This window comes from Mesoplodon densirostris, chromosome 4 (assembly GCF_025265405.1).
Source record: "Mesoplodon densirostris isolate mMesDen1 chromosome 4, mMesDen1 primary haplotype, whole genome shotgun sequence".
Classification (NCBI taxonomy): domain Eukaryota; kingdom Metazoa; phylum Chordata; class Mammalia; order Artiodactyla; family Ziphiidae; genus Mesoplodon; species Mesoplodon densirostris.
In genome coordinates this window covers 169403212-169979927 of record NC_082664.1, presented here as the reverse complement: position 1 = coordinate 169979927, position 576716 = coordinate 169403212, and the positions used below count along the sequence as shown (strand labels likewise).

Genomic DNA, 576716 nt, shown 5'->3' with positions numbered 1-576716 from the left:
AGAACTCTTCGTGCCCTTTGAACTACTGATCAGTATCTGCCTTTCCATTATATTTAGAGCCACACGTCTTATAGCTAGAAAACTCATGTCCTGAATACAATTGTAGCAAACGATTGGAACTTAAGCTTCCCTACAAAGAAAGGAAACGTGAACTTGCTTCAGGAAGAGAGCCACTCTCCTTCTAGAGAACTTAGTAAAAAGGAATCAGAATTTGATTTGTAACATAACCCTGCCTTAATGATGGCATTGCCTCTTTTCTTATCTTGTGTTCCACGTTCCTGTGAATTTAGTGTGCTGGGAACTCTTCATGGATATTGTACTTCATCATCCTTGCCCCTGTTTGAACTTAGGCATGAAGCCTGGATATATATATATAGTCACCTTCTCATTTGCTAGCTGTAATTTTTGAAAGTCTATCTCGGTAAGATTGAAGTGGAAACTGACAATTTTACCATCCACATGCCAGTGTCTGATTACTGTGGACCAGCCAGACAGTTGGTTCACTATAAGGGATGTTAAAACACCTCCCGGGTGATGAAACATCACTGAAGATGTGATGAGATGAATGGCTTTTGTAAGGGATACTTGGATAAACTACTTCAAAAGGAACAGGGAGGGCCATTTTCTAGGATAGTTAAATCATCCTGTATGATACTGTAATGATGGATACATGACATTATGCATTTGTGAAAACCCATTGAACTGTGTACCACAAAAAGTAAACCCTAATGTAACCTATGGGCCTTAGTTAATAATCATGTATCAATCAGTATTGGTCCATCAGTCATAACAGATGTACCACATCAAGGCAAGATGTTAATAATAGGAGGAACTGTGGGAGGAGGGAGACAGAGAGGGGATATATGGAAACTCTGTACCTTTGATCAATTTTCTGGTAAACCGAAAATCTAAAAAATCTAAAATCTACTAACAACAACAAAAAAAAGGAAATGGGAGGGGCTTGCTTCAGTTATGGAGGCGTTCCTAAAGTACCTTCTCAAGGAGGGTGGGACCATAATTTCAGGGCTTCTATTTTGCAGGGTGAGGTGTTGTCTGTGGTCAGAGCTAATTGTTTAGGGTAGTGAGGAAGAGAGGATGTTCTGTATCTTGTCTGAAGGAAAGATGAATACATACTAAAGAGCATTGGTTCAAAGGGGCACCGAATGCTGTGATCAGGTGATTGGTCTCTGTGCTTCCCAAGCCCTGAGGCTGATGGGAAGTGAGTTCTGGCCCATCATCCCTGCTCTTGGCTCGGCTTCCTGAAGGGCGCCTCTTGCTGGAGCCTGATGGGATCCCATCATTTCGGGCTCAGATGGCAGCTGCTCCATGATAAGGAAGGACTCACAGAGGCTGGGGGCAGACTCCTCAACCTCCTGGCTCGTTCTCAAGTGACACATTGGGAACCCAACTTAGATTCCAGCCTGGATCTATATTTTGCATGGCTTTTAAGAATTTGAAGGTCCTACAAAGGGTTTCCATGGATTTTTTTCAGTGAAAGGGGGACATAAAAGCTAGCATTGTGGCATGTCTTAATCTGAGATGATCTCTGTTTAATACTTATTCCGCAGTCATAATAAGAAGTTTCATTACTCAATTTTGGAACAAATGAAAGAAATAGCTAGTTCTTTGTTTATTCATGTTTTAACAGATTTCCTGAAGAGCTCAAAGCACTTCATGAATATAAAATTATTCAGTAAATGACATTCAAGTCATCCTATAAAATAGGCATATCTTTGATTTAAAAAAATATTACCTGCCTCCATACCTGCAAAATAAAAAGTAAATCAATGAAGATAACAATGTTAAATAATGTTGAATGCAAAGAGGGCTATTTATTTTCACAACATTATAGAAAATAGAATAGCCTGAATAGAAATTCCATGATTGTTTCCATTTCAAAAGTTCCATTTTGCATGTGTCTTTTTGGTTCATAGTATTAGCTCGTATTTCCTGATAGACTTACTAATACTGCTGATAGTTTTCTTCTTCTACTTGGCTACTGAAAAAGAGACACCAAAAAAGAGAGAAAGAAGGAGGGAGGGAAAGAGAGAGAGAGAGCATGCAAGAGAATGAGACAGGAAAATTTAAATATAAGATAAAGTCAAATTTGGAAAAGCATATTTAAGCTGAGAGATTATAGAGTAGAAAAATGTTCTAATGGAAGGCAAGTATCATACAGTTTAACATTTTAATTTTAAATATTTTGCCCAAATGACAAAGTTAAAGGCAGTGCAAGATTGACACTCTCCATTCTGTTATCACCTGGTTTCCAGGAAACCAGGAAAGGGCTCTCTTCCCCCTTCCGGTCTCCCTTGAAGGCACTTCCTTCAGGCTTTTGTCCCCATCACTGCTCTGAAGGAACTCTTGTCCGTGTCCCCAGGGATTCCCCTGCTGCCAGAGCCTATCATTGTTTTGTGGTCATCTTGCCTGCCTATTAGCAGAGCTTGGCATAGATAATCACTTTCTCCTTTTTTATTTTATTTTTTTAATTTTAAACATTTCTTTTTTTTGGATGTGGGCGATTTTTTTTAAAGTCTTTATTGAATTTGTTTACAATATTGCTTCTGTTTTATGTTTTGTTTTTTTGGCCACGAGGCATGTGGGATCTTAGCTCCCTGACCAGGGATTGAACCCACACCTCCTGCATTGGAAGGTGAAGTCTTAGCCACTGGACCACCAGGGAAGTCCCAGTTAATCACTCTCTCCTTTCTGCACTCAATTCACTTGGCTTTTACGTTGCCCCCGCCTACTGATGACCTCTTCTCCTTAGCTGGTCCATCCCTGTTAGCTCTCTCCAGGCTGGCGCTCGCTCCTTAAGGCCCAGTCCTTTACCTCCTCCCCACTTGTCTCTCTCCTCTTCTGATCATCTTCCCGCTGCAGTCCTCCTTGTGGAGGAAACCCGTATTAACATGTTTTGAACTCAAAATGTCAGAAACTGAACTTTTAATTCCCTCTATTCCTTAAACTTGCTCTCTCTTCAGTAAATGACGACTCTCTTTTTCTAGTTACTGGAACCAAAATCTCGGTCCTCTATACTGAATTAAAAAACCCAGCGTGCTTGTAGAAAGCCAGACCATTTTGTTGCATAATGCTTTGCTCACTACTAATTCTCCAGCTTTGTCATGAAGATTTCAGCTCTCTTTCTTGTTTATTCCTGGATTGAATGGTTCTTTCCTGTAGAACCAGAGCACAGGCCAGGGATGTGGATGGAATTTGGATGGTTGCTAGGTTACTTGGTACATTCTACCCCTGTTTACTGTTTACAGGGAAGACTCACAGAAGTGGGAGATTTTCAATAGGCAAATAAACTCTTTTGAGGCTTACTTATGAAAATCAAATAGTAAGTGAAAAGCACAAATTAAAAAAATCTTTGACATTCTTCCTCTTTCCTTCTAGAAAATATTTCTAAGAATACAAAATAGAATTGAAATTGAAAACAAATAAAATAAATGCTTTCAGAATCTTACCCTTGAAGCACAGAGTGTTAGCTATAGCCCGAGCCGGAACGAAAATATCACACTGAACACAGGCCCTGAGGTATGGCAGATTTCATTCAGATAGAAATGCACATAAAAGGAAGGGGCTGCTATTTTAATCGTATGATTTTTAGGTACTGTCATTTACCACTCAAATGAAAGAGAATTATATTCCATTTGGAGTATTTAGAAAAGTGTTTTTTACTTCATAAAATAATGAAAGCAGTGTGCTTGGATACAGAGTGCATTATTGTAAGATATTTCCCTAGTCAGTCAAAATCACTGGAGCCCCCTTCATACAATTAATGCTCCCTGAAGTTCAGAGTCATTCTCAGTGGCTCCTCATCGGATTCATTGTTTTCTGGGCCAGGGCCCTCATTATTAGACCTTGGTGACAGCATTGTAGTGAGCCTCTGGTATAGTTTTTCTTAAGTTAGGTAACTTCTTGGTTATCAGTCAAATATATCTTTTCTTGATATACTACTTCATCATAGAGAAATAAAAAAGGAAAAATAGTTTTGGCAGCAAAGCAGCTGACAAAAAATATATTAAAAATGTAATATATGGAAACAATAACTGTGTTAAACGGTACAAGTAAAAGATACTTCATAAGATCCAGTTATTTCAGATGGTTATATTGTTTATGGTCATTGATAAAGCTAGTAGATGTAACCAAAATGATAGGCAAGAAAAATATATTTTCACATGTATTATATATCACATATATAGAAGAAGAGAAATGCCAAGTGTGCCACCGTAAGTAAACATCTCAAAATGTGTATAAGGATCAATAAAGGAGGTACAAACCTAAATTAATGATCTATACATTTACATTGAGTGGCATATCCTTATTATTTCTAGGGAAAAGGCTTTTTGAAATAGAAAACTATTATTTACATATTGTCTACATGGACACCCCCCAACTTAAAAGCAGTTGAAAGTGAACAGATATTTCCTTTTTGGGTGTGCACGTCATCCTCTACTTTTTTAGTAATATTTAATAGCTGTGAAAAAGAATATAATTTTGAGAAGACCCTGTCTGTGATTACAGTGTGTGTGTGTGTGTATGTGAAGGTGGTATTTTGTGATGGTTAAGAGCAAAGAGATATAGTTCTCTAAGAAGTATAACCAATTCCACCACTAGACTGGTAGCAGCAGTGAGGTGGGAAGAGTTGAAATTTAAAAATCGGTTTTGATGGAAGGGCCAGCAAGGTTTGCCAATGGTTTGGCTGTGAGGTCTGAGATAAAGGATGGCTTCAAGGTTTTTGATCTGAGGAACGGCATGAATAAAATTGCTAGTTATTAAGATAAAGAAGACTGGAAGGTGGAGCAAGTTTAGGGGGAAATCAAGAGTTTGCTCTGGGGGCCTTTTAAGTTGGAGTTGCCTAGGAGATGTCCAGGTGGGTGGGGGGATGAAGAGACAGGTGGGGGTTTCCCTGGTGGCGCAGTGGTTGAGAGTCCGCCTGCCGATGCAGGGGACAGGGGTTCGTGCCCCGGTCCAGGAAGATCCCACATGCTGCGGAGCGGCTGGGTCCGTGAGCCATGGCCGCTGAGCCTGCGCGTCCGGAGCCTGTGCTCCGCAGCGGGAGAGGACACAACAGTGAGAGGCCCACGTACCGAAAAAAAAAAAAGAAAAAAAAAAAAAAAGAGACAGGTGGGTTCTGGTCTAGTTAGAAACACAAAAAGAAGCGGAAGTGAGGTGAGTTTACGGAACAAATGCAGCCGGGCATGTCTTTGTGCTGTTTTCCCCTGGTCCCTGGAGTGTCTGTGGATTGTGCAGTTGCTGGTGACACGTTCCGTGGAGGTGGGATCCTGCCAGGAGAGACATAGCTCCGGTTTTGTGGCTTTCCTGCCACTTTAGACACAGGTTTACATCACCATTTGGGAACATCAGACATTAACACATCCGGGAAACATGACGGATTTTGAGTTCTCCTGTTTCCTGTGCAAACGTAATGGCGCTCAGGTGCCTTCAGCTCAACAGTGTTGCAGAAAACCTGTCTTTCTGTGATGGGAGACCCAGAAGCTACAAAAGAAAGAACAGATGCATTAAACTCTCTATGTATAAAAGCTTTTATAGGTCAAAAATACCAAACACAAAATGTATAAATACAAATACTCCAACCAAAAAAACTTTAATATTGCAAAATGACTACAAATATTTGCAAAACAGCTGACAGAAACGATTAGTGTTAATACCGCACAAATAGTGTTTACAACCTGATAAGAAAAAGACAGTAAAAATAGTCAAAGGTCATGAATAAATAATCCACAGAAGAGAAAATCCAAATGATCAATGAACACATGGCTAACATGGTATCGATTTATATCAAGGTGATAGAAATTCAGGCAAGTTTGTTTTTCTCCAAATACTTATCCATAAGGTTCAAGTTTTGCATGAATGTGTAATATTTAAATAGTCAGAGAAAAAGACAGCTATTTTTATTGTGAGCAAGAAAAAATATTTTGAGGAGATAAAAATATGAAAGGGTGCACGGGAGACAAAGAAAATCACAACAAAGTATGTGGACAGATCTTACAGCAGGTAAGTCCGGGAAGTTCTCCTGGTAGTGGTGAAGAATTATCAGCAGTTGGCAAAGCCCAGGCTGATGTCTTCTATCGCTTTTATAATTTTCTATTTCTGTAATAATTTATCCCCTCTTCTGTTCACCTGCTTCTACAAGTTTCCAAACATTTCTCCAACATAGTTGAAAGATACCTTGGAAATCTTCATTTATTATCTTCTATTGATCTGCCCTTAAAATATGCTCCTAAGATTAACCCAGCAGTTCCCAGTGTGTGTGCTTCTCACCAGACCATGGGCAGGAAGAAGAGGGGTATGTGGCGGCCTTGGTGTCTCAGCAAGAGATTTCTGAATATACACATAGAATTTTCTCAGTCAATGAATTCTAGAAGTAGAATTGCTACCATGGCACTGAGAGTGGGTTGTGGGGTAGGGTGGGGAGTGATAGGAGAAATCAGTGGGATTTTCTTTTAAGCTAATATTACAGTTTCCCAAATCTGCTGTTATTTATCTGTATAAAATAACAGCAAATTAACTCAATCAGTAAATTAAGTTTAATCAATTCCGTTTAATTCAATAAGTATTTATTAAGTACCTGTCCTGTCATTAGGAGTGTGTTAAGTAGAAACAGGGCTTTATAAGAGGTATGGGACATAGCACTGATACTCATGAAATGTGAACTTGTTGGGAAGTAAGATTTGTTCACATGTGACAATTGAAGACAGCGTGTAATAGTCCATAACAAATTACATACCAAGAAGATTTTTCTTAGTCAAACCACACTGATTGATTTCAGTGGATAATTGATCACTTTTTATCTTTAGTTTGTTGGCGCTGATAGAGCTTTGGTGAATCTGTCCTTGCAACTTATATCCATGCATAGTTCAATGAGTTTAAAAGTCTGTTTTTAAATTGGTGGTAGTATCTAAATACTTTTAGCATTCTTTGTAAAAGAATTAGAACACAGACAGTCATTATAAAATGACAGATTTTTTTTAACCTTTGGAAGACTTTATTTTATTTTATTTTATTTTTTTAGTTTCTGCTTTATAACAAATTTAATCAGTTATACATATACATATGTTCCCATATCCCCTCCCTTTTGCGTCTCCCTCCCACCCTCCCTATCCCACCCCTCCAGGCGGTCACAAAGCACCGAGCTGATCAGGAAGACTTTATTTAAATGCACCAGCACCACCAGACTCAAACATCAAGAGAGAAAGATTATTCTAAATAGAAGATGGAATTAAATTGCACTGTGAGAGAGCCCAGTTCCTGGGGACTTGAGAAGTTGAGTACAAAAGCTAAATAATGTTTAGAATCTGACCCTGGTCAGCAACTGGGAAGTTACAGTAACAGAACTTTCTACAAATATACTGGGTGGTAGACAATAACTCTTTCATAGGTGAGTATGCACAACTCTAAAATTAATATGCTCAAAATGGCTAAAGCTAAAATTGTAAACTAGAACAAATCTGTTGTTTCTAAGCAACTGAATGAATCAGCAGCTAATAACATCATAAAGTCATACTATGGCAAGTATATAGTAATTGAATATTTACCAGATTAGTATGGGATACGAAAATCCTTTGGTAGTCGTGTGTGTATAAACTTTAGATTGCAAATTTAACAAGTGTAGCATCTCTTTCCTTCTCCCAGAAAGTCAGTATTATTTAGGTTCATTGCTATTTTTCAAAGGCTAGTGTAGAATGGCAAACATATATTTGGATCTAATTCATAATAGGGTAGCTGATTTCTGGCATAGAAATTCAACCTGTTATTAAAAAAACATTTGAAGGATAACTTTGTTCTTAACCACTTATTCTTCGTAAATCGCTTATCTCAGGATTGACTGCTTTCATGAAATCTTTCTCCACCTTCTCAGTCCACAGTATACTCTCCTCCCCCCACCCCTTTCTTTATTCTATTGGCGCTTTGGGATAGAGTTTTGAAAGTATACTTTGCCCTCTTGATAAGGTTTAGATTGTTATGAATCGATTTGTGTTTTCACCTATTAAGGGCACAACATTGAAAAAGAGATGTAAGGGAACGATTCCTCAATTTTCAGGAAGTGAAGATCTTAAAGTTGATAAGAATGACACAATAGTCAGTGGGTTAGTGAACTTCTATTTCCTGAAGGAAATGATACTGTATTTGTGAGAATAGCTAACTTCATGCATCCAAGTTGATGGGGACAGCACAAAAATCACAGAACTCTGAGAAAGGCTAAGAATGCAGGAACAAAAAATGACCACCTGATGGAAATTGCTACTTATATGCATTTGAAATCTGTCTCCATGGGGATGTAGTAGGAGCTCAGAGAACCCTTAGTAAAATTGCCTTCAATAAGTTTGAAGCTCTCCAACACTCTTCAGATGATTTCTTTCCCCTTCTTAGTGGAAATAGGATTAGCAAATGGTGGCTCTTGCCTATCACTTATACCAAGATGCAACGTTCCTAGAAAACAGTTACATATGTATTGCAAATAGTGAAACATGTAATACTCAGAAAAGTCTGGCAGAAAAATCCTTCTGTCCAGGATTGTTTATGTTGCTGTTGGTGAATACAGGGGTTCTGCCATTGAAATAATGTAATTATGATTGAATATTACTCTTACCCAATATTTCTGTCCCAGGGAAGTAATAAAAGAGGCTTCTATTTTGGTAATTACCTGGTTGTTCCCCCTCCTTTTGGCTAAGGGATGTAAATAACCCCCAATGGGTTTGCTCCCCAAGATAAGTGAGCCGTGCCAGCTCAAAAGTTCTAGCACTACGACTTTTAGCATGAAGACACCTTTGGCTGTGGCCTGTGTGTTGTATAGGATGGATCGGGCAAAGAATAAAGGGAAGGGTGGAGGATCACTTTGGCTTTGTGTATCTTGTAGCTGAAATGTTCATCTTAAAACCATACCTAGCTCAGATAAGGGAGTCACCCCTGATTTTGGCAAGGAACTAAAATGTTGGTCTTCTTGGGTAACAAGTAAGTTCCTCCCCATCCCCCTTGTTTAATATCACAAGTTTAAAAGCTACATGCTGATAAAAACAATGCATGTGAGCACTCTTTGGCATGCCTCTCTGCTCAGCTCCAAATCCTAGGAAGCTTGTTCTAGAGGCTCTGATTCCCATTCAGTCACCTGCAGAAATGCCAAGAAACCCCGGGGGAGGAAATCATAAATCTTTCTAGGATTTGTCTTAAAATCTTAACTGCCATCACCAATCAATTTAACACTTTTATTAAATATTGCTTTGCATCACTCTGTTCTTCTACTGCTTCAGTTGTACTAATCGTACTAGTTTGGTGGTTTCCCAAAATTGTTTTCAAGACTGTGATTACAAAATATTATAACAATTATTCTAATAGAAACATATAACAAGTGAGTGTTTCCCATTCAAAATTCATCCTTATTTTGGTTATGGCACCTACAAAAGTTTAAGAGAGTGGAAAAGATATGATAGAGGCAGGTAGGACTTTACAGTGGTTGCCGTATTAAAAGGTTTGTTCCTTAACAATTTGATTTTGTTTTATGTGAAAGTATGTGTGTTTCTGGTCCTTGTTCAATTATAAAAGTGAAAGATGGTCCCTCAGGGAAATTTGGAAAATCTGAAGATTAGAAAGGGAACTATAAAATCGAGTGTGGATGCACTGCCTCGAAAGAATCACACTGACCCCTGCGTGACTTCATGGAGTGGGTGTCGATGCCATCCACACTACCCCCCTCCCCTGACTGGCCGGCCTCAGCAGCCCATCCCCAGCTCTGCTTCTTCCACTTCTGTGCTAACTGCAGTCACGTGTGGTTAAGGTGTGGGAGGACTAAATACTTGTGTCCTATTTAATCAAATCATCAGAAGTGACACATTCAAGAGTATCCATTCACCGTTGATGGAGTGCTTCTGCAAAGTGCTACCAGAGTCAAAAGACAGAACATTTCATAGATGAAGCAACATTTGGGCCAGATCTTGAGAGATCAAAGGTATAAAATTTCCCCTGGTCTATCAGAAGCTCAAATCTCAATTTTAACATAGGAATAAAGATAATGAGATCCTCCCCCAAAGTCAGAGCCAGAATCATTCATGTATCTGTAAAGGGCCAAACATAACCTTGTAATGATAGAAATAAAAATTTACAGTCATATAATTTAAAAAAATAAGTAATAAACAAAAGCTCTGGGTCTTTCAAAGACTTCAGTGTGGTGACATTTCTTCAGTGGCAAAATAGTCTAAGATTTCTATAACAGATTCTGCCAAATGGTTCCCTGAATCAATCTACCTAGCTCACAAATGAAAATGAGTATATAAGAACTGCGAACACCTCCAACACAGGCACAGCTTTATAGGTAAAACCATGAGACTTCTGAATTCTGTAATGAGTTATGTGGCTGGTCAGCTGTCAGGAACAAAATATACTGCTCCTGTCACTTGCCACCTAGACCTGAATGGAATGGATGTTTCCATCACACATCTGACGCTTCTAGTGTATATAGACCTGGACTCAGTTATGGAGCTGACATATCCAGTTTGTCTGAAATTGTTTGAGAACATTAAGAATAATAAAGACTGGGCTACGAACTTACCTTCACCCACTGGAATTCTCTTGCATTCTTGGTATTCTTCTAGAAGCTAGCAGTGAGACTTGGCAAGATGTTGGAAGATTATCTAGTGGTACCGACCACCCCTAGATTGAAGGAATTACCCTTTCCTCCAAATTCCTATAGCTATTACTCATTAGTAATTAGTAACTAAATTACTCATTTAGTTAACACAATCATGTGTACATTTCAATTTTTTTTTTCAGTTGTTTTAACTCTTAGTTAGGTTCTACTACTTAAGATGTTTTATGTTTATACTTCATGGAACTGACAAAATTGCTGTTAGCTTGACAACCAAGATCTCAGTCTTACACTTGCTAAAATGCCCCTTTCTTGTGACCTTGCAGTTTGAACATCTTTTTTTTTTTTTTTTTTTTTTTTTTTGAGGTACACAGGCTTCTCAGTGTTGTGGCCTTTCTCGTTGCGGAGCACAGGCTCCAGATGCGCAGGCTCAACGGCCATGGCTCACGGGCACAGCCGCTCATGCAGCATGTGGGATCTTCCCGGACCGGGGCATGAACCCGTGTCCCCTGCATGGGCAGGCGGACTCTCAACCACTACGCCACCAGGGAAGCCCAGTTTAAACATCTTTGATGTTATTTCCTTTTTTTCTACTGGGAGAGTTCTATCTCAGAGGTTTTCTAAAACTCTGTTAATAGAAGTCTGAGCCCCAAATATTATTTGACCTTCTGGCCCATGTAGGTGTTTCAAGTGAGGGAACCCCCAATAGTATGACAGCAGTGAGCATCTAGGGCGCTGTCACTGAAAAGGAAGTTGAAGGGCGGGAATGCACACTTGTCCTCGTTATTGTACCTAAGACAAGCTCTGCCCACTGACTAGGGGCTGGAGACTCTGACCCCGTAGAGAGGAACTGTCTTCGGGCTAATTGGGGGTGAGGGTGAGTGAGCAGAATGCACAACGTTTCCGAGCACCTCCATTTGCCGTTCTGCAGTAGCATGATTCCAGGACCGAGCTGTGGCTGGGAAGGCTCAGGAGATGGCAGTGAGGGTAAGCCGCACACAGCAGACTGGGCTGAGTGGAGCCGGTTCTCAGGATTCCAGGCCAGCAGGAGTTTGCAAAGCATCTGTTCCACTTCCAGCTTGACAAGTCAAGAGCTTAGAAGTCTTCACTCCCGTCCTCACAACAAGAAGTAAGCTGGACAAATCTGAAAATAAATGACTTTTCTTGAATCCATCAAACAACTGAGATTGTAGGGCAAATTAACACCCCCAAATCTGAAGAAATGTGAGAATATAGAGAATCACAGCTGAGATTAGTTTAACTGGAACAGAAGCTGCTAGAGCCATAAACTAGTAAGAACGTTTCAATGCTAATTGTGACAAATTGCTGAAGCCTAAGTGTTGGCAAGGCTATCCTTTTTTATCCCTTCACTCTGAGATTTTGTGTGTCCTTAAAACTGAAGTGAGGCTCTTGTAGGCAGCTTATAGTTGGGTCTTCTTTTTTCATCCATCAGCCACTCTGTGCCTTTTCATTGGTGAATTCAATCCATTTACAGTTAGAATGACTACTGATATGTAAAGACTTACTAATGCCATCTTACTGTTTGCCTCCTGGTAATTTTGTATTTCCGTTGTTTCTTTTTCCCTGTTTTTACCTACCTTGCAAATTGGTGATTTTCCACGTGGTATGCTCCGCTTCCCCTTTCTGTATCTTTTGTGAATCTGCTCTAGGTTTTTGTTTGTGGTTATCATGGGGCTTACATGAAACATCTCATAGGTGAAACATCCATTTTAAGCTGACAGCAACTTAACTTCTATCCCACACAAAAACTCCATGCTTTTTCTCCCTCCTTTTTATATTTGTGATGTCACAATTTACCTCTTTTCATATTGTGTTTTCATTAACAAATCATAGTAGCTAGAGTTATTTTAAGTACTCTTTTCCTTTAACCTTTATACTACAGTTAAGTGGTTAACACAGAATCCCATTATGGGATTAGCGTTTTCTAAATCTCCTTATATTTACCTTTACCAGTGTGTTATATACTTTTGCGTGTTTTCATGTCACTGATTAGCATCTTTTCATTTTAACTTAAAGAACTTTTTTCAGCATTTCTTGCAGGAAGGTCTAGTGATGATGAACTCCGACAACTTTATTTTTTAATTTTTATTTTTATCTAGGAAAATCTTTATTTCTCCTTCATATGAGAAGGATAACTTTGCCAGATAGAGCATTCTTGGGTACCAATTTTTTTCTTTCCACACTTTGAATATGTCATTTCCTCCTCTCCTGACCTGAAGAGTTTCTGCTGAGAAATCCACTGATAGCTTAATAGGGATTCCATGGTAAATGACCACCTTTTTTCCTCTGGCTGCTTTTAGGATTCTCTCTTTGTCTTTGATTTTTGACAGTTTCATTATAATGTGTCTTGGAGAAGGTCTTTTTACATTGAGATAATAAGATGATCTGTTAACTTCCTGAACTTGGATGTCCAAGTCTCTCCCCAGGTTTAGGAAGTTCTCAGCTATTATTTCTTCAAATAAACTTTCTGCCCCCACACCCCCATTTTTCTCTTCTTCTTCTGGAATCCCGATTATTTTAATATTTGTAAGTTGGCTGAAATCCTATAGGTCATGTAGGCTTTCTCAGCTTTCTTCCGTTCTTTTTTCTTTGTGTTCCCCTGACTGGGTTATTTCAAAGTCCTGTCCTCTAGATTACTTATTCTGTCTTCCATTTGATTTACTCTGCTGTAGATGCTCTCTACTGCATTTTTATTTCATTCATTGAATTTTTCAGCTCCAGCATTGCTGTTTGGTTCTTTTCTATGACTTCTACTTCTTCATTAAATTTCTCATTTGGTTCATGAATTTTTTTCCTGATTTTATTAAATTATCTTTCTGAGTTTTCTTGTAGCTCATTGAATTTCTTCAAAACAGCTATTTTGAATTTTCTATCGGCTAGATAACAAAATTCTGTGCCTTTGCACTCATTTATTAGAGGATTATTGTTATCTTTTGGTGTTGATTTGTTTCCTTGAGTCTTCCTTTTCCCTGTAGTTTTACATTGCTGCTTTCACACTGGAATAGCAGACACCTTCTCAGATTTTCACTAGTTACCTACCACTGGGGTATACTGTTTGTTGGTTCTGTTATATCTGGGGTTTTCGCTGACCTTGTATGTATAATACACCTGCTCTACATTTCTTGGAAGAATTCTTAAGCTTTTATGTCTTCTTTGGTTCTTACAGCTCAGCAGCCTGGCTGCCGGAAACCTCTCTTTTGTTTTCCAGAAGGTGGCTCTATAGCTCAAGTTTGTGGTTTTTCCCTTGTCCATAAATATTTCTGATAGCACTTCATTTACCTGACTGACATTCACTGCTGTACTCCCAAGTGTTCATAAGGAGCTGGCTGCAGAGTGGGGGGAGGTCTGTGTTTAGCACTTGGGGCTTTGTGGGTAGCTGTGGACCTGGTGGGGAGATCCTTGGATGAGCTTCCCCCAAAGGCTCATGGGTAAACTTCCTGCTGACTTCCTGATCACAGTCAGCATGAACCACTTCCCTTTTATGTTCTTATCTGGCTCTTTCCTGATCTCCTCCTTCCCCCTAATCATGGAGGTCCCCCCTCAGTACTCTGGGTGCTATTGGAGAGAACTGGGGTAGCTGCTCACACATCACTCTCCTTTTTCCCCAGGAGAGGGGTCACCTCCCGATGTTCAGCCCTCCTCTGAGTCATGTTGGGGGAGCCATGGCAGGGACCAAGTTCCTCTTCCCCTCTCCACTACATAAAAACTCATATATATATGAGTTTTATATAAATAAATAAATAAATAAATAAATAAATTTATATTTGCTCCAGTGACATGCTGGAATCTCCCCTAAGCGAGGCTGGACTTCTACAAATTCTCTCTCATCCATAAATATCTGCTCAAATCAGCTCTCTTCAGGTTTCCCCTGACCATGGCTGCGAGGGTTTGGGGCTGGTTCTCTGGCTCCACTGGTTCTGCATCCTATACCAAACTGTGTCTGCCTATTACTGAATGCTCAGGTGGGTGAGACTTGTCCTGGGTTTTCTAGCCTATGGTGCTGGATCCCACAACTCCCACAGAGGCATGTTTGTTTGTGGATGCCTAATTAGTTGCTACAAAAAGGAGACAAAAAAAGAGGATGTCTTGGGAATTATCTGGTGATCCAGTGGTTAAGACTCTGAGTTTCCACTGTAGGGGACACAGGTTTGATCCGTGGTCTGGGAACTAATGTCCTGCATGCCACGCAGTGTGGCCAAAAAAAAAAAAAAAGACGTCTTATGCCACCATGATGTTGACATCACTTCTCTGGAGTGATTTAGTTCTTTAGAAACAATTCTGCAATTAAATTGTGTTTATTGAAAGGTGGTATTTACATATGTGCCTTAAAATAGACTTTCAGAACTTTGAAAAGTTTCCCTCATCTCTCTAATTTTGGGGAAGTCATTGGCTCTTTGAAAACTGTATTAAAGCCCAGTAAAATGCATAAATAAATAGGCAGCCATATAAAATGTTTTATGCAATTCTAAGGGGCTCATACATCTCCTGAATTCCATTTGTGGATCCTCCGAGGATCCATGAACTCCACATTAAGAAAGCCTGCACTATATTTTGTGCTTTTTAAGTAAAAATGTACACATATATTCCGTCATTGGACCTGAAATGGGGAAGAACATACAGATGATCTGTACTCTCAGAAGGTTTCATCAGTAAAATATTTTTGTGCAAGAGTCCCCAATAAATACATATTTATTTAAAATTCATTTCCCACCCCTATCAGTTTGTGTAATAAATATTAGGAAAGCATAATTTCTATCTTACTTTAAGATAAAAACAAATATCAAGAGAAGTTCTAATATTTTCTTTACCGAGATTAGTAGATTGTCATCTGCTCCCCCTAAAGTGCATGGATTCCATTTTGGTGGCCACAGTGTTATGTCAAAATGGGAGCCCAGGGCTTCCCTGGTGGCGCAGTGGTTGGGAATCCACCTGCCATTGCGGGGGACATGGATTCGAGCCCTGGTCCGGGAAGATCCCACATGCCATGAAGCAACTAAGCCTGTGTGCCACAACTACAGAGCCTGCGCTCTAGAGCCGGTGAGCCATAACTACTGAGCCCGTGTGCCACAACTACTGAGGCTCATGTGCCTGGAGCCTGTGCTCCGCAATGAGAGGGGCCACCGCAGTGAGAAGCCCGCGTGCCACAATGAAGAGTAGCTCCCGCTCACCTCAACTTGAGAAAGCCTGTGCACAGCAACAAAGACCCAACACAGCCAAAAATAAATAAATAAATAAATAAATAAAATAAAATTTAAAAAAATAAATAAATAAAAATAAAATGAGAGCCCAGTAGATGTAGGTACATTAATAAAACAGAGCTGTAGTGATGTGAGGACATCCAACAAGGTACCTGTAGTGTCCACCAGGAGAAACTGAGTGAAAATATCATAGGTAATGTTTCATTTAATTTCCAAAAAAGTGGACTATTAACTGAAACGGAGCAGGACCCTATGGTCCTTGTCCTCCCTGCCTCCATGTCCTCAGTCTGCCTTTTGTCTGTGGAAAAACTTTAGCCAAACAATAAGTTTAATCAGAGAAGTGAGGAAATGCAGAAACAAAAGCAGTCAAACAGGACAGAACAATAATAGTTTAGTCACTAAGCAAAGTCAAGGACCTTTAGTTCCTTCTCAAGGGCTACAGATCATATTCTGAGCCATATCCTGTGACCTGTCTTATAGATACTGAAAGCTCCACCAGGTGGAAGAAGTTAACTACATGATGACCAGGCTGTAGCCATGACATAAGCTGCCACAATTCCAAGAACTGGCCTCAAGGAAATGCGAACAAACCGACACTGGAACTATAGACTAACTGTACTTAAAACAATGAGGAAGATGCTGATCAGACCACCGGTGACCAATTTCAAGATGACTGTCACATGTACCACAGTGTTCACTGCAGCTCTATTTACAATCGCCAGGACATGGAAGCAACCTAAGTGTCCATTAACAGATGAATGGATAAAGCAGATGTGGCACATATATACAATGGAATATTACTCAGCCATAAGAAGAAACAAAATTGAGTTATTTGTAGTGAGGTGGATGGACCTAGAGTCTGTCATACAGAGTGAATAAGTCAGAAAGAGAAAAACAAATACCGTATGCTAACACATATATATGGAATCAAAAAAAAAAAAAATGGTACTGATGAACCTAAGGGCAGGACAGGAATAAAGACACAGACATACAGAATGGACTTGAGGACACGGGGAGGGGCAAAGGTAAGCTGAGACAAAGTGAGAGAGTAGCACTGACATATACACTACCACATGTAAACTAGATAACTAGTGGGAAGCAGAGGCATAGCACAGGGAGATCAGCTCAGTGCTTTGTGACCACCTAGAGGGGTGCGATAGGGAGGGTGGGAGGAAGACACAAGAGGGAGGGGATATGGGGATATATGTATACATATAGCTGATTCACTTTGTTAGATAGCAGAAACTAACACAACACTGTAAAGCAGTTATAATCCAATAAAGGTGTTAAAATTAAAAAAATTAAAAAAATTTTAGGTGCATGCTTATAATTATAAAAGATCACATATCAGGTATATTAATAATGGTAGCTGAGAGTGATCTGATGAACATAATTTCTGAACCAATAGCAAAAAGGAAACAGAAAATTGTATTAATTGATGTTGAAGACAATTCTTCTAAGCTCAGCCCCAAGGCTTGGATGTTCTTTTAAGAAGATTGCTTATTGCTTTAAATTCTCATATCATCACCCAGTTAATTCTCCTAAGACACATCATTAGTCAGTTATTTTCTGGATGCATGACACCTTCAATTTCCTTTTTGCCCCCAGTTATATATTTTGAAATGTTATGATTATTAGCTTATAAATTTTCACTTTTCAATATGCATGTTTAGTTTTATTGAACCATAATTCTGAATTGCTTCTGTTCCGTGGTGGAATCCTTTTTATAGCTACAGCTGGAATGTCTGTCATCAGAACTGCCTGATAAGATTGTCCATGTGGTTTGATTAAACCACATAAAATTTGTTTCTAGAGCTTCCCTTTTCCCTGGATCACAGTGTTTGATATTCTACCTGCAGTAATCAATTAATTTTTTTGGCATGAAACCTGTATTGGTCACTTTTAATATGTTTTGAAGATGTAACATATCAAATCAGAACCACTGCATGTTAGCTTACTTTACAGTTTTACATACAGTTAAAAACCAGTAAGGAACTGTGCCACAAAGCACCAACTTAGAGCCTTGGTGACTCTTGCTCAGCTCACTGGTCGCTGATGGTGAAATCTCTGTGCCAGCTCTTGGTCAGCAAAGCTGGTCAGATCTAGAGAGGTAATTGGCACAGATTGAGCAAATCAGTCTAGAGCATTGTCTTTATTCCTGAAGTTATATTTGGTGAAACATATTGTTCTCACTATTCAGATAAATTGTGGACCAAGAGGCTAAATGACTTATTTTAAATTTAGGAAGCCCAGGTGGTTACACAGGCACTTGCTCTTTAAAAGCATGTGAATGTGATCTTTAAAATATTTATTTCACTTGTTATGTCTACGCATTTTCGAGTCTGTTTCCAACACTGGACTGCAAGCTTCTCAGAGGATGCAGCAACATTCCTGGTTCTCTCTCTCTCTTTTTTTTTTTTTTTTGCGGTACGCGGGCCTCTCACTGCTGTGGCCTCTCCTGTTGCGGAGCACAGGCTCCGGACGCGCAGGCTCAGCGGCCATGGCTCACGGGCCCAGCCGCTCCGCGGCATGTGGGATCTTCCCAGACCGGGGCACGAACCCGTGTCCCCTGCATCGGCAGGCGGACTCTCAACCACTGTACCACCAGGGAAGCCCCTCCTGGTTCTCTTGATAACCCTGCCTGGCTCGTGGCAGGTGCCCAAAATATGATTACCGAATAGAGGATAGAGGTTTGAATTAATGCTGGTAGTAGGCTCTGGGGGACATCTCATGATGCTTCCATATATTAATGTATCAGTTTCCTACTACTGCTGTAACAAGTTATCACAAACTTAGTGGCTTCAAACAAGTCAAATTCATTATCTTACAGTTCTGGAGGTCAGAAGTCTGAATTGGGTCTCAGAAGTCTGAATTGGGTCTCAGTGGGCTAAAATCAAGGTGTTAGCAGGGTCATACTCCTTCTGGAATCTATTTCCTTGCCTTTTCCAATTTCTAGAAGCCTCCTGCATCCGTGCATGGCTTATGGTCCCTTCCCTCAACTTCAAAACAAGCAGTGTAGCATCTTCAAATTTCTTTCGGACACTTCTCCCCTCTTCTGTTTGTAAAGACCCTTGTGACTACATTGAACCCACCAGGATAATTTCTCCATCTCAAGGTCAGCAGATTGGCAAACTTAATTCCCCTTGCCATGTAACCTAACATACTTACAGGTTCCAGGGATTAGGACACAGGCATCTTTGGGGTGGAGGGGGAGTGGGCTTTATTCTGCTGACCACATTGTCCAAACAGCATATTTTTAATATAAATTTATTTATTTACTTATTTATTTTTGGCTGCGCTGGGTCTTCGTTGCTGTGCACAGGCTTTCTCTACTTGTGGCGAGCAGGGGCTCCTCTTTGTTGCAGTGTGTGGGCTTCTCATTGCAGTGGCTACTCTGTGTGGGCTTCTCATTGCAGTGGCTACTCTTGTTGTGGAGCACAGGCTCTAGGCACGCAGGCTTCAGTAGTTGTGGCACATGGGCTCAGTAGTTGTGGCACACAGGCTTAGTAGCTCCGCAGCATGTGGAATCTTCCCGGACCAGGGCTCGAACCCATGTCCCCTGCATTGGCAGGCGGATTCTTAACCACTGCGCCATCAGGGAAATCCCTAGTTTTGCTCTTTATATTTAAGTCTTTTCTGGGGGGGGGGGAGTGACCACCAAGTTTATTGAAAACAAGCGACTCTTGGAGTTAGCTTTGCACCTTTATGACAAAGACCACACTAAGCTCACTGGCCTCTACGCTGCGCCCTCTGGAGCAGAAGACTTGCTCTAGGAACACAATTCTAAAGGGCGGGTCCAAGAGAAGAGATGAGCTGAAAGGTGAAGACTTTTCTTTCTCCTGATGCAGAAGCAAGAGAGTCAACCTGTGTGAAATCCGATCCAGAGGCTGCGATATCCTACGCGTCTAAAACCATGTTCCAGTCTCTCCTCTCCAATCCATGAAAAAATTAGAGAACAGGGGTATTTTCTAAGAGATGCAATTTCTCCGGATGGAGCCAAGTGTTTTTTTAAAATAAATCTATCTATCTATCTACCTATTTATTTATTTATTTATTTATGGCTGTGCTGGGTCTTCGTTGCTGCGCACGGGCTTTCTCTAGTTGCGGCGAGCGGGGGCTACTCTTCATTGCGGTGTGCGGGCCTCTCATTGCAGTGGCTTCTCTTGTTGTGGAGCACGGGCTCTAGGCGCACGGGCTTCAGTAGTTGCGGCACATGGGCTCAGTAGTTGTGGCGCACGGGCTTAGTTGCTCTATGGCATGTGGGATCTTCTCGGACCAGGGCTCAAACCCATGTCCCCTGCATTGGCAGGCGGATTCTTAACCACTATGCCACCAGGGAAGCCCGCCAAGTATTTTTAAATGGGCCGGGAGACAAACATGGACTCAGAGAGCTTGGCTATTGAAAGGGCTTCTTTCCCAAATGGGATCTTTGCTGTCTGGCAAGGCTTGAGCTCCAGCTGAAACTTTTTCCACAGCGGGAGAACTTATAGGGTTTCTCGCCTGTGTGAACCCTCTGATGCCTATTAAAGTTGGATCTCTGAATAAAACTCTTCTCACAGATGGGGCACTTATAGGACTTCTCTCCCGTGTGGATTTTTTCATGGTAGCGCAGTCCCGAGAAGTCGCTAGTGCCCTTCCCACAGTTATCACACTTGCAGGGTTTCTCTACTGTGTGAATTCGCAGATGCTTCACGAAGTTTGAACTCCGCAGAAAGGCTTTATTGAAGGTGGGGCACTGAAAGTACGTCTCTCCAGTGTGAGTTCTTTGATAAAAATCCAGCTGGGAATTCAGGGGCAGTGGCAGGTGGATTCTTAACCACTGTGCCACTGGGGAAGTCCCTAAACAGCATTTTTAAAAAAGAGATTTCAACCTGGAATGGATAGCTGATTTTTTTCCCATTTGACTATAAACTATGTAGAAGTGCCCAAAAGATATATAATTATTTTGAGAATGAGAGCCTAATTGTATAAGTGAACCCTATCCAGCTTTCTTTCAGGAAAATCATTTCCATCTGCTTTATAACTGTATGAATCATACGGACGGCTGGAAGGACTCAGGAATCTGATATGTGAGAAAACCCCATTTGAAGCAAGTGTGAGCTTTGAAAATAAACCGCCATTGTGTTTGGATAATAGCCCATTAACAAAGATTAATTTTACTTAAATCTCAGCACATTTTTATTTCCTAGAATGAACTTCAAACAATTAGAGTCTGTTGGGTAGATTTTTAAAACAAAATCTGAATATATTGTTCTGAGTAATAGTAAAAACAAAATTTTTAAAACTAACACCCATTTTTAAAATTTAAAAAAATCCATTAGAAACCCATTTAAACAAATAAGAAACAAATTGATGAACGTAAGTGTTTACCAACACAACTCAGAACACTCAGTTTTAGCTTATAAACTAATGAATACTAAATTGAGACCATTTATAGCAGAAAGAACTTTGGTTTTCTTCTGTGAGAAATGGAAAGGGTGCTGATTAGGAATATGAAGTATTATGCCTTAATGAAGCTATTGAATTGCTCTAAATTTGTCCTGAATTTTGTTAGCTCCAGGGCTGAGGTGGTAATTTCATTGTCTATCTTGTGTCCAAGAATCAGCTACCACCTGCCTCAGAGTAAGTTTACCTATACTGGCACTTTTACTACCACTCTATTAGTTACTTATTTAATTAATGGATTCGGTCTTCATGAAAGCCTGTTATTATATTAAAATTATGTTTTGAGTCCAGAAAGTAATATACTACATTTTAAAAATTTAGAGACCATTTGTTGCACTTTTTCAGAATATTATCTTTCTACATTCACATAAACAAAATTAAACAAAACTGCAAGTTAAGAGGTCAAATCCCAATGTAAATCCATTCTATCCTATTCTGAGTGAAAAAAAAAGAAAAAATCAGCCTGTGACCTCTGGCTAAATCTGGGTTCTACAAATGTTCTCATAAAATAATTCTTAATCCTTACTTACATTTCTCCTGCCCAACTATGGAAACGTAAAAGATCAGCAAAGGTTGTAGAGGAACTGGAAGTCTCATACTTTGCATATCAAGTGCAGATTTCTTTATGCAGTAAAGGTTTATTTTTAAAAATAAGCACACTTGAGTATTTGACCCAGTTACTATTACCTCTCCAAAACACCAACCAGCTTTTATAGCTTTCAACTTCCAGACTGTACCTGCTACCATGCCTGATGAAAAGAGATCTCTCCAGCATACTTACTTTGGGGGGAAAATGAGCTGAAGAGATTTCCATATCGACTTTCGTTTTGAAATATGTTCCAAAAAGAATGTAGCAAGTTTCTTGGGTTATTCTGATTTGAGTACTCTTAAAAGCAATTTTAGTAAAAGGTACTTAGGAATCCAGACTTATTTATGACTGAACGAATGGTGATAATGAGAAAAATTATTTTGATTCTAGTAAACATTTATTGAGATCCTCTAATAAGGGACTCCAGGGAAGCGGTATACATAATGATTAAAAATAAGGGCTTTGATCTCAAGCGGATGTGGATTGTGGCCTTGAAAGGTATTTGTACATTTTCTTGGGAGGAAAATTGAAATGGGAAAACATGTTCTCTGTCTGATTCCAGGGGCCAACGTCCAAGTCCTCAGGAAAGTGGTTGGCTGGGACCCCCTTTCCTCTTGCCTTGAGTTTGTGGAGGAACTTCCATTAGTGAGAAGCTCCTTGCCCCACACCTTATTCCTCTTCAGGTGAGTGATTTACTTGACCTTGAGAGATGAACTAGGCCATGGTCGAGTCAGACCTTTCCGCTCTCCTTTTGTCTGGGGATCTGCTCCCCAAGTTGAATGAGCCTGTGGCTGAGAGGCAGGACCTGTCCCTGAGTGGGTGAGTCTGTCTGATCCGGCCCAGCTTTTGTAAATGTCAAGCTGACATTTTCATTTCCATATATCCGGCTCCCGGCCACTCTCTCAATGGGATCTGAGCTCCTAGGAGAAGGGACTACACTAGAGGCTCTGGGAGACCCCAGATCCCAGCTTTGCTGCACACAGCACAGGATGATGGGAGAGGGGCATCTATCCTTCCCATTTCACAAATGTCCTCCCCAAATGTGTACAACACCCCTCTTTTCAGTCTCTTTTAGCCAAAAGTTCTCATACAGATTGACACCTGGAAGCCCTGCTTTTCTGTTCATTAGACTGTCTCAGAAAACAGGAATTGCCATTTTATCGCAACCTTTCTAGATGCTAGGTGGGGAGCGTCTCACAACTCCATGAAATGCAGTGACATGTCAAAGCCACTCTGAGTTCTCCAAAGTCCTCACTGCACCAGGTCCAGCCAGTTCTGCCAGGTTTCTCGAAGCTGCAGAGGCCTGAGGGTGACATCTGATGGAGCCGGCACCAGTGGCGACATCAAGGCACTGACCTCAGTCGCTGCAACAGCAGGGACATTAACAGTGGGCAAAGAGAGGGAAGACATATAAAAGGACTGTTGTTAAACACATATGAGACACTCCAGCTACCTCCAGAAATACTTGGAGAAATATTAGGAGGAGAGTTTGCATGTTATGCAATTTAAGAGCTAGAGTCAGCGCAACTTAGAGTATTAATGTGACTGCAATTTAATTCATGGGTTAGTGAGGAGAGAAGAAAGATGGGTTGCAGTAAAAATTGTCATGCTGATGTTTTGGTGTCCTAATTCTGCTTGTGAATTCAACTTTGGAATGTTATTACGAGTTTTTGTGCCTAGATTTGAACATAGCTTTGATTTTCTTCCTATTTTTATAATTTACTTTAAATTGTAGCATTAGCGCATCAGGGACCTTGCCTCTTGCCTGTAACTGAGTCTTTTAGAAGGAATTGTCTGGATCCTGGACTTGAGAATGGTTCTCACCCAGTGCCTGGGACTCAGACTGCCATGCTTTTTGTACAGGATGCCTGGCTTCCCAGTTAACACAGCATAAGTGTCATCATATCCACCATCAGATCTCTCGTCAGACACCTGCTCCCCAAACAACCACCATGAGAAGGAGGGGAGGGGAGGGGCATTATAAGCTAAGATCCAAGAGACTTACAATTTGGAGGAGGGAGGTGGGCATATAGACCAGCATGCCCAGTAAAGTGCTGTAGGTGTGTATGGGGTACAAAGGAGTGCTCGGGCAGGGTGAAGATGTGTCTCAGAAAAAAGAATGAGTCTGTGATCCAGGCATAATTGATAACAGTACCTCTGTTCACCTTCAAAACTGTATGTATTTGGATGATAAATTGTATGGTCACCGCAGTCTAAGAAAGAGCGATCTATTCTTCCTGAAACTTGAAAAAAATACCAACAGCATCTTAGGGGTGAAGCTTGCATCATTAGTGTAAGAGTGGTTATTTGTGAGTTTGTTACCTGTGGTCTGAGCCTGTAACTTGTGTACTGTTTACCTTCAGTGCCAACCATTGATGTGTGTGTGTGTGTGTGTGTGTGTGTGTGTGTGTGTGTGTGAGAGCGAGAGAGAAAATTGAATGAATATGCAAATTGAATGAGTACCGTCATTCAAATTGAATGAGTGCTATTAACTAAATTATTAAAATAACAAAAAAATTAAATAAAATAATTTTTAAAACTTTCTGAAATAGCAATTGGTTTGTCAGGAGGTTTCAGGTAAACTAATTAAAGAGAAAATAAAGTGATTTAACAAATAACCTGAACAGATAATTGGTCTTAGAAAAATCTGTACTCCCGTCTTCATCCACCGCAGGGTAATGACAAGAATGATTCATTAGATGAAAATCTCCAAGAAGGTTCTGGGAAAAAGATGTGCTATAAATATAGAGTCACGGTACTCTGTCTCCCATGCAGAGGGAACTGGAGAAGGAAGGTACAAGACTTTCTTGCAAATTGTGGATGAAGCGGGAAGATAAGGCTTAGTGGGAGAAGGAAGCAACTGTGTTTCTAGCTTTATACGACTTGACAACTAATTAAAAAATCCACACAGTTTAGTTTTAAGCTAGTTGGTGCAGACTTTTCCTATGAAAGCCTTCAGGAAGTCCTCACAGGTGAAAGACATTGATAACACAGATGCCATCATTTTTCCTGAAGCACAGAATCAGCTACTATGAGACTTCAACTTTCTTTCAGAGGACCAGCCTTAGGTGTAATGTGCTTGTTGACCGTTAATTTTGTGTGGCTTTTAGCAGCCCCTGAAGACCACCTTAAACTGTTCTTCAGCATCTTTTCTTGTACTCGGAATTCCTTCATCAGAGAAGATTTTCACTCTGTACAGGAACAGGTGGTGGACTGAAAATACAAATAGCTAGCAGAAGAGCTAACATTCTAATTCAAACCATTTCAGATGATTGCAGTATCAACACATCCAACCTTTAAAGTGAATAGGTTTTGATTAGTTTAAAGCAGAATACAAAGGTACTGAAAAATCTATGGAAGGGATGGTTGAGGAAAGGAACTGTAGGTTTTTTATTTTATAGTTTTGCTTAGAACTAGCTCTGTTTGTTGCTTTTCCAAAGTACTGCCTCCAACTATTCAGGAAAAATAATGTGGAAAATGAAGACAATCATTCATATAATTATGTTTTACTGAACAAAAATACAGTTGGCCCTCCATGTCTGGGGTTCTGCATTTGCAGATTCAACCGACCTTGGATCAAAAATATTCGAAAAAAAAATCCAGGAAGTTCCAAAAACCAAAACTTGAATTTCCTGCATGCAGGCAACTATTTACAGAGCATTTACACTGTATTTACAGCTACAGGCAGACCTCATTTTTTTTTTTTTTAATTTTTTTTTATTTTACAAATTTAATCAGTTATACATATACATATGTTCCCATATCCCCTCCCTTTTGCGTCTCCCTCCCACCCTCCCTATCCCACCCCTCCAGGCGGTCACAAAGAACCAAGCTGATCTCCCTGTGCTATGCGGCTGCTTCCCACTAGCTATCTACCTTACGTTTGGTAGTGTATATATGTCCATGCCGCTCTTTCACTTTGTCACAGCTTACCCTTCCCCCTCCCCATATCCTCAAGTCCATGCTCTAGTAGGTCTGTGTCTTTATTCCTGTCTTACCCCTATGTTCTTGATGACATTTTTTTCTTAAATTCCATATATATGTGTCAGCATACAGTATTTGTTTTTCTCTTTCTGACTTACTTCACTCTGTATGACAGACTCTAGGTCCATCCACCTCATTACAAATAGCTCAATTTCATTTCTTTTTATGGCTGAGTAATATTCCATTGTATATATGTGCCACATCTTCTTTATCCATTCATCCGATGATGGACACTTAGGTTGTTTCCATCTCCGGGCTATTGTAAATAGGGCTGCTATGAACATTTTGGTACATGCCTCTTTTTGAATTATGGTTTTCTCAGGGTATATGCCCAGTAGTGGGATTGCTGGGTCATATGGTAGTTCTATTTGTAGTTTTTTAAGGAACCTCCATACCGTTCTCCATAGTGGCTGTACCAATTCACATTCCCACCAGCAGTGCAAGAGTGTTCCCTTTTTTCCACACCCTCTCCAGCATTTATTGTTTCTAGATTTTTTGATGATGGCCATTCTGACTGGTGTGAGATGATATCTCATTGTAGTTTTGATTTGCATTTCTCTAATGAGTAAAGATGTTGAGCATCCTTTCATGTGTTTGTTGGCTGTCTGTATATCTTCTGTGGAGAAATGTCTATTTAGGTCTTCTGCCCATTTTTGGATTGGGTTGTTTGTTTTTTTGATATTGAGCTGCATGAGCTGCTTATAAATTTTGGAGATTAATCCTTTGTCAGTTGCTTCATTTGCAAATATTTTCTCCCATTCTGAGGGTTGTCTTTTCGTCTTGTTTATGGTTTCCTTTGCTGTGCAAAAGCTTTGAAGTTTCATTAGGTCCCATGTGTTTATTTTTGTCTTTATTTCCATTTCTCTAGGAGGTGGGTCAAAAAGGATCTTGCTGTGATTTATGTCATAGAGTGTTCTGCCTATGTTTTCCTCTAGGAGTTTGATAGTGTCTGGCCTTACATTTAGGTCTTTAATCCATTTTGAGCTAATTTTTGTGTATGGTGTTAGGGAGTGATCTAATCTCATACTTTTACATGTCCCTGTCCAGTTTTCCCAGCACCACTTATTGAAGAGACTGTCCTTTCTCCACTGTACATTCCTGCCTCCTTTATCAAAGATAAGGTGACCATATGTCCGTGGGTTTATCTCTGGGCTTTCTATCCTGTTCCATTGATCTATCTTTCTGTTTTTGTGCCAGTACCATACTGTCTTGATTACTGTAGCTTTGTAGTATAGTCTGAAGTCAGGGAGCCTGATTCCTCCAGCTCCGTTTTTCGTTCTCAAGATTGCTTTGGCTATTCGGGGTCTTTTGTGTTTCCATACAAATTGTGCAATTTTTTGTTCTAGTTCTGTGAAAAATGCCATTGGTAGTTTGATAGGGATTGCATTGAATCTGTAGATTGCTTTGGGTAGTAGAGTCATTTTCACAATGTTGATTCTTCCAATCCAAGAACATGGTACATCTCTCCATCTATTTGTATCATCTTTAATTTCTTTCATCAGTGTCTTATAATTTTCTGCATACAGGTCTTTTGTCTCCTTAGGTAGGTTTATTCCTAGATATTTTATTCTTTTTGTTGCAATGGTAAATGGGAGTGTTTCCTTGATTTCACTTTCAGATTTTTCATCATTAGTATATAGGAATGCCAGAGATTTCTGTGCATTAATTTTGTATCCTGCAACTTTACCAAATTCATTGATTAGCTCTAGTAGTTTTCTGGTAGCATCTTTAGGATTCTCTATGTACAGTATCATGTCATCTGCAAACAGTGACAGCTTTACTTCTTCTTTTCCCATTTGGATTCCTTTTATTTCCTTTTCTTCTCTGATTGCTGTGGCTAAAACTTCCAAAACTATGTTGAATAAGAGTGGTGAGAGTGGGCAACCTTGTCTTGTTCCTGATCTTAGTGGAAATGGTTTCAGTTTTTCACCATTGAGGACGATGCTGGCTGTGGGTTTGTCATATATGGCCTTTATTATGTTGAGGAAAGTTCCCTCTATGCCTACTTTCTGCAGGGTTTTTATCATAAATGGGTGTTGAATTTTGTCAAAAGCTTTCTCTGCATCTATTGAGATGATCATATGGTTTTTCTCCTTCAGTGTGTTAATATGGTGTATCACATTGATTGATTTGCGTATATTGAAGAATCCTTGCATTCCTGGAATAAACCCCACTTGATCATGGTGTATGATCCTTTTAATGTGCTGTTGGATTCTGTTTGCTAGTATTTTGTTGAGGATTTTTGCATCTATGTTCATCAGTGATATTGGCCTGTAGTTTTCTTTCTTTGTGACATCCTTGTCTGGTTTTGGTATCAAGGTGATGGTGGCCTCGTAGAATGAGTTTGGGAGTGTTCCTCCCTCTGCTATATTTTGGAAGAGTTTGAGAAGGATAGGTGTTAGCTCTTCTCTAAATGCTTGATAGAATTCGCCTGTGAAGCCATCTGGTCCTGGGCTTTTGTTTGTTGGAAGATTTTTAATCACAGTTTCAATTTCAGTGCTTGTGATTGGTCTGTTCATATTTTCTATTTCTTCCTGATTCAGTCTTGGCAGGTTGTGCATTTCTAAGAATTTGTCCATTTCTTCCAGGTTGTCCATTTTATTGGCATAGAGTTGCTTATAGTAATCTCTCATGATCTTTTGTATTTCTGCAGTGTCAGTTGTTACCTCTCCTTTTTCATTTCTAATTCTATTGATTTGAGTCTTCTCCCTTTTTTTCTTGATGAGTCTGGCTAATGGTTTATCAATTTTGTTTATCTTCTCAAAGAACCAGCTTTTAGTTTTATTGATCTTTGCTATCGTTTCCTTCATTTCTTTTTCATTTATTTCTGATCTGATTTTTATGATTTCTTTCCTTCTGCTAACTTTGGGATGTTTTTGTTTTTCTCTCTCTAATTGCTTTAGGTGCAAGGTTAGGTTGTTTATTCGAGATATTTCCTGTTTCTTAAGGTGGGATTGTATTGCCATAAACTTCCCTCTTAGAACTGCTTTTGCTGCATCCCATAGGTTTTGGGTCGTCGTGTCTCCATTGTCATTTGTTTCTAGGTATTTTTTAATTTCCTCTTTGATTTCTTCAGTGATCACTTCGTTATTAAGTAGTGTATTGTTTAGCCTCCAAGTGTTTGTATGTTTTACAGCTCTTTTCCTGTAATTGATATCTAGTCTCATAGCATTGTGGTCGGAAAAGATACTTGATACAATTTCAATTTTCTTAAATTTACCAAGGCTTGATTTGTGACCCAAGATATGATCTATCCTGGAGAATGTTCCATGAGCACTTGAGAAAAATGTGTATTCTGTTGCTTTTGGATGGAATGTCCTATAAATATCAATTAAGTCCATCTTGTTTAATGTATCATTTAAAGCTTGTGTTTCCTTATTTATTTTCATTTTGGATGACCTGTCCATTGGTGAAAGTGGGGTGTTAAAGTCCCCTACTATGATTGTGTTACTGTCGATTTCTCCTTTTATGGCTGTTAATATTTCCCTTATGTATTGAGGTGCTCCTATGTTTGGTGCATAAATATTTACAATTGTTATATCTTCTTCTTGGATTGATCCCTTGATCATTATGTAGTGTCCTTCTTTGTCTCTTCTAGTAGTCTTTATTTTAAAGTCTATTTTGTCTGATATGAGAATTGCTACTCCAGCTTTCTTTTGGTTTCCATTTGCATGGAATATCTTTTTCCATCCCCTTACTTTCAGTCTGTATGTGTCTCTAGGTCTGAAGTGGGTCTCTTGTAGACAGCATATATATGGGTCTTGTTTTTGTATCCATTCAGCCAGTCTGTGTCTTTTGGTGGGAGCATTTAGTCCATTTACATTTAAGGTAATTATTGATATGTATGTTCCTATTCCCATTTTCTTAATTGTTTTGGGTTCGTTATTGTAGTTCTTTTCCTTCTGTTGTGTTTCTTGCCTAGAGAAGTTCCTTTAGCATTTGTTGTAAAGCTGGTTTGGTGGTGCTGAACTCTCTCAGCTTTTGCTTGTCTGTAAACATTTTAATTTCTCCATCAAATCTGAATGAGATCCTTGCTGGGTAGAGTAATCTTGGTTGCAGGTTTTTCTCCTTCATCACTTTAAGTATGTCCTGCCACTCCCTTCTGGCTTGTAGAGTTTCTGCTGAGAGATCAGCTGTTATCCTGATGGGGATTCCCTTGTGTGTTATTTGTTGTTTTTGCCTTGCTGCTTTTAATATGATTTCTTTGTGTTTAATTTTTGACAGTTTGATTAATATGTGTCTTGGTGTATTTCTCCTTGGATTTATTCTGTATGGGACTCTCTGTGCCTCCTGGACTTGATTAACTATTTCCTTTCCCATATTAGGGAAGTTTTCAACTATAATCTCTTCAAATATTTTCTCAGTCCCTTTCTTTTTCTCTTCTTCTTCTGGAACCCCTATAATTCGAATGTTGGTGCGTTTAATGTTGTCCCAGAGGTCTCTGAGACTATCCTCTGTTCTTTTCATTCTTTTTTCTTTATTTTGCTGTGCAGCAGTTATTTCCACTATTTTATCTTCCACCTCACTTATCCGTTCTTCTGCCTCAGTTATTCTGCTATTGATCCCATCTAGAGTATTTTTTATTTCATTTATTGTGTTTTTAATCGATGCTTGATTCGTCTTTAGTTCTTCTAGGTCCTTGTTAACTGTTTCTTGCATTTTGTCTATTCTATTTCCAAGATTTTGGATCATCTTTACCATCATTATTCTGAATTCTTTTTCAGATAGACTGCCTATTACCTCTTCATTTGTTAGGTCTGGTGGGTTTTTATCTTGCTCCTTCTCCTGCTGTGTGTTTTTCTGTCTTCTCATTTTGCTTATGTTACTGTGTTTGGGGTCTCCTTTTTGCAGGCTGCAGGTTCGTAGTTCCCGTTGTTTTTGGTGTCTGTCCCCTGTGGCTAAGGTTGGTTTAGTGGGTTGTGTAGGCTTCTTGGTGGAGGGGACTAGTGCCTGTGTTCTGGTGGATGAGGCTGGATCTTGTCTTTCTGGTGGGCAGGTCCACGTCTGGTGGTGTGTTTTGGGGTGTTTGCAGACTTTTTATGAATTGAGGCAGCCTCTCTGCTAATGGGTGGCGTTGTGTTCCTGTCTTGCTAGTTGTTTGGCATAGGGTGTCCAGCACTGTAGCTTGCTGGTCGTTGAGTGAAGCTGGGTGCTGGTGTTGAGATGGAGATCTCTGGAAGATTTTCGCCGTTTGATATTATGTGGAGCTGGGAGGTCTCTTGTGGACCAGTGTCCTGAAGTTCGCTCTCCCACCTCAGAGGCACAGCACTGACTCCTGGCTCCTCAATTTGGGATGATTTGTTGTCTATTCATGTATTCCACAGATGCAGGGTACATGAAGTTGATTGTGGAGCTTTAATCCGCTGCTTCTGAGGCTGCTGGGAGAGGTTTCCCTTTCTCTTCTTTGTTCTCACAGCTCCTGGGTCTCAGCTTTGGATTTGGCCCCGCCTCTGCGTGTAGGTTGCCGGAGGGCGTCTGTTCTTCGCTCAGACAGGACAGGGTTAAAGGAGCAGCCTCTTCGGGGACTCTGGCTCACTCAGGCCGGGCGGGAGGGAGGGGCACGGAGTGCGGGGCGAGCCTGCAGCGGCAGAGGTCGGCGTGACGTTGCACCAGCCCGAGGCGCGCCGTGCGTTCTCCCAGGGAAGCCGCCCCTGGATCCCGGGACCCCTGCAGTGGCAGGCTGCACAGGCTCCCGGAAGGGCGGTGTGGACAGTAACCTGCGCTCGCACACAGGCTTCTTGGCGGCGGCAGCAGCAGCCCCAGCGTCCCACGCCCGTCTCTGGGCTCCGCGCTTTCAGCCGCGACTCGCGCCCGTCTCTGGAGCTCCTTTACGTGGCGCTCTTAATCCCCTCTCCTCGCGCACCAGGAAACCAAGAGGGAAGAAAAAGTCTCCTGCCTCTTCGGCAGCTCCAGAGTTTTCCCGGACTCCCTCCCGGCTAGCTGTGGCACATTAGCCCCCTTCAGGCTGAGTTCTCGCCACCAGCCCCAGTCCTCTCCCTGCGCTCTGACCGAAGCCCGAGCCTCAGCTCCAGCGCCGCCCGCCCCGGCGGGGGAGCAGACAAGCCTCTCGGGCTGGTGAGTGCCGCTCGGCACCGCTCCTCTGTGCGGGAATCTCTCTGCTTTGCCCTACCCAGGTATGTGGGGAGTTTCTTGCCTTTTGGGAGGTCTGGGGTCTTCTGCCAGCGTTCAGTAGGTGTTCTGTAGGAGTTGTTCCACGTGTAGCTGTATTTCTGGTGTATCTGTGGGGAGGAAGGTGATCTCCGCGTCTTACTCTTCCGCCATCTTACCCGGAAGTCTCCACCTTATCCAGACCTCATTTTATTGCACTTCCCAGATATTGCACATTTTGCAAATTGAAGGCAACCCTGCGTCGAGCAAGTCTATCGGTGCCATTTTTCCAATAGCATTTGCTCACTTCATGTCTCTATGTTACATTTTGGTAATTTTCACAATATTTCAAACTTTTTCATTATTACTATATTTTTCATGGTGATCTGTGTTCAGTGATCTTGGATGTTACTGTGAGGATTTTGTGAAGGCTCAGAGAACGGTTAGCATTTTTTTTTTTTTTTTTGCGGTACTCGGGCCTCTCACTGTTGTGGCTTCTCCCGTTGCGGAGCACAGGCTCCGGACGCGCAGGCTCAGCGGCCATGGCTCACGGGCCCAGCCGCTCAGCGGCATCTGGGATCTTCTCGGACCGGGGCATGAACCCGCGTCCCCTGCATCGGCAGCATCGGCAGGTGGACTCTCAACCACTGCGCCACCAGGGAAGCCCAGCATTTTTTAAATAGAGTATTTTTTAATCAAAGCATGTACATAGTTTTTTAGCCATAATGCCATTGCACCCTTAATAGACCACAGTATAGTGTAAACATAACTTTTCTATGCACTGGGAAACCAAAACATTCGTGCAGCTTGCTTTATTGTAATATTTGCTTTATTGTGGTGGTCTGGAACAGAACACGCCATATCTCTGAGGTGTAATTTATATAGTATTTACATTATATTTACTACTAGTTACATAACTTCCACATTGTTTTAGTTAAATAAGTAATCTAGAGATGATTTAAAGTATAAGGGAGGATAGACATACGTTATATGCAAACACTATGCCATCTTATATAAGGGACTTGAGCAGTTTCAGATCTGCCGGGTTTTGGAACCAATCCCCTGTGGATATCAAGGAGACTGTGTGACTAAAGTATTAATGGGATGTTAAAATATTGCATCTTGAACTTTAATGGGGCTGAGGGGTATGTGTGCCTTGCATGAGCGGTTTATACAATGCTTCTTTATTTGCTCTAAGGTGCCTAGATTCTACTCCTCTTATACTACAACCAACTCACAAGAAAGATATTTATTCTTTCTTTTTTTAAGTGCATAATTCTTTTTGAAAAAAAGGAATATATGATCACAAATTCAATATGAGAGTGCAGCAGCACAGATTTGGAAAAAATGGGAAATTAAAAAAAAATTAAAATCCAATTTTTTGGAGATAATTTCTAGCTTTATTAAGATGCTTACCTTATTTTTTAGAGATAAAATATGACTAATAAAATACAAATGTATCTTTCTCTAAGGAAGCAATTAAAAATTTATTTCTGCGGTTAATTCCTTACCCCAAATTATTGTTACACACTTGGCTATAGAGGCTTTGCATTTTGATTGAGGATTTAGTTTTCCTTAGAGAATAGCTAACACACTTCACTGCGCCAGTAACCTTCTCATGACATTCTCCCACACAAAATATTGTAGATGAGAAAGTTTCAACTGAATGAAGCCTATGTGTAACTCATTTGGAATCGAAAATGAGAAGATTAATGTGTTCCTTATACATGAAACAGGGGAAAGGTAAAACCAGAAACTTTTGTGATCAGCATAAGGTCCCTTTTATTACTTTCAATTCCTGCTGCTATATATAGAACAGGAATAATTTTCTCATGTATGGTTTTTAGAACAATGCACTGTAAACAGAAAGAGAGCATTTTTTTTTTTTCCCCTCAGCTTGCACTGGTATGCTTGGATAAAGAGGGTGGGGATGACCTAGTTTTTGTATAGGAAAGTGTTTGAAAGTCAACACAGGGAGTATACTCGATACAGAGACATTCTACTCTTATTTGGTAGCACAGATGGAAGTGCCCACAGCTGGGGAAGAGACTAACTTGCTGCTCACAAAACTCATGGAAAATAAGAACCTGCACTAGCCAATATGGTTGCTGCTACCCACGTGTGTCTATTTAATTTTAAATTACTTATAATTAAATAACATTAAAAATTCAACTCTTCAGTTGTACTAGCCGGATTTCAAAGGCTCCATGGCCACATGTGGTAAATGTCCACAGTTTTGTACAGTGTGGAAACAATATTTACACTGTTACAGAAACTACTGGGCAAAACTGAGCTAGAGTCCATTACTCAGTCTCCTTTCCAGTTCTGGAGCTCTTGTCAAGGAAATGTGAGAATAATGTCTACCTGGCCTTAAAACCTCCCAGTCATGGGCTTCCCTGGTGGCACAGTGGTTGAGAGTCTGCCTGCCGATGTACGGGACGTGGGTTTGTGCCCCGGTCTGGGAAGATCCCACATGCCGCTGAGCGGCTGCGCCCGTGAGCCATGGCCGCTGAGCCTGTGTGTCCGGAGCCTGTGCTCCACAACGGGAGAGGCCGCAGCAGTGAGAGGCCCGCATACCGCAAAAAAAAAAACCCCAAAAACTTCCCAGTCACAATTATCCACTCTTTTCCCCCTTCAATGGCAAATTTGGAAGTCTTATGTTGCAAATGGGAGAGACACAAATTATTAAGAGCCTTAGTGAGTGACGAAGGCCAATAAGACATCGCAAGTGAACTTGACTCAGCTTTCAGCAAACATCGGATGAAGGGAGCGGTCTTTCCACCTATTATCTCAGATTGCCCCCAGGTAGGTGTCATTAAGTGGATAGAGAGAAACATGGGCTGGGACACAAAGAAAAAAAAATCAGGAATATTACATCTAAAAAGAAATTTAGGCATGTTTCTATACAACAGTAGATTAAAAAGTCTAGAAAATTTTTAAAAAATATATTGTCAAGAAAGGAGAAGTCTGGAATAAAAATTGAGTTTAAAAACACCCCAGGGCTTCCCTGGTGGCGCAGTGGTTGAGAGTCCGCCTGCCGATGCAGGTTACACGGGTTTGTGCCCCGGTCCGGGAAGATCCCACATGCCGCGGAGCGGCTGGGCCCGTGAGCCATGGCCTCTGAGCCTGTGTGTCCGGAGCCTGTGCTCCGCAACGGGAGAGGCCACAACAGTGAGAGGCCCGCGTACCGCAAAAAACAAACAAACAAACAAACAAAAAAACGCCCCATAAATTCTAAACTTGCACTAGCAGAAAGCTCTGTGTTCTCTGTTTGGGCACGCTCTCAAATCCCAAGTTCAGCTTGGCCATGGTAGATAAAGGACCAGGAGGGTTCAGAGGGAATGCATGAGTGAGTTCCTTTCAGAACATAAGAATGAGAGTTTAATCAAGAAATTTCCAGCACTGCTATGGCAGGACCAGCACACACCTCCTGGCTGGCAGGAGCCCTTCTTTGCTATGGACCTTCTTGGCTATCTGCGTATCTCCCATTCTTTCCTTTTGCAAATGGGAGAGTTTGTTCCTGGCATCCTAGCCTGAATGCAGTACTGAATTTTGAACATGGTGGGGAGCAGGGGGCAGTGGAGGCAGCTAACAGTCCGTTGAAGTCCTAGGTCACCAGACAACATAGAGTCACTTCCAGAGCTGATTAAAAGGATTAACTACTACTTGGAGCTTTTGGACTTTAAACTGGATTGAGTAACTGGATGGGATTTTGAATTGTTTCCCTTCAAAATCCTGGCTCCATGGAGTCTAAGGCCCTCATTTTATCAATGGGGAAGTCAGGACACTTAGAGGACAAATGTGATGAGTCTAAAATCACGTGCTAGCATCGGAAATAGAGCCCAGATTCCTGGGCGTCTAGTCCAGTACCCTTGTCACAATGCTATGTATCCACTCATTCTAACCTTACCACCAAAGAAGTCCTGTGTATATATGTGCTATTGGCACTAAAGAAACTAACTTACACATTGATGCAATATTTCCTAAAAGCATTCATTTAAAGTCATAAAATATTTCCACATTGAGATAAAATAATTATGCATTGATATCTTAAGTGTATGTAGACTTTGGTGTTATCACAAATTATAATTATTGAACATTTTAAAACTACATAGAAATGATTTAAGGAACTTTTAATATCTGCATTCTGTACTCTCATGATAAATTCCTCAAATAGTACTTTTCCAAGAAATACTTTCTATCACTTAACTAAATCATCTAAATATTTGTGTTCTATATTTTTTTCTCTTCTTTGTCAACTTTGTACACAATTAAAATCTACAATTGGAGATACTGTTGGTAAGTTCCTCATACTCTACTGCTCTTCTGTTCTGAGATCAGAAGATAAGAAATTACTATCAGTTCACATTTTAGATGAAGATTCTTAGAGTTGGAAGTCATTTAGAAACTGTTTAGCCCACTCCACTCTCTTCACAGATAAAGAAATCGGACAGTAGCCAATTGTGCCTGCTGTGTAACAAGGGATCAATAAATATTTGCTGAAAAGAATGAGTAAAGCTACTTTTCACTCCAAACCATGTAACCTGTTAATAAAAATGTTGCAGGAAACTGACTCCCAAATTGACATTCTTCCCACTATATCAAGAACATCCACTTCATATACTTGATCCACTAACAGTTTATATTAAACATATTTTTACTTGGAAAAGTTAGTCCATTACTGCTGCTGGCCATATCACTTCGAATAACCTCTCTCACGTTTTCTTCTGGCCCCTAAGAAGTGTACTTTCAGTTTTGAGTATTATATTCTTTCATTGGAGTCTTCTCTGTTTTGTTGTATTTAGGGGCAAGTATAATTGGGACTTCACAAAGTAAAAAGATCAGAATTGGATTTGTTACTCTATTAGCCAAGTTTTGCATATTTCACCTTATTGTCTATTCTTGTCAATATTTTCATCTCTACATTACCCACCATGGATGAAATCTTTGAATCCAGCCTAGAAGAGTCAAGCCCCATGGACCCCAAGAACTTACCCTTGAGAAATGGGTTCTTATTTGTTTTCTGGTAGATGGATTCTTCTTGGTATGTAACTCCTAGTTTATATTAGTATTTGTTGTCATGGGGGGCCTCACAGAGTTCCGAATCCCAACCTCTCTACTACTAAAGATCCCTTTTATTATTTCTCTTCTCCTTTAGGTTCCTTATTTTTAAAGATTTTGATCTAAAAGCAATCCATTTGCTTTAGTAATCTTTAAATTGCTTTTCCATCTTTTACTATCAAAGACATCTATATTGCTATTCAGAACTTGTCAACAGCACAAGATATCAAGTGTCACTGCACCAAGGTGATAAAATTCCTGCCAATAGGAAGAAAAGGAAACCAGCCAAGTAATAAAACCTAAAGTTTCCACAAACCCTCACAGTGTTATCTTGAGTGAATGCAGGTTTTCCTTTAGGCTATTTCAAAAGTTGAAAATGGCTCACAGACTACTTCTTGGAAAAAAAAAAAAAAACCCACAAAACTTCAGAATCAGGAAACCTTATGCTGAGATTTCCAAATTTAATCTAATCCTCTTGTTTCACATGTAAGCAAACTGAAACCCAGTTTGCTTCCAGTAAAGGAGGGTCAGCGCACAGTTTTATTTTGATTCTGAATTCATGTCCTTTCCATTATTGTAACTTTCCTATCTTCAAGAAGGTATTGAATAAGGCACCACCATACTCATATATTTGCCATTAAATCCCTGAAACTCAGCATCAATGTATGGAAGTTCTGCAAACCCTAGAACACTAGATAGCAGAGCAGCTGTGGGTTAAGAGAATACCATCAGGACAGAGCTTTTGGTTAGGCAATCTCAAAGCACCAGATGACTTTGACAGTCTCAGGAAATAGCCTTAAAAAGTACAACTAAGTCTAACTATGTAGGCTAGATTGATTTGAAAATTTCCTGAATCTGACCCACCTCCACACAGTACAGGGTAATTCTGAAACTAGGGGTATCACCATTTCCCCTAGTATAGCTTTGCTTTGCACTTTTATCCATTTGTTTTAATAAATACTTTCAAAGATGTCTGTTACCACCCTGAGTATCTTATCAATGTGAACTCGTTTAATCTTCCTGACAGACCCATGAGGCAGGTACACTTATTATTACTTTCCAGATGGGGAAACTGTGTCCTAGAGGAGGCAAGAGTGTTGCTGGAAATCACACAGCTAGTTAGTAGTTGCAGTTAGTTAATGAACCAAGGCAGTTTGGCCAGAGTTCATACTCTTTACCAAGGCGCCGTAGTGCTGGCTTCTTGCTGACTATAAATACCCTGTGGTTAAGGGGGTGAGAAAAAAGGAAGACCTCAGAACTGGCTTTATCTTTGAGTTCAAGCCTTGGGGATTTTATTTTTTTATTTTTATTTTTTTTCCGCTACGCAGGCCTCTTACTGTTGTGGCCTCTCCCGTTGCGGAGCACAGGCTCCAGACGCGCAGGCTCAGTGGCCGTGGCTCATGGGCCCAGCCGCTCCGCGGCATGTGGGATCTTCCCGGACTGGGGCACGAACCTGTGTCCCCTGCATTGGCAGGCAGACTCTCAACCACTGTGCCACAGGGAAGCCCCAGCCTTGGGGATTTTAAAAGTCATGACCTGGGCAGTTGCATGTGTGCTTTCTGCTACTTATTTCTTGCAGTCAATACAACGAAATTGTTGTCAGAGGGCAATTTTGGGATCCTCTACAGGGATCTAAAACCATTGGGGGCTTATCAATATGGTACATATTTGATGATTACTGTGTTATTTTATTGTTTTAAGGGATTTTGATGGGTTTAGGGGGGCTGCTCATATATTAGCCATCGACAAGGAGCACCTCTCCCCCTCCCCTGACACCAGCAAGATGTAATTGCTATTTATTCATCTTAATTCTTGATTATCAATCTCTACTCATGGGGAAAAAATTGTGAAGTGTTGATTATTTTTCTGCTTCAACATTACACATTGTAAAGAACACAAGGCAATATTTTTCCTCCTTCAACAATAAATAGCAGAAAAGTAACATCAGCATCCAAATCACTCAGAGTCTGCAATCATCAAACTACGAAAACACAGAATTCATCTTCTGTGAACTAGCAGGACTGCTGTGCTGTTGGTGAAATAATCCTTGATTAAAAAGAGGAGGGTTCACACAGGAATAACCTGCTGAGGATGGAAATGTTGACCTCACTTTGGATTTTATTATTCGCAGGGAATTTCTTATTTGCTTTTGCTTTCCCCAGGCAGCCTGCATGTTAAGAGAAACAAAATATATTATTGATGCTTTGGTCAATACTAAAGAAATGTATTCCTCTAAGAGTGTTTCTTTAAGTTAGAGTTTGTAACATTCATCTTAGCGATCCCCAGGGGCTATAGATACATTTGCTTGGAGACTACTCCAGCTGCCTGATCTTTAATAAAACAACTGGTGGACAATTATTTCATTTACCACCCCCCCCCACCACTGCTCAGTGACTTTGAATCCTGTGGCTTACAGGCTCAAACGCACCAAATTGGAGGAGATTGTGGCTGCGCATAATGTGGTCACAGGAAGTATATTGTTTGTTCTGCAAAGCGCATTGGGGATGACAGCTTCCTTTCATTAGAATGTCTGTTTGGCCATAGAACTAGTCAGGGTAAAGGGGAAGCTCATTACCTTGGGCCTATGTTTCAAGGAGGAAGAAAAAGAAATAATAGAAAAACTATGTGGAAATGTTTTCTTCTTTCTCTACTCTATGTCCTTTAGGATCTATTTGTTTGTAAATACCAATCACCTTCCAAAATATTATATGTGATTTCTTGCAGCGGTCAGTTAATTTATTTAAGTACCAAAATGCAACGCATTTTAAATTAAATAGCTGTTGAGGGACCTAAAAGGAAAATAGTCTCCATTTTTATCTGTTTAGGATCACCATAATGCCATCCCAAGTTCAGTCAATTTAGAGGATAAATTATATTTCTATAAATTCCAAAAGGGCCCCAAAGAACCCAATTGGTCATTATCATCTTTCAGCGTCTACCAAGCAACATATATATATTTCCAGTGGGAAATACAGAATGATCAAAGAGTATGAAATGAGTGACTATTAACTGCCTGAGGTTTTTCACTTTGGCAATGTGAAGTTTTTTGCATAATAAATGAATAATAATTATTATAATCAAGTTTCATTTCTTTGAGTAATAGGTTACCAAGTTAATTAGTAAAAATTTACTCCAGCCTACAATCTGTAGAAAATTGTGTACAAATTAGGCAAGTCTCTGAACATTTTCATCCATTTTATCATATACACAATTGCTTAAAATTGCTTTAATCTTAAGTTCTTTATTATCTTGGGAAATATTTAACTCCAGAAGCAGTTTCCCAGGACAGAAAATGCAAGTCCTTCTCATTAAAAAGCAAAATAATTGTATTTTTCTTTGATAGTATAATTTTGTTTTGATGAATGGACACTTCAGTCATTATCTGGGCCAAGGTTAGTGTAAGAAAAGATAACACAGGAAATTATGCTTTCTGGAACTTTGCTCATACCAAGGCTCACAGGCTGTTCCCCTGTTCTCTCTCTAAAATGTCTCTTTGGATTTTAATGGAAAATAGGAAATGAAGAGAAGAAAGGAAAGTTTGCCAGTTTCCATATGACAATAGTAGGATATGAACTTATTTTTAATTCTCATGGTTTAAACAGGGGAATGAATTTATAATCCACTTTGCTGAACAGTGGGCTGAAAACTTTTAGTTTTTTTATGTGGTTGCAGATATCACTATATGGTCAAGAAACAGTGAGATGGTAATTAGGAGAATGGTTTCAAACTCTCTATGTATCAAAATCACCAGCAGAGTGGTTTAGGTTGAGATATTTTTGGCTCATTTTAAGAGACCCATCCCAAAGTAACTCCAGCAATAAAGAATACTCTGGGGATTGATGGTGTCCAAGGTGTGATGGGCCTTTAGCACCTGGAATGGTCAGATCTCTGCATTTCTCTGGTCCTCTCTGCACATCTATTTACTCTCTGTCTTCATATGCTTTCTCTACATCTCAGATCCCATGACACCCTCATGCCCAACTTGCAGACTTTCTTTGGACTTTCCCAATCTTTTCTGTGAGCAACTATGGGGTTCATGGAGAAAAAGCCTGCAGAAGGGTACTCCCCTCTGCAGCCCCTCCCCGGGGGCCTCACCCTCTTGCCAGTGCCAGCGTCCACCAAGTTCATCCATCACCCAGCTGAACTTGCTTACTGGCATCCCTTCATCCTACAGATGCAGAAAAGCCAGCCAAAGTTTCATCTGAGTAAAGGAGAGAGAGAAAAAGGAAGGGAGGGAGGGAGAGAGACAGAGAGAGAGAGAGAGAGAGAGAGAGAGAGAGAAACACTCTTAATTTCTTTTTCTTAGTCCCAGTTCTAACATTCCAGGAGAATGACCTGATTGGCTATTTTAAGTCAACTGATCACCTCAAGACAAATGAACTTGGTGGAGGGAGAGATGACTACAGGTTATGAAAAGGTTTATCCCATAATAACTATGTGTGTGAGTGGAAGGGGATGTATGTGGGCACAGTTCATGCAACAGCAGTCAGGAGCTGGGCCAGTGCAACAATAGGGACTAGGAGCTTTAAAAATATGTCCAAACACTTCTGGTTTCCACTCAGATGGAGAGAGATGGAAAGAACCTCGCTCCCAGATGCTGATGAAAAAACAGCCAGACAAGCAGTAACTTCAAGCTTTTCTTGAGCTTTGCTTTTCCTACCCATTGGCATGATGGCAAAGCAACCAGGGTCTTCTGGAGTTTGGAGTCATTATGTTGAAGGATGTATGGCCTTATTTTGTTGCCCCAGGCATATTCAGTCTAAAGACACAGGAAGTTTTTGGACACCTGTGAGCCTGTGACTCTGCCTCGGTAATGGTTGCATATACTGCCCTATGTACCTATGTTCCCGGCTGCCATTCCTTCACCAAAGCTAATTGGATAAGATTGGACAGACTTTCTTGGGAATATGGCATAGGGACAGTGAGAAAACAATAGTGAACTATGGGATTGTAAAGGATTGGGGAGGACTTCCCTGGTGGTGCAGAGGTTGAGAATATGCCTGCCAATGCAGGGGACATGGGTTTGAGCCCTGGTCTGGGAAGATCCCACATGCCATGGAGCAACTAAGCCTGTGAACCACAACTACTGAGACTGTGCTCTAGAGCCCGCGAGACACAGCTACTGAAGCCCGCACACCTAGAGCCTGTGCTGTGCAACAAGAGAAGCTACCACAATGAGAAGCCCTCATACTGCAGAGAAGAATAGCCCCCGCTCACCACAACTAGAGAAAGCCCATGCACAGCAATGAAGACCCAACACAGCCAATAAATAAATAAATAAATAAACAAACAAATAAATAAATAGTCTCATTTAAAAAAAAAAAGAAAAGAATTGGGGGACATGAAATCTGAAATTATTGGGAAATAAAGCTACGAGTTGGAAGAGGAAAAAGATCTGCCCAAAGGAGAATGGAAAAGATGCACAGGGAAAGCTGGAGAGCCATGTTTCAGGGCAGGAAGAGAGGAGGTCCCTGATGGTTCAGCTGTATTTTTTTTCCCATTCTTTGAGGTTACCCACATCTTTACAATAAATGCTTATTTAACTTGAGTTTGTTAATATGAGTTTTGATTCTTTGCAAATGATGATCCCCAAGGCTGTCTCCCCCCTCCCCCCACTACCCCCAACTTGATTTTTCCTAATTATCTTCCTTTTGGGAGGGTGAGTCTTCTTGAATTGCCCTGGCTGGAGATAATTGGAGATTAAGGTAAGACTGGAACCTGAGGGAAAACTTCGCTTTTCTGAATGGTTTAACCACTTGACCCAAGCCACAGTCCTGAAAAATCCATTAACATGTCACCTACCTTATTAGTTTAGGTTGCCATTAAATTCATAAGAAAAATGGCTGTTCTCCTAATGGGAGAATCTGTCAACAATGGATACTAAGCCAGCAAGAAAGAATAAGCAAAGCACATTATTTCTGATGTTTCTATTATACCATAACACCAGGAAAGGTGCAGCTATTGCATTCTTTGTAAATTGCTGTTTTCAAAGACTAGTGCCAGTAACTGGGACTCATCAAAATTAGAACAGACTGATCCAGCTTGTGACTGAAAAATTCTCTTCAGTTTCTTTTGGCAAGTATGTATGTGTTTAATTTCAATTAGAAGCTGGAACTCACAAAACTGTATGTTATGTAGGTTTGCCAACTAATTCCCATCTGTGAGTGTAGGAAGGTAAGCATCACTGTACTTAGGTGCTTCTTTGAAGAAGAAAAAGATACAGTTACATATGATGTTATTCCTTCTGTATGTTTGGAACGTTCCCCATATTTTCTTAGTCAGCTCAAGCTGTTATAACATAATACCACAGACAGGGGGACTTAAACACCAGAAATTAATTTTCTCACAGTTCTGAAGGCTGGAAGTCTGAGGTCAGGGGGTGGGTGGTCATGGCTGGGTTATGGTGAGAACTCTTCCAGGCTTGTAGATGGCCACCCTCTTGCTGTGTCCTCACATGCTAGAGGGAGAGGGAGAGACAGAGAGATGAGTGGAGTGGGGTGCAAAACAAGCTCTCTGGTGTCTTTTCTTATAAGGACACTAATCTCATCATGAGGGTCCCACCCTCATGGCCTCATCTAAACCTAATTATCCCCCAAAACTCCCTTCTCTAAATACCATCACATTCACCCAGTATGACAATCTCTAGGTCCACTGAGTGTAATAAGTCAGACAGAGAAAGATAAATATCATATGAGATTGCTTATATGTAGAATCTTTAAAAATGGTACAAATGAACTTATTTACAAAACAGAAATAGAGTCACAGATGTAGAAAAACTTACGGTTACCAACAGGGAAAGGGAGGGCAGAGATAAATTGGGAGATTGGATTAACATATACACACTATTATATATAAAATAGATAACTAATAATGACTTACTGTATAGCACAGGGAACTGTATTCAATAATCTGCAATGACTTATATGGGAAAAGAATCTAAAAAAGAGTGGATATATGTATATGTATGCGTATAACTGATTCACTTTGCAGTACAGCAGAAACTAACACAACATTGTAAATCAACTATACTCCAATAAAAATTAATTTAAAAAAATACCATCCCATTGAGGGCTAGGGCTTTAACATATGAATTTTAGGGGGACACAATTCAGTCCATAGCAGGACCTAAGAGAAAAATAATTATGTCTGGAAATACCAAATCATGTTAGAAGAATCCAGGAACCTAGATTTATTTGCTATAAGTAGCCTGTTAGCATAGTTTTCCTTTAGATTGCAGATGTCGCTTCCATTCTCTTTTCTCTCTTCTCTTTCCAATCCTACCCTCCCCAAAGCTTGCCAATATTTCAATTGGCTTGTGATTATTTCTGGTTTTGCTTGGCTTGCCTAGTGAGTTGGTGATTATGGCCTTTCATACTTTCACTCTGCCGGAGATCTATGTTTACATTCTTTCTTTTGAGGAATAGTAGTGTTTTTTTAAAAAAAACGTATTGAATAAATCAGTGTTAAGGTCCTAATGAAATTGCATTCATAATAAGAACTTCAAGGCTTTCATAAAAGTCTTCAACTGTGGTTCAAAAGTGCTCTGCAGAAGCTGAAAAACGTTTCCAGAATTTCATTTAATTGTGTTTGTGGAAGTTTGATCCTGCAGTATCACTACCATTTTCTTATTGACTCAGTCACCTACAAAATTGCCTGTTTTTTCTTCCTTTCTTTATTTTCCTGGAGAATTACAGCTTCCATTTTATGATCATTGGGAATTCTGTACCAGCCCCTTTCCAGGAAGTTTACAGTTTCTAAATTTGAATAATTTGGTAGTCATGAAAGTCATTAGGACAATCAGCTTCTCGAATCATTTCAGAAGTTTAAAACTTTGGCCTACAATAAAAGGGTTCAAGTTTCGAGACTGGTAGGACCTGCCAGCTTTACGATCATACATTGATCATATAGCCAACAGATATTTATAAAGCTCCATCTGTGTGCTGGAAATGTTCTGGGTTCTGGGGCTGCTAGAAATGCATTCTAGTTGGGGAGACAGACAATATACAAATCCCTACGTATTCATGTCTGTCTGGTAAAAGAGTGTCCCAAGTGTAAGGAAAAGCAAGTACAGAGACCTTGAGGTTGGACCATGTTCAACATATTTGAAAAATTGTAAGGAGGCCAGAGTAGCCAAGTCAGAGAGATTAAGGGAAGCCGTGGGAAACAGGAAGGCCAAGGGAATCAGGGATCTTGTAGGTCAAGGTAGGATTTGGGCTCTAGCCACACCAGTCTTCTTGTTACTCAAGCCTTGTTCCCACCCCTGGGTCCTTACCCTTGATCTTCCCCAGAAAATGATTCGCCTGGACTTTCAGATGAGTCACTCCCTGATTTCTTCCAGGTGTTTGCTCAAATGCCGCCTCTTTCCTGCTTCATTGTTCTTATTATTGAGCATTCATTAATTGCATTCATTAATTGCTTATGGTCTGTCTTCTCCATCAGATGGAAGCTCCACCTGGGCAAGAATCTTCACTGATTTGTTTCGTTCACAGCTTTTTCCTCAGTGTCTTGAAAATAGTAATTGCTCCCTGCCCCAAACCTATGTTTATTGAATAAATGTATCATTATATTAAAAAAAGAACCCAGAAAGTCAACCTAATGCATAAATAGTCACAAGACAGGGAATTAAGGTAAAATATTTAGAAGAAACACCTCCTGGACAGAAAATATGGAGCCTTCTTCAGAACTCCTTATTTAGTGCCTCTCCAGAAGAACTTCCTTTATTTCCTCAGAAATCTCTCCTCTTTAGGTCAATTTTATCGTTTATACCTGGTAGTAGTAATTAAAAATCTTTCATTGCTTTTCTCATTGAAATCCTTTTTATTTTGAAGTCAACTACTATTTACTCCATAGCCTTCTCTCTTCTAGGCTAGCCTATGAATTTCCTTTGTTTTCTCCTATCATTTTTCTTGGTCAGACGAGACATCCTTTAGGCCACATTTTCTCTTGAGGAATCACTGCGCAAGCTGGACACAACATTAGATTTTTAAAATTGAAGATGTTTCCTTCATGTTTAGTTCATTGAAGGTGCTTAATGCCTTCAATTCATTCTCGACTGAATAAGTGTTGACTTTATAAGTATCTATCTTAAGGTAAAACACTATATGGTTATGTACTGTGATTTACATTTTAATAAAATTTGACTTCCTTTTCCAATGACTTCAGTGCTGGCTCATGGTTAGCTCATGGTAAATTAGGCCACACAAAGCTTTCCTCATTGCTTTTGCACCCTGTAACCAGTAAGTCTTCTTCCTTCCTGAATTTAAAGCTTGCCAATTTCAGGAAGAAAATAAACTTACTCTGACATCATCACTCTAGTTAGTAAATTATGCAATGCACTAAAAGTAATAAAACCTATGTTGTAAGTTTAGTAGACTCAATTTACATTATAGCTTTCACTTATTCCTTCTATTAATACAAAGGGCTCTAAGGAGAAGCAAATCTTTCTTGAATGAATAAACAGATAAAAGAAATATTGAACAATATTTGAAGTAACTCCATGGAGAGAAATTATAAGTGGGGTGTGGCACCACATACCAATAAAAAGGCTTTTCTCCAGATTCCACATCCTTTTGGAAAAAAGGGTGATCATCCTCTTAGATTTCTCACTTCAGAAAAGTAGAAAGGAGGGGAAGAGGAAGGGAAAATGGATAATAGCTACCATTTTTTTGTGCCTGTTCTTTTAACAAATCTCTGAATTCTCCTAATGCCTTCATTAGCTAAGTATAACTACTCTCATTTTACAGGTGAGAAGACAGAGGCTCCAGAAGCTATCAGCCCCAAGTAGGCAGTACCCTGTATGAAGCTTATGTCCTCTGATTGTGCCTTACTGCTCCCATAAATTGAGACAATGCAGAGCTGTTAAAAAAGCAGAAGCGCTTCACTTTACGACTTGGACAGCAATTTAAACTATAGACAAATACTAGGTGGACACTATAAAGACTTAAAGGATGCATTGGACATGGTTAAGGAAGGAAGGACATGAGTCAAAATAGAAGTAGAGTTTTTTGTTTCTACACACAGACGTTTCTCAGCTTCCCACAGAGATGGAAACCATCTATAGTACATGAAATCCAAGCAATACGTCATCATGGTACATAAATAATATGGATTTAGTTTAGAACTTTTGGATATTATAATTGAGTATAGGTTTCTTCTGGCATAACAGGAAGTGTCAATAACCCAAAAAAGGGCTTCCCTGGTGGTGTAGTGGTTGAGAGCCCGCCTGCCGGTGCAGGGGATACGGGTTCGTGCCCCGGTCCGGGAAGATCCCACATGCCACGGAGAGGCTGGGCCCGTGAGCCATGGCCATGGAGCCTGCGCGTCCGGAGCCTGTGCTCCGCAATGGGAGAGGCCACAACAGTGAGAGGCCCGTGTACCACAAAAACAGACAAAAAACACAAACAAACAAAAACACCCAAATAAGATGTTGAAGGCAGATTATAAATAATTAACTCAGAAAAAGCCTCCCAAACAATTGCACCCACCAGAGTCTTTTCCCTAAGTCCAGTGTGTACAGAACATGCACCAGTCTGACTGGGGAGAGTAACTCTAAGTCTAAATTCCTATATTTTCATCTATATTTGTTAATCGTGCCCTCCTTGAGTTGGGGTAAAAGTGGAAAAATTTTAAATGACTTCCTGCTGAGTAGCCAGAAGTGTGGGGAAGTGAAAATGAACAAAAAAAGAATTCATTGGATAAATAGACGATGACCATGATGTCAGTGGAATTTGGGAAAGAAGCTCTGATGTGACTAATTTATTCATTTACCAAAAGCAGCGTGTTCTGATTTAAGAAAAATAGTACAAGACAAAAATCCTTTCAGTGTATGATTACTGTCCTCCAAGAACTTAAAAGGAAAAATATTAAATATTAAAAATATTAAATATTAAACAGCAGTTAAACCAGCCTGTAAATAAGTGCTAAAGAGAGGAAGGGATGGAAGTGCAAGAGGGTGGATCAGACGTAGGTGAGCTCATGCGGAGATGGACTCTCTCCAGACTTGCCTCTGAGGAGAGACGCTTGAGCGGCTTCTTACTGATTTGCAAAGATCAGAGCTGCTTATTAGAGACCAGGGTTCCATCTAGCCTGTGGGTATGTTTTCTCTGACTCATTCAATTTTTCAACATTTTTAATTAGTTGTAAATATTTAAAAATTGGGGAAGTTTACAGCTAATCCCAGAGTTCTGGCTTCTCTTGAAACATTTTAGGACCTGGTCACTTTGGGTCTGCATTTCTTCATGGCCTGCCGGAGCTGTGGCATTTGAGTTTGTCACCTTGACGGGGAAACAAGGGAGAAGCAGGCAGAAATGATGGGCAGAAAGACAATTAGCCAGGGGCCTTCAGACTAATCTGAATAAGACAGAGGATTTCCAGGGAGAAAACTTTGAAAAGACAAGTTGGAACCAAAGTGAGGGCATTTTCAAGGTCAGCATAAGCAATTTGGATTTTATCTGATAGTTTCTTCACACCTCGCTTCCATGGAATATGTTTATTTTGTGACTTGTACTGAGGTGTTCTGAGGTTAAAAATCAAGTAAGGTCAGATTTTTTCAGTTTGCTGAAAATGTAATGAATGAGTATTCTTCCCCAAGTCTTGGGGGCAATTTTTCTATCCAAAATATTTTCTTTAAACGTTTGACACCCACTGCTACAGCTCATCTGCTAGCAAATGTTTGTCAGTGTCAACAGATGAAAAAATAGCAAAAGATTATTTACCCCAAAATGTAGAATTAGCTAATTGGGTTTACTGTAATAACTTTTTTCTTAAGAACTTGTCCTCACAGTTTATATTTTTGTATTACACAGTCAGAGTCTGCTACAAATATTACTCTAGCCTGAATGATTCATATTTCAAGATTTTCTGCAAAGAGCACAGTTTTTCACCAAAGGAAAGGGAGGGAGTTAAGATTTTTGAGCCCCTACCAAGTGCCAGGTGCTGGGATAACTGTTTTCCATGTAATATCTCATTTTATCCTCTCAATAAAAAGCTGAAGATTAGGGAACAAAGGCTCAGAGAGGACATGCATTCTGCCCAAGGGTGTGGAGCTAAGAAAGTGGGGCTTCGGAATTTAACCCCAGGTCTAGCTGGGGCCCAAGTCCTTATTTTTTCCATTTATGACATCTGTGAAGTAACAGGACTTCCAGTTACTCTTCCACTTAATAAGTTTGAGAATCATGACTGTAAGCAATGACGTTAGCTGTTGACTGTTTGGTTCTTTATTTTTATGTGTTGACAAGCCAGTGTCCTGTATTTTGAGTGGGTTTGGTATTGCCGTACAGGACTGATGATGGAGAAGAGCAAGTGCAGCAAGTTTCCCGATGCCCTGGGGATAAATGGTACCCAGAAGCAGCACACTCCGTTCCAGCCCTCTCCTCCCATCCAGGGTTGATATTTGCCAAGAAATGAATACATACATAAGCAAAACGTGGGAACACTTTTATGCATGCCATGCACAGCAGATGGAAAGTTAGTAAGTCAGTACAAAATTGGAATAGAAACATTCTCTGGCATCTAATGGCCCGTCATAAGTTGGTGCCTTGAGGATACACATTTTTTTTTTTTTTTTTTTTTTTTTTTTGCAGTACGCGGTCCTCTCACTGTAGTGGCCTCTCCCGTTGTGGAGCACAGGCTCCGGACGTGCAGGCTCAGCGGCCATGGCTCAAGGGCCCAGCCGCTCCGCGGCATGTGGGATCTTCCCGGACCGGGGCACGAACCCGCATCCCCTGCATCGGCAGGCGGACTCCCAACCACTGCGCCACCAGGGAAGCCCTACACATACTTCTTGATACCACCTTTGCCTCGCCTCTGAGTGGACAGACTAACCAGAAGGTAACTGCAATGTGTTAGAAGAATAAAATAACAGTCTGCCTTAGGACTCTAGTAGCAACTAAACAAAGAAATAAAAGGATGGGAGCAGGGTGAGCTGAATAACGGCCCCCAAATGTGTCCGTGTTCTAATCCCTGGACCCTGTGAACATTACCTTACACGGCAAAAGGGACCGTATGGATGTGATTAAGGGAAGGAGAGAGGATCCTGGATTATCCAGGATGACAGTTCTTATAAGAGGGAGATGTGAGGAGTCAGAGCAGAAGGCGATGTGAGGTTGAAGGTAGGGATTGAGGTGGTGTCTTCTGAAGACGGGGGCGAGGGGGGCCATAAGCAAAGGAACACAGGTGGTCATGAGAAGCTGAAAAAACGCAAGGAACTGGATTTTCCCCTCAGAGCCTCCAGAAGGAACCAGCCCTGCTGACACCTTAACTTACGGCCAGTGAAACCGATTCCAGATTTCTGAAATGTCAGAATTGTCAGGAAATAAATTTTTGTTGTTTTAGACCACTAAGTTAGTGGTAATTTTTAATAGCGGCAACAGGAAACTCGCATGGGGCGTGAAATCTCTCAATGAAGAAAAATGAGATTTGAAAACGGTTGTCTTCGAGTGGGGAGGAAATGGCCAAAGATGATATCAATGTGTCAATGCAGAGGAACATGACCTACAAGGCAGCATCCGTGTTCCAGGGTAGGTGTGCAATCAGAGAGAGGTAAGTGGAGGGTGCAAAGGTACTGGCATTGCTCTTTGTCTTAAGCCGGGTGGCAGGTACATGAGTATCGGTGTTACGTTTTTTATTATAAATGTATATCTAAGATTTACATACATATAATATACATTTATATAGACAATTTAAAAAATCAAGTTTGAGTGATTGAGAAACTGATGTTATCAGTACTAGAAACATTGAACTTCAGGGGGAAAACTGGGAGACATCTAAACAGCTTAAGGCACATGTTATTCATCAAATACACAGTACTTAACTAAACTCATTTAAAGTGGAGACTTGATGGTCATTCCTAGGAGTTCTGGGTGGATGACAGTTTGAGGTAACTGTTTTAAGAACTTAATACGTGCCAAACACTGGGCTATGTGCTTGACCAGCATTTTTGCATGAAATCCTGACAAGCTGGAGAAGTATATTGACAGAGACCTCAACAGAGTCACCAGAAACCAGGAGCAGCCTACTTGTGTTCAAAGCTTTGCTCTACCACATACTAGCGCTGGGACCTCAGCCAAACTACTTAACCTCTCTGGGTCTCTGTTTCCTCATCTGAAAAATCAGAAGAGTACTAATAGTAGTACCTACTTCATAGAGTTGTTATAAGTAATAAATGAACTACCTCATACAACGCCCTTTGAAGAGTACCCAGTACCTTGTAAAAATCAATTACTATAATGACTATTATGAACAGAAAACCTGAGACTTAGACAATGAACATAACCAAGAGGATCCAGCTAGTAAACGGTAGAACTGGAATTCCAACTCAGGCAAACTGTGTAAGCACTCATGGGTAGAGCTAATTCAATTTAACAAACAGTAAATTCAGTGTGAATGAATCAGCCCAGCAAGATTTTTTTTTAACCTCTTTGAACTAAAATTGTTCTCCTGGTCTGTTGACGTTAAAAATATTTTTTCTCCCCTAATTAATTGTGCTTGATCAGTCAGACATAATCTTATTCTCTTGATTTTTTCAGAAGAACAAAATAATGATAATCCACAATTTGCTTAAAAGATACAGGTAGAGTTCCCCCTTACTGCTAAATTATTTTCGTTGTATTCCTCAACTGTTGAGAGAAAAATCTGAAAGATCCTTAAATACTTCTGTAAGGAGAGGGAAAAAATGAGTTCGTGCTATATTGGCCTCTCCATTAGGGGCCAATAATAGTTAAAATTAATAGCGTGACCAATTTGACATTTTTATTAAAAATAATATGAACTCCTGGGTTCCATCTGCTTTTTCCATACAGCGAGGAATTAGCCATGGCAAGAATTAGTCTGTGCAGAAAGATTTTTTCAATCTTGATAATTTTCTAATAATTAAGACTGACATTAAAGACTTCGTTAATTTGTGTAGTTTTAAAATTTCAAATCACTGGGAATTTTAATCAAATCACATTTGTCTGAGTAAAACTAGCTTTTCTAGTTGAGAAATAGCAGTGACTTCTGTGACTCTCCTGTCCAACTCACGGAGCTCCTTATTAGCTCTTTTTATATTGGTAAAAATGTTCAAGTTTTGAAGTAGATTCATATTGAAGGAATCCAGATACCACTTTAAACTGACCTCAAATAGCACAAATTCAATTATTTTTTCTTCAGTGAATCAAAAGCTTTCATCCTTCTCTCCCAACAGCTCCCAACATACACACAAACACACATATCAAACCAAGTGGTTAACCGGCCGTTGCAGAGACTTGAAAAGTAATGTAAAGCCTGTTGGTTGAAATGAAAAATCATAGCTCTAAGGGTACTTATTCCAACTGTGTCTTCAATCAAATGTAATCCAACCTTTTTCTTGTTATAGTAGTATTCAAGGCAATATAGCATCAGTTCCTTTTCATTCTTCAAAGTTCTCCAGATATTTTACCAAGTTTAGTTCATGATTGGCAGCTTTAAGAACATCCAAGGATTCACTACTCGAATAAGTCAAGGCCTCATCTTCTTACCTCTAGGACCACAATGTGAAACTGGTTCGGGAGGCTCTCCTCATAGCCTTGTGCACCTAATTTCCACCAGATCTGATGCTGTTATGACTTCAGAAACCAGCTGCCATGAAGAGGAGAAGACCAAAATAATAGCTCTTGATTTGTAGCTTGGAGGATTTTTAGATTCCTTTATATGTGAGAAACATTTAGGGGAGTCTTGTACTACCAAGAAGAGAATCGTTAGACATCAGTGAAAGCTAAAATAGTCCAGCAGGAGGGTGGAAGGCAGAGGGGGGGCAGGGGGAGGGCAGATGTGTTTTTACTTGAGAGTTTCATTTTGGTTCTTGTGTTTAGAACTTACCGAGGATGTTTATCTGCTCCTGCTCAGCCGTTGTCTGTCATGGGGGAAGGTGTTGTACGTACTCTCCATTAAGAGAAGCTTCAGTAAAGAGGTTTTTATTGCTAAGGGAATGCTTCTTCAATGATAAGCACTGAATTTTCAGCTGCTGATTAGTGAAAGTAGCAGTAAGTGAAAGACTTTAATGTTTTTATTTACTACTTGTAGTAATGGAACCAGCACGGTGGAAATGATCTCCAATAACTTCCCTCTTTTCCTTGAGCCCTCCCTGGGAAAAACGCTTCAAAGAACTTTGTCAACAAGTATAAAACACACTCATATTTCAGATGAAGGGAGACACATTACTAGTAAGACTTATCTTGAGCTAACTAGAACAGTTGCTAATAAAGTTAGTATTGTAATATGACAGTCTAAAGAGATCCTGTATTAAATCTTATTTCCATTTCTTCTCCCTAATCCATATATCTCTTCCTTTCACCTTCTTATATCTTTTATACCCTGTGTTGTGGCGCAATTCTCCATAGCGATTACGTATCTGTGATAATATTTACGTATCTGTGATAACATTTACGTATCTGTGATAATGATTATGTATCTGTGATAGTATTTGTTCCAGACTACTTTTTGAAGGATGCTTGTATAGCAGACACCTTGGACACTAGAAAGAGCATCTCCATCTGGGTCAGAGGGCAGATTTGTATCACGACTAGTATAATAAAATAATATCTCCCTCTGGGGCAAATGTTAAGCAGGTTTGCTTGTAGACCCTCTTTATAAGATTGGGCATTTTCTAATCTTGGGGATCCTCAGCTGGGACAGACCCACTGGATGCCTGGCATACCCCTGCATCTGTCTCACTGCCCCTGCAAAACTTGGGGGACAAGGGGGCCAACATGAACATGAACCTCTTGCTGTCCATGTACTGTGAACGATAATGACTTTTATCTCTGACCTAGGAGTCTCATGAAACTGTGTTAGCTTGAAAACAATAAAATTTAGGACCCTTTTCTATTTTATTCTCTTTGTTCTCATTATATGTTATTCCTCCTCTCCTGATTTCAGAACGGAAATGTCCAGTACTTTTCTCAGGATCCCTCTGACCCAAGGTGTGTTGACAAATGCTTGCCTGTGTTAATTAACTCAATGGGGGAATTCTTTTACAAAGTAGACATATATAAAATCATCACATTTATACTTTTAATATCTTACAATTTTATTTATCAAGTATACTCAGGTCACATGGGGTGTGCGTTTATCCATTTTAAATAAATGAATTTCCATTCTGGCTATGCTAAGGTAGGCACGCACTGGCTGGTTTTACCCCACAGGACTTTATATGTCCAAGGCATAGAATTTTGTAGTTTGCCTGAGTCTTCAAATATTGCCAACATAAGCTGCACTCTCCAAGGTTTGGTCTACCAAGGTCCCCATTTAAGGAACTGGAACGTTTTCAGAAATCTAGAGCTGATGTGTCTGATCAGCCTGAGACCAGACTGAACTCCTCAGGATCAGGTCAGCTTAATGGAGGGTGCCCATGGGTTATTTATCTTCAAAGAGAAAAATATGCTAGATGAAATCCTTTATTTTCTAATTTCCTCTTTTTCTGGGAGGGAGATGAAGGCTAGCTGGTCACTCTCCTTCGTCTATGACTCATATTTATGGGCCTTTAATCATCACTGTGATTTTCCCCTGGGTTGATTCCAAAGCCTCCTCTTTCTTCTCTGGCTGAGAGCTCATAATTGGGTATTTGCTCTTCCCCACGCCTGGGATTCTCTTCTTTAGATTCTTCCCATGCTTCGCTCATTCTCATCCTTCAGGGTTTAGCTTAAACCACATTCTGCAGAGGCTGCCTCTCTAACAGACCCCCCCAGCCACAGGAGACCCCGCAGGCTCCACCACCCAGCTGCCAAGAGAGGGCACCATGCTCTAACTGCTCCTGCCCTGTCCTTCAGAACTAGGCTTGGGTGGCAGAGCCTAGGTCCCACGTCTTCACCCTGGCAGCAAAGAAATCTGGAAGGATCCATTAGTTTCTACTTTAGGAACAGAATGCATAATGTAGGCTACTCTCAATCAGAGAAAGGGTGTCCCAAAATATTGAGGAACTACATGCATGATAATTGACCTCTCTATGATGGGTATGAGTCCTATAAAAAAAAAGTGGGGGGTAATTTCAAACAGAGAAACTAGCACAAATAAAATTTCAAATGATGTACTGCCCAGGGGATTGTGTATAGAACTCACGGACTGAATTCATGTAGATAAAGTCTTGAAGCTACATCTGGATCAGTGAAGAAAATGTTGAGTGGTGGTATTAATAGGATGCATGACCTCAAACTTTATTTCTGAGATTTTTGGAGACCTTGCTGATAGAAGCTGGAAAAAGAGTCATGAAAAACTTACAAGAAGTTTTCTCCATGCATGAGAGTTGAGACTTCAATCTACCTGTGGGGCAGACTGACTCTTCCTTTGGTCTGGAGAGAAAATCAGCTCCACCAGGTTAACGAGGGTGAGTTTAATCCTGTAGGTGATAGGGAATCTCTGAAAGGATTTGAACAGGAAAATGGCATTATTCACAACATGCTCCCTAAGATTAAACCAGGGAGATGAAAGCTGGAGAAGAGTGAGAAAGAGACTCAAGGCCTAAAGCAGCACAATACTCAAGATTGATGATTTCCTCTGAAATATCTGTGTCTGTGAGAAAAATATCAAACTACAAAATATCAAAAATAACAAAATATCAAACAACTTCAGACAATCATGTACCGGTTATTCCATCAGTGGACAATGTTAATGCTAATGGAATAATTTCATTGTGTAAAAATGAAAGGCACTTGATTAATTTAGTGTAAGGAGACCTCACCATGGTGAGAATCAAATGTACGTTGAGTCTGACTCAAGTTCTAGGTCTAATATGTTAGGAAATACAGCACATGAGGACTAGGGAAAGTTAAATGCTAGCTTTTCCTTCTGGTCTCATCTTTCCCTGTTTAGGGCTTCAGGTCATGTTCTGTGAGGACTGTGCTTTTTTCCAGACAGTGTCAACATCTGAGATTTGCCCTCTAGTTTGCCCTGGCTCGTTCCCACTGTCTGCCCTTTCCATGGAGGAATGAAGAAGGCAGTATGAGATCCGCAGACAGAGTGGTTTGCTGCCTGTATCTCCAATCCTGGCTCGACCTTCAGCAATTTATTGAATCCCTCTGTTTCCTCAGTATCATCCTCAATAAAATACCAATAGAGCCTCCTTATTAATCCATGCCTGTGTCAGGCCCTGTTCTAAGCACATATAAAGCTCCCAGGTCAGGGCCAAACCCAGAGGCAGTCAACACTGTTACCATTATTTTGTTATGGGGCCAAGATCAGAAGGAAACTTCCATCCCAATCCCCTCTTTGTTTTCCCATCTCAACATTCATCCATGAAAACATTACCTCATATTATGGCTGTCAACTGGTGTATCGTATCAGCTGCCAGGACAGGGATGTTATTAACGTCTATTTTGGTTTTTACTTCCTCTTTTGAAACTGTTTTATAAATGACATATTGTACATCCCTTCAAAGGTCACCCCAAAGGAAGTGAGACTAACTTGACAGAGGAGGACAACAGCAATTAACCACTATTCTCTCAGGGCTGGCTCAACCATTGTGTCTCCCTGAGCCCAGAAAGCAAGGATTCTGGATGGGAAAGTAAAATCCTAGGCTGCTGCCCATGGCGAGGATGTTAAAATGTCTGGGGGATCAGCTTAGTGTGGAATACTCTATGGTGAATTTTTAAAAATCTGGAGGATGTATAGATACAGGAATGGTTTAATTCTCAGCAATGAGTGCAGCAGGAGGTACATTCCCAAATGTATAAATGCAACTGCAGCTCATAATTTACTCCATTAAACGCTAAAGGATGCTGAGTGTCACTGCCTTCAAGAACAACAAAGCCTCTTGGAAATGGCTGTTGAACAGTTGGCTAAGTTCACCCACAAGCGAAGTGGGTGCCTTTTTCAAATTTATGCCTCAGAAATATTTCAATTTTATATGTGTATTGACTTTTGAGATCACATATAACTGATCTATATGGCAGATGCCAACAAGATAATATATTGATGGTCTTTGTATAAGAAGAGGACAAAGAGCTAAATGTAACAGAAGAAAAGTAACCAAACAAACTTGGACAAAGAAAAAGAGTATGTGGATAGAAATAAGGTTAAGGACCTTGTACATTTTCCCATCTGGTACAGGTTGGTTCTTCTTTTTCTCTTTACTAAATATTGAATGCATTCAAATACATATTTCTAAAACATGTGAAGTGTCTAAATATTAAGCATAAAACACACACATATACAGCCATATTTATATTTGACTCAGAGATATTTCGGGTTTGGTTCCAGATCACCACAATAAAGCAAATATCACAATAAAGCGGGTTGCATGAACTTTTTGTTTTCCCAGGGTATGTAAAATTTATGCTTACACGATACTGTAGTCTATTAAATGTGCAATAGCACTATGTCTAAAAAAACAACATACACACCTTAATTAAAAATACTTTATTGTTAAAAAAATTCCAAAACAATTAACAATGGTAACATCAAAGATCACTGATCACAGATCAACATAACAAATACAGTAATAATAAAAAAGTTTGAAATATCGTGAAAATTACCAAAATATGACGCAGAGACTTGCAGTGAGCAAATGCTGCTGAAAACATGGTACTGATAGACTTGGTCGATGCAGGGTTGCCACAAAACTTCAGTTTGTAAAAAATGCAATATCTGAGGAGTGCAATGAAACAAGGCATGCCTGTGTTTTTCACCCAGTGTAAGAGATAGAACAAGAGGAAGCACCTAGAAGCCCCATGTGCTCCTCCATGCTCCTTCCATTCCGTCCCCCAACCCCTAAAGGTAACACTGTCCTGAACTTTAATAGTTTTCTGGTACATCCATCAATCCATGGACATTTTGGTTTTTCCAAAAGAAATAGAAACACCTGTTGTTAATTAACTATCATTTCTGAGCTTCACTATCAAAAAGCAGAACTGATGGATTTTGTGAGCATCTTCTAGCCTCATGAAAAATTTATTATTAATCTGCATCTAAAATGAAACCTGACCAGAGAAGCTGACATGAAACTCAGAATTAAAAGTAAAAGAATATTAACATTAAAGGAGAAAAGGTAAAGAAGTTTTGAGGAAAAAACTCTATAGACACATATACATGTAAATATTTGCCAAATGTAGAATTTATAATGAAAATGTGACAAGCTGAACATTTTTTTCTTGTTACACAGTACTGGAACTCTGTGGAAACTTGAAAATAAAAGAGCCTAACTATGAAGTCATTATGAAGGTTTTTGCATAAGTGTTCTTAAGTTACTAAGGCAGCTAAATGAAGCACAAATAATGAACTAAAAGATGGGCAATTAATGTTCTAAAAGATGTACAATCTGAGGAACAAGAAAGCATTTCTTTTAATAAGAAAGCATGCTTCTTAGAAATGAAATTGGAAAAGCAGTTCCCTGAAAATAATTTAAAGTATTTTCCCAGAATTGAAACCACCCTGGCTCTGGTTTGCAAAAATCTCTAAGTAAACAGAGCTGCTTTTCTTAACATGAAATGTGATTCTCGACAAGAGAACTTGGTGATTATTATGGAAATGAAATGCTGTACATTTTTCTAAATGTGGGTATATATTTATATCATATTCATTTCCCTTTGATAATGTTGCTGTTTCTTGACAACATGAAATTTTAAGCATTCGAATGTCATAATTTGAATGCAGTTGGAAGTTTCATTATGCAGCTGGCAAATGCTAGGCATCTATGCTGGTAATAAAGGAGGGGGCCAGGCAATCATTTCATGAACCTCTTGTTGATTATGTGTTTGTATAAGCAGCTGATCAGAAGGCACAGACCTGTAGTGGGAATAGCTCATACAAGGTAGTGACTCAGGAATCATCGACTTATTTCACCGTTTACATCAATTGATATTAATTGTTTAACCTATTGGATATTAATACTCTTGTTCAACATTTGATCTGTCAGAGTCAAATAGATATAATTCCAATCACTTGTTTAGCATTTGCCCATTAAGTTAAAGTCAAAAGGGGGCTTCCATGGTGGTGCAGTGGTTAAGAATCCGCCTGCCAATGCAGAGGTAATGGGTTTGATCCATGGCCCGGGAAAATCCCACATGCCACGGAGCAACTAAGCCCGTGTGCCACAACTACTGAGTCTGAGCTCTAGAGCCTGCAAGCCACAACTACTGAGCCTGCGCGCCTAGAGCCTGTGCTTCGCAACAAGAGAAGCCACTGCAATGAGAAGCCCGTGCATCGTAACAAAGACCCAACACAGCGAAAAAGAATTAAAAAAAAAAAGTCAAAAGGGTTTTATTATTTTCTAGATTTAGTTAGAATATGTTGACGTGTCTCAGGCAGCAGTCCCCAACCTTTTTGGCATCAGGGACCGGTTTTGTGGCAGACAATTTTTCCACGTATGGGGGGGCGGGGATGGTTCAGGCGGTAATGTGAGTGATGGGTAGTGATGGGGAGTGGCAGATGAAGCTTCGCTCACTAGCCTGTCACTCACCTCCTGCCATGTGGCCCGGTTCCTAACAGGCTGCAGACCACTACGGGTCCATGGCCCAGGGGTTGGGGACCCCTGGTCTAAGGTAGACAAAATTGAAAGCAAATGTGGGAATAAATTCTTAGCTCAGATGATACCACCAGTAGAGCTTTGCCTATTTCTCTCCAGCAGAACTACCCGTGAAGCCGGGGACCTCGTCCAGGACTCTCCCAGCAACCACTGCTGTTCATGCCATCAGTTTCTCTTCACTCTGGTCCATCTTCATTTTTATTTGTAGAGTCAAAAACCCACAAGGGAGTCAGAGCGCATCATTTTCTTGCTGAAAATTCTCCTCTGAGTCCCTGTTACCTACAGAAGAATGCCAAAATTCTTCCCAGGCTGGAACAAACACCACCTCAGCCTCATCTCCACCGGCCGATGTAGCACTGACCCTCCCATCTAGATGGATTGTCTCACCTTCCGCAATGGTGTCAGACACCTTATGTCTTCACGCACTGCAATATGACCTCTAAATTGTGGTGCACAAATATAGTTCCACCTGGAACCTCAGAATTTGACCTTTGAAGATTCTTTTTTTTTTTTTTTTTTGATGTGGACCACTTTTAAAGTCTTTATTGAATTTGTTTACAATATTGCTTCTGTTTTCTGTTTTGGTTTTTTGGCCGCAAGTCATGTGGGATCTTAGCTCCCTGACCAGGGATTGAACCTGCACTCCCTGCATTGGAAGGTGAAGTCTTAACCACTGGACTGCCAGGGAACTCCCTCGACCTTCTTTGGAATAAGTATCCTTGGAGATAAGGATCTTAAGATCTTTCTGGATTAGGGTGGGCTCCAGATCCACAGATGAGTGTCCTGTAAGAGACAAAACACAGAGACAAACAGAAGGAGAAGCCCGTGTGAAGATGGAGGGAGAGACTAGAGTAATGCACCTATAAGCCACGAACGCCAAGGATTGCCAAATGCCATCAGAAGCCAGGAGAGAGACAGTGAGTGGATTCTCCCTGAGAGCCTCCAGAAGGAACCAACCTTACCAATACCTTGATTTTAGATTTCTGGTCTCCAGAACTGTAAAAGAATACAATTCCATTGTTTTAAGACACTGAGTTAGTGATAGTGCCTTATGTAAGGCAGACCTAGGAAGCTAGGACATCCTCCCTCTGCTCGTGAGGGCCTCTCTTTCTTCCATGAAGCAAATGCCTTCCTCAAGACCCAGCTCAAATGTCTTAATTCATGGCAGAGGAGTAAGAGGAGGTTGGTATATTTTCTTGATAAAAACAGTATTTATACCCACATCCTCCCATATGCCAGGTTGGGGATGGTGTTTCTCAGCCACCTGCTAAGTCCCAACTCTTGTGCCAGGGGAATATAGTTTTTCTAGAGGTGGGGACAGTTTTCAGTAGTCATTTTCAGTTCCAATAGAATGTTCAACTAGTATTTATTGAGCACCTACTATATGCCTGGGACTATCGGATATATCTTCTAGTCTACTTCGGCCATCCCTGAGGTTAGCTAGAAGGGAGTGGGAAAAGAAAGGGATACAAACTCATACAAATTTTGTGCTACTTATGTGCCAGAAATGCTGTGAGATGCTTTTATAAGAACAATGTTAAAAGTACTTTTGCACTTGAACTCTGTCAGTTGGAGTTCTTTAGCTGTAAGCATCAGAAACTTAAGTTCTTTACCTTAAACATAACAAAACATAAAGAAAGAAAGAGAAAAAAATATACTGGAAAAATAAAATGAAAAGCTGAAAAACTACTGGATTTAGAAAAGGATAGGAATGAGGGAAATTCCAGGGATTTAGGTAGCATTTATTTATTCATTCTTTCACATAACACAGTTTTTATTATTTATGTGCTAGGCGAACCCCTTTCCCAATAAACAAGACAGAACAAGTACCCTCCCTCTCCCATATGAGAGAGAAAAAGAAGTAAACCGATAAACATACACAGAAATTTCACGTAGTGAAAACAGCAATGAAAGAAATAAAGCCAAGAAAAGGGATAGAGAGTGACAAGGCAGGGAAATATGGCGCTAAAATGGAGCTATTTTAAAAGGAGTTGCCAGGAAGGTTGTCTCTGAGAAGGTGACTTTTGAGCAAAGACTAGAATAAGATGCGAGAGAAGACCACAGAAGTGTCTTGGGGGAGAACGTTCTGGTAGAGAGATAGACAATAGCAAAAGCACTCAAGCAGGACTCAACTTGAAAAGCCTCCGAAGGCCAGAGTTGCTGGACAGAAGTGGAAATAGACAATAGGACCAGTTATTTACAAATTTTGTTGCCATGTTTATGTTTAGATGTGTTTATATAGTAATAACAAAAGCTAACACTCGTATAGCATTTACTACGCACCAGGCAGTGTTCTAGGTTCTTTATTCGTCTTAACTCATGAAGACTCATGACAATCCCAGGAACAAGCTACTTTTACTATCCTTGTGTTTCTGATAAGTAAACTGAAGAATCGAGAAGTTGCATAAATTGTCCACCACCACGTGGCAAGGGACTCAAATGGAGACTCCAAAGCAGATAGTTTGGCAACAGGACCTGTGTTTCAACCACTTTGCTGTTCTCCTTATGTGATAATAGCTGGGCTTCAAAATGTTAGTTATGTCATTTTTAAGTTACTAGCAGAATGCATGTAGAACGGGCTGGAGCGAAAGGGGATAAATTCATTTTTATTTGAACTTGAAATTGCCAACTGTGCTTCTGTCTGGATTTCTTTTAATCTCCCATTGTTCCATGCACCTAAATCTGGGGATTGCATTTTGGATCAGCAGGGCACACGGATGAAAGCCAGAGTAAGGTCTGGCATACATTTCAGCCACACCAACAAGAAGCCAAAATACTCTTTGGGGGTAATTAGTACCCTCACCTCTTTGTGTGTTCTCAATAAGTCCAGTTATCCCAGAGCTCAGACTACTTCCAGGAGATAATTAGGGGCTGCTGAAAGCTGCATTAACTCTGCCAGGCCACAGGGGCATTGTAAATGACTACTTCTCAGAGAGACTTATCAGCTTTCAGCAACTTGCAGCACCTCAACCTAATTCCCAGAAGGATCGAACATGGACTGATTGTATTATTACATTCTCATTTGGAGGCTTTGAACCTCTTTTTTTAAATAGAGACTGATGTCATTTTCAAGTCTGAAAGGCAACTTTGGGGACAGGAAGAGTTAATGCCACACATCTGGAGAAGCCTGATTAAAAGATGAGGGCATAGTTTAAGGCCTGGGAAAGAGCATTCTTCCAGACTTTTCTGATTCATGATGGTTTGTATTAATTTTATAGCCAATTTTCCTCTCTATCTTTCCCAAATGGTCCAATACTCTTAATTAGGGCTGCAGAGCTATTGCTTATAAAATCCCAGTTAAGTACCACATATTTTTCATGTATTATTTCTAATCCTATGATAAATGTGATATAATAATCCTAGGAGCAAACACATAGTGAAGGTTAAGAATGTACCAGGCGTTATTCTGAGCACTTGCATATTTTAAGCCACTGACTACGCCAACAACCAAACCTGTATGTTTTCTGTCTCCTCAGGAATGTCTGGACTACTCTTATCTAACACCAATTAGAATATTCTTTTTCTCTTTCTAAGACTATTTGGATTTTGAGAAATAAAAAATCTAGAGAATCTCAAAGAATAATTAATGAATGCTCACAAAACCACTGCCCAGAATGACAAGTATTAACATTTCACATATATTTAAAGATTTCTAAAATTCTTAATATTTAAACAGAGCAGGACCCTATGGTCCATGCCCCCCATGTCCTCAGCCTGCCTTTTGTCTGTGGAAAAACGCTAGCCAAAGAATAAGTTTAATCAGAGAAGTGAGAAAATGCAGAAACAAATGAAAACAAATGAGTCCAAATAATAACTGTTTAGTCATTAAGTAAAATCAAGGACCTTTGGTTCCTCCTCAAGGGCTATAGATAACATTCTGAGTCATATCCTGTGAGCTGTCTTATAGATGCTTATAGAAAACCCCACCAGGTGGGAGAAGTTAACTACATGATGACCAGATTGTAGCCATGACATGCGCTGCCACAATTCCAAGAACTGGCCTCAAGGAAATGGGAACAAACTGACCCTGGAACTGAAGACTAACTGTACCTAAAACAATCAAGATGACCCTGGCCAGACCACCATATGACCAATGTCAAGATGGCAGTCAGAGGTGACTGTGCTGTTTCTGCATGTAACCCTTTCCCTCCGTCTATAAAAGCTCTTGCCCCCTGGTTGAAAGCGGGGAGGAGTTGGGCTTTGGACAGACGTCCTCCTCCCACCAAACCCCACCACTGTTGCCAGCCTCCGAAATAAAGCAAACTTTCCTTTCCACCAACCTTGCCTCTTTATTGGCGTTTGAGTAGTGAGCAGCCGGACCCCTACTTTCGGTAACAATATATCTAGCAAACTTTACTATAAAGCCAGATAAGCTCCAACTCCTCTTTGTTCCCACCCACACCCAGATGGCTTTCCTTCTTATCTCCCAGGTCAATGCCACACAATGTGGAAAAACTGCATCATGTGTTTATATCAATCTATGTATGTGTGTTGTATTTACCTGTTTTAAATTCACATAACTGGTTTCATACTTGACATATCATTCTTCACCTTTCTTCACTTAACATGGTTTTTGAGATCTATCCATATTAATTCATAAAGATCTAGCTCAATCTCTTTACCACGTTTACAGGCCTCCATCACATCAACACACCACATTTTACTTACTCGTCTTGTAGATGGTTATTGAGTTTGTTTCTTATAGCTCGTTATTATTAATAAAGTGACTATGGGGCTTCCCTGGTGGCGCAGGGGTTGTGAGTCCGCCTGGTGATGCAGGGGATGCGGGCTCGTGTCCCAGTCCGGGAAGATCCCACGTGCCGTGGAGCGGCTAGGCCCGTGAGCCATGGCCGCTGAGCCTGCCCGTCCGGAGTCTGTGCTCTGCAATGGGAGAGGCCACAACAGTGAGAGGCCCGCATACTGAAAAAAAAAAAAAAAAAAGTGACTATGTACATTTTTGTAGTATCTGTATTAATTTGTATGGCTACCAAACAAAATACCATAGCTAGTTGGCTTAAATAACAAATTTATTTTCTCACAGTTCTAGAGGCTAAAAGTCTAAAATAAAAGTGTTGGCAGGCTTGGTTTCTCCTGAAGTCTCTCACCTTGGCTTGGGGATGGCTGCTTTCTCTGTGTCCCCAGGTGGCCTCTTCTTTGTGCACGTGCATCCCTGGTGTCTCTCCTTTTTCTTATAAGGGCACAAATCATACTGGATTAGGGCCCACCCATATGACATCATGTAACTTTAATTATCTCTTTAAAGACCCTATGTCTAAATATAGTCTCATTGTGAAGTGTACTGGGGTTAGGGCTTCAACATATGGATTTTGGGGAGGACACAATTTAGTGCCAATTAGAAGCAGTCTAGACTAGGTGTTCCGAGCAAGGGCACTGGAGTCAGCCTGCCTGGGTGGGATACCGACTGTCCATGTGCTAGTCACGTGACTTTATCATGCTACTCAACCTTGCAGGAACTCACCTACAGTAAAACCCATCTGCCTCTTGGGTGATTGTTAGAAGAGCTACGTGTAAAGCACCACACTGTGCCTCACTCAACATCAGCTACTGTGAGGTCTACTCATGTATGTTAAGTAGAGTTTATCTAGAAATGGTCATGGAATTTCCAAGGCACAGGGAGCAACTGTTCAATTTTTCTAGATTCTGCCAAACTGATCTCCGTGGTGGTTTCACCACTGAACGCTTCCACTAGCCAAGTACAAGAGTTCTTTTATCCTCATATCCTGGCCAAGAAGAGATTTTTCCATCCTATAACAATATTTCTATCCATCTGATGTTTGAGGAAAAGTATGTCATTGTTTAGTACATTCTTTGATATACATCTGCTTCAGGAGGTCTGTAGACCATAAGGGAAAAAATATACAGGTGGTTCTCTACACTTCTCATAGTTAGTTCCTTAGTATATGTCCAAAACAAAGACATTCCCATTACAAATGAAAACTCTCTTTGGCTAGAGTCGGATGCAAGCAGGGAGTTAGTCAGGTGTCTCTGGTTCTCCTTCTCTGATCTCTGGTTCTCTTTCCATGCTTTTAGGGATTTTTACTTCTCCTTCAGGAAATAAAGAGCATCTTTCAACTGGACAGTCTCCAAAGTTCAGGAAAGTGAAGTAACACTTTCCTGGTGGCAATCTTCCTTTGGCTGAAGCATTGACTCTCAAATTTGATTTTGTCCAAAAATAATCTGCAGAATTTGTTAGTAAGGCTGGTCTCTGGCTTAGTCAGAGATTCTTATTCAACCCTAGTGTGGGGACAGGAGTCTACCTTTTTAGCAAGTACCTCTTGTGATTCATTTCAGGAAATATGTGGCCGTCACTTTAAGGAGCACAGCTTTAAACATAAAATATTCTCTTGGTATGTTCCTAAGTATTATGCTGTTACGTTCACGCTTGTTGTATTTTAACCTAAAGAAACATCCAGCCTACAAACAAACGTTGTCATAGGCTTTGGAAATATGTCTTCTTGAGTCTTATGTTCTCTGTTTAATGTGACTAGGAAATTTCTAATGTTCTTTCCAGTTCTGATGTTCTGTGGTCCAGTTCTGTTACACGTCTGTCCTATTTATTGCTGGGTCTTCAGTACCCCATGCAGGGACACACTATTCATAGACCACGGATCATTTAGCAGCAACAGTAACGAATTTCTCTCAGAAACTTGAAACACAGATAAATAAGGCTACCCACTGAAAGTTAAATATTTAATTGAACTTTATAATTGAACATGACAGATAAGATCATTACATTTGTAAATGTCCCCTCAGAAGGTAGAAAACCTCCCAGACTAAAAAAAAAAAAAAAAACTGGAAGCACGAGATCTAAATCTAATTGATGTTGAATTTAATATGATATAAAGCTGTAGCTATCAGTGAAATAACATATCTGGGGAAGATAATGTAGGGACTAAGAAGACATTAGAAAATATCAAATATCAAAGAAAAAAGAGTCTAAAAAATCCAGCAAGCATCCAGCCCTTGTCCAGAGGGGAAAGTGCCCCAAAATTTAAATGGTAGTTTATCCCCATAAGAAAGCTGGTGAATTAATAAAAAATGATGATGGATGTCACTTTAATGTTAATTTTACTTTAAAAAAATACGATTTTTAGGGCCTCCCTGGTGGCGCAAGTGGTTGAGAGTCCGCCTGCCGGTGCAGGGGATACGGGTTCGTGCCCCGGTCTGGGAGGATTCCATGTGCCGCGGAGCGGCTGGGCCCGTGAGCCATGGCCGCTGAGCCTGCGCGTCCGGAGCCTGCGCGTCCGGAGCCTGTGCTCCGCAACGGGGGAGGCCACAGCAGTGAGAGGCCCGCATACTGCAAAAAAAAAAAAAAAAAAAAAAATACGATTTTTAGCCAATTGATGTGACAAAAAAGAGATTATATCTGGTGCTTGAGGATTTAGTTACCATCATACACGGCTTGCAGAACTATAAACTGATGCAATCTTTTTGAGAAGCAATTGGCCCATTTTATCAAAGGCCTCAACAATGTACATTCCCATGGATTTAATAATTTCAAATTTAAGAATGCATTTAGAGGAATAACTCAGTTATGCCAAGAGTTTTTTATAAGGGTGTTTATTGCAGTGTTTCTGTCACTGTAAATATACAACCAAAGAGAATCAATTATATACATTTTAGTATAGCCCCCTAAATAAAATCTTATTTATCCTTAAATAATTATGAGAACTATGAATAGTATTTTCACATGGTAAGCTAGAAATAATGTACTTTCAAGTAAAACAATCACTTTATAGTGTAGCAACATAGTATAACACATATTTTTAAGTTTTAAAAATATATATCCATACACATAGAAAAAGTGTTAATGCAATACACACATATATTAAAAACTTCCATAGTGGTTAGGTCTGCATAGTGGGATTATTGGTATGGATTTTCAAAAACCTTTTCAGTTATCTCTATTTCCTAATTTTCTGCAATGAATATATTCATTGTGTGTGTGTGTCTGCGTTTTATGATAAAGTAAAAGTATTACTATTTTTTTTTTTTGCTGCGGTACGTGGGCCTCTCACTGTTGTGGCCTCTCCCGTTGCGGAGCACAGGCTCCGGACGCGCAGGCCCAGCGGCCATGGCTCATGGGCCCAGCTGCTCCATGGCATGTGGGATCTTCCTGGACTGGGGCATGAACCCGTGTCCCCTGCATCGGCAGGTGGACTCCCAACCACTGCGCCACCAGGGAAGCCCCAAAGTATTACTAATTTTTAACATTAGAATTTTGGTTTCAGGAATTGGTCTGTTTTGAGTTTAGTTAAGGACAGTCATTCCTTCAGCAAACATTATTTGAGTATGTACCGAGTGCCTTGGAAAAATTCAGTGAAAAAACAGACCGAGAACCCTACCCTTGTGCTTTACCTTCCAGCATAGACTCCAGCCAGCTCCTCTGAGCAAGAACCACAGTACACATTGACCTGGCCTGGTGCTCAGGGAGCTGAGTTTGCCACTCAAACGTCTCCAAACCGGAGGCCCCTCCAAGAACCGGAGCCGCCGAGAGGGCCCTGGAGCCCAGCCCTATTCAGGGCTCCCCAGCTAGTCACTGTGATGGTGGAAAAGGCCACTCTATCTTCCAAACTTTTCACAAAGGACCTATACTTTTATAAGAAAAACACACAAGAATAATGTTATTAAGTAAAAGAGAATGTGTATTTTTAACATTCCACATACTCTAAAGCCTGGAGAGCCTCAATGAGTTAAAACTCTACTAATAACAATTTTATTTATGATAGGATCGGGACTGCTTTTGTGCTCCAAGCCAGAAAAAAAAAAAAAAAACCATTAATCCCTTACATAGCATTTCATTTACTGATGAAATTCTCCAGGGCTGCAAATCTGGTTGGTCTTTTTGCCCAGAGTGCTGAACAGCAGGCTGGTGAGTCAGCTTATGTTTCCCACTGGCTCACTGGGAAGGAAAATTTTCTTATTTAGCAAAAAGGTATTCCTCCCCCTATGCCCACTTCCACCCCTTGGCAAACCCTTAAGAGGCTCAGGAAGTTTGCCCCACAGCTTTCTTTAAGTTTTTTCCCCTCATTGCTTCACACACCTAAGATTAGTTAATGGAATATTTTAATGAGCAGTTGAAACAAAGGTGAATTCAGGGAAAAATGCATCTGTTTACGCCTCTACCCTAAGGTGCCCTCATTAAGGACAATTTCTATTTCTTAATTATTCCAGGCAGTGTCCTCTGCCCTTACTGTCCTATCATTTTCTAGTTATAAGTCTCAAACTTGGTCTTGTCTTCAGCTCTCTCACTTGTATTTGACGTATTTCAGCAGGTTGTCAAAATCACCAGACCTCAGGAATAATTAAGCCACCAAAATTAAATAGGATTTAAAAAATTCTGGGGCTTCCCTGGTGGCGCAGTGGTTGAGAGTCCGCCTGCCGATGCTGTCGATGCAGGGGACACGGGTTCGTGCCCCGGTCCGGGAGGATCCCACATGCTGCGGAGCAGCTGGGCCCGTGAGCCATGGCCGCTGAGCCTTCGTGTTCGGAGCCTGTGCTCCGCAACGGGAGAGGCCACAACAGTGAGAGGCCCCAACAGTGAGAGGCCCGTGTACCGCAAAAAAAAAAAAAAAAAAGTTGCTGCAAAGAAACAGGAATATTTTACATAACATTATGGATTTATTGGGTTAGATAAAAATAGTATTAAAATTAATTCATCTGTTTCTAAAAAAAATATTATGTGCAAGAAAGCATGATGCAAAATTGTACATGCTGTATAATCACAATCTTTTAAAATTTCATAGGAAAAATACTAGAAAAATATACTTAAATGTCATTAATAATTTCCTTTGGATAATAAAATTATGGGTAATTATTTTTCTATTTCTTGTTACTTTTTTTTTTTTTTTTTTTTTTTCGGTATGCGGGCCTCTCACTGTTGTGGCCTCCCCCGTTGCGGAGCACAGGCTCCGGACGCGCAGGCTCCGGACGCGCAGGCTCAGCGGCCACGGCTCACGGGCCCAGCCGCTCCGCGGCATATGGGATCCTCCCAGACCGGGGCACGAACCCGTATCCCCTGCATCGGCAGGCGGACTCTCAACCACTTGCGCCACCAGGGAGGCCCCTCTTGTTACTTTTAAAAAAGTATGATAGGGGCTTCCCTGGCGGTTCAGTTGTTAAGACTTCTCCTTCCAATGCAGGGGGTGTGGATTTGCTCCCTGGTTGGGGAATTAAGGTCCCACGTACCTCGTGGACAAAAATCAAAACGTATAACTGAAGCAATTTTGTAACAAATTCAATAATGACTTTAAAAATGGTCCACATCAAAAAAAAAAAAAAAGTATGATAGACGATTTTTCATTCCAGAAAAGTAAAATGTTTCTCAGTGGCCACTTTTATTTGTGACAATATAAAATTCTACATGGAATGATGAAAACTTTGTGTTTCTAACAGTGAAGTTAATATCTGGTATCAGCCATCCTGAAAGAGAAATGGTTCAAAGTTGACTGAGTACATGAGAGGTACCTGGCCTTTCCTTTTGATGTGTCTCTGGAATATCTCAGAAGGAAATTCATTTCCATGAAGGCACCTTTGTATGCTTCATCAATATTTCACTGCCCCATTTCTCCCAAGATAAAATTCCTCAGGGTAAAAATGTCCAAAGCTTTGAACGGCAGTAGACTGTCAGAAAAGGTTTCATTTAAAAATCAGACTTGTGGATCTCAGGCTACAGGAGCTTAGATATATGATGAATTTTTAAACTATGTGGAGAACCCAAGACAGCAGGCTGTGTGTGTCTGCCCAAGTGTCATTACATGGATAATCAATACCAAATGCTTAAGAAGTTCAGCTCCCCTAATTTTGCTGTTGCTATGCAGACATTCATATGTGTTATCCTGTGAAAGGAATGCTACATGATGCCTTATCATAAGGCCATTCAGTTGAGCTGAGTTGGTCATATGGTGAGAACTGGTTAGATAAAAATCCCGAAGAAGTTGGGATTTTTAAAGACAACAGAAGCAATATCATTTACATGCATCCTGCATAGAAAACTAGTCCAGGGACCTCCAAGTACAAGATGATCTGCTGCAGTGTCCGTGTGGGTGAGATCTTCTAGAACTGGATGAACGTGTGAAGAAAGCCATGGAAGTTGAAAACCCTGAAAAAGTCGATCTATACATTGCTGCAAGAATGGTGTGAAAACAATGATTGTATTGGTTATACCACATTTAAAAAATATTTCCTTCCTTAATCAATAAAGGGTGGAATCATGATGTGCTCTTACTGGTTTTAGCCCCGCTGATGACAGTGATGCTGGAGCTCCACGCGGAACTGTGGTGTTTGTAACATCGGTGAGCAGATGCAGGTGATGCGGTTGTGACACCTGACACACCCCCTAGCTCACCACTTCTTATTTCACATACCAGACAGTACAGGCATTTTAAAAGCATGAAGTAAAACCGAAGGCAAAGGGACCCCGCAATACACCACAGGTTTCCTTCATTTGAAGAAATACTGTTTAAAGTAATACTTTCATTGGAAAAAGGATATAGAGCTACCCATTTGTGTCAATTACACCAGGCTCCCTCTTGTAGCAGTTGCAGAGATTCAAAGCCAGGACAATGTTTTCTCCTTCACTTGGTACCTCTGGTATTTCCTTAAGAAGAAAGCACGGAACCCAGGTTGGATTCTCAAGTGTTGTGTTTCTGTGAAGTGACTTCTGGGTTATCTTATCAAAGTTGGGTCCAGTTTTTCTACCGAGTGACCATACAACCATCCATAATTTGAGTGTACATTGGATGTGTGACCAGCAGATTATGGCTGGTGAATATTTCCTGTGCGAAGCTTGTATTCAACTTTCTTTCTACTCTTAACAGAGCTTCTCACTAGAGATACTGTGTGTGGTGCAGGGAACAGAGTAAGGGCTAAGGAGCTTCCAGGACCTTATTTCATCTCAGAACTATATACCAAAGCACACACCTTCTAGGATACAAATAGAAAAATCTAAGAGGAAAGCAAAAGAGAAAAACCACACTGAGAAACTGAGGGTTATGGGATAATCTTCCTAGCACACGACAGAGGAAAATTTTTACTATTTATTTATGCCCTGCCTTATTCCAGAAAAAAGTTACATAGTAGAGCTTCTTTCTACCTTTCTGCTCTTCCACATCGTCCCAGTTCTGAGTTAAACAACACCATTGTCCTCCATCTCTCAGGTCCTGTTACAGCCACAATTAAAGAGTCTGTCTCCGTCTGAAGCAGTCACTTTTGGTTCTACCTCACATGCCTACTGCAGGCAGCCAGCTCACGATGCACACAGCAGCACGCATTTGAAAGTGGGACCACATTTGAAAGAAAGGGTATGTCAGCTCATTTTATTACACTCATCTATTGGCAAAACCTCTCAGAGATGATTTCTTCTAGTGTAGATGATAGATCTTTGGCACTTTTTTAAATCTCTACAAAAATGGGGATCTCTCAGAGTTTCCTCTGAGTATCTTCTTGGTAGGAAAGGAGGATTAATCACTCAAATCACTGGATTTCTGTGTGGCAGAGAACATTGCAAGAACCCTGGCATAACTTAGCAGCAAATATCAGTGTCAAATCCCAGCATACCTGCATAAAACTTACTGATTATTTGTATATTTGGCAATTCATCATTGTATTTTATTCTTTCTCATGGTTCAGACAAGGAACACTAAGTTGACAAAAAAGAAGTGAGAAACCATGTAAATGAAGTTTTTAGGTGGGACCACAGCAGCTTTTAGTCTGGGGTTGATTTGGTTCCAGTGCTATTCAAGACGTTTCTGAATATTCTTCCTTATGTCCCATGAGTATGCGTACTATTTCCGTCTCTATGTAAGTCCGGAGAAATCTTGCCTGTAGTCTTTTTGGTGGTTCTTTCTCTAGACTTGGGTCACTTCCTAATGTGTATGTTTTTGCTAAATATCCAAAGGGGAACCTCTGCCGATTTTAAGTCTTCTTGTTATACAGTTTTCTCCCTGGCACTCTGCCTTCTTTACCTCTTCAGACTCCAAGCTCAGTCTCTTCAAGTCAGGAGCAAAATGTTCTCCCCGACACTACAGTCTGGACATCCACTCCATGCAGTGAGATGCAGCAACCGTAAGCTCATCCCATTCATTTCCTGTATCTCAGGGACACTGTTCTTCACGTCTGATATCCAGTGTCTTAAAGCTATTGTTTCACATGTTTTGTCTAGATTTATTTTTTGTTTGTTTGTTTTATTTCAGGTGAAAGGGTATATCTGGAAGCAGAAATCCTAGAGACATCTTAAAAGAGTATTTTACTCAGAATAACACCCTGAAAATATAATTTTGGTAGTAGTAATACAGTTCAACCCTATATAGTCTACAGTAAAAAAATTATAACATAGCGGACTAAGATTCTTGTGGTGGCAGGGTTTGTAATACAGGGTATGAATGAGATCGATCTGATTTCAAATCCCACCTTTGTTATTTGCTGGCTCTTTGCTCCAGGGCAAGGTCTTTACCATTTCTCAACTTCAATATCTTTGTCGATAAAATGGTGATTATCAGAATACCTCTTTCATAGCATTCCTATGAAAATTAAATGAAATACATAGCTTGGTGACTGCTACATAAGTTGTAGATACTGTTTTTATGTAAAATAATATGATTTGAGAACTTTGTTTTTTAAAAAAATACATTTTTACCCCAATAGGAACTTGGAGGATTTATGTGGTTAACAACTAAATTAACAACACCTAATAAATGTCTTGGCGTCTTCTTCATGTTAGCCTTTTGAAGGACACAAAAGAAGTGAGACATGGAGTCATCCAGAAATGAGTTACTGTGGGCTATGACTTCTGAAAAAGACCTCAGTCTCTGTCACCTAACTTCAAGGAGAAGGTTGGAGGGACATTTTTCAAATTTATGAAAATGATTAACTCTTTGTGTTCTGTTGATGCTTTCAAATTCCTATATTCTGGGATGTTGGAGTTCTAGACTGATAGGGTAGCTAATTACCTTTTCACGAAACTATGCAAATATGATTAAGTCCCACAATGTAGTAAGCCAACATTACTTAAAAGAGAAGATTCACAGAAAGTGATATCATGGATTATTCAGAAGACACAGGATAGGAGAGGTTATACATAAGTTTTAAATGTTTGATACAAGAAAAGAAGTCATGAGTTAAAGGAAAGTAACAGGTATGAAGTTGTAGGTGTTCTTTGAATTCTTTCTCTTTTTCTAAAGCAATAAAATTCTACATGTCAGGGTGTATTTTGTGTTAGCAAGTATCCCTATTAGAACTCACTCTCTGAGAAATATCCCATATTTGGAGTCAAGCAAAGAGGATTATTTTCCTCCTAAGATGAATAAACCTATTTTCTTGAAACATCTTGTTTGTACTCTGATAGTTATAGTCCACAGAACCGATTTCCTAGTTCAGACAGTCCAGTGGAATTTTTCTGGTGCCATGTCATTTGGGAAATCTCATTTGAAGGAGACATTTCTCACATCAGTCCCTGCAGCCTTGTTTTGGGCTGCTTTCCTGCTGGTGTCTGTGGAAATCTCAGTGATGAGTCTTTTCACCACACAGCATGATGGGAAGAAACATTTCAGGAAGTCACAGAACCAGTTACATATTAGTAAGGACCCAGTCTTGGGAGAATGGTTACATTCAATTATCATTTTCTTCCTTTAGTCTAATATTTATATGGCGTTGTTCATTGAAGTACGATAAGAATTAAGTTCATGATACTTATGTGGTAATTTTGCTATTAATATTTATTTACTGTCCAGTATAATCAATTCAGGTGTGATTGGACTAAAATATTGTTCAAATGATGTACTCAATCACCTAATATTTACTTTACAAGATGCTTGCTTAAGTAATATTTCTAGAAAGAAGTCTTCATAAATTTACATCACTGTGTCCCTCTTTGAAACAATAATGTAGAGAGTTATTCTTACTTTTTCAGTTTTGTATATTTGAGAACTGCTAATAAATTAGTTGCCTTGAAGATGTTTTTTGGATTGGTTGATTTTCTTATCCTATAAATTTGTCCCCTTCCCATCGAGCTGGAAATGAACTGGGGTGCTTCTTTCAGATTTCTTTTAAACTGTGGGACCATTCTTTTTCACAGAAGGGGAAGGAAATGTATAAGAATAAGCCAATTTGCTAAAAGAGTAATTATTATTCTCTCCTCTTGCTGTGAGTTTTCTAGTTACTATTTTTATTCTGTGCATAAGTCTGGACAATATACCTTGTTATGATCTAAGTTCTAATAGATGTATTCACGGCACAAAAGTGTGAGGCTATAAAGACATTGAGATCATAATTACTGAGATGTAGATTACAAGATACCCACAATAAGACAGAGTTAAGTATTCAATAGAGAGCTTATATTGCCTTATTTTGGATCTTAGTCATAAGATATTCTAAAGGAAAATGTCAAATAGTCCTGAGTATTATGATCTCTTAGGGCATAATGCTGCATCAAAGTAACCGATCATCCTTGGACAATTATGTTACAATGCTCAGTTGCCCCACTCTGATCTGGAGTATTTCAAAATGGTACCACTTTACATTTGTGCCTCTCTCATTTGGTGTTGGCGCATGAAGAATATTAATGAAACACATTTTAACTGTCTTCCACACCCACTCAAGTGGGTGAGACTGAATAAGGATACAAATGTCTTACCAGTTTATCATCACATTTCTTTGGCATTCAAAATAACTCTATTTTCCTCTCCAGGGGAAAAAAAAGCATAAAAGATACTAGTCACAAAACGAAGATACAAGGATTTGTAAACGAGTATCACAGGCACATCCATCTTAGATGAATGTCCATGGTTCTATTTTAGCTTCTCATCCTTAATTATTCAGATACAATTAACAGTGGTTGCTATTAAAGGAACTTGTAGCTTCTGCTTCTGATTTCTGAAACTCAGAGGGGTTTTATTTTAAGTCCTGACTTGCTCTTGTTTAAATTTGAGTCATTTTGAGCATCCACAGTAATCTACTGCTAGAGAGAATATATTTGGTGCATCCCATTATTGTACTTTAATTCAACAAGTTTTTGTTTTTTTTAATTTTTATTTAAAATTTATTTATTTTATTTATTTTTATTTTTGGCTGCATTGGGTCTTTGTTGCTATGCGCAGTCTTTCTCTAGTTGTGGCATGCAGGCTTCTCGTTGCAGTGGCTTCTCTTGTTGTGGAGCACAGGCTCTATGCACACAGGCTTCAGTAGTTGCAGCACGCGGGCTCAGTAGTTGTGGCTCGTGGGCTCTAGAGCACAGGCTCAGTAATTGTGGCACACAGGCTTAGTTGCTCTGCAGCATGTGGGATCTTCCCAGACCAGGGCTTGAACCCGTGACCCCTGCATTGGCAGGCGGATTCTTAACCACTGTGCTACCAGGGAAGCCCCAACAAGCTTTTAGAGCAATCAGTTGTACTCAATAAATATAGCTGCATCTTTGCAACAAAGAAGAAAAGAAAGAAAGAAAGAAGAAAGAAAGGAGGAAGGAAGGAAAGAAGAAAGCCTATCTGTGTGAGGCCAGTACATTTTCTTTTTTTTTTTTTGCAGTACGCGGGCCTCTCATTGTTGTGGCCTCTCCCGTTGCAGAGCAACAGGCTGCGGATGCGCAGACTCAGCGGCCATGGCTCACGGGCCCAGCCGCTCCGTGGCATGTGGGATCTTCCCGGACCAGGGCACGAACCCGTGTCCCCTGCATCGGCAGGCAAACTCTCAACCACTGTGCCACCAGGGAAGTTCCTACATTTTCTTTTAATATTTATTTATTTATTCATTTTGGCTGTGTCGGGTCTTAGTTGCGACAGGCGGGAACTTCACTGCGGCATGCAAGCTCCTTCATTGCAGGACGGGCTTCTCTCTAGTTGTGGCACGCAGGCTCCAGAGCACGTGGGCTCTGTAGTTTGCGGCATGTGGGCTCTCCAGTTGAGGCGCGCAGGCTTAGTTGTCTGTGGCATATGGGATCTTACTTTCCCAACCAGGGATCAAACCCACGTCCCCTGCATTGGAAGGCAGATTCTTTACCACGGGACCACCAGGGAAGTCCCCGAGTCCAGTACATTTTAAACAAAATATCTCTGATACCTTGTTTTCAGAATTCTTTTCCCTGTAAGTCTTAGTCTCAGTAATGTGACTTTAATTAGCAGCAGCAACTTGAATGCTCCAGATGGTAACTTGACAATGAGCTTCCATAGGCATTTTGGTCCTTTTGTGTACTGGGCTTCTTCTATTATTTAGTGAAATCACAGGAATGCAGAGAGATATGTGGAGGCTTGCTTCTCATTGGTGGCTTTCAAATGAGCTGTATGACCTCTAATTCTTGGTCTTGAGGACTTCACACCAGGCATATTGGAAACACATATATTGAAGGGGAGAGGGAGAGGGAAGAAAGTAGATCATCTGTGGAAATTTTCAACCCAGAATTGTTGCTATTTAGTGTGGCTTCCAGAAATGTACGTTTGCCTTGAAAGTTTTTTTCCAGGATTGAGTGAGCTTTGCCAGGGGCAGGTGAGAAGATGGGAGGATGGATAGGAAACAGGAAAAATGCTTCCAACCCGACCTTTTGCCCCAAATCTGGACGTGACATACAAATGGGACACATTTCACTAGATAATGCCCAAATGCCACGATAGGGCTGATGTTTTCCATGGGGAGCTTATAGCCCTAGGGAGGAATAAAGGCTGCTAGGAATCAAATCAGGGGCTTATTTTTTAACAACTATTCTGATTTTGAGCCAGTTTTAGCACTTTGATGTGTCTTGAGTAGCAAAAATTGGACCTTAATGTTAGTATGTTACCATCATTAAAGAAGCATGTTTAACTGGGAACTGCATTTTGTTTATATTTCCATGAAACTTCCCACAGAAAAATAATGGATTTCTAAAAATGTGAGTACACTTAATATCCTTTGTCGATACACATTATAGTAAAAGCTAAGAACAATGTATAACAAAATGTGTCTGTTATTGTGTTTATTATTAAGAATATAAATATGTTCATCCATGAAATCCAAATCCACAAAGTGTTTTCAGATACAGAGCTATGAATAAGTTACAAAAATACCATAAAACCCAATAAAAAAATACTGTAACACGATTTTTAAATCTCTATAAAACTACAGAGAGCGCCGTCTGAAAAAGATGACATTTCCCCAGAAATTCAGTCTGAGGCTTTCCATGCAGACAGTGGAATTTACTAGTTTACATAGTGAGTTGAGGATGGATTGACTTGGCCTACACACTGGCTTACTCAGCGACCTTGGATGGGGCATTTGCACGCTCTTGCTTTCATTTCTCTGACTGCATGTAAATTCCAGTCTGAAGTGTTTCACTAAGGCTTATGTGAGAGATTCTTTCTCTTATCAGTCACCTAGAGGCATATGTCTGGTATTTTGGTGTCATGTGAGCTTTATGCAGTATCCTTATAGCCATAACTGGGCCTGTGGGTGACTGGCCAGGTGCCTTTGAAGCCAGGGGAAAGCAGCTCTGTCATAAAGGTCCACGTAGGGAGCGAGAGACTGTGCCCCACGCATCTCAGCCCCTCATTTCCGGTTTTCCTCCTTAGGATCGTTCAAATTGCTTTTTTCATTTCACTTACCAAGTCCAGAAAAGTTAGATGGGAACTAAAAGTTCTTTCTTCCCAACCTCCTGCTATAAATCTCATGTCTGTGAACACCTGGAAAAGAATAACTATTCTAAAAGTCAGGGCTGCTTGAAATTGACTGAAATAATTATATGTCTTTTGGGGGAAAATGATAGTGGAGAAAAGGTGTCAGATTTGGATTAAATGTAATTGATAGACTTACTTGGCTATTAACTGTAGGGTAACTCAGTACATTTTCTTTATGTAAAGATGATGGCACATTCACAGCTATTAAATGTTGTCATTACAGGGAAAAGTAAAGTTGTTCAGAAGAAATTCTTTCTGTGGCCTTCATATGTTGGACCAAATAAAAAGATTCATGCTATGTAAACTCTATGAGGCTTATATTAAAAACTTAGTAAATATCAGTTGACCGACTGAGTAGATGAATGAATGCATAAAACTGTATCTACTCAGACTATATGCGGGTTAACACTGCTATTCTCCAGATGATTTGGTCGTTGTCAGATGATGTACGGAATAATTTAGGGCTAAACTCCCTTTGATTACTTAATAATTATCCAAAGTTACTTGGAATATGACCATATGTCTATAATTCTCTTGGCCACCATAGACAACCTTGAATTGAAGAAGTCTTGATGGTTTCCTTGGTGGCCCAAAGACTGCATCGAGTGTCATTGTCAGTTACACAGAGTTTATAGCTGGAGGCACTGTGCTTACGGCCTACCCCAGTGCTTATTGTCTAGACCTGGTCTTGCCATACCTGCATTGAATGCATTTTTGCTCTGCGCGGGTGAGAGTAGAAAAGTAAGCTTCTTTGTTTAATGAAGCAGGTAACCAAGGAATTTGGGAGAAACACACATTCCATTACACACCCAGTCAATATAGATCAAGAAAAACAGAACCTGTTATTTTCTTCTTTATTACAGCTTCCTTTACTATCATTTTATGGGAATAATTACCATTTTGGCCAACAACTTTGATTACTTCTATGAATCTGTTTTTCATTTTCCTTAAAGGAAGACATTATTGTTAGAAGCAGCCAAATCCCTGAATACCTCTCAAGGGTTTATTCTTTTTTTCAATTATTTTTAAGGCAGAATTCAAACACTTCAATTTTTAAAATGTTTTGAGAATTCATGCATCAAGGAGTTTTATTTTTTGAAGCAAACATAGATGGCACCAAAATAGCTTACCATTATTTCTGGTAATATCCCTGAAATAGCAGTAACGGTATGCCTCAATTTTAAAATAAGAAGTAAGGAATATATATCTAAAAGGTATAACATTTTTTTAAAGTCTTTATTGAATTTGTTACAATATTGCTTCTGCTTTATGTTTTGGTTTTTTGGCTGTGATGCATGTGGGCTCTTAGCTTCCTGACAAGGGATCAAACCTGCACACCCTGCATTGGAAGGTGAAGTCTTAACCACTGGACCACCAGGGGAATCCCAAAGATATAACATTTTAAAATGTTATAATTTGGTATAATGGTATAAATGGTATCATTTATTTTTTAAAAATTAAAAAGCTCTTGAACTCAGTATATCTTACTCTTAACAGGTCGTTTCACCTTCTGTAAGTCCTTTCTTTAATTTCTTTCAGCTTTTCAGATTCTAACCATGTTCTCTGTAGGGAAAATTGAATTGTGGTGATGGTTGCACAACTCTCTAAATTTACTAAAAGTCTTTGAATGGTATACTTAAAATAGATGAATTTTATGATATGTAAATTGTACCTCAATAAAGTTGAGAAGGTAACCAACGTCCAAGAGTTCTTTGTGCACTGGTGTTCTTTGAACATTGGAATTGATGATCAGATTGATAATAATGCTATTTTGGATTTGAAACGAGTAGTCTGATGTGAAGGTTTCTAAAGCACGATTTCTGCCATCACTGTGATTAAAACAAACGTTCAACTCTCCCCTCCTCCCCTGCCCACATTCCGGTGTTCTGTAATCATTCATTAACAAAACTTTTAGGAAAGGGATCAATGCGGGTGAAAGTTGAACGCTGAAATGTATTCTGTTTCACTCCATGGACATTTGGCTTCTTACTGTCAACTCAGCACCTTGTGAGCATTTCATGCCCTGGTGAGATGACCTTGAACTTCTTCACTTAGTCCTCTTAGCTCTGCAAGTCTTCTCTTTGCTAATGAGGATCCTTGCCCTTGGGTAGATAAAAAGAGAATCAGATTTGGTATCTTAGCCGTCTTTCAGAGAAAGTTAAAAAGAGTGGGTAAGACTGGACAGGCTTTTCTTGTTATGTTTCTTGTTTGTTTGTGGATTCCACATGGAATAAAACCTAAAACATTTCCTACAGTCTCTAAAGAAAAAAAAAAAACTGTGTTGTACAGTATGTCAAAAATTTCCATTTATTTGTGGTTGTTTTAAAAAAAAGAAGAAGACAACTCAACTTGTTCTGAGGGAAAAAATAATCTGAAGAGCAACCTGTCAAGGTGAACATTCCAACAGCACACTCTCACCTCGATACATTGTTTCAAAGAAAACTCAGCAGCGAAATGTTTTCCGATTAAAGACTACATGTTCCTCTATACTCATGTCCTGGTAAACTAAAGACTTTGTAAGCAAAATTTTTTACACAAGGCTCTTTGGTTACATACCTAGTCCAGACCTCTCCAATGACCATGGTTTTGACCTCTTGCTAGTGTCCTCTGCACACTGGTAACCTTCCCATCTTCTTTAACAGCTTTATTGAGGTATTATTTCCATATCATAAAATTCATTCTTGTGACATGTATAGTTTAATGGTGTTTAGTAAATTTATGGACCTCACCACCACCACCACAATCTGAGTTAGAACATTTTCAGCACCCCCAAAAGAAACCACGTCCCAGTTAGCAGTCACTCCCCATTTGGACCCCTATCCCCCAGCCTCACTGCCTGAGAAATCACTAATCTATTTTCTGTCTCTATACAGTTACCTACCTATTCTGGACATTTCACATACATGGGCTTATGCAATATGTGGTCTTTTTGACTAGTTTCTTTCACTTAACATCAAGTTTCCAGGTTCATCCACATTGCAGCCTGTATCAGTACTTCATTCTTCATTATTGATGAATAGGATTCCATTGTGAAGATAGATATACAATGTTATAACCATCCATTCACCAGATGATGGAAATTTAGGTTGTTTCCTCCATTTTGGCTATTATGAATAATGTTGCTATGAACATTTGCATACAAGTTTTTATGTGGACATATGTTTTTATTTCTCTTGGGTAAACAGATAGAAGTGGAATTGCCAGGTCATATGGTAAGTGTATGTATAGCATTTTAAGAAACTGCTAAACTGTGTTCCAAAATCGACCACACCATTTACAGTCCCACCTGCAATGTATGAAGGTTCCAGTTCTCCACATCCTTGCCAACTGTCATGTGGTGTGAAGTGATATCATACACACACACACACACACACACACACACACAGTGCCTCCAAAATATTTCAAAAACATTTTTAACATCAAGAGAAAAGTACATGCTCCATAGCCCTTCACAGCTAAACTAGTCCAGTTTCTCCCACATTCATGTTCAGTCCTTCAAAAGTGTAATCAAAATAAGGAGATCTATTTAAATAATTGTATTTTTCCACTATAAGGGAGGCTGATTCAGGAATAAAACTTATATAAGCTGTCACCTAAGTAAAGCCATCTTTAAAATATATTGAGATGCATTTCAACTGCTGAAACTTGGTGTAACAAAAGCCATAAACAATCGCAGGATAATAAACTCCAGGATTTAGGTACAATATTTCTTCTTTCTTGCTGAAAAGTCAAATAAAAAGTTCAAAGATATTAATAAACTTTGTCCTTACTTTCTATAGGCAAAGCTTATTCCTGATAAATAAATGAAGGAGAGAAGCAATTGTGCTGTTTTCTCACTGGTTTGAGTGTTTCCCACTACTCATATTTCCCTGAAGCTACCTCCTAAGTGTATTGCTTTTTCATTTCGGGAAACTTAGGTTATAGCTATTACCACCTGATAGACAATCAATTGGTCCAGGTATCCAGGACTATGGGGAACTCTAAGAAGTGGGAATTATGATTCTGGCTTTCTTAATACAAGTTCTACGTAATCTTTAAATATGTGAATTTCCATATATTTCCTTCATCAAGTATCCCTCAACTCCAACATCATTTTACTATAGTTGGCTTGTGCCAGGCTTGACATTAAATAGTATTTTCAATCCACTTGAAATACAAGGATTTTGGAGGCAGCAGCTATATTGGGCATCCCTTCAGATCTTTTGTACATAAATAAATATATACTTGTGTGTATGTAAAATTTATATAAATATGTGTGAATATATACACTTAATTAGTGGGTTGACATTATACATTACACTGAATAACTGTTGTTTTTCATTTAATCCTTTTTTTTTTTTTTTTTTTTTTTGCGGTACATGGGCCTCCCACTGTTGTGGCCTCTCCCATTGCGGAGCACAGGGTCCGGACGCGCAGGCTCAGCGGCCATGGCTCACGGGCGCAGCCGCTCTGCGGCATGTGGGATCTTCCCAGACCAGGGCAGGAACCCGTGTCCCCTGCATCGGCAGGCGGACTCTCAACCACTGCGCCACCAGGGAAGCCCCATTTATCTCCATTTTAGATAATATTTAATATCAATATATCCTTTTAAAAATAGCTGTACAATGCCCATTATTTGAATGTTGTACATTTAAAAAATTAGTCCCCTATTTTGGACATTTAGAACACAAACACCCACATACATACATACCACAACACACTTATACAATAAAATTATAGAAGAGCAGAGTCAAAAGGTAAGTGGATTTTTAATTTTAATGCATAATGCCCCGTCACCCTCCCCAGAGGATACGTTCCCACATTCTGTGTATAGGAATGCATCTTTCTCATACTTTTATTAATATGAACTTCGTCAAACTTGTTCTGTGTTACTTTGGTGGCATTCTATATCTTTATGTTGTATAGGACTTATTTTGCCAATGTAGCAAGACCACTAGTGTTGACCAGAAATGAAAAGAAAAAAAAATCATTAATATTTTATTCCCAAGTCAGCCACTCTTTTGCCTATGAGGGAGGTACAGGATCTCCTATTTTGCAGCTAAGTGAGTATAGACTCAGGGAGAGTAAGTTACTCACCCAAAGCCCCAGAGCTCTCAAGAGTCAGTCAAGAACGGAGGTCACCTTGCCCATGACCCTGCAGGCTTCCACATCATAATCCAGCATCTCTTCAGTAGGAAGGAGTACTTCTTCTGCTTCATGCCAGCCTGCGGAGCTGGGGGCAGTCACCACATGGGCTATTTTCCATCTCCCTCAGAGGTGAGGATTCTCTGCACCAGCCTCGCTATCTGGACCGAGGCAGACAAGGCATTTGTTTTAATCCCCTTGGATGCCAAGACTGTCTTTTCATTGGTGTCATGACTGGAAATATTGGTGGCACACTCAGTCTCACCCCATCAGCTTAACTTCCCTCAAGGGAGTGACTGACTCTGTAAGATTAAACATGGACACAGGAAAAAAAGAGCTTCTTTAAAGGACCACAGCGAAAACAAGAACATAACATGCTCCTTCTAAGAATGCTCAGCTTAGTGACAGTCAAGCCTGCGCTTGCCTTGAAGAGCATCTTAGTTAGTCACCCCCAAGTTTATTAGGTCAAAGGTGGCCTCGCCTTGAATATGGGGTTTTCCTCCCTGTACCATATTCTCTGAAGAACAGTGAACTCACACAATGAATGGATCCTGTTCCTTTGGGGAGCAACGCTGAGCTCAGCTCCACGAGTTCAGATCCACTTGAATCTTGGTTGTGTGACCTGAGGCAAGTCACTCCAGCTCTCTGAGCCTCAGTTTCCTACTTTACCAAATGGACATGACAACACCTCCTTCTCAGAGCACCGTGTGTCTTCAGTGAGATAACACATGCAGGGCCCTTGGCCAAGACAATTTCAAACACACAATAAAAACTTCACAGTTCTCTGCTCTCTCCTCTTCCTGCCCCTTGTGGAGGGAGCCCCAGATTCAGGGGGAGAAAGATGAAAGCCGCTGACTTGGCTCCTGGGAATGGACAGAGATTTCTGGACTCTGGTTTTAGGAACGAGAGTAAGGGTGGTCTATTTGGTGAAAGTGGATGTGGAGTGCGTGTGTGTAGGCAACAGATGTCAGATAAAAAGTGAGAAGATAGGTTTTAAAACGATCTTTGAGAAGAGACAGAGAAAATTTCTGTATTTTTCGTTTGCTTTAGGGAATAGAGGATTTCACGTTCCAGAAAACATAAACCCAATATAGATCCCCTGTGAGAGAAAGCATAGCTGATATCCAAGGTCTTAAAGATGATAAAGAAACATGATTTCCAGTCTCTGGAAAAAGAGTATGTCCTTAAACTCAGGCCAGATGAGGGTCAGACAACAATGGGGGCATGTGCATATCAATTTGATACATTTCTCTGAGTTCTTCTGCAGGAAATAAGGCACCCACCCAGGTGGAGGATGGTAACTTCAGGCTGAGCACAAGTGTGGACCCCAGACTGATTAGAACCAGAAAGAAGGCTGATGATTGAGATTCCTAGAGCACCACCCACAAATCAGAGGAGGGTCACACACCCTGCAGCTCTCCCCCTAAATTTTGCCTATAAAAACTTCTCCCCTAAAAACTTCTCCCCTGAAACCCATCGGGGAGTTTGGGTCTTTTGAACACGAGCTGCCCATTCTCCTTGCACGGCTCTTGTGATAAACCTTTCTCTGCTCCAAACTCTGACGTTTTGGTTTATTTGGCCTCACTGTGCATCGGGCACACAAACTTGGGTTCAACAACATAAGTAATAGGCCCAGAATGCTGTCAGCAAGAATGGAGCCCGATAACACATTAGAGGCCCATCCAGGGCCAGAGCTGAGGAAGGTGGTTCAAAGAGCTGTGTGTGTACGTGTGTGTGTGTGTGTGTGGAGTGGGGTGGGAGGTGAAACAGAGTATAAAAAACTGGAGAAGGAGAATATAAAAGAAAAAAGAAAAAGTGCTATTTGGGCTTTAGGAGATTAAGATCTAATAGAGGAAACCAAATCTATATTGCCGTATCTACTATGTCTGTCTATCTATCTATCTAAAAGTATTTCTCCAAAAGCTGGGAGAACAGAGTAAAGTGGTAAGCATTATGAAATAAGCCAGAGAAGTTTCTGGAAGGATTTGACTCTTGAAATGTGTGTCCTAAGGGAAATAGGGAATGTGAAAGTGAATGGAAGAGGGATGTATAGAAAAGGGTTTTAGGAGGGGGTGAGCCCAACTCATCTGGTGCAGGAGGGAGGGAGAGGTGTTGTAGGGAGAAGTGTGAGGATGTGAGGGCGATACAGCTTTGCTCAGAAATGTATCCCACGGATCAGGAAGGCCTGGTTTATGGGCAAATAGAGAGGAAGGTGCCCGAAGCCGCACACGCTCCAATGGTGACTCTGGTTCTGACCAAAGCTTGTGGCTCTCTCTGATTCATCAGGAAGGGTGTTCCTGCTTTCTTAAGACAACAGTGTTCAACCTTCCAACAACATTTACCTACCTGGGCACTGCAGGGCATCTTGGAGAGCCTGCAGATAAGGACTAGGTGGATGTGGAGTCCTCTGAAGCCCTGGCAAATTTTCTTCTTCAGTTCATCCTCCAGGGCTCTGCCCTATCGACCAATATGAGTACACTGGTTGGGGGGAATTTGCCTTGCGTGGATTAAGAATTCTTTAGAACCATCACATCTTCACAGCCTCCTTTCTCAGAGGAATTTTCCTTGGGAGAATTTATGTCTGATGAGCTCTGCTGTCAGCAGTACCACCAGTAGTGCCCAAGGCACTTTGTTTCTCTATCCATGAAGTGATGACGTACGGCTTGATGTTCAACAGGAGACTCTCAGTTCTAACGTTCTTTGCTTTGAGACAATATGCACAGGGGCTGGCAAAACGGCTCTTGGGAATGTCAGAATCGAGTGAAGCCTCACTGCTGGAAACAGGGGTGAAGACTCCACCACAAGATGCTCATCAAAGGCCAGGGACACGTGTCCAGTGCTGGGGATGGGGGGGGTTGGGGGGGCTGTGTTGCCCTGGAAACCCTCAATTCTTTAGAAAAGACACTCATTTTCTGAGATTGTTAAAGACAATGGACTAAACAAGAATTTTGAGAAACGTTCAGTAATAGAGATGGGCAATTTCATTAATCCATTGAGCTGTAAGTTCTATGTGTCCCCAGAACCTAGGCCAAAAGAATCTCTGCTGGTTGTTGGTGCCATCAATATATATTCAGTTTCTTATCCATGAGGATGTATATTCGTACGCTATGCTGAAACCATCGCACGTTTGTCCCTTTTTTGTTGTTAAATCTAACTAACATAATATACCTACATTCTCATTAAAAACCTGTGAGCTATGTGTTTTGTGGTGGTAAAATGGCCTTGAGGTCTCTCTTAAAAGTATGGCAGCAGATTTCTCAAAAGTTCTATGCTCATGTATTTGAAAATAAGATACAGAATATAAATAAGAGAGTATGGGTGCATTTATGTGTGTGTGATGAATCTTACAAAATTATTCACATGCAGGGTGGTCTTATCTAAATGTTCATTATCTAAGTTCTTGCCAGTTTGAAGTTATGTAGAGAAACAAAGGTCATCAGAATATTATTAACTAATGAGCTTAAACAATTATAAAATTAGGGACTTCCCTGGTGGTGCAGTGGATAAGACTTCACGCTGCCAATGCAGGGGACCCGGGTTCCATCTCTGGTCAGGGAACTGGATCCCACATGCATGCCGCAACTAAGAGTTCGCATGCCACAACTAAGGAGACTGTGTGCAGCAACTAAGGAGCCTACATTCCACAACTAAGGTGCATGCGAGCTGCAATTAAGAAGCCCTGTAGCCACAGCTAAGGAGCCCGCCTACCTCAACTAAGACCCCACATAACCAAATAAATAAATATTTTTAAAAAAATTATAAAATTAGCACTCACTCAAATTTTCCTCCATGCCTAACTCTTAAACATCTAATTATCCAATGCAAAATGAAATTGAAAATCTTGTTTACAAATATGGGAGTAATGAATTTGATGAAAAGAAACGTTGGTGAACTCTTCCAACTATAGGGCACATCATTGACAGATGAGGATCTGGCACAATTTACCAATTAAACTGAGGGAGAGACTGAGGAGGAGAAAAAAATGCACAAAGATGAACACAGAATAGTTATTTCAAAAGGGAATAATTTGATTATAGAAGGATTATGGAAAACTAATGAAGCCTTCAAATATTTTTGCAAACATGACCCTCTGTATAGTTATGCCACAGTTATTAGACATGAAGTGAAAGATCTTCCAAGTAACCATATAAATTTGTCCAAGAAAGAAAGAAAAAACAAAATTAGCACTACTCTTATTTTCAAGAATCTATGCTCTCTAAGAACACAGTTCTCACAATATAGTTTTATTTGCAACATAAAATTAATAATAACAACATATAAGATGAAGTAAATTTATTTTATAATTCTTGTCCTACTTTTAAAGATAAAGACTCAACTCAAACTGGAATTGAAGTACAGTTGATGTACAGTATTATATGTTACAGGTGTACAATATAGTGATTCACAATTTTTAAAGGCTATACTCCATTTATAGTTACTATAAAATATTGGCTATATGCCCTGTGTTGTACAATATATCCTTGTATCCGACCATTTTATACAAACTGAATTTTTTAAATGTATTTATTATAAAATTTTGTCCCCATCTAGGTACCAACTATTGTCATATAGTTAAGACCTCCTCTAATATAAAACCTCCTTTTTTTTTTTTTTTTTTGTTTTGCGGTACGTGGGCCTCCCACTGTTGTGGCCTCTCCCATTGCGGAGCACAGGGTCCAGACGCGCAGGCTCAGCGGCCATGGCTCACGGGCGCAGCCGCTCTGCGGCATGTGGGATCTTCCCAGACCAGGGCACGAACCCGTGTCCCCTGCATCAGCAGGCGGACTCTCAACCACTGCGCCACCAGGGAAGCCCTAAAACCTCCTTTTCTTGTAGGAAAGTCATAAGAAACAAACAGCAACAAAACAGAAAGAGAACGACCACCCAGAGAACCTACTATTAACATATTGGCCTAAAAACTTTCAAATATTTTCTTCCATCAAGAATGTACATATAGGCATTCTTCCATGTCAGTGCTTTTCAGGTTTCTATTTCACGTAAGCTATTTTGTTTCCCTCCACCTTTTCCCAGAAGATTATTTTCTTAGTTCTTCATATTTAGGAATAACTCTATTTGTGCTAATTTTCTGATCTTCTCCAGGGAAAGCAACAGATCCTGGTGCTATAAAGTTTACTCATCCAAACATTGATTATGTCCCCTGTTATGAAATACAAGCAGAAGAACCTGCTTTCCACTTCCCAGGGCAATGTTTCTCAAAATTTTTTCATTATTGCCCTTATCTAGACATTTTCCCTAATTGCCCACCGATGGCTTTTAGTACTATAGACACACTATACATCTGTTTATATACTATGGCCCGTGGGCGGGGTGGGTGGTGTATTAGTTTTCTGTTGCTGCTGTAACAAATGACCACAAATTTAGCAGCGTAAACACACAAATGTGTTATCATACATCTGAAGGCATAGAAGTGTGACTCACTGTGTTAAAATGATGAGGCTGCAGGGGCTGCATTCCTTTACGGGAACCAAGGGGAGAATCTGTTTCCAACTTTTAAAGGCCACCCACATGCCTCTGCTGGGGTCCCCTTCCTCCACCTTCAAAGCTAATGTTGAATCTGTGACTTCTCTTCATTGTCTTATCTGCCTCTTCCACTTTTAAGGGCCCATGTGATTACAGGGGACCCATCGAGATAATCCAAAATAACCTTCCCATTTTGAAGTCAGCAAATTAGCAAACTTAGTTCCATCTACTACTTTAATTCCCATTTGCCACAGAGCATAACATGTGCACAGTTTCCAGGGATTAGGGCATGGACTTCTTTGATGGGATGGGGCCAGGATTGGGGGAGGGTGTTGTTATTCTGCCTGCCACAGAAAGCCACCAGCCATTGTAATGCCTAGCATTTTCTGGCCCCTTGAGAACCAATCTTCACCCCACTGGGGACAATATCACCCCTGCTGTGAACACATGCTTTGGATATCAGCTCTCCCATCACCTCCTTCTCTCTCCATCTTTGGGCTTTCCAGCTGGGGGTCGATATCCTTCCAGACAAGAAATTCTTAGTATATTATAACAACTTTTCTAGATACATATGTACATCTCAATGCACATTTTCCAAAATGAAATTAACAACACCTACATTTTTTTCAATCTAGAAAAACCCACCCTTGACTTAATACATCATTGCCCACAAGAAGAGCCTTTTAATTATCCAGTCAGCCTACAAGGCACATAGTGGTGTCAAATAAAGCTTTCTCTATGTCATCATTAGAAATAATAGAAATCAAAATTTAGATTGGGGGAAAAAAGTGAAACATACTTAAAAGGTTTTTTCTAGATTGTTCAGTGTTTGTGTCTCTTAAATGTACTTTTGCTATAAATAAACTATCTCTGGGATTTCTTCTGAAATATGGAATATAGAAACTGCAGTTAAAAACATGCAGCCTCTAGGGAAATGATCCAGCATGTTGTTTCCTTTCTTTACTGCAGGTATTGAGCAGCAAGAAGGCTGGTATTTTAGGCCTGGAGGCTTTCCCCCACTGAAGTCTTTTTCTTTAAAAAAAAAAAAAAAAGCCTTGAGCCAAATCATCAGATTTCTGTTCTCTCTGTTACATCAATTAATGGTACCTGAAAATCCAATTCAATTTAATTTTCTTGAAGTGGAAACCTAGGGGAAAACTCCTCTTTTTCAAAGGAAACCCACCTGAAAAACAGTCCTAGCTATCAAAAATGATTGCGCTCTGGGCTTCAGGATGGCAGAACCAAAATCACAGTAATGGTGTCTGGAAAATGAGGCAATTCCAAAGCACATTTATATCTACTTAGATAATTGCTTGGGAAGGAAGGCACTGATTCTATGCATTAAAAATAAAATCACTTATGATAGTTGGAGAGTTCTCTTCATAGAGATAAAGCGTCTCCATTTTCATCTCAGCCATTGTGAAGTTAAAGTATCTGGTGATTCCACGCTACCCCTCCCTGCCCGCCTTTAAGATGATATTATGGAAAAGCCATGAGTCCATTAAGTAAGAACCCAGTTCTTAATTAAATTGTGCAATAGGTCAAGTAGGTTTTCAATAAGCTTGGCTGGCCAACCTCCTTAAGCCCGACCTCATACCTATTTAATGAGGAGCCTTAGCTTGACTGTACTGATGCTGTGGGTGCCAGGAAATTCCTTTTTCTAGTATACCCACAGACCACCCCAAAATTAAACCAGCTTTTCCTCATCTTCTGAAGGGTAATCTCTGCTTTCTGAACTAATAAGTAGCCAAAATGACCCATTAAACCCTTTTACTGGCTCAAATAGAAATAGTCCCCAAATCCAAAATATCAGACCACTTCTCACCACCTCCATCAGCAGCCCCTACTCCTTATCAAAGCTGCTGCTTCTCCAGACTTTTTCCGAAGACTCCCAGCTCCAATCCCAGCTCTCCCAACTCCTGCCCTTCACAGTTCTCCATGATCCAGAGGGATCTTTTTGAAGTGTAATTATGTCACTCTTGTCAATTTCTCATCTCACTAGGGGTAAAATCCAAAATTCTCACCTCCCCTACCATGTGCCCCCTGACCTGCCAACCAACCTTCTCTCTGACCTCATCTCCAGCCACTCCTGGCTGCCTCCTTGTGTTCCAACCACACAGGTGCCCTCACTTTCTCTCAATCACAGCATGTACAGCCCTGCCTCTGGGCCTTTGCACTGGCTGTTTCCTCTGCTTGGGATGTTCTTCCCCCAGATTTATTTATTTCTTTTTTTTTTATTAATTTTTATTGGAATATGGTTGCTTTACCCCCAGATTTCTGAATGGCTCATTCCTCCACTTCACTCAGACCTCTGCCTACTGCTACTGTTTTGGAGAAGCTTTCTCTGCTCACCTCATTTACAATAGTACGTCTCTATCCCTCTCTCCCTTGGTCCAGTTTTATTTTTCTTCCAGATTCTTGTCACCCTCTAATATGTAAGGATTTGTTCATAAGTCTTCATGCCTCCTCTCTCTATATATATAATATGAATTCCACGAGATTCGGGTTTTGCTTTGTTCACTGCTATATGTCATGTAACAGGATGTGTGCCTAATACATGTAGCTCAGTATATAATCTTTATTGGACAAACGTTTAATGAGCAACTCCTATGTGGACAGTACAAGGATGGCTCAGCTATGAGGGAGCCACTGTACAAATAGTGATACTGCAAAGGAGTGAATGAATGGCATGTGGAGACGATGGGAGAATTCTGACTGAACCAGAAATCAGATAACCTGTGTTCCAGCCCAGTTATGCAGCTTATTAGTTTTGGAACTTTATGTTCCAAACTCTTGAATGTTCCTGTAAAAATGGAATTGATAATGTTTGCCACATCAAATCACTGCAAATATTAAGTGAAATAATGTAGATGAAAGTACTTAGTGAGACGTAGCATCATCTGGACTTGGACCCATGGTTTCTGACTTTAAATCTAATGCTATTTCAACCCCTGCAGGTGCTTGGGAGAATCAGACAGCTAAGTCTGTTGAGAAATGGTTGAGTTCAAAGTACACTTGTACTCAAAATGGTGATCTCTGCTGTTGAGACTGGAAGCAGTTGGGTTCTCATCCTCTTAAAGCAGTTGCTGTTTTTCCTTTGCATTAATAGAAGAACAGATGTAAACCACTAATAGCATTTTATGCCCTAGTGAATGGCCCTCTGCAATCACGACTGTCATGACATTTTTTTTTTTTTTAGTAGATCCTTACTGGTTATGGATGAGGTATATTCCAGTGCATTTGTCATCCCAACCATTTCATGCTCTGCAACATGAAGCCTACTTCCCGAATCCTTTGGTATCTGCTCCTTCTGCTACCTTTTGCAGCACATAACCTAAGGTTTTCAAAGTTCATGTCTTTGACGTGAATTTTACAATTAGCATCTGAGGTACTAGTTGTTGCATAGTCTCTTTTTTAGTAGGAACTTCTTTTGGAAGATACAAATCCCAGTAAGTGTTGTTTCAAAACGTCTAGTTGTCTGATCGTGATTGAAAATGGAGGGTCCTGCGTTAGGTGGATATTTTCTTTTTTTAGTGGAAGTAATTTGACAGTCGTCTTAGAGAGCCCTTTATGTAAACTGAATTGTGTCATCTGAGAAAAGATGATGTACACATTTATTTTCTATCTTCATTTACACAGCTGAGCAATACCCTGTGTGTAAAGGCATGTACTGTGGGTTGAGATAACGATTCGTGCTAAGAATATATTTCTTACTTCACTGTTTCCTGACATTGTCAATCAGATAAGACTTACAGAATTTGCACTTTATATATATATATATATATATATATATATATATATATATTTATATTCATACATATAACTTATCTTGATGAAAATTTAATTTTCAATTTTATTACATTCATATGGAAGTTATACAATTAGGGTTTTAAAGTTACTTTACTTCTTGAAATGTTCTCTGGCTTTTATGTTACATTATAGTAACAAATAATAGCTAGATTTGCATTTTAAAATGTACCAATTAAACTATTATGCTACAAATGGATTTTTCTGAGTAGATCGATATAAAATACATGGTGTCTAATTTTTATATGGGCTGTGAGAACTATCTAAACGTGTTAATATGAACAAATGGATATTTCTTTTTTAAAAAAACAAATAAAATGTAATAGGAAAAATCAAGAATATCAATTACATTTAATGGTATCATAAAAGCAGAAGCTTTGTTTTGAGCTGTAAAAGCTACCAAAAAAGAAAAAATGACTGTCTTTCTCAAAGAACAAACAGCTATTATTTATAATTTATTACTTTAATTAATCCTTTTAATTATAAATGCATAAAATAATGAATTGTTCCTTTCAACAACGATGGGAAGAGAGGTCATTTAAAATTATTTTTTAAATTTTTGAAGTACATAAATACTTTGAATAAAGAAAATAATACATGGCTCTAAAGTAATAAATTGCTCTCATTTTACATTTATGTCTTTGTGGTTATAAGAGGCCAAGGATTCCTACATTTTTTTCTCTTGCTCTTTTCTTTCAGAAGAGTCCAGTCATTAAAAAATTTGTCATACTTTCATCAAACATGAATATTAAACTCTCACAGATTGGTAATAAATATATATGCTTTGAGCAGTATTCTAATCTCAGTTATCTGGGTCTGGCTTCCCATAGAGTTTTGACTGAAAGAAACACCAAAGAAAACTTTAGATATTTTATTTAATCAGGTGCTGGTCTCTGCGGTGCCTCTTCAGGTCAATATACATGTAATATATCCTCATTTCTTTGAAATGTTTTCTGAATAGCTCTGAGGAGCCTTTCCCTTCGGGAAATATAAAGCACATTCACGATGATAAAGGGAAAAAAATCTAGTGAAATGCTAAAGGTTTTGAATTTGTTCTGAGACTGTATCAACTCAAATTTTATGACTTTTTTGATGTCCTATATTGCCTCTAAGTTTATTTTAAAACTATACTTTTATCTTGCTAATACCTTCTAAGCAGTTCTTAAAGAGGAATTAGGGTAATTTACAATCATGCAATTAAAGGAGCTCTCAAACATTGTATGCTCTCTCATCCATTTCAAAATTTTCACTTAGATGTCACAGTAGAAAATTCTAGAATTCAGACTAGTTTGGCTGAAGTTACCATTTTATTGGTTACAAATTACCTTGAAACTCTAAAGAATAATATAATGGAAAGATTCCAGGGTCAATTTACTGCCACAATTCCACGTAACATTTTGGAGTCTGGGGGATCTTGACATTGGTTTCTGCTATTATTAACCTGAATCTTCTGATCTCATTGCTCCAGCTGTGTTCTGGTTTGTGTTATTCTGGCTTTAGAGGTGCTGTTAAGTGGAAGTTAAAATATATTATTTAGAATTTTCAATTAGGATATTCCTCCCATATAATGATGTGAAATCAATAAATAGGCAAATGAACAATTTATAAAGAAATGACTAAAAGGAAGTGTAACAAAATAGTCACCATTCTTCACTAGGGGAAGGTAACGATTTTTCCCTATCTTCTACTATTTTGTGTTACCTAAATTTTTTATAAAAAGAAACAATAAATTTTATAATAGTAAAAAAAGTACTGATTTAAAAAATCATACTGTGTTTATGTAAGGGAATGCCTTTACTCTTTAGAAATACATACTGAGTTATTTATGCATAATGTCTGCTAACTCCTCTCAGAATTGTGTCAAAAAAAAAAAGAATAAGAATTTAAACCTGGTGAACTGTTGTAGGTTAAAGTAGATGAGGATATGACAGCTAAATTCACTGTATGGTTCCTTATCAAATCTTTGATTTAAAAATATTATAAAGGCTATCACTGAGAAAATTTGGGAAATTTGAATATGGACTGAATGTAGAAAATAGACTAGTATCAATGTTAAATTTCTTGAGTAGGATTACCGAATTATGGTTATGTATGAAAATACCTTTGTTCTTAGATAATAAAGACTGAAGCATTTAAAGGTGAACTGTCAAGATATTAACGGACTCTTAAATAGGTCATGAAAATAAAAAAGAGAGAGAGAGAAGCAAATGCAATGTGCCAAATGTTAGTAATTGATGAATCTGGGTAAATGGCACATGAATAATCATCGTCTTATTCTTATAAACCTCTTAAAGGTTTAGAATTTCTCAAAATAGAAAACTGGGGGGAAAACGCCAATATGTGCTTTTTTTTTTTTTTTTTTTTTTTTTTGCGGTACGCAGGCCTCTCACTGTTGTGGCCCCTCCCGTTGCGGAGCGCAGGCTCCGGATGCGCAGGCTCAGCGGCCATGGCTCACAGGCCCAGCCGCTCCGCGGCATGTGGGATCTTCCTGGACAGGGGCACGAACCCGTGTACCCTGAATCGGCAGGTGGACTCTCAACCACTGCGCCATCAGGGAAGCCCCCAATATGTACTTTTAATTTAAAATATTTTTGCTACCAAGAAGGAAAGAAATAGCTTGTTTTGCTTAAATTTTTAAGACTGGCTTTCCATATTAATCAAGGTAGATTAATCCATTAATCTATATTAATCCAGGTGGAGGTAGTTCATTACTTTTACTTATTAGCTTTATTACTTTCAATTTCATCCCATGACAGAATAGTCAAATAGAGCCATATTAGTTCAAGTCACTGAATTTGAATATTTATGAAGGGTAGCTTTTTGAGCACTTTCAATTAAACAAAATAGTTCGGGGAGTATGAGATCTGATTTTTGCTAATGGACAAGTAATTTAGGGTGCTTTAGATTCAAATTACGTGCCCACTACAATGTAGTTTAAATGGGTATCTTCTGAAGTAGTGTTTTACTTTTTAACTGCCTAGAGGAAAACTGAGAAATAAGGAAAGAAAATGGGGGAAATATTGTTTGAAAAGACCCCACTTAAAGTAATCTGCTTGTTTTTTCTTTCAGCTCAAATTTTGCATTCTGATGCAATATCCCAGAAGTACTTGAGCTATATATTATAGCTCAAAGAACAGGCACAGCAATTCCAAAGCTCAGTAGAACCATCTTCCTGGTCATAAACTAGACTGGTTGGGATTTTTCACATTATAAATCACCCACCACACAAAATAAGTAGTCCATAAATTGGTAAGTAGGTTTTAAAAAAGTGCTTATGGGAAACTGAAAACTTTTGCAATGCTCAGAACCAGTAAGATGAGAAGGACTTGGAGCCTACAATCTCCAGGTTACCGCAGGGTGGGGATGAGGACTCCAGTGAAAGGAAAATAGCTTTTGTCTCCCTGTGTTTCCACAAAGTGCATTCTTTGGATTCTCAAGTCACTCAACAACTTCCCTTACCTTGGCAGGAAAATCTGGGAGGTTCACCCAAAATTCTTCTGTTTCTTTATTACACCCTTGTGGTGGCTGATGTAGCCCCCTCTTGGTTTCCATGGAAGCATCCATCCTAATGGCCAGACTGGGGGCTTTGAATGGCTTGGACCCAGTGGTTACCATCACTCACAGGCTTGCGGTGTGGTCACCAGTATTCGTCCCTGGTGTCATTACTCCTTTCTTAGCCTATAGCTAACATGGCCTCCCTCTACTAGGTTCTTTTTTTTTCCTTTCAATGTTGTTGTAGTTCTTATTGTTCTACCATCTCTTCAGGTATGGCTTTTATTTATTTTACACACTGTCTTGAAAAAATCCATGCTAGATCTCATGGTCAGGGTCATAGGACACCTGAGATGCAGAATTGACACTTTCTTCCTGCTCATAATAAACTTGCACCCTAGGAGAGGCTCAAATGTTTAGCCCCTTCCATCCCCAGAATGAGTCACTTTCCCACCCCAGATTTTCAAAAGTTTTATTCTTGGGACTCAATAATTATTTCCCTTATTCTTTTGTTTCTCTAAAGAGGCTTACTGGGAACTCTATGAACAAAGAACTCCAGGAAGTCTAATAGTTGCATTTATGAAGGGGATAACCTTTTCAGAACTCTCATGAGCCATCTAGTAGAACTGCTACAATAATTGTTCTTTTAAAAGGACAGAACTCTCAGGTATATATAAAGAAATGGACTTAACAAGGTGAATGTTCTTAAGACATAAGAAAATGTCCTTTTGTTGGGGATGCTGTCGGCAATGAACTAGAAGTTAAACTTGGTTGCTTAGTTTCTTTTCCTGTAGCTTTAGGAAAATATGTAAATTTGTACACCTTCATGATTTTTTTTCCTTTCCCTCGTTAATTTTGGGGTGGATGTCATGCTGATGGTGAAGATTCTGTCACATAGAAGCTCAGTTTTCCCTAAGAGGAATGAATTGGCTATTGGAATAAAAATTATCTTGAATAATTAGAAATTTAAGAACATTGATAACCATTAAATTATAATAGAACTAAACATGAAACTTCAGTGGTAATGTGGCCAGCCTGTTTAATCTCTATATAACAAATAAAATCATGACTATGGAGAATCAAGTTTTGTAGCCATTTTTACTCCTTTTAGAGGACAAGAAATCCCCCTTCCCCCAGTGGTGTCTCAGTCTGATCTCAGAAAAACACTATAAATATACTTTATTCATAAACATGAACAAAGTAAAAGAAGGCTGAATGTACTCATCCTTATGTTCATGTCTTTTGCCTGTTTTCTGTTTCTTATTGATTTATAAGCATTCGTATATTCTAGATCTGTGTTGTTTACTCTAGTAGTTATGTGGCTGTTGAGCACTTGAAATGTGACTTGTCTAAACTGAGGTGTTTTGTAAGTGTTAATCTAAAAATTGAATTTGAAGCCAGTATTAAAAGAAGTAAGCTATCTTATTACCAATTTTTATACTAATTACTTGTTGAAATGATTACATTTTAAATATATTAGAGTAAATAAAACATATCATTAAGTAATTTTTGTCTGTTTCTTTGGATGTTTTTGAACGTGACTATTAGAAAATTTAAAATTGCATATGTGGTTCACATTATATTTCTATTGGATACCACTGTTCTAGCCTTATACCAATCTTTGGTAAGTAGCATATCTTTGTGTACGTGTATGTGTGGTTTGTCTTTCTCTTCATGGTATATGTGTCGATGAGGAGAAGACATGGTTCTGGTTGCAGAGTAGAGACTGTAGGGGGCCAAGGAGAGAAGTGAATGAATTCCAGAAAATTTGTGGGAAGACTGCTGATGGGTGAGATGTGGTGAACAGTGACATGGAATTTTCAAGGATGACTTGGGGTTTTAGCTAAACAATGGTGCCATTTACTGTGATGGGAAGACTAAAAGGGGAATACATTAAGTGGGGGAAACAAAGTGATTTTTGAGCTGTGAAGTTTGATGCAGCCAAGTGGAGTTATAAATTGGGTAAGTAAATCTGGAATGCTCATAGTCTAAATTCCCCATGAGCAAGAGAATGAGGCTGTCTCTGTTAGCTCTTTCGGTGTGTATAACAACCACAGAAATCTCCGTGGCGGGCTTCCCTGGTGGTGCAGTGGTTGAGAGTCCGCCTGCCGATACAGGGGACACGGGTTCGTGCCCCGGTCCGGGAAGATCCCACATGCCGCAGAGCGGCTGGGCCCGTGAGCTGTGGCCACTGAGCCTGGGCGTCCGGAGCCTGTGCTCCACAACGGGAGAGGCCACAGCAGTGAGAGGCCCACGTACTGCAAAAAAAAAAAAAAAAAAAAAATCTCCGTGGCATATAACCAAGAGCATTTATTTCTCATGCATTTGTGGCACAGGTGGGGTTCAGCTGATCTGGGTTGGGCTGGGTTTCTCAGTGCAGGCTGGGCTCTGGTCTGGTCCAAAGGAGTTTACTGTGGGGTTCAGGCTTAAGATGCAGCAGCTACAAAAGAACCTCTTCATATCACTATCATGATGCTCACGGCAGAACGACATTCTCATGTGGACTCACCCATTACCTTGTCAGCCTCAGCTGGAATTGGCATATAATCATATTTGCTCTTACTCCATTGTTCAAATAAAGTCAATGGCCAAACACAATGTCAATGGGATTGGGCACTAAACTCTGCCCACTTTAGCCATTAATACTGAAAAAGCATGTGGCAAAGTTTGTAGATACATAAGACATCAGGGTAGGGGAGGGTGTGAGTAAAGAATTTTTTTTTAATAATTTTTTTTTTTTGGCCATACTGTGGGGCTTGTGGGACCCTGGTTCCCCACCCGGGGATCGAACCCGGGCCCCCTGCAGTGGAAGCACGGAGTCCTAACCACTGGACCACCAGGGGAATTCCTGTGAGTAAAGAATTTTGATCAATGATTCAATTTACCACAAAGATTATCATTTTCAGATCAAAATAAGGGCTCCAAAATGCTTTGTTTGAAAAAGATTCTCCAGAGTTAGTAGATATTCCTGATAACTTTTGTAGTCTGACAGTGAAGTAGGGTGAGTCTAGATGTGAAGAAGAGTGATATTGAGAATATAATAATAATCAATAGATACAGGTGGACAGATGAGCTGGCAGAATGTCTGATGCTTCCGGGTCTGTACTCTGCTGACCTCTGTGTGATTAGCCTGACTGAAGGGATAAGCAGAATGAGTCTTTGAGAAGCTTCTTCGCAAACTGGAAAAAAACATGGGAGGACTTGGTTTTGACCTTTTGAAAGTTCCTTAACTTTCTTGATCCCTATATCTCTTGTTTGTGAAGTGGAAATGAAAAATCTGATTTTTAGGGGTATTGTGTGTATTAAAATGAAATAATATGTAAAACACCTAAATATTTGCTAGTGTTGTCTTTTGTTCTTATCTCCGTGTCCTACAGATAACTTTTTTTGTCAGTAACACTTCATTGTATTTATTTGTTTACATCTTTCTCCTCAGCCTTCCCAAACTACAACCTTTTGGAGGATAAGATCACATTTGTAATTGTAATATCTAGTACAATACGTGGCACATAGTAGGCCCTCAGCAAAATTTTCTTCGACAAATTGAATGACTTCTTCATTTTTATGTTACAGGGACAAGGGAAACAAAGGTGTGTCATAATGTGTGGCTTCTCTTGAATGACTCTATTATGAATTATTTTACCATGTAGTAAAATGCCTAATAAAGTATCTGGCACTTATTATGAGCTTAGTAAATCTTATCTTTCTTTCTTTTCTATCTGCAGATTTTTAGAAGGAACAAGAATGCATGAGCCCTGTGCCATGGAACATCACAACACCATAACTTCTTTAATTAACACATATTTTAACCAACCTGAAAGTTCCCTTTTGTGAAGCTAATTCTACTAAAGCTGATTCTACTAAAGCTAATTGTACTAAACAAACCTGGTAAGTGCTTTAGTATTATAATGGCCAAAGAAGTTTTATTGCTCTGGTGAATTCTCAGAAAGGTAGCTGAAATATGACTATATCAGATAGTTACATAAGAGTTGTTCCGCCAAGTTTTTCTACAGTGAAATTATCCTGGAAAATAATTTTTCACTGTTTATCAAAATCATCATCCTAAGTAAACTCATCTAGGTAGTGCTCATTATATGACACAGATTTAATGTCCTTTAGGATGCTATATGCCTATCTTACTGATAAAGATAAATTCTTGTAATAAAAATAAGTATGAACATCACAAAAATTAAGGATTTTTTTTTTTTTTTTTTTTTTTTGCGGTATGCTGGCCTCTCACTGTTGTGGCCTCTCCTGTTGTGGAGCACAGGCTCTGGACGTGCAGGCTCAGTGGCCATGGCTCATGGGCCCAGCCACTCCACGGCATGTGGGATCTTCCCGGACCGGGGCACGAACCCGTGTCCCCTGCATCGGCAGGCAGACTCTCAACCACTGTGCCATCAGGGAAGCCCCCCAAATTAAGGAATTTTGTGATGCAAAGTACACCGTCAAGAACATGAACAGACAAGGAGAAAATATATGCAAGTCATGTATCTGATAAGGAACTTGCATTTTGAACATATAAAAAGTTATACAACTCAATAATTAAAAGGACAAATAACCCAGGTAAAGAAAGCAAAGGATCTGAACAGACATTGCTCCAAGATGAAAAAATGGTTAACAGACACATGGAAAGATATTCAATATCATTAGTCATTAAGAAAATGCAAATCAAAACCACGATAAGCTACCACTACACACAGACTAGTATGGCTATAATCAAAAAGACAGAAAATAGCAAGTGTTGGTGAGGATGTGGAGAAATTGAAACTCTCATACATGGCGGGTGATAAAAGGGTGAAGGATCTTTAGAAATCCAGTTTGGCCATTCTTCAAAATGTAAAGCATAGAGTTACCATTACGACCCAACAATCCCACTTTTAGGTATATATACCCAAGAGAAATGAAAACATATGTCCACACAAAAACCTGTAAATACATATAGCAGTATTATTCATAATAACCAAAATAAATAATTAGATAAAAATAATTCAAAATAATAATATTAAAATAATATTCAAAATAGTAATAATAATCCATAACAATTCAAAATAACCAAAATTGGAAACAACCCAGATGTCCATAAACTGATGAATGGATAAACAAAATATGGTACATACATATAATAGAGTATTATTCAACAATGAAAAGAAATAAAGTGCTGATACATGCTATGATACAGATGAACTTTGAAGACAATCTGTTAAGTGAAAGAAGCCAGTCAAAAAAAAATACATGTATGAATCTGTTTGTATGAAATGTCCAAAATAGACAAATCAATAGAGACAGGAGATTAGTGGTTGCCTAGGGGAAGGGGATAAGAATGAGGAGTGCTTGCTAATAGATATAGGGTTTCTTTTGTGTGTGATGAAAATATTCTTTGGTGTGATGGATGTGCAACTGTAAATATACTGAAAAACACTGAATTATACACTTTAAATGTGTCAGTTGTATAATGTGTAAATTGCATCTCGGTAACATTGAAACACCAAGTATTAGAATAAATGCATGCAAGGTTGGGTCGAGAAAACCTATCTATGGAATTAGCTGCAGAAACGGTCAGGCTAGTCTTAAATTTTTATTCCATTAATAACAGAGCAATATTGCTTCCGTAGTGCATTGAGTGTCTATCCGGTTGTGCTCTAAGTTTTGGTAGACAGTGGTTAATAAAAGAAAGAAGGCATATGTGTTTATCAAACTTGCATTCTTGCAGTAGCAACACAATAAAAAGCTGAAAATAAGAAATAATTTCAGAGAGTTATAAATAACATGAAGAAAAGGAAAGAGGAACATTGAACATAGTAAGACTGGGAGTGGGCAAAGGAGGGATGGGGCTGGCCTCGCTGACATTTGGGCTGAGACACAGATGCTCAGAAGTCCTGGGAAGAACTGGGGAATTGGGCTCCATGTAGAGGAAAGGGTCCCGTAAAGGCTCTGTGGTGAGGAAGACTCTGGCTGTGTGTCTGGAGCAGTGAGTGAGGGGCAGAAATAGGATAGGAGTTGGGGTTGCATAAGACATTACTGGAAGTTTGGATTTTATTTTCAGGGCAATGGGAAAACATCAGAGGATTTGAGGGAGAGGAGTGATATGAGAAACCTGTTACTTTTTTTGACCTCTCTGCACCTAAAAGCAGCATCTGCTTCTAGATATGATTTAAATGATGATTTTCTGAACTTTGATACTGAGTCTGAAACTCTAATGGGATGAAACTTTTGAGAGAGATGGTGAGTTTGCATGTGGGAAAAATGTAATTGTGACCAGAGGACAAAGTATGATTGAAAAACATGGCAATGATATTTGGTGGCTCCGTCTCTTAAGAGGAGCTATTCCCCTTATGTGGTGGAAGTGACGTTGTTTGAGTTCTGGGTACTAGACCTTAAGTGGCCTTAATCCAGTTGGAACACTGCCTTTATCTTGGATTATCTGGGTTGGCCCTTAATCTGATGACTGTGTCCTTATAAGAAACAGAAGAGGAGAGGACACAGATAAAAAGGAGAAGATGGTGTGAAAATAGAGGCAGAGATTGGAGTGATGCTGCCACAAGCCAAGGAATGTTTGGAGCACCAGAAGCTGGAAGAGGCAAGGAAGGATTCTCCCCTCCACCCCAGACTCTTCACCCAGATCATTGCTCTACCAACACCTTGATTTTGGACTTCTGGATTCCAGAACTGTAAGAGAAAAAATTTCTGTTATTTTAAGTCACAAAGTTTATGGTAATTTGTTATGGAAGCCTTATAAAATTAATATAGGCAGATATTTAAGAATATTGCAGGGTCATATGGTGAGTGATCATGTACCTGTAAAAAAAAAAAAAAAAAAACTCCTAAACTGTTTTCCAGAGTGACTGTACAATTTTAGATTTCCCAACAGTGATGTAAAAGAGTTGCAGTTTCTCCACATCATTGTCAACACTTGGTATAGTCAGTCTTTTTTATTTTAAGCATTCTGTTGGTAAAGATGATGTTAGGAACTGAATGACTGAGTCCTTCCCAAATTCATGTTAAAATCTAATCTCCATTGTGATGGTATTTGGAGGTGGGGCCTTTGGGAGGTAATTAGATCATGATGGTGGAGCCCTCATAATGGGATTATTGCCCTTATAAAAGAGACCAGAGAGTTTAATAGCTCTCCTTCTGCACTGTAATGAGCAGATGGAGATGTTCACAGCAAATGGCATTGATTACTCAGTGAAACTATGACAGAATGTCTGTGTCCTGTAGGCTCAGTAACATGGTGACATTTTATTTTGTCTATTGCATGGTAGAAAGAAAACTTCTCAGGTGTGTGAAATCCAGGAAAAATGGTTGCTGTCACATACTCCACATACTCAAGTTTGCTGCCACTGCTGTCTTTTGAAGTACAAAGTATTTGTGTTTGGTCCCAAAGATTGAGGGCAAATTTGATGCTACAATTTTACTTGAGAGTCGATTTACACCATCCACAGTCTAGATTAGAAAAAAATCCATCTTAACAGACAGAAAAGACATCATCATAAATAATAATCAGGTAACAATCAAGCCTTTAAAAAGAGAGTATTTAATTGCCAAAAGCTAATACCACCCTAAATCATAGCGACAAATGCCCAAGGAACTCTCCAAAACCAAAACAGTAACTATAGTACTTCTTGGCTTTCAGGACCAACCCAATTTTCCTCTTTGGTGTTATACTCATTCACAGGGCGGGTATATTTGGCTGCTTAAATACTATGCCATTTGCCAATATCTATAAATAGCTGTTTATTATTGAGTCTTCAGACAATAACCTGCAATTCTACATCATTTCCCCTTTTCATTTACCAATATACCATGTAGTGGGAAAATAACTTTTTAAAATTTCACAAAGATGTCAGGAATCGTTACAACATGGAATTATGATTCTGTTATTTTACTTTTGCAGCATGTAATACATTAAATATTAATGTATGATGATGATTCCCTGAGAAAATTTAATTAAATTAGGTTGGCACATCTCCTAGACTGTTAATTACTATAATATCAACTAGAGTTGAGTATGAATATTGCATATGCCAAAACAGACAAATGAATTTTTGGGATACTGAGAATAGCCATGTAATTTTGAGGCCCTGATGGGATTTGGCTATGAAAACAATGTGAGATTGAATCCCCCTGATTTTTTTATCTTGGGTTTGCGCTTTCTGTTTCTACATTTAAAAATCATAGACCCATTGAAAAACATTTAAATTCTACTGGCAGTTTTACTTCACTTATGTTTTTCTTTTTACTTTTTTGGTATTTTTATGTGATGTTTGTTTCAGGAATATCTTTTTAAAACAAATTTATACACTATATATTTTAGAGTAGTTTTAGGTTTGCAGAAAAATTGAGTAGAAATTAGAGAATTGAGTAGAAATTAGAGAATACCCCTCCCTCCTGCTAGATTGTCTTCCAAAGAGGCTGTACCATTTTGTATTCCCACCAGCAATGAACATGAGTTCCTGTTGCTTAATGTTCTTACAAGTATTTGACATTGTCAGTGTTTTGGATTTTGACCATTCTAATAGGTTTGTGGTGGTCTCTCAATGTTGTTTTAATTCACAGTGCCCTTATGAATATGATGTTGAGGATCTTTTCTTATACTTATTTCCATCTGTATATCTTCTTTGGTAAGGTTCTATTGTGGACTTGCGAGAGTTCTTTGTATATTTTGGATACAAGCCCTTATTGGATATATGTATTTCAAATATTTTCTCCAACTCTATGGCTTGTCTTCCCATTCTCTTAACAGTGTCTTTTCCAGGGTAGAAGTGTTTAATTCTAATGAAGTCCTACTTAACCAATTGTTTTGTTTGGTGCTGTATCTAAAAAGTCATCACTAAACCCAAGATCACCTAGATTCTCCCATATGTTTTCTTCCAGTTTTATAGTTTTGTATTTTACATTTATGTCTATGATTCATTTTGAGTTAATTTTTGTGAAAGGTATAAAGTCTGTGTCTAGTTTTTGTTTTGTTTTCTTTTTTTCTTTTTTTTTTTTTGCATGTGGATGCCCAGTTGTTCCAGCACCATTTGTTGAAAAGACTATTCTTTCTCCATTGAATTGCCTTTGTTCCATTGTGAAAGCTCAGTTGACTATATTTGTGTCAGTCTATTTCTGGGCTCTCTATCTGTTGCGTCGATCTAGTTGTCTATTCTTTTGTCAATTCTGCACTGTCTTGATTACTCTTGCTTTATAGTAAGTCTTGAAATTGGGTAGTGTCAGTCCTCTGATTTTGTTCTTCTTAAGTATTGTGTTGGCTATTCTGTCTTTGGCCTTCCATATAAACTGTAGAATCAGTTTGTTGCTTTCCACAAAGTAACTTGCTGGAATTTTGACTGGGTACTCTCTTTTTTATTTTCTAGTCCCTGTGATTCAAATTTCTTCTTCTTTTCACTCCTATTATCTTGATAAGACCCTCCCTTTTTTCTCTTCCTTTTTTTTACTCCATTGAAACAGGAAATTAGCATACACACCATTTTCTAAGATATTTACAACTCATTTTCAAAAGGGTTGAGCTTTTCCTAGTTCTACAAGTGAGTTTTGAAGGCTCGTTCTTACCTTGTTCAAGGAGAACATGAACTCTTTCCAGGCTTATTTTTTATTCCCTATCAATGATTCACTTATTCCAAACAGCTAAGAAATGTGTAAATTTGACAGGAGTCAAAAGTAGCTATTTATCAGGACTTCCCTGGTGGGCACTGGTTAAGAATCTGCCTGCCAATGCAGGGGACACGGGTTTGAGCCCTGGTCTGGGAAGATCTCACATGCTGTGGAGCAACTAAGCCCATGTGCCACAACTACTGAGCCTGTGCTGTAGAGCCCACGAGCCACAACTACTAAAGCCCATGTGACACAACTACTGAGACCCACGTGCCTAGAGCCCGTGCTCTGCAACAAGGGAAGCCACCACAATGAGAAGCCCGCGCACCACAATGAAAAGTAATCCCCGCTCACCGCAACTAGAGAAAAGTCTGCGTGCAGCAACGAAGACCCAACACAGCCAAAAATAAATACAAAAAATTTTAAAAAGTAATAAAAAATAGTAGCTGCTTATCAGTGTGAGAAAATATTGACACATTTTCTTTACCATGTTAGCTCATCAAGCCATTTCTGTTGACAACTCTCACACACAGAGATTTCTTTTTGCCTATATTGTGCCTACATCCCTATACCAAACATGATCATGGGTTTCCATAAACATAGCTAAATGCCAAGCTCTGGTGTCCCGCCGGGCATAGCTGACACTGCAGGACACTTTTTCCAAAGAGTATCCTACCTGCCTGCATGACCAGCTGCAGGTAGAGCTGTAGTCAGTAAAATACTCACCAGGAAAGTATTTTAAATTGGAAACACAGAGCTTATATTGAGCTTGATGTCAGGAACACAGTCACAACAGAACATGGAGCAGCATTCACAAATCTTATCTGCTGCATGTGCAATGGCAAAATCAAACATGACCTTTAAAAATAAAACTCAAGGGGCTTCCCTGGTGGCGCAGTGGTTGAGAGTCCGCCTGCCGATGCAGGGGTGGCGCAGTGGTTGAGAGTTCGCCTGCCGATGCAGGGGACACAGGTTCGTGCCCCGGTCCGGGAAGATCCCACATGCCGCGGAGCAGCTGGGGCCATGAGCCATGGCCGCTGAGCCTGCGTGTCCGGACCCTGTGCTCCACAACGGGAGAGGCCACAGCAGTGAGAGGCCCGTGTACCGCAAAATAAAATAAAATAAAATAAAACTCAAGTCAGTATCTGTATAGATTCTGTGCATGCGTGTGTGTATGTGTGCACACGTATGTACATTCACGGGCATGCAGGCACATGTGGGTAGTCTTTTTCAGCTCCCAGCTCCCAAGGACAGAGACCTTATTTTTCCTATTCACTATATATGAATAAATGAATGAATGAATGAACATCTCATATATGAGTGGACAATTTCACAAAAGAAGAATTCTATCCCTTTTCCATTTTAATACTAGTCATCAGGTACTTGTTGGGAAAATATTGGTCTTCTCTCTCATTCTGTGAGTCTCTTGAGGGCAAGGGCTGTGTGGTCCCAATCTCTATGCCTACAGCTCCTGGTACTGTGCCAGGAACACAGCACTCATTTAATCCTTTTAAGAGTAATAAATAATTATGTAAATCAACTATACTCCAATAAAAATAATAAATAATTAACTGGAGGGTGGCCTCAATGAGAAATTCATTTATATGTGACCACTTAAAACTTTTTAGAAGCTTAAAATTGAAAGAAAGGAGAACAGGAATAAAAATATGTTCCTAAAGAGTCACGCTCATGCTTCTGAGCGCTCAGGCGCCTGTCTTGCTTCCCCTACCCTCAGTGTAGATAAAATGTGGGGAAAGCTTTTCACTAAATTGTATCAATTTTATGATACTGAAATAAGATAAGCAGAGGCAGAAAGACATTTGGGGTAAAGAAGAGGCCGACGAAGGAATAAAGGAGAGGATATGAGATAGACAAGCAAGGGGAATCAACAAGAAGTTGCCTTTATTAACTTAGGAATATTGAAATCGTGCCACGGTAAAGTCATTTTAATGTGTTTTCTTTAAAACAGATGTGATCCTGGAAGAGGACCAAAGAATAGGAAGCCCTCCAGAGGAGTCAGGAGTCATTGCCCTGTTAACCTAAGCAACCCTACATCAGGTTAGAGATGGTTGCCAGGGTCAGTGGCCCTGAGGAGAAGAGCGGCCATAGTTGATAACACCACCTGGTTGAAAATAATAAAAAAAAAATTTCAAGGTGATTATTTAATGCAGAGTCCCCTGCAAATATTTCCCATGTCTTGTTGAATTTCACAGTTGAGCTTTGAAAACTTTTTAATGTTAGCAAAATCATTATTAAACAAATTCTCTTCTTCCCAGTAGCCACAGCGTTAGGAATAATCCTAAATTTCCACTAAATGGAATCTTGGCATAGCAAAGGAAATCTCTTCCTGAGTTAAACCATCAGCCAAGGACAAAACAACCAAAAATAAGTTCTGTGAACATTTGGAGAAACACATCTTAAAGTATAAAGCACAACATTGTCCATAACCTGTTATGTAATATAACTACCGCTTCAGTTTTTACAGTGGAGGAGACCCTTTTAAGGATGCATTGTGTTAAGGGCACTTCCTTTGTACCCTTGTTGCCAAATCTAATTAGAAAGAAGTATTTCCTTGGGTTATGAAACCGAAGGTGTTGTGTGTGTGCTTGTAACGAGTTAGTACTCTCTTTGGGATTATCTCCATCCTGTCTGTTACCATCTTTAATCTTTTCTTTCTATTATTGTCCAAATTATAACTTTTCTCTTATTATTCCTCTACCTATTATACTATTAGTAGTATCATTATGTTCAGAGAGCAGATTCTCTAGCCATATTTATTTCAACTTTAAAATCTAGTTCTTAAGTTGTTGTGGAGAATGTTGGTATATATTTTCCGTTACTTTAAAATCTCTGTACTACTGAATATTATTTGCCACCATCACTCAGTGACTCCATTCACCTATCTTGATTGATATGAACAAAACAAATACATCATGCTATTTGCCTTCCAAATTAATAAACCAATTCAATAAAATAAAAATAACTATGCTATTAAATGGTACAAATTAATGCTTTTCTACTTATAGAAGTACTTTATCTTAAATAAAATCAGATAGTTTAATATCTACATTTAATACATTGGTTTTCAATTTTGAATAGAGCCTATGAAATCAGTGTAACATGTATTTAATTGCTTCCACTATTTTCACTTTGTCTGTTTATCAATTTCTATCTTTCTGTAGTCTATACACTAAGAATTTTGGAATTTCGATGTAAAAGAAATCATAACCATAAAATTTGGGGATTTGAGTATGAGAGAAGATTGGAGATTTCAATATTTAATCCACTTGAATCTCTGCAGAGATTGATGCTCACCTATGTTTCTTCAATCCTCCTTTATCTATTTCCTACATATTTTTCTACTTAAAATTTGTTATTTGATTAGAATTTCAACTAATATGTATTAATATCTTTTCGTGAGAAATCTACAATTTACTTTAGTGTAGCAACTTGTTTAATTTATTAAATTATTTGTTTTCAACCTACTTTGTTAATATATTCTATTATGTATTATGTTTTATATCATTATTTATGCTTCAAAAGGGTTTGCCTGAATCCTTCCACAGCCTGTGGCAATGTCCCGAACCAGATAGGCAGCATTTCACAAACCTTTCCAGCTAGAAACTTACCTGTGAACAACTGAAATACTTGAGATCAATTTTTGCAACAGTAGATATTTCATTTCAAAGTCCAGGCAGCTCAACACTCCACAGATAAAGTAATGAAACCCTTCAGCTGTAGAAACCCAAGGTAAATCTTTTCACCCTTCCAAAGGTTCACTCTTGCTCCATTTGATAAGAAGTTTTTGCAAGTAGAAAACAACTTTTACTCTTTATATGCAAAGTTTCTTGAAAGAAAAGGTGATTTGTGTTAACTCAAAGGTATTTCTCTATATTTGGGTGACCTTATTTGGTTTATACGTGGTCCTTAGAAAGTGTGGTCTGATTTTGTGAATTCAAGATAGGAAATCCATGCCGAATGATCCAGGCAGACTTAGAATCAGTTCCTGAGTGAAAATGTGGCAATTTTCAGAATACAAAAATGTAGAATTTCAAAGGCACTGTCTGAGTATCTTCAGAATACACCAAAGTGTTATCACTGATGGGTTAAATAATAATAATTTCTTAACTCTGCTATCCTAAGTGTGATTCTCAGACCACCAGCATCAGCCTGTTTTGGGAGCTTGTCAGAAATTCAGACCTTCAAGGCCCACACCAGACCCACTGAATCAGAATTTAATTTTGAGAAGCACTGGCTTAATCAACTTCCCAATTCAGAAGGTGAAAATTCAGGCTGATCAAATGGTGGGTTTTGTGTAGGGTTAAAAACAGGCAGTTAAAACAATTTAATGAAAGCCACAATTTGTTGGTGACGTCAAGCCAGTTTACATAGTTAAATCATTTGTAGGAGAAAATAGGAAAGTTTAACTTTACATAAGGAGCATTCTCAGGAGCAGGTGCAATTTAAGACACATGTTGGTCCGCCCACTGCCAGGCCATCCAGATGAAAAAGGAAAGAATCTCACAAGTCATATGGAGACACTCAATTCTAGACATCTGGTTCACCTTCCAGAAATTTGGTGATTTGACTTTAATAAATTTTCAGCAAGAGTTTTGTCCTCCTATTATGCAGCCTAAACTCGGTGCCTTGCTCCCTTACAGGATTCTCCAGATGACATAGCATTTACCTATCAACTACTGTATTTCTGTAGGGAGAAAATGGAGCTCTTTTCCTGTGTCATTGTAGATTTCTTGAAGCTTCCAGCAATTGGCCAGTGAGCAGACGGTGCTCCCACATGATCCGGGTGTTAAACTGTTGAATAATGGATCTTGAGGTGGTGCTCTCTGATACAGCACTTCAACTGAAGCATATTTAGCATTTTTCACCAGTGCATTATTTCCAGAAAAAGTACCTAGAGACACCTGCACCTAGAAGAGAGACATTGATTTTACTTTAAAATTTTCTTACTGGAGGGAGAGTGAATTCTGATCCTAGTTCCATAATTGGAAGCATCTAGTGCATCTGCTCCTAAGCAGATAAAGGGCAATAGTTTCTGAATTGAATTAAGTCAACCATTATTTTATCACTAAATTACTGGAGTCGTCTGTTTATCCTTCTAGCTCCAGCTGGAACATTTTAGGATTAGAGGTGACCCTGATAAAGTAAATAATTATCCTCATTTTACTGATCTAATTTATTTATTGTCCTGATAAAATCCTGGCTTATTTCCCCTGTTTTTTAGATGCAGTTATTGGAACTTTCATGAAACCAGGTGAATCCTGATCCAAATTATGTATGAGCTAGTATCTGTTTTGCCAAAGACAAAGACACATTAGCCTATTTTGACTGAGACCACATTTCTTCAACTTGGATTTGCTTTAATTTTGAAAAAAAGAAGAACTTAGAAAAGGCAAGATTTACAGTCCAACTCATTTCACGTGCAAGCAAAGTTGTGAAAAATTAGATAAATATTATGACTGTAACTATAATACTTTAGCAATAAATGTAAATTGTAAGATTCATTAATAGTTTTCCAGAAAAAAAACTCTTGAAAATATTACTTTCTTTTCTTGCAACTTTGAGTGTGGTGATGTTACATATATATTTATATTTTCAGAATCTGTGTGGTTTCAGATCTTCTCCCTATTGTTTCTCTAAAATGTGTAGATTTCTTTACCTCTTGGAGTGAATGAATAAGGAGAATGTCGTATATTAGCTTTCTGCACAGTGGCTCAAAATCTACTGTCAGGCATGGAGCTAGGCTCTCGGGGAGAAAGTCCCTACCCTTTTAGAATATAGATTCTGCTTAATTTCTCATTAAAGCACACACTGATCTCATCTCTAAAACGTAAGAGTTTAAGAATCAAAAGAGTAGATTGGGGTTATTGTTTATATCCTGCTCAGCAGAGATGTGTTTCTGGAAGATGGATATGTTTGACTACACAGTCACCTGTTATAAAGGTTAGGAAAATCCTACCATCTACTAATTGTCCTCTTACATTAGAACTTGTTAATTTTTGAGTTGACTTAAATCATTTTCTTTTCTCTTCACGGTTAGACTCTGTAACACTAGCTCACATTGCACCGTGAAGAGTTATAACCCCAATATTAACCTTAAACTTTCCTCCCTAAAGACTGAAGAGCTTTCCTCCTTGCTCTAATATCCCAGGATCTGATGAACTAGCTGATGTTCTCCCCTATCTTCACCTTTTGCAATTTTTAACATCAAAAATAGTCTCACTTAGTCTTTACCTTTCCAATTCTAAACTTTTTCATTTGTCTTCCCTGACATTGCTCACCACAACTCTGATCATTTTACTTGTCATCTCTGGATCTTTTCCAGGTCAATTATATCCTACCCATTACAAATAGATCTATTAAATCTATGTTCGTGAGCAGATAAAAAAGGGAGAGCTTGGTGTGTAACAAGCCCCATGGTTAAGTTAGATCACTGACTATTATGTAGCATAAACTTTTAAAGTTTGGCATTTGTTGAGTATTCTGACACGTCTTAAACTCTTTTAGTTTAATGATGTTTTTATATTATTTTATACTATTTCTATAATTAGGTAACTCAGACTTTACCACCTGGAAATACATTGGAAACTGTTGACAGTGAAAATAACATTTGCTAAAAGCTGAACAGCTGTTTCTGATCATTCTGTTAATTTTGATGTGTTTTTTTCTGAGTTTTCAAATACATTTTTTAAACATAATTTTAACCAAAATATTTTAATAGTTCATACCACAGTGTTGTTCATGTCTTGTATAAAATGTGAATCTTGGGGTTGCTTTTCCATAAAAAACACATTTCTGATGCTTTTAGTAGTGAGATTTGTATTATCTTATAAAGTTGATGTTTTCAATGAAATGGACCTTTTGAAACTGCAGGATTATATGCATTCTATAGTTTGATAATTTTGAACATCTAATTCCAGGACTAGGTATGACTCTTCCAAGACTATGATTAAGTCAGGAGATGTTTTCTGGCTTGTTCCTGAATAACCTTCCTATTATTGCCTTATGCCATTTTTTAAAATCATGTGGGTTCAATATAATAATTTTGGTGTGGTGAAAACATTTAGTCACTTATTCTGGGTCACATTTGATGGAACATCATTGATAAGTTAAAATCCATTTTTTTAGGATGGATTTGTATTATATTATTATTATTCAATGCTCAGTTGGACCGTATTAGTCATTTTTTCTTGTTATTGTTCATTAATGAAGCATGAATTCATCTGTGGCTTTCCTTCCTGGAAGAATTTATTGGCATATGTAAACCCGGGGATTTCCTCATATATGGTGTCCACCACTTTATGTAAAATATGTTTAAAATAGGACTAATCTTAGATCTGATTCTCTAAGGAATTCCATTGTTTACATTTTTTTATACAAGTGTGACCCTTTATGCCGTACACATTTTATTTTATTCTTTTTACTTCCTTTCCTGCTGGGTTGTGGATTTGGCAGAGTATGTCTTATTTTGTGTTTTCCATAGTTCCTAACTAAGCCCGTAATAAATATTCATCAAATTAAATGTCAGTTTTCTATAACAGTTGAACTGTTGGCTCCTATTTCTAATTCTATGGTAATTTCCTTAAAACCTAATAGGCTTGCTGTAAAACTTTCTCCAAGACAACTTGAAAGTTTAAACAAACCATATTCTCTGTGTCTGTTTTCCCACATAAATACGTATCAACTCCAAGAAGTCTATTTGATTTAATCAGGCATGATTTATGCTTAGGGGAACCACATTACCTTTTCCCAAATAGATTATGTTAAGAAAAATGTTCAGCGATCTTCCCTTTATTTTATATAGATGCAATTCATTCCAACCAATCTTCATCGGTACTGGACACTGGAAGGCCCATCAGGGGATGCCTGTCTTTAGAGCATTTATAGTTGAAAGATATTCAAAATGTATGTGCTGCTGATTCTTAAGTGCACCTGGGACACATAATCTCCATTGAAATGTCATTCAATTGACAAAAGTCAGTTGAACACAATAGTCAAAAAGTTGAAAGAACCCAGTGTCCATCACCAGATGAATGGGTAAACAAATGTGATAGATACATGCAATGAAATATTACTTAGCCATGAAAAGGAATGAAGTCTTGGCACATGCTACAATATGTATGAATCAGAAGAACATTATGTTAAGTGAAATAAGCCATAAAGAAAGGGGGAAATATTGCATAATTCCATTTATATTAAATATCTAGAATAGGCAAATTCATAAATATAGAAAGTAGATTAGAGGTTATCAGAGGCTTGTGTGTACGGGGGCACGGATGGGGAGGTTTTGCTTGCTGGTTACAGAGTTTCAGTTCAGGGTGATGAAAATGTTTTGAAAATAGATAATGATGATGTTTGTACAACACTGTGAATGTAATTAATGGCACTGAATTGTGCATTTATAAAGAGTCAAAATGGCAAATTATGTTACATATATCTTACTACAGTTTAACAAAATCAATAATTTAATATAGTAAAAACCATGACTGTACATTTTAAATGGGTGAGTTATATGGCATATGAGTTATATCTCAATACAGCTGTTTTTCTTTTAAAAAAAGTTAAAGATTGGAGGGTGGAAGCATATAACCCTCTGGTGCCCTTGTTATCCTTTCCTTAAAATATGGAACTAATAAATAATTACAAAATCACAAATGTGTACCCTCACTATGAAATGCCTGGAGTCTGAGCTGATTCTGGGAAATGTGTGGAAATCAATACACAGATGGCATTCTGTAATGCCCAATCATCATTTATGCATTAAAAACTTTCAAAATAAGGCTTCTATTGGAAAGGTTTGTTAAATACATTCTTTTTCTCTCTCAATTTTGGCAGAGCTGGTCATATTTCCAGAATGCCTTTAGGTGCGTGAGATAGATGATTTCTTTTTTTTTTTCCCCTTTCATCTAGGAACTTTGAAAACTGCAAGAATTGCTTTGTAGTCTGAAGGGCCCCTGAGTCTGTGAGCTATATGGCGTTGCCAAGATTGCCAGCCTGCCAAAATCCCGGCTGCCAAAAGACTAGCCAGGGCTTCCTCATATAATGAAAGGACAAAAAAGGCCATGTGCTTGGCAGACTTGCCCAATTCCCTCAGCTTCATAGAAAAAAATAAATCTTGGAAGAAGTCCAAGAAAGAGCTACCATCTGGTCACACTCTTGGCTTTCTCAATATGGCTCCCAACACCTACCACCAGTGGCAGGAGGGCTTCCTGTGTTGGATGAAGGCAGGCTGCAGAGAATATGCAAAAGTCTGATGGGAGCCTAATGAGGTAGGACTTGACAGACCGGTCTTGACCTGCAGTCTCATCATTGCTTCTGGCATATTCACAGAAGGGTCAACTTTTCAGCAATAAAAATTGGTGTAATTTAATAGCTGGCCCTGTAGTTGCTGACTATCTGTTAATTTCTTGAAGAATCTGTAACCTATCCAAGTACAAACCCACACAACAGCTACAACACTGCATCCCAGATGACTCGAAGGCAACACCTTTGGGAAAAGCTGCAGAACTGTTTTTATAGTCCTGACACTTTGCAGTTATTCTGGCCCACTTTCTGTACACTTAGATCTTCAGTTCTAGAAACTAAAGCTAGTTTTTCTTTCGTGCAGAGTAGTTCATGCTACAAAAGTTCACTCCTTATAAGAAACCCTTCCTTTACAGTAAATGATGGCGTGGAACTTGTGTATGTATTCTGTCATTACACTGGCCTTGGTAAATGATGGCCTTGGTGATCTGCTTGGTTTAAATATTCATCATGTTTATCATTGGATTTTTGCCTTTAACATCTGAAGTTGGCAGTAATGAATAAGGTTAAAGTATTAAGCTATATTCATATTTCTGATTTTTTATGAAGATTAGAAGTCACTGATGGTGTATGCAAATTTTGAACCAGAAAGATCAGTATCACTTTTTGGGTCTCCATGAGAGAACTATTTTCACTATTGTCTTTTAGATTGACTAGCAAAGCCAGTACATTAATATTTTTCTTCTCCAATTAAAGACTCTCTAAGTTCTCCAGGCTGGCAAATCATCTATATGTTTATGTCCTCCAGCCAAACAGAGCTTCAAGATCACATGGTATGCACGCTGTTTCTCCTAGCTGGGCTGTGCTGCTGACTTCAAACCAAGTATCCAACCTTCCCCACCCACCCCCCACCACCCCCATTCCCTGCTATTCTTTACATCTCTTCAAATTCTGGGCGTCCTCTAAGACACTTCCCTCTGCCTTCTCCATCTAATCCGGCATCAGGTCCTGATGGTCTTGTCCCTGTTTCTTCCTTCCCATTGAAGGGGTTCAGAATATGCCACACCAAAACATTAACGCTTTGGTATATTGATTATTTTGAGCCAAAGGCAATTGAGAAACGGCAGATGCAGGAAGGGCTCTCTGCCCTCCTCCTTTCTCCCTAAAAACAGGTCATAAGATTTCCCGTGAGAAATGGGCCCTTCGGTACCAGGAAGAGAAGAACTTTCTTATCACTAGAGACTGGGAGTCATCCCCAAACAAACCAACCTAAACAACCCTGATCTTCCATTAGTTTCCCTCATATATTTCCTGGTCACTATCCCACAATCCACTGCCCAGCTCAAGCCTCTTTGTCTTGTCACTTTACAAATGTATTCTTTCTTTGTCTAAAATGTGTATAAGCTCTTGGTCCTACCTGCTTTTTCAGATCTTCATTTTCCTTATGAAGACTCAGTATGCATATAAAAATACAGCTGACCCTTGAACAACACAGGGGTTAGGGGTGCTACCCTCCATACAGTTCCAAGTCCTCTGATAACTTACAGTACACCTGAATTCCCTGGTGGTCCAGTGGTTTGGACTCCTTGCTCCCATTTCAGGGGGCACGGGTTCAATCCCTGGGCAGGGAACTAAGATCCCACAAGCCTCAGATTGTGCGGCTCAGCCAAAAAAAAAAAAAAAAAAAAAAACGAACTAAAAAAACCAAAAAACCCAAAAAACTTACAGTCCACCTTCCATATCAGCAATTCCACATCTGCAGATCCAACCACCTGCAGGACCTGTAGTCATATCTACTATTTAAAAAAATCCTCAAGGAGCTTCAAGATGGCAGACGAGTAAGAGGTACAGATCACCTTCCTCCCGAAAAATACATCAGAAATACATCTACACGTGAAACAGCTCCTACAGAACACCTACTGAACGCTGGCAGAAGACCTCAGACTTCCCAAAAGGCAAGAAAGTCCCCACGTACCTGGCTACGGCAAAAGAAAAAAGAATAAACAGAGACAAAAGAATAGGGACGGGACCTGCACCAGTGGGAGGGAGCTGTGAAGGAGGAAAGGTTTCCACACACTAGGAAGACCCTTCACAGGCAGAGACGGCGGGTGGCGGAGGGGGGAAGCTTTGGAGCCACGGAGGAGAGCACAGCAACAGGGGTGTGGAGGACAAAGCGGAAAGATTCCCGCACAGAGGATCGGTGCCGACCGGCACTCACCAGCCTGAGAGGCTTGTCTGCTCAGCCGCTGGGGCGGGCGGGGCTGGGAGCTGAGGGTCGGGCTTCGGTTGGAGCGCAGGGAGAGGACTGGGGTTGGCGGTGTGAACACAGCCTGAAGGGGGCTAGTGCACCATGGCTAGCCAGGAGGGAGTCCGGGGAAAAGTCTGGAGCTACCGAAGAGACAGGAGACTTTTTCTTCCCTCTTTGTTTCCTGGTGCGCGAGGAGAGCGGATTAAGAGCGCTGCTTAAAGGAGCTCCAGAGACAGGCGCGAGCCGCGGCTAAAAGCGCAGACCCCAGAGACGGGCGTGGGACGCTGGGGCTGCTGCTGCCGCCGCCAAGAGGCCTGTGTGCGAGCCCAGGTCACTGTCCACACCTCCCCTCCCGTGAGCCTGTGCCGCCCGCCACTGCCAGGGTCCCGGGATCCAGGGACAACTGCCCCAGGAGAACGCACGGCGTGCCCCAGGCTGGTGCAACGTCACGCCGGCCTATGGTGCCACAGGCTCGCCCCACACTCTGTAACTCTCCCTCCCCCCGGCCTGAGTGAGCCACAGCCCCCGAATCAGCGGCTCCTTTAACCGCATCCTCTCTGAGCGAAGAACAGATGCCCTACGGCGACCTACACGCAGAGGCAGGGCCAGATCCAAAGTTGAGCCCCGGGAGCTGTGCAAACAAAGAAGAGAAAGGGAAATCTCTCCCAGCAGCCTCAGGAGCAGCGGATTAAAGCTCCACAATCAACTTGATGTGCCCTGCATCTGTGGAATACCTGAATAGACAACGAATCAACCCAAATTGAGGAGGTGGACTTTGGGAGCAACGATATATATACATTTCCCCCTTTTTCTCTTTTTGTGAGTGTGTATGTGTATACTTCTGTGTGTGATTTTGTCTGTATAGCTTTGCTTTTACCATTTGTCCTAGGGTTCTGTCTGTCCGTTTTTCTAAATTACTTAAAAATTTTTTTCTTAATTATTTTTTATTTTAATAACTTTTATTTTATTTTATTTTATTTTACCTTTTTCTTTCTTTCTTTCCTTTTTTTCTCCCTTTTATTCTGAGCCGTGTGGAGGACAGGCTCTTGGAGTTCCAGCCAAGCATCAGGGTTGTGCCACTGAGGTGGGAGAGCCAAGATGAGGACACTGGTCCACAAGAGACCTCCCAGCTATACGTAATATCAAACGATGAAAATCTCCCAGAGACCTCCATCTCAAAGCCAAGACCCAGCTTCACTCAATGACCAGCAAGCTACAGTGCTGGAAACCCTATGCCAAACAACTAGCAAGACAGGAACACAACCCCATCCATTCACAGAGAGGCTGCCTAAAATCGTAATAAGGCCACAGACACCCAAAACACACCACCAGATGTGGACTTCCCCACCAGAAAGACAAGATCCAGCCTCATCCACCAGAACACAGGCAATAGTCCTCTCCACCAGGAAGCCTACACAACCCACTGAACCAACCTTAGCCACTGGAGACAGACACCAAAAACAATGGAAACTACGAACCTGCAGCCTGCAAAAAGGAGACCCCAAACACAGTAAGTTAAGCAAAATGAGAAGAGAGAGAAACACACAGCAGATGAAGGAGCAAGGCAAAAACCCACCAGACCTAACAAATGAAGAGGAAATAGGCAGTCTACCTGAAAAAGAATTCAGAGTAATGATAGTAAAGATGATCCAAAATCGTGGAAATAGAATAGAGAAAATACAAGAAATGTTTAACAAGGACCTAGAAGAACTAAAGAGCAAACAAACAGTGATGAACAACACAATAAATGAAATTAAAATTTCTCTAGAAGGGATCAATAACAGGATAACTGAGGCAGAAAAACGGATAAGTGACCTGGAAGATAAAATAGTGGAAATAACTACTGCAGAGCAGAATAAAGAAAAAAGACTGAAAAGAATTGAGGACAGTCTCAGAGACCTCTGGGACAACATTCAACGCATCAACATTCGAATTATAGGGGTCCCAGAAGAAGAAGAGAAAAAGAAAGGGACTGAGAAAATATTTGAAGAGATTATAGTTGAAAACTTCCCTAATATGCGAAAGGAAATAGTTATTCAAGTCCAGGAAGCACAGAGAGTCCCATACAGGATAAATCCAAGGAGAAACATGCTAAGACACATATTAATCAAACTATCAAAAATAAATACAAAGAAAAAATATTAAAAGCAGCAAGGGAAAAACAACAAATAACACATAAGGGAATGCCCGTAAGGTTAACAGCTGATGTTTCAGCAGAAACTCTGCAAGCCAGAAGGGAGTGGCAAGACATATTTAAAGTGATGAAGGAGAAAAACCTACAACCAAGATTACTCTACCCAGCAAGGATCTCATTCAGATTTGATGGAGAAATTAAAACCCTTACAGACAAGCAAAAGCTAAGAGAATTCAACAGCACCAGAACTTCTCTAGGCAGGAAACACAAGAGAAGGAAAAGACCTATAATAATAAACCCCAAACAATTAAGAAAATGGTAATAGGAATATACATATTGATAATTACCTTAAATGTAAATGGATTAAATGCTCCTACCAAAAGACATAGATTGGCTGAATGGAAACAAAAACAAGACCCGTATATATGCTGTCTACAAGTAGACCCAATTCAGACCTAGAGACACATACAGACTGAAAGTGAGGGGATGGAAAAAGAGGTTCCATGCAAATGGAAATCAAAAGAAAGCTGGAGTAGCAATTCTCATATCAGGCAAAATAGACTATTAAACAAAGACTATTACAAGAGACAAAGAAGGACACTACTTAGTGATCAAGGGATCAATCCAAGAAGAATATATAAAAATTGTAAATATTTATGCACCCAACATAGGAGCACCTCAATACATAAGGTAAATACTAACAGCCATAAAAGGGGAAATAGACAGTAGCACAATCATAGTAGGGGACTTTAACACCCCACTTTCACCAATGGACAGATCATCCAACATGAAAATAAATAAGGAAACACAAGCTTTAAATGATACATTAAATAAAATGGACTTAATTGATATTTATAGGACATTCCATCCAAAAACAACAGAATACACTTTCTTCTCAAGTGCTCATGGAACATTCCCCAGGATAGATCATATCTTGGGTCACAAATCAAGCCTTGGTAAATTTAAGAAAATTGAAATTGTATCAAGTATCTTTTCTGACTACAACGCTATGAGACTAGATATCAATTACAGGAAAAAATCTATAAAAAATACAAACACATGGAGGCTAAATAACACACTACTTAATAACCAAGAGATCACTGAAGAAATCAAAGAGAAAATCAAAAAATACCTAGAAACAAATGACAATGAAAACATGACGACCCAGAACCTATGGGATGCAGCAAAAGCAGTTTTAAGAGGGAAGTTTATAGCAATACAATCTTACCTTAAGAAACAAGAAACATCTCAAATAAACAACCTAACCTTACACCTAAAGCAATTAGAGAAAGAAGAACAAAAAAACCCAAAGTTAGCAGAAGAAAAGAAATCATAAAGATCAGATCAGAAATAAATGAAAAAGAAATTAAAGAAACGATAGCAAAGATCAATAACACTAAAAGCTGGTTCTTTGAGAAGATAAACAAAATTGATAAACCATTAACCAGACTTATCAAGAAAAAAAGGGAGAAGACTCAAATCAATAGAATTTGAAGTGAAAAAGGAGAAGTAACAACTGACACTGCAGAAATACAAAGGATCATGAGAGATTACTACGAGCAACTCTATGCCAATAAAATGGACAATCTGGAAGAAATGGACAAATTCTTAGAAATGCACAACCTTCTGAGACTGAACCAGGAAGAAATAGAAAATATGAACAGACCAATCACAAGCACTGAAGTTGAAACTGTGATTAAAAGCCTTTCAACAAATAAAAGCCCAGGACCAGATGGTTTCACAGGTGAACTCTATCAAACATTTAGAGAAGAGCTAACACCCATCCTTCTCAAATTCCTCCAAAATATAGCAGAGGGGAGAACACTTCAAAACTCATTCTACAAGGCCACCATCACTCTGATACCAAAACCAGACAAAGATGTCACAAAGAAAGAAAACTACAAGCCAATATCAGTGATGAACATAGATGCAAAAATCCTCAACAAAATACTAGCAAACAGAATCCAACAGCACATTAAAAGGATCATACACCATGATCAAGTGGGGTTTATCCCAGGAATGCAAGGATTCTTCAGTATATGCAAATCAGTCAACGTGATACACCATATTAACAAACTGAAGGAGAAAAACCATATGATCATCTCAATTGATGCAGAAAAAGCTTCCGACAAAATTCAACACTTATTTATGATAAAAATCCTCCAGAAAGTAGGCATAGAGGGAACTTCCCTCAACATAATAAAGGCTATATATGACAAACCCACAGGCAACATTGTCCTCAGTGGTGAAAAACTGAAACCATTTCCACAAAGATCAGGAACAAGACAAGGTTGCCTACTCTCACCACTATTATTCAACAAAGTTTTGGAAGTTTTAGCCACAGCAATCAGAGAAGAAAAAGAAATAAAAGGAATCCAAATCGGAAAAGAAGAAGTAAAGCTGTCACTGTTTGCAGATGACATAATACTATACATAGAGAATCCCAAAGATGCCACCAGAAAACTACTAGAGCTAATTAATGAATTTGGTAAAGTTGCAGGACACAAAATTAATGCACAGAAATCTCTTGCATTCCTATACACTAATGATGAAAAATCTGAAAGTGAAATTAAGAAAACCCTCCCATTTACCACTACAACAAAAAGAATAAAATATCTAGGAATAGGGCTTCCCTGGTGGTGCAGTGGTTGAGAGTCCGCCTGCCGATGCAGGGGACACGGGTTCATGCCCCGGTCTGGGAAGATCCCACATGCCGCGGAGTGGCTAGGCCCGTGAGCCATGTCCGCTGAGCCTGCGTGTCTGGAGCCTGTGCTCCGCAATGGAAGAGGCCACAACAGTGAGAGGCCCGCGTACAGCAAAAAAAAAAAAAAAAAAAAAATCTAGGAATAAACCTACCTAAGGAGACAAAAGACCTGTATGCAAAAAATTATGACACTGATGAAAGAAATTAAAGATAATACAAATAGATGGAGAGATATACCATGTTCTTGGATTGGAAGAATCAACATTGTGATTCTTCATTGTGTGCTCTACTACCCAAAGCAATCTACTAATTCAGTGCAATCCCTATCAAACTACCACTGTCATTTTTCACAGAACTAGAACAAAAAATTTCACAATTTGTATGGAAACACAAAAGATCCCAAATAGCCAAAGCAATCTTGAGAAAGAAAAATGGAGCTGGAGGAATCAGGCTCCCAGACTTCTGACTATACTACACAGTTACAGTAATCAAGACAGTATGGTACTGGCACAAAAACAAATATAAAACAAATATAGATGAATGGAACAGGAGAGAAAGCCCAGAGATAAACCCATGCACATATGATCACCTTATCTTCGATAAAGGATGCAAGAATATACAGTGGAGAAAAGACAGCCTCTTCAATAAGTGGTGCTGGGAAAACTGGACAGCTCCATATAAAAGAATGAAATTAGAACATTCCCTAACACCATACACAAAAATAAACTCAAAATGGATTAAAGACCTAAATGTAAGTCCAGACACCATCAAACTCTTAGAGGAAAACATAGACAGAACACTCTATGACATAAATCACAGCAAGATCCTTTTTAAACTACCTCCTAGAGAAATGGAAATAAAAACAAAAATAAACAAATGGGACCTAATGAAACTTCAAAGCTTTTGCACAGCAAAGGAAACCATAAACAAGACCAAAAGACAACCCTCAGAATGGGAGAAAATATTTGCAAATGAAGCAACAGACAAAGGATTAATCTCCAAAATATATAAACAGCTCATGCAGCTCAATATCTAAAAAATAAACAACCCAATCAAAAAATGGGCAGAAGACCTAAATAGACATTTCTCCAAAGAAGATATACAGATTGCCAACAGACACATGAAAGAATGCGCAACATCATTAATCATTAGAGAAATGCAAATCAAAACTACAATGAGATATTGTCTCACACCAGTTAGAATGGCCATCATCAAAAAGTCTACAAACAATAAATGCTGGAGAGGGTGTGGAGAAAAAGGAACCCTCTTGCACTGTTGGTGGGAATGTAAATTGGTATGGAGGTTCCTTAAACAACTAAAAATAGAACTACCATATGACCCAGCAATCTCACTACTGGACATATACCCTGAGAAAACCATAATTCAAAAAGAGTCATGTACTAAAATGTTCATTGCAGCTCTATTTACAATAGCCAGATCATAGAAGCAACCTAAGTGTCCATCAACAAATTAATGGATAAAGAAGATGTGGCACATATATACAATGGAATATTACTCAGCCATAAAAAGGAACGAAGCTGGGTTATTTGTAGTGAGGTGGATAGACTTGGAGACTGTCATACAGAGTGAAGTAAGTCAGAAAGAGAAAAACAAATACCATATGCTAACACATATATATGGAATCTAAAAAAAAAAAAAAAAAAAGGGTCATGAAGAACCTAGGGGCAAGATGGGAATAAAGACGCAGACCTACTAGAGAATGGACTTGAGGATATGGGGAGGGGGAAGGGTAAGCTGGGACAAAGTGAGAGAGTGGCATGGACATATATACACTCCCAAGTGTAAAATAGATAGCTAGTGGGAAGCAGCCTCATAGCACAGGGAGATCAGTTCAGTGCTTTGTGATCACCTAGAGGGGGGGGATAGGGAGGGTGGGAGGGAGGGAGACGCACGAGGGAAGAGATATGGGGATATATGTATATGTATAACTGATTCACTTTGTTATAAAGCAGAAACTAACACACCATTGTAAAGCAATTATACTCCAATAAAGATGTTAAAAAAAAGAAAAAGAAAAAATCCTCATATAGTTGGAGCTGTGCAGTTCAGACCTGCTTTGTTTAAGGGTGGGCTGTATTAAAGAACACCTGTAGGCTTTCTCCTGTTCATCTATCTTATGCCAGTTTAATTCTTAGGCCCAGCCACAGAACCTAAGTGGGCAGAAGGAAGCTTTTCCTCCCCTATTCACTTACCGTTGTCCTTCTTATGCCCTGTGGACGGTTACAAAAATGGACGCCTTCCCTTCTCATTTTTTACCTCTACATATCATCATGTTAAACGTTAAATGTTCCCAAAGGGTTTGCTTTTGGAATTACTACGTCTGGTTAAAAAAGAATTTTAAAAAGAGAATGAGAGAGAGAATAGGATATTACATATCCTGTGGAATAAAATGAAAAGGTACAGATGTCTCCCTAAAGTCCATTATGCATGACTCACCATGGCCAAGGTGACTCCCTCTCCATGGAGCTAAGTTGCTTCATCCCTCTGGTTGCTTTGTCATCCCGAGCTACAATTCTCCCTCCCCTAAATCCATGTAAACCTCACTGAGATTATAGCTTTTTAAAAAAGCATTTGATTATTCCTTACTTTATCTTCGTATTGTTTGTATTTATATTCATCCATCCTGCATGCCTGACTAGACAGTGAACTCCCTGAGGTGCTTCTAGAGCTTGGCATCCTCAGTGGCTACAGTGCTGCCCTGCATTTATTCACATGTATCTAAATTTATATTGGATCTGGATGAACTGGCTGTTACATTAGGCCTGAGTCTGGGGTTAGTGAACGAGGCATCCTCCACCGTCCTGGAAGTTATAGTTTATTAAAGAAGAAGAAATCGGTCATTAAAGCTGCAGGATATAGATTAAAAGAAATTTACAGTGCTCTGTGTGTGCATATTACCAGGTGACCAAACGTAGGCAGGATAGTTTGGGAATGTTTTGTGAGAAAGTGATACTTAAGCTGAGACCTCAAGGGTGAGCGGTAAGGGCTCAATAACTGATAATACCTCTTTAAAAACTAAACTACAGAACCAACTTTAAAGAGCAGATAAAAGGTCACAGGGGGATTTAGAGATTCAGCCAATTCAGTTATGGCAACTTCAACTTACATGAAGGACAATTAGTAAAAGAAATGGCATTTTATTTGATTCCCAACTTATCTAAAATCTTCTAACCTTTCACCACTGCAGCTGCAGCCATGAGTATGCTCAGGCTTCAGAAGAGGCTTGCCTCCAGGTCCTCCTCTGTGGCAAAAAGAAGGTCTGGTTGGACCCCAATGAGACTAAGGAAATCACCAATGCCAACTCCCGTCAGCACGTCCGGAAACTGATCAAAGATGGCCTCATCATCCAGAAACCTGTGATGGTCCATTCCCAGGCTTGATGCCAGAAAAACACCTTGGCCCACAGAAAAGGCAGGCCTATGGACATAGGTAAGCAAAAGGGTACTGCCAGTGCTCGAATGCCCTAAAAGGTAACCTGGATGAGGAGGATGAGAATTCTGTGCCCGCTGCTCAGAAGATACCGTGAATCTAAGAAGATTGACCACCACAGGTATCACAGCCTATACCTGAAAGTGAAGGGTAACGTGTTCAAAAACAAGCGGATTCTCATGGAACATATCCACAAGCTGAAGGCAGACAAGGCTTGCGAGAAGCTTCGGGCGGACCAGGCTGAGGCCCGCAGGCCTAAGACCAAGGAAGCCTGCAAGGACCATGAAGACCGGCTCCAGGCCAAGAAGGAAGAAATCATCAAGACTCTGTCCAAGGAGGAAGAGACCAAGAAATAAAGTTCTCCCTCTCTTCTCTGTACATAGTGACCTCGGCAATTAGATAGACCACTCATTCAATAAAAAAACAAGCCTTTATCTGCCTTAAAAAAAATTCTTCTCAAGAAGAACAAAAGACAAATGGTTGGAGACCCTAGGGCTAACCTCACAGTCGGGCAGTTGGAACCAGGCTGGCCTGTGATGAAGATAACTAACCAGCTGATGGTTAAAAGATAGAACAGGTGATTCTTGGAGTCATCTGCTTTAAAACCAGTGCTTTTCACAATTTCCTTTGCTTTAGTAGCATTATCTTCATGCCAAAGTGTTTGTGAATATTACATGAATTAATCAACATAAAAGCTCTTTGGGAAATCAAGGTCTCCAGGGATAGAAGCTACTTTTACTTATCACCTTCCTTTGTGTGCTACAACAGAGGAGGCTTTCCTTTTACAGAGAATATTAAAGAACAATGATTAAGCATGTTCTTGGACATCATAAACGTATACAAATAAATGCCTACTAAAATTGTATGAAGGCTCATAAAGGTGTAAATAGGAGGAAGAAAAGGCATTTGCAGAATCTTTCCCTATACCTGTGAGATGCCCATCAGCATTGGTGGCAATGCTGTTCTCTTGATGCTTATCAAAAGTGCATGGAAGATTGCAGGGTGAGCTTATGGGCAGACACTAATAGATGAAATTATGTGATCTCCTCAATCACCAGTTTGCCTCTTACAAAATTTCTGCAGTTAAAAATTTTGACTCAAGAAGGACACAAACTGAGTGACTGCTAGCAGGTCACTGAGCACCCTATCTGTATATTTATATACAGATAGATCTGGAAAGTAAGCTTTCCTAGGACTCAGTGAAAAGCACATCAGAGAATGTTGTCATTGCCTCATATCTTCTGAGCTGGTTATAAGACAGTGTTTATAAGGAACTTAAGAAAGGGAGAACCTTGTTTTCAAATGAGATGGTATATGGAACTCTCATATAAAGATGCATAAAATTAAAGGTGATCTGATTGAAAGTGGCAATTAAAGCCAACAGCTCTGCTTGGCCAGTATCTGTGATGATGTCCCGACTCTTAGAATCCCCTCCCAGCAAACCAGAACCTTCCTGGGATGGCTAAATCCAGGTCAGTCTATATCTTCCTGGAAGCCAGGGGATGTTGTAAAGCCTTGGGTTGCATGTCCATGGTCTATGAGGGATAAACTGAGAAAGTGCAGAAGGAAGTATTGTCTCAGGGGGCAAAATTGGAATAGTGGCTCCACCACAACTGTGCATCCAAAGGGGTCAAAGCAGATAGATAACAGGATTGCTTTTCATGGGAAGTGAACAGTGCCAAGTGGGGCAAGTATACCCCCACTCAAACCAAAAAGCAAGGTTTTTAAATCTGGAGCAAAATTGAATTATAATTTACTGAGGTAAATTTACAAGGGTATTTGTATGTCCATGTTTTCTTGTTAGACATCTGCAATACCTTCATTTTGTATTTCAGTTTTTTATGTCATAATATTCCCAGACATAGGATATGTGTTCAGAATTTAATATAAGGACATAAAAATGTATCAGAATTTAAAATTAGATTTTGCAGCAACATTTATCCAATGACTATGAAAAACTCAACATGGAAAAATAAAAGATAAAATTTTCATGTGTTAGGGATTTATTTTTAATGAGAAGCATTTTCTGTCTACTCAAATGAAGTAGTATAAATCAGCTGACCATAAATTATGAATGCCGATATTTGAAACATGCAAGTGTAAACTTAGGCCACTTGAGTAGGTGCTATCCTTTCATTATGCAAAATAAAACATAATCACAGCAGGGTATTGCAATGTGGGGAAAAAATCACTAACAATCATTTTTGTCTCTGCCATTCTAATCAGTTTGGAAATAGGGAACCAAGTTGACAATATTTTATTCATTAAATTTTTCTGTCTATGGATGCCTCAGATGCTCATGACTCCCTCCCCGGAAATTAAAATTTTAGGGCAAAAAAGGAGAGTGTAGTCCTTTTCACTTACTGTTTTGATATTTGTCATAAGCCTGGGTTCAGCTCTAGGTTTGATGTAACCGTGTATATTATACTTTATCACCTGAACCTATTTGTTGTTTAACCCTGTGTTATGTAGCTATTCCATCCCATAGTCCAAAAGTGTGCTGTAGCTTGGAGATAGTGGAGGGGCACTTTATGGCTATGGGGATATGGCATCTCCCCAACTGCCCCCATCAAAAGGATGATGTGGTCAAGGCACTATTACAGGCATTTTTATATTTCAAAACCCAAGCCTCCCAGGAATCTATCATACAGACCCATCCTGGTAACATTTGACACATTCAGACATGGCTTAACTGCTCTCTGGAGGGCCTTCTGAATTTCAGGATCAGCTGCCCCTCTAGCCTTGTCTCCAGAGTAAACCTAGACGGTATAGATCTGAACCTAACCCTTGGAGACTGACCTGGTACCCAGATCAGCCCAGCCACAGTCTAAAGCAGAGCTGCCCAGCCGAGCCCAACCTGGAGCCACAGATCCACAGCCAATATGCAGATTTCAGAGCGTGAGAATAACAGCATGTTGCTATAAGCCACTCTGTTTTTGGAGGGGTTGTTTTCCAGCCTTATTGTGGCAATAACTGGTCAATGGAGAGCTTCAAAGCAGGTCTGAAGGAGAGAGCATCCAATTAAAAAGTACTTGGGTTCAAACATGTAGAAAATAGGTTGCAGTTAATCATTGAATAGGACTTCTGTCATCCTGACGGTGGTATTTAAAGCTAAAAAGGAATTCATCACAGGCATCTAACAGGACTTTGTTGCTCATAAAATATAGGCTCCAGATTTTCATAGAAAAGCCATAGATGAAGTAACTAATGAAATCCATACTTAGGATAAGATGCAAATCTAGCTCATTATGCTAGTCAGAGTTTGCATATTTTGTCTCTTTTAGAGGGAGAGGTTAATCCCAAGCCCTGGCAGGATTATTAACATCCTATGTTCTGCCTGGGTTATTATTCTTCCTGTTCAGTTGGTAGAAAACGTATGGCTTTCACTGCTACACAAAGATTTTACCGGTGAAATGAGAAATCGCAGACTATGCGTTATGGACTAAAAGGAAAAGAAAAGACCAGAATCCTAGGTTGGTGCCCCATTTCTGCTGTTTCTAGGTTTGTGGCCTTGAACGAGGCACTCTATCCCTCTGCTTATTGTGCTTTTATGTCTAGGAGAGAAGTGATACCTTCGCCTACATCACAGTGCTGGTGTGAGAACCCATGTAATGATGTTATGAAGTTGCTGAGAGCCAGACATATGTCACTATGTGAAACTGATGTTAGGAGAAATGTATCATAACACAAGGGAACTGGCTTTGAAGTTATACAAACTTGGGTTCAGACTCCAACTCTGCCATTTCTTGGATGTGTGATCTTGAGAAGTTTATTTACCACCCTGAGCTTCAGGTTTTCCTGGAAAAGCAGGATTACAGCACCTGCTGTAGAGTCCTAAATGAGGTAAGGAATGTGAAACATTTAGCATAACGCTTAGCATAGAGTAGGGGCTTCCAAATATGGCAGATGGATTAACGACCAGGCATTGTTTTCTCGGCACTTGTTGACGCAGTGGCAGCAGATACAGGCACTGAGCCTCTGCAGTCACACCGTCCTTAGAACCAGGGAGAAAGTCGGGAAGTTGGCCCATTATTTTAGCTTTTGGTTGCAGAGTTACTCAGGATCCGTTCTCCTTTCCCTCTCTTCTGCTACTGATGGTGGATGCTGCTTTTCCAGACTAGAGTTTGTATCTTCTCTCATGTCTCCTCCAATGGCTCATTCTATGGTGGTAACATTTGGATGAGACTGAGTCCAGGAAGATCAGCCTTGCCTCTCCCCTGACAACTGTCCTGGATCTAACCCTTCATAATTCATTACCCTACAATTTGGTATCTTAATCTGCCAAGATGTAGTGATGGTTGATTTTTGTTAAGGAAAACAAATCATCACTAACTCTGTACCATGTTTTCAGGTTGTAAGATAAAGAAAAAAAATCATGCTATTGATTGGTATATGAAAATAGGGAAAGCTCATACTCCACAAATACTGGAGGTCAGGGGATGCAGGTTTCCCTGTTCTCTATCAATAAATATACATTTCCAGGAGGACTAGAGAATTTTAAAATTCACTTATAAATTCTAGCCACTTATTAAGCTAATGTGTTCATTTTCTAAAGGAGCTGGCAACCTGTTAAGTGTGAGGTAACCTTTAATTAGAACATTTAAAAATACTTAGTTTTATCTCCGTTAAACACCATTCCACTCTCATTGCAGAAAATTTAGAAAAAGGAAGGAAAATTGGAAGAAGAATCGAAAGACACACATAGTCCTCCCACCCACACATGACAACTCTTTACATTTTGCTGTATTTTCTTCCAGTCAGCTTTGCTGTGGACAGTTTTAACTAAATCATTTCCAAGTGAAATAGTTTTATACTCTTCTGATCAAAGGCTGGCTTTCAGTAAAGATAAGCCAGTGTCAAAAAGCTAGGCCTCTTTCAGAGTCACTGTGGTTATTCAGCATCTTTGACTTTGGGCTTTTCCAAGCCCCCAAAATCTGGGCTGGCTTCCCAAGGCATTTAGAAAGGTTGTTTAAAGCATGATGCCAACAAACATTTGCTGTCTTAAAAATTTGTGTCCAAATCTCAGCTATTTAGCTGAAAAATTAGCAGACAAATTTCAGCAAATTGAATTGTGTAGCGTGATTCTCAGTTCTGCTAAAAGGAGAATAATAAATTTCAATTGACAATAGCAGAGGTACCTTATTTGGATTTGTTTTTCTGAGTATCTTCCACTTGGGATTTACAAAATCTACACAAGCTCCGAAAAAGCTGCAATTTCCTGTCTATTAAGCCCCAAATGGAAAAATAACAAATACGATGAAAAACAGCAACCTATTTGACAGACTAATATATATTAATCCCATCGTCATGGTTGAGAGATGGAAAATTATTATTGAATAAGACTCTTTCATCAAACCAAATATTTCCTAATGTTCCAAAGTACATATCTGGCATCACTTCTGCTTTACACATCTGCTTCTGTCTTTGAACTCTGATATTAATCTGAAGGTTACATGCAGCTGCACAGTTCCAAGATAATTAGTTTTTTCCATTATATATTACAATTAATAGGGTAGACTTCAAAAACATTCAGAACTTGGATTTGCATAAACTCTGGGCAGCTAGAAGATTTTTCCAAAATTCAAATCAATCTTGTGGAAAAACTTGTGCAGTTTCCCAGCAACTTCCTGGAATCTTTTACATTTCACCTCTCTGTGAATACTTTTAGCCATTTTCTCTGCATTTTTATACTTAATTGCTGTCAGGACTTTACAATCCTTCTTAGGATATTTCAGAGACAACCAACCTGAAGGAAGTGACACCTGCCCTGACAGGTATGGCAGCAAAGTGTTGGGTTGGCTTTTTATATTAAACATGGAGGATGTTATGTTGATGGCGTTTTCTCCAGAGCTTCAGGAATTTAGAAATCTCCATATAAAAGTGGCTTTATGGTTACCTCCCAACAAGAGATGAACCCTCACACCCCCAAGGATGTTGATGTAATAGTTCATGTCGTGTATTATAATTTCTTTCCATAGCCGGCAACCATCCATAGAGAGGGTTCCAGGGCCTCTTAAAGAGCAAAGACTCTAGATGTTCTTGTTTTATGTTTGGTGCTTTGTGTCCATTGAAAGACCCGGGTGGAGGTGAGGTGAAATCCTGACATCCTGAGTGGACAAGAGCTGGTCTGAGGATGAATAAGGTGTCCTAGGATGGAAGAATATTTTAAACAAATTGCAGTGTTCACTTCCAATAAGTGCAAGCCAGCTTGTACTTGTCCTGCACTACCAACCACGTGGCCATCGTTTACAAAAATCACTTTCATGAAGTAGAAAGGAAATTTCTACTTGTCAACAGCATTCTTACATGATCTATACTTAGTGAGAAAATATATCATATCTTAGTTCTTAACTTTCCCAGAGGACTGTCCTTCTCCTTAAAAACAAGTGGGTGAAATGGCAAAATGTCTGATTCTTGCGTACGAGGCCAGTTTGCAGACACGCTGTTGGTTGTATGCTCCTTTTCTCTCGGACCTCGTCTTGTTCCAATTACGAATGTATTCTGCTCAGCCTCTAAGTGTCATGGCTGTTAAGTTTATTCTGTTTTTACATTTTCTCCCCTTGGAAATTCACATGATTTAAATATTTTCTGACTTTTGCACAAAAACAAATTTCAGAGTCTGGCTGAAACCCTGCTGGTAATTTTAACCCAGTAGGAGAGTATGTTGTTGTTTTTTTGTTCAAGAATGTGGTCCATTCAGTGGAGCTGGAGGGACGCCTGAGGAGGAAGCGCACACACATCCTTTGAGCACTCTTGCTTTCTTCACTTGTTCTCTTCTCTGGCTTCTGGAAACTCCACACTGGCCTGGTTTCCTTCCTGTCCTGCACAGTCTTCCTCTCCTATATCGTGAACTGCCTCACCTGGAGTTTCTCGGTCGTTAGCATTGAGCCTTCTCCTCTTCTTGCTTCACACTCTCTTTGGGGGTAATACTGTTCATTTTCATAGCTCCCAGATTTATCCACCAAGCTCAGAGCTCTGTTTAGGGGCCCACAGTCATATCCAAGTGTCTCTTTGAAATTTTTTTTAAATTGAAGTATAGTCGATTTACAGTATTGGGTTAGTTTCAGGTGTACAGCAAAGTGATTCAGTTATACATTACATATACGTATATACCCATATTCTTTAAAACATTTTTTTCCATTATTGTTTATTACAAGACAGTGAATATAGTTCCCTGTGCTATACAGTAAATCCTTGTTGTTCTTCTATTTTATATATAGTAGTGTGTACATGTCAATCCCAATCTCCCAATCTAGCCCTCCCCTCCTTCCCCTTTGGTAACCATCAGTTTGTTTTCTATGTCTGTGCACCTGTTTCTGTTTTGTAAATAAGTTCATTTTTTAGATTCCACATATAATTGATATCATATAATATTTGTCTGTTCCTGTCTGCCTTCACTTATTATAATAATCTCTAGGTCCATCCACATTGCTGCATCTATTTGAAATATTAACTTGTCTCTCTCAATTTCAGATGCTGAATTGAACTTTCATCTTCAAACCCGCTCCCCCTTCATCCTTCCCCATCTGTGATAGATTCAAAATGTCTCCAATTTATTTGACACCACTCCCATCGAGAGGTGGCAGCTATGGAACCTCCTCTTCAATCTGGGGAAGCTTGATCAGAGTGATGTTGCAAGGTTTCTGGGTCCGGACTTTAAGAGACTGGCAGTTCCCATAGTCTATCTCTTGGTGTACTTGCAGTCTATCTGGAACAGAATTTGTTACCAGGCAGGATGCAGCCATAACCAAATACCAAAACGTAGTATCAGTGTTGGAACCAGGTAGCAGGTAGAAGCTGGAAGTGCCTCAGGAGACAGTTGGGAGGACTTGAAGGACAGTGAGGAAAATGCTGGAGAAACGATGACCTATATTATGTCGTAGGGAAAAGAAAAGAAAAACTGTCACCTGCAGAATGTGGAAAATAGAACATGTATCTAATGAACTTGTGGATCCAGATAAGGAGATTTCTAGATAGAATGTCCAAAGATCCAGCTAGTTTCTTTTATCTACATATGATAACATATGCAAAGAGAGAAAGGAGCTTTAAAAAGTGCTGTTAAATTTCAACCTGAGTTTAGAGGAACCATAAAGAAACCAGGACTTTTGTGTTCAAAAGTAAACTGTCCTCATCCCCATTCTCACCCAGGAAAACATTCTCAAAGTAAGTGGCTTTTGAGCAAAGACCAAATCTAGGGCTCTACCAGGGAAACATGGCACCCTTTAGACAGAAACTGGCTCCCTCAGAGACCAAGGTTAAGTCTTTAACCCCTATTTATCCTTATCGTCATTTCTGATCACACATTCCCATTAAATTTCCTCATATTGTAAAGATTTCTTAGCCCAGGGGTCCCCAACCTGGGCCCCATTAGGAACTGGGCTGCACAGCAGAAGGTGAGCAGCGGGCGAGCGAAGCTTCATCTGTATTTACAGCCACTCCCCATCACTTGCATTACCGCCTGAGCTCCACCTCCTGTCAGCATTATGGTGACTTGTATAATTATTTCATTATATATTACAATGCAATAATAATAGAAATAAAGTGCACAATAAATGTAATGCACTTGAATCATCCCGAAATCATCCCCCCGCCCCCCCACCCCAGTCGGTGGAAAAATTGTCTTCCACAGTACCGGTCCCTGGTGCCAAAAATGTTGGGGGCTGCTGTCTTAGCCAATCTCCTAGGCTTACTACTTTCGGATCTATCATGTGACTCCACTAGATTAATATTCCTAAAGTGCCACCTTGATTATTAATGCAAAACATTTCTGAGTGTCTATTATGTATGGTCTTTAAACTTGACACCAAAGGGACAGTAGAGCAGGACAAATGTTCTGTATTTAAGGCACTCCCCGTGTAGTGAGTGAAAGAAACATGTCAACAGTAATTAAATAATATATACTATAAATAGAGGTAATAGTAAGTACTATGACATGTTTGAATCTATGCCAAGGGGTTTAAACACCTTTTGTTTAAACATTTCAATAAGCCTATGAAGTAAATATTATTGCCAGACTAAAATAAACATTGTTTTCATAATAAATATATTATACCAACTAAGAAACTAAATCTCAAAGAGTTTTGATAACATAGGGAGTATGTGATGAAAACTAGACTGTGAACCTACTTTAATGATAAAGTAGGCACCTGCAACCATGGTGCTTTCCATCTTCTCACTGATAATGCGCTGCTCTGTCTTCAAGGAAGAGTCCTGGATTATAACGTAGAAGTCTAAGGATGAGCAGCAGGATTCCAAGCTCCTCCTTCAAATCACACACTCCCGGGATATTGTTTCCATCACTGAGTATGGAATGATGGAGCACTTCCCAGACATTACTTAGCTCAAGTGTTCCAGGCACCATTTTCCTCCCTCGGAGCCCCTGCGTCTGTGTCCACACATTAGTGAGGAAAGGAAACCTTTCAGGCTAATGCACTGGGATTTGAGCATCTATCTTTGGAAACCTGGAATCCAAGCCATTCATCCATTTAAAGTAATTATGGAGTTGCTGAGAGAGTAGATCATAAAAGTTCCTAACACAGGGAGAAAAAAAATGTAACTATGTGAGGTGATGGCTGTTAACTTATTGTGGTGATTTTTTGCAATATCTACATATATCAAATCATTGTGATGTATGGGTTAAACTAACACAATGTTTTAGCCAATTATATTGCAATAAAACTGGAAACAAAATGTACAGGAGAATACCACCAGTGTGGAAAATCACGACACATAGAATGTTAAGGCAGAGGAACCCCAAAGATTACGAAGGTTACACTTTATTATCAAAGAAAATGTGGCAAAGAGAAGTTGAGGTGACCCGCCCAAGGCAACACAACTAATAATTGATGGAACTAAGGTTTGAACTCATTGTATCTGGCAAATCTGTACTAGTCAGAAATTAAACTACAATTGACAAAAAGAAAAAAAAAATTGGAGTTCATGATGAAATTTAAAAGAAAGGGGACTTGACTTTTATTTCTGTTATGAGGTACACTCAAAATATGAAAATGTCAAGATCCTACAATTCACTCACATAGGAAAGAACCTTTAGCACTGACAGTCAGAAGGGAAGGAAGGAGAATTTTATTATCACCAGATTAGCAGAGTTTAAAAAACTGTAATACTAAGTGAGGATCAGATTGTGAGGAACTGGGAATTCTTGCACAGCACTGGAGAGAATGCAACATTATAAACCACTGTCAAGAACAAATTAGAAATACTGAGTGAAACTGTAGGTGTTTGTGGCCCTGGGACCCAACTGTTTCACTTTTGGTATAGACCACAGAGAAGCCCTCATGCAGGACACAGTAGATCTTTATAATAGAGAAAAATTAGAAATAGTTACTAGATTATCAAAGACAGGACTGTGGATGAATACATTGTTATCGATCATATAAAGAAATACTGTAGAGCGGGTAAATGAATGAATTAAATTTACACATCTCACTTTAGATAAATCTTAAAAACTTAATATTTAACCAGAAAAAGCATGTTGAAATGTGACAGTTATATGAAAAAATACTATATTTTTCAATCATTATTTGCATATATATATGAAAATTGTAAAAATAATTACTGTAATGATAAATGCAAATCCAGGATAATAGTTACCTCTAAGAAGGGAAGACAGAGAATGGGATTATAGTGGGATGTAGAGAGGGTTTTCAAGTACCTCATAATATTTTATTGCTTAAAATAATCTGAGATAAATGTGCTAAAATTATCAAGAATTTATAAAATAAGGTGTCATGTATAAAAGCTTTCATTAAATTAGCCTCTATATATACTTACCTATATATCTGAAGTATTTTAAATTTTTTTTAAAAGTTACAAAAGATATTAACTGTGATCTTATTTTGTTGCTATGAGTTGCAAAGGTCTAGGAGACTGAGTTACAACTGGTAAATACAAGTGGGAAATAATATGAAAATTAGCTAGTTTATCTGACTTTCTTTTTAAATAAGTGACAAACCTTAGTGCAAACAACCTAGTTCTTATACCTGAGTTTTGCTCTGATCAAAGTCTGATAATCATTTATAAATTCTTTAGGGGAAAAAATTCTGAATTAAACAACTTAAAGCTCTTAAACTAATCTGGATTACTGGGGGACAAGATGGATAATTATTCTTTATTAATCCTGACAGTATCCTGTCCCATCCAATCCTACTTAAGATGCAGAAATTACAACAGATTCTTTTGATGAGTATCTTTTTGTACAGAAGGTAAGGGTACCTTGACACTTTTTTAAAAAGTACCTAAGCAGGAAAATGAAAAATTTTAAGAGTTGTGTGCCTTTCCACACAACTCCCACCTCCCAAATGAAATCCAAGAGATTTAGATAGTTTTCTCCTCTTCTAGATGAGAAAAGCTGGTCACCATTTCCTATAAAATAATGGCAATTTAAAAAATTACATGAAGAACAAATACGAGTTCTCCCCAAAGTTTCTACTTTACCTTCCTAGTTAATATTTTTGATCTTTTAATTATCCCTGAGACTTGAGCCAACACGCACCAAATATATTATGCTCTCATGTTAGCTATAAACTTTAGTCATCATTTTTTCAAACAATATTCAACAATAAACTTGGTGTGTATGAGTTCTTTTCTTACAAAAATCTCTCTATAACAAACATCATGTTTCCTTCAGTTCATGCAATAGCCTTCTCACTATCTCTTGTTTGGTATCTGATACCCAAATAAATTACTCTTACATCTTTCTAGAATTAAATATTATTTTTATTATTGTCTTTGTCTGAAGGTCTAATTAAAGCACACCTACCTAAGGCCCAATCACACAGGATTGTAAACTTTGTTCTTCCGGATTGGCTACAAAGAAAACCACAACCAACAGTCCCTGAGTATCTACAATGTTGTGGATATTGTGTTATCACATTATAAATCTCTTCTAACAAAAACTCTCTAAAGGAGTTATTATTCCAATTGTCAGATGAACAAACTGGGGCTTGGAAAGGTTAAACTTCCCTTTCCAGCCCTGATGGATATCCGAGTTACGTGGAGAGCTTTTAAAAGACACCAGTTCCTGAGATGGAGATTTACAAGCAGGAGTCTTTTTTAGGCAGTGCACCTGGGAACAGTCCTCACAAAGGGGTGGAGGGGAAGCAGGATGGGACAGGGGGAGAGTATGAACTGTGATGATGCCCCTGCAGAAGGGGCCACCACCGACCCCAACCCCACCGTCCTCAAGCTGAAAGACTCTTCCAAGTTATCCGCAGAGGAGGCGAGGGGCGGGGCCTTTATGCTGACACACGGGCGACCTTTAGAAGCACGCTGCTCTAGGGAAGGCAGTCTCCTGCTGATGTGGGCAATTCCTGGAGAGGACTCAGCTGTGAGCTGCCAGCTGCTACACTCACAGTAGATGGGGAAGGGAGTGCCTGGGTGCTGAAGGCACGACCTGGGTGGCAGCCCACACTGTAGTATTCCTTTTTAATTCCATGGATGATTGCAAAATAGCTGAACCTCTACATCATGACTTGCATATTTGGCATTGCTGTCAATCAGGGACCCAGAGAACCACGCCTGCTTTTGTATTCAGAGGTAAGAGAACCAAAGTAAAATACTGACCCCATGGTAGAATGACCTTACTTTTCCACAGTATGTTACAGGTTACAAAAAAGTCTTTCTTTTTCATTATTTCATTTGAGACGCAAAACGACCCTCTGAGTGGGGTCCAGTTTTACAGGCCTGCACATCAAGACTCAGGTCTGTGAGTGCCCAAATCACACATGCAGAAGTCCTTGGATTAACTCCAAGGCCAATTCTCAGTTCATTTAGACCCAGATGCCTGTGTTTCAGCCTCGTGTCCATAATGCCAGGGTGTTGGTAAAACCTCAACTTCCCTTCACCTCTCATTTCTGGCAACCTTTAAAGCTTTCCTACAAATTACAAGCCCAGCATATCCAATGAGTTTAAATGTTGAAGAAAACACACAAAATGTGCAACACTGCATAAATATCTGCTTTGTAAGTCACCCTTCATAAGGGAGCCTATTAAATTATTCATTTTAGCAGAAGATAAACCTATTAGTCTTGACACTCACTGCATCTTACTTACCCACATGTTGTACTGAAAACAGATGAAATGTCATAGATATGAATGAATATATCTAAGGAAACTTTTTATGCTTACTATCTCAAGATACAGTGTAATAGACCACTTTAAAGCAACACAGTATGTTAGTGGAGAGAAAAATTAGCAAAAACACAAAAAAATTCTGGCTGCTTTTATTTTCTTTTACCCATCCACATTTTCCCTAAAGTCTGAAGAATCTGCATTGAGTTAGCACTGTGTATGTTCAGGAAATGGTGTGGTTGTCATTGGGAGAACCACAGACAAACACAGCGTTTAAGAGATTTTGTAGATAGATGCAGTCCATCTTAGGCCTTCATTCTGTAAAGACGGAAAAGAACTGTATCTGAATTCTCTATAGCACTGTGGCTATTTCTTTACCTTAGTAGCAGGAATAGTAGCCCAACAATAATTTCACAGGGGGAAATACTGAAACACAGCTCTGTTTTCTGAATTAGGTTGCAGAGTATAGCTATTCTACAGCAGGATTTTGAGTAAAGAAAGTTGTTTTAATTCCAGCAATTCTGTGTTCTACAATGAGAAGTTCTCACTTTGGAAATTTGGGGGATTCAGAAATAAAATGTGTAGACTCTTACTGGAAGAGGCTGCTTGCTTCTGTGGGAAAGGCCATGATGGGTGAGACTGGTGTGGGAGTCGGGGGCCACTTTCTACATGAGGACACTGGTTCTTAGAGAGGAAATATAGTCTGGAGAGCTTCCAGTTGCCAACACCTGCAGCCCAGGTTTCACCTGGAGGCCAAAATGAGGGGTTCCAGCCTTTACTGGGGATGCTGGGAGGAAGAGGGTATCGTCAGCCAAAAGGCAGGAAAGGAGGGGTGGAGCCGAGGGCTCATGGAAGCGTCCTGTTGGCCTCTTCAGAGGATGTCAGAAACTATAGACCAGGGATCCCCACTGTAAGAACCCAGCGAACTTTGAGTCCCAGTTGGCTGTCTGCTTCCCTACAAAAATTAGAAAGAAAATCTTAAAACCAGAGCCCAGAGGAAAGAAGGGAGTATGTGTGGGGACTGGGTTCTACTCCTCAGCAGGCTACAGAGTGGGGATAGACCATACGAGGGGGAAAGAAAAGCACGATGTGTGGAAGAAAGTGTGTTCTCTGCTGGAGGACTGGAGGAACTGAGGCCAAGAGCTTGGTGACGCCTCAGAGCAGAAATGAAGGTGGAGTATCAGCCTGGGTCTGAGAAGGGCTCCTGGCACTGAGCTGCAGAAAACCCCATGTGTGGATCAATAACTCCCCAACCTCCATCTCTACCTGTCTGCCTCTGCCCTTTCCCCCTCACCTGCAGGTTCATGTCCCACATGCCTGCTAGACCTCCTCCCATTTATGACTCACCAGGATCTCCATCCATCTCCTCCCGACTTAAATAGTCCTGATAATGGCATCACAATTGTCCCTTCTCTTCCCACATTCAGCATCCTTACTGGTCTCTCTTCATTTCTTTTCACTTGGGTTATGAAAGAAACAGCCTTTAGTATTAGTACGTTTCGGCTACACTCTTTTATGTAATTTCCTTCCGCGAAAAACAAGAGTGACTATCTATTGTCAACATAACAATTTGCACGTGCTTGAATGGCGATCTCAAACCCTTACCAGCCAGGTGTTTATCTCCATAAAGACGCTTTGTCTCCGGGTCTTTATTCCAGCTGGACTAGACCATACTCCTTCCTTAAAGGACAGCCTGTCTAATCCCCCTCAGTGCCTTTTCTTGTATTATTTCCTCTTTTCCAGAAAGTCATTCCATCTCTGCCTGTCCAAATGTAACCTCTCTCCAAGGCATCTCAACTATTTCATTAGCTAGGGAATCTCTTCGGAACCACTCCCAGCTGTAAACCTCCATAGAACCTAAAACATGAAACTGACAGTTTACTAAATCATAGCAGAACACCTACTTTCCGGTGACAACAATATGTGGATCCACTGTTGAAGGCCATTGCTGTCCTTCCAAGGCTCTGGTGCTGAGGAAGCTGGATGGGAAATCGTAATGCTCTTTGTGCAGACAGGTGTGTGTATACTGATGGCTCTTTCTCCCAGGCTAGAGTGAAGCCTAATTAAATATTGCTCCCTTGCAAAGAAAGAATTTCTCTTGTGACCAGATGTCTTTTTCTCCTGGCTGTGTCTCTCTGCTATAAAAAGAAGCACGAGTCTAGTCCAAAGGACCGCAAGGGGCAAACATTACACCACGATGGTCACTTCATCCTTCTCCATTTCACATCACCTTTTTCTTTCTTCTCCCAGTTTCTTCAAAAAACACCTAGATGTACAAACAAATGGAAACAGATGGAAAAAGGTCCTGGTGTGGGGAGGTGGTGTGGGACTTGCCCATTAACGGTATATGGGCCCCAGCTCAGCTCTTTAAAACAAACCAATAAACAAAACTAAGTTATGATATTAAGAAAGTCCATTATTTCCCTTTGCCGTTTAAACTGGCTATATTACCTTAATAAAAAGCACATAAGGGACTTCCCTGGTGGTGTAGTGGTTAAGAATCCGCCTGCCAGTGCAGGGGACATGGGTTTGAGCCCACATCCGGGAAGATCCCACATACCACGGAGCAACTAAGCCTGTGCACCACAACTACTGAGCCTGCTCTCTAGAGCCCTCGAGCCACAACTACTGAGCTCGTGTGCCACAACTACTGAAGCCTGCGCGCCTAGAGCCCATGCTCTGCAACAAGAGAAGCCACCACAATGAGAAGCCTGCGCACCGCAACGAAGAGGAGCCCCTGCTTGCCGCAACTAGAGAAAGCCCGCGCGCAGCAACAAAGACCCAACGCAGCCAAAAATAAATAAATAAATTTATTTGAAAAAAAGCATGTAAAAAATTTTCTGGAATACATGTTAATTGGTCATGCTATTTTTAATATTTTGTTGGATTTATTCACTTGTATGTTCTATCAAAATTTTGCAACTATATTCCTAGATGATGTTAATCTATGACTTTTTTGTCCTTGTGCATTCCTTATATCAGTGTTATTCTAGCCAGATATGAGTTGGTTAATTTCTCTTTGTATTAATTTTCTGAAATCGATTGTATAAGAGTAGCCACCTCTCACACAATGGGACATATCAGGTCATAAGTCAATTCCTATTATTATTATCATTATTAGTGTTTTTGCCCTGCAGACATACCTCCAAGATTGTTCATGCCTCTTTTTCCAGTCTGGATTGGGTGCACCCTTAGCTTTCTGCACAGTTTTTTTTTTTTTAACCTTGTCATGGGAATTCTTTTCCTTCTTTTCTGTATCTCCCTCTCTCTTTCCCCATGCTCCTCTGGCTCTCTCTCTCTCTCTCTCTCTCTCTCTCTTTTACTTCCTCATTTTGTTGCAACATGTCTTCCAAAAACCTGAAAAGGGATCCATAGGGAATCCACTGCTTGGAGAACTGGCATGTCTGAAAATGTCTAGTCCAACACTCACACTTGTTATTTGACTGGAAATAGAATTCTAGGTTGTAAATCATTCCTGATTCATTTTGAAGGTAATTTTCCGTTCTCTTCTATCTTTGGGGGTGGCTGTTGAGAAATCTGACTCCATTCTAAGCCCTTTGGTATGTGACCCATCCTCTGACCCTCTCTCCCCCTCCTTGTATCCCTGCAAATCTCTGAAACATCAACATGCTAATTTTAACACATCTGTCAATTTGTTAGACAAAATGTGGTATCTCATTATTCATTGAAATCTTGGGGAAAGTTCCACGGAAAGGTCAGGAGTCACCTTCTGGATTCTTTTCTACATACTGAGGCAAGAAAGCCTGCAAACACTAAGGGTCTTACCAAGTGGAGAAATCCTCCAGACTCAGGACACCAGTTAAATTAGACCCATTTGTCAAACAGATCGAATTCTGTTCACATTTACTCCATTTATCAAACGAGACAACTCTTCTCACTTCGATTTTGTTCCCCGCTTTCACGTATTTTATGCCATAGAGGAAAGTGGATGGTTTGGGGCTGACATCAGGAAAAGAAAGTGTTTAGCAGGGATTTCTACTGCAACACACCAAAATATAAAATTTAAGCCAAATAATGGGATGGAAAATTAGAAACTATTGCTGGTAAAATTGATATAACTGTAAAGGAACATACATTGATATAACATGAAAGGAACAGGAACATATATCCTAAGGGAATAAAACATGTTCTTAAAGTAAATTTAAATATTACGTTGAGGTGAAATTCATCATAGTGTGATTCGTTTTAGCAATTCACCTTAAATAGGATAAAGGGGTCAGAACATGAAAAGAAATGGGTCCAGTATAGATTTTAAGCAGAAATCATTACAAATCACAATGCCCAAACCACAGAATCATCTACCCAGAAATACCTATGCTTGCGCCCCACCCATATGCATCCCCCTCCTCCCGGGGCTGTGTGCTCAAGGAGGCTTCAGGCTTCCTTGCTCTCCAGGTTCTGGCTGGTTATGTCTAAGAAGAAGCACTGGGGCTTCCCTGGTGGCGCAGTGGTTGAGAGTCCGCCTGCCGATGCAGGGGACACGGGTTCGTGCCCCGGTCCAGGAAGATCCCACATGCCGTGGAGCAGCTACGCCCATGAGCCACAACTACTGAGCCTGCGCGTCCGGAGCCTGTGCTCCGCAACGGGAGAGGCCACAGCAGTGACAGGCCCGTGTACCGCAAAACCCACCCCCCCAAAAAAAAAACCAAGAAGAAGCACTGGCGAGAGAGCAGATCGGGGATGAGAGAGGAGTTGCCTTCCTTATTCCTCACTGTGACAGTCCCCTTGCTGCTTCCTGCCTGGATGTGGTGGCAGTTCTTCTACATTCAACTGCCACTCACCCTGAGTTCCAGTAACATCGCTCCCTTCCCCCTTTCCCTGGCTCCTTCTGGCCGTGGGTGTTAATGGCTTCCTACCCTTGTTAGATCTCCATGTAGCCCCATCCTTTTCACTTATCTAGTTCCCTTGTTAAACTCTACTCACCTAAAGCCTTTTGAATGCCTAACTCTTCCACCTGGGGCTCTAACAACACAGCCTGCTCTCTGGCCTCCTCTGCCACTGTGTTCTGAGCAGCACCCTCTACTCCAGGCATAAAGAACCTGTACAGGTACCCCAAAGCCTCCGAGCTTTAAGTACACCATTTCTTCTCATTTCTCTTCATAGCCATCTTAAATTTGTCATTTCAAACCTCCTTCCAAGTTCACGTTTCGTGGAGACCTTTGCCTGACTCCTGAATGAGACTGAAAGCTTCTTCAGAGAAGGTATCCCGTCTCAGTCTTTGACCTCCAGCCTTTAGAGTCTGTTGGCTCAGATAAACGATGGAGAGAGAATGGAGGCGCTGGAGCCAACTGAAAGATGATCGCGTTAGGTTGAAGGTAGGGGGAAAAAAGATCTTGGTGAAGACAAATCAAGAAAAGAAAGAGGACAAGAACCATAAGAGCTTAACAGGAATAATTTTGTGGATTTGGGTACCGCCACTGTCAGAAGTTAGGATGTGCAGAGAAGAAAATGGCTTAGGAGTCAGCGGGAGTTAAAAGCATCTTCCACGGATGCAGGGAGAGGGAAAGACTGAAGCCTGGGAGAGACAGTGAGCTTGGATACAAATATGGGCATTTTTTTCTTTTAGGGGTTGAAGCCAATAGCCTGGCTGAGATTTCAGAGGCAAGTAGTCTGGTGTGAGTTGTGTGAGAACAAGGGATGTGGGAAAAACACCAAAGAGGCAAGACCAGTGAAAGAGAGAGAGACAAGCAGAGAGAAAGTACCATCTCTTAGGGCCACTGAGAGAAGGATGGAAGGACCCCAGGAGGAGGAGGTTATGGGCAAAAGTATCACATATCAAGGAAGGGGAAAGAAAAGGTCAGCAGGATTAGTATTATGAATCCACTAGGTATCTTGGAGGTAGAAGGAAGACTTGAGGGGGGGGGACCGGGGGGGAGTGAGGAAGGAAGTGGGGAGGGGGAGGATATGGCAGTGAAAGGACACATCAGAAGGAATTCTGAGGAGGTGATAATTCACCTCAAAGGGAAGTAACTTTTTGAAGCGGGTGAAAAGATGGATGAGGAAAGTCTGCCTAGATTTCTTTGAATTACTTCCCAAAGCAGACAGGGATTGTCATTTTCAATCTCTACACCTTTAAATCTGTGATTGCCTTACAGTAGTTGTCCCTGCTGTCCTTTGGTGAACACATCCAGCTATTCACTGGTAGCATATGCATTCCAGAGCACATATTTGTGAGACATTTAATTATTTTCACGAATAGCTCCAGCATATTTAAACTTTGCTTTGTCACGTCGTCCTAGCCATTCTGCAGAGAATGCTCTCAAGGCTGCCGTGTATCCATCTTTTTTTTGGTTTGTTTGTTTATTCGTTTTTTTTTTTACATCTTTATTGGAGTATATTTGCTTTACAATGGTGTGTTAGTTTCTGCTTTATAACAAAGTGAATCAGCTCTACATATACATATGTCCCCATATCTCTTCCCTCTTGCGTCTCCCTCCCTCCCACCCTCCCTATCCCGCCCCTCTAGGTGGTCACAAAGCACCGAGCTGATCTCCCTGTGCTATGCGGCTGCTTCCCACTAGCTATTTATTTTACATTTGGTAGTGTAGACACCTGCCTACTCCCTTCAGACACTCATGTGTCCCTTTCCAATTTTTAGTTACCTTTTTAAGGAAGGGGTTTTAGCAAAATGCCTATGGCAAGTCTCAGCATTTTTTGGTCCATTTAAGTTTAAGGTTTGGGAATTACGTTTTTCCTCTTGGAAAACAGAAAAATACTCGCCAAAGAAAGCATTACTGACTGGAAGAGAAACAGTCATATTTCCTCCTTTCAAAAAAAAAAAAAAAAGAGAAGGGGAATGCTTACGTCTTCCTAAGAAAGCTGAAAGCCCAGTTAAGATCACTAGAATTTTCATTACAATAGTTGTAAGCTCCCAAAATTACAGGACTGAGGGATCGTCTCTTAATTCCCTGTGGGAAAAGCTGGAAAGGTGAACAGAGATACGGATGTGGTGCTTCCCAAGAAAACAGAAAGTTTAGAGCAAGTTGATGAGACACAGGATAAAATAAACCCTGCGGCAGACATGTGTGAAATACACAGCCCCAAAGGAGGCAGATGCTGCTCAGGTGTTACTTCCGTTAGACAAAGGAAAGAAAATGGATTCGAAAATAAAAAAGAAGCTGGGAGATAATAGTAATGGCTGAAACTGAAGCATTTGGCACCTTGCAAAAGGTGTGTAGAAAGAATAAACCCAGCCTGGGAATATAAGAAAAGATCTTGAAGGTGTGTGGGTATATGAATGTTTTTCTTTTTTCTCATCTTTGCTTTTAAAGATCTCTTCTTAGTTGAGAGTGCAGAATCATTTGTATTCTTGCTATGGCAATAACAACCTATACTGCACCTCCGCTTCTGTGATCCAAAGGACACAAACCCTAGAAATTCTGTTATCATAGTCCCTGATTTGGTGATAGAGATGAAATGAAGAGCACAACTTGTATTATTAATAGAGTGAGTAGATTCCTAAATCTGGTAAACATCACATTACGTTTTTGAGCCCAGACATGCAAGTTTTAAAGTACAATACATTGATATTTGGATGTAGGTCTATAAATGATTATGGCTACTTTCTATTCTTTCAAAACTTAACAAGGGTTGGGAAAGCTTGAAGACTCTTCTTGAAAAACAGGAAGCTGGATTCTTGCTCCCTAGCAAGGCTGGCAGTAATGGAGAAACAAGAGTGACCTGGAGTTTTGTGAAAAAGTATCTTCCAACCTATCTTTATTTGATTTCTTCTTTAGTTTTTGAAAGCATTTCCACCTGGCATTCTGTACTCTAATTTTCTGGCTCTGAATATATTTGAATTTGGTATACCTTCCCTCCTAAACAGCAAAGAGCTCAACTCACAAAACAGGAAAGATTTTTTTTTGGAGGGATCTTATGCTGCATTTCTTTTCAGAGCCTGGAGTTCTCAGACATCATCTCCTCTTGAACAGTAAAAGTCATGCTCCTTGCTTCTAGGAAGTTTATAACTGTTGAAGGAGGGTTTATTAAGATGATCATATAAGATCCCTCATTAAGTAAATTTCCCCAGGACTTTCAGAAATGATGATGGAAATTAATACTGGGACAGATTTGTCCAGTGTAAAATATACACATTAAGGTGTAATGCCACTTTCTTTCTACATAATACTTATCCACAAGCACTTTGGCCGAAGCTTCTAAGTAAACCCTTCCCACTAAGGCAGCATCCTCGATAAAGCGTGGACTGGCTTTTGGTGGTGGGCGTGAGTGGAGGTGACCTGCAGAGTCAATGGGTCCAGCTTCTGCCTTGAATTACGTGTCTCTGAGAGGCTACGTGGGAGGAGGTCAGAGGCTCCCTGGACTGCAGATCATGCCCCTTCAAGAAAAGTTTATTTCAACTCCACCTGGGTCTTCTTGAGCCCTATCAACTGCGGTAGAGATTATTGTTTTTGTGGCTAGTGCCTCTGGGGGAGACATCCTACCATCCGTCTCAATCCCCACATGGTTGGGGAATTATTGATATCAGCCTGAGCCATAGAGATTTGCAAGTGACTCATGCCTGGCTAACTGGAATACCCCATCCTCCCAGCCACAGTGATTAGTTCAGCGATGGGCAAGGGTCCCAGTCAGAACCAGTGTGATTCAGTCTTTGGACAATGGCAAGGTCTGTTGAGAGAAGGAGGTGTTATCTTTTTCTATGTGCCTTTAAGGTGTGGAAATGCAAGCCTAAAGTTGTTGGCAGCCACTTGATCACCATGAGGGGGTACTCACTGAGCATGGCATAAGCAGATGGGAATCCAGGAGCATAATAAGTGCTCATGGAAGAATTGGAACAATTTTCAGAATGAAGCACTAATGCTAGTATGCTGGCACAGATTTACTAATCTGGCTCTGAGGTTTCATTCTCTCTGCCTCTGTTGCCACTACTGAGAGCTTACTTTCCCTTTCCATGCCTTATGGCTTCTGCTTACTCATGGCTTTTAATTCCTGCTTTCTCAAGCCAAGGTATGTCTTGGCTTCTGTGCTACTCTACTGTCTGGGCCTGTTATGTGTTTCTCATATTCAATATAATCAAGTAAGGTGGTCTGATTAGGTTATTTACTAACTAGTACAAAGTGCTGTTACATAAAATTTGGGGAGGAAATACTACCCTCTTAGGTTCTGTCCCTGGGCCTGAAAATTAAACTAACATAAGGCAAATTAACAGGAGAAAAGCATGTAAGTTTTATTTAATATTCTTACATGCACACAGGCATCTTGATAAGGAAAATGAAGATGCAAAGAAACGGTTTAGCCCTAAAGCTTACACATCATTTTAAAAAAGAACAATAAATTGTGGAGATGGGACAAGACAAAGGGACTTATTTGGGGGCAGCGAACTGTGGGATAGTGACCAGGAAATATATGGAGTAAATGAATGGAAGATGAGGGTTGTTTTCATTGGTTTGTTTGTACAGATCCATTTGGGTGTTCAACTCACGATCTCCAGTGATTAAGAATGTTTTTTCCTGGTGTCAGGAGGCCAGATTTTTCATGGGAAATCTTATGACCTGCTTTTAGATAGAAAGGAGGAGGGCAGAGAGCCTTTCCTGCATCTACAGTTTCTCAAGTGCCTTCCGCTCAAAATAATCCACACGCAGAGGGGGCAATATTTGAGGATGGCATGCTTTGAACCCCTTCAATACTTTTTAAATAATATATAGGTAGAATATATACTTTAAAAGTATTTATTGAGCACCTGCTATGTGCCAGGCATTGTCCTGTGCACGTTAACCCATATTCACTCATTTTATTCTCACAAAACCCCAGCAGGTAAGAACTATTATTATCTTCATTGTATGGATGAAGAAACTGTAAAATTTAAAGAATTTGCCTGAGGTCACACAACTAGTAAGGGGAAGAGCAGTATTCAAATGATTCACTTTTCCTGTATTGACCTTTCACATCACTTCATAGGTGTTGGTTTCCTTCCTGCCTGATCTCCAAACAAGGCTTCCTTCTCTGTCAGGGGCCAAACTCCAGGCAGATGGCCCGGCCCAGGGTATTGTGGCGGCCAGTAGGTAGGAAAGGGCTTCTGTCCTCTCGGGGCGCTTCCTCAGTGAGAAAAATGTCACTTAAGTGATTGTTTTTTCAATGGGTTACTTGGTTAAACCATGACTTCCTCTTACAGGATTGGGGGCACGCTGCAAGCTGCTTCTGTTTCCTTTCCCCTCCCCACCTCGGCCAGCCCACTCATAGCCTTCTTTCCATTTTTATCACATCTACTTTCCTCTTAGCACTTATCACAGTGTTCACTTATATTCATTTACCTGTGTGTTTATCCCTATAACATTTATCTCCTCCATTTCCATAAGGACGGAAAGTGTAATCTGTTCCATCCCTGCTGAATCATCAGCAGGCCTGGCTGTAGTGAGCCATCCATAAATATTTTTCACATAAATAAATGAGCAAAGAAATGAATGGATGAACTTCTTATCTGGATTTCTCCTTTAGGGAAAGGGGAAATCCTCAAGGATGAAAACAGTGATTTAGGAAGATAAAGAAAATGACCTTTTAGAGTGTGGCATGAGGATGGATACTCTATAGATAAGGTGACCCTATGCCCCTGTTTGCTTGTGACAGTCCTGGTTTGTCCCTTGACCTGGCATCCTGTCTGGTTTAGCATTTGTTTGGGGTAATGTGATCACACCTAAAAGATGATAATTCGTGACTGGTCTCCCTTTCCCTGACTCCTTCTAGGTAACTTATACCTCCCTTTCAAGGAAAACATGTCCAGGGCTTGCTGATAACATCTTGTGTACTCAGACGCAGCCCCCGACCCCCTGATTCTCAACGTCAGGTCGTCATGGGAGAAGTGCTCCGTGGTACCGCCCATGATGACCACGTGGTGCACCAGCCAAATGTGCCACAGACCCCGCCATGTGCTTCAACAGGTACAAAGTAGCAGCTGCAATTAAGGGATCAGAGGGAAATAAGGGAAAATTATAGGTTAGGTGGGTGTGAAATATCTATAAGAAATAGTGCCTGTTTTCATCCTTAAAAGTATAAATTGTATGGACATCTTATCTAGAAACCTCATTCTTTCTTTTTCTTTTTTCTTTTTTTTTTTTGCGGTACGTGGGCCTCTCACTGCTGTGGCCTCTCCCGTTGCGGAGCACAGGCTCCGGACGCGCGGGCTCAGCGGCCATGGCTCACGGGCCCAGCCGCTCCGTGGCATGTGTGATCTTCCTGGACCAGGACACGAACCCGTGTCTCCTGCATCGGCAGGTGGACTCTCAACCACTGCGCCACCAGGGAAGCCCTCTTTCTTTTCTATTTTTAATCTTTTTCCCCTTATATTTTTTTGTGAATATTTGTGGTTCTGAAAGTTTTGTTTGTAAATTAACCATCCAGATTCCAGGACCTCCCTATAGTTGCTGAGATTCAATAGGCCTGGAGTGGAGCCCAGGAATCTGCATTTTCAACGGGCTTGCTCCAGGATTCTGACTCTAGTGGTCTACAGAACAGCCTTGGGGAAAAGCCTGCGTGTCCACAGAAGGCAGTACCTTTCCGGTGGTGAGGTGTGATGGTAGCAAGCATCCTGGGCCTGAGTGAGGATCCAGGCCCCTGGGGGAGAGGAAAGGTGTGACTTTAGGAAGGGGGGAACCAGAACCAGCTGTTCAAACTCCTGCTGTTTCCTGCCTTGGTTTGTAGGTTTTTTGAACAGGACACTGATACCATGTGTCTGATGTGTGGCATATTTGTAGCTTTACTTATTACCAAGTGTCTCTAAAAAATGACTATATATATGTCCAATAGCAAGCACACACAGTGACATTTCTTCCTGAAGTTCAGGTCATGATGATTTGAGGGCCTGATCTAGTCAGCTGCTACCTGTGTTCCTGACCATCGGTGGACAATGGTGCTTTGTTCAAGCTGGCGTGGATTTCGCTAAACATTTAAGAGTAGAAGTGTGTTGGGTGTTTGATTTGTGTGTGTGGTATCTACATGCAGGCACACATGCAGTGGCTGTTGAAGAGAATGATACTGACAAATATTCTTTGCTTGACTAAATTTAAATCGAGCTCCATCACCTTTTCCTAGGGCCATGTGTGTGCGTCTTTGTAAAATCTCGTTTTAGCGAGAACCATGCTAATTCAATTTAGTAAGATTTTTCCAACCTTCTTTTCTTATCACCCATCAATATCTAATTGATTTCTTCATCATCCACCATCCCTCCAGGCCTGTCTTCAGCAAAGATACTGTCAGCTGGGTTTAGCCAGAATACTCCTTACCTCTGATGTTTCCTGTGAGTAATTCTCCACCTATTGACCCCCACTCCGCTCCTTGGATGTAAATCCCCACTTACCCCTGCTGTATTTGGAGTTGAGCCTGGTTCTATACCAAGGTCTCTTTTCCCCTTTTGCAATCGTCCCGAAAAAGATCTGCTTTCACTGCTTTAACTTCTGTCCAGTTCTGGTTTTTCTTTAACGATACTGATATCTACATAGAGATAATATGGCCAAGATGGATATGTTTAATCTCAACAGGTTGGAAATAAAATACTTGATTGTATTTAAATATGTAAATACGTATCATAGATTTTCTTCTAGAAGGTACTTTTCTCTGAGATCTGAGAGCATCCTGTTTTTTTAAAAAAGTCAGTCCATCTGCTGAATTTGCCACACACAAAAGGAAATGTTCCCAGTTGGGTTGATTTTTCACTAGTTTCAAGCCATTGTATGTACTGAATTGGTTTTCAACAATAACAGCTACAAAAATCTACTTTGTTCTTTTCCAAAAAGCCTCGTTTAGAATCTTCCTTGAATACGGTGCTGCCCAGATGGTGCAAAAGTAAATCAAGACACATGGTCCCTGGAGCTGGGTGTCACTCAGTCTCTCCATGTGCTCGTGTGTGTCCTGTCAGCGTGGCCGGCCACGCGGAAACAAGACAGGCATACATCGCCAGTGTTTGAGAACTCTGCAACATATTTCTGTATGAACAGAAAAACAAGCAAACCAACCAGTAGTATTTGTTAAATGTCATCATTTAAAAAGAACAACAAAGGCAGATTTCACTGAAACTCAAAGTTCTGGCAGTAGCAGTAAGATGCCCTCTACTAGAAAGAAGAACATGGAAGTTAGGGTCCTGTCTCCTCCATTGACTGGATGTGTGAAAATGTCAGTCTCTGAGGGGAAGAGATGAAGAATACAATGATGTATTCTGCTTAATTGTCTAATATTTCAGACTTTTGTCAATAATTGAGAATGAAAATAGCTCCTGTCTCTTTTTTGTCCCAGATGGACAAGTTAAACCCCATGAAGGACAATTTTGGGGTCCCTGAGTCCCTTCCCAATGGAAGAAGGTGAGGGGAGAAGTAATTTGCACACTGAAGATGCCTAAGAGCTCCTGGGTATCAACATGGGCTCTGAATTCTTGGGTTCGTATTTCTGGCTCTACCAGTTTCTACCTGGGTGACTTTAGGCAAGAAACACAGAAACTTTGACCCACTTAACCTCAGTATCTATGAAAAGGGAGTGAACCATAATGTTTACTTCTTCGGATTGTTGTTAGGATCTAGAAGTAGCGTCTAAACACCGGTGAATGCCTGGTATACACAGCACTCAGCACGTGCTAAATGTAATTATTATGATTCCCCTCAGTAAACACAAGATGAGAATCAACAGCATTACATGAGTTTCCTTAACTAGGAACTCTTTTCCTTTGGCATATTCTAGAACTGTCTCTTCATTTCAGAGGCTTTTAGAATTATGATCGAAATGCACACTGGTGATCCCTTTTAAATCTTTTCTTTTCAATCCTTTGTTAAGAAAGTGGATTCAATGAACTTTTCTCTACCACAGATTTTCTAAGAAAATGTGTTGAAGCATGGTTTTCCCAGAGAAAGTTATTTTGGGAAAGGAAAAAAAAGAAGTGGGATGGAGCTAGGTGGGGCAGAAGTTTCCATGGTCAAAGTTTTGGAAACTCTAGGTTAAATTTTTTCCTGAAGAATCTTTCAAAGATCTTAATTATTTAATAAATATTATTTAGTGCTTATTATGTGCCAGACACTTTTGTAAGTGCTTTATGAACATTAACATATTAATCATATGAGGTAGGAGACCTCTTCATTTCACCTATAAGAAAACAGAGAAGTGAAGTACATAACCCAAGGTCTCACAGCTAAGGAAGAAAGAGCTGATACTGGTCCCTAGACTCTCCTTTGAACCCCTTGCACAAGCTAATAGGCAGTTTCAAGCTCCACGAAGGAGCCTGGCCCTTGGACTCTGTAATTCCCTGTACTTATTTGACTGCAGAACCCACTTTTTTGTAACAGATGGGAACAGAGCTATGGGACTAGTTTTCTCCATAATTCACGAATTCATTGATTTCAGTGGGGAAGGAAATTTACATTTATTGAACAGCTGCTCTATGCCAGGTATAGTGCTGGGGTTTTTCTCCCAACAGTGCTAGGTAGTCAGTACACAAACAAAGCTTTAACCTGAGAGTGATGGACTGTCTTTGGATTTGATTAATAAAAGCAATATACTATGCTGTAGCTGGGTAGCTCATCCTAGCTACTGGATTTTCCTATCTACCAGACACAACTATTTATGCTATCGGCCAGGATGAAATAAAGTAGGTGTTGGGATCATAAACAACAATCTCAAATTAGATCACAAATCATTTCCAAAACAGCCAAGCCCACCGTTACGCTGAAGGTGTTTGCATTAACATACAGCCCGGGTTCCAACCTTCTCCAGATGGCATCCATTGGCCTACTCAGACCCACTCAATCACCTCAGGGCTCTTCCCTCTAAAACCCTCCCACCACTTGACAAAGCAATGCTGATTGTTCTAGAAGCACCCTCTGTCTTTGTAAAAAGAACTTTTTAATTCGTTAGTTGGGAATTTTACTCTGAAGCCTAAAATCACACTTTGGAAATAAACATACTCTACTCACTACATTTTTCAGAAAGTTAAAGAAAAAGGCACATACAGTTTAAATCTAATCAAATATTCTTTTATAGCCACCTTGGCTATATGCTGTAAAATATGATGGCATCTCTGAACTACAGGGCTTGCTAGATTTAAGATAACCTAGGCTTTCTCTTTCTGACTTATTTCACTCTGTATGACAGACTCTAGGTCCATCCACCTCATTACAAATAGCTCAATTTCGTTTCTTTTTATGGCTGAGTAATATTCCATTGTATATATGGGCCACATCTTCTTTATCCATTCATCCGATGATGGACACTTAGGTTGTTTCCATCTCCAGGCTATTGTAAATAGAGCTGCAATGAACATTTTGGTACATGACTCTTTTTGAATTATGGTTTTCTCAGGGTATATGCCCAAATACCATGCTAAGACATATATATGGAATTTAAGAAAAAAAAATGTCGTGAAGAACCTAGGGGTAAGACAGGAATAAAGACACAGACCTACTAGAGAATGGACTTGAGGATACGGGGAGGGGGAAGGGTAAGCTGTGACAAAGCGAGAGAGTGACATGGACATATATACACTACCAAATGTAAAATAGATAGCTAGTGGGAAGCAGCCGCATAGCACAGGGAGATCAGCTCGGTGCTTTGTGACCACCTAGAGGGGTGGGATAGGGAGGGTGGGATGGAGGGAGATGCAAGAGGGAAGAGATATGGGAACATATGTATATGTATAACTGACCCACTTTGTTATAAAGCAGAAACTAACACACCATTGTAAAGCAATTATACTCCAATAAAGATGTAAAAAAAAAAAAAAAAAAAAGATAACCTAGGCTGAACATAGAGGCAGAAAAATAGAATAATGATCAGCGCCTCTAGCCTTTGTTATTCCTCCAAACCTTGAGGACAAAAAGCCAACATCCTTCTCTAAGCAAATAGATTAATTTTATAACTAATTTGTGTTTTGTGTCTTTGGTTTCATTCAAATGTGGTTGTTAATGACAGTGCCCAAATATATTTGCAACTATTCTTAAATACGTGAGCTAAATACATGTTTTTCTGTGCACTCTTTATTTATCTCTTTAAAACTAAAAATAATTCAGAGAGATTTTTGCTTGTTTTTAATTTTTATGTAAGAGGAAGTACGGTGCGCTTTAAGTGTGATTGGATTGAACTGCAATTTTTCTCCAACAGTAGCTGGTGTTATCATATCAGCTTTTAAGGTATTCCTAAGAAAATGGTAAAAACAAAACAAAACAAAACAAATAAATCAACAACAGCAACAAGAAACCCCAAAGATTATAAAAAGAGAGAGAAAACTAAAGTGTTCTAGAATATTCACTTTCTTGGAAAATTTTTCCCTTTAAGAAATACTTTGGAATGGAATGCTTCTACGTCAAGACTAAGTAGAGGCACATTTCCCATAAAACCCTGTAACTCCAGGAAAATGTTTTTATAAGAAAAACAGTAGTTATACAGAACTGTGAGACTTTGATATTTGATACTAAATTTGGTATTTATACTTATTTAGTTAAAAGAGTCCCATTCCTCCCTTCCTTTGGAAACTCAGGGCCACAAACCACGTTATCTTTTTCTGTCTGTACCTTAACAGGAGAGAGGTGAACATCTGACCAAGCTAATCATGTATGTATGTTTTATGAATTTATCTGTCTTTCTTCTTCCTGCTGTTTGCCTCTTTGCTTTCCCCTCATTCACCACATGGTCTGCTCTACGCTCATTACCTCATGTCACAGATGTGGCAATGCAGAAAACTGTAGTTGAGAAGTAAGATGCTTCCCACTCCAACTTTTTTCTTGCAGAAGCCTAAGCACTTAGGGACGTTTAGATGATTTCACACTGAGATAAAAAGGACAGCATTCCTGATTGTCGATAGCCAAAGAATCTTGGCCAGCAACACTAGGAAAACTTTCCACCAACCTAGAACGAGATGCCCTTGGCTGCGTGGTGGGTAAGGGTGGGAGATACAGAGCTCGCCAGAGTCAGGAAGACCAGGGTCAGTGGCTGCACGTCAGATCCAGGACAAAGCCGACCATCCCCAAGCACATATCTGGGTACTGTTAGCAGCCTGGCAAAGTCATCTAGACCTAAGTATGTCAGGGAAAAAGGCCTTCACATGGGACACTGGCAGTGCCCAGGGCTATGAGGATCATGGTCCACAGAACTGCTCCCTCTTCCGGCCCCAGCCTCCCTTGGAGTAGCTCTCCCCTGTGGCCTCTGCTCAGGGGCCCCACAAATGTCCTTCCTGTCCCAGCCAGGGATGACGCCTCAACAGCAGACAGCAGTCCACCCAGTGAAAGCCAAGCAATACATCCATTCATTCTTCCATTTTAATTAATTCAACAAAATATTTATTGAACACTTCCTGTTGCTGGGACCACTTGTAGGCACTGGGCAGAGAGAGAAATGAATCTCTTCCTTCACGGCTCTTCAATTCTCTTGGGGAGACTAACAGTGAGACACAGAATAACATAAAGACACATCAGGTAGCTGTAGGACCATGAAGGAAAGGAGGGGCTAGGGATCAGAGAGAGAAGGGAGAAGGTTCTAAATATCCTGGAGAAATGGGTTAGGGAGGGGCTGGGAGGAAAGGCCATCTGAACAGAGACCTGCCTGCAGGGAGAGACTGTTGAGGAGGAAAGCAGGAGGGGAAGGAGCGCTCATTCCTGAAGATGGGACAGGGACTCTGCTGGAAGACTCTGAGCCTGAGCCTGGTGGGGATGTGGGGACATGGGGAAGGGGAGGGGGAGGGAGGGGAAGGGAGGGAGGGGGAGGGAGGGAGGGGAGGGGAAGGGGAGGGAGGGGAGGGGGAGGAGGGGGAGGGGAAGGATAAGGGAGGGAGGGGAGGGGAGGGGAGGGAGGGGGAGGGGAAGGGGAGGGGAGGGGAGGGGAAGGAGAAGGGAGGGGGAGGGGGAGGGGGGAGGGGGAGGGTAAGGAGAAGGGAGGGGAGGGGAGGGGAGGGGCCAGGGGAAGGAGAAGGGAGGGGAGGGAGGGGAGGGGGAGGGGAAGGAGAAGGGAGGGGAGGGAGGGGAGGGGAGGGGAGGGGGAGGGGAAGGAGAAGGGAGGGGGAGGGAGGGGAAGGAGAAGGGAGGGGGAGGGAGGGGAGGGGAGGGGTGGGGAGGGGGAGGGGAAGGAGAAGGGAGGGGGAGGGAGGGGAGGGGAGGGGAGGGGGAGGGGAAGGAGAAGGGAGGGGGAGGGAGGGGAAGGAGAAGGGAGGGGGAGGGAGGGGAGGGGAGGGGTGGGGAGGGGGAGGGGAAGGAGAAGGGAGGGGGAGGGAGGGGAGGGGAGGGGAGGGGGAGGGAGGGGAGGGGAGGGGTGGGGAGGGGGAGGGGGAGGGGAAGGAGAAGGGAGGGGGAGGGAGGGGTGGGGAGGGGGAGGGAGGGGAGGGGAGGGGTGGGGAGGGGGAGGGGAGGAGAGGGGCAGGGCAGCAGCAGATTGTGAAGAGAAGCCATTGGAGGGTGGGGAGCAAAGAGTGCAGACTGTGACTCTCCAGGACAAGCATGTCACAGGCAATGTTTAGGATACACTTAAGTGACCAAGTCAGCCGCGTAAAGCCAGGTCCCAGCCGGGTCGGGTTGAGTGCGCCAAGCCGGGTGCACTGTGCGAAGTCATGCAGCCTGCAGGACTTGGACCCAGGGTGTCTGTGTTCCTGACCACTAAGTCACCTGCTCTACTGTGCTACCTGCTTCTATACTGATGCCACAGGCACTCAAATAAAATGGGACTTTGGTGATATTTCCCCATATAAATGGCTTTAGTAGTTTCCTGATTGTCAGGCATAAAAAAGAGTTTAATCACCTTCTTATCCAGTTATTTTGGCCCTACTTTGTATGTAGCTCCAATCCAGCCCCACTAAACTACCTGCTACTCTCTGCCCATTGTTGACGCTTTCATGATTCGACTTCACTTTATATTCCGTTGTTCTCTGCTTGGGATGCTTTTTTCTTCTCTTTAACTCCCAGGACACAGGCAATGCCATCTTCTCTGTGAGGTTATCCCTCCTCACCTCTTTTTCAAATGCTGCTCTTATAGTTCTTGGTACACTCTCCTCCATTTACAGCCCTTAAGACAGTTGTATTTCACATCAGTGTGATATGCTTGCTTTCTCCTCGAGACAGTGAGGTTCTTTGGAATAGGAGCTATGGCAAGGGTTTTAATCTGTTCTTCCCAAGTGTCTCCTCCGACCATCCCAGGAGCTAGCAGAGTGCCAGGCGTGTAGTAGATGCACCATCAACTGCATTATTGAATACGTTAGGACGTAAATGAACCGATTTTATCACAAGGCGAGCTCAAAAACAGGATGAAGCTCTTAAAGAGTCCTTTTGAAAAATAGGGGTTACAGAGTAAAAGGAGAAAAGATTGTTTGTAAATTAACCCTGGTCTTCTCTGAAATAAATTTTCCAGAAATGTTTAACTCCTTCACCCTCTTATATCACAATTAATCAACTCAGCTACCAGAGGTGTAAGAAAGGATCTGGCAGGGCTAGGGATGGCTTCTCAAGTCACCTTTATAATTGAGTAGTTAGAATTAAGAAATTATAAGAAAATGACTTTTATATAAATGAGGAAACCAGTGCTTACTTCTTCATTTTGTTGTCATTTTTAGAATCCTTCTTTGGAAAAAACTCATGAACTCAAAGTTTGGCCTGGATTCGATAGTACAATACATAACTGAAGCTTTTCATATGAGAATAGGAACTTGTAGGACAGGCTATCAGATCTTCCTCTGTGTGTCTGTGGGGTGTGTGTGTGTGTGTGAGAGAGAGAGAGAGAGAGAGATCACTTCCCAAATAATATAATTAAATATAATATAATGTAATAAAACAATCAAAATATGGTATAGTCTATTAATTTTTGACTCTACCATAATCAAATAAAATAGGACATAGTCAATCAAAATATGATTAGTCAATTAACTTAATAAAAATAAAATATGGTATAGTCAATTAACTTTTTGAGCCTCTGCTTTCTCATGATGCCTACTTATTAGCATTAAAAAACAATGTATATGAATTATTAGCACAGTGCCTTACACATAGTAGGTACCCAGTAAATGGTAATTCCTAGTTTTACTGTTACTAAAAGAAAGGACATTATCTTATTTTCCTCAATTAATGCAGTTTCATGAGGGTTTTCACATGTCATTAAATATGCTTTTCAATCATCATTTTCCTGGGCTACATTGTCCACTTTATTTGGGGCTCACAATTTTTTGAATAATTTTCCTTGTTCAAAATGTAATTTTTTTCCCCAGCTGTTTGCTAACATAAATAACCCTGCAGAGAGCATCTGTGAATATAAAACTTTGTCTCAGTTTCTGCTTATTTCTTCAGGGTGGATTCCTAGAAGAGGGAAAAGCTGGATTTAAGTATGTAGACGTTGTAAAGAAATTGCTCTTATATCATGTTAAGTTGCTTTCCAGAAAGTTCAAGCCTGATATTTTCCCAGTTAGGGTGTAAAATTGTACAACCACTTCACTGCTCTCTTGACAATATGAAGTGTCTGTTTTTAAACTACTTCCTAATCGTATAGTCAAAATGGTGTCGTATTGTCATTTTAATATGCATATTTGATTGCTGGTGATTTTGAACATTTTGATGTCTGTGCAACACTTTGTTCCCAGGGCTCCATAGACGCCACTCCACTGCTTTTTCTTTTGCTGCACTGTTTCTTCCCAGTTTTCTTTGCTCTTTTTCCTCTTCAACTTCTTCGTGTTGGAATGTCCCAAGAGTCATCCATTAGGTCACATTTTTTCTTTATCTACATTCACTTCTTGGATGATCTCATTGGTCCCATGGCCTTAAATTCCGTATTTATGTTAAACACTCTCAAATTTATATCTTCAGTCCAGACGTGTCTCTTGAACTTCAGACCCATAAATCCATTTTCTGTTCAACATCTTCACTTCGATGTCTAATAAAAATAAAACAAAAAGACACTTCAAACACAAGATGTTCTACACTGAACTTCTAATATTTCTTTACTAACTTGTTCATTTTTCAGTCTTGCTCATCTTCTTGGAAGGCAATTCCATTCCTGCAGACTCAGGTTCCAAACCTGGACTTCTTGGGGAAGGCTTTTTCTTTCACATCCCATACTGGACCCATTAGCAAGCCCTATTGCCTCTCCCTTCAAATATAGCCACATTCTGACCAATTCTCAACATCTTCATTGCTTCACTGTAACATAGTTTTTTTTCTGTTTTTAATGCTCTCATGACCCAGTTTTGAGTCCCTGGCTAATGGCTGGTCTGTTCCCTTCTCAAGCAGCTGATTAATCCATACCCCAACCACTTTCCTTATTGGGCTATTACACTTGGGATCACTATCCACCTGCCCTAATCACCCCAGGGCCAGGCCACCCAACAACTAGCAACAGCTCCTATGCTCTGAAGCCCCCCAGATTCTTCAAATTAGCTAATCCTCAGCGACCCCCATGGAAACCTAGCTAACCCCACCCTGTGTGTCATACTTAGGATGTCCCCTACAGCTCCAGCTTGCTGTTGCCTTGTCCGCAGGTGCAAAGCCTGTGTTACCCTGCCTGGCAGCCTTCTCTCCTTCAGAGCTATAAGCAACCGAGTCCAGCCATTCATCACAGCATCCCTGCGTTACATCCACCATCACAAAATAACTCATATAGAACATCCATAAGAATCCAAGCCACATTACCTCTCCCCTGGAAGAGTGCATCTGCCTCCTGACTGCTCTTCTTGTTTCTACCCCGTCCCCGTCCCACCCAGAAGCCAGAGTAATCCTTCCCAGTTGATAGTCAGATCTCATCACCAGACAGCTCAGGACTCTCCATTGGTTTCCATCTCACCTGGGATCACACCTGGCCTTGTTTTCTCTCTGACCTCCCTCAATGACTCTACCTCTAATCTCTCTGCACCAGTCACTCTGACATCTTTGTTGTTCTTGAACCTGCCAGGGATGTTTCCTCTGTGTGGCCTTTGTACTTGCACTTCCCTTGGAAACTCTCAGGTCGTTACTCCATGTTACCTTCCCTGATGGCCTGCTTAAAATTAGAAGTCCTCTTCTCCAAGATTCCTGAGTTCCCTTCTCTGTTGTATTTCTCTACAGAGCATCTATTTTGTAACTTATTTTAATGGATATTATTTATTTATTTGTTTGTTTGTTTGTTTGTTTTTAACATCTTTATTGGAGTATAATTGCTTTACAATGGTGTGTTGTTATTTAGATAACTTTTACTGTCTTTCTCACCCCATTAGAATATAAATACACAAGGGCAAGGGATTTCTGTTGTTTTGGTCAATGTTTTGCTTGAAAGGCAGCCCAGAGTGGTGACCAGTAGCTCGGCCCCTGGGTGTGCACCTGGTCTCTGCTTCTCACTTGCTGGGCAGCTGTGGACCAGTTGCTCAACCACTGATTTCTTCCACTCCCTCTTCTGTGACATGGGGTCTTAGTCTGTTCAGGTTGCTGTGACAAAATACCATAGACTGGGTGGCTTTATAAACAACAGAGATTTATTTCTTATAGTCTGGAGGCTGGAAAGTTCAAGGTGAAGGCTCTAGCAGATTGGATGTCTGGTGAAAACCCCTTCCTGGTTCAGAGACATCTTCTCACTGTGACCTCATGTGGTGGGAGGGGTGAGGGCTTTCTGGAGTCTCTTTCATAAGGGCACTAATCCCACTCATGAGGGCTCCACCCTCCAACCTAATCCCTTCCAAAAGCCCCCACCTCTTAGTACCATCCCACTGAGGATTAGGTTTCAACCTGCAAATTTTTGGGGGGATGAAAACATTCAGTCTATGACACATGGAGGTAGAAAGAGCAGCTGCTAAGAGGAGTAATAAGGGAATTCAATAATTAAATATCTGTCAAGTGTTTAGATCAGTGCCTGGCATAAGAAAAACAGTATATAAGTATTTGTGAAATAAATAAATCATTGAATTTCCAGCACATAAAACAGTACTTGGCTTTGGTAGATGATCAGCAAACATTCATTGAATGAATCCTCAAAATAAAATACACAGCAAATGAAAATCCAGTTCTTGAGTAGGGGGATCTGCTGATGCATGTGTTTTGTTTGCTGGACCCAGGTGAGCCTACTGTCACATTACAGAGACCTCTGCTTTGAGTTGCTTCCTGAGCAGTGGTGGTCTTTGTGTGGACAAACTGGATTAAAATAACACTCAGAAAGCTTACTTGATTTTTCTGTGAAATCATAAACAAATGAATAAAGTCAAAAAAGAGCAGGGATCTCTTTAAATTATATAACCAAAATGTTAGTAACATATAGTGTTATTGTTGTGTTTAATTTTTTATTTAATTAAATTATTTTAAAAAATTTTAAGTTAATTTAAAAATTTTTCATCACTAAGGTTTAAAGCTCCCTCTTTTTCACTCTGATAACTCTGTCAGAATGGGGAGAGGCTAAGATCAGTGTAGATGGTAGAGAGAAAAATGAGACTTGCAGAGAGAATGAAATAAGAGTCTAGGGGAAGCAGCTTTCCTCCCGTGCAGTTTCCAGTTTGAGCTGCTTATTTTCCAATCTCCTCTTGCAGTTAATTGCCCCTCTCTGCTTCTTTGCCTTAAATTTATCTTAAGGACTAAGAAAACATTTTTTGTGCCCAAATCAACACATCTTTCATAGGCAATGTGATAGCATAATTTTATTGGGCGTTATGAATATAACATAAAGCTAAATATTTTAGCTTATTTATTTGTCATAATAATCCTAGGAAGGAGGTACTATCTGAAGTGTCATTTTATAGATGAAGAAATCTGGGCTTTGAGAGATCAGCTGGGTGATGTTACAGAGTTTGTCCCCTTGATTGCTATGTGCATATGTATCAGATGGCCTGATAGCTCATATTATTGGCAGAGAGAGAAAAATGAGCTCAGGAAACAGACATATGTAAACTTGAGAGCAGATGCCCATCCGTGAGCCCTTGATCATAGGGGGATCCTGGTCTGACATTTATCAGAGGGCAAAAAGCAATCACTAGTGGAGCTTCCTTCCTGTTTTAGCAGGAACTGATGTTTTCAATGTCTCTGTGCCTTGACTGCCAGGTCAGTTATCAGTTGTCGTTTTCTGTCAAGGAAATCAAAATGACTGCGGCAATCTGTCTGAAGTCAATGAACTCCCACCCTGGTGCCTCAATAAAGCTTCATATCAGGGCATAAAGTAAAACAATAGAAAACCCACATGGCCCCCCTCCTCCCCACACACTTCCCATCTGCCATCCTTGCCACTGGGGAGTATCCTGTGATATTGATGCCCTCATTTTCACTTTTGTCTCTAACCACGTGCTCCTTTCTTGTTTGCTTTACTACCATTTAGCCCACTGAGATCTGGTCTTCTTCAAGCAACATACATTTCCTCAGTAAGATGACATCTAAGTAAATTCAAAATGACACCGTTTTACAAAAGGGATGCTTCATTTTTTGCAAGTCACATATCTCTTTTTGGCCATGTGTTTTGTGCTTATTCAGGATCTCACTTCAAGGCATCCTGATGCAGAGTTAAAACATTCTAGAACAAAATAAGATGCAAGGTTCTATGGCATTTAGAATACTTTATGTGTCCCATCCTCCAGGCTTACAGCCAAACTGCAGCAGGAGAAATTTGCTTCACACTCTATCGAGGCTCATGCCACAGTGAATCCTTTTGGGAGGAAATCTAAATTGCAATTGTACAAAGAAGTCTGGGGAGAAAAATAGCCCACTGTTACCCTGCAACTCCAAAATGTCTGTAAAGTTCACCGAAAAAAATGTCAGGAGAATATCTGGGAGAAGTTCAAAACCCTGAGTAAAGTTTATTGCAGCCAATGAGAGGAATGCACATTTGAAAGGGGTCAATTAACATTTATCAGGAGGTGTTGGCATTTGTGAAGTGCATTTACTCTGGGAGGCCAAGTGCATTTCACTGTGTCTTTAAAATGATAACAACTCACAGAAAATAATAGGCCCTTCACTAGGTGGAGGCTGGGCTTCTTACATGGCCTCGAGTTGCGAACGCGATGGGACTCTCATTGATTTTCTCTCTTTGACACATTTTTGAAATTTCCAAAAACTATAAACGCCCTACATTTAGACTTGTATGTAGATGGAGGCCTAAGGAGTGTTACAAAACTGTTGTTGGGGCTTCCCTGGTGGCGCAGTGGTTGAGAGTCCGCCTGCCGATGCAGGGGACACGGGTTCGTGCCCCGGTCCGGGAAGATCCCACATGCCGCGGAGCGGCTGGGTCCGTGCGCCATGGCCGCTGAGCCTGCGCGTCCGGAGCCTGTGCTCCACAACGGGAGAGGCCACAGCAGTGAGAGGCCCGTGTACCGCAAAAAAAAAAAAAAAAAAAAAAAAAAGAAACAAACAAAAAACAAACAAAAACAAAAAAAACCTGTTGTTGGTTTCTGTGCTTCTACATTTGCGAGTACCAGTCACAAGGCCAGTTGGCTTCGTGAACCTGACCTCCAGTAGACCTTGAGACTCATTCTATGCTCACTGTAATATATTAGCATGTTAAATGACTCACTCACCTGTGCCACAACAGTTGATGGTTGCTATGACAACAACCGGAAGAGCTCATTCTTTCTGCAAGTCTCATTTTCTCTCCATCATCTAAGTGGGTCTTATCCTCTCCCCACTCTGAGAGATTTACGACTCCTGAAATGGAGTGTTGCCTTGGTTCCCAGTCCCAGTTACACCCCTGTTCTTGGATAAGTCATGAATATTCATTCCTCCCTCTCTTTACTCAATTCCTTCCCTTTCACTTTGACCCTCTTATACATATGGTGTCTCAGCCCTAGTCAGGTTGAGAAGTCGGTTTGAGAACTAAGTTCCAGCTTCTCCACTCTTTGGCCATTGAATAAAGCTTGTGCTGTTCCAGTCTCAGCATCAGTTTTGTTATCCGCTGTGCGAATCCAAGCAGAAAAAGAACCTCCTCGGCGGAGAAAAGGGGTCAAAGGGTCTCACCTCAGCTAGGACCTTGGCACGGGTCCAGACAACAAATTCGTTAACATTGGATTTTATTAGTAGAGGACTGGCTAAATGGAGGCCACGATCTGAGAACTAAGGAGGAACAGTAGTCATGGAACAGTAGCCAGACATGAGTGGTTGTCTCCTGAATGGTGTCCAGCTATGTCTCCACTGCAGTTCATCCATTGCTTCGCCTACTGGCTCATCTTTCTAAAGCGGGGTGGTTTCCATAGCCCCTCTACTGCAAAATTTTCAAGTACATCTACTGCTTTGAAGTCATACCCTGAAGGCCTGTGCGTGTCATCAAGGGCTTTACCCTCCAGCCTTCCTCTCCTTGCTCCTCTACCCTGGCTGGTCCGTTTGCTCATAGCACCCCAGCCTTGGGCTGCCTGTGTTGTACCCTGCTGAAGGCCTACTCACCTGCCAAGATCATGTTCAAATATCCTTTGCTCCATGAAGGCTGTCCTGATCCTTTCCATACAGAACTGACTCACTCCTCCTCTGTAACTTCACTGTACTGTGTAAATATTTCTATCCTCGGGCCTATCATCCTTGACCTGCCATATTTGTTTAAACGTTTGTCTCCCCTACTATACTATAGGCTAATTGAAAACAAGCACTTTATCTTTTTTGTTTGTGTAGCCCTGGAGTCAAGTACACTGCATAGCGCAGGATAGACATTCAATGAATGTTAGTTAAAATAAACTGAGGGGGAAAAAAAATCCTAACTCCATGTCAGAAGGCTCTGATTCTGAAAATAGTGGTTTGGAATGGAGGACCTGTGAGGAGAAGACCTGAATTTATAGAAGATAGATCTACAGCTAATTTCAAAGTTTTATGATTGTCATTAGCTTTTTTTTCTTAACATTCCCACTGCATTATTAAAGAAATGGTACACATTAAAAGCACTGGCCCTAATGTTTTTGTACTGTTAGGGAAAGTTGCATGATTTGCATTAATAACTTTTCCCTTTGGGCATCATAAAACAATTTACACCATTTAAAATCGCAGTTCTGAATTTACTCCGTGATATCAAAGTTTAATCAGCACAGTCCAAAAGATCCATACAGAGGTAAGATTTTAAAAATCACTCTTGAATTGCACAGAGCAATTGCCCAACCAGCGCCACTGGCTGGGATTCCCTGCACCTTCTGGCACTTGCTTCCTGGTTCCGGGGTTCAGGCCTGTGGGCACTCGGAGCTGTTAAAAGGATAGCCTGAGAGTGGTGGATCAAGAAACAGGGAAAGAATATTTGGACTTCAAAGCATCTCACTTCAGACATTCTACTTAAATTAGCTGAGAAAGATGTACAATCCTTTCCAGTTTGGGAAAAGGGGATGGAATAAGAGAGAACCTTCAGCAACTCATTTGGAACCAAGGTTTGCGAAGGTTCGGGAACCAAGACTAGTGACAGAGGCAGGAGCTGAACTGCAGCCCCTTGACATATTCCGGTATGAGGATATACACTGGCAGCTCAGATCCCACCTGTCTGGTCCAGAAAGACACAACATTTGGGCTCTGTGGGTTGTGAGTGGAGACCAAGTCTCCACCTAGTTGCTGTGACATTCCAGGTCCTCCGTTTTCTATAGTTCACTCTAGTTGGTATCGGTCCCACACTTGGGCACATTTAGAAACAAAAGGATTTTCTACCCTGTCATTAGCCTGCGGCTCTGGACACTGCAGGTAGATTTTCTTCCACAATAGGTAAAATGTTTCAAAAGCTAATGGTGGAGAGGAAACAAAAATACATTGAAAGACGTGGGTAAACATGTTTAAGAAATTAAAACAAAATGATCATTTATTGTTTTTAATATGTCGTGAAATATGACAGCAGTATTATGCAAATTGCTCCCTTCTCCCCTTTCTAAAAATCCCAAACGTGTTAACTCCAACTGAAAGTGAAAGAAAACATGATTTAATTCTGAAAATCGCAATTGACAGAGAGAACACACATAGCATTTGGTCACCACCAGCTTCCAGACCTTAAAAGGTGAATTGTGTCACCATGGCAGTCGATACACTGGCTTTCTTACAAAATTATTACTAGGAAAAGAAACAAAACAAAACAAGATTCTCCACATACTGTAATAGAAGAAATGCAGAAAAACTTGGTTTAAGAAGCTGTGTGAGGAGAACTTTCATGAATTATTGCAATCATAATGATCCCCAGTAAAAGATAGATGGCAGATTAATAGACTGTAAGGAAATACATTCAAACTTAGATAATTAATCTTACAGTGAAAATAATCAAGAAGCTTGCAGAAGTATGTAGCATCTGAATTACTGAACTTAAACAGAGGATTCCAGTAAAGGTCTTCTGCTATCAGACACCATCAGTGCAAATTCAGATACAATCGTTTTTACATTTGCAGGTTCAGGTATGTCAAGCATGAGGTCCTCATGAAGTATGCGAACATTATTTTACCATGAAAAAATGTGGTCTCCGATGTCTCATTGACATGGCAAAGGAAATAGGAATGAAGCCCGGAGGACTGAACTAAATTCAAAATGCTCAGTTTTCCAAGTATTAAATGAAGTTTTGGAAAACCTCAGCAAAATTAACCTTCACCTGGCAGACATGTCCTTGATTTGAAGTCCAGAGCTGTGGAAAACAGAAACAACTCGCAATGTGATGGGCTCACCCACCGTCTTTCCTTTTGTTTGGGGCTGACTGGGTGTAGAGGGTTGGATTTTTCCCCCCGTGTTCTCTTTCAGCAGCTCCACAGAGAGCTTTGTGATTCTGACAAAGGCTACAATTATATCCACTTCGAAATGCATTTACAAATATTCTCTGCGCTGGTCCAACTGGCATGAAACACAGACAGCCCTCCGGGTGCCCAGCTTCTCCTCCTTTCACCCTCCAACGTTTCAAATGACTACAGGCAGAATTACCAGAAACAGTAGTAAATTCCTGGCACTGGAAGTTCCCATGATCCCAGCTGGCATGCAAAAAAAAAAAAAAAAAAAAAAAAAGGCTGTTTCTTTTTCCCCTTGAAAATAATGTACTTCCCAGGCACTGTCCAAATGCCTCAAAGGAGGCAAATGAGAGATTTGTTTTGACCAACCAATGAAAAGACTTCCCCCTTCTCAGCTAGGGCCCTGAGATTTAGTTCTAATAAACACAAAGTGTTTGTGTCTAAAGAAACTTAATTCATGTCCCTAAAATGATTTTAACATTTTTCAGCAAGGGAAGCTCTGATTTCACTTGATGGTATTTTCAGAGTAGCCTGGTGGAAGACACTTCATATGAGTTTTTATTTCTCTGTTAAAACTATAACACTCGAGTATATTTTTGTTAAAACTAGCTTTAAAATGGTTGCTTAGGCATGACCACAAAGTCTAGACAATAGGATGGAGTCTGGGTCCCAAGATGGTTAAACTTCACAGAGGTCCAGCTCTGGGTCTACAGAATACAGTACCCTTTCTTATCTTTTCCTCAGGAAAATTATTTATATTTTTTATTGTATTTTATTTCCTGTGTGTGATTGGCTGTCTCATGGTTTCTGGTATAAGGGGTTCAAAGAACATTGTCATGCCTTGTAAGTCAGAGGGGGATAAGCAAAAAGTCTCTTTTTGGTTATTACCTGCACATAAGTAACCCAATTCCCTAGAGCAAAAGCCTTAATGATTTTAGGATTGGTGCCCTAGAAGAGGTACAGGTGGATGATGGTTGAGTTTTAGCTTAAATGAGGACCCTTTACCTTCTGGATGTCACATGTTTCTTAGCATAACTTACAGGATCTGTGCCCCAGTGTCTCAGTGTCTGGCCGACTTAAATTTGAGGTGGTCTTCATTGAATATTTATTTGCACATTGCTCTGAAGAAGTTGAAAATTCTGCTTGATAGCATATTTTGATCTTTACTTTTCCCATGAATCATTCCCATCCACCCACTCCTATACCTCTTCCCACATAACAAACGTCTAAAATTAGTTTCATGCTATGAATCTATTTGATAGGCACAAAAGGTTTACAGCTGCATGATTAGTAAGTGATATTTTGGTCATGACTCTCTCTATATATATTTGTAATGCTAGGGAAGAGACAGAATTTTTTAAAAAAATCAATACTCCAGTGGTAATGAGAGAAGTCACTGAGGTTTTTCAACTGGAATCAAAATGAATATATCACTATCTGCCAAGGCAAAATTTTTTACTTTAGTCCATTAGGAGAGGCTTTTTTTATTAAAGTAATTCTCAAATGTTAATATATCTTAGAAATTAGAAAAAGATGAGCACCAGCATATGATTTGCATTAATTTTTTCCAGCTTTTTATTCTGGATTTAAAGTAACATAGACTCTTTCAGTGTGGACAGTGATCTGGAAATTAACAAGAATTAACACTGAAAAGCCAGTGATGATGGGTTCCATAACTTTGTTATGGAGAATTGATTCAAGAATTTAGGCGATTTTACTTGAACAATTATCCTATTACTGCTTTGCAATAATTATTGTGAGAGCAGTGGGAACTGGATGCTTTAAAAGGTATGTAGACAGTAATTAGGCAGATACGTTGCAATTTAAGTTGAAATTGGAAGATCAACTTAATCAAAGCCTTAAGTGTTACCGTAGTGTCTGGTATGACAGTGATAGAGAAGGAATTCATATACACACTTGAGGATCTCCTCGGCTGGAGTTTTCTGATTTCTTTGATGGTCTTGGGAGAGGTCACTCTGGATATGCTTGTCAATATTTTATAGCCTTGGACTTCCTAATCAAGGCTTTTAGTCGTGTGTGCATATTAGCAACTTGTAGCAAATAATTAAGGATGTTTCCAAAGTCTTGGTTGGCCTTTTAGCAAAGGAGTAGAGGGAGACATGTATTCCAGTTGGGGGTTTGTTGTTATTTCTAAGATACCCTTAAGGGGTTGTCTTTTATAACTTCACCAAGTTTTCCAATTGGTGCAGCACAGACACAAGTACGAACACAGGGTTATTTATAGGAAATTACAGGAAAGCTGAAATAAGGCACATTAAATCAGCAGGGACTTTGGCTTGACATATTTAGACATTTGGACATTTCCAACTTTTGATTACTTGGGACAGTCAGATTTTTTTCCCAAAGAGGGGTCATAAAAAATCAATATCAGAGACAGAAAACTCAAGAAAAAAAAAGAAATAGAAAGCTCATGCAGATATACTTAAAATTAGATGTACCAAACATCAACTTCTATGCACATTTTGAAAGCAGGATGATGGAGCAAGATCTGTAGACATGTGAAATAACCAGAAGAAAACTCCTCCAAGTCTCTGAGATACTGAAGTTGTATGACACCAAGTCCCCAACTGAAGCAAAAATCATTGCAGCAGCTATTTCAGGGCAAAGTAAAAACACCAAACAGCCTTATCTCTCGCTATGAGAAAGTAAATTCCTAAGTTCCAGAGATAACCAATCTTCTGATTTCTCAATACATTTGTAAAACTGAGAGATGGAGAAATAGATAAAGATGATGTTGGGTTGTGGTTGAACTAGTGACTTTTATAGTCCCTTCTAATTCAAAGAGTTTCTGATGCCAAGTGTTATTTTTAATAAAAAACCTATCTATAATGAAGATTAAGTGACAAGAGAAAGAGAAACTTTTCTATTTTCCTCCTGATGTATTTTATTCATTAGATAATTCAGTAGTTTTCCCAATCTCACCCCAGAGGACATTTGACAATGTCTGGAGACATCTTTCGTTTTCACAGCTGGGGTGTGTGTGTGTATGTGAGCTACTGGCATGTAGTCAACAGAAGCCCGTAAGCTGCCAAACGCCCTACAATGCAAGGGACCACTCCCACCAGCCCATCCGCCATCGAGAATGAGGGAGTCCCAAATGTCAACTGTGCTGAGGTTGAGAAAACCTGAGACAGTCTAATGAATGACAAACAACCACACACACCTAAAGTGCAAATGTTTCTTTGATCTACTGGTGCTTCTGGAAGACCTTGAAACGATGATGCTGATAATTCACAAAGCCACAATAGAAATATTAGAGTAAGATAGTGAACTGTTATAACACCTGATCAGGAAGAATTTAAGTGACCTAGAAAGCCCTCCTGGGTCTGGGACAATTTTGGATGAGTAACTGTCCCTCTTATAAATGAAATGAACACATCCTTTGAAACAGAGCAAACAGCAGAGATGGGCAGTGATGTATCATATTTCAGAAACGTTCCTCAGGCCAATACTTGAGAGTTCCCTATCTAAGTAGAATAGAAATTGGAACTGGAAATTGGATAGAGTAGTATGATCCTATCAATGTGCAGAGTTGTGTTTGAGGAGTTCACCATATTACAATTATCAGTGGACATGCCCGATCTCTTATTGTTTGTATTTATCACTGTATATCACAAGATCTAGCACAGGAACTTGGTTCCAGTAGGCGCTCAACAAATATTTAAGTGAATTGGCTGGTTGAATGAATGAACAAATAAAGAAATGAATGAAAATGCTCTGTAAAATGTAAAGTGCTCTACAAACACAAGGAAATAGGAGTATATAATACATCATGCCACAGACCTCATAATATTTGCTCAAGAAAGCTTCTTAGTTTCAAATGAATTATGATAATTTAGTAAGAAGACCTGCTATGAAGATGATTAGTTTTAGGGTACATCTGGGAAGAAATGAAACAAAGGCAGTACAATTTTATATGGCACAAGATAGTATTGCTAACTTAGGTGGCCACAGGTAGGAGTGAAAGAAAGGGACATGCAATACCAAATAAAGACTCTGAAATAGCCAGAACTTGAAATTATTGGCTGTTATAAAACGGTACCATTCTTAAGACAGCCACATGATGGAGGAATATTGGTCCAATGTTCTCTATTAAAGACAGAACAGAGAGTCAGTATAGCAAATAAAATTTGCTTTTAGGTAGAGTGTGCCATCTAAGCTGCTTGGTTGGCCTTAGATGCTGATGAAGCGGCGTAGGCAAAGGGAACTGGAACAAAAACAACCAGTCAGGAGTTTTAAGTTCAAGACCCGGTTCTGACACTGGGAAAATTACTATATATCTCTGGGCCTCAATTTTTCTGATCTGTAAATGAAGAGGTCAGATTAGATGATCTCCAGTGATTCTGGCATATAGATGCTGATGCTAAAAGCTGGAGGCTGGGAAAGTGAAAACAAGAGCAATCTTTGGGAATTAATAAAACACATCATAATAAAATATCTAAAAAATGCTGGAAGAAATACAAAGCAAAATAACATTTCATAGGAGGAAGAAGCCTTAACCATATCATCTATTTTTCAGTTAGTCTTACTTAAATATTAATTTCTTATCATAGAAGTGTCTTCAACCAAGGCATGTGTTTCAGCAAAACTTTTTTTTTTGCCCTGGGCTATAGACACTAAGGGCATTACCAAATTTATACTCCCTCAGAATGAGGAAATAACATAAGAATTTTTTGCCAAAACTAATAAATCATACTAACCTGAGAATATTTATTATCTACATATTAGCAGCATTTTATTTTATTCCTTTCATACAGTGTGCATTTGCAAATTTTTACATTTAAAATAAAGTTCCACATATTTTTATATTTTAATGTGACAGCCCCTTACATTTGTGTTACAGGGATAAAACACATATTTGAAATTATTTGTTTGAGGTACTTTCTTCTAAAGAGAAGCCTGCTGGTCAGCTCCCGAGCTTCCCTTTGTTGTGAAGAGGAAACTGGGAAATCAGAAGAAACTAGAGAGGCTCAGTCGCTCTGTCCAATAAAGAGCTGAGCCAAAGGAAGGGTGCACACAGGGACTTTGTTTTGGGAGAGGGGGGATAGTTGAGGCTGATGTCATGCAGAGGAAGTATTAAGAGAAAATATTAATATGGGAAAAAAAGAATTTAAGCAGTTCTGTGTGGTTTGAGCAGATTCTCCTTTGGCATTTTCTCTAGAACTGTATTGATGTGACTGTCTTTGAATGCTTTTAGGATTGATGGACATTTTTCCCTTGGAATACAAATCTGTGCTGGTACTGGACCAACAGATGTGCTTTATGTGGGTTCTGTTGACATAGAGTTTTAAAAGTCTATACATTTAGTCAATCTACATAATAATAATCTTGCAAGGAAGACAGCACAAAAATATTTTTATTTTCCAAACTTGCAAATTGAGACTCATGGCGGTTAAAGTGATTTTCCCAAGATGATATAGTGGAGACTCAAAGCTGCGTCAGCTAGGATTCTTTTCATTACTCTACGCTGCCTCTCTGCGAGCAAAAGTGCTTAGATAGGCCCAGGAACTATCAAACCTATTTCTTCTCCTCCTCCTTGTCTTCAAGGGAGGGTGTTAAAAGGAAAGACCTCTACAGCAGTGTTAGTAGAATTTTCTGCAATGACAGGGGTGTTCTGTGTTGTCCAATATGGTAGCCACAAACCACACGTAACTACTGGGTGCTTGAAATAGGGCTAGTGTGACTGAAGAACTGAATTTTTATTTTTATTGAATTTTAATTAATTTAAAGCGCTACAGTTGGCTAATGGGTATAATATTGGACAGCACATTCTAGAAGCTCCCTGTGAGAGGGATGAGCAACTGCCCTAGGTATCTCAAACTAAAATAATAATGGGGGATAAATTGTACTTTATTATTTATCTTTAGTTTTCTAGTTGTTAGTATATCTTGAAGTCCAAACCTGTCATAAACAAACCAACACTGTGGTCAAGTGTTGGCTTAAGATATTTTTCTTGACTTTTAGTACGTTTACCTATTCACTAAATGTTTTTACAAATAATTAAGATGAAATAATGAACTTCCTCTGTAGCACCATTTATCTATTTCTCCAGAACATTGTATGTGTTCCTTTGCTATTCATAATTTGTAAAAGTATTTTTATTCTCTCTCTACTATGTTCATAATATATTAAGTAATGTACAGATGCACCCTTTCTAATACATAATATATGTAAAGTCCAAAGCATCAGAGTCCATTTTGACTTTCCAGAAACTGTATGTCTGCTCTTCCTTTGCAGTACATGGGCACAAAGAACAAACCAGAGATATAGGGTAGAATGAAAGTTTCATGAAAAAAAGGGATTCAGCCGACCTTTCTCCTTACCCCTAAAAGATTCATAAACAACAGAAACGTCTTACCACCTTTAACTTTGGGTTTGGTTGGGAAGTTTTTCCACACTTCAGCAGTCTTTTTACTTCTGAAAAGTTTTCCCTATTACTGGGTGCTCTAGTTCATTGAACAATTCAGAGTTTTATGTTATTTTACAGAATTGTCGATGTTTTTGAATCGAAAATGGAAGATGAGCTTCGAAAGGAATAAAGATAACATTACTACTTCAAAGAATCGCAAAAGGAGTTGGATATATATATATATATATATATATATATATATGCATGACTTATATAACTGTCAATCATCCCCTATTGGAAGCCACACCTAACACAAAAGCCAGTGAAAGAAGCATCATCTTATCCTAGAAGGAATCGTCTATGTGTTCCTTATGTCTTTGTAGAGTACCCTTTGCACCAGTTACGTTGGCAAGTCATTTGGTTATTGCTAACTGACCAAACCTACTCCACAAGAAATAAGTTGGGTTATTTCCTATAAACTGAACGTAGCTACAGCAGAGAGATTGTCATCACATCCTTCAATCACCTTGCTTGTCAATTTTTTTTGCAATTATTATCTAAGCAGGTTAGGAAAAAATGATCACCCTCATCAGGTACTTAAAAATGTAAAGCAAAATATACTTGATGGAAAATGGCATGAGTTTACATCAGACAATTGTGATGATAAAATATGATACTGAATGTAGACATGTGTATAGATGCTAAGTTGGTAGTAAAGTGCTGCTTACGAGACATCTCTGCTTCTTGATACCTGAATCTGCAAATGTTGGACACGGTACCCTACAGAAACCAATAGCTTCTTGGCACAAGACGTAAGTTTCATGGGTCAAGATGTTGATGAAATTGTACACACAGTACCTGAATTTAAACTTTAGGAGCTCAGTATATATATATTAACCACTTTCCTCCTCCAGGGATGAATTTCCTGTCTTCATTCATGGGGAGGTTTCAAAATCTGGACTGTGATTATGGGGCAAATGACAGATCCATCTAAGGAGCTTTTTGCATCTGCTTTATTTCACCAGGGAGGGAAGGGGTTGATATGAATGGGAGAGCAGATCAAATAGGCAGGCAAATGATCGGCACTGCAACTAATTGAACCACTTCCACTAAGTGACATAAAAATATTCTAATATTAAGGATTATTTTACAACTCTATGGAAGTATGCAGTAATGCATCTCGCATTTGTTTTGTCTTGATGACAAAATGCACTCTGAGTCACAAGAGCCTGCCTTGTGTTAGTTATAAACAAAAATATATTTATATATATATTTATGTAACTACTATGTGCTTTAAAGAAAATTACTGTATGATTCAGCAGGGTTCTTTCCTTCTTTTTATCGCCAGGGATGTGCTGCCTTGATTGGCTTCTTAGATTGGAATCGAGAATGAAATGGGCCTTTTGGACTGAAACGGCAAAAAGTAAAAAGCGAAAACAAAAACCCGTGTTTAGAATCCCTTAACATTTTTGCTTCAAAAACGATTAAGGAACTCTTCGTATTGTTTCCTTTTGTTTCCTTCAGCCAAGAGCAACTGTGGCTTCATAGGACTTCACAGTGGGCGGTGGAGGCAATACTTCTTAAAACAAATCAGATGTTTAACTCTGAGGCAGGGGAACCAGAGGCCTCCTTTGCCTCTCCCTCCTTTCTCACCCTTAGCTAAAAGGCTGCGATTCTGTCACTGCTCACAGAGTGGGCAACCAGAACAAAGAAGACGGAGGCGGAGTCGGAACCTCCCGGACAGACAAAAGATTCATCCTGTAAAGTGATGAACTTGTTGGAACAGGTGGGTCTAGACCAGAAAAACAAAACCCTTTAGCCACATGTCTGGTGAAAAGACAGAAAAACCTCTTATTTTGTGTTTATTTTTGCTCCTGCATCAGCTCCTTTTCTCAGCAAACTGAAATATTCATCATTGCTCTTTTGAGTGAATGGGGTCAGGCTGTGGAACACAGTTATTAGAGAAGAATATTTGAACCAAGGTGTAGATCCCTCGTGAACTAAAGCTTTATTATTTTTTGTCTTGATCCCTTTGCAACCCTGCACCTTAAGCCAACAGCATTGTAATCTTGTCATATTTCTGATAAGTCCACAGGAGATGTGCTGAGTGAACTATAGAGGTCATTCCACTAGGGAATTCTATGTTCAGTGGTAATTGGTGTCCTCTATAAGTTTTAGGGTTGTTTTTTTTAACCCTTCCTGGGCTGGGCTTGTCCAGAAATCTCATCTCCTTCTGACTACAGCAGCTTAGGGCTCGTGTGTGTGTGTGTGTGTGTGTGTGTGTGTGTGTGTGTGTGTGTGTGTGTGTGTGTGTGTGTGTGTGTGTGTGTGTGTGTGTGTGTGTGTGTGTGTGTGTCTTAAAGGTATAGGCAAATTTTTAGTCTTAACACCTGTAAGCCAGCACTGGTGCTGTTCTGTCCTAGAAATTTTAGCACTGCTCTGATACAATAAAACCTTCTTTCTCTCCAACTGGTTCAACCTCAGCATAGGCAGGATGGCCAGAACCTCTCCGAAACTTCATCGCAGGCCATCTGCTTGGGCGTCTCTGAAACAGGAAATGCAAAATAGTGAACACCAGGGTGATGGTCATATCATAAGAAAAATATATTTGCCAAATATTTTAGATGAACTTCTGATTTAAATTTAGTAACATATTAAATGATCTCATTACTGCCACAGTTGGCATTATACATGCTCAAAGCACTCTCCATTATGGCAGTACCAGAGCCTCCCAGGTGACACTCCCTTGGCCATACCTCCCCCCATAGAACTGAGAGCTTCTCAAAGGCATGGTTTATGCCTTATGCATATTTATGTCTAAAAGACTCCATAAGTGTCCAAATATAACTAAGCAAGAGCGAACGGTCATAAAAAACAAGTCTTCTTAATGTGTAGCCACTGACACTTTCTTTTCTCTAGAAGTTAATAATGATATCACTTCATTTCACTTATTAATTCACTCAAAAACTTAAGGCCATAAAATTCTACACAGTTCTTATAAGTGTGCTTCAAATTTGGTGCTAGACTTCCTAGCCAAAACAACTGTCCCCAAAACAAAACAGAACAAAAACTAAAAGATCAATCACATTAATATTAAGCTAAGACTTCCCATAGATGACTTTTATGTTTGAAAATTAACAGATGTCGTGCCCTGAAAACTGAATCCAGCAACAGAGGGCGCAGACAATCTCAAACCTATGTAAATAATTGCACATATAGACACTGGTCCTAAAATACAGGTTATTTGTATTGACACTTCTCCCCAGCACTAGGTCCATCAAACAAACCTTCTGTGATTTACGAATAGAAGTGCTAAAATGAATTATTAAGTTCCAGCAGCAGAAGACACTAAAAGGCATTTCGCGGCCACAGTGACACTAGAAACTATTACTCCATTTATCAGAGTTCTTGCAATTTTGGAGTAAATAAAACAATAAATATTAAAGGAAGTTTATTTCCATCGAAAGCATTTCAATGTGAAAAATGTTAAATATCAGTGTAGATATACAGGCATTTAGCAGCTTTCTAGATTTGCCAATTACATTCCACTGTCATGATTAATGGCTGTAAAAGAGTTTTCACATTAGGTAGGAATGACTATTAGCTCTACCTTCTGGAAAAACACCAATCACGGTCATTGCATCCTACTAAAAATATTATGTACTGTCTATATAACATTATGTGGTCAGAATGCTTTATATTTATTAGCTGATTAAGTCCCAGGATGTAAGTGAAACTGAATTACCTTTACTTTCCAAGAGAAGAAGGTAAACCTGAGAGGGCTAAAGAGCAAAGTAGTGTGTCTTTGTTGGAACTAAAAATCATCATCAATGGAAATATACTAATCGTTTCTAGGGAGATGGACCCTGTAATTTATGGTCACTCCTGTTTGTGGGAAAATGCCCATAGGCTCACTCTTTATAACCCCCACTCTGGTGTCAGTTACTTCACAACTGGGCTTCTTAGGGCACGGTTGCCCTTGTCTTTCTCTGAGTGAAGCAGCACCACTAAGTCTGTTCTGAAGCCCCACCTTCCAAGGCCCACCTGGCCTGTGGGTCCAGCAGGCAAGTACAGCCCTGTGAAGCAGCACATAAAGACACTGTGCTACAGGTGGCCATTAAAAAGGAGTGCGGATTATCATCAAGAAGACAACAGACAGCAGGTGCTAGTGAGGATGTGCTGGAATGGGAGGCAATCCTCAGACACTGTAGGTGGGAGTGTAGATTAGTCCAACCACTAGGGAAAACAATAGGGAAGTCCCTCAAAAAGTTTAAAATAGATGATCCAGCAATTCCACTTCTGGTATAAACCCAAAGGAAATGAAAACAGGAGTTTGAAGAGATAAGTGCACTCCCATGTTTATTGCAGCATTATTCACAATAGCCAGGATATGGAAACAACCTGAATGTCCATCAGTGGGTGAATGGATAAAGAAGAGGTGGGATACACAGTGGGATATTATTCTGCCATGAGAAAGGAGGACATCCTGTCATTTGTGACAACATGGATGGACTTTGAGCACATTATGCTAAGCGAGACAAGTCAGAGAAAGACAAGTACTGTATGATATCACTTATGTGTGGAATCTAAAAAAGTCAAACCGAAAAGAGTAACAAAAAGTAAAACAGTGGTTACCAGGTGATGGGGGTGGGGGGATAAGATTGATGGTATTTAAGAGTATACGCTTGTAATGGGTATTAAATAATATTGTACTATAAGTATGTAATGCAATAAATGTCATTACAACAGCAACCATATTACAATATATAAATGTATCAAAGTAACATGCTGTATGCCTTAAATTTACACAACTTCAAATTTATCCAATAAAAAGGAGCACCATTAATGAGAATGTTGATGCTTGTGAAAGTTATATTTTATTAAGCTCTTAACCGTATTTCATGCAGTTAGTAGGTAATTTACATACACTATCTCATTTAATGTGTACAACTCAATCATTTACCTTTCGCACAAAACTAAAAAGCTAGCAAATGGCAGATCCAAGATTTAAAATGAGATCTGTCTACTTCCAAAGTTAATTCTCCCCACTGTAGAAATTAGTTCTTAAAATTCAGTAGTTCATGTATAACCTATCTGAAATTTGTGAACATGGCTCTATTTTTATTTCCATCTTAAACTATAACATTACCAACAACTTCAGGATTCTGTTAATAAGTCAGAATTACTAAGTTAATAATTCTCTTAGGTGAAAAGATTGAAGGATTATTGATAATGTTTATCATGTTCTTTGTGAACTCATCACAGAGGTTCTCAAAATTGAAAGTACAAAAATATTGGACAATGAAGCTTCCTCTGTTAACACAGCACAGACTTATTTTCTGAATTAACTGCATATCCTTAAAGAAAATTTCTTTTGATTTACCACTACTCATTGTAGAAAAAAAAATACCCCAACAAGATTTAAAATCACTAGAGATCCTACCACCCACACATAACTTGGTTCAACTATCAGTGTACATCACTTATATGCATTTCTAGAAACATTAAATCATTGCAAATACTGTTTTATGGACTCCTTTATTTCCAATTAAGAGCATGAAAAAATTTATGAACTATCCCTCTACAAAATTATTTTAAGTGTCTGTAGAGCAAACTACTTATAACTCAATATGATTTATACAGTCAATTTGATTTTGAGATTTTTTTCCAGATTTTTTGATAAAATAAATAATGCTACAGTGAATACTTTTGCTGCTAACCTGATGGGAATAAAATTATTGGGCCAAAGGGAATGCACAAATTATTTACTAAAAACACCTGAAATGTCTAACATGGTGCTAGATGCCATGTTGAAGGAAATATGACCAAAGAAAGGTATGAAACATGGTTTCCACATGGGAGATAAAAACCATTTCAGGGGAAAGGGATACATTGAGGTAAGACTTAATAAAGGGCTCAGACAAGCATTCTAAAGATGAACAAGATAGAAAAGGTATAATCCAACTACAATATTCAAGACTCCCATTTTATTTGTGCAAAACTGAAAATTTTATATTTACTCCTAGAGTTTTTGACCAGATGAAAATAGAGGGTATTTCCCATAATAATATGCTAAAATTTACAATGAAATCTAATAAATGTCATGCAACTGGGGTTTTAAACATTTGGTCCGATTTTACATTCTTTTGCAATTCCTTGATATCTCAATTCTAGCCCTAAAAATACCAAACAGAGTAATAAATTTACCAAAATTCTGCTTCCTTTCTAGAATGCTTTCACATATCAGAAATCAATTATATGATCTTAAATAAATCACTTGATTTCTCTGGGCCTTTGTTTCCTTATCTGTAAAATGATATCTGAGGATTTGTCCTCTAAAACTGTAGCATCCTTATGCTTGCTTCCCTGAGATAACTGACTTGAACACTGGAGAGAAAAATTATTTAAAAATCCTCTGGGTCGTGGTTCTCCTGATCATTGTCCCTCCTGCCTTCTTCCACTAACTTTTAGGATCCCTAAATTTAAAGGAAATCTATGTAAATTAGTCCTAACTGAAGTTGTTTTCCTAGGTCAATCTGTAATTGTTCAGAGATTTCCTTATATAAATGAAAAAAGGGGGCAGTTCTGTGACTTCCACAGAATGACTGAATGTTTAGTTCTCACAGAATGATCTTTAAGGTTGGTGCTATAATATGAGACATCTATCCCATGGACAAAGAATGGGCATCATGTCTGGCTCTGCCATGAAGTATGACGGACAGGTCACAACTTAGCATTTAATACTTTTTTCTTGAGGCTTAGACATGTCCAAATCTGTGTTCTTTTTAGAATGGCTAATTCAAATTGTTACAGAAACTGATGGGGGCCACAAGGTCACATGCTAACAGAGCAGGATATATGCTGAAAATTGAAAAATTCAAACCAGACTGTAATGTTAATTCATTACAGAGATTCAGGGTGTCATGCCTTAAAACATGACTGGGTGTAATGCGTGGGTGATCTCTAATTTCATTTCTGAGAATTATTTATGCGATTAATCAAATTCAGAAGTAAATGTTCACACTGATATGTTGGCACTGGGGTGGGCCATGAAAGCAGGTAGTCTCCCTAATTACTCCTTCAGAACTATTAATTGAACAGTCATCCAGATCTGTCTCGATGGTCTGTGGCAAGATAATTAGCTGAAATATCCACAAACAAACCTGCAGGGTACCCTGCGTTAGTAGTGTAAACAAAACTGCAACTGGAGACCTGTCTTCAAACGGAGAACAAAGCGGATAGTGCTTTTTATGGGTTAGAAGAACCCTTGAAAGGCAGTTACTAGGCGTGAGTGTGAAAGACAAGGGGTTAATTTTGAAATTCAAGGCTCATCTAGAAGACACCTGTGGTGCTTGATGGCGTTTGACAAGCAGTTGTTCTGAGATTTCTAGTATTTCTTCAGTAAACAGTAGGAAGTGGAAAGAGGCTGGGATCCTGAGGCACGGACAGCATCTCGGTCCTGTCACTTCCCAGCACAAGACTCAGGCACAGTCCCATGTTTTGTTACTTAGTTTCCCCATTTGGAAAATGAAATGAACTGGATGATTGTTTTCTCAAGATTTTCTTTTCTTTTTTAATTAAAAAAAATTAAGCCATAGACCCTTTGTTCCAATGAAATTTTACCTGGAAGCCCAAACAGGATCACTCAGAGTATAGGTCTCTCTTCATTGTGATGGAGGAAACCCTGCTCACACACTCCCTGAGCCCCCCGGGGGGGGGGCGCCTATGGATCCTATACCTTCTAGAGCATGTTTTTGGAAACTATAGAATGAAATCTGCATTTCTCACACTTGCATACAAATCACAAGGGATCTTGTTAAAATGCAGATTCTGATTCAGCAGGTCTGGGGAGAGGCCCGGGACTCTGTGTTTCTAACAAGGTCCCAGGTGATGCTGATGCTACAGGTCAGTTGGAACTGCAAGGGTAATGCTTCTCTACAGTCTCTGCAATCAGGAGCATTCTTTAAAAGTGGGGAGAAGAAAAAATATTGAACTTTCCTTGAGTCCCCAGTGGATCTTCGTGGAAATTGATGTGTTCATACAACTGGGTCAACCTTTCCATATTTAGCTTTGATCACTTTTGACTGTCCAGAGGAAGGGAATCTTTTCTCTTTTTCATACTTCTAAGTACAAATTATTCTCTAATCTCCTTATTTTGTGTTGAATATGATTTCAACACAGGTTACTTTCAGTTATAAATCTGGGTTGCCAGATTTAGCCAGATTTAGCAAATAAATCTACAGGACAACAGTTAAATTTGAATGGTAGATAAACAATGAGTAATTTTTTAAAACTATACTTCCTGGGACATATTTATGCTAAAAATTACTCATTGTTTACTTGAAATTAAAATTTATCTAAGTGTCGTGTATTTGATTTGGCAAACCTATCCAAAGGAAAACACAATATAATGGCTCTGGGCCCTGGCCAGTCAAACTTGCAATCTAATTAAAATAAATGACTCCTATCTGTGGCTGTGTCTCTTTGCTTCATGAATTATAGGTCACTTTTTTCTTAAAAAGAGTAACTCAAATGGATTTGTCTACCTTTTGGTGTGGCCAAGAATTCTAAGCAATAATTCTTGTGTGAAGCAAAGTCTGGGTGTTTTTCTTTTTTTTAAATTTTTATTGGAGTATAGTTGATTTACAATGTTGTGTTAGTTTCAGGCATACAGCCAAGTGAGTCAGTTATACATATACATATATCCACTCTTTTTTGGATTCTTTTCCCATATCGGTCATTACAGAGTATTGAGTAGAGTTCCCTGTGCTATACAGTAGGTCCTTATAAGTTACCTATTTTATATATACTAGTGTTTATATGTCAATCCCAATCTTCCAATTTATCCCTGCCCCCTACCTTACACCCTGGTAACCATAAGTTTGTTTTCTGCATTTTTAACTCTATTTCTGAGTGTTTTTTTACACATTCTCTACTCATCCTATTTTGGTTGCTTTTCCTCATGTAGAAGTTGTTTTACTGTCCTGCAGTTGCCTCTTTTCCAACCTAAAATTACGACTTGCCAATGGTCTGTTGCCTTCATTCTAGAACTCTGCTGTGGATAATCCTGAAGAATTAGTTAATACAACCATAGTTAATACATGCCCAAGATGAAAATTGTCCCAAAGCATGTGAAGAACAGCTATTTACTGGGAGTAACAAAATCATCATATTACTCACATAATTTTCCAAAAGCAAAAGTATTCTTAAAGGGGGAGGGACAGATCGGGAGTTTGGGATTGACGGGTACACACTGCTATATTGAAAATAGATAACCAACAAGGACCTACTGTATAGCACAGGGAACTCTGCTCAGTATTCTGTAATAACCTAAATAGGAAAAGAATTTGAAAAAGAATAGTTACATGTATAGGTATAACTGAATTACTCTGTTGTACAACTGAAACTAATACAACATTGTTAATCAACTATACTTCAATATAAAATAAAAATTAAAAAATAAAATGAAATTATGTGATTCTCTATTGGCTCCTAAATTAAGTACAAATTCTTTAATATGGGAAGAAAGATCTTTCAATCACACAGTTCAAACACTTAATGTCCATTTTTTTTTAATAGCCCACTGGATTTCAGACATGACTAAAAATAACATTATTTGGGGAGATTAAAAAAAGAGTATTGAAGTCAAAGCCCACCTTGGCCAACTGATTTAGAATCTCTCGCTGGGGCCCAGGCAGGTGGATTTTTTAAAAAAGTTCTTCGGGTCAGTCAGATGCACAGTAAGGGTTGAGAGCCACTTTCCATGTCTACATCCCATGTCTTCCTACTCCGAGCCTTCGCCTGTGGTTTTCCCCTAAACTGGAATGCCACTTACTTCATCATTTTTACTTATACAGACACTATCCGTTTCACATTATTTCCGAGGAAGATTTCTGGATTCCTACCTACAGATTAGAAGTTACTTTTCATTCTCCTGTGTTGTCTCAGACATTTCCTGATATTTTAGCTACATCTCTTGTCACATTTTAGCACACACTGTGGTTGTTTATGTGGTTACATACATGTACTCTATGTATCTGTCCTTGGAGTCAAAGTCATATCTGTTGAACTCTGAAGTAGCCGTGGCAGTGGTGTACTGAAGATATTTAACATCTGGAGTAGATCCTTTTTGTAACATCTGCCTCCTCTGCGAGACAACGTTATTTTCAGTCATAATCAGAAAGGGAAATGAATAATAATAATGGCCAGAAAAGAAGCAGATGCTGAAAACCTTCCTGTTTTGCACTTCATAGATATAATCACACCAGCAAAAAACATTATAAATAAAAAACAAAACAAATATTACTGTACAAAAAGGGAAGATGCAATGACAATGTGTTTTTGAAAAAAGGGGGAAAAGACAGATGAGGGAATATTGACGAATGAGTGAGGACCAGGTTCTGAGAACGATGTGCACTTTGCAATAATAGAATTGAAGTAACCCAAGTTCTTTTTCTTTGTCTTTACAACCATAGTGCCATAGTTCTTGCTTTTGAATCTACTGTTTTAACACAGATGCGTATAGTACTATGTGGGTTGGAGACCCGTTGATCCTGAACACGTACAAGGAACTCCAGATTCTTATGGAGTCATGATTCAAAAGAATTCATTTATTCTCTAAATGAATGCATGTAGCTGAGTCGGCTGTGAGGAGCCAAGCGTGTAGCTGGGAGTTCTCTGAACTAAGTTTCATGTAGAAGACAATATTCATCAAGGGAAAAGGAAGAAACCTGTGCTCAGTTGAAGTTTACGTATATGCTATGTTAGTAAAGCTCAATAGTGACTGAGTCAACTCTTCAGACCTTAGATTAGCAAAAGTTTTTAACACAATTTAGAATTTCAGGTACACAGTGATAATAAAAAGCTCACCTTTTTTAGTCAGTTCTATTGTAATTATAACATTCTCTATAGACAATGCGCCCCCTCATGACCTGCACCTGGGGCAGATTGCTCTCAAAGCCCTGCCCTTGGTTCCGCATTGATCTACCATGTCTAGCAAAGTGTGATGCACAAGGAGATTCACGAGTGTTCGTACAGACTTGCATAGATCTTCTACAGTTTATGCCCCGTGAGAGACTCAGCACACAGAGACATTTTTCCTCTTTTGATTTCAACCCATTATTGGGTATTTTGTTGCCCCAAATAAGAATGACTCATTAATAGTGACAGTGCATTCATGTGGATATAACTGCATTCAGTCTGCCAATAAAATTTCTATTTAAGCACCTCTATTTAAAACACAACACTAAACTTAAGGCATTTACAGTATATTAAGGGAAAATAAGGTATTTGCCTACAAAAGCTTGAATACACTTGAAGCTAAAAATGCAGACAAGGGATTTGATTACTCAGTATAAGGTCAAGTATGTGCTGAAAGTATTTAAAAGTAAATTTTATGAGTTTGGAGGAAAGAGGTCCTCTTTTGGATTTGAGTCATCAGAGACGGTTTCATGAGAAGATTGAACATGAAGACAGAGGACAGAATGAAACTCCCAGGGCGGACTGCAGGCTGCTTGCCGCTGGGTTTTTGCACTTTGTTTTTCCCCTCTACTGTATCCCCTGCAGCAACTTTAATAACTTCAACATTCTCTTCTTCAGGATTCCTCCTCAGTCATTTTGAAAATATCCACTTTTATCTCTTCTATATTGCTCATTCTATCTTATCTCAAAACAGCCACCTCCAAGGCCTGGCCATCTCACAGCACTGCACTACCTCTAACTCCTTTAAATTAAGTTCTCTCACCCTTACCTTAAATCCTCATCTCCTACCTTTTCCTATTCCAGACCCTAAGCTGTCACAACTACTGCAGAAAAAAGTTACATATTCGCGTTAACCCAGCCCCAAAGAATTGAGGCAGGAGGTAGATGGGCCCGAGGCTGAGCAAATGGAGTTCATCCCCTTTGGACAGAAACTCAATAATAGCAGGAAAATTGGAGAGGCTGAGCCCTGCCCAGATAAAAGACAAGAGACCACATATTTCTCATTCTTGAAGTCAAGGAGACCTTCCCGACTAGAAAGCTCCTTGGAGGTCAAAAGGGGAATAATGTCAATTTATCCATAGGCCTCTTTGCTGGAATCCATCTTGGCTAAGAGATGCACGTGCACACATGGGAGAATCCTGAGATGTACCAAATATGGACTCAGAACCAGGCAAATCAAAGTGATTGGCCAAAGGAAACCTGGAAGAAATGCCCCATATAAGTGATTCAATCTACCACGAGAGCACGTCTCTCTCTCTGAGTACCCCCCATGTGTCTATCCACAGGTACTCTTCCTCCTAAAAAACACTTTACTTGTTTCACTATTTTCCTTCCTTGTGGGAATTCTCTTCTGCAAAGCCAAAGGGCCAGCGCCTTGTCACTGACCACTAGTCTAGTGGCTAGGATTCGGTATCTCACCGCCGCGACCCGACCTCAATCACTGGCCAGGAACTGAAACCCTGCTTCAAGCAGCTGCGGTCCGAGGCCACCTGAGATCAGAATCCCACTCTTCCAACTGGGAACTCAGGGATTCATTCACTCTTCTCTCATTAAATCCTCGTGATACACCCAGACTCCATCCAATCCCAATCCGTGCTGTCCTCTCTCAATCTCATATTTCATCACCCATTTTTACTGAGAACATGAAGCCATTAAGGTGCTAACCCTTTCCCCTCTCTCTTCACTAAAGCCTTCATATCTACTCATCCTTTCTTCTTACCTGAAATAAAAAGATAGTCTTCCTCCTTGCATAGTTAATTGCATTTCCTACTCAATCCTGTCTCTACTTCATCCTTCCCTCCTTCCCAAGCACCTTAAAAAAAAAATCCGTTCATTTTTTTCTTTACCTTATGCCTATACTCAACATCAGAAAACCCCAAAACCAAAAAACCACCTTTACTTGATGTTTTTTTCTAGCCTCATTACTAAATCTCTCTTGAATGTCTGACTGAATCCACTGCCTTCACATTACACCACTAATTTTACCCCCTTAAATCTGATGTCTGCTCCTTACCTTGAAACTGCGTCCTCACGGGTGACAACTAATCTCCTTATCAAGTTAGTACCTTTTTTCTCTTCTAATTCTTTGGTGTCTCTAGAGCCCTTTGTACTGCTGCTTACTCTTGATTTTTGATACTTTCCCTTTTGCTGGTGCTCTATGACGGTGTATTTTCTTGCATCTTGGGTTTTTTTCTTTTGTTATGCCTTTCTTTTTTTTCTTTTACCTTTTACACTTGTCTCCTTCCCTGGTTTATGACTGCTAAATGTTAACATGTCCTAAGACAGCCACGAGCTCTCTCTCTTCCCCGTAGCATTCTTTATTCTCTTGGGGTTCAATTCTCACTATTGTAACTTGCATATTTTCTCACTCGACTGCTTTATCTTAATCCATTCCTTTTCTTCAGTTGCTTTTGAAGAGGCCCAATTGTGATCTGACCATCAGCTCAAACCAAACATGCTTAAAATCCACCCCCATCACTTTCATTCCTAAACTAACTTTGTCCTCTGATGTTTCTAATTCTGTGGCTAGAAAATTTAATTTCCCGGTGTCTCAGATTTTGTACTTTGGAATTATCTTTACTTCCTTCTCTTCATCCCACACATTTGATTCAAAGAATCAGGATACTCTCCCCACATTTACCACAAATTAGCTATAGGAGTTTTGGAAGTGCTTAACTTCTTGGACTCTCCGTTACTTTCTCTGTAAAACAGGGATAGAACAAATGCCTACATTTACGGACCTCACTGAGAATCAAAGATAATTAATTGAAAGCGCTTTCAGACACAAAGCTTTAAGCAAATGAAAATGGCTAAATTCTATCTTCTGCCTCCACATGGCTCTTGAAGTAGCCCCATTCCATTCCTTCCATTAATACCCTAATTCAGCTCGCAGCTCTCATCTCACACATGAACTACCGAGACAGCCTTCTAGCTCTCCTCTGCAGGTCTTTTCTCTCTTCTCCAGCTGTCTCCAGCCCCCTTCCCCAACACCGTTTTCAACTTCTACTCCTTTATTACATCACTGATGCTCACTGCCCATAGAAGGAAGCCCAGATTTTGTAGTTAGTTCTTCAAAGCTTGTCACATGTAACCTCCATCCACATTAAAGCTACTCCCAGTACTTGTCTGTAGATACCCATATATAGTTGAATAAATCAATCCATCTTGCCCCTTCTTGATCTAATGCTTTTGTAAAATCATAACATACCCCTCTTCCATGTGAATGGCATCTCCCCTTCCTCTTTGCTTAGGCACAGCCTGGCACTCTTTTGAGACTCTGCTCAAATACCGCCTCTTTAATGAAATTCCCCTGATTAATCTCCCTCTCTTTCCTAAGAATTTTGTAGTACTTGCCTGAACTATTCAGCATGGAACATACCGTTGATGTTCCCTGTATTATTATTAAATTCCTATGTGGCTATTTGGTCTTTAAAGTTTTTATGTTCTATGATTCCACCTATATAATAAGCTGGCATACATGATTATATACAGGGTGACCATATGACATTGTCCAAATTAGGACATTCTGAGAGCGAATGGGAGAACTAGTAACAACTTATATCAGACAACAGACATAAACTGGGTTATATTTTTCCCCTAGTTCCAATTCTGCAATATTAAGAACATCTACCAGATTGCATTTCACAAATAGGAGTTTCAGTTTTGATTGATTTTCCATGATATGAGCTGAGAAGATTCCAGGCTTCTTTGGTATTCGCTTATAATATTATGTTGATAATGCATTTGGCAGTATCTTTTGATTTTTTGAACTACACTGCCATGAGTGGTTGTCGTCTACTAAAATAGAGTAATAATTTGCTATTAGACAGGCAATTTACGCTGTGGAAAAGTAATTTGCAGTTGAGTGTGAAAACAGGCCAGGTCACTGGTGCCCAGTGACTTGGTTAAAAGACAAGATAATGCTGCCCTGCTCATAAATGTTCTAATAAAAGTCGAATGTGAGTTAGTGTTGATCTGTACAACAATAGGACTGGCTGTGGTCCCGAAGAGGCTGTTCTCATAAAGTAACTTGTATCTGGAGCATCACTGTGCTTCTCAGTGAGGTGAAAGAAAAGTGGCAAGTTAAACTCTAATCAGCCGTGACCTTAGGAATGGTAAATGATGAGTTATTTCCTGCCCTAAAGGGATTGCATGCTTTAGTCTACATTTAATCACAAGATTAGGAAACAACCCAATTAAATGGTTTATGCCATCGAATCCAAGGCTGGACACTATTCATGTGACGATTTAGTGTAATGCTTATCAATCAAGCCAGGACAAAAATAGATCTGTAATATTCGACTGGTATTTCAGGACATGTTTAATTTGTATATGTTTAAATAAAATTAAAAGGTTTAGAAAAAATTTAAAAGGCAGATAGCAAACTTTTTACCTATTTAAGGTACTATAGAAAAATAGATATGCATAATGGTATATCTTTTTTAAATTTGAGAAACTCGATCTATTTATTTTGGAATTTTGGATACACACTATCTCTTTTCAAGTCAATTGAGAAAGTGAAATCAAAAATAATGATGATCCTACCCATAAAAAATTGAATCACTGTGTTGTACCACTGAAATTAATATAATGCTGTATATCAACTATACTTCAATAAAAAAATCAAAAGGGGAACAATATAGCATTAGTATGGCAGAAAAATAAATGTTAAGGAATATCTGCTGTACAAGATCAATTGAAGGGATATTACAGATGCATTCATAACTGTTTTCATACAATGTTATAACTGACTAATATCAGTGTTTAATCATTCCTTACCTAGAGCCTCCAATGATGTTCATTACTATCCTTTACAAAGATTCATGTAATTTCCACAAAAGCTTAGCTGAAAGTGCAAGACATTCATCTTGTGATAAAGAAGTAATGATAACCATTGGAATGATACTATGTGAGCCAGGTTACAGTCCTGGAAGTAACTCCAACGTTCACAGCATTTTTAAAATGAAAGAAAGAAATAAAAAAATCAAGATGTCTGAGATAGATGAACTAGAACCTATAAAAATGACTCTTTTTATTGCACAATCAATGGTATTATATCCAGGGGTTGAGAAAATGGTTTGTGAATTATTTAGATCACTCTAGATCACTTTTTCTCTTCCTTTTTATCATTTGGGTAACTCACCAACATTCACATAAGAAAGGAGGGTAGGTATGGGAAATAAATAAACCTCTCCAATAAATACAAGGGAGGAGTAGGAAAAAGATGAATACCTCCAATAAATATTGGTATTTATATAATTTTTGGCTAAGACTAATGACCATCTTTTAAAAAATAGTGCTTTTAACACTATGCTGATGAAGGCAGTTGGGAGTCAGCAAATTTGGTTTTAATTCCTGGTTGGATTACACGAGAGGTTAAGGAATTGACCAAAAGTCCCAAAGTTAATAAATTAAAAGCTAGAATTTATGCAAGGTCTGTCCTCTTTGCACTGCACTCTTTCTACTGCATTTAACTGGTTCCTGCTTCTGTTACCGTCAAACACTAAGGCCTCAGGCAAATCACTTCCCATCTCATGGGAAGTTATCCACGTTCTCATGTAGAAAATGAGAAACTGGACAAACACTGGTTCTCTACTTACTATGAACCTACAACCTTCTGTTAGTCTTATATCTGATAAATATGTGCCAGTAATTTTTGAAAGGGCAATATTTTAAAATCAACATTAGTTTTATGCATTTAAAACATATGGCGAATGACTCAACTAAAATATACCAGTAAGATTTACATTAAAAATATCTTAATACATCATCTTAAAACATCAGTGCTGCAAATTCAAGACTTATTTATATTTCCAAGTATACAAATGTTTATTCAGGGAAATGAAGTCTAATTTCTTTTTAGGTGAGACATGTAATGCAAAAGTTGTGAACCACTGCATTTGATTTTTTCCTTAAATTTCCTGCTGTCTTCAACTTTCTATCATTTCATGATTCTGTTTATTGAAGTTCTACTTGGATTATTTTAGATGAGACTATTTAGTCAGCAAATATTTATAAGTATTGTGCTTGTCCTGGGGATAAAAACAGTGAATGAGACAGATGTGCTGTCCCCTGGAGCTACTATATGGTTATTAAAGTTCACTCAGAAGTAAAATAAAATAATACAATGAGGGAAGTCTTTCTGATTTCGTTTTAAAGACAGTCCCTTGAAAGAACTGATCAGTCAGTTCCACCTATTAACCAGAGTTGATAGAAAATAATTTCAAATCTCATAACCTCTGGTTACTTATTTGTCCCACTGAAATATCATAAATTATTTCATTAAAAAATAGATATATACTCAGTTTTTCCAATTACACTAAATATATTCTGCTAAATAGATTTTACAGTTGGTAAATAAAAATTTAAGTCCAAAAACATAATTGTTAAGTTTTTTAAAATATATTTTACTCTTCCTCTTCTATATTCCTGTTATTTTTATAGACAATATATGTCTTGTATAACTTTATGTTATTATAGTTTTTTTCTCCAATAATTTCATTTCTTTTACATTTGGATTTGTCACTAGCAATATATTTATCACCTTGGTTTTCTTTTGACTTGAATTTTTTCAACATCGTCAGTGGTTTTTAGTCCATCTGTTTCCTTTTTTATATACTTCTCTTTCTAAACAAATTCTAATGCAATTATGTTGTTTGTCAAAACATACCCAGCCCCATGATTTTCCCTGATATTTCATTGTCTTAATGAATTTATTATGTGGCTTTACATCCACTAGATGGCAACTATTTTCTCTATTAATAATCCTTCTTTTAATGTTTTCAATGGCTTAATAAATTGAAGTTTATTTCTTGTTCACATAATAGTCCAAGACAAGTGTTCCTATAGGCAGGCAACTTCCTTCCATGCATGGATCAGGCTTTTTTCAACTTGGCTTCTCCAGTCTCTTGGACTGTGTATCCAGTTGGTGGAAGAGGACGTAAGGTGTGTAAAAGACACATCCAATTCTGAAAGCCTTGACTTAAAAGTGGCACACATCACTTACTGTTGGTGATCAGTAGTCATATGGCCACATTCAGATGTAAGAGAACCTGGGAAATGTAATCTTAAGTTGCATAATTACTCACCAGTCACAAATCTCTACTATGGAACTGGGAACACAAATTATGCTGAACAGTTAGCCATCTGTATTATTCAAATTTACCTCTTTTTAATGGCTTATATGAGGCCCAGAGATTTACAAATATAAAACACTTAATACAGTATATGTCAGATCAAAAGCAATAATAAATGATATATTACTACTTGTAACATTATTATTTTAACACTCAGTGAATGGGAAATTAGAATGTGCATATATAAATGATGCACATTATCATGAATATACATATGTATAATTATTATATAAATTAAAACATGCATGTATAAATTAGCAGCTGCATTTGCTTTTTAAATTAAAGTATACTTGACATATAATATTAGATGTAAAATTAGCAATTGCATTTAAAAATGTAAATGGAGTAACATATAGAAAAAATATTGTTAACATTTTCTAAACAATTCCAAAATGTTTGTTGTCAGGTGAAGGAAGCTGAAACATGAGATACATATTCTATCAATAGCCACCTTCAAATGTACAAAGGACAGTCATATGGGGAAAGTGTACAGAAGTTTCTGAGTGGTGCCAACTCAGTTCACAAGTTCTTGTTTGAATTCTCTTTTGTCATTTTGTTTATTTGAAGCTCTTCTCTAATAGATTTCTCAGGAAAAGCTCATGAAAACAACATTGCCAGACTCTTGTATGTTAATAATAGTTTACTGTGCCCTTTATACTTGAAAATTAGTTTTGCTGGATATAAAACCTTGGCTTACATTTCCTTTCCTTTAATATCATTACCCCATTTTCCTATGGCTTAAAAAATTGCTGTCAAAAAGTTGCTGATTATCTAATTCATATTCCCTTAAAAGTCAGGTGTTCCATTTGTCTAAGTGCACAAAGGATTTTCTTTCTTTCCTTAAAAAAATCATCCTGTGATTTCAGAAGAATAAATTTTAATGTTAACCAATTGGTTTTGGTTTTGGTCAATAATCTCAGGTACACATTGTCTTCTTTCAATATTTAGATTTTTTTTTAAGTTGCAGGAACTTTGTAAAAAAATCATAGTTTATATAATTTTTACATTTTGTGTTTACTTATTTATTGCTTTGGTTTTCTTCTTTAGGGATTCCTATTATCCACATGTTGGGTCTTTGTAAATCTTCAATGTTTGTCATTATCTCTCAAATCTTTTTTATCCCCTTCTTTAGTTCTTTTCAATTTTAAACTTTTCTTTCTTTTAACCTTTTATTTCTCCTAGGTCATGAAGAATTGTTTATTTGCTCTTCTCTTATTCTAGTTTTTTCCTCATTTCCAAAATGATTTTTTCTTTTATTTCTGATTTTTTCTTTTATTTCTAATTCTTAAGGATGTTCACCACATTTTTTAGTTTATATAATGCCAATTTGAGTTGTTCTTTAATGTTATGCATCATTTTCTTAATGCTTTTAAGCTAGTTTTGAAATAGTACTTTAGAGTTTTCAGTACATTTTTAAAGGCATGTCTTTCTGATATGCTTTCACTGACTGTAGGGATATATTGGGTTGGCCAAAAAATTCACTGGGGTTTTTCCGAACATCTTATGGAAAAACCTGGACAAACTTTTTGGCCAACCCCATAATTCTGCTCTTTATTCTCTTTAAATTGTAGTATCTTTGCAGGGATTTCACCTCCATATTTTTCTTCTGCTTATTTTTATTCACATTTGGTTTCTCTGAACTTTCAGAAAGAGGACTGGCTGAAGTAACATCAGTAGTTTCAGAGTTCCCTCTTCTGTTGTTCTTCAATTGTATTAAAAACATATGATGGCTTGCTCTCTGATATTTCCTGACTCTGTTTCCCTGCATAACTTTAAAAGAACCTCCCCTGACCCCTGCTTTTAAAATCTCTGCTGTCTCTATCCTGCTCAATTCTGAATCCACTCCCAGGGTTTTGTCCAAGCGTGGGCACTGTCATGGAAGATGGCCCTGGCAGGTCAATTTTGAGAATTCTTCAAACCAAACCACTCTAGCTCCTTCAGAAATTTATACATAGGGCCCATGCACTCACCTGCAACTGGGGTTGGCACTTGCCCTTCCCATTTCTTGCTGCTGTTCTCACATTAGCCTGCTGTATTTTCTAGTCAATGCCTATTGGCTATTTTGTGGTTCTCCTGTTTTCATGCCTGTTGGACACCTTGTTGCTACCCTTTGCTTTCTTGCACACAGATATGGACAATATTCAGGTCTTGTGGATATCGGTGGCTTGTTATTATCTGCTGTATTTGAGGGTTCATATTTATATTTTGGACATAAGTTGTCAGCTGGTTTTGTTGTAAATGCTGCCCACAAGTTTTTGATTTTGATATCCAGTTATTCTGTCTGTTTTTATCTGGATATTTTGGAAGCAAAACATTTATGCTGCTACCACCACTAGCAACTTCCTAGAAACTTCCATTAGTACTATCTTTTGATATTTAAAGGACTTTTTTTTCATTTACTCTTTGATCACATCATTTATTACTATAAAGTCTTTCACAAAATTGATTTGAATGAAAATATCACTGAGAATACTTTAGTCTTATACCTACTTTTCATTGACAAATAAAAAAAACAGGCAATTGTTCTACTATGTGCTGAGGTAAATGAACGACTGAATATGTATATATATTTATATATATTAGGCTCATAAAGGCAGGAAGGCAAGGCAGATATTTATCTGTCTCTTTACTACTTGGAGGTCAATAAGAGATAATGATATATTTTCTTAAGTGGAGATTCATGGAGGGAAGATAACTAAGTAGCTGTGCTCTCGTCTTACCTCCTCCTGATCAAGATTGGGGATCTACACTCTGTTCTACGTCAGGGAAACAGATTTGCACCTGCCTGGAATGTGACTCAGCTGCATCATTTACTGCACATGGGAGTTTCAATGTGAATGAAATCTGTGTTTTCTATAGTTAAGAGAAGGGTGAGAAGAAAAAAGTACTTTGCCCATTAGCAGTGATTATAATATGAAGATATTAATGATCACAGATTGAAATAAAATAGGAATAGGAAAAATGCCAACTTAAATTTCAGAAAAAATGTTTGAATGAGAATATTAAAAAATTCCCTAAGGCTTCTTTGCAGTGTAAGGGAAGGAAACAGAGTAGCAGAAGTGATTTTAAGTGGCTGGAGCTTACATGTTATACCAAAAGCTCTCAGAATAGTCTAAATCTTAAGAGAAAGGGAGAAAAAGATGGAGATAGAAAGAAAACCACAAATGAGTTTATTTCTAAGTGCAAAGTGCCAAGTATGCTTTGCTTCTCCTACCTAAAGAAATCATACATACTTACTTGTCAACCTCACCTCTTAGTAAAACTTAAGAAATTCATTTGCTGAGAGAACCACAGGAGAAAGCAAAATAGCACTTTGTATCTCTGGTTCTATGTTACTTTATTCTATTTCAAGTAACCCTTACTGGGAAAGATTTATTTAAGGCACTTTGTACCGGTTGTTACTTTCCTGATAAATTCCTTTGTTTTTATGCAGACCTTTAACTAAAGACAAACTGGAGCCCTGCTTGTCCTGCAGCAATATGAACATGAAATCTACCAACTTCCTTAAAAGGTGAAGAGTTGGTGGGTCCCTCTCCACCTCAGAGTATCACGTCACAACTAACTATATTCTCTGGATAGGAGAACTATAGTCTTCCTTGTAGTCTTGTTGTGTGGGCATGAGTTTTACTTTTTCACTCTGGGCTATGAAAAAATAAGATGTCTTCAAAAACTGGGAGATTGTGTGAGCAAACACACAATCATGCTTTCTAGTTTACTTTGTCATTTTTGTATTTTTCTGAAACATATACGACTTTGTGGGTGGAGGGGGCACCAGAATATTCAAGACTTACAGGGATAGAACAAACCTTAAATTCATTCGAGTGCATACACATATATAATGCTTAAATACATTCTATGAAGTCCTGAATAAGGGGCCTTCTTGAATGCTTAAGGACCTCTGGTGATGAAAAGCTTATCACCCCAGAGCCTCTGAGTACCATCTCTGGGTACCTCTGATTATTAGAAAGTCTATATTTAGCCTTTATTCGTATCTTCATAGCTTCTCCCCAGAGATCCTCATGACCATCCTTGAGATCCATCCAGAAGAAGTCAGACACCTCGTTCATGGGAGAGCCTATCAACAGTGGTGGGAGCTACCATGCTCCTCCTTCTAGACTTTTCTCAGCTAGAACTTCTCCTTTCATTCATATTCCAGGCACGAGTCAGAAGTCTGTAATAATCATTCTCCTCTAAACACATTTAAGGTTGGGTACGTTCCTCCACTGTAGGGGTACACATCACTTTTGGTGAGATGCCTTCCTACTCTTCATGAAACGTGATACATTTTAAAATTGACAGTCATATATTATAAATTACAAATTTTGAGATTGCTTCTCACTAAAATTCAATGTTTTTTATCCTCACACTACATCAAATTTTCTCCACATTAAACTTGTACATATTCAAGATGCAAGCCCAATTACCAGCTACTGAATCACAGATATTTCAAGGTCAACGGCAAGGAAAACTTGAAAAACTAAGATATGTGACATAAATTCAGATAGAAAACAAAAAGACCCTGATATACAATTAAAAGAAGATTATCCCTTACTACAATCCTAGAACTTTACATTGCACTGAGATTTAGAATAATTATCATAAATTTATTTTCTTTTTATAGAAAAAAAAGTTTTCTCCTTTTAACAGAACAAATATCATTTCTCCTTTTAAAGTTTTTGCCAAGGATAACACTGGTCCCAGAGTCAGTGTTCACAAAAAAGTTTTTTTGAACAGATGAATGGCTTTCTCATTAAAATATAAATATTGTAATTAGCTGCAAGAAGAAACAGAACTAATAATTCTGACTCTATATTCCCTTACTATATGATGTAAGAAAAGTTGTTTTAATTTTGAATTGAAAATTATTTTGTTTATATTAAGAAAGTTTTCATGAAAGTTTCACCTCAAGAAAATAGAGCAAAATAATCTTAATCCACTTGCAAATTAAAAGTACCTTTGCCTAATTATTTCTAATGGAATTACAAAGAGCATGATTACGTCTATCATTTAAAATACATTTCTTTATATTTCTGTTCTCTAGATTCTGAATTTTGAATCTTCTAAACTCAAATTTTAAAATTTCAATTTTCTTACAATCACAAATAATTCTAGTATTTATTTATAAACCAAAGCATGTCATGATAATCAAATTATTTAGTTTAGTTGTTTTGTATTTCTGTCAGAAAAAAATTATTATGTGGAATTGGTGGAAAAATAATCTATAATTGAATAAATTTATTATTATTGCGATGCAATAATTATTGCTAAATTAAAGTTTCTATTATCTGTCTCCACAAATAGACAGACTTGAGTATTTATTTTAACAAAAAAGTTACCAAAATCACAAGGAAGAAATTACTCAACAGTTGGTACTATAAGTAGAGCAATCTTCTTTTAAAGAGACTACAGAAAGAAAAGATTGGAATACCTAAAACTTATATCATATACTTAAAATGACATAATTCAGGTTTACAGACGCCCAAGTGGACTGTAGCTCTGCGGGTTTTTATTTATTTATTCATTTAATTCTTCCATCTCTTAAGGGCTTCCCTGTGGAGATTTTATATACATGTATAAAATATACATATTATACATAAAACACACATATATAAATATGCATGATATAAATATAATAGGAATATATATAAAATTTATTTCATGGTTTTATGCACTATGAAAAATAATAAGTTAAGGAATGGTAATTAAGAAGCAATTAGAGCAGAGAGCTCAGTGAAATATTAAATAGTTTATTCACTATTTTTAATAATTCTCCCTGATGAAGGGAAGAAAATATTTTAGTTTTAGGAGTTTAACTTAAAACGTGGTATGCAGAAGAGTAAATTAAAGACGATACCTATAAAAGAAATGTTATTTTGGTAACTGTGTAAATAAGGGAATCACCATAAACTTGAACTGATGTCTCAAAAACATTCAATCATGCACATGAATAAGATTCTAGCATCTTAGAACAGATACACAAAGAGTGTCTTTAAAAATATGCAAACCATTTTCACCTTTTTTCCCCTATATATTGCTAGATTTCTGGAAATCTGCCGTCTAATAAAACAGCTTCTTTAACGAGGGTGTCAAACCATTTCAGCTAGGTTTTGCCTAATCTTTCCTTCTTCATAGCAGTTCACCAGAAGTGAAGGCCAGCTTTTGCCTCCTCTAAGAAATAGAAATAAATATTTTGTTTCAATGAATCATTTTTTCCTTGAGTTTTCTTTAAGACTGAAATAAGACTAAGGAATGCCTTAAGGGAAAACTCAGTTATGAAAAAAACCTGTGACTTCCAGATAAAAGGATCCTTTGGTCTCTGAAACGAATTCTCTGTCTATGGTGCAGGCCGCCAACAGGCCATGTCTTCCTGCCTCCCAAGTGCTGCTCATTAGGCAGCTGCAAAGCCAGACGCCAGACTTTGAGCAAACACTTTTCCTCCCCAGCACCAGCCTCTGAGTCCTTGCCTGGCTCCTTTCCTCTGGCTTCTTTCCTGGCACCACTACTGACTGCCAGGAAAAGTTGAGGGCCACAGCTGCCCATCTTCCTTTAATCATATTCTCCATGGGTCCTTGTTATTCCCAAATATTTCTTGGGGTGAGAAATCCCTTGAGTGACAAACTGCTCAGAAGTCTGTGGTTATGCCTCCGCTGTGGCAGCGCAGCCTACAGGCCAGGAAGAGTCCTGAGTTCAAGTACTGGGTCTGAAACCAGCTTTGACGTGCCCCAGGAGAATTGTTTCACCATCCTGGGTTTCTGTCTCTACATTGGACTTGCCTCCAACAAAGGTGGAGAAAGAACACTTCCCACTTAGGTCCCAGGAACAGAGCGCTCTGCTGGTTTGGATTTATCTGTATTTTATAGTACCTAGGGCTGTGCAATGGAGTGCTAGGGATGCTCAAAGTTGCAGAAGAAAGAAGACTCATCTTTTGAAATGTTATCTTTGGTTGAAGGATGGGGGGGCAGAATCATTTTTTTAAAAATTTACATTAGGGCTTCCCTGGTGGCGCAGTGGTTGAGAGTCTGCCTGCAGATGCAGGGGACATGGGTTCATGCCCCGGTCCGGGAAGATCCCACATGCTGCGGAGTGGCTGGGCCCGTGAGCCATGGCCACTGAGCCTGATCGTCCGGAGCCTATGCTCCACAACTGGAGAAGCCACAACAGTGAGAGGCCCATGTACCGCAAAAAAAAAAAGAAAAAAAAAAAAAAAAAATTTACATTAAACAAATGTGTCTATATTATAGAGTATAATGCAAAATTCCCACAAGTTTTTAAGACAAAACATAAACCCACAAGGAGATGTAGGTAAGGTAGATACTGGAGGGAATTCATACACTTTATTTTGAAAAGGTTACAAAATCCCTGGGTTGCATGCATGCTGATGTTTCTTTTTGTTTCGACATCCTATGAGTTTGAGGATAAAAAATACTGGGAACTTCCACTAAAGGCAGATATTTTGGTCCCCTGGAAATAATAAGAATTTTAAGGCATGATATGAACAGTGACTGGTATTTAGACATTTATGTCCAGGTTTTACTGTGAAAACCATCGTGTGACTTCAAGTTCAAATTAGTATGCACAATTTAAGAATGGTGAGACTGTTTTGTCCTTCAGGAAAATTAACTGTTTTGGAGAGAAGTCTTATTTACTTATGCATGTGTGTGTATTATAAATATCTACCCAGAACTGATTATTACCAAATTTGAAGTTCAGGAACAAAGGTCATCATAAACTCTTATATCCTTCATTATCTGACTAATAATATCTTGCTGCTCAAAAAAGGTTAACATTTTCTCTAAGCATTTTATGAGGACTGCCTCTTTTATAACTAAACATTCAACTTGAGATCCATACCTAGCTTAAAATATATTTATCTTCTCTCTTTCCTCACTAGTATGGAAGCTGCATGGCAGCAAGGATGGTTTCTTGTCCTTTTTGTTTATCTCTGTGTCTTGGGTACCTGGCACATAATAGGGGCTCAACAAATTCAAATAGATGAATGAATGAATGGTCAACATATCAGATAGCTTTGTCAGCCACCTCTCTCCTCAAGCATCTAACTTCTCCCTTGTGCTGAAAATCACCTGGTTTTCTACTTTTAAAACATATGGAGAGAATCAGATTTTCTGTTTAACCCCCCTCTTCTCTGCAAGGTTTTCTCTATAAACCAGCATTGTCTAGTAGAAATAGAGTGTGAGCCATCAACATAATTTTAGAAGTGTCTAGTAGCCACATTAAAAAGTGAAAGTAAGTGAAATTAATTTTCGTAATATACTTTATTTAAGCCATTATACCCAAGATATTTTCATTTCAACATGTAATTAATATAAAATTATTAATACATTCTCTTTTTGTACTCAAACTTCCAAAACTGGTGTGTATTTTATATGCATCTTATTCCAGACTAGCCACAGTCCAAGTGCTCAACAGCAACACAGGGCTAGTGGCTGCCACACTGACAGCACAGCTCTGTCCCTGTCTTTTCTCTAATCCTTAGAGTAAAAATTATAATCCACTCAGAGACAAACTCCATTACCATTGCCTTGTCTTAGTGCTCTCCTGAAACATGAAGGGCCTTGTTCCTATAATTCTCTACCATCTTTAAATGAGTCCTTTGTACTGATTTCTTTCTCTCTGAGGACGTTCTCAATAGTGCCTTACAGCATCAGCAGCAGGATAGGGTATTCTTAGTTTTTGCTTTTCTGTTATCAAAAAAACTAATATTTTACTCATAGAATCTATTTTGTCAAGGTATTGATCATCTTTATCATCACAGTTTTACCGTTTCTCTTCATTTTTATTAATATAGAACAGTCACATCTGCACATGAATGTCTAAGTATCAGCCATTGTTTAGAATGCTAAAGAAAATTAAGCATAGTGTTCATCATGAATTCTTTTATTAAGATTGTTAATTGAAATTATTTTGTTTATGGTCCACATAGAATCCTTTCATGGGATTGTTTTTTTCATATGGTTACCACTTTATACTATTACTTTCTTGGGCTTTGATTAGATTACATTTTCTGTATCTTATTTTAAAATCTTAAATAGTGTTATGTGATAGTATTCAACAGTGCAAACATTTATGTCTGTAGCCCATATTCATGCCATAAAAATTTATTAAAAATCACAGAATCTATGCTTAGGAATGTTCAGCAAACATTAAATTTGATGTAGAACCAAAGGCATATTTAATTCTTCCAAAGAGATAGTAGTTTCATCAAAATTTATTAAAAATTGAGAAAAACATGCTTATTTGAATATTTGTTCTCTATTTTATTTCAAGACAGTGAAACTGATTTAAAAAAAAGATTTTTAAGCATGTTATTCATTCACGTATAACGAGATGGGTTTTGGTCAAAATCAAGTGTCTTTTGGAAAATTACTGAGAGAAGTCAGACAGGTAAACACAAAATGAAATCCATATAGTAAAAAGTCAAAAGAAAGAAAATGCTCAGTTTAAGACCTGAAGAGGATGATGGAGGAATACAGAAGATAAGTTTTTGAAAAATAGACCATTCTGCCTGACTGTCTCAGGAGAATGGAACTCTTGGCCCAGATCCTCTGTATGAAGACATGAGGTGTAAACAGTCAACTCAATTATTGTTTAATTATACAATATATGGAGTGACGGGTTTGCTTTATCATCAAGGCCTCCTGATTTTCATATACATTTATCTTGATTTTAATTGTTTTATTGCCTTGAGTCACATTCACTTGGCATTCCATATAACAATGAATTTCTAGAATTTAATCCCCATTTTATCCTATTCTCTTTCTATAAACAAGAAGTTTAAAAGCTTAAGCCCAGGTAATGTATGAGGAAGAGTGTTTGTGTCCAAAACACATATAATAACTGGTGTATATTTTCTGCGAGAACAAAACAGATAATAGGTACTGTCATTATTATCTTCACTAAAAAAAGACAACAGCAATGACAGCTACATAAATTGGTATACATCTTTGGGCAATGATTTTGGCAATATTTGTTAAGTGCTTTTAAACTATTTATTTCTTTCATTTGATTCTACTTAGGGGAATCTGTTCTAAGGACATAATGTATGCCCTTAGCTACATATCCTGCTACACTGCAACATACAGTGCATGAAGCAAGCCCCTTTTACACACAGAGAGGCAGCATGGCCTAGAGGTTAAGTGTATGATCTCTGGAGAGCCTGGGCTGGATATCCTTACGCCACCACTGACTAAATGCATGATACTGAGCAAGCTGCTTAAATTCTGTGCCTCATCTTCCTCATCTATGACATGGAGATAATTTTAGTACCTCATAGGGTCTTCGTGAGGATTAAATGAGGTAATAAGTGTAAATCACTTCTCCCAGTGAATTTAATAAATGTTCGCTGTTACCATTACTATGTTCATAATGGGGCCAATTATAATAGCAAAAAATGGTAAGAATGCCAATGCTCCACAATACAAGACTGGCTGCATGAACTGTGGTCTATCCACTGGAGGGCCAAGTCATTAAAATTCATCACAGTATGCAGTGTGTCTAGCACAGCACAGAGACTAATTCTTACAAGTGTTTAATGCAGTCTGGATTTTGTGGTGAAATACACAAAGATACACACAGGGTCACATTTTAATATCATGGAAATTGGGATGTGTCTTAACGTCAAGGGCATGTCACAGTTTAATGGGGAGTGTGTGATGCATCTCACATTTGATTCAGCCTGTGGTAGGCAGAATAATGGCCTCCCAAAGATGTCCATGTCCTAATTGCAAAAACCTGTCAACCACCATAGAGGTGAAAGACTTTGTAGATGTGATTAAATTAAGGTCCATGACATGGGGAGATCCTGGATCACAATGGGCCTTACAAGAAGGAGGCAGGGGTCAGAGTTAGTAGAAGGAGATGTGATGATAGAAGCAGAGGTTGGAATGATGAGAAGAAGGGGCCAGGAGCCAAGAAATGCATGCAGCCTCTAACAATTGAAAATGGCAAGGAAATTATTCTTCCTGAAGCCTCCAGAAGGAACCAGTTCTGCCAACACCTTGACTTTAGCCCAATGACACTAAGTTTGGATTTTTGACCTCTAGAACTGTAAGATAGTAAGTGTGTATTAGTTTAGGTTATCAGGTTTGTAGTAATTTGTTACAGAAGCAAGAGAAAACTAACACATAGTCAAATTGGGTGAAATAAGGTTCTTTTTTACTTCAAGGCAATGTTAGCAACGTTAGGCCCTCAGTACTTTCTGAACACCACTTGATAGCATAAGAGACAATCAGTGTAAAGCTACTGAATGAATGTTGAATGGAATAGCATACAGCCATCAGAATGATGTTTACAAAGAGTATATAATAAAAGAAAAAAATGTTATTTGAAAAATAAAGATGATCAGGAAACTTGCAAAAGCCTCTTAGATAGTCTCATCCACCAGAGGGCAGAGAGCAGAAGCAAGAAGAACTACAATCCTGCAGCCTTTCAAACAAAAACCACATTCACAGAAAGATAGACAAGATGAAAAGGCAGAGGGCTATGTACCACATGAAGGAACAAGATAAAACCCCAGAAAAACAACTAAATGAAGTGGAGATAGGCAATCGTCCAGAAAAAGAATTCAGAATAATGATAGTGAAGATGATCCAGGACCTAGGAAAAAGAATGGAGGCAAAGATCGAGTTGATGCAACAAATGTTTAAAAAAGACCTAGAAGAATTAAAGAACAAACACCTAGAAGAATTAAAGAACAAACAGAGATGAACAATACAATAACTGAAATGAAAAATACACTAGAAGGAATCAATAGCAGAATAACTGAGGCAGAAGAATGGATAAGTGACCTGGAAGACAGATGGTGGAATTCACTGCCATGGAACAGAATAAAGAAAAAGACTGAAAAGAAATGAAGACAGCCTAAGAGACCTCTGGGACAACATTAAATGCAACAACATTTGCATTATAGGGGTCCCAGAGGGAGAAGAGAGAGAGAAAGGACCCGAGAAAATATTTGAAGAGATTATAGTTGAAAACTTCCCTAACATGGGAAAGGAAATAGCCACCCAAGTCCAAGAAGCACAGAGGGTCCCAGGCAGGATAAAACCATGGCAAAACACACTGAGACACATAGTAATCAAATTGACAAAAATTAAAAACAGAGAAAAATTATTGAAAGCAACAAGGGAAAAATGACAAATAACATACAAGGGAACTGCCATAAGGTTAACAGCTGATTTCTCAGTAGAAACTCTACAAGCCAGAAGGGAGTGGCATGATATATTTAAAGTGATGAAAGGGAAGAACCTACAACCAAGATTACTCTAGCTGGCAAGGATCTCATTCAGATTCAATGGAGAAATCAAAAGCTTTACAGATAAGCAAAAGGTAAGAGAATTCAGCACCACCAAACCAGCTTTACAACAAATGCTAAAGGAACTTCTCTAAGTGGGAAAAACAAGAGAAGAAAAGGACCTACAAAAACAAACCCATAACAATTAAGAAAATGGTAATAGGAACATACATATCAATAATTACCTTAAACGTGAATGGATTAAATGCTCCAACCAAAAGACACAGGCTTGCTGAATAGATACAAAAACAAGACCCATATATATGCTGTCTACAAGAGACCCACTTCAGACCTAGGGACACATGCAGACTGAAAGTGAGGGGATGGAAAAAGATATTCCATGCAAATGGAAATCAAAAGAAAGCTGGAGTAGCAGTACTCATATCAGAAAAATAGACTTTAAAAAAAGAATGTTACAAGAGACAAGGGACAATACATAATGATCAGGGGATCAATCCAAGAAGAAGATATAACAATTATAAATATATATGCACCCAACATAGGAGCACCTCAATACATAAGGCAACTGCTAACACCTATAAAAGAGGAAATCTACAGTAACACAATAATAGTAGGGGACTTTAACACCTCACTTACACCAATGGACAGATCATCCAAAATGAAAATAAATAAGGAAACACAAGCTTTAAATGACACAATAGACCAGATAGATTTAATTGATATTTATAGGACATTCCATCCAGAAACAGCACATTACACTTTCTTCTCAAGTGCACATGGAACATTCTCTAGGATAGATCACATCTTGGGTCATAAATCAAGCCTCAGTAAATTTAAGAAAATCGAAATCACATCAAGCACCTTTTGTGACCACAAATGCTATGAGATTAGAAACGAAATACAGGGAAAAAAACGTAAAAAACACAAACACATGGAGGCTAAACACTACGTTACTAATAACCAAGAGATCACTGAAGAAATCAAAGAGGAAATCAAAAAATACCTAGAGACAAATGACAATGAAAACACAATGACCCAAAACCTATGGGATGCAGCAAAAGCAGTTCTAAGAGGGAATTTTATAGCTATACAAGGCTACCTCAAGAAACAAGAAAAATCTCAAGTAAACAATCTAATCTTACACCTAAAGGAACTAGAGAAAGAAGAACAAACAAAACCCAAAGTTAGCAGAAGGAAAGAAATCATAAAGATCAGAGCAGAAATAAATGAAATAAAAACAAAGAAAACAATAGCAAAGATCAATAAAACTAAAAGCTTGTTCTTTGAGAAGATAAACAAAATTGATAAACCATTGGCCAGACTCATCAAGAAAAAGAGGGAGAGGACTCAAATCAATAAAAATAGAAATGAAAAAGGAGAATTCACAACAGACACTGCAGAAATACAAAGTATCTTAAGAGACTACTACAAGCAACTCTATGCCAATAAAATGGACAACCTGGAAGAAATGGACAAATTCTTAGAAAGGTATAACCTTCCAAGACTGAACCAGGAAGAAACAGAAAATATGAACAGACCAATCACAGGTAATGAAATTGAAACTGTGATTAAAAATCTTCCAACAAACAAAAGTCCAGGACCAGATGGCTTCACAGGTGAATTCTATCAAACATTTAGAGAAGAGCTACACCCATCCTTCTCAAACTCTTCCAAAAATTGCAGAGGAAGGAACGCTCCCAAACTCATTCTATGAGGCCACCATCACCCTAATACCAAAACCAGACAAAGATACTACAAAAAAAGAAAACTACAGACCAATATCATTGATGAATATAGATGCAAAAATCCTCAACAAAATATAAGCAAACAGAATCCAACAATACATTAAAAGGATGATACACTATGATCAAGTGGGATTTATCCCAGGGATGCAAGGATTCTTCAATATATGCAAATCAATCAATGTGATAAACCATATTAACAAATTGAAGAAGAAAAACCATATGATCATCTCAATAGATGCAGGAAAAGCTTTTGACAAAATTCAACACCCATTTATGATAAAAACTCTCCAGAAAGTGGGCATAGAGGGAACCTACCTCAACATAATAAAGGCCGTATACGACAAACCCACAGCAAACATCATTCTCAATGGTGAAAAATTGAAAGCATTTCCTCTAAGATCAGGAACAAGACAAGGATGTCCACTCTCACCACTATTATTCAACATAGTTTTGGAAGCCCTAGCCATGGCAATCAGAGAAGAAAAAGAAATAAAAGGAATACAAATTGGAAAAGAAGAAGTAAAAGTGTCACTGTTTGCAGATGACATGATACTATACATAGAGAATCCTAAAGATGCCACCAGAAAACTACTAGAGCTAATCAATGAATTTGGGAAAGTTGCAGGATACAAAATTAATGCACAGAAATCTCTTGCATTCCTATACACTAATGATGAAAAATCTGAAAGAGAAATTAAGGAAACACTTCCATTTACCATTGCAACAAAAAGAATAAAATACCTAGGAATAAACCTACCTAGGGAGACAAAAGACCTGTATGCAGAAAACTATAAGACACTGATGAAAGAAATTAAAGATGATACCAACAGATGGAAAGATATATATATATACCATGTTCTTGGATTGGAAGAATCAAAAGTGTGAAAATGACTCTACTACCCAAAGAAATCTACAGATTCAATGCAATCCCTATCAAATTACCAATGGCATTTTTTACAGAACTAGAACAAAAAAATCTTAAAATTTGTATGGAGACAAAAAAGACCCTGAATAGTCAAAGCAGTCTTGAGGGGAAAAAACGGAGCTGGAGGAATCAGACTCCCTGACTTCAGACTATACTACAAAGCTACAGCAATCAAGACAATATGGTACTTGCACAAAAACAGAAATATAGGTCAATGGAACAGGATAGAAAGCCCAGAGATAAACCCACGCACCTATGGTCAACTAATCTATGACAAAGGAGGCAAGGATATACAATGGAGAAAAGACAGTCTCTTCAATAAGTGGTGCTGGCACTTTGTGACTGCCTGGAGGGGTGGGATAGGGAGGGTGGGAGGGAGGGAGATGCAAGAGGGAAGGGATATGGGAATAGATGTATATGTATAACTGATTCACTTTGTTATAAAGCAGAAACTAATAAAAAAAAATAAATGGTGCTGGCAAAACTGGACAGCTACATGTAAAAGAATGAAATTAGAACACTCCCTAACACCATACACAAAAATAAACTCAAAATGGATTACAGACCTAAATGTAAGACTGGACACTATAAAACTCTTAGAGGAAAACATAGGAAGAACACTCTTTGACATAAATCACAGCAATATCTTTTTTGATCCACCTCGTAGAGAAATAGAAATAAAAACAAAAATAAACAAATGGGACCTATAAAAAAAGAAAAATAAAGAATATAAATTTGCATTTCAGTGAAATCACTATTATACTAAATGGGCAAACATCAAATTATGCATATAAGAATTCCAGAAGAAAATAAATTAAAATAGTTATTGTGATTATTTCTGCTTATTGGGACTATAAATGATTTTATTTTTTGCTTTTACATTTCCACAGTTTTTAAAATAATAAACAAGTACTGCTTTCCTCATGGGAAAAAGCACATCAAATTCATTTAAAAAGTAGATAGCAGGGCTTCCCTGGTGGCGCAGTGGTTGAGAGTCCGCCTTCCGATTCGTGCCCCGGTCCGGGAGGATCCCACGTGCCGCGGAGCTGCTGGGCCCGTGAGCCATGGCCGCTGAGCCTGCGTGTCCGGAGCCTGTGCTCCACAACGGGAGAGACCACAACAGTGAGTGGCCTGCATCCCGAAAAGAAAAAAAAAAAAAAAAAAGTAGATAGCAGCATAATATAGAACATGAAAAGCAACTTGGTTAGATGATATTGGTAAACTCAATCTCTTTATTCACCAATAACTCTAATTTTTTTTTTTTTTTTCGGTATGCGGGCCTCTCACTGTTGTGGCCTCTCCCGTTGCGTAGCACAGGCTCCGGACGTGCAGGCTCAGCAGCCATGGCTCACGGGCCCAGCAGCTCCGCGTCTCGTGGGATCCTCCCAGACCGGGGCAGGAACCCGAGTCCCCTATATCGGCAGGCAGACTCTCAACCACTGCGCCACCAGGGAAGCCCCAATAACTCTACTTTAATTAGTAATTCAAACCTTTGAATTCATAGGTCTGGCATGTCAGTCACTGTGCAGTCATCATGGATCTGCGTTTCGATTTTGAAAACATGGATCAGCTTTAATAATAGTAAAATTATGATTATTATCTTCAAAAATTATCTGCCAACCAGCCACTGTGAGGTGCTTGAGGACAGCAGGGTGTCAAAGAGTTAGTGATTTAGGCAGAATTATTGGCAATTGACAGAGAATCTGGGAATCTGCAGAATGATTCTGCTTCACTTGAGTGTTGAAAGACGAGAGTTCTTCCCAGAAGTGTGGCTCTTCGACCTTGGAGAAGCCATTCCACCACTGTGAACCTGTTTCTTCCTTCGTGTTATGAGGGTGTAGAATTAAATTATCTCTAAGATCAATGCCCCCCGCTCCCGGCAATACTTTCACTATTCTACAGTCTTACTTTGTAGTCATACAAGGATTGCTGTGAATCGGTGTGAACTAGGTCCTTTGCACTGTGCAATTTGCACTAATACCATCACCATCAGATATTTCACAGTATCTTCTTTTTCACAATGTCAGAAAATAAACTTCATAGTGTATAAACAGGCTTAAACCTGTGAGGGTTACAGCAGCAGCCTGATGTCTGGTTAGTCACTGAAGGTTTACAGTTTGTCACTTGTCAGATCTTGGAGCAATGCATTCATGACCTCGGGAAAGTTTTCTGCTTTCTTGCATGAAAATTAAGCACATTAACAAAACTTAATAAGAGCTTTCCAACTAAATGCAATGCCTGATAATTTCTCAATTATTATGACTTTAAATGAGAATGACATTTTTGGAAGATTTCATGTGTGAAAATTTAGTGGAAGTTTGAAATGTCCTAGGATATTTATTATCTTTTTCTTTCCAGAAAATATTGATAGAATACCTCTTATTTGAAAGGCTTAAGTTATTTAATCCAAATCTTGAGGAATTTGTAAGTCTTTAGGGTGGAATAAATCACGTACGTATTTAACTCTAATGCAAAACAGAAAGGTAAATGCCAGAGAAAGATATAGATGTATTACTATGGATAGAATTTCAGAGGAAAAAGAGATTATGTCCAGCTGTCCTGGCAGAGAGATGGTCCAGGGAAGCTTACAGGGTACATGGTATTGAAGGCTACTTGGATCCAGAATTCAAGAACTAAGGTGGAAGGGGAGGACTTTTTTGGTGGAAGGAACAGAATGAGAAATGTCCTGGTGACATGGAGAATTTGGGGTGTGTATGGAGAACAGAATAGAGTGAATTTGATGGTACTGAACTCCAGGTTAAGAAGCTATGGGATAAAAATTGAAATGATAGACAAGATACAAACAGCCAAGGCCTTGAAGGAGAACTAAGGAGACTGCACTTTACTCCACAGACAGTTGAGAGCCATAGAGGACTTCTAAGCAATTACTTAATTGATTTGCATTCACTTCCCCTGTTATAGAGGTTAAAGGTAACTTTGTAGTTTAAAGGCCGTTATAATTTCTTACTCAACACGTGAACAAAGCTGCCCACTGTACATCACCCAGTGAACTGGAAAAGACCTAAAGTTTACAAGTTTGAAGCTCCGAGGGAGATTTCCTTCATTACTCTAGTATTTATGTTATGTCGAAGAGCAGTGGCTCCATTAAGATGTTGGGGTGAAAGCTATGCACACACGAGGCCCAGGAAGCCCAGTTGTCTGGAGGATAGAAGGTGACTTGGTCACACTGACCTTATCCTGTGGCCCCCAGGCTTCCCAGTCTCCGGCCTTCTGGACATCAGGGCTTGGCTCTGGCCCTTTGTACACAGCCGCTGGTCCTCCTACCTGACTGCTCTTGGGCACTGGCACTAACTCTACTTTCTGTACATGAAAACACAACACTGATTCGGCACAGTGCTCTCTTTGTGTTTGAATGAGTGTGTGTGTATGCATGTGCATTTACATGTACATGAATAAATATACACACATCACACAAAATGGTGATGGCACATACCATAATCTTATTGTTATAGCTGCTATTTTGTAGGGAAATATGTATTTTTCCTAAATAGTTTGTGAGCATTTTAAGAGCAGGCTCACCATATTGTATTATGAATCTGGCCAATACTCAATTACTGTTATATTGATTAGTTGATTTATGTCAAATCCTTTAGCCTCCAGCATATGCTTCATTTCCTTCTAGGATTGAAGAGCAGCTGGTTAACATACTTGGTACAATAAGACAAAAAATATGGTTTCTATTTTCTTTTCGATCTGTAAAAGGCGAGATGGCTTATTTCTTTAAAAGCTCCTGAGGTAAGGTAACTGAGCTCATCACGTGAAAGCCATCTAACAATAGGTATGTGCACACGCATGCGTGCATGTGTGAAATCAGCCAGCTCACAACTGCAAAGTGGAGAAATCATGTGCTAAATATTAAATGCAGGTGGTGTCAGCAGATGGCTGAAGTTCATCAGCTAGCATGGTTTTCATGTACTCTACTTGACACTTACCTCAATAAAGAAGATGCTGGCTGCTGACGTTGGATGGTGATACATATAGACTGTCACAAGAATGGCTGCGGCTATAATGAGGACCAGGATGAGAATTCCAACGATGAGGCCAGCATGAAGGGTTCCCCCTTTCTTCTCGGCTGCACTGTCATCTGTAGAGGCTGGAAGAACAGCACAGCTGTCAGGACATTCACGTGTGCACTCGTAGGTCTGCATTTTCATTGGAGGGAATATTTATATTCTTAATAAAGTACCAGTGAATTTTTTTTTTCACTTTCTGTACAGCTATCCTTTTCTTTTCCATAACACCAGTTTTAGAAGTTAGATGCTCTTTATTTGGGCAAATGAAAAATCCATACTATTAATGATTAAAAACACATTTATAACTGTGTTTTAATTTATAGTTCATCTTTATTCTGTTAAATAAGGCAAAATGAATAGCCTTTATTCTAAAAGTTTTGTGGAAAATCTATAACTATATAATAAATTTAACTTTGATTTTTCTCATTAAACTACTGGCACTCTTACCTATGGAAAAATTGATTACTTTTTGAAATCTCCTCTCTCATTTTCTTTTGGAAAATTTAAATTGAAGAGTATCAGACATATTTTGGTGGGCTACACAAGCATTTTCAGAAAGTCTGTGCATGAGTTCAAAGGATAATTTTCAAAATCTCTTTTAAACTGTAATGCTCTATAAAAGTGTAACAGATGGATGCTAAATGACCCTCAAATAGTTTATCACTATCTAAAGGGAACACACAGCACATGAAAATATTCCACTATGCCACATGTCAGTATCATTTTCTCTAACTTTTACTGAGATGCTCTCCACTGTAATATCCATTTTCAGAGAGTTAGGAAAAAGGAGAAATTAAATTTCTAAAGTAATAATTAGCCAAGGCAAAGTCAATCAGCCAAATAAAAATAATCTCTAAAGTCTTCTCTTGTTCTAAAATTCTGCAATATTTGATGTCTACTCAGGCATTTAGAGGAGACCTTCTTAAATTATGTGCAGCAGGTAACTGTATCTTAGTACATAATATGATTGGTATTTTTGAATCATTAGAAAATTCTTTAAGGCTCATAGAAGTTCTAGAACAGTGATTCCTAATCCTTTCATTACCAATTTACATCTTTGTTATTTCCAACCTTTGCATCTATGTTTTAAACATTTTTTTGGTCTATTTAACCTCATTTAATAAGCACTGATTTAATTCTTTTATTATAATTTTCATTAATAGAAAAAAACAAACATGACTGCCTATCAGAATGTGTGGTAAATACAAAATAACAGAATTTCAAATAGAGCAAAGAAATATGACCTCCCAATTCTTCTTATACATCCTTTAAAGTTTTGTTGCTATTTGTTTATTCTTTGCTTGAGACCCATAGTTGGTATTCAGTAATCCTTCTCCAAACCTAATAAAGCTCAAATTCCTAAAGATTTCCCTTACATAACAGAAATTCATTAGTTAAAGAATGTAAAATTTAAAGAGTAATTCATTATGTAAAAGTTCATTTACAGAGAAGATTCTGGGAACATGGCAGAGTAGGAACTATCAGGAATCTGTCTTCCCACATAGAAAACAATCACACTGGCAGAATCTGTCTGACAACTGTTTTGGAACTCTGGACTCTATGGAAGGCTTGCAACTGCTAGGGAGAAGGCTCAGACTGCAAGCTGTGGTTAATTTCAGTCCATTTCAGCACTTAGTCCAGAAGTAGCTATGCGTCCTCTGCCCATTAGCCATGTGGCAGTCAGCTACACACCTGTTTCTGAAGCAGCCTGCAGGAACCGCAGTAGGCAAAATGTACCCTGTCCTGCAAACATTGGGAGTGTGTTCTGATTACTGATTGATTGATGCTTCTCATCACTGAGGGGCAGACAAAGATGCAGCCATTGGTTTTGCACCTTCTGCCATTGTTGTAAGCCTTTCTCCCTGGATCTAAAGTAACATCCAAGTGATTTAAAGAACTAGTACCCTTTTCATCCCACCTCCCTTTATTCTTCTCTTTTCCCACCTTTGGGAGCCAGATATGAAAGGCTAGGGCATTCAAAATCAAATGCACATGTGGGGAAAATTAGAACATGGCTGTGTGTGGCCAGGGAAAAGCTCAGAAAAGACTCGAAAAGACCTCAAGATTACACCTCAGCACAGAGACAGCCTACAAAACCAATAAACTAGTAAATAAATTAAACAAATATGATAAGAAAAAGCAGCAAACTCTGGGGAAGGGGGAGAATGTGATTTCCAGAGTCACAACTTAATGAGATTCAAACGTCCAGTTTTGAGAAAAATTTCACAAGGCATACAAAGAAACAGGAAAGTATGGCTCTTTCAAAGGAAAAAAATAAATCAACAAAAACTGTCCCTGTAAAACACCTGATGGACGATCTATTAGACAAGCACTTTAAAGCAACTGTCTTAAAAGATGCTTGAAGAACTAAAGAAAGAGGTAGAGAAAGTCAAGAAAACAATGTATGAGCAAAATGGAAATATCCATAAAGAGATAGAAAGCCTAAAAAGAAACCAAAGAGAAATTCTGAAGCTGAAAAATATAATGACTGAAATTAAAAATTCAGTAGAGCATTCAAAGGCAGACTTGAGCAGGCAGAAAAGAGAATCAATTAACTTAAAAATAAGACAATGGAAATGCTCAAGTCTGAGGAACAGAAAGAAGAGAGATTGAAGAAAAGTGAACAGGTCCTAAAAGACCTGTGGGACACCATCAAGTGGATCGGTATTTGCATCATGTAATTCCAAGAAGAAGAAGATAGAGAAAGGGACAGAGAATATTTGATGAAATAATGGCTGAAAACTTCCCAGTTTGATGGGATCCAAACCTCCCAAATTTGACATAAACATCCAAGAAGCTCAAGGAACTTCAGGTAAGATGAAATGAAGGAGACCAACATGGAGATAAATTATAATCAAACTTTCGAAAGACAAAGGCAAAGAGAGAATCTTGAAAGCAGCAAGAGAGAAGCAACTCATCACATACAAGGGGTCCTCAATAAGAATATGAGCAGATTTCTCAACAGAAACTTTGGAAGACAGAAGGCAGTGGGCTGATATATTCAAAGTGCTGAAAAGTACCTGTCAACCAGTAATCCAAAATCTGGCAAAAGTTTCCTTCAAAAATGAGGGGGAAATTAAGATATTCTCAGAGAAAAGCTGAGGGAGTCGGTTACCACCAGGCTTTTTCTGTAAGAAATGCTTAAGGGAGTCCTGCAGGGTGAAAAAACATGTAATCATCTCAATTGATACAGAAAAAGAATTTGACAAGATGCAACAGCCTTTCGTGATGAAAACACTCAACTTCTAGGAAAAGAAGGAGAACACCTTGACAAAATAAAAACCGTACATGAAAAACTTACAGCTATCATATTCAACTGTGAAAGCTAAAAGCTTTTCGTCTGAAATCAGGAACAAGACAAGGATGCCTGAAGTTGCTACTTCTATTCAACACAGTATTGGAAATTCTAGCCAGAGCAATTAGGCAAGAAAAATAAATAAAAGGCATCCAAATTAGAAAGAAGTAAATTGATCTCTGTTTGCAGATGAAATGATTATTTATATATATCCATGTACGTGTATATATATGTGTGTGTGTGTGTGTGTGTATATATATATATATATATATATATATATATATATACACACACCTAAATATTCCCAAGACAAACTGTTGGAGCTGATAAATGAATTCATCAACAATGTATGTAGCAGGGTACTAAGTCAATGCACAAAAAGCAGTTGCATTTCTATATTGTAACAATGAACAATAAAAAAAGAAATTATAAAAACAATTCCATTTATAATAGCATCAAAAAGAATAAAATACTTAGGAATTAACTAAGGAGGTGAAAGACTTGTTCATAAAACATTGCTGAAAGAAATTAAACAAGACATGAATAAATGAAAACACATCTCATGTTCATAGATTAGAAGACTTACTGTTGTTAAGATGTCAATACTACCCAAATTTATCTACAGATTCAATATAATCTCTATAAAAATCCCAATGATTTTTTTTTTTTTTTTTTTTTTTTTTTTTTGTGGTACGTGGGCCTCTCACTGTTGTGGCCTCTCCCGTTGCGGAGCACAGGCTCCAGACATGCAGGCTCAGCGGCCACGGCCCACGGGCCCAGCCGCTCCATGGCATGTGGGATCTTCCCGGACCGGGGCACAAACCCATGTCCCCTGCATCGGCAGGTGGACTCTCAACCACTGCGCCACCAGGGAAGCCCCCAATGATGTTTTTGTAGAAAGAGAAAAACCCTTCTCAAAATTCATATGGAATCTCAAGGGACCCTGAATAGCCAAGACAATCTTGAAAGAGAAGAACAAAGCTGAAGAACTCACATTTCCTGATTTTAATACTTACTACAAAGTTACAGTAATCAGAAGAGTATGTAGGCATAAAGACAGATATATAGACCAACGGAATAGAAAAGACAGCCCAGAAATAAACTGTAGCATAAATGGAAAATGATTTTTGACAATGATGTGAAGACCATTCAATAAGGAAAGGACAGTCTCTTCAACAAACAGTGCTGGGAAAACAGGATGTCCGCATGCAAAAGAACGAAGTTGGATTCTTACCTAACACCATAAACAAAATTTAACTCAAAATGAATCAAAGACATAAATGCGAGACATAAAACTATAAAACTCTTAACGAAGATATAGGGCAAAAGCTCCAGAACATTGGATTTGGCAGTGAGTTCTTGGCTATGACCTCAAAGGCATGGGCAACAAAAGAAAAAATAGACATCTTAGACTTCATGAAAATCAGAATATTTTGTGCATCAGAAAAATATCACCAGACTAAAAAGGTAGCCCACAGAATATCCAGAATATATAGAGAACTCCTAAAATTCAACAACGAAAAGCAAACAACCTGATTCAAAAATGGGCAAAGGACCTGAATAGACACTTATCCAAAGAAGATACACAAATAGCCATTAAACACATGAAAAGATATTCAACATCAGTGACCATTAGGGACATGTAAATCAAAACCACAATAAGATACCTCCTTACAGTTATTAGGAGGGCTACTATCAACAAAATAGAAAATAACTAATGTTGGTGAGGTTGTGGAGAAATTGGAACCCTTGTGTGCTCTTGGTGGGAATGGAAAATAATGTGGTCACTATGGAAAACAGTAGGGTGCTCCTCAAAAAATCAAAAACAGAATTACCATATGATCCAACAACTCCACTTTGTGGTATATACTCAAAAGAATTGAAAGCAGAATCTTGAAGAGACATTTGTACATCTTCTTAGCAGCATTACTTACAATAGCTAAAACATGGAAGCAACCCAATGTCCACCAACAGATGAATGGATAAGCAAAGTGTCACATAAACATACAATTGAATGTTATTTAGCCTTAAAAAGAAAGGAAATTCTTACATATGTTACGACATGGATGAACTTTGTGCTAAGTGAAATAAGCCAGTCACAAAAGGACAAATACCGTATGTTTCCACTTAGAGTAGTCAAAATTATAGAGACAGAAAGTAGAATGGTGGCTTCCAGGGACTGGGGGGAGGGAGGAGAGAATGAGGAGTTTTGGTTTAATGGGTATACAGTTTCAGTTTTACAAGTTGAAAAGAGCTATGGAGATGGACGGTGGTGATGGTTGCACAACATTATGAATGCATTTAATATCATTGAATTGTAAACTTAAAAATGATTAAGGTGGTAAATTTTATGTTATGTGTATTTTATCACAATAAAAATATAAACAATTCATTTACAATTTGCCAGGCATATTTGTATTGTTTTACAAGTAACAAATTAATGACCATAAGAGATAGGCATTATTATTATTCCCATTTCATAGATGAGAAAACTAAGGCATAGCGAAATTAGGAAATGGGCCAAGGTTGTAAAGCTATTAAGATGAACTGGGACTCAAACACGAGCAGTCTGCCCTCAGAGTCTGCACTCTGAATCTGTGATTAATAATTTCTCAATTAACACTGAACTGTATGTACTGCTATTTCCTCTTATTTCTTGTGAGTTCTTCTGGTAAAGAAGTCTGAAAAGAACCTGGTAATTTCAGGTCAAGATAAATTAACTTAAATATGATTAAGGAATTAACATTGTGCCTGCAAAGGGACAGAGGCTGTGTGTCTTGTCACTTCTCTGGGACAAGGAGGGTGTCAATATCTGATATCATATGTACTTAAACCCATGTTTGGTGGAGGGAAGGAGGGAGAGGGAAAAAAGGGAAATAAAAGAAACGGAAAAAGAAAGGCTGTTGAAAATGGGTTACAGATATTGGAATAACTACTTCTCCAATAAAGATCAAATGAGGTTATAATAAATTACTTAATCCGTCTAGTCTTCAGTTAGCTTATCTCTACCACATGGTCAATAACAATAACTACTCCATAGGGTTGCTGTGAAAATCAAACATTTAATACATATTAAGTACATAGGAGAGTACCTGGCATGTAATAAGTACTTAATTAATGTAGCTATTATGTTATTGTATTTTATATGAGGCAAATTGAGGCAAATTATACTGTCAGATTCATGACACCATATAAACTATGTTTCTGCCCTGAACATTTGTTACTTTTAAGAGTTTGGCTTCATTCTTAAGTATGCTTGTATTACTGCACTTTGTGCTCTTGGCTATTTTCTCATTTTTAAAAGAGTGTGACAGATTACTTTCACGCGAAAATAGGATTAATTTAAAATGTTGCTTTGGGGAAAATGTGGCAAAAATATCTACTTGAGTCACGAAAGGAAGCCTTGAATGTTTCTTCAAATCTCATATATAATTCCATCCCTCTAGCCCTCCTTCCCTCCATCTATACATCCATCCATCCATTCATCCAAAAAGGCATCTGGTTCTATTTCTGGGATTAGCAGTCTTTTACAAGCAACATGCCAAAGTTCAGTCTCATTTTTTGTGTGTGTGTGAGGATGGGAAAGGAAAGGAAAAGACACTTATGACTTGACCTTGGGCTGTCCCTTCCCAAGTGGGCCAGAGACCCAGAACCTGTTGAGGAGGCAGCAGGCAAGGGACAGTCCTTCTCAGGAAGGAAGAGGAGAGCCAGGGACATGTTTCATTCAATAAGAGTTCTCGTCAGTAAAACTATCTTTGACTTGCAGGACATAGGTTGCCAGTCTTTAGAGTAAAAAAATCGTAATTGCATTTATACGCTGAAATCTACTCATTCCTTTTATTTAGGCATACATGCATACTTTCATAATTATTATTTATTTATATTTCTAATAATGGCTACTTATGAAATCTCCCTTTACAAATTCTCCTTTACAGTACTGGTATAGATGTTAAGACACCCTTTCATATCTAATGAAACCTGTACAGAATGTAGTTTGTTACTAGCCAATTAGCATTTTATAACATTTTTGGATGATGATGATTTTAATAAAATAAACAATCTTCATGGATTTTCAAAATATTACTAACCAGTCAACAACGTAAATATGTAGGAATCTATGAATGTGCACATGCCTTTATGTGTCTTAATTAGAGCAAAACATTTAAGGAGAAATGTAGCAAATTCAATTCCAAGATATTACAGGGTTATCCTGGAGTCCCAAGCCAGTGCTATTTTTTTTTTTTTTTTTTTTTTTTTTTTTTGCTGTACGCAGGCCTCTCACTGCTGTGGCCTCTCCCGTTGCGGAGCACAGGCTCCGGACACACAGGCTCCGCGGCCATGGCTCGCGGGCCCAGCCACTCCGCGGCATGTGGGATCTTCCGGGATCGGGGCACGAACCCGTGTCCCCTGCATCGGCAGGCGGACTCTCAACCACTGCGCCACCATGGAAGCCCGCCAGTGCTATTTTTAAACGCTTCAGAATAACCATCTAAATGAAGTGGCAAAAATTATACACATATTTCTGGAGAACATATTTTTCTGTTCTCATATTATTTAGCCAAGTTTTCTGCATCTCTATTCTAGCTGGTCTCTCTATTAACAGGTATTATGATGGCATATTAAGGGACATTGAGTCTGGAGGTGAAGTGAACACCCCATTGATGTGCTTTGATTTTAAATTCCTTCACTATTTGGTTTCCAGTTTAATACCACTATTCAATTAAATGGTCTAAGTTTTGCACACTCACGGAGACCTGCAAACAGATTGCAGAGAATTCTTTTTGTTAAAAATGATGAGCACCTCAAACGCAACATTGAAATTTAAAATGTTTAAGCAAGTGCTATTAATTTCCATATTTGAAGTTTAGTTCATTCGCCTCAAGGGCAGACTGCTCAAATAAATTGATTTTGTTCCTTCAGAAAAGACAATAAACAAAGATGTCAACTTTGGCGACATTCATTCCTGGGGCTCGACTGATTGCTCCTAGAAACTGGCAGATAGAAGTGGGTCAAAGAAGACTCTGAACCTGTTTCAGGTACAAACTTCTGAAGCTCGTCAGAGTCCATAGGAGTTGGGGGAATATTCAGAGAGGTCTGGAGGAATCTAGTCTGAAAACCAAACTCTAATTCTATTCTTAGAAATATCTTATACTCTTTCATTTATGTCCAAAAGTGAACAAAAGCCAAAGAATTATCCTCACACACGCACAGTATTGCATAGAGGACAATTCAAATCTTTAGCTTTTTTTTACGTTGTGTATTCAAATAAGATGAATTAATGATAAAACACAATAAGACATCCTCAAATAGAGCCTCAAGGCCAAAAAAGGAAGCATATAAATATATTTGAAAAGCCTACCAAATCAAGACCTTTTTTCTACTATGTTGTAGACGTACTTTAAAACATAAATGAAGCACAGAAAATCAATAGTATCAAAGATAATATACTCTCATCTGAGCCACTAAGTGACCTATCAGTTCTTATGAGTTCCTAACTTTTTAGTACATTATAAGACGCAGATCAATATTTAGACACAGAGAGGACTGTTGAGAATTATCAAAGCTATCAAAGCATTCGCTATCTTTGAGTGAGTCTTACCTACCATGATAGCAAAGATAACGGATTTTTAAAAGGTATTAAGCACATATTGAAAATATTCAGGACCTCATGTAAATGTGTTTAATTTTCTTCATTCCAAGAAAAGCTTATGAATTATTGATAAGAGACAAAATAAAAGACTAAAGTAGAAGAAAGAAGATAGGAAAGAAGGAAAGAAATTTTGACCTTTTGTTTCTTCAAAGTGTAGCATTTAATTTTAAACCTCTATGTCTCCTTGCTTTTTCTATGACTGATTTTTTTTTCAGTATTTACATGCACGTAGCATTGATATTCTGTATCTAGAAGTACAATCCTTTAATATGTTAGAGATTTTAATACATTGCTAAAATGGTCTGTACCCACTTTTAAATCTTGCTGATAATTAAAGTCCAGCAATAAAGTAAAACTAAAATAGAAATACTCCTTGTCTGAAATTTTATTCACTCTAAAGTGTTATTTCTAAATCTAACTCTTTTCTTGGCTTTAAAAAGAAACACTACAGCCCATAAATTCCACAATGTATTAATGTCTTTTGGGGGACCAAGAGGCTTTGGACAAAGTCTTACACAAATTTGTTCAAAATTCATAAATCTTATACAGATGATGTCAAATGTTCTTTTTTAACACTTCAGAATGAAGTTAAACTATGAAATGCTTAAAATGTTATTGTTCCACTTTTGGATTAAAAACACATGACTTTCCCCGTGGAATATTATTGAACCCATTTATGAGCTAACGAATGTAACAGAAGAAAATCAAGTAAAAATAAAAAATTTAACTAAATTGACTTTTCCTTTGGAAGTTTCCCTTGCAACTGATCTCATTTTGTAGCTCATATAATAAGTCTCATATCTCTTTTAACTTTCTATAGACATGATATAGACATGATCATGACCTTGACTTCATTCAGAGTTTCCCCTGGTGTTTTATGTATTTTCTTATTTTTCATAATTCTCTTAGTTCTTTCATTTTATAATCATGGTGTTCCTATTTTTTGGATGCTTACCAATCTGTCAATATTATTTGGGTATTAGAGGTTCTTGAAACTATTATGCAACCCATACCTAAACCACAATACGAATCACTGTGTCAATACATTCATAATTCACATTATGACATCTCCATAGGAGGAATTTGGGTAAGTACTGTGAAAAGATATTAAAATGGGTGCACAAAACACAGCTAAGTGCGTTATGTGTGGTGAGAACAATATCTGGCAGGGCAGCTGACCCAGCTTCTCTTCTGCAGCCTGTGCTACTACAGGGCAGCTGTGAAATTTCATTCAGGGAAACATATAAAACATTCTGGCTTAAAAGAGCTTAGGTTATGACAATCCTTTTTAAACAATAATCTGTTACCTTTTATCTTAGAAAAATAAAGCTAAATAAAATTTCTGTGAAATCATATTAAAAGAAATGCTTGATTCCATCAAAATGAGGAATTTGGGATAGCAGTCACCACCCAGCCTGCTTCCAGCCTTGTTATGTGATTGGTGCTTTTGTGCATGTGTATGTGTGAGCATCTAAAAGAGGGGATTTACCATATTTATAGCTACTGTAATACCAAAAATAAATCCTTGTAATAATCCATTATAGTTTTTCATTTCTTATTTATATGTGCTTTTTTGTAATAATCAACCTGTCTCTAATATTTTCAGCAACCAAGATCTTTATAAGATCTAACTTGTAAAGTTTCCTTAACATCAGCTTTCTATATCAAGTTGTCTTGTTTCTTCATTTAAAAATTATTTTTTAAAGATAAAATGTATCTCTACTTCTACAAAATAATCCACAGAAATCTTAGTACTTAAATTACCCATAAATATTAAACATATATTAAACACATATATTAAAAATATATTCACAGTTACTAAGGAATACCAAAAAATGAGGTTGACAACGTACTTTCAAGATCTGGGGGTACAGAATAGAGTGACTCTTCATGTCATTTAATCTTGTCCGTTAGAATGAAGTCAGTTATATTAAAAGAGGTCACTTCTATACAAACATATGAATATCACAATGAATGTTTGCTTCCCTATCAAATCCATCACTTTTTCTGAACATAGAGAAAGAACCTTTTCACTTGCTCCCATCAGTGTGGAAAGACAGATGTGTGTCCAAACCACTTAGCTAATATGAACCCTTACTATTGCCACTCCTTTTAATCATGGCTGTGCTACTAAGTCAACATGAGGCCTCCTTGAAATTATTTATGGAAACGGGAATCCGTTCTCTCACTGAAGCTTAGTGCATGCTGGATGAAAGCAAGGATATCTCAGTGAATAGTTTTTCCAGTGGAAAGATCAAGTTCAATCTCCATGCACCTGCACTGTATACCCCTCTGTAGGAAAACAGGCCACCAAGGTCCTTATGAGTTTAACTGTCTCTTCCCAGAGCCCAGCAGCAGCTGTGACATGGCCATGCTACAAAGAGCCTGCAGCCACTATCTGAAAAACAAAAGCCAAGCTGCTGTGATTCAGTAGGTTGTCTAAATAAAATCAACCTTTCCGTGATTATCTATAGGCAACTTCTTCTGAAAACTGCTGAATATGAAACCAATCTCAAGGTCTTTGGCACCTGAGTTTATGCTTAAAATTAACGAGAACCTTTGTGCTTCGTAAGAAAGCATGGATTAATTTAGTTGCTGGAGATAACAATTTGGCCCTTGTGGGGACCTCAGGATTGAAACAGTCCTTGATGCTCTTAACAACCACACAATCCTTTTGTTATTTGTTGTGGTTTGATGTATGGAATCTCCCAGGCAGGACTAGATGAATGTGCTGTGTATCTGAAAAAGACAGAATCGGAAACTGGGAAAAAAACTTGGGTTACCAGAACTAATAAAATGTGCATGTATATCAAGAGTAGAAAGAAAAAACTGAAACCCCTGAGGACCAGTTTTGCAGGGTATTTATAGTTTATTGCTTAGCATCAGTACTGTCACAACATGGCTCAGATAATGCCTCTAATGGGGACAAAGTCAGCTAGCCTGCTTGGGAGGAAGGATGCTGTAAAATTGTGTTTACCACAACTGTCTGCCCCTTAGGTCCTGGAATATCAAGTTTCCTGGCATCCGAAGTTCCACACTTTGAATGTGGGATAGAATATGGTTACTCCAGCAGGTGAGCACTCGTCTCAGCCTAATCTTTTCCACCAAATCAGTTTTGTAAAATGGTCCCACACTGTGGGTATGCAGCACTCCTATGACTCTTATAGTTGCAGGGGTTTGGGTCTCAAAGTGTCGGGGGATGGGATCAGAGGACCCATAAGGCTCATTCTCACTATGAACTGGCAATTGGCGCTGCCTGTGTTTGCTGAGATCTTGGACTGCTTTAAGAGAGGGAGAATGGCAGGCAAATGGCTACATAATGTCCTTGTTTTCATTCAACATGCACTTAAGCTTCAGTGAGAGAAAGGATCCCATTGCTATGAATAATTTCAAGAACGTCTCATACTGATCTGGTAGTAGAGCAATGATTAAGAGGAGTGCAGGTTCTAAGGCTCCACATTAGCTACGTGGTTTGGACACGCATCTGTCTTTCTGCTTTGACAGGTACAGGGTGAAGAGGACTCTTCCTCCGGGTTCAGTGCCACATCTGGAGCAGCCCTCCCAGGTTGTAGGACAGAATGGCAATGGGGAGCAGCATGTGCTCTGACAGCAGAGTGTTTGGTGGTAGAGCCCAGCTACATCCCTTACAGACATGTGACCCCAGACAGATTACTTAAATCCCGTGCTTCTGATATTTCATGCGTAAGATACTTCATGCGTAAAATGGGATTATAGTACTACTGTCTTCATAGGGTACTCTAAGGATTAATGAGAGAAACATGCAAAGCCCTTAGAAGAGTGCCTGGTGTATAGTAACAGCCCAATAATTGCTAGATAATTTTATCATTATTAGCAACTGCATGGGAAGATTCTAAGAATAACTTAAAGCAAAACATGAATCAAGTAATCAGAAGCATTAAATTTTATGCTTACTAATTAGAGAAGCTTGTTTGCTAAATATAAGACTTTTTGCTCTCTTTCATTAAGAATTTTAAGAAGCTTGGAAAATTTTCTTCATGAGAATTAAAAAAAACTATCTAGTTTATGAGAAGGGTATCAAAATTTCTCTATTGTCTTTCTTTTTTTCACTAAGGTAAAATTTGCATCCTTGAAATGCACAGATCTTAAGTGTACAAATCGATAAATTTTGATAACTTTTATATACCAAAGTAATCATCAGCCAAACCAAGATATAGAACATCTCCATGCCTTCAGAAAATTCCCTTTCCCCACAACCACTGTGCTTCTTACTGTAGATTCATTTCATCTGTATCGAATTTCACATAAATTAAATCAGACTATATGTACTCTTTCATACCTGACTTCTTTTGTCTAAACTAATGATTTAAAGTTGTATCTACATCATTTAATGTATCAGCACTTTGTTCTTTTTTTCTGCTGAATAGTAATCCATTGTATGAAATGTTCAATTTGTTTACTGACAAACATCTGGACTGTTTTTAATTATTAGCAATTATGAATACAGTTGCTATGAATATTCTTCTACAATATTTTTGTGGATATGTTTTCTCTTAGATAAACACATAGAAGTAGAATTTCTCGCTCAAAGGAACATATATATTTAACTTGATAAGAAACTGCCAAACAGTTATCCAGTGGTTGTACTATACCACACTCTGATCAGCAGTGTAGGAAAGTTCCAAGGCACCATATACTCATCAGTATTGGTGTTAATGTATTTTTAGTTTTAACATTATCATGACTGTGAAATGGTATCATATTGAAGTTTTGGTTGTCTTTTTCTATTATTAATTTACAGGAATTCTTGATACAAGTCCTTTGTAATATATGTATATTACAAATATTTTCTCCTGTATATGACTGCTTTTTCATTTTCTTAACAGAGCTTTTGAGGAATAAAAGTTTTCAATTTTGATGAAGTCTAATTTATCAAATTTTTGATCAGTCTCCTTAGGGGCTATTAAATTTACTGAACTTTTCAAAGAACCACCTTTTGATTTTGTTCATATCATTTATTGTTTGTCTATTTTCTATTTCATTTTTTCTGTTCTTATTTCCTTCTTTCTACTTATTTTTGGCTTAATTTGCTCATCTTCTTAAACTGGAAGCTTGGATCATTAATTTTAAGTGTTCTTTCTTTCAAATAGTAAATTTTCTCCTTAGTATTTTTAGTAGAATCCTACAAATTTTGGTATATTGTATCTACAACATTATCATTCAATTGAAATATTGTGTAATTTTCCTTAGGATTTTTTTTTTTTTTTTGCGGTACGCGGGCCTCTCACTGTTGTGGCCTCTCCCATTGCGGAGCACAGGCTCTGGACACACAGGCTCAGTGGCCATGGCTCATGGGCCCAGCTGCTCTGCAGCATGTGGGATCTTCCCGGGCTGGGGCACGAACCCGTGTCCCCTGCATCGGCAGGCGGAATCTCAACCACTGCGCCGCCAGGGAAGCCCAGGATTTCTTATTTGCTCTCCATAGTATTTAGAAGTGGTTTTACTTTTCACAACTTTGGGGATTTGTTTGATATCTGTTGCTTCTGATCCTCATTTGATTCTTTTCTAGTCAGAGAACATAGTCTATAAGACTTCAATCTTTTGAAATTTAAGACATTTTTATGGTTCAACATATGGTCTATCTTGGCAATTATTTCATGTATACTTGGAAGAAAATCTATATACTATAGTTCAGAACAGTGTTCTATATATAGCAACTAGACCAAGATGGTTGATAATATAGGTTAAATCCACATTCTTCCTATTTTTTTCTATTTCTTTGTCTAACTAAAAAAAATTATGGGACCTCCCTGGTAGTCCAGTAGTTGAGACTTTGCCTTCTTATGCAGGGGGTGCGGGTTTGATCCCTGGTCAGGGAGCTGGGATCCCACATGCCTCGTGGCCAAAGGACCAAAACATAAAACAGAAGCAGTACTGTAATAAATTCAATAAGGAGTTTAAAAATGGTCCAGATCACACATTCTTAGAAAGGTATAACCTTCCAAGACTGAACCAGGAAGAAACAGAAAATATGAACAGACCAGTCACAGGTAATGAAATTGAAACTGTGATTAAAAATCTTCCAACAAGCAAAAGTCCAGAACCAGATGGCTTCACAGGTGAATTCTACCAAACATTTAGAGAAGAGCTAACACCCATCCTTCTCAAACTCTTCCAAAAAATTGCAGAGGAAGGAATACTCCCAAACTCATTCTATGAGGCCACCATCACCCTAATACCAAAACCAGACAAAGATACCACAAAAAAGAATATTACAGACCAATATCACTGATGAATATAAATGCAAAAATCCTCAACAAAATACTAGCAAACAGAATACAACAACACATTAAAAGGATCATACACCATGATCAAGTGGCATTTATCCCAGGGATGCAAGGATTCTTCAATATATGCAAGTCAATCAATGTGATACACCATATTAACAAATTGAAGAAGAAAAACCATATGATCATCTCAATAGACACAGGAAAAGCTTTTGACAAAATTCAACACCCATTTATGATAAAAACTCTCCAGAAAGTGGGCATAGAGGGAACCTACCTCAACATAATAAGGGCCATATACCACAAACCCACAGCCAATACCATTCTCAATGGTGAAAAATTGAAAGCATTTCCTCTAAGATCAGGAACAAGACAAGGATGTCCACTCTCACCACTATTATTCAACATAGCTTTGGAAGCCCTAGCCATGGCAATCAGAGAAGAAAAAGAAATAAAAGGAATACAAATTGGAAAAGAAGAAGTAAAAGTGTCACTGTTTGCAGATGACATGATACTATACATAGAGAATCCTAAAGATGCCACCAGAAAACTACTAGAGCTAATCAATGAATTTGGGAAAGTTGCAGGATACAAAATTAATGCACAGAAATCTCTTGCATTCTTATACACTAATGATGAAAAATCTGAAAGAGAAATTAAGGCACTCCCATTTACCATTGCAGCAAAAAGAATAAAATACCTAGGAATAAACCTACCTAGTGAGACAAAAGACCTGTATGCAGAAAACTATAAGATACTGATGAAAGAAATTAAAGATGATACCAACAGATGGAAAGATATAAATACCATGTTCTTGGATTGGAAGAATCAAAATTGTGAAAATGACTATACTACCAAAAGCAGTCTACAGATTCAATGCAATCCCTATCAAATTACCACTGGCATTTTTAACAGAACTAGAACAAAAAATTTCAAAATTTGTATGGAGACACAAAAGACCCCGAATAGCCAAAGCAGCCTTAAGGGAAAAAAACAGAGCTGGAGGAATCAGACTCCCTGACTTCAGACTACACTACAAAGCTACAGTAATCAAGACAATATGGTACTGGCACAAAAACGGAAACATAGATCAATGGAATGGGATAGAAAGCCCAGAGATAAACCCACGCACCTATGGTCAACTAATCTATGACAAAGGAGGCAAGGATATACAATGGAGAAAAGACAGTCTCTTCAATAAGTGGTGCTGGGAAAACTGGACAGCTACATGTAAAAGAATGAAATTAGAACACTTCCTAACACCATACACAAAAATAAACTCAAAATGGATTACAGACCTAAATGTAAGACTGGACACTATAAAACTCTTAGAGGGGGCTTTCCTGGTGGCGCAGTGGTTGAGAGTCCGCCTGCTGATGCAGGGGACACAGGTTCGTGCCCCGGTCCGGGAAGGTCCCACATGCTGCGGAGCGGCTGGGCCCGTGAGCCATGGCCACTGAGCCTGTGCATCCGGAGCCTGTGCTCCACAATGGGAGAGGCCACAGCAATGAGAGGCCCGCGTACCGCAAAAAAAAAAAAAAAAAAAAAAAGAAAGAAAATGTAACTTTTACTAAAATAAATAAATTTGTAACTGCTAAAATGGACTAATTTTCACATACTATACTAAAAGTGAGCTATAACAAACGTAATGCTTCTGGGTCCCTTGCCTCTGCTGAGCAAGACACATTCTCGATGTGTAGACAGGGGTAATTTCTTGTTGCCACCAATTAAAGTGTTGCTTTAGAGGAGTCATGAGGTAAAGGTAAGGAACAACGGGTGGATTCAATGTAAGAAATGTCATTCTTATTTGGGGGATTCTGGCAGAAAGAAATCAAGAATTCACGCAATTCTTGATACTCAGTGTGGTCTGTGAACTGGTGGTTTCTGCATTATCTGAGAATTTGTTAGAAAGGCACTGCAAAGATTTGGGCTCCACCCTGGAACTACTAAAGCAGAAAATGCATTTTAACAAGACTCTCTCTTCCTCCAGTGATTCCGATGCTTTTTAATATTTATGAAGAGTTGCATCAGACCACTCGTTCTCAACTGAACTTTACGTGGGAATCACCTGAGGGTTTAAAAAGTATTGATGCCCTGGTCCCAGCTCCCTAGGCTGAGATTTAAGTGGTATGGAGAACAGTCTGAGCACTGGGGTTTTATGAGCCAGAATAATAAAATTAGATGAGAATAACTGGATGATTCCCATGTACATGTAAAGTTGAAAATCACTACTCCGGACAAAATTTTATGAGAGAAATTCTTAATCCTAGGGAACATTCGAAATAATATTCTGAAATATAAGAAAATTTCACTATTATGGCACATATACACTTTATTACAGTTAGTTCTATCATGAAAAGTAGCCAAACAGAGCAAAAGATAAAACCAAATGCCAAGATACTTTACAGTTTTAGAAACAGAAAGTGCTAGATATTCAATAGTCTGTCAAAAGGTAATAACAGTTTCCCTTTGCTTACAAGACTGTGATCTATGGGAAAGTAGATGAAAAAAAAGTAGCAAGGGAAGGTAGGGAAACAAGTGAATGATATGTTACTTTAATGATTTATGTATTAAAGTCAAAAAATAATTCGACTGAATGATAAATGAAACACTAGACACTTGATCAGTTGCTACAGACTAGGTAATAAAAATACAACCTTAGAGGTAGTCTAGTGAATAAGTCAGAATAATGTTCTAACATTTTATCTTTGGATGAAAAGTCTTATATTTTCAGAAATAGAAAACTAAACACAACAGAATCAGAATTTAGGCCAGTCATTCTGTAGTTCATTCAAAGTATTTCTGTATTAGCTCTTTGAAATCAATCACTTTGCAGATTTGTACCCCAGAATTAACTTAATCATGTTCTGCAAACTGCTTAATGTAGTTATTTCAGCATCCCTTCGATGAAAACCCCAACTTCCAACTCAAGCACACAGCCTTTCAGAATCCAAGTTTAGTAGACTTCCTAGCAATAAGAAGAAATGACAAACACAGTGCCACCTGCATGACACAACAATGCTGTCTGAAGTGTCAATACTTTTAATATCATTAGCAATTAAGAACTTACATTCAAATATATTTTTAAAAGAAACTTAATTTTATCAAAGGAAAGAACCTTCAGAGGAACCAAGAGAGAATGCAGTTTTTGGTACTCTGATACATCTCAGTCAACAAATTTCAAATAATAAAATCAATCGCAGGATTTTAGAGCTTGAAATAATTTTAACATCTGCAGTGTAGCAGAATGGTACAACTCAATTTGCTAAATTGAGCTGAATCTGGTTGAAGATTTCACTTCTCATTTAAAAGACTTTGCCATTGATTCAACTTGCAAACCTTTTTCAGCCAGCCCTAAATATAATTTTATCCAGTTTGCATTTTGAAGACATTTACATTTCTATTTAGGTGGTGAGTGTCATTTGGAAGCAACTAATTAAATGCCAAAGAAGGCATTCAATAGCTGTACTTGCTAAAATATATAGCTAGGTAATTCCTTAAAAATGCGACTCTTAAAAAAGCTTTTGCCAGAATTTGAAAACCCAAGGAAGGTGTAGTTTTAAGTGCTAATAACCATTATCCACAGAAATACATATATTTAAAGAATACTTTCTAGGAACCCCTTAATGGAGAATTAAACCTGAATTTCTCGAGAAACCTAGAAGGCTGAAAGAATTTAGTTTTTGATCATAAACACAGAGTAACCCTGTAGTTTGCAGAACACAGGCCAGTGCTTCAGACACGACTCAATGACACAGGAGAATGAATGCACTGTTTTTCAAAGAAAGGTTAAAATGGAAACTAATGTATAATTACACGGGAAGAGGATATTTCATTTCCAAATACTTCTAAGTATAATCAGTTATAGTAGGTGTGAGTAAAACTCCTTACAGCGGCATCTCCCCTGTGAAGCGTCTAAGAGGCCTCAACTGCAAGGGAGCAGCCATGCTGTGAGGCCGCCAAGGACCTGGGATCCACATCCAGACTAAATAAATTCACATCCCAGCTCTGCCACGTACTAGCCAGGTAAACTTACTTTTCTGTACCTTCGTTTCCTCAGCTATAAAATAGAAATACAAGTAGGACCAATTAGAGGGGTATTGTGTGAATTAAATGAGTTAATATACGTACAGCATTTGGAACTGAGCTTGGAACATAGGAAAGAGTGTCTTTCCTCTTCTTTTCTCTTTTCTTCCCCCCTCCCCCACCTTCTCCTCCTTCATTTCTTCCTCCTACTTCCTCCTCCTCCTCCTCTCCAGTCCTTCACATAAATAAGGGAGCAGAAATGCTACTTAATTAGACATCTGTATTACTCTAAACTTAATATTATAAACATGCGAGTAGGAATATTTCAATTGGAGATAAAATGCTATCTTTATATTAGTTCTGCTGAGTTTTTGTATTCAGCCATTTACCATGGTAAATCAATGCTATATCTTACTAAGGGGACCTGCACTCCTTAGGAATCATTCTCTTTTTTAAGATTTTTTCAGTTTCTTTTCTCCAAACTATTTACAGAGCTTAGAATTTTCACTCAACCCTGAAGGCTAATGAAACTTCTCCAATCAAACGACTAGCTTGAAATTTGCAGAGGCTCTACCTAGACCTAATCTAAATGTAGGAGGAAACACAATGCACAACTGAGATTTATCAAGAGTGATTTAGCAGACTGGAACTCAGTTTGCATCCTGTGAATGAGAATCCCTGTTGTGTTCCTTTGGTGTCCAGCTGCACAGAAGTATATTATGTTTTCATATCAAAGATGAAGGAAAATCTCCTGGAAAGTGAATATATAATCATGTCAGCTATGGATTCCACTAAGAAAATCAACTACTTTAACTCAAAGAAATATCCCAGGAAGACTCAGAGCCAAGGTAATCCAATATCTAAAGAAGATGATGTATGTAAAGGCAGAGTCTAGCTACACATTGATTGCTTTGAAAAATGTCACTTTCTTTTCTAGAAAATACAGACCTCTAAATTAAAATGGTTTTAAGAACAGCCAATTAAATCGAGAAAGAAAATGTGCTGAATTTCTTTGCAATAATACATAGCAATTTATAAAAATGTCTTAGCTTGCACTGAAAAAAATTCTCAATAAATGTGAGAAAACATTTAAATTAGGCATCCTTTTTCATTATTACCTCAGTCTTGCAAAAATGTTAAGCTGGAGGGGGGAGGAGGAGAACGATGCTGAATTCTGTTTTCAACATGTTTAATTAACGAACGAAGTTGGATTTAAATTGGCAATCCTTCCTACATCTCCATATTCCATAAAATAAAAAGCAATGACAGCAGGTTATCTTAATAAAGTTGCTGTAAAAAGTAATGTGTGATATCCCTTAAGTACTCTTTGACAGGGACATTTGTCTTAACACTGGTCAGGTTGGTCTGCTCTAACTGCACTTTTAGGAAAAGTGCTTTACAAACAAACCTAGCTGTGAAAAGAGTTCCAATGTATAGACATGTTTAAGTCTTATTGTGATAGTTTGGAATTCTAATGGGTACTTGATGCATATTAATGATCTAAATATCATCTGAAAATCCAACAGTCAACTTTTCTAGTATGACAGAAAAGAAGTCCTCCATTTCAATCTTGGAATTTACTTAACTTGATGTCTCAGCATCATAAGATAGTTATAATGCATTGCATTAAGAAAATCTTCAAAGTTTTATGATTCCTTGCTGCATTAAACAAAACTAGGGATTTTCCTTGGGATAATTGGTAATATTCTAGAAAACTATTTTGCAAAATGTATTCCACAAAACACTGTCATGGAGATGCTATTTGTAAAAAGTTTTTATGATCAAATAGCAGAGAAATGCCAGGTACTAAATCTTTATTACCATCTTGAAATTTCTTTAGAATCTATGCTCTCTGAAAGCAGGGAATTTGTCTACACCTTTTCCACCACCATAGCAGCAAGCATGTAACAATCCCTTGCAATTAGCAGGCACTAGGTAGGAATAAATGAATGAATTCACGAACGAACAGTAAAGTTTTAAACAGTTTTCCAGAAAATAAATCTCTTTCATTTTCTTTCACCCAGAGTATCTCATACCTATTTGATCACATGAATCTTTTGTTCTTTCTGTTAGCATTATGGAATATTTTAGTCATATTAAAGAAAAAAAAAGAAAAGACAGCATGGAGAATAATATAACAAACACACATGTAACCACTACCCATGTTAAGAATTAAATGTAACAAATACAACAGAAGCCTCTGGGTACCCCTCCTCCATTTCATTCATCTCATATTATATACCCTCTCTCAAAATGAGGTAACCCCAACATGAGGACTTAGGTTCACTAACATCCTGCTCTGAGAAATTTTGAACTAGGGGATTGATAAAGTCCCTTCAAGCACCAGGATTTTATTTCTAGCGTGTATATGTGGCAAATGGTCATCTGTGAAGCTATCCACTTACTGCATTAATACAATAATGAATAAGAGATTAATGAAATAAAACACTTTGCTACAGAAGAAAGACAAGGGACAAACGATGTAATAATGATATATATGAAGAGGCTAAGCAGCTTCTCTTTTAAGTGGACTGATCTAAGATATAGATATAGATATATAGTAACCTAAGAAAACAGAGAAGTAATTGTTACTTGACCTAGACTGAGTAATTTAGGAACTATTCTCTACAGTTATAAAGAAAAACATCCTGTACAATGTATATATTGGATTCTGACTTAGGATATCATCTGGGGCTGCAAAAGTGAAATTGTGTCTAGGTCAGTGTCACAGTGTACCCACGTTTATGTAAGAGATGCTGCTAAGAAGAGGAAACCCCTTTCCTGAGCTGAATAAACAATTACTAATAACACATCTCTTTTATGAAATCCGGCATTCTATGATAGAGCCGCACATATAAATATGAACTAACATAATTTAATAGGAAAAGAACTATTTTTAAATTTTTAGTCAATATCTTTCAAAGCCTTGATAGTCACATGTGCAACTAATAAACCTAGGACTACAGCAACAAGGCATAGCAAGATGTGTGGATACATTTTCACTTTATAATTGGTCATTGGTGTCTTGGAGTTTTACAGGCAAATACAAAGATTAGAGTTTCATTCCACTATTGAAACAATTTGACTTTTCAAGCCAACCGCTGAATTCTTCCTATGTTACATACCAACAGGGAAAGAAATATAACCTTACTCTATATTCAGAAGTCCACAAGTCCCTTCCATATTTAAATAGATGAAATAGCTGAAAATTTTTATGAAAGAAAAATATCAGTTCCTACCTCCATTATCTTTTAGATGTAGAGCTATCTTGGTATCATCTGGAAGAGAAAAGTCAAAGTTATAACAGAAAAAATTTTAAGGTGCACAAATCTTAAGACCAGTAATTGTCTACTAATGCCTTAACTATAACAGGAATAGCTTTTGATATTTTACGAGTAAATTTCTAGGACAGTGAGAGCAGGTCTTAGGTTATATGATGTAATACTAAACTTTCTTACTGAGATTGCAAGATGGAGACTTCAGTAAATTATTATATGACTCTTAAGAGCTGTGAGAAAAGTACACTGTTATAATTTTAACTTAAAATACATTTATTTTAATTTTCTAAAATGACTTATTATAATTAGACTCTACAGTCTTTATTTATTTTAAAAATCAAGATCAAGAAAATTCAAGTTCATTGGAATAGTAAATATTTGTCTGTATTTACAAATTCAACTTCAAAAGTTAAATGCTTACTTATTGCTAACAAATATGACCAAAATCATATATGAAAAGATCTTGTCCGATGTGAACAAAATGTAGAATGTGCTTTTTTATATTTCAGTGGTATATTTCATTCTAAAGGATAGGATTCAAATTACAAAAATACTTTTCTCAGGCTATATAACAACCCAAAATAAGATGGATTAAAATATAACATTGGTTTTAAAAGCAATAAAATATATTTAGCAGCTAGCTGTCCTCCACCTCACTTTATCACTTTATTCCAGTTAACTTTTAATATCCAATTAAATTTCAATTAAAAGATTCAAGTTTAATTTAATATCTTATTTAAATGAAAGCAAGGTTTATGAAAGTAAACAAATAAGACCATGTTTTTCCCCCTTAAAGCTTACTCTGGGCCAAGTGGTCTCACATTTCTCCCTAGCGGTATCTTTCAGAATCGATGGTTAACAAATTTAGGCTAATATACCTTCTTCCCCCAATGAGTTGTGCTCATGCATTAATGTTCTTTAGTATTTTTGCCTTTCCTGGTAAAGGAAATGTTTTTCAAGTACAATTTCTGTGTCACACACAGTGCCTCTCTACAGGTTATAGACCTGCATATTTTATTGACTGTATCCAGGAAATATTAATAGATTTGCATATAAGTAGGATTACCTATTGTTCAGAATCCAAAGTCAATGGACATTTTCTGTGCATTTTGCCTTTCTATCCTGTGACTAAAATGTTGATTACCATTATTACAAAGTTTAGCAATATGAAAGGAAGTCTTTATTTCTTTTCTAAGGAGGACTAGTAGCCAGGATCATTCTGAAAGACTAAATCTCAATAAAAGGCATCCATACATTAACAAAAACCCAGCACATATTTTTATTCCATAATAATTTTGTCTTTTCCCTTTTAGACATCCCTAAGAAATCCAGTTTGCCAAAGAATAACTTTCTCCCTGGAGAGCTTCTCCAGTGCATGTCAACACAGTGAGTTTTCCCTCCTTCAGTAATAAAGCAAAAGTATCTCCAGGGCACCTTCTGTGGGCAGGCTGGTGGGCAGCCGGGGTGTCGCTGCTCTTCTGGTGGTCGTCAGGACCCTGAATTGTGTGCTTGTTGCTCGTATGGTGGTGGTTTGAGTAGAACGTTCCACTGGCTCTGTGGTGTCACAGAGCTTCTCTTTTGACTGATAAGAGAAACAAAGGGGAAGACAATTTGAGTGATCATACATATGTTTTAAAATTATATCAAAGAAGTTGGGCTGTAAAGCACAAAAGCCTCTCAAATAAAGATGAGGAATGCATTATTTTTGTACAGGACTATAGTTATATATTTTACTAACGTATAAAGTATATAAAATAGACAAGAGAAAACAACTGAATGTTAGAAAGCATTTCCATCTTTAGATATTTGAATTCCATCATTTCTGCTGTTAACCTTTCATATTACTGTTTTTCTTAACCTAAATTTTATATCAGTATATTTATAAAAGACATGATGGGAAACGTTCATACTAGAAGAAAAACATGTGCATAAAGATAAGGTTTAAAACATGCTTAGGTGTGTGAAGAGAGAATGTATTCCATTCACATGAAATTGGTAATGCTAAATTTTAAAAATGTGGTAACTGCTCCATACTACTTTATTGTTTGAAAAATAATCCACCACAGGATGAATGGATATTTAAAATTAAAATTTTGTTTTCCTTTATGAAATATTCAAAACCACCCAAGCAAAGGATTGAACAGCACTCAGGTAATCACTTAGTCTATCTTCTTAGCAGAGCTACATGAGGAAAAGGTGCATATTGTATTGTTCATTTATAGCCCACAAGAATAAATAATATGACATTTACCAGTAACAATCTCCAACATGCAAACTTTCATGGTTTAGAAGTTGGCGTTTCTCCCTACCTCTTTGTGCTTCAAAGGACTCCATCCCTCTGGTGGGCCTTGAGTAGAAGATAACTATTCTGTACATGGATGGTACTTACCCACATTTGAAAATTATTACTGAATAAATACCTTTCTTAAACTTCTCTTGTCATTAGTGAAGTACAATTCACCATACTGCTGGCTCAGGAAGAGCTCCCAAGATGGCTTCCTTGTCACTAAGTAAATATGATATAGCTTATTCCCTCCTTCAACATCCTAGCAACCCATTCAATTCCCCAAACTTTAGTTCCTGCATCTTCTCAGCTCAGTAATCTCATGATCTCCTGCTTGACTCCACTTTAGTTATCATCCCCATACCCTGGACCTTCTCTGTGGTTGGGAATGCTTTAGTTCTGAAATAAAAAATTCAGTTATCCTATTTTCAGTCTATCCATGTAGCTGTTCACTCACATACTTCTTATCCTATGATTATGTAGAAAGCCCAAGCACAATGATTTTCTCCCTTTAGTCTCCTTTTTTCCATCACTTCAACCTCTCTTTTCAATACCTTTAAGCATGTTGCTTTTTTTTTTTTTTTCCACAACACCTTCTTAGAAAATCTGCAGTACTGAATATAGTAAAAACTCTGCCTTTTCCATGCCTGAGCTGGAGAACAATCCTATAGCCTCCCACTGGGAGCTCCACAAACTTACCTCCTGCATGCCCAGCGGGGGCCTTCTGTGCTGCCTGGCAATACTGCCCTGCTTTGCTAATCTCCTCTCAAATTATCCTCAGTATCAGTTTCAAACCCTCTCCACTCTACTTAGAACTGCCATCCCATAGTGCCTCTATCAATTTTATACTTGGGCTCACTTTTTATTTCTTTGATAAGAGTCATCAGCAAGAATTCTTTAAATTTATTTACAAATCACCATCCTTACTTGAACCTGAACTGACCTGTCCTTCCTCCTGTTAGGATGGATGAGGTCTATGGTATACAGCTGTTCTCTCAATCACTACTCTGGCCCAGCTCAGCCCACCTTCTCAGGTATTGTGAACCTGCTCATCTGACCCCCTCCTTGCTCTTCAATATTTCATCTCTAATGCCCTCCTGCCTTGTTATCGGCAGCACTTAAACATACTCAAGCATGTCCAGTCTTATTTTAAAAACTCCGTCTTCATTCTTCTCCACATGCACCCCAACATCATCCTGCTTTTCCATCCATTCAGTCAGAATTCCAGAAAGACTGATCAGCCTAGGGCTTCTCAGACTCCCATAAACTTGTTTTTATCTGATCCAACTTAATTGAAACTCTCATACCAATGTTTTTAAATATCTCCTTATCTACTAAATCTTCCATGTACACTCTTGCTATCTCATTAGCATTAGGCACAGTCTGTCCACTTTCTGATCTTGGATTCTGTGACACACACTCATCAGTTTTCTGATACCTGTCTAACAACTCCATCTCCATTTCTTTCTGTCCCTTAAGTGTTGGTGGTTCTTATGCATCTTTCCTGGCCTGTCTTTTCTCTATATGCATCATCACTAGCAATCTCCTCCATACCTATGATTTCAATTAACATCTTTATGTTAATTATGCATAAATCTCTATCTTCAGTCTACATTCTTCTCTTGAACTTTAGGCCCAAATATTCATCTATTGGCTTACATGCATGTGGATATCACAGACATCTCAGGCTCAGTAAGTCTAAGATGGAACTTGTCACACATTATTCTCCTCCTGTGGTTCTATTCTCAAAAACAGTATTATTAATCACCGTAATGTTTAAGCTAAAATCCCGGACTTGTTTTGCTTATGGCAGTAAAGGCAGACTACAGACCTTAAACGGTCCTCCTGTCACAATACAAGTGAATTCTGGATAAAACACAAATTTTAAAGCATTACTAGGATTTTTGGGAAGTAAAGAAAATCTCTGAGGGGGCCTTTCTTTTGCCTCTCCCACAAAACAGAATAAAGCAAAAGCTGTGTGCTATAAAGAAAGTAGGAACAATATACATTATGCAAAGTAAAAACACATGGTTTGCTCTGAGAAATAAGATAATAGATGATATAAAAGAGAGGTTAAAAGATACAAGGAAATGATGAGAAGGTCCCATCTCCAAAGAGCTCAGAAAGTAAAAATAAAGAGAATGAAGACAGTCTGACTGAATAGTATATTTATCACATGTCCGGAATTTTCACCATAATCTTCTTTGCTGTAAATATCTCTGTCACATGGATTTTTGCTGAAAATATTTTTGCCACATAACTAATTGTCTGTAAGGCAATTTTGCCATAAAAGATAAAATAATTGGCTGATGGTTTGGTTTGATATACACAATACAAAAATCATGACAGATGGTGATGATTTGCCCCAAGAGTTGGTTTCTTCTTTTGAAACACACTACATGGGAGGAGAAAGAGGCCAAGGGCCTTGAAGGCACAGAAGTAAAACAATGTTTCCCACAGAACTTTGTAATGTCTGTCAATGGACATGTGACAAAATGCTAAGAACAAACAATAGTGCAGAGGCTTTCACAACACAGTACAAAGCTCAGTTATAAACATGCATCCCAGTATTTGGAAATTAATACCTTTCTTAAAGAAGGAAGAAATTTTAGTGAAAATAACATTGGGATGCTGAACAAGGAGACAAATCAATAAACAACAAAAAAGTGTAATATGATGAACAAAAGACTTGGAAGGCAGTGCTTAGGTACAACCCACAGAATAAAGTCAGTTATTTGCAAAGTATTGTCATGAGTCTACATGCACATTAAATGTATTCAGATATTTTGTATTTTGCAATGAAGTCTTTTTAATTTTGTTATTCATTTTTCATGTTTCATTATGTCCTTTCTAACATCTCTCTTTTATTTTTCGTTGTTTTATCTTTTACAGCAAAATTGCTTTATGGCCAATTACTTATGCAGCAAAAATGCTTGTGGCAAAGATGTTTATGGTAAAGAAGCTTATGGTGGAAATACCTAGAACCCATTTATCAAACTTCATACCCAAGCAATTAGAAGACACACAACCTTATTGAGCACATGTAGATAATTTGTACAAATTACTCATTCACTATTCTATTAAAAGTTCCAACCAATTTTAAAGAATCAGTATCATATAGAATGTGCCCTCTGACAATTCAATTCAGTAAGAAATCAATAATAAAAAGATGAAATTTAAAATGGAGAAAAGACAGCCTCTTCAATAAGTGGTGCTGGGAAAACTGGACAGCTACATGCAAAAGAATGAAATTAGAACACTACCTAACACCTTACACAAAAATAAACTCCAAATGGATTAAAGACCTAAATGTAAGACCAGACACTATAAAACTCTTAGAGGAAAACATAGGAAAACCACTCTTTGACATAAACCACAGCAAGATATTTTTTGACCCACCTCCTAGAGTAATGAAAATAAAAACAAAAATAAAGAAATGGGACCTAATTAATCTTAAAAGCATTTGCACAGCAAAGGAAACCATAAAGAAGATGAAAAGACAACCCTCAGAATGGGAGAAAATACTTGCAAATGAAACAACAGACAAAGGATTAATCTCCAAAATATACAAACAACTCATGGGGCTCAGTACCAAAAAAACAAACAATCCAATTAAAAAATGGGCAGAAGACCTAAATAGACATTTCACCAAAGAAGACATATAGATGGCCAAGAACCACATGAAAAGATGCTCAACATCACTAATTATTGGAGAAATGCAAATCAAAACTCAGAATGGCCATTATCAAAAAAATCTAGAAACAATAAATGCTGGTAAGGGTTTGGTGAAAAGGGAACCCTCCTGAACTGTTGGTGGGAATGTAAATTGATGCAACCACTATGGAGAACAGTATGGAGGTTCCTTAAAAAACTAAAAATAGAACTACCATATGACCGAGCCATCCCACTACTGGGCATATACCCTGAGAAAACCATAATTCAAAAAGAGTCATGTACCACAATGTTCATTGCAGCACTATTTACAATAGCTAGAACATGGAAGCAACCTAAGTGTCCATCGACAGAAGAATGGATAAAGAAGATGTGGCACATATATACAATGGAATATTACTCAGCCATAAGAAACAAAATTGAGTTATTTGTAGTGAGGTGGATGGACCTAGAGTCTTTCATACAGACTGAAGTAAGTCAGAAAGAGAAAAACAAATACCATTAATGCATATATATGGAATCTAAAAAAAAAAAAATGGTACTGATGAACCTAGTGGCAGGGCAGGAATAAAGACGTAGACATAGAGAATAGACTTGAGGACATGGGGCAGGAGGGGGAAGCTGGGACGAAGTGAGAGAGTGGCATGGACATATATACACTACCAAATGTAAAATAGATAGCTAGTGGGAAGCAGCAGCATAGCCCAGGGAAATCAGCTCAGTGCTTTGCACGACCTAGAGGGGTGGGATAGGGACGGTGGAAGGGAGGCTCAAGAGGGAGGGGATATGGAGATATATGTATGCATATGGCTGATTCACTTTGTTGTACAACAGAAACTAACACAGTATTGTGAAGCAATTATACTCCAAAAAAGATCTATTAAAAAATAATAATAAAATTTAAAAAATAAAGTAAAAAATAAAATAAAATTTCCATAATTCAGAAATGTGATATAATTCACAATACAATGTAAATTCAGTAAGAATATTGACAAGATTGATTGACTGATTGATTGATTACAGATCTTGCAAGTTGAGTCTAAAATTTATATGAAGAACAAAAGCCCCAAAGTTGTCAAAATGCTTGTGAAGATGAAAAAGTAAGGAGGTTTGTTCTATAAACAATATTTCTTATGAAGCTATAGTAATTAAGACAGTGTAATATACAATGTATCCATTCTTCCAAAAAGTCATTTGGATCATGTCACCCCCTTAATTAAAACCCTCCAGATAGCTTTCTCTTACCTTTAAGATAAGGCCCAAACTCATTCAATGTTACATTTAGGGCCCTGTTTACCTCACCAGCCTCATCTCTCACCACTCTTCTTACCTTCAGTTACCCTTCAGAAGTCATGTTAAATATCATCTCCCCAAGCAAATGTTTCCTTGTCCTATTTAACAAGACCATGCACTTAGAGTTCTTTGCCGGTGTGGTTCTCTAAGTGTTGTCCTTTGTTCAGGGTCTGTCTCCCCTGCTATACATATTTCTCACACTTTTACATTAGCAGTGCTTAGAGCAGTACATAATAAATGCTCATATTAGGATTTGCACTTATTGAATAAATTCATCTCACAAGATCAGAAGGAAAATTTAACACTGGTTTTAGGCACAGAAAATGGACTGGACTTGGTGACCTTGTCTACTTACCTGTAACAGAAGGACAGAATTGCTCACCATAAAGCAAGTAATGTTGACGATGTACTTACAGAATAAAAAGGAAACATTGTATATTATAGAATGTACTAGATTCTGAGCTCCTTAGGAAGAGAGGGTAATTAAAAAAAAATCTTTGTAATTTTAGTGCTTAGCACAGGCCATAGGACATGATTAAATTCCCCACAAATATCTTTAGGAGGCCTTAGAATATGATGGATTCTTTTCTATAGCTTATGTTTCATGGTGGGCCCACAGTAAAGCAAGAAAATGACGATGTCTGAATTACCCTCTTGATCTTTACACAGGTATTCAATGTCAACATTTTTAACTGAGGTAACAAGAAAGAAACATCAACCTGAGAACACAACTATGACTCTATCAATATATTTTCTTTTTGAAGTACTGTTGTTAAATAAATGAAATGAAATAGATAAATGAGTATTTATCACTGTAATTCCCCCCAAACAACTGTCAAAAAGTTGATTAAAGCTTCATTGGCAATACTGTACTTAATGTTCAAGAATATCCTGAAAGACGTATTTTTCAAGATAGTTATGAGGCATCATAAATAAAAACTAAATTAAAAATAAAGGCTCTAGTAACTAGGATTGCCTAAGAGTTCTGAAAATAGCTCTTTGACATGGTTTGCTTTACTAAATGAGAAAAGTTATAGAAGTTTTAATGGTTTTTATTCAAAATTCAAACCCTAAAACTTAACAAAGGGAGAAGAAACAAATACTTTTCTTTCTGAATTTTATAGGATATTTTTATGTCTCTGAAATGACAGTGTAAATACAATTCACTAAAAAATTGTAAATAGGTTAAAATCCATTCTGCAATTTTATTTACTTGCTTGATTCACTTCTTTGCATCATTGTCTCCATCACGTTTGCCTGGGACTTAACTGTTTCCATGTTAGACCATGTCTACCTTCTTCTATCATGCCAATTTGCTGCAATCAACCTTTCTCCCTGTTTCATTGATTTTGTTATTTGAACAAAAAAGATGAACAATGGCTTCCTAGATCTCAAAAAGCAGCAAATGTTTAAGAGAACTGCCCTTTGCTCACAGAGACTTAAGTCCTGGTTCTACTATTGCTGAGTCACACACCTAATTCCAGACACTCTCTCTCCACCCGCTTCCCCAACATCTCCCCTCACCCTTCCCTCTTCTCCTCTTGGTCCTATGGAGGCAATAACAGCTCTGACCTCATAGGACTGGTATGAGAATAAACTGAGATAATACATGTCGAGTTAAACCCAACATCTGGTACATATAAGGGCTCAGTAACTGATGGCCGTTTTTATTAAATTAGATACCATTTTCATTAAGTTGCAGCAACAGTACATGACAGCTTGGTCCCAACAATCTTGTCGTAATAAAGCACATGTGTACCTCTTCAGGGCATCCGCTGTCCACCCAGTCCTGCCGATGGCGATCAAATCCACTGGAACATCTTCAGAGAAGGCCACGTTGCAGATCAGAAAAGAAAGTATGGGGTGCAGAGTGGGGGTAGAAATTAAAAGAAAAAGATCGGTAAGTAGTTAATTCTAAAATCTGCACAACATAAACTTTCTTCTATAGAACCGTTAGCTGGAGCAGTGGAGAAGCATTTACGGAGTTCTGCGTAACGGGCTACTCCTTAGGTAATCATATTGTTATGGTTGCAAGTGGCAACAAATCACGCCACTGAGGCTCACTGCACCGGGCAGAACACCTGGATGCCCACGCAAAGGTGAGACAGTAGCTATTCTATGTAGTTGGCTTTTCTTTTCCTCATACATATGTATTTTTCATCATCACAACATGTGGATAAAATGTTTTGCAGGTATTTTTCAGATCTTTTTATTTGTTTTGGTTAAATTTTAAAATTTAAGATCTGCAGTCACACAAACTCTTTCCCTATCGTGCAGTAAAAGCTTAGTAACTCAGCGGGTTTGGGGTGTTCAAACCCACACATTCCAAAGAAAGAACTGGCCCTTGCCCAGCTCCTGGGAGATCACTTCTAATCCCCTGGAATATCCTGCCTGATAAAAGTGTCTTTGTATATCTTGGGTCTTGGGCTATGTTAGATCATACTAAGAATATGATTTATGGTGAATGTCTGTTTTTATTCGCCTGGAGCCCCAGGCCATGTTGCATCAGTTTGACCCCTGGGGGCACTGGAGATGAGAGATAAAGTTAGTCAAGCAGAATTTCATACCTACGTGATGGCCCTCAGTAAAAATCCTGGACAACGATGAGCTTGGATAAGCTTCCTTGAGTGGCAATACTTGGTGTGTGTTTTCACAAATAGTTGCTGGGAGAATTATGGGCCAACTCCACTGGGGGAGGATGACTGGAAGCCGTGCCTGGTCACTGTTGGACTCTGCCCTACGTTCCTTCCCTTTGCTGATTTTATTCTGTATCCCTTTGCTGTAATAAATGGCAACCTTGAGCATAACAGCTTTTCTGAGTTCTGTGAGTCCTTGTAGTGAATCAGTGAAGTTGAGTGTGTTCCTGTGGCTCCCTACCAGCGCTACGATTAGGTCATGTCTAAAAGGTCAAATTCAGCGCACTGCACTGATGAGATTTTGCTCACTCTCACTCTCTTGACTCAAATCATTTTCTGCCCTCCCTACCTATCCAGCTACAGTTCATTCACTTTTCAAGACCCAGAAATTACTACCCAGAGCCCATTCGGATAAAGCGTCGTCACTGCTGTGATCATCTCTCACTTTACTATTTAACTTTTCTCATTTATATAAAATGTCATGGCTTTATGTCTTATTTACCAAACTTGATTGTGAACGTTTTAAAGTTAAGGCCAGTGTTATATTTGATCATACCTAATATATCTGACATATGATTTCTTTTTCATATTAGAAACTTTAAACATTTTTACCAGTTTATGAAAGTTAAGGATTTGCACTGCCCCTGAATTTTAATATATTAATATATATACTTATATATAATATATATGAATCCATATTAATAAATATTAATCTAAATAGATATTTATCTTTTTTTCAAAATAAATGGAGGCTTTTTGTCATAGTTTCTTATAGGCTGTTCAACTTTAGTCTTATTTTTCTTATAGTGCTCCTTTACAACTTTTTTTTTCACTTGTTTTGCAATGAATCTACACGATGATTTTTTATAAGAATCCCTGCCAGAGATCAGGTACCATGGCATGAATGAGCACAATTTAATTCAAGTGGAATGTGAAAACAGCTTGACTGTCAACAAAAAAGACCATATATATCATTCTGCCCGGACATGATCTGTTAGAGCTCAGCTATTTTATACCTACCATCTGTGTTGAACAAGCTTAAGTGTGGAATAAACATCAGTGTGTGATCTGGCATCCTGAGTTTGAGAGTCCCCAGTTGGTCAAGGCTATCTCTGGTTACCCAAAGAGACTCTGCCGTTTAGAGTCCAATTCCAGATGAATTAGATAGCTGTTGCCTCTTTTTTCTTTTTCTTCCCTTCGAGTTTACTTAAATATTGAAAAGTATACTGACATTCTCTTCTGCAAGATGGGAATATATCGATTTTCTACAAAGAATATATTTTGGGAGCCATCTGACAGGTTATTAAATGCAACAGATAATTTTTAAAATGCAGTTTGTCTTTACTTACTCCATTCTAGATGTATTCAAAGCCAGTGGGAAATAGCTACTTTTAGCTTATATTACAACAAGACAGTACCAAATCTTAAATTTATGAGTCAATTTTATCTTAAATAATTAGTCCCTTAAATTATTACATTAATCCCAGAGAAAAGTACAGAAACACCGCAGTTTGCTTGAGTTATTAAATAATCTCTCAATTATAGTGTGTGAAATTAGGTTCTACTGAAAACATGTAATTCAATTAACTAATCCATTCATTTATTTATTCACACTGCAGCTTACTAACTGCTAGGGTGGGAAGGACTGAGAATGGCAAAACACAAGTAAGGTTTGGTTTGAAAAATTCATACATTTTTGTATCTTACGGTGCCTTAAAAAATTAACACAACAGAACCCTGCCTTTTCAGCATTTTATTTTATAACCCAGTAGTTTAAATAACATCAAAAACCTATTATAAATGAAAGGGTATGTGTGTGTGTGTGTGTGTGTGTGCATGTTGTATAAATCATTAAGAAAAGCTACCTTTCTATTATTTCTGAATTCTAAATAAATAAAAAATCACTTTTAAGAACACCTTCCTCTCTCCACTGAGCTGCTGTGTTGTTTTTCTAAAACATCACGACATTAACCATGTCATGCTCCAGAATGTTGATTTCCAGTGTTCTCAGAGAGGCTCTCCTGACCTGGAATCACCTGGTGTTCCTGCTGAAATGCAAATTCCTGGATCTAACTGGATAAGATTCTCCTACAACTTGGGCCCAGTAATTTTCACTGTAAACAGGTGCCCCAGGTGATCCTCACCACACTGAAATGGGAAAACCACTGACCTCCTGTAAGCTATGTCAATACTGCAGGCCCCTTCACACTCCACCAGCCCATCTCCTGCGACTTATTACATCTCCCTGAAAGTGTTGTACTCTTCCAGTCTCTGCCTTTTAACACGCTATTACATATGTCTGGAATACCTTCCTTGTCTCTAATTAGTAAACCCAATTCAACTCAAGACTTACCTCCTCCCAGCAGCATTTCCTTTTCCTCTCACCCAGAAGAGTTAGCCCACCTTTTTCAATGCCCCTCAATACCAAGTGCTGGTGTTTATTATTACTTGGTTGCTCTCAAGCTTCTTGTACTCACAAGACTTTGGAGGGAACATGGTTCACATGAAGATTCTGGGCTCAAACTGCTCGAGTTACAATTTTGGCTTGGGCACCAAATAGGTATGTGATCTTAGGCAAGTTATTTTTCCTATCTAAGCCGGTTTCCTCATCTATAAAACGAGGCAAGGGAGGGTGGGTAAGGATTAAAAGTAGACTGTTTGTTGTATAGTCAACATTTAGTAAATATCAGCTGTTTTTAATATCTAAGGAATGTCTTTGTAGAATGTATGTAGCAAGGTCGACAACTGTTGAAAATGAGTAAGTAGGACTTCAACTGTATAGATAGGATTTAGAAAACGTTTAGGAATTAATGCTATGTCCCATGTTAATGTGAAATGTGTTTTACACTTAAAGTCCTTTATCATCATATTTGGGAATTAGTATTACAGAATCTTGTGAGAGAAAATCTAAGTTGCTTTCAAATATGGAGCACATCTTTATTCAATATTTATAAATAGAGGTTATGTGGTTTTGTAAATATTCCTTAAGAATTGATTTCGACAGTCTGAGCTCCTAACTACAATAGATTTCCAATGTTTTTATTTTCAAGTTATTCCCTTCTTCTCACTGTTACCTAATTCCAAAACAAATCATTAGAGAGCTCTATTTCAAGTTAATTGTATTATTTTCCACTCAGTTTCAATGGGATGTTGATTTCAAAGCCCTCAGGAGCCATATTAAGTGAACCCCATTTAATAAGGCGGCCTAGAAAAGAATTCTCCTAGCTTGCAGCATCTATTCAATCATGAGATTAAAGCGTAAATCTCATCACATCTCTAACTTACCTGTTTTGTGGAAAGGGTTTCAGAAATAAAACTTATTTTGCAAAGGTAATATATACAGATGAAGAAAAGAGAGTAAATGTTAAAATATATACACAAGGATTAAAAATGAAGTCCATGTCTTTCTACACAATTGAACATGTGTCATTTCACCAGTGAGATGAAACATCTACAAAAGAAAATTTAGGAGAAAAACTTCACAGAATCCCGAGACCCAGTTAGGAATTAATTTGGAGATCGGGGGTCAGCATGTGTTTTTTGTAAAGAACAAGGTAGTAAATACTTTAGACTTTGTAGGCTATATAGTTTCTGTCCTAACTACTCACCTCTGTGGTTGTCGCTCAAAAGCAGCCACAGACAAATGCATAAAGAAATGGGTGTGGCTGTGTTTCAATAAAACTTTATTTACAAAGCCAGGAAGTGGGTCCAATTTGGCCCACTTGCTGTAGTTTCCTGACCTGTTATCTAAAAATAAAGATCTTTAAAATTCTGAAGACTAGAATACCTCATCAAAGTGTCTGATGATTTAAATGGTCCTTGCAGCCTTGGGTGTACTTATTGGCATGCTATCTTAATGGAAAAATCAATTGCACATTTAGTAAGTTTTCTTGCCATCGTCTGCAAAAGTGTGAAAAATGATCCTCCAGCATCAAAAACATGGAAAATTCTTTAAAAAGGAAGTATTTTAGAAGAGAAACAAGTATAATGATAAACATCTGTGATTATAACTAACTAATAACATTTATTTTACCATGAGTCTGGAGCATAAGATATGGGAAAATCAATTTGTTTTGAAATACCGAAAAAATTTCATTGGAAAGGTAGGTCATAAAATGTACAATGCTGATTATAATCATCATTATTATCAATAGAATATTAGAAAAAAATCATATCTCATTTCCCATATGGGGCATGCTTGTTCCTAATTGGCCTCAGGCATGAGATGGATGATTTTACTGCTAAAAACATTTCTCCTAAAATCAAGAAACTTGAGCTTAAAGTTTTTCAGAGTTTTCATGCCTGAACCACTCCGTACAAAGAGCTCTGGGAATGACAGGTGAATTTAAGCACACAGTAATCTATTACAGAGACAGCACTATAGGACAAATTATGAAATTTCACATCATTATAATATGCAAGGGTATGCAGCATGTTTTCTTTTAATAAAAGCTCTTGATATTAGTTGTAGCTCAGAATCATAATCCAATGCCAACAAGAATAGTTATCTGCAGAACGCAGGAACTTTGCTTTGGAGATGAGTTTTGGATGGAAAACTGGGGTCAAATCATCTGATATTCAGAACCTTGTCATTTTACAGCTGTGGCATCTTGCAGAGCTGCAGGTTTTATAAAATAAAGGCTTAATTTTTCTTTAGATTTCTAGAATCTAGAGCAGCCCTAATATGTGTTTAAAAGTATAACACCAGGGTCTTTTATCCTTCCAATTCTTTTATCTCATTAAAAAAATTCACATCTTATTTCTCTTTCCTTCCAAACTATTGGTTAAAAAGATTTTTTTTTAACTTTTTGGTTTTTATTTCCCCTATCTTTCAATGAAAAATATTTTCAAAAGGGAAAAAAATTTTGTAATTGGCTTTCCATGCTGGAGTTCTTTCTTCCTCTGAGTGTCACCTCCTGATTACAAGTCTGTTTTCAGTTTTGGAATGTGTAAGGTAGGAAAGAATTGATGCTGGGAATGAAGCTATATTATTTAGGCTTATCTGGAAATAAGCTGACCTTTTCAAAAATCATTATGATTAAAAGGCATTACTGATGTTGGCAAAATATCCTCATTTATGCACTGTTAATACTTTAAGGGAATGAAGGACATATAAAAGTAGACTTAAATATGCCATGAAATAGTGATGCATAAAAACAGTCAGTTATACACTGGACAATCCAGTAAACTCATTTTAGGGCCAAATAATTAGTAATAGGCTAGCGCTGTGAACTTTCAGCATGTTTTAATCAGGGAGAGGCTGACTCTACCCAGATTATTAGATATCTGAGTACTTATTTTATACCTACAAAAAAAAGTTTCTTAAAATACTACTTAGAAGGGGCAAGAGAATGAAGTATTCACCCATATGGAAACAGTTAAAAGCTATTTGATTCAAAAGACTTGGACTGACTTGTTGCAATACTAATCTCACAGTAAAATTCAATTGTTATCTTTGTTCTACCTAACTTTTACGTGCTGCTAGTGAATACTGAAATATGGCTCAGGGAATTTTAAATGATGCAAGTTTGGCTGTGTATTGACTTAAATAATCCTTCATTACAGAGCATCATATAATCTCTGTATTCACAAGTTTAAGCCTGATGTTTGGACACTGTGGTTGTTATTTTTTAAAAACCAGCAGTAGATGAAATAGTTACATCTGAATTCCTCAACGACTTCCAGCTTTGTGCTGATTCACCTGCATGAGGGGATGTGACTGCATTAGCAATACAAAGTATGCAATTTCAGAAATCTTCAATTCTATCAAAAACCAGATTACTCCAATGTAGTTTCTCAAACTTTTTGAAGTAAACCATATCAAGAAACATAGTTAACATCAAGTGTTTAGACATTTACATATCTGGTTATGTGTGTATGGTTGTGTGTTTGTGTATGCTGAAACTAAATATTTATTGTGATGTTTCTTTTTTTTCTCTAAACATACAAATAAAGCACAGAGATATTTGTATTCCATTCTATTTCATTAACAAAAATGCTGGTTCCAACCCACTGGGTAATTGATAGCATGACCCTCCTGAATTGCAACCCTCAGTTTGAATAATACTATCCTAATAGTTTAAAATTTTAATCATATTTATGCTTTAAATAGTATTTCCTGGTTTGTAAAATAATCATTTTAATAGAAAATTACAGAAAAGTATAAAAACAGAAATTAAAGTAGATAATATCCCAATGCTAAGATATTGTTAGTTTTATTTTCCAACCAATCTTTATTTAACATATAATTATATATACTTATGTATTAATCAAATTGGAATCATAACATGTGATAACACTTTTCTACAGTTAATATGATAATCTGGGCATTTTTCCATGTCCATAAATATCCCTTGAGAGTTAATTTTTAATGACAGCATATACTTCATTATATGGCTTGATAAAAATTTTATTGTATGCTATATAGGAAAGTTGTTAAAAGAGTAAATTCTGTGAGTTATCATAAAAGAAAAATTTTTTCCTTTTTTTCTTTCCTTTTTTTGTATCTATATGAGAAGATGGGTGTTAGCTTAACCTACTGTGGTAACCATTTCACAATATATGTAAATCAAACTATCATGCTAGAAGCCTTAAAATTATTTGGTGATGTATGTCTATTATTTCTCAATAAAACTAGAAAAAATTATTCAACTTTTATATGAGCACACGTAGGTTATTTTAACCCTTATAAAAATACATACCACCATTCTTTTTGCAACTTGATGGATTAAAAGTGACAGTCATGCTTTAATTAGCATTTCTTTATTACAGGTGAGGTGAAATGTTAAGCCATGTTTATTGACAATTCGTATGTCTGTCTATATCTTTGAGTGTACATTCATTTCTTTTACTCATTTTATTCAATTGGGCTATTCTTTTTTTATAGTGTGTCTATAAAATAAGGCATTAAATTTCTGTTAAATATATCATCTGTCTGTAATTTGCCATTCAATTCTAAATGATTTTTTTTTTTTGCCATACAGTGGTTTGTATCTTTACACTGTGAAGTTTTTCAACATTTTCTTCAAAGATTCCTTTCTTTGCCTTTTGCTCAGAGAGGCCTCCGTTACATTGGCATTAAGTAAAATTTGCCATAATCTCTCCTAGTTAGTTCATTATTTCATTCTTTACTTTCAATTCTTTAATCTACTCTAAATTTATTGTGGTATATGGCATGATGTTAGAACCAAACCTAAAGAGACAAATTTTATTCAGATTGATGGCTAAGAGTCCCAGGATCTCTTAACCATCCTTGAATAAGAGATCTTTATCCATCATTTGGAATTGCATGTTTAATCACATAATAAACTCATATGCTAAGGCCTATTTCTGAAATTGTATAATCTTCCATTGATGGCCTTGTTTCTTCTTGTACAATTCCTATGATTTCATTATTACAGTTTTATCTAATGATTTATCTAAACTTAGTTTAAGTCTGCCTTAATTGAACTTATTTTATAATATTTTCTTGAGTTGTCTCACTCTTTATTCTCCTCTGTGATTTTTATAATTATATTCTGATGTCCAAATAATAATGTTATTGATGGAATTGATGTGGAAATAATTGACATCTTAATATATTCTAGCTTTCCATCCATTAAAATGTTTATTCAGGTGTTCTTTTAAGTGCCTCATCAAATTTTCATTATTTTCTTTATATGGAACCTATACATTATTAAGTTTGTTAGTAACTATTTTATCTATTTTTGCTATAGTTAAGGAGCTTTAACCATTGCATTTTCTAAATGGTTATTTCTGACATGGAAAGCTACTGACTTCTGTGTATTTTGTATCTGATTCCTTTACTTACAAATAATAACTTTGCTTCTCCTTTCCAATAGTCATGTCTCTTATTTGTTTCTTTTCTCTGTGTGTTAACCAGAGTTATAGAATTCTGGTACACAATAGTGGTAATCATACCCATGCCTTCTTCCTTATTTTAATGGGAATGTCTCAGGGGCATTAATGTTTAGTATATTTTTTCCGCTGTTTGAAATAATATTTGTTATCATGTTAATATGCATATTTCTATTTCAGTCTGTTAACATTTTTACTTAGAAAAAAATGTTGGATTTTATTAAATATATTCCCATCTATCAAGATGACTAAATGATTTTCAATACCAGTGCTATAAATGGCATTAATAGATTTCTTTAAACCAAACCATGCTTGCATTCATGGAGTAAATACATTATTTGGCTATGTTTTAATTAGTTTGACTTTGTTAACTATAATGCAATATCTCTATGAATAATCTATAGCTAACATCCTACATAACGATGAAAGACTGAATGTTTTTCTTCTAAAATTAGAAACAAGACAAAATGGCTACTCTCACTACTTCTAATCAGCATCGTACTGTACAGTTTGAAGAGGCAAAGTTAGAACCCAAGAAAATGAAGCTTTGGCAAAATAATCAAATCATTAACAGCTTCCTGCCTCTCATCTTCCTTGTATGAATGTAAAGTAAAATAAGTCAATTCATAGCTTGATTAAGTGGCAAAAACAAGGCAGCCACAGCAGACTTTAGAAGAATTACTGAACTGCTGAGACTTACAACAACCCTCATTAGAGATACAAAGTAATATTTGTTATGATGTTGGAAAGCTGAAAAGCTAATGACTTCAATACTACAATGACAAAGTCAGCTAGAACCAAAAGGATACCTTAGGGTTTAATGTTCAGAGATAAGTGGGTAAACTTTTTGAGTAGGTGGAAATCATAAGCTACTAAAAAGACAAAAATTGCAGGTATTCTGCTTTTTGAGACACTGGGATTAGTATATATCACCAAACGAAACCAGACATCTCTGGTCATTGAGCCATCTGTCAATATGGTCAGCTTAAGAAATGATCTGCTCTAGGATTTCCAGAAGAGGGTAGCCGCTGGGTCTTAGGTGAAACTGAGACACAAACAACAACAAAGACTCAGCATTTTCATCTGCTTTCTACCAACTCCTTTTCAAATTTCTAACATACTTAGTTTGCTTGCCTTCTGTTTTATTGAAGCCCCTATTACCATTCCATCTGACTCACCTCTTCTATGAGACTTAACCCAGGCTGTGCTCCCAGGGAAGGGTCCTCTCATGGAGGATTATCCTTCTCCCAAGTGCAACCTCCAGTCAAGATTACAGTGCCCAGCTTGAGAATAGAAAATTTACTGTATGATAAAAGTTATACAATTAGAGATGAATACAAAGTCTTCAGTTTACCAAAGGCTATTACCATTTAAAATCAAACTTGTTATCCCAACTGTACAAAGAAAATATTCCTTCACTGACTGATCTTAAATATGGCTTTGGCAACTTGCCAGAATCTAGCTGAAAACACATTTTAACAGTTTGGCTTCTTATTTATGAAAGATTTCAGCTCCTTTAGAAACACCATAATTCTTCAAAGAACATATATGGTAATCTGAGGCTGAGGTATGGTAATTGAAGGCAGACTATTACAATTAAATAGATAGCTCATTTTGTTTCTTCAAATTATATACACATGAATAAGATGTTACATAGTTTTTATCTTAGAAAAAGGAAGATTATATTTATTGGTAATTATTCCTAACAGCAAAATTAATCATTTTTGTAGCTTTTAGAATATTTGTGTAAAATGAGTATTCCATTTAAAAAACAATGGTCTTTTCCCAACTAAGCGTGCAACTTCTGGAGTCCTGTATTTGGGCAGCATTCTAGCACATTCTGAAGAATTTGGGAGCACAGCACATTGTGTCACATTAGAAAAGAGAACTCCCCTTGCCACACTCAACTCCCTTTCTGAATTAGGGCACTAGGAGCAATGGAGTCTCTAGACTTAAATTAATAATTAACTTTATTAATAATTTCAACATGCTTTTGGGGCACTGCCAGGGAAAAACAAAACAAAACATCATCTCACTTACTATGGGTATAATGAGGAAAAGAAAAGGAAGGAAGTGGAGGTTATTGACGTCGTTCGATCATGTAGTAGTTGACACGTGTTCAATAACTTTCAGTTATGTAATTCTCACCCAAATCTGGCAGTATTCCTTACATTTATTCCCATTTGACTACTGCAAAAAATTGAGGCTGAGTTATTTAGTGGAAAGAGCATGAGCTTCAGAATTGCAAACATAAAATTAGGTTCAGGTCTTGACTTGGCCATTGATTGATTGTGATCCACCTCCAAGTTATTATTGGAGATTATGGGGTGAGATCTATGGCGAGTTATTGTTGGAGATTGTTTCTGTAAATTGGAGATTGTAAAATCTACCTTCACTGGGTGAGGATTAAATGAGATAATATAGATGAAGTACCCTTCCAGTGTTTGACATAGTGAGTGCTCAATAAATATAAGTTATTTTATGCTTTCTTACCATCCATAGCACCTAGCACAGGTCGAAAAATGCCTATTGGGAAAAAAACATATTGTAACCTAACCAGTTATTGATATAACTGAAAATCTATAAAATATCCTTCAAGTACTGACCCAGCTTCTTTAGCCACAAAAGTTAGGTATATAAAACAAAGAGAAGAAATCTTTTCTTTTTGATGAATGAATTCTTCCAGAATCTAAAAATTCCTTGCCCAGCATTCAACTTTGCTATTTTGGTAGAACAGAAGTGAGAGTTGAGTCCTCAGGGAAAGAAAAAAAAATTATTCCTCATGGCTGTGAGCCATGGAAACAAACACCCAGTTATAAATAAAACCCCTGGACATTTCCGGATTCTGATTTTTGACACCCTTTCTTAAAACTTCTTGATTTCAGACCAAATACTATACTTAAATGGCACTTTCAAATGCATAGAAGTGGACAGAAAGAGCAGTGACTTTTACTTTGCTGTTGGCTCCAGAAAAGGAACATAAAGTCTTGCAGGTTTAGGTGTGCCATGCCTCTGTAAAATGCTATCCTTCTGCCAGTAAATTTTTATTCCATGCTGCTCAGAGATTAATGGCTCCTGGTCTTTCAGAGCTGTCTGTCTTCCTCAGGAACATCAACGTTGCATGAATCAACTCACCTCTGTTCTGCCAAGATAGCAAAGTCGGGCTTGGGTAAGGAACCAGAAATCCCTTCGAGGAGATGATTATCTGTCTCATCAAAGAAAGGTCTGTATCCCAATTTAATTATTTTTTACTATAAAAAGTTTCAGAATTTTACTTGGAATGCTGAGATTTATAGAGAAACAGATAAGATGGTATTTCTAGTTTCTCAGAGAACCATAGGATGAACTTTTCTTTATCCTTGTTTACCATTTGGGAAAGTACTATAAGGGAATAAAGGTGACATTTGTCATCATCTGTCCAGGAACAGGAACCAGTAAACCGTCCCAGACAAATCAATCTCTCTCTCCCCCTCCTCTCTGCCTCCACCACCACTCCTTAAGAGATAAAGTGTTTCTAATCACAGTGCATTTGGGTCCTCGCAAATGATCTGTAGAAAGAATGGGTGAAATAGGAAGATTAGTATTTTAAACTAGGAAAACCTGTTATTAATCACGGATTTTTAAGCTCTGTCCGGAGTTCGGGGTTTAGTTTTGCAGAGGCCTTCAATGACTGCTGTAGTGAGTGAGGAGGAGATGGGAGGGCCTGGCTATGAACCCTCTATAAGATACAATTTTATCCGTTTTGTATTTGAAGTTTCCGTTTTTCAAAAATGTTTCTCCTGCTTAAGAAGAAAAAGTTTGAAAACCATTTTATTAAATCATTTGTATACCTCATCCCATTAATTAATCTAGGCCTGTTATCATTATATTTTACAATGTAATTAAATCTTTTAGACAAGCACTATGAGCTCATTTAAAATATGGTAATATAAGTTTAACAGGGCACTCCAAGAAGAGAAGCAACTTTTTCTCTCTGTATGTCCCTAGAAGATGTAATTTAAGGCATTTTAATGCCAGACAATAATACCTGAGTGAATCTTATAATGACCAGCAGAACACTGTCTTTTAAAAGATATTTGCTTAATGATTTTTGATAGTGCACTTCTATTTCCTTCAAGAGATATTATACTTGTGAGATAACTTTTCTAAGATCCAAGTTAAATTAGAGTATCTCTCATACATGTATGGTAGTCCATATTTGTTTACATTAATCATTCAGACTTGAAAATAGTCATTGCTCCATTTCATCAATTTATTTGCTCAAGGAACATATTTCTCCATGTATATCTTCGGCTCATGGGAAACTCAGTTTTATCTTCTAAAGTCTTAAGAGTGATTATTCCAAGTAGAAGTACATTGATTTCGGTGGAAACACTTCCAAGATTTCTAGAATTTGTTGCAATGTTATATAGGACGATTTCCTTATTATTTTAAAACTGCATGTTTAAGTATTTTGAAATATATCCCTATCTATCTATCTATCTACATTTGAGTTCAATTTGCCTCTTGAAGTCTAGATTGTAATATCAATGCTTAAAAAAATAATACGTATAATTTTGTAGTGGCTTTTAGTATACATAAAGCTTAGTTTTCTTTTTTCTTTTTTCTTTTTTTTTGCGGTACGCGGGCCTCTCACTGTTGTGGCCTCTCCTGTTGCGGAGCACAGGCTCCGGACGCGCAGGCTCAGCGGCCATGGCTCATGGGCCTAGCCGCTCCACGGCATGTGGGATCCTCCCGGACAGGGGCACGAACCCGTGTCCCCTGCATCGGCAGGCGGACTCTCAACCACTGCGCCACCAGGGAAGCCCAAATCTTTGTTTTCTTTTAAAACTTTTATTATTTTTTCTTCATTATAAATCTGTGAACTCACCTGGAAGGGTCTGTTTCTAAGACTATACCAAGCCCAGGTCCTTATGTAGATTACCAACAATGTATTAGTAAATTCATTCCACTTTAAGAAATGATTCCGGTCATAAAAGAGTGTTCTGCTTCCTTATTTCCTTCCTTTATTCTATATCAGATTTGTCAGGCTTATAAAATATCAAATTACTAAATGCTAATTCTATTAGAGTTTTATGCAGCTCATGTGTACAAATGTTCTATGTCCCACTAAAGGCAGCAAAAAGAAGGATTTCAAGAATTTGAGTGTGAAGCAATTTTCTGCTTCATAAAATACAGTTAGTGTCACCTTATGTTAACAGAAGCATTCTTGGATGTGTAGATTTTTCTTCAGATTTGCTTTCAATGAAACTGACTTAGTATTCCAGAGCACCCCTTTAACGTAGATCGGAAAAATATTTATAGCAAAAGCTATATAAGCATATGGAGAATGCATATCTAGATCTGAATCTTCATGTTAATTGTTCAGAAGACCCATTAATTCAACCTTCTCAAAATCTTCTTTATTATTCATTTTCAAACACTATTATATTAATTTGACCTGGTCCTTCATTTGCTGTTTGTCATTTCCTTAGGTGATAACTATTAGAATCACCTCATTTATCCCAGCGTCACTGTTTACTTCATTAAACCCTTCGAAACCAGACAGTCAATATTTTCTTCCAAAATAATTTATTGTGAATACATATTTTACTTTTTCTTCTGATTAATCAACATATTTGTTATATGTTTTCCATTTGTCTGGCAAACTTTTCCTGTAAACGGCCAGATAGTAAATACTTCAGGCCTGTGGGTCTTGTGATCGCTGTCAGAGGAATTCCTTTATGGAGAATAATTGAACTTAACTTAGGAATTCTAGCTATGCCTTAGATCCTGAACACACAAATGCAGTTAAAACTTAGACAATAGCAAGGATTTCCATAATGGTGTTAGGGTGACCATATAATTAACTTATAGGGCGAACCACTACACTTTTGAGAGAGAAAGAAATAGGGCATAGGGACCATAGGCGTAAAGCAGACCTGTGGTGAGAAAACTGGGCATATGGCATTTAGGGCATGAATCTGATCCTTACACTTCACAGACATTTCTAGTTAAAAATTCTGTGCTCAACTTCCGTAAGTCTTTCTAGTCAAGTTTTCTAGTATATTTCTCTCCTACCATGTTCACTTTATTTTAGACAATCTAGGTTTATGCTTGCATACAACAATTTAAGTCTCTGAGGTATTTTATGCCCTTTCCTCTGAAATATGACATAAAGGATTATTCTCTTTTGTCATAGACTGAGAATATAGGGCCATTTCAGCTCCATCTTCTGATATATGAGTAGAAAACACACGCAAAAAGCAATACAGGACTAACTCTCCTATATGAAATAAACTTTTTTTTTTTTTTTTTTTTTTTTGCGGTACGCAGGCCTCTCACTGCTGTGGCCTCTCCCATTGCGGAGCACAGGATCCGGACGCACAGGCTCAGCGGCCATGGCTCATGGGCCCAGCCGCTCCGCGGCATATGGGATCTTCCTGGACCGGGGCACAAACCCGCGTCCCCTGCATTGGCAGGCGGACTCTCAACCACAGCGCCACCAGGGAAGCCCCTGAAATAAACTCTTTATATGCCATTTTTGCTGCATGAAATCTTAATAGATAATTCACAAATCTTTTTTTCCCTTGAGGATTCTACCTTTGTGCTATTACTTTCTCTAATTCACAGTTTTTACTTTTTTCATGAGGACTCTAGCTTGCCAGTTATGCACTCTGCACAAATATAACCTCAATTATTATTAAACAAAACTTTATATGTATCTTTTACAACAAACCTTTCAGATAAGCTTTCAGTAGAGGTTAGTGTAAATATGCTAATAAACCCCCTAAAGTAGGTAAGGGGAGGGACATCTGCTTTGGATTGCTCATCCAGTGCATGAACATTCTTAGCAAGACCACATGTGCTAAGAGTAGGCATAAAAACCTAATAGAGAAATTCCAACCCTAGCATTTATTTTTCCCTTCATCTCTCCAACCACCCATCCATCAAAAATTTTTATTTTATTTTTTAACATCTTTATTGGAGAATAATTGCTTTACAATGGTGTGTTAGTTTCTGCTTTATAACAAAGTGAATCAGCTATACATATACATATATCCCCATATCCCCTCCCTCTTGTGTCTCCCTCACACCCTTCCTATCCCAGCCCTCTATGTGGACACAAAGCACCGAGTTGATCACCCTGTGCTATGCAGCTGCTTCCCACTAGCTATCTATTTTACATTTGGTAGTGTATATATGTCCATGCCACTCTCTCACTTCATCCCAGCTTAGCCTTCCCCCTCCCCATGTCCTCAAGTCCATTCTCTACGTCTGAGTCTTTATTCCTGTCCTGTCCCTAGGCTCTTCAGAACCTTTTTTTTTTTTTTTTAGATTCCATATATATGTGTTAGCATATGGTATTTGTTTTTCTCTTTCTGACTTACTTCATTCTGTATGACAGTCACTAGGTCCATCCACCTGACTACAAATAACTCAGTTTCGTTTCTTTTTATGGCTGAGTAATATTCCATTGTACATATGTGCCATATCTTCTTCATCCATTCATCTGTTGATGGACACTTAGGTTTCTTCCATGTCCTGGCTATTGTAAATAGAGCTGCAATGAACATTGTGGTACATGAGTCTTTTTGAATTATGGTTTTCTCAAGGTATATGCTCAGGAGTGGATTGCTAGGTTGTATGGTAGTTCTATTTTTAGCTTTTTAAGGAAACTCCATACTGTTCTCCATAATGGCTGTATCAATTTACATTCCCACCAAAAGACCAAGAAGGTTCCCTTTTCTCCACACCCTCTCCAGCATCTATTGTTTGTGGATTTTTTGATGATGGCCATTCTGAACAGTGTGAGGTGATACCTCATTGGAGTTTTGATTTGCATTTCTCTAATGATTAGTAATGTTGAGCATCTGTTCATGTGTTTGTTGGCAATCTGTATATTGGAGAAAGGTCTGTTTAGGTCTTCTGCCCATTTTTGGATTTGGTTGTTTGTTTTTTGATATTGAGCTGCATGAGTTGCTTGTAAATTTTGGAGATTAATCCTTTGTCAGTTGCTTCATTCACAAATATTTTCTCCCATTCTGAGGGTTGTCTTTTCATCTTGTTTATGGTTTCCTTTGCTGTGCAAAAGCTTTTAAGTTTCATTAGGTCCCATTTGTTTATTTTTGGCTTTTTTCCCATTTCTCTAGGAGGTGGGTCAAAAAGGATCTTGCTGTGATTTATATCATGGAGTGTTCTGCCTATGTTTTTCTCTGAGTTTTATAGTTCATGGCCTTACATTTAGGTCTCTAATCCATTTGAGTTTATTTTTGTGTATGGTGTTAGGTAGTATTCTAATTTCATTCTTTTACATGTAGCTGTCCAGTCTCCCAGTAACACTTATTGAAGAGGCTATCTTTTCTCCATTGTATATTCTTGCCTCCTTTATCAAAGGTAAGGTGACCATATGTGCGTGGGTTTATCTCTGGGCTTTCTATCCTGTTCAACTGATATATATTTCTAGTTTTGTGCCAGTACCATACTGTCTTGATTACTGTAGCTTTGTAGTATAGTCTGAAGTCCAGGAGCCTGATTCCTCCAGCTCCATTTTTCTTTCTCAAGATTGCTTTGGCTATTCGGGATCTTTTTTGTTTCCATACAAATTGTGAAATTTTTTGTTCTAGTTCTGTGAAAAAGGACAGTCGTAGTTTGATAGGGATTGCACTGAATCTGTAGATTGCTTTGGGGAGTACAGACATTTTCACAATGTTGATTCTTCCAATCCAAGAACATGGTATATCTCTCCATCTGTTTGTATCATCTTTAATTTCTTTCATCAGTGTCTTATAGTTTTCTGCATATAGGTCTTTTGTCTCCTTAGGTAGCTTTATTCCTAGCTATTTTATTCTTTCTGTTGCAATGGTAAATGGGAGTGTTTCCTTAATTTCTCTTTCAGATTTTTCATCATTGGTGTATAGGAATGCAAGAGATTTCTGTCATTAATTTTGTATCCTGCTACTTTACCAAATGCATTGAATAGCTCTAGTAGTTTTCTGGTAGCATCTTTAGGATTCTCTGTGTATAGTATCATGTCATCTGCAAACAGTGCCAGCTTTACTTCAGCTTTTCTGATTTGGATTCCTTTTATTTCTTTTTCTTCTCTGATTGCTGTGGCTAAAACTTCCAAAACTATGGTGAAAAATAGTGGTAAGAGTAGGCAACCTTGTTTTGGTCCTGATCTTAGTGGAAATGATTTCAATTCTTCACCATTGAGAACAATGTTGGCTGTGGGTTTGTCATACATGGTCTTTATTATGTTGAGGTAAGTTCCCTCTATGCCTACTTTCTGGAGGCTTTTTATCATAAATGGTGTTGAATTTTGTCGAAAGCTTTTTCTGCATCTATTGAGATGATCATATGGCTTTTCTCTTTCAATTTGTTAATATGGTTTATCACGTTGATTGATTTGGGTATATTGAAGAATCCTTGCATTCCTGGGATAAGCCCCACTTGATCATGGTGTATGATCCTTTTAATGTGCTGTTGGATTCTGTTTGCTAGTATTTTGTTGAGGATTTTTGCATCTATGTTCATCAGTGATAGTTTTGATTTGGTCTGTAGTTTTGATTCCAATAGAATTTCAATTCTATTGATTTGAGTCTTTTTTTTTCTTGGTGAGTCTGCTTAGTGGTTTATCAATTTTGTTTATCTTCTCAAAGAACCAGCTTTTAGTTTTATTGATCATTGCTATTGTTTCCTTCATTTCTTTTTCATTTATTTCTCATCTGATCTTTATGATTTCTTTCCTTCTGCTAACTTTGGGTTTTGTTTGTTCTTCTTTCTCTAATTGCTTTAGGTGTAAGGTTAGGTTGTTTATTTGAGATGTTTCTTGTTTCTTGAGGTAGGATTGTATTGCTATAAACTTCCTTCTGAGAACTGCGTTTCCTGAATCCCATAGGTTTGGGGTCATCGTGTTTTCATTGTCATTTGTTTGTATGTATTTTTTGATTTCCTCTTTGATTTCTTCAGTGATCTCTTGGTTATGTAGTAGTGTATTGGGTAGCCTCTATGTGTTTGTATTTTTTTACAGTTTTTTTCCTGTACATGATATCTAGTCTCATAGAGTTGTGGTTGGAAAAGATACTTGATATGATTTCAATTTTCTTAAATTTACCAAGGCTTGATTTGTGACCCAAGATATGATGTATCCTGGAGAATGTTCCATGAGCATTTGAGAAGAAAGTGTAATCTGCTGTTTTGGGATGGAATGTCCTATAAATATCAATTAAATCTATCTGGTCTATTGTGTCATTTAAAGCTTCTGTTTTCTTATTTATTTTCATTTTGGTTTATCTGTCCATTAGTGAAAATGGGGTGTTAAAGTCCCCTACTATTATTGTGTTACTGTTGATTTTTCCTTTTATGGCTGTTAGCATTTGCCTTATGTATTGAGGTGCTCCTGTGTTGGGTGCATAAACATTTACACTTGTTATATCTTCTTCTTGGATTGATCCTTTGATCATTATGTAGTGTCCTTCTTTATCTCTTGTAATAGTCTTTATTTTATTTTATTTTATTTTTTTATTATTATTATTTTTTTTGCGGTATGCGGGCCTCTCACTGTTGCGGCCTCCCCCGTTGCGGAGCACAGGCTCCGGATGCGCAGGCTCCGGACGCGCAGGCTCAGTGGCCATGGCTCACGGGCCTAGCCGCTCCGCGGCATATGGGATCCTCCCAGACCGGGGCATGAACCTGTATCCCCTGCATCGGCAGGCGGACTCTCAACCACTTGCGCCACCAGGGAGGCCCTAGTCTTTATTTTAAAGTCTATTTTGTCTGATATGAGAATTGCTACTCCAGCTTTCTTTTGATTTCCATTTGTGTGGAATATCTTTTTCCATGCCTTCACTTTCAGTCTGTATGTGTCCCTAGGTCTGAAGTGGGTCTCTTGTAGACAGCATATATATGGGTCTTATTTGTGTATCCATTTAGCCAGTCTATGTCTTTTGGTTGGGGCATTTAATCCATTTATATTTAAGGTAATTATCAATATGTATGTTCCTATTACAATTTTCTTAACCGTTTTGGGTTTGTTACTGTAGGTCTTTTCCTTCTCTTGTGTTTCCTGCCTAGAGAAGTTCGTTTAGCATTTGTTGTAAAGCTGGTTTGGTGGTGCTGAATTCTCTTAGCTTTTGCTTGTCTGTAAAGGTTTTAATTTCTCTGTCGAATCTGAATGAGATCCTTGCCTGGTAAAGTAATCTTGGTTGTAGGTTTTTCCCTTTCATCACTTTAAATATGTCCTGTCCCTCCCTTTTGGCTTGCAGAGTTTCTGCTGAAACATCAGCTGTTAACCTATGGGGATTCCCTTGAATGTAATTTTTTGCTTTTCCCTTACTGCTTTTAATATTTTTTCTTTGTATTTAATTTTTGATAGTTTAATTACTATGTGACTTGCTGTGTTTCTCCTTGGATTTATCCTATATGGGATGCTCTGCACTTCCTGGACTTATTTCTTTTCCCATGTTAGGGAAGTTTTCAACTATAATCTCTTTAAATATTTTCTCGGTCCCTTTCTTTTTCTCTTCTTCTTCTGAGACCCCTATAATTAAAATGTTGGTGCATTTAATGTTGTCCCAGAGGTCTCTGAGAGTGTTCTCAATTCTTTTCATTCTTTTTTCTTTATTCTGCTCTGCAGTAGTTATTTCCACTATTTTATCTTCCAGGTCACTTATCCGTTCTTCTGCCTCAGTTATTCTGCTATTTATTCCTTCTAGAGAATTTTTAATTTCATTTATTGTGTTGTTCTTCATTGTTTGTTTGTTCTTTAGTTCTACTAGGTTCTTGTTAAATGTTTATTGTTTTCCATTCTATTTCCAACATTTTGGATTATCTTTACTATCATTACTCTGAATTCTTTTTCAGGTAGACTGCCTATTTCCTTTTCATGTGTTTGGTCTGGTGGGTTTTTACCTTGCTTCTTCATCTGCTGTGTATTTCTCTGTCTTCTCATTTTGCTTAAGTTACTGTGTTTGGGGTCTCCTTTTCACAGGCTGCAGGTTTGTAGTTCCCATTGTTTTTGGTGTCTGCCCCCATTGGGTAAGGTTGGTTGAAAGGGTTGTGTAGGCTTCCTGGTGGAGGGGACTGGTGCCTGTATTCTGGTGGATGAGGCTGGATCTTGTCTTTCTGGTGGGCAGGACCACGTTTTGTAGTGTGTTTGGGGGTGTCTGTGACCTTATTATGATTTTAGGCAGCCTCTCTGCTAATGGGTGTGTTTGTGTTCCTGTCTTGCTAGCTGTTTTTCATAGGGTATACAGCACTGTAGCTTGCTGGTTGTTGAGTGGAGCTGGGTCTTAGTGTTGAGATGGAGATCCCTGGGAGAGCTTTCGCTGTTTGATATTACATGGAGCCAGGAGGTCTCTGGTGGGCCAGTGTCCTGAACCTGGCTCTCTCACCTCAGAGCCTCAGGCCTGACACCCGGCCAGAGCATCAAGACCCTGTCAGCCACATGGCTCAGAAAAAAAAAGGAGAAGAAAAAATAAAGAAAGAAAAAATAAAGTAAAATTAAATAAAGTTATTAAAATAAAAAGTTTTTTAAATTATTACAAATTAGAAAGTAATAAATAAAAGAAAGAAAGAAGAGAGCAACAAAACCTAAAGACAAATCCACCAATGATAACAAGCACTAAAAATTATACCAAAAACAAAAAAGAAAGAAAGAAAAAAAGGACAGACAGAACCTTAGAACAAATGGTAAAAGCAAAGCTATACAGACAAAATCACACAAAGAAGCATACACATACACACTCACAAAAAGAGAAAAAGGAAATGAAAGAAAAAAATATATAAAAAGGAAGAGAGCAACCAAATCAATAAACAAATCTACCAATAATAATAAGGTCTGAATACTAAACTAAGATAAACATAAAACCAGAAACAAATTAGATGCCGAAAGCAAACCCCAAGTCTACAGTTGCTCCAAAATTCCACAGCCTCAATTTTGGCATGATTCGTTGTCTATTCAGGTATTCCACACATGCAGCGTACATCAAGTTGATTGTGGAGATTTAATCCGCTGCTCCTGAGGTTGCTGGGAGAGCTTTCCCTTTCTCTTGTTTGTTCGCACAGCTTCCGGGGTTCAGCTTTGGATCTGGCCCCGCCTCTGCTTGTAGGTCGCCTGAGGGCATCTGTTCTTCACCCAGACAGGACATGGTTAAAGGAGCAGCTGATTTGGGGCTCTGGCTCACTCAGGCCAGGGGGAGGGAGGGGTAGGATGTGGGGCGAGCCTGCATGACAGAGGCCAGCATGGTGCTGCAACAGCCTGAGGCACACCGTGTGTTCTCCTGGGGAAGTTGTCCCTGGATCATGGGACTCTGGCAGTGGTGGGCTGCACAGGCTCCCGGGGGGGAAGGTGTGGATAGTGACCTGTGCTTGCACACAGCCCTCTTGGTGGCTGCAGCAGCAGCCTTAGCATCTCATGCCCGTCTCTGGGGTCCTCGCTGATAGCCATGGCTCACACCCATCTCTGGAGCTCATTTAGGCAGTGCTGTGAATCCCCTCTCCTCACGCACCCCAAAACAATGGTCTCTTGCCTCTTAGGCAGTTCCAGGCTTTTTTCCAGACCCCCTTCCGGCTAGCTGTGGTGTACTCGCCCCCTTTAGGCTGTGTTCACACCCCCCCAGTTTTTATTTTAAATCCTGGCTCCACTGTTTCCTAGTTTCGGGACCTTGGCTAAGCTTCTCATCCTTCCTAATTCTCATTTATTTAATCTGTGAAACAGGGATCTTAACACTTACCTCTTAATGTGATTGCAAAGATTGAATGAGATAATAGAATTAAAAGACTTTAGTGGAAGTAAAGGCCTTCCTGTGATGCCTGGCACATGGTAAGTATAGAATAAAAGGTAGGTACTATAATTATGTTAAGCATCTCCAAAGGTGAGGCATGCTTACCCTTAAAACAACCCCCTTTTCCTTTCTTTCAAAGCGCATGCAATGTAGCAGCAGTAGCAGCAGCAGGAAATCTGGGCAAGGATAAAATAAACTTGTGTGCTAGCAGAGTGCAGAGGAGAGAGAGATTAATTTTGATCAGAGCAAAGGTCAATGCAGAGGTCTTCTCTAGTGGTCGAAGACATTATTTTAGGAATATAAAATCTGTGTATTTTTAGGAGAGTCTATCATTAGAAATTAATGCAGACAAGATCATGATACATGGAGAGAATAGCTCCCCCTTGACTATGAATTGTCATTGAAGGAAAAATTCTAGAGCTGGGAGAAAGAAAGAGTGGCACTCTAGGAAGGAGAAAAAAATAAGCATCACTAATCTGGAATCAGCCAACCCATTTTATAATGATCCAGCAAAGGAAAATTTGAATGCTAGTCTTTGTTCAACCAATAAATCATTTTTATCTTGAAATATCTTCTTCTTTGTTTTCCCTAATAAAGTATACTAGCTTGGTCAGATTGCCCTACAATCATATAAAAAGATACATCTCTAGAATAACACTATTTAGATGTTCTTAGAGCTAAAGAAACAACAGGATTGTTGCATGCATTGTTGAATTACTGCATTTCCTGAACTTTTCCATGAATGACAAAATTCCTACCGTAAAATTTCCCTCAAAACTCTGGGTAGGACAAGATTGTATCTCTGACTCAAAACTTGAGAGAGAATAAATTCTTTAGCATTTAGAACATTTCATAAAAATCTTTAGTAGTATGTTCATATCAAGACACAAGAAACAATCATATTTCAGCTTTTCTCAGAGACAGATTTTAGCAGAAAGCAAAAAATCAGAAACTATCCCAATGACATTTTTATCATTTTGTTATGTAAGTGTTGAAAGAGCTGGCTTGAGTAGGAATATACTGAATTTTGAAAGTTTTTCTATATCTTGACATTAGATTTCCAGCAAAACAAATAATTAAACCAAACTACTTTCATTAAATGTTTTCTTCTTACCACAATATCAGAATTTTCATTATAAGACTGTTAATCTGAGGTTCACCTCCTACTCAATAGTCATGTCAATTTCTTTTAAAGGGAAGCCAACTGTGTACTTTGGTTTTTGCTTTTAAATTTTGATTTCCTTGTCTTTTAAGGATCATATTTTTTCCATAATAATTTAGCACCTACTGTTTTTAAATTGAGAAATTCAATTTCATTCTTGGGCAATTAAATTTTAATTATTTCCAAGGGAACTCATTAGTGCATCAGAACAAGCCAGCTAAGGGAATGGAATATGTAGTTTAGCACTAAAATGCTCCATTTTTGCTACTCTATATATGTTTGCTAGATTGCATTTGTTGAAGTTTAGTTTTCTAAATTACAACCAAATAAAATGCAGCCACCAGAGTTGGTTAACACCTAAGCAAAATTTTAAAATCACTTGGATGATCTTGAAAAAGCAGCTATAAACAGATGTAATGCTAAATAATTCTACAGCTCTTATCTCTAGTTTGCCAAATGGTGCTCAGATGGAATGCAAACACAGCATTCACTGACTGGAAAATCAAAGATGACTTTAAAGATGCCTTGATATTTCAGGGGGGTTTGGTTACCAGGAGACTTGGCTCAAGCACCTACCTGTTGCTTTAGAGTTTGGAAAAAAGAAAGCTGGTTTCCATTCTGTATTCATAGCTGTCCGGAGAGACTGGCAGTTGGCCAGTGGCAAAAAGGAGACAGAGACCAAAATGCAAAATAGATGATAGATAGATTGATAGATAGATATAGATAGATAAAAATAACAGTTCAGTACCTTTTTTTTTTCAAAAAAAGTAAAGAATTACATGCATTTTATATCGAAAAGGCTAATAAATCTAATGCCATCTCTTCAGGGGAAAGAAACGTAGCCCATACATTCAGCATTGATAATTTTCTGCTCCTGAAAAGTTCTTTAACTTTAGAATTTTCTGAAAGAGTATCCAAATTTTCCTAATACACTTTAACATATATTTCTTTTCTTTTAGGAATATATATATGTTTGTTTATTGATTGATTCAGCGTAGGTAATATGTACATATGGTGAAAATTCAAACTCTATAAAAGGGAATCTGATGAAATGATATTCTCTATGTCAATTTCCAATTCATGGCAGTTTCCCCAAAGGTGAAACTAGCTGCTACTAGTATCTTATATATCTTTTCAAAAGTATTCTCTATATTGGAATATAATTCAAAATGCTTTTATGTAATGGATAAAATAGCATCACACCTCATTATACTATTATAATTAATTCACACACAAAATTTTGTACGTTTGTTAAAGCTGGGCTTGGAATGCTCAGAAGGAAATAAAAATAGACTTAAATTCTGTATTCTTAAAAGACAAATGTGTTTATGCTATATTTCAGGACAAGCTAATTAAGAGAAATACTAAGATTCTTTATTTAAATTTGAAGGATTATAAAGGTCCTAGCACTAAAATAAGGTCCAAATTCAATTCACCTCTTATAAGCATTGCATGTCAAAAACAATTATCTTGGCTGTATGATATTTCTAGAAGCACCTCAGCTCCTTTAGAACAGTGAATTTCTACTGTGGTAGCGGTATTTTAATAAAAATTCAGAAATCAAAGATGTTCCAACAAATTTAACTAGCTAACAATGTTCCAACATCATCTGATTTATTTATTTTATATACTGTACTTATCCAAAAATTTCTTGCTTTCTTTTATCATGGTCTATTTCATTAACTCCTGATAGATTTTAACAACAAATATTTTTATCTTCAGAACTTTTTTTTTTGTAGTATTTCTCTATTCCAAATTAAGAATAAATGTTTCCACACAATTTTGGCCTAAGCACTGCAGGCTTACAGGACTTTCAGCCCACATGTTGCAAGAGCAGCGTTTCCACTGTGCCTGCTTCAGGTTACCCCAGAATCCCCTAAGGAGGTTTGTTAAAAAGTTAAATCTCTGGGCTCCACTCTGGACCTACTGAATATGAATCCCTTGGAGGATTTCAGAGACATCTGCATTTTAACAAGCTTCAGTAGCAATTCTTCACTGTACTAATATGTGAGAACTACTGAACTTATGGCGACTCAGGTGTAAAGAACATAAGAAGCAAATATATCTTAATGACATATGGATTTCACATTTTAGCATATACAGTCAAAGAGCTTTATTGATTTGTCCAAGATTAGTCAGTTAATTGTTGGCTGTGCCACTAGGCATTCAGACATCCAGTCGAATCTACCTCAGACAACAAAACATGGCCTCCTCTCTAGTTTCAATTTTGGGGAATTTTGATTCCTTTTGAATAACTCAGGAATGCTTCTTCCATTCTGGGCCCCTCTTGAACCTTGGCTGGCTAGTAATCCCTGACACAGGAAGTCCAGGTGGTCACCAGTTTCAGATCTATGGGCAATTTACCCACTGTTGCTGAGTGTATATAATTAAAGTCTAATGTCTCCTTGATGCCTTCAATAAGAAATGACAGCAATTGTCTTCTTCCTGTCTATCATGACTAGGCAGAGTGGTAAAAAAGCATTCCAATTAATTTTTCTTCAATTAAATAATTTTGTTGGATCTGATAGTTTAGCAAGGACATATTTTCTACCAAAGACAAAAGTAGATTTTGTTAGTTATGAATAGCTTTTATTTAAATATTTTGTATTTAAACCTGACATTCAATTTATATACTGAAAACAGTAACATTTTCAGCAATCAAAATATTAATAATCTGTAATTCTGATAAGCAGATGGAGGTGATTTCAACTTGAAAGTCAGCACGTTGGAACATAGATCAATAAAAGTTTATTTAAAATTCTTAGAGCTTGGTGAGTTCTAAATGTCCATCTGAAATTAGGTGCATTTACAAGCAGAACTTTATTTTACCCCAATCCACTGAAATAAGCCTAAGGTTATAATTATTTTTGGATCAGGGCTCCTAGATTTCTCAAGTGGCTTCTATTTGATTATTAGGTCTGGACTTCACACCTTATCACCAAAGCTAACAAGTTTCCTTATGTGAAAGAATCATTTAACTGTATAATTTACAAGTAGCTTCAAGTGTGAATTTATTAGACCATATATGGCTTGTCACTCAACAATTGTAGGTTCCAGATCCTCTCCTTCAATCTTAAAATCTTGGACTAAACTAAATCTTACTGTTAAATCAGACCAACTTTATATGGCTTTGTATGGCCTTCTCAGGATTTCAGTGGAGTTGCACCTTACTTCAGGGCTAGATATTGAGGTGGGTAAGTAGGTAAAAATCATACTCAGTCAAAATATGCTTGGAATTCCCTTAGTACAGCCCTCTCAGGAGCCTGATACTCTGTCCCTTAATAAAACCAGTTCTTCCTCCAATGTCAGAATGGACTGTGGGGTGTGGAGTTTTTGTTGATGAAGTTGGCTTGCTTTCCAGACCACGTGATATGAAAAATACCCACTGTTTCTTTAAATACTAGAGTCACACTCAATGCTGCAAATGTTCCCACGTTAAGGGATATAGAGGATCAAGACCAAAGGAGAAAGATATATTCCAGTCACTTGGGTGCTGTTTTTCAGAAGCATAAGATTACTGATTGGGGAAAGGTTGGATCAGCTGCACTACTTAAATTTGTTCTCTCCAACTCTCTTTTTTCTCCCAAACTTAGGTAGTTTAATTTCTGTAGGCTAAATATAATAATATATTATTATATATTAATATAAATAATATAATAATATTATATTATAATATAATATATAAGCACATTCTCTTTTAAAAATTAGCTGTGCCTTTATATCCTTAATTAATTTAGGTTGATAATACATTTCATATTGTTAATGAATTATTAGCCAATATTTCTGACTTTATGTATTTTCAAAAATTTTGAAATATATTGCATGCGATACTTTCTATTTCTCTTCTTGCTACTGCAAAGAAATCCAATTCATTCAGTGGCAAATAACATGCAGTGCCAGAGGATGCTTAGGGAGATGCAATAGAAATAACAGGTTAAAAAAAATAAGAGAGCAGTTGTTCAGGAACACCTCTCCCTCATCTCATATTTTTAAAGTAAATATGTTATAGTACTCTTCTGTAGATCCATGTCTTTACCATTAGTAGAGGTCTGCCTATTCTATTTATTCTTTTGATGGGTGGAATCATACACTATATTTATTCCCAAATTTTTACCAGTACCAGTCTTATGACTTTGATTGGAACTAGGTAAATATACAGTTTTTAAAATTTAAAAATGAGGCACCAAGAGACGGACTCCCCAGTGTTCAACATGCTTAATGACAAATGTTGACATCATTTAATGTCAACATCAGGCATCAGCTTAATTCTTTCTATAGCCGTTTGGTTGACACTGACAAACTCAATGGAGAGTAACAGCCAAAGTGAGCAATTAGAATTCTCAGGAAAGTGGAAATTTCTGGCCTCAATTATTGGATGGTTCAGTCCAAGCTGTCTGTGTTGGAGCCCTGTGTTAGGTCAGGCACTGTGTTGGGTGCTTACTAAAATGAGTAAGACTAAGACTGTGTTTCTACCCTTGAAATAATTTATGTTCTTTTATGTCCCCTTTGTTGATTCCTCCTTTTGTCTTCAACTCCATGTGGCAAAATTCATATCATAGGAAAGAGTACGTAATGAAAAGTAATGCTCATTCTCCTGCCTGTCCCTGTTCACAATCGTTTCCCTACAGACAATTATTGTTATCAGTCTCTTATGTATCTTTTCCAAGGTATTCTCTGTCTACAGAAACATACATGTATACAAATACTTTAAAATAATTTTATGTAATGGAAAACTAGCATCATACCTCATTATGCCATGCCATAGGCTGCTTCCTGGGATCTCTTCTATTTTCAATTTACACTTTCTCCACAGCTGATCTCATTCAGTCCACTGAATTTAAACACTATCTATATGATAATGACTCTCCAATCTGAACTTCTGGCCATAACCTTTTCCTGGAATATGTGGCTCATATATCCCCACCTATACAGCATTTCCACTTGGAAGTCTGATAGGCATCTCAAACTGAATTAGTCCCCAGTGAAACTCTTTATTTCTTCCCACCCTAGTCTCTATTTTGTATGTCATCTTACCTATCTCAAAAGACAAGTGCCAGCATCCACCAAATTGCCCAAACAAAAATTTAAGAAGTATCCTGGATTCATATAGTTCCCTTTTCCTTCATTCCTAGTCCACTAAGTAATCTGTCTCGCTTCGAAATGCTCTTTGCTTTCACTTTGGTGTAGCTGGTTCCCAGTTGTTCAGATCTAAGTTTAACCGTCCCTTTCCCCAAGAAGCCTTTCCTGGCCACTCAGATCAGAGCAACTACTGGCTCTCCAAACTCAACAGATCATTCATCACCAACTGTCTTTTTTGTTTAATTATCAATTCATTTATTTTCCAGCTTAATATGCTAAACTCAGCTCCATGAGAACTCTGGCTTTGATTAATGTCTGGTTATTGTTCTAACTACTTCCGTGCTTAGACTAGTGTTTGCTGTTCAGATAAATGTGGAAAGTATTCAATAAATTTTTAAGTAAATGAATGTTTTAAGAGCCAAAATATATTTTCAATTAAAAAATAAACTTTTGGAGGGTGATGGCTGATGAAACCAAGGTCTCTTCAAAAAGACAAGGTTGTCTAGCATGAAACCAACAAGTAAACTCCTGTTATTCCTATCGATTTTGCTATATTTTCCCTTATAATGTTTGATTTATTTCTTTTGCCGTATCACTCACCACTGCTAACTTTATTTCCTGCATATCTATTTGCTTAAACTCTATCTCCCCATACTAAACATGTAAGCTCTATGAGGGAAGTGATTTTCTCTCTTTCCTTCACCAATGAATTCACAATCCAGGATAGTAACTTGAACACAGAGATACTAAAAAAATTTTGTTGAATGATTGAAGATAAAAGGTGTAGTTGAAAGTGGTTGATTCAGGTCCTCTCAGTTTTCAGTGAAGAAACAAAAGCACTCTTACCTAGAAGTAATGGCCCCCTGTCCCAAGAAAACATTTTTGATCATGGATCTCATTACATGTTCCTATAACTCAAATTCCTTTAGACCTTGGATAAGCCATTACAAATATTTTGCCTTAGTTTTGGCTTGCTGAAAACTGGGAATTAAAGGAAATAAACAAACCAATTAAAATTATCTTATCTTTCTAGAGGAAGCCCAACTTGAGAATTCAATAATCACCACCAACTGATTATCATTCGGGGATAAGAAAGCACAAAGGAGAAGGTAAGGATGGAAGAAAACAATCTGAGAGGCAATTTTTGCATTGCTTAGGATAAGACGTCTCTTGTTTTATTGAATTTGTCAATAAAAGCTCTAAAGTCTGGGGAAATGCTTCTGGGCAGCAAAAGCAAAGTTTTGATGCTCATAGGCCTAAGGAGAAATTAATAAAATGCAGTGGGGAAATTAAGTTGAACAAAAGTGCAACGAGCCATAGTTAAACCAATTAATTAATCAGGTTTTGATATGTATATGACTGGGTTGCTGAAGAATTAAAAATAAATCCAACAAAACACCAAGTGGTAATTAACAGGCAGAAAATTCGAAGTTTTTCTTCATAGTGTTCTTTGATAAATTCCGTCCTCATTCATATGCATCACCACCTTTCTTTTTTCCATTAATCTTAAAAAAAATACAACCTATGCTTTCAGTAATATACAAAAGTCTTATGCTTTGCTTGATTCTCTTCTACATGCTTTTTACGCCAATTTCAAAACCATGCAATTTTTTTGCACCCACAATTATAGAAATATTTATTTTTTCAGTAGTATGTCTACTGTTTATCAGGAAGCAGTTAAGATTAAGTTGCTTAGTGCACCTGCAGCCTGGTGGGTGTGAGGCATCAAAAAGGCAGGCCAGGAAGCACACAGATCGAGTTTCAATTCCAAACTTATCATTTAAGAGCTCTGAAACCCTGCACAAATAACTGAAGCCTCAGTTTCCTCCTCTATAAAAATGTTATGTGAATTAAATATATTTGAAAATTCCCGGAACAATGTCTGGCAGAGGAAACTCTCAATAAAATGGGAGCATTGACAGTATAAAGCAGTTTGCAACTTGCGGATGTGTTTCGATTGTCAGAATTGCTTGTCTGGAGCTTTGAACATATATTTCCACCAAAAATATTTTTAAAAATCAATGAAATGGTTAGTGGAAGGTAGGTTTCCAGACTAGTGTCCCAAACCTTCATTTATAATGACATTGTTTCAGTCGAGATTGTCTGAATAGTACTCTAGCTGGGGTAGCTAACTCGTCCTGGTTTTTCCTCAACTTTCCTGGTTTCAGCTCTGAAAGTCCCTCATCCTGGGAGACCCTTCATTCCCAGAGAGGTCAAATCATGATTCCTTCCTTTGGAACCTAGCCATTATTCATTCACTCGCTCATTTTTCTGCAGTATCACGTACATTCTTAGGCTGTGGAGATGTAAAGACAATTCACCTTTAATAAACCCAGAGCCTAGCAGAGGAGACAGACAAGTGACAAATGTCCGAAAGCCTCAAGCTAAATGCTAATTATGGAGGATGGCGCAGGATACCGAGAACCACGGGGTTGGGCGCCTCACACAGACTCACGTTTAGGGAACGTTCTCATAGGAGTTGACCACTGAACTGGAACTTCAATTAGATACGTACCCCAAACCAGGACCTTTTACTTAATTCTTCTGGGCATTTTTCATGTCTCAGATCAGTGTTACTAAAATGTACCTATTAAAATGCCATCTCTTTAGATTCATTTTGGTCATTATCTAAACAGATTTTGACTAACTTCTGATATGCATGTAATTTGTGGCAGGTCAGCAGTATTTGAATATAAATGACTACAAATCCTTAATTTTATAGCAGTTCTTCCCACGCTGGAGATATAGCCAAGTTAAAAAATCTACTTTTAAGAATGGTGATTGCCTGCTTGCTTTTTCATTATTTGAAATTCGTTGCACAAAGGAAATTATTGGAACATGTTAAATTGAAAATAAAACAACAGTTATAGTAAATAATATTGCTCTATCTGAAATAGTGTAGTGGTTGTCCCAAAGTTAGCAAGTCACACATGTTTCCCAAAGCTTGTTATCAAGGAATTGGCATTCTATTCTTTATATTTCAATAACTTGTAAAGTAGTCCTGAACATGTCCCTAACTTTACAGCAAAGGCTGCAGCAAGATGATAAGACACCGGCTTCTTATACAACAGAAAGCTCTGTTGGAACGTGCACAAACTTGAAGACTCAGTTCTCCTGGAGGAAGAAGCAGATTTTTCATAGACTCTGCAGGTGAGAGGGGACTTATTCCCAGACAGTCTGGAAGCTCCAGGGTGGGCAGGGACCACATCTATATCAATCACTGCTGCTTTCCCAGCCCTTGGGACATAACTGCTGCACAAAATGGTTGAGTAAATAAAACACATTTAAACGTCTTCACTCTGCATTTCCAACAAATGAGCATTCAGTCTCCAAAAAACTCTATGGACTGAAAAATCCTCTTTGCCATTCATGAAAATCAGTAAACCTCTTTGACACAACCAAGTGATTCAGCTTAAGTTTCAAAGTCAGTTATTTACAACCCAGGCCCAAACCGCACTTTCTGTTTATGTAGAGTCCAGTTAGTGTCACTGTATTCCTCAGCCTCAGACTACACCTCTAATCTTGGTTAGTAACCTTTGAGATATTTATAGGAATTTGCTAAGAATGTTAATGTGATTATGCATAAACCACCCTTGTTATTGTGAAGATATGTCATATCATGATTTCTGAAGAATATGGACCAACAGCAGCAATTTATAGATTCATCAGTTACAATCATCATCTGTCTTAGGCCTCATAGCAATTATAAATATATGTCAGTTAATTATCTTATGGACTACAAAGGTTCATGGTCACTTTGAGCAATCAAAGGAAAATACTACAATTCCCATGTCTGAGCATTTTTTGCATTTTGGTGTTTTGTTTAACACATGTACATTTGTTCACGTATATCCAGTCAACACACCGGACACATTCAAAATTCAATGCAAGAGTAGAACAGGTCTTCATAAAGTTTTCAAATATTTTGCATTACTGTCTTTTACCTTTGAAGTTTACTACACCAACTGCAGTTGAAGCCAATCTGAGAGGATACACAGGGGCCACAACCATTAAACTGGAGACATGCTAGGAAACAGGAGAGAATGGATGCATCAAGACTAATTGGCAGCATGGAGGGAGAGAGAGAAAAAAAAGACTGCTCTGCCAAAATTAACATCACCCGCGCATCCCCATATACACGCAGGATCAAAAGACCCATGCATAAAAAGATCAGATCATACAAATTGCAAATCATTTTTCCCACTTAGCTATATTTACATGTTCACTTACTAGGCAATGGGGTCATCTCCACAGCTGAAATATTGGTGATTTTGGACATTTGTAGTTCTACTCGGTGGTATTCATAAATTGTTCTTCTTCGAACATCTGTAAAAACAAAACGCAGCATGGAGAGTAGAAAAAAAATCCACTTTCAACATTTCTTCACTTATAAAACAACTGCATTTTAATAATGAATGTAGAATTATAAGCGTTTCATCTGATGGGGTTTTAAAATAAAAATTTAAAATAATCAAACCCTATAAAAAGGTTGATTATCAAAATCTCCAACTCTTGTACCCAGCAGCATTTTCATCAAGGAAGCTGAAAATGTTGATTAGGGTCTCAAATTTCTCACTTCATTAGCAGGGCTCAAACACACTGTCATTCAGAGTATACTTAAGACATTTTCTTGATAAATTTATAAATTTTGAAAGATTTTGACATATGAATCAAGAAGGTAAGATGACCCCACTTCTCTGCAGCTAAAACTAAAGTGAGTCCTTTAGGAATGGGTAGCAACTAAAAATTTTTCAGTCTAAGTAAAGCTGGTTTAGCTAGAATAAGAGTCTGATTGCTTTAAAGATTTAGAATAAGTTTCTTTAATAAACTTGAAGACAGAAATTAAATCATTAAAGAATCAGTATTGTTATTAAATGTACAGTGTCATATCAAAGGAAGGTTAATAATTAGCACTTATATTGCATGAAGGAATTTATAATAATTCATCAGCAAATCCAGTGGTGTTCCTGAGGAATAGGTTAGATGGAGACTTTGACAAGAAATTTAATAAGTAAAATCAGATAAATACAAGCAAATGTATTTTATAACAAAAAAAGACGTTGATGATATATACTTAAAATCTACTTTTAAAAAAAGACCTGAGCCTTATATTATATTAGCTTGCGTGAGTTAGGTAAATGTAAATGGAAAATTGATATTATCGGTATTTTACTTAGCTCTTGGAATGCTTATAACGACAGGAATGCATTTCTTGAATACTATTATATCTACCAGGAATTATTTGGGAAGCTACAAATTATTTTTAAAATATCATAATATCCAACTTTGGGAAGTCATATGCCATAGTGGTTAATAATGCATGCATTTGAAAACTCTGGTTCAAGTCCCAGGCTTGCTACTTGGTATCTGCCTGAACTTTGGCTCTTCTGTTAGCCTTTCTGTGCTTCACTTTCCTCGCCTATAAAATAGAGATAATAGTACCTCTATCACAGATCTGTTTTGAGAATTAAAATGAGATAGTAAATGAAAGTTGCTTAGAATAATCCCTTTCACATTGTTAAGTTAAATAAATGTCAGATATAATTTTTGTCTAACATCAATATGGCAACCATAAATCATACTGGTTATATGCTGCATGTACTGATCTAATTTCTATAGATCTAGGCCCTGAAATCAGGCCTCTAGGAATTTGTTTCCCCTCTTATATTAGGGAAGGTTAAATTTTGATTAAAGTAAATAGACCAACAATGATCTCCTCTAGGACATAAAACAGGAGTGTGGTGCCCAGAAGACAGCAAGCTCTCTTTTAGTAACAGTGTTCAGGAAATGTAGATACCTACACATCCAGGAGAAAAGTCAAACATTTACTCAAAACCTACACATATTTCTGTTTCTCTGCACTCATATTCTTTCACCCATTTCTGATTATTCACAATGAAATTCTTCTGCAGAAGAGGAAGAGGGGGAGGGGTCCAAAATGAACTCTTTGGAGGCAAGGAATGCTTCTAGAATGCTAGGAATGCTTCACTGAATATATCTTCAGGTTTCTCAGATTGGGAAACACTGATTAAAAATGTTAATCCAATTCACATCTTTTTGGTATAAGCGAAAGATGCATATATAATTTTCAAAGTGCAAACTTTATCCAACTTTAGAGAAATTTCATGATATTTAGTAAGGTTTCTTGAGGTACATGAATAATGTCTTTTCTTTTTCCTTTTTCAACTTTTTTTTTTTTTTTTTTTTTTTTGCAGTACGCGGGCCTCTCACTGTTGTGGCCTCTCCCGTTGCGGAGCACAGGCTCCGGACACGCAGGCCCAGCGGCCATGGCTCACGAGCCCAGCCGCTCCGTGGCATGTGGAATCCTCCCAGACCGGAGCACGAACCCGTGTCCCCTGCATCGGCAGGTGGACTCTCAACCACTGCGCCACCAGGGAAGCCCTCTTTTTTTTTTAACTTTTAAGGCATTTGAAATGATTACTCAGTTTCTGCCTTTGTCTAAAGAGGACGCGTGCTTTCCTATGCATTTTGCTAAACAATTTAGTTTTTGGAAATACATAAATAATATAGACTTGCCATGAGATCACTGTGGTGGGGGTATCTGAGTCTTCTTCATACTAAAGTTCGCACCGTATCATATTAGTAGGTGCTTAAAATACCAGTTTTCTTTTAAGTTCATACTACACTTTGAAAAGTTCAAACTATGGACATGACTGTGAAGCCTCTGGGAGTTTAATTATTGATCATGCAAATGGGGTAAAGGGAAGCAGTGACATTTTTGCCATGCTAGTTCTATCACCTGCTCAGGTAACTCCAACTATTGGGAGGAGATAAATTTAATAAAACTAAAATTAATGAGAACGTGTTTTGTTTGATGACCTGCTAATTAATGACAGCTTCCAAATGGTCATTTCTGTTGTGCATCATACATCTCTCTGTCAAAAACAAGTAATTAGGAATGTATTTACTGGTAGCTCCTGACAATACTAGAAGCTTTCATTTGATTCCAGAAATGTATTTAGCTCATGTGTCTTCTTTAGAAAGTTAGCCAAAATAATGGTGAACCAAACATTCAGTACCTTAGCTGTGGTGATACAGCTTCAACTGTTTTATTACATCCTTACAAAACCAAGATCAACTATAATAACCATTAGGGGTTTTTAAAATGTTTTAAAAAATGAAATGAAATAAATCTCTGAGCAGCTAACACATAGAGAATAAAATTCAGTAATCAAAATCTTAAGGTGATATGATTCAAAGTGTAACTATTGAATTGCATGTTTTTAGACATTTTAAGCAATATCCACAGGAGGGACGGAGTGATTGTATGGAAACACCAGGAATCCTCTCCAATCAATATCCACTCTAGCTCAAATGAAAACAGTTTAATGAGTACCCTGTGGCATGATTAGCCATGATCTAGTTTACTTCTCTGTCTTGAAAATTAACATTCACACAGAGAATGTATGAGTAATTTCCTCAATTGTCTGATTCTTTATATAAATGTTTTAATATTTTGTCTGGATTGTCAGGTAAATGATTAGCTAACATTTCCTTATTTATGTGTTGTCAATGCTTAATGACTGGTCCCAAATGATTATTTCTTATTTTCTTTACTAGTTCCCATTGAGTCCAGCACACAGCACCATTTACTGAGTACTCTTTAATGTAAATAGCATGTATTGCACGACTACAAGTTCATTCCCAGCATAAAGACTCGGGAAAAAAGAGACTCTTGAGAGAAAAAGTGCACTATTATAGAAGTTATAAGCTTCCCACACGAAAATGCAATGCATTATCAGAATTCGCTAGTTGGAGTTGTGAAATAAAGCATCTACAAATAGAAGATGCTTTTGCCTCAAACATTTAAAAATTCTTGGGACTTCCCTGGTGGTCTAGATGTTAAGACTCCGCACTTCCACTGCAGGGGGCACAGGTTCAATCCCTGGTCAGATAACTAAGATCCTGCGTGCCGTGTAGTGTGGCCCCCCCCCCAAAAAAATTCTCCCTATAGTTCTATTAAAAAATAATATAATTCAGCATTGGAAAAGGCAACATAAAATTTAGGTGACCATGAGGTGCTAATCTGAACCTCTCATATTTTCCTCTCATTATTCTTTTGTGTTCATAGAAATTCTAAAAAAAATTCTCAAATATGTCAAAATTAATCAGTGATTTATAATATCCAGAAAATTCTTAAATTTTTGCTTCTTTTGAAAAATCAAGATCAATCAAATAGGGTATGTTAGAAATGTATGTATTAAAGCAATAAAATATCACTTTGCATAATGCTATCTATCTTGGAAGAGTTTTGTGAGAGGATACTTTATGGGGAGAATGTCATGATTTCTATTTCTTCTTCCTTTTGTTCAGCCTCGAGTGAGCTAGTGTGTACTTGACAACAGAAGCACCTAATGAAGCTGTGTGGTAAAGAGAAGCAATTTTATCTTCTGTAAAATGAGTAAGTTTGAAGTGTTTTCCATTTTGAGGAAAGACAAGGTAAGATGACACAATTTCCTGAAGGGTTTGTAGAGCGATCTGTTCTTAAATGAATGAAAAGACCCTGATAACTTTGAAAATAACAGGTGAGGCTCAGTTCTTCTGAAAGAGCTTTAATTGGGGTGTATAAAATGTTAAGAAAAAAAAAGTCATGTTTTTCCAAGACTATTTGTTTCCTCCATAGTTTGTCAACATGTTCTTTTATTTTAGTTGCTAAGTAATTCTAATGGATGTGTCCTACCACTGAATCCAAAATTACAATTTTTTATGGGCAAGATCAATTAAAGTGAAATGCTTAAATCTGAAAATGTATCGCTGAATAATATCTAAAATTCTAAGGCCTTTCAGAAGGCAAAGAAGAGTAAAAAGTAGGTTAATGTAAATATTATACTTGAAATTTTTTTTTTTTTTTTTTTTTTTTTTTTTGCGGTATGCGGGCCTCTCACTGTTGTGGCCTCCCCCGTTGCGGAGCACAGGCTCCGGACGCGCAGGCTCCGGACGCGCAGGCTCAGCGGCCATGGCTCACGGGCCCAGCCGCTCCGCGGCATATGGGATCCTCCCAGACCGGGGCATGAACCCGTATCCCCTGCATCGGCAGGCGGACTCTCAACCACTTGCGCCACCAGGGAGGCCCTATACTTGAAATTTAATGTTCTATTTAAACATGTGTATATGGTCCACTGTCACCCTGTTCAGTATGGTGACCATTAGTCATACATAACTCTTAAAACTAAAATTAATTGAATCCAATTAAAAATTCAATTCCCCAGGTTCACTAGCCACATTTTAAGTGCATAGTAGTCACATGTAGCTAGTAAGTCCATATTAGACAATCCAGATTTAAAACATTTCATCAGCACAGAAAGTTCTATTGGACAGTACTGGTCTATACTACTATTTTTTTTGAGAATTAAAGCTTAAGACATTTTATGTAATAAAAGTGCATCTCTGTTTCTGAAAGTTTTTTTTTTTTTCAGTCTGTGAACATAATTTTGATCAAGTTCTTTGAGAAATTGATGCCTGGTCTGTAAGCTCATAAAGAGACCATGTATGGCAAACTATATACAATGTTCCTCAACGAGTTCCCTAAATCTCTAAGTATTTTTAAAATATGTTTTCTCTTCAAATTAGTTGTCATTTTTATTTTTGAAAATGCTAATGTTTCTTATTGAGCTGTGAATAATAATAACCAAAAAGCAAAGGCACACGGTAGCATACACAATATCAATAAATTTAAAACAGCAGATGCTGATGAGAAAGGGATTGGTGTTAAGAAAGAACCAGATAATGCATGCTGGTGAGAAGAAAAAAGTGGAGTATTCTAAGGGATTCAGAAATTGCCATTATCATAACTTGTAGTAGAACCATTTCAAGTTAGGTCAGCTGCTTTCCAGATTAGTTTCTAGTACAAGAGTTCTGCGTGTGTGTGTTAAAGTAACTTTCACATTAATGAAATGACATAGCCTTAAGTTTCCAAATAAACGGACCATGGAGGCATGAACGGATTTTCTGGGTTTCTTGCTGGAAATGTTATGCTCATTAAGCTCAGAGGGTGGAGAAAAAGGTGAGGGATGATGGGGAAGGTCAGCACTGTGGAGAGTAAGATCAAAATTCAAAACGTTAAACGGGAGGAGAGAGAAACAAACAAGTAGAACAGTACTAGAGTGCACTGTAGGTTTACCCAGGAAGGCCTCTGCACACAGCGGAAAAAAATATGGAGGGACATGAGATGAGGCTGAGAAAGAATTACTTAGCAGAGCTACTTAACAAGAAATTATGGCAATTACACATGACCTATGAATATATGACAATGTTAGAACTTTCTGGTAATCAAAAGAATATTAGAGCAACAATGAAATATCATGTTCTGCTTATCAAATTTGAGAAGTTTAAAAAATGATGTCTGAGAGCATTTGGGGAAGTGGGATATCTGATATGATGCTGGTGGGGGAGTAGATTGGTACAACCCTTACAGAAAGCAATCTGTCAAAATACATAAAAATTCATTAACGTTCCATGGTTACATATTCATTTTTTATGGATTAGATATGAGTAAAAATTCAAAAACAAGGATGTTTAGTGCTGCTCTTTTACTGACAATTAATATGGAAAGCAACCTACATGACAAACCAGTGCTGAAAACAGACTACACAAATTATGAAACAAAGGAATTTGTTGCAGCTATTAATGACCATATTTACATAGGTATTTAGCAGTGTAGGAAAAATGTGTTGTACATATTATAAGAAAAACAGGTGGCAAAAATATGTATAGGATAATGCCAATTTTCTTACCCTGTGTGTGTTTGTGTGTCTATACACTATAAAAAAAGATTGAATGCAGAGATATGAAAATATTGATTGTTATCTCTCTGTAGTAGGTTTACAGGCAATTTAATTTCCTTCTTTGAGTTTTCTATTATTTTACCAATTCCTCTGAATTAATATGGACTATGCTTATAATCCCAAGTATGTTTTTACACTCGTATTTCTGTAATGAATAAACAAGGTCATTGTATATAGACCTGTTTTTCACATCTGTACCTGTGGAGATTGAATTGGATGATCTCTATACTTTTTTTTTTCTGTTTCTAAAGTTCTACAAAATAGTTTATGAAAAACAGAAGGTGATGCAGAGATATACATACACACGGACAGACAGACACAACAATATGTTAAGAAACAAATGCTGTCATCGTCAGAAAGAATGAGTTTCAGAGAGTGTCAAGGTGTCCTTGAGTGGAAATCCCCTGTGGCCTCACTCCCATGGGCACTGGGCCTGGGTGTGGACACCTCAGTCAGCATCACTGTCTTTTTAAAGTAACAATGTAGATGCTGATGAATAAGCAATACAAGTAAATAGGGCTTCCCTGGTGGCGCAGTGGTTGAGAGTCCGCCTGCTGATGCAGGGGACACGGGTTCGTGCCCCGGTCTGGGAAGATCCCACATGCCGCGGAGCGGCTGGGCCCGTGAGCCATGGCCGCTGAGCCTGCGAGTCTGAAGCCTGTGCTCCGCAACGGGAGAGGCCACAACAGTGAGAGGCCCGCGTACCACAAAAAAACAAACAAACAGAAAAACAAGTAAATATAAATACAGTGTTACTTTGTGTCAGGTACCACATGCTATACACATATTGTATCTTAGGTACTAAGATGGTCATTTTGCATATAAAGAAAGTTATAGAAATTAAATAATATGTTCAAGGTCTCATGACCAGTATTCACATTACAACATCCCTTATACATTCTGGACTTTTAACTAGATTTTCTTTTTCTTTTTTTAATATGAGGGTTAATTTCACCATAGACATTTTTCATTTTTTTGAAGGAGCAAAGAAATCCCCTTGTAATTTCAGAACTATTTACTGATTTACTAACAATACCTAAATTCCCTTTGATATTTTAAACTATCAGATCACCTAATCTTTTTTGAAAGGTAAAGGCTACTTTAATAAACTATGCCTGAAAGTTACATGGAAAACATTTATTATTTGGAAGCCTTTAAAAACTGAAAAAGAATTTTTTTGTTGTTGATGTTATGATGGGGGAGGGAGGAATCTTCGTAATAAACAAATTCAATTTGCCTTAAAGCTTTTTGAATGCTCTACCAAACCTTCACCAAATCTGATAAGAATGGTATACTATTGTGGTCCCACTGGGAAAAATTACTCTCAACGTTGTGGCTCACTTTCCCATGTTGTCATGGCTAGATTAAGCAAAGGATCTAGGTTCTATAACCCATGTAACCAAAATGATTTAAAGAACAGAAAATTGATCTTATGAGAACAAGCTCCTGTGTAATAATGCACCTTGGAATACAGAAGAAAGAAAGCCGCCCATTACTTAGGATAATGATCAGTTTTTCCCTAAATTCATGCAGGAGAAGAAAAAGGGGTAACAGAGATGAAAGATTTAAATTCCCTATGAGGATCACTCCTAATAATGAAGGTTATTAAATAAGGGAACAGAATCTTGAAAAGGACTTAAATATTTATCTAAATTCTAACTGTACAAGTAACATACTGATCTCTAGGAATCATCTGATTTCTCAGGAAAAAATGATACTTGTTATAACTTGTATTATGATATTCTTGGGTTAGCCTAATGTCTGAAGTAAACAAGTATGCTTTTTTTTTTTCAGCTGAGAATACAATGCAGCCATGCAACCATATCTTTCCTCTTATACAGAACCTCCTGTAACAGATACTGTTACACCTGATAAATGTGGGAACAGATTTTTAAGGAGGTTAAAATTTTTCTGTTCCCCCAAAGATTTTTAAGTAGAACACATCAATTCCAGTGTTCTTGCTGAAATACAGTCCCATCTAATGGCAGGGGTGAGTAGATTAGAAACTCAGGACTTCCGTTCCTTCCTGGCAAATTTTCTCAAGGTGACAGTGAGGTCAACAGGAAATGTAAATGTCACTCCAGCACACAGCCTGCCTGAGAGAAGCTTCTCTCTGAACTCAAAGCTTGAGTACTTTCTTTAGATGAATGCTGACTCCCAAACTTTAGACATAATCTGTTCTCAAAATTCGTATTAATTTTGCCAATTAATTCAATGAAATTTATATTTGAGAAGGATATTTTCCCCTCTAAACATAATGGTCACCCTGTTACAATATAACAAGGGGTGCAGAATTGCATTTTGGGACTCTGAAGTCTGAGTACAATTTTACCATGTCTCAGTTCTGACACAACACTTGAATATTATAATACATTAGTAAAAAAATTTTTTTTGTACGTTGGTGGGTCTTTTTCTCTAAACAATAATATATCAGCACATCAAGAAAGCCAAGATGCCTTCTGAGGAAGCTGCAAATAAAATTCTTTCTGGGACGAAAGAAGCCACAAATAAACTAAAACTAGCGATTCTTTTACTTGTGCAGTAATTGACTCGGGTCATGCTTGACTAACTCCTCTGAAAGGAAGAATGTGAGAACATTCCTCCTCACACAGAAGTCAACTTGGCCTCTCCCAGGGTTCGGCCTCTTGACTAAGAGTTCTGTCAGGATGTCTTTATGTTGCCTACACATAAGGATATATCTCTGCTTTGTTCACAGTACAGGTTTGTTTCTGGAAAATCTGCCTTGATTTAACAGGTGGCTGGAATATTACCTCTCGCAAATTCTCAGCTAACAAGGAGAAACAGCCATGGAGGACTCACGGTCTTCACCAAGCAGAACTGCCACATATGAATGTCATTCTAAACCGTAATTGTAAGATAACCTCTATAATGTTTCCAGCCCATCCTCTGCTCTGAAAAGTCTAATTTCCACTTCATTTACTTTCTATATTTGAGGCGACATAAACAGAATTAGTTCAAGTCAAGACCAAACAGCAAATGCATGTGATAAATTAAGTCTACCACTATAATGAAATAAAGAATTTTGCTCAAGAACTTTGAGCAAAAGGGAAAGGAATGATCTAATCTTGAGATGTATCATAACCTCTTGCTTTACATAAGTGCATCTGGGACACAAACAGTCACCTTTGGTATTAACATACCCAAGCAACCCTCAGGGCTGTTCCTGAACTAGAAGGAGGTTTTAAAAAACAGAAGCTTTCAAAAGAGGGCTATTTACATGATCAGAACTACTACAAATAGCAGTTACAATTTGGATTTCTAATATCATGAACAGATGCCCAAAGTAACATATATGTTTTTATTCTACAAATGTAAACTAGATTAGATAGGCAAAAATGATTTAAACAAAGAAAATAAAATATATTGTGTGGTAGGTATGGCTCCATCAAGATTTTTTTAACCTCAGTTTATACTTTTTGAAAATCTTCGTTTAGACTCTCAAACAGTTTTATACAAACATGTTAAACATGAAACGGTACAAGGCTGTTCTTTTGCTGATAAATTTATTTAAATGAAATAAACAATCATACACCTATCAATCAAATGATCTGTCACTCTTTTATGTTCTTCTTCCTATTAATAAAAGAAATATATCTGCACAACCAAGCTAACTATTCCAAAGAATCTAAATTCTCTTGGCTTGGCTATTTAACTTCACTTCACCTAAATTATTAGTTCAACACTAACAGAGAGATAGCAAATGCCAAAAAGACTTATAAGCCAAACAATATAATTAACAAGCAGCAATTAGCTAAGTGATTCGATTGTTCAAAAGTCACATCTGCCCTAGATCAATCTCCCTTAAATTTACCCCACAGCAGGCTCAGACTCTGCCATTACCCTTCTTCTACATACTGGGAATTTGTTGGATCCTGTGGACAACGACAAATGCATCTGACAGCCCCACTTTCACTGGGTGATTGGTCGAACTTATTTGTGTGACCAAGACAGGAATCTGGAAAAGAAAAAGCAGATTGCTGTGAGTTAGATTTGAAGTTCATTTGGGGTAGGTGTGGGGAATGTGACCATCTTGTTTAATGGATAAAATTTGATTATGGAGATGAAGGAAGAGAGAGAGCAGGAAATATTAGAGAAGAAAAACATACAACACCTAAAAATAACATCTGTTTAGTGCTATTTGATGGGTTAAAGTGACAAGAGAGTTCCTGGTCCTACAGACAGGGCTACTTGATGATGAAAGTAACAGATTCTCGGAGAATCTAACTGATGTTGAATACTGAAAACTTCTCACACATATAGGCACACCATGAATGCATGTAGTGCGGGCTATCATTACAGAAATAGAGATTCTTTTTGTACCATTTGTTTTCCCCAAAGACTCTATTATATATTCATTTTCATAGTTTTAAAAAATCCTTGTTTACAAGTGGCCTTATAGATATAAAACCTAGAGAAAGATAATAAGTACATTCCTAAATATATATGTAACAATATCATTGTTAATTAATATATAGTGAAATTTGGCAATTGTTTCTTAATGGATGTTGAACTTCACTATTCTGGTTAAAACTCATATGGAAAACTTATGAATTATTATGGGTCAGTTCAAGGTCATAGTTCCTAAATTTAAACCTCAATAGAGCTCAAATCTGCATATGATAGACATTTATAATGTGTACAGTTTTAAAAAATTAGGACACACTGAGAATATATTAAACATGATACAACAGTTATAAATGAGACAAACTCTTGGAGCTGTTTTTGCTAGATTTAGAAAAGAATCATTGGAGATATGATTACTATCTTTACTACCAGTTTTATAGAAATGAAAATGGGGATGAAAACATCTTCAATACATAAAGGGACAAAAAACAATATAGAAGGATAAATGCACGAACAAATCTTTTAAGTAGAATAAGCAGATTGTGGGCCATCTGTGAGTAATTCATTAAAGATCATACTAGATCAGACATGGCTGTATAAGCCATAATAAACAGCATAGCAATAAAAAAGAAGGAAAATAGGGGACTTCCCTGGTGTTGCAGTGGTTAAGAATCTGCCTGCCAATGCAGGGGACACAGGTTCGATCCCTGGCCTGGGAAGATCCCACATGTTGCAGAGCAACTAAACCCATGTGTCACAACTACTGAGCCTCCACTCTAGAGCCTGCGAGTCACAACTACTGAGCCCATGCGCCACAACTACTGAAGTCCGCGTGCCTACAGCCCATGCTCCGCAACAAGAGAAGCCACCGCAATGAGAAGCCCGTGCACCGCAATGAAGAGTAGTCCCCACTCTCTGCAACTAGAGAAAGCCCGGGTGTAGCAACGAAGAACCAACGCAGTCAAAAATAAATAAATAAAATAAGTAAATTAAAAAAAAAGAAGGAAAATAACTTGGAGAGAAGATGTAATAAGGACTGTACTGCTTATTTTTGCCCCTGACATCATGAAGTTGTAAAAAGTGTTATTTTGTTGAAACTAAGAGGAAATTTTAATGTTTCTGAAATTTGTGGAATTATCTCAAAATAGTAAATGGAAGATATTTTCCTTTTATGTACTAATCAGTCCCCTCTTGAACAATGTTGTAGTATTGCCAGTTTTATATCAGTGTGTCCAGTTCTTAACCACCATTAAGAAGTATTCTGATATTTGGACAACAGAAACAAACAAAATCAAACCAAGATTTTTGTCCCTAGAAGTTCATTTACTAAATGAAACTCTGATATAATTTATTTATGGTAATTGCTAAGCCATACTCAGTATCAATGTATGTAATCCCTTTTCTTAGGGTACATTATCTTATTACCCAGTTTATACTCCATGTTGAAGAATGCTAATATAGGTGCAATTTATATTTAAGACAGACTTACAGTGAAAGAAGAAAAGGCAAAGGGATAGAAAGCCACAGAAAAAAGTTCCAATTCAAGTTATATTTTGTATATCCTAATAAGACAAGCTCATAATTTTTAAGCAGCATCATTAATAGATGCCTGCTTAGGAGTAAGTATGAAAGCTTTGCTATTGGATTTGTTACTTGCTTTCATTCTTACAACATCTATGACTGCAGTTTTCCTCTGCAAGGTATGAAATATTTTACCAGATAATTCTGTGGTAATTAATTGTACTTCTTTCCCAAACTCAAAGCAGAGCTTGAGTTTATATTGTTATCAACTGGAAAATTCTATTATATTGTTATGAATATTACATCATCATATGAGAGCTTGTTTTCCAGGTCACATGTCTTGGATCTGCAGACATCCTAGCTTCTCTTCTATTCACATTACCTACTCCATCTCTTCTATCTCTCATTGTCTCTTCCCTTATCTAGCCATCTTTCATTTTTATTTTGTTTTCTCCATCTCTTTCCTTCTTTTCACTCCCTTCCTTTATATTTTAACTCTAAGTCAAACTCTCTCCTCTTGTGCATTTGATCTGTGGTAGATTGACTGCACTAATGGCCTCAGTCCATGGCCTCTTTTAATCCATATTCTGCCTTCTCACTTGGTGGTCCTCCGCCATTCTGCCTCTTCCTCAGTAATATGGCAAAAGAAGACAACAGCAAACTTGAAGCAGAAGAGAGGCTTGAAAAGGTGCTTGTACATTTCCACCTCCTTTCTGGGACTTCTGCCACTGCCATGAGAATTTACCCTGCTGAAGATCTATGACAGACACGTGGAGGAATGTATTCTTTCTAGCAGAGGTCATCCTTGAACAACTAGCCCCTAGCCAATCCACAAGCTAACAACTGACACATGAGTGAGCCCAGCTGAGATCAGCAGAGTCTTATATCTTGTGAGAAATAAGAAATAGAGTTGTTTAGGCCACTACATTTTGGGGTGATTTGTTACACAGCAATACTAACCAATGCATTCTCTACTAAAGCTCTAATAGCCAATACAAACTTCTCTGGGTGTCTCTATAGAAAATGAAGTAGCATTCTTCCTCCTAGGTTTCTGGGAATCAGATAAATATCTCTTGAGGTACAATTAAACTTGAAATATTGGAAAGTTCCATTAAAAAGATGCATTTTCTGCATCTTTTTTTCACTCTTCTGTATCTTTTTATTTTCTAGCGTATTCTTTTCCCTGTGGATTCCAAAAATGAAGACCAAGGTGTATAATTTATCCAGATTTAGATTCATTTAACTTAAGGTAAATCCATGCAAAATCAAAATGGGTAACCTAACAACGCAGAGAGTTTTTTGTCCACTGAAAATAATCCTATCGTAAATTGGCCAACCCTCTAGGAAGACAGTAGATGATCTGTAAGCCCTCTTTCAAACCTCAAATTCAACAATTTAATTCTACTGAATGATCTAGATTTTCCCAAGCTTCAACAAGTACATTGTTAATAATGATCCAAAAAAATTATAAGGGTGAATTCATTCATAATATTTATCAGATATTAGTTGAACATTTTCTCTGTATTACTGTAGGCACTGGAATTACAGGAGAAAACAAAAAAGCCCCTGATCTCATAGAGCTTACATTCTAGAGAGTAGAGACTGACATGAAGACAAGTGAACATAAAAAATACAGTATGCTAGGAGGTGGTAAGTGCCAAGGAGGAAATGAAAACATGGGGAAGATACAGTGAGGGATGGGGGCCTCTTTAAGAGAAGGAGTCACAGAAGGTTTCTGTGATAACGTGACTTTTCTGTAGTAGGAGAACCTGCCATATGGAGATTTGGGGAACTGCTCTGTAGAGAGACCAGTACATGCAAAGGCCTTGTCTGAATTGCTTTTGCTGTCTTTAGGAAATAAAAGGTTATCACTGGAGCAGAGGGAGTAAATAAGAGTGCTGAAGGAGATGGGACGCAATGACAACAGATCAGAGGGAGCATGTATTCCCTGCAAGCCATGGCAATGACCCTGGATTTTATTCCAAGTCGTATGGGGAAGGGTTAGACCGTCTTGAACAGAGGAAGGACATTCCCTTACATCTGAAAAAGATCACACTAGCTGATGTGTAATCTGGACTGGAGGGGGAAAAGGGAGACAGAGAAACTAGTTAGAAGGGTATCACCGTTTTGCAGATGAGAAATGGGTGGCTTGGAGTACACTAGGTAAGTGATAAGTATAAGAGCTGGAGCGACAGGAAGATGATTCTGGATGAATATGCCATAGATTTAAGGAGAGTGAGACAGTGTCACCAAGACTTTTGGTCTTAAGAGCAGGAAAAATGGAGTTGAGCTTTTCATCAGAGCCAGCATGTTGTTGCACACCTTCAGGGTTCATTTCCATTGCTGGCTACGAGGATGGTGTCCTTTGCTTGTGCAGAGAAGACAGCTCTGAAGAGCAGTACTGAAGCATCCAGAGATGGAGGAGACCAGGGCAGGAAGCAGTGGAAAAGGATGACGGCAATACCACTGGCCTCAAATGCTTTTCTTCCAGATTTTATAGAGTTCATGAATAAAAGCATAGAATTTCTAAAACTCTGGTATTTTATCCTGATTAAATATTAACATGAAAATGTACAAGAAGCTTTTGACTCCCTACATTTTCCTAGAAGCCACCCAAACCTTTGATAAAACGATTACATATCAGGTTTAGAAAAAAACACTTTCACCAATTGAATTAAATGCTTAATTTGGTAAAAGATTAATGAGGCAAAGTCCAGGCTTTCTCTTAGATTTCTTTCAAGAACATGTCTGCCTCTCTCCACCTGATACTGTCCTATCTTTTTCACTTTGCCTTCTTGGACTGTTATCTTTTTACCTCAAAACCTCAAAGGCGTGGGGTTGTTCGGCGTAAGGATGGTTCATCCACTCACTTACTGCATCGAAGTAATTGGGCTGTGTGAGCTCTCTGTGAGCAAGTCAGGCCAGACTGCAGGTTCCCATGACAGTTTATAATGAGAGGCCGTTAGTTAGGCTGCATCAGGAGCCCTGCTAAAACCGCATTTAACATGAACTATTTTTTGACTAACATCAACAAAGCCATTGTGTGTATGTATATAAATAAACTATCTAGAATTAGAGCAAAAAGTGTGCAAGAAAGGATCTTAGTGTCACAGTCCCCTAGTCTATAGAGGACTCTGTATTGGATAAGTACCCAAGTCAGAGAAGCAGGGGTGAAGGATGATTCCCAAGTACAAAAACTCTGAAAACTCTGCTTATGGAAGCTATCCTTTATCCTATCTACAAATTTATATTCATCCTTAAAATGTCTCCTAAGTTAGTTCCTGGGGATGTCAGGAAGCCAATTTGAAATAATACAAACTCTGAACTACACAAGCTTTTTAAAAAAATGTAGTTCATTATTTTCAAATGCCTATAATACTTGCCTTTTTATAATTAAAGCAAAGCTAAATTTTCACTCAGCCTCTGTATGATTTGTAATGAATCATAAATTTCTGAGAATGAGTTTTACAATTAGATTCATTCCACAGGATAGATATAGAAAAGGAGCATTAACGCCAGTTAAAATATGCTTCCATTTCAGCTTACATAAGCATTTATAAATTCTTTTTTTTAAGGTGTTTTAATTTTCCTTCCATTTCAGCTTACATAAGCATTTATAAATTCTTTTTTTTAAGGTGTTTTAATTTTCCTTCCATTTCACAAGACACAGATAAGTTTGTTATTTAAGTAAGTATAATTTTTTTCTATAAATGATACAGGAAGCAAATGAAGTACAGCGACAGAAAAGAGTTGGAATAACTAGACAAAATTAAAGTAGGAAATGATATTAGGAGTCAGTAAGGGTAGGGCAGAGCACGCTGGCCTTTGGAGGAAGATTCAAAGATGAAAGTTGTTCTCTTTTCCGTGCTGTGGTATCATTCTCCAGCACACAAGGGCCTGACACAATACCGAAAACCTGAACGTCTGTCTCTAAAACAGTTAAGGGGATAACAGCATGCTGCTTGAGTCACAGGGAATAGAATTTTATTCTTCTCTCTGTTCTGCCCTGCAAACCTTGCCAAAACATTCATTCGTTTCCATTCTGGCCCAGCTATCTATCTAATAGGCAGTGCAGCATCTCAGCAAGGGTTTGATTGCAGAGTATGTGCTCCCAAGTATGAATCATATGCCTATCAGACGCAACTGGAGAAGAATTAGTCTAAACTCATTTTTGTTAACTAGCTAATCAGCAATGTGGTATCTAATAGCTTAATATATATATACCTTAAAAAAAACCCAAAGCTTAAAATTTTAACCATTCTTACCTTCACTTAACCCTTAAGTTCCTACCTTATCTCCCTTAAACGTCTGATCAGGCTTCTCCTTACTCAGTAGGGTGTCCAGTTTTAAAAAGTCATGCTCAAAGCAATGCATAAAGCCCTGAGTATTAGTGCTTAGTTGTCTGAAAACTACATTTGAATAGAAGGGCTTTCAGTTAAGTTTGACATTATAAAAACATCCATTTGCTTTCCTGAATATCATTAACATTTTGCACGATTATTTGAATCCCTTTCTAGCTTTTAGATTCTGAACTCTTTTCGTATGCCAGGTATTGAGCAATGCACTTACTTGATGGCGTGAAAGTAAAGGCGAGCCATAAGTTAAAGATATAATCTAACATTCCTCTTACCCCCATCTCCACAATCGTACCCCATAGAAAATCTGGAAGGAGACAACAGAATGAAGTTAGTAAGTAAAAATAGCTCCCTCTTTTAATATAGGGACTGCCCAATACTGAACTGACAAACTAGAGTGGGAGCATCATATAAAAGAATACAGTGAGGCAGGAGCCCCCTGAAGAAGCCTGTGCAACATGGCTCAAGATAGTCAAAACCATAATGGGGACTTTATCTGGGACTATAGCTACAAAAGGGAACTTGTCTAAACACGGCTGGGAAAAGGAATGGGATTAGGAAACTGCACCCTGGGTTTGGGGAGACATGGGGAAAGTACGAGGCCTTTTGCCTTAGGCATAAATTAGCTCTTTGATCCTGGAATCCTCAGAGCAGGGACTGGATATGGCCTATACGGGCAGGAGCACCGTGTAGAACAAACCTCTCCATGTCACCACAAAGCTTAAATGGAAGTGGGGCTTGGAAGGAGAAAACGTACCCAGGAAGATCAAATACCTTGTCCAAGGACAACATAACCTGCTAGGGGCAGGGCCAGCATTAGAACAAGCTTTCTGTTTCTACAATTATTTCTTCTAGATTATTGATCTTGCTTCCTTGCTACTTTATTTATTTATTTTCACTCACAACATTATAAAGGAAGAACGGGTTCAATTTGTCATTTTCTTACACTATGGGAAATAAAAGAAAATTAAAATATTGGGAGCTTTAATATGTGAGATAACAAAAAAAGTGCAAATGCAAATGAATTAGATCCTAAAGCCATGTAGATACAACTTTATACTTTATGTACTTAAAATACAGGGAAGTGGTAAGATATAAAATCATCTGTGTCTATATTTTTTTTGGAATTTTTTCTTTTTTTAAAAAATTTTATTGAAGTGTAGTTGATTCACAATGCTGTGCTAATCCCAGCTGTACAGCAAAGTGATTCCGTTATACACACATGTATTCTTTCTCACACTCCCCTCCATCACAGCCTATCACAGGATACTGAATATAGTTCCCTGCGCCACACAGTAGGATCTTGTTGTTTATCCATTCTATATATAATAGTTTACAACTGCTAATCACAAACTCCCAATCTTTCCCTCCCCCACACACCCTCCCCCTTGGCAACCACAAGTCTGTTCTCTATGTCTGCGAGTCTGTTTCTGATTTGTTGATAAGTTCATTTGTGTCATATTTTAGATTCCACATATAAGTGATATCATATGGTATTTGTCTTTCTCTGTCTGACTTACTTTACTTAGTATGATAATCTCTAGTTGCATCCATGTTGCTGCAAATGGCATTATTTCATTCTTTTTTATGGCTGAATAGTATTCCATTGTATATATGTACCACATCTTTATCCATTCATCTGTTGATAGACATTTAGGTTGCTTTCATGTCTTGGCTATTGTAAATAGTGCTGCAATAAACATAAGGGTGCATGTATCTTTTTGAATTATAGTTTTGTTTGGATATATGTCCAGGAGTGGGATTGCTGGATCAACTGGCAACTCTATTTTTAGTTTTTTGAGGAACCTCCATATTGTTCTCCATAGTGGCTGCACCACATGAACTGTTTTTTTAATTCAACATTCCCCACACCTTCCTGGGTGGTGGTAATAGATGTTCCATGAAAAATGCATTCCCAGGTCAAAAAAGTTTGATCAGCTCTGGGTTAAATGAAGTTAATTTACCTTTGTGGCTGTTTTTCTCAGAGTCTTTCATTGCTAATAGGCATTGGGAAAAGTACATTCTGGGAAATGCTCAATTTAGAAAACACACAGTTTGAGAGACACTTACTTAACTTATTAAAGAGCCATTTTGCTTTCCTTTCCTCTGCAGAGACATGTTCTCAGTTATGGAATTATTTCTTGAGAGTTTATAATTAGCATTTCATGTCATCTGGGTTTACTCAATCTTATACATTTGTTAAATAAATTTTATTTAAATTATATATATATATATATAGTTTCTTGTATGCATATATATTATTTTAACACATGTTAAACATTCTCACATATATAGCAATATCCATAAAGGCAAATCACTTCATATCTAAATGTCTATTGTTTCACTGTTCAGTTCTTTTTGGCTTTCTCTTACTTCCTTGAATTATTTTTTTCTATAAATTTTACAAGCTCAGCAAGTGTTCATCTTTTAATGCTTTCAGAATGATTACCATGAATGAAGGGTCATTACACTTTAAACAAGAGAAATAGTCTTCAAATAAATTTTAAAAACACATTTAGGGTGCCAGTTAGACCTACAACCAATTGGCAGTGGTGATTTATTAACTATGCGTTCGTCCACAGAAACAGTAAATGTTACACTAAGGAACATTAGGATTAAATACTTAAATGGTAGAAGTAATTAAAAAGTAATTTTACTTAATAAACAATAAAGTTCCTCTATACAGACCTCCTCTAATATTTGCTGCTGAAGGAGATAGTAAGTTATTCAACCAAGAAAATGGATAAAGTGGGCTGACTCTCAGGTGGGATATGTATTCTCTATGAGTTTCCCTGTGGCCATGTAGAAGGACTACATGACTTTTTAATTGTATTGTCTCAAACTAATGACCACTCTGTACCTCCCATGAACTGGTGAAAAAAATTAATCAAATTTCCAATAGACACAAAATGAATCACATCCTTCCTGAGTCTGTATCTAAAGTAACAATAAATTCAAAATATAATAGGAGAAGAGAGATGAAACAAGTCAGAGGAAATGCAACTTCTAATATATGATAGTATACTAGGATAGGCAGCATCAAGAAATATAAGAAATTTGATTTCAAGTCTCTAATGTGTTTGGAATCATATCTTTCTTGTGAACAGGTAGTTTCCTTGTTACATTATCAAGAGACCAAGAATTTCAGGTCTATTTTGTAATCAAGCAAACAATCATCACTATTCAATGGTAACTTAAAATAATATAAAGAATCTGGTTTCTAGGATGACAGCTAGTTATTTTTATTAACAGAATAGGAAACGGGAATTTGATTTTTCCAAATTCCATTTATCTAAGAAAGTACATATGCTTTTACTATTATTTTTACTTATGCACAACTTCTTTTCATTTTTTAAAAAAATTAATAAAATAAGTGCTGTGGAAAGGCAAACCATTCTTACCTGTGCTATCAAGTGGCTGAGTTACACTACAATAATGACTAACCAGGAAAGACTGTCAGGGATATCAAAGTGAATAAAGCAGTACAGCCATTTCTTGAAAAGGAAGCTTGTAGGGAGGCACTATGGTACAGTGGTTGGGCCTATGGGCTCTAGAGTCATATTCCCTTGGATGAATCTTTGTTTCATAATTTTGGGAAAGTTACTTAACCTCTCTGGGTGTTTTGGGTTCCTTCTCTGTAAATGATAAAAGTGACAACCTCTTAGTTTTGGTGAGAATAATATGAGACAAATTTGAAGCATGTCGGTCACTGCCTAGCATATATGAAGAGCTCAATAAACATTAGATTTTACAAATTTTGAGGTTGCTTTTAAAAATGAATGGGACTTCTGGTTATGGCAGACAAACTTGTATAAGGCCATCATTTCTACTACTGAGACCAAGCAGGAAAGATAAAAAACATATGAAAAGCATCTGTTGAAGGCATCAGGTGGCTGTCAAAGAACAAGGACCTGAAAAGCCAAGAATCCAAAGAAAGGAAATCACAGAGGTGAAACCAACACTGCTTTCCCTTCAAGGCATTTGACAATTACTAAGCCAGATTTAGAGACAGAAAATCTGAACAGAACTTCAGGCAGTCTCATGGAGTTGTGGAAAACACAGAGTTCAGGACCACTAAGGCAAAAGGTCCATAGTAATTAACCAAGGGGTTATGTGGAGATTCCTGAAGGACTACATTCTAAGAGTTAGGGCTAACCAGAAATATACCAGTTTTTATAAGGGCCGATGCTCAACTGTGAATGAGCTTAGTCCTGCTCAGTAGTAAGTAATCTGTTCCCTCCTAACTGCCTAACAAAAAAAGTAAACCCTTCCTTGAAGAAGAAAATATCATCCACAACCTCAAAGCATCTCTTTACTATTTTGTAAACAATGCCCAACATTTGATCAAAAATTACCTAACATGCAAGGAGACATGACCAGTGAATGAAAATCTACAGAAAAAGAAACAAAGTAAAAAAGAGATGATAGAAACAGACTCATATGAAATCTAGATATTAGAGTTAGCTATAAACTTTAAAAGAACTGTTATTAATATATTTAAGAATATAGATGACAGGATGGTTATTTTCATTAGGTAATTAAATCTATGTAAAAGAAACAAATGGATACCCTGAAATTGAAAAATATATTAAAGTGAATGGTTGATAATTTGAGAGGAAACTTTTGAAAAAAACCATATGTTTTTTGTGTTTTGACTTCCATCCTAAGTAAACTGTATCTTTGAAATTAACTAAAATAAACAGCTGTGTAGCAATAAGGGCCTATAACTTAAAACATAATTTCAAATCTTTGGTTGAATAATACAGAGCTATAATCTTGGGAGAAGTAACTTAATTATTTAAAGGAATCTGTGTCCCCACTACTTCTCTCACCAGTATGGTTAGGAGAACACTGTGACTTTGTGAAGTCACAAACTTCATTAAATTCTTTGAACAAATCTGTATTTACTCTTATTTCAAACAGCAGTAGTAACTGCCCTATCTCAATCTCATTAAGATTGTTATAAGTCAAATGTATTTTCTAATTTATTGATCATTATTTATCACAGTCTGCACTGTGAAAAATTATGCTGTTGGAGACATGACTACATACGGAACATGACAGAATTGGAGGTCATCTGAGTGGTTAGTATGGGCAGTTGGCACATTAAGAGTTACTAAGAGAAACATAATTAAGTACTGGAATAAATCATTTGAAGGTAATAAAAGTGAAATTTCTGTCAAAAATTTATTCAATGAAATACTAATTTTACTCCATGTTGAGTAAAATTATTAGCAGTTTCTGAATAAATCAGAATTTTTCTTCTCACTCATGTAAAATATAAGAAAATAAAACAAAGCTGGCATTAATCAGTTAAAAGCAACTAATTAGAGTAAGAACTGCACTTACCTTCCAACCTATAACTTTACTTTGGTATATTTAATCTGAATAGGAATACGATATTATACTCCTTATATTCTTAGGTTCTTACAATTTCATTAGCTCTATAGCTTAATTAGGAATACTTCTCCTGACTTTATGGGACTGTAATTGTATAATATATGGGAGCCACATAAAAAGATTACTAAACACCAAACATTAACAAATATTTATTGGAAAAAAACAAATGAGAAATAGATTTGTAACTTGTTTTACATAATCTCCTTGGGAAAGAAAAAAATGTTGAGGTATCTTGGGGTCACCACATTAAGGTGTTTTGTTCTGGATTTGTCCTTAACTAGCTCTGTAAACTCAAGCATGTCATTTAACCTTTCTGATTGTCTGCTTAGCTATAAAATAAATAAAGATAAAATAAAGATAAATTGTGTATGATCTAACTCCATAATTAAGCCACACACATTTATTAAACACCTTTTATGTGCCAGTGCCTTTGTAAAAGGCTAAGAATATTAAGAATATAAGTTACTGTTGAAGAATTGAAAACTATAATGTATATGAAAGCACTTTGTCAAGGATAATACATTATGTAAGGAACACGATTTTATGCTATTGAAATTATAAATATTTTTCTAGAAAGGCCAGGAGCACCTAGCTCTCACCTCAAATGCATGGGGATCCTTATTGTGGCAAATTTTACAAATAGAAATTTGCCTCAGCAAAATAAAATACATGACAGTTATCAGGAAGCAAAGAGGTAGAATAGGAAATAAGTAACTGTTTTTTAACCAGGACAGAGAAAGGACAGCGAGGCAAATAATAAAGTAGTGATTTCTTTAGAACTCTAACTTCAGAAGGACTGATAGTCTGGAAATATTAAGAAAGCGTTAAAATTGCCTGTCAGCTTAATAGTCTCATGACAAAACAGGAAAACCATAAGGGAAAATTTCTCTTTGATTAAATAAAGAAAAGAAAAGGACATTTTAAAAATACCAACCTCACTACAAAGAGAGAATAGGAAAAATAAACTGTTACTCTGCAATGTGAGAAACCCATTGAGAACAGTATAAATAAAGATGACAATTTTGATAATAAAGACTGGAGAGAGAGACCACAATAAGAACACAAACCTCTGTTTTGACAAAGCCTACAATTAGTGAGATTTTAGATTCTAGACTTACTGACTCTGCCTCTTTCCAGAAATTTTACCACTGTTGGTTAAAATGTTGAAAATAATATTCCATAACATCATTCTGCAGTCCCAGCAATACACTAGATTACAATGAAAACTAGAATGAGTCCTATTGAGCAATATTGTCTCAGCTTCCAGGGAGTGTGATATAAGGATACGGTGGGCTATGATACCAAAACATAGCTCTGGATAAGGAATCACCAAGCAGAACGGATCTTACATTATATTCTGTGTATACTATTGCCCCAAGTAAATGATTAATTCCACACGGAAGAATTCTTTAAAAGAGTGGAAACATTTAACATGGTTATTAGATTTCCAAAAGTTGGCCTATTGAGTTGAAATACAACCATCCCTCACTGTATAGAAAAGATAGATTTCAGAAGACATGACCAAAGTGAATCCTTTTAAAACTGTCAGCATCTTTTTAATAGCCAGGGATTCATTTCCCAAGGGAAAAATAACCCTTCAATTGAAAATAAGATGTTGAGTCTGTATTATTATAAATACCCATTAATCCATGGGTTAATAATGCCCATTACCAATTCACATTGTGACTATTGACTGCCTAAAACATCACATCTGATATATTATTCTTATATTCTTTATTTTCTTCCCCCAAAGTTTAGGTTGTCTAATAGACCTTAATTACACTGTCAATAGAGTTTTAAGCCAAACATGCTATTATTCTAATTTAGACGTTCTGTAAATTAAGGCTACAATTTAGTCAATTTCCATTCCCTGTCAATTTGGTAAAATGAAACAAACTAAGTTTAAATTTCTTTATTCTTTCTGTCACTTTGATCTCTAATTAATCTTTCCTATCAGGTGGCAATAAATATTAGCCAAAGGGATTGTGGACTCAGCTGTCGTGGAATACTTTCAGTATTGGGTCATTGAGCCACACAAGACTTCATGTCTATTAACACTTTTGAAATTATAGCCAAAAAATGTCAAAGAAGTTGACAAGGCAAAAACAAATAAACAGTATAAATATAAGTAATCAGATTTAGATGAAAATCCTTCCAAATTGGAGATATTTTTTCTTAGAGATATTTCATTATATTACCACAATAATATAATTATTTAATAATTTTATGAAACTCATGGGTCAGAATGCCAAGGATATCAGAATGCAAAATAAAACAAAACCCAAAGAATTAACAATTAGTGCTACTCGGTAGATTTTAAAAATTGTATTTTTTTCAATAAAGCAAAAGAAACCAAGAGGTGAGAAAATGATCTGAGGTTCATGACTGTAAAATGTCCTTTTCTTGACACTTGGAGGAAAAGATAGAGAGGTCAAGGTCAATAGGGAAGGAGATTATCAGTACATTACTTACTTCCTTATATCCGAAGATGATGCGTCCATCCATGAGGAGGGTTGCTTGGAATGTGAAGCTTCCCAGGTTGTAATTATCCTGGAGATGTACGTGGTCCCACTGGACAACAAGCGCTGTGCCTATAAACCCCATTGGAACAAAAGAAATGCAGTGAGAAAAATGTATCAATCAATTCTGGTGGGAATCTTCACAAATCATGGATCTAACCTTCACATCTAGTAGCTGTGCTACTTGAATTTTACATAGTTAACTGAATTTCTGTTACTGAAATAGCATTTGAGATATTTTTAAAGAATTGAGTATTCTCTAAATATTTGGTAAAATCTAACCTCATACTGAGGTTAATATTGAGCCCGGTATGGGGGAATTTTGCCTTAGGAAGTCCATTAATGTTAATGGGTACTGTCTGCTTAAATTTCCATGAGCCACTTTCAAAATACAACCCAAGTGGCTTGAATGAACTTCAAATACATTTGACAAATGCTGAGAGAGAAAGGAACACATTCAGGGAAGCTAGAATCAGACTTGAAAATGTCTATTTCATACTTAGAATTATACTCTTCCATGCTAAAGAAATTTCTTTAACACTCATGGGAATTTTCCTCTTTAATTCACAATGTCTGCATTTCTTTGTTGTACTGCTTCTAAAAGGTTTCAAGGTAGCTTAAAGGGCCTCAGGCTAACATTTTTGAAGCCCCTTTAAGTACACTGGGATGAATCTTCAGTGCTATATATCATATTCTGATGAGTCAATCTGCCAGTGTTTATTATAAAAGTATTAACATGAAACAGTAATTGAAACACAGTTTAATAGCCACCAATGAGAATATATATTTTGTTTTTTTTAATCAGTGTTTCTCTTTTAGGTTTTATTTATATTTATTTATTTATTTTACTGGGGTACATATAGTTGTTTTACAACATTGTGTTAGTTTCTACTGTACAGCAAAGTGGAGTTCCCTGTGCTATGCAGCAGGTTCTCATTAGTTATCTATTTTATATGTATTAGTTAGTGTATATGTCAATCCCAATCTCCCAACTCATCCCACCACCCCTCTTTCCCCCCTTGGTGTCCATATGTTTGTTCTCTACATCTGTGTCTCTATTTCTGCCTTGCAAACAGGTTCATCTGTACCATTTTTCTAGATTCCACATATATGCGTTAATATACGATACTTGTTTTCTTTTTCTGACTTCACTCTGTATGACAGTCTTTAGGTCCATCCATGTCTCTATAAATGACTCAATTTCGTTTCTTTTTATGGCTGAGTAATATTCTATTGTATATATGCACCACATCTTCTTTATCCATTCCTCTGTCAATGGGCATTTAGGTTGCTTCCTTGACCTGGCTATTGTAAATAGTGCTGCAATGAATATTGGTGTGCATGTGTCTTTTTGAGTTATGGTTTCCTCTGTGTATATGCCCAGTAGTGAGATTGCTGGGTCATATGATAATTCTATTTTTAGTTTTTTAAGGAACCTCTATACTGTTCTCCATAGTGGCTGTATCAATTTACATTCCCACCAACAGTGCAAATGGGTTCTCTTTTCTCCACACCCTCTCCAGCATTTATTGTTTGTAGATCTTTTGATGATGGCCATTCTGACTGGTATGAGATGATACCTCATTGCAGTTTTGATTTGCATTTCTTTAATAATTAATGATGTTGAGCAGCTTTTCATGTGTTTGTTGGCCATCTGTATATCTTCTTTGGAGAAATGTCTATTCAGGTCTTCCACCCATTTTTTGATTGGGTTGTTTGTTTTTTTAATATTGATCTGCATGAGCTGTTTGTATATTTTGGAGATTAATCCTTTGTCTGTTGATTCGTTTGCAATTATTTTCTCCCATTCTGAGAGTTGTCTTTTCATCTTGTTTATGGTTTGCTTTGCTGTGCAGAAGCTTTTAAGTTTCATTAGGTCCCATTTGTTTATTTTTGTTTTTATTTCCTACTCTCGAAGGCAGGTCAAAAAAGATCTTGCTGTGATTTATGTCAAAGAGTGTTCTCCCTATGTTTTCCTCTAAGAGTTTTATAGTTTCCAGTCTTACATTTAGGTCTTTAATCCATTTTGAGTTTATTTTTGTGCATTGTGTTAGGGAGTGTTCTAATTTCATTAACTGACACTGTTTATTCTTTTTTATTTTTTTAAGAAAACAAATGAGCAGCTAAGACGTTTGCTTAGCTCTAAGTATTGGATTTTCTAATCTTTTAAAAAATCTTGTTGCCAAAAAATGAGGTACAGAAATGAAACTCACAGAACTAAGAGAGCATAACTTATCTCCCAGGTCAGTAAATATATGATTAAAAAGAAAAAAAATCAATATTGCATGACAGAGAGCTTTTGGGTTAGTGAAGATGTGGAGATGCTAGGAGAGTAGAGTGCCCAGAGAGGGCATGGATGCCCCATACTCTTTCCCATGTAACTTGCCCTATACATGTCTTCTGTCTGACTTCCTGTCACCTTCTATACCAGGTGATTGGAGTAGACCAGAACACTGTCATTACTGTGTTTTTGAGTATAACTTAAGGCTGAGATCTTTTGACCAAGATGGCAACATAGAAGGCTCCTGATTTCCCCTCTTCCCATGGATACACTGAATGTACAGCTACACAAGGAGCAATTTCCTTTGAGAGAAATACAAAATTAGCTGAGTGACTGCTATACATGAGGCAACTGAGAAAATACCCATAATGAAACAGCACACATCTAGGTGCTTACTCTGATTCTCTGGAGCCCAGAAGAGCCAGTGGGTACTTCCTCTACCTTGTTCCTTTGGCTCAGTCCAAGGATAAAACCAAGTCACCAGCAACTCTCTGGAAGGAGCTTGCATACATGTCTGGCACCCAGTTTTTGTGGCTGCCACCTGAGGACAGGCCCCCAGGTCATCTTGCTCTGAGAGACAATGGGGTTTGCATTCATGAGTCCCACAGGACTGTAGCACACAAAGAAGCAATTGTTAATAGACACACCTGTGAGCACTTGCATCATTTGCATTGGCTATCCCCTCAAGGCTCAGTAGAGAGGGAGCAGACAAAATACCTGTCTCCCAGTTTATCCCTGGAGAGGATTTGACTGCATACTTTTCCAGTATGCTGCTGCCTGAGGGACTGCCAACAAATCTAGGTGCTGACTGCGATCTTCCCCTTTGGGAAACTGATGGCTCTTGGCACACCCAAAACTACTGGATGCCACTGAGAACAAAGATGGTGCCTTGAACAATCACAAAGGTTTGAAAGACAACCAGGAGCTTGAGCTAAGCTGATTGATGAACTTCATGTTGTAGAGAAAACCACTCTGACAAGACTGGAAGAGGTAGCTATTTATCTGATGTACAAAAACTAACAGCGAGTAAAGAAAAATGAAGAAACAGGGGAATATGTTCCAAACAAGAAACAAGATAAATCTCTAGAAACTGATCTTAATGAAACAGACGTAAGTGATTTACCCAAATGAGTTCAAAATAACAGTCATAAGTATGCTCACTGGACTTCCCTGGCAGTCCAGTGGTGAAGATTCTGGGCTTCCATTGCAGGGGGCACAGGTTTGATCCCTGGCTGGGGACCAAGATCCCGTATGCCACACAGTGCAGCCAAAAAACAAAAAAAAAGATGCTCACTGAGGTCAGGAGAGCAATGCATGAACAAAGTGAGAATTCCAATGAAGAGACAGAAAATATAAAAAGTACTAAAAAGAAATCATAGTACCGAAGAATACAATAACTGACCGGAAGTTTTAATAGAGGGGTTTAACAACAGACTATATCAAGTAAAAGAAAAGATCAATGCACTTGAAAACATATCAGCGGAACTGATCCAATTAGAGGAGCAGAGAGGGAGAAAAAGAATGAAAAAGAGTGAAGATAGCTTAAGGGACATATGGGACACCATCAAGTAGACCAATATTCACATTATAGGGATTTCAGAATGAGAAGAGAGAGAGAAAGGGGCAGAAGGATTATTCAGAGAGGACTTCCCAGGTGGTGCAGTGGTTAAGAATCTGTCTGCCAATGCAGGGGACACGGGTTTGAGCCCTGGCCTGGGAAGAGCCCACATGCCACAGAGCAACTAAGCCCATGCACCACAACTACTGAGCCTGTGTTCTAGAGCCTGCAAACCACAACTACTGAGCCCATGTGCCACAACTACTGAAGCCTGCATGCCTAAGGCCCGTGCTCTGCAACAAGAGAAGCCACCTCAGTGAGAAGCCCGCCCACCACAATGAAGAGTAGCCCTGCTCGCCGCAACTAGAGAAAGCTTGCGTTGCGTGCGGCAATGAAGACCTAAAGAAGGCAAAAATAAATAAATAAATTAAAAATAAAATGATTATTCAAAGAACTAATGGCTGAAAACTTCCTTAACCTGGGGAAAAAAACAGACATCCAGATCCAGAAAGCTCAAAAATACCAAAAAGATGAATCATAAGGGATTAACACTGAAACACATTATAATCAAATTATCAGAAGTTAACAACAAGGAAAGAATCTTAAAAACAAGAAGAGAAAAGCAATTTGTTACTTACAAGGGAAATTTTAAAGACTCTTAGTAGATTTTTCTGCAGAAACCTTGCAGGCAAGAGAGAGTGGGGTGAGGTATTCAAAGTGCTGAAAGAAAAAACCTGATAACCAAGAGTACTTTATTAAGCAAAGTTGGTCTTCAGAATTAAAGGAGAGAAAGAAATTTCCAGACAAACAAAAGCTGAAAAAGATCTTTACCACTAGACCAGACTTATAAGAAATGTTAAAGGGAGTTCTTCAAGCTAAAATGAAAGAATGCTAGTAAGTAACAAGAATTATATATATATATATATATATAAAACTCACTGGTAAAGGTAAATATATAGTTAAATTCAGAATACTCTTATAATGGTGGTGGAAAAATCACTTATAACTCTAGTATAAAGGTTAAAAGACAAAAGTTAAAAAAATAACTATAACTACAATAGTTTGTTAGTGGATATGCAATATAAAAAGTTATAATTTGTGATATCAAAAACATAAAATATGGTGGAAGGCGTAAAAATGTAGAGCTTCTGTATGAGTTTGAAGTTAGTTGTTATCAGCTTAAAATTGATTATATAAGATGTTTTATGTAAGCCTCATAGTAATCACAGACCAAATACTGACACACAGAAGATAAAGTACAATGAATTGAAGCATATCACTACAGAAAATCAAATCACAACGGAGAGTGAGAGAAAGAAAGAACAAAGGAATTACAAAACAGCCAGAAAACAAGTACCAAAATGGCAATAGTAAACCATACCTATCAATAGTTACTTTAAATGTAGATGGACTAAATTCCCCAATCAAAAGACACAGACTGGGTTAAGAGCTTAAGAAAAAGACTTAACTATATGCTGCCCACAGACACTCACTTCAGTTTTAAGAACACACGTAGATTAAAAGTAAAGGTATGGAAAAAGATTTTCCATGCAAATGGAAACCAGAAGAAAACAGAGGTAGGTATACTTATGCCAGAAAAGTAGACTTTTAAGCCAAAACTTGTAACAAGAGACAAAAGAAAGGTCATTATTTAATAATAAAGAGGTCAATCCATCAAGAGGATATTAACAATTGTAAATGTTTATAAATATTTACGCATCCATTCATAATACCTAAATATATAAAGCAAATATTAACAGATCTAAAGGCACAAAGAGACAGCAATACAATAAAAATAGGGAACTTCATATCTCACTTTCAACAATGGATAGATCATTCAGACAGAAAATCAATAAGGAAACGTTGGACTTAAACTACATATTAGAGCAGGTGAACCTTACAGAAATACATAGAACATTTCATCAAACAGCAGCAGAATGCACATTTTACTGAAGTGCAGTAAGACATTCTCCAGGATAGATAATTTTTTTAGGCCACAAAACAAGTCTTAACAATTTTAAGAGGACTGAATACATATCAGACATCTTTTCTGACTAAAATGGTATAAATCTACAAATTAACAGCAGGAGGAAAACTGGAAAATTCACAAATACATGGAGATTAAAAAATATCCTCCTGAACAACCAGTGGGCCAAAGAAGAAATCAAAAGGGAAATCTAAAAATATCTTGAGATAAATGAAAATGGAAACAAAACATAAAACTTAAGGGATTCAGCAGAGGCAATTCTAAGAGGAAATTTATAGAGATAAATGCCTATATGAAGAAAAAAGAAAGATCTCAAAAAACAACCTAACTTTACACATCAAGGAACTAAAAAAGAAGAACAAACCAAGCCCAAAGGTAGCAGAAGGAGGAAATATTAAAGATCAGAATGGAAATAAAAGAAATGGAGACTAAAAAGATCCATTAGATAGATATCACTAGAATGATAGAAAAGATCATTGAAACTAAGAGCTTTCTTAAGATAAAAAATTTGACAAAACTTTGGCTAGACTAAGAAAAATGAGAAAGTATAAATAAAATCAGAAATGAAAGAGGAGACACTACAACTGATAACACAGAAAACAAAGGATCATAAGAAACTATTGTACTATGAACAATTATATGCCAACAAATTGGACAACCTAGAAGGTATGGATAAATTCCTAGAAACATACCATCAATCAAGATTGAATCACAAAGAAACAGAAAATCTGAACAGACCAATTACTAGTAAGGAGATAGAATCAGTAATTATAAAAATTCTGACAAAGAAAAATCCAGGACCAGATGGCTTCACTGGGGAACTTTACCAAACAGTTAAAGAAGAATTAATACCAATTCTTATCAAAGTCTTCCAAAATAGAGAAGAGAGAACACTTCCAAACTCATTTTTCAAGGCCAGCATTACCCTGGTACCAAAGCCAAATGAGGACACTACAAGAAAAGAAACTTACAGACCAATATAGCCAATGAACATAGATGCAAAAATACTCAACAAAATCTTAGCAAACCATATTCAACAGTACATTAAAAAGATCATATAACATGATCAAGCTGGATTTATTCCTGAGATGCAAGGATGGTTCAACATGCACTAATCAATCAATGTGATATGCCACATTAACAAAATGAAGGATAAAAATCATATAATGATCTCAATAGATGCAGAAAAAGCATCTGACAAAATTCAACATCCTCTCATGATAAAAACTCTTAAATCAGGTATAGATAGAATGCATCTCAACAAAATAAAGTCCATATATGACAAGCCCATAGCTAACATCATACTTAAGGTTAACAAGATACTAGCAGAAAGCTTTTCCTCTAAGATCAGGAAAAAGACAAGAACACCCACTCTCACCATTTTTATTCAACATAATACTGGAAATCCTAGCCAGAGCAATTAGGCAAGAAAAAGAAATAAAAGGCATACAAACTGGAAAGGAAGAAGTAAAACTGTCACTATTTACAGATGCCTGTATTGTATATAGAAAACCCTAAAGACTCCCAAAAAAACTGTTAGAACTAATAAATGAATTCAGTAAGGTTGCAGGATACAAAATCAATATACAGAAATGTGTTGTGTTTCTATGTGCTAATAACAGACTATCAGAAAGGGAAATTAAGAAAACAATTCCATAATTGCATAAGAAAACACCTAGAAATAAATTTAACCAAAGGGGTGAAAGTCCTGTATACTGAAAACTGTAAGAGAGTGATGAAAGAAACCGAAGAAGCACAAATAAATGGAATGATATTTCATGTTCTTAGATTGGAAGAATTAATATTGTTAAAATTTCGATGCTACCCAAAACAATCTACAGATTCAATGCAATCCCTATCAAAATTCCAATAGCATTTTTCACAGAAATGAAAAAAATCCTAAATTTTGTATGGAACCACAAAAGACTCCAAATAGCCAAGCAATCTTGAGAAAGAAGAACAAAGCTGGAGGCATTATACTTTCTGGTTTCAAAGTATATTACAAAGTTATAGTAATCAAAACAGTATGGTTTTGGGATTAAGAAAAAAAGACACATAGATCAATGGAACAGAGTACAGATGCCAGAAATAAATCCATTCTTATATGGTTAATTCATTTTCAATAATGGAGCCAAGAATATACAATGCGGAAGAACTGTTTCTCAACATACTGGATAACTGTGCTGGGAAAACTGGATAGTCACATGCAAAAGAATATACCATACACAAAAATCAACTCAATATATCAAATTTTACCTTTTATTACAAGTTGCTGAATCTAAAACTTTATGGTCTGCAGCAGGTTAGTGAGAGTGGCTTTTAGAGAGCTGCGTTAGTGTGGTGCATCTCTTGGCTTATGACTGACAATCCTACACTGTTTCTCTGATGATGGGCACAAAATCTAATGGTAAAGTTCTTCCTGGCAGAGCTGAAGTTGTAATTTAAGCTCATATAACAGACCACATGAGCTGCTGTACCATCCTATGTGCTTAATGGAACTGAGCAGTTGGAACTTAGTATCCCTAGGGTGATCAAACTGTCTAATCAGTAATGGATGCCAATTTCTTAATCTCCAAAATAAAAACAGGCAAGTAGGTTGATCTAGGGGCATTTAAGGTCACTATTAACTCCAAATTTTCTGATTCTGTGCTTGATTAGGCTTCTGATCACTGTAAGATTTATGCTTTTGTAATTTGCTATTTATGAGTTTTTGTGCATTAATATTCTGTGACTCAGACTTCTAGGCTGGCTATAATATTTTGAAGCATCGTCTGATTTTTAAAATCTAGTGCTTTAATACTTACAGAAATATTATCTTAGAAGAAATGTTCTAAACTGCTGTCTCCTCTAGAGAAGTTTTTGCTTTCCTAAAATGTTGAGTTTCCCATCCTTAAGCATTCCTTCAATGATCCTAACCAATCAAAGTTGGAAATATTTCAGTAAGTTGCTATGGTATAAAAGGACTTTGTGAAGATCCTTACAATACTGAAAAGTACTTCAATCAGTTAATAAAACACAGGCAATTACTAGCTTTTATTATTATATTGTAAGAATGCAATATTCCCATTGGTTATCACACAGAAGATATTTCAATAAAGTAAAATACAGTAATTCTTGAGTATTTGTACTTTCACAACTCTCAGAATTAAAAATCATCTTACATACCTAATTTTTTTCATGTATTCATTCATTGAATAATTAATTATTGAGGACTGACTGTGTATTGAGTTCTTGTGCCAGGTATTGAAGAGAAAATAATTTCTTATAAATAGCCACAGTCCTAGTTTTTAAAGAATTTAGAATCCAGTTGAAGTGGCATACATTAATTTTTTAAAATCATTTAAATAAAAGTAAAATTTAAATATTGAGCTACCTAGGCACATGGGTGTGTGAGAGAGCATATGGGGAAGAGACTTAATATGCTTTATGATTTTTTTTTTTTTTTTTTTTGGTACGCGGGCCTCTCACTGTTGTGGCCTCTCCTGCTGCGGAGCACAGGCTCCGGACGTGCAGGTTCAGTGGCCAGGGCTCACAGGCCCAGCTGCTCCGCGGCATGTGGGATCTTCCCAGACCGGGGCACGAACCTGTGTCCCCTGCATCGGCAGGCGGACTGTCAACCACTGCGCCACCAGGGAAGCCCCTGCTTTATGATTTTGATGCTAACAGTCTAAAATCTTGGTCATCAGAAGCTTGTGCCCATGAGTAAATGTTCCCAACATCACCTAGTAAGTGACAAAGCTTGGAAAATACTCAACTTTCTTATTTACTTAGGGTAGATTCATTCTGTCTAGTAGGCCATGGGAATAAGCTTCAGATAAGTTGCTCACTGTAGCTCTGTCTAAAGTATACTTACAATCTACTTGTACATCTTTGGGTCTTAGTACCTAAGTTTTTTTAAGTGGGAGGACAGAGTATAACAGTTCTTAAAATAATAGAAGGAAATAATTATTATGGCTAACATTTAGTATTACTTCATATTGGATCACACTTTGGTGTTATTCAAATTGTTTGAAATGAATTTCTCAAAGTGTACATCTAAGTATGTTTAGTTTTCTTCCTCTTTTGCTATTTTGACCTGTAAAGTGGCTTTATCACGCTGGCCAGATCTCTTTCAGCAAAATGATGTCATTTTCTGAAAGCCATGGTCACGAGTAAGTCTATGCTACCCCATAGTAATTTTCTTCCTTGCTCATTAAGGTAAGACAAGAGAAGAAATAACTCTGTTCAGGCCACATGCTTTCCTTATTTTAAAAGATAAAATCGTCATTTGGGCAAATAAATATTATTTTTGTATTATAAAGAGAACAGAAATTTCTATCTTTAAGTTTACAAAACAAATTCTTCTTTTCCTATAATTTCATTTTCTACTAAAGTTACAGCTTTCAATAAGATGTAAACATGAAAATTCATTTATGTCTTTAGGACCTTACATTTCTTACTTAGATTTGAATGGTACTTAGTGACATATTCTAGGTCTTTTCTGACTATTTTATATGTCCCACAAAGAAATAGTAGGGATAGATTGTTGTCAGTTACTCTATTTCATATTTCAAAGTCAGGAAAACTTTTTTCTTAAGTGATTTTAATTACCCACAATCCTAGATTTTTAAAAGGTGTGTTCATCTTATGGTACATATTATTCAAAAGTTTTGGAAATTTAATATCAATATATTACGCCACTTGCCTCTATCTGAAGATCAAAACTAACAAATTATCCTTTGTTTTTTTTAATAGGAGAGACGTATTGCAAATATCATAAAATAAATGTATTTGCTTTGTTCGAGGCATTGTTTACAGCAACTCATTTATTATAGTGCCCAATACATGTAAATAAACGTTTGTTGAATGAACAAATGAAAGAATGAATAAACAAGTGACATTTAACCACATAGTTTACTCCATATATTAACAGTATTAACAGCTGCAGTGTAACATTTGTCATCTCGGGGCATTTGTATCAAGCAGTTTAAAATTCCAGTCTACCCCAAAAAACCCAAGGTTACTAAAATATTAATATGAATCTGATGATCAATGTTTATAAGTACACATTTAGTAAAAAATAGGCTAACCAATACATACCATTATCAAAATATCTGACCGTTGAATTTCTGGATACACTGGGATCAAAATTTGCCATTAAAGGTGCTATGTACTGTGTGGCTGTTAGCATTCGATGTACAACTTCTCCAGTGTATATGAAACCTATAATTAGTAAAATAATAAATATGTTAAGAAAAAGTCCAGAAAATTTTAATTAAAATATCCCAACTCACCTTCAGTCACATTTCGAAAAATAAAATATCATGGTAGCTAAAAAAAAAGAAACATAATTAATGTCTTAATGTCTGATCAGCAATAGTTGAGTCTGGATTAAGTGACAAATTCCCATATGATTTGGTAGCACCTTGCAGACTGGTAAATCAGAAATCTATAGTATGTACAACTTTAATTGCAGGAAAGTGACTATTACCTGGAAGAGATTATTAGGCTGAAGAGTCTAGTGTAGTACTATAAGTAATTCAAACATTAAATTTGCCTTTAGTAATCCCTTGTTATCTTAACACTAGTCAAACAGGCAAGTCCAGTTTACAAATGAATGTATTTTCATGATGTTGAATTGCTTTTCTTAATCTCAGTTTAGGACATTTTCGAAATTACACATATGTATCTTTAATACTAAAATGCAGAAAATGTTTTGGACCATCTTTTAAAGGTTGAAAGGAGGCTAAGCACTCATGGAAAAACTTCACATTTCTCAGATTGCTCAAGTAGCACTGTATCAAGGAGGTAAAGACTATATGTTTTCAGATAAGATGGTAAAACATTGATAATACACAAATGCCTCTCTATTTAGACAGTTATCAATGCCAGCCTATTCTAGCTGTTGGATAATGAGAGGGAATTTACTATGGAGAACTTCGTCTTGAATTAACTTTCAGTACCTCCCATGTTACAACCCTACCCACTTTCAATTATTCACACTGGGTTTATTTAATTTGTGGATTATCCATGACAAATTGTTAATCCTATACTGGTTTCTTGTCTCCAAGGTCTTTAGCTGCCTAAAAGGAGAGTCAGCTCAGGGAATACCAACTAATTTTTCATATTAATCTAGGAAGTGTACAATTAAGAATATAAAAAATGCACACGTACACACACACATTATTACAAAATAAAATCCAAAGCAAGTTATTTGTGACAATGCATTTTTAATGTTTAGGCAATCATAAGTTAACTACATATCTGGGGTTACTATAGATCATTTTTCTATTTCCATAAGAATTAATTTAAAAAGTGGGATTTTTTTTAAAACCACAAAATTATGTAGAATTTAAACTTCTCAAAGTGTAAAACTTTTATCTCACTTCATGGTCTGAATAAAGCTTTCATTGGTATATCATGGCCTTTATTGTTTCAAATCTCAACTGTAATTTCTAGGTAAGTTATTGAAGAATTAAATCTGTAGTCATTTACTTTGAAATCAATTTCTGTCTTTCCAGCAATGTCGTCTTTCCTTAGAGTTCCTTTTTTTTTTTTTTTTTTTTTTTTTTTGCTGTACGCGGGCCTCTCACTGTTGTGGCCTCTCCCACTGCGGAGCACAGCCTCCGGACGCACAGGCTCAGTGGCCATGGCTCACGGGTCCAGCCGCTCCGCGGCATGTGGGATCTTCCCGGACCGGGGCACGAACCCGTGTCCCCTGCATCGGCAGGTGGACTCTCAACCACTGCGCCACCAGGGAAGCCCCCTTTGACTTTCTTTTTTATTTTTCATGGAAGGCATAATTGAATCATAGCTATTCACCTTTAAAAAAGATACTTAAACTGGTAAAATCTTTAGTATGTTTTAATCATCCATTACTCTTTGTTTCTCATTTGCCAAAAAATATCTTTCAAAATAAATTCCCTATGTCTTGAGCAGAACTTTGTACATTTGCAATTTCACGTAGCTCAAGTGTAGTAAAAGATATTATCATAGGGTGGAATAGTCATTGCTTTTATTTGATTTCCCTGTAATTTTCAGAGCCACACTCTCAACGTTCAAAGTCCAACATCACATCCTTAAAATTATAAAGATGAAGAGTGACTATTTTTCAGGGTCTATGATTTACTTTTTTTCTCCTATCCTCACCAGCATGCTTTTATATTCACCATTAATTTCACCATTAAAATGGATACAAAAATTCTATAAATATGATCTTTTAAGGAAAAAATTGAATTATACTCTGAAAGTGTTCTTTCAGGGACAGTAGCTCTGGATAGTTATTCCCTTACTTTAAATTCTCCATGTATTAATAAGAGAAACTGATTTATTTAAAGAATAAAGAGGGCAGTAGTTCAAGGCAGTAAGATAATTTTAAATCAATACAAAATTCATTCACCAAAACAACTCTGTAAGAAATTGCGGCAGCAATTCCTAGAAAAACAGAATTGAAAAATGCAGAGCCATTAATGATTTCAGATACTTAATTATTACTATTAGTTTTTAAAATAAATAAGATTTATACTTATTTTTATAGATTTGGCAAAACATTATTTTCCATTCTATTGTATATAACTCAGTCTTTCAGATCATGAGAATCATTATCTGCTGCTTCCTCTCATCAGGAAAAAGTTTTCTAGAACTACAATTTCCCAAATTTTAAAGGTGAAGTCTCAAATTATTCCCAAAGAACTAAGTAAAATGATGGAAGAATTTGTTAATGTGTGAAAGTTATCATTACAACCCTTGATTCTTCTATTATTATAACATTAATATAAATTATAAGTACTAGTCCTATGAGTATTATAGCTGCTACAACTACTACTAACAAGAAAGTCTGCCACTACTATTAATCTGCTACCACTATTACTAATACCACCACCAAGACTAATGTGAAAAACAACCCAAGGATACAAAAACTCCACTACTCCACAAAATGAGTTTAATTTTGCTAATTCAGAGGATACTTCTTGTTTTCTTAGCCACATGAAACACAATTCCTTCATTATCTTAGGTTAGCTCTTAGTGACTATGAAGTAAAATGCTTGATTGTAGTGATGGGCTCTACTGAGTTCTCCTTACATTCCTAGGTTTTAAAAATGTCATTTCAGCAGTGATTAATAACTGAGTGGAGAGAAACCTTACAGGCCTGCTGAGAGCAGGGAGGGAAGTGTAATCAGGTGTTGAATAAGAACCAGCTATGCAAAGTAGAGTCCTTTAATGGAATAAATCTTTTCCAAATCTTCAAAGGAATTCATAGCTACCAATACCCCGTTTAGACATTTGTCTCTTTTCTTTAGTTGTCTTGGGCATGTCCAGTTGTACAGAAAAAATATTTCATTTTTCAATTTAGGCAACTTATATTTACTGTTTTTTTCAAACTTGGTTGTAGCCATTTGAAGAGCTAATCATAAAATGTCTCTTTTACTCACTATGTGCTTCTAATTTAAATAGCACTCATCTACCTAGTCATAAGATTTGTAGAAAAGTGGTTATTACCCAGGTAATTTGGAACCCAGAAAGATACCTCCACTTAAAAGATCCAAATAAGAGAAGCAAATGCATTTTGTTTTTTGAATTTCAAGTGATAGCTACACACTGCATTTCTCTTGCCTTCATGAGTAAACCTAAAGTCAAGTTCTGAGCTCAGCTGTAATTGACAGCTTTGCTCTTGCAACTGAAGGGATCTCCTTGGGCTGTTTCTGTAGATGGTCTCTAGTCACTTCAATAATCTAGTTTTAAATCTGTAAACCTCATCAAGTCATTTGAGGATTCTATCATTGTAAGTCCTGGCATGAATAACCCTTACCCAATCATTATATATTTATTAACCACAATTATATATTTACTAACTACAAATATTATTGTGATAATTGTGAAATTAACCAACATCTATATACCACTTTACCAATTACATTATTTTCATATATTCTCTTCACTGTATCCTTATAATAACTTTGAAAGGAATTATATTATTATTATTTCTATTTATTAAGTGAAGCATGTAATGAGGTTGGGTAATTTGCTTAAAGCCACATGGCTAGAATTGGTCTTCTGATTCCAAATTTTATGACCTCGTCACAACATACTTTAGAATTCATTATGTGTCCAGAACTATATACTCTCCCTCACTGGATTTCATACTTAAACAAGGAGTTTGAGGAAGAAAAGACCTGCCCTCTCTGTGAAAGCTCCAATACCTCTACCTTGGAGCAGAGTGGCAGTCACCTTAAATCCTGCTACTTTTATTGTACTGCTTCAGCCTCTATTCTTTTAACTGCAAATTGTACAAATAGAGTTAAAATAGATTCCTCCATCAAAATCCACCAAGTGACTCTCAAATTGGTAGGTGAATGACTTATGATTAGAGAATATATTTGACGGTGAAATCAAATTATTTCCTAGCTGTGTGACATAAGTTCCTGACCTCTCTGTGGCTCAGTTCCCTAATCTGTTAAATGGAGGAGTAATATCTATATCATTGGGTTGTTATGATGGCTGAATGAGTTAATACATTAAAAACACTAAAAGATAATGTTTAAAACAAAAAATTTGCAGAAAAAAATCAATTAAATTCTATTTTTCACCGCTTGAAGCCTTTTCTGCCTAATGCCTAATAGTTGATTAGACCTGCACTAGGATGTTTATATAACATCAAAATTGTGCTTCAGACTCAAATGATATGATACGTGTTTCGTTGCATTATTCCAATTTGGGTTAAGGTGTACCATTGAACCTAACTACAAGACAACAGGTAATAAAACAGCCTTAATGTCCAAAGTTCTACACCTATGTAGATATATATTTCCTTACACTCTGATGGAATAGCACCTTGTAAAAATATCAACCTCCTATTGGTTGCAAATGGTTGTTTCATTTAATTGAAAGTGTCACAGTTATGAAGGAAGCATGAAAAGGCTATAATTTCCTGTGAAACATTCTGTGAAACTTTAATGTGTGAAGAGCTACATAAAATATTCTACTTCGTTATCTTTCAGTTGATATTTTTGACCCCAGAGGAAACGTTGGATCTGATGGGTATGCCTGTAGGGCACTGAACACTTATATTTAAATGCTGCCTTTAGAGTACAAATGACAGTGGTGTATGCAACCGTTGCCACTTTTATGACATGTGTACCATGACCCCTACACATTAATCAAATAGATCTGAAATTTATGGTCTTTTACCCATGAAGATTTGGAGAACAGATTCCTCATACTGATCCTTCCATAACCTTATATATGACCTGTCTCATCTCTATGCATGAAGAACTGAGTTGTTTAACTGGGTGTTGTTTGTGGTTATTGTTTTATCAGTTGCTCTGTGTTTGTGGTGGACAACTTGCTTGAAACAAACAAATGAAGTTTGAGCATAATTCAACTTACATTTTGCACAAATGCCATTTTATGAATCACAGTACATTATCACGTGCTATAAACTAGCCCCTTTCAGACAAATACTTGTTTGTAATTCAGTTAGCCTTTTAAACAAAACCACATGTGGCAGCAACTGCTAATTTGAAAATTAAAAGTTGTGGTAAGTTATCTGGTAACTAACTGCCTGCCAGCTGCAACTGCACAATGAATGACAGGTTTCATGTGACAGGCTTCCTCTGGACAAATTTGTTGCTAGTAGACCACATAGTTCACTGTGAGGATATTGGTGTGTACATGCAACTTAGACAGTTAAAGAAAAAAACAGAAGCATTTCTGAAGTTCATATGAACTTACTAACCACGGGCTCCTAGGAAGCAACCTATACTCTTGTCAATCACCAAATACCTCTCCTTTACAATTCCAACCAGGTGTCAAGGTGTCAATCATATTTTTTTTTTTTTTTTTTTTTTGCATTACGCGGGCGTCTCACTGTTGTGGCCTCTCCCGTTGCGGAGCACAGGCTCTGGACGCGCAGGCCCAGCGGCCATGGCTCACAGGCCCAGCCACTCCGCGGCATGTGGGATCCTCCCGGACAGGGGCACGAACCCGCGTCCCCTGCATCGGCAGGCGGACTCTCAACCACTGCGCCACCAGGGAAGCCCCCAATCATATTTTATACATTGAAAACTTATATATGTCAAAATATATCACATCTCATAGACTACTTTATCCTATTGGCTTAAGGCCACATTGGGGACTACAAATCACAACAGTCACCCTCTGGGGGAAAAAAGCAACCAGTGACAACTTGGTTATTGGCTGCAAATTATGTTCATGAAATTACCAATATAAAATTTATGTTGATGATATAAAGTGCCTCTCTCCAACTCCAGAAGGAAAGAACAGGAGCCAGAATTATGTAGGTGAGGAAAGGAAGAGAGGCAAAAGTCCATAACTTCCTTCATTTTCACTTTGAACTATTAACAAAATTGTTGCCTGTAGGTCTTGTCTTCTCCATCTTATTTCTTATAAGATGCAACTTATTTCTTACTTCTTCTCCATCTTATTCAAATAAATAATGTAACATGTTCTTAACTCATGTTAATTCTTAGTTGTTATGGTCAACAGCTCCCCTCTTCCCTCTGTTCTAAAGGCTTCTGATTATCTGGGATTTCCAGAGAGGGGTCCTTTCACGCTGCAGACACTGAATGGCAACCCCAGGAGTTGGGTAGTGCATGAATTACATGCTTTTCATGGAGGCATTGCATTGCTCCTTTTTACCTGAAAATCAAGTCCATCCCCTCTGTCCAGATGGATCCAGGTACTGTATTTTGAAAGCCTTTCTCCTGAAAGGAGGAGAAGAGGAGGGTTGCTTTGAATTACTTATGGCCCTAGACTGAGGATTCAGGGATCCTGTTGTCAAATGCTGGACTTACATATAGCAGCCAAATTATAGTTGGGAGTTAGTGCCTATATCTGAGGTCTGCTTGGTTTGGGTTTGCTGTCCTGTGTTTGCAAAGCCTTTATCTCAAATCCCACCTAGTACCTTGAACCTTGCTCCTTGTGTGCAGTTTTTCTAGAAGACAACTAATTTTATTCCCTGACCTATAAATATCAGCTCCCCTGGAATTTCTGCCCATTTACCAGAACCTAAATAAACCCTTCGGGAAACCACCTAGAACATCTCCAGGTTATCAGCTGGGCTTCCATCCAGGCTCTGTCCTGCTCTAAAGAGAAGAGCTCATGCCTTGCTCGGCTTTCATTCCATCTCCAGGGCTCCCCACTACCATGAGGAACAATGAAAACTGTCCCTTCCTTTTCCAAGGACTTAAAAACTCTCATTGAAATCCATTTTTAAATGTCTGGAAACGGCCCTGGAAGGAAGATGACTAAATGTAATGAGAGGCCACCTTCAGGTAGCCTCTACATCATCAGACCTTACTGTATTTATTGAATACTCTGTAGTACTGCATGTCCTACTTTATAAATCAGGTAAATTTAAAGTAAAAACATAGCAGGAGAAAACCTCATTTAGATTCTTGCCTAGAATTTCAGTCTACCAGCCTCCAGTTTCCAAAACCAGTTTTATTCTATATTTTTTAAAAAGATAACTACACTTGTCCACCTTTATTCCTCCAGAAATGTTTTCATTTTCCATTATTGTTTACACATCCTAGGAGAGAGAGAAATCTCATCCCCAAGTTTTAGGAGAATCCGACAGAGTCATGAGGTGTCTTGAATGGACTGACAGTCCCCTCATTGTCCTTCCCTTTTCAGTGCAAGAGAAATACCATTTATCTAGACCAGAAGGGAGCTACCGGAAAGGAGGGCTTTGCTTCTCAAAGACGGCCGTCTGCCCTGCACCACCAGTCCCAAACCGAACGCCTGTTCCTTCCTTTTTTCTCCAGCTTAACTGAAATATCCCAAGTGTCTCAATGGGCTTGGGTTTTAACACCTTAGCCATGAGCTTATACGTCCAATCTAGTGTCTTATATACTGTTTCAGATGGATATATAGATCATATGTAAACAGGTTGTGTGTAAGTATAGTGTGTGTGTATATATATATATATATTATATGTAATAAACATATTGTGTATGTACGTATATATATATATATATATATATATATATATATATATATATATATATATATGCATTTCTCTCCATGAAAAGGCAAAGTGAAATGGAAAGGCTCAGATTTGACTTTTTCATGTTTTACAAGCTGCACCATCCAATCTCATGTCATCACTTACTCTCACTGAGTTGCAATTTCTTCTGTAAAATTAGGCTAAAATTAACTGCCTTTTAAACAACATTGCTGTGTGCATTAATTGGTGAAAAAGGACTCTACAAATGTAGGTGCAATTCCACCATTCAGCACATATATATCGAGCATCTGCATTGCTCTGACATCCTTTTAAAATCAGAGCTCTGTGGAGGCTCCCTCTGCAGTTGTACTGATTTCTCTCCTCTTGTGCTCTTGATTGCTGCAGTCCTGTGCTCAGGATCAAACTTCTGTGATATTTTCAATCTCCTTGAGACATGTGCCCTTTTTACACTCTCAGAGTTGTGATCCTAACTCTATTTTCTCATATGGTTTAGTAGTTTGGTCCTGTAAGGAGATGAGTGCTCAGTGAGAGGGACAAAATTGCCATAACAAAAGAGCATTGGCCCAACTGTATATTCACATTACACACTTTGTGCTTTGTACTTTCAATGTGCCCTATAATTTGAACACCCAAAACACTAGATGCTGAAAGAAAAACCCTATTCAAGAAAAGAAAGGAATTTATAACATATTTGGCTTTGTTTTTATATACATATGTGTGTGTATACACACTCATATATACACACATATGTATTTGCACGCATATATTATATATACATACATATATATAGAGAGAGAGCATCTTAGAGTACATAGATTTTGTAAATCAATACAAAACAGATAATAGAGTATCTTAAAATCTGAAGCACAATAAAATCCAACCAGCTTACTTCTTTTGAAAGCATTTTAAGCTTGATTTTACCCATTTTGCTGATCCCGTTGCACAAGCCCATCCATATCTTAGTTAACACCCACTAGATCGAGCTTTTAAAAAATGCATTTATTTTCACAGATATAATGTACTCTTACATAAAATTTCTCAACTCTATTTTAGGAAACACTGTAATTACTGAGAGCAGTGAGAGATTAAAAGAAGCCCTAAGACCTTTTCACATCTATAATAATTCTAATATTTCTCTCCCAACTCTTTCCCTCACACAAAATGAAAAAATAAACAACCAAAAAAAATCAGGTTCGTTTATTCAGGGTCATCTCTTCCTAGTGTTGACTAGGGGAGAGTTTATTAGGATATATATTCTTCCACCAGAGAGAGTTACTATACAGAACTACTCGCATTCATTCGGAATATGGTCATTGAGGCAAAAAAAGAGTAGAATTTGGTTAGAATTACCATTTATTTCACAAACTAGATCCTAATTCAAATGTTAGAGATTCTACTTCCTATAATCTTACTGTGAAAACATTTGACTGAATATATTTATTTGGATCAAAATGCCGATAAAGCATTTTCTTTGACCTTGGGAGTCACTGCAAAGACTGCTTAGATTCTAAAATTCTTAAGTATGTATTCAAGCATTCATACACATTCAACTATAGATATTTTGTGATGTTCAACCAATTTCTATTTGTTTTTTTTGTTTTTTTGTTTTTTTTTTTTGCGGTACGCGGGCCTCTCCCGTTGCGGAGCACAGGCTCCGGATGCGCAGGCCCAGCGGCCATGGCCCACGGGCGCAGCCGCTCCGCAGCATGTGGGACCCTCCCAGACTGGGGCACGAACCCATGTCCCCTGCACCGGCAGGCGGACTCTCAACCACTGCGCCACCAGGGAAGCCCCTCTATTTGTTTTTATATGTGACTGTATTTTACCTCTCTTTACTTCATACATGCCTCAGACAAATAGAATCTAAGCCATCAATCCCTAGATATCTGAAAAGTTACTTTTCTTGCTACTTTGATAAAGACCTTATTTTTCTACTTCCTTCTCAATATTTTACTTCAATTATACTTAACATCTGATTATCCAACCAAAGGAAAGCAGTAGGAAACTTTACTGGCAAAAGTGGCTATTTACTTCTCATTTTACTCGACCTTTGACCAGAGTAATACTTACTGGAAACAGACAGAAATGGGTATGTAGCAAACAAAAGGCAAGCAATAGAACCACAACTCTGGGACCACCCAGAGCGAATGAATAATGCTACACCAGGTCTTAGGTTAACTGGTATGAGCAGTAGAAAAGGACCTTCCATGTTTAGTGGCAACATTTTATTGCCTCCCAAGGAAAATGAAAGAGATTCTTGTATTTTTTTTCAACACCTTTACATTCACATCTGCCAAAAAGGCTGGGGGAGCAAAGCTATCATCTTCTTAGGTTGAAAGAGGCACTTCTCAAAGGGGACCATGGGAAGGCATGGAAGCTGTTCTGTAATTGATAACCTGGTTCTCTAACATGTAGCTTTTGTGGAAGAGCAGCAAAAGCTCGTATCTCAAATGTGCTTTTGTGTAACTGATTCAGACTGATCAGAACTGAAGGGATGAATTTTCTTTTATTTCACTTTTATGTCTGCTAAGGCAGAGAATGAAAAGGCTCGCCATGCTGGGAAGAATTCTTTCCCTGGACATCTATCCACAGGTCCTGGTCAGTGTGTGAATGGAGCAGTCAAGGTGGCTGCAGGTGCATTTGGTCTCGATGACATAACCCAGCCATAATAGGGCACCTCGCATATGTGCCCAAAGTTCAACAAAACCAGGGCAAGCCTATATTCAATCAGACACCAGTTTTAAAGTAATACCTCTTTAAATATATTAAAATTAAAATGAATGATGTTTTAACCTTTCTACAAATTTGGGATATGGGAGGCCTGGGGAGAAATAGGCAAAATTTATTAGAGTTCATTGTTCAGGCTTTAATATTGTCATTATCAGAAACCCTACTCAGGTACATAATGACCGTGAGCTCTCTCCTTCCTATTTAAATCTTCTCTCAGGAAGAATCTGAATTATTATGATGAATTATATTGTTATTATTGATGGATTATTATCTACTACAGTGTGAATGGCATATAATCTTTATCCCCTCTCAGGAGTATTTACATGTTATTTAAGGAAGATGACCCTCCTTAAGCTAAAAAAATGGTTCTCTCCTGTTGCTACCAACAAAGGGCTGAAATCACTCCAGTGAGCATCTACTCACTGCTGACCTTGGGTAGTGGGTCAGCACAGGTCCCCAACTAGACTTGTATCATCCTGCAAAAGGTGGAGGCTGAAATTGCATGAACGTGGGTCACCACTCTCCCTCAGGTGGCCACTGCCCTCCTCTGTAGGCTCTGCAATGCTGGAGGTTTTTCAAGACTTGATACTACAACACAGTCTTACTGCAGGTGTCTGAGTGACATGGAGGCCCCTCTGGTTTATGGCTGCTACCCAATGACTTTACAAAGAGTATACACAACCCCAATTTCATTAGATATAGCCATTTCAGAGAACCTTATATTTGAGGAGAAAGTGGTTAAAAAAAATTGCATTGTGGATTTGTTTTACCTCCTTGTTAGCTAAGCCTTCAAGGATATTGGGTCAATGCACTCATCTCTGTATACGTGCTGCTTGGCTTGGCAGACTCTCTTGCATATAAGTAATAAATTGGTTTTCAAGAATGAGAATTGTTCAATCTCCAAACGCCACCACCTGACAAATAAAGCCCTCCATGCTTTGGTCACTGCCTGGCTCTTCGACTTTGTCTCCCACCTCTCCTCCACATGCACCCTGGACTTCAGCTACTCACAGTTTTCTGTGGGTGCCATGAGTTTTATGTGCTTTCACAGGCTACTTTTTCTGCCTGAAATACACTTTCCTCCTTCTGTGCCCTGAAAAATCTTATTCACTTTTTAAGCTTCAATTTAAACGTCTCCTGTTGTGTGAAGCCTTCTTTTATCCTCTCCAACTCCAGAAGATCTGATCACACCCTTCGTGTTCCAGCCCTATGCTCATCCTACTTCTATTATAGGTCTTATCACACTGAGTTACAGTTGTTTACTTTCATATCCATCCCCTGGCCTCTCTCCTCCTTATCACCTGTTACAGACTCTAGAGGATGGGGGCCATGACTTGTTCATGTTTGTGTCTCAACACAACATGCGGTCATTCATGTCTGCATCCAGTCTGCAAGCAATCGTTGAGTGCTTGGTATGTTTGAGGGATTACACTAGGCACTGAGGTTACAGCAGGGAGAGGACATTCTCTGGACTGTGCAGAGAATGGTGTGTGTATGATGAGGTTGGAGAACAACAGCCAGGGGTCAGTCTCTGGGAGGCCATGCCAGCCATGGCAAAGGTTCGGGGACTTTTTATCAAAGACTACAGGAACACATTGAAAGGTTGAAGCAGAGACTTAACATGACCAGATCTGCTTTGCTGGAAAATCATTCTGATGAACTCCACATTCAGGAGAGTGTTTATTTCCAGAGAAAGAGTGAAGAACACGTGGAGAAGGGTACATAGCAAAAGTCAACTGTGTCTATTTCACCCCCTTCAATCTGTATTGAGTACACACATGTTTTCTGTATTATTCATATTTTTTTGTACAGCTGAAATATTTCAAAAAATTTTTAAAGTTTATTCAGGCAGAGTATAGACAATGAGTAAGGGGGAACCATACTTGAAATAGGGTGAACAGTTCACTATTTCAATAATCCATGGACAGAAGGAATGGGCTTAAACTAAGAGGGAGGTGGAGAGAAGCAGACACATCAGACTTCTTTCAAAAGTAGAATCAATGTCCAGATGGTTTATTGGATATAAGGTGAGAGAGCTGAGGAAGGAATCAACTGGAAGATGATGGTGCCATTTACTAAGATGAGGAAACTGGTGGAGAAAAAGCTAAATCTAGGCTGAAAGGGTGGTTTCAGAATAAAGTGTACAAACGACTTAATCCAATTTCTGTCACTCATATGCAACTTTAGGTATCACAACCAAAGGGGTTATACGGTGGTTTTCCATCTCTGAAGTTTCCCTGTTGAGTCAGTTGTCTTGGAATTAAACCCTTGTGCACCGAAGCAGAAAGTTTGGGGATCTGGTATAATCAGATTCCTTGGACGGATAAGCACCATTTCAAGGCCTACAAACGGGAGGGATTACCTGCTAATTTAACCATGAAACCGGATTTGTGTGTCTGCCTCAGATAAGGTGAGGATGCATGACACGCATAGATAAACTACTCTTCAGGGAACTGAAAAAATCACTTCAAGGGTCACTTACTGCTCTTTGACTTGTCATCTTCTGTGGTCTAAAGAAAACCTTAAGTAGAGCCTAGTATATCTGACAAATGCATTTACTTTCTTGCTGACAACGTATTTGTCTGCAACATTAGTATTTCACAAGTATTATATAAAGAGATATAGCAAATATGTTTCATGATAAAGATTTTCTTTCCAACTTTCATGCAGACCTCTCTTTGGAATAAACTAAGGCAGCATAAAATATTGACATAATGTTAAATAAATGCAAAGCAATAAAATCAGTGTACTTAAAAATCTATAAAACATAACTGTATAAATGTTATAAATATACTCAAACAGAAGTCTTGTTCTGAGGGTTCCCAACCTAATACAGATAGACAGGCTAAAAAAAGTAAAATGGTCAGTAAAGATTCCCACTGGATATTTCACCACTGAATCAGAGGGTAATGGAGAAAAAAACATGGAGCTGAAATGCAGGGGAGGATTTCTTTTCTAGGAAAAAAGTAATAAAGACTATTCAACGAGGAGAAGGAGCTACTCAAAATCTAAAGTCAGGTTAGGGTCAGACTGAATACCAAAAGGGAATTCGAACTTTCTAAAAATTTTCACAAGTGAACAACTTAAGTTTACATCTCTTTGTTGTTCAGGAACTGAAAGACTCTGGGAGAGACTATCAAGTAAAATTCAAGTGCTAATCAAAATGTTTCAAAGAGTGTTAGAGAACATTAGAACCTGTGAACTTTCTGGATATCAAATGTTTCTCAGTATATTTGGGAAAAGTAACTTTGTTATGAGAAAGGGTAACCCTGAGATTGACACTCTGAGATCTCATGCAAAGTTTACACAAAATATTTGGTTATTCATCCATCTTTTTTAATTGTGGTAAGAACACTTGACATGAGATCTACCCTCTTAATTGCGGAAGTGCACAGTGCAGTGTTGTGAGCTGCAAGCACAATGCTGTACAGCAGATCTCTAGAACTCATCCATCTTACAAAACTGAAACTTTATACCCATTGAACAGCAGCTTCTCATTTCCCCATAGCCTCTGGCAACCACCATTCTACTCACTGCTTCTGTGAGTGTGACTATTTTAGACACATCCTATAAGTGTGGAATCCTGCAGTGTTTGTCCTTTTGTGACTAACTTATCTCACCTAGCATAAAGTCCTCAAAGTTCATCCATGTGGCTGCATTAGGCAAGATCTCCCTCTTTGGTCAGGCTGACTAATATTCTATCATATGTATATATTTTCTTTATCCACTCAACTGTTGGTGGACATTTAGGTTGCTTCTACATCTTGGCTTTGTTAATAATGCTGCAGTGAACATGGCAGTGCAAATATCTCTTCAAGATTCTACTTTCAATTCTTTTGGGTAAATACCCAGAGGTGAGATTGCTGTATCATATGGTAGTTCTATTTTTAATTTTTTGAACCTCCATACTGTTCTTTATAGCAGCTGCACCATTTTACAGTCTCACCAACTGTGTACAAGTGTTCCAATTTCACCACATTCTGGCCAACACTTGTTACCTTTTTTTTTAAAAGACACACTTACAAATTCTTTTATTATTACTTAAAACAATTCTTTTAAAATTTATTTTTGGTTGCTTTGGGTCTTCGTTGCTGCACGTGGGCTTTCTTTAGTTATAGTGAGCAGGGGCTACTCTTCCTTGTGGTGTGCTGGCTTCTCACTGCAGTGGCTTCTCCTGTTGTGGAGCACAGGCTCTAGGCGCACAGGCTGTGGCTCATGGGCTCTAGAAGGCAGGCTCGGTAGTTGTGGTGCACAGGCTTAGTTGCTCTGCAGCATGTGGCATCTTCCCGGACCAGGGATTGAACCCGTGTCCCCGGCACTGGCAGGCGGATTCTTAACCACCGTGCCACGAGGGAAGTCCCAACAGTTGTTATCTCTGTATTTTTTTATACCACAGCCATCCTAACAGGTGTGAAGTGATATCTCATTGTGATTTTGATTTGCATTTTCCTGATGATTAGTTCTGATGAGCATCCTTTCACCAGATGAAAACAAACGTTGGTTATTTGTATGCCTTCTTTGGAGAAATATCTATCAAAGCCTTTCCCCCATTTTTTAACTGGGTTATTCATTATTTTGCTATTGAGTTGTAGGAATTCTTTATGTATTTTGGATATTAACCCCTTATCAGATATATGGTTTGCAAGTACTTTCTTCCATTCCATAGGTTGCCTTTTCATTTTAATGATGGTTTCCTTTGCTGTGCAGAGCTTTTTTGTTTGATGTAGTCCAATTTGTTTATTTTGCTTTGTACCTTTGCTCTTGGTGTCAAATCCAAGAAATCATTGCCCAGCTCAATGTCAAAAAGCTTTCTTCCTATGTGTTCTTCTAGGAGTTTTACAGGTTCAGGTCTTATGTTAAAGTCTTTAATTCATTTTGAATTGATTTTTGTGTATGATGTAAGATAAAGGTTCGATTTCATTCTTTGGCGTGTGGATATTCACTTTTCCCAACACCATTTGTTGAAGAGTCAATTCTTTCCCCATTGTGTATTCTTGGCACCCTTGTTGAAGATCAGTTGACTGTATATTCATGGATTTATTTCTGGGCTTTCTGTTCCATTCTGTTGGTATATAGTCTATCTTTATGCCAGTATCATACTGTTTTAATTACTGTGTTGTAATATATTTTGAAATTAGGAAGTGTAATACCGGGACTTCCCTAGTGGTCCAGTGGTTAAGACTCTGCCCTTCCAATGCATGGGTTCGATCCCTGGTTGGTTGGGGCACTAAGATCCCACATGCCATGCAGCTAAAAATAAATAAATTGTCTTAAAAAAAAAAGGCTAGAAACCATCAAAACAAAACAAAACAAACAAAAAAAACCCACTTTGAAAAGAAATATACCTTTAGAAAAAAAAAGGAAGTGTGGTACCTCCATCTTTGTGTTTTTTTTCAAGATTATTTTGACTACTCAGAACCTTTTGTGATTTCATATGAATTTTAAGATTTTTTTTTGTATGGTGTATCACATTAACTGATTTTCATATGTTGAACCATCCTTCAATTCCATCCCATGGATAAATCCCACTTGGTAATGGTTTAATGATCCTTTCAATGTGTTGTTGAATTTGGTTTGCTTGTATTTTGTTGAGAAGTTTTGCATTTATGTTTATCAGGGACAGTGGTCTATAGTTTTCTTTTCTTGTAATGTCTTTGGCTTTGGTATCACAGTAATGCTGGCCTCATAAAATAAGTTTGGAAGTATCCCATCTTCTTCTATTTTTTTGGAAGAGATTGAGAAGGACTGGTGTTAATTCTTAAATCTTTGGTATACTTCAGCCATTAAGCCATATGGTCATGGGCTTTCCTTGTCGGAAGTTTTTTGATTACTGATTCAATTTTCTTACAAATTACAGATGTGCTCAGATTTTCTACTTCTTAAGGATTCAGTCTTTCTAGGTTTTATGTTTCTAGGGGTTTATCCATTTCTTCTAGGTTATCCAATTTGTTGGTGGATAATTGTTCACAGTAATTTCTTGTGATCCTTTATTTCTGTGATATAACTTGTAATGTCTCCTCTTTCATTTCTGATTCTATTTGAGTCATTTCTTTTTTCTTAGTCTAACAGTTTGTCATTTTTGCTTATCTTTTCAAAAACCATCTCTTAGTTTTGTTGGTTTTTGTATTGCTTTTCTGGTCTTTTTTTCATTTATTTCTTTTCTAATCTTTATTATTTCCTCCCTTCTTCTAACTTCGAGCTTAGTTTGTTCTTTTTCTAGTTTCTTGAGATGTAAAGTTAGGTTACTTGAGAACTTTCTTCTTTTTTAATGTAGGCATTTACAGCTATAAAATTCCCTCTTAGTACTTCTGCTGCATCACATAAATTTTGGTATATTGTGGTTTTGTTTTGATTTGTCTCAATATATCATCTAATTTCGTTCTGGCTTCTTGTTTGACCCATTGGTTGCTCAAGTGTGTGTTGTTTAATTTCCACATATTTGTGAATTTTCCAGTTTTCCTTTGCTATTAATCTTTAATTTAATACCATTGTGGTTAGAAAATATGCTTGATATGATTTCAGTCTTTTAAAATATATTAAGACTTGTTTTGTGGCCTAATATATAATCTATCCTAGAGAATGTTCCATGTGCACTTGAGGAGAATGTGTATTCTGCTGCTGTTGGGTGGGATATTCTGTATGAAATGTTAGGTTCATCTGGCCTATAGTGTTATTTAAGTTTTCCTTATTGATTTCTGTCTGGAAGTTGTTTCCATTATTGAAAGTAAAATATTGCAGTCTCATACTGTTATTGTATTCCCATCTACTTCTCCCTTCAGTTTACTAATGTTTGCTTTACATATTTAGGTGCTCTGATGTTGGGTGTACATATAACTGTTATAGCTTCCTGAGGAATTAACTTTTTTATCATAATATAATGTATTTTGTCTTTTGTGATAGTTTTTGACTTAAAGTCTATTTTATCTGATATAAGTATAGCAACCCCTGTTCTCTTTTGGTTACCATTTGCATAGAATATGTTTTTTTAATACCTTCACTCTGAGTCTGTATGTGTCCTTAAATCTAAAGTGACAGCAGATAGTTGGATATATATATATTTTTATCCATTCAGCTACTCTAAGTCTTTTGATTGAGGAATTTAATCCATTTATATTTAAAGTAATTATTGATAAAGAAGGACTTACTATTGTCATTTTGTCACTTGTTTTATGTCTTGTAGTAGCTCTTTTGTCCATCTTTTATTCTCTTGCTGTTTTACTTTGTATTTCATTGGTAATTTAGTAATGGTATGCTTTGTTTCCTTCCTCTCTCTCTCTCATATATCTTCTACATGTATTATTTTTGTGGTTACCATGGGGCTTACATAAAACACCTTATAATTTTAACAGTCTACTTTAAGCTGAGAGCAACAATATTTGGTCATTCTTAACCAATCTAAAAATGGAGTAAATATCTCTTCCCTGCAATGAGTACAGCGTAATTTTTTGTAATGTTTATTGGCAAAACAAACATTTCACTTTGACATTTTTGGTTTAGCTTTTGAACTAAACAAAACAAAATGTTAGTTTATAAATATGTACATTTTGCTTGGAGAACATCTACAGTCCAAGTGAAGTATATTTTCTCTGAATCTCAAGACAATTGTTTTCAAAAATCTATCTCTGGATTAAAAGATTTACTTATATTGCAAATTATAAAACATCATAACTGTAGTTGCTGGTGTAGATTAAAAAACAATTCAGTTTTTTAAGTAATAGAGTAACAAATTTATTTTAAAATGGTGTGAAGAATTTACCATCAAGGTTAAAGTAAACAAGGTTATCTCAAAGTAATAGGAAATGATAGAAGGAATTTTAAGGCATTTTATTACTTATTTCATTGTGAGTAACTTAGGTTTACAAGTCTGTCACCCACACTAAACTGAATATCCCTGTATATCAGAGAATGCATTTATTATTGTAACCCCCTCTGCCTACTGCTCTGTGTAGTATATAATGGGTTCTCTATAAATGTTGGCTGATTTCTATTGTGAAACTAAGCAAAAGGGAGGGTAATAAAAATATACTTTAGTTTGGTAGAATTATACTCCCTGTTGAGGGAGTAATGGTAAACAAGGATCCCAGTGAGGAGCCAGAGGTGATTAGAATAATCCAGGTGTGAGGTGACCTAACTGTTGGCAGTGAGAATGGAAAGGAAGGGATGGGTCAAACAGAGTCTATGAAGGGAAAGAAAGGAGTAGAGATGACCAAAAAGGAAAAAACAAACCAAAGTTAATTTTAAAATGTAGATCCTGCACAACTGGATGAAAAATGGAAAGATTGATGAAATAGGGAGCAAGGTTTAGGAGGGGAGATGATGAAGTTCTCAGGGGTTGGTCACCTGGAGGAGCAGAGTGGAGGGAGGACAAGAGACTGAATATCACAGTGATGAGTATGCAAAGGCAGACCAGAGGACAGGGATGCTGAAGCCACCCTTCATGATGGAGAAGAGTGAGCATGGAAAGAGCCGGAGGAGGCCAGAGAAAGAGGGAATAAGCTGTGAAACAGCATCACAGAAATCCAAAGAGGTGATGATTTCAAAAGAGGGCGTGTCTACAATATAAATGCTACCAGTGAGACAGAGAAAAAATTTCTGATGAGAGCATTCCTTCTTACTACTTATGATAAAGACCACAAGAAAGAGAACAAATTTATGGTGAAAGGTGATAATAAAACAGCTCTAAGTGGCATGGCCTGTCATTTAATGCCCTCCTTGAACCAGCACTAATTTATCTCTCCAGTTTTCTCTCAAGGATAGGCAAGGTCTGGCCTTTACCCTTCATCCTTTTTTTAGTTCCTTTCTGCATGCTCTCATCTCTATTTCCGCTTCCCCAGTGAACTATCCCTGTCAAAATCGCACCTTCTTCTCCAGCTTTCTCTTCTTCCTGAACCATTTCCATCCCTACCAGACAGATGTCTTGCATTCCTTTGAAGTTTCCTGTCACCTTTCAATTCTCCCATGATACGGAGAATATTTTTGTTGCTTATACATATTTTTTTGTTTCTTGTTTCTTTTGTTAGTCATATTAATTTCCCTTTGAAGAAAGAAAAGATCAGACTCAGCATTTACTACATCTCCTTGGATAGAAAACTGTGCTTTACATATTTCATTTATTCCTGTATTTATCAATCTGAAGGCTGACTCAGGCCAGATGTTGTTTGGGGAGGCTGAATATAGCACTGAAAAGATAGAGAGGGTCTTACCCTCTGGGAGCTTACTTTCTATGCTTTGGGTTTACATTGACTAGTTAAATGTCTTTTCAATTCTAAAGATTTATTACTCTAAGGGTCACTTCCTAATTATGGTGGTATTCTTAAAATACATCTATTCTCCATTGAGATGATCTTATAATTCTCTTCCATCTGAAACAAGATATTAGAAAGACCATTTTAAAGTAGAAAATTGCTGATTACAATCATCATTAAAAACGAGAAACCTTTAGACAAGAATATGTTTTCTCAGATAAAATAATCAAACTGATCTAATTTTTTAGAGCTAAGCTTACAAACAGTAGAGCAGAATGCCCTAGAAGAAGAAAGATTCTGCTATAATGAGTTTTTAATGTTTTCAGTGCATCACTGGAAACACAATTTAATATACCAAGTTAAGAGAGAAGCTGCTTTTCTACTCAAGGAGTAACAGTATCTAATATGCTCAAGTTGCCAATTTGTATGGAAACGTTTAAAATCACTACATGACAGTAATACCCACTGGAAACAGCAACATGGTGTCATAAAAATAATGCATTATAAAAAATGATGACATATTATGTCATTGAGACAAAGCCCCAAACTCAATAGCTATTGCTAAATACGTCCTGGAAACAGGGGGGTGAAAATATATTATAATATTAAGGTTAAATGGTATAAGCAGAAATTCGGGAAAATGTGATATTCTATTTTTCAAAATCACAGAAATGTAAATATAAAACCTCCCTGAGTTATGGGTCAGCATTTCAAATCATAATGGATGGGATTCCTTCTCATTTTTTAAAACTAGGCAATGCATTGTCCCACGATTAGAAAAGGTTCAAGTTTTTCTTTTTCTCCTTCAGAAAAATGATCAAGACATTTGTTGATCTCAGTTCTGATCTGATTTTTTCATCCTTTTTCATCCTTTCATAAACAAAGGAATCCTTCAATCCATATACCTTTCTCTTAATTGCATCACAACATTTTTTAAAAAGTAATTTTTATTTCTTTTGAAAAATCCATTTGTGATGTAAACTTTGCATCCTTCACAAACTTGCTATGCATTGAATAATTCTAAAAAACCAAAATGTGTTCTGGAGATCTACTGTACAACATAGGGCCTTATAGTTAAAAATACTGTACTGTATACTTCTAATTTTATTAGGAGGATAATCTCTTACCACAAAAGAAAAATCAATATAAAAATCAATCAATCAGGTGGGAAGAAACTTTGGGAGGTGATGGATTTATTCTATAGATTTGATTGTGGTGATGGTTTCATGGGTGAATATTTATCTCCAAACTGATCAAGTTGTATACATTAAATATTTACAGCCTTTTGTATGTCCATTGTACCTCAATAAGGTGGTTTTAAAATAATAATATAAAATAAGAAATTTTCAAAAATTGGGGCAAGTCATATACTTGGCAAGTTCAAAAGGCAAAAAAATTAGAAGATTGGGGATGAATGGGAATTTGGAAAGATAGCAAATGACATAAACTCTATTAGAAAGAGGTGATGATGAGATTTCCTTCAGTTTAAATATTGATAATAGCCTCTATCCATCCTTTTCAAATACTGATGAACTGGCATCAGTCCTTTTTTGCTTCTATATGATTTTACCTGACCTACCATGCACAGAATTTCTTCTTAATTGCCACTAACACCTCTCACCTTTCCTTCATTAATATTGAATATTTATTCAATATCTACTGTGTACAGGGCATTGGAGAGAGGATGAGAGAAACATAAGACTGCCATTATATCTGTTTTCTGTGCCTTGATTTTTTTCCCCTAATGCTTTATTAGTTCAGTTTAGGACAATATTTCCTAAAAATTACAGGATGCCTTAGAGTTTTCAATCTAACGTACATTTCCAAGAGGGAATTTTGGTATGTGGTAATCTCTATACTTATTTGAGCAGGGATACAATGTTTTTTAAATTGCTGACTATTGCTAAGCCCTACAAACACAACTTGAGAGATACCATAGTAGAGTGAAAAGGGCAGAGCAGGAGGATCCAGGAAGAGTCACTGCTAAGGTTGACCTGCTGACCTGCAGTACTGACTAATTTTCCATTCAGTAGTTACTGGTAACAAGACGTAATCTGTCCATTTAGAGGAAGACCTACCAGAGCATCTTGTTTAACAATCAGCTTTTGTCCTAAAGAGATTCGTCTATTCCCAGAATTATGCCCTCCCTTTGATTATGATACAAGATTCTGAATTAAATTCCTTGAGCAAATAGATGAAGCAAATGGAAGATGAAGCTTTTCTTCAGGGAATTTCTAAATATGTATTGAAGATTTCTTTCAAAGTCTGAGTAAGATATATAGGCGGAGAATAGGAATCCAGGAAGTCTGATAGAACTGCAAAGTATTTAACTTGTACCTGGAACTGTTATAAAATCTAGTACAAAGGTTAATCTAAAAGAATTATTAAAGATAACTTCCTTAGGAGTAATTTTCCAGATTAATTTGTTGAATTTTCCTTTTTCCTTCTTTTGTTCATATTGCTTTGTGAAATTTTCTTTGAGGTAAATATGTACATCCTTACTTCTAAGAGGTACATATCTTGAAATAATTTTCATTCTGAGGATATGAATCCAAACAACAAAAGCCAAAATACCATAAACTGAATAAACTCTAATGTTCAAAACACCCTAAACTAAATAAATCTTTTTCTGCATTGGCATCTATTCATCAGGAAGACTTTTGAAAGTCACCTTTGCGTAATAACTCTCCCAGAACAGTTTTAGAACCTTGACTGTGACAGCGAAGTAAGGCCACTGCAAATCACTGTTCTGAGGACAATGTCTCATAAAGGTAGACTTAATCTTATAATTCATTAAAATGAAAAAACAAACAAACAAATAGAATTTTACTTGTCACTTGTTAGAAGCTTATTTCTGCCTTCATTTGTTTGCCCAAGCTATTCCCTTCTTCAATTCTCCATCAATCCCTACACCTTCCTTTCAGAAATCTGAAAATTCATCTCTTCCTGAAGACCACAGTTCATTATTCAACCTTTGAAAAGCATTTATGGAGGCACTAGGTAAATAATGGGAAACAACAAAGACATGGTTTCTAGCCTAGTAAATCTTTTTATTGGGGAAAAGTATTTAAACAAACAACCAGAAACATTAATATACGCTAAGGAGTAGTGATAAATACTATGCTATGAAGAAAATATACAGTATGCAGTATATAGTTTATAGTATACAGTATATAGTGTATAGAATATAGTATGCATAACATAGTACATAGCATATAGCATGTAGCACATAGCATATGCTATATGGAATTTACTATATAATATTTAGCATAGTATATAGTGGACAGTTAGGTAAGTGCCCTGAATGGCTAAGAGTTGAAGGATGCTTAGGAATTAAGCACGGGTTGGTGACAGAGAGTTCCAGACAGAGGAAACAGGTACACACGGCCTTGAGATGCTAAGGAGCATGGTTCCTTTGAAGACTAAAAGGAGGTCAGCGTTGCTGGGCCACCAACATGAAGGAAAGAGTAACTCCAAACAAAACTCCCAAGTTGTCTCTCCACCTCCATCCCACCACTACCCAGTCCTAGCTCCACACAGAGTCCACCTTCACATGGTCAGCAAGGAGCTTGGTGAGGGGGCAGAGAGGAGCCATTTGTCTCGAAGAACCATCTTGAGGGACACCATTGAGCAAATTCGAGCACTGTGGCTGTAGGTAGGGATGCTGACACAGGAGAATAAGCCCTCTGTCTTTCCTGCTACCCACGGACACTAGAACACATTAGGGAGTACCATGGGGGAAGAGGTGAGGAATGGAGGTAAGAAGGTGAGGGGGCAGGGTTCTCTCGGACCCTCTCCTTGCTCACTCTCCTCATGGTCTGTTCTGCAGGTAGAGAGCTCATGGCCTCAATAAAAACTGAGATGCGTTTGGAAGGGTGCTGGGAGGAAGGGATGTATCTGGTTCAGGACAGGTTGGGGATTACATGGCCTGCAAGGAGAGAGCAAGCTCTGCCACAGAAGGCGAGAGAAAACCCAAGTGTCAACAAAGAAGATCTGTATTTAAGACATTTGTGTACACTAATGCATTCAAACCAAGAAAGGCCTATATGGGACCTAGGTGCTGGCAGTAAAGATTTGGTAATTTCATTAGGAAAACAATATATTCATACAGAAAGCAGTTAAAATAATGTAACAATATATATAAAAGAATACCATCACACACTGGAGATTATTAAGTCTTAGCGGAATTTTAACAAGGAGCTGGATTTGGTCCAGGAAAAACTCCTGTAGACAATAAGAACCAAAGCAATATATAAAGGATAGGAAGACTGTTGGGGTTATTAAAAGTTATTTTTAATAGCTTTATAAAGCACCAAAAGTACTTCCATGTAAAAAGTTTGAAAACAAAAATTATATTGGGTTGGCCAAAAAGTTCGTTTGGGTTTTTCCGTAAGATGTTATGGAACAAACCAAAGGAAATTTTTGGCCAACCCAATAAAAAGTAAAATAAAAATCAAATTTGACTCTACTACCCTGAGATAAATACAGTCGTTAACATTTTCAATTTTCTTACATTCTCTCTCCCTCAGCAATCTTCTCACATTTCCCTAGACAATCTATTCTCTCAATATAAAAGTGACGATTTATGTATAGTTTGTTCTCTCCTCAAACCTCTCCCACACTCCAAGACCTCCTCACTTTCAGCTGATGATTTTATTTTTTATTTCACTGTGTAAACAGAAGCCACGGGAAGAACGGCCTCCAATCTAAGGCTGGCTCCTCCCTCTGGGTACCCTTCCCACAACCCTCTACTCTGAAGGACTCTGCTTCTCCAATTGTATCTCCTAAAAGATATGTCTTCCTAGTTTCCCCAAACACAAACAGATAGACACAGACACACACACACACACACACACACACACACACACACACACACACCTCCTTTGGCTTCACGTCACACAAAATAAAACAAAAACTTCCTTTGGCTCCACTTCTTTTCCAGCTAGGATCCTGTTTTTCGGCACTTCCGTACAGAATTCATTTACAGATTTGTTAAAAATGCAGTCTCCTGTCACCACATTCCATTCCCCCTCCAACTCTCCCCTGAACCCACACCTATCAGGTTTCTGTTCCCAGGACTCCTTCCAAGCTGTTCTTACCAAGGTGAGCAGGGAATCCCACACTGCCCATCCAATGCTCAGCAGGCCACATTAAGACCTTTGAGGGACCTTTTTTCATAAAAAGTATTAAAAATTATAATTTATGTGCATTGTTATAAAGACAAATATAATACAGGCTGGATTCATTATTATTATATTTATTGTTATTATGTTCATTTTTTATTTCTGATTTTCAAAGAAATTAAAATGAAAACATTCTGTGAGCTTCTACAAGTATGATGAGCCAGAGACACCTGTAGGTAGTGGATAACCTGGCCCTGACAGTGACTTTTCAGCCCTCACCTTACTCAGATTCTCAGGAGCATTCCACATAGTTGATAATGCTCTTCTTGAAACCTATTTTCAAATGTCTTCAGTGACACTACACTCTTAGTTTTCTTCCTACCTTGCTGGTTGCTGTTTCTCAGTCTTTTTGAAAGCATTCTCCCTCCTTCTTACCTTGTAAATACTGGTGTGCTCCAGGGCTGAGTCTAGGACCCTTCTCTGTTTACCTACACTCAATCCCTAGGTACTCTCAACTTGTCCTGTGTCTTTAGAAACGGATTACTTCTAAATTTAAAACTCCAATCCCCACTTCTCCCCTAAATAGTGGGCTCAGAAATCTTAAAAGTTTTTTTGACATCTCCATTTGAATGTTTTCTAGGAATCTCAAACTTAGCAGGCTGAAAATGGACTCCCCCCCACCCCTCAATCCTGCTCTTCTCATGTTCTACACCATAATAAATAACACTGCCATTCATTCAGTTGTGCAAGCCAAAACCCTTAATGTCACCCTAGACTTTCTCTTTTTCTCATACCCCTTACCCAATTCATCAGCAAGTATTATCAGTAGTACCTTCAAAATATATCCAGAAAACTTCCATTGATGGCAATGGAACAGGACAGATGCACAACCCATTTAATAAGCATAAAAGAGTGATTCGATTTATGGATTAAAGGAGTGTAGGAATAAGTAATGACTATATCTTGGGATAAGGGCTGTGTTACAAAGAGAAATAGGAAAGTTAGGGAAGCGTGTTCAATTACTCTCAGAGATGTGATGATACTTATCCAAATGTACTGCATTTTAGGAAACAATGAGTTATCCAAATTAAGATAACAAATAGATGTAGGATGATGTTTAGGTGTAATAACAATATAGAATGTAGATTGCAGATTTGGGTGTATGGAAGATGAAAAGCTTTTGAAATACAAAAATAAAAGATGAGAAGCTGAGTCACAATTTGGGGCATGCTCTGTACACAAAATGGCAGAAGGAGCAGTCAATAAAATGAGACAGACAAGGATCTCTTAGAAAGCTTGGTTAAAAAAGAAAAAGAATATATATATCTGAATCACTTTGCTGTACACCTGAAACTAATACAACATTGTAAATCAACCATACTTCAATTAGAAAAAAACCCACCAAGATATTGTTACTTAATAGAATCCAAGGGGAGACAATATTTCATCAGGAACTGATGACCAGCAAAGCCTAATGCCACAAAAAGGTCAAGGAGAATGAAGGTCTGTCATCTGCCCTTAGATTTGTGAAGGTGCTGGCATTACTTTAGTAGGTCAATTTTGTAATAAGCCTAGAAAGGCAGAGTATGAACATTAAGAACTTTTCAATGAAGGTATCAATCAAAGACATTTTTAGTACAAGAAAAGCATAGTAACTAAAGAAGAAAATGGAGTGAACCACAAATTTTCACGATTTGCAAGATATGAAGTGCATGAAAGCTGAAGGGAAGGAAGTGGGAAACATCAAGAGGCCAGGAAAGAAAGGACTGATGCTGAGTGTAGATTCCTCAAGGGTCTAAATCTAAAGAATAACATGATTGACGATGGTTGGCAAGAGGGTGTTTTACTTAGGCTTATAATTCAATTTCCCTTTCTTGACTCAGAATTCACACAAACCTTCACTGAACTGAAATCAGAGCCATCACGTTCAGTATGCTTTGGAAGAGTGTGGATGAGTAGGTCAATATCATCCCACCCTCTGAGATTGTTAAAAATACTATATTATCTCCACACACCATTTTCAGAAGTCACTGTGTCCCTAAACCAGATGCTACTAATTACTTTATCTGTAATCATACCTTTTCTTTGTGACTTATTTTCATCACTCTTCAGAGAAAAAATTTTGAAATAGATGAATTGCAGCCACTGGCCAATGAAAGACTTGACATTTTTTAAATTTTTTCCTTGAATTAGTTCCTTGAATTTATTTATTTATTTATTTATTTATTTATTTATTTATTTTAACATCTTTATTGGAGTATAATTGCTTTACAATGGTGTGTTAGTTTCTGCTTTATAACAAAGTGAATCAGCTGTACATATACATATATCCCCATATCTCCTCCCTCCCACCTTCCCTATCCCACCCTTCTAGGTGGTCACAAAGCACCACTTTCCTGTGCTATGTGGCTGCTTCCCACTAGCTAGCTATTTTACATTTGGTAGCATATATATGTCCATGCCACTCTCTCACTTCGTCCCAGCTTACCCTTCCTCCTCTCCGTGTTCTCCAGTCCATTCTCTACGTCTGCGCCTTTATTCCTGTCCTGCCCCTAGGGTCATCAGAACCATTTTTTTTTTTTTTGGATTCCATATAGCATACGGTATTTGGTTTTCTCTTTCTGACTTACTTCACTCTGTATGACAGACTCTAGGTCCATCCACCTCACTACAAATAACTCAATTTCGTTTCTTTTTATATGCCATGACATCTTAATGATAACAAGTTTAAACTGAATTACTAAACTAGCAAGTGAGGACAACAAAAGATAATATGGTGATTACCATGTAACTGCCAACACAACTCACAGTTTGTTGTTTAGACTTTTTTTCTTTTAGCTCCTGTGGATATGATTTGGGCTTCTAATACATAACACACAATTTTTATATCAATTTAGATGAGTACCCAGCAAAAACTGTGTTTTAGTGATGAATATTTTTGAGATGAACCGATTGAACCACAAATCAAAATGTAAAATGCACCAAATAATCGGCAAAATTATTTAACTGAGCAAAAGACTGCCCTCTCTTTCTTTTCTGTCACTTGTGTTGCTAAGTGGTTATCACTCACACTGTGGGCCAAGGAAATTTTACCTTAAATTACATACTAGGGGGAGGAGAGAAGAGCAACAAGAATGACATGACCTGAGCAACTGAACTGCAGTCAACTCTCAATTACATCGAATGCCTTCTGAACTACACAGCGTGTCTGCACTTGGGTGATAACTCTGCCATGTTTATTGTACTTCCACCCTGCACCTTGGAGGAAGAAATTGTTTATATCACATCACCTCGATGTTATGGATTTGCTGTTTTGTTGCTATGGAAACCTACTATTTCTTTTCACTATCACCCCTCCACCAGTATCTATATGGAATTACAAATGGAAACACAAGGGGAATTACAAATTCATGAAAACACCATCACAAACTCCTACATGCAGACTAAGCATTTGGTAACTTGGTCTCAGCGAGAAAGAACAGTATTAGATTTTCTCTACATGAATCATTGCTTTATCCAGAAACCCTTCAACACCTTCCCTCACCACTTATGTTTTTCCGCAGTCGGGAATACTTCCATGGAGAGTCAGCATTTGCTAGAACGAGATTCTCTTACTCATTGTGCCCTTATGGTGTACTTATTTCCAGAGACAAGAAAGAAACATAGTTTGTTTGTTTTCTGGAAGCTACTGGCTCAGTTTCCTCCTACAAATTTTGTGACAGAGAATAAGTTGTTAGATTCATATTTTCAAGGGATTTATTTTCTGACTGTAAGAGGCAATATTTTGTTTTTCTTTTGCATCTATATTGCATATTGATTTTATATTTTAAGGCTTGTTATATCACAATTATACTGTTACCTTTTACATAAAAGCTATTTTACATAAAAGCTGTTTTGAGAATGTATTACTAAAAGAAAATAGTAAAACAAATTATAAGATTCCTATCAAACATAATTAAGAGAAGCTCCTTACCAATATAATCACTCCCTCAGTCAACCCTAACTAGATTTTACCCTCCCAGAACTTTCTGTCATATTTCTCAAGGGGGAGATGGAATACCGTGAAAACAAAAATAAAATTTTCTTATGGCTCAGAGGTCCTCACTCAAACAGCTTAGCACTTTTTTTTTCCATTTTGCTGTTCATGTTCATTTTATATTTTATTGCTAAACAAAGAAACTAAACAACAGCAACAGTGAAAAACAAATCTTGAAACATTCTTTTGAGGGTATGTGGGAAATAGACTGGAAAGGAAAGTACTAAAAATATTCAATTCTTAATTTTTAAATAGAAGTTCTATAAAGATTATTTAATTATGGTTTATCAAAATGATGGACCATCATGAAGATATTAGCTTTGCAAATTGGTATTTAATGGCATGAGAAAATGGTCTTAACATAATTAGACTAAAAAGAACAATTTCTGAAACAGTATGTTCTGCAAGACCCCTTTTGTATGGCTGGAAGAATATACTACAAAATGTTAACAGTGATAGTTCCTGGGTGCTGATATTAATAGTGATTTCTTTTTCCTTTTTTCTGCCCTTCAGTATTTTCTAAATATTTTAGAGTATATCAGTTAGGAATGCTTTTGGCTGCAGTAACTGAAAATCTGACTAACTGGTTTAAACAAATATTGGTTAATTTAATTTATTTATTTTTTTTTTATTTTACATTTTTATATAGCAAGAAGTCTGGAATGGGAAATTGTTGGCATTATTTCAGCTGCTTAATAATGACCTTCTTTCAGTTCTCCCATCTTTAGCTTTGTTGCTTATTTTCCCCTTAAAGGCTTTTTGCGTCATGATGACAAATTTTACCTTAGTAACAGGGAATCATATCTGATTTCAAGGTAGAAAACGGGACCAGAAATAGTGTTAGTCATGCCTGTTCCATTTAGATTCTTTACTGAAGCCCCTTTCTGAAAACTAACACCCAGACTGATTTTTTTTTTCTTTTTACATCTCACTAGCCAGAACTGGATTACAGGGGCATCCACAGCTGCACAGCAGGTAGAGACAGACTGCCATAAGTGGTTTAGATTCATCATAAGTCAATGACAATATCTTACAAGAATACTGAACCTTGAACAAAATCAGGATTCTATTAGGAGGGAATAAAGTGGGAACATGTATTTCACAGTGTCTTAGGCTAAAAAATGCCACCACCCCCCCAAAAGAGATCCAAGCCCTGGAACATCTGAATGTTATCTAATTTGGCAAAAGAAGGTCTTTGCAGATCCTTGGGAATTAAGGATCATCCTGGATTATCTGGATGGGCCCTAATGCAATCACATGTATCCTTAAAACAAGGAGGCACCAGGAGATTAGACACACATGTGCATGCACACAGGGGAGAAGACGACGTGAGGATAGAGCAGAGAGAAATGAGAAGACATTGGTATTGAAGAGATTCAGACTGGAAGAGGCCAGTAACATATTCCCCTCTAGAGCCTACAGAGGGAGTGCAACCCTGCCAACAATGATTTCAGCCTAGTGATACTAGTTTCTGACTTCCGGCCTCCAGTACTGTGAGATAATACATTCCGGCTGTTGTAAGCCACCGGGTTTGTGGAAATTTGTTACAGCAGTCAAAGGAAACTAATACATATAAAAAACTGACATTTTATGTCTGCCACATAGACTATATATATGTAGAGAGAGAGAAACAGAGACAGAGAGACAGAGACTAAGTAATATAATATTACTTTCAAAATCTTGTATTTATTACTTTTAGAAGAATGTTATTTTTAAAATAAAATAATTTGTAAAACAAAGAATTAATTCTTCCCATATTTCCATTTCAAAGATATAATATATTTTCATCAAGGTGCTGCCCCCAAATTTAAACAAATCTTTTTTTTTTTTTTTTTTTTTTTTTGCGGTACGTGGGCCTCTCACTGCTGTGACCTCTCCTGTTGCGGAGCACAGGCTCCGGACGCGCAGGCTCAGCGGCCATGGCTCACGGGCCTAGCCGCTCTGCGGCATGTGGGATCTTCCTGGACCGGGGCACGAACCTGTGTCCCCTGCATTGGCAGGCGGACTCTCAACCACTGTGCCACCAGGGAAGCCCCCTAAACAAATCTTCATATGATCCACGGGCATCTTTATCCAATTCCACTGAAGTCTACAGAAATTGCCTGGGCATTTTCAAAACTGGATTTGGCTGCAAAGGCTAAATAACTGATACCCTGCTAGCTTTATTTTTGCATTTTTTTTCTATTCAATTATAGCCTTTAGTTTGGAAAAAGAAATCTGTGAGCAAAAACAAATAGATTCATGCTAAATCCAAAAGCTATAATTGGGACAAGTTCTTAAGGAAGAAATTAAGGAAATGGGAAAAGAGCAGTGCTCTCAATTTTCCTACAGAAACAAGGTTAAAATAGTAATAGTATCTTTAATCTGCCATGGAAAATAAGTGAGGGATGACAGAATATTGGTATTCACTTCAAAGCCAGTTATTAAATATTTCCTTTTTTCCCTCCAGAACTCAACACGACATGGGCTATTTTCAGACTGTGATCTCTCTTTCATCAAAGTCAGCACTAGCTGTGAAGACCACCTGCTCTATGTAATTACCTTAAATACACTCTCAGAGTCTCCTGAGTCAAATGACCTATTTTTTGGTGAAATAAGATGTCTCTTAACTTTGGCTGTGTGAAGTATGCTCCCAACTCTAAATTACTTATTCACAGGAGACAAAGGCTCCGGGATCAATTCAAAGCACTGATCTCTCTCAGTGGGCCCATCAGAACTATATTCCCAAAGCACAACAAGAAAGCAATCTGCAGATTACCAGCTAGAAATGACTATGTAGGCTGAAAACCAGACAAATGGAAAACCTGCAAAATTGGTCTTCTAAAAATCTTATTCAGATAAATCTAAAAAGGGAATTAATTTTGCTTTTATTCATGTAGGAAACAAATATTCAGATCCTGCCTTTAGGAGAGAGCATGCTGTTTGTTCAGTGCTTGTAGTGATTTTATATTCATCAATGAACACTTTTTTCCTGACTCCTTTCCCCAACACATATACCAATACATTTGCATAAGTGGGGGAACACCTATATCAGTCTTGGGGGCCAGGCATGGCTTCTGTGAAGAACTGCATCAACTGAGACCCGAAGGCCTGGCAGGGATAATGCAGATAAGGAATCTGGGAAGCAGGAGTGTGTGAAAAGGCCTGGACAAGGGGATCAGGTCACTGGAACCTGGAAGTATTTAAATATGGCTGAAACTCAGTGCAGAAGGGTTATTTGGATAAGCTAAGAAGTTGAAAACATGAACAGCCCACATTTCACGGAATTCCTGCTGAAGCACAAAGGATGTGCCTCACCTGCAAAAGAGTATTTTGTTGCAGGGAGAAAAGTCTGGAGGGGCAGGAAGAGAAGAATAATAATAGCCTAGGAGGATACATGAGTTACTCAGGAGGGAGGGCAACAGGAAGACATGAAGACAGAAAGTATGTAGAAAAGTGGTTACATTACAGAAAGATTAAAAAGTACTATTGTTGGGCTTCCCTGGTGGCGCAGTGGTTGAGAGCCCGCCTGCCGATGCAGGGGACATGGGTTCGTGCCCTGGTCCGGGAAGATCCCACATGCCGCGGAGCGGCTGGGCCCGTGAGCCATGGCCGCTGAGCCTGCGCTCCGCAACGGGAGAGGCCACAGCAGTGAGAGGCCCGCGTACCGCAAAAAAACCCCAAAAAACAAAGTACAATTGTTCAAGCCGGTAACACGACAAGAACTGGTGAGAAGAGTGAAGTAAAGAACGACGGAAAGGGCTTCCCTGGTGGCGCAGTGGTTGAGAATCTGCCTGCCGATGCAGGGGACACGGGTTCGAGCCCTGGTCTGGGAGGATCCCACATGCCGCGGAGCAACTAGGCCCGTGAGCCACAACACTGAGCCTGCGCGTCTGGAGCCTGTGCTCCGCAACGAGAGGCCGCGATAGTGAGAGGCCCGCGCACCGCGATGAAGAGTGGCCCCCTCTTGCCACAACTGTAGAAAGCCCTCGCACAGAAACGAAGACTCAACACAGCAAAAATTAGTTAATTAATTAATAAACTCCTACCCCCAACATCTTAAAAAAAAAAAAAAAAAGAACGACGGGAAGACTTCAGGTCTGGACAAGGCAGCGGGTGGGGTTCCCAACATGGGGGTAAGGGTACCCTGGCAGTGGGAGTGGGCAGTGGGATGTTGAATTCAGTGTTTCCTTTGGGACGGGGCCTCAACACAGAGCTGCTCCAAATGCTGGTGATATATATACATCAGAATCCCCCGAAAGTTCTGGGCTGGATATATCTGCACAGTGATGTTTTAAATCATGGGGGAGCTGGCAATGATCAAGTTCACAAGGCTATCTTCACCGTGCATGCAACCCAGGTAACAAAATAATTTATTACCTATTACCTCAGAATACGGTGTCTGAAGTTTTATTCATCAGACATTTGATTGGATATTCTAGGAAAGAAATCTTTAATATCAGAGATTATGCAAATGGATACCTTACTCATGATACTACTAATATTGTTTAAAAGTATACTTTTAGCTACTATTAACATGTGATAACATTTGCTTTTAGGATATAGGGGAATTATTTTCTGGGGCTTTCCATAAAATAGGTAAGTAATGATAGTTTACACCAAAGTCATTTTGTTTTTAATGTGCAGCTGTATGCAGTGTTTATGGAGTACTCACATATATTATGCACAAGAAACATCTACAACTTCAGAGTTTCAGAAGTTTCTCTGAAGCTTTTTAACTTTAACTCTATGTAAGGCAACAACTGTAGCTTAAATACTACATTTATATAGCACGAAATAAGGGAGGCTGAACCAGTGAGCAGAATGCATATAGACAGCAAAGCAAAGTTAAATATAAGCATGTGATTGTCTCCAGGGCATGCAAGCAGAGCTACATAGCCCATCTTCCTCCACATTTCCCTTCCATCTAATTCATTCATTCTGCTCCTGACCAGGGTTACTTCCTGCTTAGAGTTTATAGTTTCCTGACCCTCTGTTGCCATTTCAGCTTTTGTTAATAAACCTAAGAATGATGTCAGTTTTGCCTTTTCCTTTATTTTCTGTGGAAAATAGTTCCTGTTACTTGATTTTGGTGGAAATCATGCTTGAACTTTAAAAAATAACCCAGTATCCCAGAATACATATGGGCATTTTCCCCTATTTACTGTTTAATTCTCCTGCCATCTTCCAAAAAAAAAAAATTGGGATATGAACCACTGTGGGCACCAGGCACCCAACACTTAGGTCAGCCAGTGGTAAGGCTCATCTTCATTTGTGGTGAGCCAGCTTCTTTGACACTCAGCTGTGCCCAAGGCAATGCCACTACACAGGATTTACAGGGTGTGCAGGTCAGGGGCACTGTGAGATTTTCCCTCTTTGTTACCCTACTGAAAAATGGTTTTGAAAACACACACACACACAATGGATATAGACTACAATGCCCATTTTCCTGTCTACCCAAACAAGGTGGAGCCCATGTGACAATAAAGGTGGGACTATCACTAAATGCCTCAGAGTGCTATTTACCCTGGGTTTCTTGTATCAGCTCATTGTTATTCTCTCGTGGGCTCTCTTTCACTCTCAATTAACTACCATGTATAAGAGTTCTGTCAATGAACTATCACCTCTCTCAAGCTGCTTTGTGGTCTTCTGTCTTGGCCCAACTTTAACCACATAATGGAAATGATGACCAAGACACTGCTTTCCATCCATCTCTCACAATGGAAACAAAGAAACAACCATAGTAATCTCCTCCACAGAACCTTCAACCATCCCACCTTACTGGTTATTAAATTAAGTTCAACCTTCTAATATCAAGGACTTTTACATAATGTCTCTAACCCATTCCTTGACCTTATCACTTAGTAAATACTTCCACGTCTCATGCACAAGTCACTGGACCACTCACCACTCTCCACCTGTGCTGTAAACTGTTCATCTGTACCTCTTCTACTTCCTCTGCCTGCAACTCCCTTCCCCACCTTCTCAGACTATCAAAATCCTACTCTTGCTTCAAGACTCAAGTCAAATGCTACTTTCTCCATAAATCTATTCATGATGCATGAAGCAGAAATTAATTTGTTTTTATCTGGGCTTCCAAAGCCTTTGGTAATATCTCTACAATGTATGACATGCATATGAATGTGTGTGTGTGTACGTGTATGTATGTAAATTTAACAGCAGGTCTTTGAATTTAACATTTCCTATTTTGACTGTTTGTGAATGCTTCTAAATGACCATGACATGCATTATTTATGGTTTTACAGAAGCACTGATTGAATTACCCACTGTGGGGAGGACATACTGGTAGGAGTCTCCGAACTAGCTGTAAGCCCAGCTTGTGCCCCAGCAGCTCTGTTCACTAGATAAGGTCAAATACAATTGTGGGGAAAACTATATGCTGTAGTAATATCCTTAAATCATGGAACAGATATATCCCTTAGTGAGTATAAAAAGTTTCTAATCTTTATTCAGTGTTTAGCATTTGCCAAGGACTGTTCTATGCACTTTATATGTATTGTAATCATTAATTCTCACAGCAATTTATATGGTAGGGGCTATTGAAATACCCAATTTACAGATTAAAAAAAAAAAACTAAGCAAAAGAAGGCAAAAAATATTAATTGCAGATGCAGGGTTTGAACCAAGGCCATATTACTCTATAGCTTGCACCTTTAACCAACCCACTCTGCTATCTACCAGTGGTAAATATGAATGGTCTACTATAGGTATATAATTGTACACCTATACAGGTATATTGTATCTCTACCTCTCGGGCACCAAGATAAATGCCTTTTGGTTCATTTCATCAATAGTGCCCAGCATTGTTACTTGTAAATAGCAGACTCTAAAACTAACAATAGGTTCACTAAAATGTTGAACCTCAAAACTTCTTTCCAACACAGAAAAATATCTCATTCACTCATAATTCTTTCTTCTTTAAATGCAAGGCTATAAATTCTCATTTGCCTCAGGGTTTTTCACTAAAAATTAATTTAATACATATTGGAAACATTTAGCTCCGTCATTGCAGCTATGTAAAGTAAGCATTGGCAAAGACAGTGCAGCATTAGGAGAAATCCTTAATCTACACTTAGGGACCACTTGTCAGAAACATAGTTAAAGTAGATTTGAAACACCTCCAGGCCGCCTAGGTCCCTAGCGCTATAAAGTAGTCAAATTTTCACTCTTTGACCCATTGCTGTTTAGACAATTCTGATTTTATGAAAAAAGAGAAAGGAATAATGAGTCTGTACTATGGGGACTCCATTCCTTTCATTCTGTACAGGCTGACATGCATTTCATTAGCATTTGCGTTAAAGCACAGGAAGGTTGTTGTGACCAAATGCCAGAACCAACATATTCTTGATTAAAACACTGGGAAGGTTTAAGGATATGTCAGAAGTAGTAGAGAAATCATTAATAAAAAGATTCTAGTGAAACGAATACAGGATGTGGAAACTATAGTCCACCAACAGAAATGCTGCTTCCAGATGTAGCCTTGTTTATTTTTTCCTTTTAAAACAACCTCTAATATATTGCCCCTAGTTTTAAACTATCAAGTTCATTAGGGTAAGAAATTACTTTTTCATTGCTACCAAGTGGCTTTTCATCAGGGATAGTGTATCCGACTGCCAAAATGTCGAGGTCTAAATACTCAAACTGCATCTATTGGAGGAAGAAAAATCACTTAAGGTTAGAAGGCCCCAGTGGTTTTAAGATTGCTCATGATTTGACATATATAGCTGAACAAACAAATATCTCACTGGACAACATTGATATTTATTGGCTTGAAGCTACTCTCTGTGTAAGGCAAATGGAATGAAGGTGATGGATTGTGCTTAACTATATGAAAATGGACAACTTGGCAAATTAAAAAAAAATTATTCAGTAAGCCAAACAATTTCACCCTAAGTGTTCAATGTTAATAAACTGTCTTAAATATTTCTCTGAGTAACAGGTAGATTCTCAGTATCTTCAAGCTGAACAGCACACAAACCTCTTCAAGCCAAAACCTAGGCATTGGGAGTGGAACTGACAAACCTGATATGCGGTTCCGGATACAACACTGGGGTCCATGCTGGCCTGCGTGAGCCTAGAGGTGGCAAGTTTGACTCTCACAGGAAAGGCTGGGGCCATGTGCATTCGAACAAACAACCCAGAATAGACTGATATGTCGCAAAATCAAGACTGCAAAATGGCATTTTGGGGACATTTTTGTTCTGAATTCTGCCTTTTCAAAACTGGGAACTCATGAAAACTCCTTTTTAATTATGAATTTATTCTTTATCCTTGAGAATTTTAAAGTAATTTTTTATACATCCTTTTCCCTTCCATTTATGATACAAAAGGCTTTTGTATAAAAGACTTTAATCTTAGAAAAGGCATTGCTTTTAATGTAAGCTGAGCAGAAGTGGCACAGCATTTGTTCAGACTGGTGTTTATGTCACTTCTCTGAAGTTAAGTGATCTGTTATACCCGCAGGCTTGATTTTTCAAGAAGCTACTACAAATGTTGTTCACTTTGAGAATGGGTTACTTGTTTTTTTTGTTTTTTTTACATCTTTATTGGAGTATAATTGCTTTACAGTGTTGTGTTAGTTTCTGCTGCATAACAAAGTGAATCAGCTATATGTATACATATATCCCCATATCTCCTCCCTCTTAAGCCTCCCTCCCACCCTCCCTATCCCACCCCTCTAGGTGGTCACACAAAGCACTGAGCTCATCTCCCTGCGCTATGCAGCTGCTTCCCACTAGCTATCTATTTTACATTTGGTAGTGTATATATGTCCATGCCACTCTCTCACTTCGTCCCAGCTTACCCTTCCCCCTCCCCGTGTCCTCAAGTCCATTCTCTATGTCTGCGTCTTTATTCCCGTCCTGCCCCTAGGTTCATCAGAACCATTTTTTTAAAAATTCCATATATATGTGTTAGCATATGGTATTTGTTTTTCTCTTTCTGACTTACTTCACTCCATATGACAGACGCTAGGCCTATCCACCTCACTACAAATAACTCAGTTTCATTTCTTTTTATGGCTGAGTAATATTCCATTGTATAAATGTGCCACATCTTCTTTATCCATTCATCTGTCGATGGACACTTAGGTTGTTTGCATGTCCTGGCTATTGTAAATAGAGCTGCAATGAACATTGTGGTACATGTCCCTTTTTGAATTACGGTTCTCTCAGGGTATATGCCCAGTAGTGGGATTGCTGGGTCGAATGGGAGTTCTATTTTTAGTTTTTTAAGGAACCTCTATACTGTTCTCCATAGTGGCTGTATCAATTTACATTCCCACCAACAGTGCAAGAGGGTTCCCTTTTCTCCACACCCTCTCCAGCATTTATTGTTTGTAGATTTTTTGATGATGGCCATTCTGACTGGAGTGAGGTGATACCTCATTGTGGTACTGATTTGCATTTCTCTAATGATTAGTGATATTGAGCATCCTTTTATGTGTTTGTTGGCAGTCTGTATATCTTCTTTGAAGAAATGTCTATTTAGGTCTATCCATTTTTGGATTGGGTTTGTTTTTTTTATATTGAGCTGCATAAGCTGCCTGTATATTTTGGAGATTAGAGAATGGGTTATTTGACCGAGGTGGTTGTGACAGATACTGTCTTATTGAATCACTGAAGGGAAAAAATAAAATCCTTCTCTTCTATCCCCCTTTTGATTTCTCACCCACATGGCACAGGACTATAATGTTAACTTGCAGAGGCCACCCGACATTTTGCATTTGAACCAAGCTAAGAGAAACTGTCAACTACGTTTTGTGTTGTGGAAATGCTGATATGAATATACAGAATGCCCTTATAACCTAAAGAAAACAGCATAACAAAGAACAGGGCGGGAGGGGATAAACCATATTGTTGCTTAGAACACAGTTTTAGGGAAAAGTTAATGAAAGACATCAGTCACAAACTGTCTTTAAATACTGCCAGACAACAAAAAAGTGAAAATAACAAGTACACATCCCTAGTGAAAAACTCTGGAAGACAGACACAAAGCAGAGGTGATACTGAGCCTTGTAGGAACAATCCTGTGCTGTGTAGTCTAAATCTTGACCTGTCAAGCAAACTCTTACAAGAAAGTAATTAGATCCGCTATCTAGGGATGAGTAGTGACTTTTTTTCCTTTTATGGTTTATAGGCAGCTGTAGTTGAATTTATGCCTGAAAACTCGAATTGCTTTCTTGATGGTGTAAGCAGAAAGATTTTTATAAGTTCGTTTTTACTACAGTCTCCACTGATCAGATGTTATATAAAAGTGCTGTGTTGGGCTTCCCTGGTGGCACAGTGGTTGGGAGTCCGCCTGCCGATGCAGGGGACACGGGTTCGTGCCCCGGTCCGGGAAGATCCCACATGCTGCGGAGCGGCTAGGCCCGTGAGCCATGGCTGCTGAGCCTGCACGTCCAGAGCCTGTGCTCCACAATGGGAGAGGCCACAACAGTGAGAGGCCCGTGTACCGCAAAAAAAAAAAAAAAAAAAAAAAGAAGTGCTGTGTTTCTTTAAATGTGTTTTGTCCCATTAGCAAGCATAATAAACATGAGGATCACCTGGGGAATTGTTGGAAATCAGATTCCTGGGTCCTGATGCCAGGAAGTCCAATTAAGAGGGTGGCGGTGTCTAGAGTTGTTTTGGAATGGAGTCTTTACTCCCCACTATCCACATCAGCTTTCTGATATCTCCCCAAATAAAATAGTAATAATTAATTAAAAATACAAATCTTACATGCACTTTGAATATGAAATGTTAGAAAAATTTTCTGTTAAAATGAAGCAGAATCTATGCAAAAAAAAAGTCTGCACACTATGCAAACTCAGCTTAAAGACCATTTTTTGAGGTTCATCTCTCCCTTGCCCTCATCTTCTAACCAGGTCCCTGACCACTTGCTCCTCGAATGCAGAAATTCTAGAGCAGCTGCTGTACACAGGTCTGGTGCAGGACCCAGATATCCACATTTTTAAAAAGCACTCCAGGTAATGCTGAGGCAGAACCTGTTATTCATTCTAACATTTTATCAGTTCCAAGGCAGCCACCTACTAAGCATGAAGTGCTGAAAAGCACAGTTGCAGTTTAGACTATGAAAATAAGATTTTTTATACTGAATTGAATAGCGGCTCCACCCCTACCTCCCCCACCTCCACCTCCAGTAGGTGAGAGCCTAGTACTAATGGTGCCAAACCACAGGAGAAATGCCGTAGGATCAACCACTGCACTAACAACCCATCACCGCTAGAGGAAAAAGAAATGCATGCTTGTGTCCTTGACCTGAGCGGTGTACCATCTATACGTGTATTGAAAGGCAAGTAGGGACTTCCCTGGCGGTCCAGTGGTTAAGACCCCACGCTTCCAATGCAGGGGGCACGGGTTCAATCCCTGGTCAGGGAACTGAGATCCTGTATGCCGTGTGGCACAGCCAAAAAAAAAAAGAAGAGGCAAGTAATTTATATATTCTATATGTATATAGAACAGACAGGTTATTTATTACACAAGGAATACACTGAAATACAGAAGCCACCTGGACATATTAAAAAGACACAGATCTCTCAATACAGATATTTGTACAGACAGAGAGCTAACCATGCCTCACCTCCACCACCACCTTCATAAGCACCTCTGGTGGCTGGTCCTGAAATCCTTCATTCTATACATTCTCGACCACATAGTCGACTGAGGTATCTGTGGGCTGCCCCATCAGGCCATTCTTTCCTTCTGTCCAACAGTATATCCACTGAGGGCAGCCCACAGCTGTCTGTTGTCCAATATACCTGTCCTTCTGGAGGAATCCTGTGGTCTGGAATTCTTCCCTTCTGGCCTGCACTCGTCCCTGGACCTTATGCCTTCACTGAGGAGTGATCCACCCACCTTCCACAGGGTGTCTTCGTTATTCTGAATGATTCTCTGCTTTGGCTTCAGGAAAGTATTACTGCCCTTCTCATTCTACCACCGTGCTGTGGCCAGCCCTGAAATCCAGCCAGGCTTCTGCTTCTCAGAGGCTGGCTCTGCTCCTTATAGCTTGGCCTAGGGACAGGTTACCCAGAATCAGGACATTGCCAAGACCTTAAGTATCACTTTGGTCCAGAAAATCTATACTTCTGGAGTTTGACTCCTGCCTACTTTAAAGCCCAAAGTCATTAAGTCCCTTGGACGTCTGTAGTAGCAGACTCAGGCTCCCGTAACTGAACATCATAGGTGGGTGGTTTAAACAACAGAAATTTATTTTCTCACAGTTCTTGAGGCTGGAAAGTCCAAGATCAAGGTTCTGGCAAGGTTTGGTTTGTGTTGAGGACTCTTTTCCTGGCTTACAGATGTGGCCACCTTCTTGCTAAGTCCTCACATGGCCTTTCCTCTGAGTTCAAACAGGGTGAGAGTGAGCTCACTGGAGTCTCTTCTTAAAAAAAGGACACCAATCCTATTGAATCAGGGCCCCTCCCTTATGACCTCATTTAACCTTAATTACTTCCTTAGAGGCCTCATGTCCACATACACTCACACAGGGGGTTTGGGCTTCAACATATGAACTTGGGGAGGGACACAGCTATTCAGTTCACAGATACAAACACTTACATTTTCCTATTTCTCCTTAGAAAATACTCAGGAATTTGTTCTTGGTTTCTAACTACTATATTGTTAAATAAATAGTTGCTAATAACATAAAAATATGTGTTGATTAATTAGATGGGGATATCTACCCTTCTTAATATGGTCGATGCAGTTAAACCAAGAATCACCCAAATCTTTTTTCTGACCTTCCTACAATGTCACATTCAGCAGTTTGATGTTAATTCAGGTTTATCCTCAGGAACTTTAGATATATTGATAAACCCTTCAATAAACAATTTAAATGAACACTCAATAAAAATGGCAACTTCACAAACAAATTTTACTACCTGAAACTCTAAATCATAAGAAATTTGGAAATAAAAAATAATTATGAAATAAGATTTATATTTTACACTCTTAAATTTTCACTTTTTGAAATAAGTATCTATTATAAAATTATACAAAATGAAAACAAACATATGCACTTCAGGAATTTATTCCCTATCAATTCTTACCAATAAGAATGCTAAATACTAATAGTGTTTGAAAGGATAATACATGAACAAAGTAATAATTTGAAATGCAGAGATGACTGTCAAATTTATGTCTCCTTATTCCTGATCTCCAACAAGCCATCAATTCTCCTCTTTAAGGGTAACAAATAGTTTGTTGTATATCTTTCCAGTGATTTCTCTATGCACTTGAAAGCATATGTATGTTTCTTTCAAATTATTTCAGAGTTAGTTTATGCATGTTTAAATATATCTGTCACATACATATATGTGTGCATGTTTATATTTATTAAATATAAATATAAACATGCACACATATATGTATGTAAAACTGTTCTGCACCTTGCTTTTTTCACTAGATGCTTGGAGCTATTCATTCTGCTTAAGGGTACATGGGATTCCACTCTGTGAGTGCATGATAATTTATTTTATCTGTCCACAACTTGAACATCCTTACTGACAGATATTCAGGTTGTTTTCAATCTTTAGCAATGGATAGTCTTATACATTAGTTCACACCCATGTGAGTGTACCTACTGGGTACATTTTTAGAAGTAGAAATGATGGTTATATGTTTTATATTTTAATAGATTATAACTAAGAGACTACATTTTTCTCCATACTCTAGAAAGATTTTTGCTTTATAAAACTCGCTTTTTAAAAACCTTTATAAATCACAAGTAGAAATAATATCTCATTGTTGTTTTAATTTGCATTTCTCTTATTAGAAGTATGATTATACATTGTGCCATATATTTAGCAGCCAGTTATGTTTCCTTTTTTTTTTAATAAATTTTTTACTATAAATAGGTTTAGATTCAGAGAAAAGTTGCAAAGATAGTGCAGAGTCTTTCCATATATCCCACACTTGGTTTCTCATACTATTAACACTTTACATTAGTATGTCATTAGTATGACCATATCTTGGTCAAAATTAATGAAATGATATTGATACATAATTATTACCTGCATTATTAAGTAACCTTATTCAGATTTCCCTAACTTTTACATAATGTCCTTTTTTTTTTTTTTTTTTTTTTTTTCTTTTTGCGGTATGTGGGCCTCTCACTGTTGTGGCCTCTCCCGTTGCGGAGCACAGGCTCCGGACGCGCAGGCCCAGCGGCCATGGCTCACGGGCCCAGCCGCTCCGCGGCATATGGGATCCTCCCAGACCGGGGCACGAACCCGTATCCCCTGCATCGGCAGGCGGACTCCCAACCACTGTGCCACCAGGGAGGCCCCATAATGTCCTTTTTATACTCCAGGATCCCATCCAGGACTTCACATCATATATAGTTATCATGTCTCCCGAGGCTCCTCTTGGCTGTCACAGTTTCTCAGACTTTTCTTGTTTGATGACCTTGACAGTTTCAAGGAGCACTGGTTGGGTATTTTGTAGTAAGGTGTGGTTTTCTCTGACTTCTTTCAAGAATTTCTCTTTGCCTTTGTTTTTTTTTTTTGCAGTTTGAAACTGGTATGTCCAGTTGTGCTTTTTGCCTGGTTGGTTTTCTCTGAGCTTTCTGGTTTGGTGTCCGTCATTAATTTTGGAAAGTTCTTGGCCATTATTATTTCAAATATTTCTTCCACTCTGTTCTTCTTTTCTCTCTGTTGATATTCCAATTATGTGTATGTTACATCTTTTATTATTATCCCATAGTTCTTGGGTGTTCTATTTTTGTTTCCATTCTTTTTTCTCTTTGTGTTTCAATTTTAGAAGTTTCTTAGCCTTTAGTGGGCCTGTGTCTTTGGGCTGTGACCTTCACAAATATTTCTCTAATGGAATAGTTTTTTTCTCTCTGCCACCTACTAAGAACAGTAAACTCTGCTTACAAGAATGTACTGGTATAAAGTTCTGGGAAAAAGTTGTCTTTTGAAGGCATTTTGGAGTAAACTGATAAGTTATCTAAAGAGATTACCACTTAAAAAGAATAACAGGAGAAAAAAAATTATTCAGAGCTGAGCTCAATGACTAAACTTCATAAATAGTATGGTAAATCTTTTGCTATGTGTGTTTACCACAGTTTTTAAAAAATTAAAAGACGTTTCATTTTTATCACTTATACAGTTTTGGTTTATTTTTACTTATTTATTTATTTATTTGCAAAATCTAATTGTTCCAAATTCTTTTACTCTTTCTATTTTCCTGGAGTAATCTAAAAGTACTATTGATTTTCTCTACAAGCTATTAACTAAAAGATGCTTGTTTTTTAAAGGAGCTGTGGAAATTGATAATAAAACAATTAAAAAGGTTTTTTCCCCCCATTTTCTTTGCCTTCAGCAGAAACCTCTCATTTGAACAATAATTCCAGCAGGTAAAATGAAAATCTCTCTGTAGCCTTCAGGCTAGTCAGATCAACAAGGTAATCTAAATCCACCATAATCCTATTAGAAACAGCCAACAAGGGACTTCCCCGGTGGCGCAGAGGTTAAGAATCCACCTGCCAATGCAGGGTACAGGGGTTCGAGCCCTGGTCTGGGAAGATCCCACATGCTGTGAAGCAACTAAGCCTGGGTGCCACAACTACTGAGTCTGCCCTCTAGAGCCCATGAGCCACAGCTACTGAGCCTGTGAGCCACAACTACTGAAGCCCGCATGCCTAGAGCCCGTGCTCCACAACAAGAGAAGCCACCGCAATGAGAAGCCCGCGCACCGCAGTGAAGAGTAGCCCCCGCTCGCCACAGCTAGAGAAAGCCTGCGCACAGTAATGAAGACCCAACGCAGCCAAAAATAAATAAATTAATAAATTAATTTATTTATAAAAATAAAAAAAATTTAAAAAGAAATAGCCAACAAAATATTTATTTAGACCTATTCTTTTTAATAATATGTCTCAGCTCCAGAGCTGTATCAGTTGAAGTCAGAACACAATTTTGAGTTGCTTCCGTATTATACCTACTAGTTTTCTGTGATGTATTAAAAAAAGAAAAATAGGGAAAGATCCTGATAATAAAGGTTAGCATTGACATAACAGGTGCACATAAAGAAATCCGTCTCCTAATTCAAAGACAAAACATCACATATAAATTTTACTAAACAAATATTTAAGTTTTCCTTTAGGATTGGGTCTTCAATACATTTTCAAGTTGAATTATTAGCAATTAATCGAATCCTTAGTCTATGAAAGGCAACCTAGATGCACCAGGGGAACGTCCATCCCCATCCCCATCATTTTACCCATAACTAACTTTATGCTTTGATGACCTGTCCTTAAATTTCTTGTTCTACAAAGGGTAGAATAAGCAGCACAAAGATATGCATGACCTGATGATTAAAATAATGCCTGTTACCCAGTTATGACCCATAATATCACAATTAGAGAAACATTTCAAGATTCTTCTGCCATGTGTTACAAAATTGCTAAATTTTGTAAGACTTTCAGATACAGTCACAGCATTGGGAGGCCTTTAGAGGAGATTCTGCAGTGTACTTAGAGATGACAGATATACCCATGCTGAGAAAGAGGATATCCCAAGTCATCTAAACACTCTTTTTTTTTTTTTTTTTTTTTTTTGCGGTACGCGGGCCTCTCACTGTTGTGGCCTCTCCCGTTGCGGGGCACAGGCTCCGGACGCGCAGGCTCAGCGGCCATGGCTCACGGGCCCAGCCGCTCCGCGGCATGTGGGATCTTCCCGGACCGGGGCACGAACCCACGTCCCCTGCATCGGCAGGCGGACTCTCAACCACTGCGCCACCAGGGAAGCCCCATCTAAACACTCTTATACCTCCCAGTCATGAATGGATGAGCCAGACTTTAAAAGGCGATAATGAAGAATTAAGTCCCTAAACACCCCCTGAGCTATGGATCATGCCATCAAAGGAAACAACAGACAAACTAACAAGCAAGCACAGCTTTACAGAAAATGTATTTTGAAAAGGAATAAAAGAGAAAAAAAATACATATAAAAAAGGAGAGTAATAATAATATATGCTGTTTTTATAGCATTTTCTATGAAATAGGTATTAATAACACATATTACTTCGTTAACTCTTGACAAAAATCCTTATGAACTAGGAACTTTCGTTATGCTATTTTACAGATTGGGAAACTGAGGTGGGAGAGATTAAGTAATTTACTGAAGATCACATGGTGTTACTTATGAAGACCCACATTCTGATTCAAGAGTCTACTTATCTTAATCTAGATACCAGCCTGCTTCTCAAAGAAAATGAATTTCATTTGCTGGCTTCTGTAGGAATAGAACTCTTTTGAACTTATTCCTGAAATGTCCAGAGTCCAAAGTCAATCCTGCCTCACTTAGTATCTTTCTCCCCTTTCCAGGGTTGGACAATGTTAGAACAGTTGCTGTACTTTGTTACTTTACTAGGGTCACCTAGACTCCTTTTGTTTTCAATTGGGTGATGTATTTGAGCATCTATGTAATACTGTTATTTATCTGAATTATTGATGCAGTGACTAGGAAAGGAGGAAAAAGCTAAGTATTCGCGAATGTTTCAAACAAAGCCTGGATCCACAAGAGGCTAAACGGCGCTTTCCAGAGGAGTGATCGGTAGACTCCTCTGTGGTTGTGATGGTGACGGAAGGGGCTGAGCCTGGAGAATCTGCTTTTTACCCAGACTCTCATTTTGATGGATCAGCATTCCCCCAGTCCTGTCACTAATCATGACTTATCCACCGTGTACCAATGATCCTCTCTTTTTTGTTTTTCTATAATTGTCCTCCTTTCTACCCACATTTCTGCCTCTGCTATTTTTCATATTGACTCAAGTCTATCTCCTGGGTGGCCCCTCTCTGGGTCTCCTGTTGCTCTAATCTCCAGCTACACTTCACCCCCAATCCCAAGGACCCAGTGCTGATGAAATATGACATGTTGATACACAGGAGAAATAAAAGGGCTTGTGGAATACATAATTCATAAAGCCACAGGGAAATGTAGTAATGCTGGTGAATCTGCTGAATCTACTGTGGGACACTAGACAGTTTGGGGGAGTAAATTATCAAGGAGGACAGGTGAGATGAACTTTCAGGAGGTATATCCAGAGAATCACTCAGACACAGCAAAGCAGACATCACATAACTTAACTTTCTCTCCAGGAATCTTTGAGACTTGAGTTTGTTACTTTAAATTAGTGAACCAAATTGGAATGGATTTACCTTTGTCCAGCATGTATCCCTTCAGTACTTCCCTTCATGTATCAGATCTCCAGATACATATAATAATATAATGATAATAATAATGCAAAATAATTCCATTTACCTTTTCACTAGATTCAGAAGGTTAATGGAGGCAATCAAGTTCTGTTATATGAGGTTATATACTTGAAAGACGGTGGGGTTGGTATTTATAAATCAATCATCATGAGTAATAACTAACTCTCTTCTGCTGTTAAAAAGCCTTTTATAACTGTTATTAATCAAGTACCTCTAAAAAGCATGAAATATTATTTGGGACCACAATTAAAATATTGCTATTTGAAAGCAAAAATAAAAATGAAGCTGGAAGATTTGGTAATATACATCCTCAAAACCCAATCAAAATAATATGCAGTATTTTTTTAACCTCTTTTATTGGCGACTTAAAGGTGGGGGGGAACAAATGATTATTGACAAGATATAGGAAATTAGTCTAAATTTGAATTTAAGATACCATAGCTCAAAGAGTAACTTTTTTTTTTCCCTTGAGAGGAGTACTAGTAGACTAGGAGGCATGGGAAGAAAGGAGACACAGTTGTTCCTCAGTCTCCAGGACACACCCACTATCCCCATACCAAAATCCCTGGATGCTCAAGTCCCTTATATAACATGGTGTAGTATTTGCACATAACCTACACATATCCTCCCACATACTTTAAATTAACTCTAGGTTGTATAATACTTAATACAATGTAAATGATATGTAAATAGTTGTGAATACAATGTAAATACTATGTATAGTTGCCAGCTCACAGCAAATTCAAGTTTTGCTTCTCGGAAGTTTCCAAAAATTTTTTTTTCGAATATTTTTAAGCCACAGTTGGTTGAATCCCTGGACATTGTACCCACGGATATGGAGGGCCGACTGTATATATTTACTTTTGTTTGTTTGACCTTTTTTAGTGTCATGTATTAATTTTTCAGATATTAAACATTGATTACTTAGTGAACATTTTACATTTTATTAGTTTTCATGGGGCAAACAAAATAAAATAGAACTAAAATTGACATCTTATACAGTGCTGTATGTTAATTATATCAAACTGGAAAAAGAAAAGATGTGTGTGAAGCAGGCTTCTCAATAAAACTTTTCATATCCTGACAAAAAAATCTAAACCTCCAACTAGAAATTCACGTAGAAAGGAAAGGAGGGCAAATCCTTCACATAACCAAGGTTAAGTAATACCTGTTCATTATTATCCTTTTAATTCACATCATCTTTGATTCCTAATCTCATGTGAAACTTGCTTGCAATTCCACACACTATTTTAATTTTGAATCAGCATCTGTCTACATACTTAAAATTTGAGGGCCAGAATTATCTGGATAATGTCAACTTTTCTCTCTCCCATTATAACAGGCATCATTTACCACCCTCTCCCACCTCCCATTTTCCTCTCCTCTTAGTTATATGTAGTGCCCCTGATGGACTCATGAGAAAAACATTATTACTAGTGATGGTTGCAAGAATTAAAAAATCAAGTCCTCACACATAAATCTACTTTTTGAAGCTTTTAAAAGATCACTTTAGCAGCCTAAAATTTAAAAAGTATCAATTAAAGTATTCACATGGAAAGGTAATAAAAGGCAGTGTGATATGCAAACAACACAACTTCGTGGTACGTTTAATGGAAGTATCTGTACAAAATGCACGGAAGACTAGTTTTTTAATGCCTGGAATATTTGTATTCTGACGTATTTTTTAAATAGAAAGATGAAAGGATGCTTTCAGATTCTGCTGCCAGTGAACCAAAAAATAAAATGGTATTTCCAATTCATTGTGTACATTATTTGTATGGATGACTGAAGCTTTTGAAAATTAAAATGTTTAATAAGCAAAGATTAATTTTTGTAGTTTATAAATAAATGACCGGATATTTGATTTTTTTTTTTTTTTTGCAGTATGCAGGCTTCTCACTGCTGTGGCCTCTCCCGTTGCGGAGCACAGGCTCCGGATGCGCAGGCTCAGCGGCCATGGCTCACGGGCCCAGCAGCTCCGCGGCACGTGGGATCCTCCCGGACCGGGGCACGAACCCGTGTCCCCTGCATCAGCAGACGGACTCTCAACCACTGCGCCACCAGGGAAGCCCCGGATATTTGATTTTTATTTACATTTTAACTAGAAACTTAATTTTACTCACAATGAAGTATATATGTATATATATTATACATACACACACAATGATGGGTCACAGTAAATTATGCATATATCTGTATTTTTAAACTACTCTCTGTTTTGAAATGGTATTGATCCTAGCAATAACACAAGACATTGTCTAAGTTCATTTTAGTCAAAATTAGTGTCTATGTGGAGAGAGAGAGATTTTAAGGAGGCATGGGAAATGCAGAAGCGGTGAGGTAGGAATGAAGGGAATTGTGATTTAAAATATGCGCTTTAACATTTCACTTTCTTTATCTTAAATCCAACGTAGAAACAGGTTCAAGAGGAATTTGCAGACACATTCAAAGAGAACTGACAGTCAATAGAATATCTCTGTTCATTTCAGTTTCATAGAAACCAATGTGTTCCTACTTAAAAATCCCAGTCCATGGTCTATTTGCAATGCCTTTCAGTCAACTTTATTTAATCTGACTTCTGGTTTCCATTTTTCTTCCAAGCCTTTCATGGTTAATAACTTTTTCAAGATTTGTAAGATGATGAACATTTGTCAGGTAGGTTTATCTGCTTATAACACCTAGTTAATCAGAAGAGATCTGTTGAAAATCTATGATTCAGAAGTCCTCTTCCAAGCTGTTCTTAGCTTTACTCACCTGTGTCCTAATGAATCCTTTTGGCTGAAAACCTTTGCAAACACAATGATCAGACAACTCAAATGATGTGCCCTTCACTGGCTTCAGGCACTATAATCTATGTAGAAGTATTGAAAACCTTGCCTCTTTCTTTGACTTTAACTGCCTAACCTTACCCTGTCCTCCACTGCCAGATTAGGCCAGATCTGTTCTTTACTCAAAGAAACTCAATACTTACTGGATATCATCCAAGTGTCTAAAGTTCAAAGTATTTTACATCACTCTTCCCATCTCCCCTTCACTAGACTCTTACTCTGAGTCTCCATTCAAGATAAACAGATTTACTTGACAGACCTCCAAATATGCTCAGTATGGACTCAGCACTATCACTTAGCTCAGCATCCCCTTGTCTAGAATGTCCGTTCCCTCTTCACCTCTTTTAACCTGCTTCTTTGCTAAAATTCCACCGTCCTTTAAGGCCAACATCAAATGTTAGCTGTTTCACAAACCTGTTCTTGATTCACCCAATAAGAATGATCTCCTCTTGGAGCAACTTTCTGCTCCTCCAGTACTCACAGTCAACCTTGTCTTATTGCTTAGTCATATACTCCTTCCTCTTAGATTCTAAGCTCCTGGAGGAACAACAGTTTATTCTTCTCTGTACAAACCAAAGTATCATGTACTGTGTCTTTCACACAGTAGGGGCTCAACCAATACTGATTGAATAAATAAACAATGGAAGTGTAGACAAGCTATTTCTTTAGCTGAAAACCTTTACAGGAGATTCTGGTTCCATTTTGGAGAAACCCAGGTCAATGTCTAAATTATCTCAGTTGTGCCTCTCTAAACAGGGTATAGATTTATATATGCAAGTGCCATACTAGCATTTCTTAAGCAAAAAATAAAAAAGGTTTCTTTACATTAGTGTCTTCTTCAAAGAAGATAGAGATCATTCAAGACACCAGATTTTTCACTTACTTTGAGGATCTTTTCAAAGAAAAATGGTACTTTGAAGCAGTAAACATGATATAGCCATCTGTTTGGGGTTTTTACTACCAACTCAGCTAACAGAAATCTTACTTCATATTGGCTGAATCACTGACAAGACTTTTAAAGATAAAACGATTTGAGAAACAGAAAATGCAAAGCTGTCCATATTTTCACCACTGTGTGTACAGATTTTGAACAAATGTGATTAATAATTCACTTTTAAAAATTCAGTGGAACACCGGTAACCTAAGTGTCAGAAAACATGCCTAATATTCATATTATAAGATAACCATGCTCATATCATACTTTAAAGATGTGAGTGGATGTGAGGTAATCCACGGCTTAGAGGGGCAATCTTTCAATTTACCTTTCTTCTTTCCATTCAGTCTTTCAACACATTAATTAAAATGTCTGCTAAATGGCTGGCACTATACTAGCACAAAAATACATGGTGAGCTCATAAAGATATGGTCCTTGTGTAAATTTTACTTATATATAGTCCTTTTTTTACACAAAATGTAATAGTTTCTGAACTGAAGCCATTGTTTTTCCCTAAAACCAGCTCTTCTGCTTAGAGTTGTAAACTTTGCTAATACCATCATTTCTATCCCTTTGTTTGAAGCCTCAGAATCATCAAGGCCCTCAATATTTGTCACACAAACTACTGCAAGATTCTTCCTATAATGTGTACTAACTTCAGCTTTTTATACTTTAAAGCATTATAAAATATCTTGGTTCAGCTTCTTACATTTATTACTTATCTAATTAAGGACTACTGACTCAAATTGACTCTTGAGGCAGTTATAAAATTGTCCCAAACTACTTTTCACATCTTAATATTTTTGGTAAAGCTACACCCAGCTTCATTCAAACTCAATTATTTACTATCTCAGACATATTCCACCAATTTCCTCTTCTGTATAGTATTTATTCAAGATATTCTTCCCTGTGACCTACTCTTCCTTCCCTACATAATCACAGAAAGTATAACTTCCTTCAAGAAATATCTTAAATAGTAATTTCTCTATAAAGTCTTAAAGGAGTCTCACAGATGTTTACAAATATCTACAAATAAGATGTTTTCAAAATACAAATGTCATCATTTATATTTTCTAAGGAACTCCCACATTCTGCTTCATTTTGTCTAATAGTCCACTAGGCTACACAATCCTAAGGCAGAGGTAGCTCTATTTACCAGTGTTCAGAGATGGTACTCAGAACTTTTATTTGATTACTGGTATTTCTGATTACAAATCTTCTTCTGAATCCTACATATCTTCTAAGTCTTATACTGAAATATGGTAATAGTGACCAACATGGTTCCCATACCAAGCAGAAGACCAATAATAAAACCCAGTGAAGGAAAGGGACTCTGATCTGTGGTGCTTTAGGCTTGGGCCATCCACAGACTTTTCATCATATCTATGGATTTCTTTTAACTTGCTTCTTTGCTTACTCTTCCATTTTTATGTTTTTCTCTCATTCTTCTACTTTCTCTATCACTCCATGTTAGACAAGGAGCGATATTCTCTGGCATTTTGCTTATTTCTGCTAGTAGCAAGCAAGGATTAAAATTTTCTCACTCCTGGGATATACTATAAAAAATGATAATTGCCTTTCTAGGCTATTGCTAATCTCTAAACTAACCTCCAAAGTTTGTGGAGAAAAATAAAATGAAGAGAATTCAAACTGAATTTCAGTGTTTATTTTTTAAACTCAAAAGAGTTGTCAGTCAACTTAGGTGGCATTAAAGGGGGAAAAAAAAACCCAACCAAATTACTAAAGTTAATATAATGTGGTTTTGAATGTGAATGTATATATTGATATATAAATAAATTTATATTGATCAACTATATAAATTAAAAGAAAATGAAAATACTTCCATAGCTTTCTTAAGCACCTTTTCTTTCTAAGCTCTGTTTGCTTTCATGCAGTCTTCCATATTATCAAAAATGAAATAAAACTTGGAAAGAAAGCAAAGATGAATCTAAGCTGAAAATTATTATAACTACATTTTTTTTCTGCAGTAAAGTTTTCCAATAGCTATATTCTTTCTTAGGTTTTATTTATACCCATGACTTTGTGATAGAAGACAATGGTTTTCCCAATAAATGTCCCTTTTGAAATATGGAGTAAATTAAAAATAGTAACTGTAGTGAAACTGTAGATTATTTAGAGTGAATGGGTAGAAAACCACTTACCCCCAGTTGCCACAGTGATTTCACGTAGGAAATGGCCATAAAATGGAAAATCGAAGGACAGATTCACTCTCTGCAAGGAACAACAACCAGAAAAGAAAATCAATAATGTGCATAATAGTAAATGTAAAATGAAAAGCCTTCCACCTAAAAAAAATGATGCTTCTACTTTGCACCACTATTATTGTAGTTGACTATTAGAACCTGAATCTTGGATGGAAAGAAAGATTTTTTTCCCCTGGTAATTAAATGTTTAAAGTATGTGAAAAGAATAAAGTTGTGCTGTTGTGGTCTGTTGGTCTGTTCTTCAGTTACAAAGGGAATCTAGAAGTTTCAACTCTGAATCAAGCTATTCTCTTTAACATCACCACTGCCTTTCAGTTGTCCACTACAAAGTAGGTCAGCCATCACGATAACCTTAGGGTTCTTTTTAGTTTGATTAATCTTCTCCAAAATAGTAGAGCATGTTATCTGTCAAATTTCACTGAATTTAAAAATATATATATTTTATTTTACAAAATTATATATTCAATTTATCTTCTGTACATCCCAGAACAAAAGGCAATTTTATGGAACAAGATATTTTGCACCTACAGATCTAGACCTGCAGATATATTTATTTTTAAGATGTGATAAACTCCCCAGATTCAGTATATAGATGACCCTTAAACAACAAGGGTTTGAACTGCGTTGGCCAGTTCCACTTATGAGGCATTTTTTTCCCAATAAATATAGTATCTCTGTTTTCATTTTACAGATCTTTAAATTATCGAAGTGTTGAGAAAAGTTTGATTAGAGATCACAATATATGAAATCAAAAGAACTAGGGTTTGAGTCCTGATTCTATCTAGCCCTTGGGTGAGTCATTTGTCAATTTCCTTATTTTTGAGGCAGAGATACCAGTGTGTGGATTTTCAAATGTGCGGGGACTGGCAGCCCTAACCCCCAGTGTTGTTCAAGGGTCAACCGTTTTATGTCCACTTTTAAAAGCACAGAATCAAAGAATAAAAAATGCTGGTTACTAGAAAGCTACTTTTACTTTGTAGAGAGGAAAACTGGAGAGACTTAGGAGGAAAGTTCATAAATTTTGCCCCTCTTTTTTCTAAAAAGGGATCTGAAGCTTTGGATATATATATTTATAATATATCTTTATATATATCTTTATATAGATAGATAGATAGATAAAAACAAGACACAACAAAGGAAAACAAAGAAAAAGAAACCCTAGATTTTTTGTATGTTTGAAATGATATGAACCAGATATATTATTATTAGGCAAGAAACAAGAAAAACAGGGAGCTATAACAAAGGTGATCAGCTGAAATAAAAGGATCCATAGGGAAATTAATTGGCTGATTTCGAGCCGAATAGCATGTACAAACCACCTATAGTAAAAGGTTATTATGTTAAAATTCAACAATTTCTATATCTCTCCCAATATACAAATTAAAAAAAATAGAGAATTATATATAGCTAGATTAAATTTAGCTCTTTCCAATTGTGCAAATGATTGCTTTTTTATATCATCAGAGATTTCTAATGACTTATTTGGCATGATATTAATCATTCAAAGTTTACAGTGACTTTCAATTAGGTTTTTTTCTTTCCTTTTTAATGAAAGCTGCATCTTCAGAAAGGGTTTATCTTCATTTTTATTTTATGCTGACTAATGGGAACAACAAAACCTATTTTCACTGCACTAACTGAAATGAGTGGTTACTAATAACCCTAACATAAAAGCTTCAGTGGCAAAATCATATATCGCAAAGAAAAGGTCAGACATAATTTTATAAAGGCACTTGCTGTAGTACACAGTTCTCCATCATTCTAATTTATTTCCATGCTCATGAGCAAATCGGTAAAATTTACAGCCCTTTGGCATTCTCACTTCCAGAATAAGAGTTTGGTTTAAACATCTATCACTAACATATCAAAGATGAACCAGAGGAATATGACAATTTCTCAGCCACAACAAATGTTTAAATATTTTAGAATAAAATTGAGATAAACAATTATATAAGTTAAAGACTGTTTTTGAGAAGTAAATAAGTTCTCAAGGAAAAATTGCTGATATATTATCCTGAAGCACAACATCAATGATTGAAATGTTTCCCTGTTTAAATGACCAGATACCTTAGTTATCACCATGGCCTGCTTCACACTAATAATAGCAATGACAATTTAGAAAGGTGTTACCTTCTCAATAGTTATGAAATCTACCCGTTTCTCTCCAGGTACTACTGACACCTTTCCCCAAGTATAGATCACTTTTTTTTTTTTTTTTTTTTTGCGGTACGCGGGCCTCTCACCGCCGCAGCCTCTCCCGTTGCGGAGCACAGGCTCCGGACGCGCAGGCGCAGCGCCCATGGCTCACGGGCCCAGCCGCTCCGCGGCACGTGGGATCCTCCCAGACCGGGGCACGAACCCGAGTCCCCTGCATCGGCAGGCGGACCCCCAACCACTGTGCCACTAGGGAAGCCCAGTAGAGATCACTCTTATTGTAATAACTTGCTCACAGGTGTCTTGGCTCCATTTTCCCTGGAATTCATTCTCTATATTATCTAGCATATCACTCCCCCACTTCAAATCATTCAATCTAGAATCCCATTGACCCTGGAATCATGCCAAAATAGTGAAAACGAGTTCTAAGACCCACCACTGACTGGTCTCTCCTACCTTAAGATTCTCCCTTCACATTTTCTGCTCAGGCCAGCCTTCTAGAATAACTTTTAGTTCCTTGAAACTGCCACCCTTAACCCTGGGCTCTGGTACTTCAACATGATGTCTCTTCTGACTGTAATGGTCTCTCAACCTTGGTTGGTCATGGCTCCCCTATTCTTTAAGCCTTGGCTTAGTTTGGTTGGTACTCCAAACCTGACATAAGGACTTGGAGCAGATAATTTGTTTGGAAGGTGATCCTAGGAAGCATTTGCTAAAGGAAGTGGGAAAAGTGAGACAAGGAAAAAAGAAAAACTAGGAACAGTTATTGGATGTGTTACCACTACAGCCAGGTCTCCCCTTGGAGACCTTCTGAGAAAGAGTGGGGAAAATATGCCTCAGAATCATCTCATTGGAGGTTAGGAGGCTGGGCTACTTATCCATCAACTCCTATCTCCTGTTGATCAAAAGGTGCTCCTGTGGGCAGTTGAATCCCCCCTTCCCCAGGATTACCCTTGCTTACCCTCAGGCAGAAAGAAGAGTCACAGCACTTGATCTGAGGAGTTGCTAGTACATTAGAAGCTGCCTCCCACAGCTTCAAGTGAACTCAGGGAGGCAGAAGGGATATGGGGCAAAGCATCAAGAGGGACCGCGAAGTGTCACATCCTCAGAGTCCTACTGTGACTTCTTAGCCCAAGTCATACTTCCTACTGTATCTCGCCTAGCATTCTCTCTATATACACGCACACACGAACCAATTGCATGAGGTTCAGATTTTAACTGCTTCAAAGTGAAACTCAGCATCAGGGTGGTTAAGAATGGTTAAGTGGGAAACCAAAATTTAAACCCAGATTTGAAAGACAACAAAGGCAATGCTCTTAATTACTGAGCTATTGAAAATAAAGTGATAAGAAGTGTTACACTTAAAGGCAAATTTTTGAAAATTATCATCCCTCCTTAAAACACATACAAACACAGACACACACACACACACAAACTACTGAAACAAACAAAAATCATTAAGCACTAGAATTTCGTGAAGGGCTTTAAGCTAATTTATTATATATTCAGTATAATTACCCTCTGGGTAATTGGATCATTATTTTACCTCAGTATGGTATATAAAATAGGCATGGGGGGAGCTAAAGAAAAGTTTTATTTGTTCATTCATTCATTCACGCAGTCAGAAATCATTTATTCAACACCTTATATGTACCAGGCACTTAATCAGGGTCTGAGCATCATACAGTAAGTCCAACCCACTTTCTTCCTTCAAGGAGTTCAGAAGATGGTGCAGGAGAGCAACACGGAAGGATAAACAAGTAGGAACAGGCAGAGTCAGAGTAAGGACCCAGAGAGAACACCTAACCCAGAGGAGATGGCATTGAAACTCTTTAAAAGGAATTACCAGAAGCTAGCCAGATGAGACCTGAAGGCATGGGAGTGGAAGGGATTGTGAAAATATATGTAGAAAGTAAAACTGGAAGGATCGTGATTAATTGTACATAAAAGCTGGGAGCGGGGAAGAGCTGTCTAGAATGTAGGACAGGTTTCTAGCTGGGGGACTGGTGGACCATAATCCACCAACTGAAATGATGAATACAGGAAGAAGAGCTATTTTGGTTAGGTGTGAGAAGGCTTGCTGTGTCACTAATTAATTACATATCCTTTAACTATATAATTAAAAAAAACACCCCAAATTGTAAATGCCACAAAGGACCCTTCTGCAATCAAAAAGGCTAACAGAACCCTGGACATTGTCACAAAAAGCCACTGTAAACAAAAAAAGAAACGTAATCTTGAAATTTAGTTGACTTAATTGATGTACATGACAGAAACATTTTCCTATCTTGGATCTCATCCCACAAGAAATATCTAATGTAAAAGGAAGAAGCGTTTCGGAAAATTGTCATGTGAAGACTCAATAAATTAATTAACAGGGCGAAATATAAAATGAAAACTCAGAAGTGAAATTTTAACAAGCATGTGTGGCATAAATAAAATCAATTGAATTTGCTAATTCCTTACACTCTGCAGAAAGCTGGCTATTTGAAAGGAGGGGTATCATAATTTTGAGACAAGCATAAGAAGTATCACAGGTGGGAGAAGAAATTTATGAAGCATGCTTTGAAAAGTTTGCAGAAGTATATAGATAGGTTCTAGGTGGTCTGTTGCAAATTTATGGCAGGTACAGCCACATATGACTGTGACTTTTAAAACCACATCATGCTCCTTCACAGCATGCCCCGCGGAATCACTGCTGGGAACAGACTATCAGAGGCAATTAGGGCCATACTCAGAGATCTCTAAGTGCGTCCCCACCTCTTACTGCCTCTTTTACATATTTTTCTTATGCCTATCGCCATCTGGCTTCTGACTAATTATTATGATCTCTGCTAATTCTTTCTTAATAACACAAGAATTATAAACCTATGTAAACACTATTTCTCAGTGGTAATACAAAGATAAATTAATTAGTCAATGCTTGTAAGACCTTGAAGACAGAAACCATTAGGTTAAGAATCTGGAGTGGGCACATTTATAATCCTAAAAGCCATTTAAAAAGTCATTAATAAAAACTGCCTTTTGTTTTAAGACAGCTTCTTATTTACAGTAATAAGGTTATACTTTTCTGGTTCCCCCAGCCTTGATTTCATCTTTATAAGGTATAGTCTTGATGAAAGCAGCTTGTGGGAAAAAAATTAGTAGTAACTACTCTTTTAGGAACTGCTGACCTCGTGAGTTCATTACAGCAAAGGGTCCAGAGATTATGGGCAGTATCCATTTATTTAAGAATAAATTCATGGGGGCTTCCCTGGTGGCGCAGTGGTTGAGGGTCGACCTGCCGATGCGGGGGATGCGGGTTCGTGCCCCGGTCCGGGAAGATCCCACATGCCACGGAGCGGCTGGGCCCGTAAGCCATGGCCGCTGAGCCTGCGCGTCCGGAGCCTGTGCTCTGCAGCGGGAGAGGCCACAACAGTGAGAGGCCCGCGTACCGCAAAAAAAAAAAAAAAAGAATAAATTCATGGATTAATCATTAATTTCTATACATATATTTTAACAGACTTGAAATTACATCCCAGCTTTGGTATTTTGTAGCTGTGTGATTTCATAAATCATTTAACCTCTTTAAGGCACAGTTTGCTCATCTGTAGTCAACACATTTCTTTAAAGGGTTATTTTATGGATCAAACGACCAAATGACACCTGGACCTTCATAAGCACTGAGTCAAGATTATATTATGTACCTGAAGGCGTCTAGCATAGCAGTAGTTCCTTAAAACTCATTTCCTAAATAAAAATAGCTCCCTGTTTGACTCCTAGTAAGTAGATGGAAATGATTTGATATATGTTGTTTCTAATATCAATGCAGGCATATTCCTTTTCTAATAGAATCATATGACAATTAGACATTGTGTTCCTCAGCAACGTTATGATGTTTTCAGTTTTGTTATATTGAAATAATCATAACTGCTGTATTTACTGGTGTTAGGAGGATGAAATTAGCATTTAATATATCAGACATTACGCTAAGTATTTTGCCTGCATTTAGCAAGTATGAATGCTAAAATTAGGTGAAAGTATGACAAGAAACAGGATGTTGGTATGCAGAAAGTATCTTCCCCAAAGATACTAGATAATTACCAAAGGAAAAATAGTAAGTTTACAGTGAAGAAACAAAATCTGGCAGACATCATCTTAAGCAGGTGGTCAAAGTTAACATCACCAGTCATATTGACATCACGTACCTCCTGATGTGATGCATGATGAAGGACAAAGTATATCATTCCCCTAGTATTCTTGCCAAAAACAGATACCTGTGTTTAATCATGAAGAAGCAGTAGACAAACCCCAAATCAGGATCATTGTACAAAATAGCTGGCAAAGACTCTTCAAAATGTCAAGTTCATGAAAGATAAAGAAAGATGGAGAACCTGTCATAGGCTGGAGGAGACGAGACTATATTTGACAAATAAATGCAATGTAGGTCCTAGATTGGATTCTGGATAGGAAAAAAGATGGTTTGGGGACAATTCACAAAATGTGAATAAGGCCTTATAGATTCATTAAGAGTATCACACCAACATTAATTTCTTGGTATTGATAATTGTACCATGAGTAAGTAAGGTGTTAATATTTGGGGAAGCACGGTGAAAGCTATATGGGAGCCCTTTCAATAATTTTTCCAAGTTTATTTATAAGCCTGAAAGTATTCCAAAACAAAACTCTAGAAGGACAAGTAATAAGTTCAAACCACCAGTAGTAGTAGAGTCAGGATTTCAATCCAATGTGCTTGACTCCAAAACTCCTGAGTCTTGACCACGATATCATTCTATCTCCCTTCTTTTACACTAGGTGATCCTTTTCCTACCTATTAATAGACTTTCTATAGCTGTGTTTTCTACCTGATACTCTTAACATTGTCAGGGACTCACGTTTCTGTTCTCAGTAGACATAACTTTGATTTTCTTTAAAATTTAATAACAATGAAAATAGTTAGAAAGCTCCCAGGTGCCCGAGGCAAAAGCCACACACACAAAAATCTGAGGAAGGTACAGAACAGTCTTCTCAGATGAAATGCACCAAATCATGGGGACTAGTGCCATGCTGGGTGGAGCTGTAGTGAGCTGCACACCGCTGAGGTCTGATGGCAACACGGTGGGTCCCTTCTCACCAGATAATGGGTACAGCCTGAACTACTCTTTTTTGCACATTTGAGAATCAGATGCTTCCACTTCTTATCCTCCAAGGATAGATCTAAGGGCCTATTTTCTAAACTTACAGAACATTTATTTATTTATTTTTTTACAATTGTCAATGGTAATGGCCTTTCACTGGTATATTCACCTATTTAACAAATATATTCACTTATAAATGTAACATAAACAGAAAGATAGGAGAATGATAGAAATATGAGTATATATATGTATATGTATGTAGATATAGATGGAAAATTTTAAATCAGTAAGTTTCCACAACAAGCAACTACTAAAGAGAGAAAATGTACTATGCAGAGGCATTTCCATGTGGTTGACAGAAGTGCAAGCTTCTTTTGGTATACCCTAAAGTAAGATCCTGCTTCTAGGCCACAGATGAGCTGAGTATATTCCAGAAATAAAACAACTGCAGTGGGCAGGATGACTCGAAACAGTTTTACCATGTAGGATTTTTACAAAATGCAATTTTTTTTTTTTTTTTTTTTTGCGGTACGCGGGCCTCTCACTGTTGTGGCCTCTCCCGTTGCGGAGCATGGGATCCGGACGCACAGGCTCAGCGGCCATGGCTCACGGGCCCAGCCGCTCAGCGGCATGTGGGATCCTCTCGGACCGGGGCACGAACCCGTGTCCCCTGCATCGGCAGGCGGACTCTCAACCACTGTGCCACCAGGGAAGCCCACAAAATGCAATTTTAAACAAACTCTCACACTCCGGGAGGAGTGAACAGGACATGGGTCTTTAATCCAGTGACTGAAAACACTGGAAACCTAATTAAAATATCAAAATGTCCATGGAAAGGGGCTAATCGATATGCAAATATACAGGGAAGGGAGTGGCTCCTTTTAGAAATAAAGCCCATCAACTGAATTGATTTTCTGAGTTAGAAATTCTAACTGCTTCAGCACTTTTTTCATAACAGAACTGAGAACTTAATTAACCCTGCATATTGAATGACACTCTGCGTGGGACTACAGGTAAATTAGAAAACAAAATGTAAACATTTTGCAGTTACCTGATGCTTGCTCATATGAACTTGAGATTAAGTGAATTATCATCATATCTTCTGACTTCTCCCATTGCACGGTTCCCAGAAACACTTGGCTTACAGTAGCTTGCCTATACTTGCATGTTTTGAGAATCATTCAAATTAATGTGACTATTTACCATTCAGGCGGAGCGCAGAACATAAGTCTGTTCAAGGGCACAGAAAGTAAAACAGGATTTTATAAAGAAGCCCTGGGAGGGCAGGTAGGGGAAGGGGAGAACCAGACGTCACTTCCGAATTTTTCATGCTGCTCTAGGAACAAGGCAGTGATTCTACCAGGCTTCTCAAACCTGAGTGTGCAGGGCAATCACTTAGGGTTCTTGTTTAAAATAGATTCTGATTCAGTAGGTGTGGGGGGGAAGGGAGCTAAAATTCTGCATTTCTAACAAGCTCCCAGAGCTACTGAGACTGCCCCAGGAATCCCACTTGGAGTGGTAAAGGCTTTATGTCATATAAATGGTCTTTGAAACTCTAAAACAGTGCTCTAAGGAAGCTTTGACAAGCGTGAAATGGGTTAAAAGGATAAATAGACTTGATTCCGGATAACATCATCTCACTTCATCTGTTAGCACTCAATTGACCTGAAATTTTCCATTTAAGGAAGTAAAGGATAGAGGTAGCTCCTAGCCCAGCACCTTTAAAGCAATGATCTGCAAAACCTCTTTGCAGCCCCAGTACACCTGAGGGCAATGACACTGCTTACTTCCTTGACCAGAGACTTGGACAGGGCAGGAAAAGTATTCCTATGAGTTCATCCTTGACAGACTGAAAATGCCCTCCCTCGCCTCCGCTGATTATAACCTGTCCTCCCTTCTTTCCTGTCACTGGAAAATGACTGTTTTAAAGTTAAAATGCTCACATGACGATGGTTAGTATCGATCTTAACAGACATCAATAGAGCTGTAGTAGCCAGGGTTTCAACACTGTACAAATGTTAAATCATTCCATTCTAGTAGCAACCTTAGGAAGTAGGTACTGTTGTCATTCCCATTTTACAGCTGAGGAAAGTGATTAACAGACAGTAAATAACAGACTTCAAGTCACCCAGCTTATAGTTGGCAAAAGTGGGGACTCACATCCAGGCAGCCTGTTTCTAAGTCCACATGCTTAAACACTGTATCAAGGTGCCCCTCAACGGACATTGAAACAGCACGTAAAACACTGACCAGCTTAAATTGGTTTTGCTCCCTTAAATCAGGTTGTTGATTAATCAAACCTGGAGTTATTTTACAGAGACAGCAGTGCGCATGTGCAAGACAGGAACCCAGGCCTCCAGGCTGACCCTGGAACTTAAGACTCTTCAGTCTACAGAACTCAAAGAATAGAAATGCTTCCACTGGTGCCCTTTACGAAGTGAGAAGTCCTTCAATACGGAAAATCCAGCTCCCAGCAGCACAAGTAACTTGAGACTAGTCAATCAGCTTCCAAGTTTGAAATTCCCCTAACCCCTTAAATTTCGCCCGGAACTTGGATCTGAGACAGATTTAAGCCCTGCCTGCCTCCCTGCCAGTCAACCTGCAATAAAGCTGTTTCCTTTCTCAAACAAAGGTGTCACAGTATTGGCTTCTATGCACATCAGGCAGGGAGTCCTTGCTTGGTAACAATGTGTTAAGATTTGGAATTCAGTGCTGGCAGAGCTCCTGGGAAGGGTGATTAAATCATTCAAAACTTGACTACAGGTTGAAATCAAAATTTAGGCCAAGTCCAATTTTAACTCTTCAGACTCCTCTGCTAACATCTCCTCTTTTATTTTTTTTTAACTTTTTACTTGGAACTAATTTCAAATTAAAGTTACAGGAATAATCCAAAGAGCCCCCTACATCATTTATGCAGATTCACCAGCTTTTAACATTTTGCCACAGTTGGCAATTTTTGGATTTTTCAAAAGCTAAGTAAATTGATGCCTCTGAACACAGCTTCCAAGAGCTGCTCCTTTATCCACCCTACCCATATCTACAGTTTGCTCTGCAGGGCTCAGGGCTCAGGTGCCTAAACTCAGCCTATTTATCAGGAGCAAAACTTACTTCGCATTTCTTCTCAGAGAGTGGCCGCATAACAAGAAATTCCTGGCAATTTATCATTAATTGAGAGTGGCGAAACGTGTTCTACTTCTGGTCCCACTGGAGTGGAACAGAGTGCCTTCAGTGAAAAAAGGATGAGACACCTACTTTCTGGGGCTGGAATTCCAGGCACAGCAGAAGTTCTGATGGGAAGGCAATTTATAAACAAACCATGTGAGACCTTGACTATTTTGCCAAGAGTAATCATCTACCACCTAAGTCACAGGCTATAATTTAGTAAGAAGAAACAGACAAAAAAAAAGATACTGAAAATAGGTATAAAATATATTTTTAAAAGATACTAAAATACTAGCTTGTTCAGGAAATCTCAATTCCAAAATGTCTTAAGTCTTTCATCTTCTACAATTTAAGGTTTTTCACCAGAATTCTACCTACTTGCTTTTAGTTATATTTACTCTTAAGAAACATTATAGTCCACCTATATGTTGCTAATTTTTCTGTGCTATGAAGCATTTTCCTTGCAAAAGAGTCCTGTGAAAGCTTTATCATTTAATAACTTCAGGATGAGAATATGTTTTACACTCATGTTATCTAAAATTAACCCTTGTTAAGTCTTCATGGGGGTCCATCTCGGAAAGGATGATTAAGAACAGGTCTGAGAAGAGAATCTAGGATGAAAGACAGGAGTAAATGGATTTATTCATTCCACCTGAGATATGGCTGCCTGGCTTCAGGGTCCCTTTTTAGCAGCCGTTACAATTATAAAAGATTAATGTGAAACCTTCCAAGAGGGTTTCACAGAAACCTTAAGTATTCTTCTCACTTGTGACTTTAAAAAGATGAGTAGGGCCTCCCTGGTGGCGCAAGTGGTTGAGAGTCCGCCTGCCGATGCAGGGGATGCGGGTTCGTGCCCCGGTCTGGGAGGATCCCATATGCCGCGGAGCGGCTGGGCCCGAGAGCCATGGCCGCTGGGCCTGCGCGTCCGGAGCCTGCGCGTCCGGAGCCTGTGCTCCGCAACGGGGGAGGCCACAACAGTGAGAGGCCCGCATACCGCAAAAATAAATAAATAAATAAATAAATAAATAAATAAATAAATAAAAAATAAAAAGATGAGTAGAGGACTTCCCTGGTGGTGCAGTGGTTAAGAATCCACCTGCCCATGCAGGGGACACGGGTTCGATATCTGGTCCAGGAAGATCCCACATGTCGCAGGGCAACTAAGTCCGTGCACCACAACTACTGAAGCCCCGTGCTTAGAGCCCGTGCTCTGCAACAACAGAAGCCACCGCAATGAGAAGCCCGCTCGTATGGCAATGAAGAATAGCTGCTCGCCGCAACTAGGGAAAGCCCGTGCACAGCAACGAAGACGCAACGCAGCCAAAAAAAAAAAAAAAAAGCCGAGTAGATATTTATCTATCTAGGATTTCTTCACAGCCATCATTGGTAACAGAGAATGTATGATTACTTCCTATGACTCTAACTTTATATAAAGAATGGTGCCTATCCTCTACTAAAGACACAATATTGGAGAAATGAGATTAAATTGAACTAAAATATGATGAATTCAAGTATGATTTTTAAAAATAAGGTATGTTCTTGCTTTGGAAAACTAAGGTTTGTAATATGCATAAAAATTGAACACTGTACTTCACAAGGCCACTATCTTCAAGAATTTCCAAAGTCCCTTCCATGTCTAAAATATGAGATGGGAATGTTCAACCTGTGTCATTAATGCCATCAGTGGAAGAGGGACTACATCCTTACTTGTCCACTTTGAGGGAAGTGGACCAGCTTACATGCCTGGCATGCAGAGGAGCTCAGTTACTCTGAGCTCATATTAATTTTATGGAATGGAACAAAAGAAGGCCTTTCTTCTTTGTTTTGTTTTGAGGGCCAGCCCTCAAATAATACTTTCTTCAGGACAGATATCCTCAAAGTTGATAAATGATTTCAGTATGATAATAATAGTAAAATGAATTAATTAAACCAAAATTAAGGTAGGCACATGCAGACACAACTCATCCCAGTCTGTTATTAAACTAGAGGAAAATCCCATATATGAAGACAAGTGAGGCTAGGTTGATGAACTGTGTATATCTTACTCGAAATGAAACAACTCACAAGACAGAATGCAGCAAGTTTATTCAACCAGTCAAAAATAAAAATAAATAAAAGCAACTTATTGTTAGACACTGCAAACAGGACTCAGGCAAAAATATGTGGCCTAGATAATAGCTTAATAGAGATAGCAAATTAAATTGCCTTTTGAGTTAATCGTTTAGAAAAATAAGCACTTATCAACAGATTTTCTGATGCGCAGAAAAAATGAAATGGTGCAATATGAGAAAACAGTTGACTAAAGTCACCACAGGCATCCAGATATAGCTCTCCCAACACCAACATTATGGAAATGTAAGAGCAATGGAAATGCTAGTCGAAATGATGTTATTTTCCTTGGGAAAAAGAAAATACCTCCAGAAAGCCTAATTTTTGTTTAATGAAGTTTTCTGTATATATTTGAGTAGTCGAGGATCCCCACAGACAACAGTCCAATTTTTAAATTTTAAAACAATCCACCATCAAAAACTATACCAGTTTCATCAAAAACCTTACCTGCCCTATGACGGAGACACAGGAGAGCAGCACTTCATTTTGCTAGTGTTTCTTATACAAAGAATCAATCTTCTTACTAACATATAGAAAGATAATTTAAAAAAAAATTTTTTTTAAAGCCAGCGTATGTTTATGTCTGGCAAAAAGCAGACTGGCAATTTCTTGGCAGAAAATTATATAGAGATATTATATAGATATAAATATATAGATATATATCTGTCTATAGAAAGAGACTCTTAGAGATTACTTAGGAATTAACTTACTTGGGGGTTACTATTTTTTATTAGGACTCTCAAAAAACAATGCCTTGCTACCTCACTGTTATTTTCAGCATCCTCTTATCTCTCTCTCTTTTTTTTTTTTTTTTTTTTTTTTTTTGCGGTACGCGGGCCTCTCACTGTTGTGGCCTCTCCCGTTGTGGAGCACAGGCTCCGGACACCCAGGCTCAGCGGCCATGGCTCACGGGCCCAGCCGCTCAGCGGCATGTGGGATCCTCCCGGACCGGGGCACAAACCCACGTCCCCTGCATCGGCAGGTGGACTCTCAACCACTGCGCCACCAGGGAAGCCCTCATATCTCATTTTAATTCTTTTTCTTTTTTTAAAATTTATTTATTTTTGGGTGCTTTGGGTCTTCGTTCCTGTGTGCGGGCTTTTTCTATTTGCGGTGAGCGGGGGCTACTCTTTTTTTTTTTTAATAAATTTATTTATTTTAGGCTGTGTTGGTTCTTCATTGCTGCACGCGGGCTTTCTCTGGTTGTGGCGAGCGGGGGCTACTCTTCGTTGTGGTGTGTGGCCTTGTCATTGCGGTGGCTTCTCTTGTTGCGGGCTCTAGGCATGCGGGCTTCAATAGTTGTGGCACGTGGGCTCAGTAGTGTGGTGCACGGGCTTAGTTGCTCTGCGGCATGTGGGATCTTCCCAGACCAGGGCTCAAACCCATGTCCCCTGCATTGGCAGGTGGATTCTTAACCGCTGCGCCACCAGGGAAGCCCGGGGGGCTACTCTTCGTTGTGGTGCGTGGGCTTCTCACTGAGGTGGCTTCTCTTGTTGCGGAGCATGGGCTCTAGGCGTGTTGGCTTCAGTAGTTGTGGTGCATGGGCTCAGCAGTTGTGGTGCACAGGCTTAGTTGCTCCGCAGCATGTGGGATCTTCCCAGACCAGGGCTCAAACCCGTGTCCCTGAATTGGCAGGTGGACTCTCAACCACTGCACCACCAGGGAAGCCCCCCATTTTTATTCTTGAAGTAGCACTGGAAGCTTGTCAAGGCAGGCGTTTTTCCCTTCATTCCAGGTTATAAAATTGAGGTTCAAGAGGCCAGAATCTGAGAAAATGAGTTTTGGAGCCAAGGTCTCACAACTTCTATAACCCCAGACTCCTTCTACTGGGACAGTAGTACTTCTCCAGAAGTTGTGAATAAGAATTTCATAAACTGTGGTTTCAAAAGACAAAATAATTGTAATTTGTCTGGTTGTTGAATCAAACTGAGTGTCCAGCAATAAACTAAAATATATGGATCTAACAGTACATAAGAAAATCTCAAAATTGTGGCATTTGAAGGTCCTCATAGAAGGAAAAATAAGTCTGGACTGGTTCCTAGGTTTGTAGTTAGAAACTTCTAGATCTGCAATCTGATAACTGAGGACTTTGAATAAGGAACAAAAAAACCCAAATAAGTACCAGTATTTGAATGTAAGGGGCTTGGCTCTTTGCTTGTCATATGATAGGGAATCATACAAAATTTTCACTTTTCTTTATCTATGAAGACATGCTCCTTCCTTTAATGCATCCAACTGTAAAACTAGGTTTTAACATCTGTTTTTACTGCAAATGTGATTTAAGAAATGTTATTGAAACTAAAAAGAACAATGGAGAGATAAACAAAAAGGACAACGGGGAGATCTGAAGGAACAGGTAATCAAATTACCATATATGTGTGTATATATAATATAAATACTAATCATTTTACTTTACATTATAAAAGGGAAGAGAAATCAGTGTGTTTTGGCATGTGAAAAATGTGAATTAAATGACTTCTAAGTTTTGCTCTGCTCTGACAGTATGATATTACTGTGGATGGGAGAAAAGGGAAAACTCTTACTCTATTTCCACATTCCTCCTTTTCTAGAGAATTAATCTAAGATTCCAAAATACTGCTTGGACCACATTTACAAATGATGGTGGTGAAGGGGAAAATATTTCTTTAAAAAATTATGTTTCCAGGTCAGACACTCCCATATCTTCCTCTGACCCATTCAGCTGGCAAAGGGGAGGGAAACTATATCTTCAGGAAATCCAATCTTCAGCTTTCTCACTTCCTTTCCTGTTTGCCCAGGGCTGGGTTAGTTAACCGACTGCCCCCTGAGTCTTATCCTAGGCTAGATCTTTCTATTCTCTTTTTTGTCTAATTTGTTCACAGAAAGGATGCCCTTGGGTACGCAAATTACATCAGTTGGTGGTAAGATTTAAGAAACCCCCCTCTTCCCTTCAGGCTTCAAGTTAAATCCTGTTTCCAGCCAAACTACCAGAGAGCTTTGCATCAAGGATTTTGATGATTATGATTTCAGGGAACCTAATCAGTGAAGTGAATCATTGTTTCCCATTTGCCTTTATCCCTTGTGGTTAAACCTCTCAGTAGTTATCACAGGGGGGAGAGTAGCTGTGGCTGGGTGCCTATGCTGTGTGTGGAGAGGGGCAGGAGGAAGAGGGAGTATGTGGGCATCGTTGAGCCCCTGGTCATATCAATACCTGAACACTACAATTCTGTCACCACCTCTAAAACCTGGCTCTACTCCAAGGGTGGCATAATAGAAATGGAGCCAAGAGAACAAGGCAGGATTGGAAAGATGGGGAGGCCAATTGAAGAAATATTAAAAAATGGATCAGGGGCTTCCCTGGTGGCGCAGTGGTTGAGAATCTGCCTGCCAATGCAGGGGGCACGGGTTCGAGCCCTGGTCTGGGAGGATCCCACATGCCGCAGAGCAGCTAGGCCCATGAGCCACAACTACTGAGCCTGCGCGTCTGGAGCCTGTGCTCCGCAACAAGAGAGGCCACGATAGTGAGAGGCCCGCGCAACGTGATGAAGAGTGGCCCCCGCTTGCCACAACTAGAGAAAGCCCTCGCACAGAAACGAAGACTCAACACAGCCAAAATAAAGAAATAAATTAAAAAATGGATCACTCTCTACAATTTGGAAATCTTCAAACTAATATTCAACAATCATACTTATGAAAGAATGTACAAAATTTTTATAAAATATTTTAGTAAGTAAATTTATAAGTTCCAAGGTATAAAACTCCTTAAATGAAGGAGTCCAAGTGGCAAATTTTTCCAAAAATAAGTAACTAAGTAATATTATCAATTCTATTGTTGTAAATGGAAATTGTGTACCTGTGAGCGCTTGTGTGTGTGTGTGTGTGTGTGTGTATGTATGTTCTGTTGGTGGTGATAGAGAAAGTGGGTACAGGACCAATTTCTAACACTAAGAAATACTTGACAATCGCTTAGATTCTCGTGGAAAACCAATGCAGAGTAGCTAAAATAAAGGTTTCTATCAGTGATATATATTTAAAAATCAATGCATGGAGCACCAGATAAGTTACAAGCTCAAGCTCAAGCTCAAGTCTTTCCATTTGTGTTTAAGCCAACCTTTAGTGTTGAAAGCAACAAACAATGTCACTCTCAAAATCACAATTATAAAAAAATAGATCTTTAAATCATAATATTTCTTGAGACTATCAGAGAGCTGTTACAAGGCAGCCAAGCAAACCCTATTCCAAAGAGAAACCAATCTTCTTTGAGGAAAGGCAGGACACATGAACTGCCTACCCTTTGGGAGAGCACAGGAGAAAGTGTAAGAAGAAATCAGCTAATATTTTAACTGATGAACTTCTTTCTCTGCTTACAGACATCACCCACAGTGGCCGACACCAGAACTGGGCCACTTCATGGAATCTCAATGTGGATACGCAAACGTTCAAACTCTTACAAAGTATATTTTACACGATTAGGGATTGCAATATAGTGGGAAGATTGTCAAATGCAATACATTCCTGACAAAACATGGTCCTAATCTAATCTTTCTCATTTTCTCTTCTTTTGAAGATCTGTTCTAAGCCAGACAGTGAATCATTTCTGAATCTGTCATCTTCTCTGAGACTGCTTGAATATGGAAAGCAAAAGGGATGATGGAATTCATCAAGGGGAGGTGGCTACTTCGTTTGCTTCTCAGCCTCAATGAATCATCATGGTGAATTATAATTAATTTCCATTTTAACTGTGAGAAGTCAATCTCCTGACATAGGAACATCTACATATATACAATGAAGGCTGTTGGCCAAAATTTTTGATATTTTACATTTATCAAATCAATGCCTCTTTAAATCAGATTGGCCATTACTCTATTCGTTCTATCTTTGTATCAATAATGGCAATAGCCCTTGAAATGTTAAAGTTATTTTGTTTTCTCTTTATGTCATGATAAACTGAACAGGACATGGCTTCACTGATAGTAAGATCACCACTATAATCCATGGCAACAAAACCAAATAACTTTTAAAATGTTAAATCAGGCATCATCGTTGATAAAGTGATTATCAAAGAACATTCTGTGAACCAAGTGTGATAACTTTTACACATGCATTTTGAATGGGGAATTGACTGCCTAGGTTAACACCTGAGTCACAGAACTTACTAGCAGAAGACCCTTAGGCTGATTTTTCCAAGATTAAGTTCTCTTATCTTCAATACCTAGGTGGTTGTAATATTTAAATCATAGAATTGTTGTGAAGATTGAAAAAGCTAATCCATGAAAGCATTCAACCTGACACATAGAACAGGATATCAGTGACCATGTAAGCTAAGTGAGGCTTGTATTCATATCTCCTGTCATCCTGCCTATATAGATTCAGAAACTGTGCCTCAGAATAGTTAAATTGTTTGTTTAAGGAACCACCACTGGTAAATGATGTAAGCTCAGACTTAAAATATGTTTGGAGTCTTCTAGATTTAATTATTTTCTTTTATATTAAATTTCTTCACATAATTACTTTCTTTCATATTAAATTTCTTCACATAAATCCATAATTTGGTCTACATGTGTTATCTGAATTGTGAATGTTTCTGGTTAAATCTTTTTCAGACCAAGGGTAATAAACTCATGTAAAATGGAAGATAGCAAATTAATGTAATTAAAAAAAAAGTTCTCTAAATGCATGGATTACATGCATGTTCTCTAATTACATGAAAACTGAAAATCATCCAAGATAAATCACAACTTTAAATTGAATATGCAACTCATCATACTTACTGGAGAAATTAATAGTTAATTAATTAATTAATGGTTAAATTAATGGTGGCTTCTCAAAATAATTCTTTATCATTTTCTATAACATCTTACATGAATTATTAATCTAAACTGCAATTGCAGAACTAATATACTTGAAAAGTGATCGTGTCAATTAAAGCAAAATTTTTTTTACAGAAGAAGAAAAAGAAACTCAAAATGTCAAAGCACTTACTGCAGCTTGTCGATGAGTATTGGACAGTATTCCATGAATCTTCACTTTGTCCTTTTCCATTTGGTCTATGTTCACCCACAAATCCCGGCTGGCAGAATCAGATGGACCATATATCCGAGATATATAGTAATTATGATCTGTGTCCTCCTGTAATAATAAAGAATAATGCACATCAAGGACACGGACAGTACAGATGGACCTTGAGGGTATTGTGCTAAGTGAAATAAGTCATAGAAAGATAAATACCAAGTGATATCCCTTATATGTGGAATCTAAAAAAGCCAAACTCATGGAAACAGATTAGAATGGTGGTGACCAGGGGCTGGAAGGGGGTGAAATGGGGAGATGTTGGTCAAAACTTCCAGTTATAAGACGATTAAGTTCTGGGGATCTAAGGTTAAGATTATAGATCTTAAATGTTCTCACCACAAAAATGAAATGATAATAATGTGACGTGATGGAGATGTTAACTGATGCTATGGTGGCTAGCTTTTACAGTATATAAGTGTATCAAGTCAACGTGTTGTACTCCTTAAACTTATACAATGTTACATATCAATTATATCTCAATAAAGGTAGGAAAAAAAGAGAAGCATTAATTTTTTTCAGTGACTACTCAGTACTAGCTAAATTTGCCTAAAGCATTCTAATTTCTATTTTAGAAGGTAAAAAAGCATATTTTACTTTTGACTATGGCTTCTTGAAATTTCTCCATTTTATCAGTTTATTTTGATTTTTCTCTAGAGTTGTGTAAATATTTTTTTTTACCCTAAAAATGAGAGTGTGTCAGAATTGTGGCAAGCAAAGATAGAGATAATCATATGTGGTTCTTGTTATAAGCTTTGTGTTGATACTGACTACTATTTAAAATAATACCTCTAAGATGAATCTACTTGTAGCATTTTTTTTCTTTTTCAGGTGAATTCAGAGTGCAACATTTAATGGATGTTTTTTCACATCAGTTACATTTTTGTAATACCTTTATTGTCCTAGGATCAAAAAATGTTTTTTCTTCCTCTGACCCCTTTTTTACAGGAAGCATTTAAATCATTACATATCAAACTTATATAATTTAGAGTTTCATTAAAAAGAAGAAAAGAGCCCTCAAAAGAAAAAAAAGAACAAAGGTGTTCCTAAAATTCATAAAAGAACAAACAAACAAAAATGATCCTATTGAAATTAGAAGTGTTAGTATTCTTCAAAACAGCCAAATGAGTTAAATAACCTCTAAGGAAAGTGAATTAGATTTTAAAAATATAAAAGTAATAAGCCTCTTTAAAATAAACTGTTATATAGACAAAACCTAAAGGCAAATGAACAATCTGTGTACAATAGTCTTTTCTAAAACAGTAATGTTAGGGCTCTCTCTGATTGCTGCTGCCCAAACAAAAAATGTCACTTCTGGAACTAGTATTTTCTGAATGCCTGAACTGTAATTACTATTGAGTGACAACAAATTCAAACTTCTCCTTTTAAACTAGGGTTATATTAGGCGCTGCTTTCATTTAATGGTCCTAGAAATTGAGATAATACATCTTTCCCTTATAATTTGGGTTGTTAAATTCTACTTTTATTTAAATTCTCATTATTGCTATCAACATGGTACCTGTCACAAAACCTTTATTTTTCAGATTTCACACTCAATGAAGAGATTTAAATGTTTTAAAAAGCAATTTTGCTGAGGAACACCTAGAAAAATCACATGATTATTGACTAATTTGAATCACAATTAGTTTTTTTGCTGTTTGTTTTATCATGAAATGTAAATGTGCTTATCAGTTTGAGAAGTCACTAAACAGAATGTATTTAAAATATTCAGGTATATGTAAGATTAATGTTTAGTGAATAGAGGGTCTATGATTTGAATAATAAATTTTTGGATGGGATTTCATCTAATGCATTTATTATTTAAGTGCTAATTAAATAAAATATAATTATTCTTGAAATCCAGTCAAAATAAGAATACCATGTACCTTTTCACAAGTCATCATATATATATATATATATATATATATATATATATATATATAAGACTACATGAAGGAAAGGAATATTCTAAGCAATATTCTAAATAGATTTTTCTTCATGACTAAAAGAAAAAATATGACCCCAAATGTACATCTTGAGAAAAGATGTTGATTAAATGTTAACAGTAAATTAAAAAAAATCCTATATCTCCAATTAAACTCTAGGTATCATGTACAAATTATGAGTATACCCACAATGAAAGATAAGAAAGTTCTGCAGAGAAAAAAGAAAAAAGGAGATACAAAAAAAGGAGTAGGAAGAAGATTCTATGAAACTCGAGAGCTTCTATCCTAATGATTTTCCAGCCCTCCCTTCCAGAACGTGATGACACTGATTGCTTGGGTTCTAGGAGAGTAACAAGCATTGTGGTTGTGCCTTCAACTCCTTCTCATTGTCTGGTGCTTCACCATTGGAAGCTTTCAGTGGTAAGTACCCTCCTTGACACTGGGCACAAGCCATTCTACAGGTGTCACTCCACTGGCAACAATGGTTGGTGGGCATGATGAGCACATAACCTAAGAAGGACCAATTAGTGAGACACCTTGGAGATTAGGTAGAGAGGAGATAATTTCCCTGATTCTGATTGCTGAGATGTGTAAATATGAGACTTGGAACTACTGTCACCATTTTCTACCAAGAGGGGATCCTGCCTGAAGATAAAGCAAACATAGATAAGGACAGAACCATAAGCAATGCAAAGAAAAAGTCAGATCCCTGACCAAGTATATCTAAGTGCGCCAACTCCTGGGCTTGTTCAACCACTTAGAAGAACCATTAAATCTCTCCTATTGTTAAAACACCTTGAGTTGAGTTATTATCAACCAAAAGAACCCTAATTGACAAACAAGTTTCCTTAACTTTCACGAAAAGAGACTTAAGCAATGTTGAATAAGACAAACTTATCTGCAGATTTATAGATCTAGATAACAAATATCTCCCATTCCATCTGGTAATCTAGCAAATCACACAGAAGGAATGAAAACTTGTATTTAACCTGGCAGAAATCATCAAGTCTGAATAACAAACAATAACGATTCATTTGATTTTTCAGTGAATGGTATAAAAGGGTGGTTTTGAAGAAAATATTCAATGAGTTTAAATTAAATATTTAATCTTTTGTCCCTATTGCTAGTACTTTTATAGAGTTCAGCAACACTGAGGTCAAAGATGTAATCTTTAGATGAATTATGTAATAGATTTTATGATGCTGCCAAATTCTTATACAATTGCCAGATAGATATTTTCTTTAATATCACAAACTTTCAGTATAGAGTTCAGTATAATTGTTGCAATCAACATATCTAAAATGACTTTGGTATTTCTCTTAACCCCTAAATCCCTGTAATTAATCAAGACATAGTCTTGAAGTTAACATAAAGAATAAGAGTATCATTATGCTAAACAATGGATTAGCTGCAAAAATATATATTTTTTATCAGTAATCAGTAATTACAATTACTGATATGGCTATGTGAACATACACCTTCATTTTCACTTAAATCAGAGCTTCTCAAAACAACATCACATCTTTGAAAATACTGAAAGTTAAAGCTTTTTGACTTCTTGGTGTTTGACTTCTATAACCCAAGCTTGCCAAGTTGTCATGGCAACTTTTATTCAAAGAGGAAGACAATTTATTGTTTACCTAGGAATTTAGAGACAAAAGTTGTTAAATTCCTGGGAGAGGTGTTTGGCTCAGTTATTCAGGAAAGCCATAAAATAGATGTCTCAAAAATATGACATCTTAGCACTACTAAATTATTCAAACCATATCTTGTCCTTTATAGGAGTAATGGTTCTTAAAGCTTTGCCAAAAGCCACTTCAGGCACAAAGATTTTCCTATTCTGCTCAGAAGCAAACTCTTTCTTTTTTTTTCTTGCAAACTATTTCTAACATCATAAAAAATAAAACAAAACACTACTGTGATATGCCTACTTGCCAATTCATTTAGGAAACTAACTGTTACTGAAAGTAGATGGCACAATAGGTAGCTATAAATCTTATAAATCCATGCTTTTCAAACATGTCTGGAAATGTACAGCTGTAAACAGAGGACATACACCAAAAACACAGAGAAAAAGTCTTTGTAACTGTAGCCTAACCATTCTGCAACAATCAGTTTACACAGTTTCTAACCCAAAGGTTGTCTTCTCTTCTATCATGGGTGTTGTTGATTTTATGTTGAATAATTCTTATGGATGCCTCACATTGCCTATGTAGTAATAGCATTTGAACTCTAAATTCATTTCATTAAGATTTTTTTTTTAAATCAAGAATATATTGTATGAACATCACTGTGCTAGTCATTGAAATATATGGATATATAAAACATAGTCAAAGTTCTCAGGTAAAGTTATTTAGCATTTAATCAATCAGTTACCTTTCAAAGATAGTTTCATAATAAATAAAGAAATATTATAATTTGAATGGTTCTTGCCAAGTATTAATATACATAATATAATGTAATGTAATGTAACCAAATATGTTACATTCTTATATAAATGATTTCACAAGGGCCATATAGTACATTTAAAGGTAAAGCTATTTAAAAATATTACTTGTATATATAAAACTCCTCAAAAACAAAGAGTTAAAAAATGGTGATCTAAAAAAATCATGTTGATATAAGAAACCAAAGGACATGATCAAATAACAAAAGGAGAAAAAGAGTGAGCTGGCAACACTTTTCTCAACTACATCAGAAGGAGGTGACCTACAGGGAATGCGGTGTAGGAAGATAGGTCATATGAGTGTCTCTGTTAATAAAAAGCCAGTGAGAGTATTTAGCTTTCTTTCACTGGGTTACCAAAAAATGAAATTCGACCAACATATTTAAGCACATTTGAAAAGCATATGAACAGAATATAAAGGATTATTAAATTAGTCCCACACAATTTCAGCACGATAGGAGCAATTACATATTATCTTCAAATAGCCTTCAATATACATCAGCAAGTACTACAGCAATACCCTCTTCAGACACTCAGAACAATTACATGGGATACAATTAAATTTACTGTTATGGTGTCAGAAGAATTAAAATCAATTCCTCTGTCTCCTGTTGATTATATCAGATTATTGCACCAATTCTCATTATGCATATCTTTTACGTATCTTCAGTTTCTCACAGATGCCTCTGTTATTTCTTTAAGGATTTTTACCTACTTGATCTATTTGCAGCATGGTCTATCCCCCTAGCAATATCTTGTCCATGACTCTTTGGTAGGTATTATTTAATTTATCAGTTCTTCACAAGAATTTAGTTAAGTGACACCCAAGAATGTAGGATTAGTTGTTGTGTGTGTGTGTGAGTGTGTGTGTGAATTTATCATGAGGTCAGATTACTATGTGACATATAAAATATGGGATTCCAGCAATATTTCCATCATAAAACAGTTTTCATTTTCCCAGTAACTTTCTCTTAGATGAGATCATCTCTCATGCTATGCAGAGAGAGGTAAACTGTATGGCCAAGGAAGCATAACACATTTATGATTTTTCAAAATAATGACAAAATCAAAGCTCTATAATTCAATTAAGTGATTGCCTACATCTCCAGGCATTTTGGAATGTGTTGGTATGTGTTTCTGTTGATTCATTTATTAAATGAAACAAACAGTATTTTCTACCTGGATATATTTTATCCAGTATACTTTAATTTGCTCCTGATAGAAGCTTTTAACCTTTTCAAGAATAAACCTGCGAGAGTATTTCCAGTTTTAGAGTGGTGAAAAAGCACAGGCCAGAGAGAGAATCTGGGCAGTTTTGAGTGAATTAACATCTCAATTTATCTTTTATAAATACAAGCAAGTGATGGCCAATCATACAGTGGTTGCTAAAGAGGTGCACTGCCAACTTACAAGGGATCTCTGTAGGCTCCAAAAGCCTAGGGAAAAAATGCATGCATGAAAAAAGTTTAAAAATATGTATGAAATTTCTATTAAAAAGCTCAAAATTAGCATTACAATAACATAGCTCAAAGGATATTTGGGTTGAAGTACAGCTTCTGCCTCTAAATAGTCACTGTAAATTCTGGACTTTATATAAGGAATTCAACTAGGTGTCTCTTAAAATTCCTTTCAGCTAAGGTTCTGAGATTCTAAAGCCACAGGCAAATGGGAAGAAACTGCTAGGGGTGAGTGAGTCAGAAGACTTTGCATTATTTAAGTGATACCCATCAAAAGAAATATAAGTGTGCAGTTTGAAGAACCAACACAGGTAGCTAGTTATAGTAACTGTATAGTATAGTACCATTTCAATAGGTACTTAATCATCCTTGTTGGTAAGTTGTAGATTGGCCCCAAGACTGGAGGCAAATTAACAGACTTGTTGCAAGGAGTGTGCGAATCCCTGGGAACACTATGCATTATGTGTGCAAACTAAAAAAAATCACAGGTCTTGTATTTGTGTGCATTATTTTTCAAATGCACAATATATTGTGATGCATAAAATGTGTGATCATTTTACAGTTACTGAATTTCTCTATAATTCTTGGTGTATTTTTCCAATCAACTAGAAAGAAACAACAATGGTGTGAGGGACCACAAAACATTCTGATAATCAAAAAAGACAATCATAATTTATATGGACATTTCTATTTTAGATGTAGCATTCATGATGGGGCAGGAGCTCGGACACTATAAACATACTGTCTTAGTGTGCTCAGGCTGTGATAACAAAAGACCAGAGACTGAGTGGCTTAAAAAAATAAAAATTTATTTCTCTCAGTTTTGGAATCTGGGAAGCCTAAGATCAAGGTTCTGGCAGATTTGGTTTTTGTGAAAGCTCTCTTCCTGGCTTGTAGATGGTTGCCTTCTCACTATGTCCTCAAAGGGCCAAGAGAAAGTTCTTTAGTGTCTTCCCCTCCTCTTATAAGGATACCAATCCCATAGGGCCCCACCCTTATGACCTCATTAAATCTTAATTACCTCCTAAAGGCCCTATCTCCAAATATAACTACATGGGGGTTAGGGCTTCAACATATGGATTTAGGGAAGACAGAATTCAGTCCCTAGCACATACAGATAGTTCCTTTATTAAGTTTGGATTTGTAAGAAAGCCCTAGATTTATTGCCTTTGAAAATTCATGTCATTCTCTAGTGCTAATCAAAATTGCCATTCAAGCTTTCTAATATAGGAGGGCTTTTTGAAAATCCATACAGTTCTCTATCTTGGCCTATCTCTTAGAAAAAATATTGAGATATTTATAATTTTACAAGAATTACGGAAAATTTTACTCTGGAACAACTTCTAAAAATTATAACTCAGTTGACAATTTTCACACAACAAACATTTGTGGAAAAGTTGGGTAATTTCCCCCTATGAACTGGTCAGTCTCATTTCAAAGGTAACTGTTACTGTTCCCACAAACACTGGGCTTGACACAGCCATCCCTTCCATTTCATCCTCCCCATCACATGCCACACGAGCCCTACTAGCTCTCCTGGTGTCCCACAAGTACGCTATGTGCCCTGACACCATACTGTTCACCTGCTCTTTTATGCACCTGGAATGACCCTCCCCTATTCTGTCATGCTTTATTTCTTAGTCTGCTTTAATTTCCTTTGTAACTTTTATCATTGGACTTAAAAAAAAAATTATTGCCTCCCCCTGCTCCCCGTTTAAAATATCTCTCCCTCTATTGGGTTCACCGCTGTATTCTAGATAGTAAACATCGGTACATGATAGATACTCAATATATAGATTTGTAAGTTTTAGACCTTCTTTATATTTTTCAAGCTATTTATTACTTTGGCTTTATTACCTCCTAGAAAAGATGTTACAGTGGTAGATTCTTCTTAACAGCAAGGAAGAAGTAAAAACTCACACACAAACCAATCCAATTTATTTATAAATATATTTTATTCACTATTCAGTTTATTATTCTTGAAATTTCCATGCCCTATTACAAAACCCCTCATGCCACCTCTATCAGTGGTTATTGCTGGGTAACAAACAACTCCCAAACTTGGTGGCCTGAAACAACCATTCATTTGTTTAGGACTGGGTGCAGCTGGGCACTGCTTCTGTCCTGCACGGTGTCAGTTGGGATCACTGATGGTTTGTGGCCACTTCTCATGTCAGCTGGGGACTGGCTGGTTCCACATGGACTTGGCCACATGTTTAGGGTCTCTCTCTCATTGTGACATCTCATTCCCAAGGCGACCAGATTGGGCTTATTCCCAAGCTGATAGAATCCAAGCAAGTAAGAGCGGAAGCTGCAAGTGTCTGGAGGCATTGCTTAGAAGGTGCTTAATGTGACTTCCATTCCATCATTTGATCAGAACAAGTTACAAAGCATGTCCTGGGTTCAAGAGGTGAGAAGATAGATCCTACCTCTTTATGGGATAAACTGTAGTAGGAATTTGGGGCCATTTTTAACCCATCATGCCATGCAAATTTTCTATGCCTGAGTGCTTGAGCTGTTTTGCTAAGTATAAATAAACAGTTACTTTGACCCCTCTAGGAGATACTGTATCATTTCCACTTCAGTTGAGAGACCATTTTGACAATACCTGTGGGTAGCTTCAATTAAAAAAAAAAATCTGTAGTTGCTTTCATTTAGCATAGAGGTACTTTTAACAATGTAAATCTTCCTATTGTTTTCTAAATAAGAATTTTAAAAGCCCATTTCAAATGATAAATTCTTCCAGGACCACATTTTAGAAGAAGGAAAATCTTGTTGCCAACTCACTTAACTTTAGGTAGCTGATATACAGGTCAAACAAGGGCAGAACAAAGGGAGAGAGGCTGCAATAGTTTCATGAGCCGTTAAAAATAAAGAAGCAAAAAGAAAAGCACAGTCTGTTGAAGTTTTGTTTTAAAGTTACCAATTCTAGATTCAAACAAATATTTTCATAATATGGTTTTGCTGACTTTGCAGAAAGATGCCCTCTCAGATCTATAAAGCTGGTATTTATACCTTGCAAAAAAATTACAAGATAGCTTAGAAGAGCTTTTATTTCAGTGCCGTCTGAGAAGCATGCTTTCCTTTTTTGCTTCTGTCTTACAAAATCACACAAGGGAAAATCAATGTTATGAGCTTCTCACTTTCCTAAGAACTAGCTGGAAAGTAAGAAAAATGCCTGGAGGTCAAATATGCAAGTGAACGTAGTCTAATGTAGGAAGATGCTGTCAAACAGCCTATTTATTTACAACCATTTCTTTCACATGTCACTCATACAAGCTAACAAGTATTTATGATGCACTGGTTATGTATGTGGAGGTCTTCAGCTGATGGCTGGGAAGGGCAAAAGATGTTTATGATATAGTCCTTGCTCTCCAGAAAGAGGCAACAGAGTGACATAGTGCAGGTACTCAAATCTCTCTACTCCAGACCAGCATAAGATAAAGGCTGTACTAATGGCAGCTTCAGTATTATAAGCCTTCTCAGGAGGAAAAAATCTCATTCAGTTTTAGTGATAAAATATAGGGCTCATAGAAGTCATGATATTTAATCTGGGCCTTGAGGAATGAATTGAGAGGGCGATTTTGCTCAGAGGGACTGGTCTGAACCCAGGGGAATGAGCAGAAAAATACTGATAAGATTACAGAAAATAACGAGAACAACAGACAGATATAGGGGAGTAATGTGACGTGAGTACAGCTAGATATGTAGAATTTTGATTGCACAAACCTTTGAACACCAATCTGGAAAGTCTGAATTTGATTCTGTGTAAAATGAGAGCCTTGGAAGTAATGGATTAAGTGTAGACTTAGACGGAACAATCTAGAAAATAGGATGGACTGGAGAAGGGAGTGATTAGAATCATACATTAGTTTGGAAGCTATAATAAGAATAAAGAGTAAAAGAATAAAAATTAACTAATGATTTTTTTAAAAAGAATAAAAGTATCAAGAACAAAATCCTACAGTAAACAGCTCAACCAGGTTACTAAGAGGGAAAACAAAAGAGAAGATGCTGTTGTGAGAAAGACTGAAGAATCCAAAAGACTTGCCAGTATTTAAGAGGGAAAAGAACACTCAAAAATGACCCTGCAGCATTTAATCAGGATAACTGGACAGCTTGGATGGTTGAAAGTAGCTATGCCAGTTAACAGTTTAAAGTGGAACTTAGCATATCTACATGTCATTATAAATGCTAACAAACAGATATAGGAAAATAAATATCACTGGTTTCCAGATAAAGTGCATACCAACGGTCACAGAACAAGGCCTTAGGAGTAACCAGATGTTAATTGAGAAGCCCTCCCATATTCAAGTAACACCTGTATTTCTATCTTTCTCTCACTGAGTACTCGAATAAGCGCTCAACGGAGGACAATGCCATGAGCTAATGAATGCCCTTGAACTGTAGCAGTGGTTCCCAAACTTGTCTGAGCATTAGAATCAATTGGAGATCTTTTATAAATTTCATAGCCCAGATCATACTCCAGACAAGTTAAATCAGAATCCGGGCTGGGTGCAGTGTGATCCCAACGTGCAGACACATCTGGGAAACATCACCTATTAGCTGAAATTTCCAATTTGTAACTGAACATGTTCTATATCTATATGATCATACCAAAACCAAGGCTTTAGAAATATATATAAAAAAAATCAACTTATCCTTAGAGAGCTTACCAAAGTTTAAGAATTTTACTTTTAAAAATGTTGAGCTTAGTACTTTCCAAAGCACACACAGTAAGGTTTACATTCCAGAGAATGGTAGGAATAATAAATAGCCTTTCATCTGTTTTGGAAATGATGACCCTTAAAGTTCCAGTGTTGACGATCTCAGTAAAGAAGGCTGAGTCCAGATTTCTATTCCTTAATGGATATGCGATCTGGAGAATTTCTGATTTCTCCGATCTGGAGCTTTCTGAATGTTTCATAGGTTGCATCTGTACATGTCCCAAATAGTATAAATTTGGAATCCTCATATCATGGTTTTGGATGCATTCATTTGACATACAATTTTATGTGTCATCATCCTCCTCCCCCCACCCACCCCACGTGGTATACTAGCTTTGAAACAAGTATCAAGATAAAGCAGCTTCAAAAATGCAGTGAATGTGCTGCATCAATCACTTTGAGATATGAACACAGTTTTAAAGCTCATTAGTCAGTCTGTAAGCATAATCATCAGGCTTTGCATAAACACGCAGTGCAGAGAATGAAGCAGTGGTAAACTGTATGTGGCTATACCAAGCACAATACTAATTGTAAGTAGCACTCGGTGGAAAGAGGTTAGATTTAGCTATGGAAGTTTAACATTATGCATTTTTAATCATTATACCTGAACCACACAAAAAACACAAATTGAGCCATCTTCCTGAAATGATACCACTTAATTTTTTCTTTTCTTTGACAAGATTAGACACGTGACTGAAGTGACCAGTTCTCTCTTGTCTTTGGCATTTGAGGGCCTTGGGTGGACACTCACAGAGAAGCAGCCTTCTTCTGTTCCCAAGTGTTTGCTTCAAATATCAACCAGCTGCCTTTTTAGACTAAATATCTTTCTCTTTGATATTAGGACATTAAAAACATTTATTCAGGAGACTTTTGTTTTAAAAAGTATATAGTAAACAACCTGACACAGTTCCTGCATTTATGTTGTTTACAGTCTAGTGGGAGACACAGGCATTAAGTGATTATATTAATAACAAATCCTAGGGCCACTTGATTTACTTTTGTATCTCAAATGAAAAGTTCAAAAGAAATCAGGACAGGAACTCTTACTTGAATGTTCTTACATTAGAAGTCTACATATATCAGATACTTCTATAAGTAGAGAATTTCCAGGCAGATTTCCTCTGCCTGGGCTTAGATATCCAAGTAGTTCTCTTCACTGATCTACACGGTGCATAAACGTTGCTTAGAAATAATCACCAGTTAATATTTTGAATTCAGTTAATTTGTAGATAAAATTCAGAACAGAATACTGCTTAATGGTTAAAACATTATAAAACAACCTGGGTTAAAAAAAATGAAGAGAGCTTATGTCAAAGTTATCTTTGGGTTTTACTCTGGAAGGAACATGATTATTCCAGAGGCTAAGGAGACAATGGAGAAAGGGATTGGGAAAAAAATTCTTAGGTTCACTCAGAGAGCAAAGAATGTAATAAACATTCCAATGAATCAGACTAGTGAGAACAGGTGTGAACAAACAACACATCAGTGTTCTGTTACAACTAGTATAAAATCCAAAGTTCAATCCAGGTCTTTGCATTAGGCTTTGTTGACTTGATGACTTATAAGTAAGCAGTCCACTATGTAGGGCATAGTTCCCCAAATCCAATACAAATTTGGTCCCCTGATGTAGTGGAGACTTTACATAACTCATGATGGCCTAGAGGTTTTTGTTGCAAAAAATGCCAACAATGGTTTGCAAAACATGTAGAGGAATAACAGGCATAATTTTTAGAGCCGAGGAAGAAAAACCAACAGATTGCCTTGAAAACGGAAAGTGACTGGTTCCCTCAGAATATTTTATTAAGCAATAAAATCATTAGCTGGTTAATCTTTTAAATAGAGGAGATTTGGAAAGTGGCTACCTAAAAATAACCTGTTTGCATACTTTTCAAAGCATTTATGATAGAGACAAAAATGTTAGATCCACAGTCAAGAATTCATAATACAGTGGTTCTCAAAGAATAAAATGTGAAAAAGACAAAGATAACTTGATGAGCTTTTTTAAAAGATACATTTGGTTATTCACCTATCATTTACTCTAATATCATGTTCTATTTCTTGTTAATGCTTTCTTTTTCTGAAAAGATAGGGTTTGTAGATAATGCATATTTTTAAATGCCATTAATTTGCAAATGAATGAAAACATTGAGTCTTTTTTTTTCCATTTTGGTTTTATGATATCTGACTTCCAGAGGCCACTGCCACAGTGCTTTTTCCCTTCCTCTTCGGAGGTAGATTAGAACATCTTTAAAGACTCGAAAATATTGGTCGTAAAACTGCTGAGCTAAAGCCTAGAGAATTTGTCATACTCTGACAAAGTATAAGGTACTCACAAGGACTCTAGGAAAGCTGCATGGTTTCCATCTTCAAAGCCGAACTCCCTCCCACTTCCCCTGGAAGCGACAATAATGAATCTAGCAAATGAGTATTTGCATGTGCTTTACATTTCTGTTTCTTGGTACAGAACCCCTCTAAAGAACCCCTAAGGTCACTCTGCTGCTTCTGAGTGGCTGAAGGGCTATTGTGCAGGCACAGAGAGCCCGCAGTGACCTCCTCAGAGCAGGGATGTGGGTGGCAGGGTTTATTTACATATTATTGATCTTCTAATCCTTTTTCCAGGGAGCAGCCTCTGAGGGTCCTCTGGGGATCAAGCTGTTCCTAGTACAAATAATGCCCAGGAAGTGCATTGGGCCCCAGAAAAATGCAAACTCCCTTAAAGGGCTTTCAAAGATCTCTGGGCTTGGACTTGAGCCTCAGGCTCCAGGTTCTTCCTAGGCCAGTCTCTCCCTGACCAATTTATAAATACATTTATAAAGTCTAAATAAGTTTATACTATTTTCCCAATAGTAAGTTGAGGGACAGTTGTTAGTCTGCTACATAACAGTTTTATGACAAATTCCTGCTGAGTACAACTGCGAGTTCAGCATTTTAATAACAAATGAAATAAAATCTGGCTAGAGGAGAAAGATCTAAATGGTTGAGGTCTTGTAGGTCAAGTCATGTGAGAAATGAATGGGGAAGAGTCCACTGGATGACAAAGAGGAACTGGATTGACTTTGTCCAAAGGTCAGAAGGACGATTCATCTGTGAATGTTCTGGGGATGAAATATTCAGGCAAGGATGAGAAAACAGTTTAATAAATTAAGATGTCAAAAACAAAATTTTCTCTCTTAAAAAAGGATAAATTCCCATTAGAAAACTTTGAGCAAAGGCTGTTGGAGATGTTATGGATAAGTTTCATGTATTTGGATAAGAAATGCATTTTATAATATCTCAGATTATTTTGACTGTCTTTAACCATATTTCAACTATATTTAGTTTAGCTATATTTAAAACTACTTCCTGAAGTAATTGGTGACTAGATAAACAATTTGCTATTTGGGTAAGAAATAACCTGAGATCAATCTGAATTTTCCAAAAAAGACCTAGATTACTTTTTTGTCTTCTTCACCAACTTTCCCTTCTACATTCTGTCTCTGGCATGTACTCATTCATTTGGGTCAGAGCTCTTAGGTCACTATTTACCTTATATGATGTCTCATTCTAAACAAGGCTACCTGGTATACAAGAAGAAAAGTATCATTAATTGATGTTTAATTTTCTCATCAGACATTAATGATTATTGAAGAATGTATGCAATTGTGAGTGATTCTAACCACATGCACAAAATCTGAAGAATTTAGCTATACAATTCAGTTTCCAAGACACTATGGCCAAAGCTTTTAGACCATTAAGGAAATATTGTTTACAAATAATAGACCATGAACATGAATATAAAAAAGAGGTTAAGGAATTTCTCCAGCACCACAAACAGGGAGTCCATATGGATAGAGACAGAGAAAGTGTACACTCTGGTAAACTGAAGTGGCTACTTTTCCTGAAGAGATGAACTATCATGGGTTCACTAGGAAATATGCCATAAGGAAATGGGTGGAAAGAATATACAATATGAGACTTCTATTGCGGGGATCCATGCAGCCAGTCACATGACTGAGGAAGAATAGGATTGTCATCAAGAAAAGAGTAGCTAAGTTCGGATTGGAAGGTTAGGTGTTCAAGTGTTGGAAACTTCATAAGGACTCTTTTTAGAAAATGTCACGTAGTAAGTTGTCTCTCCACACCTCCCAGGTATCTTAGTCCACACAGGCTGCCATGATGAAATACCATAGACTGAATGGCTTAAACAGAAATTTATTTCTCAGAGTTCTGGAGCCTGGAAGTCTGAGATTAGGGTGCCAGTCTGGGCATATACTGGTTAGAACCCTCTTCCTGACTTGGAAACAGCTGCCTTCTCACTGTGTTCTCACACCGGCTTGCCTTTCCTCAATGTGTACATGTGGAGAAAGAGCTCTGTCCCTCTTGCTCTTCTCATAAGACCACCAATTTTATCAGATTAGGACCCCACTCTTATGAATCCATTTAACCTTAATTACCTCCTAAAAGCCCTATCTTCAAATACAGTCAGACTGGGGATTAGGGCTTCAACATACGACTTGGGGGAGGGGGTACAATTCAGTTCATAGCACCAGGTATCAGTTACCAGGGATCAAGAGAAAGAGCTGCAGCATGGTGGTGCGTGGGGAGGGGTTGGCTGGCATCAGGAGCCAGAAACAGGGGTTGCGAGCCCTTGTCCTGGCTCTGCCAGTAATCTAGGCTGAACCCAGCTACTCCATCATACCTCTAAAGTGTTTTGTGTAAGATGCCACTTATATCTGTTGCAACTGCTACAAAATTGAAAACAAATGCAAAGTCTCACACTAAAAGTCCCCCCTTCCCCAGTTATTTGATTTTCTTTCTCTTTTTCCTTCAAATCTATCTGCAAATTAGAAATGCTGTGGTTATTTTATACATATGCAATACTACTGAATGATCATACAGTTTAATCCATTTGTTATTTATTTAATTTTTTAGCAAGCTAGTTATAGATACAGACCAGAGCACACTTCTGTCTTATTAACGGTTGAATGTATTGCCAATGTTTCAAATCACTTTGACTTTCTCAATTCATCTCACTGGTAAGTCTAAGATGTTCCAGTCTTCCAGGAAAAACAAAAGAAGATGATTACTTGAAGAAATGTCATTGTTTAAATTATAATATTTATATGTAATTAATTGAATATATAAGTTTTTCTCATTATGTCTAAATACTTTTGAAAACTTGGAATATTGAATCAATCATAACCAAACAGTATATTTCTCATGACTCCAATTTCATACACTGTAATATTTCAGAACAGAAAATAATCTTAGAAACATTCTTCAAAATAACCAGTGAAGGTGAGACCTTTAAAACCATCTTTCACTTCTTGTTTTCAGTATCATGTTTACAAGGGATGCAAGAGGAAGTAGTCCACCAGGACTGTACTTACATAAAATAAGTACAGAAGAAAAGTAGGACAGAAGAGATCTAGAATATATCTCCAAGAATCAGATTATATTGGATTGAATTCAACTCAACACGTAGTATGCTTCCTCTGGGGTAGACATGAAGGCAACAGTGAGGTGCCTCTCAGAACTTGGAAATAAGATGGCCCTTTGGAAGATGACCTAGTAAGTTTATATTAATTAAGAATGTAATTAGTTATTTGTTTTGTATATAGTGGCAATAGCATCTGGTGGCCATTAGATACATGAACCTATGGACATTTTATTTTACCATCACTGTGTTGGTCCACGTGTGATTAAGGAAAAAAAAAAAGAATGAACAAACAACTTTTAAGTGTTTGGATATCTCTTGAGAAACTAGGAGATGTGGCATCATGTGCCCAAATTCACACATGGCCCCACTCTGCTGCAGCTGGGGAGCAGCTGCCATGGTCCCCATGCCCCATCATTCCCCTATATCTAGGAAGAAAGTCCCTTGCAGTAAATCATGCCGCATGTGATGATATCTTTTTTTTTTTTTAACTTTTTTGGACTATTGCCACCATGACCCCAAGGGCTCAAATTTACCAACCAAATGTAAATCCAATGATTGTCTTTAAATATGGGACTGAAGAGTTTCAGATCACTCAGAACCCAATCAAGGCAACTGTAGTAAGATGTCAAGACAACAAATTTGGACTGCACTAGTAATTTAGAAAGGGGAAACCTAATGTACTTGATGGAATTCGGTTTGGAGAAAGCCTATGTAAAGTGAAAGCGAGTAATCAATCCAAAACAATGGTGAACACAGCCATTTCAAAAAACGGAATTCAATTACTTCGTGTTAGAAGTAGGCAGATATATAATCCATCAAGAAAATGGGGAGAGAAATTCCAGCTTGATCACATCACAGGGGAACTTGGAAATAGGTCTCTCCTGATTCCCTTAAAATAATCCCAGGAGGTTAACGCATGGATTACTCTATTAAAGGAAGCCTGGAGCCATGGATGATTCATTAAGGAGTAAGTGGGTGCACAACCCTGGAAGGGTCAAGTGTTTTGATGAGCCTTACCCACCCCCTTTTCTACCTAGATGCCCAATGGCCCCTGCTCATCTAGAAGCACTATAATGCCTGCTGTCACCTGAGAAAGCCCAATTAGCACCCAAGGCAGGTGGCTTAAGATTCACAGCAGTGGTTTCAGGTTTTCTATTATCACTGGAAGGGATAGAACTCAGTCAGGTGCTTCTTTGTTCTTTGTCTCTGTCTCTTTGCCTCTGTCCCCAGGCGTGTGTGCTTTTGCGGCATCTCAATTTATGGCTGCCTGAGAGGGGAAGCAGAAAGAAAGGCAGCGAAATGGATAAAAACAGCCCCAGCAGAAGCAAAGTGACTGAAGTAAGAGCAGCAGCAGCAGCAGCTTACTAAAGCCAAGGGGATACTTTTCCTGCAGGTGCACGCTTGCCTTTGCAAAGTGTGGTGGCTTCACTGATCTGCTCCAGAAGGCTACAAAGGGTCACGCCGCTGACACCAGTGCTGCTGCCGCCTCTTACTACTGTTTTCTATTGTTTTGTTTTGTTTGCGGTACGCGGGCCTCTCACTGTTGGGGCCTCTCCCGTTGCGGAGCACAGGCTCCGGACACGCAGGCTCAGCGGCCATGGCTCACGGGCCCAGCCGCTCCGTGGCATGTGGGATCCTCCCAGACCGGGGCACGAACCCGTGTCCCCTGCATCGGCAGGCGGACTCTCAACCACTGCGCCACCAGGGAAGCCCCTTACTACTATTTTGTATGTGACAGCTTCAAATATAACTCTTCAAAAATACAGTTTAGAGGGGGTAGGGGAGCAAATTTGCGCAGGAGCATGAGCTTCAATCAGCACAAGTAGATAGGGGACTCCAGTGGAAACAAGCCTGGTTTCCAGATAGGCACTGAAGAGGCATCACTGTTCCTGCACCCGGGGAAAAGGGTTTCTACACCGTGACCATGGGACACTTTCTCGGTAACCATCTTACTTTCCCTCATCCTTCATCTCTTCTTTTGCAGAAGAAAATGGTATTCAGGTCATTTGAGTGTGAAGACAAATTTACTGCCGTACAAAGAATCCCAGTGGACAAGCTATAATCACATACCCCGCGTCACTACTCATTTGAATGTGGAAACAGCCAACAAAAACATCAGGCTTTTGTTGGTAATCTAGTTCTAGTCCTTGTCACATTCTATTTTACTTACAGTCCTAGCCACAAGTGAATCTTGGTTTTCTTGGTCAAAAAGGAAGTCAAGTCTCCCTATGCTTTCTGGGTTTTATGTCTAACCCTCAGTTAAATACTATTCTCCCTGCATCCAGAAAATTTTACTTCAAATCAATGAATGCTTTATGAACATCAACAAAAGATCCAGCACTGTTTCATCCCTCATGGAGGCTGTAATCTGAGTTACATTTCCCTAGACTGGGTCTTTTGAAATAGTCTGGTCATTTCTTGGCAATATGGTTTGGAGTGATATCCATGGAGTTTCACTTGCCAAACCCTGCTTTAAATAGAGAGGCCCTTTCACTTATTCTAGAAGAGAATCTACCATATATTTCTCACGTGGCCTTGTAGGAATGGAGACACAGGATAATGATTTCAGACTACACAGGTTGTTAGTGGTAACATGAGCTTCTAGTCAAGAGAAATACTTGGTTGAATGAAATGGCAAACTTGCCCGTAAGGGAGAAGAGGGGCCACCGAGATTGAAACAGAGCCAGGTGAACAAGGGTTTTGTGTGCATGTGCTAAAAAGGGCACAGTTAAGGCAGAGAGAATTGGGGAATCTCATTTCAGCTGCCCCATAATCTTGGGTCCACGGTCGCATCTCCTTTCCAGTTTTCATAATGTCTGATCCTCTTTTTTTTTCTTTCGAGAGCGCCGAGCAGCTTGCAGGATCTTAGTTCCCCGACCAGGGATCGAGCCTGTGCCCCTTGTAGTGGAAGCAAGAAATCCTAACCAGTCGACCACCAGGCAATTCCCTTGATCCTCATTATTTCAAAAAGTCCATTATGCTTTGATTTCCTTCATTGTGTCTCATCCTTACCTTCCAGAACAATAATCTAAAGAACATATTTAAAGCTTAAGGCATTCACTGAAGCAAAAGGGAGTCTTGGCCAGTCCTCCAGGTAGCTGTTTAATTTTTATTGCCTCCATGAAAAAAAAATACTGGTTTTTGCTCAGAGAAATAAGTGTCTAAGTGTACGGTAAAAGGGGCTATCCAGCCACCGTTTATTTTCCCCCACGGAGGTAATTTTTATTTACAGTGATTAGGAATAATGTACACACATGTATGTGCACACACACACATACACAAAACATACACACACAAACATACATTTACAAATCACTAAAATTTCTATTTATAGGCTTTGAAAAATACCTATAGTTTATAGCAACCTTGCCTACACATAAAGATTTTTAAAACCACCACCTACAATGCCAAGTTCTTTGGTTTTTAATTTTGCAACTGCAGCCCAAAGGAAGACAATGATACATTGGTATGGAGGCTCCTGGGCAGATGGGAGATCACTGGTGGAAAGCACTGCTAGAAAAAGAAGGGACAAAGTGAGAAAATTAATGTTTGTCCCAGATTCTGCTTCTGTTATGCCAACCCGCTCCTTGCTTGGTTTCAGGGACTGTTTCAAAGTTGGAAATCATTTTCTCTTACCACGTTCTTTATTACCAACACTTAAAGAGTCAATAGACAATCAGGAGGAACAGTCTCACAGTCATTTACCCCTTACTCTAATTTGCATTCACAAGTGATCACCAGCTGGAAAAAAAAAAATTCCCTTTGAAGATGTTTAAACATTTTTCTTAAGGAGATAAAAACGTAGAGCTTTTTTTTCTTTTGTCCTTTTATGCAAATGATTTAAACGCAGAAAATGTCAACCATTCTCCTTTTAATAACAAAGTAAGAAATGCACCTTTACAAAGCAAAATTTAAAAAAAAATCCTTGAAGTGGCAGTTATGATTGTTCAGTGACTAAACTGCCTGAATAAAGCATGTCATATACATTTGAAATATGCTCAGACCATAGCAAACCTATTCGATGAGGCAAAATAACATTTTAACCGTCATGGCAAAAGTGATTTTGATTTCTATTTAAGTTCTTTGTGGACCAGTAAGTAATTGAATTGCAGCTGCTTTCTTTCTAAAGTCTTCTGCCTAAATAGAGCCACGTTGGATGGGCTGTTGGCAGGGGCAAAGAAGGGGGGCTTCTGAATGTACTGATTATTTTATTTCCTTAGGTTTATGGTGGAAAATATTACTTTCCACAGAGTTTTTAAGGGACAGTGAAAATACAAAGATTTGTCTAAAATTTTAGTTTACCTTTAGAAGATAATTTTTTTATCACTAGGTCCAATTAGTAATGTGAGAAAAATTTCTAATGAATACTGATTATTTTGGCCTGGCACATTTCTGTATTTATTCATAAAGTTGTTTTCTTGCTCTTTGAATGGCACCTTCCCATTTGAATATGACATCCTTCTGTTCTGGTAAAGATTAATCCCATTCACTTGTAAAAATAATAAAGAGATATCTGATTCCTCAATGGACAGAGAAAGATGACAAGTCATTCTTTGTTCAGTTGGTATTTAAGAAAGAGAAAACTGATTGTTTATACTTGATTTTTAAGATAACAGATCACTCTACAACACTATTTACAACGAACAAATTAACTGTTTTGAGTTTCTTGGAAAGGTTTGTTAGTGTCCCCTGTAAATGTTTTCAAAAATGAAATTTTAAATCACCTTCTGCTCTACTGAGAGAGCAAGTAAAGATCTGCATTCAAATATGAACACTGTGCAAAGCACTATAACCTAAGAAAATTGGACAGTATTATGACCTAAACTGTCCTTAGAGAAAAAAATCTGACAATCATAAATCATGACATTCATCTTTGAAAATTATAAAAATTTCCAGAATAGAATTCATGAAACCTTAAAAAGTTAGGCAGTGTTATATTTAAGTGGAAAATCCTATCACAAGACGAAATATTTTTAGTTTTGGAAGTATTTACCTAAAAGACTTCTTTAATAAAAGGTGCTGTGACTAAATGAAATGTTTAACTTAAACAGTAAGAAATTTGCTTTGCAAGTTTTCCTTTCAAATTCCTTTGGTGACAAGTGGGATCAGCACTGTGAATGCAAAATAATATAGATAGATAGATGATTGATAGAGATGTTGTCTAAAAGGTGAATGTTAGTGTTTTCCATAGCTTTGCTTTTTAAGCTAAAGATTGTGTAAATATATGAAGTTCACAAAAAGAGCTAGAAATTACTTGTAAAAGAGAAATAGTTTCAGCAGTATTTAATCCATTCATTCAATTCAGTGCCATGGATTCCACACTATTATTTCAATTTATTAGCTCAGGCTGTAAATACCATACAGAAAATAGCTCAAAACAACTGTTCCCAAGGGCTGCAAAGTTCAATTCTTCTCTTGTTTCTAGACAGATTCAGACATCTATGCATTGCTGGGACACGAACAGAAAGGTTTTCTTTCAGGGATACACAAAAAGAAAATTAAGGCAGTCTCTGTTCATCCCGAATGTTAGCCACCCCTTCTCAAAAGGACCTTTGACTATTTGATACCTTCCTTAATAGAGTACAGGGTGGCACATTAGCAAATTTATCACAAATGCAAAAGCAAAGAATATGAATATGCATATGCATGCTTTGTTATAAAGAGACCTTATCTACCTTAAAACTGCTTCAGAAATATAAGATGAGATAAAAGTCCCCTGAACACTTAGCAAAATATATTATACATCATTGCTTAAGAATAAAAGTATACTTTTTTCATACTGTAAGTTTAAATCATCAGGAATTTTTAAACACCTCCTATATATGTAATGGCCCACCTATGTGTAGACCTAATAATGTTTCCATAGAAGTCACAGTATTTGGCAAAGACACATGAGACATCTTTGACAAAGGTCCATAGAAACTTCTGGGTGCCACACAAAATTACAGATAATCATTGTTTATCAGAGTCCTAGTCTTAATTTTTCCAAAACATTGGTACTAAGTTGTAGAGTGCACATTAATTTGTTAGATAAAATAAATGGCAAAGACTTGGTGGGATTTAGTGTACTCAGTTGGTGTTAGTATTTCTAAAATTAAGTAAGTTCACATCATAGGGGCTGGCAGATTCATTATGTGACAAATCTTCACGGGAATAAGGAGTGGCCCTGATACTTCTCCAGATGTAGTAATAAAAATCATATTATTGGCATGACTGTACCAACTCAGACTTATTTAGTCTTTGAGCTACAATCACTTTATTATTCTGTTTCTGATTCTGAAAATATCAGATAAAAGACTAGTCCTTGGGCTTCCCTGGTGGCGCAGTGGTTGAGAGTCCGCCTGCCGATGCAGGGGACACGGGTTCGTGCCCCGGTCCGGGAAGATCCCACATGCCGCAGAGCGGCTGGGCCCGTGAGCCATGGCCCCTGAGCCTGCGCGTCCGGAGCTTGTGCTCCGCAACGGGAGAGGCCACAACAGTGAGAGGCCCGCGTAGCGCAAAAAAAAAAAAGACTAGTCCTTAAGGCATAATCCATTAATATAGAACGGGACTGTCCAGTGAATGACCCCCAAAACTATCTCTCTGTTGCCCAGAAGCTAGATAGCTAAGAAGATAAGCTATGCACCTAGCAAGGAGAAGACTGAGACTGAACTCAACATTCCATGGAATCTAGCACCCCAACCCAAGTGCTGGCACTTCCAAAACTGCCGGCAGGTCAGCCTGGGCTGCTTGGTGCTTGACCTTGGGTATGTATTTCCCCTGTGCAATGCTCCTCTCAGACTTGTCCAATAAAGAGGAGAAGCAAACAGGACACAGCCCTGCGTGGACCACTGTCCACTGGGGGACACATCCATGAGCTGCCAGGAGAACAGAGGACTCGAGCACCTGCTGGCTTTTTTTGTTTTGTTTTCTTTTGGAAACAAAAGGGAAGCCTCTGCTGGCTTTTTTGCTCCTGAGTTCCAGCCCATCCTTCACCCTGAGCCCTTTCCTCAATGTGCAAAGACTGGACGCATTCTGGACTAGCAAACAATTAGCCTGGTTCTTCAGCAGGATTTTAAAAAATCAATTAGATAAAGATCTAGACCTATTAACACTAAACAGTACTATAATTTTGATACTGAAAATAATAATTTTCATGAAAGTGTATTTTAAATGTCCTGTTGGAAGTTAGCCTGGGGAAAGAAGAAAAATAAGATTGCAAGATGACAAAGTAGAAATTCTACTGGTTAACCTGGCATTCCTTACATTAGAAGTTCCTTATCACTGCCCTAATTAATGCAAAGAAAGGCAGAGGACATGACGCAGTCCTCAAGAAGGGCTAGGAAATTGATGTAGGAAAAACTCAATGCCAGATTCTTATAATTAATCTCAGGGTCCTGTTGAGGGGAGGACCTCTCTTTGTATATGGAGAATGCAAGAATATTACTCTAAAATATAATTCTTGTTCTAAAAATAAATTATATGACTAACACACTTAATAATTTTACAATTGTAAATGTATTTATCATTCCAAAGACTATTTCCATGCTCTTACCATAAGTAAATTCAATTAACTAACAGTGAAGCATCATAGAGATAATTCAGTTATTCTTTATGGAACTCTTTGAAGTACAGTTATAGATCTTTTTTCATTTTGCTCCAATAAAGAGCTGACATGTCAAGCTAAGAATAATCTGTAATTGAGCAAGATATATGATACTCTATTTTAATCCTCATTATCTTTTTAGAGGGTGAGCAATAATTGCAGATAATTTCTGCCTGATTTACTATTTTCAGTGGATTTTCTTCTTTGAAAACTAAAAGTCATCATCAATATTCTAAAAGCAAATGAATGGCATTAAATCATAAGTTTGAAACTATGTGTTTTTCCAATTTCCAAAACAAAAGAAGTTGAAACAGATTTTGTTGTCAGTTCACATACAACCTTTGGCAATACAGAGTTGAAGAGATGAGGCCAATTCCCAACCCATATGAGATGGGTGCTTGTCAAGGTTGTAGCAGCCCACTGCCAGGGAAGGAAATGACCAGGATCTGCAACTGACCCTCAGAATCAAGCAAGCACCAGAAGCTTGGGTCAAACGTCAGTCATCGTGGTTAATGTAATTTATCGATTAGAAATCTAAATATTCCTGCAATTCATATGCTCATCAATAGCATTCCTCTAGCTGCTGTCTCATCTTAGCTCACAATAATCCTCATCTAAATTTATTTCATCTTTCCACCCCTTAGATTTGGGCTTTCGGATCCACTCCTCACTCATTTTGGGGGCACCAATACAATCTTGCCTTTCTCTATTTAAAATACTCAGTAGCTTCCAAGTTCCTTCCTCATAAATCCCAAACACCTTAACATAGCATTAGGAACTGAACATTTGTGTCTCTCCAAAATTCACATGTTGATACCTAACCCCCCAATGTGATGGTACTAGGAGGTGGGACCTTTAGAAAGTGATTAGCTTATGAGGGTAGAGCCTTCATCAGTGGGGTTAGTGTCCTTACAAATGAGATCCCTAGAGAGCTTTCTAGCTCCTTGAGCCATGGGAGGACACAGCAGAAAGACAGCCCCCTATGAACCAGAAAGTGGGGTCTCATCAGACACCAAATCTGCCAGCTCTTTGATTTTGGACTCCCAGCCTACAGAACTGTGAGAAATAAATTTGTTGTTTAAGCCACCCAGTCTATGGTATTTTTGTTATAGCAGCCTGAACGGACTAAGACACATAAGGGAGTTTAAAAATCTTGCCCCGCTTACCAGTGCAAAACTCTCTGGCTAGAAATACCTTGATACCTGGCTACCTTCTAACTCTCTCTCCAAGACGTGGTTCAGATGACACCTTGTCTCTCTTCCTTAATCCTGGCTCTCTATAGAATAAGGGTCTTCCTCTGGGTGCTGATTAACTTATGCAGTATTTCTGCTCCTTTTTAATCCCATGTTCTCACAATGCTTTCCTTCTCATATTTTGTGGAAAGCAATCTGACACTTACATGCATTTAGGAAATTTCGATTCATTTGAGTCAAATAAGTGTGTTTCCTCAGGATTATCTGAGTCTTCCCTTTGCACAGCTTTCTGATTCTGCAACCACAGATGGATGCCTCTGAAAGTTTAAGATTCCCCTAAGATGGAAATGCTTCATTAAAAAAATCTACACCAGCTTTTACATTCATAATAAATATACTAAAAGAACTGTTCAGTATCAGGTGGTACTTTTTTTCTTTTGAAAAATGTCACAAATCTGCATTATCACATTCTTCTCATCTGTAAGTACTGTCTTCCATGAGTTCACTGAGTAGAACAGTGGCCTGAAGAAAGAATCAGCACAGCAGTATTCTGCAAATTTTCATTATTTCTGTGAAATGGGATGATGTGTCTTATTACTACCCTATATTTATATTCAGTACTGTTATTGTCAGATCTCTGAAATTGAGAAAGCATATCTATGCTTGAGACACATGAGCGGTAGGATTTCATTATCTAAGAATGTTCTGATGTATTCTCTGTACTGCAAACATACCATGGAGATTAAGCCCACATGGGACATTATGAAATTTGCCTTTGCTTTGTAAAATATCACAAAGTAACAGCATTCTCTTTTAGATTAAGGATTTTCCAGTGACTTCTTTCCTGTCAAATAGAATACCTAGTTATGAACTGCAATAAAATATTAGAACACACACAATAACCTGTGTGCAGTAATTGGCAACTGATAGCTTTTTAAAGAAATATATTATAGAATTTGTGACAATATGATACAGATACAACTGGCAGTGTGCCGCAGCAGATGATCAAAAAAAAGTTCTTACATACGCATTTAGTGGAAACACAGTGGATCTGTAGCTTTTAGCTACTTCTATTGCACATATTTGCTAACCATTTTCCACTGTACTTTCCTCAGATATGAACTTTAATGCGATCATAGGTGATACAATTGTTAGATATGTCTGCAATTTTTATTTGGTACAAGAATGAGAAATCCACAAGATATGTTGCTGGTAGGCACTGCAATTTAATCTAAGATTTTTCATAAATCTATATCCTCAAAACTAATAGCTAAATCTGCTCTGTGCTCTAACTCCTTGCAATGCAAAGTGTGGCCTGTAGTTTAGCCACATCTGCATCACCGGAGAGGTGCTGGTCTAGCTCACAATGTCTGAGTCAGTTTGGATCACGGAGCTACACTTACATGATCCATAAACCTTATTTTTAATCTTCCCTTCTTCAAGTTATCCAGGTACTTTTGAATCGAAGCCAAAAAAATAAAAATCACACTTGACAATCCTTTTTAGAAACATTTTCATTGTCCCAAGAGAGGGAATATGAAGTTCCAAATACTGCATGTGAAAAAGTGGGAAAAACCCACACATTTCGTTCCATGTGTTAGAAAGGACTGATCTCTGTAAACTGAAGAACTGTAAGTTACCGACAGCATTACACAGGAATAAGCTGAGGAAACTGAGCTTTATGAAGACCAATAATTCTCACCAAACACTGCTCAGTCCCTCTCCATCCCATAAGGCGCCCTTGACGTTGCAAGAGCTCCAGCCCAGAAAACGAAAGGGCAGCCAGCAGCGAGGTGGAGATTCACCTGCTGCTCATCCATGCACGTGTCCCTGGGGTCATGGAATTCACTGAAGGCTGCTCAAGCATGGCCAAGTCATGAATGGACTTCAATCTAACCTGAAAGTCCCTGAAGCCCTTATATTCCCAAAGTAATTACAAAAAGCATGCTAGTGACTGCTTTTAATACTACTAATCAGGGGAAGTACTCTTTTTTTTTTTTTTTTTTTTTTGCTGTACGCGGGCCTCTCACTGCTGTGGCCTCTCCCGTTGCGGAGCACAGGCTCCGGACACACAGGCTCCGCGGCCATGGCTCGCGGGCCCAGCCGCTCCGCGGCATGTGGGATCTTCCGGGATAGGGGCACGAACCCGTGTCCCCTGCATCGGCAGGCGGACTCTCAACCACTGCGCCACCAGGGAAGCCCAGTACTCTTCTTTTGACTTGCCCAAGTGGTTATACGTCCACAGGAACAGAGGCAGTACAAGAATAAAGGTCTCATGTAAAATAAAATGCAGATCAACAGTGGCACTTGCCAAACGTTGAGTCCCCACTTATTCATCAGGAAATATAAACTGTTTCAAAACATCTTTATATCTTCACGAAAAGAATATGAAAAAAAGAAAACAAGGACAACAGTAATGAAACTTCAACTGGAAGATTCTTTAACTGGGATACTAAGTTTTACAATCCCTCCATTATCTGTTCTTGTGCAGAGCCAGAAAAAATACTGTCAAGTACCAAGTGAAGAAAACAACAGCTTTTGTTTATTTCAGAGAGAATTTGTGCCAAAAGAGTAATATGCTATTGTCTTTTGTTTTTGTCTTTGTTCAGTGAAAGTGGGATACAAAGTCTAGACAATGGCAGAAGTTGGGGAGAACATGCACAGGAATGCCATTCTGGGTGGTTTAAGTCTCACTGGGATACAAATTATTTTCATAGCCACTGCTACAATCAGGGCTCTCAGGCCAAATAATTCTGATTCCTGACATCGACTCTGGAAGCTTCTAAAAGGTAAATGCATACACAGTCGTTCATGCTCATTGCTTGTATTAAGCAACATAAATCAAAACGCTATTCCTAAAACATAAGAAGGATCTTGTCACGATGCCCAGCACAGAGCAATCACTCTATAACCATTTGCTTCCTTTCTTTCTTATTTCCATTTAACTCAATCGGGCAAAAGTATTTTCCCCAAAAGAGATGCAACAGTTTTCAAAAATACTATTTCAAGGGCCAGGATAAATAAACTTTACAGAGAAGTTTCAGATGTAGGCTTTTGCTTCCAGAACTAGTGGTGGTGCCGAGGGGTGACTTATGGGACTTTAGATCCCCAATAACCTCCATCAATCCCCAGCACCCCATAAAAATCAACTCAAAATAAAAGCAGTCCTCTTGTTATGAAATGTAGCTTCAAGACGAGTCCCCTTTCAGCCAGATTGAAACCCCGAAGTTACTCTATCGATATTCAGTTGCTACAGTTATCCAAAATCATTACATAATCAAACAGCCATTTATTTTTCCTTATATTAGAGGAAGCAAAGCCAAGTAGTAAGGCTAAATCTTGAGAGCTGGGCAGTCCTGGGTTTGAATGCCAGCCCTTTACTCATTAATGAGAGACCTTAGGAAAAATACTCTACCTAAATCTGAAAGTACCCTCATGTTAATCACTGAGATTAGCCAGTGAAACTTGGGATGCAAATCTCAGCAGGCTGATGTAGGGACCAGACAAGATGATGACCATACAGCACCTGGCAGGTTTTAGCACCAAGTGAGTGCTCAGTGAATAGCTCCCTGCATCATCCTTCCTCCTTTTTACTGATTCAAAATCTCTGACATTACATGGTCTCCCTCTATTAAGGTAGAAAAAGAGAAAAACTGGCTGAATAACAAAATCATGGCTATACTAACAATTAGAATTGTACTGATATTTTGAGGAGTGTTAATATATCCCTGAGCAAAAGGATTTTCTATTGTACAAATGATTAGAAAAATTCAGCATCCTGCATGGAGATCACAGAGTTCTAGGAGTCTGTGTTCTCCCCCTTTAATCTCAATAGGTTACTAGTTCTGGGCAAAGAGGAAACATCTCTGCTTCTGTTCAGCTCTCCTTTCTTTATGCTGCACCCTGGCTAAAGAGCAGCCCAGGGAGGAATTGTGTTGCCTACCCTGAGTTGTTACCACGACACTGTTGCCAAAATAGCAGGTACTCTGCAGGAGTCAGAAAAGCCTCTTACAGATATTATATGACTTCTGCTCCTGGCACATCCTCTGTTGTCTGTTAAGGGCCTGACGGGGGCAGCCAGGGACCACCAGAGTCACAAACTAACTAAGGAGATGGAGAGGGGTGTTGAAAATCTTTGGGCTTTCACATAAACAGAATCCCAATGGCCTGTGCTTCAGTTCTGAAGATTCCTCTCGCCATGAGGGAACAGAATGATGCCTTGATACCATCTGCAGAACTATGTCATATCTGTTTCATGAAGTTGAGTTCTTTTCCTAAATAATGAGTATTTCAGGGCAGTAAAAAGAATGCTGCCTGGTTCTTTAAAATAGAAACCTGTTACCTGGGACATAGTAGGAACTAAACCTTCAGATTGAGAGAATATACAAACGGACAATGTCCAGACCATGGATAACGAGAGAACTCTGACCCCAACCTCTAGAGCAACCAGTCCAGGGAGCCAAAACACAATCCTGGCAGCAATCGGCCCAGAAGGGGCAGGACTTGATTAATAACTGATAGTTTCTCTATTTTTTGTCCCTATGCCCAACTCTGGACCAACCACAGAAAGCCATATATGTTCCCCAATCACATGAGATGCTCGGCTTCTGACTAGCCTACCTCCAGCTTCTCCATGCCAACAACCTCTAATCAGAGCACACCTGGAGCCTTCTCTTTTTTTTAACTGAAAAACTTTCCCACTCCCCTGCCTGCTTTTGAGTCTCTGCCAAAGGCAAGTGATAGAGGCTCACTCCCTTGCTACAACAAACTGAATAAATAGCTTCTGTTCTCATTTGAATGGTTTTTGCTTAGTTCCATAAGATTCATTTGTTTGTATCTGTTATATCTAGTATACTAACAAGATCATATTTTAGGATTTGCAATGCTAAGGACTATGGAAACTTAAGCAACGCAATACCACCCTTGAGGCCTCTGGGCAACCCCCAAATCTGCCTAGAATGTGCCTTCAGCAGCCTTCCCTACTCGCCAAACCCACCTCCAACCATCCTTCTCTTTCCAATTTGTGGCTCCAATTATACAAAGAATTATGTATAGTAATAGAGTGACCAACCATTAGTTTGCCCAGAACTGCCCCATTTTAAGCACTGAAAGTTCTACGTCCCAGGAAACCCCTCAGTCCCAGGTAAACTGGGACAGTTGGTCACCATGCAAGACCCCTCATCACGCCATGCCATTCTAAGACTCAGCCTTTGCAGGTGCAATTCGTTCTGCCAGCAACCTTCTCTTTTACCATTGACAAATTATCAACCTGGTGAGCTCCTCTCAATCTGCCGAGCCCGAGCCTAAATGCCCACTCCTAGGCCTCTTTGACAGAAGCCCATCCCCTAATCCCAAGCAGATGATCACCCCCTCCCCTATGCCACACTGGCCTGTATATACTTTTGTGCCTACCACATGGCATAGGGATGACTTGGTTATGGCGTTTAGACTTTCTGACCCTGTTACACAATCATCTCCTTGCAGGCAGGAGATGGACTGTATTTCCCTTTGTGTCTCCTCACTGACGTCATCACAGCAAGCCCATGTTTGTCTGTTTCCTGAGTAAGTGCATTTGTGGGTGATTAAATGGCTTAGCTATTATTTATTTTATTTAACATAATTATAATTACTTACTGAATTCCTGAATATTAACAAATTAATTATTGATTAATGAATTAAATTGATTCTCTACAAAAATGTCCAAAAGTTCCAGATTGAGCTGAAGGGACAGCTTATAAATATTGATATATATGTGGAAGTTGGGTGCCTTGTAAGAAATACACTTATTAATCCATTTCAATTACCCAGATTATTGACCTACCTCAATCTGGGTGGTGTTGTCCTGCCCGTCATCCAGGAGCAGGTCTGTGAAGCCTCTGGGCTCTGGGGAGTCTTGGCCCAGGCTGGCTCGGTTTGAGTCTACCGCCTTGAGAGAATCCAAGTGCCTTTTCCACCGGTGGCTGAATGCATGGGAATCCACCTCCACCTCCTCTTCTGTTGGTGGGAAGGCCTGAGCAACCTGATAGTGGCAATCTGTTTGAAAAAAAAAATAACGATTTACCACCTGTTATGCATCATTTGCATGCTTTCTAATAGAGAAGAAAAATATTCTGCTCGTCATAAGAAGAGGAAACTAACTCATAACAATGAAATCTGTTTAACTGTCATATTTTTGAGTTGGTATGAATATCTCTGAGTAGAATGCAATTTTAGGACACACCATGATAAGTCGTGACAATGGTTAATGTGCAGATCCAGCAGAGTCCCTAAAACATGTGCAGCCCTAAAGTAATGCACTTTTATTCCCTTCCTTGCCCGCCCTCCACACACACCCTTCATAAACATTCTCTAGTTGTTCTGAGAAAAAAAACTACAATCCAAACAAAGGAATGAAACTAAATGATTCCCAGCACATTTGAAAACACAAATCGGACATTAATAACTTGTGAGTTTATATTATTTCATGTGAATTATGCTGGGCAGCAGAGAGAAAACAGAGCATTTGAATGGGTTAAATAATACATGGAATGACCTTTGTGCAAACGTGCTAACCTGCCTTGTAGCTCACAAGTCAGACTTGGTTCATTGCCGAACTCATTTAATAAGCCACGGCCTCGGGAGGCATCACAAACGCTCTTGTTCATTTGAGCTGTTCTCACCTTGGAATCTTGTCAGGGTGGTAAAGGATGACAGTGATAGGCACTTAGAGAAATGGATGGGAAGGCAAGGAGATCAAATCACAAAGGTATTTTAAAGCCATCTGCAGGGACTGGCCTTGCTGACCCAGCTCATTCTGCTACTACAGGAGGCAAAATTAGATTTAATCATTACTCCTAGTCTTTCATTTCAGTGGGTCAGCAGGGGAAGGTGTTCCACAAGTATGGGAAATTCAGTGTCTGACCAAGAACAGTTCTCCTCTAGGCAACTATTACCAAAAGATACGAATTGACAGGCTTTAAAACTGGCAGGATATGGGTTCAAAAAGGGCTAAGAGAGCAGTGATTTAATTACAGCTGTGAGGTTCCCATCAATACAAGAACCTTCCAAGAAACAAAAATGTATTTAATGAAGCTTATAATACCATTAAATCAGTTACTGAGAACTCCAATAACCAAGTTAAGGCTTCCACTACTAATCACATGCAAATGGTCTAAAATATCTCCCTTTGAACTCAGAAAGATGCTAATCATTCTTCTAGAGGGTTTATTCTTTGATTTCACTGTGAATTTAAATGATCTGCCACTGCCTAAAGCCTTATTGGATACAGGCTAGAGTGATGCACTACCACAGTGTTGGCAATCTAGACTTTTCCATGGGCTTGTAGAATATTAGAGCTTAAAAGAGTCATGGAGATGGAAATGGCCAAAAATTCCACAGAAAGGAACCCTAGAGCCAGAAAATGTAGCACTGTCTCAATTCACAGAATAGCTAGTTGTAAGGCTAGGAAAAAACTCAGGTACATAGACGGTTGATCATGGTCCCCTCCCACCTTCCACACAGTAAATGTTCAATATGTATGTCTAATGAGTATTTTACAGAAAATGTTTCTTTTTTGTTTGTTTGTTATAAATTTATTTAGTTTTGGCTGCATTGGGTCTTCATTGAGGTGCGTGGGCTTCTCATTGCGATGGCTTCTCTTGTTGCAGAACACGGGCTCTAGGCATGCGGGCTTCAGTAGCTGTGGCATGCGAGTTCAATAGTTGTGGCTCTGGGGTGCAGGCTCAGTAGTCGTGGTGCATGGGCTTAGTTGCTCTGCAGCATGTGGGATCTTCCCAGACCAGTGCTCAAACCCGTGTCCCTTGCATTGGCTGGCAGATTCTTAACCACTGCACCACCAGGGAAGGCCCGAAAATTTTTCTTTTTTTTTTTTTTTTTTTTTTTTTGCGGTATGCGGGCCTCTCACTGTTGTGGCCTCCCCCGTTGCGGAGCACAGGCTCCGGACGCGCAGGCTCCGGACGCGCAGGCCCAGCGGCCATGGCTCACAGGCCCAGCCGCTCCGCGGCATATGGGATCCTCCCAGACCGGGGCACGAACCCGTATCCCCTGCATCGGCAGGCGGACTCTCAACCACTTGCGCCACCAGGGAGGCCCAAATTTTTCTTTTTTAAGGTGTTGTCCCCACTGGACATTGAATAATGCTCAATAAATGTTTGTTGACTATCCGAATGAATGAATAAATTGTAGACAGTCCCTTTGGAGCAAAAATGATAGGACCATGCACAATTAAGTATGGAAGAAATACTGTACGAGGATTCAGGAGACCTGGGGTAGAATTCTTTCTGTTAGGTTTGTTGAATAGGGAATATTGCATAATTTACAAAACTGTCTGTGCTTTAGTTACCGTATATTTCAAATGGAAATGAAAATATCTTACCTGCAAAAGCAGACAGCTTTTCCTGAGTATGTGCCAGGCTCTAAGACTTATGATTCTAGGCAAAGCTACATAAAGCAATTTTATTTGCTTTATTTAGATATCCTGCCTCATTACCAAAAATATATGAGGCAGCTTACAACAAAAGTACGCAATAAAGTTTTATAACAACCAGATAAGGCCTCGTAGCACAACACTCAGATTAAACTTTAGAGCTGTGCATTCACCTTGCACTAGGGGTGGTGGCTATCTGAATACAAACAATCATGTAGGAACAACTGAAAATCTATAGAATCCTTACTAGAATGTCAGTGCAGATAAGAAAGATAGCAAATATCATGTAGTCAATGGATTAAACAGTTTTAATAAAAATATTTTAAAAAAAATCACAGAAAGGGAAAGTCGCCAGCCAGAGGTTTCTCAGTTCTTTATAATGTAAATCAGAAGAAAAAAACCCCCGAAATCTCCAAAGAAGTAGTCTTTATTAAAATCTTCAAAACAGAATTTCAACGCAACTGTTGGTTTCTTTATAATAGATGTTATCATTGGATATTAATTGCCTGATATTAATTTTACCATTATCCTTTTAGATTTTTATAACACAGGACAAAACATAGTACTTTTCATGATGCCTGTTAGGCCAGTAACATAACACTAGCCCCTGTGGTCCTGGCACAGAGCACAGAGTAGACGAAGTAACTAACACTGGAAGGGCTGTCTGCAGAGGAAGTCTAGTTCTCATCTTTGATTGCCCTTTCTCATTTTCTCCCTGCCTTCTTACCCTAAGAAGGAGCTTCAAAACTTAGGGAAGAGGGCTTCCCTGGTGGTGCAGTGGTTGCGAGTCCGCCTGCCGATGCAGGGGCCACGGGTTCGTGCCCCGGTCTGGGAGGATCCCACATGCCGCGGAGCGGCTGGGCCCGTGAGCTATGGCCGCTGAGCCTGCGCGTCCAGAGCCTGTGCTCCGCGGCGAGAGAGACCGCAGCAGTGAGTAGGCCCGCGTATGGCAAAAAAAAAAAAAAAAAAAAACTTAGGGAAGATAAAGTCCATATTCCCCACTGCTAAATTAATTAAACAAGGAAGCCCTCAGACGGAGGTGGCTCTAATACCTTAGCAGCCTACGTAAGCAAACCCAAACCTGAGCCTCAAGGTTAAGAAATCAAAACCTAAGGACAACCAGTCACAAACTTACAACTTTTCTGAATCAGGCAAACACTTAAGCTACAGCCAATCAAATAATTTCCTTGTTTCCTCCCGCATTTTCTCCATAAGATCTCTCCCCTCATTGGGGTTCTTGGAGTGCTCCTAACCACTTCTGGTTTGTGCTGCCCCACTGAAATTGATTTTCAGTCAGATCAACTCTTAAAATGTTGAATATGCCTCCGTTTATCTTTTAACACCACTTAAGTTGAAATTTCGGAAGTCTGATTAGTGTGTCAAACTCTTGTTTTTGTGATGAACATTCCAACTCATTTTTAGCTAGATTACTGGGGAAGGTGAATTTAACAGACAGGTAGGCCTCCCGTATAAAACAAGCATAAAGGCTTCCTCTAGCATTTACAGGGGTAGGTCCCCAGACAGCTGTGGGTTTTGGTGTTTGTTTTTCACTTTTCAGCAGTGTTTTATGATTTTTTTTTTTTTGCTTGCTTTACTGTTGTATTCATTGCTATTATAGCCGTTGATTAGTGTGCCTCCATGATGGACATGCTTGCTCCTTCTAGAATTTACTACAGTAAACTTTGTAAACTGATTACTCAATCACTTGCTGGCTCTGAGTGTAAAGAGTAAACAAAATCTAAGGAAGGAACTGAGGGTTTTCCAATGTGAAAATTTGTGAGCTTTAGTGCCTAGCCTCTGTGAATTTTCTTTGGGTCGCTATTTTATACCTAATTCTTTTTCTCTGGTTAGGTTATGAATAAGCAAGACTACCCAATCATGCATAGAGGAAACATTTCTATTTGCTCATAATTCAGTAGTACATGGTTCATCAAGACTAAAGTATGAAATTGGCTTAGATTTTTAACCCATTTCAGAATGATTTTTAGAGAAGATAAAAGAAGTCAAAAATGGATGTTTCCAGAAATAAAGACTGAGAAAAACTGGCAAAACCACAGCCTTGTTATCTACATTGTAAATTACTCCTATGCACTTCATGGGCTTTCTAACTCATAAAAATATTTCAAATTATCCTTTAAGTCACCACAAAAACAAATCATTCAGAAGAAAGATGAAGGGATGTATGTAATATAATTTTTCCCTTCCCAGCTGTAGTGAAAACAAAAGCAATAGGAGGGCGCTTTGAAGAGTCTGGTTGAACAGATTGTCTGCTTTCTGTCCACTGTATGTTAATTAAACCACTGATGGAAAACCTTCAAAGATAATTTTCGCCAACATATTTTGCTATAGTTGTTAATCACATAGCTCATGGAAACATTAAATACATCTAAGGACTTCCATTTGGATATAAGGAGAGAAAGCAAAAAGACATATTTTTGTATATTTAATATATAAATTGACCTTAACACATTCTTGAGATACTTTATTTGATAAAAATAGCAGATAAAGTATTATTGAATAAGGTATTTCATTACATTTCAAATAGACCATCATTATGAAACCCAATAATGTCTAGTTAATCTGAGAGTAAAATAAGAAACTCATGTACATCTTCATATTATTCTTTGCAAACCCTGCAAGTCTCTTTTGTGCTATCATCTACTATAAAATAAAATCATTTAAAATAAAAACAAAAGGGAAGAATGCTGTTCTGGGTTGGATGTGTTTATATTTGTGTCTTATCCTAATGATTTTATTGAAATAGCTTACATTTAGCTAATAGTTGAATGCATCTTTAACTGTATTTCTTGAGTCTTGCATACAAACTGTACATACAATATATGTTGAATGACCAAGGAGTAACCGCATAAATTGACATGCATCTTGTGTAATGAGGATCCATCATGACTGCACCTTTTGACGTGCACTTTGGTCTGCACTTCACAAATGAACCAAATCATTCTTGTGGATCCTCTGCAAAAATGTTAAGATTTTTTACTGCAAACAGATTTACTGGCTAGATTCATCTGACAATAGATAAAATTATTCGGCTAAGGTAGACTGCCATATGGCTTCACATCTCAGTTTATTACGGAAATGAAGAGGAAATTCCATACAAATGGTTATATTCTTGGTTCTGTCCAATAATGAACTGTCTATGTAGTGGACTTGGAGGTTTTGACTAATAGCATTACGGAGTAAGATAGCTACAGAAGAGAAAGCAGACAGAATGTTTTGTCGAGAGACATTAAAGAGTTTGAGTGGGACCTGGACATCATTTTCTTGTTAAGCTTCCCACATGATTCTTTGTGTCCCCCTGGTTGAGGACCACTGCCCCGTGCTCTAGCCCTACCACAGGTCATGTCTTCATCACCTCTTGCCTCCTACCTGGTGTTACTTTCTTCAAACTCTACCTTCTCCAACCTTTTCTCCATCTGCCATCAGAGATACCTTTCAGATTTATTTCACTTCTTTCTTCTGATTAAAACCTCTAAGGCTCCTTATCACCGAACAAAGCTATAAAACACCTCATGCTCTTGTTCTAACCACTCTTCCCCGTCTCTGCCTCCCCCATCATGCTCTATGCTCCCACCACACAGGATTTCTCAATCATCTCTTTACCTGCAGTGAATACCTTTGCATGGCGGAAAGCCCTTCCTCACTCCAGGGCTTTGGGAAATCTCACAACTCCTTCAAGATCCAGTTCAAATATTGTCTTGGTAAATGGAGTCTCCCTTGACTCCTCCAGGCAGGGCTAATTGAGTTTTCTTCTGTAATCCAGTAACTCTTTTCACCTGACTCTTTAAACACTCTTCCAACTAGCCCCACTTCGGTGTGAGATTGTGCAGAAAAGAGTTAACACAGCAGGCCTGAGACTGCTATCCTTAGAAAATCTTGTTTGCAAGGTTGGCCCTTGGCTGGTGCCTGGGAACTAAGATTTGGGGAGGGTTCCCACCATCCCCTAACAGATAAGAGTGGCTCACTGTGGCTATACTGCCTGGGCAAACAATACTGTTTATGCTGACAACCTGCCTTCCTTTTGGGAGTCTGGAATTTTGGTACACGGTAGATAGAAGGTGGTTATGTGAACAGTTCCCGGTAAAAACCTTGGGCACTGAGTTTCTAATGAACTTCCCTGGTTGACAGTATTTCTCATGTGTTGTCACAACTGGTTGCTGGTGGAAGTAAATGCCTCCTCTGTGCTCCCACTGGAGAGCGCTCTTGGAAACCTGCCCTGCTTTCCCCAGACATTAAAAATGCCCCAAGTGCCTTTTCCTTTTATGAATTTTGCTTTGTATCCTTTTGCTGTAACAAATCACAGCTGTCTTATGATTCCTCCTATCATATGACCAAACCTGAGGGTGGCCGTGGAGACTCCTGACACAGAGATGTTTCAGAACAGGACTTCTATCTTATTTATATTTTTTGTCCCATCAGTACAAACATGGATATTGACATATAATAAATATCCAAAGTTTTCTGAAAAGCACATGAATGAACGAGTAAACAGATGACCGGCCAGGTTGCTGCTCATCTGAGACAGCATCTTTTTTTTTTTTTTTTTTTGCGGTATGCGGGCCTCTCACTGTTGTGGCCTCCCCCGTTGCGGAGCACAGGCTCCGGACGCGCAGGCTCCGGACGCGCAGGCTCAGCGGCCATGGCTCATGGGCCCAGCCGCTCCGCGGCATATGGGATCCTCCCAGACCGGGGCACGAACCCGTATCCCCTGCATCGGCAGGCGGACTCTCAACCACTTGCGCCACCAGGGAGGCCCCTGAGACAGCATCTTAAAGGATTATGTACGTGATCTGTTGTCCAACGTCTTAAGATTTTAACCATGTTTCTTGCTCAGTCAGATAAAAGGATGGAAGAAGGCAAAAACTATGGGAAAACAAATCTATAACAGCTTCTCCTTATCAGATATGAGTTTGACTCAACAAGAGCTCACTGGCCAGCTGGGTGATGTTCAACAACACTCGTGGTTGCAGTTCTTTCCGGTTCACAAACTCAGTAAGAAACAGAACACATGTCTTTGAAGAATGTGGGCATGGCCAGTGAGATTGAAAAGCTATGAAGTAGTTGAAACAAAGACATTTTAAGTGAAAAGTGGAAAACAAGTGGAGGACTACTCTAGAAGTTTGAAGCTTAAGAGTCCAGTCTCTGAGGCACAGAGCAGGAGAACCATAAAGGCCTAAGGCCAAGATGTAAGTGGGCTGCATACCCCTTACTCTCCGCCCTTCCCCTTCTCTGACTTCTGAGTCATTGCAGGGTTCTTGGTCACTGTACAGTGTTTTTCTGGTGAAGAACATTAGCCAGCTCAAGAAAAAATACACAGGAAATGAAAGGGAATGGGAAAATGTAACCAAACACTTAATCCAAAATATGAACAAAACCAGTTACATGTTAAAAATGTAATAGTTTTCTAATCTTACTATTAAATAAAATAATAAGCAGACATTTTAATTTTATATATAAAATGGTTAATTATCCTATGGAAAACATGATTAGCCTTATGAGCAAATGTTAATATTTAAGACAATTTTAAGGTATTGTTGCATATTTACTAAAATATTAAAAATAAAGAGAAAGAATAAAACTGTGTTAACAGTTATAAAGCAGAAGTGTTCTATGCATTGCTTCTAATAATGGGTTAATAATAGTAATATTACTAATAATAACTAACCTTCATTTAGGGTTGGTAGAATGTCAGGCACTGTTCTAAACATTTGCAAACATTAATGTATTTGGCATGTATCAATACTATTATTAACCCCATTTTACATATGAGGAAATTGATGTATATGAGATGGTAAGTGATACACTAGGAAGGTAACCAGAGCTTGATCCATAGGCTTGGTTTTGACTATCATCTAATCTACCTATGATTAATCTTTCAGGGATCAAATTAGCAATGTGTCAGAAAGCCTAATGATACGACACAAAGAAACAATCTAAAAGAAAAATAAATAAGACAGAATGAGCTATTTAAAACAGCAAAAATATGTAAATAATCCAGCATGTGAAAATATCCCATCAAGTTGACTGCCAATGCGAGGAAACGAAACAAAGCCAATGTAAAAACATAGCAGAAAATAATAGCACATTAATATTGATTATATTTTTAAATTATATCTTGAAATGTTGGGAAGTACTTTAAAATAAATAATTAATCTTGTTAATTGGGCATTTTCTATTAACTGCCTAGTAGAAATTTAAAAGAAAAACTGAATTCCTTCAAGTAGACTCAAGCATTTGTTTTACCATGACGACAATCTCCTGTTTTATAATAAAAGATGATTGTCAGAGAACTCAGGCCATCCACTGATTTTTCAGATAAATCTGTCAGATTTGGAGAATAAACTTATTTCCATGTTAGCCATAGTCTACCAGTAATCTACAAACAGTGAAAATAGCATTTAATTAAATCTGAGAGTCTTTTAATAAGATCTTTAGGATTTTCTGCAGAAAACATAGCATCATGAACCCAGAAAGCACGTGGAATTTTTAGGTATGTGACCTCCTGCTGTGTGTGAAATAAGAGAGGGCAGCTTTATATAGCTTTTATAGTCCCTCCCAGCTTATAAAAGTCTACCATCTACTTGCTAGCTAAATATCTTGTTAACATATTTTAGGCTATCTGGGATCATGTATTAAGTATTCTACATTTGTTTTCAGATTTACTATTTAATTTGTGAAAATCCATGTATCATGAACTTTAGAGTCTCCATAGCACAATAAAAATGTGAAACTATTTGGTAAAATACCTTAACATTTCTCTTTATCATTAGCCATCCTCAACTACCCTTGTTTCCTGTATTCAGAATGGCTGATTTTACAATAAGGGCTCTGCACTAAAAGCTAAGTCCAGTGCATGAAAAGTGTGACTCTGACAGCCAAGGGAAATGGAAAATTCTGTAAACAAGGACCAGTCATGGCCAACAGCCTCTAAGGAAAATTTAGTCTTCTGAGCCAGAACAGGCCAGATGGAATCAATGGTTATAATGGTGCCCCATGTCAAAGATGATGGCCAAATGCCTAGGGCCCAAATCACTGAGGGCCTTCTATTAGATTATGGCTGCCAGATGTCTGATAGACTCAATCTCACTGTATATTGTCATGAGACCATATTCAGTTTGTGGGGTCAGATCCATAATGGCCCAATGTTGAGCCCAGGCTGACTTAGCCAATGACCACAGATGACAGACAACACATGTATTTCTATCAGATTATGTTGTGTAACTTTTATCTGATTTAAATCATATAAATCATACCATTATCAAAACAACCCCAAATTTCTATAGGTTAAATGCCCTCCAGAGATTTGTGTGGAATTGGATAAGCAGCCAGTAACACCTGTAATTTCCTCATCACAAAATTATCTCTACCGTTTAATTTTTTAGAAGGTTATGGTCCTAAGGCGATAGCTGCATAGCCTCAGACAACTCAGTCAACTACTCTGGGCCTGTTTCTTTATGAGAAGATGACTTTAGTTAGTAGAAGACACATCACATTCTTAGAATCAAAACCAGAAGTATTTTTCTGAAATGTGATTCTGAAGCACAATCTAAACAAATTATCAGATTAACTGCATCCACCGTCCCTACTTTCCCCCCAAAATAATGAGCAATGCCTTTCACATAATCCAACAACTAAGGGATAAACACCTGGTTTGACAAGGTCTCTAGATCTGGGCTCAGCCCTATGGCCTGATCTGTTCCCATTATGACTAAACAGATAATATTAGCTGTTAACTGTTGAATATCATTCCTGGTTAAAGGTGAAAAATACAACCACAAACTCTGTATTTTTGGGCTTCCTGCTGTTGCCAGGGTTGATAATGCAGGGTTAACAAAATATAGGCTTAAGATGCTCAACTTTGAGCACCACACAAACACAAAGGAAAGCCATTAAAGAATGTTAAGCAGAAAATTAAAACAATCCAATTTCAGTTTTATATAAATTTAAAAGGCCAGCAGGAAAAATGTCAATAGCAATTAATACTATGTATATCTATTCAATTTTTTGATCTATAAAATGGCAATTGTATATAGTTTATCTTAATATATGCAAGTATATATCCTACATAATAAATTTTTTAAAAGATTAGCCCTCAAATATAAAAAATGAGCAAATGCCATAAATAGATAATTCATAGCAAAGAAAATATAGACACTAATAAATGTATTAAAACATTTAACATTTTAAGAAGTCAGAGAAATACAATAAATTACAATTCTTTCATATACTACATTCACACAGATTTATTATAAAAGTGTTCTTGTCAATATTTGATAAAGTAATTTCTTGAAGCTATTATTAGAGTATTGTACTCTCTAATATTGGTAGGGAGATTCCAATTTTAATCAAAATTTCATATGTGCATATTTTCAATCAGTAGTAAAAGTCTTCTAGGATTTGATACTGTGGAAATATTCTTAGATGTGCAAAAAGATTTATGAATAAGTATAAAAAGCTGTATATAGTATTACTTTAATTGGGTAAAAGGAAAAACATACATATACACAAAATTTAAGAAGAGAAAGAAATACATTATAGTATTACTAGTGGTTTTCTCTGTGTTATGCAAGTTGGAAGCAACCAGTTTTATTCGGTTTGTTCTTTTGACGTATCTTTATTTTACACATTTTCTACAATGTGTTACTTCTATAGCAAAGGAAAAAAGCCCCAAGTCTCTACTGTTTGAAAGTCAAGTTCAAATAGTCTGACTTGGTGAAGACTTTCATCATCACCAATAGATAATTTTCCTAGGCAGACTTATTTTAATGTGAACTCATAAAACTTTAATCAAACCCATTGCTGTGTTCTTCTCATTATAGTGTAATTATTGATTAAATGCCATTCCTTCACAAACTACCATGAACTTAGCCAGGGTAGGTGTCATGTCTTTATTCATCTTTCTGCTCCTTTTTGTTATTATAATAAATGTTCACTAAAACTGCCCAGGCTGTACAGTCTGTTTCCTTGAGCTACATCATGACATAGTTGGGGTGGTGACATGGCGTTTTCCATCATGGCTGCTCTTGCTTAAGACAATCTCATTTTTCGGCTTAAAATTCTTAGCCTTATATACTTATATATGTTGGGTTATTTCTTGAGAAAATTAGAAGCAGCCCTACCAATTTCTGTGCAACTTCCTATATTTTTTATCACCCTTTTCAGCAAGTAAAAGATCTGTGTTATAACATTCTAACTTCAAAGTCCTTTAAAATGTACACAGAGATTAATACAGCAAAACAAAGTGATTTTCCCCCAAGTTATTCTACTTCTTACATTTGATTCATACATTTAATGCAATATGTCTTCACACGATCTTAGAACCACAAAGCAACGGGCAAAACTACTCAGCTTTGATATCTCCAAATAACTTTACAAAAAAAAGCTCTATGAAAAAAATCACAGGAAAGATGTATGTTTCTGAATATCAAAGGTATTGTGAAGCAAGGATTCATAAATAATATATTAGTTACAGCACAAAGCATATAATTCTTTAAACAAAACTGACACGTTGTTATTTACATTTAAATAAGAAATACTTTATATACAAAGATGTGCTCACTTCATTAAGAAGCTCTTGAGTATTTACTAGCTGACAACTTGCATGATTCATTAACTTGCACAGTTCCCCTTAAGACTAACTCAAGATAGTATTAGGGGTGAAATACCTTGACACAGAAAAAAAATATTTCTCTACATAAAATCATTTGATTTTGAGTTTAAAAAAAAAGAAACAAACCATGTTCCAAATAGTTTCTTTCATAAGAATGGGAAACTTCAAGTCAAAAATTGGGAAAACGGGGCTTCCCTAGTGGCGCAGTGGTTCAGAGTCCGCCTGCCGATGCAGGGGACACGGGTTCGTGCCCCGGTCCCGGAAGATCCCACATGCTGCGGAGTGGCTAGGCCCGTGAGCCATGGCCGCTGAGCCTGTGCATCCGGAGCCTGTGCTCCACAACGGGAGAGGCCAAAACAGTGAGAGGCCCGCGTACCGAAAAAAAAAAAAAAAAAAAAAAAATTGGGAAAACGATGAGAAATAGAAAGTGGAATATCAGTGTAAATTTAGCTAAGAAATTTTGGTGTTTTTACAAACTGTATTGTACTTTTAATACTATATTTTACTCCACTGAATTTACAATATTTTTTTCATTTTTTTGGAAAAGAGAAATACTTAAATTTGCATATCAACTACCATTCAAATAGCAGTTTTAAAATAAAAGTTCCCAAGAATTTCTAAAATGTTATGAATATCTGAATTCTGTGGTTAATTTCTTAAATAACATTCCCTAATTAAACTGCCTGATTGCACACATTTATGCTGATTACACAATTTAACTAACATTGTAAATAAACCACAATCAACAAAATTACATTAAAAAAGAAATTAAGACAGTAAAAACTGTACTAAAGTTAGATTTTAATTTCTGTGATGTATTCCTGAAATGTACAAAATAACAGGTAAGGATTAAGCCACCAAAGTGAGATGGAAATCCAAAGTATCCTTTCAACCATGTATAGATTAGTAGAACTCTGAAACTTTTAGAATCCAATTGCTTCATTCTTCATTTATCCTTGAATTACCTTTTTATAAATTTTTTTTGTCAAAAAACAAATTCCAGACAAATTGAAAAAGTCTCTGCTTTAAGTACTTATTACAATACACATTTATCAAAAACCTCCCTTCTATGAGTGTGCCTACATGGCCCGGAAAAATATCTGAATTTCATAAAATAATTAAAAATCCAGGACTTTCATTATTGGGCAACTGCAGCTTGCCAGGTTATTGCCAAAACTTATATTTTACATATTTACTAATGCTCTGGACAATACTAAGACAGGAATTCTTTCCATTATTTTACAAATAAGCAATATCTGAGGAACATGGATTTAAGATACTCCAGTTCAAAAAGCCTATACATGATGGACTTTACACATTTCCTTATAGTAAGCGTCTCTCCATTTTATCAAAAAAAGCATTATCAATATAAAAGAGTGAATAACCTAAAGGGCTTTAAGCATTTTAAATTTAAGTACAGTTGACCCTTGAACAAGGTGGGGGTCTAAAATCTGAGTGTGACTTGGAGCCCTCCTTATCCACGGTTTCTCTGCAGCCACACTTCCCCCTCTGCAGACACAACCAGCCTCAGATAGAGCAGTACGGTAGTATTTACTATCGAAAACAATCCACATGTAAGCGGACCCACGCAATTCAAACTCATGTTATTCAAATGTCAGTTGTATTATCTTTCTTCTAATATGAAAACTTTGAAAATTAAATCGTTAAAAAGAAAATAGGGGAAAAATGTAAATAGCCATTATTCTGTCCCAGGTGCAGGGGGCAGAGTTATCACCTTAGTGAATATCCTTTCTAGATATTTCTTTGAATGTCTGTACATGTCTGCATACAAAAAAGTAGATGTATGTATGTATGTGTGTGTGTCTGTATGTATATAATTCGTTTATTTCAGCACTACACAATAAATATCTTTCCATGTAATTGACTATATACTGCATTTAATAAACAAATAGTATATATCATAAACTAATTAATCATCAATTGTTGAACTTTTAAGTTGATTCTAGAGGCTAATTTTTTGTGAGAAGCCTCAACTCTTTTTCAGGAACAATTTATGAAAGAGGAATCTGTACTCTGTTGCACTCAAACTGCATCAGTCTACAAACTAACCAGCAGAACATGAAGATGTGTATCCCATATTTTCATCAATCACTTAATGGTGTCTTTCAAAAAATTTTTTTTACCTATTTGTTCAATAAAAAACGGACTCTCACTAGTTTAATTTACATTTTTGATTGCTAGTGAGTCAACATTTTTTTATGCTAGTCCCATTTCTTGTTTCTTATTTTGATTATCCTATTCAAACCCCTTTTGTGGGATAGGTAACTCATTTTTTAAATTTAAAGGATTGTTCAGCTTAATAAAAACTCTATTTGTAAACAATTTTCAGAAAATCATTTATTATGTAAATCTGCTGAAAACAATTTATTGAGTCAACACGTATTTCCCTAATATATGAGAGCATTATGTTGTTTAGTTGCCTTTGCACAGTTACAATGTAAGGAAAGATGCAAGGATTATGTTTGCAGATAAAACTCAACAAACATGGTTCTCTACGTCTTTATTTTCAGCATATACTACTACTGGGGAACATATTTCCTAAAAGTGGGGAGAATGCTTGTGCCCCTTCAGAAGACCCTTGTTCAAATATTTTATTGATTATCTCTCCAGCTGCTATGAAAAAACAGCTACCTCTGTCTGACTGGGACACTTCTGGAGAAACTGTCTCACATACAAAAAGAAGTACAGTTGACTTTTGAACAACACAGGTTTGAGCTGCATGGGTCTACTTATACATGCTAAATTCTTACAACAGTACTACAGGATCCAATGTGGTTGGTTGAATCTACAGATACAGAACTGCACATACCAAGGGGCTTCTGTAAAGTTACATGGGGATTGACTGGAGGCAGGTAGGGGGATGGGGGGATGCCCCTAACCCTTTGAGTTATTCACGAGTCAACTGTTTAACAGGCAAAGTCCTTATTGAAGTGCAAGTCAAATATTTTCTTTGATCCATATCATCACCTATATTAGCCTATGGGATAAAATAATAACATACTACCTTTTGCATGGTAAGTTTAAAAACATACTTTATGAACATTCACTTTTTTTTTTAGTCCATATTCCGTTAAGCATCTCCTAGGCATTTTTTTGTTGTTTAATCATTCATACTCAGAGTAAACTATACTAAACTAGTTTTATATTGCCAATATGGCATTAATGTAAATATGGCATTAATATGGCATTAATAAGCTAAAACTAATTTGAAAATTTGCCAATACAAACATTTTAGAACTTATCTAAGGGGCTAAAATGTTGGCTCAGAAAATAACAAAATTGAAAACAATACAACATTTGACTTTAGCACTGAACAGCAAGAATATTAACATATTTAATCCTTGCCAAATTATACAATTTGGATATGATGTCATATACTACATATTTCCTTTTTTATATCTCTGTGGTATGGGTTAAAGTATTCTAGTCCTAAAATTCACTATGAGGTAAATATTCATTTTTGATAGTTCAGACATAACTCTTAAATATTACCTTCAGTCAATTCTTATGTATTGTAGGTAACAGTAGTATGAGGATCATTTGATTTGGAGGAGAAAGTTTAGATATGATTTCTATACTTTTTAAATGGTTAGGAAAAATATGTATAGATGATAGAACAAATGATAAAGCAAACTAGACACAATGTTAAAACTTTGAATCTGGTTAAACACATGCAAGAGTTATCTGTATTATTATTGCATTTTTTCTTAAATTCCAATTTATTTCCAAATAAAAAAGCAACCTCCTACTCAAACAGATACTTTTACACCAATGTTCATACCAGTATTACTCATACTACCCAAAAGGCGGAAACAATGCAAGTGTCTATCAGCAGATAAGTGGATAAACAAAATGTGGGGTGGGTGTGTATATATATGCACATACACACATATATATAAAATAAAATATTATTCAGCCGTAAAAAGAATGTAAATCTGATTATAATACAACTTGGATGAAGCTTGAAGAGTGTGCTAACTGAAATAAGCCAGACACAAAAGGATAAATATTGTATAATTCCACTTATCTGAAGTACCTAGAGTAGTCAAAACATTAGAGACAGAAAGTAGAGTAGAGGTTACCAGATACTGGAAAGACAGAATAATGAGAAGTTATTGTTTAATAAGTACAGTTTGGGATGAAGAAAATGTTCTGGTGATTGATAGTGGTGATGACTGCAAAACATGGTGAGTGTAGTTAATACCACTGAATTGCATAATTAAAAAATTGTAAAAATGGTAAATTTTATGTTATGTATATTTTAACACATAAAAAATGATCCCCCAAAATAGGCCCATTGCTTAGATTTGCTCCTTTTTCTGTATTCCTATTATTTATATATTATTATATTTGTACTTCAAGAGACTATATTTTATATGTCTTTATACTTTAACTCCATAGAATAGGGTCTGGTACATATAAACAATTATTTAATATTTGATGAATGAATGAACAGAATTCATGAAAAAATAGTAGGAAGTCATTGGTTATAACCCAGGGAGGGTCCACATTCTTATATATTATTGAATGTCCTAATCTTTTCTGGAAGCTAAGCATATCAGGTATTTTCCAGTTCTGTATTTCCCTAGGTATCAGACGTTCAAAGCCTTTCAAAACCAACAAATCTTCAAAATCCCAACAAATGAAGAGTAGTCTCATACGACAGATAACCCCAAAAGCAGGTATATACATGGTGAATCTGGCTCCAAATCAAGGACAAAACACTAAACTTATTCATCATTAAAAAAGGCCACAAGGAAACACAACATTGTAAATCACCTATACTCCAATAAATTAAAAAAATAAAAGGCCACAAGGAGAAAAAGTGTAATTATTTGGTGAAAGGAGTCTAAATTTTAAACAAGATAGAGTAGGGGAAAAGTAATAGGATGTAAAATGGAAGTTATAATGCTGAACTCTTCTATTTTGTTAACAAAAAATAAAAATAAAAAACAAATAGCATCAAAACCTAGAAAGTTAACCTAGAGTAAAGAAAGATGGCAGGTGTACACTAATATTTAAATTTCAATCAATTTAAATCCAAATATTTATTCATGACACCTGGACACCAAAAGGAAGAAACTAAGGTACTAATGGGTGAAAACTAAAATATTAAGTGGGTATAAAAACATGTTATGGGGGAGGTGGGATACACATTACATTGAAAAGCCAGACAAGACTTTCAACCATCTAGAAAAAGGAAAGCAAAGAGGTTTTATTTTTTTTAACATCTTTATTGGAGTATAATTGCTTTACAATGGTGTGTTAGTTTCTGCTTTATAACAAAGTGAATCAGTTATACATATACGTATGTTCCCATATCACTTCCCTCTTGCATCTCCCTCCCTCCCACCCTCCCTATTCCACCCTTCTAGGAGGTCGTAAAGCACCGAGCTGATCTCCCTGTGCTATGCAGCTGCTTCCCACTATCTATTGGTTTTACGTTTGGTAGTGTATATGTGTCCATGCCACTCTCTCACTTTGTCCCAGCTTACCCTTCCCCCTCCCCGTGTCCTCAAGTCCATTCTGTAGTAGGTCTGCGTCTTTATTCCTGTCCTGCCCCTAGGTTCTTCATGACCATTTTTTTTAAGATTCCATATATATGTTAGCATACAAAAAACCCCTAAAGTTAGCAGAAGAAATCATAAAGATCAGATCAGAAATAAATGAAGAAGAAATGAAGGAAACAATAGCAAAGATCAATAAAACTAAAAGCTGGTTCTATGAGAAGATAAACAAAATTGATAAACCATTAGCCAGACTCATCAAGAAAAAAAGGGAGAAGACTCAAATCAGTAGAATTAGAAATGAAAAAGGAGAAGTAACAACTGACACTGCAGAAATACAAAGGATCATGAGAGATTACTACAAGCAACTATGTGCCAATAAAATGGACAACCTGGAAGAAACGGACAAATTCTTAGAAAAGCACAACCTTCCGAGACTGAACCAGGAAGAAATAGAAAATATAAACAGACCAATCACAGGCACTGAAATTGAAACTGTGATTAAAAATCTTCCAACAAACAAAAGCCCAGGACCAGATGGCTTCACAGGCGAATTTGATCAAACATTTAGAGAAGAGCTAACACCCATCCTTCTCAAACTTTTCCAAAATATAGCAGAGGGAGGAACACTCCCAAACTCATTTTACAAGGCCACCATCACCCTGATAACAAAACCAGACAGAGATGTCACAAAGAAAGAAAACTACAGGCCAATATCACTGATGAACATAGATGCAAAAATCCTCAACAAAATACTAGCAAACAGAATCCAACAGCACATTAAAAGAGGTTTTAATTATAGGTATTTAGAAGAATGGTGGTAAAGATAAGTAAAAATAATTTCGGGAGTTGGTTAGGGTGGAGAGAATTCCTTTGGAATTAAGCAGCTGGTCTGACATGTGGTTATTCTATGAAGGTGTGACCTGCTGTGGTTTGCCCTGTGTCTGGATCTGGATCCTCTTTCTATCCTCTCCAGACAAATGGAATGAACCTTAGTTTTCCTTTTACGCCATATCGAAACCTGGGTGACGGTTCTACTCCATTTATAGTTTAATTAATTAAACTTAAGAATGGCAGTACTTGAAAAAAGAACACTGGGAAAGAGAGACGTCAATAAATTAAATGTATATATGTATATTTTCACCCCTAACCAATTCACACCTCAAAAATTGGTGATAACTGGCAATAAGCACTTCCAATGTTCATAAGCAGAAATCACGATTTGAATTGAATGCCAGTCCCACTCAAACATAAGCCTCCTGCATCTCTTGTAGAATAAATTAACACAAATTAACATGTTTTTATTCCACACAGATAATTTTCTTTCACATTTCCCCAGAGGAAAATGCAAAATGCTCTGAGGCAAACTTTCAAGTGTATTGCTTATAAAGAATGGCATGTGAAAAAAGAGAAGAAAACACGGCAGCTTGTTCTCACTTTAACTTTATGTAATGTCTCACATCTCACAACACACTGCTCTAGTGAAGTGTTTTAACCTGTCTTTTGTTATGAATTACTTGGCTGGGTAACAGACAAGCAGTCTGGGATCATTTTTTTAAAGCCATCAATATCCTTCAATGCTATTTAGAATGCCAAGAGAATGCTTTCTTCCTTTCTTCCTTATCCATCAAATACTTCATGAAGTTTAATTAAAATTAAGTCAAAAATATTCTGTGTGTTTGTATAAACCTTAAATTTGTTAACCTGTTATTGGATTTTCAAAAATACCTGGTTAGAAAACTGATTTAATTTTCTATTTATATGTAAATTTCTGTTTCTAAACTTGGATTCAGGTCTGTTCTGAGAATGCTAATCCTAACTCTACCATATTTAAACTCATTCTGGGTACAATTAGAAAGACCTCATGCCAGTCCACAATACATTTACCAATATCAGACATTTGAAACATTTCAAAGCACTCTGCAAAATGCCTATCTCAGTTCCTGTTTAAGAAAAGAAATGCTTTCTTCTCAACTCATTGTAGATTCATTCATTCGCATGAATCAGATCATTTATTGCCAGCTTCAAACTTTCCAAAGGCTTCCCAGCAGTATGCAGAAGAAGCAGCCAGAGCCGTGGCACAGGCAGGAAGGGGTCTTCTACTGGAGAACTTGAAGGAGGACCACTGTGTCTGGAGTCGAAGGAGCCTGGGCAAGGGGCTTAAGAGTAACTGGGGAGGAGAGGAGGAACCAGATCCCCCAGGGCCCTTGCAGAGCATGAGGAACCAGGAAAGGGTGTGATCTGACACGTGTTTTCAAAAGATCACCTCCACTATTCTTTTCAGGATGGCTTGTAGGAGTGTAAGATGTTTTCATCACTTTAGGCTCTACTGATAACAGGAAAAAAGAAAATGCTTCTATTCCGAAGATGTTCAGCTATCATACAGAAAGACTAACATGTTCACTCAATAAGGGGTTGACCAATTCCCATGAGTTGTTGGTTAGCATAAAGAGTGGACTGTGGAAAGTAAAATAAGTAATTAAGCTGACAGGTGACTAACAATTTAAATGTCAAGGATCATTAATTCTTCATTTCAAGTATTTAATAACACACATGAGATATCTGACTGTGAATTTTCTACATGGAACATCATCAGCAAGTGAGCATAGGAAAAAACTAGTCTTCACCATAATCCATTACAATGGTCTCCATCATAGTAGAATAGTCATTTAAATTCCATGTATCAAGGTGTGGCAGGGCGGAGTAAAAGAACATGATTTGTTCTGCCCCTGTCTTTCTTCATTTAATATCCCAGTAGGTAGAGAGGAAAGCAATTTTGGCTTAAAATAAAAGCAAAGGCAATATGGGGGGTGGGGAACACCTCAAAATTTAGGGGGCTTATCATTCGCAAGCAGAGACTGTGTCCAAAGTCCATATTTCTACCAAAAGTCTAACCAAAGATCATTTTTAACGTATTTATTGCCCAAACAACTTAGGAATGCAAATGGTAATGAAGTTGTTTTCCTGGACAGATAAGAAACCTTTACAGTTCTAGTAGATGCTCAATAAATTTTTGTGTGAGGAATGAGTAAACAACATAATCTCAAAAAAAAAAAAAAAGCAGAAGTACAATTTCCTTCTACGAGAGTAAATATGAAAGGGGAAATTAAGAGTAGCTGTTGTAAAATCAAAAGGCCTACAGGTGAAACTTTAATAAATTACTACATTTTTCCTAAAACTAACAACAAAAGCCCACTCAAACTAGTTTATCAAACTGTAGAATGCATCAGAATCACAGTGTTCCTGAAGATTCCTAAAGCCCACTCCCTTTACAAAAGCCACAGGGGAGTCTTTGGCAGGTAGATTAGAGAACTATACTTGGAAAAACACTGCCATAGTAAAACACTGAAGAATTATAATTCCCCTATGTGTCTGGAATTAAAGGTCATATGTTTACACTTTTGAGGCAACTTCCAAAGTTATGGAATATGGAGGAATATGAAGGAAAACAAAAAATAGTCTGTGGATATTGGTTCTGATTTTATTGACATGGAGAAGACTTCTTCCAATATTTAGAACCTTATTTTAACTCCTTATCTGCCTACACCACTTTGAAAAGTGCTTTCTAAACTACTTTATTTTTCACAATAGCCCTTGAATTATGAAAGGCACTATCATGGAATTGAAGAAAACTGTTTCTTTCCTCTCTTCTTCTTTTTCACAAGGTAAATGGTATGTCTTCTTTCCCGGTTTAGCTAAATTCATTTAGATAAAAGGATGGAATTAAGCAATTACCCACTGATTGCTATTGAAGCTACTACTGACACTTGTATCAAGTGATTCACTCAGTGAAGAGTCGAGATTTAGAATTTTCTCATTACTCATTAAGTTGGGGTTACCTGAAGAGATATGTTGCTTAGAAGAGGACTTATATCTACTAAATGTGATATGAATAATTTTAGATTTAAAAAATATACTAAAGCACATACAAATGAAATTAAAAAAGCATGTGCTCATATGAACTTTTATGATAATATATTTAAATTTTAGCAGAGTTACTGCTCACAGAGATAAATTGACTTTGCAGATCTGCTGGTCTTTGTTCAGTAATGTTATTGATCATAATAATATTTTATAATGATTCATTGTCCCCTCAGCTATACAAATGATGTCCATGTAGAATGAAGGTTACATTATTTCCTTACAATCCTCTGTTTTGCATCCAGTATCACTAACAAAGAAGCTGCTTTTTATTGTTTTTTTTTTTAAATGCAAAACCTTCCAACTAAATGCTGAATAGGCATCTCAAAAAACAAAAAACAAGGGAAAAAACCCAAGATGTCCTTCAGTAGGTGAATAGATAAATTAATGGTGGTACATCCAGACGATGGAATATTATTCATCACTAAAAAGAAATGAGCTATCAAGCCCTGAAAAGACATGGAGAAAACTTAAGTGAATATTATAAAGTAAAAGAAGCCAATATGAAAAGGCTGCATACTGTGATTTCAACTATTTGACATTCTGGAAAAGGCAAAACTATGGAGACAGTAAAAAGATCAGTGGTTACCAGGGGTTAGGGATAAGGAGAGATGAATGGGTATAGCACAGGGGATTTTTAGGACAAAGAAACTACTTTGTTTGATATTATAATGAGGGATAGATGTCTTTATACATTTGTCCAAAACCATAGAATGTACATTAAGAGTGGATCTGAATGTAAACTACATACTTTGGATGATAATGATGTGTCAACGTAGGTTCATAGATTGTAAAAAATATGCGGCTGTGGTGAGGGATGTTGATAGTGGGGTAGGTTGTGCATGTGTGGGAGCACAGAATAAATGGGAATCTTTGTGCCTTCTGCCCAGTTTTGCTGTGAACCTAAAAATGCTCTAAAAAATAGTCGATTTAAAAAAATCTCTTGCTGTTGCCCATAAAAATTCAGCCAGTGACCATGTTTTCCATTTTTAAGTGATTTAACTGTATTACCAATCTTGTATAAAAACATACAGATTAACTTTGCTCTCCTAACAAGGAATCAAAGAAATAAAATCAGACAGGTATTATTTTTGCTTGTATTACTGGATTGTGTTGCAAAGAGCTGCTCTCTCATAGCTGAAATAAGCCATGAGTCTTATGATATTCAAGAAGAAAAATGACTGTGAAGGTAATGACTGAACCAGGATACTGAAATATTAGGCTTGTAAAGGGCTAACAGGATGGAGGGATGATTCTGACTGAATCCATAGCAAATCAGCCGCAAGAGACCAACCAGGAACTCCAGGATTAAAACTAGTCATGTGAAGTGTTGTTATTTCTTCCTCAAGGAAAAAGATTCTAAAATACTATCTTAGGTGACTCCCTGATTTTAAGAACATTTTACAAAAATCCAGTTTTAGAAAAATGAATGCATATACTCTGTTGGGGGAGAAGTCCTTGTTATTTGTATCAAAAAGTCAAATTGAAGCATAATCTGCAGAGACAGAAGTCAGTCGAGAAGACTATGTATTTTGGACTAATGAAAACACTGCTTGTGATTTCTGTTTTACTCTTTGTCAAAGGACTGCAGGGGCTTTTCCATGTATTATCCCATCTAACTGACCCAGCTCAAAGAGAAGGAGGGTCATTAATTTATGGATGGTTAATTATTATAGGAGGGCTTTATAAACAATCAAGGCTTGGATTTCATCTCCAGAAAGGCCTGAAGAGCTGCTTTGCTCTCATTCTGCAGTGGGCCCTTAGGATCAATGTCATGCTAATTTGAAACAATCCATTACTTTATTGGTCATGTAACTTCAAATTTTTGTGTTTAGATGGACAGATACTATGTACAATGAGTTAGCTGTAAACAGGTAAAAAGACCCATGCTGAATTAGCCACCATGAGAAATAAAACTGACACCCACCAGTTTGCCTTTCAGTTATTCTTTGACACACACATCAACCCATTAGCTTGTGCAAAGATGCTTCCAGGTTCTGAGTAGTAAGCTTACTAAAAGAGGAGAGTCCCAGATCTCTCCTTCTGCTAGAACTCTCCACTACATCAGATTTAGAATAATTTCACCTATTAAATCATCTCCAATTGAATGAGACTCAAGTCTCAATTACACCTCAAATTACATAAACTTCCAAAAGGAAAAAGCATGTACAGCAGACTAATGTATCAGGACTCATGCATCTCCTCCCTCTGTGCCTCAGTTTCTTCATCTGTAAAAACCTAAGCCAATTACTGTGAAACAGAGATTAGAGAAAGCAAACACTAAATTGTTCAAACTGCATTGCTTCTTAAATAAACTAAAAAAGTTTAAAATTAAATTAAAAAACCCCCAAACATATAGTACTATTGATTTGATTAAAGGCCAATCATATATCTCAATAATTGAGCCAAACACAGTTGAGAATCAGTGTTGGCACAGTTTTCTTTCTTATACTTCATATAATGTTCATTGCTACCAAAATCATTCAGTGCCCATCCTCTGTATGAAAATCAAGAAAATAAGGGGGAAGGTGAGATGGATAAAGGAGGCCAATTGTATGGTGATGGAAACTAAATTTTTGGTGGCGAACACACTGCAGTGTATACAGAAGTAGAAATACGTTATACACATGAAACTTACATAATGTTATAAAGCAACGTTGCTTCAATTTTAAAAAATCAAGAAAATAAAACTGATTTAGTGTTTTCTTTGAAAGAATGTAAGCCTTAATAAATTAATCAAGACCAACTAAAAATGATAAATACAATAAATTTTATAAAACCAGATGTTATAGATTAATGTTTGTGGCCCTCCAAAATTCACATGTTGAAGCCCTAACCCTGAGTATGGCTGTATTTGCAGATTGGGCCTCTGAGGAAGTAATTAAGGTTAAATGAGGTCATAAGAGTGAGCCCTGATCTAACAGGATTAGGGTCATTATAAGAAGAGACATTGGAGGAAAGAGCTCTTCATCAGAAACTGAATTTGTCAGCAACTTGGATTTCTAGCCTCAAGAACTGTGAGAAAAAAAAAATTCTGTTGTTTAAACCTCTCTGTGTATAGTATTTTGTTATAGCAGCCTGAGCAGAGTAAGGCACTAGACTTTACTGTGTGTTTGGTATTTAAGTAGTTTTTGTGAAGGACATACAAGAGTATAAGGCTCCTTCCCAAATACAACTTGACAAGATATGTCAATACACTACAATCTTCAGCTACATATACCCAGTACAAAGATCCATTCATTTAAGCAAAAAATAGATATAAAAGAAAACATAATCATTTTGTTATTTAAAAATGCAAAGACGTTATCAAATTGACATTCATTCTCATCTCTTCTACATCTTGTATGTTCACAGTTTAGCAAAATATAATTGAAATAAGAAGCCTGAGGCACTACAAAATCATCAAAGAGAATTTTAATAACACATAAGACACTTTGATATTACTTCAAATACACCCAGCATATATGACATTTACTAACAAAAGGAGCCATTTTTTAAAGAGATTTTTAATGATAAAGATTTGATTGGAAATAGAAGCAACTACCAAGTTCTTGGATCAATCTGGATTGTCTAGGCTTAGCCATTTCTCCACTGTGAATATGTCAGAGGCACAGTTTATTTTGGGAGGTGGTTTAGAGGCAGCTCCCATTGTTCCATGCGCAGGAACTTAACTAGTCCCTTGCTGTAAGGCAAAGTGGATCAGTGGAACCTTCAGAGAATCTAAAGCAGGGAAGGAAAAACCTCATAGCAACTCAAGGGATTATTGAAGAACTTGCTTAAAAAGTATCAATAGGGCTTCCCTGGTGGTGCAGTGGTTGAGAGTCCGCCTGCTGATGCAGGGGACACGGGTTCGTGCCCCGGTCCGGGAAGATCCCACATGCCGCGGAGCAGCTGGGCCCGTGAGCCATGGCCGCTGAGCCTGCGTGTCTGGAGCCTGTGCTCCGCGACGGGAGAGGCCACAACAGTGAGAGGCCCGCGTACCGCAAAAAACAAAACAAAACAAAACCCCAAAAAACAAAAAAAGTATCAATAAAAAAGTAGTTTATCCAAGTTGGCTCAGATTATTTTGAAACTATTTATTGAGTATGTGTCAAATACTGAAGGAGGCTCAGGAGACACAAAGTTGGTCTTGTACAGAGGTACCATGAAATTGATTTTACCACCCACCTTCTTGTTCCAATGGGAGCAGTACTTAAAGTGCTATGCAAAAACAAAATGAAAGAAAACAACAACAACAAAAAACCAAACCATACAAAAACAAAAAACCCAAACAAACCAATGTTCTGCAGCATAAAGTTCAGGAAGGTTTGGTGAAACCAAGTTAAAGTTATTTTAAGGCTGAATAACTCGTAGTCATTATTCTGTTAAAGTGTACCAAGAATCTCCAAACTGGAGGTTTGGCAACTTAGAGGACTTTTGTCAAGAAGCATTTCATGTGGTTCCTGTTCCACCTGCATACACACATTCATACTTACACATACATACATGAGAAAATGTTAGTAAGTAAAGATGGTCACTATCACCAAGTTTTTACTCAGTCATTTCCATAGATATAAGAAACAATAATTGTGAGAACTTATCTTGTAACCAGTACTTTGCAGAGTGGTCAGTAACCTGCCATTGTGATAATGCATTTGCCTTCTAAGCCTCCAATTTGCAATATTACTCATCAAGTGGCAGGTCCAGTGATAATTAAAATTTTTAAAGTGCTTGGTCTTACATGGAATTATGATTGGTTGACAGCACTTTATTTATAAACTTGTTCAAATGCCAAGTAATTACTGAAGAATGAAACTAGAAATATAACACACATGATGTTGTGGTTCTGAAACTCTACACCCCTAGACTTAACACTGAATTCTGATGGTGCTAATTTACTTTAACCTCAGAACTAGGTTGCAAGTAAAACTTGAACAATAGAATTTCCTTTTATGGACATGAAGTTGTTTTTCCAAAAAAGGATATGTAGAAAACTTCTATGCCAATAAATCCTTTTTAACACAGGACTATTTGTTGCTCATATAAAGTAACTGTAAATGATAGAACTCAGATTTTTTGAACACTGGGTAAAGACAGATTATAAAGAAGCAGGTAAGTGTATAAATAAATAAGATATATTTATTCTATAAAGATAATAGAGAAATTGAAACATAAAATTTGAGAGTCAGAGGAATTTAAAAATTAATTAGCGTACTTTGGTTTAAAGTGGTGAACTACATCTACATATTTGCTTCTGCTCTTACTTTAAAACCTACTAAAATCAGACTGTAGGAATCTTTAAAAACTAAAACCCATAAAACAAATAAAATGGAAGAGAAAGAGAGAACTACAAAATTTTAGCTGTCCGAAAAATAGAAGGCTGATTTGCTCTGAATTTGGATCTATCAACTACATCAGGAAGCAGGGGCAGATGTGGGGCAGAAAATTGGGGAGGATGAAGACGCAGCTAGACCATTAGATGATCTGCTCACCTCAGCAAAAAGCTGGAGGCTTATTATCTAGAAAGGGTAAAATAGAAGTGACACCAGGTGCTAGGGACTAAATGTTTATGTTCCCCCAGGGTTCATATGCCAAAGCCCTAATTTCTACCATGATATTATTTGGAGGTAGGGCCTTTGGGATGTAATTAGGGCTAGATTGGTACATGGGGGTGGGGCCTTTATAAATGAGATTACTGCCCTTATAAAGAGAGAAAGAGACACAAGATCTCTCTTTCTCCCATGAGAGGAAACAGCAAGAAGGTGGCCATCTGCAAACCAGGATGTGAGATCTCGTCAGATGCTGAGTCTGTTGGCACCTTGATCTTGGACTTTCCAGCCTCCAAAATTGTGAGAAATAAATGTTTGTTATTTAAGCCAACCAGTCTATGGTATTTTGTTATGGCAGCCCAAACAGACTAGGACATCAAGCAGTGATGAAAGCAGGAACACTGCTCTGTAATCAGGAGATTACTTAAAAGGTTATCATCTAAAGGTGGAAATGCCTGCCCTCTGCCCCATGCCTCACTGGCCTCCTAGGATTCTGATGTCTGCTTGAGGAACTCCAGGTAAATGAAGAGTTTGTTCTCCATGGGATCTTTTTTTTTTTTTTTTTTTTTTCGCGGTACGCGGGCCTCTCACTGTTGTGGCCTCTCCCATTGCGGAGCACAGGCTCCAGACGCGCAGGCTCAGCGGCCATGGCTCACGGGCCCAGCTGCTCTGCAGCGTGCGGGATCCTCCCGGACCGGGGCACGAACCCATGTCCTCTGCATCGGCAGGCGGACTCTCAACCACTGCGCCACCAGGGAAGCCCTCCATGGGATCTTAATAAAGAGCAGATTCTGATCAGAAGCTTTGGAGTGGCAGTTAGAGGTTCTACATCTGACAAGCTTACAAGTGTTGTGAATGCTATTGGTCATGGTAGCAAGTCCTAGAATCTGACTAGTATAGAAGACTGATAGAGACTAATATTGGGACTTCTCAACAAAAAGGCCCAGCCAGATCAACCCAGAGTGAATGCCAGTTAGCTTTTATCCCATTCTATACTTATGAGCAAACAGCCAAGGACTTCCAGACATCTGAGGGATGTCTCTAATACAAAAGAATGAGACCAAACAGATAAAGACAATTTGAAGGGAAGAGATACTCTGCAATGAGATAAACACTATCATAACTATTCTCAGAAATATCACAGACTATATTTCTTTCATGAAATAACAAGATTTTATTTTAACAAAAAAAGGGAAAAAGAACTCTTAGAAATTAAATCTTTGATATTAGGAATATCAAAGGAATATTAGAGATAAAAGGAGGCTTAGAAGAGAACTTTGAGAGGAAAAATTGAGCAAAATTTTAAAAAATAGATGGAAAAATAAGAAGCAGCAAAATGGAATAAGAGAGAGAATATTATTCTAGAAGGCCTCACCCTAACCCTAACCCAAATCTCAATAATAGGAACTCCAGAAAGAAAAACAAAAAACAAAACAGATTAAATGAAGAAGAGAAAAACATTAATCAGCAAAGGAAATTTCCCAGAATTGATGAGTTTCCAGACTGATAGAAACCACTAGGCTTCCTGCAATGGAAGTGAATACACACACACCTGGCACATCACCATGAAATTTTTGAACACTGTGGATATGAGAACCAAAATATGTTGAGAGAGAGAGAGAGAAAACAGATCACAGACCAAAAGGTGAAAATGACTTAAGACTTCTCAACAATATCACAGGAAACTAGAAGACAAAATAAAACAAACAAAACCTTTGAAATTGTGAACGAAAATGAATTCCAACTTAAAAATTCTATATGCAGTCAATTCTGCATGAAAATAGAACACTTAAGATAGGCAATGTCTCAAAAATCTCTCTCTCAAGCATTTTCAGGAAACTACTGGGAGGTATCCTGTACTAAAATCAGACATTAAATCAAAGAAAAATAAGACAAAGACCTTATGAAACTAGAGATCCAACTCAAAAGAGAGATGAAGGGACTCCTAATACATGATATATCTCAGCTCCAAAAAGTGCTTTCACAGTCCTAGTAATGTTAATATTGAGAAGTTGGAAGGATGGTGTGTGATAGGGGACTGGGGTTAATATAAAGAGCTAAAATCTCATCTTGCATAGTGTCTTACGAGATAGTAAAATTGGAATACCAAAGCTAGCACTATAAGTATATTATTTAGATATGTGTCAATAAATATCAAGAGGAACAGTTAAAAAGAAGTGAAAACAGCTGCCTCTGTAAAGTGGGAAATGACAGAGCTGTGTATGTGGCTGATGATGGTTATTCAACTCTTTAAACTCTGTGTCCACACGACTTTCTATGCAAATGAAAAGAATAACAATGAATTAATCTAACACACTCATCTTAATCATGAAGAACCTGAGAGACTTAGAATTATGACCTTTTTCCTGGCCCCTCAATAAGTTGTCTTTAAGACCAGAGCATTTCATTGTTTCATTATTTAAACTGGCATAACTATGTTATTAAACATAATCACAGTCATAAAAGTTTAGTAATTGTTCACTCATTCATTTCCCAAAAATCTACTGAGTGCTAACTAGTTCTCTGGGGTAAAATAGGGAGCAAAACTAGACCCAGCCTCTGTCCCCATGGAGTTTACAAGTTGCTAAGAGACATTTATATGACATTTACTGCTAACTAGAAGACCATAAGCTTTGGAAATTAAGTCTCCTAATCGTATACTCATCTGTTTCTTTCCTACATTCCTTGTGAAAGTTTTTCTGTCCACATCCAGTCTAACTCTTGACTTCATTTACTGACACAGTAAGCACTAAGAAATTTATTTTTCCTTTCTTTCTCAGTGCCAAGAAGGGTCCAGCCACCATCAGCATTTGAAGTATGGCCTTTAAACGACTTCATGTTTCCATGTTAATGTTGCTTCCTTGCCAACATTTCAGCCCACAGACTGGCTGACAGCCCTACCAGAGCCACAAAAACCATCAGCTGGTTGGGGAACTAACAATTTACATCTCGTGGTGCAATGAAGATGCAGTAATAAGTAGATTTTGTTGAGGATTGTGGAACTACATGAGAAATTGGCCACTTACCTACTTCCTGATGCAAATGTGACATAAGAAATTCTCTTAAAGGAACAGTATCATCATCTAGACAGACATTTGAACCATTCTCCAACTTCAAAAATAACTTCAAAAGGCACACCGTTGATGTACTCTATCAATCTTGCTTTCCTCCTAGTTAGGCTCTCAAAAATTAACGTATCTTTAAAATATTAACTATTTTAATGTTTAAAATATATACATAAAAGTTGTGCATCTTACTACTTTTTACAAGTTAATCACAGTAACTGATGATTCTTTAATTTCACTTATAAAACTCCCTTGAAAACATGAAATGTTCTAATTTCAGTTATTTATCCTTTATCCAAAATGAAGACTTCTTCGGTCTGTTTTTGGAAGTTTTTCATACCCCTTCATTCATTCTTACTTACTATTCCACATGTCAGATGGAGGCAGGCGGCGCTCTCCCAGGGAGCCCAGTCCCCATAATGATGGGTATTCAACCAAAGAGTGCTTACTAATGGCTGTTCTTGGAACTTTCTGCCTGATTGGCCACCATTTCCTACCCACTTCCTCTCAGACTGGTAATTTATCATCAGAGGGAAAACTCCATTATTATAACTTTATACTGTACCAGCAAAACTGGTGTTTCTCTAAAGGTAAACCTGAATCCTATGCTTTTGACTCCATAGGATCCACAAAAGCAACTTTGTCATATATTTCTACTTGCTAATTTTAGGCTCTAAGTAGAAATTAGAAATTTCTAATTAAAAATTGAGAGGCCAAAATATCCTTAAGCAATATTCTTTTTTGCCTACTGAATCCCTTTCCGATAATGAGAACATTAAGTTTGCATTGGCAGTATGGTAATAATGGCCTGAATTCCCACTAGAAAGGGTCATACATATTCTCAAATCCTAGAGGATGTTAGACAACTGAAATATCTGCAACAATTGCAAATGACAAAATTTTCACAAAAAATGTAGAAATTGAGTGGTTACAGCTTATTAAGAATTATATAGCTAAAATTCAAAATTAAGGACTCTAAGTTTGATTTAAATTTTTACCCATGAATTGATAGAGTTGCCCCCATCATAGGAGAGTTAAAGAAATCTTATGGTTTTTCCTTTAGCAAAAATACAAATTTCTCTAACATTTTCAGTATTTTTCTTAATTCTGACTATCCATTCCAGGTAGACAGGGAGTAGGATATTTTAAATGTATTTTTCTCACCAGTGCAAAAAATGTACCGAGAGGGCATTAATCAGCTCAAAATCCTCCAACTGATCAATTAAATGTCACTTCCTTTTCATTTCAACTTTAATGCCATAGCTCAGGCTTGTTATATTTCTTCTGTATCCTAATAGCTTAACCGTGCCCCTGTACCCATTCTCTCCTCATTCCAGTCTCCCTTGCTCACTGTTGCTAGATACATCTAGATAGGCTCAGACGACCAGTTCAAAAACTTCTACTGGCTCTTACTTGTCCACAGGATAAAGGCTGGACCTATTAATCTGATTTTTAAAAAAATGCCCATTCCAAATGATGTCCTACCCCACTCTACAAACCTTCTGGCTAAAATAAACTGCTCCTCCACCGCCAAATAATCCTCAGACATTCCTACCTCTATGCCTAGCTCATGCCATGTCCTGTTCTTAGAATGCCTCCCCCCATCTGCACTGTTAAGCCACAGATCATGGTGCCCTGCTTGATTTCACATGCACAAGACCTTTCTCCACCTTGTCATGGCAATTAACATATGCTGACATATCACAGGTAATCCCATCTTTTCTCTCTATGATCCTAGCATCGGGCAGTGCTGCATTAAAAGGGTTTAATAAATGTTTGCTGAGAGGTGAATAAATGAGAAAAACACATGCCAAGCAGAAGTCTAGGACAACACACAGTTACCTAATAAACCATTAAATGTAGAAAAGCCCAAATGCGTTTCTTCTGCCCAGGCACTGTTCATTTTCCTTAATCCTAGAATTCTGAGCACAGCAATCTTTACCCTTGCACACAACCGCTGTGTTGGCTGCCAACTCACCAGGCTACGCAACTTGCCTCTCTTACCTCAGAATAGAGCCCCCTCTTCTCAGGCCTTTTATTTACTCCTTAGCTCTGATTTAGGGCATAGCAACCTTGACTGTCAGAGTTGAAACATTAACTAGCCTATAGTACTTTTCCACATATTGATGATAACAGGGAACTGAGACTGTGTGATGGACCCAAATATACAGGGTTTTCACTTGGTTTTAGCCAATGATTTTTACCTCTTAAAACAATTCATTGATCATGTAATGATTAGCATATTAAAATATTGGTTTATTCACTTCTTTCACTCTCTAACAGCTTCTTGAATAACAGAAATAATTAAAAGGTAAACAGCAGAATTCAAAAAGAAACAATAAATCGGCATAATTTAGCAACCTCAAAATCTACAAAATAATCACAAATTGGCTATGCTATAAATTAACCATATATATATATTTTTTGAATTTTATTTTACTTTTTTTATACAGCAGGTTCTTATTAGTTATCTATTTTATGCATATTAGTGTAGACATGTCAATCCCAATCTCTCAATTCATCCCACCACCACCACCACCACCCACCCCCACTTTCCCCCCTTGGTGTACATACGTTTGTTCTCTACATCTGTGTCTCTATTTCTGCCTTGCAAACAGGTTCATCTGTACCATTTTTCTAGATTCCACATATATGCGTTAATATACGATATTTGTTTTTCTCTTTCTGACTTACTTCACTCTGTATGACAGACTCTAGGTCCATCCACATCTCTACAAATGACCCAATTTCGTTCCTTTTTATGGCTGAGTAATATTCCATTATATATATGTACCACATCTTCTTTATCCATTCGTCTGTCGATAGGCATTTAGGTTGCTTCCATGACCTGGCTATTGTAAATAGTGCTGCAATGAACATAGGGGTGCATGTGTCTTTTTGAATTAACCATATATATTTTAAAATCATATGTAAACTCAAAAATCTTACCAAGGCAGAGAGAAAGGAACAGTGCAGAACTTGAAGACACTGGCAACAGCTGCATAATTTAATCCCAACACATCCAAGGGATTTTACACTTTTTAGGTCCAAGCCAACTTCTGACAAATTCTTCTGTGACGTTGGAATGAAGCTCAGGGAGAGCCTCCCATGGTAGAACATGTTTAGTCTAGATTCCTTGGGACTTTTTCAGGACTACTCAGGGACTTTTTCAGGGACATACCAGGCTTGTCCTCTATCACTTTTTCACCACCCTAGTTTTTAGAGGTGCCTGCATGTTGCATCTTATTCCCCAGAAATCCCTTCCTAAATCATGGTGGTATTCCTGGAGGCTACAAAGCCATACCAGAGGATTTGAGTATCTCACAGACAACAGAGTCTAAAATATGTCTTATGTTTGCACAATGTAACCATTTGAAAAATGCAATAACTGTCTTCTATATAAAAAGAATAAGCCAAGGTAATGTCTTCATAGGATGTAGAGGAGGTTACTACATGTGCTCCACAGTCAGCAACTGCTATGAAATCTGAAGGATTATGTGAGGTAATCCAACAGAGCTTTCATTGTAAACAGAAGGCTTAAGTTCACATTACAGTTATACACAACACAAAGGCGTTCACTGTCTATTGCTTGATTCTATCTCTCTCATATGAACAGTCTTGGAAATGTCACTGTAGTCTGCCAAGCAGCTTATCATTCCCAAATTTTAACAGGAACCAGGCCTCTGATTAGTTAGACAGTTGATGCATAAAAGGTATGAGGATTGTCATCGGCAAAAAGTTGTTCCCAAGAAATAAGTCAACCATTCATTACCTGAATAAACCAATAAAATACAAAGCAAGGGCTTGATGAAAGCCAATAATGCAAAATGCTTTCTTCATTTTAGATGATAAATCAAGGCCTACTAAGAAACAATGCAACCTGTGAAAATAAAACTTCTCCTATGGTGGGGGAGATGCTGGGGGACACAGGCTAATGCACAACTATAGGAATAAGATTTAAACTTCACCAAGTCGATTGACTACTTCTTCACTTAGACTACAAATTTAGCCACTTTGTGAAGGAGACTTCTGCCTTATAGTTCTCCATACACTATGGAGAAAACAGAAAATGTACAGGGAAATAGACTTCTGTGTGAATCATGTGCAGTATATTGTCCTTTGACTTCAAATGGTATTTATTTTGTCAAAAGAAGAGTATTTTAAATCATTACATTGTTTTCCCTTATATATATTTGTATACTATTTCTTAGCCAGTCTCAATTGTTATAAGTATAGTACTTTACTGCTTCAACAAAGCAAATGCTTTTCTGATGAGTTACCCAGAGTATGATGAGAAGAAAAATTATCTTACCATATTAACAGAAATACTGGCAAATGGCATAAAGGAATCTACAGAAATGTTCCCACGACATGCTTAAAGGACTCCAAGCTACTCATTTTCCTCCAAACTAAATAGCCTGGACTTTCCACTAAATTCTCACTCTCCACCACATTTTCCAAAGAAGCTTTGAAGTACAAGACCCAAAACTTGGAAAGTACCGATTTTGGACAATGTTAGCAATTTAATTCTTCATCTGTCCCTTATCTATCAATTCCCCTATGAATAAACTTTAATTCACTTCCATATCCATTGGGGAGGGTCAAGAGGGCAGTGGAATATAATGTTAGAAAGGCTAGTAACATACTTTTAAAATGAGCATATTCAGTTCAAACCTCAGTTTGGTTTTTGTGGGATTTAATTTCCACTGAACAGAAACCAAGTACAGATGTATTTGATTTCTCCTTAAGGGTTGGTTATGGATGAATGGGAGAACCAGAGAAAAGGCAACAGAGAAACACTGGAGCAAAGTAGACAGATAAGTGCATCTTGCCTTCCATCATGTGTTTATGATCCTCTTGCATTACAGAAATAAAATGCCTGGTATATTGTAACTTAGGCTAACAAAGTAGAAGAGAACCAAACACTTGTCAACGGTGATCAGCTATATATATATATGGTACATTACAATTCTAATTAAATAAAGCTGTGAGGTCCTTAAGCTATTAAAAATGTCATCAGCAATTAAGCTAATTTGTGTCTGACCAGGGCTTTTACAGTAACTGATTACTTACAGATGCCAAGTGCCCCAGGGAACTTTTGCCACCTGTTTTAAATTTTTGGATTGGCAGCATCGCCCTGACAAAACTTACTGGTCTAACAGTGGGTCATGCCATCTGTTGCAATGATAGTGATGATTAATCAATAGTTTTTACAGGATCCCATCTACATTACTGAAGGACGTTTTATTTTAGCTTTCCCCCTATATTCTGCCACTATTGATAATATCTGAAAATAAAATGCCCGAAATGAACTGCATTATTGAAATGTTACAACCTAACATAGTTGTTGAATAAATTCTGAGTGACATTTTTAGCCAAACCAAATATAGAATTTTAGAAGCAGAGGAGATGTGAGGTCATTGTACTTAATCTCTCATGTAACGCAGGAAATTGCTTCCACCATAAACCTGAAAGATTGATTTCACCTTCCCTTTGAACATGCTTACTATCTCCCAAAGCAGTCCATTTCTACTTTAAAGAGCTGGCAATCTTACAAGACCCTTCCTTACATTGGTGGAGACCTGTTTACTTATAACTTCAACTTGCTGATTGTTCTTCTGCCCACTGGAATGATGTAAATGAAGCCTCAACCCCTATCTATATGACAGCCTTTCAAATATTTGAAATTGCTATTTTTCTCCTCAAGTCTTTTCTAGGCTAAATATTCCAAGTTCTTTCAGCTAATTCACATAATACTTGTGCCCTTTTCTTCATAATGTTATTGTTATAAATCAAACCCATTCCGTCAATGCCAGTGTAAAACCTTTCTCTAAAAATGCACACAATACCAAATAACAATCTTAACTGGGATACAGTCTGATTTTTCTGGAAACGAACCTTTCAATATAGCCCACTAGTACATTCACTTTTGATGCATCAGGCTCCATTTTTTTTTACCATTGTTTGGGTTTTTTTCCACTTTAAAACCAGAAAGCAAGCAAGGTCTTCCTTTTCTTTGAGCTGTACCGTCAAAAATGTACCATCTAACCACTCAAAATTAGTTCAAGATTCCAGGCACAAATGAGTAAGGTGTTATCTGCAATTATTTTCAGTGCACTGCAATGTCACTAATTTGTATCTGGAATCTTGAACTAATTGTAAGCAGTTAAGTGTGATTTTAACATATTTTATTCCTTCTTAACATGTTTTTTAAAATTATTATTATTTTTATTATAGATGTTTCATCTTATTCTACCTTTCCTAGTTTGAATATAGTATTTCTTAACAGTAAGGAATGAAGCAGGAGATAAATTAAGTGGTTTTCCTAGGTCTAAGCTCAAATAATGAAATAATACAGTGTTTTGAGCCTGTTTTGTTCATTTACTTCTTTGTCTTTTCTAACTCCCATATTTTTCTGAGTTCATCCACACATAATTCAGTTAAAATCCTTTCTTTTCACTTGTCTTTGATATCTTCTGGTACATATCTTTTGAAAATCTAGCCCAATATGGGCTTCTTGATCAACTCATCATATAGGTTCCCTATGTTGCTGACTAGTTTTTGCTTGACAAGCTCATTTGTGATTTTGTTACATCAACAAAACATAGGAATAAGCAATTAAGAGGAAAACGTCATGCTCTAAACATTGTACTAAAAAAGTTTTTGCTTTTTAGAGGTAAGGAATGTGATGGTGTCATGATGGTCACATTTTACATAAGGTTGGGTGTTCCAAGTGCATATAAAATTTGCACCATAAAACAAGCCTTGCCATGAGGTTGCCATCTGTTAGCACTGATGAAGACAGGCTGGATTTATGTCTGGATGGGCCATTCAGAGCTCCAAAATGTGGCTGTGGATACAGCGACCCCAGCATCAGCTGTCACAGTTGCATTGCTAGGTCCTCAGAGCCATTTCCCCCCAGTATGTATCCTGCCTCCACATTCCAGGCCGGCCTACATTGGAAAAAATGTCCATATTAATTGTTCTCTTCTCAAGGAGGCCTCACTAATTATGGGCTTCAGCACAGTTGGGAAAGTCTCAGTGGCTGGACTTGAGTGCTGAAGTTTTGCTCTTGTTCAGTCATATTAAAAAAGACAAAGGGAAGGGAAAGGGAGGGAAAGGACAGTTGACTGGTAATAGAATGCAAAACTGTATGCTATATTCGTGAGACAAGAGAATGTAATAAAATAAGCTCATATTTCTCCTATTTGAGTGTAAATGTAACACATACACATCAAACAGAATAAGTCTGATATTTTCTTCTGTTTGTCTACCCAACAAGATAAAAATGTATATGCTAAATAATTACTGACATTTCACTTCTAGATTTACAGTGGCACCATTAAAAAAGGTAACCCAAATTATAATATTATCTATTTCAATATCAATATCATACAGCTATATAGACCTATCTATCAGTATACATACAGAGAGAGAGATAGCCATATAGCTCTGGTTCAATGTTTGTGTTGTTTTTTAGTACCTGCAGTTCTACAATTATATACTTCTCTGATTTGTAATCATGGTGATCACAAATGTGATTATAATAGCCCATCCCACTTTTCCCTAATTCAGGAGTTGTTGAAGGTTTACTTGTCCCATTTAACTGATAGCTAAAAGAAGCATCTTCTAGAATTGAGAATGGGATCCTTTTAGTAAGAAGGACATTGTAAATCCATCTGAGGACTACTGGGATATAATTAAGTAGGAACTTCATTCTAAAACTAGGACACGCAAGCCCAGGGTTAATAATAGCCCTTCTGGGGCATACTGAAGAATTTGAAATTAATCATCCTCATATATGAGATGCACACATTTAGACACTGTTATTTAATCGTGTAATTTAAAAAGGGGGAAAAAAAGATGTTTTGCAGAGAAATCTACTGTACTCTTGAGGATCTGTGGAGTCCAAGCACACTGTCATAGGCTTCCTCACTGCCTCTGCTTCACCTAAGCCAGGGGATTTACTGGTGCCATAGATATAGCTTTATTATTCCAGACACAGATGTCATGTTCTCTTAGCCATGTGATACACAGGACATGTGGAAATTGATTGTCCTAAGGAATCCCAGGTGATTCTAAGGAATTAAGGTGATAGAAAGGTCATTTCAATATGCCTGACTACATGAGACCAAAAGCACATATTTCCATTTTCAACGAAAGTATCAAAAAAAAGTTGGCCAATAGTCCATGCCAATTTTACAGAACTGTCTGAGAGACTTTCTGATTGCAGTAGAACGCCTTCTCAAAGGAGCTTATAGTCTGTCTCGAAACTCTGCTACATTAATCATAGCTAAGTCAGGTCATTTTAATGCACAGTGGCAGGGAAATTTTTAAGAAGTTAAAGAAGCTAATGGATCATCTAGTTTAATAGCACCCTCAAGCAAAATGATGCTCATCGTTTTTGAATAAATGCAAATTATTTAATGTTGCTCTGAAGTGCGCTGCTGTAGAAATTGGCCAAATTTCCAAATATTTCATTATACAATATTCAAAATCTCATATATTAAAGATTGTCTTTGAACTGGAGATTTGCATGCAAGAGGTCTGTTGTAGCAGGCTATCAGCTTGTTAAGGGAAGTGGGATTAAGCAGAGGGAAAAATTCAATTGTAATGCAGTTACAACAGAGGCCTGGGCTGACCCGAGGAGGAGCTCTGGACTAAAATGGCCCTTCAGAGTTGCCCTCTATGGAGGCACAGAACCCATACAAGCACCCACTGTTAACCAAGCACTTTGCTAAGGTTTGGTGATAATGAAAAAAAAAATGGTGCCTGCCCTCAAGGATCTCAGGGTCTAGTGGGACAGAGAGACAAGCAGGTAAATAATGGTGTAAGTTACTGTGCCAGGGGAAGTACCTAGCACACAACCCACAGCTCAGAGGCATTATTACAAAGATATTGCTAGGATGCTGCATGTTTATTTATTTTCCCTTTAGTGATGTTTCAACTGCTTTTACTGTATTGCTCCTTTTGAGTTTCTGAGTTATTTCTACAGGGATGAAAGACGGAATGCCTTTTAATACATTATGTTGAAGTAGGAAGCTAGTAGGTTGGAAAAAGTCTACCCTGAATCTTCTTTTTGCTCACAAAAGGGACTGGTATTGAAAACCTGAGGGTCCTCTTCCTTCCTATTGCTATGCTCACTCACCTGAAAACAAACAAACAATAAAGCTGTAAACTTCTCATGGTGTGAAGCCAGCTTCCAGGAGTCAACTGTGCACATCTCTTGCCAACTCCATTTTCAGTGATGTCTGGTTGGTAGCTTAAAATTGGTCATGGCGGGTGTATCTATAACAACGCAATTGGCAAATGCTACAAATCAGGCCTATTTTCTTTCCTCAAAGAGACAGCTGTTAAACATTCACCGACACACCACTGCTTATAACTAATGATATTATTTTGGCAATGAAGTTTTCCTAGTTGCCATATTCCCAATAATGAATTAACAATTTTTGCATTTACAGGCATCTATTTATGGATGTTTGCAGAAGGTGAAAAATTACTGCTTTCTTCCCAAAGAATATGAATTTCATATAATCAAATGCTTATTAACATTTCATCAGCATCAATTAGATAAATTAGATGCTATATACCTCTTAAATATTTAAATCTGTAGCTCTTAATCTATAGCATGTGCTCCTTTGGTTCACCAAAAAATATTTTTGGATGTTATCCAAAACTGCCGAATTTGGTGAGCTCTTGAAAAGGAAGATATACTATAAAAAACAGAATTTAAAATTTAAAGGTGTTTTATTTTCATTTCACAGTGACATTGGGCATACAAAAGCATAACACACTTTTCCAAGTTGACTGGAACTGTGACTCTTCTGCTATAGCATTATTCACTAAGGTACATGAACGCCTGATTAATATTCACACCTGTCATCACTCACGTTTAAGCAGTGTCTGACCTTTACTTAGAGCAGTGGGTCTTGCAGTGTGATCCCAGATGAACAGCATCACCTGGACACTAGTTAGATATGCAAATTCTTGGGCCTCAGCCTAGACCTACTGAATCAAACTATAACTGACAACACTGTACTGTATAATTGAAATTTGCTAAGAGAGTAGAACTTAAATGTTATTACCAAAAAAGAAAAAACAGGTAAATATGAGAGGTGATGGATGTGTTAATTAACTTGATAGAGGGAATCCTTTCACAAAGTACATGTATATCAAGTACCACGACGTAAACTTTAAATACCTTACTTTATTCGTCAATTATACCTCAGTAAAGCTGGAAAAATAAATAAATTATTTTTTAAAAAGAAAAGGAAATAGGGTGGAGTCCAGTGATATGTGGTTTGAAAAGCCCTGCAGATGATTCTGATCTCAATAAAATTTGAGAACCACTGGTGTAGATGTAAAAGACAAACCAGGGTAAATTTTAATTCACACAAAAATGGACTGAGAGGCAGCTCACGTGAGGGCACAGATTACGTGTACTCTGGTTACTCCTGTATCATTATTATCTTCCACAGTGTCTGCCCGAGGTCAGGGTCAGTAAATACTTCCTGAAAGAACAGCCTTCCTTTTCTCTCTTTATCAGTTAAAGAAACGACGCTAACTGAATACATCAAAAGTCCTCAAGCTTCGTTGCCTTTAGTGAAATTCAGTTTGGGTTCCTACCTCAAAATTCATTTTGATTACATTTTATCATATTACTATTGTAGATAGACTCCTGTTTCAAACAAATGATCCAGAATCTATTCCTCTTCACTGTCAGCTCTCCAGGGAAAAATGGTCAGGCATGAAAACACCCAAGTGCTCTAAATCCAATACAATTTGACTTGCAATGCTCATTCTTTTATTTCTTGAAATAAGTCTTTCCAATACAAAAATGTTTACTAAATTTCAGTGTTATGGCAGGGAAAAAAACCCTGATTTTATTTCTTTCCATATTTAAACATACAAATAAGTATCTAGTCAACAAAAGTCACCTCATTTCCACTCTTAAAACAATAATGTGGGGCTTCCCTGGTGGTGCAGTGGTTGAGAGTCCGCCTGCCAATGCAGGGGACACGGGTTCGTGCCCCGGTCTGGGAAGATCCCACATGCAGCGGAGCGGCTGGGCCCGTGAGCCATGGCTGCTGAGCCTGCGCGTCCGGAGCCTGTGCTCTGCAACAGGAGAGGCCACAGCAGTGAGAGGCCCGCTTACCGCAAAATAAATAAATAAATAAATAAACAAACAAACAAAAAAACAATAATGTGTTCAGTATCGATTGCTTTGGAAAAAGGTACAGGAGAGGTTACAATTAGAGCAAGTTCTCTGTTCAAGTATACACAGCAATCGCCACAGTAGAAAATGGATCCTTTAAGGTTGTAGGAAATTGCTTCTCAGCAAGGGCATGATACAAAAGACAAAGTATCATCATTCTGAGGGGCTTTCTAGCATGGTAAAGACACCACTGCAAAGCAATCCGGCTTCAGTTCAGAAATTAAGGCAGATTCTGATGAGGCCAACCAAATTGACTCCTTTTACAGGTCACTGAAATGCTTCCCTGAGCAAACATTCCTCCACGACCTCTTTCTGTTTAATGTGCCACCCAAACATCTCTGCACATCAATGCCATTTGACTCATTTAGATGATACCCGCACTAACAGAGTTGGCTTTGATACCCTCTGTAACTTGATGGAAGTTAATCTGGCTCATCCCATGACACGATTGCTGATCATATCATAAGACAAAGATTCCTGCTGAACTTTCTTTTGTGCTTCTGGTCTTAGTGCAATTTTTGTCACTTCTAGTATATGAGATTTTGCTAATATTTCTTCTCTCACAAGGTTTCTTTAATGTTGCACATGCATCAGAAACTTAATGGAAGCTAAGAACAAGGGGTTTTCAAGTTACACATATTTAAATGTGTTTAGAGCTCCATTCCAGTCCATTTGTGACCTAACATTGAACATCAACGCATCACTATCCTATTTGGTTAGATTTCTATGATCTCTGTTGATGCATTCAGTGAAAATCAATGGCTTGTATTCAGATGTTGAAAATAATGAGTCTGCACATATACATGGCTGCTGTTGAGTTATATCCACATCCATGACTCCAACAAAGTAATCATTCTACTTGAGGTTCTTCATCAGTGTGCAAGCAAGTGTAGAGGTACTATCCATAAACCCTGCAGAATATTGTTGTAAAAACAAATATTGTCATTGTCCCAATAACTTCCATTGCTAACAACAGCTAAGTGAATTCAAACACAATGCCATGCTGTACAGTCATAATCAGCAGCTTCCAGAACTGCCTGGTAATACAGATGTACAATTTAAGATGAGATATCACAGCTCAAGGTAAGTAACTCACTGCTGCTCTGCTTTCTAAGGCACTAAAATAACTGGCACACTTAAACCTTCATAGATTTTATATTCCTTAGTCTCCAGGGTCAGTGAGCTATGTACACTGATGATTTGTACTCCAACTGATTATGCATAATGGCAGTTGAGGTGTAATAAGTTGTTCATGGCCTCTGCAAACAGACCTTGTGGGGCTGTCATAGTTTATTATAAATTTTTTATTGTAATGTGGTGGGGAAAAAAGTGTGTACTCGGGCACCACAATTCCTTGGTTGAAGGGCGGAAGGGAACTGTCTTTGCTTAGAAACATTTCTCAACAAGATTTTGATGGTATGAGTGCAAGTTCACAGGAATTGGATACCATTCAATTTCAGAGTATCAGCAGAGGAGTGGTCTACCTTCACGGAGAAGAGAAGAATAGAAAGACCAGAGGAGAGAATAGGGAGGAAAGGAAAGAGGAGTTAGCAAGAACATGAGGCTCCACCCTCACAAATACTATGAAGTTGGAGTGCCCAAAAGACACTGTAAAAACAGAGATAAACTCTGTTCCATTTTGCCAGCTTTTGTTGCTACTGTATAAATCCCTCCTCCAAATTTCCCTTCCATAACAAATAGTAGGAAAATCATTATGTTTTGTGTAAGTGGTCTTTGTGGGGACTCAAAGATGGTGCTGATTTTCACATCTATGCCACAAAGCACAGTACAGAGAAAATACGCAAGAAGTAGAAGTCTAAAAGCTACAGACACAGAAAATGTCCTAGAAATTTTCAGAAATCCTGGCAATAGCTATATTCCTAGATCTTCAAGACATGCAGGTCCCTAAGGTTCTATTTGGTTTACTGGATATCTTACATTCTAAAGAAATCCGGCATCCCTAAGGAGAGGATGTTAAAAGAGATACATAGATCCCAGGTTTAGAATGAATGATTTAAGTAAAGACCTTTGTGATTCACTCTACAGTGTAGTATATTCAGATATGAATATTTCTAAATTTAATTTAAGTACCGAGGGTACAAACTTCTTCAAGTTTTGTAAATTAAGATACGAACTCTCAACTCACAGTAACCATATATTTAATGAAAACCTGGACAAGGTCCTTGCTAAGAAAGGAACCATATAAACTCATGACTATAAAGATATCCCTCTAATGCCAGTTGCTTTCCTCTCAGTGGTGAATTGTTCTTTAGTAGCTTATTATCAAAAGGTAAATTGGAATAAGACTTCCATTCAGTTATTTCTAGTAATGAGATCTTTGATTTCATTTTCCTTTTTTTTATTAGAAATGTGTTTCTCAGCAACACAAAGATTATCATTCCACGTCTCCTTATTACCCCGTTTTTAAAAGCCATTCAATCATTTTGTAAGATTAAAAAGGGTTCACTGGATGGAGAGTTGAATGGTTTTTATGGAAGAGATGGTAATCCTTAAATTGCGTGACATCTTAGGACTAATTTCTTCATTTGCAAAATAAGCATTCAACGGGACGACAGCAAAGGTCCAAATTTAGGTTCATTTCTTCCCTCTCTTCAGATATCAAAAAGAAGAGTAACTACTTTGCTTTCCATTTCCACTTCATTCAGAAGCCTGTCTACAACAGCCCACAGAAATGGGTTCAATGGTCTGCACAGCAGCTGCTCAGGACTCAAAACTTCCTCTGTTGACCACAAGATGACATGCCTTGACAATCTGGCAAACTACTCCACTTACTTCCCTGGGAACAAGGTCTAGGCCGGTTTGGGAGCTTAATTTGAAAAAAAACAACAATAACAAAAAAACTTACATGATGCTTATCTTGTCTAGAATTAAACACAATTTTTTGAGATGATCTATTCTCTCCTTGTACCTCATTAAAAAAAAAAAAAACACCTCCCTTTCCCCAAATTAATTCTGAACAACAAGAACAACAAAGGCGTCTGTGGAATGGATTTCAAGTATTGGGCTCCACTACAGCCTTAGAGAAGATGTACTAAATCCTAAATGCCCTGGCCAATTATATTTCATAGGCAATTCCAATTAATTTTAGAAAGACAGAACTGGTTACAGAGATACTTGGTTTTATCATACACTTTACTAAACAGCCAAAGATGTCAGTTTTTCAGTTCTAGCTTATGTGTTTAGATGTCATAGGACACTATAGTTAATAGGTTATAATGATTTATTTTAGGTCTGTAGGTTTTATCAATTATTGAATCAAGCACAAAGAGAGTGACCAAGAACTTCATCTTGGTTCAGAGAGGGGTCAAACATTCACTCTCCACATCAGCATAAGTATAAACAAAGCCATGAAATTAGTCATTTGTGTCTGTCTTAGATAGTAATTGTACAACAGGAACCTTATCACTATAAAATCAAGCTTGATTAAACTCTGAGATGATAAAGAAATAGATGATTAACTTCAACTGGTCTTCTCTATGTGAAACAGCAGCAATGTACATGGAAACAATAATTTTCATTTAAGAACATGTGTTAATCCAAGAAGATGTTAGACCTAATGTAAAACAAGTTAGGCCTCTAGTGAAGAGCTGAGCTCACAAGAATATGAAGATCTAAGTCAGAAAAGCTCAGTGGAACAGTCTAAGTATTTGATCACCAGGAAATCACAATCAGAAAAGAGTATGCATATTTGCTAGCCTTTTTATTATCACCTAATATACAAAATAGGTACCAATATTACATACAAATCAAACTCTAAAAAATAAACCTCATTGTCCCAATAACTTCCATTGCAAAAATTAGATTTGTATTGCTAGGGAATATGAAAACAGAATATAAATTGGTACAACTTTTTTGAAGACAGTTTGGCAACACATATTAATATCTGTATACCCTTGTTCCACAAAGGTCATATGTAGAATTTTTATTAAAGAGCCAATCAGATCAGTGCACAAAGATGAGTGCACAAGTAGCTTCATCTCAGTGTCATTTAAATCAAAAATTGGGAAACAATCTACATGTCCATCATTAGGGGTCTGGTTACATATATTACGATGCAATAAGTTCATGTAACACTATGCTGCCATAAAAGTGATAATTCTGTGTTAACATGGAAAGAAGGTATTTCCAGCATATTATTGAATCAAAACTTATGCAATTGATGCATTTTTTGTAAAATTATATACATATAATCTAAATGTATATAAGAATGAAAAGCTGTTGGAAATTTGTGTATGAAAATATTAAAAGTGGCTACCTCTGCGTATCAAATACACATCTTTTTATTTGTATGTGTTAAACTTTCTATATTTCACGTTCTTACAGTGAGCTTTTACCATGTCTATAGTCACCAAAAAACTGTAAAGAGATCAATATACCTTTTAAAATGTGACATACATCAGTAGAATACTCTATCTGCTCTAAAATTAATTTCCACACCCTCCTACTTTGAAGACTGGAATTAGAACTAAATTGGTATGAGTTTGCTTGCAAACTCCTTAAGCCCCCATTTTCAAATAAGCATATATATCTTTGTCGCGATCTGTAAAGTTTCCAAATTGTTCATTTTCATAAATTGAGTTCCTTATAAGAAACAAGAGACTTTTATGACATTTAACAAATTGTACAAGTGTCCAAAGAGTAGGTATCTAAAATTACTCTCTGATTAAAGAGAGGTTCCCAGTAGCACCTCTTAATTGCTAATATTTCTTAAGTTTTCACTATCTGCACTATAAAATAGGGGTAATTGTGTAAACTTATGACAAAAATATGAGTTCTAATGAAATCATATGTCACTCTAGATATCCTCAAAATGTGCTACGTGAGACAGAATCTTGCCGTTACCCTGAAGTGTCGTCACCTGTAGCATGCATGCACTTGAAGAGGTGCTTTCGTTAAATATCCTATTATAACTCTTTTTTACCATATTCATGATTGTAGAGTCCCTGGATTTTGAGTAATTTTCAAATGTACACTTTCCCCTAGTGTTTACTCTGAGTTCTGTTATCACAATATTCTCAAAATAAAATTCTGGGTTTGAAAGACAACCCAGGAGACTTACATACTCCATTTATCTTCCAAACAAGTGTGTGGAGAGAAGGGAGAATGTAATCCTTTACCCTTTCACAGCAATGTGACTTGGCCTTATTAGAGAGGAGGCATTTCCACAGCAGAAAAGAGTTCATTACTGATGAGAGAAGACAGAAAAGTCAACAAAACTGCTGAAGGATACTTAAAATTAAAGAATATATTCACACTAGGAAGGCTTAGTGGCATATAATGTAGGGCAAGCAGGAGCCATGCAGAATACATTTTTGTTTTGATTGGTTTTATTTTTGAGAATTTATGGAAGATACATCAAATCCTTTAAGAGAGAAGGGACCTAGGAACTGCTGATTGGCTAATTTAACTTAATCACCTGAAAACATAGTTTAGCAAACTATCAATCAATTTTACAGGCAAATAGGAGCAGTGAATCCTATCAAGAATAGTCAGAAAGTCATCTTTCTGCATGTGGGGCAAGGCACACCCCAGTAAATTTCCCAATTCCTTTTACCGGAATCCACTGTTTCCCCATTGCATGAAGTCTTCTATCTCAGACAGACATTTCAGAATTAAGGTAGTTCTATACACTAGGACTAAACCAGTCAAAAATTTGAGGTAATTCTAGTATGTAGGACATGCATATAAAGGACTCTTAATTGACAGAGAATGTGCTAGATAAGGGGGATATATAAGTGTGAGACAAACACAACCTGTGCTGTCATTGATCTTTTATTCCACCTCTTTTTGTCCTTCCATCCATACATTTGTTCATCTACCCATTTACTCATAAATCTAGGTATTAAGCTTACTATTATCAATCAGCAATTAGTAAATTCTCAAGTCAGTGTGTTTGTTTGACAGCTGATGTCTTCAATGAGCAATGTTGACACAGCTTCCAGAATAGACATAGAAATAAAATAATAGAAATAAAATGGGAGCCATATATGCAACTATACATTTTCTAAAACATACATTTAAAGCTAAAAGAAACGGGGTAAATTATTTTTTAATAATATATCTTATTAGTCATAGTATATACAAAATGTTCTCATTTTAACACATAATCAATGTAAAAATTATTAATGTGAGTCTGCATTATTTTTAGGAACATTTCTTCAAGTGCTTAGAGCCCCCCTGAGGGTGGTGGCTGTCATTCATTCACTTATCTTTCCAGTCAGTAAATAATCATTTTCATGTAAAAGGGATTAAAAAAAATTTTTTTTTGGTGCTGTGGAGATTACAGAAACAAATAGGGCATTTATAGCTTCAAGGAATTTATAGCCAGTAGAGATGACATGCCCAATGATTATTCTAATAGGAAACTGTAAGAATACGAAAAGATTTAAATGAATGCTATGACAGGTCAAAGGAGGAGAGATTATTTCCAGTATAGCAAGAGAAAACAGATGGAAACAATTTTCAAAAAGGGCAAGGGAAGTGATTTTCATTAAGCAGCACCCAGGCATACCAGTATACCAGGTATACACCCAATGTATACTAGGCATTGTGTATGTGTTTTACAAATTTTATCTCATTTAGTTCCCCAAACAATTGTATGTGTTGTATTACCATTTACAGATGATGAAACTAAGACTAAAATAGTTAACGTTTTACTCCACCTCAAAGCAGCCCTCAGACCAGAGTCTGTCAGACTTAAAATTCCACTTTTTTTCCTCTGTCTAACCCTGGACCCCAGGGGTGGGAGAAGCAAGGTGTGTACTATAAGCTGGGTAGGATCTATGAATTTCCTGGGGATGGGGTAGGGAATGTTTTTTGGGGGGAAGTACAGTTGACCCTTGTGGAATTAGGGGCGCCTACCCTCCACACAGTGGAAAATCCTCCTATCATTTATAGCCTGTTCTCCCTCTATGCGGTTTCTCCATACTGTGGGTCTCTCTTCATGGATTCAATCAACCGCTGATCACGTAGTACTTCAGTATTTACTAGTGAAAAAAATCCACATGCAAGGGAACCCGTGCTGTTTAAACCTATGTTGTTCAAGGGTCAACTGTAGTTCAGTTTGATAGGAAATCAAGAAAGGACAGAATGAGAAGCAATTAGAGAAAATTAGTATGGAGAAGGCCCACTTATAGCCCCACCTGGGCTTGTTAGAGATTTTTGAGCAATAACAAATCACACATATGCTTTAGGAGAAGTGTCCTGAAGGAAGTGTATAGGACAGGGATGGAGAGCAGGAGGGTCTCTTAAGGTATCCCTTAAGCAGACCAAAAGGCACCCTGAGAATTTTCTGACTGCTTAAGTTATGACAGAAACATGTTTTTCAAACTTATATCTGTTTTTCAACATAAACAGTTTATAACTTTATGTCTACTTGTTCACTATGAGAGCAATCTGTATTAAATAGCATAATAAGTTAGAGAAATCAATAAGTAAATTACTTGAGGATCCCCAGGTAACAGTTTTCTAGTCATTCTAAATTAATTTATTTAAATTAAATATAAAATAAATTCAAGTAAATGAAGTTATACTGTGGAAATTGAAATTAAAGCTTATACTATATTTTCGTTCTCTCTAATGAAGTCCTACATAGACCGAAGAGACTACATATGGATCAGCAAAAATCAAATGTCAGCTGTAGATAATAAATTACTGCATTCTACAAAATGCAAATCATGTGAAACACCTGAATGGATATAGGATTCTAGGTGCTTGCTCCTGGGTTTTTCCTTCACATGGCATGTACAATTACTTTAGCTGCCTATTGCTAAAGATTGGCTTAGAGGAAATTTTCATTCAAAATGTTAGTAAGAATATAATATAGGATAAATGTGTACCAAATTTTAACCCCAGGAAATAGTGTGAAATGGGCTGATAGAGAATATCAGTCAATATGCAAGGCTTGGTCTACTTTTTAATAACTACCTTCCAAGAAATTGCTTTAAAAGATAAGCCCATATATTTTGCTTAACTAAGTCAATTGTGCTTTTTTCTACATCATTATTCTCATAATCTCTGCCTGTTCCAATGCCTACCTAGCCTATATTTCATCAGATTCAGCTGGATGTATATCACTTGCTATAAATTACTAAACTTCTAACGACTCCAGTCAAGCTTTTAACATGAGTTAAATGCACACTTCCATCACCCCTCTCATGATTCCCAAAGTTATCAGATGTCACTTTCTTTTCTGGACTCTTTGAAATCAAAAGACAATCACCAAGGCTTGGAAGAACATCATTTCATCAATGAGACAAAATATTCACTCTCATATTTAAAAGAAAAGAAATAGGCCACTTTCTTTTCGTTCTATATCAAGGATGATTTATAATAAAAAAATTTTAAATCATTCCTAGACATCATTTAGAGCATGATGATTATAAACCCCTTTAAGAAAAATAATTTTAGTGTTCATGAAAGATACAAGATTGATGGCTCTGAAATTGAAATCTGAAGTACCTTTCCCCTTCCAACCTTTCCATTTTAAACCAAATCCAGAAGAATCCATTTTAATGCTAACACTTTTTAGAACTGCTCTAAGTTTGAACTTTCTTCCAAATTGTAAATAAGATTGGTATTTTTGATAGACCTATTCCTCTGTTTTATTGTTCAAACCAAAAAACAGAAGTTACCCTTGATTCCTCCTGCTGCCTCATCCTGCATTTCTCTACACATCCTTCACCCTTACCTATCCAGGGCGCATGCACTCTCACACTCACACATGCACAGGCACACTCACAAGCACACACATTGAATGTTTCAGTAAGTTCTATTGGTTCTACCCCCAGACAGAATCTCAAATGCCTCTACTCTCCTCCCTCCCCACTCCACAGTCCTTGCCCAAATCACCATCATCTGGGCCAGAGCTTCCACAACAAGCTCAATGATCACTCTGTTCTCACTGCTATCTCCCTAAAATTCCCTTTCTCCACAGCGGTCTAAATATTCAAAACTGTAAATCTGATCCTGTTATTATTTCATTTCCTTGACATTATTCAGTGGCTTCCCATTGGCCTCCAAGTTCTTGAGTAAGCTGAACACTGGCTCTGATATCAACTAAGACCAGTCTCGTCCTCCTTCTATAAGCTCCAGTGATGTTTCTGTTCAGGGTGCAGAAGCCTCTTCCTGCCTTAGACCTGTCCGTGCAGTTGCTTCTGGTCTGGGATCCTCTTCTCCTAGCTCTAGCTGGATCTTTCACATTGTCAGGTTTGGGCTCTAATGTTCTTCCCTAGAGAAACCTTCCCAGACCACCATATTGAATGGCGATCTCCCCGATGACAGCTCTGACACTGAACCCTTGTTGATTTCCTTCAGAGAATTTTAACAATTTGATAATATCTGGTTTACTTCTCCGCTTGTTTACCTCTATCTCCCACTAAAACACAAGCCTAATAAAGCAGGAACCTTGACTGTCTATTCCACTGCTGGATATAAATGCCTAGTAATGTGCCTGACATAGAGTAGATGCTCAATAAATACGTGTTGAATCAGTTAAATGAATAATGCATAAATATTGCATTTGACATATCAGTTTCTTATGCATAATTCCTATTAAAATCACCTACTCTTTTCCCAAATACTATAGGAAATTCACACTGCAAAATTAACTAGTAGTATAAATAAGGTCTAAAAATGATGACTACAACATCTGGAATTCTCGATTCTAAAAAATGTACAGAAACTACAGAATGCTGAGTTACACATGTAAAATCAAGTAAAAAGAGATAAGATTAAAAACAAACAAAAAAAAACACAACCAAACAGACAAAAAAAAATGCCCTTTGGCCCACTACCATTAGGCCAGACAAGAACAAGTTAACCTGTTTAAAATATGTCCCTATGTCTCAGTCTTGTTCTGGAAAACTTGAAGAAAGTGACAACTAGCCAATTTTTCTACAGAATTTACTGACAGCTCAATGTTTCCAAGATTGATGCTTTTCTAACAGGTACACACCCATGCACATCCTTTCAACTTAAACAACCATAACAAAATGTCATAAATTCAACATTTCCCTGCGTATTCCCTGAACCAAACATGGAGGCAATGCTCTGGTTAAGTCTGGAATCATCTGTGGGTCTTGACTGCTAACGGGAACTTCCTGCATTTCAACTCCTATTAGTTTCATACAGCCAAAGACTTTAATTTTAGCTGAATAACTTTTGGTTTGGTTTTGAGAGCCTGTGGGAGAACCCACACTGTATTCAATAAAAGTTGAATGAATTGAGGTGGTTGACTATCATTACTTACGTGAGGGTCATAAAAAATCAGTGTTATTTCCTGAGAAATTAGCAGCCAGTCAGCTGGTGGAAAGGCTGACTTAATAAATAACTCACTTTATGGTCCAAACAACGGCTGCTGTTAAGTACCCATGCAGGCCAAGAAAGACCTTCTGGACACTCAAGTTTTCAGATATGTCCATTTGTAACTTGGAAATTCTTCTATTTGAATCAGAATCTGATATTAAAGAGAATATCAAACAAACTAGTCTACAATGCCCAGCAGAAATGTGACTATGAGGAAGAGGTTACTCGAAGTCATAAGAGCAACCTAGAGTATGACTTTTGTCAAGGACAGAAAAGAAATACGATTTTTTTAAATATCAAAAAACACATTATTGACTAGAATTAAAAATCACATGTATTTTAAAATAAGATATGAATCTTCAAACAAAACTCTAGATTACTAGTCAGACCTTATATTCAGATTTCTTAAGTGTGTCAGCCCAACTTCCTTAATTATATTCAATTTCCTCTTTCATTGGGGTATTTTAATGGAGAAAAAAAATCCAAGGAAGTAAAATTCAGTACTGACTCCAAAGTTATCTGAATTGGATAAATCTGTAGGAATTTGTTTTTGTTTCTTTTCAATTTCAGTTTAACAATAGTGGAGAGTAGAAGGAACAAAAATTACCACTCATCTCTCATACAGAATAAAATCAGCCAAGTTCATTAATTTCTAAATTCGCAGAAAACAAATATTAAGTAAATACTAAATTGTGACCTCTGAAGCATTTGTTTGCAGGGTAAAGTATCATGCATCAGCAAATTCAGTAGACTAACATCTTAAATCCAAACTATAAGAAGTTATCATTGTAAGTTGTGTTAAGTTTCTGAGAAATCATGAGAGAGCTTATTTTAAAAGGGCAGAAATATGCAGGTAAAGACTCTTATTTTGCTGTAAAGACTGAAAGTCTTGTTAAAGAATCATTCTCTCAACAAGTATTTATGGAGCTTTTAATATAAGCCAAGCACTAATACTTTGCTCTGAAAGGGATTTTTCAAAGGAACTAGTTACAGAGTTATGAGTTTTGCTTTTAATGAATCCAGGTGACTCTGAACATGAATTAGTCTACAACGCAGGTCAAGATTGTTTAGCTAAAAACTACCAAACCAAGGCTCAAGTGCACATACTCAGTATATATTCAGTATACGCTCATATATATTCAGTATTGAAGCAACCATTTTATAGTGTGGATATAGTAAAATCTTTTACAAACCACTGGTGTGTGGTGTTCCAATAGAGACTTTACTGTCAGTATGCCATGACAACTATGTCTTAGGTTTGTGCTGTGTTTTCAATTATTTTCAAAAATATTTATTCATCAGCTTTAGGAGAGACACCATTCCATTTTCCAGATTCATAATGAAAATGTCAAAATGGTGTTCCACCCAATTTTCCAGTTTTGGGGTATCTGAATAAGTGAAGATCGAACACAGAAAAATGAGTTCCATAAGTTCAGATCAAGGTTGTTAACAGGGAGGCACAGGATTGTAGTTATCTGAGTATAAGAGGTTAAGTTCAAGGTATTACTAATATCCAGACAAAAGGCTTAAGAAATCTGGTCTTTGCTGTCTAACAATTTTTCAGTTCAACTCAGTGTTTTTTCTTATCTTTAAGCTTAAATTCGAAACTACAGCAGTAAGCCTCCCAAGTGTTCTCTCAGTTTTAAACTTTGTCTCTCATTAATCTATTCTCAATACACCACCAGAAGGATCTATGAAACAAATACACAAACAAAGATAAAACAGTCATTATGTCACTCCTCTGCTCAAAATCCTCCAAAGGCTCCAGACTCACCAAGTAAAAGCCTCACTATAAAAGCGCTTACTGGAGGACCCCGCGAGATCTGATGCCAGCTAGCTTCCCCGTATCACTATCACTGCTGCTGTTTCCCTCATCCACCTGCTCCAGCCACGGTTCCTGGCTTCTTGCTTTTGCTCCTTGGAGTTCGTGGAACAGGCTGGGCCCACTTCACTCCCTGGAGCTTTTATATGTGCCATTTCCTCTCTCTGGAATGAACCTCCCCACATCATCTGAGCTTTTTTTCTCGGGTCTTCAAAAGTCACTTTCCCTAGCCATTTTATCTAAAATTTCCATCCTCTACCCCGAGTACAAATTTCTCTTGACTTGTTCCCCAACTCAACATATCACTCCCTGACATACTATTTTTCTTGTTTATTATCTGTCTCTTATTTGTCTAATTTATTATCTTACAAGGTAAACTGAATGAGGGTGAGAATTTTTGCCTGTTTTGATCACTGTTCTTCCCCACTGCCTAACATATAGGAGGCATTCAACAAATATTTCATAGAAAGGAAGGAGGGAAGTAATGAAGGGAGGGAGAAAATGCCACCTTAAAGAGAGTTTCTCCTTCAGTAACTCAATTTGGTTCCCAAAAGTTGGGCTATAATAATGGGTCTGCCCATTGAGCATGGTTAATATTATCAATATGTCTTCAATGACTCAGTTTTTAAAAAAATAATATTATTAGGTTATGACCAACAGAACATATATACACACACATACATAAATACATATGTTAACTATCCTTTCATTTAACAAGTGTTATATAACTGTAGAAAGTAAAATGTATCTATTATTAAGCTTCTATTTAGTAGTCTAACGTGTATGTAGACCCACTGATAGAAAAGTCTCCATTATCAAATTAACTTGTAATTTTCTATTAGTCACACAAAAATCAGTACATATTGAGAAATGAATATTCTTTTTATATCCTAATATAAGCACCACTCCTATTATTTTAGCCCCCTAACAGTACTCTGAAATGTCAATCTCATTCACCACATTTCAACTGAGGTTAAAGGTGCAACTCTGATTTACCCCCTACTGTTCCTATTAATTGTTTTAGTTTTTCCCTGCATCTAACCTCATGTACTCTCAGAAGATATTCAGATACCTATGATCTGACAAGCACTGCAAAAACGATCACGTCAGAATAGCTGTAAATTCTTTCATTTCTGCATATCAAAGTTTCTTCCCACTTAACTATTAAAGGTCAAATTTTCAACTAGCCTTCAAACATGCAAAGAATTAGTGTTTTGACATGTAGAATGCTCCTGCACAAATTCAGACTCTTCGCGAATGAATAAAGGAGCATATATTCTGTACATTAAATAGCTTTACAACGTAAATATATAATGTATGTGTTATAATTTACTTACTAAATAATACAACACTTTATTCTTTAAAAATATAAAAGATATACAAAGCAGAGTTTCTGAAATAGTAATAAGTATCATTTTTAAGGCAGATTCTTTTATTATTAACAGCTTTACACAAGAAAAGAGAAGTTTGGACAGGCGAAACATGGCTCAAAGCCACAAAAGCCCCAAGTGACAAAGCTGGAATCCACATTAAGCTCTCTTTTTCTCCAGAACTCAGAGAATTAATTTAACTACCACACAATGGCAGAATTTTCTGATCCCAACCACAATTTTCCATTGAAACTATCAAAGCATAATTTATAGAGAAAACTTCCAGCCATAAATGGAGAAGTGATCTAGGAACCATTGGCCACAGTGTTTGAAGTAGAATAGAATATCAAAATCATTCTTAATTGAGGGCATTGCATTCTCTCTATTACTCCTGAGACAGAGAAAATCATTCTGCAGTGTCATTCTCTACTTGCTTGCTTTAAGACTCTTGTTTATTTTCTCCATTTTCCCTTCATTAGAATTTGAGACTGGGCGTCAGCAGAGAGCTGGGGTAATAAGAAAGAGAACACATTTCTATCAATTTTTATCCTCACTCTAGGCTCTGATAAAAATATGCTGAGTATTTGAACCCTGCAAAGGATACCTTTGGGTGCTAATTTTATGACAAAATGTATTAAAAATTATCAGTTGTGAACTTAAAAACTCATTTCATAGGAAGTCCTTGAAGAAGCTTATTTAACCATTTCGTCCTTTAATATTTTAAAGGATGTCACGGGGACATGATCTTATTTAGTTATTAAAATGGGTAACATAGCCTCCAACATAAAATATCTTATTGGACCCTTAACTTTATAAGACTCATGTCAATAGTTAAGTTCACTGATTCCACAAAGATTTAGGGACATATTTAATTAGTGTACTTTTCTAGATCCTTATGGGTAGGAAATTCAAATGTGAACAAAACTTGTCCATATTTTTAAGGCATTTTTAATATTAATAGTGATAATAAAGTAAGTACAAAACTTGACTACAGCAAAACTTGTAACTTGATAAAAAGCAAAACACTAGAGTTGCACCAAGAAAAAAAAAGAGACATAAATTACCCTGATGGGATCACAGAAAATTTTCAGGGAGGAGAGAACATTAGCACAGGATTCAATAGGATAGGTCCATTTTTTCCAAGAAGAATTATGGGCATAACATTAGCAAAGTATGTTAACAGTAAAGCACAAGATGTTCTTTGGAGAAAGTTATCTATCATTGAAGCTTCAATGAGTAGGGGAAGAAAGCCAACGTGTAGAAAACTCCACGAAACTTGCCCAGGGACACAGAGCTCATGTTAGGGTCAGAATTCAAGCCTGGTAGTCTGGGTTCAGACTCTGTTTTCATAACTACTGCACTCTACAACACTGTATTAGTTTCATTTTGCTGCTGCAAAAAATTAGCATAAATTTAGGAGCTGAAACAACATAGATTTATTCTCATACAGTTGTGGAGGTTAGAAATTCAAAATGGTCCCACTGGGCTGAAAATCAAGATTTCCCCAGGGCTGCATTCCTTCTGGAGGCTCTTGGGGATAATTTGTTTCTCTGTCCTTCCCAGCATCTGGAGGTCACATCACTTTCATTCCTTGCCTCATGACCCGCCCCCTCATCTTCAAAGCCAGTAGTCTAACTAGCATCGTCAAATCTCTCTTGACTCTCAGTCTCCTGCCTCCCTCACTTATAAGAATTCTTGAGATTACACTGGGTACATCCTATTAATCCAGGATAATCTTCCCATCTCAAAGCGGCTGATTAGCAAACTTAATTCCTTCTGCAAACTTACTTACTTCGCCTTAGCCATATGCCATCACACAGTCACAGGTTCTGGGGAAGAGGATGTGGACATCTTGGGAGAGGCATTATTTTGCCTACCACAAACAGGATATTAAATTTGGTTAGAGCAAAGGGATAGAGTGGAAGCTGAAGCTGGAAAAGAAGGTTATGGAGCTCACTGAATACTAACTGAATCTAGGGTTTTTGGTAAGCAATCAGATGCTCCTCCATCTCTCCTCCCACATCATTAGAGCTACATTTTAGAAGTTAACTCACTCAGGCAGTGGTGTGTAGAATTAATTAAAGGACAAGATGATTGGAGGCAGGGGATTCAGCTGAGCTGCCTTGAGAAAATTCCCTAACATACCACGACCAATTTATGATGATCTTGAGAATCTTTTCAACATTGAAAGTATTCTGCCTGAGCCATTCTCATCCTTAATCAATGGGTGGGGTAAATTTGAGCGGCACACAGTATTATGTCCAATTTGAATGACTGTTCTCTTATGTGGTCTTGTCCAAAACTGTAACAAGGGATTTTGGAAGCTGGTGTGAAAATACATTTCCAGTCCTCTGGAATTCTTTTTCAACTCAACAGGGTATAGCATAATATAAATCTTTCATATCTGATTGGAGCAAATTGTAGGGTCTGTCACACCAACTGAAAGTAGTTTGTTGGGGTTAGACATGGGCTTTTTTCCGCTCCGCAAGACTCAGTTCATTCACCAATATCAAGAGGCAATTGAATTTACTCGAAGCATCTGAGTCTACTTAGGAAGCATAGGCAAGATGACATGGAAAGACCGTGGAGTCCCTTGCAGGTCAGATGAACCTGAAGACAATTCAAGTCATAGCCAAACTGCTCACAGCCAAGGATTTCACTAGTACCACAAGGCTAAAAGCTATCCCCCAGTTCCATCAGGGTTGCATAGGGAAGAATAAGAGACCAAGGCCAAGATAACTGAATCCAGGCCAGCATGGCCTTGGCAAGGCTGATGGCCGGTGACTGTTGCCAACATGGCAACATGGCCTGACTGTTGCCACTTCCAAACAAACAGAAGGTTTACAGGATGGGGATAATGCCTGATCACCAGCACGGCCTCACAACTTCGCTCTGCTACAAACACAGCAAGATTTTTAAAATAGTTTCATCAAATTCTCTTGTTGGCCACATGGACACTGGCAGAAAGACAGTCTCCTCAATAAGGAACCTCTCAGTACAGTTAGCAGGCTGGCAGAGGAAGCCTTAAGAGGACAAACAAGACTACAAGTATTCCTGTATTTGAATAGCAATATTAATATAAAATTCACTACGACATGTGACAATCCAAATGTTCGTTTCCATGAAAAATTACCAAACACAGAAGTTAACAAGTAAAGAAATACATATTTCAAATATAAAATATGTGGCATATCCTTGTGAATTAATATATATTCTAAAGGTTTTCATGTCAGAAGTTGGAGAAAAAAAACAGATTCTTATTCTAGACCTTATTTCCATCTCTTTAAAATACATAAGCCAATGAGATGCGATGGCTTCTCAGTGGAACTACACCATCATTTTTCTATTTCTCTAGAGAATATTTATTATTACCAGGCTATAAGAAAATCCCTGTAAATCAATTTTAACTGGAAAAAAAGAGAAATGCTACACCTCCTAGAAAGCATATCAGACTGATTCCAGGTTTATGAGAATGTTAGAGATATTTATCTTATAATTGTCATCTAAAATCCTTCAAATCATTATCAAATTTACCATGTAGCTACTTCTGCATAACACCTACCGGAAAGTTGAAAATAGCCCATAGCTTTTTTAGAGGAAAGTGGTAAGAGTTAATAGCCAGCCATTTTAATGGTGCAAAGGCTGCATTCTATCAAATGTGGCAAATGATCTTTCCAATGAGCAATGCACAACACAAGTCTATCTCCTCCATAAAGAAACACATATCACCTTTATTACTACCTGCTCTTCCAAGTAAACAAGTCCCTGAAATACCTCAATTTCTTAGGGTCGATTGGATTTAATAGGTCTAAAAGGACAAGATAATACTCTTCCTATTTTAAGAATTTCTTCGGATGGCTGGAACTGTGCAGGGAGAGGGGAAGATATTCAGCAAAGAATAGAAAGAAAGCCCAGTGGCACAGGGAGCTTTGTTTGGTCTAATATTTTACAAAGTACAGCAATTTTTTGCTTCAATAGATCTTGACCAGCAAAGCTAGGCCAATAGCATATGGCAATGCTTATGTGCTCAACTACTCTATGAAATAGATCTTGTATGATGGCTGCTGCGTTAAAATACTTTCACTTAGGCAGAGAGCAAAAGTGAGGTCTCTGTTGTCTTGTTTCTGAAAGAAAGGCGGCAAAGACAGATAACTCTTCTAGTATTAGAAGCTGAGAATATTTTCTAAGACCTAAAGAGATTGTACAGAACAATAGAAAAATGCTTAAATTTAGTAGCAATTAGCATAAAGATATACGTTTACATCAAAAAATATCCTATTGCTACAAAACACCTATAAGCAAGGAAAAATGTCCCATTAAATAAACAAGCAGCCAAGCAGTGTTAAATCTGGATTATTCAGTGGCTAAATATATAATTGTGGGGGGACTGTGTTCTCTGGCTGCTGGTTCCTCCTCTTCCTGAAAGTTCTCAAGCTATACCCTGATTTTTAGCAATTGTACTATCAAATACATAGAGATGGAAAGGAAGCCAAATTCAAAACCATTATAGCATCCGTAAGAGAAATGAAAAAAAGAGGCTTTTTAAAGGTGGAGAGATTATAATTAATGGCTAAAATACTGATTTTGAACAAACTGGAGACGTCATTATTCATAGTAAGCATTTCCTTGTTATTACAAATAAGCACTGGTTGCCTTGCCTTTCCCCCTATAAATATTTTAATTATTATTTATTCAACTGAAAATGAAACTATATAATATACTTTGAACTGGATCTGAAAAAAAACAAGATTAGACTTTACAGTATTTTTGGAGAACCCAATTAGGTTTAATGAAAAATATTTTGAGTCACGTAAAGTAGTATATAAAAACTTACAAAATTTGCCTAACATACGGGAAATCTATGAAATCTTCTAATGCAACCTCCATAAGATAGCAGTACTCAGAATTATTAGGGAAAGCAACTACGAAATATCAGACAGGCGAAAATCTTGCTTTTTAAGGCACAGCAGAAGGTGTTGTATAATGCTACTCAGCATACCACATGATATTCAACAGCTTTTACCATCTGGACAATCTTTTCTTCTCAATAGCATTTCTTTTCAATAGCTTTTCCAATATTTCAGTTTAAGTCCATTTATTCTTTCTCTGGCCTTTGGAAAAGATAGAGATCGGTTGCAAAATTACTACCGTCTTTACAAAATAGCAACTGTGGCTAGTTATTAAATCTTCCCCTTAGTTCAAGATAAATAACACCAGGGCCTTTTGTTTTTTGTGCCAACTCTTCAATCACTGTGGAAACTCTATTCTAAAACCAAAGTTCTTAATTTTCTAAATTTCAAAGGCTAGAAACAAACACAATCCAAAAAAAAGGTGTGATTGAAGAAGAAGTGTACCGCATCTCATAAAAGATAAAAATATATATTTGGTTGAAAGGAAATAAGAAGACCTGTGTGAATCAAGTACATGGCACATAATGGGAACTCAGTAAATGTGAGTGGAATCCAAAGGATGGAGTGGAGGGGGTGGGAGGGACAACGAAAAACAAGAGAATCCAAGGAAGATGAACCCTGGCTGCCCATGTGCATTTCCGTGAGCGGAACTATAAAGCTCTTTGTAATTTTCATAGTCACAAAAGGCATTCTTCTTTCTCCCCTAAAGATGCTTAAAAGGATAAGCATGGCATGAGGGAGGGGATGTGGGAACAGATGTATATGTATGACTGATTCACTTTGTTATAAAGCAGAAACTAATTTAAAAAAATGGAAAAAATAAAAAAAAATAAAAAAAAATAAAAAAAAAGGATAAGCATGGGTTAGGCATCATTTCATCTCAGGTAAGACTTCCATTTGACCTGGCTTTAGGGAAGATTTTCAAAAGATAAAAAAGGAATTTCTAATAAAGATTCAGTAGTGTGCTACAATGTAACCCGCTACAGCTTGTTCTCTGGAATGACTAGAACCCAGAACTGGGAAGCCAGTCAGGCCCCAGCAAAATTCTCTACCTATAATTTTCTTGCTGTCCACGGACAGCTTCCTCTGCTCCCAGAGCTATAAGATGCCACCAGTTGGCACCAGCATTCACTGGGACAGCCCAATAATATGACATTAACTTTCTGTCACAGTTCCCAATTCCAGGGGGAGTGACTCTGACAGGCCCACCTACGTTCAGGGGCCCACATGTGGTCTGTGCAGTAGCTAGGGCAGGCCCACCCCCTACAAACTGGCCCATCGGTGCCCACTGCTACAGTTCAGGGGCAGATACTGGGGTTGACCATCACAGCACACAGGTAGCGCCTGGTAGGGACACATTATCTCTACAAAGGGAGAATACAGAGCAGACACGTGTAGTGCTCTTTTATAAATCCAATTACTTTGAAACATATTCTCTGGGCAGTGTCTCTGAAAGCTCCCATATCTAGGGATCAGGAGCATTTATTCTTGAAATAAAATAAAACAGGGGCATAAGGAATTCTATTAGGGATCAAGAGCCCTGTTCTACCACTGCAGAGCTTTGTCAGTTTGACCAAATCCTATTTGATTTCTGCTTTTATTAGTTTATTTACCTGTAAAATTAGAGCACTGAATTTCTTGCTCTGAAATTCTTTAGGTCTAGAAGTAAATGATTCTAGCACTCTATTTCATAGTGTGATACCAAATCCTGAATCCACAAAATAATTTTTAAAGTGTTAAACCACCCCGTGTCCCAGATAGATCTCAGATTAGAAATATTCAACATTTACAATTTGAGAATTTGAAAAGTTATTAACAACTGCTCTTTGAGAGAATTCTTTTCTATAGAGTATTTAATCATACTGCTTCATAAATTTTTGTTAAATCTCAAAAGTACCAAAATGTCTCAAATTCTTTTATTAAGCTTTAAGGTGGTTGGGGTGTATTTTTTATTTATTATTCAAGGAGGAAATAATGACGTTTTTCCATATTTCGAACAAAGAACTCAAGGTACTTCATAAATCTTGATTAAAGATATTATTATTCTATCTCTGCAGATGATGAAACACAGCGAAGTTAATCAGAGAATAAAAAAAAAGCCAAGCAATCCTGAGAACCAATTTAATTTCTCTACTCTTAAAAAAGGCAATTATTGGGGAGAGAACAGAGGATGAAGGAGGAGACCCAACCAACACAAGCGCTCTTTCCTTTTTCCACATGTTTAAATTATACAAAACGTCAACCACATCAGTATAATTCTCTCCTTGCTTTGACATCCCCAAGTCCAAATAAGCATCTTTCAGATTTTAGAAGTTATAGTTGGAAAAATAAAATTCCCTTCTCACAGCTCAAAAACATCCACATTTTCTGCCATTTCTGTCACATTTTGCCCAACAGAATGTTTTAGTAGAATCTATAAATATTACATCTTTTTCAGCTACTGTATTGTTTTCTCCTTCTCACACAGCATCATGTAACATTTTTCTAAAGAAAAAAAAAGGAGAGCAGAAAAATTTAGCCCCTTTAAACTAACTTTTTGTGAGCTTTCAAAATTATAAAATCTCACATGCAAGTAGGAAATGGAAGTTTAACAGTGTCACTAGATAAATTCTGGAGCTGCAATACATTTTCTTGTCATCTTAGAAAAACCATGTCCTATATGCTAATTTGATGAAATTTAACTATCATCGAGAAACGCTGCCCTGGGGTTGACCTTTATTGACAGACATAACTCCCTGAGGTTTCTTATTTTAAAATAATACTTTCTCTAGATGATCCTTCCCTTCTGGACATAATCTATCCCTTCAACCCTAACCTGTATCCCAGGTCTACTGCCAATGTTGCTTTATACTGTTAAAGTTCTATTGCATCTCAGCTGAGAAATGGCTGTTTCACCTCATTAATTTATAAAGTTTCCAACACAGATATCCCAGAGGGGACACTCAAATGTGTTAATTGGTTAATTTGCATTATTCAACAAATTTGCACCTCTTTATCATGTATTTATCTTTAGTTCATTTCAACCTTCTCAGCCACTAGAGCAGGAAACCTTGAAATCTTTTTTTTTTTTGCGGTATGCGGGCCTCTCACTGTTGTGGCCTCTCCCATTGTGGAGCACAGGCTCCGGACAGCGCAGGCTCAGCGGCCACGGCTCACGGGCCCAGCCACTCCGCGGCATGTGGGATCTTCCCGGACTGGGGCACAAACCCATGTCCCCTGCATCGGCAGGTGGACTCTCAACCACTGTGCCACCAGGGAAGCCCTTGAAATCTTTTTTTTTGATTCTATTCTTTGATTCCAGGAGTATTTCTTCTTTGCCACTTACACACAACTGACTCTGAAGTTCAGAAAAGTCTACCTTGGTTATATTTTTCATATCCATTCTCTCCTGTCTCCCACTTGTGATGGTTAATTATACGTGTCGGCTTGATTGGGCTAAGGGATGCCCAGAGAGCTGGTAAAACATTATTTTGGGGTGTGCCCGTCAGTGCCATTCTGGAAGAGATTAAGCATTTGAATCACTAGACTGAGTAAACAAAGAAGATCTACCCTCACCAATGTGGGTAGGCATCATCCAATCCGTGGAGGGTCCAAATAGAACAAAAAGGTGAAGGAAAGGTGAGTTCCCTCTCCCTCTCTCTTTCCATCTTCTTCCTTCAGACATTGGAGTTCCTGATTTCTTAAGCATTCAGACTCAGACTAAATTATACCACTGGACTTCCCAGTTCTCCAGCTTACAAAGGGCAGGTCATAGGACTTCTGAGCCTCTACAACCTTGGGAGCCAATTCTTATATATATATATAAAATCTTGTTGTCACTGCCCTAGTTAGAAACATCATTACTTCCTGGAAGTACATCATTACTTACAATACCAGACTATTGCAACAGACTTCTCACAGGATGTCTGGATTTTGTTTTTTCCTACTCCAACTCATTCTGCAAACAACTGCCAGTTGAATCTTCCCATGACCCAACTCTGTTACAATACTTTCCTGAGAATCAACCTTCAGTTACGTCTGGTTGCCTACCCAGCACCGGCCCATCTCTGAAGTTGTATTTCAAGGTCATCCACAACTTGATCTCACTATCTTTCCAACTTTATCTTCCTGTAGTACCAGGTAACTGAAACTCTTGCTTGTGAGAGATCAGACTCCTGCCCTAAGAGCAATTTCATACTTTTGCCTGAGTTAGAGCCTCAAGCTTCCCCATCCTGCTACTGGCATATGGCAACATAAGATAAGCAACATTTGCTATACATAATGCATTGCAATGTTGCAAATCAGGAAGGCTAGTAATGCCACCACACAGAGATTTTGAGTTGTTATAACCACTGAGAAGTCAAATGTAAAAGGCATTCAGAGCTAAAGGAAATGTGTTAGCTACTGCTTACACTGTGCCGAAAGCCACAATTACAATTGGTGTCCCACAAAGCCAATGCCACACCACATAAGTGGGTTAAACACTCTCCCAAAGGTGTTCTGCAGATGGAACAGTTACCAAGGACTAGTCACTGCCTCTTTCTCAGATGTCAATTTGACCAGGAGCCCTTACTCATCCAGAGAGAAATCCTATTTAGAGGAGCCTGCCCAGGGATGGCAGGTCCTCCTACGGGATGTGACAATAAACCCACATTATTATCTTCTTGGGTTTCCCTGTTTTTCTGACTTATATTCCAGCACTCTATTAGTATCCCAGCAGAGTTATGGTGAGACGATATTAAGAAGCCTCTGTCTTCATGAAACTCACAACTTAATAGGAGAGACATATATAAACAACTGATTGTAACATAACGTGATATGTGTTATAACAAATGTTAAGCTCAAATAACCGTGGGGACATAGATAAGGGAACAATTCATTCTGCTGAGGGTGAGGTAGGAGGCAGGGGTTAGAAAAGAGTGGAGAGTGAGGAGGTATCTTGGAAACTGGCCCTTACGGATTAGGTGGAATTGACATGGGGAGATGCATCAGCATGACCAGAGGCCCTGGCATAGTCTGAGAATAGGATGGAGCAGGCAGAAGGTCTGGAGAGGATAATGAAGATGTGGGACTGGGGCAATACATGACTTGGTAAAAGGGATGATGTTTAATTTGTGGATACTGGGAACCATTAACTTGCCCCACAAACAGATTTATGTCACACTTTGGAAAAGACAAACCTAATGACAGTTGTGGAGGATGGACTAAATGTGCAGAGGACCAGAGACGTTAGGCCAATTCTAGGTATCAAAAGTTGAGTCAGGTGTAAGTCTCAATGTAACTGGAGAGTGGGGAGCAAATGCCAGAGACATTTCCAACGTCAGTAAGAATATCAAAGATCCAAAATTAGAAGATAAAAAGTGCTAAGATGAACTCTCAGTATCTGCTAATATCTGGAAATATTCTAGAATATGATCACTGTGTTGGAATGGAACAGGTAATAGCCACCCTGCTAAGCATGTTATATACATTATCTCTGGATGTTTCCACATTCCCATTACAGATGAAGAAACAGAGGCTAGGAGACATCAAGTGAATTGTCACTGAGACCCAATTCTGTCACATTCCAAAGCAAATGGGGAGTGAGGGAAGGTATGGTTTGTAGCATTTGCCAATTTCCATGGTGTAAATATTCCACTGAAGTCACTGATTGCTGAGTTGGGAAGAGGTATGCATAACTGGTCCTCAAGGAGCCGGTGTGAGCCGGCCCCAGTGAACTACTGGATTGATCTGACAAACATATTGGCAGGCATTATATAAAGCAGAGGCTGGCAAAGTGCAACCACAGGCCAAATCCAGTCAACATCTATTTTTGTAAATAAAGCTTTATTGGAACACAGCCATGCCCAAATGTTTATGGACTGCCTGTGGCTACTTTCACATTGCAATGGCAGAGTTGCATAGTTGCAATGGAGACTTGATGACCTCTAAAGCCTAAAATATTTATTAATTGAACCATTACAGAAAATATTTGCCAACCCCTGATATAAGTGTAAAACAGGCAAAACCAATTTATGCTATTAGAAGTCAGAATAGGGGAGACCTCAAGAGAGGTGGGGTGGAGGAGAGTGATCAGAAAAGAGGACACGGGACTTCTGGGGTACCAGGAATGTTCTATTTTTTCATCAGGGTGCTGGTTACACAGTAAGAAGATATCATGCTTACAATTAGAATATGTGCATTTTTTACATGCAGATTATACTTTAATACATAAAAATGTCTTTTAAAAAAAGAGCAAGATGTTCTGAGAGCAGATTGTAAAATTCTGTTCATCAGTGATTTAAACTTTTCCTTTTTTTATATCAGAATAGAATTAAGACATATTTGTCTGTTTGATTTACAACAAATCCTGATGAATTCTATATGTATCCATAACAGCAGTAACAGCATCTATCTACTGGGTGTTATTCTTGCCAAAACTTTCCTTCTGATGGTTTGTATTAATCTTGTCCCATCTCTACTGCCCTTGCAGAGTTTTCTTGGTTCTGTCTCCACTGTTCTAAAATGTGCTTTCAGAATGCGAATCCCTTTGAATGGCATTGACATTAAAAGGCTGTTTACGGGCTCAGCGCGCATCCTTGGGGAGTGACTCTTCACTGCTGTGATTATCATGAACAGAACTCAGGAAAGTGGGAGGCAGGTCAGTCATATCAATTTTAACATTCTATCAGGTGACTGGCCTAAGACAAAGACACGCCTGGCTGCTGCCGGTCATCTGCGGCAACAGCCCAGATGTGTGCGCCGGGGCCAGAGGAGCAGCCAGCGCCAGGCCTGGGCTCCCACGTGTGCTTCCTGAACATGTGCACCTCCTCTGCCGGATGCTTAGGTTCTGTATTTCCCTCTGAGATGAAATGAGAGGAGTCATAACTCACGCTGCCTTGGGCTCTTCCACCTGCCAGGTGCCAGCCTGGCCATTTTCCAGATTGGAGAGGATATTCCTCCAGCTCCAGGCCCACACCACCTGTCAGCTGTCAGGGCAGAGTGCACTCTGGCTTTAGCAGCTGGCCAGCCCGGTACCTGATGCTGATGTGCAGGAGGACGGGGTGCCTGTGAAGCCTGTGTGGAGGCCATGCAGATTGCCAAAGGGCCTTAGGTTCCCACTGTCAGCATCTACCACCTGTGAACTCCAAGGCCAGCCCAAACCACAAAGAAGTGTGTGTTGAAGGAGAGAAGAGGCTAAAGGCCCTCAGAGTGATTTGTTTAGCATAATCATGATTTAAAAAATTTTTCTACCTACATCTTCAGTGGGAGCCAATTTCCTCTTTCTGGAAAAGGAGCAGCCCTGGGGCATTAGTGAGGCCAGCACTGATGCTGAAATACTCTTGGATTTAAGAGTCAACATACCTCTGTATTGTGGCAGCCTGGATGGGAGGGGAGTTTGGGGGAGAATGGATACATGTATATGTATGGCTGAGTCACTTTGCTGTGTGCCTGAAACTATCACAACATTGTTGATCAGCTATACTCCAATATAAAATTAAAAGTTTAAAAAAAAATAAAAAGTCTACTTTGTCTGATATGAAGAAAAAAAAGCATCAAGATACCTCCTCAGATATATGAGAGATGATTTCTTTGGATATTTTTTTTAAAAAAAAGAAACCATTGAAAGGTCTGCTTCACTTTAGTAAGTGAATCATAAAAGGAGTAGAATATCATTTAGGTCTGTATGAAGATCTCCAAATTATATATGGTTAGGTGGCTCTTATGTCAACTCTGAGAGTCCCTGAAAAAACAGTGTAGAAAGCAACCAATTACACATTGCTTTGGACAGAAAACACTGCTAAATCAGTACACCACATTTTTCTTTTGTGCCTACCATACCAGACATGGAAAGAGAAGAAGAAATTGTGCTTCTTTTGCCAGCAACACATCCTAGCAAATTATAACTGAACTTGAGTGGAGGATTGAAAGAGAGTCAGGTCATGAGTGTGAATTAGGTATATCTTTGCTTTCCATTAAGGTGACCAATGCCATTATCATAATAGGAAAGCTCACAGTGTGAGCACCTACTATCAACCAAGTGTATAGCAACTATATGCAGAAGGTATCAAGTCCCTTTTGCTGAAGAAGAACTTGGCTTTGACATGGGTTAAATCACTTGGCTAAGATCCCACAGATATCAAGTAGCCTAGCCAGAAGTCTGATCAGGCCTAGCTAACAAAGGCGCATGTTCATTACCACTCTTGTTTGGTTTACACTGATTTTCTTCCTCTAGCCTTCTGTCAAAATATTACCTAGAAAATATTATCTATTGATGTGGCAGTAAGGGTATCCTAGATAAAAGGACAAAGGTGAAAGGTAACTGAACGTGCCAAAACCTCTCCAAATCACTTACGACTTGACCCAAAGTCATGGACTCGATTCTGCGTATCTCACATGTGATGGATTACCTAAGCGGAGCACAGGAGTTCAGGAGAATGTTTGGTTTGGAAAGGATGGTACTCAAACATGCTCAGAAGGAAGGCGTTTTTTATTCCCATAACATTCTGACTTTGGGCTTCACGACTAAAACCTCCAGTGTGAGATATGAGAGCAATCTATCAAAAGATTACAATTTATTTAAAAGTCATTTCACGTGGAAAGCTATCTTTTGTCCTCCTTCAATTGACTACACATGTGGTTGGTGTCTCACTGTGCACAAGAAAACATAATCCTAAAGCAGAAAATCAAAAATAAAAGGAAATCAGAAAATGCCATATAGTGTGCCAAACAAATAAAAGTAAATGAAAGAAGTTGAAAAGTCTTTGAAAGTGCACGTGTATTTTAATATCTGTTGAAAGAGATTTGGAACCTTGTCAGAAGAGCCTCTCTGATAACTCCAGTTGGCTGATTGCCTGATCTTGGCATAGAAAGGAACACTAGAAGGTAAGACAAGATCAAGAACGGGGAAGATGCATATTGTACCAAGAGAAAAGAAAATAGAGGGATTGGGAAGAAAGACAAGAGAAGAGAAAATAAGCAGAAAAATTAGACCTTTGGCAAAACCAAGAAAATAAGTAAGTCAGGAGTAAGAATAATACCAGCAATTAAGCTGGTATCTGTTCCTTTGTCAAATTTGTAATTAAATTGCAAAAACTACATTCCATGAAACAATGAAGCAGGAAGGAATGTTGACCGGAGACCGACCCACTGGGACGGGTAGGTTATTTGAACAGCATGTGATGCACAGTATCAAAAATCTATTTGTACAGACATGCAAGTCCTTCAGGCAGGAAGTTTTTATTAGATTTCATTATTTAATTGAAATACACACACGTACCCAAACTTCCCAAGTTAGAAGGTATTTCCTGTTTCGAAACTAAACACAGTTATATTCCCCAAATTTGTTGTCCTTCAAGATCTCATCATTTTATTTATACGAGGGTGTGGGTTTTCAAGAAGGTTCAGTCACAGGTATGGGGAACTTGCAGGAAAACCTGAAAGGACCCTGTATGGCAGGAAAAGAGAGTCAGAGGTATTATAGACAGTGGACCTTCTCCTGCCACCAAACTGTCTGACCCTCCTGTGAGGCCTGCAGCAATGAAATCAATAAGGGAGCTGGTGAAGTTCAATTAGGACCCTGCAGAGGGCAACGGCCTGAAGATATAGCTGTACCCCACTTTCAATCCAAATGTATAGGAGGCCAAACCTAGGTGGTGCTGAGAGTTACCTGACATCATAAAGAGTTCCTTCTCCTTTCAAAAAAGATTTGCTGTAGGGTTCCTTTAATGAGAAAGCCCACCAGAACGAACATTTAAAATACATTTTAAAATGATTTATGTGCACCTTTTAAATAATACTTTAACTGTGAATTGCCCACCAACGTGCACCTGTAAAACGGCTGTTTGGCTGAAGCTTAAGGACAGTCGTTAAAACCAGCTGGGCTCACAGCCTGGTGCCTTAGGCAAATCAGGGGCTCCTCACCACGTTGAGAGGGGGTGAGTGGGGAGGAAGGCAGCGGTGGATGCTGGAGAGGAGAGGAACGTGCCAGCTGGCGCATCCTCATGGCTTCTGAAGAGCGCGAGTTCAACTCACAGGGGGAATGGGATCACTGAGACCCCTTTTCCTACACTGCATTTACACTCTGAGTCAACACAAACAAGGTCATCTGACAACATGACAAGGTTTCCTTCCCCCAAGTTCTTGCTGCTTCCTATCCCATCTTTCAACACCTGGACCACCTGTTCTTTTTCTTTGTAAAATCTGTCTTCGCTCGTTTAGCGATCTTCCCAAACGTAGCTGACACATTTTACAAAATCAGTGTATACCTCTGCTTATCATGGAACAGCTATTTTACTTTCAGTCTTATTATGTATTTGGAACAAGTCCAGTGGGCTTGAAATTTTAAAAATCTGAGTATAAATACCAGCCTCATTGCATTTCATTGATAAGAGTCAATATATCCTCTAAGTCAGCAAATATTCCCCTTGACAACCATGAATTATGCTAAGATCACAGTGTTAAAACCTTCTTTGTGGTTTGCAGAGAGCTCAAGTGGAAAAAAAAATCCCAGCTGTTTTTTTTTTTAAAAAAAGAAAGTTTCTTTCCTTCTTTAAACCAGTAAATGTTTGCTCCTAAAGTTCCATTTCCAACTGAGATATATCATCTCCATTTTAAAAACTGATTTCAGTCAGCTTCTTAATGAAATAATCTCCCAAAATGGAATTTTACAATTTGGGCCTAGAAAGAATATAATACCTCATATTTAAATGGTATTAGGGAATTTGGGGAACTTAAAATGTACCAAAAAGAAAAAAAATGTGCTAGGAATGAAATCCTAGGGGGAAAAAATAAAAGGAAAAAATGAGAATGTGGAATGTACTCTTTCAAGAACATGAACTGATGTCTGAAGGACCCATTCCCCAGGACACTGGAGAAATTTTCCTTCTGGAATCTCTCAGCAGAACAACCACCCAAGAAAACTCAGCGCTATAGCAATTTCAGAATAACAATTGCTGGAACGGTCCTAGCTACAAAGTGATTTTCAGCAACTAAATATGACTGTCCCAGAGAATGAAATGCATCTGGAGAACACTAACACGAAGTTGCAAAGGAAACTATTCTCTCTTCCCTTTTCTCAGGACATGTAACCAACTGGCAGTTTCAGTGGCTATATTTCAGAGTGCCTGGATGAAAAAGCAGATTTGTCTTTTTTTTTTTTTTTTTTTTTTTTCTTCCTGACCCATAGCTTTGGGCTAGCCATTGCTTAGGCTCTGATTCTGCCCGGAGAGAAGAAAAGCTGATCTCAAGTCTATATTTGTGTACAAATAGCTTCAAAGTCAGAAGGAAATAGACTTAGGGAAACTTTAGAACATGATTTTTTAAAGATTACTGTTTAAAAATGTATCAGTCCGTTGTTTAAAGGCGAGAACAAATTTCAACAAAGAAAAATAGATTCCCTTGACAGTCTATTTAACCTTTCATGTTGCTGAAAAAGAACCATATAATTCTATGTACAAAAGGCATTTCTAGAACCACTTCAGGCTTAGGCTAACTCTCCCAAGATAGGAATCTGAGAGCTGGAATATACATCAAGGGCCCAAGCCCCGAGTTTTCTGGTAGAAAACTGACACCCTCTTGAGAATGGGTCCATTATTAAAGGATAAAAAGCCTTTATCTCCCTTCTGGCTCACTCTATGATGGAAGAGAGGACAAGGGTCCTCTCTACAATAAAACCCACCAAGCCTAGACTGTTCTCCCGTCTCCCTGTCACAGCAAGTTCAGCTGAACTAAGCCCCACCCAAGGGTGCCCTGCAGCTCTGACACACGTCACCATCAGATGGACTCCCAGGTGTCTCCACACTGTCAGAGGGATGTGAGCGCTCTTTATTTTCTTCTGCTCACTTACCTGTTTTTCTAAATTTTGTAATAAACATGGATTGTTTGCATTAAAAAAGTTATGTCCGTAAAAGCCTTAATTACATTAAGGTACTCATTCATTTCCGGCTATCTAAAGCTAAAATCTTACAAAATGGTATACAATGCCCATCATAAGCTTGTCCCTACATACTCCCCCCAGACTTCAAGTCCTTTGCCACCTATCATGAACTTAAGATTTAGTGCCATTGAATGTATTATTATTCTAGGAAGATATTACACCTTTTCATGACTCCCTGCTATTGTCAACTTGTCTCTTTACCTGAATTGCCCTTTATTCTGCCTCCATCAGAAAAATACAGTCTCATCCTTTGAAAGCCAAGTCAAATATCAACTTCCTCTGGGAAGCCCTCCCTAGCTCTTCTAGGTGGTGTCATCCCCACCTGCCCATAGTGTGGCCAAGGCATGTGGTTCATAACCTATCATGTTTCACTGTGCCTTAGTGCCTTGTGTACTAGTTTCTCAAGGTGAGGTTTATCTTTTCTTTAATCTTTTTTATTCTCAGAATTCTGGCAGAGCACCTGGAATGTGTTAAACACTCAAGATAAATTGGATGAATGAATGAAAGAGTAAATTTTGTCAGGAACATTAGTTTTATGGTAAGTTGGAGGGCAGTCGAATAAGGTCAGAGAGGGGAAATGCACCAGGGACTCAGGCAGTAGAAATGAGGATGCAGAAAGAGATGGAAAGAGCTGGGACAACAATTGTTTTTCTTGCTTTTATTTGCTTCCATGGGATTGGTATAAAGTCACAGATTCATAACCTATGGAGACTAATGTGTGAGTAACTGGCAATTTTGCTTCTCTAAATTCACTTCCAGTACAAGCCTGCCAGGTAGAATTGTATTCTGTGTCACCTCCTTTACGCTCCAAAATTTCTATATTTACTCCTATGTGTCCTATATTGAAAAATAAGGGAAAAAACCCAACTCTGCCTGATACTGTGGTTCACTTGTTCTGCTGAATGCACCCATGTGCATGCACTAAACGTCCATACGTGGGAACTCTTCTGATTTCAGCGGATAGGTATAATGAATGTACTGCTTAGCTGATAAACTCTGGCACAAAACAGTCACCCAAAAACCCCTCAGGCTGCATGTTTTCTCATTTCATTGTGTGGAAAACAGCAGGCAAATCCAACTCAATGAATGTTATTCCTCACCTAAGTACCATCCTACAGAGGCTGATGAAAGCCTGTTTTGGAGTGGGCAGATCCGGAACAGAAAAATCGACTCATCAGTCTGTGACTTCAACTACTGCCCCAACACAATCTCTCACTCCAAGAGGGGAAAAGTCTGTGCAAAGTGCAGGTTAGTTAAGTAGGATATAATTTGGCATAAAACTCCATGATTAAATACCCAGATATTGTCCTTATTTTCAAGGAGGCTGATGCAGCTGTCGTTTGCTTAAAAACAACAGCAACAACAAAACAGACCAACACTTCTACATGCTCTTCTGGTCACTGAATACACTGAAATGAATAATCACTCCTAGCAACTTCCGTACTGTTTTGCAAGTCTGTTATTATACCTCTCAGACTGTCCACACACAAGGCCCATTCAAAACAGAATTGCCTGAGTGCTACAATGTACCACCAGTGGGCAGAGGCTACTTAGCTCTCCATGCCTTCAGCTTCCTCAGGATTCCAGCTGAGCTGCAATAAGTTTGACAGACTTTCCTGTGGGACCTGGGTGACCTTCTCTGGTGGTTTGATGTTAAATACAGCTCACTGGTGTCACAGCTGGAAGTTTGGTGAGTTAACTGTGCTGTCTGGAGCAGGCCCACAAATTTATATTCTCTGCAGTTGCAGTTTGCAGACCTTTAACTTCGCCCTGATTTTGCATCCATTTTCTGTCAACCTCCCCAAAAGCATGTAGAGGTAATAGATAAGAAACACAACTTCGCTGTCAAATGGAACAAGCCATTATGGTATCCCTATGGATGGTAATAAAATGGGCCCTAGGAGACTACATCTGCCATCTGGAAAGTAGAGTAGGTTTTACTAGTGATAACTCTTCACCTGAATTGCAAGAGAACTCGCAGGCACCAATATCTATGCTATAAATGCAGGAATTGAACCGTCAAGAAGTTGAATGTCTTTACCGAAATCTATTCCTCGGTAGAAAAAAAGTAACGTGGACACAAGTGTTCAGTCATCTTTTCAGAGCTCCTCCAAATGATTCACACAGATCCCTGGGGGTTAAATACAGGTCTGGGGATTAAAAGCCTTGTTTCAAAAAGTTTTATTCAGAACCATATTAATTCTTTCACTACTCAGAGAAATCATTTTCTACTTCTGTTTCAATGTTTCCACCTATGAATGGATAAGAACATTGTGGGCCAATGTTATATAACCTTACTAAGGAATCAGGGGCCTCCACTTATCAGGACTGTCAACATAATTGCTAGCCTGTATATGAAATTGGAGGGAAATGGATAAATTATGTACTAATAACTAACAATGGGGGGAATCAGTTGAAGATTTTCAACCTTATTTTATACAAAAATAGAGCAGCATTCACATCTCAGATTTTGCTAGAAAAAAGAGTCAATCAACCTTTACAAGTGGAAGCAAAGATAAGGCTTGTTCAGTTCTCTTCCCCCCACCCCCATCTTCTATTGACTGTCATGAATTTTTTTAAAGTTATCTTTACTTGCCTCAGTGTAACACTTGGGTAAAATATTTTTTTCTGCCTACTTTGAATAAAAAGTATTCAGTTTAATAAGTATGTACAACAATACCAAGCCCTCAGAAGAACATGATACAGCACAAAGGAAGATTATATAAATCCTTGGATTGAGTTTTTACCCTTGTGGAACGCTTCCATAAATTCTTCTATTGTGGTGAATATAAATGTATTTATATTTTGTTAAAATGATTTGGATAGCCATTGTTCTAATTAGGCAAGACTTTTCTGACAGTATATCTAATACTAAGAGAAATTTCAACTGTTATGTGATATTTGGGGTGGATAGTCAGTGAAATAAATCTGTTCACAAATACATGAAACCTCATTCTTTCTAAATAAAGCTAAAACTCAACAACATACTTTCTGCTTAATGCTGGCAGTTGCAACTTCCTGGCTTAAAGAAATAGAGAACCAGTTTATAACATGACTCAAAAGATTTCTCAAATATCATGAGCATCCTTGGCCAAATAGCATTTGGATGAGTTAAGAATAAACAACAACAACAACAAAAACTAGTATGTATATATAATTATCAGATTTCCTTTGAAATCCGAAAAGTCTCAAAATTAAGAGGTTAAGAGAACTTTGTAGTTAAGAGGCTCATGGGGTTTGAACAACAGCTCACTCATTTTTTCAGCCCTCAGAAATGTTTGGTACCACATCTGTTAATAAGGAAACAGTTCGATGAGTCAGTGTCTGAGCTTTCATTGCCTTGAAGGCAGTCCAAGGTGGGAAGTTCTGGCACTTTGGACCAATTTTAGGAGCTTGAAAAACATGCTGCAGTTTTAGAATCACTGAGCTATGTTTTGCCATTCAAACCACTGAGTCTCCGATATGCTCTCTAAAGTGTCAATGGTTTATTCCCTCTTCCTAAGTAAGGCTCATCCCAGCTAATTAAGCCATAAAGGAGAAGCAGTAGGACCAATCCAAAGTAAGTACTCAAGTCAACCTGAATAATGACTAGTAGAAGACTTCCTATCAGCAACAGGTCTTTCCTACTGATCCCCGGGACAAGGGTTTTTAAAAAACATCAAGTAAACAGCATTGGTTTGTGTCTAATTACCCTCCACTCCAACCCACACATGTAATCCTACACTCAAGGAACAGCCCCATAAAGGATAAGTTATGATAAGCTTTTAACCACACTGGCAAACTGTCCCTCAATTCACAGTGGGTAAGCAGAGGCACAAGTGGCTCCACGGCCACTGTTGGCCTGGAGAGTGTCTTCCTGTACATTAGAATCGAGTGTCCCTGCATTTGGCACTTAGGCACAGTTGTCCAACTGGCCCCAGAATGCAAGCTGGGGTCCAGCCCCTCACCTACCTTGGCCAATGCCTCTGTACAGAGCACAGACCTCACAATGGTTATACAGCAGCCCTGTCTCACCCCAGTGACCCCATTCAGCTAGAGCCAGAGCCTTAAAGAAGAGAGGAAAATAACAAGCATAATTGACTTCAGTGAGGAAAAAATGAAGCTAAAATTGACATGCTATGCTTTGTTTTTGTCCAGTTGCATATGATGCATGGCTTAAGTCAATTAACCATCTCAGAATCACGTCTTCTTGGAATCCTCTCCAAATCCCTGGGTCAGTGTCACGGCCATCCAGAGGGAGGAAGGGTCTCAGTACTTAGTTATGAGGAGAATGGTCAACAGAGGTGAAACTGCCCCTCTGAAATATCTACAAAAGAGTAGTACTCTGTGCTTGATTGGCTGTCTCTTATTGATATAGTGTGAAACTATTTCATCAATTTTAGCTCATAATAATTAAGATGATTTTGTAAAAGGCTACATCACAAATTATGTTCTTTAAATTATGAAACTGAAAAGTTCTTTTTTTTTTTTAAATCATACAAACTGAAGTGGAGTAAAATGCTCGCTTAAACAGAATAAAAATGAATAGACTATAGCCAGTCATTTTGAACAATTAAGTTTCACAATGATGGGTACCAGAAAAGACCTCAGAGGTCAGGAGACAAAACTCAAATGTCTAGGGATTTAACAAGTACCATTAACAAGTGTAGATTGCCATGTGTAATGAAACCAAGATACAGGCACAATGGTGAACACCTATGGGTGTTGGGTCTCAAAGTTGGGAATCAGCAAGGGGTGGAGAGAACAGGAGATATTTGTTCTACTTGTTGTGGACTGAATGTTTGTGTCTCCCAAAATTCATATGTCAAAATCCTAATCCCAACGTGATGGTATTTGGAAATGGTGCCTTTGGGAGGTAATTAAGTCATGAGGCTGAAGCCTTCATGAATGGGATTAGTGCCCCTACAAGAAAAGGCCAGAGAGCTAGTTAGCTCTCTTCCTGTAAAGTGGGGACACAAGAAGACAGTCCTCTGTGAACGAGTGAGCAGGGACTCACCAGACACTAAATCTGCCGGCACCTTAAACTTGGACATCCCAACCTCCAGAACTGTGAGAAATGAATGTTCTCTGTTTAAGCCAATAATTTACGGTATATTTGTTACAGCAGCTCAGATGGACTCAGCCTCTAAAAGTGGTAAAGTGGTAGCAGCCATCAGCTCCATTCATGTATTGCTATGCAGGACTGTTATTGTTATAAAATTATTTGGGTGTGTGTCCTGGGTGGATAAAAGTGGCAATTGATTTTCCTTTAATTCACTGGTCCTGAATCAACTTTCTGGAACTATGGAATACAATGTATCTCTGGCTTTTAAATCAAAGCCTTACAAATACTGGAAGGTAGTTCAGGATGTCTTTGCCTAATCTTTCTTCTGCATTAGACTAAATATTGCTGCTTTTTACAATCATGGACCTCACCACCGTAGTTGCCCATGTGCAGTTTGTTAAATGTCAGTATTAAAATATGGTGTCTAGAATGGAGTACCAGATGGAGTTTAAAAACACAATAACAAAAGCGCAGGTTTAAGTAACAAATGGCACAAAAGAAAGGTAAAATAAACTAGGTCTTAGGGGTCAAAATCGCCACTATCAGCTACAGGTATATTTCAAAAGAAAATGTGTAAAACGAACCATCTCCACAAGAAATAATCATGGATACCATAGACATTGCTTCCTTTTTCTGAATTCTTTTCACTTCTTGTTTTTTAATTGGGTGGATTAAGTATCAGCTCAATTTGTTAATTGCTTTCCTTAAAACAATTAATTATAGTCACTGTTATTAGCTGTCTCCAAATCTTCCAAGCTGCACATGTTTTTACAGCAGGCTCCCAATGAGATTGGCAGTTTAGAATATTCTCTGCCAGCAAGCTGCATTCCTTTCAGCAAGTGCCTACCTGCAAAAGACTGTCCTTTTTAAAATAAGGTTTTTGTGCAAAGGAAAATGAGCACCACACTGTAAATGCACACGTAATAGCAATTAAAGCTGAAGGGTCTAATATACCAATTTTTATTTTCACTTTTTTTGGGTAAGAATCCTACATAGTGCATTGATTGAAAAGCCATTTTCAAACAACACACTATTAGAAATAAGCAGAAGTCTCTTACAGAGAGTGAGACCCTCTTCCATTGACATTTCTCCCTAATTTATAGCCACAGTGGAATACAGTAAATACCCCATATTTACAAAAGCACTAAGTTTATTTTATGTTTATGTGATTGACACTGCACTTCACACGGTGTGCACTAATACATCAGATGTGTTCAGTAACTGTACAGATTGTTTCCTGTGAGAAGGACTCTTATACAGTAATGCATATTTATACTTGAGTTAATGGTGTTCTGTATGTCCTGCAACTCCATTTGTACCATACATGATGCAATAACTTCTTAATGATTTAGAAATACTTAGCAGTCTGTTACCTGCCACTGAAAAGGAAGTCATTCTTACATATGCCCTTTAAGAAAGCTGTATTTGCTGTTTGAGGTAAGAAGAGAATGTAAGGATCAATTTACTCTGTACTTACCCTACAGGAGTGTCAATGCTAGAGTACAGAAAAGCAATGACTGCGTTAATTTATTACTTTTCTTTAATATGCGCTTTCCCCCAATTTTCAGACTTCCCAATCCCTACCCAGGCCAAGGCAAGCCTCTATTTTTTGTTGTTTTCAAACATGTATTAAGTTCAAACTTTGTTTAATTAAAAAATGGCTGCATCAATTTGCTCAGCTTGTGTTTAATATACTTGATGTCAGAAAATGTCAGCATGCTCATGGTCTTCTAGGCCCATCTCTGTTTCTCATCATTTTCATGGACCTCCTTTTACAGATTTTCTTACTACAGAAACTGTGGGGATGCTGAACTCCACTTACTCATGTGCTTCTCATTACCTAGGCTTATTGGAAGCTCCATCTCTCCTGCAAAGCTTTTTTTCAACTAGTGCAACCCAGAGTAATTACATTCTATTCTAAGAGACAAGGGTGGGACTTCCTGATTCTGCCACGAACCAGCTGTATGTCTTAAAGCAAAGCTTTTTTGATCTCTCACAGCCTAATCTCCTCTCTTGTAAAATGAAGGACTGGATGAAAGTGGCATTACCTAGTATAGCAATCTAAACTCAGGGTTTGACCTGCTTAACATTTCTGGCAAGAAGATGGTATTTATGTAGTTACAATACACAAATTAATCAGTGGCTGAAATGGAGTGTAAGAACTCAATTCATAGATTGAAATCCAAAAGGGCTGACTCCAGTGATGGGGCACCTGCAGACAAAGGGAGGAAAAATTTCACTAGTTCATTCAAACCCAAGGAGAAATATGGTGTGCCCAACTTTGCATCATTCACCAGGAGGGTATGTGTTGTGAACTTTGCAAATCAGGTTCACTGCTTTAATCTGAGGGGAAAACTATGAGTGTTTTCTTTGTTACCCAGTTCTCCAGTTTATGAGCTATTCAGAGGAACCTGAAGCAGAATATAGGCATTTAATTTACTTTATCGTAATGCATTCAGATGAGCAGGTTTTAAATACCCATTAAGAAGTTTACTCAGCTGTTGACACAGATCAGGGACTTTGGAGAATTAAAGGTCTCTAATAAGAGACCCAAACTGTCTGAATCCCTTTCTTACAGATGTGAGAAAGCACAAACAGCCTGAGCTTAAAAGGACAGTTATTGAAATTCAGATTGAACATGTGCATTTAACAACTAGAAACTGCATTCACTTCTCATGGCTAAAAGGATTGGGGCTTAACTGAGTCAGACATTTTAAAGAACTGCAAAACCTTCTGGGAGGATTTATGTCCAAAAGTCAAAGGAGAGTCATAGAATTGGAGGAGTATGAGGCATGATTTAAGTTTCTGTAATGTTTTTGATGATTAACTTCAGGGTGAATCTAAACTATCATGTAAATACACTTTAGTTTATAAGAAGGCCTGGCAGAACTTAGACTGCAACACACCAAGGACATAAAAAATCCTTCGTTTTGCTACAGTAGTGTATGAACCCCAGTTCCACGCTGCTTCTGTTGCCACATTCAGAGCAATGCTCAGGTTCTGTGAAAGTGCTCTCGCTCAAATGGCATGGCTGAACAAAAGCAGGAGTGAGAATTAAGTCAAGAATTAAGAATTAAGTCAAGCCCTGACTGAACAGACTCCACAATTTTTAAAGAAGAAAGTTGATATATTTTAAATACCAACCTTCCAACTTAAATGCTGAAAATCAGTCAACAGTCACTCCTGCAAGTGAGCCTTTTATAAAGAAGAAATGTCTTCATTTTGGCAATACATTTATTATTGCTAAATATCACCATTTTTCAATGGCTTTATTTAACCACTACTGCTAGAAAATTCCCCTGTGTTCTGCTCTTGAGTTTTACTGCTGCAGAATCAGGAGTATACTCAGATCAAATGATTCTTTCAACTATAAAAAATCATAACTATGACTGTAACTTCTATGTTTGAACATCAAATGTATGCCAGGTACTTCATATATTTATTTCTAACACACTGATATTTGAGGGGAAGTTTGAGTTCATGGCAGCACTACCACTATGTAGCTCTGTGAGACTTGTCTCTGAGCCTCAATTTCCAAGTCTGTTAAATGGAAATAAGAATAAGAGTCACTTCATAGAGCACTACCAGGTTTAAAACAGTAAAAAGCTTAGCACAGTGCCTGTAAATAACTGTCAGCTGTTACTGTTGTAAGATTTACCTGAGTGTTTTCCCAGCTTCAGTTTCTCATCCATCCATACGTATTTTAAGAGAACAGAGGAAACATTTCTTCCACATAATTTCTCCATCAGCATTTTATCTACTTTGATACAGCTCACTACATTCTTACCCACAGAGCATTTACAAGTCAGATGCACTCTGTACTATGCAGGGTGTGAAAGAGGTAAACACTTAAGGAACAGCTGGCTGTTAAACCCTAGACTCTGAGACAGAGAAAAGGGGAAAGTGAGCTCTCTGTTCCTATGCATGTTTTCTGATGTTAGCATGCTTTAATTAAGTGGGTACGGGGTGGGGGGACTTCAGTTCTGGAAGTATGGAGTAAGCACATCTCCCTCTTTTCACACCTAAAACCCTGGTTAAAATAAATAAAACCAGCAGCAGAAAACTCTAAAAGGTAGAGACAAGAAGGCAGACTTTCTGGGGATCTTGCTGTGCAAAGAATGACTCATTGACCTATCTTAAAAGAACTGATGAAAGTTATTCCAGTAGAGAGGGAATGACAACAGAAGAAAACTTGGAACATCAGAGCAAAGAGAGGTCAACGGAATAGGTAAGTATATGGGTAAATAAAATATACTACTCATCTTCCCGAGTTTTTAAAATTCTGTTAGATGCTTGAAAGCAAAATTATATTATATTTTTCCAATGTGGTTCTCAACATAAAGAAGACAAGTTAAACACCTAACACACTATCAATAATTTCATTAAGTATGAGTGTTCTAAATATGTCAATTAAAGGACAGAGATTGGCAGAGTGGATTTAAAAAATGCCCCGACTATATGGTGTCTATAAGAAACTCATTTCCGGGCTTCCCTGGTGGCGCAGTGGTTGAGAGTCTGCCTGCCGATGCAGGGGACACGGGTTTGTGCCCTGGTCTGGGAAGATCCCACATGCCGCGGAGCGGCTGGGCCCGTGAGCCATGGCCGCTGAGCCTGCGCGTCCGGAGCCTGTGCTCTGCAACGGGAGAGGCCACGACAGTGAGAGGCCCGCGTAACGCAAAAAAAAAAAAAAAAAAAAAAAAAAAGAAACTCATTTCTAATATAATGATATAGGTAGGATGAAAGTAAAGATGCACCATGAAAATACCAATCAAAAGAAAGGTATAATATCACATGAAGTAGATTTTAGACCAAAGAAAGTTACTGGGGATGGAAAGGAACATTACATAATGATAAAAGTGTCAATGCACCAAGAAGAATAGGAGAGTGTATGATTTCAAGCAAAAGGATATGGGGATAGACCTTGACTACTACACTTAATATTGTTGACCTTGGGCTTTAGTTTTCTGTAAGTTTCTCTAAGATTCAGTGTTCCCATCTCAAAAAATATGGTAGTAACAGTGCCTGTGTCCTGGGTTGTTCAAAGGTATAAATGAGGTCATTACATAAAAGTACCAACCTATTGTTTGTATTTGTTTTCCCCTCCACTACCCTATAAATGCTTTGGCCTGAAAGCTGAAAATGGGCCAAGAAATCTTCAAAGTAACCTTGACTTTTCAACTTTTGACATATCATTTCTTTCTCATGAACAGTCATGAGTTTTATTTGCAGAGCACAGTGTTTTGCTGTAAGGAAAAAAATGTGCTGGTAAATTGATAAAGATCTTGGAAATATAGATTCCAATTAATTTTAGGAACCATTATGTAATGATAGGTGAATCAATGGAAGATCTGTTGACACAGAATATAATAATTACATATGGTAATGCAGTGGAATCCAGATCCTTACATATTTTCACCTGCATCTTCTTTTCGGACTTAAAATAAGAAGGAAAGGTAAAGATTACGAGAAATAAATTAGATCATGCAATTATTATTTAATATTCCACAAAACAAGAACTGAAAAAAGAAAGAACAGAAAATTGTTATTCAAGTAATCCCATTTAATGTTTCCTTCCTCCCTCCCTCCCTCCTTGCTTCCTTCCCTCCCTTTCTTTCTTTCTTTCTTTCTCTCTTTCTTTTCTTTCTCTCTCTCTCTCTTTCTTTCTATTTTTCTTTTAAGTTTCTGTGTGTACTTTACATCTTCCTATCTGGTGGGGAATGGAGGCTTTTTTCCTTTTAAGCATAATCCTCATCACTGTGTGAGCATAAGTAAATGTATGTGTTTTAACTACTCTAACTCATGTGATTCCAGTAGAATTAAAATAAGCTTCAGTAGAAATTAACTTTTCTATTTTCAGACTTAATAGTCTAGGCCAGAATTTAACATCCCAAAAGACACTAGAAAAGAGTAAAAAGAAGATGAAAAAGAAAAAAAAACCAAATGTATTCCCCCACAAAAGGTATACTACCACTTGCTATTGATAGATGACAGCACAGCTCCCCAAATAGTAGGTACTATTATTTTCATCCATCATAATTGATTAAAAGAATAGAATGAAGCAAAGTGATTTACAAATTTATACTAATTAAATTTTAGTTTAAATTTAGGAAATGACTTAGCTACCAAATGGGTTACTAAATGAATAATTGAAAATAAATGAATCAAAATATAAAATTTCAAATAACCTAATATTAAGCTTGAAATTATACTTTATTAATAGAAAAAAACTGATGTTCACAGGCTTTTTATGGGACTTTAACTTGTTGTGTGTTGTTGCATTCAAAAACATTCAGATACTCTGAAAACTTGGGAGATCTCGGACAACAGAGCTTATTAAATGTCAAGCTCTCTCAGGTCAAAGCTGAAGAAAACAGTCTTTAAAGCTGCATTTTAGTTAATTAAACTGCCTTAGGAAACAGTTCCAGATTAAAATAGCTCCAGTTCCTGGTTTTCTCGACTATACACAGTTAGAAGAGCTAGTAATTTTTAAAATATACTTAGAGCACTGGATGCTTATCAGAAGGAAAACTCACTGTCTAGCTAGACATCAAGCTAACTAGTTCATGAATTTATTTTTTCATATTTAACCACTGTCATGTCTCTATTTCCATGTTCTTAGACATTATATACCACTAACTTCTAAAAGAATTTGTGGCAGTTTAAAAATTGTGTTACATGTTAAATACGTCTGTTTTAAAAATAAATAGAATATAGACCTTTAAGAGGAGCAAGGAATATAATTGTTACCAATATCTGTTTTATCAATATGTTATTAATATCTTTGCTCCTGTTGACCATGGCCACTGAATTTGACTCTGAAAAAAAAAGTTATATTAAAGTCAACTGTATCATAAGGTGATTAAGGCAATAATTAGCTTTTTATTTACATGCATCAGAGATGTTTCTTTTTTTTTAATTTTTAAAATTTAAAAAATTTTGGCCATGCTGTGTGGCATGTAGGACCTTAGTTCCCTTATCAAGGATTGAACCTGGGCCCCCTGTAGTGGAAGCACAGAGTCCTAACCACTGGACTACCAGGGAATTCCCAACATCAGAGACGTCTGATAAATAGTTTTTATATTCACCTCCCGAAGTCCCATTCTCTTCATGGTATAGCAAAATTCCAGCTAAGGTTAGACAACTTACTAGAAAGTTCAAAAGAAAACATTCAGATTGATTTCTGCCCATTTGAGTAACCTGACTTCAAGATGACTTTGTAAAAGTCTACATTTATAGTCAAAGAATAAAATAAGTTTTTGTTTGTTTGTTTTTAAATCTCAACTGGTTTATGGAAGGACAGGCAAAATGAAGAAAAAGCATTCTGCATCTCCGTTCTACTGCCTCTGTACACTCAGAATGAAATCCTTGCAGAATGCCAAGCAAGGGAAATGCTCCAGGGCCATTCATCCAAAGTCTTGAGATGCTGTGATTGAAAGTAACATGTGGAATCAGTTTGAGAAAAATATAAGTCAGAGAAAAATGACATGAGTAATAAACTAAGATAGAGTGGAGATTATTAAAACATGGAAATAGCTTCAGGGAAATATTCTGAGATGCAGCAGACAAATTTCAAAGCTGGAGAAACAGAATTTGCTTACACAGAACATACACTCTGAAATATTATGTATCTATCTATTCACTACCTGTATTTGCATGAACTTGCTTTAAATACTGATCTGTAACCCCAAATATAGTGTAATATACCTCACTGATAAAACACCTTTGTCCTTTAATGAACTGAAAATAGAAAAAGATCATATGTTTCTTGGCATGGTCGGAAAAGCTCTGAACTTGAGGCAAGAGAACAGGATTCTACCTTAGCCACATGGACTATCCTGGCTTCAATTGGGATGTCATTTAACTTCTCTATGTCTCTGATCTTCTAACTATAAGGTGAAAGGAGATGACTTCAAAGATCCCCCATCCTCAAACTGTGAATCCATAAATCTAACACTTCCCAATGCTTTGGGTATTTAACAAAGGTTTTACTGAGGCTAACATGATAGTTTTTACTATCACGAGGAAATTGACTCAAAAATAGGATAAGATATTTGGGAAATTTTCCAGGGCAAAACAATAACCTTAGAGAATTTGAATGAGACAGGTAAAAAGGTCTTATTTTAAATTATGCCAGAGCAAATTTTTAAAAAATGTTTAGAGTTAAAAAGAGGCATCGTGTATTTGAAGTTAAATAAGAATGGTGTTGAGAATGTATATCTTAAAATGCATAGAGGTGAAATAGATGTAGAAAGGTAATCTTTAAAGCTTTATTGCATTCAGCGGACAAAATTTCAATTTTTACTACTATTCAGAATGATCAAAAATCTTACTGGTTACAGAGGTCCTGATTATAGAAGCTCTTCTAACACTTTGGAAATGTCCTTTGCTTGGTGCTTACGAAGATTTAAGATTTAAATTATTAAAACCTTTGTTTAATAATATAACAAACTATGTTTTCAATGGTAATTGACTCTTAACCTGTTGGCCTCACTATATCTATATGAGTAATAATAAAATCTACATTTAGAACACACACACACACACACACACACACACACACTTTAGTCCCTTTCCCTGCTTTATTTTGCTCCATATATGTTAAAATGGCTATCGTCAAAAAGACAAGAGGTAACAAGTGTTGGCAAGGATGTAGAGAAAAGGGGACCCTGTGCATTTTTGGTGGGAATGTATGTATATTAGTGCAGCCCCTATGGAATATGGTATGGAGGTTCCTTAAAAACTTAAAAACAGAACTACTATATGATCCAGCAATTCCACTTCTGGGTATATATATGAAGGAAATGAGAACAGAATATTGAAGAGATATCTGCATTCCCATGTTTATTGCAGCACCAAGATATGGAAACAATCTAAGTGTCCATCAATAGATGAATGGATAAAGAAGATGTGGTATGTGTGTGTATATATATATATATATATATATATATATATATATATATATATACACACACACACACACACACAACGGAATACTATTCAGCCATGAGAAAAAAGGAAATCCTGCCATTTGTGACAACATGAATGGAGCTTGAGGGCAATACACTAAGTGAAGTAAGTCAGAGAAAGACAAATATTGTATATTATTTACCTGTGGAATCTAAAAAAGCCAAACTCAGAAAAAAGGTAGAATGATGGTTACCAGGAGCTGAGGGTGGGTGAAATGGAGAGATATTGGTCAAGAGATATATAAATTATAAAATGAGTAAGTTCTATAGATCTAACGTACAGCATGGTGACTATAATTAATAAATCTGTATTATATACTTGAAAGTTACAAAGAGAGTAGATCTTAAATGTTCTCACCACACAAAAAAAGAAATGGTAATTATGTGATTTGATGGAGGTGTTCACTAATACTATGGTGGTATCATTTCATAATATATAAGTACATCAAATCAACACACTGTATAATAACATTGTCAATTATATCCCAATAAAGCTAAAGAAGGAGGAAAATAAAAGACTGGCCAATCTTCCTGACAGTAGGATGTTCCTATTCCACATGATACCAGCTGGAGTGGAGATTTGAGAGGGTCTAATTTCCTAAGAGTTTGTCTATAGATTTCAAAGATGTCACCTCAAATCTAGGATTCTTACTTACCTAATTTTTAAAATCTTTTTCCTAATGGTGTATGTCCTTGGCTTACACTGAACCACTCTAACCTAGGAAGCCCTGAAGTGCCCATTATCTCCAAAACTATAGGGATGTTGTAGAGGATTTTATCTGAAGACATGGTGCTTAACGTTTTTTTTTTCTTATCTAAGAAAAGTTTTTGTTTCTTTTAAAGGAATGGCATGCATTTTCCTAGGGGACAACTGTGAATCACATTAACTGCTTGTTTCCCTTTTGGCTTTAGTCATCAGGAAGGTCAAAACCAAAATTTCAACTAAATGATTCTTAAGAAATATGCAGCTTATATATATTATCATTCCAAAGTACCACTGCCAACATACACCTCTTAGTCCTAACTTGACCTTTTGCTCCGCATATTTTCTCTAATTCTCATTTGCATCTGTTGTATTTCAACCTCGTTGCTTTTCAAGCCCTTCATTCAATGATACATATATTTAAATTAAGTAGGCAAATGAAATCACATTTGCTATGGCCTTTGGAAACAATCAGTAGGACAGAGAAAAATAATTTTATTGTGGCCAAATTCAAATCCCCAGGAAGTGTGACATATTTCCTAATTTATGTTTATATATTTTTTCCCCATCATGATGTATCTAGAAGATTTTGAATAAAATCATGCTGTAATCATCTAAGATAATATGACAAAAAGTTGAATAATCAGAAGTTCTTGGTCCAAGAAATATAAAGATTTGAAATGAAAATAAAATCAGAACAGGTGAGCCACAGATTTTAATAAAAATACTGTAAGTTTATTAAGCTATTTTATATCATGAATGCAGGCTTTAAAGAAATCTAAAATACTCAACACACATTGTGTTCTTACAGAACTAACTCAGGATCCTACCACCTTCTCACCTTTGGCAGCTATGTGATGTTTAATTTTGGTAGATTTTTTAAAATTTGACTTCTTTCTCCCAATAATAAGAGTTTAGTGATACTTTCAAACCAAATATATTTATCTAGCTACACCTACTAGCACAGCTTTGCTCCTTTCTATACTTTGATTGTGGTGACCTGGGCTTACAAGGTTCTTTTTGAAGCTGCTTGACATGATTCATGAGTATTTATTCTCATATTAATAGGTGCAATCAAAATTCCTGCAATAATTTTGTAGAAATGATGTTTTAATTAAGCAGCAGTTGGTACTTTAAAGGCCAGATGTTTAACTGCCAGATCACCACCAGCTCAAGCAGCAGATGGAGGGCAAGCAGGTTGTTTGATCCATATAAAGTATCTGGTTGGAAAGGAAATTGGACATCATGCTTACTTATTCTTATCCCTTAAGTATTTAATGTATCAATGAAGTATGCAAATCTTCCACAAGGTAATGCAAAAAATATGAGAAACAACTTTAAGAGCAAACTGCAGAGAAACAACTGGTATGAGAGGTCTTGGAGGAGACTGGGGATGATTCTCTGTGATGAAAAGGAAAAGCAAATGCGAGAGGGAAGGACAGTAGGAGGAGACAGCAAGAGAAAAATCCAAGTTCCCTTCCTCCTTGCAAAGTCTAAGTGAATTCTGCATGTGGTTAATGGGTTATCTTTTGCATTTTTTTTGTTCTGTAGCACCAGACAAGATGCTAAGAGGGTAAAACTCCTGAGGGCAATTACTTTGTATACAGAACCTAGCCTAGTGGCTATACTACAGTTGCTAAGTATATACTTATTTATCTCAATCATTCATGCTTTAACACGCTTAATGAATACCTGCTGTGTGCAAGGAACTGTTCTAGGTTAAATGGCAAACAGCAAATACTTGGGGTTTGATAATTACGGTGACCTGATTGTGGGACAGCCCTCGGCCTAGACTGATAAGGAAACTTCCTCATCTTCTGTTCCAGGCAGGAGTCAGGACTACAGAGGCAAAGAAAAGAAGGGATGTGGGTTTGCAGGCTATGGTTACTAATCCCTAAATTAAAGTCAGTTTATCTTGTTGCTGTTAAACTTGACTTTTGTTGTTGTTGTTAATTTTCTACTGGTTGTGCATGCCAGACTAATCTAAAGTCAGTTTTAGTTGATGTTTTTAATTAAAGCTAAATTTTGTTGTTGCTATTAATTTTCTACCAGTTGTGCTTGCAAGATTATAAATTAAGATAAAGACCTGTTTCAATAGTTCCATATATGATACAGCAGTAAAATTCTTAAGTGAGCAAGAGAAGTGGTTACATATACATAGCCAGAACTAAAGGTGATAATTTCTATATCTAAACTCTTTGATGTCAAGTTTGAACTGTCTTCCCTATTCTTAGTATTTATTGAGTGAATAATTCAAGGATAAGCTTCAAGTCATCTGAAATATGAAAGTAATGTTACTTATTTTTATATCTAAAAAATGAATTATAAATAGAACTTCAGGGTATGGTAGTAAAGATATCCTCTTCTTGGATTGATCCCTAGATCATTATGTAGTGTCCTTCTTTGGTAGTAAAGATAAAATATTTTTTTAATGAGTTGATGTTACAGGGGGAGGGTATTCTTCAGTTTCGTTGACTACAGAAGAGGAAATGCATGGTAGTTGATAGCATAATTTCTGATTTTGCAAAAACAAAGCTCTCAGCTAGTCATTCTACTTGAAAATCATATTATGACATTATATATTATTTAATAATGGATTACCTGTTGCATATGTATTATTATATATGAAGATTTATCATATATAATCATACATATTCCAATTAGGGAGACCTAACATCTATTCCTAGCTCTGCTACTAAATAGCTGTGTGACTTGACCGATCATTTAATTTCTCAAGGTAACGGTGCTTTCACCTGCTAAACTGATAATGGGCTGGATGACCTCTAAAAAATCTCCCACTATGCCTATTCTTAAAAAATAAACATGTTAAAATTTTTTAAATACAATAAGAAGCATAGATTATATTTTCTGTTCCCTGAAGCACTTTCCACATTTTCTCTTGATAATACTAAAGAAGAGAGTAATGGAAGAGATGTGACAAAAAGAAACAGTATTTTCATATCATTCTGGAGTATAGAGGATCTTTAAACAAGACAAGTCTTGTACTCATCTGCAGAAGATCTATCATTGTCCTCCTACGGATGACCATGACTCCCCAGACTTATGATCTCCTCTAGTTGCTAAGAAAAGTAATCCAATGAAGAGGATCTACAAGGAGATATGAACAAATGAATACCCTCGTCACCTCACTTTGCCCTCTAAGGCACATATGAATTGCAGAAACTGGAAAGTCGTTCATTTAAATGAATCTCTATGACCCATAGGAGGCTGTTACACTATGCTATGGAAAACTTAGGGGAACAAATTAACTTCTTAGGATTGTGATAGAAAATGGAAAGTACCAACCCTTGGGTTTCCCAGGGATTCCTGGGATTTTAAACTGCAGGGACACCTTGGAAATTTCTTTTCTCATTAAGATCTACCTTTATCTTCCTCCAGAAGATTTCTCACAGTCCCGGTTCCCGCTGCACCTCCGGCCTGTGTAGCTGTGCCCAGGCTAGTTTTTCCTTCTAAAGATTGGGCTTTGACTCCCTCTGGGATCTTGGGACCAGTGTGTTTCTTTGACTTTATCCCACTTTCAGGAAATGGAACCCCTTCAGGTCCAACTCCTGGGCACTGGAGTGGGTTCACTGTTAGCATGATTACTTTTATTATATACACTTCTAAAGCATTGCCCTTATTTCAGAAGGATTGCTTCTTTGCAAAGGAAGCCATTATTATGTTGGACATAGACACATCTTTTGGCACAGAACTTCCACCGGGTTTAAAACAAGCCTTAGAATATTCAGAAGGATTTTACGGCCATTCTTGAATAAAGGAATACTTCCCTCAATTTATTTATATTATATGACTTTCTCAAGGCATTTGGGACTTTGAGGATTAGCAGTCATTATGTAAAAATTAAGTAGCTCACAAATCACTTTATTATAAGCTCTCAACTATCTCAACTGATGAAGTAACAGAATATGGTACTTTTTTTCCTCCAAATGTTACTTAATGCTTCCTGCAACAAACATGACAAATGTTAGACACTTCTGATGTATGTTCAGCCTTGGAAATATGCAGTAGGGCTTAATATTCAGAATAACAATAAGCTTTTATATGGATACATATGCAATTTTCATCACAAACACTGAACTCCTAGCAAAGCAGGTGTTTTTCATAGCCATAACCATTGTAGGTCCTGCATCAAATCAATTCCCCACACCTAGGAGTCCCCTGATAGCCCATATAAACTGATTAGTAAAATATGATTATGTATGTCAGCCCCACTGGTGAAAGTTGGAGCCAGCCCCTGAGGATGTAAGTTAAAATAAACCCAGATCCTAAATAGCTACAGAATTGACCTGCCTTGGATGAACTTACTCCTTGTGATGGCAATGGTGACTCATTACAGTGGCAAAGGGCATTGCAAGTAAGGCATAGTCAGGAAGGAAGTCTCCTCCTGCTGTCTGGCTTGGGCCTTAGTTTGTTCTGTACACCAAGGGTTTTATTTGGAGATAAACAATCCATACTGAGACATTGCTGTCGGCACACCAGAGAACATCAGAACTTATTGCTGCATGAAGTGACCATCAAACGTGGAGGCAGGTTGGGGGAGAGAGTGGAAGGAATTTCAAAGTATAAGAAGTCAATCTTTATTTATAGAAGCTATCTTTTCCCTTAAATAAAATTCTGACCAAAGGATTGAGCTTTCAGGACCAAAGATGAAGTAATAGGACTAGCCTGAGTTACGAAATCTTAGCAATTGATATTCCTATATATGACTGATTATGTACATAATACCCAGCAATTTTGACTGCAGTCACAGTTGTAAGTTTACGTCTGAAATTTTCATGAGTAGAATTACTTCAACAAGCACCTCTGGTGTACAATGTCATGTGCAAGCCTTGTCTTTATCTACCTTGGAGGGCAGTGTACACGGTGGGGTAGGAGCAAGCCTCAGGAACCAGACTGTCTGGGTTTGAGTCCCAGCTCAGCTCCTTACTGGTTGAGAGACCTTGAACAAGTTTAAATCATTTAACCTCAGAATACCCCAGAGCTACATCTGTAACTCAGGAACAATAATAGAACATACCTGGCTTCCCTGGTGGCGCAGTGGTTGAGAATCCGCCTGCCAATGCAGGGCACACGGGTTCGTGCCCCGGTCTGGGAAGATCCCACATGCCGCGGAGCGGCTGGGCCCGTGAGCCACAACTACTGGGGCTGCGCGTCTGGAGCCTGTGCTCCGCAACAAGAGAGGCCGAGATAGTGAGAGGCCTGCGCACCGCGATGAAGAGTGGCCCCCGCTCGCCGCAACTAGAGAAAGCCCTCGCACAGAAACGAAGACGCAACACAGTCATAAATAAATAAATTAATTAATAATAGAACATACCTCTTTAAGTGGTTGTGAGAATTAAGAATCTTTGGACAGTGTCTGGCACATAAAAGAAATATTTAAGTATTAGCTATTATTATTGTTTAATAAATATTTATCAACTACCTACTAAGTACCAGGTGCATATGACTCATATAGTAAATATTAATGTAGCTTGAAATTTCTTTGCACTGAAGTATTAACATTCTGTATTTCTAAAATTCCTTGTTTTCCTCTAAAACAAGGAAGTATCTCTTTGCATGAGTTCTTTTTTTCCCCATAAACAAGCAAATTGGTTAAAAGAGGACAATCTAACAAGAGAATAAAGCTATGGTACCTTTTGTTTTAGTAAGGATCTCTTAACCTATCCTGTGAAAATGAAAATCCAATTTTTTTTAAATCAAGGAAGCAATTTCCCATGTAATATCATTTGGTGTTTACTCTGTTCAGATTTTGAAAGTAAAACCAATTCTTTGGGTTATTGGACTTGAATTTTACCTCAAAAATGAGTTATAACTAAATGGAATAGCTAAATAGAATTAGTCTAGAAGTGAAAGAGAGATTTCCTTAATCACACCTAGCTTTAAAATCACCCCGGAGGTGACCAATCTCCAAAGGCAGCGGGTCTAAAATTAGGCCTCATTTCTATGTAGGGAAGATGCAAGGAGCTTTTAAGCAGGAAGAAGAGGTGGGGACCCTGTGGTTTTCATTTAACAAAGCCTGCAGTAGGCACTTGAGGAGTAGGGAGCAGAGCTCAGAAAATACAATTTCCCACCTTAGACTCTGTGGCTATGCTATTCAAAAGCCTATAAGGCAATTTAACAGATGCGAACAGTAATTACAGGAGATTGTGGAAGGGAAACAGGAGAAATTAGAAAGAGGGGATGAGAACTGCAGGAAGAAGGGGGTAAAGAACCAGGTGCGAGTATACGTTAAGTCAGGACAAGAAAAACTGAAAGCTGAGGGATAACAAACTTTGATCCAGAGCGAGTGGCCCACAAATCACTATAATATTGCATTTCTGTATTACCACAAAGGGAAGAGAAATACTAACTACCCAATATTTTTTATAAAGGAGAACAGGGCATATTGTGTTATCTTCTCAGTGCTTTAGCTGTGTAGTTATATTTTCTGGTGGCTCGGAGACGGAGAAACACTTGAGAGAGAAACCATTGAAGGTGTAGAGAAGGGCAGGGCAGGAGAATGTATGGCAGAATCATGAGAAAGAAGCAAGGGCAATGGTTGAACCTACAGCTGCCAGAGAAATAGTGGGAAAGTCAGAAGGAAAGGAATCCTAAAGTAAAGCAGCAAGGGGAGTGGGGGGAATTGAATGGCCCAGAGCAGAATATTTCCAGAGGTTACATGTCTTTTAGACTTCTACACACAGGGCATATATATGTTGGAGATTATCAGTGTAAATGAGAGATACACTCATATTCGTTATGTATATATACATATACATCTATCTGTTTCACAGGTACAAGAACATTAAACTTTATTAAGTAAACATATGCTATCTGCTTATGCATAATTGAGTTTTAAAAGTGGGACTCATCCATCCTTCATTTATAAAACAGTTCTCCATAATGACTATAAAGTTTAAAGGCATTAGATAAAGCTCAGTTACCCCGAAATTTGGAATAAGAGACTCCCTGCCTTTCACTCTCAGTAAGCTGTCACTCTGTCACAGAGTGAGCATTAGTAATTGTAGGAGGAATGAATGAATGAATGAATGCACTAAGGAACGAATGACAGAGGCCCCTGAAATGTGGAGATGGAATGGCTATTGTCTCTGTTAGGATTCCAGCTCTACCACTTGCTTTTCTGGGACTACTCTAGCTTCAGTTGCTTCATCTGTAAAATCTAGGTGAATATAAAGACCTTACAACCCATAGTTTTGGAGAATTCAATGAGAAAATGGAGCTAAAGACTTAGCCCAGTGCCTATACATAGCACTTTTAATTATATGGGTTACCTGCTGACACTATGATGGAGCCCATCTCAGAGCACAAGGTATAACATCTGTCTTGGTCTATGGTTTTCCGGCCTAGAGATGTCTAAAATGAAGGCTGAGAAATGTGTTAGGTCTTGAAATTGCAAAATTTCAAGCTTTTAGTGACATTAATATATATTTGCAGTTGTTACCTCAGCAAGACATTGGAAGGGCCACAGACAGAGAAAGGATAAAATAGGAACCCAGAAAAGTTACTTGGTTCACAACTCTGGCACAATTGTGGTCACTTAGTAAATTCCCTTTTCAAGAGTGCCTGAGTCATTAAATGAGGATACATTTTGAGGGCACTGGGACAGCATTTAATTGCAGGTTTCAGCAAGTTATTAAATGAGGCCCTAGTGGTTTGAAAACAATTAACGCGTCATTTAATGAATCGAACACCAGTATATTTGGAGGAGCCCAAGTGGCTTGAATGAGTTAATGCATGACCCTAAGTGTACAATTAATAACAGGAGTGTCATGGGCATTAAGAGAAATAAAGGTAACTGGCAATGAAAAGAATCAAAAGAGCTTGTCACCATATAAATTTAAAGAGCATACCAAAAAAAAGAGGGGGTCTACCATTTCCAAAAAATTTCAAGTGGTTCTCAAGCATTTTATAAATAAGTCCTAACATAGAAGAATAATGAACACTAGCACTGAACCATCTTCTAAAAAAGCAATGAGTCAAAATTCAGGCTTTATTATATTATCATAAAAATGTTTCCCAGAGGTAGATGGTAGTTTTTCAACTAACTTCTGCAGAATGTAAGATCAAACCATGGGCTAAACTCAAAAAAGAAAGATTTATATCAAATTACTCCAAAGTATTTCATTAACCCTCATAAGAGACAAAATTCCTTTGGAGATAGCTCCAAAGAATGCCATTTGGCACCATGAAAACCACCACTCTTGTTCTACATACTCAGGTGGTACAGGATCTTGCCTGATTTGTAGCAGGTGTCCCTTTTTAATGGTATTTTTAGTAATTGAGCTTTTCATTGATTTTACTACCCCTCCCCATCTACCCAGGTATGGCCAGACCTACCCAAAATCCCCATTGTCTGACTCACTTCTCAGAAGCCCGTCGTCGACTGGCCATCTGCATCAAGGCAGAATGGTCTGTTCCAATACTGTCTGTGTCTCTGTTCCATCTGCCTGATGTGATGTGTCCCTCACCTGTACTGCACTTCCTTGATGGGGACTGTTTGCCTGTGACCCACTGCCATGCTCTAGTTATAATACTGTCACCCAGCCTGCTCTTCTCCTAGTCTCCTCAGGCTACCTCTCCCTCCCTTAGATATCAATCTAATAATAGGTCTAATTCACCCCAGTCCACTGCACTCTGCTGTAGGTAATCCACTCCTGTTCATTTTTTAAATCATTATTTTGAAGGCTGCTCAACAGTTTGCTGGAGATCAATAAACAAAATAAAATAAATAAATAAATAAAAAGGACTTGTCCTGAAAAATAAAACCTGTAAGTTATGTCAAATCCTAGATACAGGTGAATGATTTCCCAATAATTTTAATACTCCCAGAGTTCTCAGGGAGTAAAATTCGTATCACCTTTGGTCAGATAAATATTTACTAAACAATATTTGCTTATCATTCTCTTGACAAACCTGACAACTCAGTCTGCTAGTTTATTTTTTAAATCTCAAGTAAAATAAAAGTATGAAGAGAAAGCTCTTTCAATGGCAAATGCTTTAATTATAGCAAATCCACTAATACTTTCCCACAGGTGGACACCAAAGCATCTTGCACTGGCAGAAGCAGAATAATATGTATTCTTCTCCCCAAGACTGCACCTCAAAGTGCAATTAAACAATTACACATGACAGAACGTGGGCTGAGCAGAAGTAATTCAACATCTTGTTTTCTTCCTTTTTTTGGCTGGCTCAGCACTAATGTCATCTTTAAATGACTTACATCCTGCTGATGTTGTCTATGTAATTATAAAAAGCTGTCCATCCTATTTCAAGCAATAATCTATTTTATTTTTACTTTTGTGTCAAATAACCTAAGTCTTAACATTTTAACATCTAAGACAGGGGCAAATACTGTCTTTGATACCACTGCTATTTTTTTTTGAGTGGTCTGTATTACTTCATTCTCCATTGATTAACAAGGAACACATTCATGTTTTACATGTAAAGTGTATACCTGTAAGCACACATGTGTGTGCACACACACACACACACACACTTTTTATTTAGCCTCCTCACTCTTGAGCCAAACTCTTGCTCAGATAAATCCAAGTTTCAATCACTAGCTTCTCTGATGAGAAAAGTATCACTGACTGTCAGTGATCCAGACTATAATGAACACATTATCTGTAACTACCAAAGAGATAATCAAAAGATGAAAAAATATACATATAGTATCTAGTTCTCTTCAAAGTAGTGTGTTCTGTGGACCCATGTTCCTGAGACCTCTTCAGGGGACCAGGAGGTCAAAACTATTTTCATAATACTGCTGAGATATTACAGTTGACCCTTGAACATGAAGGTTAGAGGTGATGACTCCTACTCAGTTGAAAATCCTCTTCATGGTAAATGACCAGCCCTCTGAGGTTAACTGTTATACGCCATGTAGGACACAGAGTAAGTTACACAGAAGTAAGACAGGCAGAACATGATAATTTTCAGTTTTGATTGTCATGCTATGGATTTTAAATCTGAACAAAATACATCTATTCATTGAAAAGAAGAAGATCAGGTTTTGAAGACATCTATCACCACCAGCCAGGCTTTCTCACAACTGCTAAACACCTTCCATTCTTTTCATCATTCCTTATAAGCCAAGCATTTTAACTTTCAACTGCTTTTTTTTTCTTAATAAATTTTAGTTCCCTTGAAGTGTAAGATGAACAGAGAAACCATGACTCGAGCAAAGGCAACCAATATAAAATGGGACTCTCATCTTATTTGTTCTTAATTTTGTGCTTCTTTTAATGCTGGTCAAGGGGTCTCAGCTGGCCTTGTCAGAGAGTTGGCTAATACTGAATTTACATTAAGCAGATGTTTTTAACGTATGCTACTGTTTATCCACATCTCATCCACTCGATCACAGTTGTATCTTTGAATCCAAGTGCAGAATTTAATATTTGGTTTTACAAGCCTCTCACACTATTATATCTGATTCACTGACTTAGCTCTACCACATGGCTTCACGACATCTATTTACGGAAGCAGGACAGCAGGAAAAGAACTGCCTGACTTTGGAGTCAGACAGAACTGAGTTTTAGTCCTGGATCTGCCGGTTAACTATATGATTTCTCCAAAGCCTGCCTAACCTCTTCCTCCATCTTTCCATTATTAGCCTAAACATTTTGTTGACCTCCTAATATTGACCTTCTGGGTTTCTTGTTCTCTTTAATTAAAGAATGCAAATTCTCTGATCCCTTAGTCTTTATTTTATATTCAGAGGAACTTCCCTACTATAAAATAATGAACTGATGTTTAATATGTGTGAAGTTGTAGCAAAAATAAATGTAAATGAAATTTTTAAGATCTTGTGATGAAAAGCAAGCAACTCTGAATTTGTATTACCCCAAATTTTATTATAAACATTCAAATTGCTTCAGTACCAGCCAGAGTTCCACAATGAGGAATCCATCAAAAGAAAAGTCTGCTAGTCACTTAAGCAGGCACTTAGAAATTACTCAATATCAACTTTAATTAAAACATGTTGAATTTTAATATGTGAACTTGAACTGGAACCAGCAGTCAAAACCTTGCCAAAATAAATGTCTACCAGCATAAGATAATTATATGAAGAAGTAACTGGAACATTAAGTTAAGCTAGGGAGTTTTTCAGCCTAATCAGAAAGACAACATTGATAATTTGTAGAATGTATGTAAATAGTTAAATATGGGCTCTGTATAATAATAAGATATATGAAATATAATGATGCAATAACTTAAAAACTGCTAATTACAATGCCTTCTGCAACACCACACTAGTGAAGTTATCTACACTTATTGGCAGTTTCAATAATGGAGAAATTTATAAATAATTTCATTTAGCCCTTTAATCAACTACTGTAGTTCTTTAACCTTTTTCATTTACCAATACTGTAATGGATCTTTAAGGTTTTTGTTGTCACATCCACCTTATCAAGCAACTGAGAGCAGCTTTGTAAGACTTTGTATATGGGATGTTAAAACAAGTTGTGGAAAAGTAGAAAAACTCTGTTAGAAACTCAGTCATCTGCCACCATACAGTTGATATCAATCAGTAAATATAGTAGCTATTTCACAAAATTGTAAAGTTGCCTCACAGTTACTAATTCAATCAAACTATTTTTGTAATTAGTCTAAGCTGTAGGCATTAAAAGGCTTACAATGTAAAGGAGACATTGGGGGAGAAAGTGAAAGACTCCATTCTTAAAAGAAATTTACATCTTATACCTGAAGTTCAGAGGCAGGAGAAATGGGAGGTATCTAAGATACTGGAAAAAACCCTAATTCATTCGAAGACTTAAGCAGGTTCAAAGCTCATTTGAGCACAACTTCATTTTAAATTACTCTTGTGTAAACATAATATTTGGAATCTTTTATTTTAAAAATTCAAATGAGATAATTGATAGGAAAATGTTTTGAAAACTCCTAAGAACTATTGATATAAATATATAAGGTTATTTGAAAAATTATTTTGCTGACTTCTATAGTATTTTAAATGGTACTTAAAGAAGCAGAAATTGAGGGAAAAAAAAAAAAAGAACATTCCAGGGGTAACAACAGCTTTAAACAAGGGAGAAGCATTAAAGTACAAATATAGTATGAGTTGCCTGGGGCATAAGGTCTACACAGAGAATGAGAGTCAAGACAGAAGAAGTTGAAAGAAGATAGACAATTCATAAAAAGCTTTGGATGCTTTATTTCATAGAGAATTCCAAAATAGCCCTCTGCCTAACACACTGCATGTGACATTACTAATATTAATAATGTGTTTTTAAGAATTAAAAAAAAAACAGTATTCAAGTTGGCCGTGTAATAGATACCACAGAATACCAAAAAATAATTTGTTAACATACTTCAAAAAGTGGTCACCCAAGCTTTAAAGTACTGATTATCACATTGTGCTTTTAATGTTCTTGAACCGTGCCTACACATTTTATCCTTAAGCACGGTCTAAAGTATTATCTCATGTTGTGGTTTCTTAAGCAGAATGATTCTCCTATTCCAGAATAATTTCAGTCCACATGAATCAAAGCAACTGAAAATTTGTTTCAAAACTCCCCATAAGAAGATTTTTATTTTTCAACTGCAACAACAGAAGGACATAAAAAGCCCCTAGATTAAGGGTTTCTAAATATTCATTATTGTGTCAAGTTTACTAAATCAACTTACTGGCAATGAAAATCAAAGGTAGGTCAGCCACAATCTTGCATGATCTACTTGTCACCTGTATTACCCACAGTAAGTTCCAAATTGGTGACCCACTTTCACTTATTTCATACTTCAACCCATCTTAGAGAACACAGCTAAATTAATCCTTCTAAATGCACCTTTACTGCATGTTTCTAACCTTATGCCTTCAGTGGATTCTCACTGCCTACTGAAGTAATTATAACCTCCTCAGCTGGAAATGCAAGGCCTTCTACAATACGGCCATGGAGCAGCTCATGGCCTCAGAGTCCCTCATCCCACCCCTATGTCTACACTACAGTCCACGATTCTAAACTAACTCTTATTTGTCAAATACATATCACAATTTCCCAGAACTATACCTTTGATAATGTTTTCCCTTCCCACAAAATAGGCACTGTATGCTGACTGCACTTAACAGCATTAGCACTTTTTTTTTACACTTCTACTGATTCCATGTGCCATCTCTTCCTGGGAGAAAGATATCCTTCCCGGGTGATCCTTCACTTGGCTTCACAATCATGAAGATGCTGTAATTTCTCCGACCAGATGTGGTGGCTTCAACCTTTGTATTTCTAGAGTACACTTCAGCTTCTAAAGTGTTTGCTTACTTAACTCTGTGTCCAATTCTATTTGTTCCATCTTTTATCCTTCTATCCTTTATCCTCTCCCTCACCTGCATCCGTAGACCAATGTGACCGCTCTGCCCTAAATATCTTTTGGAAGGTAGATAAGGCATAAGTAATTCAATAAACCCATAATTTGGTTATATTCTCTTTAAGGTAAAAGACCATGCTTTGCTCACAACAGAGTAAGTCCTTTGGTGCTCGTAATAACATGGTGTCTAAACTACTTTCATTGCAGCCACGTTTTTTTTTTTTTTCTAAGTACCTAATAGACTTACCCTACACAATACTAAAATAGCTGAATGGAAAAAGAAAGTTTCAAACAGTAACATGTTTTGTATATAAATCACTAAACATCTATATTTGTTAAAATGCAAGCACCTGGCAAAATGTCCCAGCATATAATGGGCATTTAAAATTTAATAATTAGAATAATTTGATATATGTATATTCACACATAGAGATACAAAACTCATGGATTGCCTGAACTCATACAAAATGGCATCTAAATATTCTAGATAAATAAGAAATTGCCTATTAGTCAGCAAACCTCAGCTGAATGCATTCTATAAGCCCAGCACTATGATACCCACACAATATTTTATAGGTCATCAATGCTAACGACAGCCTAAAAATTTCAAGTATAATCATGCCTATACTGTGCATTTTATTCTTAATGGTGTTCTGAAAAGTTGTAACTCTCAGAATTCTAATTAGCTGTCGTCTTATTGCTTTAATCCCCTAAATGAAGGGATCTTACATTTTTTCATTACAGGTGCCTAAGAAATTTGGATCCCCAGATTTTGCAATGATTCACTGGCTAATACTACTGGCAGAGATAAGAATAGCTCCCTGACTTTAAAGACCAGTCAGCATGCCTAAGGCAGTGGCATCAATAAAAACTAAGGAAGTTTAGAGTTAGACAATACAATAAAAAGGAAACATCCTCTACATGTGTTGGGAAGAAGCCCTCTGTTTAGTTTCCCCATGCTGTGACTGAAGTTTGCTGTCAATTCTGAGAGAAAATCAAAACGCCTATTGAGAGCAATTTCAAAATAGCATGACATCCAGAAAAAGCCAGAGTTCATTTTATAGTTCTCTCTGATGTGTGGAAGATGACAGGGTGATTTGAAACTGAAAAACATTAGCAGAAAAAAGACAAAATAATTTGCTTTGGCAATAAAAATAAATTGAGCTGGGAAAAGTATGCAGTGCAATTAATAAATCAGAAAGACTTTCAACCATTTTAGCTTCAATTAACTACTGGGGGCAAGGACAGCTCACTGACGGATTAAATGAGCACGTTAAAGGAGTTTGCCTAGAATTGAGCACTATAGTTATCCAAAGATTTTCTTTGGGAATTCTATCATTCCCAGAAAAAGTATTCTACTTAAACTCGACTCAAGCTGGCATTTATTGATGCAATGTGCAATTTGCAAAGTTTTTAAAAAGTTTATGCCCTTTTCAAAAAATATATATTTATTTTAAAATCTAGGAGGTGGTAGAGTATTTATTTATTTATTTATTTATTTACTTTTGGCTGTGTTGGGTTGAGAGGAAGCAATATTCTAGGCAATGATGCAGGCCAATTGCAAACATCATTTCTATGATTGGCAAAAACGTACTCACATGGTCATACCTGGATGCATAGGTGGGTAAGAAAAACATCATTACTAGTTAGGTAGCCATATGCCCAACTCAAAATTGTTTTATTCTGGAAGAAGTAGAGAATAAATTTCATGGGCAAAAAGCAAATTATAGAGTTGGATTTGAATACAATGTAATAGAAATAATGGTAACCCAGGAAAGCTTGATATAGTCCCAGTTCTGATACTACTATCTGCATGCATTGGAGAAGTCATTCAATCTCTGTCTTTCTCTCTCTTCCTTATTTTAGTCATACAAATTAAAGAGTTTTAATCACAATGTTGCTAATCACAAGTCATACAAATTAAAGAGCTTTAATCACAATGTTTTATCTCTGCAGAATTCAATCTTTTTATATTCAGTGGGACTCAAACAACTTTGAGGTCATCTTCACATCCTTGACTGAATTTGCATTTTAAAGAAAATCACCTGTTTTCTAGATTTCTCTCAAGTTGACAACCTATGGCTAATACTAATTTAATGATCAAAAGATGAAATATGTTTTGTATGAGATTTTTTAAGCACCTGTAATGTAATATCACTGATGAAAAATCCGAATTTCACAACTGTAACCTAGCCAAAAGCTAATAGTATTTAACCTGACAACAGTGAACAGTTGTTAGAGGCAGAAATGCTTCTATCTGCCAAGAGATAATGTCGTGATCAAGAATCTGAGAAACACTGTGAAATTAAATGGAAAAAAACCCTGATATATGTGGTTGTTATAACTAGACACACTCAGGAGTGATTCTGTCATAACTATTCAGATTTACTGATGCTTTGGTTCCTCTTAAAGAATTGTTTTTAAAAATCTTTTCCTTTTAGAGAGGGAACTAGACCCCACAGCACAATGTTGGTTGAGAAACTAGACATCACAGTTTTGTATACATTTCACCACAGTCAAGCTGGGGAAGATATCTAGTGTCTATGAAGATTTTCAAATCTTGATGCACAAGTTTTTCTTATTGGCTTCAAAATAACTTCTAAAGTTAGCAAAACTCATTTTGCCACAAACGGAAAAGATCTCTTACTCTGTAATCCTAAATCCCTCCCTCCTAAGCTGTTATTTTCCCTTCTGGTTCCTTTTCCACCCTCCCAGAACCAGAGTGCAAATAAGACTTGAAAATAAGAAATGGAGAAGGATCAACTATGGACCAGCACTTGGACTCATAATCCCCACCACTGATTATCATCTAACTTTGTGGAGTTCATCGGAAGGAAAAGCTCCAAGTAAATGCTAAGATTTTGTTGTTGTTGTCAAAAGGCAAAGGTTACCTAAAATTTCAGGAGTAAATTTGCATTGAGTGCTTCTGCATATATCAAGAAAATCAACATGCTGAGCTTTTCCCTCTTAATTAAAATGCCCCATATTTCATATGACATCGAACGGGAGAGAGATGACAAATCGCTCACTTCTCTGATTCTCAGACAAACTCAAATTTTATTTTATCTTGAAGGAAATTATACAGTTAAAGGAAACAGAAGTTTTGCTGTTGATTTCTTAGAAAAGTTGAACTAATTACATTAACTCATATTTCCGTCTCCACTGTAAGACACAAATTCACAGCAAGAACTCTAAATCCTATTTACACTCAGCTGAGCATTCTGGGAAGAGACTGAACAGAGATTAGTTTGTACACACATGCACTCTCTCTCTCTCTCTCTCTCTCTCTCACACACACACACACACACACACTATAGAGTATCTTTATTTATATTGCACTTATTCTTCATTTCCTTGACAAATTTTGGATGTTTTACTGCCCCTGTGACTATTAATTACCAATGTTGTTAGCTGACTTAAACTTAACTTGTTTTTTAAATTTACCAATTAAAATATTTCTAAAAACTAACATTATCTCTTTTTAGTTTCCCAGCTTATTCTTTCTTAAAACACACACACACACACACACACACACACACACACACACACACACACACACACACATTATTCTTTTACCTCCATGATATTAAGTTCAACTTTTGGTTATTTATTCTTCATGACACAATTAATGAGTGAAACTGAACAAGAGCCATTGACTACACTCAGCATTCTTCCCTATGTATTTTCCACCACTGCTACATCTTCTAAAGTTAACTGAAAAACAAACATGGCAATTTTCTGCCTTTTACACCACTTTCCTTGTTAAATCCCACAGAAGCACATGGCTGAGCATATAACATGAAGCACCTGGGAACCGCTTTGGCTTTATGATATAATATTTGGACCTTCAATCCGAAATGTTTCATTAGAACAATATGATTGACTCAGAGGGTGATACTGTTAGAAGGTGTCAGAGAAGTCATTTAGAATAATCATCTACCCCTTGGAGAGATTCCCTCCCCGACATTTCTGACAATTACTCTCCTAGATCACATGAAGTTTAAATTCCTCAGCCTGGCTCAAGAACCTCCAAGGACAGTGCGGATGAACAAGCCCAGCCTCACCTCTGACAAATCCCCTAACCTCAGTCACCCTGGAGCCGGCCTTCCCTGCTCCCCTGGACAAGCACTCTGCTTCTCTGGCCTTGCAGTCCCTTTGCCTGAAACATGCTCTGCCCCCATCTGTGCCTGCTAACAACATCACATCCGCCCCTCCTTGCCCAGTTCAAGTGGTATTTCTTTCAGGGGGCCTTTGCCTCATCTTGCCCCAGCTCCCAAACGGCAAACCCCCTTTCTGCACCTGGCTCCCTGCGCGCCTCAGCGACGCACACCTGTCCTCTAGCACTGAGCATGCTGCACCCTGTGTTTTGAGTGTCTGATATGTGTCTGTCTTATCCCTCTTAGATGTACAGCCCTCTGAGGGCAGGGAGTCCACTGCCTGCCATTTCTACATGCTACAAAGTCTTTTGTATCAAACAGGCTCAAGAGTCAACAACCCAGGTTGTAGAAACAAGTAGGGCAGGAAAGAGAGAGTGTTGATGATGTGTCCCTGTTGAAATTTCTGAAATTTCAGAAAAAGTTGCCTCCCTCGATACTAACCAGTAGGAGGAGATCCAAATTTCAAAGAAATTTTTTCTGTGTTTGCCTAATATAAATTGTTTCTAAACAGAAGAAAAGACTTTATCTTCAATACTCCCCATGCTTTCCACTTCATGCCATTTTTCTGCCACTGTCCCAGAAAATGCCATTCATTCTTCAGACCCATTGGTAGGACCCCTCTTTTCACTGATTGCACTGGCTGCAGTAAGCAGAGATAACCACCTGCCATCATAAGTGTGTTGAACTCCGCAAACCAGCTGTTTATTGGGTTGAGCTTACCTTCAGTAAGAAAAGTTGTACACATTTGTCCTACCACTCGCTCTCTCCTTCACTGCCTTTTCCTTGGCTACCAACAGGCAGGTCTGAAATTTGAAGAATATGGATACCTGGTTCCATGATTTAAAAAAGAAAAAGCCTCACAGATCTTTTATCATATATCCTCATAAGAACTACAAATTGGTTCCAAGAATGGACTCTCAAAACTTCTCCTCACTCCAGACCATTTAAGGCAGTAAAAATACCACATGGTCCCCACACACCTACCTAATCCCGTTTTGCAGTGGAAATAGATATTTGTAATACCAAAAAATGAAACGGAATTCCTTATAATGTTTAATGAAAGAGCAAAGTTTATACATGGTTTATGAATTTTTTTAAATAAACTTTTTTGATCAATTCCAGAATCACTGCAAGTATTGAAAAACATTGGATTAAAGAAGGGATTCTCCACTAGTGGGAAGCAGTGTTAGACCCACCTTACCTCTAAGTTTAGAAAGATCTTCTACAAAAGAGAAAACAAACAAGCATATAACTCTGCTAGATGTGTAATATAATAAGTATAGAATCAGCAACTTTCCACAGAGCAAAGCTTTACTGTTCCCAACACTTCTCTGGCTCACCCCATCCTAATCACTGCAGCAAAGAACCCTGGGAACTCCATGGGCAAACATTAGCACTGAACTATGGTGCACTTTGGCACACATGATAACACTGCATGAACACCCTTGTTTTGAACCAGTAACGACCCTTTTGCTATATTAGGAGGTTTTCTGTCAAAACAATTCTTTGGTGTCATGTAAACAGCCAAAATGTTCTGTGAGGAGTTTGTGCAATCATTTGAATCAGCATAAAGATTGGACATGTGGAAAAGGGGAGTTAACAAAACAGTCCCAGGCTCTTTCCCGCATACTGGTGACCTTCAAGTAGACCCAGAGAAACTTTGAAAGCATTTCTCAGGGTACAAGAAAATGAAGTTTTCTACATTTGGGCTGACATAGCCCAGAAAAAATCTATGTCCCATGACCACAGAGCCTCATGGCTGGAGAACACCCTGGAGGGAGATCATGGACATTTACCCAACCTCAGCTACCCCCACCTTGTTCCTAAGTCTCTGCCTTGCAGCCCCTCACTCCACCCTATTTCCCAACTCAACAGCTGCCGCCCCCTCCCTCTGGAGCATTCCAATGCTCCAAACCACATTTGTCTAGGTGTGGCTGAGACGCTTCTTTACTTAGTTGAGCTAAGCCAATGTCGAAATTTTTTAGAGAACTTTACTAGGCATTTAAGGGCAAAACTACAAAAACACAGAAATAAGTACAGGGAGTTCTTATGACAAAAGAACTAAAGACTGATACCATCTCTGCTGGGCTGATTCTCTTTATGAAGCCACGAATTCCCTGTCCCGGCTTCATTCCTGCAAGGTTTAGATGTTCCTCTGGCCTATTCCATCCTCGAATAGGGCTGTCACCACTGTCCAGTTAGCGATGTTTTGTGACCGCCCCAAACCTGCTCTCAGTATTTTGTTGACATCTGGGAGCTCAGCATTAAAGGATTGAACTTCACCTCAGGGGTGAAGTTGCCTTGGCCATATTCTGCAATTTTTCCTCTACTTCATCTGAGCTGCCTTCACAGATGCCTTTGTTCACTTTCTGGACTATTTCATGGCTTATGGTCCCAGAAATTCTTGATTTTCTCAAAAAAAACCCCACCAGCTCCTTCTAAAGAAAAAGAACCCGCCCATTATTCTAAATGAGCATTTCAGTCTGATTAGCCCTGAAAAGGTACTTTTCATTCGTCAACAAATATTTATTAAATACCTAATATGTACCAGGTGTGCATCTAAGCCCTACAGATACAGGAGTGAATAAAACAGACCTGCCGTCTCCCTCATTTGAAATCCCTCGCTGTGAGAAAGCGTGAAGTCAGATGCTAATGGTGATTAGTAGCCAGGCTGCCTGGGTGCAAATCCCAGCTCTCATCTTGGGCAACTCAGACTAAGCCTCAGTTTGTTCATCTACACAAAGGAGACAATAATAGACCCGACCTCACAGGGCTACTGTGTATATTACATGAGATGGTGCATAAAAAGCATTTAACGCAGACTCTAGTACACAGTAAGCAGTCAATAAATTATACAGGACAGATTTTCCCTCCTCATCTGAGCCTAACGCTAAACCAGTTTGACAGAAGTAGAAGCTGAAATAGGAGTAGGAGTAGCAGTAATGTAGCTAATCGTCACTGAGTACTTATTAACGCCAGGAAATGACCTATGTATTTTACATACAATACTTTAGTTAATTTATCACCTTCAATCATAGTTAGAGATAAATAACAGATGCCATGTTTTCCACTTTCAAGTTTACTGAAATGCTCTAGTAGTTTCAACTTTTTCCTTATGAAGTGCATTTCTTCTCCTTCCTATCTTTTCTTAATTTTAGTGATTTTCCATAGCATCTCATTAATGTAAATAATTTTCTAATAGGCATTTGGAATAAGACCTAAGATTTGTTTCATTTGCCACATTTGTGCAAAAACTTGTCAAGAAATCCTTACTCTCTCTTAATGAGCCTCCTGGCTTTTCTCTCATCATTCCTCTGGTGGTAATGTCTCAACAGAAATCACCTTTACTTTAAAATCATGTGCATTTCACTTACCTTTGATCTCTTGATGTTTCAAGAGATGCCCAAAACCACCAGGAATGCTTTAATAAAACAATACTAAATGGCATACTCACTATGGCTTACTAAATGTTTTGATGATCACTGCATTTTTGCATATTCCTCCACCATGAATTTTAAAATATATTTTCACTTGTTTTCTGAACAAGAACATAGACATGTTTCTAGCATAATCAGGATGTTCAGAAATATAATGCATTGTTATTATATTAAATAAAGTAAAAATTAAACATTATAGATAATTAAATACAAATAATCAAACACTACTATACAATAAAAGTAATAAAATGTTAATTAAGCATTTAAACTTAATATTAAACATTAAAAAGTAATATAATAATAACTAACTATATTGTTTACTCTCATTTAATCCTCTCAAGAATTCTGTGATATAATAATTAATATTTTACACAAATGAGAAGAATGTTTAGAGAAATAAGGTTTAGAGAAATTAAATTAACTTTCACAATTACTAAAGGTAGAAAGGGGCATAACCAAATCTTGAGCCTTGAGTTCTCTGACTCAAAATGCCTGTATGAATTTATTCTAATCTATTTGTAATAATCTGTAGGATAAGGTAGAAGATGCTAGCATTTATATAACTAAAAATTATCAAAGGGTATAATCAAGTGTTGACAGGAAAAAAATCAGAACAAAAATATCTTAATGTTTTAACCTAAGATTTGCAGCTTCTCATTAAAACTTTTGAATTAACCACAAATATGCTTCATCCTGGTGCTTCCTAAACAATCGCTATGCTTTGAAATAATATTTGAAGAAGAATAGTGTAAAGGTAAAAAAAAAATGTAGGCTGATAAAATAAAAATACTACAAAACTTATTTTTAGGATAACAAAGGTGTTTCAGTAAGTAAACGTGATGCTTTTTCAAAAATCAACAGATTTTTTTCTGTTAACTGAACAATTGTTTAACTAAGTAAGAATAAAAAATGATGGTTGCATATTTCCTTTTAATAGTGCTATCTTTGAACTTACTTTTGAAGCAAACTTTATAGTCAGAAAATGGATAGACTACATTAAATTCAGATCCTGCACGGTGTGTGTAAAACACTGGTTTTTATTTTTGAGAATGTGTCAAAAGTTTTGAAAAAATTTTGAGGAAATCCTCAGTACCATAATCTCCTTTATTCTTATGCACATGTTAACAATTTGAATAAGATTTTCCAATCTATGTATAAACACAACAATCATACTTGAACAGATTCTAAAACCCCGAATAATAGTTTTAGTTTCTAAATGTTGCAAACTTACATATGATAAGTTTAAAGCTAGCTGAGACCTTCTATTAGTTTTTAATGTTGTTTATAGATTTCATGAGAATTCTGTTTACTAATATTGGCAACAATCAACCAAATTTCATATGGTCACTGCTTTGGGGTTTTCAAAGATAGATGTATAGATACTAACTATATTCTTTTTCCTTGGATTTTCTTAGATGGAACTAGGGAATTACCTCCACCCTGGTCATTATTCCCACATTTTAGAATACCCAGAGACTGCATATGATTATCTTCCTACCCAGTTTATCCAGGAAATTTCACCTCCATTTCCTCTTATTTTAATCACCTAAGAGCCAAGAAAACTACAATGTTCAGCAAGATGCTTTTTACAGTGAGTCCATTCCAATCATCCTATTTTTAACTGGCAGTAAAATATAAACAAGGATGAAAGTGTGATTCGTGGAGCTGACAGGAGAGTGTAAGCATGTTTGGTACGGCTGAAATAACAATAACCAGCAAGGCAGTAATACACGCTGGATGCCTGCTAGGAAATGGAGGGAGGAGGGTGTAAGGGCATCAATGTGTAGGTGTTCATCATGTGTCCGGCAGCTGGAAGTTAAAGCTGTGCATTTCCTGAGAGATGGCTTAAAAAAATGTGTTAAGCAACTGTGAAAACCCACCTTATGCTTACTACTTCCACAATGGTTCGTTCTTTCTAAATGTTCCATTTTTTTTTTTTTAAGTTTCAGTTCTTTATAGAGCTTCCTGAGATGACCAAGGCTGAAACAGAAAGTAACAATCTTCCGTTACAACTTCCATGGGGATGGTTCAGGTACTTGGAGGTATTTTAGAGGTTTTTTTCCCTCCTTATTGTATTTTGGGATGATAAATGGTAGGGAAGTAGCAAAGTAAATGATAATGATGTAAGAAAGCCTTAAAAACACAAAGCCAAAGAGGGTATCTTTTGGTCCATTCATTCCAATAATGAGAAGGCAGGACCTTCAGAGCATATAAAAGCTTTTTTCTAAACTTGCAAAGTGAAGCACAGCTCGATTCTACCTCTGGGAAAATACATTTCATAAGAATGAAAAAGAGCTAAGTTTTTCCACCAGCCTTCTGAATTCTTATGCGCAGAAGAAAGCAAAAGAATTTAACCCAGAGTGTAGACAAGCTCCATGTGGTGCAGAGTACGCAGGAGAGAATCCTTCCTTTGTACACATTTAACTTTGACCACAGGTAAAGAGCCCTTGAGGTTTCCAGAGCTGTTCCAACTTTCAGAGGAACAATGGCTCCCATAACTAGATCGACTTCCCTCCCCCTTTTTAATCAACATTGCACCTATGTGGAATACAACACTGACAGACTATCTAAAAACAACTCCTTTGCTGGTAAAACACCTAAAGAAAAATCAGTCCCACCTCTCTATTCCTTCTTCTACAATCTCCTCCAGCCACACTGAACTGTGGCCTTTTTTCCAAGCGTCATCCTGTCTGTCTCCATGGGGCATTGATTAAACTGACCCTCACTGCCAGGAATACCTGTCCTCCTGTCTTCCCCAACTCTCACTTACCCTTCTGAACTCAGGAGTGGTGTCACCGCCTCCAGGAAGTCCCTCTTGACTCACCCTTCAAACCTACACTAGGTGTCTCTCATATGTGACTACAGCCCAAATGTGAACTCCTTCCTGAGTTCTTTTCCTGCTCTCCTGAGAATATGTTTACATATTTATCTAATCTACTTCTCTGTACTCTCTTCGAAGGATTTGTATCCTATTCATCACTGCACCTTCATTGCCTAGCACCATGCATATAATAGTTGCCAGTGAATAATCATTGCAAGTATAAATTAGTTAATTCTCATCCAAAGTCCATTTTCCCATTTTTCTAAATATCAACATCTCATCAGCACTTTCACTATTATGTTTAGCATTAGCAGAAAGGCACATTATTTTGATAAAAAGCACTCCTTAAAATTATTCTATTTTTTGATTTTCAAATTACATATACTTTAGATAGTTTCAGAAAGAATACAAGGCTTAAGAAAAAAATGGCATTTGACCTATATATTATAAGAGTGTTAAAGCACTCTTTAACTCTTTTGTTAAAGCAAAAATATAACTTTGCCTTTTGGGGGAAACGTTATTGGTCTGGCCTACCAAATTTAGTTGTAATATAATTTCCCGCTAAAATATAAGGCAAAGAAAATGAGGACATCTAATTCTGAGCACAAGCCACATTACTAGTCAAGAGGATGTTAAGCATAAAGCCATATGACAGAATTTATAATTATTACTAAATTAAAAATAATATATCAAATCAATTAAATATATAAAATATCCATAAATAATAAAACTTTACAGTAAATTATAGCAACTAAAATATATGTGGGGATATTTACTTCAAATGTTCTTAAAGAAGATACATTCAAATCAGTAAACAAAATCCAATCAAAATCAGGATACTAAGAAGGTTTTGTAAGTGCTATTTTCAGATTTTACCTAAGATTGTGTGTCAGATAGGTGCCTATTTCAGCCCTAAAAACAAAAATATGATTAATCAGCATGAAAGCATACTTTCTCATATTCAAATTAAAAAAATCTTCCCTGATTTATCACAAATGGCATTTTGCTTCCATTCATTCATTTTGGTCGCTCTCTTAAGAAAATAGTGTGTTGTATCATTTGTGTGTGAATAATTAATTTGAATTGGTCAGAGCTCCAACATATACTTCATGAATTATCATATTTAAATCAAATATCTAGCAGGCCCAATATTCTCTTCCTCTAATATTTAAATAACATTTTGAAAAGTATGTTTGGTTTATACCTTCTACAAAAAAAAACAGTTTTTGCTTTCTCTCTTAGCTAATATATGGCCAATTATCTCAAACCAAAATAAAATATGCTTTTTAATATATGTTTTTAATATAAAACCTATAGAAATCCTTGGACTCTATTCTCTCAAAAATATTGAAATAGCAATCCTTTGCAGAGAGACATAACAACAATATGTAAAAAAATGATATTGAATTAAACCAAGGGATATATTTCTTGTTCCCTTCAGGTACTGAATCATTAACTCATTCATCCTTTGAAGAAAAACATGAAAACAATAATTCCATTCTTGGAGTCATCTGTACAAAATAGCATACAAACAAGGAATTGCTGCAGGACGAATCCAGGGCTTTGGGTGGGGCAGTGATGCTCATCTGTATCCTAGGATGTCCTGCCTGACATGCTGCTCCTCACAGCATTAAATACAACTTCTAAGCAGCCCAGCTGTCAGTTCATAAGTGGCAAGTGTAAAATGCTACATGCAGTGTACCAGCCCTGCAAACACTTCTGTAATGTAATGTCAGCTGGCAGCTATTTCAGAACAATTCCCAAAACTAAAATATTGTTTTGAACTGGGATCTGCACAGATGTCTTTGTCAACACAACTTCTGCAAGAACATCTACCCAAGATCCAAGATTCATCTAAACAAAACTGCAGGGAAGAAAGGGCCCAAAACATAATAGCATAACATTTACATCCTTAGCATTTCATATGCCATTAAAAATTGAAATACAACATGAAGACTCAAATATTAGAGAGGTGAGTTCATTTTTAGATTGTAAAGATCAAAATCACCTCCTTTTATCCTCTAAAAACACAAGTGGAAAAAAAAAAAGGCTTCCATTTGTTACTTTGTTCGTGTTACTTAAAAAGAAAACTAGTAAAGAGTTCATGTAAAACAGGAACCACTCCAGTGGATTATAGGAAGCTCTTCACAACCTACTTCTGCTGTTCCTCAAAGAAGATTTAAATAGAGTTGGGGCGCCAGACAGCTCACATCTCTCACTTCTAGATTCTGAAGGAATAAGAGGTCAGGGCCCCAGGGACTAATGGCAATTAAAAGAAAACGGATGCAGTAAGTCTAAGAAGCTTGGCTAACTCTTGGCAGGGTGTAAATAGATCTTACACAGTTTGCTTCTATTTTCCCTGATTGGAAAGTTCAGTGTTAAAAAGAAAAACGAGTTGCTGTAGGGTAGGTGTTGTGTACTGTAGGTGTTATAAATGCCTTTAATAGCAATACATAAAGCAAGTAAACTTTCTTATTCATGACTAATGGGCCAATTCAAATTCTTAAACTTGAAGAAGACCCAAATAAAGAGAAAAGAACCCTTTGTTCTCCCTTCCCATGATTCTATTTCTATCTTTATTGCAACTCTTTAGTTAACCACTGAATTTCCATTGTCTGGAAAACAGTAAACATTTAATAAATAATATGACTCAGCTAATATTGGCTGCATAAAATCTTTGCTTCTGGATTGAATGGGGTTACTTACGCAATCTCATATTTTACACAAAAGCACTACGTCTGAGTTGGACACTACATAAATACTATACATTACTATACTTTATAATTATATATAGATATCTAAATCTAATCTATTTATACACATTATATATTTATATATAATTACTATTTAAAATACTAGATAAATACCATGTAAGTACTAGGCAAAAGAGTATCCCAAGCTTTGTAGAGAAGATAAATAAAGTTATTTAATCAAAACTAGTTGAATTGTAACACTTTTGTTTAAATTTCCTTAAGTCAGACTATGTTATGCATTAATTATTACAGTCATTATTAATATCTTGCCACTATAAGTTCTACGAAGAAATACACATTTTTAACATCTTTAATATCATTTCCCATATTTAGACCTGAGTATCTTTAAATGTCATCATTTAATATACCGAGAGTCCCCAACTTATAATGTTTCAACTTATGATTTTTTTACTTTATGATGGTGCAAAAGCAATATGCATTTAGTATAAACTGTACTTCTAATTTTGAAGCTTTATCTTTTCCTGGGCTAGCGATATACTGCATGATACCCTCTCGTCCTGCTGGGCAGAAGTTGTGAGCTGCAGCTCCCAGTGAGTCACGTGATCAGAAAGGTGGACGACTGATACACTTACAACCATTCTGGCCCAAACAACCATTTTGCTTTTTTCACTTTCAGTACAGCATTCAATAAATGAGATGAGATAGTCAACACTTTATTATAAAATAGGGTTCGTTATAGATGATTTTGCCCAACTATAGGCTAATGTAAGTGTTCTGAGCACGTTTAAGGTAGCTTAGGCTAAGCTACGATGGTCAGTGGGTTAGATGTATTCAATGCACTTTCGATTTAATGACATTTTCAACTTACGATGGGACATAACCCCATTGTAAGTCAAGGAAGATCTGTATCTCCTATATTTAGAGTTGAAGACTCTAGCATTTCCCTAGGAGTTTTACAGGAACACCACTTACTAATCAATATGAGTAATCCACAAATAAAACCTTCTCTGTCTGAAAGAACAGACTGTTGATATAGCTTCCAGGTAAGTAAGAAAACTTCTTTGCCACCAAGGGCATAGTCCAATAGAGACACTAGCGTGAAGCCAATTATCGTAGAATTCAGAAGAGTTATAAAAGACGTGCTCCAACTCTAACTGAGGTGGAGCTGGGGGTCAGGAGAGCTGTAGGAAAGGTCAAAAACTGGAGATTTGAACTGAGGCTTAAAAGATGAGTAAGAAATTGGAAAGCTAAAAAGAGGGGCAGAGGGCACCACAGACTAAACGACCAGGGAATGCATATGAGAGAGGACAGTGCATTAAGTCAATGCAGGGAATTAAGGGGAAGCTGAAAACAGCGTGGCATGAAATGAGGCTAAAAAGGTTACTTGAATGCTGTGCTAATTAAGGGGTTCAGACAATCTCTTAGTGACTAGGGAGACATTAATGTTTTAAGCAAGGAGGTGGCACAGTGAGATTTCGCTTTTGAAAAGACCAGTCAGGCAAGAAGAGGAAGGAAGCAAGAAGACACTGATGGCAAGAAGCAGAGCTGGTAAAGGGTTACTGCAAAAGCAAGTGGTCCAGAAAAGAAATACTACGGTAGTACACTTGGGGGTAATGTAGGAGCCAGAAAGAATGGGAAAAATTTAAGAAATACATAGATGGTAAAATGATCAGACTTCGACAATCGTGTGGTCACAGGAGGGAAGCAAAGGAGATTAGATAAAACTGACTCTCAGATTTATTCCGGCAATGAAGAGTGTGTACATAATGATGCCTTTAACCGATACCAGAAACACTGAAGGAAGTGGGCTTAGTTTCAAGTACATTCATTACTCAGTTAAGTCATACATATGGAGGGGTCTAGTACACAGTGTGTTCAACAAATATGTGTTGAGCATCTGGTTTGTCCCACACACTGGCAGGCACTGGGCCTAGTAGGTACTGACGGTGAACGAAACAGGCATGCTCCCTACCCTCAGGGAAGGAGAGTTTCTCACAGTGGAAAGAGAGATCTTGACTAGAGAGAAAGGTGTCCTCAGAAAATGATGAAACACCACTTTTGATCAGTTCTCTGTTGGTTTGTTTCCCAAGTATAGGCGATTCTCAAACAATTTTCAAAAAGAGTCAGAACACCACATAGTTGGATACCCATTTAATCTCGAGTTCAGAGCGCATTCATTGATTTTTTTCACTCATTGCACAACCTCTATTTATTAAGTTTCTTTTCTGTGTCAGACACTCTGCCAGATGCTCTTACTGCCAGAGAATCTTGGTGGCACGGCAAGCACATAGCACTGGTGACCAGATTTGGCCTGCTCTTAATTCATTTTGCCAAGTTTCTAAATGTCACTGGATTTCCTTCACCAGTAAACAAGCATAAGTGTTTAGATCACTGACTGTAAACTGCACTGCAAAACCCAACCTCTTTGCAGAGGCCAGATCACCTTGGAGGAAAGGGAGAAAAGGAAGAAGTGCTGAGTGGGTAGAGTGATCACTCCATCTTGCATCTGTGTGACACATCTCACCTCAGATTTCCTTTTAAAGGTTTCTGAATCTAAGTTAAAAACCCGTTGAGTTGGAAGATTTCTCAGATTTCTCAAAATTCTAAAATGCTATCCTTGCATTTTCCCCATAGGAGACTTTAACAAATGGTAATAGGCCCCTGGATCAACCCACTACAACTTGTTTCACCCATAATATGTCTGAAATATAATACTAATGGTATGGCCTGAAATATGAGCCTTGGGAATAAGAAAAATTTTAGCAGGGAAAGGAAGAGAAAGATTTGAAGCATTTTATGCTAATTCCTGGGCACCCTTGCCTTTTCTCCTGCATCCTTTAGACTTCTATTTACCCTGCATCCTTTAGACTTCTATTTACCCATCTCTCTTCCCTCCAGTGGCTTCTATTGCCATTGTGATGCCTTTTGTTCCCTCTTCTCCCAGTGGACCACTCTATAACCCAAAGTATACTCTATCCCCCAAACTATTCACTTTCCTTCTTTCCAAACTCTCCCCTGTACCCTCCACCCTCAATTTAAACTCATGTTTCTTCAGTGAAGCTCATTCTAATCAGATGTTGACAAGAGGGACACCTAAATTAAGTCATTCCCATTAACCTGAGAGCCCCTGATCTTATCAAAAATGCTTATATTTTTACAGGGTCATGGTTACTAATTCAAATGAATGACTGATTTGATGGAACGTAACTGCAGTCCTAAAGTTAAAATGAGAGTGGTTTTGAAAAATCATTCTTTCACGTATTCAACAAGCATTTACTGAGAATCTGTTTTTGCTTGACAATGCGTCAAGTACTGTGGATTTCACTTTGAAAAAGGAAGCACATGGTCCACCCTCAGGAGCCCATAGTTCAGTGGGAGACAGCAGATGAACTGCATGGTACAGGTTGCTGGCAGATGACGTACCACGGGAGGAGTGGCAAAGGAAGACAGCTTAGGGGACCAAAGCCACCACTAGGGAGCTTTCTGCTTGAAAATTTGCCCTAGAAATCAGCAGCTCGAAACTGTTCTTGTTGTTCCTATCTCCCATCTTTCTCCACCTCTGCATCGATTCTTCCAAGAGGCTAGCTGGCTGGTTGACCGTGTGTCTGCATGTTGCTCCCAAAGCAATAGTAATAAAGGCAAACAGAAGGAGGGGAAGTAATATTTTATAATTTTGAGGCCATGTTTAAGTAAGTCAAAGAACAGACAAGGCCAATGAGGAAATGCCCTTCAACAGCTGACACCTCCCCAACAAATATATTTAAAATATTTTAAACTCTGAATTCTGGAGGAAAAATAGGCAATTGAAAATATTCTAATAATAACCCATTGGCCATGGGTTCACTGATTCATTACAAATTGGGTAAACACTACACCTTTGTACATCTATTTCTGTGGGTATTGTTTGGCCCTACATAATTCTTCAGAACTTCAGCTTGCCCAGCCCTTGAAAGGAATGGAGAAGAGGCATATATTTAAAGTACAACATCTCTGATGTCTTTGTAGATTTCCTGTGTGAAGCCTGAATTGTGATACAACATGTCTCCAGCCATGGATGAAAACTTTACAAATTAGAAAAACAATGGTCTGAAAGGAAACTTTCAGACAGTTGCCACTAGAGAAGATTATTCCTAATTAAACACTAAAGGAAATGATAACTGCCCCTTTGTATCATTTCCAGATATCTTCTAAAGTGTTGAGAAGAATATTTAAGTAAGTGAATGATTCTTAGCCAAAAAATGGACACAAAAATGAGTGATTAATTCCTATTTTAAGTTCTAATTAGGAGCATGAATTATCTGATTCCTTAAATTGATTGTAACTTTTACTATCAATACAGGCTTTAAAAAGTGGGTAGGGCTTCCCTGGTGGCGCAGTGGTTGAGAGTCCGCTTGCCGATGCAGGGGACATGGGTTCGTGCCCAGGTCTGGGAAGATCCCACATGCCGCGGAGTGGCTGGGCCCGTGACCCATGGCCGCTGAGCCTGCGCGTCCGGAGCCTGTGCTCCGCAACGGGAGAGGCCACACAGTGAGAGGCCCACATACCGCAAAAAAAAAAAAAAAAAAGTGGGTAGGTTATGATACTAAAGTTGAGAGACAGATTTAGTTCTAGCCAATCTCTGTTTTCTCTTGTCACTGAAATACAAGAATTGTATAATTTTAATTACACTGTGGAAAACTGAAATAAAATGATTCCCTATTCTGGTAAGGGTCTGCTTGGCTCTGTAACTTGCTAGTTGTAGGACTTTGGGCAAGTAACTTAATATTTGAATTCTTTAGTTCCCTCAATTGTAAATTAGGTGATTTACAGCTTGTTGTGAGAGTTTAATGAAATAATCCATGTAAAATGCATGCCTTAATGTGTGGCATATAGTAAATGCTTAATAAATTACATTTTTAAAAATGTTAGCCGCAGTAGAAATTCAATTTGCACAGTCCCAGTTATTTTGTATGTCTACTTTCCCTGATAATGGTCAATGAGGAATTGATTTCAGTAATCGTTGTTTTCTTTACCTTCATCACTATGATGGTGTAATATATCTTGAAGGATGCTATTAAACAACATATTTAAGAATAATGGTGAAATAAGAAGTAGGGGAAAAAATTTAAAAATTTCAAAACTGTCAGAATTTCAGTACACACTGTTTTTATTTCCCTTTTTCATGTGTGCCTGGAAACAGTTCATGTTGGATGGGAGGAAAGCAGACAAAGAGTGAAATGCCAGAGCAGAGCTGTCAGGGCCAGGAGAGACAAGGATGTAAAGAGAAGAAATGAGCATTAAAATCATGCAAAGCTCTAGTTCTCACTGAGCTTTCAGTGACTGACCAATGGTTCTTGAACTCCATGTGAATGTTTTGGACAAAGTTTTCAATGCCCAGCTCTGGTTCCAAGTTTATCACAGATCATCAGATTGGCAGACAATGATGTTTGTCAAACCTCGTTTCACTATGAGGAAATGTTGACACGTGGTGTGAGTGTGTGTGTGTAAAAGCTTCAATTATTAGGTGTCTTTAATAAAAACCATATTATTTTTAGTATAATTTCCTCATGCTAAAGTCTAAAGACCCCAAAGTAAGATTCTGGTTAAAAGAGTTAAAAAAGATGTCTTTCTGCTAAAAAAAAAAAAAAAAAAAAAAAAAAAAAAAAATCAGCTAAAGCATGTGTAACACTTGTGAAAAATATATAGTTCACAAAAATACAAGACTGTGTTACTAGTAGCAAATATAGTAAGTTGACAAAATACCTTCAAATAATAAAACCTGGTATGTCCAACTTTTAAGCAGCATACAATATTAATAGTAGCAACATTTTTGAGTACTTGGTTTATTATAGGCACTAAACCAAGCCCATTCCATTAACTCACTTAATACTGTGCGTTTTGCAAAAGAGGAAACTATGGCTTAGAAAGTTCAAGTAAATTTCTTAAAGTTACATAGCTGTATGAGGCAGAACCAGGATTCAGATCAAGATCTGCTTGATTCCATAAATATAAATATCTAAGGAGAATTAGTAAAGGATATTCATTTCAGACTTCCCTGGGGCGCAGTGGTTAAGAATCTGCCTGCCAATGCAGGGGACACAGGTTTGAGCCCTGGTCCGGGAAGATCCCACATGCCATGGAGCAACTAAGCCCATGCACCACAACTACTGAGCCTGCACTCTAGAGCCCACAAGCCAGAACTACTGAGCCCGCGTGCCACAAATACTGAAGCCTGTGAACTCTAGGTCCCATGTTCCACAACAAGAGAAGCCACCACAATGAGAAGCCTGCACACTGGGCTTCCCTGGTGGTGCAGCGGTTAAGAGTCCACCTGCCAATGCAGGGGACACGGGTTCCAGCCCTGGTCCGGGAGGATCCCACGTGCCGCGGAGCAACTAAGCCCATGTGCCACAACTATTGAACCTGTGCTCTAGAGCCAGCGAGCCACAACTACTGAGCCCATGTGCCACAACTACTGAAGCCCGTGTGCCTAGAGCCCATGCTCTGCAACGGGAGAGGCCACCACAGTGAGAAGCCTGCGCACCGCAACAAAGAGTAGCCCCCGCTCGCCACAACTAGAGAAAGCCCGCGTGCAGCAACAAAGACCTAACACAGCCCCAAATAAATAAGTACATAAACTAATTAATTTAAAAAAAAGAAGCCCGCACACTTCAATGAAGAGTAGCCCCCGCTTCCTACAACTAGAGAAAGCCTGTGCATAGCAACGAAGACCTAACACAGCCCCCAAAAAAGTAAAAATAAAAATAAAATAAAATATAAAATAAAATTTTAAAAATTCTTAAAAAAAAAAAAGAGGGACTTCCCTGGTGGTGCAGTGGTTAAGAATCTGCCTGCCAATGCAGGGGACACAGGTTCGAGCCCCGGTCTGGGAAGATCCCACATGTCACGGAGCAACTAAGCCCGTGCACCACAACTACTGAGCCCGCATGCCACAACTACTGAAGCCCACGCGCCTAGAGCCGGTGCTCCGCAACAAGAGAAGCCACCACAGTGAGAAGCCTGCGCACCGCAACAAAGAGTAGCCCCTGCTCACCACAACTAGAGAAAGCCCACGCTCAGCAACGAAGACTCAACACAACCAAAAATAAGTAAATAAATAAATTTATTTAAAAAAAGAATATTTGTTCCAAGAACTTCAAAGGCCAATAGTTGATAATAATTTGAAACGACACCAGACTTTTCATGGGCCTGATGAGTCTGTTATATTAGTTAACTCAGACAAAAAGGGTAAAAATGGTATTTGAGTTTTAATTACTTGTGTATTTGTATATTCCTCTCAGAAACATCATTTTTACTACTACAGATGGAAAATTATATTCAACAAATATTTACTATATGAACCAGGCACAATTTAAAGCTTATTGGATACATTCATAAATAAAACCAAGATCCCTGCTCTTATGGAGTTTACATTTTAGTTCCATTATGATCTACTTGTAGTAATAACAAAAGTGATTCTATAAACTGTGGGAAATTTCTTCAAATTGTGATATATAAAAATATTTTAAATGAATGCTAGACTAATTATAACTAATGCCCCCAAGGCCTCAATTTATGTCTCATGGGTAGTATTTGAATTATATGTATGTTTGTAACATAATACGTTTTTTTTTCCCAGTGGAAAGCTATTATAAACGGTGATGAGGCTCACAGATGTATGCTTATGCCATAAACTACCAGAACTATAGAGACTTAAAGAATCTAGTCCGAATTCTTGGTCTCAAACAGTGGTCATAAAAATGCACAATAGAGAAGAAGGAAGAAAAGTTCAAAGTTTAACCTCTCTTCACTGTGTAGATGGCTAAGCATACATTTTTAAACAGGTGAAATTTGTCCCTGCTACTCTCCAGAAGCTCCCCCTGGAGCTTCTGGGGCCCCTCTAGCCCTGGGCATTGACTGAACCCAAAGGCACTGGAGCTTTTTAGAAGGCCCGACTAAGCTACAGTTCCCAGCCAGTGTCCAATGGACAGGAACTGAGATTTTTACTTCAATAGCTTAAGAAAACATTAAATTAACCCTATAATAAAAAACTAGGTCCTTGGCCTACATCAACATTTCTCCCAAGACATTCTGGATGTATAATTATTTGGGGGGGGGGGGGGTGGGAGTGGTCCTGTGTATGCCAGGATGTTTAGCAGCATCCCTGGCCTCTACCCACTAGAAGCCAGTAGCACCCTCTCAAGTGGTGACAGTACAAAATGTCTTTAGACATTGCCATAGGTCCCCTGGGAGGCAAAATCACCCTGGGTTGACAGCCACTCATTTATATGAAAAACAACATATCTAAGCCTTTTGGCCATTGTATTTTAGGCTAGTTTGTTGTGGAAAGACAAATGGGTATTTTCTTTTAAGATGCTATCATTTTAGTCAGTAATATACAGACTGTACAGAACACAGTTTACGTGATGTCCCAGATCTGCTCAGCCCACTTTCCTCCCAAGCCTCAGCTACTTGCCTTGATTCAGGCCAGAGCTTCCTCAGGGATTCTTGCCAGTCCACTGGTGTAAAGCACCAGCTGTTGCTGGAGTGGCCTTGATTTCTATCATCCCAGATGGACTTGGCCTCCAAGGGGTCTAGGGCCAGGCTTCCTTGTGGATCCCACTGCACCCACCATAGCTGGAGGAACAACATCTCCAGTGTGAAGGTCTGACCCAACCAGACCCAAGGAGATGCCGGCTCCTGCAGAGGCTTCCAGGAGGGGTGAAGTGCAGAACAGTCAAAGCCCTTTAGGGTAAGTTTTGATCAAAGAGAAACAAAAGATGGGAGAAGCCAGGAAACAAACTGATCCAGATAAAAATCTGTTCCAAGTTACAGTTTCAGACAACCTCTCGGGCACAAATTGTGGGACCAGGCATCCAGCTGTTTTCTTGTGAAATTGCGGTCATTTCAATAACACTTTTTATTGGCCTGTTTGCTTTCATTCCTCACCTTCCTTTGCCCCCACACTTGCTTTCCAGGGATTGCACATCCCTCAAAAAAGCAGTAACAACACATTGCCTCAAGCTCGCATTAAGACAGAAGCTAAAAAGAAATAAGGAAGAGGGAAAGGAATAGAAGGAGAAACAGAAGGAGGTAAAGTTGTTACAGCAAAGTAGTAAAATCTAATTACACAATGTCCACATTCTCTGTAGTTCTTATTAATTAAACAGTATAGGTATAACCAGTATTGCTTCTAATGAACATGACAAATAACCTAAGAACAAAAGTTCTTCGAGTTCAGATAACAAAGGGCTCTGCACTGGATACCTTGTCCAATCCTTTAGACTTTAAATTGTAGCTTTTATTATCTGTCTTTTCTATATCTGTAGCCTTTATGGAGCGCTTGAAAGCACACACACATCACAGAGTAGTTAAATAAATGGCTTTCTTGAATTGTGTCCAAGATTCAAATTACTCTGATTAGTTCACATCTGTAAAATTAATAAAAAGTGTTTTCACTCTCAGCCTGGTGATGATTACATTGTTCGCTTTATTGTGCCAGCCTAAGAATATGATTGAGTTAGAAACTATCACAACAATATGAGATTTAAAAAAATATATTCTTAATGATCAGATTCTTTTGCTTAGTAATCGACTCGTGGTAATTTACTCACCTCAGAAGGGCCTTGTGGAATCACAGAAGATGGCGGAAGAGTAAGATGCGGAGATCACCTTCCTCCCCACGGATACACCAGAAATACAGCTACACGTGGAACAACTCCTACAGAACACCTACTGAACGCAGGCAGAAGACCCCAGACCTCCCAAAAGTCTCGCCCCGTACTCCGTGCCCCTCCCTCCCGCCCGGCCTGAGTGAGCCAGAGTCCCCGGAGAGGCTGCTCCTTTAACCCTATCCTGTCTGAGCGAAGAACAGACGCCCTCCGGCGACCAACACGCAGAGGCGGGGCCAAATCCAAAGCTGAGACCCAGGAGCTGTGAGAACAAAGAAGAGAAAGGGAAACCTCTCCCAGCAGCCTCAGAAGCAGCGGATTAAAGCTCCACAGTCAACTTGATGTACCCTGCATCTGTGGAATACATGAATAGACAACAAATCATCCCAAATTGAGGAGCCAGGAGTCAGTGCTGTGCCTCAGAGGTGGGAGAGCCAACTTCAGGACACTGGTCCACAAGAGACCTCCCAGCTCCATATAATATCAAACGGCAAAAATCTTCCAGAGATCTCCATCTCAACATCAGCACCCAGCTTCACTCAACGACCAGCAAACTACAGTGCTGGACACCCTATGCCAAACAACTAGCAAGACAGGAACACAACGCCACCCATTAGCAGAGAGGTGGCCTAAAATCATAAAAAGTCCGCAGACACTCCAAAACACACCACCAGACGTGGACCTGACCACCAGAAAGACAAGATCCAGCCTCATCCACCAGAACACAGACACTAGTCCCCTCCACCAGGAAGCCTACACAACCCACTAAACCAACCTTAGCCACTGGGGACAGACACCAAAAACAACGGGAACTACGAACCTGCAGCCTGCAAAAAGGAGACCCCAAACACAGTAACATAAGCAAAATGAGAAGACAGAAAAACACACAGCAGGAGAAGGAGCAAGATAAAAACCCACCAGATCTAACAAATGAAGAGGTAATAGGCAGTCTACCTGAAAAAGAATTCAGAATAATGATGGTAAAGATGATCCAAGATTCTATTTCCCAGATCCAAAATCTTGGAAATAGAATAGACAAAATGCAAGAAACAGTTAACAAGGACCTAGAAGAACTAAAGATGAATCAAGCATTGATTAAAAACACAATACATGAAATAAAAAATACTCTAGATGGGATCAATAGCAGAATAACTGAGGCAGAAGAACGGATAAGTGAGGTGGAAGATAAAATAGTGGAAATAACTGCTGCAGAGCAAAATAAAGAAAAAAGAATGAAAAGAACAGAGGACAGTCTCAGAGACCTCTGGGACAATATTAAACGCACCAACATTCGAATTATAGGGGTTCCAGAAGAAGAAGAGAAAAAGAAAGGGACTGAGAAAATATTTGAAGAGATTATAGTTGAAAACTTCCCTAATATGGGAAAGGAAATAGTTCATCAAGTCCAGGAGGCACAGAGAGTCCCATACAGAATAAATCCAAGGAGAAATACGCCAAGACACATATTAATCAAACTGTCAAAAATTAAACACAAAGAAATCATATTAAAAGCAGCAAGACAAAAACAACAAATAACACACAAGGGAATCCCCATCAGGATAACAGCTGATCTCTCAGCAGAAACTCTACAAGCCAGAAGGGAGTGGCAGGACATAATTAAAGTGATGAAGGAGAAAAACCTGCAACCAAGATTACTCTACCCAGCAAGGATCTCGTTCAGATTTGATGGAGAAATTAAAACGTTTACAGACAAGCAAGAGCTGAGAGAGTTCAGCACCACCAAACCAGCTTTACAACAAATGCTAAAGGAACTTCTCTAGGCAAGAAACACAACAGAAGTAAAAGACCTATAATAACGAACCCAAAACAATTAAGAAAATGGAAATAGGAACATACATATTGATAATTACCTTAAATGTAAATGGACTAAATGCTCCCACCAAAAGACATAGATTGGCTGAATGGATACAAAAACAAGACCCATATATATGCTGTCTACAAGAGACCCACTTCAGACCTAGAGACACATACAGACTGAAAGTAAGGGGATGGAAAAAGATATTCCATGCAAATGGAAACCAAAAGAAAGCTGGAGTAGCAATTCTCATATCAGACAAAATAGACTTTAAAATAAAGACTACTAGAAGAGACAAAGAAGGACACTACATAATGATCAAGGGATCGATCCAAGAAGAAGATATAACAAGTGTAAATATTTATGCACCAAACATAGGAGCACCTCAATACATAAGGCAAATATTAACAGCCATAAAAGGAGAAATCGACAGTAACAAAATCATAGTAGGAGACTTTAACACACCACTTTCACCAATGGACAGGTCATCCAAAATGAAAATAAATAAGGAAACACAAGCTTTAAATGATACATTAAACAAGATGGACTTAATTGATATTTATAGGACATTCCATCCAAAAACAACAGAATACACATTTTTCTCAAGTGCTCATGGAACATTCTCCAGGATAGATCATATCTTGGGTCACAAATCAAGCCTTGGTAAATTTAAGAAAATTGAAATTGTATCAAGTATCTTTTCTGACCACAATGCTATGAGACTAGATATCAATTACAGGAAAAGAGCTGTAAAAAATACAAACACATGGAGGCTAAACAATACACTACTTAATAACGAAGTGATCACTGAAGAAATCAAAGAGGAAATTAAAAAATACCTAGAGGGCCTCCCTGGTGGCGCAGTGGTTGAGAGTCCGCCTGCCGATGCAGGGGATACGGGTTCGTGCCCCGGTCTGGGAGGATCCCATATGCCGCGGAGCGGCTGGGCCCGTGAGCCATGGCCGCTGGGCCTGCGCGTCCGGAGCCTGTGCTCCGCAACGGGAGAGGCCACAACAGTGAGAGGCCCGCATACCACAAAAAAAAAAAAAAAAAAAAAAAAAAAAAAATACCTAGAAACAAATGACAATGGAGACACGATGACCCAAAACCTATGGGATGCAGCAAAAGCAGTTCTAAGAGGGAAGTTTATGGCAATACAATCCCACCTTAAGAAACAGGAAACATCTCGAATAAACAACCTAACCTTTCACCTAAAGCAATTAGAGAAAGAAGAACAAAAACATCCCAAAGTTAGCAGAAGGAAAGAAATCATAAAAATCAGATCAGAAATAAATGAAAAAGAAATGAAGGAAACGATAGCAAAGATCAATAAAACTAAAAGCTGGTTCTTTGAGAAGATAAACAAAATTGATAAACCATTAGCCAGACTCATCAAGAAAAAAAGGGAGAAGACTCAAATCAATAGAATTAGGAATGAAAAAGGAGAAGTAACAACTGACACTGCAGAAATACAAAAGATCATGAGAGATTACTATAAGCAACTCTATGCCAATAAAATGGACAACCTGGAAGAAATGGACAAATTCTTAGAAATGCACAACCTGCCAAGACTGAATCAAGTAGAAATAGAAAATATGAACAGACCAATCACAAGCACTGAAATTGAAACTGTGATAAAAAATCTTCCAACAAACAAAAGCCCAGGACCAGATGGCTTCACAGGTGAATTCTATCAAGCATTTAGAGAAGAGCTAACACCTATCCTTCTGAAACTCTTCCAAAATATAGCAGAGGGAGGAACACTCCGAAACTCATTCTATGAGGCCACCATCACCTTGATACCAAAACCAGACAAGGATGTCACAAAGAAAGAAAACTACAGGCCAATATCACTGATGAACATAGATGCAAAAATCCTCAACAAAATACTAGCAAACAGAATCCAACAGCACATTAAAAGGATCATACACCATGATCAAGTGGGGTTTATTCCAGGAATGCAAGGATTCTTCAATATACGAAAATCAATCAACGTGATACACCATATTAAGAAATTGAAGGAGAAAAACCATATGATCATCTCAATAGATGCAGAGAAAGCTTTCGACAAAATTCAACACCCGTTTATGATAAAAACCCTCCAGAAAGTAGGCATAGAGGGAACTTTCCTCAACATAATAAAGGCCATATATGACAAACCCACAGCCAACATCGTCCTCAATGGTGAAAAACTGAAACCATTTCCACTAAGATCAGGAACAAGACAAGGCTGCCCACTCTCACCACTCTTATTCAACTTAGTTTTGGAAGTTTTAGCCACAGCAATCAGAGAAGAAAAGGAAATAAAAGGAATCCAAATTAGAAAAGAAGAAGTAAAGCTGTCACTGTTTGCAGATGACATGATACTATACATAGAGAATCCTAAAGATGCTACCAGAAAACTACTAGAGCTAATCAATTAATTTGGTAAAGTAGCAGGATACAAAATTAATGCACAGAAATCTCTGGCATTCCTGTACACTAATGATGAAAAGTCTGAAAGTGAAATCAAGAAAACACTCCCATTTACCATTGCAACAAAAAGAATAAAATATCTAGGAATAAACCTACCTAAGGAGACAAAAGACCTGTATGCAGAAAATTATAAGACACTGATGAAAGAAATTAAAGATGATACAAATAGATGGAGACATGTACCATGTTCTTGGATTGAAAGAATCAACATTGTGAAAATGACTCTACTACCCAAAGCAATCTACAGATTCAATGCAATCCCTATCAAACTACCACTGGCATTTTTCACAAAAAATTTCACAATTTGTATGGAAACACAAAAGACCCCGAATAGCCAAAGCAATCTTGAGAACGAAAAATGGAGCTGGAGGAATCAGGCTCCCTGACTTCAGACTATACTACAAAGCTACAGTAATCAAGACAGTATGGTACTGGCACAAAAACAGAAAGATAGATCAATGGAACAGGATAGAAAGCCCAGAGTTAAACCCATGGACATATGGTCACCTTATCTTTGATAAAGGAGGCAGGAATGTACAGTGGAGAAAGGACAGTCTCTTCAATAAGTGGTGCTGGGAAAACTGGATAGGGACATGTAAAAGTATGAGATTAGATCACTCCCTAACACCATACACAAAAGTAAGCTAAAAATGGATTAAAGACCTAAATGTAAGGCCAGACACTCTCAAACTCTTAGAGGAAAACATAGGCAGAACACTCTATGACATACATCACAGCAAGATCCTTTTTGACCCACCTCCTAGAGAAATGGAAATAAAGACAAAAATAAACACATGGGACCTAATGAAACTTAAAAGCTTTTGCACAGCAAAGGAAACCATAAACAAGACCAAAAGACAACCCTCAGAATGGGAGAAAATATTTGCAAATGAAGCAACTGACAAAGGATTAATCTCCAAAATTTATAAGCAGCTCATGCAGCTCAATAACAGAAAAACAAACAACCCAATCCAAAAATGGGCAGAAGACCTAAAAAGACATTTCTCCACAGAAGATATACAGACTGCCAACAAACACATGAAAGGATGCTCAACATCTTTACTCATTAGAGAAATGCAAATCAAAACTACAATGAGATATCATCTCACACCAGTCAGAATGGCCATCATCAAAAAATCTAGAAACAATAAATGCTGGAGAGGGTGTGGAGAAAAGGGAACACTCTTGCACTGCTGGTGGGAATGTGAATTGGTACAGCCGCTATGGAAAACGGTATGGAGGTTCCTTAAAAAACTACAAATAGAACTACCATATGACCCAGCAATCCCACTACTGGGCATATACCCTGAGAAAACCATAATTCAAAAAGAGACATGTACCAAAATGTTCATAGCAGCCCTATTTACAATAGCCCGGAGATGGAAACAACCTAAGTGTCCATCATCGGATGAATGGATAAAGAAGATGTGGCACATATATACAATGGAATATTACTCAGCCATAAAAAGAAATGAAATTGAGCTATTTGTAATGAGGTGGATGGACCTAGAGTCTGTCATACAGAGTGAAGTAAGTCAGAAAGAGAAAGACAAATACTGTATGCTAACACATATATATGGAATTTAAGAAAAAAAATGTCATGAAGAACATAGGGGTAAGACAGGAATAAAGACACAGACCTACTAGAGAATGGACTTGAGGATATGGGGAGGGGGAAGGGTAAGCTGTGACAAAGTGAAAGAGCGGCATGGACATATATACACTACCAAACGTAAGGTAGATAGCTAGTGGGAAGCAGCCGCATAGCACAGGGAGATCAGCTCGGTGCTTTGTGACCGCCTGGAGGGGTGGGATAGGGAGGGTGGGAGGGAGACGCAAAAGGGAGGGGATATGGAAACATATGTATATGTATAACTGATTAAATTTGTTATAAAGCAAAAAATTAAATAAATAAATAAAAAAAAGAAGGGCCTTGTGATATGTATCATTCTATAGACTAAACAAAATAATAAACTCCCTCATAAAACCACAAAATCTCATTATCTGGAGGGTACACATATTGTCCAATTTACTCAATGTGTTTTGAGGTCTGAATTCTCCATCACTTGCATATTGTAATTTCTATAGTCCAGGAACATTAGATGGACTATGAAATGTAACAGTATCACCATGGCTGAAAAACTTTTGTTTCTCGAATCTATTTGTATTTCTTACTTTTCAATGATTTATCCTCTTTTTCACTGGCTCTAGATTAGACCTTCTTAAAGTTTAATGTATGAAAGAACCACGTGGGAATATTTTTACAATGCAGATTCTGGTTTAGTAGGTCTGGGGAGATTTCAAATTTCTAAAAATCTCTCAAGTGAGCCTGATGCTCTCGATTCATGGACCACACTTTGAGTAACAAGAATCCAGAATAACTTTTTATAGCCTGATTCAATCCTTCCTCTTGTACCTAACTTTAAATATCAGGTTATTTTGTCACTAAAATCACCCCTAGTGTATTGCTACTGTACTCACCATCTGCTATTTCAACCATGTCTGACTAACTTAGCTTCTCCAAGAATAAGAGAAAAAAGCTGAATGAAAACATGCTTTTTCTCTTGGTTACAGGCACCACCGAAGACTGCTTCTCACACTCATGAGTGATAACTGAGGAAAGGGAGAATTGGGGCACCAAGACATGTTAGGAGGTTGGGTGGCAGGAAGTGGGACCTCTTTAAGAAGTACAAATTGTAAGTGTGACCACTTCTAAAAAAAAACCCTAAAAATTCCAAGAATTAGAAACACTTTAATTCAGGTTGGCTGAGCAACGTCTGTGTTGAGCAATTATTACAGGAAAGGCCTTAGGCTGTGATGTTACATGATTCTTAATGGATGATGACAAGGAAGCAAGAGAAAACCAGTCCTTTGTTTGGAATATGACCATCCCTGGCAAGGATAATTGCTCTCCACTGAGGTCCCAAAACACAGCACTGTAAAAATACCACTTTTATAACCTTTATCAGCATCATACAATATTTTGTTTATATGTCTATCTTTGTCCATTTATTATGAAATCCTTTATTTTTAAAAACTTGCAAAAGCAAGAAATAGGTCTTATTATTCTTTGAGTCTTCTGGGGTTACATACCTGAATGCTTCGTATATTGTAAGCACTCATCAAATGTTTGTTAAACCAAATTGAATGATATAGAGGGTCTGCTAACCCAGAACAAGATATCCCTCCTCTAGATCCAACAGAAAGCACTGTGAGCTTCAGGGCAGCATCCACTTTTCATTTAGCTCTAGGGTCTAGGCTTGTCATTCAGTCGAGAATTCTGAGTTAAGCCATAATCTGCTTTCTTTATCAGCTATTCGAAAATTCATGTCTTTCCTAAAGTGGGTATATAGGATATTTTATTTAAAATCCATATTTTGGTGGCCCTTATAAAGAATTTAACAGATAGTAATTCAAATGTGGTCTTGTAGGAACTGATTAGACGGGTCTTTCATGATTAAACATCCATGAGATATTAATCTTTTAAGCAAATTTGCTTTGTACTTTGCCATTTAATTATAATACCCCATAAAAGAGTAGAGGTTCAAAGGTTTTAGGACATAGCATCTATAAACAACTCAGCTGACTTCTCACTGAAAATTTTAAAGTAGGGAGACTTTTACTAAAGGATAAAATTAGTGTTACGTACTCAAAATTACATATTCAATTTTTCCTTATTCAAATAGTGTGTGTGCGTCTGAGAAATCTGTCAGCTAGGCAGGTGCAGTTTTCTTCTAGGTAAGATAGGGATATTTCTAATTTAACCACACAGAGCAAGAAAATTGGCAAGGAAAGTAGTTATTGTCCATGAAGCTAGGCAGTGAGGTTAGCACTAAGCATATCCTCCTTCTTGCTCTGTTTAGAAATTGCAAAAAAATAATTGATGAAAGCTGCTGAAGTGGGGTGGCAATTACTGATACTACCTTAGGTTATCAAATTACTCTAACGTAATTTAGGGAGAGAGTGTGACTTAGAGAACTATGTTTGATTTCCCCAAAGACTGCTCTGCCTGGCCTGCCCTCAGTGCCCATTCCACAGGCAAAGCAGTCCTCTCCTTCAGGAAGAAATCTACAAAACTATCTTCTCCTGTATGTTCTCCTACTATTAGGTGCATATTTCACTTCAGATTTCTTAACCCTCACAGTAATCTATCCCACCCATTGGAATAGGATAACACATATAACATGTAACATATTATATCAGACTTCATTTTGTAGAGTTAGGTTTTCATTAAAAACCATTTATGACTCTGTGTTTGTGTGTATGAGAGAGAGAGAACTTGTTTGTATACATGGAAGCTAAGTTATAATATAAATCAGTAAGTTTACCACAGGGAAAGAAAAATGCATTTGGATTATTTTATTGTGTTTTTATTTGTTTACTTCCTTTATCTAAGATAGACATTTCTTTTGTAATAAAAGACTATTTTTTTTCATTTAAAATACTATACATATGTGTACATGGGTTGAAAAACATAAATGCCACAAATCACTATATTGAAACAAAAATGCATGGACATCTAAGGATCATAAAGAAATGAGAAACTGCATAAATATATGTGATGAGATATTAATAAGGCATTATTAGGAATTCCTTCTTCATATGATGAAAACCTTAATTACCACTTAAAGTTTAAAACTTTTGTACCATTACTTAAGACTATCACAATGAAGTGAAACTGTCTTTTCTGAAAGCTTCTGTTCATGGGATAGAAAGTGACTTCATTAAAAAATCTGCCATCCTCTCATTCAGAACCCTTTGAGGCAAACAGAATCATTTCAGTAAATTTAAGTGCAGCCAAAAAGAACAGCCTGTGGGTGCAATGGTGAAAGGAAGGACTACAGCAATACTAGTGGGTACTTCATGGAAACATTTGAAATTCTTCTTAATCTGCACTGAAGATGTTTGGAAATTCAAGTTAAAATTCTACCTTTGGTAATTTTACCAAGCACTTCTAACTCATTTGAGCTATTTCCCTCCAATGTTTCATTCAGGTGGGCTCCCACTTTACCCAACCTAGAACTGTGTTCAAGGACAAGGAAGAGATTTTATAAACATCCTTATTATTCAACAAGCCTTGCTGGAAGCCTACCAGGTACAGAAGCCTGCTGGGAAACAGAGAGAAGTCACCAGTAAAAGATGTAGTTCCTCTCAGAAGAATTTGCAATTCATTAGAGTAGATTTCAAGTAGGAGGCATGCAAACAGTGCAAACCCACCAAGCTGCAGGAACAGGAGACCACAAAAACTGAGAGCAAATGCCTAAACAAATGATTCACTCCACAGAGAAAATCTGGGATTGCTTCCAGGAGTTAGGTACGTCTTGAGTCTTATTTTAACAGCAGCCACGGAACTGGATTAAGGGAGAAGGAAAGCAATCTTTTCTAGGTGAAACAGTATGCACAGAGGAAGTCAGCGAAGATAGATCAATTTCCAACATAAAATGGGATCCCACTGGGTCTGCGACAATTTTATTCTAACCCAAGTGTTCAACTACTTTGCATTCAATAAATAAATCAGAGATATAGTTCTGTTGGTTAGGTACATAGATTTAGTAGTTTAACAGTCTGGATCCCAGCCCCTGCTATTCACTAATTGTGTAACCTCGGGAAAGTTTCTCTCCATAAGCACCCATTACTTCATCATTAAAATGAAGCTAATTCTAGACTCTATGTTACAGGGTTGTTCTGAGAACATGATAATACATGTAAAGGACTTGGCAAGTCTATGATACAGTTTAGAGCACACAGTATGTTAGCTATGGTTAGCGCTGGGCTGAAACAAGTTGAGTTTGGGACTCTTAGGAAATGAGACTGGGGTTCCTACAGGAAAGATCAGTTTAGGCCGTGATTCTCATAATTCAGTGTATATCAGAATCTCCAGGAGGGCTTGTTAAACCACAGGTTGCTGGGCTCCACCCTAGAGTTTCTGATCCAAGAGACCTGGGTGGAAAACTGAGACTCTGCACTTCTAGTAAGTTCTCAGGTGATGCTGATGCTCCTCACTTTGAGAACCACTGAGTTAAGACAATGTATACCAGGTGGGCGTTTTTTACCTGAGAAAACGACTTGTATGGGTGATTCTCCAAACGTGTCCTACAGATCTGCACAAAGACCAAAGTGGTACTTCTGTATTTCTGGGATGTGTGCTCCATATATTTATAATGGTTACTTAGAATATATTTTTGCCACATATGAAAATCCGCTATTTGAAATAATCTGAACTCTACCCTTGGGCCAAAGAGAAAGCATGTATATTCAAATATTTGGTACAAGAAGCTTTTTGTGGGGAGGCTTTTCACACTTTTCAAATGGCCACCTGATACCAAGTCAGTGCTGTACCTGAGGGTGTTGCCTCAGGGAATTTTCTCTCCTCTTCCCTCTTCCCCACATGGTGTATTTTGACATTGGTTCCCTGAAGAGTAACTGATTTTAGACCCTCTGAAAAAGTTTGGGGAGATAAAGGAAGCCTGCCATTCAGGGCTTATTATGGACCCAACCGAAAACCTCAATTATATTTTTGTGGACAAAAACTGTTCCCAGTAAGGTTTACTCCTATAAAGAGGACTATTATATATGAAGAAAAGATGAATAGAGTGTTTCATATCCCTAGCACTGTCCTCCAAAAGCTAAAAGACTCAAGGAGAAGCTGATTCAGTAACACTTAACTTTCTTTTTGCCCTTGCTCTAGGTTCAACCACTTCACAAAGCCTCCATTTCCCCTTTCCCCTCTCATCTTCTATTGAGTCACAAGAAAAGAAAGAAGAAAGATAATTAATGCTTTTTCTTTTCATTTCTCCTCCTCCTGCCCTAAAAATAGTTCTCCTGCCACCACCCAGAGCCAAATTACTCACCTTTGGCACAAGCACCAGGTTTATACTTACTTGTTAGGGTGGTTGCCATGACTACACTGGAGGTACCCAGCAAGAAGTGAGAGGTCTGACTCATAAAATCTAGAGCAGCTTGGTAAATGTGGGGCATGGCCAGAATCTTTTGGAAATAAGAGAATTGACTTGAAGGAATTAAATAAGTGGGCTTCGTAGATGGAGTCCTATTGATTTGGCCACTCGCAACCTCATGTTACTTACTGAGGAGAACTGTTTACTGTCAGTTCTCCTGAGGGCTTGGCTCTCTGATTGACAAGCAGGAGAAGAGTTCCCACAGGTTCCAACAACACCTGTTCTCCTCTTGGCAAGGGCTTAAAATTACACTTCACCACCTGCTTACAATAAATTGCCCCTACTCTTCACAGCTTGGCTTAACATTTCATCTGACAAGAAGTCACCATAATTGCCTCTCCAAAGGTGTGGCAAAAAATAAATCCTACACATTTATTATAATTTGTTAGACACCTGTGAGAACCTTGCGCTATGGCATCCCTGGTGAGAGAGTTGGAACTGGTGCGAGGGCCTTCTTATATAGACAGGGAACGTGAAAAACAGAGGGGTTAAGTGACTTGCTCCCCACGCTGAGAGGGCAAGGCTCACCAAGGGAAGCATGTCTAGGACCAGTCACCTTGCTAAGAAAGAACCAGTAAGTACCTATCACACGTAAGAGATAAATAACCAGAATAAACCAAAGCGAGACATTTCCTGGCATACTTAGATTCTGAAAATACTGAAAGAAAACAAATCTAAGCTTGTATTCCTAATTCCAAAGTCCAGAACTCTGAATTTTGGAGATAATAAATGACATTGTATATGACCTTAAAACAGCATAGAGAATCCCACATTTCTATAACTTTTGGGAATCAAGATCCTCCTCTATTTGTGAGTGTTGGTAGTTAGTAGTTGGTCATTTGACTGAGTTAGTCAAAGCCAGTCATGCATAGACTTCAGCTGGCACCCATGAAAATAGTTTAATTCCCTTTTCCTCTCTCATGTTCTAAGGCAAGATGTTAGTTAGTAATTTTGTTAGCTAGTAATTTTGAAAGTCTCTATCCACAGCCATAGAAAACATTGGTTCAAGAATAAATTTACAAAATAAGCTATGATGTTTATCCTGTTTCACCACGAAGAATCAGATTTATTCCTAAATTGTGCTTTTGCTCTTCACAATCATGTAAAATACTCTAGAAGAGAGAAACTGAGGATATTTATGTTGGGACCTCTGTCTTCTGTGTATACAAATCTGATGTCTTTCTGCCTTATCTATTCTTTATTTACTTTTTCCCTTATGTTTCCCACTTCTTTGTTTTCTAACTTTTTCTCTCCTAGAAAATATCTTAATAAGAAGTCCTTAGCAGTACCCATGGATGGAGTTCTTATGGAGACATTCTGGGCATAACAGCAGCTGACTCTTCGAAATTCAGAAGAAATTTTGCAAATATAGAAAATGAGGATAAAGTACTGAATAACTATCAATTTAAAACATTAGTTTTAATTTGTGAAACAGAAAAAAAATTATTTAAATGCAACTTTCGTCCTCTAAAATGCAGCAACCCCCCATATTTACCACACGAACATTTCATTTTCAAACAATATTCATAAATAAGTTAATTGTGCTAATATGATTTAAAACAACATTGGTGGGAAATCAAAACCCTCAAACCATGGCAGAAATCATACATAACTATATGGACATTAAAAGTTCAGTGAGTGGGGCTTCCCTGGAGCTTCCCTGGGGCTTCCCTGGTGGCGCAGTGGTTGAGAGTCCGCCTGCCGATGCAGGGGACACGGGTTCATGCCCCAATCCGGGAAGATCCCACATGCCGCAGAGCGGCTGGGCCCGTGAGCCATGGCTGCTGAGCCTGCGCGTCCGGAGCCTGTGCTCCGCAACGGGAGAGGCCACAACAGTGAGAGGCCCGCGTACCGCAAAAAAAAAAAAAAAAAAAAAAAAAAAGTTCAGTGAGTTTTACAGAAAAACAGTGTCATAAGTAAAAAGCATTATTAAGAAGGTGCATATACCATACAGAATAAACACTTTTTTTTAAGTCAAGTTACTTGGGGAAATTTTCTCTCTAATAACAACTCAATATACTTATACCTCAGCTCTGCACTGCTTTTGAAAAATTACTTCCTCAGATTTATTTACATTGTATCAGGTAATATAAACATGATATCAGAGAATGGAAAGACTTTATGCAACAAAGAAGAAAGGGCACTACTTATGGTATACATTACTAAGAATGCACAACTTTGAAAAGATATCCATTAAAAGCCTATTTGAAAGTTTCAATCTATGGCCTTCTTTTACATTTGTAACATATTAAGCTACCTTCAAATTCACCTTGATCAGCCTAGAGAAGAGCTTCTAACAACTTGGGTTTTGAAGGTCATCTCTAAGTTCTAGATTTGAAGTCAGCTTCATGTTATTTATTAAAGATTCATTATGCTGTGATGTACACAGGTGGGAAAATGAGGCAGTTAAATGGTCAAAGTTCAAGTAGGTAGAACAAAAGAGAAATCGAGAGAGCAAGGATATTGGGGGCTGCAACTGTCAGGAAACTTTTATGAAGGAGCAGGGGTGGGATATGGGTGAATTTAGCTGAACTCTGAAAAATAATCCCAGCGTTTACATCTGCTGCTATATGCCTGTGGTTATTTTAGAGGCTTCAAACTAAAGCATCATAAGATGCCCTTAAATCCCATCTTCTTTCAGTAAGAAGACATAAATTACACTTAGAGAGTACCAAATTTTCAAAATAACTTTGTGGAGTCCTACCCCAAATCTGAAATTTCAAAGTAAATGTAGCATCTGAAGATATCTGTAAATATTGTCATTTATCTTCCCTGAAATTTTTCAATGTCCTATCCCAAGTGGTCTCCAATGTGGGGCATGGCAGACCATCCATTAGGGTGTCTTGTTCCTTTTCATTTCTATCTTGTTTCTCTTTTATAATGTATACACTAACAGTACAGGCAAATAATATATAAATAAGTAATGTGGAATACAAATCACTAGCCATTTGTTGAGAGTTTACTATGTGCCAGGCCCTCTGCTAATCACTTTACGTGAATTAATTCATTTTATCCTCAAAGTCATCCTATGAGATAGGGCTTGTTATTATTCCCATTTTATAAATGAGAAAAGTAAGGCACAGAGGTCTAACTGTCTGAGTTAGTAAGTGGTGGAGCCAGAATAGATGGATAGATACATAAGGATTTAAAAAAAAAACAACGAAAAACAGAAAGGAACACAAATTCTAATATTGGTCATTTTGGACCACTGAGTAATGGGCAACGTCCTTCCTCTGTGTACTGCTTTGTATTTTCTAAAATATCTATAGTAGGTATTGCTTTTATAACTTGGAAGAAATAAGGAAAAGCACAAAATATTAAAATACTGTAATTTAGTGAGAAAGGTAAAAAAACAAAAAGAGACAATACTGAGAAACAAGGTAGAAACTTATGTAAGCTGGAAAATAAAGAATGAGCATGACATATTCTGTCATAATGCACACAAAAACTGTAATCGTGGTCAAATAAATACAGACAAACCATTAAAAAACCAAAAACAACAAAAAACCCCACCATCTGTGAAAGTATGCTTTGGAAAATAATTCAATTACTTTGAAAAAGATCTGATATTTAGAGAAGGATTCGATAGCTGATGTTATTATTTGGTACATCTAATCAAAAATGGTTTAATAATGGGCCTCCCTGGTGGCGCAAGTGGTTGAGAGTCCGCCTGCCGATGCAGGGGTTACGGGTTCGTGCCCCGGTCTGGGAGGATCCCATATGCCGCGGAGCGGCTGGGCCCGTGAGCCATGGCCGCTGAGCCTGCGCGTCCGGAGCCTGCGCGTCCGGAGCCTGTGCTCCGCAACGGGGGAGGCCACAACAGTGAGAGGCCCGCATACCGCAAAAAAAAAAAAAAAAAATGGTTTAATGTACATTTTCTTTTAAATTGTGAGGGGAAAGGGAAAGAGATCAGTGCCTATTCTATGCAGCTGAGGAAAATAATTTGCTTTGTAAGAATTCCAGGCAGGTTTCTAGAATTAAACTGGCGGCAGTAATCATGTTGTTATTAGTGTAATTGCTTTCTGACATCTGTTTCCCTGTCATAATCAGTTCTTTGATAATAGCGATGACATGGATGGTATATATCTAATAAGTAATGCTCAGTGCTTCAACAAAATAAAAATGAAATTGTATACCAATTATATGTGCTCCTCATCAAATTCTCTTCAGCCATATGATATTATATATATGATATATGGTATATTATGAGGATAGGGCAACTCTTTCTCAAAGTAATTTATTTTCAATAATTTTACGATGCCATGTAAATGATAAGGTCCTTTATGAAAGAGCAAGGAATAAAATGTATATATTGTTGCTCAAGGCATAATGAAGTGTAATTTGTCATTAACTTGTGTTTCTATTTACATCTTTATTATCAAAGCTAACTATTCAGGGAACTTGGTCTTGGACCTGTGAACTTGCTAAGTTATAGTGTTAAATTTAGCTTAATAACTATGTAATAGAAAGAATATTCTAGGTCTGATCCTGCCTCTATGACGAGTGTTGGGACCTCTGAAAGTCATCTCAACTTCCTGCATTTGTTTTCAGTTATTTCTATCAGGAATCATTTTGAAAAAATTCTACTGCCTGATCTACTCAAACCCTATGAAATTTTAGACTTTTTGAAGATCTGAATGACTATTTTTAAGCAAATGGAAGCAGACTGGTTCAAGCTGTTATCATAAAATACTAATACATATTTAACCTTAACTTGTGACAAAAAAGTAAATGGATATATGTCCAAAGTCTACATTCGGAAGAGTACACTAATTTATGTGAATATCTGTAACATCTACCGTTTGTGACAACTTTCTATCCCCCAGACTGGGTTCTAAGGATGTTCCATACTTTATTTTATTTATTTATTTTTTTTTTTGCGGTATGCGGGCCTCTCACTGTTGTGGCCTCTCCCGTTGCGGAGCACAGGCTCCGGACGCGCAGGCCCAGCGGCCATGGCCCACGGGCCCAGCCGCTCCGCGGCACATGGGACCCTCCCAGGCCGGGGCACGAACCCGCATCCCCTGCATCGGCAGGCGGACTCTCAACCACTTGCGCCACCAGGGAGGCCCGGATGTTCCATACTTTAAATTTTAACCTTCACAAATATCTTGAGGTGAGCATTATCACTGCAATTTTACAGATGAGAAAACCAAGGAACTGAGGGTGAAGCAATGTTACCAAAATCACAGGATTAGTAAATTATGGGACTGGGAATTAAATACAGGCCAGATCTTTCAGGCCCCTGTGAGCTGAGTCTAGACTTTTCTACTTCGTTTCTAAGTTGAAGGTAGCAGATCTTAAGCACTGGTTATGAGGAGATTTAGCTTAAATTTACAACATCAAGAGTCATCAGAATTCACTAGTGATCTCCACAATCCAGTTTGCATTTGTCACCACTTTTCTAATCAATGAACAGATTGTAAAAATCAGCAATTATATCATATCAGCTTATCCTAGGATCCCAATTACAAAATGACCGTGAATATAAATTCCAGTTAAGTATAATTCAAATGGAGCTATTTGAACAAGCTGTGATTGTATACATCTTAACACTGGAAATCCAAAACAGAACAATGATAACAAAATTTTGTCACCAGTGTTAAGTGCAGCATGTATATAGCTGAATTATGTAGTTAATGGTTAAAAAAAACCTCCTAGAGTAATTGAAGGCTTTTGTATTTTCTAGAGTCATCTGCATTTTGCTCTCCATTCTGGATATGAAGAATCACTGAAGGAAACTAGTAAATTTACAGTGTAAAAAATGCACATAAAAGATAAATATGTTTTTACCAATTTTAAAAAAATACTAAGCCAAAGACAATCAGTATCCTTAGTGAATAATAATCTTAATTGATGTCATAAGTAAACCTCTTTATTGGAAAAGGCTCACTTGGAACAAAAAATATCTATGCTCCTGAGTAAAAGGTTATAAAGTAAATGGTATAAGCTATTGGTTTTATAATACTAATGTAGTAAAAATTAGATAAAGTTCACCTAAGGATATATGAAATCAAGAAAATTATAATTTCTCGACTATGCTCAAGAACACAAATTTATACAAATAATTGGAACAGGTTCACTAATAATTGTCCATGGCACAGCAGAAAGAAGACCAATTTTGAACTTTGGAATCATAGTTTCATTACCTATTCTCACTATCTGTGTCATCTTATATCTGTGTCATCTTAGACAAGTCTCTTCATCTCCTGGACCTTCTATTCCCTTATTGGGAAGAAGTTCATAGCAGCATTATTCACAATAGCTAAAACATGGAAGTAGCCCAAATGTCCATCAGTGGATGAATGGATATGCAAAATATGAATTTTATATATGATAGAATATTATTCAGCATTAAAAAGCAAGGGAATTCTGACACATGCTACAATACGAATGAGCCTTGAGGAAATCATGCTAAGTGAAATAAGCCAGTCACAAAAGATAAAGACAAATCTGTATATTTCCACTTATATGAAGTACTTAGGATAGTCAAAATCATAGAGATGGAAAGTAGAATGGTGGTTGCCAGAGTCTGGGGGTAGAAAATCAGTAATTAATGTTTAATGGGTACAGAGTTTCAGTTTAACAAAATGAAAGGAATTATGGAGATGGATGGTGGTGATCACATTATAAATGTATTTAATATCACTGGACTGTACACTTAAAATGGTTAAGATGGTAAATTTTATGTCATGTGTATTTTACCACAATTTTAAAATTTGGGGGAAAATATTGATGTGGGTGTGAAGATTAAATGAAATATTATATGGTAAAATTCTTCATAGGGTTAAAGTGCCACGTAAGTGTGTAGTGGCCCTTTGGTTTGCCTACCCAAACCATCCTCTCTTCTCCTTCCGGAAATGGAGCTGCCCCTAATCCCAGTCTGGCTCCATCTGCATTGCAAGAAGAGAGATCATTCCTAAAATGAAAAGTGGTTGAGAACCCGCAGTGTGCCAAGCCCTGAGCTAAGGATCCAGCAACGAACAGTGGACCAGGTCCCTGCCATCTAATGGCAACAGAGAGGACATTATGTGGAAAAGATAAAGAAACAAATGTCTTAATGGAGGAAAAAAATAAAAGGTAATTTCAGAGAGTGGCCACTGTCTACTGGGTGGTCTGCAAGACCACTATTAAAAGATGACATGTGAACTGAGACCTGAGTAACAAAAAGGAAACAGGAGGACCTGCATGGGAAGCATATCCTGCATGAGAGAAAGTGAATAATAAAACACTGTGGTTTGTGATGAGATCAAACAGGTAGGCAGGGCGGGGCTTGGGGTGTGCTGCTCACACAGGGCCTTGTGGGCCATGGGAAAGAGACTGGATTGTACACTTACTTCAGTGGAAAGTCATTGGAAGGCTTTAAACAAGGGAGCGCCGTGATTTCATTCATATTATTAAAGGTAAACTTTAATGGAACCTGGCCTCCTGGCCACAGTGCCATGGACCTGAGGTGGTTGAGGAAGTCCTTTGACAGGACTTTTAAACTCCAGACTGGGAATATATCAGGCTAAGCCCTTCCAGAGTGGTCCACAGTGGCTGAGGCCTGAAGATGAGACTGTGTGTCCTGACATGTGTACCAGCCAAGCACAGGAAGTCTGACTAGAAAGGCAGAGAGGTCCAGGAATGACAGATGGAGAGAGAGCTTCTGACTGGAACCCCTGTCCCTGAAGCCCAGCCACACTGTTCTTCTTGGGCTCCGTGAGGCTTCCCCCCAAATTCCTGCTTTGATTAAGCTAGTTCAAGCTAGATTTCACTGCTGATAAGAGTCCTAACTTTATTAAATTAGATGCTATTATTGTTATTATTATTGTAGTTGTGGGCTATATCAAAAGCTAGTAGTCTTTAAAAAAAAGCTATAGGGCCCAGGGCTTCCCTGGTGGCGCAGTGGTTGGGAGTCCGCCTGCCGATGCAGGGGACACGGGTTCGTGCCCCGGTCCGCGAAGATCCCACATGCCACGGAGCAGCTGGGCCCGTGAGCCATGGCCGCTGAGCCTGCGCGTCCGGAGCCTGTGCTCCGCAACAGGAGAGGCCACAACAGTGAGAGGCCCGCGTACCGCAAAAAAGAAAAGAAAAAAAAAAGCTATGGTCTGCATACATTATTCGTTTAAATCTTCCGAGAACCCTTTGGTGCATTATTGAAAGAAACTAAGAAGAAGAACAATGAAGCAGGTACTCAATTGACAGCTCAAGAAATGGTGAGGCTGAGTTCAGATCCATATCTGACTCCCTCATCCCGGCTACCAATCAGCACCACTCATGGGTTCCACTTGTGACCCAGACCCAGCACGTGGTGGGAGGGGACCCTTCTGCACACTATAGGAGGGCCCACAGGCAGAACAGGAGAAAGAACTAGCAGCGGGCAAACCAAAAGTCATCTCTGCAGTTCACTCTTCCCAAACTGCTATTGTTGAAAACGGCGAATATGGAGTCCCTTAACCTCCAGGGTTAAGGAAAAGTAAATCAGTTCACAAGTACTGACTCGGCTGGATGCCTGCGTCCCTCCTTGCAAAATGGTGAGCAAATGCCAGAGAAACAAGACTTAACACAGGCAGCAATTATTAAGTGACATGTACAACTGATCAGCAGATTAACAGGTGCACCCAGTAAATGCAGGAACTCAGAAAAAGGGCAAGGGACTGTGACAAGACCTCACAGACGACCTTCTGGTAGTGATGGAAGCTGTGAGTTGAGTTGTTTTATATCAGTCTAATATTTCAATCTTTGCTCTATAGGATTAAATAATTGACTTAAGGTCATTTGAGCTTACACTTCTCAAAACTGTTTCAAAACCTCCATTAAGTTAAGGAGGCTAACAAGCTGATTTGTTTTTTTTATTTGGACTTAAATATATTTGATTACAAATTTCAAATGCTGTATTTATTATTACATGTTAGAAAACACTACAGAGTCAAAGTTAACAAGAAATACGTAAAATATCAAAAATTTATGCTGTTTTAATTATTTTATACGTTAACAAAGCATGACATCACCTATTCTAGACACGCAAGTGGGCATTTAGAGCCTGGAAGTTTTACTAAGAAAAAGTGACATAAATTCACTGAATTATAACTATTTTTTTCTTTTTGTTTCACCAAAATACAAGTGATAGAAAGACTAAATGGTTTTATGCTGGTGACTTTTTACTAATATCTTGTCAGGTTAAAAATTAAAGAGTTTTAAGTGAATAAGAAATTTAAAAAAAACAAAAAGGAGAGACGTGTTTCTGATTTACAGGAAAGCATATGACAAAGCCACTTATATAGACGAACAATGATAAATGACCTAACAAGTTCAGTTACAAGCTGAAGGATCACTGTAGATGGAGGCACATTTATAATCACGTTAGCATTTCTGCATGTCTTATGAAACAAATTCACTAATTTTGCATTTTGTTGTTTTGGTCTACTAAGTAACTACCTTATGGTATATCCACAAATACTATTAAGTTATCAGAACCCAACCTAAGCCATGTCGTTCTTCATCTTTCACTTTCTTCCCCACTCACTCATTTCCCCTGTCCCTTCCCCCAACACACATACACACACTGAAGGTATGGAGCAATGTTCCAATTACTAAGAGAAACAAATTTATAATCTGTCCTGAAAGATAACTTACAGCTAAGAAGGTTTTATTGGTTTTAACTTTATTCCTGTTTTTAATTTCAAACTTGCGTAAGGCCGATAATTTATTTATTTTTTTTTTTAACTTCAAGCTGGTCAGGAATGTCTTGCCGGGTATCATGTGACAGATGATAACAATCAGTCCTTTTAAAGGGTTCTAACAACTTTATAAAACAACTGTTGATAAAACTCTAACTTGCTTTGAAGGCAATATTGGGAGAAAATAAATACCTCTTTTATGAGTTCACCATTTCTTAGTGAGAAGAGAGCTCCAAAGTTTTTATGAAAAAATATTTTGATCTTACTTCCTTGATTGCTTAAATACAAATAAAGTTTAGAAAACTCATAGTTCACAATTATTTACTGAGTACCTACTATGTGCCAGGCACTTTTTTAATCATCATAAAAATTCATCTTGAAAACAGCCATAAAAATGAACTACAGCAAGGAAAAACAACTCTCTTTCCTTAGTTTATTATTTTAATTCCTGGTCTACCTATTGGTAAAAGAACAATGAAGTCATTACTCCCTTTTCCTTCAGGGTGTGATGCTGGCTTAAAATCAAAGGTGCATGAAAACTCAACAAGTTATTTTAAATGCCCTTTTTCCTAACTTAATTTATCTCATTATCATGTTACAAACATTTTGTAGCCCAGGCTAAACTGATCAAATAAATGAAACATTCAATTTTCCTCCTGCTACTTCTTAAGATAAAATTCTCTTTCCAACAAACTTTATTTCAGAGGTTTCATGGATTTGATGACTTCTGGTTACATAAATGTGAAATCATTCAAACCTTAATTAAATTTTTATTAGATGCCACAGCAATTTTCTTACATGTGATAATAATAAAGGATTCCGTGAGTCAAGCTACATTTGGGGAGAGCTGTGATCGTCTTCCCAGAGACAACACTCATAACACAGTTTACTGTATTTATAGTACAGTTACATTCTCAATCTGCCTAGCTCTCTACTGGCTGCTTCTCCACACCTATAAGCAGGTTCAAATCTCCCATTCTGGCAAAACCCTCTCTTGCCACTAGGTTCCCCTCTGGCTGCTTCCTCTCCATCAATTCTTTCCCAGACATGCTTTTTTTAAAGACTGCAGTTTCATCCACGTTACTACCTTCTCATATTTTCATCACTTATCTTATGAAATCTGGCAAAAGCAAGCCCCCATTCATCCACCCCAGCTAAATTTTTAGTCTTACTAAATTCCCAGATGCCCCTCCTTGCCAATTCTAATGACCTGCTTTTCCTCCAGCAGATCAGCCTCCCTCTCCAGGTACCTTCTCCTCATTCTCCCTCCTGGACGCCTTCCTCCAGACACCCTTCCGAAACCACCTGTCTAGGATTCTGACCTTGACCCTCTGCTCTTCTCCATCTTTTCCTGCTTCTTGGCTGGTTTCCACAATCACTTACATATTGATGGTTCAACATCTCAATCTCGTCCAAGACCACCACCTGGCAGAGTTGGTATCTCCCCTGGGATGCCCCATAACCATCTCAATACTCCACAAGTCTAAAGCTGAACTCACCTTTCCATCCCCTAAAGCACCTGGGGAATTTGGGAATTATCTTAGACTTTCTCCTGTTCTTGAAAGCCTTCACCACTTCTCATCCTTATTAATCCAGCAGCTTCTAACTCTGGTCTGTCTCCAGGTCTGCTCCTTCCTATCTGCTCTCCGTACCAATACTAGAAAGACCTTCCTAAGAGGCCCATCTGAGTTTGTCACTCAGCTGACAAAAATCTGTCACTGGCCAGCTGTAACCTTTAGGAAAGACTTCAACACCCTTCTATGGTTGAGGAGACCTTTCTTGGTCTTTCAACGGTCTCTCCCCACAGGCAATGGCAGTTCCCAGAGGGCATGCTGTTCCCTGCCTCCAGGCTATTCCCTTTGCTGGGAATGTATTTCTATCTCCTCCACTCTCCTAAATCTCACTCTCACTTCAAAGCAAGACTGAAACAGCTCCTCCAGGAAGCCTTCCCTGACCCTTTAATCTAAATCCTATAGTCCTTCTTTTTCTCATCCATAGCGCATTTCTCCTCTCCCCCTCGGACCTCCCTCTTTCTCTCACCCCACATTTTCCGAGAATTACCTCTTTACCTTCCTATTTTGAATAATGCACTGTAACCCCTACCTGGCAAGGACTATATTTTTTATCTCTTTACAGCACAATGCTTGGCACATAGAATACATCTAGCAAATGTTTGTTAAATGAATAAATAATTCTTCTGCGAACTAGACTTCATCAACACCAACTTCATGGCATATTAATTTCAATGTAATTCATAATATAAGACACATTCATGGTGTTGTTGGAGGGTGATGGAACAACGCCTTGTTCCTATTAATCGTAATATAATTAGGCCAGTTTCTTCCAGTTTATAGGCTAATCCAACTGTGTAATCTGGATATCTTGAAAAACTGTATTCACTTTTGATTATATGAGCAAACACTGTAACAGCAGACATGTATTAAAATGGTACCCTAAGCACTATGCCCTACACACACACACAGACATCGTATATGGGTTTGGTCCTCAGAGCCCACCCACCTCTCTTTAGCAATTCTCTCTCAGGCCCCCTTTGGCATTCCTGTTCCTCTGCCTCTGTAACCCCTACACCTTCACATACACACACACACACACAGGCATGCACATGCCCACACATACTCTTAATGACTTCTTGCTGTTGTTGGTCTAACCAGGGGCCTGCCTGTCCGGTCTGTTTGAACCTGGACACTCTGACTCTTTACCACCTCTGTTCCACAAGGTTTCAAACACAAAGGCCGTCGGTGACCATTGCTCCTCCTTTTAATACTGATATTTTCCAAGACACACGACCTCAACCCAAAACCTGACTCTCTAAAGTCAATGGCCACTGACACACTAGTGTAGGCAACAGTAGTATGGGAACAAGGAGTCGTTCCATGGCTCTCCAATAGCACCATGAGTGTGTCCACTTCTTCCGCCCATGTATGTAGGGCTGTCCTGACAAAAACACCAAAGGCCTCCAGTAGTTCTGTGGAAAAATACTAAATAGGAACCGCCCAGGGAACTCTGGATATTTAAAGGCTTTTATTCATTTCTTATTTTGACATTTCTTATCTTCCATTCACTGATAAAATCTTAGGATAGCTGTCAGGCTCTTACACATATATTGCTTACCTTTTCAGATAAATTCACTAAGACACACGTAGCATTTTGGGTCTCTTCATAAATAGAATGTCGCAATCCAAAAAAGTTAACTGGTCATTCATCCAAGGGAGTTGTGTGATATTATACAGCAGTTTATTTATCCCTAGAAGCATGTATGTAAATAAGGTCAAAGAATTATTTTCTTGCTTCAAAGTAGATGACACAGTAGAATTTTATTTCGGGTCCTCAGCCCAGGCCGAGAAAAGAAAACTGTTTCTGGGAGCTTCATCTCACTTTACACAACATGTGTTTGTTAAAAATAAATTCTTTGAGTGTTCTTTTAATGTACGTTTTATTGCAATAATGTTATTCAAATCCAAAGCCTCCCCTAGGCTACGGCTGAGTGAGAGGGAGGATTGTGAAAAAGAGCAGTGCTTTGTATTCCAGGACCTAGTCGTGCAAGTCGAAGCCTGTTGGAGGGGCCTCTGCATGCCATCTGATGCTCACATGGCCATCAAAAGTGCTCACTGGACTTAATTCTTCCTACACCTGCAACAGTACCACTGCGTGTGATTATTACTGTAACAAAGATGACATGGTTTTATCTCAGGCAGTTGGAAACATGGGGATCTCAGTAGTTAGTATCTTCAATTAGTGCTGAAAGCCTCCTCAGGCTGCTCACCATTCTGCGAACTCCTTCCCTGGCTCTGCCCTACTTTTTTCCCCTTGTTTACAGTCTTCCCTCAACCTACTGCTTCCACACTTCCTTATATTTCTGTGGCAACCCCACCAAACCTGCACAGAACAGAAATTTGTCACTGCAGATAAGTAATTCTGTTCCCTTATTACAGATGAAGAAATGGAGGCTGCAGGAGTTAATATTTTCGTACAAGGTCACTCAACTGGTGAACTGAGAGCCAAGGTTTGGACCCAAGCCAAGGCTATCTGGCATCAGAAGCTTCCTTTAACAACCGTAGGGCAATCAAATGCTGTCTCCCTGAGAGAGCCTTCCCCCAAGCGCACCCCTGCCAGACCCTTGCCTTAGTTCTCCTATTAGACTCATGCTATGTCCATGTCCATGTTTTCCTGTAGATCACATCACTTAAGAATAGAAACCGTTTTTTACTTTTACTTAAAACAGTGAATTATGAAATTAAATTGACTGGACAAAAATATCTTCCAACTAAAATTATCCCATTGGAGGAACAGCTGAACTAATATGAAAACTACTAGGCGAACAGAACTTTATAAATGGATTTCAATCATATCATGGAAATGTCATATATTTTAAGGATGCATCACACATAAATGTGTAACATATGGCAGTCCCCAACTTACGGGTAAGGAATGTGAGATAGAATGGTTAGGTTTCCAATTAACCTACACAAGCCTATTTCACTTCTAATAAAGGCATCGATTTATTCCTCCATTCACTTAAAAAATTGATTACTTATTGAATAAGTGAATAGATAGAGGAATGAGTCAATGCATTTTAAAATTAGAAGTAAAACAGACTTTGGGGGCCTTTATTCAATAAGGAAGTCAAACAAGTTTAAATTGAGAAGCTACTATGTGCTCGGTGTTATGCTGAAATATACTCTTACTATTCTTGTTTTCTTTTTAAATTTTTAATGGTCTGGAAAATCCCAATAAAAAAATATTAAGTAAATAAAATGGGACTTCCCTGGTGGCACAGTGGTTAAGAATCTGCCTGTCAATGCAGGGGACACGGGTTCAATCCCTGGTCCGGGAAGATCCCACATGCTGCGGAGCAACAAAGCCCGCGCACAACAACTAGTGAGCCTGTACTCTAGAGCCCGCGAGCCACAACTACTGAGCCCACGTGCCATAACTACTGAAGCCCACGTGCCTAGAGAAGCTCCGCAACAAGAGAAGCCATCGCAATGAAAAGCCCGCACACCGCAACGAAGAGTAGCCCCCGCTCACCTCAACTAGAGGAAGCTCGCATGCAGCAATGAAGACCCAACGCAGCCATAAATAAATAAATAAATAAATAAATAAATTTAATTAAAAAAAATGAATAAGCACTGGCTATGGATCAACTATTTTCTGCTTAACGCTTTTTTACCTCTTAATCCTGGGTACAGATTAATGGCCTAACAAAAGCTATGATGTGTTAGGGTTTTCTCCTTTCTACTTCCTGGAATGTATATCTAGATCCATAAGAAAAATAAAATAATAGGAACTGCAGGGAAAATAAAAGGAAGACACCAAATTAAACATGAAGAAACAGTAGAAAAATAAGACCCAGGTAAGAGAATTTAATTTGTAAAATGAGAAAGGGACAAAAAATACTTAAGAAAACCAACAGGGAAATATCGATTGCAGTCGCAACATTTGACTCATCTGATAAATCTCACCTAATGTCTAAGCACTGAATTATTTTAATGGTCACTGAGAGGACACCTCCCAAATGAACTTACTCAAAAATTGCATTTAACAAATACTTATCGAGTACCTTCTGTGTTCCAAACACTCTGAAAAGTGCTAAGAAAACAAAAAAGTAAAACAAACTGGATTCCTACCCTCACAGAGTTTACAATCTAGTAGGAGAAATAGTCCTCAATCAAATAATTACTCATATAACAATATAATTGAAAACTTTGACAATGTAATTGAAAACAAGACTCTTTCAGTGGCAAGTAATACATCTCAACTAAAAACAGTAATTTTCTGATTTATGCTATCAGAAAGTCTAAGACTATCTATAGATGGCTTTAGATGTATATCTTCCCAACGCAGCAACCCCCAGAATAATTTTTTTAAAAAGACCCTCTCTCTTCTAGAATGTGTAGATAACATTTAGGCAAGAATTAATTGGCCTGAGGTCCAAGATGAAAGGTTATTATGAGTATCCACCTTTGGGACACAAGCTGAACTGTCTGGAGAAGCATGACATTATGATAAAAGGCCCAGGTGAACAACACAGAGTCAGACAGATGACATTCCTAAATGATGGTGAGGTGCTGTTTCTAAAAGACTGAACATTCCCAAATAATGAGAAGGTACTGTTACCAGAAGAAGGGGGTAAGAGATACTGAGCAGATAAAACTATTAGATGTTCACTCCATAAAATTAGTGTGGAATATAGGAAGAACTTGGGAGAGTGTTTCTAGAGAAGCAATAAATAAAAAGGCAAGGTGAGAAAAATGTGCTTGGAGAGTAACAAATACAAGTCGTTGAGTATATGAAAAATTCTGACCAAAACTTCAGCAAGTAGGTCATGTTCAAGACCTCAGAAAGACTTAACTCACATCAATGAGTTAACTCACATTCTGGGTACATATTAATGACCTAACAAAAGCTTTGATGTATGCAGTATTAAGAGACCTTTAAGACTCTTTCGCTGAAAAAATGTTTCAAAGGCTGCCCAATGGTTTGTATCTGGAACTCTTGTAAGTATCTGATTTCAGGGAACATTTCCCAGTTTGCATCTTTAGCTTTGAAATACCTGGAATGCTCTTCATGCAAATTTCATAGTTCAGTCTCTAATTTCTATTTCATTCATTGTTTATCCATACATCTTTTTTTAACTATGGAATTCTCTCCAAGGAAACAAATGAATGTGTTTTAATACTTTATCAGACAATTCAAGTTGCTAGATTATAAATCATTAAAGTATCCCTTTCTCTGTTCTTCCCAGCTTACTATGTGACTTGATCATTCTTAAACCATCATGTGTAAATGAATTCTCAGTTCTTCACAAACGCATGTGACAAATTCCCTTACTCTGAGGTCACTCAATCCCTGGTTTCTCTACACATTTTAATCATGGGTATTTAAATCCCAGGTATCACGTTAAAGAAATTATGACTGAGAAATTCTGCCCAAAGAAATATGTAGAAATAAGGTACAAACAAAACTCTTTGCCTGAGTGATAAATCTGAACAAACATAGTACCATCATACAAAGTGGAACACTAACCAGATTCCTCCATTCTACGAATTTTCAAAGAGGGCTTCCTATATTTGGAGCTAGTGACGCAGTGGTGATCAGTCCCATACAGCCTATTGTCTTGGGCAGCTCACAGTCAAGTGCAGGCATGGCCTGTTACACCACAGGTGTAGAGTGCACTTTGGCAAGGTACTCATCTCAGACTTGGACCTGGCAGAGAAACACTGAGAAATGATTCAATAATGCTGAAAATCAAGATGAAGCTGAGACCTGAAGGACAAATAGCCAAGAAGAGGAGGAAAGGGTGCTCCAAGAAGAGGGAATGGCATGTTCAGTTTCTTGGGGAAAGAGAGTATGGGAAACTTGGGAGAGTATAACGGAGGAAGTGATGCATTTGAACCTGGACAGGTAAACCAGGACCAGGTGACTGAGGGCTTTGACCTCTAGGGCGAGACCCTTAGGAAGACAGGAAGGTTTTTTCAGCAGAGGAGTGACACAGATTTTCATTTCAGAAAGATCTTTCAGGACATGGAATGAAGAATGGATTCCAGCAGGACTATGTTAGAGGGAAGGTGGGAAGCTATTGAAATGAGCTAGGCTAGAAATGATGGTGCCTCTGCCAGAGCAAGGCTAAGGGAACTGAGGATACACAAAGGCAGTCTCCAGTCAAACATCAGTGCTCGGTTTTAGAAAAATCAGCTTCTTATTGGCTGTGCCTATTTTACAAACGGCTCTTCTAAAAACAGCTTGACAAAACTGAGATTGCACAAATCTGGCTTCCTGAGTAAAGCTGTTTTGCAATGTCCAGACAATGAGACTATCATCTGCAAATGACTTTGAATCATGCTTGTTTTTAAAAATATCTGAAATGAATACAGATGATAAAAAGATAATGAAGGTTAAATAACAAAGAAATGAAACAGCCTGGCTGGCTTGTCCATTTACTCCTGATTAAAAAATATCCAAATCAGTATGCCTGAGTTCAGAGCAATGGCCAGTTATAAACTGTGCTGAGATGGAGATGAAGTTAGGAATTTCAAATCAAGCAAATTACAAACCTTTAATTTATAAATGCCTACAGTCTAAATAAAATCATAAATCTATTATCTTTAAATGGTAGCAATTTGTAAAGTGTACTCTCATTCAATGTAAGTCGGCCATGGAATTGATATTAATTAGCTAAAGAGCAAACATGAAGGAGAATCCTAAATCCAGAGGATTTCACCCATCTCATCAGAGCTGATTCTTATGAAGCAGCAAATTTAAAGTCTTGCTTGGTACTGCTATGCCGGTCCAGAGACAGGTTACTAGAATGACCCTGTAAAACTGTCATTTCCATGTTTATTTGCCTGGCAACCACCTGTCATTTGTGGTAGTTTCTAAGAAGTTAGGAATTAACATTCTTTTCCTTAGGTGAGTTGTTCATTTTAATGAACCTGTGGTTTTCCCCTCTTATTTCCTAAGAAACAATTAGATGTATGGTTAGTATCATGATGCGATCAGGAAAGCAGCACTAGCACTCAATCTAAGGACATCATTTCAACGAAAAAAGGTCACTTGCCAAAAAACCGCTATTACAATTTGTTATGAAGCGCAGTGGTACTTGTTCTGGCTTTTAGCTGTTGAAGAAAAGAAATTACATCATCTCCAAGTTTTTTAGAAATTGAAATCTTTATCAAATGACCCTGAGAAATAATGTGATTTCAATCAAAAGTTCAACAGAGTTTTTAGCGAAACCTGAAAAGTTTATTCTAAAATAGATATGGAAAAGCAAAGAGCCTTGTAGAATAGCCAAGACACTTCTGAAGATCAAGAAGCAGGACAGCTTTGTCCCACCAGACATAAAGACTTGTTATAAGCTAAAGTAATTAAGACTGTGATATCTGCACAGGGATAATTATCAGGGTCCCACATGCCTTTATCTCTGAAGTACTTTATCTTGGAAGATCTACCAGGGCTTATCCCAGGTTTCATATTTTAAAGCAGAACATTCACAGCCCCAATAACCCATGAATTCTACCTCTAAATAGAAGTCCTACATATGAACATGAAGAGATGTATGTAAAGATATTTACAGCACCAATGTTCAAAACAGCACTGACAGGCGAGGGAAATTAAGAGGTACACACTTCCAGTTAACAAAATGAATGAGTCACGGAGATGAAATGTACAGTTTGGGGAATATAGTCAATAATAATGTAACATCTTTGTATGGTGACAAAGGTGGTTAAAAGGTACAAATTCCAGTTGTAAGATAAATAAGTAGTAGGGATGTAATATACAACATGATAAATGTAATTAACATTACTGTGCATTATATGTGAAAGTTCTTAAGAGAGTAAATCACGAGTTCTCATCACAAGGAAAAAGTTTTTTTCTTTGTCTTTTATTTTGTATCTATATGAGATTCTGAATGTTCTCCAAACTTACCGTGGTCATCATTTCATGATGTATGGAAGTCAACTCATTATGCTATACACCTTAAACTTACACTGTGCTATATATCAATTATATCTCAATAAAACTGGAGTAAAAATAACATGCCACTATTCCATTAAAAAAATTACTGATTTTTTTGTTGATGGAAGATTGGATAAACCAATTGTGGAAAAATAACTGGAAGCCTGGATAAATCAATTGTGGGATAAATCGACTGGGAAAATTAAGAGCAACACAATTACATGTAATACATGTGTACAAAATAATAAGTGACAATTTAGCCTCAATCAAAATTGTTTCATAACACATTTATAAATATTTTGCAAGTCTTGCCATATTTACAAATATTACTGTAATATTCTGATACAGGAAATATTTTTACACATATTTCATGTCAAACTAAAAGCTTTCATAAAATCCATTTAATTTGAATAAAAGAATTAAGCATTTAGAAAACTATGCAAAATTTTAAAATTCAAATTATAAATCAAAACAGATAATATATACTATGCAAGATATACAATATCCTATGATGTTATATCAGCATATGAAAATAAAACATTGAGCAACATCTTTATAATATGGCAAGAACACTTTCAAACTAAAATGTGAAATGGCATTTTTTTTAACCTTACAAGTCAACTTTATTTTTATGGGGCATCCAGAGTTTTCAAATAGGTGTTAAAATATTCTTTAAACTTTTGTCGTGTGACAAAAACTCAAATGACCCTCTCTATTCCCTCTCCAAACGAACAAGAACCAAAGAACAAAAATGCAAATACACAGCAATATGCCTTTTAGTTCAATTCTTGTTTCTTGGAATACAGAAAATTTTAAATAATTGAAACTAAAATAGATTCAAAATATGTAAATTAGCAATTAGTGACATAAAATTAGGACAAGTTGATTGTCTACTAAAAGGACTAAATTACAAAAAAAAAAATAATTATAGGTGTATATTCCCAGGAAATATACATACTAAAAGTCACAATTAAAATAGCTAATATCAGTCAACTATACTTCACTTAAAATAAATAAATAGCTAATATCAGATGATATAATTCTTGAAAGAAGTATGCATATGTAGTCAGTATAGCTAATTTTAAACATAAAACTATGGACTAGCAAAATAATTAAGAGGTTTTTTAAATCAAAAGTTCAGAACAGGATTCATTTAGATATCAGAAACCCATGTGCACTTAAAATATGAGTTAGTATAGCAAAAATTACTTCATATATACTTTTTCATGAATATTTTGCAATACAGATTAAACTGTTGTAATTTCTTCATAGATCCTTTTTCAATGTATTGAAGGGACTGGATAACAAAAGGAGAAGGGGAGGGGGCAACCCAAAGAAGTCAGATACTGCTATGCCTGCAGTAAGGTCAATGGGCTCTTTTAAACAAACAAACAAAAATATACCAATTGAATAATCAGGTTCATGGGGTCAGTGGTAGCTGCAGTCTAAGTTGTATCTTGGAGAGAATTATGCAAATATGTATGTTAATGTATACAGACTTAGCATGAGCTATACCCTAAATGCACCTACAGGACTACTTTACATCTTGAAAATCATTGTTCCTTATGAATTCCACACTGGAAAATGATAAATTCTGCCTGTCTTACTTCCCTTTTAGGGTTTAGGGAAATAAACATTTTATTGGCTCCAAATTACAGTTTCAGAGAGAAAAAGTTGGGAGCTACTGCTACAAACAGATACATATAAACACAGAGGATATTATTACTATCTAAAAAACACCATTGCATGTTGAATGTTCCATGTTCCATATTCCAACTGGACCAAAGAACACATTATCCTCATCTAAATAAACCAGGGTGTACTTAACAAGCAGCAAGCTGACAGAGAATTTATCAGTTTTATGTAGACTTCTCCTATCACTGAACATTCCAATATTTAGAAAATGTAGAAAACTGAATATGTAGAAAATGTAGAATGTGTAGAAAATTGGCTTTTAAATATTCTGATTCTTATGCAGTTTATCCACAGGGCAAATTCTCATTAGTTTCTCTATAGTCTCATAGCCTCAATCAGCTAAGCAGGATGAGACCTTGAGTAATATGTATTCTAGGGAAATTTTCCAGTTAATGAGTGAAAAATAATAGGTGGAGGAAGAGGGAGGAACTAAGTCATAAGATTCCAGAAAAGTAAAATGGAAGTCATTCTGCATCCCTGCCTTTATGGCCCTCTCTTGACAAAATCACCGGCCACTTTCTACTATAATGCCTGAAGCAGAAACAGTGAGGACAGCTGATTTTAATTTGGAAGGGAAAGGAGAGTTACTATTGCTTAGATGTGTTTGGCTGGCCTCTGGAGGAAGGGATTACAAGTCTGTATTTCAAGGAAGGTCACACAGTTTCTGACCCCATGTTCAGATCTACAGTTTTTAACAGGCTCCTGACAAGACCTCTAATTCTATTTAAATACTCATATCTGTACCATCAATCCATATCTTACCACCTTTTTAATTTAAAGAGGGCAAAATAAAAACAAACCAAATAAAAAATATGCAATGGGTTCAAAGTCTGGTTACAATCCAATGTAGAATACTTTATATTCTATTCTTTCCTCAGATATTATTCTGTTCATTTGGCCAGGCAATATATGACACAATAAATTGTGGGAGAAACTGTCTTAGTAAAAGCACCACTACTTAGTCTGTCATTCTGCAGCAACTTCCTCAGTTGAACAGAATCATTGTCTGGAGGATAGTGAAAGAAGACATCCTGTGTGAACCTCAGTGAAGAAGAAAGACTTCTCAGAGTGGAATACTGGGAAGAGATAAATTAAAGCTTTGCGAAATATAAATATGTGCTCAGAATGAAGGCAAAGGACTGGAGTTAGTCAGATTAAAAGAAAGCAGAAAAGCAACTTTGTAATATACAACCTTAGGTATTATGGTGACTGCTTTTTATTTACTTATTTCCCATCTCTACAACAAATACAAGATTTTAAGGGAGAAAAGCTGGACAAAGCTAAATGAGAGTAGGAAAGATAAGATGAAGACCCAGGTAAACCAGTACAAAAAATGCAGGCCAGAAGGTTTATATACTTGTTGGATGTGGGCCACAAATTATGCTCTGAGCTTTCAAAAAACCACATTTTTTAAAAGTAATGTTTCTGGTCACTATAATGTCCAGAAGATGCAAACAAACCAGTGCAGAAGAAGACCAACTATATCTGTTATTAAGACACAAGATCTTTCTCTCTGTGTCTGTCTGTCTGTCTCTGTTTCTTGGGGAGCAGATACTGTGCAATGCATTGCACCATACCACCTCCCCCAATAACAGCCACCATAACAAGTTTTAGGAGACCATATTTTTAAAGCCACCTTCAGTGTAGATTAATGGCATGAGGCCTAAGCACAATTCAGTTCAAAAGTAATTTCACAAAGAACTAAACTTATTTAATAGGGTTCATCTCCACTGAAAATAGAGCACCACCACTATATATACATATTATGCACACATACACACATATACATATATATACACACACTGTACTTTAAGGTATTAGATTAAGTACTTCTGGTTTCTGAAAATACAGTCAGAAACCAGAAGTATAGCAGAATGGCAGAATGAACTTTTTGAAAGTTCTATCTATTAACAGAAGGTTTAAGGTAAATATCATCCAGCAGAACCATTTTGACAGACCTCTGGATCCTATTCTCTCATTTTAAACTATTGTTCTCTGAAGTCCACTGTATTTTCATTCCCATCTTACTTATGGAAGAAAGTCATAAATAGAGCAAGAAGTATGAAAGTCTCCCAAGGTGGCAGTCTAGTCAACAGTCCAGCTTGTACTGTAATTCCAGTAGGTTCAGTCAGTTCGACAACTATTTATTGCATGCCTGTGTGGTAGATGCCACAGGGGATTCACAAGTGAGTGACAACAGAGCCCGATATTGTCTAAAAGAATATATGAGAAAGAGATGCCGAAATGAGAAGGAAACAAACAAACTCCTACGATACCAAGCAGAGTCAAACAAGTGCCTTAAAAAAGGCCTAGAGTTCTCGGAGGGTTCTGAGACACCTCATCCTTCTGTGAACGGTGTCACTGGAAATAAGCCTGTAAGAAAAAGTAGAAGGTGGATGGGTGGAGATGGGCATGGCATGGAGGTGGTAGTGCCTGGTACATACTCTGGGAACACCAAGAAGCCTCATTTGGCTAGACTGTTAAAAACACGCCGGGGAGGGTGAGGAGGGAAAGCAGTCTGAGGCCTCATGGTAATGGCCGTGGTGAAGAGACTGTACTGAATGTAGTGGGGAACCAACTCAAGACTTTAGATCTCATGGTCACAGTTGACCAATTCATTCATCTTCATAAACATACTGTTTCTACAATAGGAGATACCTTTTAGGAAGCAAAAAACTGAGACCAAAACTATTGAAAAGAATCCATAGTATCTACATCTCTGCATGAAAGTATCTGATTCTTGCAGAGAAGAAATCTGTGGGGAGCAAATTAGTATTTTCCATTCCTAAGTTTTACTCAGGCACATTCTCCTTGATAAGAACCTGTTTCCAAAGATCAAACTTAAGAAATGCACAAATTGTCCTAACTGTAATAATCCCAAATCTCTTTGCAAACATCCATGAATTTCAAACCTTATTTCTGAATTAAGTGTTCTAGATCAGTTATGTCTCATTCCAAACTTACCCAACCTCAGGCTTCAACTTCTATCTATCCTCTAAAGGAAAGAGACTCTCACATTTTATATTTAAAAAATTTCTGTATGCAGTCAAGAGTCATTGATTTTTAAAAAAACCTGTGATTTTCCAATAATATGACCCATGCCCATTTTATAGAGATCTTTGCTTGAATTAACGCTGTCTTAATCTTTTGCTCCAGGTATGTCTGCATATAGTTAGAAAATTTATACTAGTGACAGTATGTCTCAACAGAGATACTCTTATAGCAAACTCCACAAATTAGTAATATTTCAAACTAAGTTTTTTAACTCTAATGAAAGCAGAAAATAATAGGAAAATATCCAACTAGAAAAACAACTAAATGTAAACAATCTGCTAAAAATAAACTACTTGTTTCTAGAACACAGCAATATTAGAAAGTTTAAAAAGTGAAAATTCCTTGGGGTCCTAAACTATTATTGCTCTCTCTATAGTGGTAATGAACTTCCTTGTTGCATTAAATCACATTTAAGAGCAATAATCAGGCCAAAATATAACTACATATTTTAGGCCTTTTTTCCTGATTTAAATTTTAGAATTTTACAAGATATTACTGCATCTTTCTCCTTTGACATTGTTACTAAACTGTTTTTCAATCAGTTCAGGATATAAAGATGAATGTATAACAATATGGAGGGCCTCCCTGGTGGCGCAAGTGGTTGAGAGTCCGCCTGCCGATGCAGGGGATACGGGTTCGTGCCCCGGTCTGGGAGGATCCCATGTGCCGCGGAGCGGCTGGGCCCGTGAGCCATGGCCGCTGAGCCTGCGCGTCCGGAGCCTGCGCGTCCGGAGCCTGTGCTCCGCAGCGGGGGAGGCCACAGCAGTGAGAGGCCCGCATACCGCAAAAAAAAGAAAAAAAAAAACAATATGGAAATGATTTGAGATTTATAAAATTTAACATTATTCTAAGCTTATTTTTCTCTAAACATTGGTTGAGGTATACTATTTAGTGTGGGCAAATACTTTTCAGATATACATAGAATACATTCAATCCTAAAAGAAAATTCACTATATAATGAACTTTTAATCACAAGAGAGATAATTTTAAAGTATATTCTTGAAAATTCCACAACGTGTTAATAATTGCCAACAGTGATGCGAAAGAGAGTACTTGGGGTTTTCCACTGTACTTACTAAACCACACGAATGTATTTAAGGTGTAGGTCTACATGTAGGGAGTACTATATAAATATTAAAAGAATAAATATTTAATTTCAACGAAAATGAGAAATACAATAAACTCTCATTGTTTTAAATTGCCACTCATTTACGAATGTTAAGTTGAAATATCAAAAAATCCTGCACATAGGAAAGAAAATATTGAGGATCACTCATCTCAGGTTTGGGAGAGAATGGGAAGGAAATTAGTGGTTTCTCTGCCCTCTGGTGGCAACAAAGTCAACTGCAGCATTTCTAAAGGAATGCATAAAAAATGTCCTTTATGAAATCAGACTCCCCTGCCCCCACCCCCCGCCAAAATGTCTGTAAAAAAATCCTGATTGCTACATGCCGAATTCCAAGACGGTCGGACTTTTAAATTTTTTCCTGTATTGAACTTTTTAGCTAGACTATTTTACAAAGGAAACTATATTTTTTCTTCCATTTCATTGCTGTATTTTAGGTATTACAGTAGGCTAACCATTTAATTCCAAGATTATTTAATAAAATTAATGCAGACTGATATCCAGGAAAGAAGTTTTACTTCGTTTTGTAATAAATCTCAAAAAATTTGCTAAGAAGTATAAAACTATTCCTTTTTTACTCAATCCTGTAAAGATGTGGGCTTCTAGAGTAGTTTTCCACCAGATATACTAGTTTATAATACCTGCAGCTCTATGTTGAACCATTTACTTATTTCATATTCTCCAAAGCAAAGGCTTTTAACTATCTGTTCAATTTTAGAGTGGTGTAAATTTTATCCTCAATTTGAGAACTCAGAAGAGTAAACTTATTGTATGTATTGTTCTTTTCTCAGTAACATATTATTTATGAAAAAAAGTTCAGGAAAAAAATAAACATTTGCTGACCTTTTATTTTTTTTTACTGTAAATGCATGATTTACTTCCAGTGCCGAAGAGGTTTTCAAATAAACAACTTGGGATGCATTTTTGGCACACGCACCTCTCTAACCTCCTTTGGAAAGAAGTAAATTGCTTTCTTTAAGCATTTATTTCATGAAGATGCCCATGAAAACTACTGTTGCACTTTTTAAAATAAATGTGCAGCTTCCCAGATGAGTAAAAGTCTTATTTTTTTAACCAATGAAATGTATCAGAGAAATACACAGAAGATACGATCTATTGATATAAATAATACCTAGTCAAGAACAACCTATGTCCATCTATGCAGAACACATTATATGTGCTAAAGACAAATCAACATCCAGGAAACTTGCGTTTTATTCACAGCTTTAAAAGTGTTGTCATCTTGTTGCCCTCCCCCCGTCCCTACACACACACACACACACCCTCCAATCATAAATTGGAGCAGTCAGAATTTGTGCTTTCTCCATAAGAATTTACATCAGGGGCAGACACAGTGTTTCGGCTGTCTCAGCTCGGTAACATTTCATTCAAGGACTTCCCTTCAAGATTCACCTCACCTGGAATCCCCAGGTGCTCTCCCTAGCCTTCCATCTGCGACTGGCAGGTTTGACATTTGCGGACGCCAGTAGACTTCCTGAGGAACCACTTACCGTTTCCCCTCCTCAGGATTAAAACAGAACAAAACAAAACCTTGATTAGCCTCATCAGCAAGGTTTTATTTCCTTTTCTTTTCCCTGTAAGTGTTTTTGCTCATTCACTTCCTCTCGAAGTCTATCCATTTCTTCCCAGGGGGCAGAAATGGGGAGCAGGCACCCAGTTCACAGTGGGCAGGGTCCGGAAGGCAGCTGGACCTCCGGCTCAGCAGCGCCTCGCCAGGAGGAGCCAGCGCGCCCAGGGCGGCGTAGCCGGCTCGGCGCTCGCCCCGCGGGGCGCGGCTCCGGAGGGACGCGCACCTGGCTGGAGCAGCCACCCATGGGAACGTGCGGGGCCGGAGCCCCGCGTGGGGGCAATATCAGGCCACTCGGAGGAGGCCCTGCACGTTCAGGCCTGTCTGCGAAGCCGGCCGGCGCAGGACAATGGGGCCAGTGGTTGGTCTCCAGAGGGGCGCCCGCCCCACCTCTGCCACCTCCTTCCTTCCTCTGCGTCCCGCCGCACCCACCCCGCCCCACTTCCAGTGCCCGCTCAGCCCCGGACAGCAAGAGGGAGCTGAGGTGGGGATCGCCTGGTGGGGAGAAAGGTGCGGCCCCAGGGAATTTTCTCCAGCAGAGGGGAGCTCTGCAATCCCCGGCTGCCACCACGTCCACCACCTACCGCCCCCTTGGCGCACTCCCTTAGTTTACCCCAGCAGCAGGGAAGGAGGAGGGGCCGGGGAGGACACAGCCCAGGCTGCCAGCTCCGGGGCGAGGTATCCGCGGAAGGTTTGCTCTAACGCCAGAGCCCTCTCTGGGCGCGTCTGGGGAGTCAGTACCACTCCCTGCCAGCCGCTCAGGTGAAGCAAGCGGTAAATCCTTAAGATAACCCCCGTGCCCTACCACCCTACGCATCCAGCCAACATTCTTCTGCCCATTTGAGAAGCCCAAGTTTAGTCGAAATGCAATTGCAATAACTTTGCCAAGGGCATAGGTGGGGAGGGAGTGGGCTGACAACGGGGTGCCAGAGAGGTCTTCAGCTGGGCACAAAAGCAAGAAGCGAAAGTGCATCTTACCATTGACTTGGTTTCCAGGCTTCCCTTCAGCGAACTGAAACCGGTCCATTAAAAAGTGGCAAAGTAACACAACTCCTGCAGCAGCCAGGTCGGCCCTCGGGAACCTCGCCATGCCGCTGCCGCGACCTCCCTCCCCTTCCCCGCCAGTACTTCTCCGGCACCCTGTGCCACGGGGCTCCCGCTGGGAATGGGGACAACGGGGCCGAACGCTGAGGGCTGGTCTCGGCGGGATGCAGAGGCCTTTGTAAATTTCTCTGGGACTTCACACCCGGGAGCCGGGAAGAGGAAGAAGGGAGTGCGAGGGCAGCGCAGTCCCCTCCGGACCTCCAGGTCTCTCTTCACAACTTGCCACGACACTCGCAGCCCTCACCCCAGACACACAACAATTGCGGAGACGAAAGGCCACTTGAGCTGGGGCTGGCAAACTCTCCCTTCCGCACAAGCAGCGCCACCCCGGTGCCCGCAGACGGTGACTTCCGAGCCCCCGCGATGCGCTCCACTGGGTTCAAAACAGATCTAATTCCTCAGCCAGCGCGGGTGCCTGTCCAAATCCAAGAGGGCTGTCGGCTCGGAAGGAACTTTCCCCAGTCCTAGGGTGGCCCCCGCGGAAGGTTTGGGTTTGCGGGAAGGGGGTTACTGTGGGATGGCGAAACCCCTCCGACAAGTTTTTCTTCTTTTCTTCGCCCCGACGCTGGGCGCGCGTCCTTGCTCGCAGCCGGAGGGATGAGCAGCCCCAGAGCTGAGCCCCGGGAAGGCTCGGGCTGCAGCAGTCTGAGGTCCGAAGGCAGGAAAAATGTATTGGAGAAAAAAAGAGAGAGAGAGAGAGAGAGGAAGAAGAAAGAAATGGGGAGGGAAAAGTCAGGCTGAAACCTATCGGGAGAGGGTTCCTCCTGGCTAAGGAGGAGGTGGCCCCAAGCCCCGCCGAGCCCCGGAGTTTGGTGGCGGAGGAGGCGCCGCCGCCGCCGCGCTCCCCCGCACTCCAGCTCCACACTTTGGGGAGGGAAGGCAGCTCGCAATTTGCCAGATCTGCCGCTGCATCCTCCCCCACCCCCCCGCTTCCCTCCCCCTTGCTCCTCCAGGCGTCTCCCACCTTCCTCCCCGAAACCGGCAGCTAGCACCGACCTGTCCAATGGCTGCACTTTCCTCGGGGCTGGCAGAGGAGTCGCCGAGAGATTAAACCGGGGGAGCAAGGCAAGGGGGAGTGAGAGGGCAACTCTAGCCCGGCGTGCCCCCCGGCAGCCGGCGGCCTGGCGCGCCGGGAGAGGAGGCGAGAAAGCCAAGCTAGGAGGGGAGCGCCGGACGGCACCTTTGCGCTGCCCGGGCGCCATGCCCGCACCCAGCTCGCACCCCTGGCGGTCGGGCCAGCGGTGCCCGCACCCACCTGGCCCTGGGCCGTCTTCGCGCCCGCCTGCGGGGAATCGCGGCCCAGCGGCCGACCCTGCGGGCGCTCGCCGCCGGTGGGGTCTTCCTGGGCGCTACAGGGTTAATTACAGTTCGCCATTCCCGGGAGGGCGTGTGCGGCGGCGGCTGGGGTGTGAAGAAAGCAAACCTGAGTCCGTATTCGCTTACTGACCCTGCGAAGCCCCTTCGGACCCCCGGCCCGCCGGGCGGGTGGAGGAAGGTGGCGCGCGGCAGCTTGGACCCGCCGCTGCGGCTTTGTAAAGTGTCAGCGGGAGCGAAAGCGAGAGTTTAAGGAAACAGGAGGCCCACTGAATTTCCTACGGGGGCTTTAACAGGCTTTCGCTGGCTGGTTTGTTTTTATTTTTGCAGCTCGCGGAAGTGCTTCAGCGTTAACCCTTTCCAGTCCTTTCAGTAAGTTTACACCTTATTTCTCAGAGTTAACGTTATTTTAAAGGGGTAAATACAAGGAAAGGAAGGAAAACAGCATATTGGTTAAAAAGTACAGCTTCTAGAACCAGACTGGGCTAGAATTCCACCTCCCCCACTAAAGAGCTATATGGCTTCGAGCAATATTCTTATTAGTGCCTCAGTTCCCCATCCATCAGGGGAGAATTGTAGTTATGCCCTTATAAGGTTGTTGTATTCGATTAAGTGAGTTAACACTGAAAAATTAAAGAATGGAGAACAGTGCCTGGCACAAAGTACATGACTTTATGCTTCTTAAATTAAAGAGAAGAGAGGGAAAGGAAGA

The 576716-nt window shown here is 38.0% G+C and overlaps 1 protein-coding gene and 1 pseudogene across 1 annotated transcript; one reads left to right on the top strand and one right to left on the bottom strand.

Moving 5' to 3' along the window:
- The first annotated feature begins 125200 nt into the window (after positions 1-125200).
- On the top strand, positions 125201-125790 carry LOC132487701 (large ribosomal subunit protein eL19-like; annotated as a pseudogene).
- Positions 125791-174994: 49204 nt separating this feature from the next.
- PLXDC2 (plexin domain containing 2) lies at positions 174995-576016 on the bottom strand. Its single transcript, XM_060095440.1, has 15 exons — positions 575946-576016; positions 574565-575335; positions 413089-413300; positions 382408-382554; positions 363842-363911; positions 310680-310802; positions 299728-299846; positions 285491-285590; positions 275040-275135; positions 274754-274835; positions 242069-242129; positions 234495-234642; positions 233022-233060; positions 210465-210625; positions 174995-175999 (listed from the first exon to the last, which is right to left on the bottom strand). The coding sequence occupies exons 2-15, from the start codon at positions 574674-574676 to the stop codon at positions 175883-175885; spliced, it is 1587 nt and encodes a 528-aa protein (XP_059951423.1). The 5' UTR covers positions 574677-575335; positions 575946-576016; the 3' UTR covers positions 174995-175882.
- Positions 576017-576716: the final 700 nt, after the last annotated feature.

Excerpts from the sequence above, each read along its gene's own strand:
- PLXDC2 (XM_060095440.1), bottom strand. The coding sequence starts at position 574,676 with ATGGCGAGGTTCCCGAGGGCCGACCTGGCTGCTGCAGGAGTTGTGTTA. Across the intron at positions 285,591-299,727 it reads TCATCTTCGGATATAAGGAA|ATTCCTGTCTTGGTCACACA; the intron begins GTAAGTAATGTA and ends TTTCTTTTCCAG. Across the intron at positions 176,000-210,464 it reads CCAGCATCTTCTTTATTGAG|AGACGCCCAAGCAGATGGCC; the intron begins GTAAGTGTCAAG and ends TTCCTGTTTCAG.